Here is a 576716-nt window from a genome sequence, read left to right on the forward strand (position 1 = left end):
ACACTAACCTGTCCCCATGTGTCTGTGTCAAGGAAGGTGACAATTTGAGTACACTAACCTGTCCCCATGTGCCTGTATCGAGGAAGGTGACAATTTGAGTACACTAACCTATCCCCATGTGCCTGTGTCAAGGAAGGTGACAATTTGAGTACACTAACCTATCCCCATGTGCCTGTGTCAAGGAAGGTGACAATTTGAGTACACTAACCTATCCCCATGTGCCTGTGTCAAGGAAGGTGACAATTTGAGTACACTAACCTATCCTCATGTGCTTGTGTCAAGGAAGGTGACAATTTGAATACACTAACCTGTCCCCATGTGCCTGTGTCAAGGAAGGTGACAATTTGAGTACACTAACCTATCCCCATGTGCCTGTGTCAAGGAAGGTGACAATTTGAGTACACTAACCTATCCCCATGTGCCTGTGTCAAGGAAGGTGACAATTTGAGTACACTAACCTATCCCCATGTGCTAACCTGTCCCCATGTGCCTGTGTCAAGGAAGGTGACAATTTGAGTACACTAACCTGTCCCCATGTGCTTGTGTCAAGAAGGTGACTATTTGAGTACACTAACCTGTCCCCATGTGCTTGTGTCAAGGAAGGTGACTATTTGAATACACTAACCTATCCCCATGTGCTTGTGTCAAGGGCAGTTGAATGAGTACACGAACTTATCCCCATGTTCATCTGTCAAAGGATGGTAACTATTTGACTACACTAACTTATCCCCATGTGCCTGTGTCAGGGGCAGTTGAATGAGTACACTAACCTATCCCCACATGCCTATGTCAAGGAAGGTGACTATTTGAGTACACTAACCTATCCCCATGTGCCTGTGTCAAAGGCAGTTGAATGAGTGCACTAACCTATCCCCATGTTCATCTATCAAGGGATGGTGATTATTTGAGTACACTAACCTATCGCATATGATTGTGTCAATGTTACAAGAGAATGAATTTTCATTTATTGTAATGCTTACCATTATCAAACCAGCTTTGTAAAAGAGAGGTTAAAATACTTTTAATATCAAGATTTTCTTAAGGTTGATTAAAATTTTACTGTTAAAATAAACTTTTTTATTATTATATTATAAATTTATGTTTCATGTAAATTTTCTCAAAATATGATAACAAAGAAGCGCCTCAGAAAATCATTATTGACAGTTCCACATAAAATGGTATAAATTTGTACATATTTCAACACAGTGCAACTGATGTATTTTTCAGCAGTAAGTCACATGGTGGGGGCCCCCGAGAGGCCAAGTGGTATAAAGTGCTCACTGTTAGGGATTACTGCCATCTGATATTTGCGTGTGTACAAGTCTTGGGTTTGGCCAATGTGTTATGTGAGAAAGCTTGCTAGTAGTTTCTCTGGGTTGGTGGTTCTTCCCAGGTTCTTCCTCCACCATTTATACTGGCCGCCATGTATAGCCTAACTTGTGCTGACAAATGGCATTAAACCATCGGATGGCTAATGCATGTTGAGTAGCAGAGTGGATGCTTAATATGATAGGAAGTTAATTTACCCGTCAGAATATCTAATGATGATTTTTATGAGGACTTACTGATTGGAAAAAAAAGAATTAGTGAAATGGAGTTTTTTATGCTTTGTTTCATTTCACAATTGATGATAGGATTTTTGAGAGAAAAAATTGTGTGTGACTCAATGTTGATCAATGTAAACAAATGTGGTTGTGATGTCATCGAGAACTGAGTTTAGGTCATTGAATCAGAAAGGGTGACAGACGATATATATAACTGACATCAACATTAATAATGTAGCAACTATGCTCCAGCTTCCATCATTTCTTTCCCTGCTGTAATTTCAGTACACTTGTGAGTTTGCATTCACAAGCTGACATGTGTCTACTACCCAGATAATGGATATCAAGTCCACTTGGGGCTCTTGTTGTTACAAAAATTTTAAAACAAATTTTGGGTGGGTCCCATAAAGTTCAAAACTTTTTATTTTAAAAAAGTGCATAAAGCTTAATCAACTCAACTACATCTATAAAAAATAAAAGCCTATCAACTACATCTATAAAAAAATAAAAGCCTATCAACTACATCTATAAAAAATAAAAGCCTATCAACTACATCTATAAAAAATAAAAGCCTATCAACTACATCTATAAAATATAAAAGCCTATCAAATTTCATTTTCGTACTGCATGTGGTTTTTAGCCCTGCTGGTCATAGACCAGATGAGCTTATGGGATGGCCTGTTGTCCATTGTCCATCCACTGGCACAATTTTTTTGGTTATTGCTACTCCTTTTAAACTACGTATATGATTGCTTTAAAACTATACACACATCCCAAGGTGTAGTTAGTCCTAAACGAAAATAGTACTGTTCAGACATCCAATATGGCTATCTGTGGTCATTTTGAAAACTATGTTATGCACTCCTCCTAACTGGATAGCCATATCAACATGGGGTTCTTAATATGTTTAGTTTGTCTTAAATGAAAATTGTGTAAATCTGACATTAAAAATGGACTTCTTGAAAACCTTATTGTTATGTTACTCCTGGAAATGTTGCTAATCTGACAACCAGTATTACCATGATGGTAGTCATCTTGAAAAGTTTGTTATCGCTGCGCCTCATAAAGTCATATTTGACATAATGTTTTCACCAGAAGGCCAATTATGATATCTAGTTGACCTTAAAAAAAATGGTACCAATATGATCTAATATAAGGCAGCCATCTTAAACATCTTGTCCCTACTCATATTAAATGGAAAAATATGACACGGGGTTAGCACCAGAAGACTTTGTATGGTGTCTGGATGAAAATGAAGCCAAACTGAAATCTCATAATGCATCCCTATGTTTTCACCAGAGACCTCTTATGATATCACATTGATCCTAAATAAAATGGTGCACTGCAGAAATCCAATATGGCTACCAAAATGAACTTGCTGAAAACCTTGTCACAATTTCTTCTGAATGGATGATCATATTGGCATGTTTTCATCAAGTCATCTAAAGGTGTCTAAGTGAAAATTGTGCTGATCTTACATGCAATATGGCTGCCACACCAGCTAATTTGAAAATAATATTATTCAGGAATATCACAAATGGTTTCAAGTCTCAGGATTTAAAAAAAAGATATGGGGCTTTTTCTTGAATTCCTGGATATTCTTTTTAATACCGGAAATGTAGGAAACAGTTTTCAAAAATCTGAGTTGAACTCCACATAAGAATCTAAACCCAAACACAAAAAAGTGGTTCCAAGTTGCAGTGGAAATTTTTCGTTAGTCCTCCTAACTTCATATCAGCTGATCTAATGAAAATTCACTGTCATGAAGATGCTTTACCTTAAATGAGCTTTGAATGATATCTACTTGGAACTTTGATGTTTTGCAATGAGTACTGAATAGTTTGAGACATATATGTTACCTTACTGGAGAAAGACGAGATGTTTACATAAAAGTCGGTTTTAAAATTGATTTTGGGATAAACGTTAAATACATTACTTGTATTTCTGTCTCCAATAAAATGATAATTCAAGAACTTTTGCTAAATGAAGATAAATGTAGCTAAAAAATTGATTTTAGTAACATATATAGCCACAACTGATTCTTCGATTTTTGAGAATTAACATTGAATTGATAAATTCTAATATTTAATTATACATATTTAAAAGAAAATAAAACTGTTTATATCTGAAGTTCTAAAGATATGCACAATCTCTAGATGATAATCAAAGTCATCCAAGACCATGGTGATATAAACAATTTACTAAGCGTTATCAAAATTAGATAGAAATAGTTTGAGATAGAACAAGCCCAGAATATAAGGTACTTCATTAATATACATTGATCTCACTCAACATAAAATCTGCCTACAACAATGATAATATAAGCTTAAGGTGGAACTTACTGGAATTCAGTCTCCAGAGTGGAAACAATCTCAAATGGATACAAGATTAGTGTGCATTGATCATGATCATATTCAAACCCATCCAAAAGTATTATCAAAATCGGATCAGAAATATACCATATACAGTTTGCCTATAACTTGAGTCAAAATCAACATTAAACAACAAAGTACTTGCTTGACACATTGCTCTAAAATTGCTATTCTTAAAGGAAAGCACATTACTAATAAAACTATTTCATCCCATCCACAACACCAGTACATTGTCTTTTATTATCACATAAATGAATGTGAAATCATCCCATCCACTGTCATGCCATTTATTTTAGCTTTGATTGGTTATCATACAATATTAGTGTAGTCAAGCTCTAATTTTTTATGAGAAAACCCCTATGTATGTCCAAGTTTAGCCATCTTTAAATGTTATTTTCAGCCTTATTTGATTGAAAATTACCTTAATTTCACCTCTCTTTTTACATTTTGAATCAAAGAAAGAAAATAAAAACAAAGTTAATTTTTTTAAAATCTAAGCAGTAGAGCCCATTTAATGTAAAATGGAGAAGTATTGCCCTGTGGATACAAGTGTCATGCAAACATGTGCAAAATAGTGGTAGAAAAGACTGCACTGGTGACTAAGATGGTTGTGTATAATTGTGGTTATTATCTTTTCTTCGTATAATGTTGACTACTAAAATTAATTTAAGTTTAATCCTAATCAAAAATCAATTTGCTTTCACAGATGTTTCCAAAAAATTATCAACTCCAAACTATATGTTGACTTTTTCATATAAAAAAAAACATAAACACACAAATCTAGATATATTTCATGATAATAAGATATTTCACTTATAAAACAAGCATCACTTATATATATATATATAGAAAGAGAGACATACATAACATACATACACAATATGATAAACTCGAACACCAATCAACTAAATACACCGCATCAACCAGGTGACTTTCTGTGAAACAAACTAAAACTCAAACGAAAAGAAACCAATAATTTGGACCTGTAGCATGTTATATTTTCAAATGAGTATACAGAGAGAGCATGTCAGTTATGACCTTTTTAGCCTTTCTTCTGTTTTGGCCTTGGTCATGAGGAAAATGTCCAACTGCTTAATAACTCGGATGATATTATTTTCTCTAAACAGATGTCATTTGTTTACAATAAATGCATGGGGCCTTGAGTGGCTGAGTGGTCTAAAGCGCTCTCTGTTATGGATCACTGCCATCTCACCTCTGTCTGCGTGGGTTCGAGTCTCAGATTCGGCCAATGAAGGTATATGAGAAGGTTTGCAAGTAGCTTCTTGTATGTCAGTGGTTCTTCCGGGGTTTTCCCGGATTCTTCCTCCACCATTAATACTGGCCGCCATGTATAGCCTATCTTGTCCTGAAAAATGTCGTTAAACCCCACAACAGCAACAACAACAACAAATGCACAAATTCATTAATAGAATCAAAAATTCATGTTGTCTTCTGATATGTCAATCGTTAAAGTATTTTAAACCAGATGAAGAATTTCACATTTTTCTTGATAACTACAGCATAATTGTTACAAACAGTATCATAACAAAAAGTATTTAATATGATTTGATACAAGTAAAACTTATTTTGAGGACATATTTTGATGTTACAATAGCACAACTTGCCATGTCAGCTGTTGTCTAAAAACAGCAATATTAAATGAAGAGTTATATGAACATAGTCCTAGTCCAATTTTGTTGTCATATTTATAATTTTACTTTTAAAAAGTTTTTAAATTGTTATATTTAGTAAATTAATCATATACTGTAATGTTCTTGCTGATGTCATTTGAAGTGTGAAGCATCATTCAAAGTCAAGAAGTTCTGCTTGGGTATGTGGGAAAGCCTGCCAGTAGCTTCTCGTGGGTCGGTGTTTCTTCCCTGGGTTTTCCAGGGTTCTTCCTCCACCAGTTATACTGGCTGCCATGTATAGCCTATCTTGTGCTGAAAAATGGCGTTAAACCCTAGAACAACAAGAAGAAGAATTTCTGCAATTTTTTTAATTCACCTTGTTTTTAAGCAAGGTCAAAGCATGAAAATTAGAAGCTTCATCAGAATAAACAATTTAAAAGCAGATAATCTCAACAAAAATTCAGCCTAATATATTATAAGAATTTTCTAAAAAACATCTCCAATAATCAGCTAGTTAATATTATTTTACTTGTCTTAAGTACATTATTTTGTGGTAAAAGCCACTAAATGTATTAAATGTAACTAGAATTATGAAACTGATGATGTGAATAAACTCCCTCCTCTTGATGGTTTTTACCAAAGTGTCTCCACAACAGGGGTTGTACTTGTCCTGACATATCTGCATATAAAATTACATGATCCTGCATAAAACAGTTTTTAAAAAGCCGAGTAGAATGCAGATCATAGCATAGGTGAGGAGATTATAGTCCTGGCTGGCTAGATGGACAGATGTAACCAATTCAAGGGATGGGGTAGCTCCTTTGCAATTCAGTCCGATTTTGTAACACACAGTTGCTATAGGTTCTGGTTCTTTCAAAAAGGATTGAAATTACATATTTTTAAACAGATGTTCAATACTGGGTATTTCCTGTTTTTCTATGGTGCACCATAATTGATATCATCCTTCCCATGTAAAGGTCTTTGTAAATTTCAAAGTGATGTCATTCATTTCTAGGATTCAGTGCCTAATTTTTTTGTAGAATATTTCATGATTTCTATTTTTTTTAGTACTGATACAGCAATATTAACTGCCTTCACACAAACTTATGCTTCTTTCAAAACGGGGTAGAAAAATAATGCCAGACATTATTAGGTCATGAGAGAAATTTATTTTCTAAACAGAAGATTCAGTTCAATTTTGTATGAAAACTGGTGCTGACATTTAAATCATGCTGCCTGAATGTCTGTTAAAACCATCTAAATACTAAAATGTAGGCAGGTTTTGAAATTGGTTTCAAGATAAATATTTCATTTGAAAAAATAATGAAGTACATTAAAAAGATTTGCTATTTACATTCTATAAAAATACACAGAAGATAAAATACACCTTGGTGACAAGATGAAACCTGATAGTAAAGAAAATGTTTTTTATCACAGATCCTTTTGAAATAGGCCTGTACAAAAATTATTACATCAAATGAAATATTTAAATACACAAGGAAAGTAAAAATACCACATTTTATCTTATAATTTCCACACTGAAGTTATTCCCCATTATAACATCATTCAAGGAAATCATACAAGTGTACTGTGTTACGTGTGAAGTCATCTTATTTCTGGTTACATAATATGTTTATAGTGATTCCCCTTTATAACACCGTTCAAAGAAGTCATCAAGTGTACAATGTTACAGGCGAGTTCACTTTAAACTAAGCACATTATACATGTATAGTGACTCCCCATTATAACACCTTTCAAAGTCATAACAGTGTTACAGGTGTGTTCACCTTATACTTGGTACATTATACATGTATAGTGACTCCCCATTATAACACCTTTCAAAGTCATAACAGTGTAGTGTTATAGGTGTGTTCACCTTATACTTGGTACATTATACATGTATAGTGATTTCCCATTATAACACCTTTCAAAGTCATAACAGTGTAGTGTTATAGGTGTGTTCACCTTATTCTTGGTATATTATACATATATAGTGATTTCCCATCATAAAACTGTTCAAAGAAGTCATAAAAGTGTACGATGTTATAGGTGATGTCACCTTATATTATACATAGTATCACTATTGCATACTGTAATGGGATTCACAACCATACTGTCCTTACAAACGACAAAAATTGTTACAATGAAATACCTTATTGTGAAGCACCACTGCCAGTAGTCCTCAAGCATTGTAACAATAAAGACTCAAATTGCATCTTCACAACATTTTCTCTCAACAGTTTTACAACTTGGGGAAATAAAATGTTCCACTAAAAGACTGAAAATTCTAAAGGTTATTCAAACTTACATGGTACATATTTTCAAATGCTCTTTATCTCTGCTGACAATGGATTCTGATATGTTACTGAGTAAGATGTCTGATTTCATTTAAACACAGAATTTCAAAAATTTTTAGCTTCACACCTATAAATAAAATGATGGGGATAATGTAAAATTAGAAATTGGAAACAGGTACTTTTTATATCATAACTATAAAAACATTTAAAAGTTGCTAAAACTTAAAATATCATAAGAATATGGTCACATCTATATGTTTATCTGGCCTAAAGAATTCTCCCAAATATCTTCCCCAAAAGAACATACCAATTTATGAAGATGTCTTACTTTCCACCTAACTCAAAAAAGAATTCCAGCTTTTACAGCATACAAGTTAAAATCAGTTATTCTGAATCAACTACATCTGGGGTATGTGAATGTCATGGTGGCTACAAATCACACATTTACTGATTTTTCAAATGAATTTGGAAATTCTCCTTCCCTGATGCAGGTCCTTTGAAATACGAAGTCTAGAAACACAAGGAGCATGAAAAAATGGAGTTTCATGCAAAGTTAAATTAACTAATTGCAGTGGAGTTAGCTCCACTCATGCTGGTCAACTGAAGCTAGTTCACAAATTTTTTTGCATAACAGCATCAAAGACCTTATTTAGACATTTTTTGTACTCCTGAAAATATTTAGACATTTTTTGTACTCCTGAAAATTTAAACGACATCAGTGTGTGTTGTATTTTGATTCTGAGAGAAAGCAAAACTGAATGCACTTTTGTCATTTACTATTTGTCACTAAATTTAATGTTTTAGGTAACATTTGCTGAATATACCCTTTTGTTTTAGTGAAAAAGTCTATCAAAGCTGTTTTAATTCAAATGTTACATACACGACCATTGCAAATTTGTGCTGAACGAATTGGTGCTGTGGGCGAGTGACACTTTCAGCATCCTCCAACCTCAGCAAAAACCACTGCAAACTGTTTATGAATATATTCATCATCATTAGAATAGCAACCAAATGTAGGTATTTTAATGAAAAAGCTATACATCTGTTTAAGTAGAAAGTTGAAAAAAACATGTTCCACAAAATGGCACCATCCCTGCCCTCCATATCATGCAGCTCTGATGATGGCCGTAGTAACATACGTTTCTGTATGAAGTAACCATACCCCTTTACCTACAGTTATGACTTAAATGAAAACCAAACTTAGAGCAACATACAAAGGATTCTATAAACTACTGCAATGATAGTTGTGCAAAAGTGCTCCAGTCTGAATATATGATACTCATATATATATTCCATACCCATTCTAATTTTGATCGTTAAGACTCATTCAAAACAACTAATTTAAACTGTGATAAATTTGCCTACAGAACTATGTCAACTTATCTGTTTAGTGGCACTGCATAACTCTCAATGCACTGGCCATTTCTTTATTTTCTCAACTTTTATAACTAATTTATCAACAGTTATTATGAAAGTGTTGACAAAAAATTAAACCAGATATGACTCTAAAAAAAACACATCAAGTTAGTGATATATAAAAAAATCTATAGCATGAATGTGAAGGTAAATATCAAGCAAAGAAATTACTCACAAGAAAAAAGGAATTAAAGTGAATGGATAAACTGTTTAATAGTGTTAGAAAACGTTTAAAAAATGGCTTAAAATGTAGATAGGCATTTGAACTTTACAAAATGAGCATTAAAGATGCTTTACTGCACACAACTGTATAACAAGGAATTATGTCACCAAGATAATGGCAGGTGTCTCTGGAAGTAAACTTTATACACCCTGCAGGCTGGTGTATATGGAAGTAAACTTTATACACCAGTAAGCAACACTCTTTACATGCACTAAATATATACATATTTCATGTTTGACAAGAAAACCACAATTGCATGGCTCAGCCAATGATTAGGTATTTAAAAAGACTTAACCCAACAATCACAGCATCTCTACTGATTGGCTGAGTAATGAATTTTTGTTCTTTCGTAACTAACCTGTGTTAAAATTGTCAGTTACCTCAAAATCAAAACAGTTCAACAAATCATTGCCAGGAGTTACTTTACTATAATTGTGGGCTTGACTATAATTTAAAATAGTCAATCACTGATTTCAGTAATAGTCAAGTGCACACTTCATGAAGTGTGGAATCAAGCAATCTGATGGAGCTGCATGTCCTTTGGTTTCAATTTCAATATGATCACAGACTGTATACCTAATATTTTGAGAATAAACTTGAAATAATCGAATAATATCGACTTATAAAGTTAAACCAGAATAAGAAAATAAGGTTCCCAAAGTGGGACATAATTTTATGTGCAGTTCTTTTTCAGGCATTGTCAAAACTGAGACTTAACATTTCAAATTTCACACTGCTCCCTCTTTCTTAACATGTATCCCTGGCTCCTATTGATAGACTCGTGGCAAAACTGTATCAGCCATACTGGAGGAATAAAACTGGAAAATTTACACAAAACAATATTCCTTCAAGCTTTGTATTTTTTAAAACCATGTTTTAAGTTTTTATTTTCTACCATCTTTACTCACTTATTAGATAAGTCCAACTACAAACTGCACAGACCCAGATCTGTGATTGCATAATGCACCAGAAGATCTGGGTCTGTGCAGTTTCTTAGAAGTAATCAGTAGAACAAACAACACAGACCCTGATCTGCAGGTGCATTATGCTATGGGAGGTTAGGATCTTTGTTGTTTGAAGTTTGACTGGACTTAATAGCAAGTAAAGATGGTATATTTTAGTTTCTTTTCATACTTTTCAACAAAAAAGGGCCTCAGAACAATAGCCGTTGTACTAATTGAGCTTGCTTTATAAATAAAGTATCATTATAGTTACTGTTATTATCAACATTATTATTACAGAATTTACCTATGCTGATTTTGTCCAAATAAATTAAAAATTGTCAGAACCCATTAATTTGGGGTCAAAGAGTTAGGAGAATTTCAAAACCAGGGGTACAGTATCAGTCTACTGATGAAACATGAAGACAGAATAAAAATGTAAAAAAGGGTAAAAAATACATTCTAATTTGTGTCAAGAAAAAAATCAAATCTGATGACTTTTAAAATTGTTGTATATAGAACTGGTAAGGTGAAGCAACAGGATTTGTAAGTTGAACAAACTTGATCCAATAAAACTCATGTGCTATCAATAAATTTAAAAAGAGATACTATGATAAATCTTAAATGCTACTTGCTTTCTATATACTAGTAATCTAAAATGTAAAATAATGACAAAATACTTCATACTTTTGAAACAATCAGGAAAAATCAAAGTGAAATTATACTAGAAAGTAGTATCCCTCATTGGTTTCCTGTATCTTCATTTCACCAAATTTTACTAATGGGATCCATGCTACAGTGAGGCTGGAGCAGTGTGATGATTTTAACAACATGCAATAAGAACAGTCTCATCTGAAAATGCAGTATGAATTCTGCAATAAAAGTCTCACCTGATCACGAAATACAAATTCATGCAAAAATAATAGTCTCACCTGACCATGAAATGCAAATTCATGCAAAAGACAATAGTCTCACAAGACAATGCATTACTTGTCCTACTTTTAACTTAAGTTTTAAAGGTGGATCTGACTGGAAATAAAACATCCCGAGTATTCACTATACACACCACATAATCTTGTTATTTCTAAAGGTAATGACCTTACACACTACATAATCTTGTATTTCTACAGGTACTGACCTTACACACCACATAATCTTGTATTTCTACAGGTACTGACCTTACACACCACATAATCTTGTATTTCTACAGGTACTGACCTTACACACCACATAATCTTGTATTTCTACAGGTACTGACCTTACACACCACATAATCTTGTATTTCTACAGGTACTGACCTTACACACCACATAATCTTGTATTTCTACAGGTACTGACCTTACACACTACATAATCTTGTATTTCTACAGATACTTACCTTACACACCAAATAATCTTGTATTTCTACAGGTGCTGCTAACCTCTTTATGGATTTAACTAATAATGTACATTACATTTTTTCCTACATTACATTCATGTCACAGTATATTACCAGTAAAATATGATACTCCTGACCCAACATCTTTGTGTAACCTCATCTTTCTGCATCACACAGTCTTCATTCAAGTCATGTCTGGAAAAACGTACTTCATACCAATTATCTTTTGTTTTAGTTTGGAAATATTCATTATTAATTTTTAAAATCTGTGCAATGTTTTGCTACTGAAGGACAAAATTATCTTGACTATTTTCTTTTCTTCTAGAATTACTGATGAAATTAGACAGTATCAGTAAGGAAAATTTGGAATTCACTAATGCTGGTTCAAAATACCATCTGCATTAATTAGTAGTTACTGTTACTATGGTAGATTAGTATTTACATATTCTGCCAAAAATACCTATATATTTGAAAATATTCCTTTATAAAATGCTGCCTAAGGGATTGGTCAATAGTTCTTGTCTGTTCTTCTAAAGCATGTCTGGTATGTTTATAAAGCTGCTGAATATTTATATTGAGCTGCTGATAGTTGTTGACAAAGCTGTATGCTCAATATGCCTGTTGACACAGTTGTGTGCTCAAATGCCCACTGACAAAAGACGTAAGCTCAATGAACCTGTCAACACAGATAAATGCTTAATATGCCTTTTGCCACATGTATACTGAATGCCTGTTGACAAAAATTATATACAATATATGTGTTGTTGACACAGTTGTATGCTCAATATGCCTGTTGACACATGAATACTCAATATGCCTGTTGACACATGTATAATGAATGCCTGTTGACAAAAAATATATACAATATATGTGTTGTTGACACAGTTGTAAGCTCAATATGCCTGTTGACACATGAATACTCAATATATCTGTTGGCATATGTATACTCAATATGGCTCTTAACATATGTATATTCAATATGCCTGCTGACAAATGTATACTCAATATGCCTGTTGACACATGTATACTCAATATGCCTGCTGACACATGTATACTCAATAAGGCTGTTGACACATGAATACTCAATATGCCTGTTGACACATGTATACTCAATATGCCTACTGACACATATATACTCAATACACCTGTTGACACATGTATACTCAATATGTCTGCTGACACATGTATACTCAATATGCCTGTTGAGACATGTATACTCAGTATGCCTGTTGACACATGTATACTCAATATGCCTGTTGACACAGTTGTATGATCCATATGCCTCATGACCTTGTTTTATGCTCAATATGTTTCATGACACAACTGTATGATAAGATAATGAATGTCATCCCATTTGAGCTCAGAAAAGTGGTTGTGTCATTAAACATAGTTACATATAAATGTTCCTTCAAAACAATTACACAGGTAATGAAGTATCTATAAATATTCCTACAACTTTACATACATTTCATTCCTTATATACTAAAACATTATGAAATGATTATGGTCCAAACAAATAACCACAAGGAAAGTGTAGATGAGTTAGACATCTCCTCTCCAAGGTTGCTCATTAAACTGGGTTATAACTTCTGGCTGCATTTGATTTTCTTCTTCTGAAAATAAAAAAATGCAAATTAGTGCAACTTTTGATGACTTGCAATAAAAAATCATAACACATTACTCCCTTCCCTCTCATAACACCCTAAGACAGTATTCAATGGTACCCTAACACCCTAAGACAGTACTCCAAGGTACCTTAATACCTCAGAAGAGTTCTCCAAAGTACCTTAAATAATTAATAATATGTGTCTTTCAGCTATAACTGCATACATTAAGACCTTATAAATGTGAAAATATCTCTGTAATTGTAATTTGTGTTACATAAAGAACTGCAAACTGAAAATATAACTGTAATTGTAATTTGTTACATAAAGAACTATAACCCCCAAAATACATGAAAATATAACTGTAACTGTAATTTGTGTTATATAAAGAACTATAACCCCCCCAAAATACATGAAAATATAACTGTAACTGTAATTTGTGTTATATAAAGAACTATAACCCCCCAAAATACATGAAAATATAACTGTAATTGTAATTTTGTGTTACATAAAGAACTATAACCCTCCAAAATACATCTTCTTAATGATGGAAAGTGTTACCAATGTCTCATCTCCAACATGGCATGTTGTACATCTTCTTGTGATGGAAAGTGTTACCAATGTCACATCTCCAACATGGCATGTTGTACATCTTCTTGTGATGGAAAGTGTCTCATCATTCATTAATATTTATCCAAAGATAAACATAAAAACATCATTTACTATTTTAAAAAGTCTATGGTATTTTCTGAAGGAGGTAGAGCAAAAATCATTGGGCCTGAAAAAGTGGGTTTCTGACTACATTAGTTTCCAACACCTCTGTGGCATTAAGAACAATCAAGCAAGAAACATATTTAAAGAACGAATATCAGTCTTAGTAATAAGCTCCACCTCCCAGTAAAACATTGGAACACAAGAAAGAAACCTTACAGTAAAACACTGGAACACAAGAAAGACACCTTACAGTAAAACACTGGAACACAAGAAAGAAACCTTACAGTAAAACACTGGAACACAAGAAAGACACCTTACAGTAAAACACTGGAACACAAGAAAGAAACCTTACAGTAAAACACTGGAACACAAGAAAGAAACCTTACAGTAAAACACTGGAACACAAGAAAGAAACCTTACAGTAAAACACTGGAACACAAGAAAGACACCTTACAGTAAAACACTGGAACACAAGAAAGAAACCTTAAAGTAAAACACTGGAACACAAGAAAGAAACCTTACAAACATGCAAACCTTATGTCAACATAATGATTGATTAAGTATGCTAGTTCTGACTATTCATGTAGAGACTTGGAAAGTTTGTATTATTTATAGATAATGACACTGACATATTTAACTGTTCTCATTCTTCAGTAGGAAATCTGGGGGTACAGTCATGAAATTTCTTCTTCCCCAGAACTGCAATGCATGCCGTAGTGTTTGACCAAATCAAGCTTGTTTGGAGAGGGTTAGGGTTAGGGTTATGAAAGGGTTTGCATATGTCAGGCCTCTAATACTTTTTTTTCAATTCCAAATTATTTCAGGCCAAAATTTACTGACATTTTCAAGTCATGCTGGTAACTTTCCATTCTAATATTTTCTCAGTATTGTGAGGTCTGCACTGACTCGGACCCATCTTTCCTGTCCAGTTCCAGTGAGTTTGACATGCTGGGCTAATTCACAGGTGTAGCTATCTGAGCATATAAATTCTAGTATACTTGTTATAACCTTCTTTTTGTTTTTTTTCCTCAATATTTCAAACAATTTCAAAGAATTTTAAAAATTAAATTTATAGGTGCTTTATATGCTGTCATTTTATTTTACCCCAACATCATATCACTTATTTTGTTGTGGGTGGATTATGCCAATTACAGTGGTCTCTCTCATGAACAGCCCCCCCCTCTCTGACCATTGACCACCCACTTTTTATGGCCAGAATCCCTTGGCACCAACAAGTTTGTGTTCTACATTGGGCAAGCTTATCAAATCAAGATCTACATATACAAATAAAAAACAAAATCAGCAGATGCTTACTGGTGAAATCTATCTCAAAGGGAATGTCAGCAAGGTTCATAGACACAATCCTCTCCATGATTTCCTCCATCTCGTCCTCCATCTCTCTATATTCTCCAATCAAACTATTGTTCCTCTGGCAGTACTCAATGAATCTATCAAGGGAGAAAACCTGTGCATCAACTTTATTTGCTCCAGAGCATGTATATTAATGTTCATCAAGGCTGTGTTAAAATTCACAAAAGCTGCATATAATTATGTGTTAGGTATGTTACAATCTCAAAATGGCAACTCTAAACCTTCTTGGATAAACTGACATGTAGTGTAGTCAATGCAGTGAATAGAAATCAAATCAAGTTCTGTCAATCTGATCTCAGCAGGAAACTTTTGGATCATGTAAAACCTTGCAAACTTCAGGGTCACTCACACACAATAATTTATATCAAAAGCACTGTAGCTTTGTTATTATTTAGGTTAAATCAGATGAGACTCTGGAGACAAAATATACACAATCTTTTGTGACATTTTTCAAGAAAGCAGCATTTAAAATTCTTACTATCTTAAAAGCATTCTGAAAATTGTTACATTATCAAATTAAACGATACCCACTAATGAAATATATATTTGTCTTTTCAACGTATGCACTAAAATGGTAAGCATAAAGGACATTCTAAAATTAAATAGTAGCTGACAAGGTGATGACTGGTTCAGAATTATAAACTTACTTTTTCCAGTTTGGATCTTGAGACAGAGTGTCAGGGTTCCCTACCACTACCAGTAAGGCCTTAGCTCGGGTTATGGTCACATTAAACCTCTGAAAAATAACAATGTATGCCTAAGATAGCATAAAATGCATTTGGCCACACAACAATAATGCACACTGAACACAACAATCTTTAATTTTATTATGCACTTTGCCTTATTTTGTAGTCAGGCAGTAGATTAATTTATAATTATGTTTAGTGTAAATATTTAAAAGTATGATTTGAGTGGCTTGATATCAATATACCTTAGCAGATATCAATGAAACAAGAAGTATATCACATGTTATGTTTTATTCCAATCTGTGATACAAGTTTTGATTTTATTCAAATCTGTGTTATGACCTTTGACTTTATTCAAATCTGTGGTATGACCTTGGACTTTATTCAAACCTGTGGTATGACCTTTGACTTTATTCAAACCTGTGGTATGACCTTTGACTTTATTCAAATCTGTGATATGACCTTTGACTTTATTCAAATCTGTGGTATGACCTTGGACTTAATCCAAACCTGTGGTATGACCTTTGACTTTATTCAAATCTGTGATATGACCTTTGCGTATCAGTTATATTAGTTGCAATACTATGCTGCCAACCTACCTTAGGATTCTTTAGGAACCCCAGTTTGAACTTCTCATCCATGAGTAGGTATTCTGGGTTACTGCGTACAGTGGACACTAGGATTACTGTCTTCTCTTGTCCCTGGAATTCTTCTACTGACCCTACCTGGATGTCCCTAAACTTCTTCTGGGACAAAATTTTCCTAAGTTTCTCAACCTGATTTAATAAAAAAAAAATTACTTGCATCTAATTCATACATTCAGCTATAAATCTAATACATATAAAAGCATCAAATAAAAACATGGGGGAAAATGGAATGATCACTAAGATGTAAATGAAAATCTGATATATAGTTATGTCTGGTGCTTAAACAGAATATCAAGACAATTTAAAAACAAACAAGTATTCAATTTTCCAAAATATAAATTTCCTTAAATATAAATATAAATTTCCCCAAAATATCAAATCAAGCAAAAGTGAAAGAAACAAAAATAACCACAGTGTAGAAATTTTCCTTTCCTAAATTATACATTCAATTTCACATCAATCTGGAAACTATCGAAAAGTACTCCAAATGAAGGTTCTACTGTCTTTATGTGCTAATATGTCTAAGGAATCACAGTTCTAAATCCAAATGTTTTTACTTCAAGGTAATTCCATGAAGCTGAATATCACTAAAGTCCTTGAAAGTTTCACAGAATCCAACTGAATTATTTAAATGTTCAAGTCCTTGAATAATTTCCCATAATCCTCAAGGGACTCTCTGTTTTAGAATAAATAGTTTCCACTCTGCATATCCAATGAACATATAATAAATAAATCATGGTTTCAAATCATGACTCTTATGAAAGTGGCATATGTACTGAAGAATCCTAATATGGTGCTTTAATTCCTCTTATAAAGTTACATGTGCACACCAAATAAATCAAATCTAAATCATTAAAATGATTCTTAAACATTTAAATCCTTAAATGTGAAATACTTAACAGTCATGTTCTGACCTCCTCAAATTACTGAGCCTATCAACAAATAAAGCTTGCATAATATCTCTACTACAGAACAAATGCACTCCTAGTTTCACGTGATGTTTTCATGACCTTTATTCAAACTAGAGTATGGTATACTTGAATAGTAGTAGACTTTACCATAGCAATCAACCTTAGGGGAAATTACATAAAGTACATGTGCTGTTTTGTTACTGGACAGCCACAGAATCAAAGAATAAATTAATATTATAATACAGATATCAGTAAGAACACACACACACACACACACACACACCTTTAATTTCAAATAATTTTGGCAAACTCAATTCTCTTGCCAATTTAGGAACACATTTTTAACAAATTATCTCCCATTGTATTAATGCTAAAGTAACTTACTTGACTCCTTGATATAATTCAGTCTCAAAAGTGCCAGTGAAGCACTTTTTCAATGTACCTGAGTAAAACAGTCCAGATTTAGATATGTACCTGTTTTCTATATGGTGCAATAATTCCAATATCACTTTCCTTGATGTTCATTCCTCCCTTCTTGCATTTGATCAGCTCCTCCACATAATGCATAACAACGGCTACCTCATCAGGGTTGAAGAAGGATGGACTTCTCTCTTCACGCATATCTTTCCCACTCACACAGTGAAACACAACAGGAAAACCCTTTTGAGGCAGTCCCTCCCAGTTACACAGCTTCTCTCGTTTTATTTTCTCAGCACATGCTTGTAGTTCATTTTCATAAAAAAGTTGATTTGGTAAGTGTAAGATGGCTGGATGGGATCTATAGTTGCGGAGAAGCTTGGTGATAAAACGTTCATCATAATGATGCTGATGATCCTCCACTTCTACTAACTGGTAAGGTTCCTGATTCATGTATCTCTCTAATAATGATACATCTGGAAAAATTAAATGATAATGATTATCAAATTGACCTTTTTTAAGTTTTGACCAATAGACTTTCTTTGCTTACTGTCACATATAACATCACAAATCAATGCCACATGCCTACATAAGTTCCCAAAACCAAAGGTTGTTCCATGTATGTGTGTGGGTGGGCATTACATTACAGCGCTTTGGTGCATGAAGTGCCTATTAAGTGCGAAAAAGGTTATTTTCAATAAAGGAAGATAAAGCTTACAAATAAATGGCCACTTAAGTCAAAAATAAAACATAAAATGTAAATGTGTAAAAAATCTGTATATTAAATAACAGGTAACACATTTAAAATCCTATAACATGATTAAAGTTTATTGTATATACTGCATTCCCCTAAATATACCAAGATTTTCTTGAGAGGTAGATCCTCAGTTTCGTCAAGCACTTCACATCCAAATAATTTTGTTTCACTGGGTGGAAACGGACATGCTCTACAAAAATTTGCCTCTCTGAAAGTGGACATTGGCAGCTATTATGCATATTTAATTTGTATTTTGTGTTGGCTTTTGTCCATGATTATATATTATGTATATTTCATTTGTATTATGTGATTGACCTTTGTCCATACTTGAGGGTAGGAGTTTAAGCCTACCTCACTAATGTCTTTTTTTACATACATAATTATTGTCTATGATTTTAGATCATATATAAAGATCATTATTGACCGCTCTGGTGACCTCGTTGTTAGAGCATCCGCCTTGGATGCAGGAGGTCATGGGTTTGAAACCCTGCATACCAAAAATGATACTAACAGCTGCCTCGATAGGCACTCAGCATTAAAAGGATAGTGTTAGGACTGGTTGGCCTGGTGTCAGAATAATGTGACTAGGTGGGACATCATGCTAAATGTCTGCAGCATGATGCCCCAGTGCTAGACATCACTATAAGCTGTCACACTGCAGACATTGTCGCATTATGACTGAAAAATTGTTAAAGCTATGTCAAAAATAAAACACACACACACACACACACACACACACACAGAACATTTTTTATATAGATACACATGTTTACTTGGATCTAAGTTAAGGACAATGGTATTTCCCTGTAAAATCCTGCTTTAACTTATGTTTTATATTTTCTTTATTAAATCTTTAGTAAGAGAATTTGATCTTGGTGACAACTTATAATGTTCAAGAAATGAACTTTAGAATCCTCATCCTGGTTCTCGCATTGTGACTTAGGTTTTTATATAAGGAAGAAGTAAATAGAAATTATTTATTCCTACCTTAACATCTGAAGTGGAATCAGTTTTTTAGTTGTGTTCAGTTTTAATTTGATAAGATTTCTTTACTTAAATTATTCACTAGAATTACAAAGTACTCAATAATAATTTCATTTCACTATTGTGGTATTATTATGAATTCATTTACAGTCATTTTGGATTACATCACTGTAACACAACAAGACTGTTAGCACAATAACAGTATTCCAGGCTACTGGTACATCAGTACATTCACGATTGGAATTCATTCAGAACACCACTGGAATTCATTAAAAACACAATATTTTTGGACTTGTGATAGAACTATTAGGACTTTGGTTTTTAATTCACAATTCTATAAATTATTTTTAACTTTTCACTTTCTTATCAAGGGAAATAAATTAGTTATTGAATTTGACAAAACTTGTTAGCATTTGCTCTTTTCTGTTACTTATTTTAAAACCATATAGTTGTAACACAGGATACACATTCTCCAGTCAAGGTTCACCCTTTAGGAGGTAGGTGATGAGTCAGGTATGTGTGTCCAATAGGCAAATAGTATAATAACACCAATCTCTTACTTGTTCTAAGACACGTTATGGAGTTTTCATTCCATATATTCTGCTCAGTATAATGAACATGCTGATTTATATAATATTTGAAGTCAATATATATATATATATATATATATATATATATATATATATATATATATATATATATATATATATATGCACTGCAGTACAGTAAAACCTGTCATGAGCGACCTCTGCTATGAGCGACCACCTGTCATTTCCGACCACAATCGTAATGCACGGATAGATTTTACCTTATAAACACTCTGTTATGAACGACCACCTGCTGAACGCGACCAGCGACTGTGATTTCTTGGCAAAATATGTATTTTGACACTGCTATGAATGACCGCATCGCCAAAAAAAAACAACAGATTGACACCACTGACCTTAACTTAATCCTTTGTAAACACTAGAGCTCAGGATAAATGTAGTATGCAAACAAAGTGCACATTAAATAACACTATAGTTGAACAACCATATATCGAGATAAACACCTCTAACCATCATTTAATCCTTTGTAACAAAGACTGCATAAATAGTAAAGATTGCTCTATTAAAGTATTTAAAAAGAATTTGTCTTGCTACAGTACCAGTTTTGTGAAATTTACAACTCCAGCGTACAGTGTCATTTGTAAACTGCAGTAAACCAGACTAAAGTACATGTCACTAACCGCCATTGTAGCGCCAAAGTCATGTGAATAGCCAGTAAGAGTAACATCAAAGGGAGTAATGATGGATATACGCAGTCAATTTAGAGGTATGTATTTTTTCTTTATCTTTATGAAAACTCAGAAAACGCCGGTAGTCCTTATGTCCCAGTGAGAAATCGTTTGAAAGGGCTTCAGTGTAGGTTTGAGTACATCATTTGTCTTTCCAGTTAATTCATAATGCCTGGAGGGTGAATTAGCTCATTGTCTTTAATACTAGTAAGTGAGAATCATTTCCGGATTTTTTTAAAATTATTTTTTATTTCTTTTGTTAGTGTTTCACCAAGCCACCATCTGTTTACCTGGGTGCAGATGGTCGCAACCTTTGTTTATCGAGCTATAACGCTGTTGATTTAAACTTCGTCTCAGAATAAATGTATTGTTTCTTTTTGAGTTAATTATGTCTTTTGGTTTCATTCATTGGTACATAATATACATTTATTCCACATTTCCCCAAAACCTGATCAAAACCGATAGTCTTTATAACGTCAACACTAATAACAATGGCAGAACCTCCACTGAAAAAAAGAAAAAATTTAACACTGGAAGAAAGGATTAATGTCATTGAAAGGAATGAAAAAGGGGAGACAGCTCGCAAAATAGCAGTCAGCTTAAGCATCGGTAAAACGCAAGTTCAAAATGTAATAAAAAACAAGGAGTCCATTAGAAACGAATGGCAGAAAGATGCACAAGCACAGAGGAAATATGCCACAGCACGATGGACAGTTTACGGAGATCTGAACAAGCGAGTATGTGAGTGGTTTTGCAAGGAGTAAAAACATACCAGTAAGTGGAAAGTTAATTCAGAAAAGGCAATAACTGAGATACATGTTCAAACCAAACAGCTGAGTAAAACATGTCAACAAAGAAGTATAATGGATTTCTTAAAAAACAAATGAATAAGTGTATAGAATAAGATATATACATCATATCTAACTGTTCATTTTTTGTACATATTAATGTGATGTTAAAATTTAACCTCTACAAATACCCAAAGTAAAGAATACAAAAGAATAAAACTATGCTGACGCAAATGGCGGTCACTTCAAAGCAATACTACCACCTGTATGAGCACAAATCAAAGGCCTGGCAAGTTCAATACTTACACCCTGTTTTCAACCAAATTAATAACATCAGTCGAAGCCAACGCAGCCAAAAACACTAAAACAATCCTTCCATCTATATGAGCACAAACAAAATACCTGTCAAGATTACTCATTTTCACCATGTTTTCATTTGAGTACTCAACATCAAAGAAAGCCAACGCAGCCAACAACACTAGGCCAATTGGTTATTAAAGAAGAATTAAAGTCACAGTTCCACGAGTGGTATGCTGAACAGGTCATGGACACCATTAAGGAAAAAGATGTTACTGGTGATGATCAGTGCACAGTATTAGTAAACCTTGCAACCTCATTAATCAAGCAAATTCACGCTGAATGGATAACTGCAGCTCACGTGACAATGAGTGAAAGATAGGACCTAATTATCAGTGGTATTGAAAAAGCTGGACTTGTTTAATTCAGCAATTTGGGGATTATTTACCCGAGAAGCATTTGTGAGTACCATGAGACCTGAATGACACGATGTTGATATAGTGGCTTTGTTCAAAAATCTGTGCATGGATAAAATGAAATGTGCTTTCAGAAGGACTTAGATTTTTCAACAACAGTTGTACTCAAATGAAGGATCAATTTGAATAAGTATTGAATTTAATTTTCATATACTGTTATTTTTTATTATTTTTTCTTTCATTTTTGGTATTACTATTGTTTGATTTAAGGCAGTGAGTGTAAAATTACAGCTATCAGATACCTTATCAAACGTGTGCAACAATACAATATAAAATGATTTATAATTCTTGTTTAAAAAGGTTAAATAAAAAATAAAACAAAAAAATATAGAAGCTAATATTTAATTACCAGATTACATTATTGGCCTTGATTTGTCAAATACTAATGTTAATCTCTAGGAATGAAACACTGTAAGAAGGGGGGGGGCATCATCATATGTGACTCATATTTTGTTGGGGATTTAAATTTGTGGTTCAGGGCAACAACAAAAACCATGAAAATTGGCCCCTCACAAAAACTGATGATAATACAGTATATATATCCAGAAACAAATAATTGCAGAGCAGCTTTGGTAGCTATATCTACCCTTCCCTTACATTTATACCAATGTCAGCAGGCAGCCAACAGTACAGAATACTTTTCCTTGACTGTATGAGAATATTGTTTCTCTAATGTCTGAATTATTAGCAGGCTGTCAAATTTTAGGATTCTGCAAGGCTTTGAATGTGGAAAGGGAATCGAAAAAGATGATTAATTTCTTCTTTGGAGAGGTTTCAATCGAGTTCAAAGCTTGGAGTATGGCTGTTGTTGTTCCTATGTGCAAGATAGGCTATACACGATGGCCAGTATAACTGGTGGAAGATGAACCTGGGAAAACCCCAGTAAGAACCATCGACCCACAGGAAGCTACTGGCAGCTTTCTCATGTACCTACTTGGTCAAACCTGAGACTCGAACCCATTCAAACAGAGGTGACATGGCAGTGATCAGTAAAGGTGAGTGCTTTAGACCACTTAACCAATTGGGAGTAAGACTGTAATTTCTGCACTAAAACTTGAGGCATTATCCAGTAATCAACTCAAGATAGTGCCATGTGATGTCACTATGACTCAATATAGTGTCACGTGTGTGTATATGATTTAGATTTTTAACATAGCTTGAACAATTTTTCAGTCATATCGTTACGATGTCTGCAGTGTGACAGTTTACAGTGATGTCTAGCACTGGCTATCATGCCACAGACATGTAGCATGATGTCCCACCCAGTCTCATTATCCTGACACCAGGCCGACCAGTCCTAACACTAACCTCTTAATACTGAGTGCCAAGTGAGGTAGCTGATAGTACCATTTATATAAGATTCTGGTATGACTCGGCCAGGAATTGAACCCACTGACCTCCTGCATCTGATGCGGATGCTCTAACCACTTAGGCCACCAGAGCGGTCGTGCCAAGTGATCTAATTATGGCAGAAGATAGTGTCATGTGCTGTCACTACAGCAATTATAACTTTGTCTCCCTCTTTTAAACTGTCTGTACCATATACAGTGCCATATGGATAAAATAGAATGCTCTTATTTCACTTAATTTACTCCGAAAAAGGAGAGGAACTGTTGCAGACTATTGAATTTACAAAATTTAAAAACAAAATTGGTAATGGTTTGTACCACAGAACTTCAGCTATTTTGTGGAAACTTTTCTCTTTCTGGGTGTCCATTTAAACCGTATAATGTTATTCTTGTCTCAAATGCAAGCCATCTACAAAGTTCAGTCAATGCAAGTGGTAAAGAACTTAACTAGTTTGATTGAAATTATCTTCTTTTAATTCTCATGACGTTGACCTTTGATCCAAAAATGGCTCAGTGAATTGCCGCATAAAAAATCTACAATGGCAAAGGAAGTAATTAAAACCTCATGATATTGTGCAGAATCCAAGTTTTTTTCAAAGTTTCTTTGACCATGACATTTTACCTTGTGATCCCAAAATCAACAGGTGTCTTTCTTGTCTCAAATGCCAGTGTTCTGCAAAATTTGGTCAAAGCGTCTGTAATACAAATCCAGTTATTGTTAAGAAACAGTTTTCTTTTATTCAGTCCCAGTGACCTAGACCTATGATTTTTTAGACATGAAACTGATAGATTTCTGCCTTGCCCCAAATGCAAGCAACTTTCAAAATCTGGTAATAAAAAACAGTGTAACAGTGTTAAGTTATTGTGCCACGAATGAAAAAGAAAACCAAGAACATGGATAACAAAATAACTTGATATGCGCCACGTTATGCACAAACTGAAAACTGGAAGGGATAGGGAGACACTCACTTTTAATTATGTATCAATAGTGGTGGGTAATCCAGATTACATAGTACTCTAAGAATTCTGGGTAGACAAGTCCAATCAAAAACTGATTTGATGCAAAGGTCTTTTTACTAAAGCACCTTCTGACAACCCCATACTTTACTTTTGCAACAGCCCTCAATAAATATGTTCAATGTGTATTAACCGCACAACATATTCCAAACTCTACACATATTAAAACCTTTCACTTACCTAGACCGTATTTGATTGCAAATGGAGATCGAAGAATTGGCCCCAGTTGTTTAGGGTCCCCTGCTAGTATCAGCTGTCCCCAAGCCTTGTCACCAGAAATGTTAGGGTCCAGTATACCAGCTACTGCTATCAATGTTTCTGGTTCAACAGCATGACCTGCCTCATCTATGAAGACATGGGTGAAATGTCCTGGTGGAAAATTGGCAGATGCTAATCTAAAAATACACAACAACCATTCTTCATCTTTGGTACAAATGTATGTCATCAAAAACTTTCATTCTAATTAATAACATTCAATGTTAAGCCTATGGTTGTTTACAAAGTCTGCAATGTGAAATTAAAGCAGTCTAGTTAAATTTTCCCTCTAAAAAGTGGCCACCCCCTAATAGTGACAACCTGACTCTGCACTAAAGCACTGTCCTCCCCATAAGATACCTCTCTTTTCATGGTAGAAGTGATATAAATGGAAGACTACTGTGCTTCCAGCCTCACGGTGACCATGTAGTAATCACCAAGATGATGCAAGCCTTAGCAATTTTGACATCTGCAGAATACTGAAGTGTATAAACCAAAGTTTGAAAAACATAAAAGTCAGGGAAAATAATTCAAATAGCTATTTTATGATCAACATGATAATTTCTGTTTGAAGATTCAATTTACTTGATGGAAAGAAAAAACCCACAGATATATTAGAAAATGCATAACAATTTAAAATACAGGGATTGGATATGAAAAAAATCAAGAAGTGTTTTCTGTCTTTTTCTCTTTATCTATTATAGTGAACAAACTTTTGAATAGGCACCTGATTGGCCAATTTATACACCCAACTGTTTTCGTAGCCAGGCCTAGCCTCGTACGTGTTTACCAATTCATCAATGTCCATTTGTTTCATGATACTTACTTTTATGGATGAATTTATCATCAAAGTCATTCTGATTCATTGCAATGCAATATATTGGAAGTGTGATGATGTATTGATACAATTCATAATATAACATCATAATATACATAAAAAATAGGAAATTATCCAAAGAATAAAAAACTGAAAAGGTAAGAAAATTATCAAAAAATAAACATATTTTTATCTTCTCTTTTCCAAAATAAAGAGAATGATCTTTTATCTGTATAAATGATAATAAATATATCCAAACAGTATTAAACAAGCTATGATAGTACTGTTATCTCACTGTTTGAGTCCAGCCTGATCTCAGAATATTCTGTGTACATTTATGCTTCAATGAAACCTTACACAAGATGTGCACAAAATGTACACCACATACTGCACAATTGCAGAAAAGGTAGTGTACTGTAGTAGTAAACAAAACAGAGTATGATACTGAACAAAGTTGAATAAAATTTTAGTTGTGTGTGAATATTTGTGTGTGTTTGAATATGTTAGTTGTGTATGAATATTTGTGTGTGTTGGGGTGTAAATCTAACTTAAATCACGACAGAAGATCTACTATCAGGTAGAGAAGATTAATGAACCATACTTATTGAGGCCACAGCAGGACTATCAGAACCTAGAAAAATCAAGGCTGACTCAAAATACCAGTGCAGTCTCCAGTTCACCAAAATGAGCGTCTGTAGATGGTGTGAGTTCCATGGGGAACAAAGTCTACTGAGGAGTTCAAGCTTCTCAGGTGGTATAGATAAAGTTAAGCTAATTAGGCTTTGGCTTGAAGAGCTGCCAAATGAGCTAGGATTATGTCAGTCTTGTCCAGTGGAACATGAACTCATTCTAAATTGGTGAGGAAGTTCATATCCATGTTTAAAAAGTCCTGAGAAGGAATTAGCTCTGATTTGAACAAATACAAGCTGGGTCTATGAGGATTTCTGCAAGAGTGACTCTCTGAGACTCTATTGCAATAATCAGCTGTCAAAATACTGGCGGATGGGAAATTCCCAGAACCATCAGGTGAGTGATAACTACTTCCATCACCCTGGTAAAAGTCCTTGTAGTGGAAGCTTGGTCAAACATCAGTACCCATCAAAGGAAAACATCCTGATTCAGGCCAAACGAGATGCCAGTAAGGACAAATGATTGGGATGTGAAGATATGCAACCTGATGGTTGATGGAGATTGTCCAGTCACTGCATCTTATAACTTTCCAGACTGAGGCAGTAGTCTCCATCCTGAATGGTTTATCCTGAAGAAACATGTTTAAGGAAGAAAGATGAATGATAAGCCATAGCATTCAGCCCGTTCTGGAAACCATGAAAATTTGTGAGTAGAGCCAGCGAATGGATAATTTTTACACTCCCCACTGTGCCATTCCACATAACAGTGTGCACCTTTTCTCCTAAAAGAATCAGTTGTGTCTGATGAGACAGGATTGAAGTCCTTGAAAGAGGTGGGTGGTCCTGGAAATGAAGCTGTTAGCCCTCCCTGTGAATAGAGGAAACTCTAGTATCTTCTGATCTTATGTAATGCTCAACCAACCCTCTGAAAATAGGACAAGCCATGGCGGGAATAAGACCTTTGAGTTCCAAGGCAACATCCCTATAGAGGTGGAACAGCTCCACTGAAAGCACTATGGACAGTGTAGCACCACTGGATATAGCGGTTACTCCTTCAGAAGAGTGAAGGAGGCTATCGAAATAAGATTGGCATTTGAAACTACAGTGATGAGCAACCTAGCTTTAAGTTCCAGTGCCTCCTTAACTGAAGGGTGAGCCCAAATCCCCACTGAAATCCCCACCTGTGATGCTCCAGCATCCAAAGCTAGGTTTTAAGTGGCTAAGTAGGGGAATGCACTATGTAGCTGGTCTCCAAATGATTTCAGCAAATGGGGAGACCATCCCTTAGCAATTCCTGACCCATTCAAAGCCTTCAAGAGGGCTTCCTAACCTGAGCTATATGGGGAAGCATAGAGGAATCTGGTTATGAGACAGCCAGAAAGAGTCTCTCCAAATTAAAGAGAATTTTCTTCTTGTCTGATCATGAGAGATTAGTACGTAAATCTGGAAGATCTCTTCCTCCTCTCACCTGAGATGACAGGTGGGAGGAGGGTGGGAAACCAAATGAAGGAGGCACCATCTCAGCATGTTCCTTAAAAACATTCACTAGAGTCCATCAAGACCAACATGACATCTTCATCCTGCTCTCATTCCTGAGAAGCAGGACATTCCAACCCCACATCTGTGTTAAGGGGGAGATCTGGGTGTATGAGAATGCTTCTTGGTTTTCCTAAAGCATCTGGGAGAAGATACCAGCCCCACCCCCACTGACTCCACAAAAGCAGATTATCTTAGTTTGCAACATCACAACTACTATGAGTACAATGCCCAGACATGACATCAAAAATGGGAAGGATAATTCACTTGCATGAAATTATTGGTCAAACATTCAGTAGGGATTTAGGGGGAACATGTCCTCATTCCAAGCAAAACACATATATGATGACTCCCTACTCCAAACTTGATTGATTAGTCAAGTGGAGACTGGGGGCATATTGACCTGATCAACTAATGAGACTCCACTGACCAGTATTCAAATCAAAGACCAGTGACCAGTACTCAAACACCAGTGACTGGTCACTGACCACTGCTGACTGGTGTCCTGTATTTGGTCCCCAGCCAATGACCGGTCAGGTGACTCTGATCTGATGGATGACCCATACTCAGAACTCTCATCACGGCTCTCCCCTTTCAGGAAAGCTCAATCTGTTTGTTGTCTTCACTGACCTAAAGACTTTGAAAAGGTGCTGCTGCTCTTCCTTGAATTGAAGGCATGACTTGCTCTCAAACCTTATATAAACTCTTGACCCATTTTCCCCTTTTTGTGGAAGCTAGATCAAACCCTCTTAGGCAGCGATTGAGTTGGATCACCTGTTAGGGATCCTAGGGTCTTAAAAGATCCCATAACTTCTTGGGATAAAATCTTCTGAGTCCCAAAGGGCCCAGACAAGATCCCATACCCATCTGGGATTTAGAAGTGCTCTTCTCGAATGAAGAGGTCTTCCTTGTCTGAAACCCTAAGGGTCGGACCCCATACTATCCAGAAATCTAGAAATCAGGAAGAAAAGTTTTTCCTTCCATACCCTTATACATGTGCAAACTCTCAGTAAGGTCCCAAACCCTGAAGGTGATGATAAACAACAAACTGGACAATTGTCCAGATGTTCACAATTTGTGCACCAATGGCAGAATGACGGAAGTAGAGGAGTAAATAAAAGTATTGATGCTGATAGTGAATGGTGTGAGCTACTGTGCATGGGCCTATGATGTGGGTGCCAGACTGGGTCTGTGCTCTTTCTGTATAGGGCAGCTACTGTGCATGGGCCTATGATGTGGGTGCCAGACTAGGTCTGTGCTCTTTCTGTATAGGACAGCTACTGTGCATGGGCCTATGATGTGGGTGCCAGACTAGGTCTGTGCTCTTTCTGTATAGGACAGCTACTGTGCATGGGCCTAAGATGTGGGTGCCAGACTAGGTCTGTGCTCTTTCTGTATAGGACAGCTACTGTGCATGGGCCTATGATGTGGGTGCCAGACTAGGTCTGTGCTCTTTCTGTACAGGACAGCTACTGTGCATGGGCCTATGATGTGTGTGCCAGACTGGGTCTGTGCTCTTTCTGCATAGGACAGCTACTGTGCATGGGTCTATGATGTGGGTGCCAGACTGGGTCTGTGCTCTTTCTGTATGAGATTCTCTAGAAAGTTCTATCTCTGGAAAGAATACATTTTATAATGTGGACTAGGGTAATTCCATCCCAGAAAAGGCAATAGTGACAGATTATGTATTTTTGATAGTATTAAAATGAACAATGGTATTGCCGAATTGTCTGTAATTAATGTACACACAGCTTTTCCATTATAGGAGTTATATACTAAAACAGTATTCTGCCTATATGTAGTATACTGTTGTATATTAGAGAGATGATGATGACAGTAAAGATCATGAAGACAGAGTTGGTGGTGATGCTGATGATGGTGGTGGTTGTATGATGATGGTAACGATAATGAAGATCATGATGCAGTTGGTTTTTATACTGGCACATTACCTCCCTGACTTTACATTTCAGCACAGGATAAATGTAGAAAATAGGAGTCAAAGTGCCTCTGTGAAGTAGCTGTTCTCAAAATTTGTCTTAAAATAACAAGAAAGCATTTGGATCTAGATTTTGTGTATAATATTACACAATAGAAAATCATGGTTTCAAGTACCCAATGCTGCAACAATGGTGACCTCTGCTTTCAAATGTCCAAAAGATAATCTTTTCTACCATAAATGAACTTGTGAATATGTTATTTTTCACATCTTGTGGTGGTATTCCACCATTGTTTATAGATGGGTGCTTGACAACTCACAGAATTGGCAACTTTATTACGTGACAACTTGCCAAATAAAAGACTGACTAATGCAACATCTCACTGATCGACAAATTCATCAATGCTACACTAAGTCAAAATGGCACTCAATGAATGCCACGGACTGTGCAAAGTAAGAATTATATTTTACTGAAAAGCAAGTTGACTGAGAGCAAAAGAAACTTTTACATGTCACAGTTATGCTTACCAACACCTTAAAATTATTTTCATTGACAACAGTAAATGTGAAGACAATTTACTAGAAAAGAAGTTACAAATGTTCATAACGATTTCTCCAGTGAAGTACTGGTCACATGACCTAGATCATAGCTAAGACACATTTTGTACAGAGCTACTTCAGATGCATGTGCTGTTTAAAGTCATCTGCACTAGTAGTAAAATGTAATTGAACAATTTCCATCACCCTCATTACCACGCTCAAAATAAACCATGTGACTCTTTTCAGTGTAATGCAGAATTATTAATCATTCACTTGTATTTGAATTATTAAACTTAACTGCAACACAAATATTAACAGTTACGCCCTCCATATTCAGACATCTCCAACCTACCTGCCAGCTGTCACTAGTGTACAAGTGATGATCCTGTATCGACACAATTCTGTTTTTGATGGGAAGAAATACTCTCTAGTCCGTTTATCATAATTGGATACATCCTGAAACAGAATGAAATGCCATGTGTCCTTCTGTACTTATCTGCTTGTAGAAATATTACAAATATTTCTTTCCTGATACTCAAATTATGAACATACTGATACCATACTGCTAACAGTAAAAATTCAGTGGTTCCTCTTTTGAGCAACGCACAACTAGTAGCCACCCACTTCATACCAATGAGGCAGTGTTCAAAAGTATCTCAACTGGTATATATGTGCAAAAAAAATACTATGAAATTTACTCCTCAGGAGTGGCAACATAATGGGGCTTACAGATAAATATCTCATGAATATACTTGTTTATTTCTAAATTCAACACAAATATATTTGCTTAAACATGCCAATAAATTATTTTACTTTAATCTACACAAGGAGGCAAGTAATCCAATTATCATTACTGCTGTATATTCCTTCAATGTTAGACTTTATCACTTTGAAAATTAAACAAAAGCTAAAAAATGAGGAACACAGAATTATTCAGTTCAAGTCAATGTGAGATCTGGTGACCATAAAGTGACAATGGTATATTAGTTATTTTTTTAGCAATAGTTGCTACATTTATTGGCAGCTCAGCATCACCTTGGAGAAGCATGAATGCGCTGGAATGGTTCCTATCAAATTTGGTCAAATTCTGCTCTTTGGTTTATCAGTAGTTTAATGTTTGTCTGCATTTAGTAATGGTGGCTATATCATCATCATCATTTGCAATAATCTGAAAGCAGAATATTCTATGCTAAATACGGCTGAATCTGACTGATAAGTTTTTGAACAGATGAATAAAATTATGCACAAATGGCACTGAACGATGTATACAGGATGGTGAAATATACACTGGTAAATGTCGATCATTTTTCAACATAAAAGTCCTTTATGCCAAGATATCTGCTCTCAAATTTTCTCCAATTCTTTTGAGTGATTTTTGTGACAAAGTCATTTAAAGGGCATGCAACTTGTGGTATTGTTGACAGAATTTGAGTAATGGTCAGTATTGTTTCTAAACAAAATGACCTGATATCACTCACTTAGCTTATATAACAAGTGACCATTTCACATTTATGTAGAACACAGCTTATGTAAGTATCTACCACATTTTATATCATGCTTATAAGACCTATTTTACAATATCATGACTGTTGCCATACTGTTGAGAAAGGGTTTTATGCCATTTTTCAGCATAAGATAGGCTATACATGGCGGCCAGTGTAACTGGTGGAGGAAGAACCCTGGAAAACCCCGGGAAGAACCACTGACCCATGAGAAGCTACTGGCAAGCTTTCTCACATACCAACGTTACCATGCCTGAGACTCAAACCCATGTGGACAGCGGTGAGATGGCAGCGATCCAGAATGGTGAGCGCTTTAGACCACTCAGCCACTTGGGGCCCCCGCTATCATGATAAAAGTTCTTAAAGATAAAGACATAATGAAAAGCCTCCTTCCTAAAATCCAATATTAATTTAAAAAATCACCTCATTAATATGAATTGATCTTGCTCAATATCCACAATCTTGAATATTTACACCCATATCCCAAGTTTAATCAGAACAGGATCAGAATTATTGCTTCCACAGTGGTAACAAGTTAAGCAAATCAGATGAAAGATCACTTTATTATTTATATATGTGCATCTCATTCAGTATCAAACCAAGAGCTTTATGATATGCATATATTTTATAAAAATCAGATCAGAGTGCTACCAACCTCAGAGAATCTGAATCAAGATCACCTCATGGTTCTCACTCATTATCAAAGCATACATGATCTTGATGACATAAGACCGACCATATTTCAAATTTGATCTAATTCTTATCAGAAATGTGGCTTGAAGAAGATCATCCAATCAGACAATGCATGATGGGTACAGAGCCATATCATAAATTCAATGGCTTTACAAATGGGCTGACTAAACATCATGCCGGATGAATTCATCACATTTGGTCAGATTTTGCTTGTCCAAGATTTTAAGCAACATTGGTAATATTTGATGGCAGACAGATCCCTATCATCTGTATGAATTTTTAAAGTACTTAATAACAGGATGCTCTCTGCTAAACATGAGTAAACATGGTCCAATGATATTTTATATAAGCTGAAAATACCTAATTTTGACAAATGGTTCATGAAAAGCCTGGTGAGCTTAAAAAATGTCATGCAATAAATACTGTCAAGGTCATCTATGACAGGTCTTCTATGTGGACAATGATGAACTAAGATTTTTTTCTTCAGAACTGTATCCATACAACTGAAATAATGCAAGAACTGTATTTAAAACTTACAAAAATGACAACTTCAAACTGTACAATCAACAAAATTCTTGTAATATGTTCAAAAACAATACTGGAATATTGAAAATGAGAATATACTGATATTTAGAATTTTACCTAAAGATATACCTATGCTACACAAACAATGATATCATGTCTGCTGGAAAAAGGAAAACAATTAATGATAACAACATGTGTGTATGTGTGTGATTTGGATTTTTAACCTAGCTTTACAAAAATTCAGTCATATAGCTACAACTTCTGCACTGTGGCAGTTTGTAGTGATGTCTAGCACTGGGGCATGATGCCACAGACATGTTACTGTAGCATCATGTCCCACCCAGACACATCATCGTGACACTAATCTCTTAATGCTGAGCAACTAGCAAGGCAACTGTTAGTAACATTCCTATAAGTCTTTGGTATAACTCAGCCAGGATTCAAACCCACGACCTCCCACATCCAAGACGGATGCTCTAACAACTAGACCACTGGAGCTGTCTTGATAACAACATAAACAAAGCAATATATAATCAGGATTCAACTTTTGTATCTCACTCCATTATATTGTGGAATACTTTTCATGTGTATTGTCTTAATTAATATCTAAACTGTTAACAGCACCTTGATTATTGCAGAATTCTAACCTGTGTTAATCTTATATCTTTTATTCTGCTTTAATTCCACTGATGTAAGATGCATTTTATTCAATATGACAGCGTCAGTTGTTATGTATATTTATTTTGTGTGCCTGACCTTATCCATGATTGAGGAGAGAGTTTTAGAGTGTAACTGTTCTTTGTCTTGTTAGTAAACTATAAAAAGGTTGTTTACTTGGGTTTGAGTTCAAGACAAAGCCTTGATAATGACCTTAAAAGATTCTAGAAACAATATTGTTTATAGTTGGGGTAATTTTCCATTAAGATAATTCAATTTTTTTCTTCAGAAAATGTTATTGCAACACTGGTCAGATGGGGATTATATAAAGGTAGAAATCAACAAGATTAATCATTCCTATCTTAACGTAAGTCTTTGAGGAATCAACTTTAGCTCTGTTCAGTTATAATTTGAGAGGAACTATTTATTCAAAATTATTATTAGGAATTACGAAGCGCTCATTAACATTTGGACTACAACATTATTCTTGGACTTTCATGAAATATATTAAAGGACATTCTGGATTATATCATTGTGATACATCAATACTGACCTATTCAAGGCTACTGGTACATCAGCACATTCAGGATTACTGGAATTAATTTGGAACACTCTAAAAAGTTTGGACTAATGATAGAACTTTTAGGATTATTTGGGATTTAATTCATGATACTGTTATTTTCTCTTAAAGTTTCATGTGATAACTTAAATAATTTTATTATTGGTTGATTTTTATAATCTTCCTGATTTTTCTCTTTTAGGCTACTTAGTTAAAGACCAAATAGGCATAACAAACTAGAAATGTGTTCATGGAACAAAGATGACCCACAATAGTACCTGAGAAATGAGCTAAATACAAAACTGAATTGGACAGAGAAATGAGCTAAATACAAAACTGAATTGGACAGAGAAATGAGCTAAATACAAAACTGAATTGGACAGAGAAATGAGCTAAATACAAAACTGAATTGGACAGAGAAATGAGCTAAATACACAACTTAATTGGACAGAGAAATGAGTTAAATGCAAAACTTAATTGGACAGAGATATGAGCTAAATACAAAACTCAACTGGACAGAAAAATGAGCTAAATACAAAACTTAATTGGACAGATGGATGGATGGATAGACTAATGTATCAACACCACTTTAGTTTTGTGGCATCATAGCAGTTCTTTTCACATGTATGCAATATCTTTAAAATGAAGTCCATACTAACCTTGACCTTGTGACTGACATTATGCCATGACCTAGACATTGCATTAAGCCGGAGAATTTCTTTGGCTGGGACATGCTCTAACAGTCTTTCAACAATCAGGTCAGCAGCGCTATTCGATGGAGTGCAAGCTAGGATATGGGACATAGAATGGTCTCGATAAATCTGAAATATCATTACATATTTACTGAGTTACAGGCAGATTTAAAAATATCCTCCTCAGAATGCATTTTCCTCACCATAATTGTAAGATTGCTTCAACAATAAATCAGAAATACGACTAATGGAAGCTTTTACAATTATAAATCAATTTAGAGGAAGTGTTATTGTGCAAAACAATTTCTTTCCCATTAATTAATTATCTGGATAAAATATTCATGAAAACTGACAACTTTCATCAGTACACAAATAATCTTCATGGACAGAAAAGTAATTAATGTTTAAAATACAGATAGGTCACACTTTTAGGATTCTAAATTTTTCACTTTCCTCATTAAATATTGTTGAAAATAACCTGATTTAATAATACAAATTACCATATTCAGATGGCTCTCTTTATATGCTAACACCATTAAATATAAACGTAATTCAATCAAACAAAATATAGACTGGAAGCTAATATGGCTCAAGGAAATAAAAGTTTTTAAACTGATCAAGGAATTTGTCTAAATACCTGATCACATTTTAGCTGGACTAATAAACATGCAGCCAGTCCTGTGTTGGTGCATCATTATACACATACTAACAAACACAGATCGCTTAGATTAGTCACAAAAATAATCAGAAACTTATAAATAATTAAAATAATAACTGCCTAGTTTCAGGCATAATCCAATAATGTTTTTAAGGTATCTACAGTAAAACAAATATATTGACATGGTTTGAAATAGTGGTCTACCTAAACTTTGCACACAACATTCAAGAAGAACTATGCAAGCTTGCAGCTAAGCAACATGATTAAATACTTTTTTCAGTCACTTGCATGATAACTCCTTTTATTCCACACTGACAAATAACCTCAGCTAACTCCAAGATGAACAATTAGGCAACAAAAGTCTGCAGCCAATCTATTATGAATCAATCTTGAAAAATTCCTTCAAACCTTACAAATTTTAAACAATACCTTGCTCTGTGCAAATATTTGAAGTTTGGAAAAACATATTCATCAACATGAAGTGCCATGATAAATCCTTGCTATGTTTAGGAGACAGCAGTCTAATATACATGATAAATCCTTGCTAATTTTAAGAGACAGAGCAGTCTAATGTACATGATAAATTCTTGTTATTTTTAGGAAATAACAGTCTAATGTACATGATAAATCCTTGCTATTTTTAGGAGACACAGCAGTCTAAAGTTCATGATAAATCCTTGCTATTTTTTGGACACCACAGTCTAATGTACAAGAGCCATAGGGTTTTGATGTAGACTCTTACATTGGCAAGAATATGTCTGTATGAATTTTATCCTGTATACACTATAGAAGATACTTACCTCTATAACAGCTGCAGTCAAAATAAAGAGAAATGAAACCACAATGACAAAATTTTCTGAATCATAAAAATGACACGTTCTTAGAGCACACACTTTTTATTCTTTTCTTATCATAAGTCAAACAGTTCACAACAATGCAGTCTGAACTGCTTTACACATGTCAGGTTGAATATTGTGCAAACTCACAATCAATTCCTTTCAAAGTCAAAAAGAGTCAGGATGAGAAAAGTGTAGTGTGTACCAACCTGTTTCATGGCCTCCACAATAGTGACTGTTTTCCCTGTTCCTGGAGGCCCAAATACAATATATGGGGCAGGGCGGCAAGTCCAGGCTTTAATGTTTTGAACAGCACGTTTCTGTTCAACATTCTGTTCAATGTGATTGTTGAAGAGCCTAATGAAAATAATAACAATGAAAAATGCATTTATATATAACGGTATATTTAACAATGAAAAATGCATTTATGTATAACGGATGAAAAATGCATTTATATATAACAGTATATTCAACAATGAAAAATGCATTTATATATAACAGTATATTAATACCATTGATGGCTATCAAAATACAATATGAATATGCAGAGAACCTTGTAGAAGAAGGAATGCGAAAGACTGACCGATCAGGTCTTCCAGTGAAATTCAAGGCCTGGATGTACCAGAATGGACTGCTGCCTAGACTGGTCTTGCAACTAATGTTATACAATGACAGCTGTGGAGAGTTCAGTGAGAACAATCAGCAAGTACCTGCAAAGATGTCTTGGTGTCCCACCATCATTCACAAGAGATGGGCTCTACACCAGGTCTGGAATGCTCCAGCTATCACTGACATTATTGGTGGAAGAGCACATGGTGGCCTGAGCAAGGGTACTTGTGAGGCTGAACCCCTTTAGGACAAGAAAAGCAGGCACTTTCATCAGAACTGGTGGTAAGAGCTCATTTCTGCATGCAGATGAACTCCTGTATAATGACATAGTGGGAACAACCTACTTTGGAAGACAAGACTTGGGTGCAGGTCATTCTGTACACTGGAAGGAAGCAAACTAGCAACAAGAAGGTCAGTGATCCAGGGTGAGCTATGGAAAGTGGAGGAAGAAAGTAAACAAAGATTGTCGAATTGGGAAATCAAGGAGAATGGACCAGGGTGTTTTTATCAGAGGAAGCTAATGTGGTTGAATATCTGGAATTAAAAGTCTCTCCAAATCCAGTTTTGCTCAGACTGGTGTATAATCATTAACTTGCACAGATGTGGCCTCATTGAGAATCCTGAATGTCCTCTCTGTAGTAAAAGAGGTAGCCCAGAGCACATCATGCCTGACTTCACTAGTACAAGGCTGCAACAGATGGAGGCATGACAGGGTCCTCTGAGAACTAACAGAAATCTTGGAGAGAGAGAGAGAGAAAGAAGAAAAGGCCAGCACCAATTGACAGCCCAAGACTTAACAAATTTGTCAAAGAGAAATAAGTAACATCACACCATACAGAAAGGGAATCCTCAGTGAAGCAGAGAACCAGGGCATGCATGTGGATCTTGGAAAGATTTTTTATTTTTAAAAACAGAAACTGTCCGGATATCTCTATATATAGATGTAGTGATTTGGTCTAGGAAGAAGAAGGTGGTCACTGAGTTGACTGTACTTTGGCAGGAAAGGTGTGATGAGGCTCATGAGAAAAAGCTGACCATTGATATAGATAAGCAAGAACATAGGATGGAGTACTTCACTGTTCCAAGTAGAGATGGGAAGTAGAGGGCTTCCTGCTCTGACAATCAGTCAGGCTGGAAGATGCTCAGTGCTATAGAAATTACAGGGGAAAAGCATAAAGTGACATTAAAGCACTGAGCATCCAGCTGGCAATGGATGAAGCATGAGGACAAGAGTTGGATGACTACACCAATAGGTAGGGACTGATCAACACTGCTGCTCGGCCATCAGGGGGGTGTTCCAGAATAAGTGGTGAAACACCCAGTGATAGAATGATGATGTTGTGGTATATATATATATATATATATATATATATATATAACAACAATGAAAATTATACTCATCTTGATGAAAAATAAGCTGAAAGTGTAGATAAGATGCCAAAGTATTAGGAAATGGTAAACTTAAAAAAATCATCAATTCTCTTAAGTGCCTTTTTAGAGATGCTTAATATTTATAACTTTTAACATGCAGCTGAAAATGCTTGAAAATACAATCTACACAACTTCTTCTGACCTCAAACAAATAAAGCTTACATAAAATGAAAAGGGAAACAAATTCTACCATGTAAGCAGCAAATTACCTGATATTTGTGGCTGGCCTCTTGGTAATATCAATCATGCTTCTTTCTGGAAACAGCAACCTCACTAAGCCTTCATCAATAGCCAGCTGACAGGCTCGATGTTGAAGTCGCAATGGCAGCCGATTGAACACAAACCTCACGTTGAACTTCATGTTGTTCACAAACATATTCAACAGGCTGAAGCATTTGCAACAAGACACCACTTAATTATATTTCACTCAGCATAGCATTTAAATAATATTCTGAATATGGAATACTAAAAAATGTATGTACCTGACCAATTAGATATTTCCAGTTCTCTATTAAACCTCATCAACAATAATAAAAGTGTATGTACCTGACCAATTTAATATCTCCAGTTCTCTATTAAACCTCATCAACAATAATAAAAGTGTATGTACCTGACCAATTTAATATCTCCAGTTCTCTATTAAACCTCAACAACAATAATAAAAGTGTATGTACCTGACCAATTTAATATCTCCAGTTCTCTATTAAACCTCATCAACAATAATAAAAGTGTATGTACCTGACCAATTAGATACCTCCAGTTCTCTATTAAACCTCATCAACAATAATAAAAGTGTATGTACCTGACCAATTAGATATTTCCAGTTCTCTGTTAAACCTCAACAACAATAATAAAAGTGTATGTACCTGACCAATTAGATATTTCCAGTTCTCTGTTAAACCTCATCAACAATAATAAAAGTGTATGTACCTGACCAATTAGATATTTCCAGTTCTCTATTAAACCTCAACAACAATAATAAAAGTGTATGTACCTGACCAATTTAATATCTCCAGTTCTCTATTAAACCTCATCAACAATAATAAAAGTGTATGTACCTGACCAATTAGATACCTCCAGTTCTCTATTAAACCTCATCAACAATAATAAAAGTGTATGTACCTGACCAATTAGATATTTCCAGTTCTCTATTAAACCTCAACAACAATAATAAAAGTGTATGTACCTGACCAATTTAATATCTCCAGTTCTCTATTAAACCTCATCAACAATAATAAAAGTGTATGTACCTGACCAATTAGATACCTCCAGTTCTCTATTAAACCTCATCAACAATAATAAAAGTGTATGTACCTGACCAATTAGATATTTCCAGTTCTCTGTTAAACCTCAACAACAATAATAAAAGTGTATGTACCTGACCAATTAGATATTTCCAGTTCTCTGTTAAACCTCATCAACAATAATAAAAGTGTATGTACCTGACCAATTAGATATTTCCAGTTCTCTATTAAACCTCAACAACAATAATAAAAGTGTATGTACCTGACCAATTTAATATCTCCAGTTCTCTATTAAACCTCATCAACAATAATAAAAGTGTATGTACCTGACCAATTAGATACCTCCAGTTCTCTATTAAACCTCATCAACAATAATAAAAGTGTATGTACCTGACCAATTAGATATTTCCAGTTCTCTATTAAACCTCAACAACAATAATAAAAGTGTATGTACCTGACCAATTTAATATCTCCAGTTCTCTATTAAACCTCATCAACAATAATAAAAGTGTATGTACCTGACCAATTAGATACCTCCAGTTCTCTATTAAACCTCATCAACAATAATAAAAGTGTATGTACCTGACCAATTAGATATTTCCAGTTCTCTGTTAAACCTCAACGACAATAATAAAAGTGTATGTACCTGACCAATTAGATATTTCCAGTTCTCTGTTAAACCTCAACAACAATAATAAAAGTGTATGTACCTGACCAATTAGATATTTCCAGTTCTCTGTTAAACCTCAACAACAATAATAAAAGTGTATGTACCTGACCAATTAGATATTTCCAGTTCTCTGTTAAACCTCAACAACAATAATAAAAGTGTATGTACCTGACCAATTAGATATTTCCAGTTCTCTGTTAAACCTCAACAACAATAATAAAAGTGTATGTACCTGACCAATTAGATACCTCCAGTTCTCTATTAAACCTCATCAACAATAATAAAAGTGTATGTACCGGACCAATTTAATATCTCCAGTTCTCTATTAAACCTCAACAACAATAATAAAAGTGTATGTACCAGACCAATTTAATATCTCCAGTTCTCTATTAAACCTCAACAACAATAATAAAAGTGTATGTACCTGACCAATTTAATATCTCCAGTTTTCTATTAAACCTCAACAACAATAATAAAAATGTATGTACCTGACCATTTTAATATCTCCAGTTCTGTATTAAACCTCAACGACAATAATAAAAGTGTATGTACCAGACCAATTTAATATTTCCAGTTCTCTATTAAACCTCAACGATAATAATAAAAGTGTATGTCCCTGACCAATTTAATATCTCCAGTTCTCTATTAAACCTCAATGGCAATAATAAAAGTGTATGTACCTGACCAATTTAATATCTCCAGTTCTCTATTAAACCGCAACGACAATAATAAAAGTGTATGTACCAGACCAATTTAATATCTCCAGCTCTCTATTACACCTCAACAACAATAATAAAAGTGTATGTACCTGACCATTTTAATATCTCCAGTTCTCTATTAAACCTCAACGACAATAATAAAAGTGTATGTACCAGACCAATTTAATATTTCCAGTTCTCTATTAAACCTCAACGACAATAATAAAAGTGTATGTACCAGACCAATTTAATATCTCCAGTTCTCTATTAAAGCTCAACGACAATAATAAAAGTGTATATACCAGACCAATTTAATATCTCCAGTTCTCTATTAAACCTCAACGACAATAATAAAAGTGTATATACCAGACCAATTTAATATCTCCAGTTCTCTATTAAACCTCAACAACAATAATAAAAGTGTATATACCAGACCAATTTAATATCTCCAGTTCTCTATTAAACCTCAACAACAATAATAAAAGTGTATGTACCAGACCAATTTAATATCTCCAGTTCTCTATTAAACCTCAACGACAATAATAAAAGTGTATGTACCAGACCAATTTAATATCTCCAGTTCTCTATTAAACCTCAACAACAATAGTAAAAGTGTATGTACCTGACCAATTTAATATCTCCAGTTCTCTATTAAACCTCAACAACAATAATAAAAGTGTATATACCAGACCAATTTAATATCTCCAGTTCTCTATTAAACCTCAACAACAATAATAAAAATGGATGTACCAGACCAATTTAATATCTCCAGTTCTCTATTAAATCTCAACAACAATAATAAAAGTGTATGTACCTGACCAATTTAATATCTCCAGTTCTCTATTAAACCTCAACAACAATAATAAAAGTGTATGTACCAGACCAATTTAATATCTCCAGCTCTCTATTAAACCTCAACAACAATAATAAAAGTGTATGTACCGGACCAATTTAATATCTCCAGTTCTCTATTAAACCTCAACGACAATAATAAAAGTGCATGTACCTGACCAATTTAATATCTCCAGTTCTCTATTAAACCTCAACAACAATAATAAAAGTGTATGTACCAGACCAATTTAATATCTCCAGCTCTCTATTAAACCTCAACAACAATAATAGGTTAAGTCAAATAGATTTTTTAAAAACCAATCTGTGGCAAGTACATACACAGAAACAGTGAAACTTTTTTTAATAAACTTAATTTAGCAAATGTTATGTTGTAAGTATTAACTGACATCCAAGTCATTAAGAAATGTATTTAATGTTGGCAAGAAATAACAAAGTTAATTTCCAGCCAAAAAGTTTATTTTTCCTTTAGAGTTCTAAATAAATGGGTCTCATTGAAATTTTTATAAGTAAGAGTATAAGTATAATGTATATAAGAGATAATTATAATGTAAGTAAGAGGTAAGTATAATGTAAGAGTATAATGTATATATGTAAGAATATAAGCATAATTTTATACAAGAGTATAAGTATAATGTATATAAGAGATAATTATAAGTAAAAAGTACGTATAATGTAAGTACAGACCTGCCAACCCTAACAAGCCCACATCAGTAAGACACTTGACTTTTTAGGTAAGTTTGACCAGTTTTCAGTAAGGTGACACAAAATATTATATACTGCTATTGTATAGTTTGAAAAAGTCTATTTAAAATTTTTAGTATTCAAAAGTGATGCAGCATTGGTAAAGTACATGTAGACTTTATTTACCTCTACTTCAGTTGCACAAATTTCAGTCCCAAATGCTATGCAGCTCAATTGTTTGTTGCTATCTCTCAACCTGACATAATTCTTGGAATTTTTTTTCCATTTCACGTAACAGCAATCATATATCACACCACAAGACATACTCAAATCGGCAATAGACATAATTGTGTCCCTTCCTACTTTTATTCACAAGAATCTGAATATGCCTTTTTATTTTCTGTACTGCTTATTAACACGTTTTAAAAGGCTTACTTTCCATTTCGTCTTCAACATGAATCGCTAGTTAGACACTATTTTTAAAAATAAATTCAGTAATCAAAAGTTTCATCATGTAGACACTCTGCATGAACAAATATGTGCAGTCTGAAGCATCTGTAGTACCCCTGTAAAGTTAGTCTGGTTCCCTGACTAATTCTACTAAATCAAATAAGAAACCCACACACAAATCAAACACAGATAAGCCAATTATCCGGAATTTACTGCAACTATCATATTTCCATAGTTTTTGCTTTTATTCTGTAAATCCATATTTTAAGGATCATTTTCGTAATACTTAAGGCAAATTATAAGGGTTGAAAGATCCACTTTAAGTTTTATGCATTAAGTAAGAGATAAGTATAATGTATATAAGTAAGAGATAAGTATAATGTATATAAATAAGAGATAAGTATAGTGTATATAAGTAAGAGATAAGTATAGTGTATATAAGTAAGAGATAAATATAATGTATATAAGTAAGAGATAGGTATAATGTATATAAGTAAGAGATGAGTATAATGTATATAAGAGATAAGTATAGTGTATATAAGTAAGAGATAAGTATAATGTATATAAGTAAGAGATAAGTATAATGTATGTAAGTAAGAGATAAGTATAATGTATATAAGTAAGAGATAGGTATAATGTATATAAGTAAGAGATAAGTATAATGTATATAAGTAAGAGATAAGTATAATGTATATAAGTAAGAGATAAGTATAATGTATATAAGTAAGAAATGAGTCTAATGTATAAAAGAGATAAGTATAATGTATATAAGAAAGAGATAAGTATAATGTATATAAGAGATAAGTAGAATGTATATAAGTAAGAGATAAGTCTAATGTATATACGAGATAAGTCTAATGTATATAAGAGATAAGTATAATGTATATAAGTAAGAGATAAGTATAATGTATATAAGTAAGAGTTTAACCCATTACTGCATATAAACATGTAATTACCTTGAATCGAATCCGAGAGCTACTTCATCTTGATGAACTTCATGTACATATCCCTGATACTCCTTAGGGCTTAGTTTTCCATCTGGCTGACAGATTCTCACATATAGCCAGTCCCCCTTTAATACAGAGGGTCTGTTTTCAGCTAGCCCTGGGACCTGGCAAAATACATGAATTTGGTAAAATTTTCAAAGCATAATTCTTATAACACAATATGGGAACAGAACAGACAAATATCAAACAAGAATAATAAATGTGAACCCTACAAAATATAAAAATATTTGTTAAAAAGATACACATAAAATATCATACAAAAGTGATGTGGAACACATAAAAAGCCCATTAGTTTTGCACGTATTGTAGTTAACAGAAACATCTCATAACCCCAGAAGAAGAAGCTGAACAGCCTGATGACTCATACAGATGGTGCAACTATAGGATGGTACCAAAATAGTTATAAACACGGCAAGAACATGGTATGATGTTAAAGCTAAATCACATTCACAACCTCACAAGTATCATACTTCTCCCTGAAACTGAATGGGAATGATGGGAAAGATTCTCTGTCCAAGTACTGGCTGTAAATTGGACTGGTCAATTGTAATATCCAAAATTATGCTGTACACTAAAACATCAAGGAGTTTTCCTAAAAGATGAAGTGAAGAGGGCTGTTTGAATTTTAAATCTTTTCTCTGTATTGCTACTATTCCTGTAATGCCAGGAGAACATAAGAGGGTCCTGTGCATCTCAGGTCAAAACAAATGCAGATCACTAGAACATTTATCTGTGTCATTCTACCATTTACTAGGGTGGACTGTTTTACCTGTATATCAGTGTATTGTGCTGTGTATCCTGCCAGGATGTGTAATGCAGTATACAGTCAATTCCCTTTTTTGTACTTCAGCTTCAATTTGTTTCATTTGAACTTTTGTCTCTTTCCATGTCTGTTATACCAAAACCCCTAAAGTATTTATGAAAGGTGTTTCTGCCAAGAAAATGGTTGAATGGTTATATCCCTCATGTTGCATGTAAACAACCCAAATCCGAAGTCTTGTACTTGGTTGGTGCCAAATATAAAGGAAAAAATCACTCATCTGGCCTCAAATTCTCCAAGAGAGAAGTAAAATTCATCAATAACCCTGACATTTGTCTGGAATATAACACAAAGGTGGAGTCTGTAGGCAGGATGACAAACTTGACTGTCACGGTCTACCTACATCACCTCAATGCAGCCAAAAGGACCAGAGAGGATGCTCCAACTCGTCCACATGCAAGGATTTTTCCAATTAATGTTCACTTAACAAGATTTAAAAGAAATTAAAGTTAAATGAAACTTTGATTTCTTGTTCATTCTATTCGTATTATTTTGCACCGTCATCAGACTGTCCCAATATATATCAACATAAATTGCAATACACTACTCTGTATTGAAATATATTGTAATATGAAGCTTCTGGCAAAACCCAACCGTACCATTTAGCCTACAATTTTTATACATCCACTTCTCCAGGAATCCTCATGTCCATTTAACTGCTGTTCATCTGTCTGAAACAGAATCATGTTAGTGCAAGTAACTCTGTAGTTATTGATGGATTGCCATGAAACTTGGTAAATATCAGGATAGTCATCTGATATCAACCAACCTCAGTGCCTACACAATTTTTATTTGTAACTTCCTTTTTCGACTTTTAGCTGAAAGCAGTTTATGACAGAATCTTCTGAACTCAACTAGTCACACCAATTTCAACGGCTGTTTGTTTTTTATGGTACTTTTGGCAAATTACTGGGTATATCATGCCAAGGAAATATAAGATAACTACATGGATACACAGCTAACCTGTGCAGTCTGGGCAGGTATAAAACCTACAACCCATGGATTACATGTCTGATGTTCTTATCAACAAAGCTATCATGGCTCCCTACAGATTTCAACAAATTTCCAAGAAACTCGAAAACTGTTATGATTATCACATGGGCATGCACATTCTGATAAATTAGTCCTCTGTTTGACAAACTGGTCCCCTTTTTGACTGGAGCAGGATGTAATGTATGGCAAAATCTTGTAAATGCAACCAGTCCCTGAGTTTTCAAGATACCTTTTACATGTTAAGGTCATCATCTGAAGATGCAAATACGTAATGTAAGACAGAATCTTGTGAACACAACTTGTCTTGAAGTTGTTACGGATTGCAATAATACTTTGTAAATATAATAGTTATCATCTAAAGATATCAATAATTTTTTAAACTTTACTCACAGTACTTTTTTAAGAGTTCTTGCCTTACAAAAACACTTCTCCATCCAAAAAGTAGCAAGAAATATATTTTCAACCAAATGTAACTGATACATTGAACATTATATTACTTTCAACATGAGAAGCCTTTTGTTGTCCTTGCTTTCCCTCATGGTGACTTCCTTCATGTCATATTTTCTTATATCCACCTCCATTTGAATTTCTTCAATGTACATCAGGGTCTGGAACCTTTTCTGATAGGTACCAACCTCCAGTTCCGATTCTAACAGGTACCTGGAAGAAATATATTATACAACTTCTCAAGCTGAATTCTGATTGTTACACCTCCAGTTGTCTTTGTTAAAACAATTAACCCTTTACTGCATAACAGGTTTAACTTCCTGATTTGCACAGGATTTGTCCATTAATTCAGTAAGTTAGCATCCCTTTTGAGTTTACTTCTTGTGCAATATTAATTTTCTTTATAGTGGTAAATTTATTGTGGACACTAGATGGGTACTGAGTATACTTTATTTTAGCATGCAGGTGAAGATATGATTGGTTGCCAAGGTAATCCAGCCTAGAATGTGTAAAAATCATGACAAAATTATATATTTTTACTATTCATTTCCATTAAGCTTTCTACTTTCTTGCTAAATCAGTCAGGCTTTGAATTATTTCAATTTAAGATTGTGAAAAGTGAGATTTTCTGATTATTTGGCTTGGATTATCCAAGTTCCAGCAAATATATGCACACCAGGTGTTTAGTTTTCAGTTAAGTGTTAAGACTGAACAATTAAAATCAATCAAGTTTTGGCTGTATATTCTGTGCTTATATTTTTATAGCATATACTAACATTGGTCTTAAACATTTCAAATATAAAAAAGTATTTTGGTCTATCATTTAATTTGTTGAATATATACCAAATATCTTGGTTAATGTGGCAACAATAAAAAAATGCTCTGATAATATTACAATCTTTAAGATGATTTTATACCAAATCTCCTTAACAATAATGCATGTGTTCAAGTGCCTAATAGCAATGCCTGTGTTAAAGTTCAAAAAACCTGAAAGGAAAACTAATGAATGACAAATAATTCATAAAAAGCCTGAAAGTAAAAGTTATATCATCATTTTTATGCCTATTTATTGACATACAATCATACATATTATGCACATGGGAACTGCATTATTTTGATCCAGACACAAGGAATATACCACGATGACCACTGATGATGAACCAAGCTCTTGTATACTAAGACTTCTGAATTTTATCAAGAAAAACTGAAAAGATCATCTTTTAAATGTGTTGCAAGATTTTCCTGTTGATGGAAACTTTAGATAAGTGGGAATTACTGTATTAATCGTGGATTTATGTTGCACTATGGAAGCAAATAGAATTTTTATTGAATGCCTTAAGTTTACATACAGATTTTATTAAACAACAGTCCTCTATATTCAAGTGTGTTCCACTTTTAAATATGTTTACTCATAAAAACTCTAGAGAATAATTTTTTAACCCAACACACTTTAAGCATGCCATTGCATTAAATCTGTTTTGTATGCAATATTTGACAAGCTGCTGTCTTGTAACAAAATTTGATATGTATAAACCATATAAATGTGTATGTAGTCAAGATGTCAGAAAGCAGTTCAAACCAAGTTTTAAAATCATATCAGTACTAGTGATTAACAGAGGTGTATAAACTGGCAGATTTAAAGCAATATGAACTCAAAGATCAAGTGGGTATAAACTAACTTGGCAAAATAATTTTTGGAAATGAGAATTAACTCTGAATTAGGTAATAATAATATTCTACCAGGTGCAAATTAGGAAATATAATTAATCTGTAGTTTGTTTGGAAGCAAATACTTTTTTATATCTGAGTTACAATGAACATAATAAAAATATAAGTGTTTGCTCTTTTGACTCTGGGACAAAAATAAGCTCCAAAAACAGAAAGTTGTCAAAAGAAAGAAAACTGAACTTCACTTGTGTCAATTACTTAAATAAATATTTGCATTTCAACAGCAGATAGGAATATATATATATATATATATATATATATATATATATATATATATATATATATAATGACATGGGCAATGGAAAAAGTCTCCATAAAGCTGACTTATTTAAAAAGAATATACATTTAAGTAATATAAAAATAAAATTGTGTGAACATCAAAATTTCAGAGGGGTATGCAATAAAGGCTTATATTACTAAAATTTGGCACTATTTAGGACAAAGGGGGCATACTGGTACAAGTATTTTTCAGTCAAACAAAATGGGAATGCTGGTATAAGCATTTTTGTCAGCGAAAAAAAAAACGATGTTTGCTCACAAGCTCTCATTCATTTAAGTATTCTACATTAATAAAATAATAATGTATTAAGATTAATGGAACACAGCAAAGTCTTAAGTATGTTTTTTAATGATCTGGACAATGTGTAGGGGATGCTAGAAAGGTAAGGAGGAACATCCCTTTGTTTATATCTTATTTAAGCACTTGGTGCCAAAGTCAAAATTAAGCATTATTAAAACTATAAACTGTTCAGCTGTATACAAAATTAATTTTAGGTAATGTCATTACAAACCATGAAATAGTCCCAAAGATCAATGTCTAAGTCACACTACCCAGAGAAAAATGAAACGATAAAGATGGTACATTCATCATTGATTTCATTTTGTGGATTAAGAAGACAATTAATACATGTAGTTATCATATGATTAATCTGGCATACAAAATGTTTTGCCTTTTGGGGAATTGATGACTATTTTATTATGAGAAAATATTAAACAGGATGATCATCATCACTATGGAAACATGGATAGACATCAGCAAATAAGTTTCAGTCAAGATGAACCAGAGGTCTCGCTAGGATTTTAAAACTAAGAGTCCAGGACTCCCATTTTGGTAAAAATAGGCGTCCCACCATCAAAAGTTGCAGTCCCTTCTTTCCTACAGAATCAACACAGACGTGAGTGTATCTATGTTTAGATGGAGAGGCTTTTGTAATGTAATCACTCACTTTAATATAGCTTCATTACAACAGTCCATTGATAGGATTGCAAATTTATGGTTTATTTATTTGTCTATGTCCTTGTAGTAATTTTAGGCAATGATTAAATAGTATCTGATTTGCTGTTTTTTCCCTGTATTTTCACAAATATGTGTCAGGTCGGAAAATAGCTTAGACCTTAAAGCACATCTAGCAAATTCCACAACATACCTTGTCTTTGCTTTCAATGATTTGTATATTTTTCTGAAAATATTTGCCCAATGATTTACGAAAACGGACAATCTAATAAACTGGTACATCCCAGACTTAATGAAGTCCGACATTATTTCCCGTAAGGCCTACTGGTTCACTTACAGTTTCAAACTACTTTTTATAACAAAACAGTGTACAAGAGGCAGTTAATATATATCCAGATCACCGATTCTCATCTTAAAACACATGTTTGTATGTTTTATCATCAAATGATATCATGCAGGAAATTGATAGTTGCTACCTTACTCGGAAAAGGGTTAATGGTCAATCAGCTATCAAAATATATGCTTGTGAATGGGCAAGAGTTTGTTTATCAACATAATTGATATCAAAAGTAGGCCTAGCTACTGATGTATTGATGAATACATTTCCCTACAACACCAGAACTAACCAGGCTAAGGCGAGGGTCATTTTTAAAAAAAGTATGGTCAGTCAATGTACCTCTTAAATAGCTCTTGTTCGTCCATCAGAGTGATACTGAATTTTGCCAATCCAAGTAAGGACTTATTCCAAACACTAAGCTAGGCATCACTTTCTTAGACGTAGCTAGTGTCCTATCCGAACTATCAATTCTAGCAGCTTTAGCACTCTTCTGAATCTCGTTACAATCTTTGTAAGTTTGCTGTTTACCAGGTAACCCCAACATACTTATCCAAATTTATGAATGGCATTTTGTCTAAGTCTCAACATGTCTTGATTCTTGTGCACTACTTATTCCGATACATTCGGAAATGAAAGCAATAATGAAAGCTAAAGTTGTTTATTTGATATACTTTTATAAATGACCACACATATGTCTCTGGGTCTTTCTGACTCTGAATTCAATCACTGTAAATATCAGTATATTTTCCCACCCGGGCGCCAGTCAAAGCCTTTGAAATTGTCACCCAGCTATTGCATCATGTTCTTTTTTATGTACTCTTATAATGGCAACCTGTATGTACATCAAGGGGTCTTTCAGTCACTGAATTCTGTCATTGTAAATATCAGCACAGCTAAATGATCAACACATTTTCCCACAAAGCAAGTGGTTGAAGCAGGAATGGCAAGTCTTTGAATTTTGCTGCACACCTATTACATGCATACGGAGGACTCCCGCCTCAGTGATTTTCTATGTCCCAGATCAAAAATTGGTGTCCAAATATGCGTAATTAAGCGTTTCCGAGAACATATTTTACAAATGTAATAGCCATATCAAATGCGTTCAGTTTGTAATTGTAACACTTACTTTGTTAACTTGTCCCATCATTGAAAAGAATGACATAAAGATTGTAACTGAATGTCCTTAAACAAGTATTTAATTAAATCTGCAATATTGTCCTAAAAAAATTATTTCACAAAAAACAGGCTTGTATTGCTAAAAAGTAATGTAAATTCTGTGAAGTAAAGCTTGAATAAATAGGAAGTAGTAATGATACCTGTATTTTAAAATAACCATCAACATTATTTTTTAAAATGTAGTCAAATAATGGGCAGATAAATTACTGTATTTGCCTAAAACTATTTAGATTCAAATCAGTTATGTGCCTCTTAGCATCTGTAACAGAAAGAAAATCATTATTTTAATCTCTTACCTCTCACCAAATTATGCTACGCCTGCTGCTGAAATGATATCTCTTGATTGATTGCACAAATAAGTCCAGTGTCTATTTCAATTCTCAAGCTTTTCTAATTGGATTGTTTAACATTACTTGTATGTAATATATTCTGTATTACTTATTTTATTATACTGTATATGTAAATCTAAAACCAGACACATCTTCTGTTAAAATCAAGAAACTGAAACTTATATCATAAAACCCACCATTCTACACTCTTGTTCACAGAAGCAACTTGAAATGTGTTCTTGGGAACAGTAATCATATTACTGCTGATTCAAAAAAGGTTCTTTGTAAACCCCTGGTGGGTTTAGTGATTGGTGGCAATCAAACATACAATTAGGTTCTTTGTAAACCCCTGGTGGGTTTAGTGATTGGTGGCAATCAAACATACAATTAGGTTTTTTGTAAACCCCTGGTGGGTTTAGTGATTGGTGGCAATCAAACATACAATTAGGTTTTTTGTAAACCCCTGGTGGGTTTAGTGATTGGTGGCAATCAAACATACAATTAGGTTTTTAGTAAACCCCTGGTGGGTTTAGTGATTGGTGGCAATCAAACATACAATTAGGTTCTTTGTAAACCCCTGGTGGGTTTAGTGATTGGTGGCAATCAAACATACAATTAGGTTCTTTGTAAACCCCTGGTGGGTTTAGTGATTGGTGGCAATCAAACATACAATTAGGTTTTTTGTAAACCCCTGGTGGGTTTAGTGATTGGTGGCAATCAAACATACAATTAGGTTTTTTGTAAACCCCTGGTGGGTTTAGTGACCGGTGGCAATCAAACATACAATTAGGTTTTTTGTAAACCCCTGGTGGGTTTAGTGATTGGTTGCAATCAAACATACAATTAGGTTTTTTGTAAACCCCTGGTGGGTTTAGTGATTGGTGGCAATCAAACATACAATTAGGTTTTTTTGTAAACCCCTGGTGGGTTTAGTGATTGGTGGCAATCAAACATACAATTAGGTTTTTTGTAAACCCCTGGTGGGTTTAGTGATTGGTGGCAATCAAACATACAATTAGGTTTTTTGTAAACCCCTGGTGGGTTTAGTGATTGGTGGCAATCAAACATACAATTAGGTTTTTTGTAAACCCCTGGTGGGTTTAGTGATTGGTGGCAATAAAACATACAATTAGGTTTTTTGTAAACCCCTGGTGGGTTTAGTGATTGGTGGCAATAAAACATACAATTAGGTTTTTTGTAAACCCCTGGTGGGTTTAGTGATTGGTGGCAATCAAACATACAATTAGGTTCTTTGTAAACCCCTGGTGGGTTTAATGATTGGTTGCAATCAAACATACAATTAGGTTCTTTGTAAACCCCTGGTGGGTTTAGTGATTGGTGGCAATCAAACATACAATTAGGTTTTTTGTAAACCCCTGGTGGGTTTAATGATTGGTGGCAATCAAACATACAATTAGGTTCTTTGTAAACCCCTGGTGGGTTTAGTGATTGGTGGCAATCAAACATACAATTAGGTTCTTTGTAAACCCCTGGTGGGTTTAGTGATTGGTGGCAATCAAACATACAATCAGTACTGATGGGCAATATTTAGCATCACTAACAATTTTAAAAGGTTTCGTAATATGAACTGCACCATTCACTCATGATTAAGGGACACATCTTCTGTTAAAATCAAGTTCTGTGTATCAAGTTCCTTGTGAAATTCAAAAAAATATTAACTATAATGATTTAAAAATGTTATGTGACATTAAATAAAGATTTAAAAGTAGTGAGACATGTTTCTTTAAGAGCAAATCCTAAATTTTAATGCAATAAACATGTACATGTACTGTCAATTAGTGGAGCTGATCAGAATTTGCCATGTTATGTGACCCATTGTGTTTTCCTTGTTTCTAAAAATAGATGAATAATCGAGGACTTCTTTTTTGGTATATTTTTTGGGCCAATTAGTATTGCAGTTAGCAAGTAAATGCTATTTAAATACGGAAAATCCATATTTTGATAAAACTGGTGATTCTTGGTCATATCTTTTTGCTGAAATGAGCTAAAGAAGTGATCAGCATCTAGTAAGTTATTTTTAGCATTTAGTCTTGTTTCAATGTTTGCAGTTTGCTCTAATATTCCTCCTTTTTGGTGTAACCTTGATAACAATAATCTGGACTAGTTAAAAGAATGGCATATTCCCATTTATATTATCAAAAAATCTTTGAAGTGTACTATTCAAAATTTCAAACAACTTTACATTGCAATTGTGGGATGTAGGGCACATGTTTAAAAATGGCAGACATGCTGTTAGGTACAACTGTCAAGTGTAGATTTAACTGAGAGCAGCTGCTTTAATCCTGCAAATAAACTAGTGATTTGGTTCATAATTATTTTGTAGATTTATTCTTGCAACCGTATAAGTGATATTTATGCTTATACAGACTTCGTTTTGATAGTAATGGGTATCTTAATAGAGTCTGTCATAAGAGGCATCAAAAGGCATCATCATGCAGTAAAGGGTTAAATATATGTGCAAGGATGCTATGAGATTCCAAACTCAGTCCAAGTCTCCGACTTCCCTCTGTCTGCCACATCAGTGAAACTAAGACTGTTGAGAATAATACACAATGAAATATTCTGTTTAGAGTATGCATCATACATAACTTATAATAAACAAAATGGTTTGTGTGTGTTGGTTTGTTTGTTCAACTGTCCTGTCCATCAGTCCATATCTTTGTTCTCCATTTCATCTGTTTTTACCTTCCTTTGAAATTAAAGTCTTAATAGTAAAGATTATCAAGAGGGAAAAATTCTTAAGTTTTACTGGTTGTTCTGTTATTTGTATGATTCCAGTCATTTATATAGTGATCCCATGCTCCTAAGACCATCCCTTCTGCAACAGGAAAGTGGTCTTGAAATAGATGTGGCTTTTGAAGAATGGAAGAGAAGTAACAGTTACATCTGCGTTAAGAAAGGCACAACTATTTTTGAATATATAGTATTGTAATTGGCAGGAATTATAGCCTCTAATGGTAACAGTTACACTTGTATTAAGAAAGGCACAACTATTTTTGAATATATAGTATTGTAACTGGCAGGAATTTTAGCCTCTAATGGTGACAGTTACATTTGCATTAAGAAAGGCACAACTATTTTTGAATATATAGTATTGTAATTGGCAGGAACTCTAGCCTCTAATTATTTTTTTAAAGTTTCAAATTAAGTTCATTAATTAAAAAGCTTTCAGTGGTGGGTGGGTGGTAGTACTGATACTAGTACCCTAATTATAGAGATAGGACCACAATATCATGGCTAGATGGGTGGGCGCTGTCAGCACTGATAGTCAATATGAATTAGATGGGTGGGCGCTGTCAGCATTGATAGTCAATGCGAATTAGATGGGTGGGCGCTGTCAGCATTGATAGTCAATATGAATAAGATGGGTGGGCGCTGTCAGCATTGATAGTCAATATGAATTAGATGGGTGGGCGCTGTCAGCATTGATAGTCAATATGAATTTATTCATTTATACCTACACCTATCCAGTGCTATCCTGTAACAGTATTTTCATTTAAAAATCATTTGCATTTTATGGAATCAGAGTAATAAAACTTGTATTATTGTTAATTAAAACAACCACCAATTACAGTGCAAAACCACTAAAAATCTTGTCATTACATCAGGGTACAAACATCTGGATAAAGCTCTCTATCTATTCCATTTTCCTACAATGCATAACTGACCATGTGTTTCTGAATCTTTGACATCCAACTTTCTCAGCAATAATCAGAGTACACTCCCTCTTTTATTCAGTCAAATTTGCTTTCTTTCTAAACTGAGAATATCTAAGGACATTTTGCACTTTCTGCAACAACTTATTTCTTCATTAGCAATTATAACACTATCAAATTAATTCTGCAGCTATTGCACAAAAAATTTGGTGTTTATACAAGGTGAGCCTGTCATGTGATTGACTGGTTTTAGTTTGGTACCCTATCAATACATTTCATAATCTACAAGTGACAAGCCATAATGGCTAACATACCATATTTACTTTATGGTGCCTGGACATCACACTGACTTGAACTATACAATTCTATGCTTTGCAGAGTAAGCCTGTCATGCAATTGACTGGCGGTAGCGTGGTACCCTTTTAAGTACATTTCATAATCTACAAGTGACAAGCCATAATAGCTAACATACCATTTTTACTTTATGGTGCCTGGACATCACACTCACTTGAACTACACAATCCTATGATTTACAGCTGTTACCTTTTGTCATCTTGATAATTACCCATGATAACTGTAGTAAATAATTATCATGGACAAAACTTGACATCTAAGGAATACAAAGCAATCTGAATAATATTCCTTACCTCTTTCTATGTATTAAAGTTAGGTACTTTAGGTCTGCTAGTGAGGGGTAATAATATGCTGGCCAGCAGATGGGTGGCCATTCCAAATGAGTACTTCTGAACATAAACTGGTTGGTGCCAAGAAATTATGGCCACAAAAAGTGGATGGCCACAGTGATGGGGGTGGATGCCATTCAAAAATGGGAAATTACTGTATTCAAATTAGCAGCACATACAATTAATTAAACACCAACCACTTTTAGCTGAACTTCTGTTACACAATGATGTTAATCACAGATTATGACCTAAGTGAATATTACTTTTCTAGGGCTGATAAATCATTGCATACACCTAAACAAAATTTAATAATTGGATATTGTTTTGTGTTTTCCCAAAAATCCTGTATTTGGCAAACTGAAAACTTGGATTTTTCCAGTTCTGTTATTATTGCATGTGCTTTTGTATGTTAAAAAAGAACAAATTTAGTTAAATATTAATGTAACCCCTTCCCAGCATGCCCATACAATAATATCAGCATGGTCTTTTATTCTATTAATAACTTCTACAGAAAAAATGTGTTGCCTGGTAGGTACAGTTCCTCAGTGAAAAATAAGGACACTATCCCCCACACCAGACCACAGTTCCAATGTGAAAGGCAAGGGCACCATCACCCACCAGACCACAGTTCCAATGTGAAAGGCAAGGGCACCATCACCCACCAGACCACAGTTCCAATGGGAAAGGAAAGGGCAGTATCAACCACATGACAACAGTTCCAGTGAGGAAGGCAAAGGCACTATCCCCACAACAAACAACAGTTCCATAGGAAAAGACAGGTCACTATCCCCCATGAGACAACAGTTCCAGAGGGAAAGGCATGGCAATATCCCCCAAGAGACAACAGTTCCAGAGAGAAAGGCAAAGGCACTAACACCCACCAGACAACAGTTCCACTACTCTTTCACATAATGCAATCTACTGTCATTAGGCAGTGGCAAGCAGTAACATTACCCACCAGAAAAATGTAAGGTCTTTGGCCAGATATAATATCCTGGACTCAAGGCAAAATGCATACTGTCCTAAAACAAATCCCTGTAGTTAGACAATCTGAATTTTAAAATGTATCACGTGATGTAAGATGTGCATGTAATGTAACTGAACAGTTAACTAAACACTTAATAACTGAAATTCTCTATATCTTTAAACAATGAGGCTGTGATAATGTTTTACAAATTATAAATGATATAAATAAGTTCACAACATTTGACAAAAATATTTATAAAACCCAAATGATGAATGACTACTGTCATCAAATTTTGTGTAATGCTGTTCTTCAAAGTATTTTTTTCCCCTAATTTTTCCTACTTACTTCATGGCTGCCAGTTCCACTTTTTCTGCCTGGTTTAAGTTTTCTGCATGTTTCAGTCCTCGGTTAATCAGCCTGCGGACTAAATCAGGAATCTTGAATGGATCAAGTTCTCTGTTTTTCTCCAGAATATCCTGAGAGCTCCTAAAAAATAAAATAAATGTAGAATGGATTTACCTTCATTATAATTGCTTATATATAATAGATTCAAGCTTTTACGAAAGTACATTGTTGTGATAATTATTGTTGCTAATTATGCCCTGGAAGGGTTCAAAATTAAACATTTTGCCTAGGTGGATCAGTGGACATGTGGCATATAAATTAGATGCAAAAGTAATATATCACACACACATTTTTTATTTTGATTGGTTATTTGCACAGACAATTTAAAAAAAAATGTACTCAGCTTTGTCTGAAGAAATTATACTCTATTTTTACTTACTGGGATCACTCTCGTACATTATTGACTTTCATACTCACTATACCACCAAACTTGTTTTTGAAGGTGACATGGAATTTACAACTATTTTTCAATGAGATAAAAATAAATTTTTATTACTTCCAACATTTCATTACTTTGCATGATCCACTATATATATATATATATATATATATATATATATATATATATATATGCATGCATGTGAAGACCACTCCAATGGCCTAGTGGTTAGAGCATCCACCTCAGAAGTGGGAGGTCGTGGGTTCGAACCCTGGCCGAGTCATACCAAAGACTTACAAAAATGGTACTAACAGCTAAACAAACTTCACACTGTATCACTTACTTTGGAAGCTTCACTCCTGGTACAATCTCAACAGCTTCACGCTTGTGAGCTACACGGGGTGGGTGCTTGTACTCTTTAGAAGGCTTAAGCTGTTCTGTAACTTCATTCTTACATTTAGCATGGAGAAAGCGCACTATGTGGAATCCTGGTCTGTGCTGTGCATCTTCTATTGGTTGGAATTGTAACGCTAAAGGTGTGTGAAAGTTTCCAACGTGTTTTGCTTCTGCTTTGATTCTGATCTTATATTTTCCTCCTAAAAAAAGAACAGGACAATATTTTTTTAATGTGATTTCTATATAAATTGGATGCATTCCCTGATACTTGAAGTTACAACAGGAACATTCATTATGATCTTCCATGTTGCAAATAATTACATGTAAACCCAAGATAAAAAATATCAACTATGGGCGACTTTCCATAAACTGGATGTTTAGCAGTTTAAGCTTAGTCATGTATCAGTAAGGATGTTTGTATTTGCAGAATGTGTTTGTTAGTAGTGACAGGTAAGTAGTCTTAGATAAACATAATTTACTAAAAAATTTACTTTCTCCACTGAAAACACTTCCCAATCAAATTAACATTAGGTGAATAGAAAATATGAGGAGGAAATACATGAGCATCCTACCTCTATCATGGCACACTTCAAGGGATGAATGGATTCCCTATATGAAGGATAAACCACTCTCCTAACAGGAGGACAGCACAACCACCAGTTATGAAACTCACAATGACAATACTCTGATATAAAGAAAATAATGCCTTTTCCTAACAACACAAAGAATTCCAGCCAAATCAAGTCAAAAAGCTGAATCCATGCTGTTAGAGATTGTGCTGACATCAAATTAATCTATAGGTCTTTCTGGCATGTGGCCAGTGGATCCATCATATAAATTTTTGTCTCTGCATGTAGATAAAAGCTTGAAAACGTTGACTGACCATATCAGTAACATTTTTCTACTATAACCTAATTTCAAATGCACAACTTGTGTAGATCACTCTAATTTCATCAGCCAAGCATGAAGCAAATCTAATCTTCTCAAATCACTGAAAATTTATTTATGCTCACAACAGAATCGTTTATGAACACTTGTTTCATCCAGTTACTTAACAATTATCATGTAGTTGCCCTGAAATCAGTGACATGTTTTAAAGATCTTTCCAAGACTGATTATCATATGTGGCAAAATGATTTGGAACTGACCTGATTTCATGTTAAGTCTGGACTTCTAATCTAGCATCCTGATTGGTCCAAATTTAAGTCTGACTTAATAAAAGACTGATCAAATTTTGTATGCCGGGACTAAATATGGCATTCAAGGTAATAAAGTCTTGAGTTTACAGTACAGTGATGTTCTTTCTGAAGATTACATTATCCCCCTTTGTGTTCCTATCATTCATGTACTTCTGTGTACCGTATTTGCCGGCCTATAAGATGCTACTTTTTTTTACCAGAAAATCTTAGCTTCACCTTATACTCAAGATTGACTTATATATGGATTATTTCATCTGAATAACTTTATGGTAATTCTCCAAAAGTAAAAAAATAATGTGTAAAAATATTTCATTTTGAGGAAGAGATCATGTATGAAAAATTTAGGATCCCACATTGAGTATTGTAAACAATTACATCATTGTCAGTATTAAAAATTAACATACATAATGTGTAATTGCACTAAAGCAGCATGCACCAGTAATGTACGTTGTTTGTAATATACTGTTTAAATTTGATTACATATATGTGCATTAGAATTGACAAGTTAGAAGATGAATAACCATGACAAAGACACATTCCATTACAATTATTTTATTCTTGCACCTAATGATCAAATAAAACTTGAGATGTCTTCACAATTGTAAATCTGTATTGTTCACTTACCTGATGACTGATCTTACTATTATGTACAGTACCTTATTCCATTATCAATCAAAACCACTTGGTAAGCAGTTCCTTCTAGTTATCCATTATCCAAGAATCACATGGCTTTGTAGTGGTATTTACATGCTAATTAAATATGATACAGCTGTATTCAGTCATTCCAAACTAACACCTGTTTGAGGTCAAGATCTAGCAGACCAGATCATATTAGTGAGGCTACCAATAGGGAAATGAGGCTACCCATGGGTATTATGAATACCGTACCATATAATGAAAGGAAATGCCAGGTGGTTACTCATGTAAATTTCTCAGCCAGTTACATCTTTTGAACTTGCTGTTGGAACTGACAGCAATTTAGAGTAACATCTAGCATGAGCAAAGATCAGAAACATTTGCCGCCTAAGTACAGGAAGAGTACATGCACTTTAAAAAAAATCATTTGTAGGGAATGGAGAAGTCGTTATAATTGCAAAAAACAGAATAGACAGCATGTGAAATGGCCATTCTTGGGATTTAAGTTAAATGGAGTCTATTTGGATATAACTATTGTGAATAATTAAACCATGAAGGAGTATGGTATGTATTTTCATAGTTTACATTTATTGTTTCATTTATTAATGTTTTCTCTCTTCGACAAAGCTTCAGCTAAACAGGGGCAATAAGGTAAAAAAAAGACCAAAACAAATGTGAAGAGCTAAAATCTCTCTCATATATCGGATTATATTTTATCTCTCTCTCATATATTGGACTATATAAGAAAAATGTGATGGAATATATATGCATCCCTCTCTATCTCTCTTCCCCCAAAATGTGAACAAAGCATTTTAGCATCAGTGATGCAATTCCCTATTGATGGTAATCTGAAATAGCATAAAGTGTTACTTTTATTATTTATGAAACCGGAAGTTATTATAGTTAAATTACACCCAGCATTGCGAGTTTTATCCTATCTGTAAACTTACCAAATTTTCAGGTCAGCATCATTATATGTAGCTGAAAGTACATAATACATTTAAAATACTTTTTTTTAAAAACAAATTAGTTACTTTTATCTACATTTAATGATCCTGACCAGAAAGGTTACTGAGTTACAGATAGGATCAAATTTGCGATGCTGTGTGGAACAGAGTGAATTAGACAATCCAAGGTATTGATCTGGCCTTGTCTTATACTCAGCATCGCCATATGTATGAAGGATGGAAAATCTGCCAAATTTTCTGAGTTGACTTAAACTCCGCATCGACTTACAGTCCAGCAAATACAGCACATTATTTATCCCACTTGGTCATTAGAGCACATGAGAAATACTCTTAGATCCATGGGTTGATATCAAGATCACAGACGGATGGGATAAATGACTTCCATGTAAAATACTTTTTTTTCTTACTGGAAAGAAACACCCCTTCTGTCAAGTGCAAATTGTTGCTCACTATGGATCAATGTCAAGGTGATGGAAGATCGTGCAAGTAGTTTCCATTCCTTGATGGATACACCCCATCTTTTGAAATTCAACTTTGTTACTCACCAGGGTGTAAGACTGCTGTCCCCATACTATCAGTGACTTTGTTAATGTCTTCCATCTGAAAAACTCTAACCCTCTTTAGCATCTCGCAGTGAATGAGTTCTACAAGATTGTCCTTGCTCTTGTTCTCCACCACTAATGTCATGACCTTTGCCATCTTCTCTTCCATGTCTATGTATATGGTTCCATCTTTGCCTGGGCAATCTGCTGTCACAACAATGTCGTACTTGTCAGCAATTAATTCTGCCCTGAAAGTATCATATAAAGAAAATAATGACCAGCAATCAAGATTAAACCAAGAAATCTGCTACTGTAACCTTTAAAAAAAGATAGATCAACATGAAAAAATAATAAAGTCCTGGTTTCAATCTTTGTCCAAAGATTAGCAGATTTTCTATGCATAATCTTGTTCAAGGATGAGTGGATTTTCCATGGATAATCTGAAGCAAACGCTGAACTGAGAGTTCACTGCCAGAAGCTAAATAATCATTGGCTAAAACAAGACAAGAACAACCCGGATCTAATTCAATTCTTTTCTCCAATATGCTGACCTTGCCAAAGGTTGCAGAAAATGAAACTATCAATACCAAAAATTAAAAACAGCAAAAACAGATTCAAGCTGAAATTCCTACAGATCTTAAGCATGAAGCTCATGTGAACTTTAACTAGTGGGTACAACTGGCATATGCTGGTTAAATAAAATAATGCATACAAAAATGATAATCCTGTCAATGAGCATTAGAGTATAGCATGTCTCCCACAACAATTCTATAGAACCAGCCCTGTATATTTTTCATGAGCATCAGACAAGGCTTATCAATAGAGAAAGCTTTCTTCAATACGGGAGATTAATGAATGCATATTTTGGGGAATCATTATAAACAGAGCATTTACAACGAACAAAAATGTCACCACTGAAGGTCTGGGACAAGGGGAAGGTTTCTCAATTTTAAGCTTATGGTTTTTTAAAGTTTGCTTTTAAAGTTTAACAAAATTACACTAAGTTAAACATCATCAAAGAATAATATCAGATTTAAAATCATCATACACATTTTTTAAAACAATGAGAATTCCAGAAAAGAAAAATATCAGGAAAACAATAAATTACAGAACAAAAAGGCAAAAAAAGCCAACCTTTTATTACGCAGTTCTGCCATTATGACCGAAAACCTGTGTCTCCTTCCCTCCAGGTGTCGTGAAATTTCAGGTTTGGATGTGCACTTGGCCTGACAGACACTACAGGTGAAGATGTGCCCATCCTGCTTTATGTATGCTGCAGACTGGTCCAGTTTATATTGAAGTTGCTGATTTGGTGGACTGGGGTCAGTCTGGTTTGTAACCTCCAGCATCATCTTGTTATATGTGATATGCTGATCAACAGCAATTTTTGTCTTGAAATACATAGCATGCTGGTGCGGAGACTTGTGTTTTGGAGATCCCTGAGATAGATTAGACCCTGAAGCTGTTTGTGCATTTGAAAATCCTTGAGGTCCTCTGAAAGACCAAGCTCCCTGATCTACAGAATTTGACAGGATCCCTTTTGGCATTTGCTGCCCATTCTGCCTCGCTGAATAAGGACGCTCTGTGGGTGGACGATCCACTGAACTCCGATAAAATTTATCATTGATGAAATAGCCGATTTTAGCCATTAAAAGAGCTTGTAAAACGGGCATGAAATGGGGAAGCTTGTCATTTGGAGCTATCTGCTGCCTATGTGCAGCATATTGATTGTTGTACAGCTCCCAAAGACGGCTCTTTGGAAGACCACCGACAATGACTTTTTCTGTGTCAAGATACCGTAGAAAGTCAATTCCTCTGTCTCGACGCTCATTGAATGAATGCTTGCGACTCATTTTTCTGCTTTCAGATCTTTGCAGCAAATCTGAAAAAAGTGTGTATTTCATTTATTTTCAAGAAATAAATTTAACTGATATTTAAAATATGAAGAAAATAAAATTTCACAAAATTTAGTAGGTACTAACAATGAACTAATGAATAAATTACAAGGTCCACTCTGCACCTAAACATTAGAATGAAGTGACTTCTTTTATCTGTCAAAATAGAATGAAGTGATGCAGTAAAGAGAGAAAAGCAAACTGAGGTAAGATCTTTTTAATGATTACAAACTGAACTTTGACCTTACAGAACTTCTTGAATTTCACAACATAGCATTGTCCCACATGTTGGGACCTAGATAATTGCATTTTTATGCTAAATCTTGAATAACATAATATTTAGACCACATTTAGACTTTACTTTCTGAGTTGAATATTTTCCTTAATATATTTGCCCAAATGTTTATGAAAACAGACATTCTAACAAAGTGGTACTTCCCAGACACAATGATGTCTGCCATTATTTCCCCCGACAGGTTCATTTACAGTTTCAATCTGATTTTATTAAGAAAATAATACACATCCAGCAATTAAACTGTTCAGGTCACTGATTCTATTCTTAAAACACACATTGCTATTTATACTATTGTTTATGTTTCAAAACACAAATTTGTTATGTTTTTACCATCAAATTTTAACTTGCGAAAATTGACCAGTGATAATTGCAATAACCAGATAAATATATAACACATTTCTGTTAAAACTTACTCAGGAAGGGGTTAATGATCAGTCAGCTATCAAAACACATGCCTGTGAATGTGTATGAGTTTTTTTGTTGGCACTAAGGAATCAGCACCAGCTATTTGATGGCTTGATGCCTACATTTTGCCTTGAGCTACAATACCAGAAATGACTGGCTAAGGAGAGGGACCATCTCAAAACCTATTATCACTCAATGTACATCTAAAAAATCACAGGGCAAAGTCATTCTCGCTTTCCTAACAAGAAAATGTCAAGTTTTCATTTTTTAGGCAACTTAGTCGCCCAGTTTGCCTGGTAGTGAGAGTAGTTTGTTACTGCAACAGATATGAAAATATCTTCTTGTGAAAGTGTGACAAATACAGTTTAATAGCTTCTTTGTCTATCTGACAGGGAATTAAAGTTGTCTCTGGGGACAAAATTTCATCACTGAGAAGAGATACAAGTTACATCACCTTTTACTAGAGTCAGGGGCCATTCATTATTTAAAAACTTGCCTGTAAAAGTATGTGAAATTTTGGTTCATGGGTCCAAAAGCTAACCATATATTGCTTTACTTGATTTCCTACTCATCAAAGTCTTCTCACACAAATCCTGTATTCTAAGTGATGTGCCCATTGAGCATGTCACAAAAATACAAAAAACCAAAAATAATCTGCCTGAGAAAACTTTAATCGCATTGATGAAATGAGGAAATTTATTTTGAAGATGCTTGAAGACTAGTAAATTATTCATATTTATCCCCATGTATGTCCCTTACCCATATGAAGATCGCTACTTATCATACTTCTATCAAAAGCTCTAAACTTTGTGTAGATAGTGAAGCGTGTGACCTATGAATGGGGAACATGTGCATGTGTTACTATTAATTGGTGCTCACATTTAAGTTAGCATGCATGTACATGTGATTGTAAAATATTCCTTGGATATGTATGTACCAGAAACTAGCATCAACCATTCTAGTGGGTATTGAACTGTCCCAACAATTTTTGCAACTGGTTCAATGCATGGTCACATAATGGAAATTAATGCCAGTGTGTATACATGACAAGCTGTTAATTGGTTACTTTATTCTTATAATCTGGTGAGTTTAAGCCAAATGCAGGATGCTTTGTTTGAGGCACTGTAAGTAATAAGGGATCAAATGTGGTCATGTTGTTTCTTCTGTCTTTGATGTTAAAAATCGGCCAACCTTAGGCGGAGTTTAGATTTGCAAAAATGCTTATGTATTTTTTTTTCTTGTTTGATTGCTATTGTATTATTCCAGATGTTTGAAGTTAAAGTTGAATGAATAATATTTCAGCTGCCCTCTGCTCACACTTACTCAAGTATAATGAAATACTGGTTAACCAAATTATGTGACACATATGAACGTTAAAAATGTAAATAACAACTAAAACTGTATAAATCAAGACATGCTTCCAATGATAATGAACATAAACACTGTTGATCTACTGATTAAGAAGGACATTGCAAGAGCAATTAGACAATGGCTTACCTCGGTACCTGGAGAAAAACACTGTGAAATTTTTCAAGATCCAAATAATCACATAATTCAATATGCTTTTATGTTGGGGTATATGGAAATTGGAGTCAGGGCTTGTGATATTTTTTAAGTCAGCAGTCCTTGGCCTGTGTCTAAAACAAATTTTCTTTGAGCTCTGTGTTACCTCTTACACAGATCTCACAGGTCTCGTAACACTTAATTACGCGTATTTGGATGCCAATTTATTTATCTGGGATGCAGAAAATCACTGAAGCAGGAACCCTCTGTACGCATGTAATAGGCATGCAGCAAAATTCAAAGACTTGCCAGTCCTGTTTCAGACACTGCTTTGTGGGAAAATGTGTTGATCAGTTAGCTGTGCTGATATTTACAATGACAGAATTCAGTGACTGAAAGACCCCTCAATGTACATGTTGCCATTAAAAGAGTTGTTGTTGTTGTAGGGTTTAACGCTATTTTTCAGCACACGATAGGTTATACATAGCGGCCAGTATTAATGGTGGAGGAAGAACCTGGGAAAACCCCGGAAATAACCACCGACCCACGAGAAGCTACTGGCAAGCTTTCTCAAATACCCACATTAGCGGAATCCTAGACTCGAACCCATGCAGACAGAGGTGAGATGGCAGTGATCCGTAACGGAGAGCACTTTAGACCACTCAGCCACTCGGGGCCCCTCCATTAAAAGAGTACATCAAAAGAACATGATGCAATAGTGGGCAGCAAGTTCAAAGGCTCTGACTGGTGGCCGGGTGGGAAAATGTACTGATATTTACAGTGATTGAATTCAGAGGCAGAAAGACCCAGAGATGTACAGGTGGTCATTTGTAAGAGTACATCAAATAAACAACTTTAGCTTTCGTTATTGTGTTCATTTCCAAATGTAGCGGAATAAACAGTGCACGTGACCTTAGAATCAAGACATATTGAGACCTACACAAAATGCCATTCATAAATCTGGATAAGTATTTTGGGATTAAATGAAGATTGTAATGAGATTCAGAAGAGTGCTAAAGCTGCTAGAATTGATAGTTCGGATGGGACAGTAGCTAAGTGTAAGAAAGTGTGTGATACCTAGCTTAATGTTTGGAATAAGTCCTACTTGGATTGACAAAATTCAGTCTCACTCTGATGGACCAACAAGAGCCATGTCTGTTATAAAGAATGTAGAAATTAAACTAAATGGCAAATAATAGTTCTTCTAATTTTCATAGTTTTTTTGGGAAGGGCCAGGGGTCATGCTACCAGGCGAAGTGGGCGACTAAGTTGCCTAAAAATGTAAACTTCACCTTCTTCTGTTAGGAAAGCAAAAATGACTTTGCCTTGTGATTTTTTAAAAGTTACATTAACTGACCATAGTTTTTTCAAATGCCCCTTGTCTTAGCCCGGTCAGTTCTAGTGTTGTAGCGAAATGTATTCATCAAGATATCAGTAGCTAGGCCTAGTTTTGATATCAATTACGTTGACAAACAAACTCTTGCCCATTCACAAGCATATGATTTGAAAGCTGACTGACTATTAACCCTTTTCCGACTAAGGTAGCAACTATCAATTTCCTGCATGCTCTCCTTTGATGATAAAAACCTACAAACTTGTGTTTTGAAACTTTAACAATAGTGTGTAAATAGCAATTTGTGTTTTAAGATCAGAATCAGTGATCTGGATATATATTAACTGCCTCTTGTACACTATTTTGTCATAAAATTAGTTTGAAACTGTAAGTGAACCAGTAGGCCTAACGGGAAATAATGGCGTACTTCGCTAAGTCTGGGATGTACCAGTTTATTAGATTGTCTTTTTTCATAAATCATCCGGCAAATATACTCAGAAAACTATACAATTCATTCAAAGCAAAGCCTAGGTATTATTTTATAAAAGAGTTAACTTTAAAATGCAAATTGTGTATGTCAGAAACATATGGAACAATGCTATGTTGTGGAATTTGTGAGATGTGCTGTAAGGTCTAAGTTGTTTCCTGAATTGCGAATAACGGAAAAAACAGCAAAGCAGATACTATTTTAACCATTGCAAAAAATTACTACAACTAAGTAGACAAATATATAAACCATAAATTTGCAATCCTATCAATGGACTGTTGTAATGAAGCTATATTAAAGTGATTACATTACGGAAACCTCTCCATCTAAAAATAGATGCCTTCACATCTGTGTTGATTCTGTAGGAAAGAAGGGTTTAGTTCATATACCGGCTATAAAGGAGACATGTACGTAATTGTATGCATTTTAGTGTGTTATGTATGAATAGTTATTATCGTAATGTTTTATCAGCAACGAAGAAATGAGGACGAACAGTATGATCTGAAGACACGTGTGCATTTGCCCTCATGTACATGGTACAGGGGTTGTTTCAAACACGTTCAGAAATCTTTGAAAGAGCCTTTTTTGTGAATCTTTAAAAAGTATAAATAAACAAAAGAATTTAAAAACATTGATTAAGGGTAGTTAATTTAGCATTTTTACTAACTTGAAATCACAGCAATATAATCTGGTTACTTAGTTCAAATTTGTAACAATGTAGTTTCTGTTCATCTCTTTTAGAGTCATATGGCCAAAATAACTCAGAATATTGTCATCTTGAAAACAAAGTATTGTTAAATCCAAAGTTAAATGCAAATATGAATATTGGGAAATAGAGGGCTTAATTTAAATAAGAGAACACACACACACACATATATATATATACACACACAGATATATATATGTGTGTGTGTATCTTGTGTTCCTTGCTTCACGGCAACTTCTCCCTGTTGAGCTCTCACTTCTCCGTGTTCTGTCCAAAAGGAGAAGTAACTTTTGACATCTAAATGAGTAGTGAAAGTTTCAGGAATATCTCACACTCTTGGCCACCTATATCAGCACTCTTCCTCTAATTTATGTGTAATTAGCATACTTACTATACTGTCTTTATCCTGGCAGAATGAAAATATGATGCTAACAAATGGAAGCGTTTTCATGTTCCATTGACATAAATCTGAATTTATTGCAATGCAATGGTAGTCGAGGTATGCCGAAGTAGGTTCATGTGGTGGATATGGATACGTTTCTTGAATGAAACAAAATGTTCCATACAACTCCAATAGGCATAATATATTTTTATACATTTCATTAAAGAATAATATTTCAACTTAACTTGATTTCGGCATTATTGGCTTTCATCGCTTTCCAGGCAACTGAAATGTAGGCCAATGAAACTTAAAAACAGGTCCATTTCTTTGGTGGGAATTTTAATTTATTAGAGAAAAGACATCAGGGTAAGTAGTCTGGCAAGAACATTATAACTTTATTTTGTAGAAAAGCATAGTTATTGGTTGCCAGCTGTGTGATATTCCTGAAAATCTGACTTTCGTTACACTGTTAGTCGACATCAAAACACACTACACAGCGCCGTTAGTTGGGCAGTAAGACCCATCACCCCAAGAACAAAAATATCAGGTGATGTGTCTTACATTGTAGGACAACACAAAAGCTCAGAACACAATATCTTTATTAGTCCTACAATGTAAGACATAGTGTATGTTGGTTTTGTTTTAGTGCTATGTCTTACTATCCAAATAACAGCCTTGTATAGCATGTTCCGATGTCATTGGCATCATATATCGACACTCTTCCACTAATTTATGTGTAATTTATATACTTACTGTGCTGTCTTTATCCTGGCGGAATGAAAATATGGCACTAGCAAATGGACGCATTTTCATGTTCTATTGACATACATTTAAATTTGCTGCAATGTGACAGTAGTCGAGGTATGCCGAAGTATGTTTAAGTAGGTTCATGTGGCAGATATGTTTCTTGAATGAAATGAAATGTTGCTTTACAGTTCCAATATGCATAATATATTTTTATTCGTTTCATTTAAGAACAAAATTGCAACTTAACCCAATTTCGGCATTCCCGGCTTTCATCGCTTTCCTGTCAACTGAAATGTAGGCCAACAAAACTTGAAAACAGGTTCATTTCTTCAGTGAGAATATGAATTTATTTAATTAGAGAAAGACATCAGAGCAAGTAAAGTCTGCATAAAACATTATGACTTTACTTTGTAGAAAAGCGCCGCTAAATTAGTGTTTGCGATATTCCTGAAAATTTGACTTTCGTTACCATGTTAGTCGATTAAAACACACTATGCGGCACTCTTAGTTAGGCAGTAAGACCCTGACGCCGAAAACATAAATATCAGCGTCAAGGTCTTACATATAGGACTATATCTTTACCAAAATCATTGTTAAAGTTTTTAAAGAGTTAATTGCTATAATTATCGAACGTCTGGGAAATATGCATTTCATTAGTATCCTTTAACTGACAATTAGATGAAACAAAAATTCATGTACCTTACGTAAATAGTATGCAATATTTCATAGTAACATGCAACCCGAGAAATCGAAAGTTGCCCAATGCAATGGCATTGGCCCAATGGCAACTTGTGTCAGTCTGTTTATTATCAGCTTTCTGAAGGTCTCTTGAGGATATATATAATTAAGACATCATTCTGTGTTATTCATTGTTCGTTTTAAACCATCATAGCCGGGGTTTTAAAAAGAACCATAAATATATCCACTGCAGCTGTCTCCAACTGTCTTTTTAAAACTACGGAAAACATTCGAGAGGTATCAACAATAATTTCCGGTATGACCTATTGGTTGAAAAAAAGAACATGTGCGGAACGGGAAACGCGGACACACCCTACGATAACATTGTCACTCGCTGAATCGGTCTTTGTATGCTCTTTGTACATCACTCGAGTGGATTGTGCATGAAAGATCATTCAGTGAGCTTGCACTTTTTTTTTAAAACCCATTCTGAATCCTCAATTTGAAGCCACCAATTTACTGAATCTTTTGTGCATTTAACTAATTCTAGAGTGTTGCCTTCTCTATTAGTTCATGCATGCGTTCGTTGTTTCATTCATTCTTTCTTTCATCATTTATGCTCCTACGTCTGTCTTTTTACGTTCTACCTTTCCTTTTAAGGTGTAATACCTAAATCCATTTCTCTCTCCATGTTTAGTATATTCCTTTTTATTTATTTATTTATTTATTTATTTATTTATTTATTTATTTTTATGTCAAATATATAAAGAACGACATTGCCGATAAGAGCTGTTATATTTTGATTTAAAGCACATCTAAAAGTATGGATAGCTATCAGCTTTATTAACTTATTGTCCTATTTAATCGCTTCCTTATTTCTCTCTTCCTTTTTCTTGTTCTTTTAATAAAATAAAATAAAAATCTTTTCACACTCTCTTGATAAATACATTGTTTCCTGCTTACTTACTTGCTTAGTAGTACTAACTTAATAACTTGTCTAATTCTTTGTTTGCTCGCTAGCTCGCTTATTCACTCACTATCCACTTTCCCTCCATCTTCCTCATTTAAATACTACGTCGGCTTTCCTTCTTAAACTTGTTCTTTTAACGTTTATCTATTTGACAAAATATTAGGAGAAAGGAAAATGAAATTGGAGGATCGTGCGTTAAAACTGTCTATCCAACCACATTTTTGTTGAGAGAGAGAAGTAGTTAAGTGGGATACCGTAGCCTCAATGGGAATTAACATTACAGACACCCCTGGGAACGTATAGCCTCAATGGAAATTTAAAATGGAGAAAAATCGTGGGAACATATAGCCTCAAGGGAAATTAACATGGAGAAAAATCGTGGGACGATATAGCCTCAAGGGAAATTAACATGGAGAAAAATCCTGGGACGATATAGCCTCAAGAGGAATTGAACATGCGAATAGGGGACTGTATAGCGTCAAAAGGAATTTAAACAGGGTGGGACTGTATAGCGTCAAGGGAAATTGAACATGGGATTTTATTTTTTTTTTAAATTTTTTTTAAAAAAGGGGTAGGCAGTCGAAAGTCATTCTCTTTTCGAGAAATGTGGGTGGCCCTGAAAAGGGCCTTTGGTTTTCTTCTGCTTCTAATTTCTTCTTTTTCTCCACCAACTTCTTATTTTCTCTCCTACACTCTTTCTCTTCTTTTCTTTCTTTTTTTCTCCTCCTCTTCTTTCTTCCTCTTCTCATTTTCTTCTTCTTTTTCAATTTTTTCATTCCATTCTCTTATCCTTATCCTTTCCTCTTCATCCTCCTTCTCCTCCTTTATTTCTTTCATCACACCACTTATCATGTCCTTTGCTTTTCTTAAGTTATTAATCTCCATCTTTACTCGATGGGGACTATAGGAATAGTGGTCTTCATTTAGTCTCACTAGCATTTGTTCCATCATGCCCAAATTGTCTAGGACGTCTTGCAATGTTTGCATTTTATCCAGGTGGTTTGAAGCCATCTTCTCTGTAGAATGGTTTGAACGACTAATACTGTGGGTTCTTAAACGAAAAGCGCGGACGTGATGGAAAACATCCCCCTAAGACATAAAATTGATCTTACCTAGATCATGACCAAACAACGCGCGGACGTGAAGGAAGACATCCCTTACTTTTCTCGTTTCATATGATCTACTATCCACATACGTGAACCATCAATAAAGAAACCCCTAATCTACTATTTACACACGCAAATCATTATAACTAAATCCATAATCTACTATCCACACAATCGTACGTGAGCGTTTACAAAACCCGAACTATACTCTCCACATACGCTAAGAAACAATAAACAAACCCAAGCTGGCTAACAGCTTCGGACAGTACATAGGACCACAACCACATAACCCTAACTGCTACCACTGCAGGGTCCCAGAAGACATAGAGCATATTTTTAACAACTGCCATACACTTGAAAAAGAAAGGGCTAAGTTTAAAGTTAAACAGCATAAAATTGGATCCCCTACAACATACCCAGAATTCTTGATGAACACAAACCCCAATATTAATCTAACATTCAAAAATATCATAAGTTTTATACACGAATCCAATCTACTCAAAAAAATCTAAGAAAGTAAATCAAAGACCAGTTAAAAATATAACAAATCACTGTTTGGGAATTATGACGGCCGGCTCGGTCTCGTGGGTTCACAGACTGACACAGCCGTTCATAGCCCGAATAATAAAAACCAGTTAAGGACGAATATTACAAAATCACTGTTTGGGAATTATGACGGCCTGCTAGGTCTCGTAGGTTCACAAACTGACACAGCCGTTCATACCCCGAATAATAAAAACCAATTAAGGCCACAAAAAATTAAAATAGGAAAATAGGAATTAATTAAAACAGGACTCCATAATAACATACAAACAACCATAAAAACAAGTTTTCATTCCAAACCAATAAGATAGGGAATCAAAATAAATAAGGAATTGATGAATAAAAAAAAAAAAAAAGAAAACAAAAAAAAAAAAAAAAAAAAAAAATACTCCTAACCGTCTCCTTGTCTCTTAAACAACATCTGGCTGAACTTTTAAATCAAGCTTCCACAGCTATTTCTACTAACATACTCAGCCTAATCCAGGCAATGTTGGCAGACGACACTGAAGAATTTGAAACTTCCACGCTGGCAGCGGCCCTGGAAGTATCATCATCCAGCGGCGATGAAGCTGATGAACCTGCACCACCTAAACAGAGTGGAAAAAAGGAAGGCTCTGTCTACCGGAATATCGGACTGGGAAAGGCAATTGATGATATCAAAAAAGCGGGCCACTTCGTCAATGCCACAAGACCGGGTGTCCTAATGTGACCTCATCGCTGCCGACCAATCGTGGCGGGAGTCACATACTGCTTGGTTTGACACCTGGGGCATTTCAATCCAACTAAGAAACACGAGTGTGTGGTGTGACTATTCCCACTCATGTCTATTAGCCTTTCAGTCAGGTTGTTAAGGACTAGTTAGTCCTACACCTGAGTGGCTAAATTAAAAAGTACTCTTTGAGTACATAAAAGCCTGGGGGATGAGGCTCCTTTTCCTTCCCCCAGGAGTAATTAAAAATCACGCAGTGCGTGAATAAAAAAGTGGTACATGTTCAAAAGAACGAAAACCACTATAATCCAACTAACTAACTAACAAACCCATAATCTACTATTCACACAAACGTACGTGAGCGCTTACAAACACAAACACACAAACACATACCCTCACACAAAAAAGAGTCAGTGTTTATATTCACACTACTCTACCTACACACATTGGCAAATTGATGGCTATTTCTTTTCTAGAGTATTGGGTAGCCCTTAAAGGGCTGTTTGTTTTTGAACTCCAGATGCACCTATCTAATGTTGGCACCTTCCTGGCCTGGCACCACACACGCATCTTCTACTCCAATCTTTCTAGTTGACTCGTTTGACTGGGAGCGCAGAGGGAGGATGATTAGTTTCATCACCCCAATCCTCTGTCTCTGGTATCTTGTAAGCCATCCTCTCTCCTATTTTCTTTTCCTCCTCTTCCCTCTGTCCTCTCCTCCTCTTCCTTCTTTATTCTTTCCTCTTCTACTATAGCCTCCGCGGCCAGTTCATTTAACAGGCGCCTGACATATTCCAGATGTATCTGGAGTTCAAGAAGTTTGCTTAGTCTGGTATTCCTTCTGGTGTTGATCAATCAACAAGGGTAGCTAGACTGAGTGAATGAATAAAAATTATAGACGCTTACGCAAACTAGTGCTTTTGCGTCTTGTTAATGCCTAATGACTAGGCTACTTAATTGGTCGGTTGTAGGTATTAGAGCCACTACAATCCCGTGTTTACTGTGCGATGACCGCACTTTTTAATTAGTCTGGACTTGGTAAAGTGAAAAAATTGTCCAAGCAAGGTTAGAGAAACCAAATTTGATTAAGACCGCTATTGGTTAAGTGTATAAATTATAATTAATCAAGTTGTTAAATTTACAATATACAGGTATAGTCTATTGAGTTATATGCCAATCAAAGCCGTTAAATGCAGTTTGTTTTCCCAATTTCAATTCAATTGTTCTCCTGTTAGTTTAATATCCAGCATAGTTAACTACCAATCAGAACCATGTTTACATTCCTGGTTATCCCGCGCAAAGTTGCTAGACCAGTTTTTCAGTTTTCAATCCGTTTTGTTTCAATCCGTTTATCAAGCTTCAATGTATGAGTTTGTCCTAGGATTGAAATCCAACCGCCAATCAGAATCGAGTTAACAAACATAGCTGTCCCGCGTAAAGTTGCGGGTAGCTAGACTGCCCAGCGAGTTTCAATTTATAGTGAAAGCGCGGACGTGAAGGAAATCACCCCCCTAAAACATAAAATTGATCTTACCTAGATCATGACCAAACAACGCGCGGACCTAAAAGAAACACTCACTCACTTTTTTATACTACCCATTCCTATTCTAAAAGATTTTTCATTAATCACTTCAATATACTATTCACATATGCAAAGGAATCCAATCTAACCCAATCTTAATCTACTATCCACACCAACTTACGTGATCACTTACAAACACACAATCCTATACACAAACACATACACTCACACTATTAAAAAGAGTTAGTGTTTATATTCACACTACTCTACCTACACACATTGGCAAATCGATGGTTATTTCTTTTCTAGAGTATTGGGGTAGCCCTGAAAAGGGCTGTTTTTTGTTATTTTGTTTGCTATGGCAATCTTTTAGTTTCTAAGAATGCGTCGTCCTCTGAGGATAGACTTTCTGACGATAGGTCTGCTTCTTCTGAAAGAGAAGAAGAACTCTTTGGTGTCGATACGACAATCGACAAAGCCTCTGTCAGCTTCAGGTTGCTGCTGCTGTTGTTGTTGTTGTTGCTGCTGCTGCTGCTGCTGTCTCTGAAGTCTGTACTTCTCTGTCCATTCTTCTTTCTCCCTGTTCACTTCTTCTCTGAAGAGCTCTTCTATCAGGTCTTCAGTGACTTTTAGCATTCTCACATTCTCTATCTCTTCAGCTTTTGGTATCAGACTGTGTCTGACCCTATGCAAATTCACGTAGGCTTCGTTTAGCTTAGCTAGTTTGGAGCACATCTTCGTAGGAGGATGAGTCGACAATGGATGGTTAGACTGGAAACTACCCCGGTTCTTAAAGTCAAAGCGCGGACGTGAAGGAAATCATCCCTCTACAGTTTTCTAGCCGGAACGTTCAATGAGTGACATGAGAGGGATAGTAAGAAGTCAAAGAGCATGAATCCAACATTCTTATAGCCAAACAAACGACAAAGGCATTTTTTTTAAAACACAACATTTTTTATTCAAAAATCACTTAACACTAACCAACAACTCTAACATTTTTTTAACAATAATCCAACATTATAACATCAAACATTTTTTTCTAATCACTAACATTATTTTCATTTCACACTCTACTTTAAACAGGGCTGACAACGTTGTGAAAGAAATTGTGATTTCCACTGTTGGAAGTCATTAGGCCATTGATGGACACTACGTTTCCTAGCTTGAGACAAAAGATAAGCATAATGGTCACAAAACCATCGATCTACTTTCACATCGTTTCTTGAAGAAGAACGAGGATCAAAATGAGTCATTAAATGTTCTAAGGAATAGCCCAGGCTGCGATGATGCAGAAAATACACACAATATTATCCACACACCAAGGAATCTGTGCCTTGTAATTTCACATTATTGAATCGGGTGGTCTGAGCATTTCTTCTCATAAAGTCGATGATATCGTCTTCCAAAGGAGGGAATCCATACGAATCAAAATATTCCACACATCCTTCTTGAGGAAAGTAAACGGCTACCCAGTGGGTTCCTGGGAGATGACTGTCGTCCGTGGTGATCACGTAAGCTTGATGGTCTTGAGGTTTGCGATGATGGAGTTCATCTTTTGCACAGACGACAGGATTCCAAGAAGCCGTGTACGAACTGTGGTTCAAAAGGTAATAAAGTTCCCAGGTATCCATGTTTTGTGTGTTTTTTCTTCTTCTTCTTCACAGGTAATAATAAGTCATCAATTCGATCCTGACTTTTTGCTTGAAAATGTCTGACAAATAACCGTTTCTTCGTTTTGTCTCCTCACTTTGATTCAGGAGAGCTTCGATACGATCGATCTCTTGAGTGGTTAATGGTGGACAAGAATGTTCACGCAAGTCTTTATACCACTGGTGCAACACGTCTTCGTCCGAGATGAGACTCCAAGCTTCGTCCAGATACTCGTCCAATTTTTCTTCTTGACTTAACGTCAGGCATTTATCGTGTTGATTTTGACTGGGATGATCGTTTTGACATCCATAGCAATTTTTCTTGACCAACTCCGTCATTTTTTCCACCAAGTGTTTGGCAAAACAGGAGACTAAATGGGCTTCTTGTTCTGGCCATCTCGATTTCATTATGACAACTTCTTCGTCTTTGTCTTGAGATTCTCCTTCCACGGTCTCCTCACATTCCATCTCCAAAGTTTCTCCACTAGGTAAAGAGGGATAACAGTCTTCCATAGCTTCTAATAATCTAGAATGACTTCTCTCAAACTGTTGATTTCTATCGTATTATCAAATTCTGCATACAGGATGACGTTCACCGTGTCTGGTAGAGCATTAGCAAACTGAAGTTCCACACGAATCTGGCCGGATTTTATAGGGTGGAAATGTCCCTCGGCGCTGCCTTGGTCTGGAGTGAAATCGAAAGCCCACAAAGCATAACCTCCTGCATAATCCTCGTACGTAATGCCGTGACTGGTGTTGGTTCCTAACTGTCCCGTGGCTTCGTACAGGGACAAGTACGATCTCAAGTAATTCTTCTTCTCAAAGTCAGGTTCGAAAGGTCGGGCACACAAGGTCTTGCCATCGCGACTGACTTCGATCTTGGACACGCCAAAGTGTTGAAAGTGGAAGGGATCTTCAGCGAAGGCTGCGTTGAAGGTTGAATTCTCGACCATACCAAGGATTAAACGTTTGGGTAACTGTCCTTGAAACAGATGATCTTCGATCATGGATCGCTGTCCTTTGGGAATGGTGAAGGTTTTCACTTCCACGCGACGTATCGGATACTTGGCGGTCGTTCTGCTCAACGTCTGACTGATGTCGTTTCCCACTTTGGGTAACACTTCCACGCGTCGTACGTAGAGTTTGGCCTCCTCGATTTTGCTTTTAGGAGTGCCAGCACTAGTATCAGCCAACAAATGGAAAGCGGCACTGCTGCGATTCAGTCTCAAGCGAACATTTACCCCGTTCAGCAAATATTTCTCTTGCAACCACATGTCCAAATGCAAACGATCCATCAGTTCTAAACTGTTCTTATTTAAGATTCTGCTTCGTCTTTCCTCAAAGCCGTCATTGTCTTTATCTATTACGTCAAAACTTGGCCGCTTCGTCAGGTTCCCATAGCAAACAAGCATTGAGATGAGTGTTCTTGGCATCTATTCCGTACGTCAAGAGATTTTCCAGGTAGGCACGATACGGCTAAGTATCCATGCTGCTGCTGACCAGTTTGTTATTCAAGTACAAGTCCACTGAGCTGAACAAGGAATGCATGAAATTGTTGACGGGAGCTATATTCTCAGTGTCATCTACTCCACCATTATCCTTATCTAGAACTTTGATTTTCAAGTACAAGTAACTGCTATTCAGATCGATGTAATCTTCGGGTTGTCCCTTGATTTCAAACTCGATGGGAGCGGAATCGGTCAATGAGGAGACGGGGTGAAATTCCACCCATTGGGATTCTTGCATCGTCATCATCGTGGGGGGGGGGTGCATGGCAAACAGGTCCAGTTCCGTCTTGGAACAAGCGCAAGATTCTCGGTGCATCATTTTTTCTCTGTGTCTCAATAATCGAAAACGTCTAAGTCTCGAACGGTTCTTCTTTTCTTGGCCTTTCTCGCTTTAGACGTGTGAAGTCTGCTGAAAGGGTGTTTTCTTCGTCGTCTCTTTTTGCCTTGTCCTTGCTGAATGCCTGACTCGGTAGAGTGCAGGGCATTTATAGGTGTGTCTCGTCGGGATAAAATGTCTTTACCCGTTTGCAACAAGACATTTTTGCCTGCCCTCATGAAGGCTTCTTTAGGGTTTTGTTTGTCGATGATGACATTTTGGAGAAATTCTTTGCCTTGCGTCAGTGCCGCATCTTTCAAGGCGTGCAATCCGCGTGTCACCATCGGTTTCAACACCGGAGCCACCGAACGAAAGGCCGATTTTAACATATCTCCTAAACCGTGTCCTCGCTGTCGAGCAACCCCTCGGTACACTGGATACATGACTTACGAATCGTGAGAGAACCGTTTTCTAAAATGGAGTTTCACCGTGACTTTTCCTTTGGTGAATGGAATATTTTGTCCCAAATCTCCTTTTATAGTAATGTTGACCGTGTCCAAATACGACTTGCTGACAGGCAAATAGTGAGGATGTACAAATTCGTGGTGGACGTGATAAGTGTTTCTACCTTCCTCGTCAGCGTTCGTGACAGAATCCACTTTGAAAGGAATGACACGCAGTAACAGTACGGAGGTGTGTCCCACCACGTTGTACTCCACCACATCGGAGTACACAAACATCAAATTCAGTCCTTGGTTCAGTTCTACCGGGGCACGAAATAACTTGCTAAAAGACTCGTTGTCGTAAACGATGGGTAATTCGTTTTTCTTGATCATGACCATTCTCATGTCCATGTCTCCACCCAACATGTCAAACAATTCAGGACAAAATGAAATGGACAGGATTTTACTCCCGTCAAATTTCATCAAGAAGCCACGAGCTGCTTTGTGGTATTCCATGGTGACACTTTTTTTGACACTTTCCAAAGCTTTCAGAAACACGACATAAAACCTGGAGGCTATGGTGCTGACCAAATGTTGACCACTAAAATAATAGCCTGGGGGAACGAACAAGTGATAGGTGGTGTACTTTTGATTTTGTGTGCCAGGGGTTTTTATGTTATATTTGCCATGGGTATCCAAGTACTGTTGCACTTGCTCGTCATGAACTTGCACATCAAAAAGGTTTTGATTGGGAAGGACATTGAGGATTTGGTCGGGTGAATGATTTCCACTAAAGCCACTTCCCAATGGGCTTCGTGATCTAAGGGGATGGCCTGAGGTAATTTGGCCGTGTAACAGCACAACGTATTGTGGGGAAACACCTCCATGGAACTGTCACTGGGTAAGGTTAAGTAAAATTGGTTTTGGTAACTCATAATTCCAGAGTTCTGTGGCTCTCCGAGGGGTTACTGGACGTCAGAGGCGTGTCTTCGCCCAAAATAGGGTTGTTGTTGTTGTTGGAGTGGTGACTGGCACTGGCACTGGACACAAGGTTCCCGTGGTTCCCGTTCGAGGAGAATTTCAGGGAGGGATTGGGAAGCAGATAACCGATGCAACTGCTCAATAAAATGGTCCACAATTGTTTGTCTCCTTGTTGCAAACTCAAATTGGCAATGGCTGCCCCAATGACACAATACACCACGAAGATTTGGCAGAAAAAGACGATTTGCGTTTTAGGCACACGTTCTCCACACCACACCCACAAGGGTTGTTTTTGTAAATCTTGCACAGAAGAACTAGGTGAAGGAGTGGTCGACGTAGCTGCGTCTGTGTGAAAAGGCATGATGGTCACTTCTTTTTATAGTCGATGACTTGCGAAGCGTCGATCCAAGAATCAAAACTGGGTGGATATCCTTTCCAACGTACTTTGACTTCTTTGACACGTCGTTTGCCTACTTTACGGGTTCTGCGTTCGAGAATGCTTTCGATGTCGTACACGTCGTCTTCTTTTTTGGTGACACGTTGTAACTCGGGCAAATAAAACGTTCCTTTGAGCACTTCTCCGTTCATGTCTTCCAATTTATAGACGGCAGGATGACGACCATGTACTCGTCCAGTTACGCGAAACAATTCGGTCGTCCAGTTAGGTAAGTAACCTTTGTCGAAAGTGCGTTTGATTTTACCAATGCGCACCCAATCTCCTACGGCCAACTCTCCACTTTTCTTGGGGACAGCCCTCGTCGGGGACGTACCAAACAGGCGCTCAAACACCAACACTTCGTTCTCGGGAGTCACGTCTTGCGGGGCACGTCCGATGCTTCGATGGTATGATTGGTTGTACGCTTGCACCAGGTGCGGTAAGATGTCGATGTACTTCAGAGTGTGGTGATGCGTAAAATATTTCCACATGCGTTCTTTCAATGTGCGTTGAAAACGTTCCACGATACTGGCTTTGGTTTCGGGATTCTCGGTGGTAAAAAAATGAATGTCACGTTTCTTTAATTCTTTTTGGAAAGCTAGGTTCAGAAATTCGGTGCCTTTGTCCGTTTGCCACCGAAGAGGGTGACGACCGCTTTGTTTCAACACCCGTTGCAGGGCTCGCACTAACTCGCTGCTCGATTTGGAAGTCAAGGGCACGACCCAGGCAAATTTGGAAAAGACGTCGATGACACAAAACAAATATTTGTAGCCACGATTGTAGCTGGCCAAATGAGAGACATCGGCTAAATCGGCTTGCCATTGATGATCGATGCCTTCCACTCGGGTGCGACTTCTGGCAAACTTGCGTCGAATGGGTTTGTGTAAAGTGTAGGTAACTTGTTCTTGTAACCATCGTTGCACTTGAGGTAAACGGAGACTTTTCAGTCGACTTTTGGCAGCACGATACAATTTTTGAACTCCTGCGTAACCTGCAGGATGGGAGGGATCGTAGTAAATGCTGGCTAAGACTTTTTCCATTTTTTTGTGTTTGTTTGTGTGTTAATAAGGCACCCACTCTTGGAAGATGCTCCTCTTTTTCTCTTGGGGTATTTTTTTGGATTGTAATGCTTTGCGTGTGCGATCGGCAATAGGTGTTGAAGAGGAGGATGTCTGAGCGGGGGATATCGGTTCTTGTTTGACTTCTGTCTTCACTTTCTTTTTCTCTTGTGATGAAGAAGGGGTGACCATCATCTTTTTAATCCATCCAATTCTGGAGGTAGGTGGTGTTGTTAACTTGTGTACTTTTTCTGGTGGAGTTTGAAACCCTTCTTCTTGTTCTTCTTCTTTTCCTTTTTCTGTCTTGGTCACTGGTAGTGGTGGTGGTGGTGGTGGTACTGGTGATGGTGCTGGACTTTTCATCAAGGTCTTAAAATCTTTCAGATTGGGTAGAGCTGTTTCGTCTAAAGCTTTCTGGTGAAAGAGTTGCAGTCGTTGCAAGAGTTGACGGTACTTCACAAGTCATCGACTATAAAAAGAGGTGACCATCATGCCCTTCCAATAACACTCTCACCCCAAAAACAGCAGGTACAAATGTAATGCTTTAAATTGGAAAAAATGTTTTGGCTCACCGAGAGACCCCTATAAGTGCGCTGCACGCTGCTGATCGATACATTCCTTCCTCTTCCACGTCACAGCAAGGACAAGACAGAAAGAGAAGTTGACACCCTTTCAGAGCTCATAAACATGTTGTAAGAAAGACAAAAGAAGCCATAGAAGAACAGCCAGAGAATTAGACGTCGTTGATGACTAAAGAAAATACTGCACCGAGATTCTTGCGAATGTTCCAAGTCAAGACTGGCTCTGTTTGCCATGCCCCATACCATGATGACAGTGTAAGAATCCGAACTGGGTAAAATTTCATCCAGTCTCGTCTTTGACTAACACATTTCTTCTTGACTTTAACATCGAAGGACAGACAAAACAAATGTAGGCAAGAAAGCAAATGTTTTCGAGGCATATGAGTGGCCCCGAAAATGGCCTTTAGGTTCTTCTATTTTCTCCAGTTCTTCCACCATTTTCTCACGTTCCCAATGATTCCTTCTTCTTTTCCTTCTCTGGCATGGATCTAAATTTATCCTGTACCTTCATCTAGTTTGTATCCAGTCTTTCAAACTCCGCTTTTTCTTTCTGATGTCTTTTTCGTGTCTCTCCTTTTCCCAGTTATCATTAATCTTTTTTTTAAACCTCCTCTTTCATTACCTTTGTCATCATTTCTTCAGCTTTCTTTAGTTGGTCAAGCTCCCACTTTACAAATGATCACTCTGTCAAATTCAATATACCCGACTTTCATGACCATATCAAGGGCCTCTTTTAAGGTTCACACTCTCACATTTTGGTTTAATAAATCCTCTTAACCTTTCTACTTCCTTCTCTGGCATGCCTTTTACCGGATCCAAGGTTACTTTCAGGCGGGGCACTTGACTTGTCACAAAATCTTTGGTAACAGGATACCTCCATTCATGTTCTAGCCTTTCCACCACATAGACGCCATCCACCATCCAGTACCAAGTTGTTAGATAAGTCCATTGCCTCTTCGTTTATTCAATGTTGAATGGCGCGAACGATCTATCAGTCTATGTTGGATTATAGAGGTTTGCGCTCTTCCTAGCATGTACCTCTGATTTGTACCTACATGGTAGGCTATTTAATTGCTCCTAGGGGAAGGAATTGGAGCCACTTCCCCCCAAGGCATTTATGTGCTCAAGCAGCACTTTTTAATTGAAGCAGTCAGGCATTGGACCTAATAGAGGTCATAACTGTCTGAATGGAAGGCGAGTGGGAATAGACCCAACACACACTTAATTTATTCAGTAGATACTAATTAGATGCATTTATGTATGTATGAGTGGGAATGGACCCATCACACACATTTGTTTTGTAATGAGTTTTCAGTGGCATTTAAGGCGCGTACTGCACGCTGATTGTTTTGCAGGGCCTCGGCAAGGGAGGAGAGAGCGGAAAGGCGGATCCAAGGTCACAGGTCGGTTCTCATAGACTTCAGGGTATCGGGTCTAAGTTGTTGTCCTACACAATTTTGAGTTTGCTGTTTTGAGTTAGAATTTTGCTAAGGAGAGGTATCTTAGGTGACAGCTTTTAGTAAAGTTTGCCGGTCCTGATGGTCTTGGACTTTTGAGACCACCTTATATGTTGGATTAGGTTTTTAGAATCCTGCGTGTTTAAATTATCGTGGTTTTATTTGCTGCCTTTTGCTGCTGGGCCTGATGGTCGTTGGTGTTTAAGACCACCTTATAGAAGCTAATTTTGAGGTCTTTCTTTCCTAAAGTTATTTATTGGTTTGCCATTTTGTGCGGCGGGCCCTGTTGTTCTCGGGTGTTGGACCATTTTATATGCTCTAATTTTAGGGAGCTAGAATTTCTCGTGCTATAGATATTACTGTCACATTCGGTTAGAGTGTTAGATTCGCAGATATATTAATGGTGTTACGTACATGCTGGGTTGTTGGGTATTTTAGAGAAAGGGGTATAAGAGGGGTTAGTTTGATGATATAAGAGAGAAGTAACTATATGAATTTATTTTCGTGGGTTTTTTTGTAAAAATATTAAACGAATATTTTCTTTCTCTCCCCTTCTTTGAAGAAAAAGGAGAAAATAACATATTCTTCTTTTTATTATTTTTTATAGATAGATATCTTTGCCGAATACTCGGGTTGCTAAGACATGTCAAAAACTTCTGATCTTATGTATTCCCTAAATTTCAAGTTTGTTAGCCTGTCTGCTAGTTATGGTAAGTTTGGACATACTTTGTTTTGACTATTTTCGCTGTTTGTGGATAGATTTTTTTTATGTGATGTTATTTTCAGGCTAAAGCCATTTAGATAAGACATATATCTTTGTTTCAAGCATTCATAACGCAATGACGAACGTTTTGACTTTATATATGTCAAGCATGGACGTGAAAGAAAACATCCCTTACAATAACTTCACATATTATCTACTATCCACACAAACGTACGCGAACGCTTATAAACACAATATATACTATCCGCAATTTCCAATATCTACTATCCACACACGGGAAGGAGAGAAAAAAAACCCCAAAACCATATCTACTATCCACACACGGGAAGGAGACCCCCCTATATCTACTATAAAAATCCTCAATCAAAATCCTCAATATCTACTATCCACACACGTAAGAAGAAAAAACTATTATATACTATCCACAAATCGAAAATCGACTATCCACACACTGGAAGAATATAAAAACCACAATATCTACTAACCACACAAACGTACGCAAACGGATAAAAACAAACACTCTACTATCCACACAGAAGGGAAGGGAAAAAACCAAAATATCTACTATCCACACAAACGTACGCGAGAGTATACAAACAGACAGACAGACACACACACACAAAAACACACACATATACATACAAACACACACGCATATTAGGAAAGGAGCGAGAGTTTATAATCAAACTACTCCACACTCATACAAATTTGCAACTTGAATAGTCTCTGTTCTAGAGATTTGGGTAGCCCTGAGAAGGGCTGTCCGTTTCTTTTAAATAAAAAACAACAACTCCAAATACACCTTTCTTAATGCTGACACCTCCCGGGCACAACAAACACAACGCCGACTCCAATCGTTGTCCCAATTGATTGTTGGGGTTGGGAGCGCAGACGCGGCTTAAGTGGCTTCACTATCCCATTTCTCTGTTTGAGGAAGAGTGAAGAATTGTTCCCTTCTCATTTACCACACTCCTGGATGCTGTGGCCTTCTTATTTAATTTTATATGTTTTCAGTCTGGGTGATAACGGCTATCGATACTGGTGGTAGTGGCTGTTGTGGCTGTGGCTGTAGCTGACGTGGTAGTGCTAATATTTTCTGTGGAGGTGTACTGAACATTGGCATCACCTCACACACAAGTCTTAACATCAGTTGAGGCAGGATAATGTCTTTCTTTTCCTTCTCCTCTTCTTTCTTCTTTCTTACCTTCGCCTCTTCTATCCTAGCCCTTTCCTGGATTGTCTAAATAGCCAGCTCATCCAGGACAAGTCCGATCTCAAGTAATTTTTTCTGGGTAAAGTTAGGTTCGAAAGGCCTGGTACACATGGTCTTGCCATCGCGACTGACTTCGATCCTGGACGCGCTGAAGTGCTGAAAGTTGAAAGGATTTTTATTGGAGGATCCGTTGAAGGCTTCATTCTCGACGATGCCAAGGATTAAACATTTGGGTAACTGTCCTTGGAACAGATGATCTTGGATCATGGATCGCTGATTCCTGGGAGTGGTGAAGGTTTTCACTTCCACGTGTCGTATCGGATACTTGGCAATCGTTCTGCTCAAAGTGTGACTGATGTCGTTGGAAAGCGGTACTGCTGAGATTCAGCCTCAGGAGGACATCCACACCGTTCAGCAAATACTTCTCTTGCAACCACATGCAAACAATCCATCAGTTCCAATCTGCTGTTCTCTGGTGTAATTTTGCTTCGACGTTCGACGAATCCCTTATTTACACCATTTATATCGTCTAAATTCTTCGTGTCAGGTTTCCTTAGTATGCAGGCATCCAGATGGGTGTTCTTGGCTTCTATTCCGTACGTCAAGAGATTTTCCAAGTACGTTTGGTAAGGGTAAGTATCCATGCTGCTGCTGACCAGTTTGTTATTCAAGTACAAATCCACTTTGATGAACAAGGAATGCAAAAAATTGTTGACGGGGGATACTTTGTCGTCGTCCTCTGGATTAGTATTGTCTGTCGTTTCGATCACCCTGACTTTCAAATACAAGCAGTAACTGCTATTCAGATCAATGTAATCTTCGGGCTTTCCTTTGATTTCAAACTCGATGGGAGCCGAATCCATCAAACAGTAGACGCGATGACATTCGACCCATTGAGATTTTAGCATCGTCGTCATAGTGGGTGGCATGGCAGCAAACAGATCCAGTTCCGACCTGAAACAGACGCAAGACTATCGGTGCATCATTTTCTTTCTCTCTGTGATTTTGTTTGATAATCAAAAACGTGTAAATCTTCTTTTCTTAGTCTTTCTAGCTTTCTAGCTTTATGCGTGTGAAGTCCTTGAAGAGGTGTTTTCGTCGTCTCTTTCTGCCTTGTCCTTGATGTGGTATCAGAGAAGCAGGAATGACTGACTAGGCAGCGTCCATGGCAATTATATGAGTTTCTCGTCGGCCCAAAATGTCTTTGCCCGTTTCAGCAAGACATTTTTCCCTGCTCTCAAGAAAGCGTCTTTAGGGTTTTGTTTGTCGATGATGACTTGTTGGAGAAATCTGTTGTCGTGCGTCAAAGCGGCATCTTTCAAGGCGTGCAATCCTCGTGTCACTATCGGTTACATCACCGGGGCCACCGAACGAAAGGCTGATTTTAACATATCTCCTAAACCATGTCATCTCTGTCGAGCAACGACGCTTCGGTACGCTGGATACATGACTTAAAACTCGTCAGGGAATCTTTTTTCGAGAATGGAGTTTCACCGTGACTTTCCCTTTGGTGAATGACATATTTTGTCCCAGATCTCCTTTTATAGTAATGTTGACAGTGTCAAAACAAGACTTACTCACGGGCAAATAATGAGGATTTACATATTCGCGGTGAACGTGATAACTGTTTCCACCTTCCTCGTAAGCGTTCGTGTCAAAATCCACTTTGAAAGGAATGACACGTAGTAACGGCACGGAGGTGTGTCCCACCACGTTGTACTCCACCACATTGGAGTACAGAAAGATTAAATTAGGTCCTTGGTTCAGTTCTACCGGGAAACGAAAATATTTGGTAAAATCCAGTTTGTTGGCAATGGTTGGTATGGTGATCTTTTTGCTAGTCTTATCGGTGACAATATTGAGGCCTCCACCCACAATGTCATACAGTTCAGGGCATAATCTAATACCTATGTTTTTTCCTCACTTTCAAATTTCATCAGTAGTCGACGAGCCACTTTATGGTACTCGATGGTGACAAAAGTTTTTACTTTGGGCAGGACTCAAAAGTGTTTTCAGTTTCAAGGACATTTAGGACTTGTGTCGGGCGAATTATTTCCACTGCGGTGGTAGCGGAAGCTGAGGATGCGTGGAAGGGCATGATGGTCACTTCATTTTATAGTCGATGACTTGTGAAGCGTCGATACAAGATTCAAAACTGGGAGGATATCCTTTTCAACGTACTTTGACTTCTTTGACACGTCGTTTTCCAAGTGTTACGGGTTCTTCGTTCAAGAATGCTCCATATTTACTTACACTACGTCTTCTTTTTTGGTTACGCGTTGTAACTCGGGCAAGTAAAACGTTTCTTTTAACACTTAACGTAACAATTTATTGACGGCAGGATGACAATTCGGTGGTCCAGTTGTGTAAGTACCCTTTGTCGAAAGTGCGTTTGGTTTTGCCAATGCGCACCAAATGTCCTTTTATTGGGGGACAGACTATGTCGGGGACGAACCAAACAGGCGCTCAGAAACGGTCACTTCGTTGTCGGAAGTTATTTCTTGAGGGGCACGTCCGATGCTAAGATGGTAAGATTAGTTGTACGCTTGGACCAGGTGCGATAAGATATCGATACTTGAGAGTGTGTTGATGTGTAAAGTATTTTCACATGCGTTCTTTAAAGGTACTATGAAAACGTTCCACGATGATGGCTTTGGTTTTGGGATTCTCGGTGGGGAAAAAATGAATGTCATGTTTCTTTAATTCTGTTTTGAAAGCTTGGTTCAGAAATTCGGTGCTTTTGTCGGTTTGCCATCGAAGAGGGTGACGATCGCTTTGATTCAACATCAGTTTGAGGGCTCGCACTAACTCACTGCTCGATTTGGAATTCAATGGCACGACCCAGTCAAATTTGGAAAAGACGTTGGTGACACAAAACAAATATTTGTAGCCGCGATTGTAGGTGGCCAAATGTGAGACATCGGCTAAATCGGCTTGGGGATAGAAGAGGGATGAATTCTGGGGGGATGCCATCTTTGGGTGTTTAGGAACACAAAAACACTGATTCCCATTCTTTGCCTCTTTATACTGGAACGCGCCGCCACTGATTGTCGTTACGTCGTATCAACATGATGACACGCATCACACGTCGTGAAGGGGTTCGCAACGGATTCAATCTGGACAGCTATTGATTGGACAATCCAGATAACTCTGTAACGTGTCTAATCTCTCTTGGACTTTGATTTTGGGGGTAGGTACTTTGTGAGCAGCTTACACTGCAGCTAAAGAGAAGGAGGGTGTCACCGCTGGAGGAGAAGTTCTTAGAGACGTGGGTTTCCATTGATTCATCAACTGAGGAAGAACTTCTCCGATTCTTCTTTCTGTCTCTGTTTAAAATCCTCGAGGTGTAGTAAAGTATGAGAAGGTGGCGACGGTCCTAGTGCCGGAACAAATTCTTGCGAAGAAGAAAGGAAATCGAATAAAGCCCAATTAAAATCGACCTCTTCTGGAAGTAGGACTGTGTTGACTTTGGTAGCCGCTGCTATGCCATCGCTTCTCGTCGCCACGGCTGGTGTACCCCAATTCATCATCTTCTTAGTTTCCGTCATGTTTGAAAACTGTGTCGCATGAATTGACTGCTCACATACGCTAGCGCACCTATATAGTGAATGTGACGCCACAATCAGCTCTCTTCGGATTGGAAGACAGACTCCACACTGTGGCTGAATTTTGTAACGCGTGTTAGGATTGGTAAATAAACTCAATCCGTTTTGCTCCGCTCTTCCCCTAGAAATAACCGCAGTTCCACAGTTCGCTGTATTCCCCTCGCCATTCTCGTCACACATGTGGACAAACATAGAATCATCTGCTCTCGTATCGTCAATGCTGTTCCGTACGGACTTACCCATGTATGCCAGATCATCATGGACAAGTATGCGGATCACCGATACGAGCGTTTGGAAAAGAAGAATTGATGTGGAGAGCCAAGGCTGTTTGAAGAGAGTTCTCATCTATGGTCCAGAAGTAAGAAGAAGAGAAGACGACCTATTTGATTCCCTCTATGTTAACGGAACGATGTTAACAGAAACACAATTTTTTTAGTCGGTTGTATAGTTATTTGTTTGTATGTTGTATGTGTTATAAATGTCTCAGTTCGGCCAGTCCCGTTCCCGCCAAGCGTTCTGGTTTTTTTCATGCTCTTTGGTCCGGATTGACTTCCGGATAGACGTCACCTCACCTCTTCCTACATTGTTGCAACATTGTTACCAATCTTCAGTACCGTAACGTCACCTCACCTGTTCCATTCCTATTGTCCTTATACAACAACCCCACTTTCATTCCCTATGATAAATTCCCCTTGAGACTAGAGTGTCCCAGGCTATGCTGAAAAACCTTGAGGCTAGAGTGTCTGGGGTGGGGATGGGACTGTAATGTATTTTCCCATTGAGGCTAGGGTATCCCACTAAACTACTCCAAAATTACTTTTAGCGACTACCTAATGTCGACAAGGATTTTAATGTTTTTCTAATTCCATGGTGTTTGTTTTTGTAATAATAGTATTATATGTTTTTTTATCTTATAGGTGTTGTCTAATGATGTAAAGCGCTTAGAGTTTCTAAAGATTAGGCGCTATACAAAGCCCTCATTATTAATAGGTAAATGTACCTAATCGGTATCCTTATTTCCTTCACTCCTCAAGGTATACGTGGGAATATTTCGTGACGTATAAAGGAAACATACAAAGGAGATATATGCAATCAACTCACAAAGATAATGAAAGAATGCATTCTAGAAAATACAAAATTACATTATTTTATAACTACAGTTGAAAAGTGCTGTAGATGAGACCCCTGCCAAAGTAGGCATTCGTTCTATTTTCTAACGAATAAAATTTTAAAAAATACATTTGAAATACTATGCTTAACAAGCTAGAACAACTTGATTTTTCTGAAGATTTAGAAGAAGGAGAAGAATTCAAACAAAGTTGTTCCCCTTTCAGGGTCATAAATTGTTGTATTCTTAATATGTAATGACAACAATAAAAAAATAACACATCTGTTTAGTTACTGTTACGTTTAACATTTCTCTTGCTTATCAGCACTGGCTACATCATTCGACAAAGTCAAAACACAGAAAATGACGTTGTTAAAAATTTGTAAAATGCAAAGGACTGGGTGTGTATAGTATAACGGAAAATTATTCACGGCAGAACTACCAAGTCTAGATAATGTGAGTCAAATGCACACGGATTACAGAGCAGAGCGGCCAAGCCTGTACAACAACAATAATATGCACACGGAGCATACAGCAGAACTGTCAAGCCTGTACAATGTCACTCAAGTGCACACGGAGGATACATTAGAATGGCCCAACGTGTACTATATGAGTCAACTGCATACTGAGTATAAAGAAGACTTGTCAAGCCTATACAACTAGAGTCCAATGCACATAGTGTATGAAACAGAACGGGCCTGTGCAATGTGAGACAAATGCACACGACTGTAGAGAAGAACGTCTAAACCTAAACAATGTGTGTCAAATGCACACTGAGTATACAATCCGTGTCGAATGCATACGGAATATACAATCCGTGTCGAATGCATACGGAGTATAAATCCTTGTGGAATGCATACGGGATATACAATCCTTGTCGAATGCATTGTTGGCATCCGTTAGTCTCGAGAGACGATGGAACTGCGCCCATGAGAGATGTTCCGGTTGGTGGTTGTGCAGCGTCTGCTGTGGCTAAGTAGTCCAATGCGGGAGTGGCAGTACCTGCTGCACTTGCTGAACTTGAAGGTTGTGTCAGGTGTTGGTTGAAGCTGCTTCTTCTTCCTCTGCGATCGTCTTTCATCAGCTAGCAAGCGTTGCTTGTCCTCTCCGGCTTTCAGACCAGTGATCAGAGCATGTCGCCAGCCTGATCTGTCTAGAGCGAGCTCTTCCCAGGTGTTGGCATCAATATGAAGGGGTTTCATGTCATGCTTACAGACATCCTTGACGCGGAGATGTGGCCGTCCGATCGACCTTTTGCCAGAGACGAGTTCCGAATAAAGAATGTCTTTGGGGATCCGTCCGTCAACCATCCGACGTACATGGCCCAGCCATCTGATGCGGCGTTGGCGGAGGAGTGTGATCATGCTGGGAATTTTGGCACGCTCGAGCACCTCGTTGTTTGTTACTCGATCGCTCCAGGTGATCCCGAGTATGCGTCGGAGGCATCGCATGTGAAAGGCGCTCAGTCTTTTCTCTTGTGAGGCGTACAGAGTCCAGGTTTCACTGGCATATATGAGAGTGCTTAGCACGCATGCACGGTACACGGTGATCTTAGTGTTCATGGTCAGCATGCTGTTGTTCCACACTCTCTGCGACAACCTGGAGAGAGTTGTTGATGCCTTTCCGATCCGCTTGTTGAGCTCAGCATCGAACGAGAGGTTGTTGGTGATGGTAGAGCCGAGATACATGAACTGACTCACCACCTCAAGTTCGTAGTTGTTGATGATGATGCTTGGGAGGTCCGCGTCCTGAACCATCACGTTTGTTTTCTTTAGGCTTATGGTTAACCCAAACTTATCACATGCTTTAGCAAAGCGGGCCATCAGGCGCTGAATCTCAGCTTGTGTGTGGGTGGCTAGAGCAGCATCGTCTGCAAAGAGCATGTCCCTGATGGTTACTTCACGCACTTTGCTCTTTGCCTTCCGTCGTGCCAGGTTGAACAGTCTGCCGTCAGATCGTGTATGCAGGTAAATCCCTTCTGTGGACGTCCCAAAGGCATGCTTGAGCAGGACTGCGAAGAAGATGCCGAAGAGCGTGGGGGCAAGGACACAGCCCTGTTTAACTCCACTGCGGATGTCAAAGGGGTCGGATGTTGAGCCATCGTACTGCACTGTGCCTTTCATGTCATCGTGGAAGGACTGGATCATGCTTAGCAGCTTTGGAGGGCAACCAATTTTCGCCAGGATTGTGAAGAGTCCGTCTCTGCTGACCAGATCAAATGCCTTGGTGAGGTCTATAAAGGCCAGGAAGAGGGGTCTGTGTTGTTCTCTGCATTTTTACTGCAGTTGCCTGACAGAGAAGATCATATCGATTGTGGACCTCTCTGCGCGGAACCCGCACTGCGACTCATGTCCTGAGGCACTGCCCCCTCGTCCCAGCACTGGCAGAGGAGGTCGTGCAGGTGTGTGAGAAGCACGCTACTTCCACACTTGATGAGTTCTGCTGTGATGCCATCCTTCCCTGGGGCTTTACCTAGGGACAGTTTCTCTAAGGCCTTCTTTAGTTCGTCTACAGTAGGTTTCTTGTCCAGTTCGGCCATGAGAGGGAGGTTTTCAATGGCCTTGAGGGCATCATTGTTCACGTGGTTCTCTTTGGAGTACAGTTTGGAGTAGTATTCCACCCAACGCTCCATCTGCTTGCCCTTGTTGTGGATGGTATCGCCTGTGGCAGACTTCAGTGGTGCTGTCAGTTTCTTCGTGGGACCCATTTCTTTCTTCATGCCATCGTACATGCCTCTGATGTTTCCAATATCTGCTGCTGACTGGATACTCTGACAGAGCTGAAGCCAGTATTCATTGGCACACTGCCGTGCAAATCTCTGCACTTTGCTTCTGGTAGACCTGTATGCCTGTAGTGTCTTCTGACAGGGGGATCGCTTGTATTGCAGGTGAGCACTGCGACGCTCTTCTATGGCTGGCATGAGTGTGGCAGAGTTAGCCTCAAACCAGTCATTGTTCTTTGATTGCTTCTTACCAAAGATCCGTGTGGCTGTGCTGTATACAGTCTCTCTGATGTAATCCCATCTTTCTTTGGCACTGCCGTTGTGGGGTTCTGAGTCAAACGTCTTGGAAAGAGCATATGTGAATTCCTCAGCCTTGTCTGGATATGATGTCTTGCTCACATCAATGCGTGGCTGACCCTCTTGCCTAGAGCGGTGGATCTTCTTTGGCTGAAGCTTCATTTTGCAGCACAACAGCAAGTGGTCGGTGTCGCATCAGCACTGTGGAAGGTATGGGTATGAAGCACACCCTTCATGGCTGACCGTCTTGTAATGATCAAGTCCGGCTGGTGCCAGTGTTTAGACCGGGGATGCCTCCAAGACACTTTGTGCTGTGGCTTTGTCTGAAAGAATGAATTGGTGATGCTGAGTTCATGGTACGAGCACATCTATAGAAGGCGCTCCCCATTCTCATTCATCTTCCCAAAGCCAAACTTGACAAGACTGGAGGGCCAAGAGTCATGATCGGCACCCACCCTAGCATTGAAGTCGCCCAGCAAAATCAAGTTCTCTTCCTTGGGAATTTTGTCGATGAGCGAGTTTAACTCATCATAAAACTCATCCTTGGTATCTGTGGCGGATCTTAGTGTGGGAGCATAAACACTTATTAGGTTGACAGGCCCGTTTGTGGTGTGGAGGCGGAGGGATAGCAGTCTTTCATTTCCTTGTTGGCAGGGTTCTATCATTCCCAGCAGAGTATTCCTGACAGCGAATCCAACACCAAATTCTCTGGCTTCATCTGCACTCTTTCCTTGCCAGAAGAATATGTAGTTCTTTTCTCTGAGGGACCCAGAATCTGGTAGTCGTTTCTCCTGTAGTGAGGAGATGTCGACCTGAAGCCTTGCAAGTTCGTCGTTGATGACTGAAGTCTTACGGACATCACTGATTGTCTGGAGATCATCTGAAAGCCCAGTCAGCATGGTCCGGACATTCCAGGTACCTAGCTTGAGGAATGAAGTCTTCTTTTTTATTTTTATTTTGTTATTTCTTGGTGCAGTAGTTGCAGTCCGCTTGTCAGGTACTCGCGTACCTTAAGCCTTACGCACCCAGCAAGGCAGGCGAACTGTGGCGGGACGGCACCTTATTGGCTGGGGGCTGCCCAGTTTGAGGCGGGCGGTAGCTGTCCAGTGAAACATGTTGGTCTCTCCCACCGTCAGAAGCAACCCCTGGCGTCTGGCTCTACGTCAATCGAGGGGTGACTTATAACCGGTAAACTGTTGCTTCCCGTGTTGTGTCGACGCTATGGAGCGAAGCTTGAGTGTCCTCTCCAGGGCGCAAGCCTAGGCAGGGTGATATGGAGAATCAACTGTTGCCCATGCCCTCTCCACGCAGCTGATGGATCCAAGGGAAAGGACAAGCCGATACGTCAAGGCACCAGTTGCGTCGCAGGAGTTGCCGAGATGACACTGAAATCAATGCCAAGTCGCCTTAGGGACTCCGACTCCGGATTTTCTGTTTGGGGTTTACTCCCTTAGGTGGCGCTATACAGTTTCGCATTTTGCATAGGGTTAGGAATTTAAAGAAAAAGAATGTCCCCGGCTTTCCTCACTGGTTATACTGGCTATTTAAAAAAGACCTTGTATATCTTAGGTATAATGCAAAGAACCTTTAATTCCCTTTATTTTGGTGTATGATTGATGGGTGTACTATGGGTTATAGAGTATACAGCTTGGCCTTACTTCAAATGTGCACCTTTCAAAAAAGTGCTAGCTCTACTTGGTCATTTTCACTTCCTGAACTTCAGAGGTCAATTGTATAAAAAAGAGCCGATAACTTTTTTTACATTTTATATATTTGGTAATTCATTCATTGCACTTTCAGAAGCTGGTATTGTCTAGTCTGGCAAAATTCATTTTCCCTATTTTAATAGCTGCTATGTATAGTGTACTTTAGACTAATTCAGACTGATTTTTTAACACAAGGGAGCAGTCATTTTAGTTAGCAGTGTGCTTAAATCATGTAAAATTTCCAAAAGTACAATATCCAAAAGAAATATCATCCACATTACATTAATGTAGCATAGAGGTATGCAAACATTCTCTCCACTGTGCATGTTTTAAATGCAAACTACTTCACCTTACATACGTCACTCTCTCAAAAGTACATATTATCTGGTGAGCGCCACCTTAGCCTTTCCCCTGAGAGGGTATAGTCGCAAGGCAGCGAAGGTTTGAAATCGGAGTTTACCTTCTCCTAGATGGGTGACCACCCAAGGTTAACGAGCCCCATCTGCACGAAGCATCTGGTTTTGAGGCGCCAGAAGCTCGCCTGTCATCCCTTCTCCAGTCAGTTTAAACAGGTTCCGCCACTCGTGAAGGCCTGGAGCTGGATTTGGTTGTCAGAGGCTCTATCAGACGCAAGCCATTGGGAGATTTCCAATGGAAGTGGGTGCTTATCTCCCACAACCACCCCCGGCGATGACAACCCTTGGAACCCTGTTGAATGCATACGGAATATACAATCCGTGTCAAATGTATACAGAGTATACAATCCGTGTCGAATTCATACGGAGTATACAATCCGTGTCTAATACATACGGAGTATACAATCCTTGTGGAATGCATACGGCGTATGCAGTCCTTGTCAAATGCATAAGAAGTATACAATCCTTGTCGAATTCATACGGAGTATACAATCCTTGTGGAATGCATACGGGGTATATTAACCTTGTCGAATGCACACTAAATATACAATCCGCGTCGAATGTATACGGAGTATGCAGTCCGTGTCGAGTGCATACAGAGTATACAGTCCGTGTCAAATGCATACGGAATATACAATCCGTGTCGAAGGCATACGGAGTATACAATCCTTGTGGAATGCATACGGAATATACAATCCTTGTCGAATACATACGGAGTATACAATCCTTGTCAAATGTATAAGAAGTATACAATCCGTGTCGAATGCATACGGAGCATAAATCATAATTTTAGAGTCTACATCATACATTTATCACATTACTGATATGTTCTCAGTGTAACTAAACTAAACTAGTTACATTTGAACCAACCGGATACTCTCAGGATATTTAAAAGTCATAAATAGACAGCCCAAAAATGTCAAAGATAGAAGTATCATTAGAAACGAGTTTAACTGTTGCATGCATAATGACGCTTGAAAAAGTACTCAATTACAAGATAATGCCCACCATCTAAAATGTTTATCGATGATTTATTAAAATTAGTTATACCTGTCACTTTATCCGACACAGCTATTAACTATTTGATCGTACACGCGTATGTGTTATGGAATAATTCGCGTACTTTATGTACCTATCGTATTTTGTGTTTTTTGTTTTCTTTCTTTCTTTTGCGTTCTTCTTCGGGTGACATTTCCATATGTCACCTTGAAAACAGCTCAACGTCATCGGCGTACACGATATCTTTTACGGATGAAGGGAGGGTCCACATAATTCCTCATTTGCTGTCCACATTTGTTTCGTTCCTTAGCCAGTTGAAGGCAATGGTAGTGAGGAAGGGTGCAAGGATGCATCCATGTTTCACGTGCGTGTTGACGTTGAAGCGGTATGTGAGATGGTTGCTGCAGAGGACCATACACTAAAGCACGTGGCGCAGACTTTTGATGATGTTTACAGTCTAAAGTGGAGCATGGGCAGTGCCACCCCTCCCCCCCCCCCCGGTATTTCACCTCTAGACATGTTTCGGTCTACATCCGTAAAACTTAATAGTGACCACTACATGCCCCCCACCCCCCTCCGAAAATAATGATGCGGGCGTGCATGAAGTTAAGTATCATAAACCCGGAATATTGTCCAGAGGGAATCATGGTGAAAGCTGCCTAAAGCCCCCTCCCAAAAAAATAAAATAATAAATAAACTATATGTAGCTGACGCAGATGGTTCTATTCCATTCAGTTGTCTGCTCTAGTATTTGTCGGAGTATGAAAATTTGGTAAAGGCAGGATTTCCCTTTCCTGAAACCAGTTTGTTTCATTTTTTTGAAGAGTCTTCAGCTGTGATGGTGATCCTCTTGAGAACGATTCTGCCGAAGACCATGCTGGTGAGGGATAGAATGGTCATGTTCCTACAGTTGTTACAGTCACTAATATTACACGTTTTGGTGACTTGACGATGATTCCACTTTCGGTCAATACAGAGCTTTCTGTTTGTGTTAAAATATTAAAGTATTATAAGTACTAAAACAACATTGTAAACAACTCGTACAGTATTTTTTCTCAAGTTGCTATCATATAGTTATGTGTATTTAATATATTCTTATATGACATTGAGAACACACACACACACACACACACACACACACACACACACACACACAGAGGTTTGCCATATAAAAATGTTACAATGTGTCAAGGTGACCAACATAAATATAAAACACAGAAATCTCTGACCTTGTTAAAACGAACGCAGTAATCTATAAATTGTTTGCGGTGTTTCGGAATGACGCCAAGAATGATCCTACCGTAGATTTATATAATTATGAGAACTGGAGCTCAACAGTTAGCGGGAAATCTGAAACCGAAAGAACCATACAATATAACGTTGATATAAAGAGTCAGTAATTAGAGTTTGCAAATTACCATCTTTATTGTTTTAATCTTTAAATAAACGGCAATTTCTGCAGGGCTCGAGAAAATCACTTGTTCTCGTCCTGTCCCGGTTGGGTCGAGTTGAAACTTTATTATCATGGACTCCCGGTATTGACGCGCTTAAGCATTTACTTTCGCCTTTTCAAATGTATTCTCCTTTACTAGCGATACCTCTTAATTTGTGGGAAAATGCTGTTAAAGCATGCATATCAAATGGGGTTAATAATGTTAGGTATATTTGATTTAATTTATATTTGATTTCGCAAACAACTAAATCAGATATAAATTAAATCAAATATACGTAACAATATATTCACTCGACACTCGCACTCTTCTTCTTGGCATGCTTTAAAACCAGACAACCTTTGTAAAGTTCGTGTTTTACTTGATTTGTTTCGACGCACCTCGCATGATCCACTGTTGTACAGTCATAAGATCGGGTGAAACAAACCCATTGAAATCTGAAGTTAGCAACAAGATATGATTGTTTTTCCAGAATTTTAGAATAAATACAATTGGAATGTTTTCTGCATAATGCAAGTTTTCAATAATAAAAACTAAATCCCATCTTTGTATATTTTAAAATAAATGCACAGGAAGCATTCAGAAACATGCACCATCCACCATGTTTAATACTGGTCTTTGGTCACTTTTTGCAAAATGATGACCTTCTGTTATTTCAAACACATATGGTTTGTAATATAGGAGTTTTTTGTGAACATTCAGCTATAAGAATAACTAATTTTTTTCTTTGTTCCAGGTACTTCTGAAGCTTTTCTTTGCCATTATATCAAATGCCCCCCACCACATTTTTGCAAGAAATATTATATTTTGAATCATTCCACATGTTGAAATTATTTGTTGCTCATCAACTGAATGTTTTATGCATAATGTTTGTGTGTAAATTAACTAATTTTTTATTATTGCATTTGAAATAAATTCATCAGTAGCATTAAAAATGTGCACTGTCAACCATTTTTACTATTACCTTTAATCACTTTATGCGAATTTCTTTATTGACTTGACTATATTTCATGCTGTGACCGCTCTGGTGGCCTAGTGATTAGAGTGTCTGCCTCTGATGCAGGAGGTCATGGGTTCGAACCCTGGCCAAGTCATACCAAAGACTTACAAAAATGGTACTAACAGCTGCATCGCTAGGTGCTCAACATTATGAGGCTAGCGTTGGGACTGGTTGGCCTAGTGTCAGGATAATGTAACTTGGTTGGACATCATGCTACATGTCTGCAGCATGATGCCCCAGTGCTAGACTTCACTTTAAACAGCCACATTGCAGACATTGTAGCTATATGACTGAAAAATTGTTAAAGCTATGTTAAAAATCCTAATCACACACACACACACACACATAGGATATAATCATTGAGGAGAGCCAACAAACAATACAAATTGAATATACGTAACACAGTGTTCTTTTAAATATGCACATTGATCTGAAATAACAATTTAGGAAACCACAATTGCCATTTTAGGATTTGCTTATGATAAAATTCCTGAATCATATTGTACCAAACTCAACAGTCATCTTGAAATTCCTTTGTTTCTGCTTCTCCCAAATGAAAAGTCTTATCATGTGGTTTTCACCAATAAAATATCATATCACCATTGGGTTTATGCAGAAAAACAGCTTATGATGTCTTGGTTGGTTCATGTACGAAATGAAAATAGGGCCAGTCTTATGCCCAGTATTGCCACTATGGCAGTTATCTTGAAAATCATTTGCTACGACTCCTAAATGGTAAGTAATATCAACATAAATTTTAATGGAAAGTTATGTCAACATGAGTTTTCACCAGGAAGACTATTTATAATATTTAGTTGGTCCTCCATGAAAATGGTGCCAATCTTACACCAATTGAAAATATTGATACTGCAAGGGACTCGTGCTAAATAAAAAGGCATGGGTGGGGGTCCTTATGGTAAACTCCTACCTTTCCCCCTTAATAGCTAAGTAGAAATTTCATACATAGATAGCCTATACAGACAGTGGTAACCATTTACAAGAGGGATAGAATTTTAAGACGTCACAGGCTGAGGTTGGGTTGTCAGACATGTATTAAATGTTCCATGGAGGGGGTCTTACCTCTTTAAAATTCAACTGCATTGACAGTTTTCAACATTTTTCTAACTTAATTTCATATATGCAGTCATAGGAAGAAGATGCATCATATATAATTTTGATTATTTCTGACCCTTTTGGTAGCTGGGATTATGTGGTTGTCAGCGGGGAGAGAAGAGGGGTAGTAATATGAATTGAAAATTGGGATGATTTGTTATGGTGAACCTTGGACAGGTTTTCCAATTTTGTTCCACATTTGTAAAACTTTTTACTGTGGAAGTCTTAAGTGATTCTATTAATTTTTGATTGAACACGAAAGAGTAATGATCTGATTGTAGATGGTTTGCTAGGTTGATTTGTTATATCTAGCAGAGAGAAAGTAGTAAAGACTTTGTGCTCTACATCATGCAGTATTTTTATATCTAGTAATTTACTCCTGAAAACTCAGGGCCACTAGGCTTCACATTTGGCAACAAATGTGAAAGAATTTTGAAAGTGGCGCTAGTTTTTTTTTGACTGGTGAAAGTTGCTGGCGACAAATTTTATAAAGTAAATTTTAATTTTAATTGATATAAGTGACTTGGGCCACTTAACACCTGTTTTCACTATCTGAGGCAGTCAGTGGATCATGACAGTAGATGATGAATAAGACCTCATTCAAACATGATTGCTGCTAACCGTAAGCTGTCAGTTGTTTTTGAGAAGCAATGAAATGTGATTAGAAGGAAATAAGGAATGACGGGGATATACTCTGTTGTTGAACACATTGGCCAAAGATTTGTTGTTATTTGCACATATTATTTTATGTTTGAGTGAGAGTGAGTGTGGGACACACTTGGGACTGTTTAGTGGTTTAGGGAGTATGTACTTAGATAATACATTTTTGTGGTCTGAACTTAACTGAGTAACACAAGATGCTGCTACAAGGATGCCAGTTGTCAACTTTAAGGACCCAAGTCACTTATATAAATAAAAAATTAAAAATTTACTTATAAAACACGTCTGTATCAAGCACAAAGAATATTGCTAATCTAGCTCTGAAAAACAAAGATTTATATCCGGCTACATCAGAGGCAGCTACCAGGTTACTTGTTGTCCCTATTTTTACTGCAGACTGTGAGATGGGGTTCAGTCACTAGAATCTGTTATCAAAACAAACTTAGCAAACTTAGCAAAATTCTAGAGGTTTATCTACTCTGAAAAATTTAATGATAATTTCTGATGATGGGTCCATTGTTGAGAATTTTGATTTTAGGAAGATATTTAAGAAATGGTCCGGGGAAAAAAATGAGGTGGATTTTGATGAAGTGTCAATGACATTGTTCATAAAGACGAAGCAGTACATGTATTTTGTATTATGAGTTATAAAGAAACATTCTTATTCATTCTTGCTTTTTATATGGCTATACATTGAACTTCATGTATATATAATGGTATTGTTATATTTATTATTAATTCTTGTGCTTTGAAATGTGATAAAACATGTAAAAACTGTTTTATTGTCATGTTTATATAGATTAAAAAATAGGGCAGAAATAATATTACGCATCATGGCATAAAATGGCTTCTATGGCTGAAAAGTGGCTTCATATTTTTAATTTGACAAATTTCATGGTGCAAAGAAAAATATTTCCAAGTGAGACTCTGAATTTGTGTTCCAATTATACAAAATCTGATAATGTAAAATAATATGGCCAAACAAGTATGACCAAAATACATTTAATTCATTTTTTTGTATGCAGATCAACATGGTATTAGATAAGTCAACAAAGATGAAAAGAAAGGTCATAGATCAACCGAATGGGAGGTCAGCTAATGGTAAGTTCTCATATCCATAAGAAAATGACTAAACAGAGGAAAAGATGAAAGCACAACTATTGTGTGTACTCCCACTTTTTACTGAAGGTTTGATTCATTCAGACGAGGGATCATCTTGAGGGCACAACAAATGATGCAATTTTATAAATCTAAGGGTAATCTTTGAAGTCTAGATATTTGCAGTACACAAAATTACACATTAGTTAAAATATTTTTACATTTTCATGCACTATTCCCATTCAGAAATATGTATTTGATATACTCTGTTTAGCCATTTCATGATGATATAAATTACACAATACTTATATCTATTTAATTTGATCGTAATAATTTGAAAATATTAACTCATTTGGCCTCAGAGGCTTTTGTCGTTTTTGCCTGAAATGTGCGTAGGAAAGACATTTGGGGGGCTATTTCTGAATACATCATAATACATCGGCTTTCAACCGATTTTCCATGAGACTAATGTCTAGTTGTTTCCATGAGACTAATGTCTAGTTGTATTAGAAACCTCATTTTCCATTGGTTATTTTGCTTGCGCATGAGCAGAAGGGTAAAAGTTGGAGTTCTTTTTTTTTTTTTGCTTAATGGACCCATAATTTTCGTATGGAGACCGCAATTTATTCCAAATGCCCACCATATCCTAGTTTTTGCAAAGAATCACCTGTGTGCAGTTAAGACTGGTATGCCTTAGATCTGAGGCCAAAAGGTCTAAAATCCAGACACAAAATCGCATTCCGACCTTGAGCGAATTTTACGTGAAAAAATATTGGGTCCAAAAAATGAGTTTTTTTCCCTCTGTATTTTGTAGTGCAACTAGAACTTTTAGATTATTTGGTATCATTTTAGAGCTATATCTGTCTGCTGTTTTTTAATACCACCCACGTTGGTGTATCTTAAATGACCTTGATGCTGCAGAGCTAGGAAGTAGGGTACAACCTCATCACGTCTACAGACGGGATCGGGGCCGAATTGGTTAAGAGTAAATTAAATACTACTTACTGCAAAGAGAGGTGGCTGTAAATAGTGTTTACTGTGAGTGTTGACTTGCAAGTATATTGCTTCCATTTTCCAGTCCTAACAAGCTGTATTTGTATTTATATTTTGCTGTAAAAACACTGTTTGATGCAATAAAAGTTTTTATTTAATTTGTATTTTCCTTAAGTTAGATTTTATTCCCAAGTTTTCTGGCAGTGCACATGGCCTGATTAGCCCTTGGCTTGTAAAGTCAGTATTCACTTTGTTTTCAAGATTATAATCCTTTGGATTGAGCCATGATTTTAATATATGTACTTATTCAGTGCTAAGTAGGGTTCTCCATCTTCTAGTGCATTTTTGATCTTAATCCTTATTTTGTAAAGGAACAACCATTTTGTCTTCCCAAGCCACAAGTTTGATACTAGCTCAGTGCCAAGTAACAGAGTGTGGTTATTTGAACTCCCTGTGATCTTGCCACACAACTGACATGTGTTCAGTTGTAGCCTTTAATTGATTTTGCAGACTGTATGATCCGAGTGTTACTTACAGAGTCCAAGCTCAGTCTCTGCATTAGCACTTGCACATAACAGTGAAGCCAAGGAAATGGATGATATTTAAGATGACTAGATGACAATAGAGGATTTCAAAACTTGATCAGACAATGAGGATGAATTCTTGGACTTTGTACCAGCTGACATTAGACGGTGACATTTGTAGGATACTGTCAATCACAAAATAGTAGACTTGGCTTTCATTGTTTATTTGTAAGATGTGTGGAATTAACATATGGGATATTGTGAGCTGGTTCATTCTGAACTATTTTTTTTAACCTATAATTGAATACATAGATTTATCATATAAATGCATTTAAAATGTAGGGCTTTATGGATTGTAATGGATATAATTAGGACAAATTGTCAGTTGTCAATTTGTCTGTGACATATTTTGATCAATAATATAATTGTATTTTACACTGGATTTGTCTTTATGTTTCCTATTTATCTATCCATCCATCCTGTTTGGCTTGTTTATTTTTCCAAAGAGCACTGATGACAAGTCTTGACAGATATGACTGTAAAATTCACCCTGATTAATATGAGGGTCAAAGAGAAATAGACTTTTGGAAGCCCAAAATATGGGCTGGGGGGTTACTAGCAGCAGGGGGGGCGAATCGGACATGTAATCAGGTTGTCTTAAAAGCGAATACAATTGGTATCGGCAAGAATAAAAATTGAGCCCCCCCCCCCCTTTACACCACAGGTTTTTGTACCAATAGGCCATGAGGTACTACAAACCAGATTGGCAGATAGCAAAAAGCCTCACATACCCTTTTAGAGGTGAAGTGACTCCACTTCCTTGCCAGAATATGGGAAAGTTGAGGTGTGGAGAAAATTTGGAATGTTCAAATCATTTATATTTTTACTTTGAGCTAATGAAAATAAAAACAAAAGAATACTTATTGCCTTGAACTCTATCTTAGTTTGCATGAACCAAATTGTTTTTATGATTTTGTTTTTGAAAAACACAGGCTCCTCAAAAATAGGTTACCGTAATTGAATGGGTGACATTTTGACCCTCGCTTTCTACTTGTACAAGATGAAGTTTGAAATAAACCCATTGCATTTACTAACAATCTGTCTCAAAATCTCCACAGTAATAATAAATCTCCACATAGTAATGTTTTTGCTTTTAAAAAAATATGATTGCCCGATGCCTGGGGCACCTCTAATTTCAGATTGTGCTCTGAAAGGGGTGCCATAGTAATTAAAAGGCACAGAGGTCAGGTTATAAGCTACCATTATGTAACTGGCTGACAATAGCTAGTGAGATGTGTTTGAAGACTGCAATGAGTGAGCCCATTGTGCTAATTTGGTTAGGTACAATCAGACAGCAAACAATCCAATATAGGTAAATCAAAGAGATGCTAGCTGTGTGTTGGAGAACAAAATGTATTATGTATCATTTCCCTGAATGAAAATGTTTCAGCCATATGTATTATAGGTTTTTAACAAGTTTGTGAACAGCAGCAACGTTTCTTTGAAGTCTGTTTTTACTGCATACATGTACATGTATATATAATACAGCATGATCATTTCAGCTGTCAGCTGTCAAGTGTGATTCATTTTTGAAGATGATTTAGGAAGCAATTAGCTGTCAACAGTATAAGCAAAGTCCAACAAAAATACATTTCAGAACTGATTGATGGAGTTTTACTTTGTGAAACATGCCAGCAGAAAAAAAATAAGGTGGGGGAGGCAATGAATTCTTTGCACATACTCCAAACAACATATTGTCACATGTCTGTTTGGTTCTGACCATGATTGGCTCAGAGAATCCAGCAGAGAAGTTTGAACACCGAGACAATCCAGTCTCTAGTGAGTGTAGTGATGAACACGAATAATGCCTGCATTACCTTCAAACCCCCTATAAAATATTTTAATTGTAGCAATTGCAGGATTGTGTGACAAATAGTATTAAAAAAGGGGATATTTTGAGCATATGGAAAAGTCTGGGCTTGTGGAATTTCAGTCAGGGCTTGTGATGTTTTTTAAATCAGCAGCCCTGGGTCTGTGTCAAAAAAACATTTTTGAGCACGGCAATTGGGTCCCAGATGCATGGAATCTTCAAGCTTAATGTGTTACCTATTGATTGAAATATAATTACAGACATACAAATTTAAATTGACACAAAAATTTAATGACAAAAGACTGTTTTACATGGTCATTTAACAGAGTAAAGACACAAGTTGATGTTGAACTCAAAGCATTAAATGTGCAAAAATGGGAGGGGTAAAGACTTATTTGAGCAAAATGACTGGTAACTTACTGATACAGATCACTGCCATCTCACCTCTGCTTGGGTTTGAGTCTCAGGTTCAGCCAATGTGGGTATGTGAGAAAGCTTGCCAGTAGCTTCTCGTGGGTCAGTGGTTCTTTCCGGGGTTTTCCCCGGTTCTTCCTCCACCATTTATACTGGCCGCCATGTATAGCTTATCTTGTGCTGAAAAATGGCTTAAACCTTACAACAACAACAGGTAATGGGGTGACTCTTTCACCTAATTGTCCCCTAGCATGGGCCCTTTCCTTCTGTCTGTGTTGTAGATCAGCTTAATTTGTATTGGCACAGATAACCTCTTGAAAGATTTTAATGTTGGTTCTGCTAGTCATAGGGAGAACTTATTCCATGGTTTTTCATCTGTAATATGTCTGTTAGTTAGCTCAAGTTTGTTATCGCTACTCCTTAAAAACTGTTTGGAAGATGAACATGAAATGTTACAAACACATTCATCCCATGGTCTAGTTGGTCCTAAATGAAAATGGTTCCACTTAGACATACATTATGGCAACCACAGCATCTGTCTTTAAATTCTTGTTGAATGGATGGTCATAGCAACATGAGGTTTTGACTAAAAGACTTCTTATGGTGTCCATTTGGCCCTAAATGAAAATGGTCTGACATCAGTATGGCCACCATAGCAGTCATATCTCAGTAATGCCATTCGTCCTAAACAAAACGTCATATTGATATGGGAATTTCACCAGTACATGTAGATATCTTATGATGTCTAATTGGTTCAAAATGAAAATGGTACTGATCAGATATCCAATAGGGCCACCACAATGATCATCTTGAAAATCTGTATTGCTACTCATGAATGGTTATGTCAGTATGGGATACTCATTGAAAGACTTATTACGTCTGTGCTGATCGGATATCCATTATGGCCACCACAACAGTCACCTTGAAAATATTGTTATTGCTGCTTATCCAGCCTCATCTAGGCCTTAATTAATAATGTTTCTTAATTAAGAATAAAATACTTCATTCAGACATTTTGTGAACTTTACATATCATCTGCATTCTTCCTAAGTTTATATGCAGTAATATATAATGCATGAAATATATTTTTTTCCTACAACATTGTTTGAATCTCCTAATTAAATATCTATGAACTGTTTTATGAAACATTGATGCCCTTTAGTCCAACAGCAGGCATATGAATTGTGTTATGAGACACTGATGCCCTTTAGTCCAACAGCAGGCATATGAATTGTGTTGAGACATTGATGCCCTTTAGTCCAACAGCAGGCACAGGTTTACTTTTTAAGAACATTATGTACACATAATTTTACCAACAAATTGTTTTTTACTCATTTTCCGACATTGATGTTGAATATCTGGCAGAAATAACTGTTCTGTTCCATACAAATTGTGTTTTTTTTATTTACACGTTCCCCCCACCCCATGTTATCTTTTCTGAATAATGATAACTTCTTGCATCTTATATAGTAAGTTCAGGAATTGGAAAGAAAAGGAAAGGATCCAAGGAGAGTGAGGATGACTATAAAGATGACTCTCTCTTCTGCAAGTTACTAAATGAAACAGGAATTCAGCTGAAGAATGGCAATAAGTATAATGAGATTGGTGAGTTAAACTATTTTTCCATGTTATCTTTAGTTTTGGGAGAAGAAAGATATCAGCAGTTTCTACAGATTGTAGGGTATAGCTGTTTGCAATCTTTCTTAGATGAAAGACTAAATTTGTTATCACATGTATAGATATTTTAAAATTTGCAATAAGTTGCTGATTGCCTTTTTGGGAGCAGGTGCTAGATATGCTGGAATCGTCCAGACTGATATTGTATATTCCCCCTAGTAAGTTGAACTTTTTGGTTTGAAAATTTGATTCCTAATTGCAACATACAAACAATTTGATAAATCTAGTGATATTTGAAACTTGAGATATTTGCAGTACATACAAAATAATGTAAATATAAATAATGTCATGCCACTTTTTCCATTCAGAAGTTCATACATGGTATGTACTGTGTTTATCATTTTTATTATGGTGTTCATCACAGTATTTGTATCTACATTTATTTAGATTTTAATAATTTGAAATGATATATTATTCACTGCATAGTGAAAGTGTCTAAGATCACACAATGTTTATATCTCTGTTTAATAATTTGAAATCAGTATTACTTACTGTAAATGAATGAGCCTGCAAGTGTGTTTAGGTGGGTATTTACTAGTAAGTATATTACCTTCCATTTTTTTTTGCATATCTGAACAACCCATATTTGTATATTGTGTATTTTGCGATAAAAACAGTGTGTGTGGGTTAATAAGCATGTAGCTTTTTAAGGCAGCACACAAGTTTGTTTTGAGGAATTGCTAGTTTATAATAGTAACATGGGTTTTTCACTAAAGTCCTCTTTTAATATGAAGTTGGTTGTGAAAACAAGCTAACTTCTAATATGGCCTCCATGGCAACCATGTTGAAAATCTTATTCTTGCTACTTTTCCTGAAATGGGTGGTTGTAGTAACATGGTGTTTTCACTAAAACACTTATGATAGATAGTTGTTCCTAAATTAAGAATTTTGATTTAACTTCCAAGGTAGTTACCATGGTGGCCATCTTGAAAATCTCTTTTATTATTACTCCTCCTGAACTGGTAGTCATATTAACTTGGGATTTCCACCAAATGACATATCATGAAATTTATTTAGTCCTAAATGAAATGGCAAGGATCTGACGTGGAGTTGTGGTGGCTTGCATTAGTTGGTCCAAAGTGAATTGGCTTGGATCTGACCAGGATTTTTTTGTGGCTTGCTGCAGTTGGTTTTAAATGAAAATATAGTAGAACCTGTCACGAAAGACCACCTCTTCTGCCAAAAAATGGTCTCTCAAGACAGGTGGTCTCTCATGACAGGTCATAACACATATATAATCAATAAATCTCTACATGGAGAACCTGGTCTCTCAAGACAGTTGGTCTTTCATAGCAGTGGTCTAACACAACAGGTTTTACTGTAGTTCTTTTCTGATCTCATAAAATAGCCTCCACTTGAAACTCTTTTTAGGGCTATTCTTCCTTATTTGATGGTTGTATTAACATGGTATTCCATTGAAATAAATCTTGTATGTGATTTATCCAGATGAAAATATTATTGATGATCTGACCTCATTAAATGGGTTGCCATTATGAATATCTTATTATCTCCTTTTCTCCTTAACAGTCATATTTTGCAGAGATGCTCCTAAGGCATGCAATCATGAAATACATGCAAAATTTGTACTAATTTGCACACTTTGAAAGTGGTTATGCACAAGAACTCCCACAAATTAATTTCAAGTCATGCATATGAGAATGTACTCAGCAGTATGCAGCTTTATTCAGCCGTTCACCCTTAAAGTACTTGTAAATGGTAAAAATATTGACACACTTGTTGTGACATTATTCTTCCGCAACGTTTTACACATCTGGTTTCTTCAGCATGACATGAATGGTTATTAATCTAAATTTGATTGGCACATTGGGCCCCATAAAAAGCATCGTGGTGAAGTCTGAACCTTGCATAAAGAAAGTTTTACAAATGCGTGTTTGTAATGTGGGCTATCAATAAGACCCAAAATGGCAGATTCCCAGCATTGTTCATCAATAGATGATGATTTAGTTTGGCAAATACTGACTGATCATAGTAATGAAGGTGATTTATTTTTAAAGTTAGGAAGTATATTATAGGAGAAAAAGAGGGTTGAAGAAGATGCCAGTGAGTGACTTTGAACCAAAAATTAGTGTTAAATTTGAATCCGATGTACATGCTGGATGGCCCGAAACAGACAGCATGATGGTTAACACTTCATTTCAGCGGTATTTTGAGAATAAATGTAGAAAAGGCAGACAAGTAAGCCAAATTAAAATACAAACAATTTAAAATAAAGTGCACTTTTCATTTCTTTTCTACTCGTAATTTAGCCCTGCACGTTCATGTGCTGCCAAACCATATAGTTCTTGCTTAAAAGGTTATGATAAAATCTAATAAATAAGAATCTAAAAATGAAATTATAAAGATATTTATTTGATCAAAATGCTTGCTTGAACTAGATAGGTATGATAAAAAGTGAATTGGTTAGAATTTAAAGTTGACTGTGGCATTAATGGACTTAAAACACTAAAACAGCATTACAAAATAAAATCTATGATTCATAGTAGTCAGTAGGATGCTAATTCAAGACAGTTAGACTTTGACAGAGCTTATATTAGTGAAAATTTTTATTTTGGAGTAGAATTATCCAAAAGACAATAAATGTAAGCTGTGAAAGGGTGTTCTCAGTTCAGAACTGTATTCACACACAGATAAGAAAGAGATTATGCTGTGAAACAATGAGCAGATTAATGCTTATACAACAAGAGGCAACATCTTTTAAAGATTCTGATTTCATTAGGGGCATACAGAGTGGGTAAGGAAGAAAGAGAGATGGATATTGAAGTGTTATGTAAATAATGAAGTATGGCTGTTCCTCCTCCCCCTCAATTTTGTTCTACTCCCCTCCCCCCTTATTTTTGTGACAAGAGGGGAAATCCCCCCTTAAGATAAAATCCTGTGAGCATCTCTATTTTGACATGGGCTTTTAGACCCCTGCCTTTTCTTGGCCTTTTTGCTTTAACACTATCTAGCTGGTTCTTAATTAAAATGGTGCTGATGTGACCTTTAACAATCTTTAGAATTTTGAAAAGTAATTGTTATCATTAATTCTCTTGAATGAATAATGGCACTGACTTTCAATTTCACCAAAACTACTATTGCAATATGAAATTGGGTTTAAATGATAGGTATAATTTTGTTACATTTTAATGTCAGTGTTAAAGTTAAAGTCTGATATGTAGGAGAAATACATCAGTGCTCATGCATTCAGGCCATACACACACTTTTTTGTATCGTTATAATTGAGATCAGGTCATTAGTGTTAGGACTGGTTGGCTATACTGCATCTATAAAATGTCTAATGGGCAATAGGATTGTGCTTTTGTAACTCACATGCTTTGTGTTTTGAATCTGATCCCTACTTTGACACATGCAAAGATACGTAGTCAGTTATCCCCATCAAGAGGACAATTCCTATTCCAGTGTTTTCAGTCAATAACATCTAAAATAAGTTAGGAAACTTGTTGCATTAAATGTATGCATCTAAATAATGGAAGACTTTCAAAATGTAATATTGTGACTTTCTCTTTCAGTCACCGAGCAGGCAGTCTTTCAGCGGAATTTGTGCACAGCTTTGAAGAAACAAATAAATTACCAAGAGGTAATTATGACACCAGCATGATGTAATACACATATGTTCCTTTCTGTCTTCTGTTGTAAATGTAGAGACACAGCAGTCACATCCTCTGTCCATCCAGTAACTTTTGGGTCATAGTATTTTATTTTACTAACCAGTGTATTTTATCGATCATAACAAAAATATTACTTGGTGGTTGTTAAGGGACATTCATATTAAATGGAAATGTTATAAGTTAATATAATTTGTTTGAAAAGTCAATAAATTTATTTAATTTTCCTCTATATTATTTGTACCTAATTCAGATTTGTATATAATTTGATCGGATGATGATGAGAATTGAGCATTTGCTGTAACGGTGACTAGAGTCAATTATTGTTTGTTTAGAGCATTTGCTAGTTGCTGTAACAGTGACTTGAGTCAATTATTGTTTGTTTAGAGCATTTGCTAGTTGCTGTAACAGTGACTTGAGTTAATTATTGTTTGTTTATGCATTATTGCATTGTAATTTTTTTTATCAATGCACCAGTAATTATGTTTTTATTTTGCCAATTATTTGACCTCTTTCAAGATTGTTTTTCCTCATTCAGAATTAAGAACACATTTTTAAGCCACATGGAATGCATGCAATGCTAGAGTATGATTTTAATAATTACAGTACTCAACTTTTCCTATGTCAAGAAAATTATTACCCTTTAATTTTCATTTTGCTGGATGTTTGTATGTGGTATTTCCATCTTTTACCTTGTTTTGTGGTAGTTATGTCTTTATTTACTTTAAAACAACGAGTATATAAAATATACACTGAAAATGTGTCAATACATTCAGGCTTCTCACAATTGTAATCTCACTGCTGAATATACTCTTAAACTTTAAATTTTGACCAATTCACTATTTATCATACCTGTCTAGTCGATTAAAATCAGGTATGACCGGGTGACTTCTCATGAATTGTGCTAGAAAAGTTAAAAAGTAAATAATTTATATCAAAATTGCTTCAGTTTTTATGCTTATTATTATTCTTAAAACAATCACAAATGATATTCAGGTGTACACCTATATATATACATACATATATATATATATATATATATATATATATATATATACCAAAAACGTGTAAATACTTGTGTTTCAGTTTTTGAGCGAATTTTGGTTTTTCTAATAACTAAATATGTACATCATATTGCCACCACTTGTACGATGAAGGTTTGAACTTGCGTTGAATGAAGTACATCCCTTTGATTTGAATCATATACACCACTGCATTAGCTAAATAATAACTTCAAAATACAGTAAAGAAGTTGCAGAAATAATGTTTCAAAAATAATGCCGTAATAAACTCACTTGTAGTTTGCTTTGATGTAAGTGACCTTAAATCCTGTTTACACTGCTGTGTTAATTGTGTTAATATTATGGAGTAAAAGACAATTAAACATCAAACATCAAAGTACTGGCATAGTTGCAGGACAAAAATCCAACTTAACCTAGTTTAGTTTCAGGGGTTTAATGATTAACAGGCATGGATTGCTACTGCAAAATAAAAGACAAATCTGCCAATTACAAAGGAGATGCCAAAACAACCAGCTTTCAAATTCCAATGTGTGGAAAATTACAGTTTAGTTTAGCCCAAACACAAAACTAAAATGATCATCTTAGTCGATCAATATTCAGAATTTTATGATGATGATGATGCTTTCACTTTTTTGTACACAGTTTATTACTTTTCGTTGTAGCACCTGGTTTTGTTTTAACAGGATGTGGTCAACATGTACTGTCATGCTTATGTTAGTGTGCCCATTGTCACCGACAGCCCGGACCCCCCCCCCCCAGTAGTTAGTATTTACATATGCATTGTTTTAATTCTCTGAGATAAGTTTCTTTTGTTGGTGGATGCAGGTGACTTATTGATGGCCATTGAAATTGCATGCAGTTTTCAAATTTTCAATTTGCGCAGCACCAGTATCCAAACACTAGGACAAGTGTATGTTATCATAAAATTATTATTTCGTTATTTTCATGATATCTGAGTAACGCCCCTTGTATAACCTGGAATCTACATGGCATATGTTTGTCAATCATTTCGCACAATCATCTGAGTAAAACTGGAAATTAAATGTATTTTAATATAGAGCAAAGAAAACCAAATAGACATATGTAATATCTTGAAGGTCAGTTTATTTAATTATTTGCCAAACATTAAGACCCACAATTTCATAGCATTCTAATATACCTTTGAATAAAGATTACCTTAATTTGTAAGATCACTAATATTATTGAAAAATTATCGTGAGTGCATGGATCGAAGTAAATGAAACAGCTATGTTGGTCTAGATGAAATGTAATCTGGAAGAATGTGATTTGGTAAAAAAAACAAACTGCATCTAATATTTCTGGGAATAAACAAAGATATTAGTGATGCTAAGCAGGATTTGCAATTTGTAAGTACTGTACATTTGAATACAGCATGGTCTCCCAGGTAAACTTAAACCAACACTTGAATTATGAGTCTTTTTAAGTTTTATTTAATTTCATGTTGCACAAGCAAAATAATAACAAAAACAATCATTGTAGTTTATAACAGTTTATTTAGGTGGGTATTGAAATAGCTAAGCACTGTTGGTCACAGAAAAAATATTTTTTTTGTGTCCCAAGATTTACAGCCATTGAGGGATATGTTTTATAGGTTTGTTTCCATTAATGAGCATGTTATGTATTCTGGACAGGCATAGCTCACATGATCAGGCAGAGTGGAGCAAAACTTTGCTCTGAGTTGCCAGAGTTTGCCCTATTTCATGGCTTTAGTGAAGATGCTCTCTTTTTGCAGAATAAAGGGAATATATACTCAGTGTATGATACTACATAACTAATTAGTCTTTTTCAAGGAAATGTGCAGTTGACACTTCATGTTGCTTGTGTAAACAATGTAAAACTGAATCTTGAAATTTGAAAAGGAAATTTGTCATGGTTTATTGAAGCATTTTGGCATCATTACTGGTTTCCTGTTTCATTTGTTAAAGAATGAAAAAAAATGTTAGAACCCGGAAAGTCATGTGATGAAATATCAAATTGGACAAGTACAACTTCTTGCATGTATATGTTTGATGGGGATTTAGGAAATTGTTCTTAAATAATAATAATGATGTTAGCTACATAGATGTTGGTAACACTCATTTTTGAGTAATGAGTAATAAATACAAAATAATTAATAACTAGATCACTTCTGTGTATTCCGCACAGGTACTTACTCCTTTTGACATTGTGTGCAATTCGTATTCTTAAAGGAACATTGAAATCATGATTCTAATTACAATGAATTTTAAAAAGAAAGATTTAGTTTTGACTTGACCCCCTTAACATGTGGTAAAATTATGGTTATTTACCTGCAACATCAGTGACCTCTGAACTCCTTGCTGTGAAGACATCTGTCCATTTTTTTCCATGTATCTTTAAAGACTCTGTTTCAAGCTAACTTTATAATGGTTTGGCATTGTTTTAGTGAAGCTTTATAAACTAAAGAAAATTAAATTGTTTCAGTGGCAGTTGATTAAGTATCTTTACCTATTTGTAACAACACAAATGTAAGTTATAAATATACAAGTGTATTTCAAAATGCTTTTATTGCACACATCCTTCCCTGCATAATTTTCTTCAGCAAATTGACTTGATTGGTTATAATGCAGTTCGGTCTAGAATGACCCCAACCACTGTGTTATAGCGGTGTTGCACTGAAATACCACCAAAAGCTTTCTTCAGTTACAGGTAATTGCCATGGCCCTTAGTCACATACTGAGCACAAAAATTCACTCCAATATTAGAAGCAATGCCTGAAGTCTTTTAGCAACTTTCTAACTTACCTCATTTTACATTTGAACAGGTGCTTGATGATTTTGTGGAGGGCTTTCAAAAGTATATTGAAGGACCAAAGAGGTTTGTATTGATAAATGTGGTGATATAGATGTGTGGAGAGGTATTGTTAAACTTGCCTGAAGGAATGAAATTTACTATATATATTTTTGTATAAGTTGAATCCATCAGAAGAAAGAAACATACCTCATCTGTTATTGCATGATTCGTTTGCAGATCAAGGTCTATATTCATTGTTCACTAAATAAGACTGATAAACAACAGAGACTGGGATCTTCTGGTGGATAATGTGTCAGCAGATCTGGGTCTGTGCTGTTTGCACTTGGATCTGACTTATGTCTGAGTATAATTGGCAGTAAAACATTGGACTTAGGTTTGTTAAGATGTTTAGACTAGTTTGACAATCAAAACAGATGTGAAATTATACTGACAAATATTTGTCAAAACAAAGTCCTTTATTGTAGATTAATTTGTTTACAAAAGTTATTAAGAAGTGACAAATGCTTTTGAATAATGTTAAGACATTGCTGCTTTCATATATTTTCCTTTAACAGGTAGTTCCCAGAGACTTACAAAAATGGTACTAACAGCTGCCTCGCTTGGCGCTCAGCATTAAGAGGTTAGTGTTAGGACTTGTCGGCCCGGTGTCAGGATAATGTGACTGGGTGGGACATCATGCTACATGTTTGCGGCATGATGCCCCAGTGCTAGACATCACTATAAACTGCCACATTGCAGACATCGTAGCGATATGACTGAAAAATTGTTAAAGCTACGTTAAAATCTAAATCACATCACATTAACAGGTAGTTCATATACTGCAATATCTGTTATGCATTGATAGTCATTGGTTTTAATTGAGTGATATAATTTCATTTTAAGTTTCTAATAGTTTTTTATTGTTATTAAAAAAAAATTATTATAGAAATAATTGGTAGAATTGTTCATGCCAGTCTTTTTTTAATCCATATTCAGATTTCATCATAGTCTTCTGCCGTGTATTACTCCACCTGACTGTGAAAGGTAAGACACGTCTCAATTTTGTTATTTTATTTGTACTAGAGTGGTTGGGCATCTAGTGTTATCCTTGTTTGTCAGGTTAAGTTTCTTATTTATGTAAGTTTCCAAGCACTTTGGTGAGGTATTCTGTTCCAAGAAAATCTTTTTAGTTGAAAAAGTACCTGGGATATTGTTGGGTTGAAATGGGGCTGTAAAGTTGCATTATGGGGATTGGGCTGGAGGATGGGGTTTGGGGCTTATCAGAAGTCATTTTTTGTAGGCTATTAATAGAAAGTGGATATTGACTTTGCTTTTCATCTTTGGTTGGAAATTGAAGTGCAAAGAAGAGCTATTAGTGAGGTTTATACTTTATTATAAGGCTGTCCTTAGGAATGAAATTAAAGCAGGGTTCTCACAGATTTTAAAGAAAGAATTGTAGGATAGCCTTAAAAGGCCTTTAGTTTGGATTCATGGTTAGAAAAGCTTGTGAAAATGAACAAAGGCCCTGAAAAGCAATTTATTAAATAGCACATTTGATGTCAGTGTTTTTATGGTAACATGTAGATTTACCAGTCTTCAGCCGGTATTTTTGTTTGTGTTTTTGTCTTTTTCTAATTGTGATCATTGATAAGAGTGTTTGTGTTTGTCTTTTTCTAATTGTGATCATTGATAGGAGTGTTTGTGTTTGTCTTTTTCTAATTGTGATCATTGATAAGAGCGTTTGTGTTTGTCTTTTTCTAATTGTGATAATTGATAAGAGTGTTTGTGTTTGTCTTTTTCTAATTGTGATCATTGATAGGAGTGTTTGTGTTTGTCTTTTTCTAATTGTGATCATTGATAGGAGTGTTTGTGTTTGTCTTTTTCTAATTGTGATCATTGATAAGAGTGTTTGTGTTTGTCTTTTTCTAATTGTAATCATTGATAAGAGTGTTTGTGTTTGTCTTTTTCTAATTGTGATCATTGATAGGAGTGTTTGTGTGGGGAACATGTCAATAATATTAAACATAAAAGAGCAGAAGTGCTTCAAATAAATTTGAAGTTTGGCATTGTTCTCAAAACTGTTTGAGAAAACTAATAATAAATTCAAAGAATGCATATAATACTTTCTTTCAATACGCTTTATGACTTAATATGTGGGTTAAAATTCTATTGGCAAAAACATTTAAGTTGGGTCTTATTATGCATTTGTTCATAAATCCTCCAATGTTGTGATAGTAGAATTCTCAAAATTAATGTTTATACTGGAAATGAAAATAAACATTCTGTTGGCAAAATATCCTTAGTCATAAAAAGGAATGAGAGTCTAAATGAACTCAATCGATGAGCAAGTTGGAGAATATTAGTGAATTAAAACCACGTAAATCACCACATAGAATGAGCATGCAAGTACAAATAGCTGGATTGGTGAATGTTGGTTTTGATATAATACTTAAATTATGGATAGGAGCTGAATTTTAATTTATCTTTGAATGAAGAACTCACTGGTCAGATGTAAAAAATGTTAGCATTTTTGAAGTTTGCCATACACATAAGGTATCTTTAATAGATGTGAAGTGATGAAACTGCAATTTGTATGCCCCCACCTGTAGTGTTACTCTTGTCCATCCATCAATCACACCCTGGTCAAGTTTTGCATTGAGGTCATTTTAGGTACTGTGTTGGGGCATTCATTTCCCATGACCACATTTTAGTATTCCTTGAAAAGCCTTGGCAAATTCTCTGAATTTTGCCCAAGGCTTTGAGTGAAGCTAGCAAAGTGATTTCATCATGTTTGCATGCCTCTGAATTTAATTACGTAACTTAAAAATGTAAGAACTACAGCTTGATTCTTGCCATTTATTCCAGCGTCAAAAGTGGCTGTCGGGCAAGTGTGGTGAAGATATTACTTGGTGTTGACATTATACAGGTACAAATACACAAAATCAATAGAAGAGCAATAACTTTGCTTCCTTTTCTGAGTTTTATTTTTCTTAAATTACTGATAATACGTGATAAAATGTTATTCTGTAGAATAATGGATTTGGCTAAATTTTAGAAGTTTTTTTCAGATCCACATGGCTGTATGGCTAAATGAGTTTATGGCAAGGCCCTGTGTCCATAGTCCCTGTAATGTCCCATCCATCAGCTTTTGCTTGTTTCCATTCTGGAGGCCATCCAGTTTTTATCACATGGAATATGGGTTTTGTATCATCAGTATTTCAGCATAGTTTAAACATGAACCAGATATATACTTATTAATGAAGTGATATTGTATCTGATTAGTACAGCTCTGGATGCCTTGTTTCTGACCTGAGTTTGATCAAAATTTTTGCATATATTATTGATCTCTGACAAATTTATTAATAAGCAAGTTACATCTATGTTAATGAAGCGATCTTGGTTCTTGATTGAGTTTGTTACTCTTCTGGAAGCCATATTTCCAATTCAGTTTTGATCAGACTTGGAATATGGGCTACTATCTTCAAATTCATGTATGAATTTGATAATCAGTGATATTCTTGCATACTAATGATGTGGTCTTGCATCTGATTGGCTGAGTTGATTTTGATTCAAGATGTGTGAGTTTTATTATGAGTGAGGCCTGTACATATTAATGAGGTGGTTTTGCATCTGATTAGCTCCTTATTTATAGTTTTTTGAGACTATTTTTTTAATAGGATTTTCATCAAACCTTGTAATGACTGTTCCATTTAAACATAGATGGTAACCAGAGAAGGCAGTTTTAAAAATAATTTATGCCAGGTACTTTGACATCACCAAATTCATATTAAAATGATAATAAAATTCTAACTGCATCTATGGGTGAGTACCCCACATTTAAAGTGCATTCCCTGGGTCCCAGGTATGTTTGCTGGAACAGCCTTAAATAGGGTCATATCATCAAGATATTGAATAATTTTATTTATTAGTAAGATGTATGCAAATTTATGAGGTAATGTTGTATCTGATTGGCTAAGCCTGTTGCCACTCTTGATCCTGAATTCTGATTTGATTTTATTTCAGTTAAGTAAGCTTATGTCAGCCAATTTTATAATATGAGGGATCTGAAAATGTAGGGCATTTGATTTACACCTGATTAGCTCAGTTTGTTTTCTCATTAGAGGCTGTAGTTTTGATTTTAAATGAATTCGTAAATAGGTTGAATAAGTTCAGTTATGAGTTAAGTATTATGCCTTTGCATATTTTTTTTATCAGACTTAATAACGCAGGTAAACTACATGATATTTAAAAGATTTGGAGATAGTTTATATGCACTTGTGTTCGTTCAGTATTATACAGTCAGCTTAGTCGAGTGGTAAATTGTTAAGTTATATAAGCAATGTCTGGCCCACGTGTTCCTCTTCTTTTTATAAAAAAATTTCTCCAATGATCTTTGCTTTGCTTTTTAAGTTCTGTATAAAATCTAACAAAACCATTAAACTGCAAAAAACATCAGAATAAATAAATATTCTCATATACAGGCAAAGCAAATGTCAATAATAGTCAAAACTGCTACAATGACCATGGTGGAGTTTCCCTACAGTAGGTTGCATTTCAGTAAATCAGTTTATTATATATGGGTAAAATATAGATATTTAGTTTTCTTATGTTACTGCCAGATATATTTGATTATGCAGTACAAAAAACATGATTTTTTAATGAGTGGCAAAGCCACAAGTTAAAATATCATTTTTTTATCATATGATGGTCTCTAATGTTTTTGGAGGAAAGAAATTGTCTTTTTATTATATATCAAACTTGCTCTTGTATTAAATTATGCAAGGTTATACTTGCTCATGAACACACCACCAAAACCATTCTTTTTGTAAATTCGCCTTACTTTTACCCTAATGACTGCTTCAGTGGCCTAATAGTTATAGCGTCTGCCTTGGATGTGGTAGGTCACGGGTTTGAACCTCGGCCGAGTCATACCAAAGACTTTAAAAAAGGTACTAACAGCTGCCTTGCTAGGTGCTCAGCATTAAGAGCTTAATGTTAGGACTGGTTGGCATGGTGTCAGGATAATGTGACTTGGTGGGACATGATGCTACATGTTTGCGGTATGATGATCCCATGCTAGACATCACTATAAACTGCCACATTGTAGTGATATGACTGAAATTGTTGAAGGTATGTTAAAAATCCAAATCACACAAACACACCTTACTTCCAACTGTTTTCATAGGCTAATCAAATATCTTGAGCAAAATATAATTTCCATCCCTGTAATGTAGTGCTCTTTCTCCTTCAGATAAGTTCCCCGATCACATTAACGTTAGGGATATAAGCCTGCTACCTCTTGAATCCAGCCCTACTAAAAGACGAAAATTTGTCTTTTCGGTCTATCTCATATAGACTAAAGGGCAATAACTCTTGTCCCTTACCTTCCCTTGCCACCGCCAGGTGTCACTAGTTTTTAAGCTTCGCTTGTACTGATAACACATACATTATACCTCCAAGCAATTCAAGCCATCTTAGCGTTAAATTGGACCATCCGAAGTTAAATTTGGATTTATTGTGTTGGACAATCATTCTTCTACAGGTTGTATACATTATTTTAACAATTTTTTTCAAAATTGAGTGACTTTGTCACCCTTATGGATTTCATTTACTGAAGACCATGTTACACACGCTATCGCGGAACTTGTTTTGTCAATTAAGAGTTAACGCGACACTGACTAATTTCGCTTACTCCGTTAGTAACGGTTGTGGTATTAGCGAATTAATAACATGCTGAATTGATAATTTGTGCTTTGTTTTCTTTTCTTGTGTCGTTTCAGTAGAAATGTCAACCAAATGCATGAAATGCAAAAAGTTCAAAGCAAAAGAAGACAACCATGACTCTTGTATTGTATGTACCAAGTGTACATCATCTATACCATGCAGTGTGTGTAATACTTGGACAGAGCAAACGTGGGCTGATGTAGTCCAAAAGGCAGCAAAAGGAAGGGATAGACGGAATAAGTCGAAGAAAGATAGCATTGATGTCCTCGGTATACATCCGAAGACAGCCTTCATTGCGAGCCTTGTGGGGGACGTTGGGGTCCCCCCCTCCACCTAAAGTTCGTCGTTTGCAACCGTCAGCCACAGTAACATCAGCGGCAATGGAGGAAAATAATGTTGACAGGGTACAACAGTCCAGCTTTGAACAGATGCGTCGTTTGGTCCAGGAAACGACGATGCAGCTATTGACATCAGGCCAGATATTACCCTTATTTCCTTCGTTCGCTTCCGCAGCTTTTTCTGACTCTTTGGGGGAATGTTCCCCCAATTTTAGGCTGCCCAGTGGGCGTAAGTCTCCCCGCATGTCCGAGCATGGCCTTCGGGACTGTAAGTCAGGACGCATGGGGTTTTTACCGGATCCATTGGATCCATTTCTTTATACAACCTCTACGTCACCGGCCGTCCAGCTGTCCCAGCATGGGGACCCTCTTGCTAAAATGGTCCAACCAAACATGACTTAACGGGGATTTTAGTGATAAATCCATCCGTCAAGCTGTACCGCTGGCAACATACTGATACTATGGCGGAGATTTTAATGAGAAATCTGTCCATCCAGCCAGGCCATTGGAGCAGCCAGTACCAGTGATAGCAGGACCGTCGCCAACATTCAGACCGACCACAAGCCGGACAAACCAGCCGGCAGGGCCGGCCGTCCATACGTTCACGGCTTATCCACAAGGGAGAGTTAGTGACAGTGTTAAGGATGACGGAATCGCGTCATCTATGCCACCTGGTATGCTCTATCCAGAAATGCAAGCTATTACAGAACACGACTCGGCACACAGTGAGGGTGAAGAAACTCCTGCAAATCAGCTGTACACAGATCCAACCATGGAACGGACTGAGTTTGGCTTCAAGACAGCAGTGGAAGAAATTTATAGGGTGTTGGCAACTTCAGAATGCCCTCCACCTCCTACCGCCACTCAAGACGTCTGTAGATCTTGACGGGGAGGAAGAGACGCCGTCCTTCCGGCTCCTTCCCCAGTCGGCAAAAATTAAGGAGATCAATGATCGTCTATCAGGACGAATAGGTCATCGGGGGAATGCTAAGGCATTCTTTTCAGAAAGCCAAGTACCAGCGACGTTCTCGTGTCGCTGGTACAAAACTCATTCAGGCGCCTTCAGTACGGATCTTCAGGCCCTGGACAAAAATATGGCAGCAGTTCACATGTCCGCTCCACTGTTTTACAAAGTGGACAAAAATGTGTTCCATGCCACATCAAAGCTAGCCCGGAATGTAGTTACTACGTCTTCAATGTTAGACTTGGCTTCATTGGCCATTTTTTCTGACTCACAGAAAAATCCGACAATGACCACGCTTGGAAAGCGACGGCCCGGATTGCTAGAGTTATTAACAGGACAGCTCACCATTCCATGGCTAATGCGTTGACTGCTTCTGCCAACTTAGACCTGATATGATGTGACGCATGTCTGCGGTCCACGTCGCTCAAGCCCCATCATAGACTGGCTTTACGGATGACTCCGTTTGGGTCGCCTTTACTCTTTGGAGGAAAAATTGAAGAAGTTCGGAAGCAGGCAGCTCAGGAACTGCCCCTCCAACTCGCCGCCCAACCCTCGCAGGCGTTTAGAAAAAATCAGCCCCTGAACAGCGGAGGGATGATTGGCGGACCAGGGACAAGGGATCCTTACAATCAAATGTGCAGTATAGATCCCAACCCAATGCCAGGAGACAACAGTCTAATCAAGCTAGGAGCCAACCATACAGAGGCGGTAAGAAACAAAGTTTCTCCGTCTTCAGGCCTCCTAACTCTAAAAAATTGACATACCCTCTCCACCACCCGTGGACAGCCTACCTGTGGGCGGCCGCCTCCTGCAATTTCAGGATCACTGGACTACCTTTTTTCCTCAGAATGATTGGGTGATCCAGGTCATTTCGGAGGGACTCCGGATTTCATTTATCCAACCCCCTCCCCTGTCCTCCTCTCACCTCTTCACGGATGTACCATCCGATCGGGAGAAGGATACCTTTCTACAACAGGAGATACTGTCACTCATAGAAAAACGGGCAGTGGAGATTATGAAAAAACCCGCAATCGCCGGGGTTTTATTCCAGGCTGTTTCTTATCCAGAAGACAAAAGGCAAGATGGAAACGGCGAGATCAATCCGTCTTTCCATCTGGTGGGACGAGTATGCCATCAGTCTAGATATGACCGACGCATATTTTCATGATGCGGTTTATCAGTTCCAGGTCCTACCCTTTGGCCTCAACATCAGCCCTTGGGCTTTTACCAAGGTTATGGATTGCGTCGTCACCCTGTTCCGCTCGACTTCATCTACAGGGATGGCAGTGTACTTGGACGACATCCTTTAGAAACATATGGTAAGTTCTATTCTGCTCAAAGGCAGAAACGATCTTTTAGAACTTTTAGATCATCTAGGCTTTCTCGTGAACTGGGAAAAGTCTGATCTCCGTCCATCCCAGCGTTTTGTCCATCTGGGTATGGAGTTTCTCACCGATCTGAATGTGGTACGGCTTCCTCGTGCTCACGTAATTTGGATCATTGAACACGTTGAGTCCATTTCAAACAGGACGTGGATTTTAGCAAGAGAATTCTTGCAACTCCTCGGATTATTCAATGCGGCGGCGGACTTGATCCTGCTTGGCCGTTATTTTATGCGTCCCTTACAAATGACGTTACTGGCACAATGGTGCCCCTTTTCAAGTCTCCTCAATCAAACAGTAATGATCATGCCCGAGATACGATCGTTCCTGCATCAGTGGCACAAGCCCGGTTGGCTGTCCATGGGGATTCCTCTGGAGTTGCCCCAAGTGGATATAACGGTATGTACCGACGCCAGTACCTACAGTTGGGGTGCCCACCTGTTGCCGGACTTCGCTACAGTCAGTGGCACGTGGGAGCCAGGGGAGAGGCCTCTCCACATCAACCTTTTAGAAATGGGGGCTGTCATCAATGCCTTTCATTTCTGGAAGGATCACCTCTCAGGAAAAACTGTCCTCATTATGTCAGACAACTCTGTGGTGGTGACTTACCTCCTCAAACAAGGGGGCACCAAATCACCAGACCTGTGCATTCTGATCTGGCAGTTTCTACGTTGGTGCGACAACCTCCACATCAATGTACAAATCAGACACATTCCCGGCAGACTCAATGTCTTGGCCGACACTCTATCAAGGAAAGGTCAAGTCATTCACACGGAATGGTCACTCCATCAATCAGTCTTTCTTCGGATTTGCACACTTTTGGGGCGTCCGATGATCGATCTTTTTGCGACAAGGTGGAATCGCAAGTTGCCCACCTTCGTCTCTCCGGTTCCAGACCCAGAGGCTTGGGCCGTGGACACTCTGTCGATCAGCTGGGAGGGGTTGTGGGTATTCGCCTACTCCCCCACGGTCTTGGTACCGAAAATAATCCAGAGGTTAAGGGGTCAGAACTGTCGGATGATTCTGATTGCCCCTCTCAGCTGGAACAAGTCCTGGGTCACCGATCTACTCGATCTAGCGATAGATCTACCCAAGAAGATTCCAACTAGCCCAAATCTTCTCAAACAACCACGGTCACAGGTGTTCCACCCCTGCCCGGACCGTCTTCTTCTTCACGCTTAAGGCTCTTGTCTGGGCAGCCTTGTGAGACAAACAATTTAAACCTTTGATTGTGGAGAGAATCTCAAGAGCAAGAAGGCCCTCCACTCTGAAGGCTTACGAGGGAAAGTGGCGTGTTTTCAGGGACTGGTGCCATATCAATAACATGGTCCTTTTGAGTGTCTCAGTCCCTCAACTGGCCAACTTTTTTCTCTGGCTTTTCGAGGAGAAACAGTTGGCCCCAATTACTATCAAAGGCTACCGCTCCATGATATCAGACACATTCCGTCATCATGATAGATGTGATATTGGGCATGACAAAGAACTATCAGATCTTTTGTCCAATTTTGATATCAATCGACCAAAATCCCTCACCCTGTTTCCAAAATGGAATCTGTCCTGGGTTTTAACATGGCTCAATTCAGACAAATTTGAACCTTTAGCCCACACTTCGTTAAAGCTACTATCATACAATACATGTTTCTTGATAGCCTTAGCTTCAGCATGTAGGGTGAGCGAGTTACATGCCCTTTCCAGTGACCCAAACTTTCTTCAGTTCAGATCAGATGGTTCTGTGGACCTCCTGACGCAACCAGGCTTTGTAGCCAAAAATAGGTTATCATCCATTGGCAATCAAGGAATCATTCGCTCACTCTCTTCCATAGATAAGTCAAGAGCAGCAGCCATGCAAGATCCTGTTCGTGCACTCAAGCACTATTTAAAACGCACATAGGCGTGTTGGGACACACGTAAATGCCTCTTTCTTCCGGTCAAAGCTGGTAAACGGGATATCACCCATCAAGCCCTTGCTTCATGGCTGAAGTGGGTTATACGTTCAGCATACTCTGAGGTCTCACAAGATCAGAGTCGCCTCATGAAGATTATGGCTCATGAGATTAAAGCAATCTCGGCAAACCTTGCATTCGAACACAATGTTTCGATCCGAGATATAATAGAAGCTGTTGGCTGGCATGCAGAGTCAACTTTCTCCAGTTTTTATATCAGAGATTTGGCTTCTCAGAGGCAAACCTTGAATCTGGTAGGTCTGGTGTTGGCAGCCCAGATGACCACCAGACCCATTTAAAACAATCAGCACAGCCTATCAGCTTCTCTGGATTCGCCAGTGAAATTTCGTAGGTAAGAAGATTTCAATAACTATCTTCTTAACCACATATCACGTGACCCTAGGCTGTGTTGCTGATGAAATTAGGAGAACGGGTTATCATTCAAATGGGGAACCCAGCCATCATTCCCTAGAAGGTACCAGGGGTGGAGGTAGGATGCTCAGCATTCCCTCCTGCTATTACTTAGTCTCCTAATGTTAATGTGATCAGGGAACGTATTTGAAGGAGAAAGAAAATTTTTAGTAAATTGTGTTTCTCTGAAAATACTTACCCGATCACATTACTTAAAAACCCTCCCAACCACCCTGCTATGCGAGCACTTGTATAATATATATCGCTCAGCTTAAAAAGCTAGTGACACCTGGCAGTGGCAAGGGGAGGTAAGGGGCAAGAGTTATTGACCTTTGGTCTATATGAGATAGACTGAAAAGGTGAATTTTCGTCTTTTAGTAGGGCTGGATTCGAGAGGTAGCAGGCTTATATCCCTAACGTTAATGTGATTGGGTAAGTATTCTTGGAGAAACACAATTTACTAAAAATTTGCTTTCCATTTAGTTGTTCTAACTCACTAAATGCTCATTTTTCTTGCTGCTGGTTTAGTTTCTGTTGGAATGCACAATCAAGTGTTGCAAGGCATGATGGTATACATTATATAGTAACATTTGAAAAAATATAAAGATGTATTTTCACATGTGAAAATATAGGAATGATACAAATTTGAAAATTATGTCACCAATAAGTATGTAATAAAGAAAATTATTGGTGGAACATCTGCTATAATTTTCACATTTTGTTCCTTGGCTTTAAGTGTAAAGTGGGCAATATAGTATATGTGTTTCTGTCCACCCATCTCACTTGAGTTCCTGCCTTGTAACTTTAAGAGATTTTGTGATGAAGAAATGAAGCTCGGTATGTTTATGTATCATTACTAGATGTTATGATGTATCTTTAAGGTCAAGGTTATCCCTCAATATTTTAAAGTTTCCATAACAATTTTCCTTCTTTATAACTTTTGAGCTGTTTGAGATTAATTGCCAGGAAGTGTGTTGTTTCACAATAGGTTCCTGTCTTTAAGGTCGCAGCTCAATATTTTATTTTCCATCATACTTTTCTTATGGCTCTGTGACTTAAGAGCTATTCAAAATTATGGTATGTGACTTTGTATATTTTTGCATCATTAGAAGATATGTCAGGTACCACATTGCGGGTTATTTCATGAAGGTAAAAGTTACACCCAATGTTTGAAATTTTCCATCATTCTTGAGGGTTCTATCTTGAAGGTCAAAGTTATATCCAGTATTTGAAATTTTTCTTCTTACTTTTTTCCACTCTAAAATCTTGTAAACCTTTGGAATTAAGGGATGTAACTTGGTAATATATATATATATATATATATATATATATATATATATATATATATATATATATATATATATATATATATATATATATATATATATGTGTGTGTGTGTGTGTGTTGGCTTGATTTCGCTTGTGAAGATTATGAAGGGGGATGTTCATGTCTATTGCATGCATGTTGGTGGTTGACGAGCCCAATATCTGACAGACACATCCGACCAAAGAGGCTGTAGGGGAATGTCTGGGTTGTGGTAGGTGCTGCCGATGGTTCCCGGTTTATTCTTCGCCCTTGTTTTTCCTCCAAGATGGCCTGTCTGTTTTGTTCAAAAGTGGCAGTGGCCTGGTGAACTGTGCATCGCCAGCTTTCACAGTCAGCAGCTTATGATACCCATTGGTGGTGATATTTGCCATAGGTGGTGAGGGTCTTTTTCAAGGTGTCTTTATATCTCTTTTGAATTGCTCCTATACAACAGTGGCCATTTGACAGCTCACCATACAGTGCGATCTTTGGCAGGCGATGATCCTCCATCCTGGACACTTGCCCTGCCCAGTGAAACTATGTTCATGAGTGTGGCCTCAATGCTGGTGATCCCTGCTTGTTTGAGGACTTCAGTGTTGGTGATGAAGTCATTGCAATGGATTTTAAGGCTGGTGTGGAGGCATCGCTGATAGAAGCAATCAAGGAGGCAGAGGTGGTGGCTGTAGGTGACCCAGGATTAAGTGCCATATAGGAGGGTGGTCTGTATAACAGCTCTGTAGGTGCTGATCTTTGTATTTCTCTTGAGACTGGTGTTGTGCCAGACTCATAGAGTCTGCTGAAGGCGCTGTTTGCCTTGGCCAGTCAGTTGTCTATTTCTTTGTCGATCATGGCATCAGAGGATATCACACAGCCCAGGTAGGTGAACTGGTGGACTATTTTCAGCTCTGTCTGGTCAATGAAGATGCTTGGTGGTCGGTACTCTTCCTTGGGAGCAGGCTGGTGAAGTACCTCAGTTTTCTTTAGGCTGACCTCAAGACCAAAGAGCTGGCAAACTTATGCAAAGCAGGATCTTACACTCTGTAAGGCAGCTTCCGTGTGGGCAACAAGGGTGGTGGTGTCTGCCAAGAGAAGTTCTCTAATCAGTTTTTCCGAGTTCTTGGTGTAAGCATGAAGTCGCCTTAAGTTGAAGAGGTTGCCATCAGTATGAAATTGGATATAGATGCCATCTTCGTCATCAAGGTTTTCTGTTGCTTTTTGGAGCATCATGCTGAAGAAGATTGAGAACAGTGTGGGGGCTAAAACGCAGTCCTGTTTCATGCCATTTGCAATGGGGAAGGTCTGTGACAGGTCATTATTGTTTCTGACCTGACCAAGCTGGTCTTCATGTAGTTGGATGACCATGGTAATGAATTTTGGAGGATAGCCAAGCTTCTCAAGGATTTTCCACAGTCCAGTTCTGCTCACCATATCAAATGCCTTCATCAGGTCCACAAATGTGATTTACAGTCCTTTGTTTTGTTCTCTGCATTTTTCCTGGATCTATCTCAGGACGAACACCATGTTAATTGTACCCCTATTGGCTCTGAAGCCATATTGACTCTCTGGGGCATGATCTTCTGCAATGGTGGGCACCAGTCTGTTTAGCAGTACTCAAGCAAGGAATTTGCCTGCAATGGAGAGCAGAGTTATCCCACAATAGTTTGAGCAGTCAGACTATTCCCCCTTGTTTTTGTACAAGGTGATGATGACTGCATCTCAGATTTTATGGAAGTTTCCCTCGCTCCCAGCAGCAAACGAAGAACTCATAGAGTTTGGTGTGCAATGCTAGGCCTCCTCTCTTCCATATCTCTGGTTGGATACCATCTTTTCCTGCAGCCTTTCCTGTCTTCAGCTGTTCTATGGCTTTTGCAGTCTCTTGCAGTGAGGGTGCCTCATCAAGTTCCATTTTAGGTGGCTGTTGTGTGATGTGATCAATAGCTGCCTCTTAGACTGTATGGCTAGTGCTGAAGAGGGTGTGGAAGTTCTCTGACCAGTAGTTCAGGATAGATTCCCTGTCAGTGAGTAGCTCTTGACCATCTGCACTCTGTAGGGGGCTCTATATTTGGAAGGAAGGACCATACACTGCTTTCAGCGCTTCATAGAACCCCTTGTAGTCACTAGTGTCAGCATACGGCTGGGTTCTTTCTGCTTATAACCTTTTGGAATTAAGGGATGTAACTTCATAACCAGATATTTTATTGTATGGTACCTAAAAATGGTTATTTAACAAGTGGTGAAACGTTAGATGAAATATGTCTGGTACTAACATATGCCAGGAAATTTTGAATACCAGGCATGATTTAGAATTGAAGCTACAAAGATTAAACTCACCTTTGAGATAGGGCAACAACACTGGATTACTTCCAATGTCTGCCCAGTTACTTTACAGCTCAGTCTTAAAGGTTGCAGATTTTATTATGAACTTAGTGATCTCGCCAAATCATATGGTGAATAAGTCCTTTCAAGTGCACTGGATCCAGCAAGGGATCATGTTTGTCAGGGATTGATTAAGATAAATGTAATAAACTGACAGTGTTCGTAATAGTTTATCACACACACACACACACACTCAGAGGTATACATATATATATATATATATATATATATATATATATATATATATATATATATATATATATATATATATATATATATATATCTTGCAGTGGTTGTACTTGCAGCAAGAAAACTGAAAATTTGTTTACCTAGAGCAATAAATAGAATTTGCATTGAATTTCAAAAATTGAAACAATTTTTTTTGGTGCTAAATATATTTGACTTTCTACTGTTTGTTTCTCTAAAAAGTTATATTCCCTGTATTACCTTGTCATTAATACAAGCTTTGTATGTTTTGTTCTGCATTTGGAAATGTTATGTGGAATGGTAAAATATTTTATTTAATGTCAGAAATGTCATAGATTGCAGGTCAACCCGACCATAATCTTCACTGTTATTTTTATGATCATCCTAATTCAAGTTGAGATAAACCATCGTTTGAAGTGCAAGGTGAGTGAAGGGCAGTTTTATCTTCTAAGCCCTTATCAAGGAGCATGATTGATAAACAGAAATGTTCCATTCTTGTGTGTTTACTATATATATATTTCACTGTGTGGTAACAAGCAATGCTGTTTTCTAATGAGTGCTATAACATAAAAAGAAATATCCATTGTATATGTTAAGCTCCATATATAGCCATTCGTTCATTATGATTGCTTTGTCCCCAGAGTGTCATTATACACAGGTTTTACTCATAGGAGCTTGACATTAGATGGTGTTCACATTATGTTTTGGTTTGTACCCTGTATATAATAAAGACAAGGATGGACAGTCACTATCTTTTCTCCTCTTTGGTCGATTCCTATTGGTAGATAATTCATTGGCTTGTACTGCTAAATGCCACTGTGCAAATGATGCAATGTTCAGACAAGAGAATTGGGACCAGATTATTTACATCAGCATGGGAATCCTCGCGTCTGATTTGTCTATTTCAGTTTTTGATAAATCAGAGGTGGGGAATTTGATTTGGATGTGAACTTTTGTTCCCTTTTTTCTCTTCTGAGATGCAGCATTGTCATGGTGGTATTTAATGAAAGTCAATAAATTTCCTCAATGCATAGCTATGAAAGTGTAGTATTTTCATCGGATTTGATCCAGAAAAATGTGAAAGCATCACTCAATAATGGAGAATTAATAATTGAAGGGATGTGAAGATGACGATTGTCCATCCTTGTCATTATATTACACTGGGTACAATCCAGAGGGAAACTAAATATTATTTAACATCAAGCCTCTATGGCCTGACTATTTCCCAATCCATCAGATTGAAGGAATCAAACACTTCACTGATTTTTATTTTCTTCAATGTGCAGTAAGATATGTACAATAAACATGTAATGACCCATACTTTGATCTTATCCTACTTATGGCACAATAACAGTATCTTATTTGCAAGAATTGCATTTAAAATTTCCAGTTGGGGCTCAGATTTAGTGAGGGTTGTTCCATTTAAACATACATAGTACCCAGGGAAGACAGTATTTTAAAATTATATGCCAGGGTACTTTGATGTCAAAGAGTTCATATTAAAATGATAAGAAAATTCTAAATTGCATCGATGGGAGAGTACCCCACTTTATAAGTGCCTTCCCAGGGTGTTTTAATGGAACAGCCCTAAGCAATATATATTTGTGCCTCATATTGCAGCACTGTGGTGATGTGATTAACTTTTACTTAACATCATACTGCTGAAATGGAATTTATGGTTCTGAAATAAGTTTAATTAAAAAATTCTGCTTCAAATGAACAATTATAAACATTTGTCTCCGTGAAAATTAAGTTTTATGAACCATTATTGCTATCATATTAGCCTCAGCTTCACATCAGTCATTATTAGCTATACTGGTATATAAAACTTCAGATTTACTTCCAGAAAGGTCTATATTTGAATCATAATATTCTTTCAATATCATTGCCATTCACTAACTAGTGCATTATGTTTTGTATTTAGCCACAGATAATGAATGTTTTGCTGGAGAAATTGCCAGAATTCACCGGAGATGAAGAGTAAGTTCTCCAGTAATTTATTTAGTATGCATGTACTGACTTAATTTATGATAAATGCAAAGTACAATCCATCATTTCAATTACTACCTCACTAATGTAACATTTTTAAAGATTAATTTCTCCAGCACTGTTTATTATTACATTACAAAAACTACCTCACTATTCTGGTTGATGACTAGAATTGTCTTGCCACCAAAGCATAAGTGTGGCATAGGTATTACTTTTCTGACAGCAATTTCATTGTTGACTTAGGCATCAACATGTATTTTTGCATTTAGCTGTTTCCCTGACACTGTTGCATGTAAAGTTTTAAAAGCTTTATGAGTGTATTTATCATTTACAGCTCATCATAGGAAAAAGGCAATCACAGTAATCTACTTTTCACAAAAGGGAAGGGTACTTAGAATATGGCAGAGATAGGTTGGCAGGACAGCAATCTGCAGAATTCATGCAATGAAGTTGACAGTTCACATTATGTAATAACATTCTATTGCTTTATTGTGCCTTGAATTTTGTCCCTGTACATTTTGCATGATGAAACCTAAAGTACAATGCTTTGTTAATTCCATAACTTATTGCATTGAATCACAAATTGGTAAATACAAGCGTATGGGTAATAGTACAATGTACAGGTAATTTAGACATATTGTATCACAGTTAGCAATGAATCTTGGTAAATAAGGTACAAAATGATTAAAATGTCAATGGCTGATTTGAAGATGGCATCTATACAGATTGGAAAGAATAGATTGGTCTGCATTAATGTATGTATGCATCTATGTACTTTGTGCTCATCATTGCAGATCACCAAATAAAGACCACCTATTATATGATATGTGCCCTTGGTGTGTGATTGCATGATTCACACAAAATGTCTATGAATTTATGCACTTGGAAAGTGGTGAGAACTCCTGGAAATTAATTTCAAGTCGTGAAACTGAGCATTATACGGCTTTATTCAGCCGTTAATTCTTAAAGTCCTTGTAACATGTATTTTGAAATATTGTAGTGCTGTTGTGACATGTATTTTATTATTGTAACTGTTTACACATATGGTTTCTTGACACAAATGGTTATTAAACTAAATTTGATCGGCACATTGGGCCCTGTTAGAAACATTGTGTCAAAATTTGAACCTTGCATCAAGGCAGTTTTACAAATGCACATTTATAATACAGTCTATCCAGAGGACCCAAAATTCTCAGCATCTTTAAATGACAATTTAGTTTGGTAAATACAATGCTGATCATAGTAACGAAGGTAATTTAATTTTAAAGTTAGGAAGTATATGAGCTGATAAGTGTTAATGGAGCTACCATTGAAGGATTTTATGCTACAAAATGGCATTAAATATGAATCTGGTGTACATGCTGGATGGATAAAAACAGTAGGCAATGCCGTCAGCCCCTTATTTCAGTGGTTTTTCGAAATTAAGTTATGAAAAGGCAGAAAAACAAGCGAAACAAGGAACAGATTTACTTATACAACTAGAGGCAGCATTTTTTAAAGATTTTGATTTCAATAGGGGTCTTACGGAGTGGATCAAAAGGGAAAGAAAGATGGATATTGAAGTGTTATGTAAATATTGAACTATGGCTGTTTCTTCTTCCCTCTCATTTTTGTTCTACCCACCACCCCCACCCCCGAACCTTAATTTTGTGACAAGGGTGAGGAAATCTCACCTTATGATAAAATCCTGGGATGATCCCAAGAAACCGATGCCAGATTCATACTAGTGTACAAATTTCTTAGTAACAAACATTTGCACTAGCTTCATATATAAAAATCATATTCATAATCAAAACTGTCATGTATTTTTGACGGTTTAACAACATGATTTGATGGTCATTGTTGTTTTAATAACTAAAATAAAAATTACAATCAAACTTCAAAAACAGTAGTCATCATCTTATGTGTATTGCTTGGAAGTCATAAGATGATGTTTTATTGTTCATTCGATCTTCAAATTAATGGTTTGTTTTTATTACAAAAAGCACAATACATGGTACCTCATGAAAGAGTGCGAATATTATATCATATACGTTTTAGATTTGGCATAAAAGATAGTTGTCTTCCAGACTTAGTACTGTAAATCATATCAGCTAAATTTTACATTTGTTGTCAAAGATGATTCTTTCCTAGAATTAATTATTTAAAGTAATTATTTCAAATGTAATCATGTTATATGTCATCTGCTGTAAAACTTGTTATTTTAGCATGTTACATTTTCACTTGTTAAATTCAGCATGTGTATGACACAAAATTGCACTGATTTGATCATTAGCAATATCAACATGGAATACCTGTTTTTCTTAATGTCAATAAAATATTAGGTAATTGAGTTTCTTGTTAAATTTGTTACAGTATGATTCATGTACATGTTTTATGATTTACAATCTGTTTTTCCAGTAGCAACATTATTGAAAATGGAGAGAAAGTCAACCTGCCCCATCTTCTGATGAGTCAGTTTCAGTGGCTGGACAGAATTGTAAATAGCAAGGTAGTTTGAAAAAGTAAAAAAACAAGCTTGCTCATAAATGATCATTATGATGTTAATTAAGTTTATGGACAGGTGTTCTTGTTACAGTGGAATGTTAAATTAGCTAATTAATTTCCTGTGTGATTTAATGATGGCTTGTGTATATAGTTTTTTTGTTTTTACCTTGTGCTAATCATGTGACTTAAATAAAGATGCACAAGTATGGAGAATGCATTTTTCCTTGTTAAAGCTTAAAGATTATGTGCCTTATAAATGTATAATTCAAACAAAGTAAATATCTGTGGTATCAAATGCATCATTTAGACAGGCATTAGTGGCATTGGCAGTGATGGAAGTTTCTTGGTATGTCTCAAGGTCTTGGAGTGATTAATGTCAATTTTAGAATGTAGCATCCTAGGTATTGTGTTTTCACCAAAATAAAATGAAACTGCTCATTCTCTAGCATGGACATTGATCTGTATAAAGAATATACCATAATGATGGTAAGTCTTAGGACACAGTTATTTTTTTTGTGTCCCAAGATCTATATGCATTACATTTTTAATAGCAATTTTGGTGTCCCAGTGCTTATAGACATGCAAAATATATCAAGACAAAATTGGCAAGATTGCCATAGTCCACACAGCAATGACCAGTTCTTGTTTATTTACCATGACCAGTAGTGTGGCAGCATAGCTATGGTAATGTCATGGCTTCTGTATGTTGCAGACTAAATAGCTGTACGGAAAATTAGCTGGCAGTGACGCCATGGAATTTGTAATATTGGAATTTTATTGAACTGTATGGATTCCAGAGTGTGAAAAAGAAGTGAACAGTGATTTATAATTATATGGACATATATTTTATGAACCATGTTCATTTCTTTAAATCATATGTTGTATGAACCATACTCATTTTTTTAAAGCATGTGGTCAAATGAGTTGTATTCGTTGTATGTCATATAGTTACATGAACCATATTTATCATTTTTATGTCTTACATGAATCATACTGATTTATTTTGATTACATATTCAGTGCAGTAGTTCATATCATTTGGCAAGTGGTTTGTTTTTTCACATGATCATGAATCTTGTGTCTATTGAATTGTCACTGTGCCAAGTAAAAATCACTATTAGGGTCTACGTGTTTATTTGTTGTTGTATAATTTTATTTTCATTTCATGAACTCTTTTTTTATTTGCATACATTGTGTTCTTTGATTCCACTCAATCCAAAATCCATTTGGATCCAATCCTGTTACACTACCACAACAGCAAATTTGAAAATCTTGTTAATTCTGAAGTATTGGCAGGAGGAAATAGTCTTTTTACCAGGTAGAGCATCAATGCCATCAAGAGATTCTTGTAATGTATTATTACACCATTATCAGGAGGTGGCATTTCCCATGCCCATCTGACATGGAAGACTAAAAATCATTGATGGTACTTGAACTTTCATATAACTTGGTCACTTCTTGTACAGAACAAAAATTTGAATCATGAAAAGATTTTCCAAGCATCCTCCATACTGGTTTTGTATATAAATTTTTGAATTGCATCCTCATGGGTATTATATTTTATTTACTGTTATTTTTTTAAGGAAGTGACCCAGAAAATGCTTGAAATAATCAGTGTTACACACATTGATGTGCAAAGGGAGATAATATCCTGTCTGCCTGAAGTGGTGGAAGACTCTGAACATGCAGATGTGGCAGTAGCGCTTAGGTAGGATTCAGGATTTTCGTTGTTCTAACCTTGCAGTATTGTTTTACATACTGTACAATCAGATATTTTTGTGCCGAAAACATGTTCATTTGATAATATTACATTTCTTTTATGAATCACTCTTGTCACAGGAAGGTTTTATTTGCCAAAATTATTTATTGTAGAAGGGAGTGTGAAACCTGTCTTTAGCAGATACTAATATAAGGACATCTATTCGGAATTAGAAGTGGGCCTCAAAAACCTTAAAAAACCAAAAATTTCATTTTGGTCTTATAAACCTAAATAAAGCCTAAATGAAGGAAACCTAAATAAATAAAAAATATATCACTTTGAAAAAAATGGTTGACAGCTCTACCACATCTCCCCAAAAAATCCTTGTTTTACAGTTTTTCATTGACTAGTCTAGCAGTTAAGAAAGCATGCACATTAAAGACATCAGGTAATTTTAATTATTTATTAACTTTCACTTTTTCTTTAGTTTCATTTTATTTAGAAACAAACTTAATAAAAATTTTAATAAATCTTATGCTTACCATGGAGATAATATTTTAACTGTTTTGATTATTGAACCTCAAAAATTCAAAACACTGAAGAAGAAAAAAATCAAATTTTAAAATTTAATTTCACTTCTAACCAAGCTTATTTTTAAAGGACAAAGTCACTTTTCCTAATTTCTTTATAATTTTCAGAATTTGTGAAAAGACATGTCAGTAAAGGATAATTGATTTGTTGCTTTCTTTAGTGTCCTTAAAAGACAGATTTCACTTTACTTATAAATGATTTCGGGATTGGGAATGAAGTTCAGAACAATTACATAGATTTCTCAAGCAAGCTAACAGATTTCTTGTGAAATGTATTTGGCTCTATCAGAAGTAAAGGTTGGGGTCCTGGAGGGAGGAGGAAAAGTCACTTTTTTATTTCATCAATCACTCATAAAATTTTAATTGACAGTATGACATACCTGTAGGGAAAAAGCAATTTCATTCACATGTATACCTTCTGCTCTCTATTCCTTTCCCATTTTTATGTCCTCAATTTTTTTGGTAGACATTTTTGAATTTTTGAACATAGACCTTTTTTAGCTGAAAATCGTTCAGCAAAATGAAATAAAATCCATTGAATTTAGACAAATTTTATGGTCATTTTTGTTTTTATATGTAATTGACCTGGTTAGAATTTTAGTCATTACTTGCATTTTTTAAAATTTTATACATATTTTGTTTATTTTGAATTTTTTATTATGACAATAACCTTGCTATCATAATTAAACCACAACCAGAGAAATTAAATTTAATAGACTTAGCTGTATCTTTTTTATTATTATTTTATTATTTCTAATCAGATTAGAAATTTAAGGAGATTACAGCATATTTTATAATTAATTTTTTAGACATTTTTTGAACTATTAACAAATCTTGTCAGCACAATTGAGCAAAAGCCACTTGAAATAGACAAGATACCATACATACTTGTATGCTTATGTAGATGACTCCAGTAGAATTTCAGGCCATTTTACAGTTTGTCAAATTTTTCAACATTTTTAAAACTTTTTTTACTTAGTGGAAGCATAGTTGTTTTACAAAGAGAAATCATTGTCTTTATTAACCCTTGTGTCCATCTCTATTATTCCATCTGGCACTTGTGAACACATCTAGTTGTACAGTTTTCCTTGGATTGGCATGAAACTTGATAACTATTATGGCCATCATCTGAAGATGCACATGTCAACAAATCACTTTGTTCCTGTGTTTGGAAAAGTTAGAAGAAAGATTAGGTTTATTCCTGACTGGGAAAAGCCCTTCAATTTTGAAAATACTGATTAAAGTCTAGGGATGGGGAAGACCTGGAGCTTTCAGCCACCACTTGATGACAGAAACAAATATATAACTGAGTAGTAATTAAAGTGATCATGAGTTCAATTTGTTTAGTTCTTACTGGAATTTTCCAGGGTTATGGAACTCTTCAGTCAGTTGAGATACAATTGCTGTTTAGATCATGTGGGTGCTGTTCTTAGACATGTATGTATAGCCAATTTGAATACTGTGGTATAGGATTAGTCAACTGGTCTGGTTAGCTCTTGTTCTTCTACATGTTGGTATCTTTTCTTTTGCAAAAAATAAGACAAGTTTAGCATCACACTGTGCCAACACATCTGTGACATGTGATTTTGGTAATTGTTAGAGGAAAATAAAACTTATTATTTCCAGTCCTTGTTTTGATGTATAATGTTCACAAACATGTATTGTGCTAAATCTTTGCTTATTATTGGGTAGTTTGCACTGGGAATATGGTGTTAAGCATTATCATCAGTAGTAATTTTGACACCCATAACTTTCCTTTTGCAGCAAATCTGACCTAGTAATATGTAGAATCTGCCCACTATTGGAGCAGTTTTCAATGCAGAATTCCATGTTGATGATGACTAAATTAATATACAGTCCATCTTCAGTTGCGTTAAAAGTTGATTTGGACACCAGCCAGACACCCTGACTATATAAAAATGTGTCAAAGAAAACTTGACTATTTCCCTGGCCAAGTAGATGCAGATTCACACCATAAGAATATCTGGGAGCATTTCTACAAACCTCAACATTGCTTAACATCTGCTGTACATCAATTATCTATTACTTTTGCCTATTTTTGCCTAATTGTCAGACTAGAACATGTTGCAGATGAAGCTGATTTTGGTTTTTACACAGGCATCTGGTGCTAACTAGATACTAAAATGGGTTCAGATTATAAAAACGTTATGTTCTGAGGGTTTAAAACCCTTTTAGTATCAAGGTGCATCAGGTTTATTTAGTAATTGTACAAGTAATGTAAATATAAGTGTAATGTGTTGAGTGAAATGATGACAGACATTTTCCATGAGACCTACCTTAGTGGATTTTGTTGTTTACAAATGCAGTCCTTCTTATCATACAAAAGGTATGCAAGTTTTGAAGGGCTTCTTGTCAAAATTTGAAACAACCCGTTTCTAAAATACTTTTTTCTTACAAATTTAAGCACTTAATCAGAGCACATTTAAAATTTTTGTTCTGTAAATGAAAATGAGTTACAAGCAAAGTTTTATGAATTTCATTAGTTGCTGTAACTTCTTTCCTGTGATGCATCCTGTGGATTTTAATGCATGGTCCTGTCTAATTCAAATGTTATGGGAGAGTCTCAAAGTAGATTGAAGCTTTTGATTTTCAAAATTTGTGTTTTCTAAGATCCGTTTTTTTTTCCAGTTCCATTCAGTAAAGGTCATAAGAAAACCTTGAAAAAGTCAGTTTCATGTAGGAAGCCTGTTTATATGCGAGTTATTGCCATTTTTTTGGATATAGTAGTGTATGACACAATCGCATTTGGTCCTGTAGTTTTTGATGGATTTCAATAAAACTTCATACATATAATGGTTATCATCTAATGATGCAAATATTAATAAATCTTTTTGCTCCTTTGTTTTTTGTAAGAGTTCATGCCCTTTTTGAGCTGCATGCAGTGTATGACAGAATTTTGTGGTTGCAGTTTTTAGTGGATTGCTGTGCAACAAAGTACGTTACGGTAATCAGGTATGGCATACATATTGAAGTATCTGCTATTTGCAGCAAAGTGTGGATTTTTTGGAGACTAGATTCATCTCCATCATGGGTAGGTGTGGGATATCGGAGAATCAGGGGTATTTTTTATTATTGAAAAGTCCTAAAATGATTTCCATAAATGAGTGTCATGTCCTTTCGCATTTACCTATTTTGCTTTTGAAACAAATAATGCAGTAAAACCTTCAGTAAATATAAATCATCTGTACTATTTTTTCCTTGATCTTCCATAGCTTCACATAACCATTATAATTGTTATTTTCAGAGATATTCTGGTTGAAAATAACAGGCTGACTGTACCTATATTGGATGCTTTGTCAAATCTGACCCTCAAATTAGATACATTAGCACAGGTAAGGCTTGCAGTAAATATCTTTTGGGGTATTTCCTGAACAAATACCCCAATTTAATTACAGTATTCCTAATAAATTATATGGCAGGCATGGACAACTTCCTCCAGGGTGTGGGCCTGATAAGTGATTTTTAAAGCCACAGTGATATAAATTAACGGATAAAACCAGGTCATGGACCTGATCCAGCCCACAGGCCATATTTTGCCCATCCATGCATTAAGTATCTTCTTGATGCTACAGTTGATAGTAATATTTTTTTCAACAAGAAAGAAAATTCTGACGCACTGTTTTTGGTGGAAGTTGTTGCAAGATAATATTCCAATGAACCTGATACATTTTCAGTTTTGTGTCGCTTTCCTCTCTGCTCTTTAAATTTCAAGTCATTTGAGATTATATACTGAAACATGACATTCTTTTACATCGCTGTTAGAAGATGTGTCATTTGCCACCTGGGGTTGTGTCCCATCTTCAAGGTCCTGGTCACATGTCTGTAGGATTCAAACTGCAGTAATAATTAGCAAGCTTGGAGTGCACATACAAACTGAATTTTTGATCGCAATTAGATTTAGCATCTGTTCTGAGATGACCAGTGAAATTACTGAATGTAAAGTGCAGAAACTGGTTACAAACTTGCTGAAATTCTTAGAAGCTGAACAGGTTGCATGTTTACTATGTAGATGTAACTGTGAGGAGGCTGGGAGGGTGTATGTGTATTATAATAGTGTAGGTATTATTGAAGAAACATTTTACTAGAAAAAAATTAGTTTCTTCAAATATATTACCTGATCATAATACCTTAGGAGAATAACTAAAGGGGGAAGGATGTTACATACCCTTGTCATGAAGAGACCACCTCTGGTTCCCATAGGCATGTGAGGCAGCTTCAATGTAGATAATCCGGCTGGAATCTTGACTCCATATGCTGGGGGGTGGCTGTTGAAAGGGAAAAAATTTCACTCCTACATATCCAGCAGAAGTTGTGAAACTGTATCTTTAGGAAGCTGCCACATGACCAGGGAAGGTAACTTGTTGCAACATGGCAGTAGGCCTCACTAAGTCTATCTGAGCCTTTTGGGATGAAAGATATCTTTAGGAAGCTGCCACATGATCAGGGAAAGTAACTTGTTGCATCATGGCAGTAGGCCCCACTAAGTCTATTTGAGCCTTTCGGGATGAAATATATCTTAGGTAAAAGCTGGAGAAAGCTGACTCAGCCCTCCATCCCACAGCTTGTATAATGTCAGATAGGGAACAGTTTTATTCAGAAGCAATGTTTTATTGTGACTGCCCTAAATTCAAGAGCCGAGATGTGTAGCAAGTTCATTTAATCTTGGATAATTCTTGATTTGCAGACTGGATAACCCCTTTTGTCCAAAACAAAAGTGCCTGTGCTGATATGTTGTCCTTTCTCCCTTAGAGGTAAGGGATCACTGTGAGCACACCAGCTTGATCCTTTTCAGATCCAACTTCAGAGCTCTCACTGGATCCTGAAGATGACCTTGAGATGAAGTGTCCAGAGTATACAGCAATTTCCAATGAGCCAGAGTCTGTTATTGGCAATAAAACCAGGGGCCATCAAAAGTGATACTGACCAATCCTGTCGAAACTGCAAGTAGGCCTGGTCGACTGATAATTCATGTATTTCACTGATTCTTTTGAAATGGAACTGCATATATATGGAGTCAGTTATCGATTGGATCAAGGAGCAAAGTCTTGGCCTCCATTGTGACAACAGAATGATTTGTAGTTGTCTCATAAAGATACATAGAAAAATGAGGTCTCCTGCATTTAGCAGTGCCCAGAACTGGTAATTGGTATCCTTGTAAGCAAACCACAGGAAATTCCCTCTGAACTTTTGAATGGGGACGTGTAGGTATGCATCTTGCAGGTACATGCTGATTACAAAGAGTTCCTTCTGACTTGTACTTAAGGTGCACCTGTTCAAGAGTGCCAGTCGCCTTGGAGACTGGGAACAGTCTCGAATAAGAACTGGTAGTTTACATTGTAAACAATGTCTGCTTGTCTTTTTTGCAAAATTTGCCAATTTCTTGCTGCAGAGTTACTGCCTTGAATGGATTATTGGGGATGTTTGTAGCTGATGGGACGATGGAGGATGTGCATTGAACATGATGTTGAGTCTCCCTGAAACCACATATCATGTCCATTGTTCGTCATGGCATATATAGGGGGCAGCTCACCATGCTTACTTTCCTATTTGGCATAAAAGAATAGGAGTCTTCTTGCCACTGGGTTATCTAATAAGGGCAGCAAGAGATTGATGTCATTCCTTGTTAGAAGGAGATTGGCGTAAAGAGAACACAGGCAGAAATTATCTCTATCTCTCTACCTCTTGTGCACTTTTGTTCTTGATAACTGGTCTTATATGATTGGTATGGCTGCTTTTCTGTCTGATATATCCTAGGGAAATAATTTTGTTGATTGCCGTAAAAATCTTAGTGGATGTGTTTGAGGGAAGTTGCTCTCTTTGATGGCTTGTTTCCATATTCCTCAGCATGGCCAAAGAAGAGGGGAGTTGAGAATAATGGCTGCAATCATAACTTGGCTTTATGGTGGTTTTTAAGAAAGGTGGTCATGGAGAACACAGCATTTCTTTCTGCCAGTTGTAAGTTCATGGCATTGGACAGGGTATGCAGCTCTGTTTAAGATGTGGGTTATTCTAGAAACAGACTCTCATGCATGTGTGGGATTCGGGGTAGGAGATGACAAACAGTGTTCTGCTTGATGATTATTGTCATTTATGTCAAGTCCCAAATTGAACTCACAGGCATTCAAAGACCTCCATATGACACAGTAAGGTTTTGCCATCCCCAGGGCTGAAATGTCTTGGTCAACTGCTGGGGTGTGGGTCTTATAGAACCTCCTAATAAAGTTTGATTGCAGCTGTCTCTGTGAGAAAAAGAGTAAGTGGACATTATTTTTCTATGTAAACAACCCAAACATTCAGTTACTTAACTAGACTATGGAAGTAATTTCAATGTCAGCTCTTCTTGATTAGCAGGGGGCCCCAAGTGGTCTAAAGCGCTCACTGTTCCTTATCACTGCCATCTCACCTCTGTCTGAGTGGGTTCGAGTCCAAGGATCGGCTAGCGTGGGTATGTGGGAAAGCTTGTCACTAGCTTCTCATGAGTTGGTGGTTCTTCCCTGGGTTTTCCAGGGTTCTTCCTCCACCAGTTATACTGACTGCCATGTATAGCCTATCTTGTGCTGAAAAATGGCGTTAAACCCTAGAACAACAACAACAACAATCCTGATTAGCAGGACAACAGATGTCAGTACTTCAGACCATGCTGCTGATGGTGAAGGAGGAGGAGGACAGAACTCCAGTGGTAACAAGTAGAAGACTTCCTTGATGGAAGCCCAGAAGGCAGTCTTCTCTCGTCATAATGAAATCTAATAAGGATGATGAAGCTTGAGAGCATACTTCATCATCTATGATTGACAGTGGTGATGTTGAAGCCTCCTGTGCCATCTGTGATGTAGCTGAAGAATAGTGTGTAAGGGGGAAGCTCACCATGCTTGTAGAACATCCTGACTGGCATACTCTCACTTCCAAATGATTATTAAGTAAATGTTCCCTTTGACAATGAAGTGAATCTACATCCTGTGTGTACTAAGGCACAAAACTGGGTGCTGGGTACACTGAGCGACTTGTGGCACAATGTGGTTGGTGCTGATCCATGAGAGTGCTTGTATGATGTCGGGTAGGCAAGTGTGACAGAGACCTTCCATCTTTTGGTTTACACTGTACAATCAACTGTGGTACTGATCTTTTGCAACCTATCTTAGTCTTATGGCAATCCAATCATGTCAGTGTAGGGCCATTTGAGGCAGTCCAGCTCGATATGTTGGGGTGGGTTAAGGGATATTAGATCCATGTAACCAGTCCATACTTCTGACGTGTGAGACAGTATCAGGTGGTTTTATTTGATCTTGATCTCTGTCAGTTGTAGGCGGAAAAGGTGATGGGACCATTGAACCCATGTGGTAGCAGTCCTACTGGTTCTCTTGAGAAAGGTTTGTCCTGAAGAGGTGTAGGTGTTATAGGAGCAGTTGCTGACCGTGATTGCTTGGATTGCTTCATGATTAAAGAGCTTTGTGGGTTGGGATACTCAAGATAAAATGAATCATTCACCATAGTGATGTCAGCATTATACTGATGGCACCATATTCCCTCAAGGTCCTTTTCTGTGCCTTTACCTTGTGTGCCCTCAGTACTGCAGCCACCTGATGTTTGGTCCGCAAGGTACCTATCTGATGTGTTTGTGGATTTGCAACCAGTGCAGTTGAAACATGTAAATGGTTGTCATTCCTTTGTTTCAGATGCTTACATAGTTTACATGGTTTTGCCCAGGTGTACATCTGACAAAAATAGAGCAGACAGGATAAAGACTACAATATATACATATATTCGAGATTACTAACAAGCTAATGTCAAGGAACAAATCTACACTACTTCCAACTACCTTCTCTCCAGTCGACCTTCACGACATGTTTGCAAATTTATTCCGTGACAAAGTACAAACCATTAGAGATAAGCTTGACACCACAATTTCAATTCACTCGTTGTCACCATACAGTTGGGATACAGAATTTGAGCGGCAACCATTAGCAGCGTTTAAACCTGTCTCTATGGATTTCATACATACAATCGTGATGAAGAGTGCACCAAAGTCATGTGAACTTGATCCAATTCCAACATCACTGCTGCTTGAGTGCTTAGATCCAGTATTGCCTTCACTAACTGATGTTATTAATACCTCTCTCTCATCCGGGAATTCCCATCATTTTTCAAAACTGTCATTTTAAAGTCTCTGCTAAAGAAACCAACACTAGACCATAACGATTTAAAGAACTACCGCCCAGTTTCTAATCTCCCATTCACATAAAAAATCTTAGAAAAAGTTGTTCTATCCCAGCTTGTAACTCATCTAAATTCAAACAGTCTTTTTAGCAATGTACAATCTGCATATCGCCCCTGCCACAGTACTGAAACTACTCTTCTAAAAGTAGTTAATGACATTCTCTCTGCATTGGATAGCGGAAAGATTACAGTCCTCACCCTCCTTGATTTGTCTGCAGCATTTGACACAATATACCATGATATATTACTTCACCGTCTCCAGCATGTATTTGGCATTCATTATACAGCCTTACTGTGGTTCAAGTCCTACTTGGTCAACAGGACACAAATTGTATCTGCAAATGGAATACACTCAAGCCCATATGATCTATGTTGTGGTGTTCCACAAGGGTCTGTTCTTGGACCTGTTCTTTTCATTCTGTACACTCATTCGCTCTCAAGTGTCATAGATCATCATCCAGTGTCTCACCAATTGTACATTGATGACACCCAAATATACAAATCTAGCCACCCAACTGAAGTTGATGCTACCATCCAAGGTGTAGAGAGGTGCATTTCTGATGTGAAATCATGGATGACATGTACCAAGCTGCAGATAAATGATGATAAAACTGAGGCCATTCTGATCACAACACAAAGACTTTCTCATTCACATCCTTTACCTCAAACAATAAATATCAGCAACACCAACATTAAATTCACACAAACAGTATGAAACCTAGGTGTTACTCTGGTCAGTACTCTCACATTGCACCAAAATGTCATGAATATGTGCAAGGCTGCACATCTTGAGCTGAGACACATCAGCTCAATTCGCAAATGTCTTTCAGTTGATGCCACTAAAACACTTGTGTGTTCATTAGTTCTTTCAAGACTGGACTACTGTAACTCAATTCTGTCTGGTTCATCTCAATATCTGCTCCAGAAACTTCAAAAAGTTCAAAACACAGCTGCTCGGATCATACTTAGAGTACCACGATCAGAGCACACCTGCCCACTGCTCTGGTCACTACACTGGCTATCCATTCGATCCAGAATCAAACACAAAATTTGTTCTCTGTACTACGTTTCACTGTCGGACTCTAGTCCAACATACCTTTCTGACCAAACCCATGTGTACACACCAGCAAGATACTTACGCTCCTCTTCTGACAATTGTATACTCATTATTCCCACTATGAAAACAAAGTCATATGGACAGCGTTCTTTTGCATGCCAGGGCCCAGCAACGTGGAATGAATTGCCCACTGAACTTAGACACAAAGACGCAGTGATCACATTCAAGAGGGCTCTCAAAACTCACTTATATCGACTGCAAGAACAAACTTAAAGACCTAACAATGTTTCCTACCTTAAATATTCTCAGCATGTTTTTTAATGTTTTCTAATTTCATGGTGTTTGTTTTTGTAATCCTATCATTATATGTTTTTTTATCTTATAGGTGTTGTCTAATGTTGTAAAGTGCTTAGAGCTTCTCAAGATTAGGTGCTATACAAAGTCCTCATTATTTTTATTATTATTATTACATATTATGTGACCTAGTTTATGAACTCAGGACTGTGGATGTACAGAGTTGCATCTTTTACCTGTGAAATAGCCCATGTGGCCCAGAACATTTGGTGCACAAAAAATTGCTTTAAAATAAATTTCTGATGTCCCAACAAATACTGTGTCCCAGCATATATGGTAAATATGGTAATTTTACATAGCACACCTTGTACCATTTTTAAAACAATGTAGTGTACATTATGTGATTATATTTCACCATTGGGATGGAAGTTAATTGTTCTTGGAAACAGATATTTATGGTTTTACTGATAATGAAATTACTAGGCCTAGTGTAATGTAGCATAGGATGCCTTAGCTTGCAAGGAAATTATACACCACATGAATAAGTGCTTAATATTACTTATAATCAAACCTATAAATTGAAATTTTCTTGATTCAGGTTCGTGAGTCAGTGATCCAGTCCCTTGCCTCTGTAGAGATGGAAGACCTGCCTGTTGTTGTCAAGTTTTTGCTCCAGTCAGTTAATGCTCAAGATGCTTTTGAGGTAACATTTCTTTCATCTACTACCACATCTTCATTATTGCAGACCTGTCAACCCTTACGATTTTGCCATAAGCCTTATGAAAATGACCCTTAAAATACGGACTTACAAAATAAAAGCAAAAACTATGAAAAAATGATTGTCGCCAAAAAACCCAGATATTTAGTTCACCTGGTTTTTTTAAATTAATTTAGTGGAATTATACAGGGAACCAGACTAACTTTACAGCACTACCACAGACACTTGAAACTGCACATATTTTTTCATGCAAAGTGTTTGAATGATCAAACTATTGATTATAGTATTTTTTTTTAAATGGCTTCCATCAAGCAATGCATAGTGAAGACAAAAGGAAAATAAGCTTCTTAAAAAGTGGTAATAATCAGCAGAGAGGAATAAAAAGGAATATTCATATTCTTGTGAATAAAATAGGAAGGGACACAATTATGCCTATTGAACATCACATGACAGTTTGAGTATGTCTTGTGGCAGGAGATATGATTGCTGTCATCATGTGTAAAATATACTTTTTTCCCAAGAATTATGTCAAGTTGAGAGATAACAACAAGCCATTGAGCTGCATATGGTTTGGTACTGATGTTTGTGCAACTACTAGTGGTAAATAAGGTCTATGTGTACTTTACAAACTTTTCTGTCGATCATAATGTTTACCGTCGCTGCAGGTTTCACTTACTGAACTTTTAAATACATTTTGCAGCTTCACAGTAGCAGTATATGATATTTTGTTACACCTTACCGAAATTGGTCAAACTTACAAAAAAAAATAAACTGAGACATTTTTGTCAGGGTTGGCAGGTCTTTTATTGTATCCTCAGATTCTTTGTTATGCAAAATATATGCAGATAATTATATCAGGTCTCACAACCTTGAAAAGGCCTTTAATACAAAGTGTTGCCTTGAAAAGTTTGAATTTTAAAGAAGTGGATTTTACTTTTGAAAAGTGCAAGAATATCTGGAGAAACAAAATACTTGAATTTTTTCAGACCTCCTATAATATGATGAGACTGTTAAACTGTTTTGTAAAATGAGCATGATATGATAAATTAAGTTGGTACATTAGAATATTACACTGGTATGTGTTGGAATGAGTTGTGCCCCTTTGTAAAGATGGCTCTGTAATCGGGCCGACAGAGCAAATGGCTGACTTAGCTCACACTTGATGTACCATGAGCTGTGTATTCAGTAGCAAATGGGAATGGGGATTGCTTTATAGCAGTTGGGTGAAAGCATTGAAGGGAGACAGAAAGAAGGTGATTTCTGAGGCATGTGACGATATTGAATACTTCCAGCATATCTCAATTCTCATATGAAAAGTGAGAAACACACAAGCTCATCTGCTGTCATGTTGCATTCATATTATGGGACTATAGTGAACAGTGAGGCTTCTGGAACTTTAACCTCAATCTTGTGTGAAAGGTTGTCAGTGCCCATGCCACTGCACTGTATTATTGATAATTGTGCAGCAAATTATGTTTCAAAAGCAGAAATATTATGGATTGTGAGAACCGTGACTGAATACCATTCTTCAGAAAAACAGACAAGCTTTTCCAAGCAATAATATATCTAGATAGCAACACAGTTTGGCATTTGGCAACTTTGATCAGGAAATTTATATCTTTAAAAGGAAAAATCTTGAAATGTATTTGAAAATAATGTCTTCTGAGCAGTATGAAACTTGTATATAGATACATTGGTCCCACTGTTATGAGGCCCCTCCTTTGTGATACAAAGGTATCGTAGTACGATGGGTGTGGTGGTGGTGGTAGAGGTAAAAATAGGTTTGGTGTATGATAAAAAAATGGACCAAATGAGAGTGTTTGGTTTTGTGTTTTGCTACACAGCAACACAAGAAGGTTATTTAGTGTTGAGGCAGTTGGATTAAAGTACTTTGTCCATGGACACACACAGATGTCTGTACTGGCTGATCTGAAGGTGGGATTCAAGCTCACGTCCTTTCGGGTTTGATTCTGGCACACCACTGAGTTGCTGTAGTGTCTGCCTCCACTAATCACCTTTTACATTTTGCAGAAGGGCATATTGGTCTTATTTTACACCCCGATTCCAACGGGATACATTTTATATACAACATATAAACTATTCTACATCACAGAGCCCGCAGATGCTCTCTTTAGATGAGTATTGTAAATGGGTGACCACTGTATTATCAATTTTTTTGCAGATGAATTCCTGTCATTTTTTGAAAAAAGTTCAGGTGATTTTCATATCATACATGTATGCTTATTTCCAACAAATGTATGGTAAATACCATGTGCATTAGCTATATTTAACAGTTTGTTTATGTCTGAACAGGTGATCAGAGAACTTAGAGCCAATCTTGACTTCAGTGTTTCAGCATCTCAATCAATGAAGAAACCCGGCAACAGGTATTGCATTGATTTCAATTTTGTTCAACAACCATTGAAGGTGTTTGCACATGATTCAAGAGATATATATCCTTTTTCTTAAAAACATGCATACCTGCCTGTAAGTCAAGTCTGACTGCAAACACATAGACATTGATCTGCCATTTGCATAATTCTCAGACAGATCAGAATCAGTATTTATTCTACTAATTACTTTTAACACACTGCAGAAACCCAGATCTGCTGGCACATTTATGCAAGGGCAGATCTGTGTCTGTGCAGTTGGACTTAAAAGCAAGCATATGATACATTTCTATTTTATAAGTGCACATTGTTGTTTTGCATGAAATTGGGACATTTTTTGGAAGATATTTGTTTTATGTATTATCTAACTATGAATTCTGGCAATTCAGGAGTCACTGAGAGAAAAGATACAATATCATTGAAGAACTGTTACTTTTTTTGTTATAATACATGTATATTTATTGTTCAGAAATGTAAATAGTTATGCAGACATTAAATGCTCATTTAGATGTGCTTTTTCATCCTTTTAGGCAGAAATATTTTCTTTCATTCATTTTATATTATCACAGCACAGAATTTGTATGCTTTCATTTCATTATTAACATGATTTTAGTGAACAAGGATAAACATAACATAAAAGTTGTTTCTTTACTGTGAATCACTTTAAATCAAAACATAATCTGCACATCATATATAACAATTTTGTAACTATTTCATTACCAGTTACGTAATTTTAATAGGTCTGATCACCAGCTGAAGGGGTACAGACTTCTGGCCTGCACCTTTGGTGATTATTAGCAACAACCTATAGACTTATAAACATGGACAAATCTCTTCATATTCTAGATGAATCTTATTGATTATTATCTTGACTTTTAATTTACTACTCAGTTTTCAGGTGCAAGAATGCATGCAATTGAAGCAGTGGACAGTAATATATATTTACATTGTCTTATTCACCTGGATTATGTTTTTATTTTGGAGTAAATAGAAAAGTGAGGTGAATTCAGGTTTACAGTTGGGGACAATTTACCTTCAAATTATCCAAGAATTTTGGAAAAGCATGGGGGATACGTATTGTCACTACCTTAAAGAAGTATGGAATATCGCAACATCTGTGCAGTTTATGGTACATTAAAAAGTGTTTTATCTTTTGACATGATTGCGAATTCCCCGTTGATTTGAAAACTGTTGTCAAGATGTCACAAATTTTGACTACTGAGTACATGCTATTTTTAGATGTGAATGTTTCATCAGCTTCTTGCATAATATTTTAGGATTTATGTGGGGGAAAACATAAGTATGTAATAATGAGACCTTGGTAAATCCAGAAAAGGTAATATACTCCATAAAAATGTATTATTCAAAATACTGTAAACGTATAAGCATAGCTGGTAGCAATAGTAAAACTTGTTTCCAACTAAGTTGGCTTTAAAAACTGGTATATGCTCAATGGTAGGAAAATGAGTGATGTTTTTTATGCACAATGCAAAAAGAAAGTGTGCAAGGGATAAAGAAGAGGATATCAAGGCTATTGAAGCTGGATGAGAAGCTTCATGAGCTTAAGAATCCATATAACATGAATGTATTGGTCCTTGGACAGGATATTGTATACAGTGTATTGTGTATTAACTGTATACAACTGCAGGCCTAAATATGACATTAAGTAAATGTTTAAATCTGCTGGGAAATATGTAGGAGGACATTTTAGTGGGAATTTCTTAGCAATTGCAGTTATTTGCTTTTTAATGATTTATTAATTTTCACTTATTTTCGTTTTATTTAGAAACAAAATCAAAAACATACTTTATCGAAATTTTAATAAATGTTATGTTCACCATAGAGATAATCTTGTAAATGTTTCGTGTCTCGAACCTCAAACCTTGGGGGAAAAACCTTCAATAAACCTCAAAAATCTTAAAATTTAATTTCAATCCTGTGCATTTGTCCAAATTATGATGAACAAGATGAGGAAGCAAATGATCACACCTTTTAAACAGTATTTTTGTTCTTTTGTATATTTCTTGTTTTCGATGGAGCCTCATCTGTGAAACTCTTTCAAAAGTTTTTTTATTGCAGAATTTGCATTTTAGTTCAGATATTGTTTCCACCAGTAACATCATTTTTAACTAATTGAATTATTGTGTGATTCTGGCTGTCTGTCAGTTCTTTGCTGTGAAGCTTCTTGCTTCATTTACATTACTAATCAGATGGAGAAAGAGCACTTACTACAAATTTACAGTTTCAGTCTACAGTCAGGATGTTCATTAGTGCATACTGATAAAATCAAGCTTATAGATTAATTCTTATCCATGCATTAACCATTTGAAATAATGTTCTTGGACTAAATGATGTAGACTTTCCTATCCACTTTTGACCAGCAGTGTATTTTGCTGTTTAACTTCAGGCAGAATTCTACAGACAGAGAAGCCAATCATGGGACTGAGGCTTTGATATTAGATGCCATCCGCTCGGCCATTCGATTCCAAAAAAATGTGGCAGATACGTGGATTAAGGTATGATTGAACTCGTCCATGAAGTGCAGCATACTCCTTACTTGTAGGACATGAGGTTCATAAACATTGTAGCTTAAGTGAGGGTGTGCTGTATCCTGGTTGATTCAAAATTTGTCTGGGGTGGGGTGGGGGCATTGCTAACAGCTTTCATTGATACATAACAATAACTAATATAAGCACACAATATTCAGCCAAAACATTATTGACTTTAAGCGTTCAATCTTAATACCTCATTGCAAACAAAACTCCTGCTATACATATATATGGTGGAACTTGGATAATCTAAGCTAAATAATTGGAAAATCTTGCTGTTCTCAATCATAATGGCTGATTTATTAAGAAAGTAGTTAACTTTATGTAAATGAATTCTGAAAAATATGTAATTTTGTCATGATTTGTACATATTCTAGACTGAATTTAATTGCCATGGCAACCAACTATTTCATCCCCTGCATGCTGAAATAAAGTATACCCAGTATCTAACAACCAGTTTTCCACTATGAAGAAAATTATTATTGCACAAAAAGTAAACTCAAAAGGGATGCCAAATTATTGAATAATTAGATAAATCCAGTGAAAATTAGGCAGTTCAGCCTCCTAACCAATATGCAGTAAACAATTAAAGAAAATATTCTATAATAATATAATTCTTTTGGCCAGAAGGACATGATGTCTATTTCTAAGTGTATGATTAGATTCCATCTTTCCAAATTCTCTCCCTTTAGCTAGCCATGTAGTTACATGTTTAAGTGTGTGCATGTAGATATAGTTTTATTTGGGTGGTGAAATTTCCCAGTATCTGTATTGTAATTGAGATTTGCTAATATTTAATCTTTTGTGATGCTGACAACCTTATATCATGTCTGTGAAGCATACCGCTGATTTCATTTGTATTGAGAAATTGATTCAGTTGGCACATATTGTTATGTATATATGTATGAGAGAGAATTAATTTTTCTCCCAATAGTGCATTCTCTCTCATCTACCGCAACCCCATCTCTTTAAAAAAGAATGAAATTAAATGTAGGTTTTGACAAATTTAATGTCTTCAATATACTTAGAACTTAAAGGTAGGTTTTGACACATTTAATGTCTTCAACATACTTAGAACTTAAATGTAGGCTTTGACACATTTAATGTCTTCAATATACTTAGAACTTAAATGTAGGCTTTGACACATTTAATGTCTTCAACATACTTAGAACTTAAATGTAGGCTTTGACACATTTAATGTCTTCAACATACTTAGAACTTAAATGTAGGCTTTGACACATTTAATGTCTTCAACATACTTAGAACTTAAATGTAGGCTTTGACACATTTAATGTCTTCAGCATACTTAGAACTTAAATCTCTTTAAAGATAGTGAACATAATGCCCCCCCCCCCAACAGAACACAACGGTTCCAGTGGCCTAGTGGTTAGAACATCCGCCTTGGATGTGGGAGGTTGCGGGTTTAAACGCTGAGTCATACCAAAGAAGTATAAAAATGGTTTGCTATGATTTGCTATGGATTTCCCTACTAGTTTAGGGGTGGGGGCATGTGTTATTTGCTGTTGTTGATAAAATAGTTTATTAGCATTAATACATTATCTGTTACAATTGCATTGCTTTCCTTTTCTGGGACTCGCAGTCCCCAATTCAAGGTAATTATTCCATCCTCCAGTTGGTATTGGAGGGCCAGAATTGTAAAGAACATGATCCCAGTCTGACTCCTTAGTCACAGTCAACATACAGAATACCATCCTCATTTCACTTGGATGACATTGCATGTGTGCCATATTGCTCATCAAGATTTGCCTTTGTTGGTTTTAAGCATACTATTGACATTTCACCTACCTTTTGTATTGATTTAGAGTTTGCCGTTATTTGTCTACCAATTTGATTTTTCAGGTCCTGGAATCGGTGAAGCAGCCAGGAGATCATAGGATAATTGATATTTTTGTCCTTCTGATTCTCCATGCCACACCCAGAAAGAAGGCAGTAGAAAGTTTGTTCAGGAACAAAATTCGATCAGGCTGCTTTACTGAAGCTCTACTGAAGGCAATCTACAGACACCATTCTCACGTAAGTCCATTGTGCTTAGAATGGGTCAGTATTAATTAAGTTGGGTCAGTATTAATTAAGTTGGGTCAGTATTAATTAAGATGGGTCAGTATTAATTAAGTTTAGGCCAATGTATATATAGTTCATGTCCAGGTAGATGTTCTTTCCCAACTTAATCTTAGCTAGTTTAACAGAAAATGCCCATGTATGTAACAATCATGCAAAATAGGGTCTTTGACTATTCATAGATAGATCCTTTAACTTTTTTCTGGTTCTGACCATGCAAATTTGTTTTATCAAACCATCATTGGTTCTATGTTCAAATAAATTAACATTTAAAAACAAGCTGATTTTCGTATCAGTAGTAAACAAGGTTGGATTTCTGTCAAGATCTTAGATGTATATTGTTTCCTTACAGATATAGAAACATTCTTTGTTCATGACTCTTATTCAGTGGTAAACCAGGTCTGAAATATGTAGCCATAGCCTTTATAAGTTACTTCCTTAACAAGATTAAATTTTAAAATATAATTCTCTTGTATGGTATCAAAAATCCTTTTCCTAATTTAGGTTACTTTTGGTTCACAATTAAGGAAGTGTATAATGCAAGCAAAAGCGTTACTGTTTTCTAGCATCACAATTATACTGGTATGTTTTTCAGGTGTTGCAGGACTATTTCACCTCTCTGTTGTCTATAGCAGAAGTACTGCTGAGGTCACCAGAGCCGGCCATCCTACATTTTGCATGTGTTCTGTACAAGCTTACCTTCAAAACATTAGATGCATACCATCAACAGGTGAGTTGTACCACATTATTAGGGTAGGATTTCAAATTCAGTGTTGTTAAAATACTGTGAGGAAAGAAAATTATCACATTGAAAATTCCTGCTCCCTGTTTTCATTTCATTTTTGTTAGATATTAAAAGTAACCAGTCCAGATAGATCCACTTACAAAAGTTGTAGCAAAGTGCAGCATCCAGTTCATCTCAAAATACAATATGGCAGACAGGCATATATGTTTACTGTTTGCATTGTAATTCTAAGTTTGCTTTGAAATTCATTGGTACTTATTATCAGTAAGCTGTCATTTTAAAAAAAGTCAAGAATTTGTACTGCAGGTGATAAATACATCTTGGAAAAAGTAAATGTGTGATATTAACATTGCAGGAGATAGTAGGAAACTTGGTGGCACATATTGGCTGTGGATTTGAGGGTGAGGTAGATGCATCTCTTGAGATTCTTGTAGACCTTGTCGGGACTGACCTGCCCAAAATGGCACCTTTTGCAATATTGGTAAAGGTAAGATATTAATGACTTTAAGATTTGAAAACAATTGAATTGGTAGATATGTAATGAAGAAGAGATTTAATAGGGTATAATGTAAAATTGTTTGGTTCTTCATCTTGGCTGACATTATCATTAGTCAGATTTGCTGTCATATGTAGTATATTTCCTGAAAGCTAGAGAAAACAGTTGCAACAATTGTTTTGGTCTATAATTATTGTTTTTCTTTTTGAAAGCCTGTAGATTGATTATGTTAGGAAATTTTCAGATATTTGCATGTAGCTAATAAGAGAATAAGATATAGCATACCTTTTCCTGGACTTTATTCAAGAGACATCAGATTTTTCAGTTGACTTTTTTCTGTGCATTTACCATTCGAAAATCATATGTAGTACTGCTGAAAGCTTGTATGTTAAAAACCCAAAGAATAAAATGATAGTACTCTTTGCTGTGTTGATGTATTTAACAGGGCGTATTGGACTACATTGACAACTTGTCAGTGTCACAGATCAGAAAACTGTATCAGATGCTGAGTGCCTTGGCATTCAAGAACCCACAGGAAGGTGGTCTCATACAGGTAATATGTCAATTTTTTTACATTTGCTTCTCTTCACCAGCACACACATACATCAGTTTTGTTATCATTTGTGCAAAGAGAGAGAGACAGAGACTACTTGCTTGAGTGGATCATTGTGATTTCTATTTACTTAATATGCATGGCAGGTATTACATAGCAATGATACAAAGCTCAGACCAGTTTTGCTTCGGCACTAGAGTGGGCTAAAACGTCTGTGGCAGTGTTAATTCTAAAAATGACAACAATCAGGTCTTCATAGCAGAGTAAACACAGGTTATTTGGGTAAAACCGGGTCACAGATATGTTATTTATTCAGGAATATGTTTCCTAGTCAGATTTCCTTGCCAATGACCCTTCCTTACAGAGCATTTAACTTCTGCTTGATTCATCAGCCATCTGTACAATTTTATTTTGGACATATGATTCTGCAGTTTCATTTCCTGTAAGCTGAAATTAAATGTGGCAGCTTTTTAAAAATAAGTTCTCATGTTTTTTTAATTCTATTTTCTGTTATCAATAGCCATGTGTTCTGAGTTATGCCAAACCTAATAAAAATCAATATAATGTGTCACCCATGCAACGAAATTGGCAAAAAGTACACTTGATTCAATAAGTTAGTCTAAAATCATCCATGTGTTGGTGTTGGTGGGGCTTTTTGTTTGCACTCTATGGGTTCCACAGAGGCACCTTTCTGGCACCAAAGATAATAAATTATAGGGGGCAGAGGCACTGGTGAAACTTGAAATGAACACTGATGTAGAATAACTCTTATGCCACCTGAAAGAATGAATAGAAGAAAGAGTATGAGAAGTGAAAGCTTGCAACAAAAGTATATTTATGCCACATCATGACAGTTTAGGCATATATTGTTACCCTTGTCTATTTGTCCATCTGCCTGTGTTAAGTTTTGAGTCTAGGTCATTTCAGTCATTGTGGTGTGGCATCTATGTTTCATCAACACGGTTCTGGTTTGTTAGCTGTTTTTATGTATTTGTACCTGTTACCATAATAAAAGTATTTGAATTTGCCATTATTAGTTCCATGTCCTTTAGTATCTACTTTGTGTGCATCAATGAGTTATATTTTATTCAGCTTTTGCAACTACAAATTGTAAATAAAGTTCATAGCCTGCTGAATATGATCTTTTCACAGAAGGTAATCAACAAGATCAAGAAAGTGAATAGTCATTTTTTGAGAACACTGACAATTATGGAGTTAATTTTAATCTATTTGTCCTTCTGTTAAAGGATGATCTCTACATCGTGATAAGAAAGCAACTGTCAAATAATAATACCAAGTAAGTATATATTTTCATTATGCTGGGTTTATTTTGTTAATGTAAAATGTTGTGATTTTATTCCCCCCCCCCCCCCGTGTTTAAAATTTGGCCAGTTATATGTTCGTGATTGCAGTTACAACAAGGTTTTAATGTATATCATTATAAATTATGATGTAATTATTTTATGTGATCCTATTTGAATGCTGCATGGATAACTAGCCCAAATATGGTGTTCTCCCTCAGTTGTAACATTATTCTGGATATAATGCAGTACCCCCGAATGAATTGAATACATGACAATATGGGTTGAAAGAATACTTTATGAAACTTAGTGTTATATCTGTATTCCTTTCATATAATGTTGTCTCATGTTGGTGCAGTTCAACACACAGACACACACACATCCCAGGAGCATGAACTATACTTGGTTCAGTCTTTGAGTTCTTGTTCAGCATGGGTATATGCCTGGTGTTATGGAGGTTAAGGGTTGGTTGTTTTACCCAACCATTCAAGTTCTTAGAAAGCATCAGAGTGCTAAGCCCAGGAGTAGGGGAGAAACGATAAACTTCTGCCATGTATCGATACAATTCATGATACCCAGCCAGTGATATGATACATATCGATACACATATGAACTTGATGGTCTTTCCATCTTTGGAACGTAGGTGGTGCCCTTTCATGCAGACATTCTTGGTTGTATTTCCTGTATGCAGACTACTGATATACATATAGTTAACATATTTATATGCAATTCTCACTGATGAGAAGATATCAACAGTACATTCAAACAGACTACTTGTTGGTTGCAGTGAGTTTTATCCAATGTTTTAGGCTATTTAATGGTGGATCCATTTAACTCCCTTTGTTATGTACAACACAAATGATTTGAAAACATATTATTACCAATTTTGTTTCTCAGTTAGAGTTACACTTGGAAGACATTACGATGTTATCTTCAAAACAGAAGAAATAATGCAATTTCCTCGTGTAAAGAAAATCTCATATAGAACAAATCTGGTCATGGGAATATGGTTGAATACCAACAAAATCTATCACATTTTATTTCCTGCAGATGCAAAAGACTGCTGCAACCACAGGTACTTGTATTTATTAGTGAAGAAGGAAAACTATTGACTACACCCAGTCCTATTCTACAATTTTCTTTTAACAAGGTGATAAACTAGAGCAGTTTGAAATATGCCCCATCACTCGTTCCATGCTAATTTCATTTATTCCATCAGTACCTTCATTCACTGGTTTAATATCTTTGCATAAAAAAGAGAAAGTCCAAATTTGTTTCCCATGTACAACCTAAGGAGATATGATAACAGGATTTATCTTAAGGGAGACCTCCCTCTTTATCAAAGAAAAAAGGAGGGAGGAAGAAATGGTCATAGGTCAGTATTTATCTAAACTTTATTATTTGTCTCTCTTTCTTCCTGCTCGACTTTCTTATACCTCTACTGAAATCAACATCTTTGACAGATGTCACCTCTAGTTGTATAAGCATTAACCTGTTAACTAATTCTCAGCATACTCTGCTCCTTTTCCTTGCATCAGTATTGTTCTTTGCTTCTTTCTGAAGGGGTATATACATAGCTAGCTTTGTCAGCTTGGATATGTTGGGAAAATGATGTTTGTGGCTGTTATTTACAATTTTCCAGAGCTCACAGATAATATCTTTTGGATACATCTGCTCCAAAATAGGATTTTTCACTGACATAAACTTTCTTTGTTAAATCAGTAGTTTACTGACTACTGTAGCAAATTTTTTTTTATCTGTTCCATGATGCTGTATAAGGGTATTTAGTCCATCAATACCTGTGCAGACAGAGGTATTAAAATAAATATCTTTACTTTTTAATTGCATTTTTAACCCTTATTTTATTTTATTTATCTTAACCCAGATATGGATACATGTATATGGTATTGGCACATATAATCTGCAGGGCAAATTTCATTAATTAAAAAAATACTTTTAAATTATCTGTATTTTGATTAGGCTCAGTATTAAACTTTGTACATTTCATTTCAAACTATTACGGAAAGAGTCATGCCGTTCTGTTTTTTTATTCATCCAGCATGTACATCTGACTCGTATTTAACACCATTTTCGGTTCAAAATCACTCACTGGTATCTCCATTAACACTTTCCCAGCTCCAATAATCGGATATACTTCATGACTAAAAATTATTGTCATCATCACTATCATCATCAAGCATTTGCCAAATGAAATTGTAATGATCCATGCCAGGAATCAGACATTTTGGGTTTTCTAGGTAGCCCATATTTTAAAAACAGATTGGTGAGACTTTCTTCATGAATGGTTCAAAATGTGCCATAAATTTTATTCCAGTGCACATTGTTCTAATAAAATTTAGTTTAACAACCATTCATGTCACAGTGCTTGAAGAACCCAGGTGTGGAACAGTTGCAATCTGAAAAACATGGCTCAACAAGAATGGTTAAATAAAAATTGTATAATTTGTTGAGCACATTTTCATATGTGGGACTCTCAATGAATTTGCGGGAGGCTTTGTGTTTCACTGTTCCCCAAGTGCACAAATTCATACAAATTTGCAATGGCACGCCCTGACAGCATCTCTGGTTAAGTATTGGGAAAATGACTTTCCTGCAAAGTCTCTCAGTTGCTCTGCCAATACTTCCTGTTTGTCATGCAGAAAATAAGCTACAATGATTTCTGATTGGTAGTTATTGTTTATCCTGGAGCTGAACAAGCAATAACAAGAAATTAGAATTCAATGTAACATAATTCAAAGTTCAACACACAAGTAGCATATCTTTCAAATTGACCAAAGGAGTCTAGATACAATTCAAAGTAGAAACTTCACATGAAAGTGGTTATTAAATGATGAGTAAAGTACTTCATTAAACATGTGGAAAGCGTTTGGAATGTATAGTGTATGCTGAACATACTAATGGGTTAAGATAATTAGCATGAAATAGGGGGAGGGCAGATTATGAACAATGTCACTTTGTGTTAACTTGTAGATGGCAAGTGGGTATTCTTAAAAAAATCTTTTTCTTTTTTTTTACTAATAAACATGAGTGCTTGCAACTGGAAATGCTGTTTCAGATGGATTATAATTTTACAGAATAACAAGGCAGTTAATAATTAATATTCATGACTGCTGAAGACTAAAATAACATGCATATGGTAAGTATTATTTTGTCTCGATTCTCTGTCTCTTGTATCGATATGTGTATCATTTCAGCAAAAGCATTGCTATATCAATGAATCTTTTCACCCCTACCTCATGTATCTAACAAGTAGTGTTTTTGTGGTGTGTTGTTAATAGGGATGAAACCTGGGCTGAGTCAGAGAGGGTGTGGAAGTGGCAACATGGGAATGGTGATAATAGGGTGCAACCTGATGCTAATCTTCCCAGGACATTATGCAACAGAAATTCAGGCAACCAGGAGTTAAATGCACAATCATCAATTCAGTCATGGTTATAGTACAAGTCACATGGGTCATGTAGGCATTCAACACCGACTATTTCAGTAATGGATATCATTTGTTTAGAATTTGATTCTACATACCTTTAAGTGTCAAGTATTCACTTAATTTGAATCGATATACATCCATATTCATTCGGAAGGTCATTATTTAGATGCCCTGAGAGGTGCATATGGCAAATTCAATGTTAAAGTGTGTAGACATTTTTGGATGAAATGAACCTAAAGGTGTGATCCAGTACGTCTGGATTTAATGTCGTGTGCTGTGATGTCACCATGAAAGCTACACATACTGATAACAAATTTCCTACTACCCTATCTTGTCATAATTCCACTCAACACACTCTTATCTTGACCCAAGTTTAGTACATGGCCACAATTGTAAAAGTCCATGGCGATAGATAATGTTTGCCTGGAAGTTTCTTGGTGACAGTAAAGTTGCAGAGAATTCAATAATCAGGATTGAAAAGACTTTGGTTAAAAGAAAATTAGTGTTAAATTTTAAAAGAACAATTTATATTTCATTAAAATGAGTAAATGCGCATACATGACCCATGTGATCTGCACTATAGACACAAGCAATGGTCACCATGCTGTTGACATGGAGCACAAAGTTACAGTGACTGATGTTTTTACTCCTCAGCCTTATCAGAAGTTTTAGAATTGTTTGATTTTGAGATTACATGGGAAAATACCTCAAACAGTATTGTATTTATAAAATTATTGCTTCTCATAGGAAAATCGACTAGAAAAAATAAATAAAAAATTTAGCTTGTAGATGCACTTCAGACAAATGACACAGTGAAGATAAACACTAGATAATAAAATGAAGAAGATGAAGCAAGAGTAACTATTCATTGCTTGAGGTCTGGGAAGTGGCAGGTATTAATGGTTTAGTTTCTGAATTTGTAAAAGCAGCCAAATGTTTCTTGCACTTGTCCTTTTAATGTAATGTTACAAGCCTCTTACTTTCCTAAGGATTGGTGTACAGCAAATATGATACCTTTGCATAAAAAAAATGACAAAGATAGCCCAGATAGTTATCGAGGGATTAGTCTGCTATCCATACTAAGTAAGGTCTTCACATTGATAAAAAGATTACGGAATGATCAGGACAAAAACAATTTAATTCTTACTGAAGAAGTGGGTTTCAGAAAAGAACATATTGTACTATATTTGTTTTGCAAACACGTGTATTGAAATATCTTGGAAAATGCAATGGCAGTTAATTGTGTAGTCATAGAGTTTGAGAAGGTATTTGATAGAATAAACAGAGAACCATACAGCATAAACTTCATAAACTGAAAATGTTTGTAAAATGTTAAATATACTTAGAGTAATATTATGAATATAAAGACTTATGTTAGAACCACAAATGAACAGACAGATGTCGTCAGTTGTCCTCGTGGTGTACATCAGGGTTGCATTCTGCCACCATTAGTTTTTAACTTATTTTTTAATATGACGTTGAAAGTGCACTGTCAGTTATGATACAGATATAAATTGTATATTAAAACTGTCTCTTTTGCCATGTGCTGATGATGTAGTTACATTTGCTGAAACATCACTTGAGATGCAGTGCTTACTGAATTGACTTGAATCTTATTCTGTTGAAATAGATTAAAAATTCAATTGGAGAAGGCAAATGTTGTGCTTCTCCACAAAGGAGCTACATATGGAAGGATGAAAAATGTCATTTTAGGAATTATAAATCAAAATTGGCTTCATATTACCAATATATAGGGCAGGTATTCTCTTTTGACTTGATGTTTGGAAGAAATGCCAAAAATTATAAATTAAAAGTGGCTTCATATTACAAATATATTGGGCAGGTATTCTCTTTTTATGTGGTGTTTGGTATAAATGCCAAACTTTTTATCAGAGCAAGTATTTAAGGTATTATTCTCAATCAAAGAAAATTGCACAGATTTGTTAGACATACTGCTTACAAAATTACACAGCTTTTTAGACATACTGCTTACAAAATTGCACAGATTTGTTAGACATACTGCTTACAAAATTGCACAGATTTGTTAGACATACTGCTTACAAAAAATTGCACAGATTTGTTAAACATACTGCTTACAAAATTGCACAGATTTGTTAGACATACTGCTTACAAAATTGTATACAAGATACTGCCTTACTATCCAATGAAATTTTGGGCTTTTGTATTGGCATCTGATATTGAAAGAGTACATGCAGTTTGTTAAAGTTTATCATTTCTGCTTAGTGAAATCAAAGACGTATTGATGTTGGCTAACAAACCTAAAAATAATGAATTCGTTAGATAAAAAGTCTGCAATGCAGATTAATTAATTTAGACTTTACCCAAGAAGTGTATCAATTTTACTCATATACTTGTCACTATTTTTTTATGTTATACTTACTATGTAATTTGGTTAACTTGCCCACGTTACATTATGTCAGAAAGTACAAAAAAAGTTAAGTATTAACGCTGTTATCACTTTATTGTGTATATGTAGTGGACCCTAACTACTGATTGATGATGAGGGACCTTTGCATTTATTGATTTAACATTTGTGTAAAGATTTTTGGTGGACTCTGCTAGGTTTAACATTTTGAAAATGCAGATGGAGTTATAAGCAAGGATGGATGGTAACTTCTTAATGTATTACCTGGTATTTTCAGATACAAGAGAATGGGAATCATTGGTGGAATACTGGTTATGAAAAACATAGCACAATGTGGGTAAGTAACTTTGAGTAAGATCGGCGTTTTATCTGAATAAGAAAATACCGTATACACTCATCTGTAACAGGGTTCCAATGTTACCAGGAAATCATGGAAAAAGTCAGAAGAAATAATAGGTTTTATCCAGTCAGAAAAAGCCCTTATATGGTTCAAATATTGATAAAAGTGTGTTTGATTCAGACTTGGGTTTTCATATTAGAATCAACAGTTGGTCAGGGAACCAGACTAACTCTACAGGAGTACCTTTAGATGATTGAAACTGTACATATTTTTTCATGCCGATCATCTGCATGATCAAGCTGTTGCTTATAGAATTTTCTAAAAATGGCTTCCAACAAATGATACATGTTCAAAACGAGAGGGACAGTAAGCCTCTTAAAAAAGTCTAAATAGTCAGCATAGAAGAATAAAATGGAATATTCAGAATTCTTAGGGAAAAAGTCAGAAGGGCTACGGTTACATTTAGCAGCCATCTTGTGTTGATTTGAATATGTCTCATAATGGGAGAGATGATTGCTTTCGCTGTGTTAAGTCAAGGATTATGTCAGGTTGAGAGATAGTAAGAAGCCCTTGAGCTCTTTATAATTTGGAACTATGTGTACAGGATGTAATTAAGATCTAAATGTACTTTAGTTGAACATAATGTTTGCTGTCGCTGCATCAGCCTCAGATCACACTTTTGAACGTTTTGGACGTATGTATTTCAACTTGACATTGCCATATTAAGGACCACATTTTGTTTTTGTCAGATAAGTTACTGACAGCCAACATCATTGTGCACATTAAATCTTAGGTATATGATAAACTGTTCACAATGTCCTGTTGGAGTTGGTAAACAGAAAACCAACTTTAATGCATGAGAACCAGTACAAGAATTTACAAAAGGTGTTTTTGATGTAGACAGAATGTGTAGACTTGTAACACTGATTTTTCACCTCAGATGTTGGAGGTCATGGGTTCAAACACCCGGCCGAGTCATACCAAAGACTTATAAAAATGTTCCTCAGCATTAAGAGGTTATCCTGGTGTCAGGATGATGTGACTGGGTGGGACATGATGCTACATGTATGAGGCATGATGCCCCAATGCTAGACGTCACTATAAACTATGACACTGCAGACATCATAGCGATATGACTGAATTTTTTTAAAGCTACGTAAAAAAATCCAAATCACACAGACACACTGATTTTCATGTCTGTTTCCTAGATAAATATAAATGTTCCGTCCAGCAATAATTTAGGATTAGTAAAGTTAAATTGCTGTTGTACTTACTTAAAGAGATAAGGGAGACTCCCGAAACTCCCAGTGTGAGGGCAGATCTTTGTATAATTTTGATGCTGTATTCAATAGACATGGGAGCTTCCTTAATGAAGACCAGTATTGTACACATTTTAATTTTTGATGCTCTTATTTGCAGAGCTGAGGGAAGCTCTATGCGTGAGGACCAATACAGGCAGGTTGTCAGCCTCCTTCAGTTGGTAAAGACCAGCAGCAGCAAGACACCTGAAGCTGCATCTCTCTTCTTGGATGAACTTTCATCAGTGATCATGAAGGGTCACCTGCATAAACAAATTGAGGTGGGTGAAAATGCTCAACAAAACATATGCCTAGCCAGCAACAGTTGAAATTTTGAAGTTTTGAGTTCGAACAAAGCTATTTTTGGACTTGGAATTATGGAGTCTGTATAGTACTACAGAACATGTTTGGTCTCTGATTCTGATATTTGCTTAGTTATGTGATAGCTCATCCAAGGTAGAAATTGGGTGGAATCGCTGAATGTATAGGTCAGTTTATTGAATATATATGACTTGCCAGTCAAGGTATTTTTCAGTAATTATTTGTTAAATTCACTAATTTTTATCCCCCTTTTCACTAAATGTGAGCCTGAATGGTTGGCAGCTCTGGAACTGCTACCTGACATCATTCAAGCTGTCAGTTATCGATAGATTACATTTTTAGACTTTACCACAAAGAGCTTTCATCCCAAAGGGCTAAGCTTTACCTGGTGGGATCTAGACTAGCAGAACATCAGGATACCTTATTAGGTTGTTCAGCAGTTGTGTAACCATGCAGGTTACTCGACTTCTTCTAGATTCACAAAAGTTACAGTTTTCTTTCTCCGAACTGCATCCATGCATAAACCAATATGCTAACCTTAGCCAGTATTACAAGTGACTAAACACTACTGCACTTACAAACTGGAGACAGGGCCAAAATCTCTGGTAAAGGGATGTAACTCTTCCATCTCCTAATGTATAACTGTACTTTACATTTCTACATAACCATCCTTTGAACAACCTTTAAAAATATTACTTGAAGAGGTTTAAGCACACATCATTTGTACCTTGTAAAACATTTTGCATTATGTCCCTCCTTTTTTGCATGTGAGTATGTTCTAGTTTTATTGTTGATTCTCAACAAAACACTTTCCTTTTTTTATATAAAAACTTTCGTGAAACAAAAACTATAAGTGTTGAAAATCGGTTTTTTAATTATTGTTCTAATAGTAAAGTATCGTTGCCATGATTTTATTACAAGTAATAGTTAAATTTCTGTTTATCCTTGAACAAGTGCCAATTTGGGAATTTTAAGTTCACTACAGACTTTGGAACTCACTTCCCTATAATGAATTGTATCTGAAGCAAAGCCATTCATTGACTGAGTACTCGTTTTGCTAGCTTCTCTTGCTATCATTGGTCACAATTTTTTGAATTAAATAAACTACTGATTAATGTTAGATATTTAAATTATGTTGCTTATAGCAATGTACCACTCATCAAATGAAATCTGTTGACCTTACATTATCATGATCTCTAGCTGGGCAGGATTTGCATGCCTTTTACCTTTTTTCTATAATTATTCAACCCCATTTATTTGGTTGATGCAAAAGACATAATTAACACGATAATACTTTTACTTGATTGTAATAATACAACAAACACTTCTACAAATCAAAGGTGAAATGCATGCAAACATAGCTTTGACAGTAGATTTCAATACAAGAGGGTATATAGCATCTATGATTATGACACTGAACTGAATTAAACGATAGAACTAAAACATGAATTACACTTTATAAAATTTATTTAACTGGTATTCTTTCTTAATGTGACACCACCACTAGGTAAAAATATTGTCTAATGTTGTTATTTATAGTGTACTGAGAATTTTTTGGGATAGAAAACTTAACAAAATATATATTTTCTTATTAAAAGTTGCAAATGTTATGATGTTGAATCATTTCTGGGCCTAAACTGTTGTTTTTGACAATAAAATGAGCAGTATATGAAAGTTTTATTTGCTTGTTTTTTGGCGATTTTCTTCGTGTTTAACAAATATTGCCCAATTCTTTTACTATTTTCTAGAAGAAAAAGAGAAATTGGATCCACATCTGACTCTGTGTTAGAGTCAGGTTAGTGTGTAATCCAAACATGAGCTATCAGGTTTTTAGGTGTATTATGACTGGATAATGTACAGCAAGTAAAAATCAGTTTTTAAAGTAAAGTACATTTTTTTATAATACTTAACTGATCTTAATAGAGGCACATCCTCCCATGTTCTCCCAGCAGTTATATCTTTTACAAAACATGCACATCCAATTCACTAATAACTAATAAGTGACTGGATTTAGCACCATTACTTCTATCCAAGTGGAGATCACTCTTGTCTGATTTCCATCTTGGCAAGGAGACAACATTTTAACAGTTATGTGACTTAAACAAGCCAAAAGATGCATTATAAATCAATGTAGTGAACATCTTTTTTAGCTTGAGATGGTTGGATTTGTAAGGTAGTAAATGTATTCCTACCATATCTTGATTGAGTAAGTATTATTGAAGAAACATCTTACTCTGAAACTTTGTGCAGTTTAATTCAGGTCAAATTCATTATGTCCAAGATCACAGAGGAAAAATAGAATCACTGGATTTAGAAAGTAAGATTAGATTGTTAAATCCAATGGATATGTGTTTACACATTTTTGTAACATCTATGCTGAGGGCTTTGTGAAGGACAATATAACTGATAAAAAGAGCAAAAACTTTGTTTTTTTTACTTTACTTTGATAATATTAAAAAATACTGATGGAAACAACCTGTTTCAGGATTGGATATCTGAAAACATGACTGCTGATTTTCAAGATGAGTATGTTGTGGATCTTGAGGAAACATCACAAGGGTAATGTGATCAGTTACTTTCTATATTGCTTATGTGTATGAAGTGGAACCTCTTTTTATATGTCCTCCATAATGTGGAGCATATTGTTTCATAAAATCCATCTGTCTGTCTGTTATCAGTTAGATTCCACTCAATCTCTTAAATGGTCCACCATGTACAGTTACCAAACTTTGTGGATGGCGTGCACTTGGGGTAAAAAAGAACATCAATTATTGGGCTCAAAATCTCAAAGATCAAGGTCATTGTGAGTGAAATAGTTTCATTACAATAACTGATTCTCAACCATCTTTAGCTTGTGCTTGGGGTAAGGAAGAACCCAATTAATTTCAAGACAAAAGGTCAAATATCAAGGACACTGACAAAAAATAAAAAGGGTTTAGTTGTCCGTCATCTTTACCACACCTTGTACTTGGTGTAAGGAAGAACCCTGCTGATTTGGAATCAAAAGGTACAAGGTCAAGGTTACTGACAGCAAAAACAACAAAACAAAAAATGGTTTCTATGCAATAATGTTAGATCTGCATGACCTACCTTTACTGGTGCCCTGAGTGGCCAAGTGGTCTAAAGCGCTCTCCATTACGGATCACTGCAATTTCACCTCTCTCTGTTCCTGTTCGAGTCTCGGAATCAGCCAATGTGGGTATGTGAGAAAGCTTGCCAGTAGCTTCTCATGGGTCGGTGGTTCTTTCGGGGGTTTTCCCATGTTCTTCCTCTGCCATTAATACTGGCCACCATGTGTAGCCTATCTTGTGCTGAAAAATGACATTAAACCCTACAGCAAGAACATCCTACCTTTGCCAAATGTTGTGGATAGCTTTTGCTTGTGGTAAGGAAGAAGGCTATTGATTTTGGGGTCAAAGGTCATAGTCACTGACTGAGAGAAGGAAACATATTTCCACACAATGCATCATAGACCAGACCAGGTAAGACTTTGTGAATGACTTGTAGTTAGGTAAGGAAGAATCCTGTCAATATCAGGGGTCAAAAGAGCAAAGGTTAAGGTCATTCTGAGTGAAAAAAGAAAATTGGTTTCTATACAAAAAGATTCAGTTATCTATATGTAGGGCTATTAAACAAAGGGCAGACATGCAATTGTGCCATTCATGGTATTAATTTTACCTTAAATCAAGTTGTTTGGGTAATATATTAATGTATTGATGTACATAAATCAGAATTATGTTCAAATCTATGCATTTTTAAACTTTTAAATGACATGATTAAAAATACAAAATGTTATCGACCCCATGGATTTAGTGTAAAAGAATTCCACTTTGTACCATGTACATGCGAGAATTTCTCTTTGCATCAAATATATCTATTTTAGAATGAAATTATAGCATTGTCAAACCTTCTGTTCGGTAAATATTGAGCAATGCTTCCAATCTTGTAATTATTTTTCTGCCTGATTTAAACTTGGTAATACAGTGCATGAATAAAAAGGCAATATTACCATTGAAATTTTTTATTTGAACAAAGCATGATTGGACTGTCTAGGTTTCTCTCGGAAATGCAGCATGACTGCAGCTAATAATAATGATAAAAATGCTGCTGAAGTCCCGTACCATCTACACCAGTTGCTGTATTTAACTGAAACCTTGATATATTACCATGTGCTAAATTTGTGTCCCCAAATATGCATGATTTAAGCAGATTGATATGTCATTGGAAGGCAATATACAGACATTCAATGATACCCATGTGTGTCATTTGTTTCAGCTGATTCCTATTCATCTTTATCTCTGTAGGTGTGGTGGCTTTTCCATTGAGCCAATGTTTGGTCTTGATGAGGAAAATGACGGGGCTATAGCCATCAACTTGTTGTCATGTGTGATTCAGTCTCAAGATAAAGCAGCCAAGATGAAAAAGGACAGGTATTTTTATTGTCAAGCCCATGTTAATGGGAAAGTGTAGAAAGTGTTTTCTTTTTCATTTGTGGCATCAGTGTCAACAGTTTATGTTTGGGTTAAAAAATTTCATTTGCAAATCTTTGTAATTTGTGTTCTCTTTTTTCATATTATGCCCCCATTATAATGGCTCATAGCATTTTGGCTGACCATGTGATGTTGGTGTTTCCGTGACAGTATTAGTGCAAATTTTATTTCCCAGCATTTCTATCTCATTGCGCCCTTACCTGATTCACTTCATACTTGGAATGTAATAATTGTCACAATCCCATTCTCTCATCACCACTCCTGCTCCTGGTTTCTACACCTAGGGTGGGCCAAAAATTATATTAGGGACACAGTTTGACTATCTTGCTTGGTTACAGTTTTCTGTCACTTATATTTCTCTAGCCCATTACCTGATTCACTTAATATACGTAATGTATAGAGGCTATCTGATTAGTTGAGTTCATTCAAGGAAATGTTTACGAGTGTAGTGGAAACAATGTGGTTTCATCACTTGTGACAGTACAAAATATTTCCACTCTACTCATGAAATATTTCATTATATCTGCACAAACAGATATAGATATTATGTTTTATTATATTGTTTTAAGGTTAAAAAATGTTTTGGATATTTTTACCCACCAACAGACACTGCATGCCAAGGTAGATTGTAACTTTGTTTCGATTTGCTATCAACAGACATCAATGCCCCATTTCTCCATTGCTTTGAAACATATTTTAAACACATGGAGTGTTAAATACAATGAGGTTAATAAAAAAAAAAGAGGAAAGTATATTAAACGCATGATGTGTTAAATACAGTGAGAGGTATATGAAAAATGAGGAATTTATATTAATCACACAGAGTGTTAAATAAAATGAGATGGATTCCAAAGAGGAACACACATTAAACATGCAGTGTTAAATACAATGAGATACAAAAAAAGAATGCATATTAAACACATGGAGTGTTAAATACAATGAAATGAAAATTAAGAATATTTGAGCACATTCTTTTATGCAGGTTACTACTGTCTGCTTTTTACTTTGCGTAGTGCAGTCGCATAAACAATTTCTTTGTTAAATTTCTGTTTCAGTATTTATATTCAAATAAATTACAAAAACAATCTTTTTACATCAGTGACACATTTCACTACAAGAACAAATAATGATTAATATGATACCATAACACATTCACAAGAACAAATAATGATTAATATGATACCATAACACATTCATAATGATTAATATGATACCATAACACATTCATAATGATTAATATGATACCATAACAAATTCATAATGTTTAATATGATACCATAACACATTCATAATTATTAATATGATACCATAACAAATTCATAATGATTAATATGATACCATAACAAATTCATAATATTAAACATACCATAACACATTCATAATGATTAATATGATACCATAACACATTCATAATGATAAATGATACCATAACACATTCATCTGTTTCAGTCCTTCAGCTGACCCAGTTTGTTTGTCCCCATATTTTCGTCTGCTGCAAGCTTGTGAGATGAGGCAGAGTGGGGATTTGGTAAACATTGATGCCTTGTTAGGTATGCGCTATTCTTTATCTTACATTGTTGATTATGACCTTAATTGATGTCAAAAATGTGGTGTAAGTAAAGTGAATTCATGTATGTGTTAAACCTCATTTAAATTTGTATTATTAAGCAGAATTACCATATAAAAATGTATCATCTTACAGTTTCTTGTTCAGATACATTACTTGATAATAATTAATTAGGCAAACTGTATGTAGTTGAATACAGATTGACTGGATCCCCCTCTTTTTTCTTAGGGCTGCAAAAAGCCCATTTCTTTTTGACCTTCCTACACCTCGAGGTATAGTTGCAAATCAGATTTGTCTGTAAGGGGTGAATTGTCATCAGGGAGTTGGAATTTTCAGTCTGGAAATATAAACAAGCCAAACTGAATAAATAGATATGACAAATAAAGACAAAACCAGTATGAAAATAAATGCAGTTATATTAATTAGTGTAATATGTCACAAATAAATTGACAACATTCTTTCCATCATCATGTAATGGAATCTATAATGCCTAACATTTTAAATCCATTTGTATGATAAATCCATGAATTTAATTATAGGTCACAAATAGGTAATCCAGAATGATCTGATTTGCAATATCTCATAATATACAACTGTCTTACAAATAAACAGAAAAAGTAATGTTCACACTTTTGTGATTCAGAATATTCTACAAATGCAGCTGTCAAATTTTATCCTCATTATCTTAACCGCCAAAAAAAGTTTTGAAGTCCTTGACTATCATGTGATTGTTGTAAACAGTGTCAGAGTTTGATTCATCGGCAGATTTATTATCCAACGTTATCCTTATTGTCATCTGCTAAAGGTTGTTTCCATTTCCTAAATTCCTTACTGTCAGAGCACCTGCTGTGGTCAACCACTCGTGCTCTGTTTGTGACAAGGTGGAAGGCAAAGTTATGCACCTTTGTTTCTCTAGTCCCAAAATAAAAAGACTTGAGAGTTAATGCTCCTTCCATGAATTGAATCATGTGCCTTCCATCCAACCTCACTGATCCCCAAACTCTTGCAGAAAGTAAGTTAATTGGAGTGCCATCTAGAGCTGATTGCTCTCAAGGGGGATGGATCATGGATAGATGATTTATGAAACTTAGCATTGGAATTTCCTAGGAAAATCTTGGTCTGTTTCAACTGCTCAGGTACTTTATACAAACATAAAATTGTTGAACCTTCACTCCAGGCTCATATCAAAGCAAGCCAATGGTTGAAAATAATTCTTAGTTGGTGGATAGAATCAGGAAAGAAAGCCCACTACTTTGAAAGGATACTAAGGAAAATGGAGGGTTTTGTTCTAATGGTAAAAGCAGAAACACATCACACTGTTAAAAGCTTTGATACTTCAGACAGCTAACTTTCTCCTTGGCCTTTTTGAAGAGAAGTTAGTTCCCCATTACTATAAAAGGTACTATTCCACAATCTCAGACACATTTCGTCATCTGGGAAGGTAGGATATAAGTCGAAACAAAGACCTCAATTAATTTTTTAAAGGATATCAATACAGAGGTTATTTTATTGCAAAGCAAGCTGACTTCGAAAGCTGACTATGGATTCTTTTAAGTGTGCCGATTTTTTAATTTATTTTATTTTTGAATATACAAAGATGGCCAAGATATGGAAGCTAACTTTGGTTCCTTTTCACCAGTATTCACGAAAATGTTGACAATAAAGTGAAACAATGGAACAGGTTTTAAAGTTACACAATATAGTGTTTCGTGCACGAACATCGATGACCCAGCATCATCCAGAAGAATTGGAGAAAATAAAATCATGTGATGAATTCGTGAAGGCCAGAAGAGAAGCAGATGATTTTGCCGACAATATGATCATTAACATGGATGAAACTCTAGTGTACTTTGATCGCATTCCTGGATGGACTGATGATAAGATGGGTGTCAAAAGTGTGAGAATTAGCAAGACTAGTGCAGATTTAAAAAAATCTTTTGTTCTTGCAGTTTCTGCTTCAGGTGGTGTGTTGCCTCTAACAATTTTTCGCTATATGAGAAAGCTAAAAAAGTATTCATGTGCCAAAATAATAGACCATAAAATAAAATTTCAGTTGGAGTGCAGTTTCCAACATGTAATTTTCAAATGATTTGAAAGGTGTCTCACACCTTACAACTAGAAAAATATGTGTCCCAGAACATACAGTGCACAAAAACATTACTTTTAAAATTCATTTATGGTGTCCCAACAAATAGTGTCCCAACATATACGGTAAATATGGTAATACTTAACATAATATTTGCACAACATTCCTAGTCTTCCTGCAGTTGCATTTTAAAAATGTGAGAGTCTGCATATCTGTTCATTTAGTAACTGAAGTATGGACTGGATTTGGCACCAGTGCCTCGATCTAAGGGGAGACAGCAGTTTTATTGCTTTAAAAAAACAAGTTGTGAAGGCTGGATATGCGACTTATGTGATGAACTTCAAATTTTATTGGGAAACATTTCACTCCAAAAATTGGTTTCGACCATATGTGCCATTTTTTTAAAAGTTGAAATAACAATACAAGTATATATTTATTTAAACACCTACAACAGTAAAATACACTTTTAAAAATTCACTAAATTAGTTTTGTGGGGTGCATTTGAAAGATAAAGTGTACAATTACTTGAATAGATAAAGACAGAGATGTTGTCAGGCTGCAGCATCACAGTGTTTCTAAAACAACAATCACTAGTCACATAAGTTCTCAAAACCAATGGGAATTATTTACGGATCCTGCAATTTGTTGTACCCAGTGTGCATAGTTTTTTAAATAAAAAATCATAATGTGAAAGTGAAGGTTCGTCAACGTAAATCTTGTTTGTTCATATTTGTATTGTTCTCAATCAAGCTATATTAATGTATATTCAGTGTTTGAATACATGCAACTGTATGATTGAGATCTGTTGCAGTTTTTACAGAAATTATCTCAAGGTTCTGATTTAATTGTCTTCTAGAGGGGTATAGCAAATTGATCCATTGATCAGCCTAACAGAACTTTAAAGAGCATTACAAGCAGCAAATTTTATGAATGACAAAACGGAAGATAACTGATTTTGTTTTATGGTAAGATCATTTGCTACAGTCAATACTATAGTGCAGGAGGAAAGCTCTCATGTTCTGATCAGAACTGAAGATGTCGCAAACACTGATAAAACAGAAATAGTTGACACCTTGTTGACAGCACATAGAAGGGAAAGTGGAGGCTGAGAAAAGGAAGAACAGGAACAGAAATTCCAAGATAAATGGTTGAGTAGTTACAGTTTACCTGCAGACATTGTAGCGATATGACAGAAATTGTTAAAGCTATGTTATAAATCCAAATCACACACACACACACACACACACACACACAGAGTTGGCTAAGGAAAGTAAAAAAAAGGAGGATGTCGTGTGTTCTCTGTCGAGAATATAAAAAGATAATCCATTTACTAATGAAAATGGTTGCATAGGTTAACCCATGTTTTTCAATGGCTGCAGACTTAGCTGAATACAACCTTGTAACAAATGTGATCCTAAAACAAATATTCCAGGTACAACATGATCGAGTTGTGGACTATTATGTTTGATTAACATAAAGGCCAGTTTCCAGATTTGTTTAAATTGGCCAATATTGCAGTGGTTCTCCATTCCAAACAGCAGATAGTTAGAGGGATTCGGTTCACAAAACAGAATTCACACTGCCCATAACATCAGAAACAGTGAATAAACTGAAGACTATTCAGGTACAAGTCGGTCATATAGACCATTTTCCATGTTCAGAGGCAAGTTAGGTATGCATATATATGCAAATACCCCGCTCCCCACATTTCCCTCTCTGGAGGTAGGTGGTGGTATGTCCTCCCCTTCTTAAGAAAATTCCTGGCAGCATCTCTGCAAAGAAAAACACTTTTTAATATGATCTGAATATTTCTTTTATTACAGGTTGTCCCCTTTATTTGATGAAGGATGACATCTATGAAAAGTTTGAGTCTCTATCAGCAAAAGAAAAAGATACTATTTGCGCAGTTCTTTTCTTTGCCATCAATTGGTTCATAGAGGTAGTACCATTTTTATCATTGCCTGTGAATAGGAATTTGTAGGTATCACATTTTAAATGTAAAGGCAATTGCAGTGGTCCTTTGTCACAGTTTTTGAAGTCCATTCAGCTGCATCATTTGCTGTATTCAGGCAAAACTTTGAAATCACATTACTTTGACTCAAGTTTGTCTCATTCCAGGCATCTTGCCTGCTCCATTATAATGCCAATCTCAGGCAAGATGCAAAGATGATAATGGCAATAGATAAATAAATTTCTGGTGATAAAGTTTTGAACAGTTTTCTGTGTGGACACGTTTAGGAGAGGAAATTATTCAATACCAGTATGACATACTAGTAATTAGAACATAGTTCCTGACTTAAATAAGAGAATGTAGGTAGTATCTAGTTGATTGTATTGGAAATAGGTAAAACATGAAATCATAGGGGAAGAGAAAATAAAGTGTGGATAATTGATGAGGAAATGCTAATGATTATGGCCATAGTTTTGGTCAAAATGTTGAATGAATCCAAAATTTAGGAAATAGAGGATTGAATGCAGTATTTATTCTATCACACTTTGTAATGTTTACAGGTGTATATAGACTTATAGGAAAAGGTCTTGCATGTAGCAGCTGTGTTTTCCATCCAATTAATGCTATGATTCTCGATCACTAAGCATCTGAAGACAGTATTCATAGAATACTTGGTAAAAATTTCAAGATACTTAATATTTTAATGATGTTACAAGCTATTCTTTTACTTAAAATATTAATGACTTATAGCATGGAACACTAATTGAATTACCTGAGGATCGATTTTACTTGGAGAACAGGTTCTGTATTGTTAAATTAGTTGAGACAAATAATTTACTTGCAAAACAGATTAACACAGCATTGAATCATTTCAACTAAAGAAATATAAGTTGTGAAAACGGTATGTAGACTTTCTTTAAAATAGAGAAATATGTGACATGTAGAATTTCTTTAAAATAGAGAAATATGTGACATGTAGAGTTTCTTTAAAATAGAGAAATATGTGACATGTAGAATTTCTTTAAAATAGAGAAATATGTGACATGTAGAATTTCTTTAAAATAGAGAAATATGTGACGTGTAGAGTTTCTTTAAAATAGAGAAATATGTGACATGTAGAATTTCTTTAAAATAGAGAAATATGTGACATGTAGAATTTCTTTAAAATAGAGAAATATGTGACATGTAGAATTTCCTTAAAATAGAGAAATATGTGACATGTAGAATTTCTTTCATATATGAGGACCATGAAATACTAAAATTTCCTCATCATTATAAATTATGAAAAGCATTTATACTTTGCAGTTTATATTACAAAACAGAATTTACATTTCTGATATGTAAATGACAAAATTCGTTAGGCTTTTCACAGACAAATAACATAAAATCTGCCAATGAAGATGGCTGACTGGACCTGTAAAATCTGAATCAGTCAGTATCATGACTTAAAGGATAAATTTTGACAATAATTTGGATGACCATGGTAAGTAGGGAACATTATGATTTTGCATTTAGTTCAGTAGATCATTCACCATCCTTATGGTATTCAGACTTACTCAGTCAAACTGTGCACAGACTTCTGTGTCAGGGCAATCCCATTCAAAAGGACATGACTGTGATCAAAAAGCAAGTTCCATATTGATCCACAAACAACCAACAGTATATTCCCTTAGACAATTATGTACAGGAAAATTTGCTCTAAGAACAATACATGTGATAATACAGGTATTTTTAGAAAAAGGTGCACTTTTGGGGGTGGGGTGGGTGGTAATGCTGGTGGGATGATATTAAAGCTGACATATAATCATTAGTGTTTTATATTTCCAATGCAATGCATATTATATTGCCATTTTAGTAAGAGTAACACATTTTCCATAAGTAGCCATGTACATCAGCATCATGACATTTCAAGTGATACATATCAGAAGAGTTTGCAGACAGTGGTTGGTGGGGGGGTGGGTAAATGAAATTTTCCTTGAGATGTAAGTTTGATCATGGCTCTTTGCCAGGCACTTGGTTTTAGTGTACATGGTAGAGAATGATTCATTGCTAATATTAAAATTGTGATATTGCAGCACTATTATAAAAAATTAGCGATATCACGATACAACTTTAGGCTTTTGTTAGTTTCGTTACTAGTATATATACTTTGTATAAATTTTATCCAACTGCAAACAAGATAATCTTGGTAGGCCATCACATAATGTGCTGGTAGATATGGGCCTGTGTTTGCAGTTTGATCCAAATTATACACAGTTATATATGCTAATCATGATGTCTGCTGTTAAGATGCTATATTTTGATTCATGTGAAATGAATGTTGTTAGAAAATCTGAATGGGCAACATTATTGATGTTAATTATCTTCATATCAGATCAACTACAGAGTATGCTCGTTTATAAAACGGATCCAACAGCATAGAACCAGATCTGCTGTTGTATAATGTGCCTGTAGGTATCGGCAGTTTGTTAGAATTAATTAGTAATATAAGCAATAAAGACCCTGATTTGCCAATGCAGTATGCAGTAGCAAATTAGAGTCTATGTTGTTTTCAGTCTAACCACTAGTTATGGATGAATATAGATGGTAATCATACTTCCTCAATATTCCAGTTTCCTCCACCTTAGTGACCATCTTTTCCCAAAACCTAGCCTGCTGAGAGAAAATTAAATGCAATTTAATAGATTTAGTTGTATTGCCAAGTTTTTTGTATGCATTGAACTATCGTGTTGCAATTACTTTTTAAAAAATTGTTCTCTAATTAATTTGACAGATTATAAATGGGTTTGCAAACCAGACAGACCCAGAGATGAAATGGAAAGTTATTACAAGACTACATAACATCACCACACTACGGGACAAGTTACAGTTGTGCCTCAAAGGTACATGTATGATATAATGTTTGCTGATATAAGGATTTTTTTCACTTTGCCTGGTAGTTTATGTGTATTTTATCATATCTATGGACTGGTACTTAATAATATAAGTTAAAATTGTATTGTTCTTAAATATTTCCTGGAACTTTTACTCTGTAGTAAAGAAGGCTAGTTCATTAGCTATCACTCTCTCCTTTACTCACATGAACACAGGGATTGAACAAAATATCTGAAGATCCACTTGTTCACTAAATTCATATAAAAGTAATTTTTATATAGGGAATACTTTTCCTGAGAATTTTATGTCTTTGCTTTGCCCATTAGAATTTAAAGAAATTTTATCAGACTTTTTAATTTTTATGTGTAACATATATAAAAAACGTTTTTCCATATCTTTTTGTTCCTTGCACTTATATTTTTCACCACTTTTCCTTAGAGAGTTTTGGTTCAGTTTTTTTATTGTCCTGAATGGGTGGATTGGTCAGAAAGAGCACTTAGCTAAATTTTCGCTTGCTATTTCTTTTGAGGTGTACACATTTTCAAGTCCTGCTTGTGCACATCTAGTTTTTTGTTCCTTGGATTGCATGAATGATTTTTAGCCGAGCCCTCATTAGTGGGAAGTGAGACATTTTAATCAATATTCTTATGTTACATGTTTAGGCTCGAATAAACAGTAACAAAAGAAAGCGTGAAAACAACAAGCTTTGAAAAAAATAACAAATAATTTATTTCCCTGGAAAAATACTGTAAAAATGAAAAAATATGAGAACTTACGGTTTCCAGAATCAAATCCAAAAATAATGCAAGAATAATCTACAAACAACATTTTTGAAGTCCTTATATTGAAATGTTCTAATGATTCCAAGGTTGAGTCCTGACGAAGAAACCAAGATGGAAGGCGATGGCGTATGCTGTAGCCTGTACTGTGTTGACATCTACAGTTCCTTGTACAAACATAATTAATCCTCCGGTCTTGGAAATCCAAATAAAATTTTCAACAAAAGTCTTTGTTCAAGAGTTCTGTATGAATATAATAATATTTACAGAGAAATTAATTAATCTTTTAGAGTCCAAATTATCTGAAGAAACTTATAACTCAAAAACTCACAATTTCAATACTGGTCACAACAGAAGAAAACAACTTGACATGAAGTGTTTAAAAGCCCGGACTCTGAGATCTCTCTCTCAAAACATCACTATTAATACTAAATATTTCGCAATTTTGGAAATGCCTATTTATGAAATAGAGGATGACGCGATCATGTTTACATGTAAAAGTCACACAGCTCCTGTATGTCTTTGATAAGGAGCAATCATTTAACTCCTAGAAAAAAGTTGTTTACTTGATCCTCAATCTAGGCCAGGAACTAAGTCAAAAATAGAAACAAGTGTTTCTTTTATTAGGTATCTAAGGTACACTCAGGTCAAACTGTAGTAAACAAAATTATATAATATTGACATGTAAAGAAAATAAAAAGACTCCAAAACCCACAAACAATCAAATCAAACGCAACTTAAATCAAATATAAATTAAATCAAATATATGTAACAACTTGCTTAGTGGCAGCATCTCTTGTGCCTTGTAAATTGTTTGCTAAGATTTTGGTTAAGATTTTCATTTGTATATAGTTTCTAAACCAAGCGAGAGATTCTAATCATACTTGGCATAAATCATTACTATGCTGTGACAATTCATTCCATAACATGCTTCCTTGCTCTTTTACCTTGGGGTCAAGGGCATAGAGAATTTTTTAATAGTTTATTGACTGTTCATTCCATAACATGTATACTTATTCTTTTACCTTGGGGTCAAGGGCATAGATAATTTTTTAATAGTTTATTGTTACAGTGTCTTCATTTGTTTTTATTTTCTTAACACATTGATGGACTTGCTTCCTATATGGGATGAATCATGACGCTTACATAATTCATTCTGTGACACATTTGCTAACCCCTTTGTTCTTGTGGTCGTGGTCACGGCATGAAAAAGTTGCTTAATAGTTTTAGTTCAAGTTGTTTTATTGCCCTATAGTTTCTATGCCTCTTGATGGATTGTTTCAAGTTGTTTTATTGCCCTATATTACCTATGCCTCTTGATGGATTGTTTCAAGTTGTTTTATTGCCCAATATTACCTATGCCTCTTGATGGGATATTTTCGTAGTAGGAATGAATTATTACACATGTAAGACAAATCATTCTGTGGCAATCAACACTTTGAAGGTCATACATTTTAAATCATTATTTACCTTGCCTGTCTCATATGAAGGACCTTTAATTTAAATATCATTACTTGAGTTCATTAGCATATGCTTAATTTTATTTAATGCTTTTGATTTATTTTTTCTGCTTTGCAATTTTGTGAGAAAAGTTGATGTTAAAAATTATACTTAATGTGTGCTCATTGTAGACGGTTAAAGTATATGTTGAAGGTTTATTTTATGTAAAGCAGCAGTTTGTAGTTCATGTTCAGGGTTTTATTCTAGGTGAAAAATATGCATTTAAATTTCTGGTCTTAAGTAGGAAGTACATGGTCTTTCTTCACATTGACCAACAGTTCACATTTTTGTAACTTTGTTACCTGGGGCATTTGTCATACAGCTTATAGTGTACAGCCATATAGGTTTGTCTATGGGTCCATTATACTGAGTACCAGATCATCTATTGAAAAATAGGTCACAGGTATGTATGACATCAGTATTCCAAAAGTAGGTCAATGTGAGCTTCATTGACTTTTCTCAAATTAATTTTTTTATATCAGTTTTTTGTGCATTATTAACTGTAGAGATACATGTATATGTATGTTTATTGATTATGGTGAATAGTAATCAGATTAGTGTGCTTTGTTTATATTACCCAATTTGCACACTTCAAGTATTTGCTGAAATTCCAGTATAAAATGTCTAATTAATTGTTCCCCCAAAAGTTGAGCTAAGCTGTTGGAATGGTTTTATGATCCTAAACCTTTATTATGAAAAAAAGTTAAAAAGCAATCAGATAACAAGCTAGGATTTACCATAGAAATTGGAATAATCCAGGCTTCGTCAGTTATTGGTCTGCAGGCAAGCGATTCTGTCCTCTGACAGTTCCTGTTAAAAATAAATGTTATACACAGAATTCATGTACACTTTCCAGCATGTCCAAACTTCAAGCCCCCAGCAGCAACTTTTGACTTGGAAGAAAGTGTTGTCCCTGCATTTCCTGCCCCTTCTGTTAGCAAGGTACTAGATGGAGGAAAGAAGAGAGGAAGGAAACCAGCAAAACGGTAGTCTCTTTATGTTCAAGGTTGCCATCTGTAAAACTTGAAAATTTAAGTTTTGTAGAATAACATGAAAGAAAATGGTATATAATGGGAAAAAAGTTTGATTAGATGATAAATTCTACTATATTTTCAATACAGTGTATGAAGACTCGATGGAAAAAAGAATTTGATTGGATAAGTAAAACTATATTCACATTACAGTATATAAAGACTTGATGGAGAGAAAGAATTTGAGTACTTGAATAGCTGTATTGTATTTTCAAAACTTCTGAGCATGATACTCAGGCTCAAACTCAGAATCATCCATCATAAAACTTGACTAGACTCCAACTATAGCGCTCCAGTGGCCTAGTGATTAGAGCATCCACCTCGGATGCAGGTGGTTACAGGTTCAAACCCTGGCTGAGTCATACCAAACACTTTAAAAAAATGGTACTAACAGTTGCCTCAGTAGGTTCTCAGCATTAAGAGGTTAGTGTTAGGACTGGTGTCAGGATAATGTGACTGGGTAGGACCTGATGCTACATGTCTGCAGCATGATGCCCCAGTGCTAGACATCAATATAAGCTGTCTCACTGCAGACATCGTAGCAATATGACTGAAAAATTGTTAAAGCTACTTTAAAAATCTGAATCACACACACACACACACACACACACACACACACACACACACACACAGAGACTCCAACCTTTGCTAAGAAACATCCTGACCAATCAGCATTTGTAAATTTCAAGTAATATTATAAAGTCTGGATTAGCATTTTTTTTTACTTGAAATGGTGAATAAAGGTTTCATGATGGCAATACCTCCTCATTTGTCATCAGAGTATAAATATTTGATATTTGTTTGGTATGTCAGTAGAGGAACCAAAAATAAACAGGTTGCTAAAGCTGTATGGCTCTAACTTATAATTGTTCTCAGGATTGTATCAATGGTAATTCACAATGTACAAATAAGTTTTCAAATATAGCTTTGCATTTTATAAGCTTTGACCTTGATGAAAAGCAAGACTTAACTGAATCTATCTTCACTAAAAGTTCAAATTTTTGTCTCAAGAGTTATTCTCAAATGTAGTTTCGGATAATGCTGATAGTTCAAACAGTCTGAGGATTTATTTGAATCTGGGACCAGGGCATTAATAGATTTGATCATTCATTGCATGATTTGCTGCAGAAAAGCTGCATCGAAGACAGGCTCTGATGATGAAGACAAAGAGAGTAGAGAAAGCACAGTTCTGGAGAATGTAAGTATCTCAAATGTGGTTACACTAGGTGCAGTGATGAGACAGTCCAATCATTATCCATGGTTCCCACACTACAAGGAAATCTGGAAAAAGTCAGGAGAAATGATAGTTTTTTCCCCCCAACAGTCATAAGTCCTTGAATTTTGCAAATATTGATGAAAGTCTGTAAAACCAAGGAATTTTCTGTTACCACTTGATGACAGAAATAATCTATGTAACTGAGGCATATCCGAACTGATAGCGTGTTAAATTTATTGAGTTCTGACCATAATGTTACACTTTGGATCATTTGGGTGCTTGCCATAAACATATTTGTATAGTCAATCCAAATGCTCAATGAATAAGATTTATCTGGTAGATTGGTTATTTCATAGACAGCTCAAGATTTATATCATTTCTTAAATGGAAGTTATGAAAACCAGTCTAGCATCACAAGAAGCCAACATGGTGGCAGCAAAGCATAGCTGCTTACTTTAACACTGTTACTTCAAGCCATGTCTGCATGAAATTGTTTATTTTCTCAGAAATTGAGAGTATCACATTCATTGTGACTTTAATCTGCTTATAGACAAGATGAAACTCAAATGTTCATGATATCATAGGTCCATTAGTCACGTGATTGCCTGTTTTATTGTTGTAGAAAAAAAAAGAAATATTAAAAGAAAGTTGTACCTGCTTGTAATAAATAAACCCAAAAGATCTCAAAATTCTCAATATGTTTCTTCTGAGAACAACTACCTGGGTTTTGCTGTATCACATGACTACTATGTTGATATGTGCCCTTTGCTTGATGAATTTGACTGGCCAGATGCTGTGATTGCAACAGGTTTCTGGTTGTTTTTCTTGAAATAAAATATGTTGAGAATTATATGTTCCCCTTGGTTTTTACAGTATCTGACTTTCATTTAATATATTTGAATTTGTGTACAACAACACTAGAAATGAGTTTGTTATTGTTATAAAGTGACTATTGGACTTCTGATGTCATAGTTTGAGATTTGTGTAATCATGTGACTAGTAATGCAAATGGCAAGTACTGGGTCAGATTTCATCTATGCTGTAGTTTTGTTTAGTAGGTCAGTGGATTAAAGACATGATTATAATTCTTGCCATTTTTAGAAAATTATTTTCCTATCGATTTCATGCAGGTATGACTTGATGTAACATTAAGTTTGCTAGACCTGCTGGTAAATGACTACGATATGCTGCTACCACACGGTGGCAGCAAATTCAATTTTTCAATAGGCAATTGCTCTGACCCCACACTCCAACATAAATATCCCATTGTAAAAAAAATGTGATGAGAGTATTTGAAGAAAACCTGTATCAGAAAACGAACTGCCATTCGTTTTAAGTATAAAAAATTTGCATAAAATGTTGAATCTTTGAGTTGAACTTAGGTGCTAACCTGTAATCCGTTGTATTATATATTAGGAAATGATATAAGTTCCTGTGAGTAACAATACAGATTTGGCGATTTGTTTATTGGATTACAAGGAGACATATGTTGATGTTGCAGAAAATTCTGTCCTTGTTTATACAGTAATATATAATTTTGAAAGTCTTTACGTCAAAATTTGAATCAACCCTTTTGTAAATGTTGTTTTTTAAATGATGGACTTGTAACCAAATGTCTTAAAGAGTTTAGGTTGTTTGAAAAATCTTGTTCATGAGTAAAAAAAGATCTTTATAAAATAAGATTCTAATACTTTGCATTTATTGATTTTTCATATTGTGATAGGAAATATTTACTATGTGTAACATGCATGTAGTTTTCTGTCTTGATCTACAACTGATTATCCTGATTGTTTTAGAATTAAGAGCTTGAAAGGAAAATAAAACTTTTTGTTCATTATGCTGTTTCCTCATACCAGCATAATACAGGTCAGCAAAGTTAGAATTTGTATTCTGTAAATTGAAATGACTTTATGTGCCACTTTTTAGGAATATACAGTAGTCAAATTTGTTTGATGTGATACATTGTGTCAAATTTGTTTGATGTGATACATTGTGTCGTTTATTGCATGATCAGATATTTTTGGAGAGTCTTAAAGTAGAAACACCTTTTGATTTAAAAAATGCATGTTGCATAAGCTAAAATGTTCTTTATTTAAAACAGTATTGCAGACCTGCCAAATCTTACAGTTTTGCCATAAGTCTTATGAAAATCACCCATAAAATATGGACTTGTGGAATAAAAGCAAAAACTACTGAAAAATGATTGTTGCTGAAAATTCGGATAATTAGTTCATCCATGTTTGATTTGGATCCTGGTTTCATGGTAAAATTAGTGGAATCAGTCAGGGAACCAGACTAGTTTGCATCAGTACCTTAGACGCTTTAAGCTGCACATATTTTGTTCATGTGAAGCGTTTGGATGATCAAACTGTTGATTATAGAATTTTTTTTAAATGGCATCCAGCAAACAATGCGTGTAGAAGATGAAATGGAAACTTAGCCTCTTAAATAGTTTTAATAATCTGTACAGAAGAAAGTAATAGTCAGATTCTTGAATATAACCGTTGCAGCATGTTTCGAATATTGAACTTTTTAAACAAAATATGTTTTCCAGTGTTATAAAGCAGTTTATGATATTTTGTTACATATTGTTGAAAACTCATAAAAAAAATCAACTGCCTTACTGAGACAGTCACATCAGGGTTGGCAGGTCTGAGTAATGATCATATATGATCCTTGAAAAAAATTCATCATGGAAATGAACTGGAAATTTATCTTTAAAAAAGCATTGGAACCATGATTGTAACAAAGGTAGTGAATTCCAGTAGATGCATGACTTGATACTGTAGTGTCAATTTTTTTTGTGGTGTCAATATTTGCAGATTTCATAGTTGATCCAAACCACATACTTAAAAACCCAGATAAATAATTAAGCAAATGAAGAAAACCCACTCCATACATTTCCAGCAATCAAGAAAGTTCAGTTAGCTGACAATTCAAGTCATTACTTAGATAAAATATTGTCTGTTGCATGTGTTTCTTTTATTTAAACCTTTTTTAAAATTTTTTTTTTTAAAGCAAATTATTTTGTTTCAGTGCAAGTGTATGCATGGAATATCCAGTATTTGCTGGTTCCACTCACTGCCTTAAATAGGATAAAAAGAAAAAATTAAGAAGATAACAAATTTAAGTTCTATTATTATTAAATATTAAAAAAAAATGATAATGAAATTCAAACATTACATAATGCTTACTTTTATCCATTTAACTTTTACAGTCCGGAACATATTTAAAAGAAAGCTGACTTTTTACACTGGGTGCACAATACAAACTTTACACTAAAATGGGTTGAGATCATGAACATATTATGTTTAGAGTGAAGACAATGGGGGTGGTGGTTAAAACCCTTGTACTATTGAGCTTGTGTCGAGATCCCTTTTTGTTTTTATGGATATGTAAAAAGTGTTGTGATAAAAATGTAATGTGGAAGGTGGATTTCCTTTTTTAAAGTCAGTCAGTCCCATTTACATGAAGGTATGTAATTTGTTTAGGGCATGTCAGAATTTAAAACAACCCTTATCTGGAAACTTTTCTACATACAAACATATGCACTAAAGTATAATAAAGTTTAAAAAAATATTCTGTAAATTAGAATAAGGTACATAAAAATTTATATGTATTTCAGTACTAATACTTGCTTCTAGAGATATATCCGGTGGTTTTAGGGTATTGTCATATGTCTAATTCAGATTCTGTGGGAGAGTATCCAGATAGAAACAGCTTTTGATTTAAAATGCATGTTTTATAAGCTTTTAAATCTATTCAGTAATGGTCTTAAGTGAAACTTTAAAAAATGAATTTTATCCAGGATCAAACCTGGAAATTTTTGTTGTAAAAAGGTATGGTAACCCTGAAAAAATGCCATATTTTACATCACTCGCTGCATTGAACTGAAACATTAGTACAATATTGCTATGGATCTAAAGTTTATATGTTGGTATTACAGGAGTTATACCTTGCTTGTCTCACCTGTTTAAATATTATCGTCAACAATTTGTAAGTTTTGTGTGATGTATATGACAGATGCAGGAATTATACTGACAAGTATATGAATGCAGGTGAGAAACTGGGTTCTGAAAAATACTATTTTTCTCAGTCTTTACTTAGATTAAAATCTATTTTAAGAGTTATAGGTAGTGGTTATTTGGTGGTTAAAATAGTGGGTAACTGAATCGAGGTTTGTGATTAGGAAAGTATGTGTGTTTATACACATGCACATGCACACACACTGAGACCCTGCTATGGCAGGGCCCTGTTTTCAAAGTGCGAGAAATAAAATATGATAAGTTGACCATTTTGGGGAAGAGATCATGTATGACTTTGAATATAAGATGATCTTGGCATTGCTGTTGAAATTTCATATGCATGTATATTTTTATTATATGAAAAAATCTTTTTCTCTTGCTAAAAGTATAAAAAATAAGGTGCAAAAAGTTTATTATCATTTTGGGGAAGAGATCGCAAATGAATTTGAATATATGATGATGATGTAGCATCTGAAATTTTAAAATGTCACCAGTTTCTTGATGTTTTGTGCCAAAATAAGCATCAGAGATAGAAGTATCTGAACCAATGGCTGGGCCTTTTGATAACTTTATCTTAGTTTATTGTTAAAAGATGTCAGCTCATAAGTGTTAATACTTATCTATGAACAATAAAGTCATTACATTTTGTGTGTGTTTTGCTTTCTATAAACAATCGTTGCTCAAAAATTATCCGACATGTTTGTTCTTTAAACTGCATACACAACCAATCAACAAACAGTGTGGTGGTTATCCAACATGTTTGTTCTTTAAACTTCATACACAACCAGTCACCAAACAGTGTGGTGGTTATCCAACATGTATGTTCTTTAAACTGCATACACAACCAATCACCAAACAGTGTGGTGGTTATCCAACCTGTTTTTTCTTTAAACTTCATACACAACCAATCGCCAAACAGTGTGGTGGTTATCCAACATGTTTGTTCTTTAAACTGCATACACAACCAGTCACCAAACAGTGTGGTGCTTGATAAAAGATTCCCATCTTAATTTATTAATGTAACATTGCTAATCATCAGAGTCAATTGCAGATCAAAAACTTACAAATTATGGGGCAATAATTTGTCAAACATAAAAAAAACCCAGCAACACATGTGGATAGTTTGGTGGTGTTGTTAGGTACAATCAGTTGACCTAGTGAATAATGTTGTACATTCTGTTTAAAAATGACCCCTTTGTTAACTGACACTTATTCTTTCTATAACTGTTCAAAAATATAGGTGTGAAAGTGGCCATTAGTGGATATTTACAATGAATAATGGTACATGGAAATATGAAGCTTTTACAAGGAGGTACAAGATATTGACTATGTTTGAATTTTTCAGTTGAGGAATATGATGGACTTTGCCAAGAGCAAGCATGACTATAACAGAAAGCATCTGAAAATCAGTTTTTCAAAAAACAATAAATTCGCAGATGAGAAAATTTTAGCAGTATGAAATTTATACAGACACTGTTTATTGACTTTTGGACATGCTGAACCATAAATGTGCTTCATCTTTCATTGTAATTTTGTGATTTTTTTTCCAGTGAATTCAGACAGCTAATGATCTATGATAAAATTATTGAATATTTAAAATCTATCTGCTTATTTTCAATAGTTTTATGTGTATCGTGGATTCACTGCATGTGATGAGATTGGCAGATGAATAAATGGCATTTGATACTCTGTTTGTGCTATATATTACATGTATATATAAACAGTATATATCTATATGTACCAATATGTGGTTCTCGGAATAAAGCAAATTATTATGAAGTCTTTTTTCACTGCATGTGTATATCTTGCTTAATATGCACTGATTTAAGATGGTAACTGTGCTAATGAAGCACATATTTTTGCACCAGTTTTTATTACATTTGCAGCAATTTTTCTTTCTACATGCATAATTTTCTTCAGGTAACTGGCTTAGTTGGTTATAACACAGATTGGTACATAACACTGTTAGGTTTTATGGACCCCAACCATTGTGTTATAGCAGTGTCACACTGTGTGTGTTAGTGTGTGTATATATATATATATATTTTAAGATCTGATAAAAATATTTCACTACAACATTTTTGGGTGAGAAGTGTTCCACTTTACATTCACTGACATGTTAGATACATTGGTCACAGCTCAAGATGCTTGATTGGGAAAAAAAATTGAAAGTTTTTGCAATTAACATAAATTCTGTCTGCATTTGTTTTTTTCCCTGAACAGGAGTCTCAGACAGGTACACAAGAGTCAGAGAAACCAGAAAGTAAAGAGAAAGCAACTGTCAACTTAGCTGCTTATAGAGCTTATTTCAGGTACTGTTTTAGATTTTTCTTACCCTTTGAAACATCCTCCCCCTTATGTTATTAGTCCTACATGCTGTATATAATTGTTATAAGGCCCTCCCCATCTGTTTTGGGCCTATACAATATCTCTTGGTCCCTCCTATTAGTCAAGGTGTATTTTGAATCAGATCCATCTGAAGGAGTAACTTTACATCACTTTGGAAAAATGAACAAGCCCACCTGCATGGATGGAAGATGAAGATAAGGACAATGGATGGATTGAAAAATAACAACAAAACCAGTGTAAAATACGATTATATTATTGAGTGGAATAAGTCACAGATAAATTGTCAACTTAAAATTTGATAAAATTGAATCCATTAAAATCCATACTGGTTGACATTTTAAATACATTTATGATAAATCCATGACTTTGATTATATGTCACATACTGGTATAAAAATAGTTAAGAATGATCAAATTCACAATATCCTGCAATAGGTTAATTCCACACATCTTACAAATATGAAATGAAAGTCCACATTTTTATAAGTTACAATACCCATTAAAATTCACTATCTTATGTCATCTGGTACAAAGTCGAAGAATTCATCCTCATTGTCTGATACAGTTCTGAAATCCTCCTTCTTTTTCTAGTCATTGTAAATCATTGTTTAGTTATTGTAAATATCATCTGACTGCTTCCTTGGCTTTGCTGTCATAATGTAGGTTCTTATGTAGAGACTGAGCTTGTGCTCTTTAAGTAATACTTTGATCATACATTGTGTGAAATCTATTAAAGGCCGCAATTGAGCACATCATAAATAACTACCCTCTGTTACTTTCCACTGAGCAAGTATCAAACTCATAGCTCGATCAAAGGGATGTCATGTTGGAAAACAAAGAGTGTGCTTCCTTTGCAAGCTAAGAGATGAATGTCAAATATTAATTGGATGTTTATGAGCTAAGTACATGTACTAAATTTGCAACTCAATCAAGAGGATTGTCAATTTAAAAATACATCTTAAATAAAAAAATGTTATTGCATGATATAGTGTGTGTGTGTGATTTTGATTTTTACTGTAGCTTTAACAATTTTTCAGTCATATCGCTATGATGTTTTGCATTGTGGCAGTTTATAGTGATGCCTAGCACTGGTGCATCGTGTCGCAGACATATAGCATATGTCCCACCCAGTCACATTATCCTGACAACAGGCTGACCAGTCCTAACACTAACCTGTTAATGCTGAGAGCCAAGCGAGGCATCTGTTAGTACCATTTTTATAAGTCTTTGGTATGACTTGGCCGGGGATCAAACCCACAACCTCTCACATCCGAGATGGATGCTCTAACCGCTAGGCCACCAGAGTGGTCAGCATGAAACACAGTGTTTATATACCAAAACACAAATATTAATATAAATACCGGTTGTTGGGACTTGCACAAAAATGGAAGCAATATATTTGCTAGTAAATATGGTAAACAACATTGATGGACACTTCACTTTGCAATTTTTTAATTTAGAATTTACCTGTATATTTTTAAATTATTAAAATCCATTTAAATTTATATACAAGCATTGTGTAATGAATACTGTCATAAACTGGATGAACACATTGCATACAGTATACAGATTTCTGAACAGGTATAGTGGCATGAAAATGTATACATTTTTTATTTTTGTTTACTCCAAATGTATAGTTAACAATATTAATCCTAGATTTATAAAACAAATTGTATGTCAGGCTTATAACATGTCCCCATCTCAGCACGAATCACAATTTCTGTATAAAAAAAGGTTGACTTATAAGATGCATGTGAGAGTTTTGTATAGATGTTACCAGTAGCAATTCGGATGTGTGAATTTTCAGTTCTTTATGCAGTTAAAAATTCTGATTTGAAGTTGAGAATCATGTTCTTGGCATCCGTCCATCTACGGGAGACAATGGCGTAGCTCCAAAGTAAGCTTTTGTTTATCCTTCTTTCTAGCTTTCTTTTCAGCCTGTTTTATTCTTCACTCTTCCTCGGCGTTTTTAGCCTGACAGCTAGACGCAAGCTGGAACGGTTGTTTGCACAGCTCTCCCAGTCGTTGACATTGATGTTTGCTGTCTTCATATCATTCTTGCAAACATCTTTGTAGCGCAGATGTGGTCATCCAGTTGGTCGTGCACCTTCTGCTAACTCCCCATATAACAGGTCCTTGGGAATGCGACCTGGGTCCATTCTCTTGACATGGCCAAGCCAGCGAAGGCGCCTCTCGCTGAGAATGGAGAACATGCTGTTCATGTTGGCACGTTCTAGAACCTCTGTGTTGGGTACCTTGTCCTGCCACTGGATGTGCAGAATGCGCCGCAGACATCTCAGGTGGAAGCTGTTGAGTTTCCTCTCATGTCTTGCATAGGTGGTCCATGTTTCGCTGCTGTAGAGAAGTGAGCTGAGTATGCAGGCTTGGTAGACACGCAGTTTGGTCTTCTCTGTGAGGTTGGGGTTGTTCCAGACCCTCTGGTTAAGTCTGGCCATCACAGCTGCTGCCTTGGCAATCCTGCCGTTCACCTCAGAATCAATGGAGAGTGAGCTGGAGATGTTAGACCCGAGGTATGTGAAGTTCTCGACAACTTCTAAGTTTTACCCATCGATGGTGACAGAGGGAGGGGAGTCTGCGTCATGCACCATGACGTTTGTTTTCTTCAAATTGATGGTCAGTCCAAATTCCTTACAAGCATGGGAGAGGCGACATACCAGCTGCTGCAGTCCATCTTCCATGTGTGATGTCAAGGCTGCATCATCGGCGAAGAGCAATTCACGGCTGAGTACCTTTGTGACTTTAGTCTTAGCACGGTGACAGGCGATGTTGAACAGCTTGCCGTCAGCCCTGGTATGGATGTACACTCCCTCGCTGCAGTCCTTGAATGTGTACTGGAGAAGCATGGAGAAGAAGATGGCAAAGAGCGTTGGCACAAGGACGCAGCCTTGTTTGACTCCGCTGATGACTGGGAATGCTTCAGATGTTGCACCGTTGAAGCACACTGTGCTGTGCATGTTCTCGTGGAATGACATGATGACAGCAAGCAGACGTGGGGGGCAGCCGATCTTCTGCAGGAGTCTGAAGAGTCCACTCCAACTAACCAGGTCAAACGCCTTCGTCAGGTCTATGAAGGCAATGTAGAGGGGCATCTGCTGCTTGCGACACTTCTCCTGCAGCTGATGTAGTGAGAAGATCATGTCTACACTTGACCTGCTGGCTCGAAATCCACACTGGGACTCTGGGTAGACGCGGGAGGCCAGGATCTGCAAACACGCCAAGGCAACACGGGCGAAAGCCTTTCCGACGATGCTGAGGAGGGAGATGCCCCGATAGTTGTTGCAGTCGCTACGGTCTCCTTTGTTTTTGTACAAAGTGACGATGTTGGCGTCACGCATGTCCTGTGGGATGTATCCCTGTTCCCAGCAAAGGCAGAGGAGTGTGTGTAGGGGCTGGAGCAGTGCTGGTTTTCCGCTCTTGAGGGCTTCAGGCGGAATGCCGTCACTTCCAGGAGCCTTCCCACAGGCAAGGCAATCGATGGTTTTTCCGAGCTCTTCCAGGGTGGGCTGTGTGTCTAGCTCCTCCATGTCAGGCAGGTCCGGAATGGCATCCAGGGCAGTTCCAGTGACATTGTTTTGGGTTGCATATAGCTCGAGATAGTGCTCAACCCATCGCTGCAGTTGTTTCCCCTGGTCTGTGATGACTTCGCCCGTCTTGGACATGAGGGGGCGGTCTTGTAGCTGGGGGGGGCCTGTCGCCTTTTTGGTACCCTCATACATTCCTCTTGTATCCCTGGTGTCAGTAGCTGTCTGTATACCGTTTCTAAGGTTCAGCCAGTAGGTGTTGGCACAGCGGCGGGTGGTCTTCTGGGCGTTATTCCTTGCAATCCTGAGGACTTGTAGTGTTCTGGGGCTAGGTGCAGCCTTGTATGCCAGGAGGGCTTTCCACTTTGCCTCAGACACGGGCTCCATCTCCTCCCAGTTTGCCTCATACCAGTCGACATTCTTTCGCTCCCTCTTCCCGTAAGCTGTGATGGCTGAATTGTACACAGAGTCACGGATATGGGACCACTTGGAGTCAATGGTGTCATCAGGTGTTACTTTGTTGAGGGCTTCCTTCAGTTTGCTGATGAACTGCTGTGTTTTCTCTGGGTTGCTTGCACAGCAGGTGTTGATGCATGGGCGACCCTTCTTCTTGGCGTGGTGCAGCTTCTTGGGTAATATTCGCACCTTGCTGGCCATGAGGGAATGGTCCGTGTGGTAGCTGCGGGTGAGGAGGACACTGGCCAGTTCTGCACGCCTGTATATAACGAGGTCTAGCTGGTGCCAGTGGCGTGAACGTGGGTGACTCCATGACACCTGGTGGATCTCCTTGCATTTGAAGAAAGTGTTGGTCACACATAGGCTGTGGGAGCAGCACATCTCCAGCAGTCGCTGACCATTCTCGTTGATCTTGCCCCTTCCGTAAAAGCCGAGACAGGTGGACCAGGCCTCATGGTCAGCTCCCACTCTAGCATTGAAGTCTCCTAGTAAGTAAAGGCTTTCATTGTTGGGGATACTGGATATTGCCTGATCCAGAGCCTCATAAAACTTGTCTTTCTCCTCGTAGGTGGAGCAGAGGGTTGGGGCATACATGCTAAAGATGTTGACCGGGCCTAAGGATGTTGACAGTCGGAGGGCAAGGATTCTCTCAGTACCTGATGATGGAGGTTCAGTGAAGGCAATTAGCATGTTCTTTATGGCAAAGCCTACACCATGCTGCCTAGGTTCATCCGAGGGCTTCCCCTGCCAAAAGAACGTGTAATTGGCTTCCCTGATGGTGCCGCTGTCAGCCAGTCGGGTCTCCTGGAGGCAGGCAATGTCGATGTTCAGTCAGGTTGAGTTCTCTGTCAATGATGGCAGTCTTCCATGCATCGTTGATCTGCTGTAGGTCAGCAGTCAATCCAGGACACATGGTCCTGATGTTCCAGGTTGCAAAACGAAGAGTTGGAGTCTTCTTATTTCTTCTTTTAGTCTTTCCTGGTGCGGAGTTTTGTGGCCCACTTGTCAAGATGGTTCTCTAAGCTCCACGCACCCATTGAAGCAGGCAGGCCATGGCGAGCAGCACCTTACTGACTGGGGGCTGCCCAGCTTGAGGCGGGCGATAGCTGTCCAGTGAGACCTGGTGATCTCTCCCACCGTCAGAAGTAACCCCTGGCGCCAAGCTCTACGCCAATCGAGCTTTGACTTAGAACTGGTAAACTGCTACTTCTCGTGTTGTGCCGACGCCGTATGACGATGCTGGAGTGTCCTCTCCATTGGAGCTATGAAGCCTGGGCATGGTGGTATAGAGAATCAGCTGTTGTCCATGCAGCAGATCCCCCTTCTCCATGCAGCTGGTGTGCCCAAGGGAACGACGAATGCCGATACAGCGTGGCACCAACGGCGACGCAGGAGTTGCCGGAATGACGTTGAAGTCAATGTCAGACCACCTTAGGGACTACATCTCCGGATTTTCTGTCGGGGTTTACTCCCTTAGCCTTTCCCATGAGTGGGTATAGCCACAAGGCAGCAGAGGTTTGGAATCAGAGTTTTCCTTCTCCTAGATGAGCTACCATCCAAGGTTTACGAGTCCCATCTACCCGAAGCAACTGGTTTTAAGGCGCCAGTGGGCCGCCTTCACCCCTTCTCCGGTTAGTAGAAAACATGATCTGCCGGGCTTCAAATCTAAGCCACTCGCGAAGGCCAGGAGCTGGATTTTAGTTGACAGAGGCAGTCAGAGACGCAAGCCGTATTGGGCATGTTTGGAGGATTGGGGTGCTTGTCTCCCACTCCCACCCCGGGCAGTGTCAACCTTAGACCATATAATCATGTTACCACCTTGGAATCATTCAGGCATTGTGTTTTTATCTCTTAGAAAACCCAGAGATTATGAGACTTGCTCAAAGAGACCACTTTTGGCAATCTCAAATATAGTCTCTGAAATTATTTATTTAAAAATGTTCATTGACTATTTGACTAACACACTGACTTTTGGAGTATTGTGAATTCATTCAGAGACATTCTGGATTGCATACATTTTGTACATCAGAACATTCAGGACAAATGAAATTCATTCAGAACATTCCACAATAAAATTTGGACTTGTGATGGGACATTTTATTTTAGGATTAATATAAAACCAAAATTCAGAGATGATTTTTAATGTTGTATCAGTTGCAGAAGTTGGATATAAATGAAATTAATTGTGAATTCTAATTGTCAAATGTACATGTTTGATTTGCTGAGACTATCTCATGTTTCCAGAGTGTTACATGTGTATAAATCATTGAAAGAAGTTTATTAAGATGGTCTCATACAAAAGACAGTGTTGCATGTATATATATAAAATTGAATATTTAAGTTTCTAACAGTGGTCTCACACAAAAAAATCAAACACACATGTCTGACTGTACTGTCAGAATTTGAAAAACTTACAAGTATCTGTGAGAAATTTTATTCAGTTAATCATTCTTTTCTTTGTTGAGAATGTCACATTCAGTAGAGGATCCCATTTATGGCACACATATGCACATCTCTATTATATTTTTTTTTCAAACCTCGTTTTCAGTAAGTGGGGGTACTGTATTTCATGTAATTTCTTTGTCAAAAAAAAATAATTATTCATTTCAGAGTATAAAACACTGTGTGTAAAACAAATAATTTTTTTTTTTATATACTGACCGTGTACAAAAAATCAAGGGGTTATACCTGAACATCTGCATGACACACAATACTCGATGACCTAAAGTTACTAACTTACAAAAATAGTACGAATTTTGTCTCATTCTGCTCTAAAGAATCCAATTACAATAAAAATAAAAGTACTCAAAAGGACATTTCTTGTTATTAATGAGAGAGAGAGAGAGAGAGAGAGAGATGGTTCAGGTGATATCTTAGTATGCAGGATTATCTGCATTTAGAACTTAATTCTTTGTAGCTGCTATGGTGTGTTGTGCTGGCAGAATGATATGTTCAGTGCATGCATTACTTATGGGTATTATTTATTAGTAAATTTTATGCAATGATATGAGCCCACATTGTCAAGAATTATTAAGCCATTATTTACCTTTATTTTATTTCATGTTGGAGAAATAAAAAAATATGCACAAACAAAATAATCTAAATACAGTTATGGTAGCTTTTAATAGTTTATTGATGTATTTTAAACAAGGGCTGGTCTCTGCAGTGTGACATATGGCAATCATGTCACTTTTGCCTTGACAGGGGCCCAGAGTGGCCGAGTGGTCTAAAGCGCTCTCCGTTACGGATCACTGCCATCTCACCTCTGTGTGGGTTCGAGTCTAGGTTTCGGCCAATGTGGGTATGTGAGAAAGCTTGCTAGTAGCTTCTCGTGGGTCGGTGGTTCTTCCTGGGGTTTTCCTGGCTTCTTCCTCCACATTTAATACTGGCCGCCATGCATAGCCTATCTTGTACTGAAAAATGGCGTTAAACCCCACAACAACAACAATTGTCTTGACATTTTTGTGTGTCTTTAAATGTTCTGAAAATGCTATATTTGTTTTACATGAATATAACTTGGGATATGAAAAAATATATTTGTGTCCTAAGACTTACAGTGATTGTGGTAATTTCATTATTGTTGAAAATTAAATATCTGAAGAGAAGAAGTAACATTTTCTTGCTGCTAACTTTAGTAGACTTTGAATACTTATTAGTCTGAGGAACTCAGCTATCACAAATGCCATAAAATCACTTACTGACAGCTATCACAAATGCCATGAAATCACTTACTGACAGCTATCACAAATGCCATAAAATCACTTACTAACAGCTATCACAAATGCCATAAAATCACTTACTGACAGCTATCACAAATGCCATAAAATCACTTACTGACAGCTATCACAAATGCCATCAAATCACTTACTGACACTATTACAAATGCCATGAAATGATTTACTGACACTATTACAAATGCCATGAAATCACTTACAGACACTATTACAAATGCCATGAAATCACTTACTGACACTATTACAAATGCCATGAAATCACTTACTGACACTATTACAAATGCCATGAAATCACTTACTGACAGCTATCACAAATGCCATGAAATCACTTACTGACAGCTATTACAAATGCCATAAAATCACTTAGTGACAACTGACCAAATACTGACAGCTTCACACAAGAAAAACAAACTTTTCTAATTTAAAAACTTGAGGTAATAATAATAACAGTAATATTCAGTCATGTACAGAGGTTTTCCAATTCACTATTCACAGTCATGACAGTTGATTGGAAAATTGTATGAAACATTGAAGACAATTAGAACATCATATTAATAGGGCAAAAGGAAGATAATGAGTTTCTGTTGCTTATTATTGTAATAAAAGTATAATTAATATTGAAAATTAAAATAAAACTTGTGTCACTGTAGTTAATTTTGTAGTTATTAGTTATGTAATTAAGTTAAAATTTGTATTAGCATGTTTTTGTTTTTCTTATGTTATGCAAAGCTGTTCAATAGATTTGACCATATAGATAAATGGATAGATGGTACATCTTTAGAGAGGGAGAGGTGTTGTAATGCAAACTTTCAGTTGATAACATTTTGAGATGAACCACTCCCATTACACAAGACATTTCATGCTTTATCCACTGCTCAAAAACTGCATATAAAATCTGCTTTACTTCAAGGAGAATACATTGCAATGCATAGGCTTAGAAGTGGGGTTCAAAAGCCATGAAAATCCTAAAATTACATTTTGACCTAAGAAACTTAAGAAAAACCTAAACAAAACACAATCACATATATTAATGTGCAAGAACCAACATCCACTCTGTTTGTGCTTTAGATATTACTATTTTGATATTTACTGATCATATTATGTGAGTCAAGTTCTATTTTTAGACCAGAAAGTTCAAAATACTTTGATGTTTCGCCATCTTTAACTGCGATTATCAGTATTTTAAGATTTACTGCAAGTTTAAGTTTGAGAATTTTTTGACATTTTGAATGAAATTAAAAGTGAATGCGAAGTACAGTATTTGAAAATGTTTACAATAGTGCTTCTTTAACTCCTACTTGAGTAGACTCATTAGGAAAATCTATTGAGATGAATGTGTTACAAATCTGAATTGGGTTGTTGTGATCCACTTCCCAGGAATTTTTTCAACACACTGGATAGACATTATGTCAATGTGTTACACATCTGAATTGGGTTGTTGTGATCCACTTCCCAGGATCTTTTAACACTGGAAAGACATTATGTCAATGTGTTGCACATCTGAATTGGGTTGTTGTGATCCACTTCCCAGGATTTTTTTAACACTGGATATAAATTATGTCAGTGTGTTGCACATCTCAATTGGGTGGTTGTGATCCACTTCCCAGGATTTTGTCAACATTGGATAGAAATGATGTTGTGAGTTTAATTCGTTTACTTTTCACCTGTGCCCACCAAATTTGCGGTGTAATAAATGTGTGTTACACACAAAACTGTTTTTTACTGTGACCTACTATTTAAGGTTTATTTTTTATACAGTGAAACCTGTCCTAACAGATGTATTTCCATAGCAAACAACTGGTCATAATGGCCATTCTAAATTCCCCCTGGCAAATTTCATATATGAATGTTACGTGTAAGCAGTCACCAGATTTCCGCAGTCAAAAGGTCAGGTGTTCCCAAACTCAACAATTGTACTCAACAACATACCTATCTGACCTCATCCATGTGTACACACCAGCAAGATACTTATGCTCCTCTTCTGACAATCGTATACTCATTATTCCCACTATGAAAACAAAGTCATATGGACAGCGTCCTTTTGCATACCAAGGCACAGCAACGTGGAATGAATTGCCCACTGAACTTAGACACAAAGACACAGTGATCACATTCAAGAGGGCTCTCAAAACTCACTTATTTCGACTGCAAGAACCAACTTAAAGACCTAATAATGTTTCCTACCTTAAATATTCTCAGCATGTTTTTTTAATGTTTTCTAATTTCGTGTTGTTTGTTTTTGTAATCATATCATTATATGTTTTTTATCTTGTAGGTGTTGTCTAATGTTGTAAAGCGCTTAGAGCTTCCAAAGATTAGGCGCTATACAAAGTCCTCATTATTATTATTATTATTATTTATTCTGCATTAAGCAGTCACTGTTACCACTCACATTAGCTGACTGTCTTTTGATCTCAGTGAGTTGAGCAACTGGCTTGCAGATATTGTTTTTGATGTGTGGTTTGCTGTTTCCAAGTGTAATTTATACATGTTGGCCAAGCAACGATTCTGTCTACTGTTTTATAGCCATATAGTAAGCAGGATACATTAATCTTGTGTGAGACATAAATTTGGGAGTGGACATGTATGTGTATTTTATGATTGTATTGAAGAATGCACATAAAACAATCATGATTATTTAATAATGATAATAATAATAATAATAATAATAATAATAATAATAATAATGATAATGATAATAATAATAATAAGTAATAATAAAAACAACAACAACAAATTTGTTGTGGGTATTTTATATAAAAAAAAACTGATTTTTGTATTGAGGTCATCCATGGGTGGCCCCTATTAAGAAGTCTGATTTAGCTTGTTATGAGTGTCGTCTTGAATCACAGTGTTTATATACCAAAACACAAATATTAATATAAATACAGAATGTAGTCCCTGACAATAATGTGATATTTACATGTTGAAAGTTTTCTGTTTTTGCTTCATTGCTTTGGTTTAATTAAGTCTAGAAAATTGAAAAGATATATAAAGTTTAATTCCAATAAAGTTTTGTATTATTAGCTGACTTTTCATTGGTAATCATTTATTTATATGTGAAATGATTTTGTTTTAGAGAACTAGACCTGAGTGTATTTACAATCCTGAACTGTGGACAGATTTCCAAAGCTGCCCTGGATACAGAATTGAATACAAAGGTATACTGATGAATTCAAAGACCATAACTTAATTTCTTAGCATTTTTTAATCAGTTTTTTCATCACTTTTGACAAATTTTAAAATGTACAGGATGGCATTCAGTATGCAGTGGAGGTGGTGAGAGAAGTCTGCTTAATAAGGGTTTTGGAAATTTACAAATTGTCAAGGAATGGCTAGTTTTGTAATTTATGTGCAATATTGATTCGCAAATGATCAAGTATGCAAGGAACATTCAAATTCAGTGATGCCATCAACATTCAGCCATTAACTCATTAAGCCATGGAGATTTTTGGCATTTTTGCCTGAAATGGGAGTAGAAAGTGTATTTTAGGGGCTACTTCTGAATGCATCCAAATACATCTGCTTTCAAGAGATTTTCCTTTAGCCTGATGCCTAGTTGTGTAAGAAACATCATTTTTCATTGGCTATTTCACTTGTGCTTGTGCAAAAGGGAAAAAGTTGGAGTTCTTTTTGTGTCCTGGCCACTTTTTACTCCAAATTTTTGTAAAGGTTCACCTGTCTGTGTGCAGTTCAGACTTGTCTGCCTTAGATCTCAGGCCAAAAATTCAGACACAAAATCCAATTCCAACAACATGCAAAATTTTGTGTGTAATAAGATTGGGTCTAAAAAAATGTTTTTCCCTCTGTATTTTGTAAAGCGATCAGAAAGTCCTGATTATTTGGTAGAGTTACATCTGTCTACTTCTCTGTAATACTATCCACTTTGGTGTATCTTAAATTACCTTGACTCTACAGAGCTCTGAAGTAGGGTACTTCCTCCTGATGCATAAATGTGGCACCAGGGATAAATGAGTTAATGTGTAGACATGATATCTTTAAAACTGGAACAAAATTCTGACCTAATAGGCTTTGTAGATGCTTTTAAAGGATCCTAAGACCCTATTAGATTCGGGTGACTGTGATCTAATTTTCAAGATTCCATGAATGGGATTGATTTGTATATAAAAAAAATTGTACTTCAGGGCACAGCAGCACAAGTAGGTTTTTTTTAGTGCCAAGGTAATTGGAGTAAAATGCATTGCCTAGCCCCCCCCCTCCCCAAATCAAACCCTGTCATGTGATCTTGAAAATTAGATCACAGTCACCAGAATCTGATGGGGTCTATTATTTGTTTGAAGGTTAGAGGATAAAGTCTGTGTTCGTAGCTTGGCCTTATAGGGGGTCTTTCAGGAAAGTAGAGGTAGAGAGTAGTGAGTCACGTTCCACCAATTGTAAATTGCAGCTGCGGTTACAGCATTGGCCAAAGTATGTTGAATGGTTCTGTTCAGTACTCGTGCTATTCTTGAGACAGACTCCCATGCAGGCCCTGATGTATACAAAGTGAGAAAAGATGAGCTATGTTTTGCCCGTTGGAAGATAGCCATAGAGACCAAGTCCAACATAGAAACTATGGTTACACTATTGCACACTTACTGCCGAGTGTCATCAAAGGCCATCAGTTCCATACATATGGAGTGTGGCTTTGTCATCCCCAAAGCAGTGATATCACTGTCAACTGCTGGGGTTACCAGATGAAATACTGGTGCATGGCAAGGGTAGAACTGCTAACGAACTGATGATGAAGGCAAGTCAGACTGTCTGTAACTCTACTAGACTGTGGAAGTAATTGAAGTTGAACTTTAACATTTTGTCATAAGATCAACAGATGCTGGAGCTCCAGGTTGTTGATGGAGTGGAGGAGGAGGGCAGAACTCCAGATCAAAGGCAGAAAACTTCTTCAATGGATGGCTCGGAAGACTGTATCATCCTGTGATATCACTTGAGAACAAGCAACATCTTCTTGGTTGCATGAGGTGGGGCTAAGGTCTTCTGTAATGCTTGAGACTCGGCTGGTAAAGAGTGACGAGGTCTAAAACTCACTAAACTCACTGAGCGCCCTGAATACTGCCTGGGGTTGCTGTTTCAGGAATCACTAAACTCATTGAGCGCCCTGAATACTGCCTGGGGTTGCTGTTTCAGGAATCACTAAACTCACTGAGCGCCCTGAATACTGCCTGGGGTTGCTGTTTCAGGAATCACTAAACTCACTGAGCGCCCTGAATACTGCCTGGGGTTGCTGTTTCAGGAATCACTAAACTCACTGAGCGCCCTGAATACTGCCTGGGGTTGCTGTTTCAGGAATCACTAAACTCACTGAGCGCCCTGAATACTGCCTGGGGTTGCTGTTTCAGGAATCACTAAACTCACTGAGCGCCCTGAATACTGCCTGGGGTTGCTGTTTCAGGAATCACTGTATTGGGTGCTAGACCTATTGGCTAAATCAGTGACTTTAAAAAGGTTGAACACATTTTTCCTTGGATCCCAATCATATCCAACCCATGGCCAATTTGTTTTCCAGTGTCCTTTAAATGTGAGACCATGGCATTCATCATACTTTACATCCTTGTTTGACTTCTGTTTTGCTGGGGATACATTTTCTTTTGGGTTTCTTTAGCTTTTCAGATTTCCCAGTAGATGAGGAACCAAAGTTAAAATAAATAAACTCATGATTCATATTGATAATATGTTATATTCATTGGCACAGAACTAAGTGTTGCAGCGCGGTTCACATTTTAGTGTTGTAGTCAGTAGTTAATTTGAACTTACTGTATAGGACCAGTCCTGCAGTATGTGTGAACACATTTTTTAGCCAGTCATTACATCAGAAATATCAAGTGTCGTTGAATGAGTCTTGAAATGGATGACTTTAGAATTGTCTCTTTCCAAGTAATCAGATGAATCTCCTTTGAATTAGATTAGACATTAGGTCTTGGGACTTTCATATTTATGTGGAAGTGTAGTCAAATTAGTGTTAAATAGCACCAGCTCACACACTTTTCTGTACACATTGTTCCAGTCTGAGTATCTTGTACACAGCAAAAAAGTGTTACTAGGCTTTGAGTAACATTGCTTGTACATAATTTTGCATATATATTTGTTGGCATCTTACACTTTGCTTAAGACTGCAGAGGAATACATTAAATTTCCATTTCTTTTTTTAAATGGGAGGTCCAATGGAGACTTCTGACAAGTTTATCTCTTTGATTCAGCTGAGAAAGTTGCATGTCCCAGATCTCAGACCACCACTATTTTCAGGCCCTGATCCTTATGACAGTCACTTGAGGTGGCAGTATTCCCAACTTCCTTTTGACCGAGTCAGTACAATCTGAAACATCGTCAGCTCCTGAACAGTTTCAGCTCTGCCATCACCCAGAGTGACTGTACAATCTGTAACATCGTCAGCCTCCTGAACAGTTTCAGCTCTGCCATCACCCAAAGTGACAGTACAATCTTTAACATCGTCAGCTCCAGAACAGTTTCAGCTCTGCCATCACCCAAAGTGATATTGCAATTTGTATCATCAGAGGCTTCCTTAACAAGTACAGATCTGCCTTCAACAACAGTGTCACAACTTGAGCATATCAATCATTGACCAGACTGCAAGGCTATTAATAACATGCTTTTTGTTGTTGTTGTTGTTGTGGGGTTTAACGCCATTTTGCAGCACATGATAGGCTATACATGGCGGCCAGTATTAATGGTGGAGGAAGAACCAGAGAAAACCCTGGAAATAACATGCAAGGCTATTAATAACATTCAAGGCTATTAATGACATGGTATTATGGTCCCTGTTTCATAGTTCTGGACAAACCATCACCACAAGCTGGTCATTCTTTTAATAGCTGGTACAACTTAAGCACCAACATAAGCCATCCTAAGATCATGTCCATTCCAGCTGCTGTAGAATTAGACCTATAACTTTTTTTTATATATACTAGAGTTGGGTATGGTGATATTTCATGGTATAGCTAGTCCCAGACCCACAATGTAGACAGCATCTGGCATTTGGTCATGCCACTTCCAGCTTCAGTTGTAAGTGACCTGTGATATCAGAACCAAAATCTGTAAATATGTTCCCCGCTGTATGGTCTTCATACAGGATCCCATGATAGCATTGAGGACAGGCACCAGACACGACCATCACTTGTCCTGGCTACATTTTAGCCCAGTGTCAGTTGCAGTGACATTTTCTGTACACACATTACCTGTCTCAGACCTTTGATTACTCTCAAAGTGACTGCCTGGATATCATTATGCCCCAGCATGGATGGACTCGGCCGTATTCATTGTCTCTGTCCATCTACTTCTCCAGCTTAGCTGTTGCTACATTCATCTTTTTCACACCACTCTTCCATGCTCACAAATACCATTGTCCTCCCTAAGTTCAGTGATGTCAAGGGAAGATTCTGATTTCTTGCACCTAATGAAGAAATTTTCCATTGTCTGCTTCAAGAGTTTAGTCTTCCTCTTCCTGTTCCATCTTTGGCTTTTTACTGATTTCCTGCATCCATTCATCTTCTAAATAAAAAAGAACATAATATTTTCAAACAGATACTACAGTTTGGTTGAGTTACTAAAATACTACTGAAAGACCCAAGCGCCAATAGGCCTTTCTTTTTCCAACAAGAACTCCCATAAAAATTCAACTTGGCTTTCTACAGGAAAAACTATGCTGGTCTTCTACACTGATGTTGACATTGAGATCATGGTCCTGGAAATATTCCTCTGTGTGCATGGACTAGAAGTCCTTTTTTGACATGCAACAGCTGGTTTGCAATGTTGTAACCCATGCTTAACTTGGCCTTCATGGTTCTTTTTCAGCAATCGGAACATAGTCTTGAACTATTCATTTGAATACCCTGCTGATTGTCATGCCTTGAAGCAAGTCTCAACACTCACTCTCTAGTTCCACAGTTGCTTCTGTTACTTTTCAGCCTGTTGAAAATGTTACATTCCTGGCCACATCTTTGCTGTTAAAAGACCACCACAAGGACACCCACAAAACAATATCAGACATGCATGTAGATTAACAATACATGTGCTCTCTGCCTGATGTTGACAGATTCAGTAAGCAGAGTGCACATGTCAGCATGTGACTATCACGTTAATATGTGATGAATTGGCCTTGTTGCTGCAACAACAGCAGGGTTTTTGGTGGTTCTTGGAATAAATATATAAAAATTATGTCCTTTCATTTTGCTTTGGAAAAAATTTGGTGTGAATTTCAGTTAATATTTCGAAGCTTTCATACAACATTGGATAGGGTTTGTTGTCAGCATCACATGATTATTGGACCTCAGATGTCATGGATATGAATGATGGGAGATTTGGGTGGTCATGTAACTAGCAACACAGATGGGGAAAGCAATGGTCAGATTTCCCTAATGTAGTAGTTTCATTTTGTCTTTCAACAAATGAAAGTTATAACACATGTTATACTTGCAATTTCTGAGAAGATAAATTATCTTCCTATGGATTTCATGTGGATTGGACTTGATTGTAATGACAGGCCAAGTTGGAATGACTTCCTATGGATTTCATGTGGATTGTACTTGATTGTAATGTCATTTAAGTTTGACTGGCCATGTTGGAAATGACTTCCTATGGATTTCATGTGGATTGGACTTGCTTGTAATGTCATTTAAATTTGACTAGCCATGTTGGAAATGACTTCCTGTGGATTTCATGTGAATTAGACTTGATTGTAGTGTCATTTAAGTTTGACAGGCCTAGTTGGAAATGACTACCCTATGCTAAGTCTGCACGTTTTTATTTGTGAATTCCAACTATTCTTTGGCAATGACCTTTGACCTCATACCCCAACATAATTGTCAAAATATCTCAAATGTGGTAGGAAAAGTCAGATGAAACTGAGACATTATCTTTTAAATATAACAAAACCAGTAAAAATTTAGAAAGCCACATTTTGAATTATGAATCGTAATATCCTAATTTTTTCTAATCCTGTAAAGGGGCAGTTGAATCTCTGGGATTTATACATTGGATTCAGAGTTTTATTTAAAAACATGTATGATAACATAAATAAATGCTGACTGTTGATAACTGAAACTTTAGTAGCCATCAGACTATTTAAATTTTAGTAGCCATCAGACTATTTAAATTTTAGTAACCATCAGACTATTAAAATTTTAGTAGCCATCAGACTATTAAAACTTTAGTAGCCATTAGACTTAAAACTTAAGTAGCCATCAGACTATTTAAATTTTAGTAGCCATCAGACTATTAAAACTTTAGTAGCCATCATAAAACTTTAGTAGCCATCAGACTATTAAAACTTTAGTAGCCATCAGACTATACAAATTTTAGTAGCCATCAGACTATTTAAATTTTAGTAGCCATCAGACTATTAAAACTTTAGTAGCCATCAGACTATTAAAACTTTAGTAGCCATCAGACTATTAAAAGTTTGGTAACTACAAGTCGACCAAGAAGTTCTGCTCAGATGCACAAGTTGTCATTATTTTGTGCAAATTGCTCTGATTGCATCTTATTTCTTTCTTTAACACATAGTGACAGATATATTATAAAGAATTATGATTTGCAGGCAACATCAGATATTGTGATTCAGCCACCCCAGTTAAAGTTTCTCCTTGACGATTTCTGTCGGAAGCTCGAGCATTCTCTGATAGCCTGTCAGTCAAAAAGGAGGACTTTCCTTAAGGTATTTTGAGGAAACTTTTTAGTGCTTGAATTGTTTAAGGTGACATTGTGGCATTGACTGTTATATATAGATGCATGTTAGTCATCAGAGTACCACAACACAGTGACCTACATTTCATGCTTTTGTGCCTGTTACTTGGTCTCATTTATTCAGTTTCCTAGGTTCTGTGTGTATGGCAGCAGAGTTTACTATGTCGATATTTTTAGAGTGCCACAACATTATGCCAAAGTATATCACTATGTTCTAATTGGCACACTCAGGCAGTATTGAAATAAAAGAAATAAAGTTTTATGACTGTTTCTTCATAAATACAGTTTTTACATGCTTCACAGAATTTATTAAAAAATAGAAGAAATGAAATTGCAACCTTGTGCCATCATCAAATTACTTTGACCCTTTTGTTCAGTATTCTCAGTAAACTCTCAGAGAATGCTGACATAAAAGAAATACAATTGTACATATGACTATGTTTTCAAGAATGCATCATCTATGAAATGGTTCTTGAATTTTATGAAGAAGAAATTAAATTACAACCCCATGTCAACATTAAGTCTCGGCAATCATTATGTTTCATACATCCTTGAAAAATTCTTAAATGTGAAGAGTTGCTTTGAAAATTTAATTAAAAAAAAAAGTTCCAGTATCCTTGAAAAGTTCTTGAAATTTACCTGAAAAAGTGCAAAATATCAGAACTGAATAAAATATATCACTCTTTAAATGATGACTTTATGTTATTTGCATATCATCCAAAAATAATAAAATCAAGAAAGTGGGAAAACAATTTGGTGGATCAATACCACTCAGCATGAATAGTAACACAGTAGCATATGGAGAAAGTCCTAATTCTGTAAGTCTAATGGAGAAAGTCCTAATTCTGTAAGTCAATTGGAGAAAGTCCTAATTCTGTAAGTCTAATGGAGAAAGTTCTAATTCTGTAAGTCAAAACAGTACTCCTTGAAACTGTAAAATCCTTGAAAAATAAATCTCCAGAGCTGTATGAACCAATTGATGATGATGCATTAGGAAGGGGATGCTGTTTGTCTATCCATCAATATGTCCATTATCATATCTCCTAGTTCAGTAAATGTTTAAAATTCAGGAAACATTTTCATGGTTTTTGCATTTTGAACCAGTGTTACTTCAATACGACCATATTATATGAGGCATCCATATCCTTTTAAGATGTGATAAAAATATATTTTAAAAAACTTATCTTTCAAGATATTTTTTAATAATTGACAGAGTACTGGATGAAAAGTTGACAGGTGGCAGTGAACTCTACCAAACTAAATTTTTTAGTGTTAACCCTCCAATGGGGCAACCACATCTTAAAATAGAAGAGCCCTTATGTAAAGTGCACAAAATGGTACAGATGTACAACTTTGGTACAGAATGATGGGCATCTAATCAGGGGTGGCCTCCCTTGAAAGGCCCGTGTACATTGAATTCATGAAGTGGCAGCTAATGGGGAGGTCACCTCCCTTGAAAGGAGCTGCTACCAGGGATTTTTGAAGTGGCAGCTAATCAGGGCTGGCCTTACTTGAAATGAGCTGACACAGTGAATTCACTTTCTTGATAGCATACCATTTGTTGGGGCTCTCATTGTGGCTTCATACCGTATATTTTAAGACCAAATGAATGGTTTTCCACCTCTAGAGTAAATATGCACCCCTGCTTATGTATGTATACATATACCCACAAAAAGATATTTTTTCTATATAACTGTTTTAATGAAAACAAATGTTTTTGAAGTATTTCTATTTCTTAGAGTAAGGGAGATAAGAAGGTGGGCTTTTCCAATCTCGACCAGCACTCTCCACTGGATATTGCCACCATTGCAGTAAAACTCCTCCCAGCTCTATGCAACCACTTAGAAGGAGTTGTTTGCTTCTTCCAGGTATTGTATGCTCGATGATCTAGTTTCTTGAAAGCCCTGAGGAATGTCAGATTGTTTCCCTTTATTTCTTACACTTTTGACTGATTTTAGGGTGTAGGATTTTATTATAAACATCGATGCAGAATTCTACTTTGTATTTTTGTTGCTGTCACATGGCATTTTCTCCAATGATACTGCTATTCACCGTAATCTTTGTTGATCAAAGTTTGCTGTGGAATACATCTTATCACTACTCCTTCTGTATAGGTGATTATTATGACATGAAATTTTCACCAGAGACATTTCAGATCTACTTTGTCCTAAATGAAAATGGTGGCAATGGTATTATCTTGAATTCTGATAAATTGCTTTTGCTCAATAGAGCATTAGTTCCTTCAGGGGACTCTTGTTCGTACTTAAATTTGTGGATTGAAAAGGGGTTTAAACAGAGTAATAAATATTCTTGGGGCCTTTAAAGTCATGTTTTCTATCAAATACAAGATACACAAAATAGGGATCTCATGTAAAATAGGGAATTCACAGAACAGTAGAACTTGTCTCCAAAGGCCATTCATTCATGGTCTCTCAAGACAGGTCATAACACTTTATAATAAATCTGTAAGTTGGCAACCTGGCCTTTCAAGACATATTTTACTATATATATAGCCAAGCCTTGAATGGTAAGAACAATATACTGTTATACACTGACTGTTACAGGGACTATGTTGTTTGCAGTTGGACTTGACTTATATGTTAGTATATATAATACATTACAGTCTACTCTTTTATACTTGTCGAGTCAAATTGCAAACAGCAAAGATCCTGATATGCCATAACAAAATGAGCCTGCAGATCAGGATCTATGTTGTTTGTGCTTGTGATTAATCCTAACAAACTACATAGACCCATATGTGCCAGTGAGTTATTTGGTGGCAGATCTGTGTCTATGTAGTTGGGCTTGTCTTAATAAGTGAGTTTATTTGGTATGCTCTTTTCCTGTCAAACATATATGTTTATAATATTAATTCACTATATTTTTTATGGGGTCCAGCTGTAATGGATTTTGTGCTTGCTATAAACCATTAATTTAAATACCAAAAGAAAACAATCTTCTGTGTTTGGAAATATTGGGGGTGGGGGCCTGTTTTCAGTATTTGAATTAAAATACCAATGATAATGTCATTTTTTCCTACCAGACAATGATAGCACAAAATGACGGCCTGATAGATGGCCCAGGCAGCCACAGTGACGAATCCATCATGATGGCCTCCTGTTGTCAATATCTGATACAGGCCATTCTTGACATTTTTTCTTGGTCAGTAATGCTTTATACAGTCTAGTATCTTTAACATGACCTCTCTTTATAAGGCTATAGCTTTAATATGACCTCTCTTTATAAGGCTATAGCTTTAATATGACGAATGGAAATAATTTTACAATAAAAAATATGTAGCAGTTTGCCTCTTGTGTTAAAAAATCTGGTTTATTATATGTCTTTGATAACAATAAATATTGTTGGATCTGTTTTTTCTAATAAAAATGATTCTAGGACTTACATGAATTTGTTCAATCAGATGTTTCAGTTTAAAGAGAATTCAACAAAGAATTGTCAAGCTGAGTTATATTAATAGCCATTGTCTAGAAAAATTAGTTTTGTACTTGCAAACTATTGGATATTTTATAATATGAATCACTGATATCACGTCACATATCAATTCATTATCACATCAGCACTGCTTGAATTATATGTGTTTCCTTTATTATTATTTTATTATATTTTTTTAAAATTTCTATGTTCTATTTTAAATGCCAGAACAAATTGACTTCTGTGGCAGCTTGGGCAGATGGGATATTAAGGGGAATTGATAATGCTTTTAAAAAGACATTGTATAATTTTTCATTTCTAAATAGGAATGGTTTCCAGATGCCAGAGAACCGGGATCTTCTAAAAGAGGGTCTAAGTGTACTTGTGCACAGAATCAAATCCAGTGGATCAACCCAGATGAGTTTCTCTGACCTTTTAATGTAAAGCTCATTGCATAAATCTTACAGAAATTTGTATAACAGTTTGTACTATTTTTAGCCAAGTTCCAGCCTGGCTGTTGTTTGTATGAAGGGCAAGCATTCTAGTATCAATATCAATTTCTTAAGACTCCAGATTCCACATTTATTTTTTTATTACAGCCAGATTTGGTATGATGGTATTTTGCAGTAAATCTTGGAAAATTTTGAAAACCAGATAATTTCATCTGTGGGTTAGATTTATGGCCCTTTTTATGACCTCGCCAGATGTATGGAAGGGACATATAGTTTTACTCGTATCACTCTATTCCGTTTCCACTCATTACTTTTTCCATAAGTATGGAAGTCACATAGTTTTTCCTCTGTCAATCTGTTTGCTTTCTGCTCATTACATTTTGTCATATATATGGAAGGGACATAGTTCCACCCATGTCAGTCTGTTCTGTTTCCACTCATTATATTTTATGGATTAAAATGAAATTTTGTGAAGAGGACATTTATGAGAGTTATGGCCCCAGTTGTTGTCAATTTTGCTTCTGTTCAAAATATTTTAAAGGAATTCATAGATTCAAATCAAATTTGGTATGAAGCTTTAGATAAAGAAGACCTATGGTATGTTCAGTTTCACCATTTTATGGCAAAATGTAAAGGGCTTGGGCAAAATGTAAAGGGCTTGGGCAAAATATAAAGGGCTTGGGCAAAATGTAAAGATCTTGGGCAAATGTAAAGGGCTTGGGCAAAATATAAAGGGCTTGGGCAAAATGTAAAGGGCTTGGGCAAAATTTAAAGGGATTGGGCAAAATGTAAAGGGATTGGGCAAAATGTAAAGGGCTTGGGCAAAATATAAAGGGCTTGGGCAAAATGTAAAGGGCTTGGGCAAAATGTAAAGGGATTGGGCAAAATGTAAAGGGCTTGGGCAAAATTTAAAGGGATTGGGCAAAATGTAAAGGGCTTGGGCAAAATGTAAAGGGCTTGGGCAAAATATAAAGGGATTGGGCAAAATGTAAAGGGCTTGGGCAAAATGTAAAGGGATTGGGCAAAATGTAAAGGGCTTGGGCAAAATATAAAGGGCTTGGGCAAAATGTAAAGATCTTGGGCAAATGTAAAGGGCTTGGGCAAAATGTAAAGGGATTGGGCAAAATGTAAAGGGCTTGGGCAAAATTTAAAGGGATTGGGCAAAATGTAAAGGGCTTGGGCAAAATGTAAAGGGATTGGGCAAAATGTAAAGGGCTTGGACAAAATGTAAAGGGCTTGGGCCCCTGTTTGGCTTGGAACTTAGCCTTCTAATCCTATTTCTGCTCAAGACTTTTGATGATGTCATGGTTTGAAATGAAACTTAGTAGGATAGTTTATGTGAAAGAGACATAGTTCAGATTAGGTTTTTTTTACCTTCTTGTGACCAAAGTTTGCAGAGTTATGCCTGTGCCCCCTTAAATTACATATTGTGGAGCATCTGTGGTGTATAGATACATTTCTTGCTTCTGTATAAAATACATCAAAATATCTGTGGTGATGCTTTCAAGTTCACATTCTGATTGGGTTCACCCTGTAATTTAGAATGAGTATTTCATGAAAATCACGTTATGATTGATAACCAGGAATTTCCATCACCATTTTTAAGAGTGTTGGCCCTTTTTGAATGTAAATCAATAAAATTAAGGATTTTAATGATTTGGCCAGTCTAGATTTGCATCATTTATTTTGATTTGCTGCCGGTTCCTTGCACAGTGAATGCTTACTGCTTTTTTCAGCAGGTCTTGCAGTCTCCAATTGAAAGTCAGCATTTTGAAACTAGCGTATCCTTGTACCAGTTTCAGATTAGTTTCATCAGCTTGCCTGTGGCGAGATTTGGGAGTTACTTTTACCATGACAACCAGTGTCACTGACTGACCTTGGGAACTATCTAAGCATGTTGTTGACAACAACTAATATGTTATAAATTGCTTCAAAATGTTATATTAATTGATACAAGGTATTTGAAAAATAATTAAGCCAATAGTGATTTTTCATGATTCACTAAGGGCTGTTCCATTTAAACACATGGTGCTCAGGGAAGGCACTTTAAAAAAAAGGATATTACATGGCACTCTGACTAATAAATGAGTTCATAAGAAACACAATGCTAAATTACACCTATGTAGAAAGTATCCTCTATGGTCCAGTGTATATTTTACTGGAAAGCTCTAATTTAAAATATTTGACTTCATTTTAAGAAATCTGAATCCCCAGGCTTCACCCTCATGTTTAAAATACTGTGATTTATTTATTTATTTTTTTGGGTAGCAAAACTTTATGTGGTTTTGCCAAAAGTAACATATTCATTTATACTTAAATTTTGTGAATCAGGATCCTTTGGCTTCCACAGATTGATAATTGTCTTAAAATTCTGTGTTTTTAGCAACCATGGAATTGATATCACATTTATACAATAATGCAGTATTCATGTATTTTCTGTCACTTGTTTGAACTGAGTAACTTGAATATTATTGTAAACACATCCATTATTAAATTTTTGGAAAATGCATTTTTTTGAATTGATCTTTACTAAATAAGAGAATGTCTTTCATAAAATGTATTCTCTATATTATAATTAGCGGTCTTAACAAAATCTGTTCTGGATGAATTTGGATGACACGTTTTTGCTGTATAATATTTTCTTTATTAGGTTGTCAATTTACTATGTTTTTCATTACAGTGGAGCTATCAAGTACATTGAGAATCTGATTGGCATTGTTCCTGATCTTACTACAGCTGTTCTAGTGATAAAACTGCTGATTTGCCTTACAGAGAAGGGAGAATCACATGACTGTGGTAATAAGTTGGGTAAGCCATCACATATCCATGTTTCTTAATGCAACATGTCATATGTATAAAGGAGAAATCAGGGATAACTCTTGTATTTGAAATTTTGAGGACAATCCAGTCTGGAATCCAATTTTTGATCAATGTGACTTTAATTTCTGTCCAGAATAGGACAGAGTTGTGGAAAATTAGAGAAGTGAGTGTGAGTGGTAAAGATTTTGAATGTTTGAAAGCAGACATTTTACTAAACCTTCAAGCCATATTATAAAAACAAAACAAATGTCCTTAAACTTGTTGAAAATACTCAACTTTTCTTTGTTTGATTCAATTAGTGTTGTCATATGACTTGGTTTTTTGCCATAGATAGTAACCTCTAAAATAGGTCACTCAGTGGGTGATTTTTGAGACTCAGTAAATGTGCTTTGAGGTCCCATATATGAGTCTGTGTGGGACCCCAGAACATCAATATCATCCAATTGAAAATAGGTTTCATATAAGCTTACTGAAAATGAATGGAAATTCAAATATGAATAAAAGAAAATGACTTATGTTTTCTTTATAGTAATTAATACACTTACAAACAAAAATGGTTGGTAGACTTAGCATTATCATCATCATATATGTACACACTTACACTCAAGCACAGTAACATTAAAAAATAATTTAAAAAATGTTGTCTTTAAATTTCATTGGATGGTGGAATATAGTCATAATCACATGCAGTTTCTACTGCCGTCAGTAGTTCAGGGTTTGAAGGTAATGCAAGTGTTGTGTAATAAACTAAAACTATAAATGTTGAGAGACAGCTATAACATAGTTTTCATCCTGTCTCAGAGACCGCTCCAGTGGCCTAGTGGTTAGAGCATCCGCCTCGGAAGCAGGTCATGGGTTTGAACCCTGGCCGAGTCATACCAAAGACTTACAAAAGTGGTACTAACAGCTGCCATGCTGGGTGCTCAGCATTAAGAGGTTAGTGTTAGGACTGGTTGGCCTGGTGTCAGGATAATGTTACTGGGTGGGACATCATGCTACATGTCTGTGGCATAATGCCCTAGTGTTAAACATCACTATACTGCCACACTGCAGACATCGTAGCTATATGACTGAAAAACTGTTAAAGCTATGTTAAAAATACAAAGCATGCACACACTCTGTCTGTATGTCTGTCTGTCTCTCATTTTTGAATATAATAAACACATTGTTTTTTTTTTTACAAAGAAAGATGCAGACAGAAGGCTTGTTGTGTACTAGAGCATTCATAAACATGTCATAGTTACATGCTGCTGTGATAGACTTATATAAAGAAGCAAACTAATTAGTCATTAGCTTAAACATATTGTCTAACCAACCATATGTATTAAAGCCTGGCACCAAATCATGCTAATTACACAGGTTTTAATCCAGGTAATTATTGTAAAATTATTAAAGTGGCTGTTGAAACAGTGTAAATAAAAATTGTTAAATTACATTTTGTTTTTTTCTTTTGATTAAACTATTGTGGCATAATTTTTGTTAGACAAGCACTGACTGCTTTGGTTTGCCACTAGAGACCATTGTAGTATAATATTTACATTGATCAGTATTACCTATATTCTTAATTTTTTGCCAGTTTTCATGTAAACAAATAGCATCAGTTCTTGTTCACCAAGTTTTTCTGGATATGAAATTATTTTGAAATTATACAGTCTGCAAAATGAATATCTTTTATCTAACGATGTTAAGTTTTACTAAATTTCAGGAGAAAATTTTATTTATCTGCAGTGGTGAGAGTATATGGATCACCACATATCCTCTGGGAAATTCAACCCATCCAGGACAAAAGGTTAGAGTGCTTCTTTTGCCCCCTGTATAGTTTGCAAGCAAGTGTTATCTTTCTACTCCTTATTCCACTCTCCACCCCATGCCCAGACAGTGACCCAGGGGTATAATGACAACTTCATCATATCTATGATATTTATTGCTATGAATGCATTTATAAGTTTTGTCAGGAAATGTTTCTGTAATTCAAGTTTTTTCTGACATCTGACATTTGATTCCTGCAAAGGTACCCAAGAAGTGGCATCATTTGTGATTGGTTGGTTAGTACCTTAATGGCAATTTGAAAACATTAATGGTTATATCATTCCACAGAAGTGGGTGCAAAGTGTCTTCGAAGGAAAAACAGAGGAAGCTGACTTGGGTAGGTATCAAACCCGTCAACCTTGGATTACGAGTTGAACACTACCAGATAAGCTTTCACAGCTCCCACTCAAGAGGTTGGAGTAAGAGATACGCTATTCTTGCCGATGGTAGCTCCAAGGGTAACATAAGTACAAAGTTTCATTTATTTTCATCCAGTGGTTATTAGGAGCTATGGCAACAGATGGTTTGATGGATAGACAGATGGAAGGTATTGTGTGGGAAAAACAATATCAACACTCAGATTATGTCATTTTCTCCCTCAGATGAAACTTGAAGAAAAAACATAGAATCATTCATAGCCAGTACCAAGTTGGTCCATACTTTTCATTTCAGCCCAATACTCAGAGGAGATTTTGAAGAGGGAGTGGCTAGGACCAGATAGAGAGAAAGACAGGGGGGCTAAGTACAGTGAGAATCTGCAGATGATTATCAAGTGAGTCTAGCATTGTAAAATATCAGTTAATTTTAAATGTTTCCTTTGTTTCTGAAAATTTGTTAAAAATTGTGGAAAAATGTGAACTATACTTATTAGATTCATACTTTGGATTACAACTGCAATGTCCAATTGACTCATTTGCCACATATTGTTATGAATTGTGACTGTTAATATCCTTCCTTTCTAGCTGGTAAATAGTAGTCATAGAGCATGTGCCAGTAGCCAATGCAATCTTCCCACAACGTTTTATAACATTACTGTAAATTAGCAAAATATAACACGCATCCAAGTATGATATGCACACATGTATTACCCACAGATTTTCCTATTGTGTGTTAAACAAATATTTTAGATTACCTGCTGATGTATAAAACTACCAAGATCTGTTGTTTTTTTTTCTCATTAAAAACATAGTTTAAAAAACCAGGGAATGGTGGATCATCCTATTACCATTGAACTGTAGCAGAGCCGTTTCAGCAAAACTGGGTCTCGTTTCTTCACATTGAGCCATCTCAAACATTGCATGATGATGCCACATGTACTCTTTCTTAAATTCAGGACCAAAGCCATACCTTTCCAGTACATATAATTCAAAATCAATAAAATAGTCACATACTTGTAAACAATTTCCAGATTGTATCGACTACACACCTTCCGATTTTGCAATAAATAATAATAACACTGGCTACTATTCGCAATGGATTCCAGAAATGTGAAATTCTTTCTAAGTCGACTTGTTTACAGGAGCTCTGAAAACGACTATGTCAGTGAATCAGACTCGTCTATGGCAGTTGAGAGATTTTAAGAAACACAACATTACTGCTTCATAAATTAGTATGTTATTAAAGTTAAGATGCTGATTTTATTATGTTGATCTTGTTTTTGTCATCTTTAAACATTGATAAATTTCACTGAACTGTAAAACATAACTATATAATCAACATTAGACTTGTTTACTATTTCAAGCTTGGTATGTTGTTTGAAATGTGAAACAAGTCTTTTAAAATATTACTACAATATGGTAATAAAATATTACTACGTGGTAAAATGAGTAAAATAAAATAAAATATATATAACAGGAGGACATATATACCCAGTAGGGGGTGAGTGTGGTAGGGAAAAACCTGGGTGACCCGTGTGTTATATTTGCTTATTTATGGTTCTGCTCATGTGTTTATAGCAAGTAGCCTTCTGAGCATGCTTGCTAAGCTGCTTTATTTGTTTAGATCTAAAGGACATGTCATCGAGGTCTTGTAGACATTAGTGCTGACGATTTCATGATAGGTCATACAGGTCTTGTAAACATTCATTACTGACTATTTCATGACAAGTCATACAGGTCTTGTAAACATTAGTACTGACGATTTCATGACAAGTCATATGGGTCTTGTAGACATTCAGTACTATTTCATGACAAGTCATACAGGTCTTGTAGACATTCAGTACTATTTCATGACAAGTCATACAGGTCTTGTAGACATTCAATACTATTTCATGACAAGTCATACGGGTCTTGTAGACATTCAGTACTGACTATTTCATGACAAGTCATACAGGTCTTGTAGACATTCAATACTATTTCATGACATGTCATACAGGTCTTGTAGACATTCAATACTATTTCATGACAAGTCATACAGGTCTTGTAGACATTAATACTGACGATTTCATGACAAGTCATACGGGTCTTGTAGACATTCAGTACTGACTATTTCACGACAAGTCATACAGGTCTTGTAGACATTCAGTACTGACTATTTCATGACAAGTCATACAGGTCTTGTAGACATTCAGTACTGAGAAATTGAATACACATACCTTTAAATGGTCATCATACACTTTTTATTTTATTCCTTGTTTAGCAATATACTTTGGAAGATAATTAAGTAAATGTCCCCCAGAAAACATATGACAAAATCCATGTTAAAATTTGTTGATATATTTACACAAGGCCAAATGAGGTGTGATCTAGTCACAATGAATATACATGTACTTCCCACTGGAAAAACATTAGAACTACCCCCTGCACCAGTAATTATTAGAACCTACAGCTGGTTTTCGTGACTCAGTTTTATGCCAGTCTGCCGTTATAAAAGTCTGTTGCAATCAGTTTCATCTGTTTTTTTTGTGATGATGACTAAAGTACAATACTCAACAGTCAGGAATCTTTAATTTTAAAGTGTAGAACAACTATTCTTATTTTATTTAAGGTCAGAAATGGGGCTGACCTTTTAATTTTTGGAGAGCATGAGGTGAAAAGGGATTTTTTAAGTCCAGATTTTTTTATTCTTTTACCTCAAAGATAATTTACATTTTACAATTAATATAATGGACATAATTAGTTTTCTTCTATTCTAACTCAGAGCACGGATTATTATTTCAAAGTGTTTAAGAGCCACAAATTATTTTTTATAAAAATCCTAAAATCTCCCCCTTCCAAAAATGAGATGGTCGGTCCCTAAAAGTGCCTACATGACTGTTAACATACTTGACGAGTGTTTAGTGTTGTTAACTCTATTAAGCTTACAAGAGAGAGAGAGAATTATGTTTGCTATCTTGAAAAACATGTAAGTCTTAAATATGCTACAGACATTAATGTGTCATAATCTGCATTTAATTTGGTTCTCTTTGTTTCAGAGAGAGAAAGGAAGAGATAGAAAATGCAAAATAGAGAGAAAAATTCTGTTTCACACAACATGCACATATTCACACACACACAAAATGATGTTTTCAACAATAGAAGACTAGCATGGTTACATGGGAAAGCCTGCCAGTAGCTTCTCGTGGGTTGGTGGTTCTTCCCTGGGTTTTCCAGTGTTCTTCCTCCACCAGTTATACTGGCCGCCATGTATAGCCTATCTTGTGCTGAAAAATGGCGTTAAACCCTAGAACAACAACAACAACAATAGCAGACAAAAACATAATAAAGTTAGTATGCATGCTCACAATATCACATGTTATAAGCACACTCTGCAGTGATGTTGTTACTGGGTTATGGGAAGATTGCTTTTGGCTACTGCCACATACTGCATGACAGCAAGTTACCAGATACAACATTGTCACAGTTCATAATAAGTGGTATCTGGGTCAGTCTAAAAAGGCAGTTGAAATCCACATTTGATATAGCTCTTTTATCTTCAACTGGTACCCATAGAAGAAAAAGGCATGCTAAAATAGGATAAAATTGCATAATGTCATGCTTTCTTGTTAAAAACAAAATGTACTGCAGGATATAAATGTACTATATGAGCATGGATCTGTTAGCTATAAACTTTTTATTTGGCTGATTGAAAATATTATCTTTTTATTTCACCTATATGTAGCTGTGTTGTTTAATGTCAAGTGACTAACGTGCACATTTGATGCCTTAATAATTTCATTCATATTTGTAATGTGCATAAAACTACACACATTTTGCAGGTTCACTGAATTTGTTTCAACTATTGTATTTTGAAGAACATATATAGTCTACTCAGAGAACCCCCTGGTTGCCATGGAAACTATTGCTACTAAAGGCATCCCTGAGCTGTTAGAGGCAGACAAAGACAAAAATGCTGGTTCAACCACCTATCCAACTATGACAAAGTAAGTTTCTATAACTGATCTTTTGCACTGCCTTTTTTGGCAAGTTTCATGCTGTAAATTCATTATTTTCCAGTTTTCTTGGATTTCACAATGGTCATGAACATTGAATTTAGATAACAAAAAAACAGTGATCCTTTTATGGAATCTAGAGAACCATTTCTCACAATTTTAGCACTAGTGAACTTTTTGTCAAAACCTTGAAAATTGATTACTCACAATAGTACATGAATTCAAAATATCTGTACTTTGACTGTTACATGAACTCTTGGACAGATTTGTATTTGAAAATATATATTCTACTCTCATTATAATGTCAGCATTGTTTGTGGTCACGCCTTGCATTACAGAAAGACAGGTGGATTATGGAGATTGGACCTTTTGACATAGACTCTTGAATTTTGGGCTGTAAATGTTATGGATTCAAGATTATAATGACTTGTGGAAAATAACTACATCATAGGTGGAATGAACCCATAATGGAAGAATTTTCTTTTTATAATGATGTTTCTTATGGTGAAAAAAGGCAGTGAATAGTGATTGTTTTGGCAATCAAAGAGTCCAGACATGTTTGGGGCATTATTTAGCGTTGAATGATTGGAAGCATAAAGGGTAACAAAAAGATTAAGGGTAGATTTTTCCTATTGTTTAAGTTGATGCTTGGATTTCAGATTATAAAAAACTTTTAAACATAGCCACAATAATTACATTTATTACAATTCTGAATAGAAATTATAATGTGATCTTGACATGTCCAAAAATGTTTTGCTCATTCTCTATACAATAATCTTTCTAAATTTTGATTATTATAGTCCATAAAATGACCTACAAGTTTAATAGAGGATTGGGATATAAAATGATGTTCACATACAGAGATGTTGATCTGGCCTATTTAATAGAGGATTGGGATATAAAATGATGTTCATATATAGAGATGTTGATCTGGCCTATTTAATAGATGTGTTAATGCTATTCTGAATGTATTGTATATACTCGCTTATAAGACAAGTCCAACTGCAAACTGCACAGACCCAGATCTACTGTCATGTAATGTGCCAACACAGTTGGGTCTGTGTTAAGAGTAATCAGAAGAATAAACAATATAGACCCTGATCCACAGACACATTATGCTATGGCAAATCAGGATCTTTGTTGTTTGATCTGACTTATAAGTGAGTATATCCAGTAATTTGAGAAATAGCAGCAAATACTGAAGATACCATATGTACTCGCTTATAGATCAAGACCAAATACAAACTGCAAAGACCAGGATTTGCCATTGCATAATGCATTAGGAGATCTGGGTCCATGCAGTATGTTGGGAGTAATCAGTTGAACAAACAAGATAGACTCTTTTGTGTCAGCACATTATGCAATAAAAGATCAGGGTCTATGTTGTTTCAGTTGCACTCGACAAACCATAAATCACCTATATTTTTGTGTACCTTTGCAAGGAGTCTCTACCATCAAATTAAATGCTATATTAGGGGGCTACCTTCAGTGAAATAGCTATTACTAATGACTAGTTCAGTCTGGATGTCAGTTGATCTGTCCATTCACACCTTTTATAACAACAAAACTCTGCCGCAGAAGTGGGTGCCGTTTGGTAGGTAAAGTGCCTATGAAACTGGGATGTACCTTTTCAGGGCTTTTTTTTCTTCAGGTCCAATTTTGTCCTCATTCCATCAATTTTTAATCTCCTTTTCAACAAATCCTTGAACTAACATTATTTATGAACCATTATACATATTCTTGTATAGTTTGATTTGTACATTATCTCCTAGATCGGGGCCCCAAGTGGCAGAGTGGTCTAAAGCACTTTCCGTTACAGATCACTGCCATCTCACCTCTGTCTGCGTGGGTTCGAGTCTTGGATTCAGCCAATGTGGGTATGTGAGAAAGCTTGCCAGTAGCTTCTTGTGGGTCGGTGGTTCTTTCCGGGGTTTTCCCGGGTTCTTCCTTCACCATTAATACTGGCCGCCATATATAGCCTATCGTGTGCAGAAAAATGGCGTTAAACCCTACAACAACAACAACAAAAATCTCCTAGATCTACCGCAGATGTATTTTATAAATTTGCCTTGTCTACACCATTTTGGACAGAGTTGTGGGCCTTACCAATCAACTTCATGTTTACATGGGATATTGTTTTGTGATCAGTATAGTTAAAGAACCATTCAGCATATTCTGATAGAATTTGATGTGAATATTGATCGCTGGACCTAGATATGTTATGGATTTTGTCTGTTTTGAACAGTCATGGCCCATGTATCTAGACCTAGTTATGTTATGGGTTTTGTCTGTTTTGGACAGTCATGGCCCATGTATCCTTATGTTTGATTTCAAATATCATGTAGAGGAGTCAAGATCTTTGGTTTCTTAAAAAAGTCACTTTTATTAAAGACCCTAAGGAGCTAATTTTAGTGAGTTGGACCCTATCTAAGGCACCCATCACTAATAAAGTGATTTATGGATTTTCTTCTAACCTTTCCCACCCCATGTTAGATATATATACAATGGTTAATGTTGGAGTGGTTGGTCATAGTGCATTGACTATCATTAGCATGGAGTTTGCTGGAAAAAATGGTACCAGCATAGGTTAGTCAGTTTACACAGGGGCTTATAAGATTAAACAATGCTGTATTGGATCCTACTTGCCTAAACGTAATAAGTAGAATATTTATCTTCTCAAACATAACCACTGAAACATAATTTATAACTTTAATGAGCCATTTACTGAGTATTTTTTAAACAGATTTAATCTTGACATGCAGGTTTGCTTAGACGATTGCATCTTGCAGCATCAGTTTTTGATCACAATTGGCCTTTTCATTCATAGATCCTTTGACTACTGACACAATTGGCCTTTTCATTCATAGATCCTTTGACTACTGACACAATTGGCCTTTTCATTCATATATCCTTTGACTACTGACACAATTGGCCTTTTCATTCATAGATCCTTTGACTACTGACACTAAAAAGATGTAGGCATTGAGAAATTTTATCACATGATTGGTACACTATGGTGTTTGTTTGTAAACTAAACATGGCTTTTGTTGGTTTATTAAACAGATGAAGTATGTTGTAATTGTTATAAATGAGAAGATAAATATTTATTTTATTGATATCAGGCAGATAGGGTTTGATACATGGTCACATTGTTCTAGCCTGTTTAAACTGAACATCTAAATGGTTTCAGCAAATTCCATGTTTACTATAAGGGGATGTGCTCAATTCTTCCACCCCAATGTAACATTTCAGGGTGGGATTGGTCAGAGGAATCTTGAACTATATTATTCAAAGATTTTTTTTTTAAAATCACCACACATGTAGTCCATTGCTGATAAGTAACAAATTCTTGTGTCATGGATGAGTCCAAAAATGTATATTAATAAAATGAAGTTGCTGCAAAATATAAATAACATATAGTAGTCAGATTAAATAGACGGATGAAGTTTATTTTGATAAGCAACAATTTTCATCATTCAGGCATGTAGCTAGGATAGATGGGCATACAGATATCTCAGTGACAAAGCTTACATAATACCTGCATTGGCAAGACCGACATAATACCCACTGTTATAGTATGGTTTTAACACATACTTTGATAAACAGATGTTTCAGTGACAAGACTGACATAATACCCGCTGTTATAGTATGGTTTCAACACATACTTTGACATACAGCTGTCTCAATGACAAAACTTACATAATACCTGCATTGACAAGACTGACATAATACCCGCTGTTATAGTATGGTTTCTTCATGTACTTTGACATACAGCTGTCTCATATCAATGTGTAGTTGGACATACAGATGTCTCACTGACAAGACCGACATAATACCCGCTGTTATAGTATGGTTTCAACACATACTTTGACATACAGCTGTCTCAGATCAAAGTGTAGTTGGACATACAGATATCTCACTAACAAGACCAACATAATATTTGCTGTTTTAGTTTGGTTTCAACATGTAACAGACTGCAACGCTTGCTGTCATCATAGTATTTGCCAAAAGATAAGCCATGGGGGCATGCCTTCTGTATTTGTTAAAATGTGAAATGAAGGGGAGGGAGGATTTTTAAAAACCCATTATCAATAAAGAAATTTACCAAAGTTTGGTAACTGTTTGGCTTGAGTTATTATCAGAGATGGAAATATAATGCAAGAGGTACTGTTTTTGATCATTAGGTATTAAGGCTGCTCGATTTCAACAGTCTAAAGGTGGATATGTTTTCTGATTTTAGATTATTATAATGAAGATATGAAATATGGTTAATGTCTTGTTTGAGAAGGACATAACCAGTATGCTAATTAAAAGTTTAAATTAATAAAGCAAATTCATTACAGGTACTTATTTAATGTTACAAGTTTCTAGAGGTTTTGTAGAAGCTCTAGTTGCTGTAAACATCCTCCACATGTATATGAGATAAAATCCAAAAACACGAATGTGAAAAGGAAGTGACTTAAGTACTCTACCTTACAAGTAGTCTTATGTTAGGAGCTTGATGTATTGTGTTGAAATTCTGATAGAAAGTTATTCCACATCTGTTTTTACATTTTGATGGCAACAATTTGGTATGAGTTAGATGTTGTATATCCCAATAACTAGCATGTCACAATAGGTAACAATCAATAATTACATGAATTTGCTGTATTTGTTTTCACAGATTGTGCAGTTGTTACAAACCAAAGATTTAAATACCCAACATAAAATATTTTGCAATAAAAAGCATTGCTGTCAGAGGCATATTAATAAATTTACCATCGGTACTGACTTTATATGCTGGTAGATCAGGGTCGATGTTTTTGTTATACTGGTTACTCCAAAGAAAGAGAGACCCAGATCTGACAGTGCATTGTGGAACAACAGATCTGGCTCTGTGCAATTTGCACTTAGACCGGTCTCATAACTGAGTATATTGGTATGTACCAGCTAAAATGTAAGAGTCTGCAAACCAGGGACTTTTGTATACAGGATATTCCCAATTGATATTGCAATACTCCAACAAGAATAATGTGTATTTGTAAAATCTTGCAAGATTTAGCAGGACTAAAACTGAAAGTGTAGAGGGCTTATGCAGCCCGTTTTAAGATAAAATTAATGTCATTTGAATAAGCACATGTGTTTGAACATTCTAAAGGTATTGTCTGTGTAGTTTCCTTGTAACTGACATTTAAGTTTAGGTTAAAATTGATCAAAAGTTAAAGAGCTTGAGAACTTCAAGGCCCATCTTTGGTAAGATACAGTACCTTTCTCCACATAGGGCATTTATACCTTTCTCCACATAAGGCATTTATACCTTTCTCCACATAAGGCATTTATACCTTTCTCCACATAAGGCAGTTTCCTGCAAGTTAAAGGATAGAACTAATATCATGTAACTCGATGTAAATATTCTTTATTATTTGAAGGTTTCAGAAGTATTGGAATTGTAAAATTCATGTATTGAGTTTTAAAGTTAAACTGTTGGTGTAAACAGTTCATTGCATGTACGTGGGCCCTTTCTTCATTTGAAGCATTTTGTTATGGCATGTTATAGGACATACTGATATCCTGTAAACTAACCTCAGATCTTATTCATCATTTTAAAGTTTGAAAAGGATTGGAAGTGTACAATTTATGTAATTCAGTATTAAAATTAATGGTTGACATTGTAAACTATTTAGTGAATGGAAGAAGCACAATAGTAACTTGATATGAGAGCTATAGTTAATATGACAAAAATATAAGTGGTGAGATAGATTTTTGTTCACTAGTCAGCCTGACATACCAGTGCTTTCTTTTTTTTTTTCTTTTTTCTTTAGAGCATCCTTTCCTGTGTATTACCGGGTGATGTTCAGTGAGTTATTGGAAAGTATCAAGTCTATACAACCAACCAAACAGAGTGATTCTAGAGAGGTAAAGGCCTGAACAATGAAGTTTTTGTAATGGCTAAAAACATGTCAGTGGTTCAGTTTTGCTTAGCATTGATAGGCTTTAAGTCCATTAGAAAAGTCCTTGAATTGATTGATAGGAGGTCACTTATATTATAGAAATTAGGAAATGTTATCACAGGCAGCCATGGATGAAAAGGGAGTGTATTCTGCCTGTGACATGTAATCATGTGCTTCTTATGCTGAAGGAGATAAAATGCAACAGGGTTAGAAGCTGAACTTCAAAAAAAAAATTTATAAACTAAAATTTCGTTTTGACCTTAGAAACTGTAATAAAAAAAAAACTAAAAAATTACTGAAGGAAACCGAAATAAATTTTAAAAAAATTAACTCAAAATTTGAAGACAAAATCGATGAAAGCTTCTACCACTATACGACCAAAAAGTGATTTTTTGCAGTTTTTCGTTAGGCTAGCTTTACGATCAAGAAAGTGTGAATAATGCAAATTAAAGACTTTTTATCTATCATTCATTTGATATTTCATTTGATCTTTAATAAATGTTATGCTCACCATGGAGACTATATTGTAACTGTTTAGTGTCTTGAACTTTAAAAAAAAATGTAAAACCTTGAAAGAATTTTAAAAAACCTCAGATTTTTAAATGTAATGTCACTACAAACCCTGTTGCAAATTCTTTGATTAACTAAGTATCAAAATTTGTTTTGCAGGTGGGTGTGGACAGACTTTTGCAGTGGAATTCAGCTGTCAGAATTCTCCACATTTTAATCAACTTAATCAAGGTGAGAGACACTGTTTTACCTAAACATTGTATTCAGTAGATGTTAAATCTGTACAAAAATCTACTAAACATTGACAGATTAGTTCTTCCTGTACGGAAAGTCATTTCAGCTGGGTTTTCATTGGAAGACTTCTTTAAATGGTATTAAACAAAAACTGATCGGACATCCAATATGGTTGCTACAGTGGCTCTCTTAAAAATCTTATTGCTACTACCATATTTGCCGGCCTATATGTCATTGCAGAATATAAGTCAAATCAGCAGATTTGGCAAATTTTCCATCCTTCATCTATATATAAGTTGATACCTCATAATTTGTTTTTCACTTCGTTCAACACAGCATCACAAATTTTATCATATCTGTAACTCAGTAACCTTTCCAGTCAGGATAATTAAATCTAGTTTAAAGTACCTAATTTGTTTCAGATGAAGCATTTTAAATGTATTATGTACTTGTAGCTACATATAATGATGCTGGCCCAAAAGTCTATTGAGTTACAGATAGGATAAAACTGGGCCCCCGAGTGGTCTAAAGTGCTCACTGTTACGGATCACTGCCATCTCACCTCTGTCTGCGTCGGTTCGAGTCTCGGATTCGGCTGATGTGGTTATGTGAGAAAGCTTGCCAGTAGTTTCTCGTGGGTCGGTGGTTCTTTCCGGGGTTTTTCCGGGTTCTTCCTCCACCATTAATACTGGCCGCCATGTATGGCCTATCTTGTACTGAAAAGTGGCGTTAAACCCTACAACAACAATAGGATAAAACTTGCTATGCTGTGTGGAATTAAATTATAATAACTTCCAGTTTCATAAATATTAAAAGTACCATTGTATGTTATTTCATATTACCAGCAATAAGAAAATCGCATCATTAGTACTAAAATGCTTTTTCTGTTGTTTTTGTGGGGGTGGGGGATGAGAGATACAGAGAGAAGGATGCCTTTTGTATTCCATCAAATTTTTATTCTTGCACCTTGTGATCAAAATAAAATATGGTCTGGTATATGAGAGAGAGAGAGAGACTTCACCTCTTCGTGTTTTTGTAAAAAAAAAAAAATTTTTTTACCCTATTGCCCCCATGTTGCTGAAGCTTTTGTCAAAAAGAGAAAACATTAATAAATGAAACAGTAAATGTAAATGTACAGTATGAAAATACATACCATACTCCTTCAGGGTTTAAATATTCACAATAGTTATATCCATATAGTTGCCATTAGATTGAATCCCAGGAATGACTGTTTTGCATTCTGTCTAATTTTCTTTGCAAGCATAACAATCTCTCCATTCCCAACAAATATTTTGTTTAAAGTGCGTGTACTCTTCCTGTACTTAGGCAGCAATTGTTTTTGATCTTTGCTCATGCTAGATGTACTTTAAATTGCAGTCGGTTCAGTCGGCAAGTTCAGACATGCCACTGGCTGAGAAATTTCCACTAGTAACCACCTGGCATTTCCTTTGATTATATGGTACGGTATTCATAATAGCCATGGGTAGCGTCATTTCCTTTTGGTAGCCTCGCTAATCTGATCTGGTCTGCCAAATCTTGACCTCAAACAGGTGTTAGCTTGGAATGACTGAATACATTCATAGCATATTTAATTAGCATGTAAATAAACTACAAAACCATGTGATTCTTTTAATAATGAAAGTGGCAACAAAAACTAGAAGGAATTGTTGACCTAGTGGTATTAATTGATAATGGAATATGGTACTGCACTTGTACATGAGTAAGATCAGTCATCAGGTAAGTGAACAATACAGATTTACACTCTTGAAGACATCTCTGTCTGTCTGTCTCAATGGGGCATACATTTTATTTGATCATTACCCGCAAGGAGAAAAATGTGAGGGAATATGTCCTTGTCATGGTTATTCATCTTCTAACTTGTAAATTCTAACACACATACAGTGTGACCCCGCTATAACATGGTAGTTGGGAGCCATAGAATCCGACCGTGTTATGAACCGAACCGTGTTATATGCAACCAAGTCAGTTAGCTGAAGAAAATGCCCCCCCCCCAAAGCACCAAAGAAAATTGGGGGTGGGGGTGGGTAATAAATGCGGGCAGTAAAATACATGCTTCGTCGGCACAGTTGCCATCTTGAATTGATGCATATTAAATGAGTAATACACCTGTAGTGAAAACAGAAGACATAATAGTTTACTTTATGTAGAGAACCATGAATTGGTACATATATGTGAATCCTGTTTATATATAAATGTCTAATGTATAGCATGAATAGATTATCAACACTGTGTACTCACCTGCGAACCTCATCATATACATTGAATACACAACACAAGTGATTCCATTGAAAATAAGCACACTCAGCTTTAAAATATTCATTAATTTTGTAACAGGTCATATTGGTCTGAATTCAGTGGAAAAAACACAGCACAATCACGTAATGAATGATGAAACACATTTACTTTAAAGTACGTTCCGAGTCGGTAAAAGTTAGTTTGCGTTTTAAGCCGCCGTTGGTAGTGTTCGTAAGCATACACTTTCTCCTACAAAAAGGAAACTTTCACAGCACAGTTAACGTGTTCCAGTCACGTTGGAAAATGCAAAAATCCATCAGATTACGTCACTTTTATTTAAATTTAGTACTGACTTCCTTTGAAGAAAAGTTCTTTGCTGTTATTGAAAGATTGTAGTCGGCTTTCTTTAATGAAGGGTGCATGCGCTATTGAAGTCGCCGCTAAAGGACAGCTTTGGAGAACCAAACGAATGCCCATTTCTTATTGTGGCGGTAACATCAAATAATTGTATTGCATGATTGAGACTGGTATTTTTTTCATTTGCTGAGCACATTTCATAATAGTCGGTGCTTCAAAGTTAATCCATTTCCTTTGAAATTTCAGCAATCTATTTTATCTGGGTACATTTTAAAAAAGGAATTTGCCGTCGTTTAGACTATTCTAGTCACTGTCCCTCCATGCCTACTGAATAAACCAATAAGTAAGATGTATTTTTTTTTCTCCATTTGTGGTTGCAGCGTCATGCTGCCTTCCACGCATGCATCTGAAAATTAACAAAGGGTCAACAGGCAATAGAGATTGTTACTGAAAACGTGAGCATTCTGAAGAACTTAATTCTGAGCAAAAGGAAGAGGAATTTTACTTACCATCCACATACAAATGTCAGTCTTTGTAAATATATTAATTACTAGCGATTGGCCAAAAATCCGATGAAAGATAGATTACGAGACAATGCCTCGCCCGGTTGATCTCCGTTACCAGAAATGTCAACAACAAAACATCGGATATTTCACAACATACAGAACTCACGCTAGAGTTCAGGATAAGCGATTATGATATCACAATGCACTGTTTAGATGGTTTGTCAGTATGGACAAAGAATTTGTTTATGTAACAATAGATAAATTTCAGTGCATTTTATAGCCAGTTTGCAGCTTCCTTTCATGGGGCATCTGAATTTCTGCACTCCAAACCAATGGTTGTATATAAAAGTTTAAACAGCCAACAATGTCGCCAACAAATAAAAAAGCCACATGGTATGTTTTGCAGCCAATAAGGAAAAACAATCCAAGTTTGCGACATTAGCGAAGACCTACGCAATCCCAGAATAAACTTTTTATGTGTTCTTTTCTTCTTTTTACTTTTAAGAAGAAAAAAAAATACTTTTTCGTGTATGAGAAAAATACTTTTTCGTGTACGACAAAAATATATATAAAATTTCAGGAGTCAAGCCACGATCGTCTTTTATTATTAATACGTGATCTCTTCCCCAAAATGATAAGCAACGTTTTACTTTTTTTTTCTCGTAATACTTAAGATTTTTTTTTTGTGCACAAGAAAAATACATGTATATGAAATTTCGGGAGCCACGCCATGCCCGCATTATATCCGAATTCGCATTATAACGGAGCGCGCACTATAGCGGGGTCACACTGTATATGTAATCAAATTTAAACATATATTACAAACAATGTACATTACTGGTGCATGCTGCTTTAGTGCAATTACATCTGATCTATGTTAATTTTTAATCCTAACAGTCATGTAATTTGGGATCCTATTTTTTTTTCATACATGATCTATTCCCAAAAATGAAATATTTTTTCCACATTATTTTTTTGTACCTTTGGAGAATTATTTTCCATATGAAAATACGATAAAGCGATTCAGATAACATAATCTATATATAAATCGATTCTGAGTATGAGACGAAGTTAAGATTTTCTGGTATAAAAGTATTGTCTTTTAGCCCAGCAAATCTGTTACTCCGATAGTCATATCAAAATTGTGTTTTCATCAGAAGACTTCTTATGATATCTAGTCACTCCAAAATGAAAAAGGTGCCATCTAACATCCAGTATAGCCACCATGGCAGTTGTTTTGAAAATCTTGTAATTGCCACTCCTCCTAAATGGAAAGTCATATCATCATTGAGTTTTCACCAGAAGATCTTGTAGTGTCTAGTTGGTCCTGAATGAAAATGATGTCAATCTGACTTCCAATATGGCCACCAAATCTTGTTACTGCTACTCCGATCCTCTGATCAAGATAGTATATTCACGTCAAAACTTCATTTGTTCTAAATGAAAATGGTGCCTGCAGACATCCAGTATGGATTTCATAAAGAATATATCGAAAATCTTGTCACTAATTCTCCTTAAAGGTCATAGTGGCATTGGATTTTCACCAAAACTCTTCTAATTTTGTCCTAAATGAAAATATTGATCTTATATCCAGTATTGATGCCACAGCAGCTACTTAAAAAATTGTAACATTAAAAAATATCAGAGATGGTGTCACCACTTGGTGATAGAAAAAAAGACGTACTCTTATCTTAAATTCCTGGATATTCTTTTTGAACAATAAACGATAAATCCCTTTAAAGAAATATTTGTTTTAATGAGTGCAGTTATCAATATAATTAACTTTTCAGTTAATTATGTTTGCATTATTTTAATGTTTTATTTGTACTAATATTACCAATTGTCATAAATACAAGAATTTTAAGGTCACCAAAGGCATTGTTGAGACATGCTTCACCTGTTCCAAGTTCTTGTCAATATCACCATGCAGTGTTACCTAGACGTGATAAGAGGGAACTTGGACCATGGTGTTGCAGAAATGTTTGAAGTGCAAAGAGAGAGATGGACGTAATTTAAGTCTCCACCCTCATACAGCTATCATAGTATAGTGAGAGATGCCATGATGACCCTTCCCTTCATGATTCTTAGAGCCATAGTGTTCAGTCAGTTTGCAGTGGAAGATAGTCTGCATTGGTGGCATCCATACTACACTCACCACAGGTGCTGTTCAAGTCGCAGATGAATAGACTTATAGAGGAGATGACAGTTGATGGCTTTAGGGAAGTTTTTATCCCTCTGTATATCGCATCTCTCCAATGCAGACTTGGGGTTGAGAGATTATTCTCCCACTTTTGGGCATCCCAGTGGGGATAAGCCCCCCTGCATGTCTGATCATATCCTCTTTGCCTGTACATCCAAGTACTTGGGGTATAATACTAACCTTGCATTTCTGTGTTGGCAATCAGACATTCCTGGCAGGCTCAGAGTCGTAACCAATTCATTTTCAAGTAAGTGCCAGGCATTTCATACCAACTGATCCCTTCTGTTGATTGTTATATGGATTTAAACACTTTGAGGGCATCTAATGAAAGATCTCATTATGATACAGTGCAACCACAAAGTTTCCAGCTTCATCTATCTTGGCCTGCATCCAGAGGCCTAGCAGACAGCTTGAGCAGTTTCGGAGCTATGCCTCACCTCAAACTGTTCTGATGTCGAGAGTAATCCAGAAAATAAGGTGCCATACCCTCTTTGCCCCAGGAAAACACCAGTTATGCCAAACTTGCTCAAGCAACCCCAGTCTCAGATTTTCATCTCAGTCTGGATGGGCTTCACCTGCACACATGACTCTTGTCAGGAGAGCCTTGTGCTAAGGAATATGTCCCTCCAGCTGTGGATAAGATCCCATGAGGCAGAAAGTCTCCTACTTTTAAGGTGTATGAAAGAAAATTGCATATTTTCAGGGACTGATGTGCAAGGGCAACAATATCATACCCTTGCTGGCCATTGATTTCTCAACTTTCTAACTTTCTTCTCTGGCTCTTCAAGAAGATTTTAGCTTCTGTCTCTATCAAGGGCTACCACTCCATGATTTCTAACACATTCAGACATCATGGGAGAAGAGATATTTGCTATAACAGGAATCTGTAAGACTTGTTGGCCAATTTGGATCTGAATGAACCACTTTTCCCAAGTGGAACCTTTCATGGGTTCTCACATGGCTTAACAAGTTTGAGCCCCTGGCAAGAACCTCACTGAAGCTGCTATCTTACAAAACATTTTCTTTTTTTAAGCCCAATCAATGTCATGCAGGGTGAGTGAGTTATATACAATTTTGAGGGACCCACACTATCTCCAGTTCAGATTGGATGATTCCAAGGTACTAATGATACACCCAGGCACCACAGCCAAGACCATGTTACCATTTGCATGCAATCAGAAAGTGGTCATTTACTCTCTCTCTCTCTCTCTCTCACTCACTCACAATAAATATGTAGTGATGCAAGGCCTGCACCCAGTTTCATGAAAACTCCTTAAATTCAGATTTTACATTATCTTATCATACTTCAGACAATCTCAGCAATTTTGTTAATAGAGATAAAGGATGCAAAAGCACATTTTACTTTTAAAATTTAACACATCTTGAAAAGAGTGGAGGACATCATCCTAATTAGATTAGAAACTACACAAGACTCCTTTGAGGAAAATTCAAGATTTAATGACTATTTCAATTCATAATGTGTGCTGAATGTCCTTTGGATAAAAAAAAATGTTTACTAACCATGCAATAACAAAGATATTCAAAAATCTCAATTTGATGAAAAAATGTTTGAGCTTTAGTGAAACTGGGACCAGGTCTGTTTTTTCTGGCACTACTTGAAATGCATGGGGGAAAAAAAACTTGTGTGGCTTGACAATGGAAACACAACACACACCAACAAATCATAACATCTTGGCTTAATTGGGTGATATGCTCAGTATAATCTTAAGTCTCACAAAACCAGATTTGTGTCATGAAAATTTCAGCTCATGAGATTGTGGCAATTCTGCGAGCCAAGTCTTTGCATACAATGTTTCATTTTGCTTTTGATTGGCATGCGTAGTTGACCTTCTTGAGTTTCTGTATCCAATATCTTGTTCGCTGGCACAGCCTGGTAGTGGATGCAAGACACTGAGGAAATAAGGACTCTGAAGAGCGTTTCTGTCTGAAGGAGCAGCCCTAAGAAGGCTGTGACTGGTCCAGGACTAGCGTGACATATTAAATGTACAGAGACAACTCTTTTTCACATGTATAGATTGAGTGGTGTTGCTATGTATATTGATACAAATGAAATCATTTGTTTGCAAAACAAATTTGGTAATTTTGGCTACATTTCGAAACAGGTCAAAATTCACTGTGCTGCATATGCAAATGTCATTCATGATGTTGTGCTTAATGAACTATGGACTTTAAATGCACTGAATATACCTTTCACTTTTGTTTTATTGCAGTCCTTGATCACATTTGCAATTGAGTAGGGTAAACCAATGATTAATGTTACATACTTTAATTATGTTATTTGCATAATAATATTTATATCACTGTTTTTGTTCAACTGAAATTAGTTGACTCGTGACTGACCACTAGCTCTTATGCAGATAGAACTTATAGGTATTGTTTTTATTCTACCCCCTTTACTTGATTTGCTACTGAAAACATAATAAACATGATAATATAAAACAGGTAAACTTTTTTTGGATTGTAACAATGTAACAAAACACTTCCACAAGTTGGAGATAAAACAACAGTTGGCACTTAGGGCGGGTCATTTTTATTTTCTGTTAGATATTTAATGGGATGGGTTTTTTATTTTTATTCCATTGGGTGAAAATTGCTAGGGTCAGCATTGAGAACCAGGGATGGTTGGCCAACACATTTTTCGGTCAAATTAATTTCTCCCCAGAATGCTTGCATACATAGCTGTGGAAGCTGACTGACCCTTTCCATGCTTGATTGCAAGAGAGTATCACATATGATTATTATGTTGAAAACAACTTATAAGATAGAAGTAAAAGACAAATTTCACTTGACAAAACTTATTTAACTGGTATCATTTCTTAAAATGTTGCCACCAGTAGGCATTGCTACATTTTAATTGATCAAAATTTTGTTGTTTATTGTTATTTACAGTGTACTGGGATTTTAAAAAAATATGATTTGTTTAAAAGTTGTGAATTTCGTTATGTTGATTCAAGTTTGGGCACTACTGCTGTTTTTGACTGTAAAACAAGTTATATATCAAGGTATCATCTACCAGTTTATTCATGTTCAACAAACAGATACCTGTTTTGGGGGGCCATTTTTTTGTATGGAAAATGGGATCCATGCTTACCCATTGCATTATAAGCTGTTGAATTGCTTTTTTCCCCACATTTTATCTATAACCTTAGGTCTGAAACACTGTAAAAAAAACCAAAAGTTTTTATTTCACCCTCCTAATTGCCTTCATAATATGAAAATTTATGATCCTATAAGTTTGTCATTAAGATATATCTGTATTTTTGGTTTTCTTTCTTTCAGGCTTTTGATGCAAGAGGAAATTTGGGAAGCGCATTGAAGGTAAGTGGAGACTACAATAAACTCCATAAGAATGTATGCTTGTTGGCATCTCCAAATTCTTCACACTGGCAAATGACAGATACTTGATAATTTTTCATTACCTTTGATTTTGATGGATGTTGTACAATAAATTGTTTATCTATGCCAAGCTAACATGACAAGTTCCTCAGTATGGTGTGTCTTTGTGAAGATTTGTATCCAGTTCCTCAGTATGGTGTGTCTTTGTGAAGATTTGTATCCAGTTCCTCAGTATGGTGTGTCTTTGTGAAGATTTGTATCCAGTTCCTCAGTATGATGTGTCTTTGTGAAGATTTGTATCCAGTTCCTCAATATGGTGGGTCTTTGTGAAGATTTGTATCCAGTTCCTCAGTATGGTGGGTCTTTGTGAAGATTTGTATCCATTTTGTTGATGTGGTGGGTCTTTGTGAAGATTTGTATCCAGTTTGTTTTGTGTGCAACAGATGATGGAGAAGAGTCAGAAGAAAGTTCCAGAGATCATGCAGATGTTTTGGAAGGTCAGACAGTAGTTGTAAGAAACCATGCATGATTTGAAAATGTTATGCATACTGTGCTTTAGTATGGGTTGGGAATGAATTATCTGATCCATACTTGAAGCACAATTTGTTTTGAATTTCTGCCAGTGCCATGTACTGTGAGTACTCTAAGCTTGTTTTAGCAGCATGTGCAATCTTCACTAGAAAGCCTCCATTTAACCTGCCAGTGTCCTTATACCAGGTTTAAAGCACAATTTGGCTGGCAAGTTGCCAGCTATCATGTTGTTGTTGTTGTTACTGTGGGAAGTGTCATTTGCAACCCTTGGCAACTACCAGGTAGTGAGGCACTGTTATAAATTAACACAATATTTTGCATGAATTGATTGAAGGTATTCAGATAGTTAGGAAACATATGTTAGTCTAAATAAATGAACATTTTCTCAGGACAGGATTCAATAGGATTTTAGAAAATATTTGTGTGAAATAAAAGACAAGCTCAGTTCAATAAAAGCACAAAAGACTTTGATAAATATCATAGTTGACAATATTTTTCAATAGTCCATCCCTCGACTTGTCTATTTTCAAATGTAAAATTTGTAAAAAAAAATAATTAAGCAGAAATTCTAAACAAGTCAGAAGTTAACAATATGTCATTATCATGCAAACCCCCCCCCCAAACTTTTGGATTATTTGTACACATATCTACATAAAAATTGATCTAATGAGAAAATCTGTACATATGGTTAGTCTAGTGTGTATGTGTGAGAGCAAGGGACTATGCACATGTATAGAGTTAAAACTTATAAACAGCATTTACTCATATAAATCAATTCAGAAACAAGATCATCTGTGCAACAGAATATTTGGTCACAATCCATACAGAAATTTAGAAATAAAGACGGGACACAGCAACAATAACTTGAAAGTAAATTTTAATCTAATCTGGGTAGTGTAGTGAAATTTTAATCTATTCACTGTAGTGTAGTGGATTTTTAATCTAGTCTGGGTAGTGTAGTGGATTTTAATCTAGTCTGGGTAGTATAGTGAATTTTTAATCTATTCACTGTATTGTAGTGGATTTTTAATCTAGTCTGGGTAGTGTAGTGGAATTTTAATCTGGTCTGGGTAGTGACATTTTAATCTAGTCTGGGTTGTGTAGTGAATTTTTAATCTAGTCTAGGTAGTGTAGTGGGTTTTATTCTAGTCTGGGTATTGTAGTGGATTTTAATCTAATCTGGGTAGTGTAGTGGAATTTTAATCTAGTCTGGGTAGTATAGTGGATTTTAATCTAGTCTGGGTATTGTAGTGCATTTTTAATCTAATCTGGGTAGTATAGTTGATTTTAATCTAGTCTGGGTAGTGTAGTGAATTTCACTGGTCAACAGTGAAATCATTACTGACTTGAAAAGGCCCTAATCTGTAGTATTTTGGTGTGCCGAACACGAATATAACCTTGAAAAATTTGTATTGGCTCTCGTTTTGAAGATATTCATATACCTCATTTTCTATGTTTCACTGTGTAAATTTCTCCAGTAGGACTGCAGCAACATCCGGAATAATGATGTAACATTGCATAATACCATCATGCTCACATCATCCACAGTTGATTGCATCATTTTCTGATGCAATGCAATACTAATGCCATGCGGCTGCTGAAGTAAGTTGACGTCAGCAGTGTACTATACATGTGTAGGCCTATTATACTAATGCCAGGCGGCTGCTGAAGCTGACGTAAGCAGTGTACTATATAAAGCCCAATCAGATAGGTTCAGCATTTAAAATATTTTAGACGTTGTGCGAGACAGTTCAAGCTACTGTTACATAAAACTTATTATTTTATCCATTTACGTACAATAAAGAACAGTAATGCCTCGAAAGTGTGTTAATACCGCGGACAATTTTTGCTATATTTGTGGGGAAGTGACATTTGCCAACCAGAAGAAAAGTATCAATTCTCAAGTGAAGAAGGCATATCATCTTTACTTCGGATGCAAGGTTGGTGACCAAGACAAGCCTTGGGCTCCGCATATATGCTGTGCTACATGTACAACACAGTTTTCACAGTGGTTGAATTGCAAAAGGTCATCAATGCCGTTTGCAGTCCCAATGGTGTGGAGAGAGCCAAGCAACCACCTAAATGACTGTTACTTCTGCTTGGTTCCTCCTCTTTCCGGCGGAATAACGAAGCGAAAGAAGTCGAGAATAGTCTACCCAAACATTCCGTCTGCATTGAGACCAGTTCCACATGATGAGGGACTTCCTATTCCAGAACCTCCAGCAGAATATTCTCTTGATTCATCTGACGAAGACAAAGGTGAGTCGACCTGTTCTTCTCCTGGTCCATCAGCATGCAGTGATCCAGATTTTCACTGTGGTGCATCATCAACCCCACACAGAATAACACAGGAAGAACTAAATGACCTGATTCGTGATTTGGACTTATCAAAGAACAAGGCAGAATTGCTAGGATCAAGACTCCAACAATGGAATCTTCTAGAAGAAGATGTCACAATTACTGCATATCGAAAGCGCCACCAGCAATTGGAGCCTTTCTTCAGAAAGGAAAGTAATCTGATATTCTGTTCCGATATTGAGGGCCTCATGAATGCTTTAAAAATCACTCATGACCCACAAGAATGGAGACTATTTGTGGACTCTTCGAAACTGAGTCTCAAGGCTGTGCTTTTGCACAATGGAAACATTCTTCCATCTATTCCAGTAGCGTATGCTGTCCACATGAAAGAGACATACGATAACTTAAGGCAGCTACTGAATTCCATTGAGTATAACAAGTACAGCTGGCACCTCTGTGGTGATTTGAAGGTAGTTGCCCTTTTAATGGGACTGCAGCAAGGATATACAAAATACATGTGTTTCTTATGCGAGTGGGATAGCCGAGCAAGGGAAATGCACTACATGAGGAAGGAATGGACTCACAGGCAGAATGTAGCCATTGGAGAGAAGAATATCCAACACCCAGCTCTGGTTGAGGCTCAGAAAATCTTGCTACCACCCCTTCACATCAAACTAGGTTTGATGAAGAACTTCGTGAAAGCCATTGACCGGACTTTGCCAGCATTCCGATACCTGCATGAAAAATTCCCTCGACTCAGCGAAGCAAAGATTAAAGAGGGAGTTTTTGTGGGTCCTCAGATTCGAGAGCTTTTCAAAGATGACCAGTTCAACAACTTGCTGGAAGGTGACGCGAAACAAGCATGGAATGCTTTTCGCCTAGTTTCTACAAACTTCCTCGGAAATGTTAGGGCAGAAAACTATAAGGAACTAGTAGAAGACATGTTGATGAAGTATAAGAAACTTGGCTGCAATATGTCTCTAAAGATTCACTTCCTTCATTCCCATTTGGATTTCTTTCCTAGCAACTGTGGTATTGTTAGTGATGAACACGGCGAACGTTTTCATCAAGATATCGCAACAATGGAACAAAGATACCAGGGAAAATGGTCCACTACAATGCTGGCTGACTACTGCTGGACACTCCTCAGAGATGCTCCCGAACAGCTGTACAAGAGACAGGCGAAGAAATCTAAGATGTAGTCAATGACTTGATTTTTTATAGGTAGGCTATTACAGTTGACCTTTTACTATTGGAATGCATTTCGTTATGTAAACATTAATTTCTTGCAGATTACAAAAAAACTAGAGCCAATTTTGCAATTTGACTGTCATATTCGTGTTCAGCACATAAAAATTGATAAGAATTGACTAATTTTATTTCAGTAACATGACTTTTGTAAAAATTTGTTGTCCAGTGTTTTTAATCTAGTCTGGGTAGTGTAGTGGATTTTAATCTAGTCTAGGTAGTGTAGTGAATTTTTAATCTAGTCTGGGTATTGGAATGGGTTTTAATCTAGTCTGGGTATTGTAATGGGTTTTAATCTAGTCTGGGTAGTGTAGTGGATTTTAATCTAGTCAAGGTAGTGTAGTGGATTTTAATTTAGTCTGGGTAGTGTAGTGGATTTTAATCTAATCTGGGTAGTGTAGTGAATTTTTAATCTAGTCTGGGTATTGGAATGGGTTTTAATCTAGTCTGGGTATTGTAGTGGATTTTAATCTAATCTGGGTAGTGTAGCGAATTTTTAATCTAGTCTGGGTATTGTAATGGGTTTTAATTTAGTCTGGGTATTGTAATGGGTTTTAATCTAGTCTGGGTATTGTAATGGGTTTTAATCTAGTCTGGGTAGTATAGTGGATTTTAATCTAGTCTGGGTAGTGTAGCGAATTTTTAATCTAGTCTGGGTATTGTAATGGGTTTTAATCTAGTCTGGGTATTGTAATGGGTTTTAATCTAGTCTGGGTAGTGTAGTGGATTTTAATCTAGTCAAGGTAGTGTAGTGGATTTTAATCTAGTCTGGGTAGTATAGTGGATTTTAATCTAGTCTGGGTAGTGTAGTGGATTTTAATCTAATCTGGGTAGTGTAGTGAATTTTTAATCTAGTCTGGGTAGTGTAGTGGGTTTTAATCTAGTCTGGGTATTGTAGTGGATTTTAATCTAATCTGGGTAGTGTAGCAAATTTTTAATCTAGTCTGGGTATTGTAATGGGTTTTAATCTAGTCTGGGTATTATAATGGGTTTTAATCTAGTGTGGGTAGTGTAGTGGATTTTAATCTAGTCAAGGTAGTGTAGTGGATTTTAATCTAGTCTGAGTAGTGTAGTGGATTTTAATCTAATCTGGGTAGTGTAGTGAATTTTTAATCAAGTCTGGGTAGTATAGTGGGTTTTAATCTAGTCTGAGTAGTGTAGTGCATTTTTGATCTAATCTGGGTAGTATAGTTGATTTTAATCTAGTCTGGGTAGTGTAGTGAATTTTTAATCTAGTCTGGGTAGTGTAGTGGATTTTAATCTAGTCTAGGTAGTGTAGTGAATTTTTAATCTAGTCTGGGTATTGTAATGGGTTTTAATCTAGTCTGGGTATTGTAATGGGTTTTAATCTAGTCTGGGTAGTGTAGTGGATTTTAATCTAGTCTGGGTAGTGTAGCGAATTTTTAATCTAGTCTGGGTATTGTAATGGGTTTTAATCTAGTCTGGGTATTGTAATGGGTTTTAATCTAGTCTGGGTAGTGTAGTGGATTTTAATCTAGTCAAGGTAGTGTAGTGGGTTTTAATCTAGTCTGTGTATTGTAGTGGATTTGAATCTAGTCTGAGTAGTGTAGTGAATTTTTAATCTAGTCTGGGTTGTAGAGTGAAATTTTAATCTAATCTGGGTAGTGTAGTGCATTTTTGATCTAATCTGGGTAGTATAGTTGATTTTAATCTAGTCTGGGTAGTGTAGTGAATTTTTAATCTAGTCTGGGTAGTGTAGTGGATTTTAATCTAGTCTAGGTAGTGTAGTGAATTTTTAATCTAGTCTGGGTATTGTAATGGGTTTTAACCTAGTCTGGGTATTGTAATGGGTTTTAATCTAGTCTGGGTAGTGTAGTGGATTTTAATCTAGTCAAGGTAGTGTAGTGGATTTTAATCTAGTCTGGGTAGTGTAGTGGATTTTAATCTAATCTGGTCTGGGTAGTGTAGTGGGTTTTAATCTAGTCTGGGTATTGTAGTGGATTTTAATCTAATTTGGGTAGTGTAGCGAATTTTTAATCTAGTCTGGGTATTGTAATGGGTTTTAATCTAGTCTGGGTATTATAATGGGTTTTAATCTAGTGTGGGTAGTGTAGTGGATTTTAATCTAGTCAAGGTAGTGTAGTGGATTTTAATCTAGTCTGGGTAGTGTAGTGGATTTTAATCTAATCTGGGTAGTGTAGTGAATTTTTAATCTAGTCTGGGTTGCAGAGTGAAATTTTAATCTAGTCTGGGTAGTGTAGTGCATTTTTGATCTAATCTGGGTAGTATAGTTGATTTTAATCTAGTCTGGGTAGTGTAGTGAATTTTTAATCTAGTCTGGTTAGTGTAGTGGATTTTAATCTAGTCTGGGTAGTGTAGTGAACTTTTAATCTAGTCTGGGTGGTGTAGTGAATTTTTAATCTAGTCAAGGTAGTGTAGTGAATTTTTAATCTAGTCTGGATAGTGTAGTGAATTTTTAATCTAGTCTTGGTAATGTAGTGGAATAACCAGACTACTTACTGAGTTGGAGATATTGTTGGGGGGGGGTAGCTGTGAAAGCAAGACCTTTAACAGCCAAGAATTAATATTATTTATAATCATCTCACTCCTCCATGCCTGTTATTAAAACAATCGTTTGGTAAATACTAGTTTTGTTACATAAAGAGTTCAGAAATGCTGCCAGGGATCATGAGTGCGCAGATGGTGCAAACTTTGTACCAGTTCACACATTTGAAAGCAGTGATGCCTAAGAACCCCTGCAAATTAGTTCAAAGTCGTGTTTATAAAAATGAACTCTGCACAGTGTACAATTTTTATGTAGTTATTAACCCTCCATGTGCATGTTGCAACATAAGTTACACTGCTGATAGGGGTCTCATTTTTCAGGTAGACAACTGTTTACACATCTGTGTACTAAAGCTTGACATGAATGGTTGTCAAACTAAATTTGATTGGTACAGATGGGCCAGGAACAAGCATTCTGTCATGGTTTTAACCTTTCATTCATCAAGGAAGTTTTACAAATGCTTGTTTAAAATATGAGTTACTTAGAAGAATCCAAATGCTGACTTTAGACACTGTTCATCTTCAGATGATTATTTCACTAAGAAAAAACTGACTGATAATAGCCATGATGACAAAGAATTTGAAAGTTTTGAAGTATATCAGATTATTTGATCTTGGAAAGTGTTACTGGAAGTTCAACTGAGTGATTTTTAACCTGAAAATGATGTACATGCAGGATGGACAAAAACAGATGGAATGTCAGTTCAGCAGTATTTCAAAAATTAAATTTAGGAATAAGGAATACCAGGCCTATTCAAAATAAAGACAATTTAAAATTAGATTTTAAATTTCTATCTTTTCTCTCAAACAATTCAACGCTGAGGGATCTTGTGCTGCAAAATTAGATACTGTGTTTATTGTATATATTGGGACACGATAAAATAATTTTTTTCCTGTCCCAGAAGTTATGGTGCAACTTTTTTTTCACCTAGGTCATATGTTCCAAGACTTAAGAAACGAAATAAATTTGTATTGCATTTGTGCTACTCCCCCACTGCACTTTGCAATAAAAAAGATAAATAAAATGCTTATTTGATAATAAAAAGAAGGTAACTAACTTTGTATTGTTATCATTTATTCCTTTTTCTCAACATGAGCATTAAAGAATAAAATATATCCACAAAATCTGTTAATGTTGCATAGGCTTCCATACTGTACTGTGTATCGCTTATGTCCGATAACATGCCATGTTGTTCATTGACTTGAACATTGAGAAACAAATTGTGTGTGGTTGTGCTCAAAGGTTTGAATATCTTACCCAACTGAAAACTGGATCCAACAAAATCATAAACAAGAGGGAAATAATCAACACATATACTTAAGAAACCTGTCATTCATGCATGACACAGTGTTTGGTCCAAAATAATCAAGATTGAATTATATCCAGGTCTACTGTGAAACAGTATCTCACAAATAAAATCATTATTTGAAAACACATTCACTTTTCGCCAGCACGGGTTACAAAAGTATCATTATTATTTACCCACAGATACAATGCTCCTTTGTATTCATTGCACACAGAAGCCCAGGTAGTGAATAAACACAACTGGCAGCGAGCAGTAAACTCCTTCTTTGAACCTACTGACAGGACATCAAAGACAGAGGTTATTTTTATTACAAAGCAAGCCAACCGCAGAAGCCGACTTTGGTTACATTGGTTTTTTTTTTGTAAAGGATATCAATACAAAGCTTTTTTTATTGCAAAGCAAGTTGACATTAGAAGCTGACTATGGATTCTTTTAATATACAAAGACGGCCGAGATATGAGAGCAAACTTTGGTTCCGTTTCACTGTTATTTATGGGAATTTTGAAAATAAGTTGAAGCAATGGAACAAATTTGAAAGTGACACAATATAGTGCTTTGTGCACGGACATCGATGACCCAGCATCGCTAAGAATATTTGGAGAAAATAAAATCATGTGATGAATTCATGAAGGCCAGAAGAGAAGCAGATGATTTTGCAAATGAGAGGGAAATAATCAACTGATATATTGAAGACAACTGCCATTCACATTTGACACAGTGTTGGTACAAAATAACCAAGATTGAATTATATCCAGGTCTACTGTATGACAGTATCTCGCATATAAAAATCATTATTTGAAAACACATGCACTTAAGTGCAAGTGACACTCTTTTCACCAGCACAGGTTACAAAATTATCATTACTATTTACCCACAGACAGCAATGCTTCTTTGTATTAATGATAACTACAGATTCCAAGCACACAGAAGCCCAGGTGGTGAATAAACACAACTAGCAGCGAGCAGTAAACTCCTTCTTTGAACATACTAACAGGACATCAAAGACAAAGGTTATTTTTTATTACAAAGCAAGCCGACCATGGAAACTGACTTTGGACACTCTGAAGCTCTTTTTTTTTTAAAAGGATATCAATACAAAGATTATTTTGTTGTAAAGCAAGCTGACTATGGATTCTTTTAAGTGTGCTATTTTTAAAAAAAATAATTTTGGAATATACAAAGATGGCAGAGATATGGAAGCTAACTTTGGTTCCTTTTCACTGGTACTCACGGAAATTTTGCAAATAAGTAGTGCTTTGTGCATGGACATCGATGACCCAGCGTCACTCAGAATATTTGGAGAAAATAAATTCATATGATGAATTCATGAAAGCCAGAAGAGAAGCAGATGATTTCGCAGACAATATGATCATTAACATGGATGAAATTCTAGTGTACTTTGATCTCATTCCTGGATGGACTGATGATATGATGGGGGTCAAAAGTGTGAGAATTAGCACGATTGGTGCAGATTTGACAAAATCTGACTTTAGTACTTGCAGTTTCCACTCCAGGTGATTTGTTGCCTCTAACAATTTTTCACTAAAAAAAATGATTCATGTACCAAAAGAATGGATCATATGTGTGCAGGACAAGGGTTGTGTTGATGAAATGCTGTTGCAGTGGATTAAAGAGTTTTATCTCAAGTACACAGTATTATATTTTTAAAAATAAAATTTCAGTTGGAGTGCATTTTCTGATATGTAATTTTCGAATGATTTAAAAGGTGTCCCACAACTTAATGACTCGAAAAAAACTGTGTCCCAGAATATACGGTGCACAAAAAAATTACTTTTAAAATTAATTTATGGTGGTGTCCCAACATATATGGTAAATACGGTATTGCTGGCTTTGCATATACCCCCTCAGACAGCAGACTAAAAAGTGGGTTCTCAGATTATTGTTTATACAATGGGTGTGTGCATCTCTTGAGCATTTGTATTTCAATAGAACCAAAACCAAGCAGATAAAAGAGAGACTGATATTCAAGTGTGTCATAAAAATTGAATTATGGCCATTTCCTCATCCATTTTTGTGCCTATTTTCCACATTATTTTGGCGACAAGGGTGGAGATCCTCTCTTTTGATAAAATCTTGGCAGCATCTCTGAAGAGTATGCCACTTAATTTAAGAACGATATGATAAATGTAACAGTGCAGTGACAGATAGTAAGTGGTAATAGCTTCACACTCAAATGACATGTTTCAGAAAGTGACTTTTAAATGGACATGAATCTGACAAATGAAGCATAAACTGTGGTGTACCACAAGGATATTTACTCAGACCACATTAATGTTGTTTATTTTAATTAACAATCTTCCCAACAGACTGGAAACATTATCTGATGATGCTACTTTCTCAGATGAATACAGTTGCAATTAGAAACTAATCTTCAGATGACATTAAATAGGCTTCAGATAAGGTGTATAGAGAATGACATGGTTGTAAATGCAGATAAAATAAAGGTTTAATTTATAACAACACAGCAAAAAGTGAGAAAAATTGAAGACATGACTGGAACCTTTTCTGTAATAATGAAAAACTGTAAGTGGTTTCTAAGGACAGAATTTTTTGTATTCTTGTTGAAAATAATTTACTTTGGTCTTTCCATACAAATTTCTTTGCAAAGTAGTAAACTCATGTCACTTTTTACAAGAGCTACATATAGCCTTGTTGTAACTGTTATAATATATTATGGGTAAATAGGTGTTGTTAACATTAAGAAAATTGTTTGGTTGCAAAAATGAGCCTCTAAAGTAATATTAAGATATACTGGATTCATTATAGAGGCAATGAATACTTTAATAATGCCTTCTCAGTAATGACTTCATTCAAAAAACCCAAAAGATGTTTAAAATTTCTTAAAGTCTGCTGCATTTTTGCCTGAAAATACTTTTCAAAGCAAGGAAACCAGCAACACTAATAACCTTGGATCAGTATTAGCCAAACACTTTCTGATTCAAAAGCCAAAGAAAGAATTAATTGCAAACAGTTCTCAATACAATTATATTGATTGATAACCTAAAAGAGTCTTCCTACATATCAGCATTACACCATAAGTGTCGTAAATGGATGATAATATAACAAGGCTTATCTACCTCCTGCAGTTACTTTTTTGTATATAGATATATGTCAGTATGCATTATGCAGGAGTCTGACAAGCCAACACTTGTCCTAGTTTTGTCTTGTAATATGTATACAATTTAAATTTTGTATATAAATATATACTGGTATTTGTTACAGCAGAGTTCAACTTTGACTTGTGAACATTGATAGTAACTTCAACATTTAGTGCGCATACAATTTACATGTCTAATTATGTAGTGTGGGATTATAATTTATGTGTACATGTATGTAAATGTGTGTGTGTGTGTGTGTGTGTGTGAGATGGGTAGTGACTGATTGCTCTTTATAAATTAAAATATATCTTATGGGGTCTCAAAGTAGACTAGTTCTATTATATAACAAAATGGAGTTAAAGTCTTCATCTTTTTCTTCTACAAGCTTTCACTGTTTTTAGCTAATGGTTTTGCTCACAAAGGTCTTACAACAAGAGCAATGTTTTTCAACTGGTGTCAGTAGTTGCATACCAGATATTGTATATACCTACCTATGAGTCAGTACTCACTGTTATATGAGTATGTTTAACATCTAACGTTTGCAGCTGTTTGTCCTTTTCAAATACTTCAGAAAATGAGCAGTGTGAAAAATGGTTCTCTTTTTATCTTTGATGGAAATAATGCCTGTAGGCTTATATATGGGTATGATGCTAGGGTACAAGCATGCAGCAGTGAAAATTACTGTATTCAGAGAGAACTTGAATAGGCAAAATGACTGATGCAATCAATGGTTGTAGTGGTCAAATAGTTTCACATTGTTTGGATTAGCCAGATTTGGGTTTAAAGAATGAAGAAAGGGAAGGGGGTGGGATACTAGTTTAATGATCTGAGATTCCAAAGACTATCCACATTAAATACTCTCTCTTTACCACACTATTGAAAATATTACATAAATTGACCACATGACATTTTCTGGTTGTACATTATCTTTCCTGTCCCAAGTTAAAGAGGATTTTTATGCCCCATCCTTGAATATGGAAGGAAAATCTGTGTGTCAGTATGTCCTTCCATCTGGCTAAGTTTCGTATTTAGTTCACTGTCATTCACTTTCCATGTACACATTTCTTGTTTAAATAAATATGTTGTCCATCTAAGTTACTTTTTAATTTTTCCTTGGAAATTGAAAGTTCCTATTAGTGATGTGAACCTGAAGGTTAAGGTTAAAGGTTTGCATTATTTAAATACTTCTTGTAGGGGATATTACAAATTTTGAATTCTCTTATTTTGGTGACATAAATGTAAACCTTCAAACAACCATCTGTCACCTGTGTTCTAATAACATACTATAGCAACTGCCTTCATATATGCACCACTACTGAGGCCAGATTCTGTAGATCGCATATGTACAAGTACTGTCTCTTCAGGATGCAGTTAAAAGCTGTATTTTTGTAATGGTATTATTTGATTTTGTACACATATGCTTTTATGATTTATTTCCATTAGTATGGACGTCAGTTTGTGGACATCTTCTTGAGACAAGGGATGCCACTACTAGACAAAATGTTCCGTACACACCGAGCTGACATCCAGGGGCTGTTGAAAAATCTTCAGCTTAGCACCAGAGCCATGCATCATGTGTGTGGACACTCCAAGGTATTGACAACAAAATGCTTGCATACAGACAGCCAGAGAGACATGCACACACACCATCATTCCAAACTGTTTTAATAGTGACATTCTTGATTACCTTAGAATTTACAATTTGAATGAAAACTATGGTAATAGAAAGCACTTCCTACTTTGGGGGAACTGTTGAAAATTTTAGAGATTCCTTAATTTGTATTCATGGTCAGACGTATTTGTTTAATTTCAGGCTTGATACTGTTATATTTGTTCTTTTCCATACATCTGTGTATGATATGTAAGGAGGAAGAAAGACTCTTAGTCTTCTGATACAATCTAAGTATAGACAGTTTACACAGTATAGACAGTTTACACAGTATAGACAGTTTACACAGTATAGACAGTATAGACAGTATAGACAGTTTACACAGTATAGAAGTATAGACAGTTTACACAGTATAGACAGTTTACACAGTTTACACAGTATAGACAGTTTTCACAGTTTGCACAGTATAGACAGTTTACACAGTATAGAAGTATAGACAGTTTACACAGTATAGACAGTTTACACAGTTTAGACAGTTTAGCTGGACTAATCAGTAAAATGGCACTAGGAGCTGGGTATATATATATTTGAGCAAAATATTTCATAGATGGATCAACATGATTAATATCTTCTCTAATGTGTAAACAGATCATCAAAGATGTGGCACTGACAAACCAGGTACCCATGTTGAAGAGATCCCTGGAAGGGTTTGTCTTCCGAGTCAAGGCCATGCTGACTGTCAATAAGTGTTTGGAGGCCTTCTGGCTGGGTAACCTCAAGAACAGAGACCTACAGGTGATTTGATTCCCATTAAATTTAAGAACAGAAAAGAATATGGATCTTGATTGTCTCTGTGGATTAAAATTCACACCAAGGATAGTATATATTTTATGGGAAAGAAATCGAGCTCCAAGCAATGCACGCAGAAGATTAATGCTAGTGTTCAAGACCAGATTTGGAATCATGTTTATTTCTGTATAGAAAAGTCCATGAAGGAAAGTTGCAATCTTTGCTTCAATATCAAAGTCTGATTTAGAACCTTTTTGTCGTAAAGTGCAGGATGAAAATCTGCAGTCTTTGCTTACAAGTGGTGGAGTCACTTGCAACAGATAATTTGTCCCCGTTACTTGCACATTTTTCTGGGTTAAATATATGGCATATATTCCACTTTAATACGCTTCTGCCATGTATTCAACAACTTTAATGACTTCTGCTACTTCATACCACTGTGAAGACAGTGCATTGCCTCTGATCAGAGTATGGGGAAAGAAAGTTGAGATCTGTGTGGGATTTCAATTAGCAGCAGAGGGGGCGAACAGACCACTTGTCTGAAACCTAATTTGCTTAAAATATAAGCTTCTTCCGAAATAAAAAAAAAATAAGGTCACTATTAACCTGACCGAGAGTTGTGTTTACATACCAGAGGTCCCCGCCCCCTCTGCTGCTATCAATTAAAAATTATCGTATTAATAATGCCACCAGCTAAGGAATCTCACACTGCTAGATTAGCTCGAGAGAGACTGAAAGCAATCAAAACATTTCTTCTTGTTCGTGATTCTGTTAGACAAAAATTGCAAGAATGTCAAGAAGCCCAAGTTGAATTTACAGAAGGCACAGAACAGTTATTTAAACCCATTACAACAATTACTAAAAAAGCTGTATGGGGAGATTTTAAGGATGATGAGGATGACGAGGATGAGGAGAAGAAAAAAAAGAAGAAGGGTATTCTTCTAATATTAAAACAGACCGCTGAGCAAGCTGAAAAAATTGTAGGGAGAGCTAAACAAACAAAAAAGATTTTACGAGATCTTCCAACTGATATAGCTGAAGCTGAACCTCCCCCTTCGACGAAGAAATACTTGAAGGTATTGAACAAATTCGTACTGAAATTGCCGACGTGAAAAAAAGACTTGAGCCTAAACTAATAAAGGAAAATACTTGAATAATTGCAAAATTTAGGGAGGATTTTCTTAAAGATATTAAAGGTATTAAAAAATAGAAGAATTACCTGAAAAAATATTACCTGGCATATTTAATAAACCTGGTATCTTGAAACCTGATTTTGAAACAACAACTGATGATAATATGATTAAATGGATATATTGTATACATGAAAACAAACCAAGAGTCAGCGGTGTTGAATACAGAAAGTTTGAAAACAACGTAAAAAAAACTTCAAAAAAGGGTTGTGAAGCAAATAGAACAACAATCTTCTCCACTGCAATCCCCCCAGCAAGAGCCTTCCTATCAGCTTCCTCAACTTCTGCAACAGACAGAACAACCAGGAAAAAAAATTCAACCTGTAGATATATTTACCGATGAAGCTCTTAATATTTTTACTGACCGAGATAAATTAGTTGATATTGCTGTGTTTCATTATAAATCCAGAAAAAAATATGTGAAACCTGAATATGTTGAAATGATGGTTCCTAAAAGTTGGGTTCCTGCATTTTATTTTGCGTCTAAAACTTCAAGTGTTGATCTTAATGGTCCAGAGTATATAAAATTTAAACAAGATATAAAAAGAGCGAGACAATCACCAAAACCTCCAGAAGAATCGGGTGCCACTGGAAGTGGTTTTCCTTTGGTTGCTCAGGGAAGTGGTCTTATTACTTGTCCTAACAATGTTCTTTCTAACGTAGAACAACTAGAAATACTGACTGGAGGAAAACGTGCAGGAAACAATTCTTAAGAAATTGTTAATGAAATATCTGATATTTGTCAAAGATTATTTCAAGGTGGTATTATGGATCGCAGCATTTATCGTTCTCTTATTGATGAAATTGCTGATGATTATCACAGCAACTAAACAATTAATTAATCAGTATATAAAAATGATTATACACACTGCTCAACGTGGACCAGTCATGGTCAGGATAGTAAACTCAGGACTACCAAATTACAAAACAATTTACGGAGATGGACTTGGTGATGTTGTTCAGGGTCTATTTAGAAGGATGGCTCCAAAAACAATACCGATTGCAAAACAATTGGGGATGAAGGCTATTGAGGCTGTTCGTGATAAAATTCCTGGCGCTATTGGTAATCTTGCCAGTAAAGCGTTCTCGACTGTCAAGGACAGACTAGCTTGATTAGTACGAAGAAAACCGCAGCAGCCGGTGAAACTGGCCAGCACTTAAGTTATGCCCGCAAATGTCAGTAAAATAATAAATCAGGCCGCAAATCAAAAACTAGTGGAATTATCTGAAGAAGCAGAAATAAATATAACTGCAGATTTAATGGCGGGAAGTGGTCTTCGGCGATAATTTAGATCACCATTTGGAAAAATGGTAATTATAATAAAATGTTCAAACGTATGTCCGACCCAGCATTTGACATGGATGCACCGGTCCTCAAAGATGAATCAGTACGTGATTATCAATTTTATTCCTATGATGCAAGACAACCAAATCAGCATGGGAGAATCGAATTACAGGTTCAGGATACAAGTAGATATTTCTTGCCCGCTGAGGCTTTTATTGAAGTAGAAGGTGAACTTGTAAAGGCGGATAATACGTCATATGATGCCAATTTGCGAGTTGGTTTTGTCAACAATGGGATTATGGCACTGTTTAGCAGCGCCACATACATGATTGATGGAAAAAATATTGAATCAATTCAGAATGATGTTGATGTTGCTACAACAATTGATGATTACACAAGATCAGCCGGTCCAACAATGATGTTTGCCAAGGATATTACCAATCACGCTGATCATGTTCAGTATATTAAGTTACAAACACCACGAGGTACTGCAGCTGATCCACAACCAGTTGCTGATGGTCCTGAATATGCAGATAGACCAGGTGCTGCATTTGATATTATAAAAAGTGTTAATGCAACTTACAACTTAGGATTTCTAACATGCCGAGCAGCGCTGTCAGGAAATAATAGAAATTTTTCATGTGTGATTCCATTGTCTCACATCTTTGGATTTTGCAGAAATGTTAGAAAGGTCATCTTTGGAGCTAAACACACAGTTGTGCTCGCAAGAAAAGGTGATGATAATGATGCAATCTGGCAAGGTGTTGGTGTTACTGATGCTGGTAAAGTAAATATAATGAAGCTTTCATTGTGGATGCCAGTAATGATTCCGTCTACTGCTGAAGAACAAAAATTACTCTCTTTTATGGATCAAGGCGGTAAATCATTTCTATCATGGTTAACAGTAACCACAGATGCTACTCAAAATTCTGTTAATGGTTTATTTACATGGAATATAGCATCACAGCAAGCTGTTTCTGCGCCACGACATATTTTTATTGCGCTGCAAAATAATGATCGGACGAATAATCAAGAACGTTCACATGATATTTGACAAACTTGGAGTTGATGAAGTTTCCTTGCGGATAAATGGACATCAAGAACCAGCTGAAGATATATTGTTAAATTTTGGTCAAAATCACGTAGTGCGTGCATATCATCGTTTGATGTCATTTATGGGACGTGATCAAAATATAGATACTGGTCTGCAAATATCACAACTAGATTTTACAACATTATATCCAATTTATTACTTTTCGCTGGAGCATCTTGATTTATCCAAGCAATCTGTTGTTGATATACACTTTTGAGCTCGTGTTACTGACCCTCCTCCTGATATAACTGGTCCACCCCTTATTCGCGGCACCTACAGAGTAATCGCGGTCATACTCAGTGACAGAGTGATGTTACTTGAAGGTGGTAGTGGACGAATAAGGGTTATTGATGCACCAGTGGAAAATCTTTAATCATGTTGTTGAAAAACACAAGTATTATCATAAAATGCCATATCATCACGTTAGTGTCAGTCTGACTCCTGGTCAGATTAAAAACCTTCATCAAATTCAGCAAAAAACTGCGGAATGAAATTATCATTAAAGCGAGATCAGATCACGGGCGGTCAGAATAAATTATCATTATCAGAACGTCAACTTAAACATTTCAACAGCGCTAAACAATCAAAAACAGGCGTCAAACTTAATCTCTCTGCGGGTGCGGTTAAAGACTCAATTAAAACAGGCGGTATTTTTCCACTTCTCGCAGCTATTCCAGCATTAATTGCCGCAGCGGCACCTGCCATAGCAAAAGCAGCCACATTAGGTGCTGTTGGAACCACTGCTGGAATGGCTCTAAAGAAAGCAACAGGGCGAGGATTAAAAAAAGAGGGACTGGATTCAGATTACCGGGATCTCGTTGGGGAAGAGGTCTGAGGCTTCCAGGATCACTTCGTTAATTATTCCAGCATCAAATTTTAATTTACTTGATGCTGTTAAACAGCTAAAAATAAAAAACTTCAGAGGTGTTTTTATGCGAGATCAATTGCCGGACCGACCAAACAGTGCTGAAACAGGTATTATTAATCTCGATGATAATTCAGGACCTGGTACTCATTGGACTGCATACGCAATTGATCCAGGTGGAATCGTTTATTTTGATTCGTACGGGTTAGCGCCAGCTCGTGAGTTTATCAAGTATGTCGCGCCACTTCACGCAGCAGTTTGGTATTCAACGCTACCAACACAAACAATGACGGATCCGCCAATATGCGGCAGTGAAGTAATTAATGTACTTGATGCTATATCAAAGTCCTCCACGGCACCTCATAAAGTCGTGCATGATTATACAAGTAACCGCCTCGTTTTGAACAGATCTTAAATTATAATGGTTGATATTTACGGAAGATCTTCTTCTACCAGTAAGAAAAAAAAATCTGACATTGATTTGTCGAAGTACGTGACTAAAGATGAACTCACTGATATTATGAACTTGGCTGGAGTTGACCCAGATGAGGTTGTTATTTTTCAGGACCAATACGGAAAGCTAAAAACGAGCAACATCAAATGGAATGATATTGTTTGACGAGTACTCGGTGCGGTCACGGATAACATTCCTGTGTTTACTGACGGCGGTAGAATCAGGGATTCAAGTATGTCGCTTAAAACCATCAGAGATGAAATTGCAAAAAGTGTTGCTAATTGCGTGAAAAATACCAGTGACACAATGACAGGTGAACTCAGCATGAACGGAAACAAAATAGTTGTGTTAAGAGATCCAACATCCGACGAAGATGCCGCGATGAAAAAATACATCGACGTCAACTACAGTACCGTTGACGGTAAAATATCCACGTTGAGGGCCGAGCACAGCACCGTAGATGGTAAATTATCCACGTTGCGGGCCAAGTATGATGTGCATGTAGGCACTTTTGGAAGATATCAAAGAAATTTTCAAAAAACAGATGAAGCCATCGATAAATTCTTCGGCACTCCTCACGCCGTTGACATAAAACTTTCTGATATCAAAACTAACCTAGATGTAACTAAAAAAACATTAGAAGATGTCGTAAGTGGAATTTCTGATATCGTTAACAAAATTAGTCTGTTTAAAATTCCAGCCGGAATAACTCCCGGGTATATTACCAATATCGTATGCACAGTGTCATCTGGATTTGCAACATGGTCGCAGCAAAATAAAGCTATCAAATATACCGCGGCAGTCACTGGCGTGTACAGGCTGTCTGTGTTCAGTGCTGCATCATTCCACCGACAAGTTTTCTGGAGTTGTGTCTATCATATTAAATAATGGAAACGAAGAAATATTTATTCTCGAAGCAGCTAATAAGAGATTAACCACAGCATCTTTCTGGTGGTGTCTAGAATTTGTAGCTGAAACACCTCAGTTGGTTACTGTATAAAATATAATGAATACCTCAGCATCGTACAGGTACAATCAAGCACGTGAATGGCAAACGAGCTTAAAAAATCAAGTCGAACAATATACGGTAAAAATAAAGAAATATCGACGATGACTAGTTATCGTTGATGTAATCGTTTATTCAGTATCTGCTGCTGTTGTGTCCACCGGCGTATTATTATTAATGATAACAATGATGGCGCCAGTAGCCGTAACAATCTGTATTTCAACTACTACATCAATTGCAGGTGTGCTCAATATCATTGCAAAAAAGATAAGTACTTGCACGAATAAAAAATTATCCGATTACATGATAAAGTTGCACACGGCGATGGTAGCATACTCGAAGTTATCTTCGTTGTTATCAACAGGTCTTAATGATGGAATTATATCTGATTTTGAGTTTACAGAAATGATTAAAATATACAACTGTGCTGGTATTAAAGGCACAAATATATTAAATAATGACATCACTAGAGCTACTCTAGCAGATCGTGACAAACACAACTCCGCACAAGACCACGATGATCTCAGTAAGTTCGATTAATCCTGAATTTAACGTTAGTTTTCCAACTGCGATTCCAGTAAAAGAAATTGCACTAGCACAATTATGAGTATATCACAGTTGGCCAAATATCAGATCGAAATTATTTAATGATACACCAGCAAATAATTCACTTGTATTTGCTAATAAAAATAAAGATGATGGAACACCAAACTGGGTCGTTGTTGGAATACCAACTGGCAGTTATGAGATTGAAGAGATCAATGAAGAATTTGCGTGTAGAATAAAATCAATAACGGGAAAAGAAGCAAAAATATCAATTAACGTTCATGAGCCGACGCTATCAGCAACGATTGAAATACATTCACCTGATTACGCCGTTGATATTTATCAATCATTGATAAGATCAGTACTAGGTTGGTCTGAAATCCCACCAGAATATCATGGACCACCAGAACCACGTCGGGATGATTTTACAATAAATGAAAAGAAATTTATAACAGCTCCAAAATATCGAGGCAAATACCCGTGGAGACAGACTGGAATACCTTTCTTACTGTTGCTTCTGATGGTGAACATTTTTCTAAAATAATAGATCATTTGCATACCCATGATGATAAAATGAATCCAATCATCAATGAAGGATTTATTCAGTCATATTTCGATCCTGTTAATTTTGAATTTAAACAATTAATCAACAAACTACAAAATTTGTTTTCTGACATCACAGAATACTACAGTGATGATGTGAAACAACAAATCGTTGAGACGATAAAACATCTAAATCAGGCTATATCAGATCTTAGACACGTCAATAAAACTATCATTTATAATATGATTCGCCATGGTGATGAGATCTTTGATCGTTATACAATATCACCTAAACGGTTGTTTCTCAATCATTACAAAATAACTGAACAACAATTACCAACATTTGTAATATCAGGGATTAATACTGACAAACTAGTAAAATCACTGAACGATATTATCAATGAGAACTTTCCTAAAATCACTGAATCATGGAAAAAAATATCCCCACCTCCGGTTGTTCTCAAACATGATAACGATCCATATGGCGGCGGCAGACATGTTTCACCAGGAATCGTTATAGTAACATCGACAATCGCAGTTAATCTCGTTTGTGATGTGATCGATGGCAGTTATCAAATAGATCTTGGAAAATCAAATCAGGCTCAGCAAGGATACATTTTATACACGTTCACACCACAAGTACCCCCTGGGGATTTGATCGTGCAAGTACCAACCAATCCTGTTTATCTGCGGTGTCATAATATGTCAACACGAATAAATTTTAAACTAACTGACCACCTTGGACACTTAATTGACCTACGGGGAGAGGAATTGATTGTGAATCTGTATGTGAAATATTAATGATTTTTCAGAAATATTTTATTTATTCAGAAATTGATGGGGTAAATGATACTTAAAATTGTGCAAATCAATCAGTTTGTTTGTTTTGATGGGGTGGTTGGTACTCAAAATCGTGTAAATCAATCAGTTTGTTGATTTTGATGGGGTAAATGATACTTAAAATTGTGCAAATCAATCAGTTTGTTAATTCTGATAGGGTGGTTGGTACTCAAAATCATGTAAGTCAATCAGTGCTGCAATAATTATTATAATATGAAATATTTTATTATGAAATAATTATTATAATCTGAAATATTTTATTTATTCAGAAATTGATGGGGTGGTTGGTACTTAAAATCATGTAAATCAATCAGTTTGTTAATTCTGATGGGGTAAATGGTACTTAAAATCATGTAAATCAATCAGTTTGTTAATTCTGATGGGGTAAATGGTACTTAAAATCATGTAAATCAATCAGTTTGTTAATTCTGATGGGGTTGTTGGTACTCAAATTGATTAAATAAAAAAATATTTCAGAATAAAAAAATATATATATTTCAGAATAAATAAATTTTTAAAAAAATAAACAGTAGCATGATGAACGGTTATCATTCATGGGTTCCTGCACTGGCCTGTGTGTCTCCATGGGATCCTTTGTTTGAGACTTTTGTCCCGAGACTGTCTTCATTTGAGACCTTTCTTATGGTCTCGGCATCCCATGATCGTTTCTTGTAGCCAAACATTTTTTCTAAATGTTTTTTTTTTGTGGCTTTAGAATTTTACATCCACGCGTCATAGACATATCTCCGGAGAATTTTTCTAACCAAAACGAAATGCTAGAATATTCAGAAGATCTTCTATGCGCCATGTACACCCCCCAGGAGAAAATCCCGGGGTTGCTAAAACGCACTCACACTAAGGTTTCGTAGTGTGAGATGTACATGGGCTGCTGCCGCCCCCACTTTTATATAGGAAAAACCCTACCATAGGTACCATCGACAGTATGTCCGTTACAAGATTCGAACTGGAGACCCCCAGAATGAGAGTCAGCTGCGCTACCATTTGCACCACAGTTCCTAATCTGATTAAATACGCTTTAAAAGTTATTATATAGCTAACCATCACTGAAGAAATCTCTATCTCTGCAAACTTAATATTAAATCATTCGATAAAACAAATGAGCTCAGTATAACTAATTTTTCAGTTCTGCACACAGATAAAACATATTTCTGCTTAATAAATCAGATTTCGAAAGTTATTTTTCGGGATAACATATGTACCGGGAAAACGATTCGGCTAATCTGCCACATTGTAGACATCGTAGAGAACCAGGAAAACCGAATGATTCGGCTACTTGTTATTATCGCAGAAGACATACATCACTATAACATGAGTATCGATAAATAGACCAAACTGCCACACTGTAGACATTGTAGCAAACCAGGAAAACCGATAAAAAATATATTGTTTGTGCAAAATACAGTCACTGATATAAGGGAGACAATTGATACTATTCCTGTAAGACAATGGAATATAGCTGATATTCTTCCCGTTAGCCAGCTCTTGACAGGTCAAAATTAAATACGGTTTTGTCGAACTCAGCTGACTTTAGAAACACACACAAAAAATATTATTTACAAATTTATATTTATGTGCAACAATTTTCCGCTTACGATCGTAAACACATATGTGGATCCATGACACGGTCAAAGGGAAGTAACTCAATTACATGGGTATGCTCAACGGAGTTATTCCCCTTCTTCAGGTAAGTAGTCTGCTCGTATACTATAGACCCAAATATTAAATAAATAGTTAATGAATATAATTCGAGGTAATTTGACGATTTATCTCCATCATTGACTTTTACACAATTGCGGCAGAGTTATCTGTATCTAACACCAATGGAATATAAGAGAACGAAATCCAGTTTCCAAACCGGTATGAAATAGATGATTTGATCATCTTATCTGCAACATGCTGGACTGAGCGCTGGTTAATGCCGAAATATTTTCCAGCCGCGTTCATTGACTGAAATATCTCGTCGCCGGTCTCTACATTGACAGATTTGATCGCTCTTTTTCTAATACTTTTGAACCGACCAGTCCCTCCTCGTGCAGAATTCTGGCTTTGCGTGATAACTTGAAGGTTGTGCAGGAAATTGTTCTGAGGATCTCCGTCGATATGATCAATCACAAGACCGTCTTTAATCACCCCAAAGAAACATTCGAATACGAAATGATGACAAAGATAATTTTTCATCCCAGCATTGAACCTTAGATAATCAGAATTACTAATAACACCAACTGGTCTTTTCAACCGACAGTGTCTGATAAGACCATCATGATTGATAAATGAAAAACCCAACGTTGATAAACTGACGCCGATGAAATTTTCAAAAATAAACTGTGTGGCTGAACGAGTAATAGAACATTTTATAGTTTTGACTCGTGGAAACGGCTTAACGGACAAAAGACGTAAAATAATAAACACGTGGGGAGAAATGGTTAAAGATACCGGGGCGTCAATCAAAGTTGTGGCTGAGTTAGGGAAAAAACTAAAGTTCCCAATAACCATAGCGACAATAACAGGAGAAATATTGTTTGAATCAAAATATAAATCAAAAGGTGCTTCGATCGAAATTATTGATCATAACGCACATGCATGGACTAGCGCAGTAACAGTGTTTCCACGAAATCGAACTGTTAAAATTTACTGCGGAGAGATGTTTGATTTTATTAACGAAATAAGTAAAGACGATCCTGTGTCAGTATGGTTATTTCAGAGTTCTTGCATGGAAGAAAAAAATAAATTTGATCAGTTTGTACGACCTAATGGCGTTATTTATCGAAAAGATCTTCTCCATGAGAAAATGAAAAATCTTGCACTGCAATATACTGATGATACTGATGAAATATTGAGCAACTGTTTTACTGTTCCGTCAGTTGCGGCTCATTTTGCTAGAAAGAAAAATTCGTGGAAGCCAACTAGATTTGATTTTCTCAATGACATAATATCCAATTGTGTCGAATACGGATACGGTGGATTATGGAATACTAAATATGATCACAGAGACGTTATTTCGGTTGATATGGTCGCGTGTTATCCTGGAAGTTTTCTCGCGTACAGATATTGTTCTGTGTACTTTGAGCGATTCGGTCATCCGACGCATGAAATGACACGAGTATCAATAAATGGACCATTACCGGATTTTGATCTGACTGGATTCACTTGTGTCGAGTCATTCGAGTTTGCTATGGGACTTCATCCAATTTGTTATGTTTGGTTTGGAAAACATTTTTCAGAAAAAATGTGGGTACCAATAGTACTGTTACGGTATATGCTTGATTGTGCGATGTTAATATCGTTGATGATCAGCGAAGCAATTATATCGCATCGGAAACAAACCGAAGTTTGGTTACCACAACAAAAACAGTATTCTGATGATGAAAACCCGGATAAAACAGATTACGAGAATAAAATTACGAAAGATCTTGGCAGAAAAATAATTGGCAAGTTCACTCAAGGAGGATCATACGATCATAAACAACATTGTGCAAGATTGATCATGGACGATGCTGAGTTAGATTTTATAATCGCTGATACAACGAAGAAAAACACGTTTATAAGTCGAGAAATAACTTTCTTGTCAAATGGAACTAAATTAGGCACAATCGTGAGCTACATGGACAGTGAGTCACCTCAGTATACTCATTTAAGATCATCGATGCTCGCGTACGTTTCAATAAATCTGTTATCAATGATAAATAAGGTTTCTAAGTTTGCTGTCAGAGTTGCCACGGACTCGTTTTATATCAATAAAAAGTATTCAGGATTGTTAGAACAACTACATATCGATGCTTGTGCACAGTGGGGTTCGTGGAGAATAAAAAAAGAAAACATACTCGATTATTCCGAATCCGCTGATGTTACGATTAAAGATATTTATTGTAAAAAATATCAAACATTAAAGCTATCTTCTGCACCATTGGTGTACGATCCAATAACCAGAAATAAAACGGTTTATCTGAATGGACCAGGAGGGTCTGGTAAGATGACCCGAGCAATCGAATTATTTCAGAACTCAGATATGATTGTTTTAACTCCCACACATAGACTCATGCGAGAGATGAAACAACGAGGAGTACAATTGTGTACCTATCACAGCTTCTTCCAATGGAAGGGTGACGCATGGACTTCTTCAAGGACAGGAGAGAAATATATTCCGAGGATTATCGTTTGGGATGAAATATGTTCAGTACCGTTAGAAACATTAAAAAACGTTTCTTGATTGGTATTAACAAAAAATACTGCTGTGATAATGAGTGGCGATCACGGTCAACCACCACCTTTTGTCGGACCATCTCCACATGATTGGCTGAAAGATTTTGTTGACCACTTCGAAGAAGTGACTGATGATCATAGAGCACTTGATCCAGAATTAAGGGAGTTTAAAAAACTAATCAGACTACAAACGAATAAAATTCAGTGTGAAGTAATGCGTGAGGTGATTTCAGAAACACCCATGAAAGACTTTCTGCAAGCGTGGAGACCAAACAATTTGATAGTTGCAAGTAGAAAGATAGTCAGAGACACACTTCATTAGTGGTTTCAGTTACAATGAGAAAAGTTTCCAACGTTGCCAGTTCCGTTATGTTATCAACCAGCAGACACACGACAACAAAATATTGACGTTGATATACCAGGACAGATCGAGAAACAGAATTTAGTGTTGAATGATATTGTTGCAGTCGATGTCAATGTTGCTGAGGATGCACTAAAAACAAATAAATTGCCGTGGACGCTAGGATACGCGATGATGATTCATTCATCTCAAGGATTGACTATTACTCATACAGTTGTTTGGATCGTCGATGATCGTATCGAGTGGTCAAATTTGGTTTATCTCACAGTATCTAGAGTCAGAAGAATATCTCAGCTACGAAGGATTATCCTGGATGAGTCAGTGATCAATGATGATGATGTTGACAGTGACATAATAAGAAAAAAATGATCTGGTTATAAACAGTGTGATAAAAAAAATAAACGCGACTTTGATCTTGACATTGAATTTATTAACACGCTGAAACAGCAGCAGAATAATCACTGTGCAAGTTGTAATTGTTTAATGTTATGGCGGTATCTGAAAAAATGATCCAAGACAATTTACCGTAGATAGGAAAGATAACCATCTTGGTCATACACGAGAAAACACGATGTTGACCTGTCTTGAGTGTAATTGACATAGGGGTGCTAGTTAAGTGATTGCGGTGGTAATTGAGTGTCCTCGGGAATTATTTGTAGTTGTTCACGTACAAATCCACGTTGAGGAGCAGTTGAATCTAGTCTGTAGATTGCTGGTCTACCAGTGGATCTTGTTACGCCAGATATCTTGTGTGTCGTAATACTCCAGATAGTATCAGTCGCTCTTTTTTTACCACCTTCAAGTTCACCTCGTTCATATAAATATCTTACGGTCATATTACCTAATACTGGCTGTGTTGAAAAATTACGTCGTTGTACAGGTATATTTTTTTTGGTAATTGCGTTAATAGGTTTTATGTAGGTTGTTCGAGTAATCTCATTATTTAATGCAGTTATCACATTTGGTAATCTTGCCACCCATTCACAAGATCTTTTATCCTGAATAAATTCCTTCGCATATTGATATCCAAATAACCACTCAGCAAGTGTTCGATTAAATCGTTCAACAATTGCCTGATCACGATGAATTGCAGTGTGTCCTCGTCTGATTTTGACATTATGTTGCTTCATCAACGATGATACTGGACCAAGAAATTCTTTGCCAGGATCAACCTGTAATAGTTGTGGCCATCGTAATGGTCCTCATTGATAAATTCGTTCAAACGCATCGGCTACTTCAGATGATGTTTTCGTTGATAATGGTTCTGCCTCTTTATATCTACTTGCAACGTCAATGACAGTTAACGCGTATTTGTATGTTATTTGACGTCTGTGTACTTTAATCGTATTATAAGGTAAAAACAGAATATCTGCTTGATGAACTTCATTAGGAACACTAACATCGAAATACGTGTACTGAATTCGTTTCGGTGATGGTAGGTAAATTTGCCATATTGCTTGTTTGGATAACCACGCTTTAACAGTAGAATGTTTAACCACTGCTGCATCAGCGAGTTTACTAATTGCTGCTTTACCCCTCCAATATCCCCTTGGACTATAATAAATTGATTCCATTTATAATTAATTACCAGCCCCTAATACGAGTTTACCTTTCATTGCAGATTTTACTAACCAATTAGCTAATGATTCTCTGATATTTGTATTTTTTATGGAATCTAGCGAATGAATCAACTTCACATCTGCAATATGCCTATGTTGTAGATCTTTATTTTTATAAGCCACATCATGAACGTGACATGCTTTATCAATATCATTTATAGGATACTCACCTGGTTTTGGTTGATCCTGATTGTCAAGTCTGATATCAAGTCGAGTACCAGGACCACAATAATTATATCCTGGTAGATGTTTTTCTCCAGGATATTTAGCCCATGGGGTACCTGGGAAATTTGACATTAATTTAGCAATATCACCACCATCTTTTGTGGGTAAAACGAAAACTTTTGTCTGTTACATACTGCACATCTTCCACCGTATGCTATTCTTGCATTTTTTGTTGTAACCGTAGATAGATCATTAGTTGGAGTTTTAACTCTACAATGTAAACAATATAGATTCATATTATTTATATATAGATATAATTGATTTCTCAGCGACACGAAAACAAGAGCCAATTAAACACCATCCTGCGTTGCCAAATTCAATCAGAATGATAATAATAGGTCCATCTGGATCTGGTAAGACGCAGTTATTACTTAATCTGATAATGAGATGGCTAAAATGGGATAAGTTGTATTTAGTAGCACCATCAGTTGATGATCAACGATGTTATGATGTACTTAAAGATTTCAATGAAAACGCAAGATTACAGGACGAAGATAAGGATGTTATAGAGTTTATAACTGATATTGATGAAGCGCCGAGCATTGATGTTTTAGATGGATTTATTAATAATTTAGTTGTATACGATGATGTGATGCTGGACAAGTAATCAAATCCTGCCAGAATTTTTTCACATGGCAGACATAAAAACACTGATGTGATTTATGTTACTCAGCGATACACACAAATACCAAAAGTAATCAGAGATAACTAATATTTTAGTTATGTTTAATGGAGTTGATATGCATACGTTGCGAAATATTCATCAAACTTGGTGTAGCGGTGACATGGATATAATTAAATTCATAAATTTCTTTTCACATGCACAATGAACCCAGCACGGGTTTATAACAATAAATTTACATGATCCTAGAACAAGATATCGTATTGGACTTGATAAAATTTTTGGATAAATTGGTTCCAGCAGAGGGGGCGGGGACTTCTGGTATGTAAACACAACTCTCGGTCAGGTTAATAATGGCCTTATTTTTTTTTTATTTCGGAAGAAGCTTATATTTTAAGCAAATTAGGTTTCAGACAAGTGGTCTGTTCGCCCCCTCTGCTGCTCAGTTTGATTGGTCTAGTCAGTTAGTAAATTGAACAGATTGGGAGAATAGATTGATTTTCAGTGAGCTTACAATGCAAAGACAGTAACATTCATATTAACTTTAATATGGGTCCATTTTAGGTGTGCTTAACAACTTGTTTAATATGGGTCCGTTTTACATGTACTTAACATCATTTGCTCATAAATTTCATTTAGTGTAAACAAATAAGCTAATGCTCCAAGGCACATTATTTGTTTTTGTATTAAACAAAATTGTGCTGCTACCATTTATTTGATCAGAAATTAATTTTGATTTTTCTTGTTAGGGTGAGGAAATTCTGTCTCAGACATCAACTGTAGAAGAATCTAGCACAGGTGGGAATGAGAGTGAGGGGGAGGAAACCATTCCAGATGATGATGGCAGTGAAAGTGAAGTGGTAAATTTAATATACTTTACCTTAGTATTATTGCCTATTTTTCTAACTTTCTTATGGCACTAAGTAAGGGACATGATTTGTTTCATGGTATTCCTTGGTACATACAAATAGAGAGCATTAATTCTTAAAACAGCTATGTAAAGCAGTAGTCGGTAACTTAGATTCAGGATGCCGAGGTTACAGATAAGTTCCAGTTGTAACTTGCCAATTTGGTTATCAACTCAAACAGTTGCTGCAAAGTGATTTTTAAAGCTGAGATTTTTTAATTCGAGTTGGATTGGGGTGAAATTTTCAATGCTGTACATATTTTTTTTTTACCTGTGTTTCTGTTCTTTGGTGTCTCCTGAAACACTTCTCATTTGAATATAGTCTTAATGGTAAATGCATACAATTCCATGCAGTCTAGATTCAACTGAACTGGCTGTGAAATTATATCTGATCAGGTGCTCCAAAATGTGAAGAGCAGATTTTGTTTATATTTGTAAGAGTTATTGCCCATGGTTGACAGACTGCTTCACAAGGACATGTGGACATTTCAGCATTCAAACTAAATTCATTTTCGAAGCTGCATCTTTAGAGCTTTGATGACATTAGCCAGATTTTGACCATATTTTGCAGTTGTGGCAATGATCACCTTACAAATAACATTCTTGTGGTTTCTTTGATTCCAGTCAAATTTGCATTGTCAACTAAACAAATTCTTGAACGAGTTTAAGGTGACCAGATTTATACAGTAATTTACGGAATTGTGGCATTGAATCCATTTAGAATAGACATTCCATTTTGATGTGAATACTCAATCATTCACATTTTTTATTTTATATGAACTGAACTGGCAGTGTAGCTTTATTCTCTCCTTGTTACGTGTAATACTGCATGACTAAACAGATAGATAAACAAAGTTAAGCCAATTATTTTGAGCTTCAGAACAGACAATTTGTATTCAGTATCATGTTTCAAAGAATTATGTTTGCTGATTCACTGAAAATAATTACCAGAAATAATTAAATAGTTTTTCAGAAGAAGCCCATACATGGGTAACTTGTAGGCATTTGTAGGCTTGAACCTCAAACCATTTTAAATCTCTCCTGATGCCACGAGTGCTACTCTGCCAGATCTTTATAGTGGCATTGTTCTCAAAAATGAGGCATACAACATATCATTTTATTCATTTTAAAAGTTTTCTCTTGGATACATTGTTCACAGGATGTAAGTGTGTTTTGCAAACCTACAAAGAAAATGTAGTAATTTGGCCACACAGTAACATTACGTTCTAGGGGAATTGAATTAATTGTATGCGCTCAAAGCATGCAGAAATTGAAGCAACTGAAACCTCTAAATTAACTGTAATTTCTTGACATTTCAGTTGGACACATCAGATAAAAAGCCCATTACTGTGACCTATATTTGTCATAAAATCAGACCTACAGCAGAATATACCACCATTTTCTCTGAGATAATTTCTGTGCCATTTCAATTTAAATCTTTGAGTTCATAATAATATTATTAAAAAAACACAACCAGAAAACAGAATTCATTTTCTAACCATTGTGAGATAATACAATTGAATTTGTTATCACACCATCATGTAGCAGATGGCAATACAACTATATAGGTAAACTTTTTCCAGTGCTGCTTGTATCATTATAAAAATAAGATTCTGTATTTAAATTTGTGTTAAAAGCTTAGGTCAGTTGTATTAAGTGGGATATTCTGGTGCTTGACAGAACCCTTGTATTTTGTAATTGTAAATTTATTATGAATTTTATAATAAGTAGGTATGCAAATTTGCCCATAAATAAATCGACCTGAACATGCCTTTCAAAAATTGTATGCAGTGAATTTTCCGTAACACTGGTCTTGTATACCACTCTATGTAGATACAGAAATTTCATTAGAAGTTGATAATTTTTCATGACAGTGATCTTGTTTATGTAAATTAAGAAACTTTTTTGAACTTGGTTTTCTTTTTTATCAGGAGATAGACAATCAGAGCAATGGCAGTAATGAGACAGAGAATGAGAGTGGAGATACAGAAGGGTCATACAGTCAGCTGTATTGATAGCAATTGATGATTGTTCTCTCTTTGGAATAGCAGTGATGTGTACATATTATGTTGTTATGGTTTTGTTAATATGACTTTGTGAATGGTGTGATCTGTTTTGCTTTATTTATTGAACCCTAATTAAATTGTAGATTTTTTTTATAAAATCTCTGCTGGAGATTTTTCTGCATGTATTCAGAAGTCAAAATTAACAACTGAATATGTAAGTAAACTGTACTATAAAGTACCCAAGCATAACGCAGTCCATGATATAAAGTTATAATAAAGTCCCAGGTATAAAGTGGTCATAGTCAAGGATTCTAGATTCTGTTTTTCTATATAATGTACTCCAGTATGCTGTAACCTTGGCCTTATTATGGTAGACTTGTATGGCTCTTTGGAACAGGATTATAGGGAGGGATCAGGGTATCTATGCACATTTACAATGATGCTTTAACATAACAAATGATACAATTACATAAAACAATGGAATTTATAAGGTGTTGCATGTGCAGTTTGGAAAGAGTTACATATATTAAATGCTGGTAAGTGTCACAGTATTCACGGCATTTACTTTGTATAGGGTGTGTATTGCATCTTAACAAGTTAACAGATCATGGAGTTAAATTTAGAGGTTGTATAATAAACTGTATTTATCAGGGGTCATCCTCTTGTCCTGACCAGGTAACAGTTGGCTGTGTTGAAGAAAACTGTACTACTTACTTCTCCAAGGAAATGTAGATTCACATTTTGAGAATAAATCTGTGAGCATTTTATACCCGTAACACAAATGTGCTAGTGGTCAACATTAACATTTCATTACACCAATTATCAATTACTTTTGCCTATTTGGCCTACCTGTTTTCAGCCCATATTGCAAAAAATATGCAAGTACCTGATGCAAACTTGATACTAATATGTTCTAATATATGGTCCATTATAGAAATGTACGAGACAAGGCTTGTGTACTGAAGTGAGAAATTGCATTTTAGCAACTAACCTTTGATTTATTACTGGTATTCCTTTTTACAGTGACTTTTTGGTAATCATGGCATTTTAACATGGATAAATTTCCTCTTTCAAAGATCTATCACATATCATAAGGAGTTATACCTGTGACAAGTTGAGAGCCAGAGAATGTCAAAATGTGATTTTCTTTTTGGTCTGATAAGTATTATGCTCAACTCAGGTCATATTTCAAGACGATGCAGCCTTATTGATGCATTGACACATCAAAGCAAAGACAACAGAATATTTCTATAAGTAATTACATTTCACAGGAAAAATGTTGCATCTTACACTGGAAATACTGTTATATACTCACTTATAAGACAAGTCCAACTGCAAAACAGATCTGCCGTTGCATAATGTGCCAGCATATCTGGGTCAGTGCAGTTTGTTAGGAGTAATCAGTTGAAGAAACAACATAGACCCTGGTTTGCAGTCGCATTAATATAAGACAGATCAGGATCTTTTTTAGTTTTGAAGTTTGACTGACTTATGAGTATATACGGCAAGTATTTTAAGTGTCTTCCCACCAGATTTCATGTAGTGCATCCATTCTAATCTATTTATACAGCACATAATGTTAAAACAACTGCTGACTTGTAATTTAATTGGGGTCATAATATTATATGGTGCCCTCACGTGGTTATCTAGATATGGAGGTTTGACTGAAATGGATTACTTAGTATGAAAATTAGTGAAAATTGCATCGACATTTTGAATTATTCTTTCAAATTTATGTTGGTGAGTTTTTTTGGGATGATAAGTAATTACTTACTTAAGGACATAACTCTTGGCATCTTCACCTTGGTGTGGCAATATATACAAAAAGCTGCAGTTATAAAAGTATATGTGACCTGGGACAAAAGCAACATTGTTTGATGAGAAGAAAAATCACAAACTTTTGACTGTTTTTAACTTCCTACTTGTCTAACTATACACAAGTGATAGCTTGTTATTAAAATGATGCATAGATTACTGTAAAGTGTCACCATAAACACAAACACCAGTAAGAAATTGAGGGTTGGTGTGAAACTGGAATTCCTCAAGTTGTGTACCTCGTCTCATATTTATTTGAGGAACCATGTATTAGAATTACTTTAAATTTGCAGTCTTCACTCCAAAGCTATCTTCTTTGTTTTTGGCCCATTTTAGTATAGAACTCATGCAGGTGCAGAGGTTTTTGTTTAGTAAATAGCTTGGTGGATAAGTGTCCAGTTCCGAGTAGTGTGATGGCAGGGACAAGTATCTGTTGAAACTCGTTCATCCCCAAGACAAGTGCTAAGGAGATATTTTCCTGAGCCTGATTTATATACCACTGATTACATAAGCTAATATTACAGACAGCTGTATGTATAAATATTATTTGTTTCACAACTGCCTGTGTTTACTTTGTTTCCAAACTTCTAAATATTGATAATCCATCAAAGAAAAATATATCATGAAAGGTTATATTAAATAGTTTTCCTCTGCTTTTATTTGTTATAGTTGGCATGAGCCCAAACAGCATCACAGCAATTTTTTAAATTAACTACTGTTAATTTGGACAGTGCTTTAAATCAATTTCTCACTTAATTGGTGAACATGTATAATATCAAACTTCTTTCATGTTTAAAGGGCTTAGAATATGAAATGTAAAAAAAATACATCACATATTACAGCAGTTTTTGTTGAGCAGAAAGCTCCCTATAATGATTACTTTAGCCTCTGTCCAATCATACCCAACATGAACTTCAAATGTTTTTACTTTCCTTTTATTCTCAGCATGCACTTGTAAATGCCCTCATTATTTAAGCTCAGGTGTTAGCTCGACTTGCAGACCATGGCCAATGCCTTGTACTAAATTACATAACACTGTCAGTATGTCATTTATTGTTTAGATGTTTAGTATCTCTTTACAGTTTAATAGATTATGACTGTATGGCAAAGTTAATTTAAGATATCCGTAAAGCATAGACTTCAGGGATGGCCCTGGCTTTTAAAACGCTGTCGCCAAAAAAATCGCCAACCTCAATATTTTGTCGCCAGTTTTCAAAAAGTGTCGCCAAAACAAGTAGTGTACATTTTTCCAAGTGTTAATTTAGTCTATTAATGTAACAGGCAATGAAAATTACAAAAGATGGGTTAGTTAATACTTTAATTACAACAAGCATTAACAAAATGTTACAAAGTGTTACATGAAGATCTGTCGCGATTTTAGGACTGCCCACTTGTTGAATGCAGTTTCAAAGTCTAATTTTTCACATCTGTACATGCTGATTCTCATTAAATTCTCGAGAGATGAGATGCAGAGCTTATTTCTGATGTCAGTTTTTATGAGGTTCATCTTACTGAATCCACGTTCACAGTCTACAGTGCTGACAGGTGACACCAGTAGTCTCTCAGCAGCCCCACCCCACACCCCACCCCTTTAAGGCTAGCTTCACAAAGCTTGTAGTGAATTGCTTCCTAAATCCCAAGAATGATCACTGAATGCTGTATAAATTTTCTCAACAAGCAAAATAGGATCTCCATTCCCACGAATGAAACTTACACGAGTCAACACCTGGCAATATTGGACCGTATATATAAGCATAAATTCAGACCCAATTTAGGGATTCTTTCACTCCTGTATTTTGAGAAATAAATAAATATTAATTATGCAAAACTGTTGTTTTTTTTGTGCTATTTCTTGTTGCAGAGTTTAAGTCTCTGCAGCCGTAACACAGAATTGATGGCAAAAGGAAAAGATCAAAGAGTAAAATGCTGCACTGGCGACAGATATAATTGTGATTGAGATTTTTTCCATTTGCTTTGTATTTATACACAGTGGGTACTTCAAACGTTATCAGTTTTCTATAAAGGTTCAGCGAAACTATTGTATTGGTATATGTAAAAAAAAACAAAAAAACACAGAAGGATTAGCCATACAATTAATTTTATCTGTTCTATTTGCGTCTTCAGAAGTCGGTCAGTTGTAGGTATTGTGCGGTAGCATGACTGACTATCGCAGCATACAGTACTCAGCCCAGATGTCAGCATAAGCAGATTATGATGTAACAATGCACTGTAAAGATGGGGTCGTCAATACGAACAAAGGATCGTTTGTGTAACAGATTGATTCCAATGCATTGCTTAGTCAAGTTTGTGGCTTCCTTTCGTTCTCCCTTTTAATTTATCCAGTCCAAATCCATGATTGTATGTACAAATTAAATAACCAAAAAGTATGTCGGCAAAAAATCGCCAGATGAGATATTTTTGTCGCCAATAAGGGAAAAAAATAGCAATTTGCGACATTGGTGAAGCCCAGGACGATCCCTGATAGTTATGCAGATCATGTTTTGTACTTGTATTTCTTCTGAGATTTTGTATTTCTCAGTTGAATCATGAACTGCCAGTAATAATACTGAGTGTTTGATTAGTCAAATGATGTAAGTTGATTTAACACATTGCCATGACCACTGGCTCTTATGCAGGTAGGATTTGCATGCCTTGGAAAAAAATTATTTTGCCTATTTGGTTTGATATAATTATTACTTACTTGGTGATACAAAGCAGATCTATTTATAATTGATTGTAACAATGCAACCATCCCTTCCGCAAGTCAGAGATCAAACACAGTGGGTACTTAAATTAGGTTCTCAATTAAAAATGCTTGTGGGCATTGCTGTGACAGGTGAGACACTTTTCACATTTGAATACAAGAGGGCACATCACAATTTATTACGATATAACTGAATTGCAAGACTTACCTGACATTTATTTTTTAAAGTATCGCCAACAGTAGGCATTACTGATATTTTAATTGATTGATAATTTGTCATATATTGTTACTTGACAGTGTACTGAGATTTTTTTAAATAAAGAAAATTTAGCAAAATGTATTATTCATAAAACTTTTAATAAGAAAAGTCTTTTATTAAAAATTGCAAATTTAAAAATTTTCAGTAAAATTTCCAGGCAAAAGCCATTGTTTCAGATGATAAAATGAGTGATATATCAAGATTTTTCTTCTCCAATTTGAGCAAAAAAAATTCATATTCAACTAAATAGTTGGCATTTTCTAAAATTAAAAAGAATATTGATCCAGGTGTGAAGTATTTGTTTACCATGATTACGTTAGATTAAACTCTCTGTACGTGGAGTAGATAAGACACAACATTCCAAGAATTTCTTGGTTGAACGATTCTAAATTTTTAAAAAACATTTACAATTACGAATAATGTGCCACAATATTTATTTTTCAAGCTACTGTTAACATACTTAGCTGAGACTTACAAATTAGATGATTATGTTTTGTCAACAGCAAATGTTGTCCACGAAACCATAAAACTTAAAACATTTTGGTTGCAAAACCTTAACTTGTAACTTTTGGTCTAATAAATGTTGCTGGAAATTATTGCTATGCAGTATTTCTTCCTTTCAGTGTATTACACATTAGGTTAAATGGTTTGAGCAGCATACAGTAAAACTCTGCTACAACATTCTTCATTATGACACAAATTTAGATATAGCACAATCATGGCATGCATTCTGAAATTTTTTAAAAGATATTAGTCCCTTAACAAGTCAATTGTTGTTAATTTAATTACTACTGAACCATCAGCAATAAAGTCGTCAAGTCTTCCTTGTATTTATTTTTACTGCATACAGTGAACAACTGTTGCTCACTCCAGGGTAAACAATAACCAACAGATGTTTGATCAGTCATATGGCATGTTCAACCAAACACCAAAACAATACAGAGGTTTTAAAAGTGTCTATCTTAATATATAAGTTAACAAATTAAGTCACCTATTTATGCAAAACATGCCTGCTCAATAAACCATCAAATGCACATCTTGAAAGAAGTTTATTGCCTGAATTATCAGGAGCTGTTTTAGTCACATCTCCTCATCTTAATCCTGTTATTTTAAAGCCAGTTGTGCTAACAGCAGCTTCAATCAGTTATATACACAACTCACTGTAATGATAAAGTTACATGCATACTGGGGGGCCCAGATAACCGAGTGGTCTAGAGTGCTAACCTTTACCAATGACTGCATTTCACCTCTGTCCATGTGGATTTGAGTTTTGGGCTCGACTGAGGTGGGTATCTTCCCATGGGTCAGTAGTTCTTACCATGTTTTCTTAGGTTCTTCCTCCACTGATTATACTGGCTACCATGTGTAGCATATCTTGTGCTGAAAAATGGTGTTAAACCACAAAACGACATGCTTAAAGCATATACTGCTGTGGACCACTGATTGGAACAGAACCATTTAAGTTGGGTGGTGGGTGGTTTTGCAGTTATAATTGAAGCATCATTCTTTTAAATAAAATTTAAATTGATATTGGGTTTATGTCTTATATTTCTTTCCTCAGTCTTTTAGAGAATCATTCAACTGGTTTTACAGAGATCACTTTATATCCATAAAATCCAGTAGTTTACTCCTTGCTGAGTCCAGGCATCTGTACACAACTGTTCAAGTGTTAATTTAAAGTACATTATGAGGTCAATACCCATGACCTCCTGTATGAATTTTTGGTTACATTATTTTAGAAACTGCCAATGTCTATTGTTCACTCCACATAGCATTGCAAATTATTCCTATCTAATTAAGTAACTTTTCATGTCAGCATCATTAAATGTAGGTAAAAGTACCTAATTCATTTTAAATACATGTGAAACAAATTAGGTACTCTTAGCTACATTTAATGACCTGAAAATTAATGAGTTACAAATAGGAAAAATTCATAATATGTGGAACAAATTAAAGTAAATGTATTTTCTTGTTAGTAAAATAAATCGGACCCTCTTGACATGTCTGGCAAATACGAAGGTTTCTGAAATGCATTGTATTCTAATTTAGTGGAGTCTATTTACAAGAACTTTTTTGGATTTGAATGGATTCTAGCAGAAAAATTTGAGAAAGTTCACATCTTTGCACATATATTTGGTGTAATTTCTCTAATGCATACCATGAAATCAGCTCGTGAGTAGACTTAAGCATTGCCAGTTTTCTTACACAAATTCATATATGTATGAATGAATGGTTCTTTCCCCAGAAACCAAATATTCAATATATAATATAAAAACTGCTTAAGTATGTCTTATTTAATATGCATTAAGTAGGTAACTGCACCAATGACGTCTGTAATTTTGCGCCTGAGCCCCCCCCCCCCCCCATGTATAAGTAATAAGGATACATGTGCAATATTTTCTTCAACTAACTGACTTGGTTGGATATAGCAGAGTACAATATACAGCCCAATTTCACTGTAATATCAAGTACTAGGATTCTGGACCAATAGAAGACTGCCTGCCTTGTTAATGTGGCAAGGCAACTATTGTTAGTACCATTATTTTAAATCAACAACAACTGCAAAATGGTCAATCACAATTTATTTTGTTACAAATATACTAAAGTATATATGATTGTAAATGCATAGAATAAATCAAAATATTTTGTCCAACTCCTGTTTTCACAGTTGTAACAAAAAAATGATTTTTTAAATAAAGGTTGGAAAAGGGAACAAAAAAGTCTATATAATATCACTAGCCAATAAACCTTGGTTTCACTACATGTGGAATATTTCCTAGACATTGGGTCTCAGTTTCACAAAATCTTATCCTACTTAAATACATGTATTTCTGACAATCTAGTCAATTAAATCTGGAATTTTGTAAAGAATCTTGGTATAAATGCAAACTTCGAATTTTATCAAAAGGCATCTGTGGAGATTCTAGGACTAACGGTTTAGGGTGGGGTATGGCATTTCAGGGCCTAACAGTTTGGGATGGGATGTGTCCATTCTGGACGTAAGAGTTTGGTCTGGGATATGGCAGTTCTGGGCCTAACAGTTTGGACTGGGATATGGCAATTCTGGGCCTAACAGTTTAGATGGGATATGGGTGACTACTGAGACTGAATTTTGAATTTAACTCTTATGTTTTGAGCACAAGGCTTGTCAAAAAAATGTTCTAGTTTACAACACAGCTTAGGATAAAGGGTGATGTATCTAAACATTAAAAGAACTTTTAACGGTCTCATATGCAAGGCAAGATTTTTATGATAAAAACAAAAATTTTAAGAAGCTTTTCTTGAATCAAAATAGATGACATATGTTCCTGAGATAAAATGCAAACGAGTTATCTTTAATTCTATGCACTTATTAACTTGAAACCTGGACAGGTTGTATGTTTTCTAAAATGGAAGGATAGACCCTGTTTTTCTAAAATAGTCAAACTATGATCATGAACTGTTTGACACAAAAAACGAAGTCACCATGCCAATGACATTTTACCACTGTATACTGTTTGAACAAATGAAAATTTGCCATGACAATGTCCATTTTACCACTGTAAACTGTTTGAACATAAAAAATGAAAAGTTGCCATGCCAATGCCCATATTACTATGAACTGGTGAAGTCAAATACAATAAAGTCCCCTAACTCTATAAGAACTAGTCTGAAGAGACAAACCAAACGATCACTACATGGAGTAATGCAAGCAAAGGAAATCATTTTAAACCAAAATAAATTTACAAAAATTGTCTTCCCAAAATGCATAAAAATAGTGAAATTGGTCATAAGCCATACTAGTGACAAAGAGAGTGGATATGATGTGTGGACAGATGGGAACTAGGACAGCAGTGCCTTTACAAACTTGTTGAAATGCATTAAATCCAAAAAATAGTGATATTCAATCTGGATAATACGACATTTTGTCCACTGATTAAAAGATCTGCAAAAACTATACTACTTGATTTGATAAAATGAATTTTTTTTTTATTTAAAATAAAAGCCTTTTCAGAAAGATTCTAATACAAATACTTAGCACACTTAACACAGTAACTTGTAATGCTAACAGTCATTCAGATTTGTAATGCTAATAATCATTCAGAGTTGATTCATGAAATGTTTTCAAATGTAATTCTTGTACATAAAATTAGTAGATGTACATTAAAAACTGCTGACAGAAATGTAACAAAAGGGCAGAAAAACGTTCAAATTGCACATAAAGACATCTGCCTAATGCATATAACATAAAGGTGAAAAATACATTGAAGTACTGTATATGCTCACTTAAAAGTTGAACTGCTAACAACATAGACTCTGATCTGCCATCATAAACTGTGCTGCCTGGTCAGGGTCAATGCTGCTTGTTCCACAGATTTCTCAGCAAATTGCTTTGACCCACATCTGCTGGTCCATTTCTGCAATGGCAGATCTGGGTATATGCAGTTTGCCATTGGATTGAATTTGTTGTTGTTCTAGGGTTTAATGCCATTTTTCAGCACAAGATAGGCTATACATGGCGGCCAGTATAACTGGTGGAGGAAGAACCCTGGAAAACCCAGGGAAGAACCACCGACCCACAAGAAGCTAATGTCAGGCTTTCCCACATACCCACGCTAGCCGAGCCTTGGACTGGAACCCATGCAGACAGAGGTGAGATGGCAGTGATCTGGAATGGTGAGCGCTTTAGACCACTCGGCCACTCGGGGGCCCCAAACTGAATTTGTAAATGAGCATATACAATATTGTAAATTTGGAAATTATGATAAATGGGTTACATCTATAATCTGTTCTCAAAATTCAAAATGAAACATGACAATTGTTTAATAAATCAACTTGTTCTTTTTTTTATAAAAAAAAATTGGCAGCATCTTCACATATAGGAAAATTTAATATTTTGGTGATGAGTTCATATTTTCATAAAATCATTGAAGAAATAAAATACAGAGATATGTCTCAAAGGCACAATCTCATGTAGTGCTCAAGAAGAATGCATAAAAATAATGTAGTCAAATTGTCTTAAAGATAACCTGTATAAAGCAAACACTCATCTTAACAATCCACTCTTTCAAGGTCTTGTAAACTACATTACTGTGACTTGATCAAGTTTCCCATCATCAATGGCCACTGTCCTCACATTCCAGAGTTAAAGTTGCTTAAGACTGGTTTAATGTATATATTGCATATAGACATCAAGCAGGAGCAAAGACTGTCATGTGATACTGGTTTTTAAATGATTCAGCTGTAGAAAAACACTTAAAATGGCAATGAAGAAAAAATGTTTTATTAATCAGCAGAAAATGAAGCCCTTAAAGACACCTTGCTGAAGCCCTCAAAGACACCTTGCTTCACTTTACCCCTGGTAAATCTGCATTCATCCAAAACTTAGATAAAAAAGATCTACAAACATGTCACTCTTAGTTATCACAACTAATAAATATCGTGCAAAATTAAGTATGAAAGACTTATTCATGATTAAGGGGCCACCTGCTTTATATGGTCAGAATTCTGATGAGTTAGTGTTCAAAACCCTCCATGACAGGAACTCGTATAAAGATACCAACAAATATGATAATGATGAAATTAATTTTGGACAAACAAAATACAAAACGGTGAAAGCTATTAGTGGTTACTTCTATAATAAGTTTCCTTTCCCAATGAGTTTTCAAGATTATGAGATCACATAAATGTACCTTCCCCATATGTCATTTGATCAAGTAACTATTATACGATCAATGTTAGGTAAAATAAAACGAGTTATTAATTTAGAAAGTGATACATGTATAAAGTGGATAAATATGTTAAAATTGTGTGAATTGTATATAAAACTTAATACATGTAAAATCATTAAAACAATCTGGTATATTTTATATTAGAGTTTTAGTACTCTGCATTCCCTCAGATTCAAGGGTGTTTTTCTTCTTGACACAAATCAAAGTTTTCAACAAATTTAAGGACTTTTTCCAAAATTAAAATTTCCATGGTAACCCATCAGATTCAAGGATTTTTCAAGGTTGTACAGCCATGTATAAAGCAGGCAGCTCTGTATAAAGGGTTCTGTCTATTTGATCCATCATACTTATCTAGCAAGGTTTATCAGTCATGTGTGAAAAAGGGGCCAGTTAATGTTTCTCATTTGAAAAAAGTGGTTCTCTTTTCTGTTATCATAATGAGTCAAGTTTATAAATGAGATATCACTGGTATAGCCTATTGTACAAGTTATTTACATGATGACAAATATGATGTCTTTAACCATAATGTAACAACAGAGAAGGAAAAGGCTACAATTTTATATTCCTCCAACATTAATCATTAGTAGTTGTGAAGTTTCAGCTTTCATGTCATTTGTTGATGGTGTGATGTTTTCATTTTTTTGTGTGTGGCCATTTTGAAATCTAGTCTTCAGTGGAAGTTACACTTTCTGTTTGACTTTTGTCCTGGCTTTTGTCGGTTGTAGCTTGTTCATTAGAATCATCCTACAGTCTCTACGGCCATTTTTAATGCCTTTCAGAGAAACTCGACTGCCTCTACAAATAATAAATGCCACTACATCAAAATCATATCATGTGACTGGAAAAAACAGAGGCTTAGTAAAACTGCAGGGACGAAAATATTTTCTTTTTGTCAAAAATGTTAATCAAATGGAAGCAGAAGTTTTCTCAATCGACACTTACAATTCCGTAGCATGCCAAGCTTATTCTTAATCTTTCAAGCAAGAAATATTATAGAGAGTACACATTTATTCTGGACAATCTTGGGTTTTGTTATATGTGGTAAGTCAAATGGGTGAGAATAGATTTCCCAGTATAGTGACCAGTGCAAAGGGAAAAGAGCTTGTTGGAGTTTGTTAATGGTCATAAAATATAACCATTTAGCAACTTCAACATTTAATAGTTGGTTGGCATATCTGTATCAGATAAAGCAAATGTGCCTTATTCAGTTTTTTTCGCACAATTTTTGGTACATTTATTTCATTTTTAATCTCTCTTTTTAAAAATGGGCTTTGGTGTCTATTTTACAGAAGTTAATTCTTCATATATAACCACAAATTAAGTTTGAACAATAATCCATTCACACTGCTTGCAAGTCAGTACAACCAAAATCCTAAGTCAAGACCTTGGCTTTTAAAATCTATGCTAGAGTGCTATTATGAACTTATTTATATGAATGCAGCTAAATACAAAGTCCGGTTAAAAAAATAAATGAACTGGTATATATACAAGTCACTGTGTTCTCACTGAATTGCAAAACTCCAAGTAATGGCCTCTGACCTGAGCCCTAGGTCAGTTTGGTCAGATCTGCAATACTGTCATTCAGAACCAATTCAACATTGCAAGATGTGTTTACTGAAACCTCACGCCAATGCCACCATCCCAAATTTCAACATTTTTTGTATTTTTACATTTAAACTTTCTATTAAAGTTGTTCAACTCAATTTAAAGGGGGGGGGGGTACTTTTTTAAAATTCTCATCCTAGGATGAGCAATTAACCTAGTTGGTATAATACATATTTAAGACCAACTGCATACAGTGAGAACTACTTCTCTGTATCACCATCATGTTATAGGTCTGATCAGAACCATTTGCATTAAGGACCAATGAGATCTTGTAAGAAGCGGAATACCCATTCGTATTTGACCATCTGTTCATATGCAGCAGCTACTACACATTTTTAAAGATGGCTACCATGGCAGCCATACTGGATGAATGATTGGTGCTGTTTTAATTTAGGACCAACAGTATATCACAAATCTACAACTATTCAAAGAAAAATGTCTATAACAAAACTTTCAAGGATCAGCAAGAAACCATTTTCATTTTGGGCCAGTCAGTTATCCTAAGAAGTTTGGGCCAGCCAGATATTCTAAGAAGTCTTCTGGTCCTTGTCAATAGGACCACTTGTTTTTGAAAAGTATCTATAACAAGATTTTGAAGATGGCTATCATGGTAGCAATATTGGAGCTCTGACTGGCACCATTTTCATTTAGAACCAACTAGATATAATAACAAATCTTTTACTGAAAACTCCATGTCACAATGACTATCCATTACAATATAAACATTCCATTTATGAACAGCAACAATTGTGGCAGCTATATTGGATGACCAAATGGCACCATTTTCATTTGGCAGCAAATGGACCTTGGAATGAATGTATGTGTGAAGTTTCTTGAGAATCCTTACAATAGTTTAAATTCTGCAAATAGACACTTGGTGTTAGAAGATGAAGAAAAAGGCCATCACACAAGTTATTCTGTTCTATGACAGTAGAACACAGGTTCCAATCCAAAGTTTTATATTTTGCACAGGGTTGAATTTGTAAAAGCAAGTCTTAACAGTTCACCTATGAGATCATATGTTAATTAATGAATTATAAGGAAATGCTTATTTAATATGTGCAAGAAGCTGCATGTATCTAGCTTGGTATGATTACTGCTGTATTCAAATGTGAAACAATGAGTCAAGTTTTAGAAAGCAAACATGTTTACCAAATGTTTGAGATAAAATTAGAAATGCTCAGCCAGTCATGTTTTCTTCAAAGTTTGGCTAAAGAAATGCTAATTAATGTACTTAAATCTAGGTACCAGTGCAGGTCTATGAAAACTCCTTCAAAAACAGAGATGGGGAAAATATATTGAAATTTTACTCTTTTTCAAGCATTTCAGTACGCTGACAAGCAGATTTTAAAAGACTTAACAATAGGTCCGACTTAAGGCCATTACGTTTGCTTTTCTTGCTGTAGGCCATTTGAGTTTTATTTTCTTAAGTATGCAATTGATGCCATTTAAGATTTTTCTTAGATGATGCCTTGTCAGATTGAGAAGAGGTCAGGTATGAATGCTAGTATCATTTTCAGATTCAAGGCTATTCAATAACATTTACTGAACTATTTGTTACAAATTATTTTGGCACCAATGTGCCAAAATGTTGTGTATAAATCAAGCTTACAAATGGTGTATGTGTCTACCTGGTCTTTCAGCAGGCAGGAAAGATAAACAATTCTAACAGATGGCAAAAAGTGCTGTAATCATCAATGCACCAAAGATAAGTTTTCATGCAAATCGGGAGGGGTGGGGTGAAAAGGGAAGGTACCAAGCCTGGGGAATTTTTCCACTTTTCTTTTCTCTGATGATTTTTCAAGAAAGTTTAAAACCAAACCCCTTTATCACACACAGCTTGTGAAAACAGGATCTAACATCTTTATTCGATACTTATATTTAGACATTAACCCAATGTACCCCAGAGCAGTCCCTACTGCGATTAAGACATTAACAACCTGTTGTACCACATGAGCAGTCCCTACTGCCATTAAGACATTAACAACCTGTTGTACCACATGAGCAGTCCCTACTGCCATTAAGACATTAACAACCTGTTGTACCCATGAGCAGTCCCTATTGCCATTAAGATATGAACAACCTGGATATCAACAACCTGTTGTACCATGAGCAGTCCCTACTGCCATTAAGACATTAACAACCTGTTGTACCACATGAGCAGTCTGTACTGCCATTAAGACATTAACAACCTGTTGTATACATGAGCAGTCCATACTGCCATTAAGACATTAACAACCTGTTGTATACATGAGCAGTCCGTACTGCCATTAAGATATTAATAACCTGTTGTATACATGAGCAGTCCCTACTGCCATTAAGACATTAACAACCTGTTGTACCATGAGCAGTCCGTACTGCCATTAAGACATTAACAACCTGTTGTACCATGAGCAGTCCCTACTGCCATTAAGATATCAACAACTTGTTGTACCCATGAGCAGTCCCTACTGCCATTAAGACATTAACAACCTGTTGTACCACATGAGCAGTCCCTACTGCCATTCAGATATCAACAACCTGTTGTACCCATGAGCAGTCCCTACTGCCATTAAGACATTAACAACCTGTTGTACCATAATCAGTCCCTACTGCCATTAACACATTAACAACCTGTTGTACCCATGAGCAGTCCCAATACGTAAAGCATTATGCTAATGCAATATATTTTTATAACAGGTTTTTGCAAATATAAAATGAATCACAATAAATTATGGCCAACAAATATTTACATGATCTTCAACTTGCCATACAATTACAAAAAGACACTGGTTTTTACACCACACTGGAACACATATGGTCCTGATAAAAATCAAATATATAAGCTTCCGCTACATTTAATTCAAATAACAAATTACTTAATTCAAATAACAAATTACTGGCCAAAATGTATGTAAAATAATTTTCATGTACTTGACATGAAGGAGTAAAAGCTTTATAAAATAAACACAAAAAAAACACGTCCCTTAATGGGGCTGATGATCTGCTAGCTGAAAAGGATTTCCAGGAACCCTAGATAAGACTATTTCTTCTTTTAAACAGCTGATTACTGACACCTTCTCTGATATTCTCAATGCACTCCAAGATCTCCAATTTGGTAACAAAAATATTTTCTTACATGTCTGAGTTAACATGTTTCACATGATAACTGCAGGATGAAAGTAAATGCCATGGCATTTGACCTTAAATCGGATATCATGGACAGAAGATTACAGAACCTGTCTCAGACACAGTGAAGATATAATATGTCAGGTTTGGTTAAATCACAGCAATATTCTGGAGAAGGAAAAATCATATTACTGAAGTGTACAATTCAAGGCATTCTTCTGCCATGTATTTGTTTGATAAAGATCCACACTTGTCTGTGTTATTATACTCACAAACCAGTGCAAATAAAATCACATGTCAAGACCTTTGACCTTACAATCTATGTCAGAGTGTTGATTATCACCATGACAGCCATTTTGATAACTTTGTTATCACTTTTCCTCCTGATCTTACACTATTTTTCCTTAATACTTCTCATTCACAAACTAGACCTTCAGATTCTGCAATTCCATATCTATATGGAAAATAATCATGGCTACATATCTGATGCACAATGGCACCATTTTCATTTAGTCCCAGTCAGATGTTTTATTAAAAGAAAGTCTTTTGGTGAAACCATGTGTCTGATATGACCTTGCATTCATTCTGAAGTTGAAGCCATAACAATATTTTCAAGGAGTCATATCAGCATCTTTTTTAATTTAGGACCTACTTAGCATGATAATGATGGCATACTCCATGCAGCACAATTTTCTTTAGGACTAACTAAACGTAAAGTTTGATGGTAATTCTCCAAGAAGTAAACGATAGAGAAATGGCAATAACAAACTTGTCCTAAAGGATGGATGGATAAACTGATGAAGACAACAGGTCATCCCATAAAAAAACATTTTAAAAAACTTGGTAGCACTAATCTTTAAATTTAATTTATAAATACTCCTAATATGTGCAATACTGAGATGTAAATGATACCTTTGTATACACAGCAAGAAAAAATAGTCTAAACTATTAAAAAAAACAGGTGACCTATAAACAAGTAGGAAAACAAAAGATCATTTTAAAAATGAATGTCATTCATTTTACATGTATCTCTATATATATAATGCTTTTACAGAAATACAACTTACCTACTCAATGTTGAACTGATTCAAAAATTTTAACAAATGGTATATGTTCATTTCTTGTAAAGCAATATTACACCAAAACACCTGAAAAATACATAGGTTAATATGGGTGCAAGTTCAATTAGAACCCTGCTTATTCAAGGCACATTGGCAAAAATCAAACTGATTATTGTTGGCAAAGTCAAACATGATCTCTATTCATTCTACATTTTCATGACAAATCATGTTTACCCCCCCCCCCAATCCTATGCAATTCTCCTGCACTATTCAGCAGCAAACACGAGGAATTTACTTTAGGAATGCCCCAAAAGAATCCAGATTTTTTAACTTTAACTGTTTCTGTGTAAATGTGTAGAAAGTCAAACATACTAAACATTTACACAGAGTTTGCATAAAAGTTTGTGCTGATTAAATGTAAAATTAACTGAAAATCTACAACTCTGAACATTTAAAACATCTGAGATCATAAAACAAAATAGACATAATCCACTTCAAAAAATGAAACTTGATCAGTTTAGTAGTATTTTATTATAACATTGTTCTTGTGATAATTGCTAAACAACTAAAAAGAAAAACATAGATTATTTATCTGTATATACTTTACAAATGGTGTAGAACCATGTCTACCATCACAAAATGCACTATCAAACCTGACCTATGATACTGGTCTGAAATCAGGGCCCATGCTGTTGGTATGAAATCATAGCAAATCACGTATAATGTAAACCCTACAGCAAATTTCGTAGACTCAAATCTACCATCACTAGTACCATATATTGCCACTTATAAGTCTAGCCAAAATGCAAATAAAAAGATTCTGATTTCCTGTAGCATTATGTACCTGCAGATCAGGGTCTATCTGTCTGTTTCACTGATTACTCTAAACAAACTGCATACAACCAGATATGCCAGTGCATTATGCAATGGCAGATCTGGGTCTGTGCAGATTGCAGCTGGACTCCTATTAAAAGTAAGTGCATACCGTATAACAGGTTCTATGATATTAGCTAAGGTGACAGCAGATCTGCATGCTGTTCACAATTACATGTAAAGGTAAATTCATGCAAGAGTTTAATGAAAATCAGTTACTTACTGTATAAAATAAATACACTCACATACTACAGGAATATTTATACGGTGATATGATGACTAGTCATTACTGTACATGGTGTGAAAATGATGATGGCACCTTCTAACTTAATTTACAAGGACATATATTATGAGAAAATAGTTTAAAGGCTATTCCAGAAATTCCTCAAACAATAAAAGGAGGATGGTATTAAGGTATAAAGGAGGAGAAAGATGTTTTAACAAGAAATGAAATAAACCTCAACTCTGAATACAGAGAAAACCATCAATTATGCACATGAACAACATATACAAATTTCATACAAAATATATCCATGTAGCATTTGTATGAGTTGCACCAATTTAAAAACTGAATTCTTCATAATTAACCACAAGACTTATTGTTTTAATTTCACAGGCAAGGCCTAAATTATCTCCAATCAACAATCTATTTCACAATGCATTATTGCCCTGGAAGTGGAGTTTTAAATTGTTTTCTGGCAATTTTCCTTCTTTTCTGTGTATACCTTTGTTGTAGTATGTTCCAAAAGACTGATGGAAGAAAATTCCAGAAGCTTTCTGACTGAGATAAAAGAATATTGAATTCACAAGAAAAAGCACCCTATACTATCCTCTCATCACAAAATTTCATTCTGAAGTAGCACTGATACAAATTCATTTCAATGGCACCATAACTTCAAATAATAAGGCACAACTGTATGAATAGATAGCAACAATCAGTCAACAACCAGTCTTCATAACTTATCACAGGCTGTTGGTGTATATTATGGGATTACTTGACTATTACAAATATTTTAAAAAACTTTATGAACAAATAAATATATAATGTAATCTGATGTCCTTGGATGATCCAACCAATGGCTGTAAAATAGCACACCTGTGCAGTAAGACACGTGAGAAAGTGGTAGGTGGCAGATAGCTTAAAATGCAATAACAAAAGAAGAGGCATGAAAAAAATTACATCTCTAGTGGCATGTAAAAAGCAATAGCCACATGCATAAAATCATTACTATGGTTTAATGTTTTAAAGAAAACACCAACACAGAATTGATATTAGAGCTCTGTAAGAAAAGGTGACAGAGAAAACACCCCTACAGGAATGCCTGCCACATTTAAACAGTTGATGTACCAAATAGCAACAAAGTACACTGAAGAATAATGGCAACCAAAGAAATGATTTTTGAAAAATTGACGATTAAACACACGATGGCATGCAGATATAGCTGTTTAAAAGATCTGCACTTCAGCTAGTTATCTCGTACCCAGGGGTCGGTAAGAATGCCATTTGTGTATAGAATTGGGGCTCAATTTTTTTACAAATGGGCTGATCAGGAAATGTAGGATTTGATCATTTTTGGAAGTAGTAACTGATAAAAGCAAATTCATGTACATAAAGTACATTAAAAATACAAATCAAATTTAATGGAAATAACATAACATAATGTTCAGAATGTGTTTCAGTAATCAGGTGAGAGGCAGAGGAGAGGGCATTCAGAAAAGATGGACAGTGATTTAGGACCATAGGGAGTCCTCTATCTGGAAATGGAGTTACACATATGATGATGTTGGTACTGAAAAATACCATAAAGTTTTAGTGGCTGTCAAGATACCTGTATGATGCTCATTTGAAGATACAAAGTTGATATAAATGATCAATACTGTAAATAATGGAGATAAAAGTCTCAAAATAAGAGTTTCAAGTGATGTGAAGTTTTGACACCAAATGACTTTAAAATGGTAAAGCAATTGTTTATGGGGAGATGTCAGTTACAATGTATGGACAGATGGGCAGACAGAGATGGATTGTAAAGGCGACTACTGCTGGTTTCCTGCATCTCATTCGGTGTGGAGGACTTGGCAATACTTGTGCATAAGGCTCATCATATCACGATCCTGTTGTCCTCTTACACATGCAACACTTGTGAGAATCATATTTGCTTGCACCAAATTTTACCCCTGACTGAAATGCAGGAGATCATATTTAAGATTAACATTAACAGGGTCAATTCTTCAGACTGAAATTTAACCCAATAAACACTTTATTAGGTCAAATTTTAGGTCTGATGGAGACCTGTTTCACTAACAGGATCATATTTTTGGACTGATGTAGACCTGTTTCACTAACTGGATCATATTTTTGGACTGAAATAAACCTGTTTAATGCTGTTTAAAACTGTTTAACCTTTACTAGTAGTTGTGAATTACATTCCATTATATATATTTCACCTCAAAACCACTGCATATGTTGTAAAATGAAGAAAATAATCGACTACTCTTTTATAAAGTAGGCGTATATAATGTGTTCTTAAGAAAAAGAAACTTCCACCAACTTTTTTATGTACAGTAACTTTTTCTTCCATTCTTCATGCAATTGTTCATCTTAGGTAAGGCATTTTTGCTTTAAAACATCATTTCTTAAACCTACAAGAATCATTACATCGTTTGTGAATTTACTTTCTCCATTCTGAAGGCACTGAAGAGTACAACATGTACTTGAAGTATCTACTGTGCTTCCCCACATAAACCTACACTAAATATTTTTCATATGGTGGGGGTTCAGGGGAACGTGGTCTGTCCATCTCATTCAGTCTGGGATGAGAGCCATCATAAGGGACTAAGATAGCTGGTGGTAATCTAGTTTCATGCCCCAAAACTTCTTCATTTTCTTCTATACCTTCCTCCTTATTGGAGGCTGGTCCAATATTATGTCTACCCAGTCCTATACTCTCTTCTCCTTTATTGTTCCTATTTGGGCCTTGGTAATGGCCAATACTGGGGTCATAACAATGTCCTTCAGGAAGTCTGGGCACTCGCTGATTGTACATAAAGGGAGGAAATGGTTTAACATGATGGGATGGAGACTGTGTCTGGTCATCAGTGGTCTCATCCTCAGTAGTTTCAACGTCTGATGAGGATTCACCATTTGTAAATTCCTCTGACTCATGAACTTTGACCCTGTCTCTAGGCAACACGCTTCTGTTGTCAATCAGATGCTGCTGGGAAGGGTCCTTTGAAGGGGATATCCTATAATTGCCAGGCACATTCTTGCTGGCAGAGTTACTTCTTTCTAATGGACCACTATAATCAAAGTTGTAAAACTTAAACCTGAAAATAGCAATGTAATCTATTAAACAAAGACTATTTACACTGGTTTTTTAAGCAATGATATTTTGGTTCAAAACCTGATTGAACAATGACTATAGATAGATTTGCTCAGGATGACAGCCACCAACTAAAAACTAGGTCTATCTTGACAGAATGTAAGCTAATAATGCTAATTAGAGAAGAGCTTTTTGTAAATTTATTTTATCTGTATTTGTTTGGCTAGATATTATACTCCATTTAACTTTATGATAATTCAGGTAACGTTACTGATAATTGATTTAATTGCTGTTGTTGGTGAACAGCTCAGATAAGCTGTTTCGTGCTTTTGTAATATGGAAACACTGGCTTTAAATAACAACAGTCACTCAAAGAGATTGATTCTTTACTTTTCAGAATGACTTTCTAGAAATCCACAATAAATCCATTTCTTCTTTCCTTTTATTCTTTTCATCTGATGAGTATTAAAACCAAGTCTGATATTCCAGAGAAAACTAAATTTGGTAACAAATGTTCTCCCCCATATTAGAATTAATATACTCATAAGACACCTCATAAGTGCCATACAAAATTCTGTCATGATCTTTGACCTTGAATTTCAAAGAATGGATAGAAGATTATTGAATTTGATAGTATGGATAGAAGATTATTGAATTTCAAAGTATGGATAGAAGATTATTGAATTTCATAGTATGGATAGAAGATTATTGAATTTCATAGTATGGATAGAAGATTATTGAATTTAATAGTATGGATAGAAGATTATTGAATTTCATAGTATGGATAGAAGATTATTGAATTTAATAGTCTAACTGTCAAGATAAACCCATATGGGTTCAATCTAAAATTATTTTGGGGAGGAAAAAAACAAGTTTCTGAAGTGGCATCATTCAAGGCATTTAAGGTACCTCCACAAGCTTTGTCTGAATAAAAACTCCATTCAAAATGTGCTTAAAGGTACCTCCACAAGCTTTGTCTGAATAAAAAATCCATTTAAAATTGCTTTTGTTGTTATGTTCAAGAACCTCGTATTATGGTTAGAAGATTGCTAAATTTAACTCTGTAAAAATTTCTAAAATTTCTTGTTTGTGTTGTCATGCTCAAGATTTTGAAGATGGTGGCCATATTGGATGTTAGATCAGCATAATTTTCACCGAGGACCAACTGGACATTTAAAGTTAAAACCCATGCTGATATGACTATCCATTCAAGAGGAGTTGTAAAGACAAGATTTTCAAGCTGGCTGCTATGGTGGCCATACTGGATATTCAAGCAGCACTATTTTTATTTAGGGCCAACGTGACCTTGCGATGAACGTGTGTGTGTGAAGTTTCAAGTAGTTTTGGACAAGTAGACAAGAAATTTGTGTGAATGGATGAGCAGATGATCGATGATAGACAATAGGCCATCTCATAACCTCTTTTGGTTTATGATCACCAGAGCTAAAAAAAGAGAGAATGGGGGAGTGGAAGGAGGAGGATGATGATTGGTTAAAACTGGCTTGGTCCTGAAAGTTTTGTTCTTTGCAGTCTTGCCACAGTGCATACATCAGCACCTTTATTTAGTATTTATATTTACCACACGCTTCTATTACATAAATGTCCAGTTTCATTCATGTATCAACCGCTCCGGTGGCCTAGTGGTTGGAGCGTCTGCCTTGGAAGCGCAAGGTCATGGGTTTGATCCCTGGCCAAGTCATACCAAAGACTTACAAAAAAGGTACTAACAGCTGCCACGCCTGGCGCTCAGCATTAAGAGGTTAGTGTTATGACTGGTCAACCTGGTGTCAGGATAATGAGACTGGGTGGGACATCATGCTACATGTCTGCAGCATGATGCCCCAGTGCTAGACATCACTATAAACTGTCACACTGCAGACATCATAACAATATGACTTAAAAATTGTTACGTTAAAAATCCAAATCACATACACACACTCATTCATGTATCAGTCCTTTATTTCACATGATACACTGTCAAAGTCCATCACTTCCATCCTGTAATTAATTTCAAGATGTCATAAGAAGTTATTTTTTAGTGAAACCACATGTTTATATGACCATCTGTTCAGGAGATTTATACATCACAAGGTTTTAATGATTTCTATTGTAGTCTCATCAATACCATATATTATAAAAAAGTATTTTGATGTTTTTTTATTAACAGTAATGCATTACTTAAAACTGTTACAGTGCTGAATTTGTCACCTTGGATGGAGGCTTATATAGCCCCCAAAACAGCTGTGATAAAATATGTACAATCTCTTACACAACTTTACCTACGGGATACATACCCTTGCTCTGGTATCCAAAGAGGGATGATAAGGAGAGGCCCAATATGTAGCAATTGGCCAAAAAAAATCTCCCTTTCTCTCACACAAACATATTAATGGGGTGTCTACCAACCATTCTAGATTGCTTAGACACAACCACTGATGCCACATGAGCAGATTCTGACTTGTGGTGAAGGATTATTTTGAAATGCACTCTTATCTGGCACTAGTGTAGGAGGGGCAAACTGGAGAGGGTAAGTTTTAAAGATTCTGGCAGCTTTTTGCTGGAACCCCTACTTAAAGTGTTTCTGTGGAAGTGCATTATCCTCTCATATTCAGGATGCTTCTTCACGAACTCAGACAAACCTGGAAATGTGAATTAGACCCTGTGATGCCACCATAGAATTAACTGCATCAAGCAAGATTGCACTCAATAGGTCCGTGCTGGAGCCCAGAGGAACCTAAGAAATATTCTGAGCAGCATCCTTAAAAAGATGTAGCAGCTTTGCCAACAGTGCCATCAACAGCAAGAGCCAGTGTCTTGATGTTTTGATTATGGCCTCCAGGAGTCTCTGTAAGGTAGCTGTAGACCAAGTCCTATTACAGGAGCCTATAGAGAAATGGTGAGTGTGTTGGGATATGGTGTGTTGGCAGTGCCCATTATCCGAAGCTTTGCTCAATCACTGGTGACTGATAACTGGTGATTGCCAACTGATATATGTAGTTTTGATTAATGAGATTGCCAACAATCATTGGTGACTGATAACTGGTGATTGCCAACTGATATCTGTAGTTTTGATATATGAGATTGCAAACAATCATTGGTGGCTGATAACTGGTGATTGCCAACTGATGTCTGTAGTTTTGATTCAAGAGATTGCCAAATGATATCTGTCATTTTGCTTCATGACAGGTGACTGGTACCCAGAGTCCTGACCCAGCCAGTAATGAAGTTCTTGAGACGAGTTTTTATCCCAGCAGCCAGTGAATAAACCAGAGACAATAAAATATATAGACCCCTTAGATAAGTGGTTGAAGATCATCTTTTCCATATAATGGAACTGTGGAACTGGGTGACAATGACTTTCTAAAATGTCTCTGATCCATTTTGGGGTGGGATTAGAGGGGTGGGAATGTGAAGGAAATGAAGCAGACAATACTTCAATCTTTTAACGTTTGTAAGAGTGATGACTCTTCCATACATCATTAGCAGGTGGCATCTGTTAAAAGTGCTCATACTTGGTACACAATACCCAGGTGGAGTGGGTATCCAATAAGGCCTTCTTGTGACCACACTTGCTAACTTAATAAGGCATTCCCGAAATGGTGAAAAAGATGCTAGCTTGCTACTGATACAAATTTGGCTAAAGTCTATTAAGTGGCTTTCAAAAAGAAGTTGTGATGGCCATTTTGGGTGACTGATCAGTCTCACTGGAACAGTTTGAAAGGCCATGATGCCAGAATGCTCCCAGAACATTTATGTGCTGACTTTATCTAACCAAGTTTGTGAGCATAATAACACAGACAAGTGTCTCAATGGAACAGTTTGAAAGGGGGGCCGCGATTGGCCGAGTGGTCTAAAGCGCTCATCGTTCCAGATCACTGCCATCTCACCCCTGTCTGTATGGGTTCGAGTCCAAGGCTCGGCTAGCGTGGGTACATGGGAAAGCCTGCCAGTAGCTTCTCGTGGGTCAGTGGTTCTTTCCTGGGTTTTCCAGGGTTCTTCCTCCACCAGTTATACTGGCCATCATTTATAGCCTATCTTGTGCTGAAAAAAGGCGTTAAACCCTAGAACAACAGTTTCAAAGGCCATGATGCCAGGATGCTTGCAGAACATTCATGTGTTGACTAGAAAGGTGTGTTTTGAAAAGTTGTAAGTGAAAACTGTGATCAGAAATGCACAATGGATGATGTACAACAGATAAAAGTCCATATCATAGGCCCAGTTGGTTTTATGGCCAGGTGAGTTAACAATCAATGAGATTGCCTAAATAACTTTCAAAGAGACAAAAATATATCAAAATATGTTTAGTATTAAAACAAGTTATATGTAAGTTGCATAATTTTACTGATAATTATTGAGCAAGGAGAGACTTAAAATTTGTTTGAAATTATCAAATTATCCCAAGCCTTTCCCTGTTGAGTGATGTTAGCATATGTTCTAATAATATGGGGTCTTTTGGGTGGAAACCTTGGAGGTATTATCCTGAACAAACTTTATTTCAAACAAAGAAAAAGTTCATGCCAAAAGACATGTGGTGATATCAGGACAGAGTTCTCCTTTTAATCAGCAGAAGAAAAAAAAATAGATCCTTGATATGAATCTTAGATTTCTGTCTTAAATAATGTATGGGTTGTTAGGTACTAGTTGTTTGTAAACAAAAATATAATTCTGTTAATAAAAATTGAACATTTAAAATAGTTTATTTGGCAAACAATTTAGAATTCAAACATTGTTTTCAATAACATTAAGATACCCTGATCATCCTGTGATTAGTGGGTTGGCCCAAGCCAGGACACAAGATACTGAGTGAGAACACATGTTCTATGAAGTCTTTGGAGAGGATGTGAGCAACTCTTGTAGATAATTAGATTATTATAGTCTCCATTGTCCTACACAAATATTCCTCTAATAGATTTTAATATCATGGATATCAGATCTTAAGAAATCAATTAAAGTCAATCATCTGACATGAACTTTCAACGTAAACCAAGCAGACATGCAGTGATCACAATTCGTGCATCAGTAAGCAAACAAACCAAAGCTTCAAAGCCAGAGTTAGACTCATAAAGCTCTGCAGTTGAACCCATCCGTAAGTTTGTACACGTTAATTTTGCATTATAGCAAATTTAAATGTCAGCATACACTTCTTCATCACATGGTAATGACACAGTACAATTCCACCTCAATGTTCTTCATACTAACAAAAGCAGCTAGCACATGGCAGTCACTAGATCCAGTATATTATCAATATAACATTTAAAATGTACCACATTTTTACTCCCTAAAATTGAAAACTCAACCAGTGAAAGAGAAAACGAACAAGTGTATTTTAATGAACAAGTTATTTTCAAATACATCACTGCAAATTTTCAATAACAGTCGCAGTAATCAAAAGCAAATGTTAGGGAATTGTCAATGGTGTGTGATTTTTTAGCAAGAAATTGGGCAGACAATACAAGGACTTTACTATGATGTTAGTTACTTTCATGTACTTGAAACAGCTTGTGGCAATTAATCCATTATTAGCTGATGTCATTGTGCCATATCAGGGGTACATTTAGCTGATGTCATTGTGCCATATCAGGGGTACATTTAGCTGATGTCATTGTGCCATATCAGGGGTAAATTTAGCTGATGTCATTGTGCCATATCAGGGGTAAATTTAGCTGATGTCATTGTGCCATATCAAGGGTACATTTAGCTGATGTCATTGTGCCATATCAGGGGTACATTTAGCTGATGTCATTGTGCCATATCAGGGGTAAATTTAACTGATGTCATTGTGCCATATCAGGGATACATTTAGCTGATGTCATTGTGCCATATCAGGGGTAAATTTAGCTGATGTCATTGTGCCATATCAGGGGTAAATTTAGCTGATGTCATTGTGCCATATCAAGGGTACATTTAGCTGATGTCATTGTGCCATATCAGGGGTAAATTTAGCTGCTGGGCTGGTAGCTTTTGGCCTCTAGGTTTTGAGGGCCAGTTAATGCTGATACCCACATGCATGTAATGCCAGTTAAATTTTCCAAAATTGCTATTAAACAAATTCTCTTAAATCATGAAATTTAATCTACAATATTTTCTGATGTTCCACTGTTTTGTCGAACACCTGAATGTAATAGTCTAGATCAATGGTCTCATACATTAAAAAACTCTAAGAGCAAATTAACCAGACAATCTATAGTATAGTCTAGATCAATGGTCTCATACATTAAAAAACTCTAAGAGCCAATGAACCAGACAATCTCTGCCACCAAGTTCTTTTTACAAATTAAAGAATGTGATATATTTATGTGCTGAATCATGTACCTGCCATAAACCAAGAATTACAAATTGTGGAAAAACTGCTTTTGAATTACAAGCCATTGCCAGAATAAAAAGAATGGAAGTATAGGTGACAGTAAAGATCATGTGACTATCTACCAAAATGGGAGAGGGTGTTTATTGGTTGATGCACAGTGAAATTAGCATGACATGCAAAGCATGTTGTATTTAAGAAAAACTTTTGTTACTGGATGTAAAAGCTATAGCTTTTGCCATGAAAAGTCATAGCTATCAGATGAACACAAACAAGTAAAATACTTGTATGGATCGAAGCAAAACTGAGGCAATCTTCAGCACATAAATAAACTTATTTGTTTAAATGGATTGGTTGTTTTTCTGCATGGCCAGTTGAATTTTATATCAGCTGACTCTGCCAGCGAGTGGAAAAATCACTGTTAAGTCGATCCCTGCATAGGACTACTTAGTCCTCAAAAGTTATCAAAAATAAAGGTAGTAGAAAGTTGATATTACAAATCTGGTTAGTACAGCTGCTTTTTTAAACCTCTTGATTTCAGAATGTTCTTGACGCCACCAGTCATTAGACTAAGTAGTCTTATGTTAGTAGAATGTTTGTATACTAACATGTACATATATGGCTCTTTTACTTTCTATTAATAACAAAAGATCATTTACCATTTAAAGGGTATATACTTGAAGCAGGACTGGACTTTCCAAAAACGAATCTTTTTACATCACTATCTTTTTTAATATATTTTTTTGCTTTTTAAAATCGTGCAATCCAAAGAGCTTTTCGAGAGTTAGACTAGGACTAACAAGTTATGTGCAACGTTCTCACCTAGGTTCTACATCTCTAGTAAAAGGTTCATTTTCCTGGGGCCCATAGGGATACCTCAATTGGCTACCCTGGACATACTGTGGTGGTGGTGGCACAGATGGAACACCTTGTGACCTTTGGTAACCATAGGGGTCAGGTGGCATCACAACCCCTGCAGGTGACACAGGGGGCCATCTATCCGCAATAAATGGTGGTCTCCTATCTGTTTCTGAATAGTATGGTGCTAGAGCTCTCTCCTGCCCTACTGGGTAGCTCCCTGGACCCCTTTCCTGTCTGGAATATACTGGTGGTGGGACTTTATCCACAGGTTGATAGGGTGAGTAGAAATTTCTCTCCAATCCAACAGGGGGCTTGTTGTCCACACGGTCAGGTTCCCGGTAAGGAGGGGCTCTATCTGACCCTGACTGGGAGGAGGAGGGATTGTGCTCCACAGATTGGTAGCGTTGACCTGGGGGAGAGAACATTATTTTTAGATTTGTGATGTCAGAGGAAGGACTAAAATGACTACGAGCAGTGACAGAAACCCTTCATATGTTTCTCTTTGCACAGGGTTCCAATAGGTTACTTGAAACAAAATTACTTAACTTGTGGAAAATATTTGCTAACCACACATTTCATGTCCAACATAGAGACACACTTTTCACTGGAAACAATAAATATAAAACAAAGGAGTTGACCATATTTCTCCAGTGATAAGCCAGTGACTGATGAAAAGACAACCCCTACTTTTAACACTGCAGAAAATGTTAGTAAAGAAATGGTCTCATAAATCATCCATAATATTTTCATGAATTTAATGAATTTATGTGGCTGGCCCCCTGGGCTTATCCTGGGGGAAATACTGTCATTAAAGTTGTCCTCAACTACAGCAAAATACCCTTATATTTAACATTTGTATTTTTAAAATACAATGTATAAAGGGAACTGATTAAACAAGGTTTTCAACATGTAAATGTGAATTCAAAACATATGCATTGATCCTAATGATTCTGTAATTTTAAAGTGTTCATGAAATCAGTTTGAAACACTTGTCAGCTGTTTAAATTCATACCTATGTTCATAATAAATCAATACTTAATCTATTAGTGATGGGTGCCATCTTACTAACTACAATTTGCTTGGCAAGGCCTTAGAGGAATGGAGGGTATGAACCCATAATGCTTCTAAATGTGGCATGCTAGAAATTAATCTCATTCCAAATCTCATCAGTATAAAGATGCATGTTTGAAATCCAACAATCCTTGGCAAAGTAATGCTGCAAAAATTAAAATCAGGGAAATGGCCAATCATGGGCTACAGCTCCTGTAAATGAGGTCATGGAATGCTACAAAGCAAAATTGATTATAACATATACTGGTAAAGTTATGTAACAGCAGAAACCACTTATGATGAAAGGCAATCAGGGGCATAACTCCTGTAAATAAAGCAGCGGAATGCTAGAAATTAAACTTATTCAAGGTCTCATCAGCATAAAGCCAGGCACCAAATTTAGTTGAAATCCGAAAACGCTTTGTAAAGCTATGCTGTGGAAACCAAAGTCAGCATGAGCATAAACCTGCATGAGCAAAAATCCAAAACTTTGCAGTAAAGTTTCTCGTGATCAAATAAATTGTTAATGGGCTAACTGTTATTAAATTGTTGATGGGCTAACTGTTATTAAATGGTTCTGAGTATTTCATTAAGCACAACCCTAATAACAATATCTGTCAGCTGTCAAAAATGTAGACAGTTTTGAGGAAGGTCATCTTAGTCCTAAAAGGAGAAAGCCAAAAGAAGCAAAATAATGGAAATACTTAAAGTTCAAAAAGTTTTACAAAAATATTCTTCTCAAGGTTAAGCTGCCATTTCGTCAAGTATAAAGTGAGCAAGTGAACTATGCATGAATCTATATTTAATAAGATTTTTAAAAGTTACAAGATGCAAGCAAAACATACCCAGAAAACTGAGAGCAAACTTGATAAAATAGAGTGAAAAACAACCGAATGGTAATTATTTGACCACATAAGTCATCAGTTCATGCATTATGTATCAGCCTTCATCATGAAGTATAGTGTAATATGCTTCTCTCAGTTTTTTAAGAAAAGCTGACTATGAATTTAGTGTAGTAACCAGAAGTTTTATAGGTACTGTTCAAAATATTTTGCACTGAAACAAACTCCCATGACACAGCACATTCCTTGTGTGCTTGTCAAAATTCCCTTAATTTTCCCCAACTTCCACAAAATTTCTAAGTTCTTGATTTGTCACTGACCTAATGGGAACTCTGTTGCTGGAAAATACTACTAATAAGTCAGACAGTTGAAATCATGGTTATAGTTTATTCAGTCTCAGAAAGTCAGACAGTTGGAATCATGGTTATAGTTTATTCAGTCTCAGAAAGTCAGACAGTTGGAATCATGGTTATAGTTTATTCAGTCTCAGAAAGTCAGACAGTTGGAATCATGGTTATAGTTTATTCAGTCTCGGAAAGTCAGACAGTTGGAATCATGGTTATAGTTTATTCAGTCTTGGAAAGTCAGACAGTTGGAATCATGGTTATAGTTTATTCAGTCTCAGAAAGTCAGACAGTTGGAATCATGGTTATAGTTTATTTAGTCTCAGAAAGTCAGACAGTTGGAATCATGGTTATAGTTTATTTAGTCTCAGAAAGTCAGACAGTTGGAATCATGGTTATAGTTTATTCAGTCTCAGAAAGTCAGACAGTTGGAATCATGGTTATAGTTTATTCAGTCTCGGAAAGTCAGACAGTTGGAATCATGGTTATAGTTTATTCAATCTCGGAAAGTCAGACAGTTGGAATCATGGTTATAGTTTATTCAATCTCGGAAAGTCAGACAGTTGGAATCATGGTTATAGTTTATTCAGTCTCAGAAAGTCAGACAGTTGGAATCATGGCTATAGTTTATTCAGTCTCAGAAAGTCAGATAGTTGGAATCATGGTTATAGTTTATTCAGTCTCAGAAAGTCAGACAGTTGGAATCATGGTTATAGTTTATTCAGTCTCAGAAAGTCAGACAGTTGGAATCATGGTTATAGTTTATTCGGTCTTGGACAACAATGTCGGATCAACCAGGTGGAATTTGTACATTTAATACCTAACGTATACTGTCCCAAAAAGTAATGCATCATTTTTTACCACCAAAATTAAGTTTAGATTTTTTTGAGTTTCCAAAACTGAAATAAAGAAGAAAGCCAAGTGTATTTATCTCTAATTTCTGCATAACAAGGAATCTAAAGACATATTGATAAAAATGAATCGACCATAAAAGGTGATGTAAAAGACAAGAGTTTAATGAATACTTATGCATCTTTCAGGCACATAACCAATATATATTCACATAATTGTCACATATTCATTATAGAATGACCATAATATACGTTAAAATTCTGAAATGACACTGACTATATCATCATTGATCCATTTTAATTCTGTGTTTTCATTCCACTTTTGATTTTGGCATGCTGGTGGTTTCAAAGGATCTTTTTGATTATAATTGGTGGACTTGTCTCTTGTTTTCTGGCACAAATCCAGACCAGTTAATTAGTTAAAACATTAAACTTTCATGTGTAAAGAGGTGTTTTGTTTGAATGCAATGCAATTACACCATTACTGTACAACATTAATCCTTTATGGCCTTTTGCTACATAACATTAGCAGGAATACCATTGCTGAGTACACATGTACTTATTTAAAGGTCCCTTAAATCAAAGCAAACTACCACTGCAATATTATTGCCATCATTTTTAAAGCAATATTTCTGAGATTTCTTTATCATAATTTTGGGACATTACTGAAGTTTCATGCAGTGGTTCCTATGACTTGAAACCAAGAGATGTAATTCAATCCGTGTAAATTAAAATCTTCAATGTACATGTAATGACCACATGTAAACAGGTCAATATCAACACAAGCAATTAACCAAACACTATTTTTATTGTTTTAAATACTGGTACCACACTTGAATGAATTTAAAGTCTGAAATTTTAATTACTGGTGACTTTAGAAACATTTAATGCAATCAGGCATGAACTGACGACATTAGTAAACTACAGCATAAATGGGAAAAGTTACTGTTAATACAGTTATAACAATGTGCTACACAAAGCTTATCATCATCTGATGAAATTATACTTATTTGAAATAGGTAGAAATGATAAGAAAACAAAGGAAAATTAAAATCTTTTTATCTTTCAAACAAATTACATTAATTTATAACATTTCCTTTTCATAAGTCAAATGAATTTTCCTTAAAAGTTTCAATTTTTTAAATATAAAAAAACATTACGATCATTAAAATAAGCCTGGTGATTTCTGATCTACGACTAGTAGAGCTAAAACCAGCCATTTTGTTTCTTCATACTTACTTGTATTAGCAGGACGGTTTTGACTGGTTCTCTGATTCATTTGATTCTGCCTCTGATTTCTACGTCGCAGGTAGAAGAACAGGAACACCACCAAGACAAAGAGAATTGAGACTGACCCAACCACTGACCCTGCGATTAATGCACTCTGACTCATCGGGTCTCTAGGTGTCCTATGGTAGGATATACTCATCTCTGTGTGTATAGAAGAGTAAACACATTATTCTGTGTATTAATAATATGTAAGCTATGTTGCAATATCTGTCTACATACTAATACAAGGCTTCCTAAAACCACAATTTCCCTCATTCCTACACATGTTATTGTCTATGTGAGAATGGCATGTGGAATATGTAGGTGACGTCATTATGCTTATGATGTCATAAATATCTTCAATGTTCCTAGTGACAAGAAAAAAATGCTGGTTTGTGAACAATAATTCTTGTTTGAATCAAATTCTTTGCTGTAAAAACTTATTATGATCTTTCCAATTAGGTAACAACTTTAGGATCACAATGCATTGCTACATCCAAACCAACGGTATATCATCATAGTTATCATAACATTATTTCCAAGAGCGAAAATACAGAAATTTTTGGGTATCTTTTTTCTGAGCACCATTTATCATTGCTTACTTTATACTAGGGCGGTACTGAATGGTTAGGGTTAGGGTTAGGGTTAGGGTTAGGGTTAGGGATTTAACTATTTGGTCAAATATGAATACGAATAGTGACTAAATGCTCCAAAATAATAAAAACATTTCAGCAGGTCTAATGACATTTTAATTAATTATAAAGTAACTAACTATGAACTAACAAGGAACATGTAAAGGTTCAAAGTAACGTAAGCATTACGAAATCATCAAAGAGTTACAGTTCAGTGTCTTGATAATGCTTTATACATTACCAATGAATAGCAAGATTCAAATTTTCAAATGCAGTGCAGAAAGTTCCTCGACAATGTCTGCCATCTGTTGTCTGACAAGGTGTTGCTAGCAGCAGTCGCTTATTGGAGGTGCTGCTGGATAATGTTGGGAACAGAGTAATGTTGGGAACAGAGTAATGGAAACCTGTCATCACTGGTCTGCCACCATGACATTGGATCAATATCCCTCACGATACAAGGCTCATTCAGAAATTTGTTCACCTGGTTGTCAATATGAACTGAGGTATTCTTTTCTGATTACAATGAGTCTGCTGTTCATGAAGTTGACCTAACTGTACTATTCCTATTTGGCTGCATCATCCTATTCGGCTGAATATGAATACTTCATTTAATAAACTATTCGGGGCTGAAGTGAATATGAAGCAAATATTTGGTACAGGCCAATTTTATAGATGACCTTAACTTAACAGTGCTGCTATTTGATTCTGAGAAAATATCAAGACTGATAGTGAGTATACCACTTTAAAAATGGATCCATGAATATCACTGCTTTCTAATCATGGTTGTACTCCTTGTTCTCAAGTATTTCTCTCTTCAATAAATTAATATTACTATAAAACATCATCAACCGGTTTGTCTAATAATGTCCAATGATGTTATGCAAGAGTCTGATCACATGATTATCATATTTGTCAAGAAGCAAGATTAATGAATCTGTGGAAGCATAGAAGAGTCAAAATGTGAAGTTGTTTTCTGTAAGTTCTGTGTCTTTTGAAACTGACAGTACTGACCTTAAAAAATATGGGTTATACTTTATCTGTTAAGGCAATCAATATCCATTGTAAAAATATTTATCAGGTTCATAATTTTATTTGAAAAGATAACCATTTCATATGCATTATTAATTTATTAAAATTGATATTCAAATACAGTGTATGTGTGGTGTGTGTGGAGCCAATCCTCAAGCTACAGGTGAAATGTAAAAATAAAAATTGGATGGTCTAATTCCGTTATATTTCATAATTGCCAAGCAAAGCATTTTGTCAAGTATGACAGTGTTAAAAGGACAAGTCACCTACTCTCATATTGTATGATGGACACAAGTCTCATATTTCATTTACTTTGTTGACTTGGCTAAAGAGAACAGTATCACACCATTTCTCTTACCACCACACACCAGCCATTTAACACAGCCATCATATGTTGGCATATCTGGAACCTTAAAACTGTGTTCAACAGAGAATGCCAAATAGATATAAAAAAATAATCCTGTTCTGACCGTAACAATATACATTAAATATGCACAGGGGACTGGTATTTTAGTACATTATAAATTAAAATCATCATATTCAAATACATCAATTTTTTTATTATTTCAAAATGTTTATGTACTTAACCAAGTCAATGACATTGGACACATATTTAGTAAACAATTAATACTTGTACTGCTCAACACACATGTACATGTACCAGCCAGTGAATAATAGCAATAATTTTATGTGAAAACATCTTTGTTCAATAACTTAACAACTGGTTACTTAGTCCTTTATTTATCTGGATGGGAAAAAAATTGTCAATAGTCATATTTGTAAACAACTTAATACAAGATTTTTTGTTGATATGTTTTTCAATGACACACAAATGCTCATAAAGAATATTATGTGTGTCAGGTACAACAGCTGGTACTGAACTGTTGTCATTTTCATCATTTCCAGTAGCATGAAACACTGGTTGCTTCCTGGCAATCCCTGATTTTAGAAACATCCTCTTCAATTGTTGGTATCACAGATGACACTATCACTATCAGAATTAATGTAATCCAAGAATTAAATATCCTTGTTACCAGACCCTAGTAGGCATAATGCATCATACACCATAGCTTGCGGAATATCATCAGCAGCAGCATTGCTATCGCTGGTATTACTGGTTTTCTCACTGCCTTAATAAAAGTTTGCAGCACAGTCTGTGTAAACATGACATGTGAGTTACATTGATTGTGGCCAATACATTTAGATCTCATTCAATTTTCATGAACACCCTGCCTCATATCATCTGTAGCTTTTGTTTTCTTTACTGACTGGACAAGTTTCAGACATTTTCAAAAGAGTCAGAATTCCAGATGATCATGACACACAGAATTACTTCAAGCTGTACTAAATTAGTCAATATACATATAGCCAGATAGATAGAATGATAGCCAAAGTATAATTCTAAATTATTTCATCAAAAACTACAAAACAAAACCATGTTATCTTGCTTTAATTGCACTGAATCAGCAACATGTTATCTTAAAGTATCAAATGTGACTGGTGTGATCTCATGCCTTTGTTACCTAGTGCTTCTGTTTGGCCTTTGTTAATTGCAGATTATAAATGACATGATTATCATACTTTAGTTAGCTGGCACCCTTGTTGTAATGCCTTTTTTTAAAACAACTGCCACTTTTTAACTAGCTTCAACATGTCAGGTGATGAGTATGTTTTAATTTAAATTTTCCCAGTGGACCACATAAATCAACTGCTATAACCAAAGAAACATTATAAGAAAACCTTTGGAATACAAAGCAAGTAAGAATTTGGTAGGAGAAAAGAAATTCCAATGCTTTAACAGAGAATGCTTTATACAACAATGTAATAAACAATTCTTATAGTATTAAGATGCTGAACTTACTACCAAACCATGTCGAGAAGATTTATTTTTGTTTTCAAATCATTTTCTTTAGGCATAAAAGATCATATATAACAATCAGAGAGACTTTGCGGTGTGCATGTTTGCTGGGATGATGGAAAAGTGGACATGTATTGGGTTGAGTGACATATCAAAATAACTCTGGTTATGTAGTAGGTAACCCTGAATGATCACTCATATCAAAATAACCCTGGTTATGTAGTAGGTAACCCTGAATGATCACTCATATCAAAATAACCCTGGTTATGTAGTAGGTAACCCTGAATGATCACTCATATCAAAATAACACTGGTTATGTAGTAGGTAACCCTGAATGATCACTATAACCTATGGAATCTTTAAGTTGAGTCAGTGACAATTCCTTGGAGACACAGTGATAATGTCAACCACAGAACAACCTAGAGGTGGACACTGAGGCTTCAGGAAAAATAGGGAATCCTGTCCCACTAAGGTAAATGCTTCTGTGTCCTTAAAGAGACTTAACATTAGTTATTTCAGTTATAACACAGCACTAGCTATAATACTATGTGCCTTTCCCATGATGCAATGAGGCAGACATCACTGACTGGCCTTGGTAGGTAGTGAACCTGTGATTAATGGATTATGAGTCTGACATTTTAAAAAGTGAGCTATCATAGCATTCTTCAGATCCTGGAGGGTTAATCTGCGATAGACTGGCATCACATCCTAGGCACACCATGTTTTTCTAAATGGTTCTCACTGAAAACTCAAAAAAGCTCAAGCCTTCTGATCTCATTCTAAGCTTGCAAAATCTTAAAACTGAGATAATATCAATGATAATTTGCCATAATCTTTCATATTAATGGTGAAAATCTCACTAATGAATGGCAAGAATATCTCTGAGGTTGTGATAATTTCTTACCAGTCGTTGTTGGATCCAGGTTCTCACAAAATGGTGTCACTTTCAATTCAATCTCATAACCCTCATTCGGACTGTAGTTCTTTAACTCAGATATAGCAATCTTTATGTCATTCTTACTTGAGCACCACAGTACAGGAGGAAACGTGTGGCAATCAAAGGACTGAAAAGGATAAAGGGCATGGCTTTAATTCAATCAATCTTCCTAACTTTTTACATTACTTGAGTAAGAATACTTTTAAAAAACCAATATATCTCAGAAGGACTGGAACTGATGACGGAAAAGAAATTTATGAGAAGTCTGTTTCTTCCTTGCTTTTTATTCTCTTTAACTACTAAGTAAGAAAGTATTTAAGATATTTTTTGGAAACTCCAAATACCAAATTAAGCCAAACAAAGCATTTCTGGAATGCGGAAGCTAAAATGTACATGGGATAAAAGAATTAAACAAATCTGTCATGTCCTTTGACCTGATGTTCTGGTACTAAACTCATCCCAAACACTATCATTTCCAGTACAAATACTGGTATTATGTATTTTAATTTTAATGGATATTAAATCTTAAGTTAAATAAACTGATGATGAGTTTTAATAAAAATCAAGCTGTCAATTAATAAACTAATGATACACTTTAATAAAAATCAAGCTGTCAATTAATAAACTAATGATACACTTTAATAAAAATTAAGCTGTCAATTAATAAACTGATGATACGCTTTAATAAAAATCAAGCTGACATGCAGTATTCAAAAAAAAAAGTATCATTATAGTTGGAGATGACTTCCTCTCAGTGTCAAATTACATATATCAAATTATAAGCAACATACAATTCTCTGTTGGCAGTACATGTCAGTGACTAAGTGTAACTCCATCTCAATGTACTAATAAACGAAGTTGACATACATCAGTTGCACTTTCCTGAAATATTACAGCTGGAAAAAATCGACCAAAAAGAAAGAGACAAGATAACAAAATTTGAAATTACAAGTTATCTGAATCGTATTTCTACAAATTCTCAAAAATTATCCATACCATAACAAAAGGCAAACACACATGAATTGGCTACAGAGTGTGAATTTAGTGAGAAAATGAGCTAATCTAAGCCAGCATGTGACTGTGATGTGAGTAAATCAGCTGGCAACCTGTTAGGGCTGTTCCATTTAAACATACCCAGAGAAGGCAGTTTTTTAATATTATATGTGAGGGTACTTTGAATTCACAGAGTTAAACTGATAAGAAAATTTTAAATTGCATCTATGGATCAGTACCCCACTTTAAAAGTGCCTTCCCTTGGTCCCCTGTCATTTTTTAATGGAACAGCCCTTAATTAACTTATATCATCATATTAAAAGATGATTCATTTCTCAGCAGTTGTCAAAATAAAGCCAGTTTAGCTGCTGAGTCAACATGTAATTAGGTTGTCAAGGATGAGTTTGCGGGAATTATGTGGCACTCAAAAGATTCCCTTGTATGTTTGATAGACGAATGCATATACTATATTTCTGATGATTGCATTGAACCCAAATTAAAAGATAAAATGAAAACATGATCTTCACTTTACAAGACTTTATTATTTGGTATTTATTTCCTATAGTGTTGCCACCAGTAGGCATTTGCCAATATTCTGATTAATGGATATTGCATTGTATATTGTTTTATTTGTTGAGAAAATATTTTGTTCAAGAAAGCTTTACAAAATATATGATTTATTATTTTAAAAAAATTCAATTTCATGATCATGAATTAAAATTGCTGCACACTAACCACTGTTTTGGCAAAAAAATGAGTGATATATCAACCTTTCATTTACCTATTTTTACTGCAAATTTTTCATGTGAAACCAACAATTCAGAAACCCTTTCTTGACAAAACTGTTGTGCAGTGGAACCACCTGGACGAGAGTATTGTGAGTGCCATGTCAGTGGAAGCTTAATCAAGTATGTGCTTGTTTTCCCTAATCAATATCAAACATATTTAACTTAAAGCGTGAACCATTGTTTTAGTCAATGTAAATAATCAACAAGACACAAGATCAACACCATTTTAATCTAGGACAAAACAGATACCATTTGAAGCTTTGTGGTGAGACCTCCATGTTGATAGGACCATCCATTCAGGGTAATTAGCATAACGATTTCATAATGGCAACAATATTTGAGGTCAGATTGTTTTCATTCAACTAGATATTATATTTAGTCTTCTGGTGAAAACTCCACCTCAATATGATTTAAGAGGAGTAGCAATAACAAGATGGATGCCATTGTGGTCATGCTGGATATCAGATTAGCACCATTTTTCTTTTAGTACCAAGTAGACAAGAAGTCTTCTGGTGAAAACCCAATGTTAATATGATTTTCCATCATGAAAAAGTAGTGATTAGATTTTTAATTTGGTCACTGTGGGGACCATATTGGATATCAGATTGGCACAATTTTTATTTAAATCCAATGAGACGCAATAAGAAGTCTTCCAGTGAAAACACAATGCTGATATGGATTTCTGATTTTTGAGATAGCTGCTTGCTATGGTGGCCATAATGGATGACAAATCAACACTCTTTTCATGTAGGACCAACAAGAAATCATAAGAATTCTTGTTGTTAAAACCTCCTGTTCAGACGGAGTAGCTAGATTTTCATGATGGATGTTAGCTCCTACTATTTTTAATAAGAATCTACTAGACATAATTAGAAATCTTTCTTTGACCCCTCCCTCCATTTTGATACAACTGTCCATTCAGAAGAAGGGGCCCCAAGTGGCCGAGTGGTCTAAAGCGCTCACCGTTACGGATCACTGCCATCTCACCTCTGTCTGCATGAGTTCAAGTCTAGGATTCGGCTAATGTGGTTATGTGAGAAAGCTTGCCACTAGCTTTGCGTGGGTTGGTGGTTCTTTCCAGGGGTTTCCCAGGTTCTTCCTCCACCATTTATACTGGCCGCCATGTACAGCCTATTTTGTGCTGAAAAATGGTGTTAAACCCTACAAGAACAACCATTCAGAAGAATTAGTGATGAAAAGATTACAAGATGGCTACTGTGGTGGCCATATTGGTGATCCAAGCAAAGCATTTTCATTTAGGACCAACTAGACAGCATAAGAAGTCTTCTGTGTGAAACCCCATGACTTTCCATTCAGGAGCAGTACAAATAAAATGATTTTCAGGATGGCTGAACTGGTGGCCATAATGAACATCAGATCACCACCTTTTTCATTTGGGACCAACTAGACATCTAAGTCAGTTAGTGAAAACCCTATGTTGATTTCACCCTATATACAGGAGGAATAGCAAACAAGGTCTTCAAGATGGCTGCTGAGGCATGTCTTTGATGTCTGGGATGTCTAAGATGTTTAGGCAGCAATATTTTCATTTAAGATCAACTAGATCTTGGAATGAAAGTGTATTTAAAGTTTTATATCAACCCTCTAAGTGGCTTAGAAAGAACAGTGATAACACACTTTTGCTAGCCATTGGATAGATGTTAATACACGATACATGATGCAGTTGAAACAAAACAACAAAATTCCATCCATGATGTGAGCATGGAAACAACACTGTGTTGATCATGTGACAATGGAAACAGAACAACATTCCAACCATGATGTGGCCAGCACAAAGCCAAAACATTACATAATTTAAAATGTGTGGAAAAAAACATTTGTTACAGTGAGTATATGAAAGCAAGACCTCATCAATGTTAACAGTGATATATCGGCATATTTCACACAGGCTTACATAAAGTCCTTGTATGCATCTCTACCTACATGAAGTAGGCATGTACTTAGCACTAATGATCCTATCACCAAGTTCTCTCAGAGAACTGGGGAAAGGAATGAATCTTTTATTGCCAAAAATTTAGTTTTAAGTAAGGTGCTTTAACATGAGACACTTTTGTAGAAATACTTCTGACCTGAGAATGAAATATTGTTTCAGAAGGTAATGACTGTTGTGACAACAGAATGTATCTCACACACACACACACACACACACACACACACACACACACACATATATATATATATATATATATATATATATATATATATATATATATATATATATATATATATATATATTAGACTGGTTCAGGCATTTCATTCATGAATATCATTATTTGTAATGCTATTATAGATCTGAAAACTGAAACTGACTATGTCTAAAATGAGGTTATAAAGTGGAAATCTGCAACTTAATAAAACTGAGAGGATAAACTGCATGTTGGTGATGTTGACCATTTTGTCACAAATAAATACAAACAGTTTAGTTTACTGTAAAAGAGGAAACAAAGATAATAAACTGCAAATATGTCTGAACACTTTATATCACATAAGTTAATTCACTTTAATAAGAACAGTAATTGTCAGCATTAATTCCCTGGCACTCAAAATCTTTCTGATTAGCGTGCATGACTGCTTTATTTCCCTAACGGCTGAAGTTTGATGAAGTCACCAAATCTGAATATTCCTTGCGTATTTAATCATTTGTGCATCAACATGGCAAATAAATTACAAAATTAGCCATTCCAAGACAATATGTAAGAAATTTCCAAAACCCTTGTTAAAATGTTCTCCAGCCGAAAATAACAAAGAAGCCTGCAATCAGATGTCAGCTTGAAGAACACTAATGATTACTAATTTAACAGTTGTCAAAGTAATCACATAAAACTGTTCTGCCTGTCTCAGTACCTTTAAAAAGCACACAATGAGCTTTGTTTAGGGAACTACTGGATCATGAATTATAGAGTGTGTTACTTGTTTCTACTGCTTCTAACAGTTAAAGAAATCAAAGCAATTTCATGGCCTGAAACTTGTTTATTCAATCCAAAGTTTTGGAATATAAAGTGTCAAAAAATGTGTTTGCAATATTGAAAATTATTAGAAATTTTGAAATTATGGTGTCCAGGAAAAAAAGTTTCAGGATGGTTATGTCATTTACAGTTTACTGGAATTGGTTGCCTAGTTTTTTACGTAACACAAGGGAAGTTGTCTATTAATGAATATAATGCAGAAATATACATGAATCTTCTGAATGTACATGTCACACATTCTTCTATGTACTTGGCTTGATTCACAGTAATTTACATACTAGAATTTGTTCTGTACAATATCATGAATGATATCTGAGTTATTTCTCATTGAATTTTCAAGTCAGCATCTCCAAATGTAGGTAAAATTACTGAATTCGTTTTGTGCATGAATGATTTCAACATAATTCATACTGATATACTGCAAAACACAATTCATTTGATACATGCTAAAATAGAATGGTATGTACACATATCAGCCATATTTTTCCTTTGTTCTGGAAGAGTTCATTTAGATAGCTGCAGAGAAATCAAAGGGAGGTAATGACACTATGGCTGAATAGGAAAGTTGATCACTCCGTAATAAACAAATCAACTCAACCACAGGTCATAGCAGCATAGAAAAATCTGATGTAAACAGACCACCCTGTATTTAATGAGTTGAGTAATGCTCTATGTTTTTAAACAGAATGGCAATGAAATACTTCATGCACAAAATGAATTAGTTAATTTAATGACACTGACCTGTCAATTCACTGAGCTATAGATGTGGATATCATTTGTAGTGATGTGTTGAACAAACAATAGTTAACCCTTTACCTCATAAAGCATAGTTACAAAGTGCAGCACGCTATAAATAAAACACCTGTTACCTATTAGACTCCATACACATAGGCCTGCCTGTTAACTGTTAAGCAATGTAGTGTATGTTACATTTAACAGCAATTTTAACCATTTTACATTTCTGGTACACATCTATTATGTGTGGAAAAATTTAAGAGTAAAGTCCAATTGTTATAGCTGTATAATTATTTTTCATGGAAGAATTTTGTATGTGCTTTAAAATCTTGAGAGAACTCGTTCACCATCATGTCAGTCAGGCCGCGTGACCAACCATAGCTGCCATTTCTCATACTCGAAATTTGCAAAGTTTTTGTCTGCGTCTACATCATTAAGTCATCTGAATTTGATAATTTATAAAAACTAATACTAATTGCTGCCTACATCAATATCAGAACCTTTACCTAAGTTACTGAATCTTTCACAGTTGTGATTCTAATCGTGAAATCTTCATACGTACTGAATGAAATCGGCAACTGACATTTTGGAGAGTGGAGATTATGACCCAGTTACTTTAAACAGCAGGTATCAACCAGTGCATAAACAGTGACCACATGATCTGACATAATTGTCATTCGCAGAAATGAATGTAGTATCTAATAGGGGTTTTTCCCCCAAAGGTGGCGTTACGAAAAAACCGGCTCAAAATGGCTGATGTTTACAGCAGGCGTCAAAAGGCACTTCCATGCCAATGGAGCAGAGGACCAAAGACACTTGCATGAGGTAAAGGGTTAATCAAAATGTACAAGATACCATTAACACATACATGGTTTTTGAGATGATTAGACAAAACTGGATTTATCCTGACACTACCATGATTATATAAGCATTCAAGATATAGTGATCAAGGTCTTACAGCTGGTTTCAAGTCATTAAGTCCATCATGGTAGGCCATCTTGACCTGACAGCTCTTCATGGAGTAGTTAATGATTTTGATACAAAGACTGTAGCAAGGCTGTGACTCTCCATCTTCCTTCCAAGCTGCTGATTCCACAAATGTCAAAGGACACTGATTCAGTGAGACCTTACCATTGGCATTTATTTTGAATATATCCCCATATTCATAATAATGTGTCTTGGTGCAAGCATCCACATCATCTGTGTTTACTGAAAAATCATAAGAACAGTTTATGTACAATCAAAACGACAAGAAACTGAACACAAAATGCTTACAGAATCAATTAAGATAGTCTAACTTCATAAAATCTATGCTTACTGCTCAGAAATAATTGACATATCATTAATTACACTATGATGTCATCGATATGACATCATTTTTGACATAAGCATATCATAACGCTTTGAACTCCAGAAGAAGCTGAGTGTAAAGTGGTGTAGTTGCTACTTCTGTTTCTTTGAAATAATGTAAAGTTTTTACACAATTTTAATAATTGTAATAACAGTTGTCCAGTGAAAGAAAACAATAAAGTCAATGAAAAGCATACAAGACATTTGACAATGTAGCATTTTAAGAATTGCTGTAAACAGCTCATGCAGACTTTCAATTGGTCACAAGTGCCTGGAAGAAGTTTGGGAGTACATTCGATTTCAAGGGAAAAGAGTATTCTTCATAAAAACTAAACTCATAAGACAATGTAGGTTTACAACTTGCAGGCATGACCTCACTATTATGTGGCCAAGGTAAAGAAATCCATGACTGCATGTAGGGAAAGCATCAATCTCTGCCCTGTGAAAGAAGGCCCCACATCTGATACAAGATAATATGGAAGGGGGATGCCAGTGATGATGATGTGTCACAGGCTATTGCAACTATGTATCATTGACATTATGAACACTGTAGATAGATCCCAAGGAAAGAATAAACATACCCTTATGATGAACCAGATTACTGTAGGTTACTTGGTACAAGTTCAGTTTTAACGTTTTTATTCAACGCAATGTTTTTCTCTCTCACTCCAGATTTATGCTTATTTTGTCATTTACGCACAAGAAGGGAATGGAAAAAATGATTCCGATGAAAATGTGTACCATTTTAATATCATTTAGAAAACTGGGACTATTAATACTTTTTATCATTGTTTTCATATGTCATTTATGAATAATGAAAGAGTAGAAATTCATCATTGATCTATAGGCCTGCGGTTGAAAGAATGTTTATGTATTCGTATTACTGCGCCATGGGTGGATTACAATTTGATATAAATACTTGATATACCAATAGTATTGGTATATCAATTTGTTTTATACCAACACTTTAAAATGCCATGTTATTTTCAATGTATATATATATATATATATATATATATATATATATATATATATATATATATATATACACACACACCTTGGGTGTATTATACAAGATTTATGCTGTGAGTACCTTTACTATAGTCATAATATATGTATGTAGGGTGTATTATACAAGATTTAGGCTGGGAGTACCTTTACTATAGTCATGATATATGTATGTAGGGTGTATTATTCAAGATTAAGCTGGAGAGTACCTTTATTATAGTCAAAATATATGTATGTTGGGTGTATTATTCAAGATTTATGCTGTGAGTACCTTTACTATAGTCATAATATATGTATGTAGGGTGTATTATACAAGATTTAGGCTGGGAGTACCTTTACTATAGTCATAATATATGTATGTAGGGTGTATTATTCAAGATTTAGGCTGGAAGTACTTTTATTTTAGTCATAATTATATTATGTAGGGTGTATTATATAAGATTTAGGCTGGGAGTACTTTTACTATAGTCATAATATATGTATCTTAGGATATTTTATTGAAGATTTGTATTTTATGTATTTTCAAATAAAATCATTTTTTTTAATGTGGTTGTCTCTAATTATCAACTGTAACAGAGACCCTGGGTATAAATCCTACAGCCACTGTAAACATATCCCACCACCAATTTTTATCAAAATGAACACTGTCACCATGAACCAACAAACATTAAAATATAACAGAGCCTTAAATTTTGTAAATTTAACATTTCTACACTGAAAGTAAAATTGATTACTAACATTCTATAAATCTTACAATAAATTTCCCAAAAGAAAATATAAGAAAAGAAAATAAATAATCAAGTTAACTATCCCAGGGTACAAATTCCACAGGGTAGGTACTTTTACTATTATTAGCATCTCTACCCCCAGATCCTTTTACTATGGAGGTACTATTTCACACCAACTACACTGACTTATAAATCAAGTCAAACCACAAACAACAAAAATCCTGATCTGATGCAACAGAATGCACCTGCAGATCAGAGTTTATACTGTTTGTTCTACTGATCACTCCTATCAAACTGCACAGACCCAGATCTGCAGGTACATTATGCAATGGCAGATCTGGGTCAGTGCAATTTGCAGACGGCTGAACTTATAAGCAAGTATATATGGTATATGTATGTAGCGAATGCATGGCTAAAGAAGAATCAAGTTCAAATCCAACAAGGTTCAAATTATTTCTTTTTTGTTAATGTGCTATTTTGAACTGGAAAAGAGAATTGTTACTGTTTTCACAAAATGCAACAGAACATAAACAATAAACCAATAACATCATGTGGGATCCAGCAAGAAATCAGCTACTTCAATCTGTTTAACATCTTGCTGACAAATATGCTTGAGCATAAAATAAAAAGAAAATTTCTTGTTCTGATTGAATTATGGATATTTCATCTCGTGTGTGAAAAATTTAAGCAGTTTCAAATATGGTAAGCCATGAGGGAAAATACAGAGTTTGCAACCACTTGATGAAATATATCCATTATTCACTTGTTTCAAGCAAATATATTATTATTATTATTATTATTATTATTTAAAATTGCAATAATTTGCTTTAGTGTCATGATAAAAATTCACCAAGTCTCTTCTTAAGGTCTCTAACCTCTCACTGAGCTGTCTTAATGGAGAAGTGACTTCTCCTTATTTTGTGAACCTAGGATGGTTTCTGAAACAAGTAACATGTTATTATAATTTAACCAATGCTCTTGAGATGTAAGGGACAGAAAGACAGGAAGAGACAAATAAATAGAAAAATACATCATAGTAACATGAACAATTTCAATCTATATTTAAAGAACTGGATTTCCTCGACTGTCGATTGCTTTTACAGTTTCCTAAAAAAGAGAGTAAGATATTCTGACTATTTAAAAAGGAAAGGTACAAAAATCCAAACATAAATACTTAAGTGTATAAAAGTGATTTGAGGATTACCATAGAGATTTGAGGGTTACCATAGTCTCAATTACTTACAAGTATACTCCTTGCCATGTGCTGGACCAATTGCAAGCCAAAGCATAAAGCCAATTGAGAGAAATACCAACTTCATTTTCCTGTCTGAAAAATAAAAGTTGTAGATTAGTCCAGTAGGGACTCCAAAATAATTATAATTCAACAAGGAATTTGGCCTGTATTGTGGCTTTCTAACCATTCCTAAATTTTAATGGAGTTAAAAATTAAAAAAATTAAAAGAATTCAAAAGACCGTTTGTGAACTTTAATTGTAGTGTTGAAACCATCTTTTCAGCGATAAAATTATTACGTTCGCTACTGTGGCAGCCATATTAGATTTATCATTTAGAACAAACCAGACATTATTTAAAGAATTCTGATAAAAACCCAATCCCTGGCAATATAACCATCCATTTGAGAGGAATAGCTATAGCAAAATTGTCAACATGGCTACCATGGCAACCATATTTGACACATGACTGGCATCATTTTCATTCAGGACCAACTGGACACCATAATGTTTTCTGTTGAAAATGTGAATTAGATAAAACCTTTCGCTTTACAAGGAAAAATAATTTTAAGATGGCTGCCTTGACAGTCATATTTGATGTCATTTAGGACCAATTAGATATCAGTCTTCTGGTGAATACCCAATGGTGAAACAACCTTCTGTATCAGCATGTACTGAACTACCATACCAAGCCTAAGTATCCTATACACAGGTCTGGTATGTGTGCCCAATACACAGGTCTGGTATGTGTGCCCAATACACAGGTCTGGCATGTGTACCCTATACACTGGTCTGGTATGTGTGCCCTATGCACAGGTCTGGTATGTGTGTCTTATACACAGGTCTGGTATGTGTGCCCAATACACGGGTCTGGTATGTGTGCCTTATTCACAGGTCTGGTATGTGTGCCCTATTCACAGGTCTAGTATGTGTGCCCTATACACAGGTCTGGTATGTGTGCCCTATACACAGGTCTGGTATGTGTGCCCTATACTCAGGTCTGCTATATGTGCCCTATGCACAGGTCTGGTACGTGTGTCTTATACACAGGTCTGGTATGTGTGCCCTATACACAGGTCTGGTATGTGTGCCTTATTCACAGGTCTGGTATGTGTGCCCTATACACAGGTCTGGTATGTGTGCCCTATTCACAGGTCTAGTATGTGTGCCCTATACACAGGTCTGGTATGTGTGCCTTATTCACAGGTCTGGTATGTGTGCCCTATACACAGGTCTGGTATGTGTGCCCTATTCACAGGTCTGGTATGTGTGCCCTATACACAGGTCTGGTATGTGTGCCCTATTCACAGGTCTAGTATGTGTGCCCTATACACAGGTCTGGTATGTGTGCCCTATACACAGGTCTGCTATATGTGCCCTATAGACCATTCTCAATGAGATCCTCATGAATATTAATGTATTGTGAAAACGAGGCTACGATAGGCAGATTGAGAAAAAATATGGCGTCTTATTGTACATCGAATAACGATCTGAGCTGTTTGCCAGATATTTCTTTTACATTCGTTGAGAATTTCATCACGGGTGTCTCCAGCAGTTCAGGGAATGAACAGATGACAAAAGGATTCAAGTATTACAGTGAGGGATATGTCCATTCTCTTAAACGTAAGTTGATTTATGTCCTATCTTGAGTGTACTTTTTCTCTACTACACACAAAACACATGTTAACGATATAGAAATGAAACTATTTAAAGCATGAATTTTGTTTCTGAGTAGGTCTGGTTTAAATGTACAGCTATAATCAATCAATACTGAGGTCAAAACACGCAGTCAAAATAAAACATTTACAAAACGTGCATAGTGACACAAACTGCCCTTTTAACCAACCACGTCCCCTTTCTCACCAGTAGAGACTTTGTGGTGCGCTTTAAATAGTTTTGGGTACATGTCAGTATGCTTGCATTTTAATTTGTATCAAAAGTACACAACCTGACATTTTTATATTTACCCACAAAACAGCAGGGTTATTTGTTCAAAGCTGTTTTATATCCATTCACATATATAATCAAAGAGCACCCTGCCCCCAAACACACAAATTGGTCCCTTATTTATGTGAACTTCTTCATTCTTCATTGATTATAATTAATATTAGTTTTGTGATGTTGGTAGATGGATGAATTTTAACACCCAATATGTAACTGCACACATTAGATCAGTAAACATAATAGGGAATAATCGTGTCTAAACAATATAACATTTTGTCATTTTATGTATGGATATTATGTTAATCTATTTATTAAACTGAGTTTCTCTTTTATTTTCAGTTTATAGAGATGGAAATGAATGCCTTGTCAAGGGACGGTGTTTTAGATCACAAAAGAAGAACGAGTCACCACATGTTGTTGAGGTAGACCTGTCATTTGCATTTAGATTTCATTCCTGAATCTAGTCATCTTTATTTCTGTAACAGGCATCAATCATCAGATATTAGTTTTGGCTTGTGTTGCATGTTACAGCTTGTGATCATGACTACTTAAAAAGCCTGTAACAGAGAAATACAATTTATTTATAATAAAGTTACATTTGTATGCATATTTCAATAAGCAATTAGATTTATTTCATGAAAATTTCAACTGTTATGATTTTTAATGTTTCCATTCTCCTATTCAGATGTGAAAAATCAGCAGTATGGGCATCCATATTTTACAATTACAAATTGAGTGTTTATATTTTATATTTTTTATATATTATAGGTTGTCATTTCTGCAGAAAAGGTGTCCTCGTCAACATGCTCGTGCATAATTGGGCAGAGTGGTGCTTGCGGACATGTAACAGCTCTTCTGTATCAGCTGGCTTACTATAAAAGCAGGAAAATGGGGTTAATTCCAGCTGACATAGCTAAAACATCATTACCTCAGACCTGGCATTAACCTAGGGGAGAGAAATTGAAAGGATCAAAAGCAGATGATCTAGTTGTCCAGGGCTATGACTGTAGCAATCCCCACCGAGCTACAAAGGGTATTAAATCTACTATGTACAACCCTATTCCAGATGATGCCCAGTTTAATGCAAGTGAGCTCGCAGAAAAACTTAAGGATTTTAACATGCTATTTTCCACTGTGTTCAGTGGTTCTGATTCTCAACAGGTTTTAACACCTTATGGGAAATTTGTGAAGGGAAGCATTTTGAGTTACCAGCAAAGAATGTGCAGTGACTATATAATGAATATAATGGACATTGACACATTTATAGAATTGCCCAGTAATAATGTGATGACATGTAATGTTGTGACAGTGTTGACTGAGACTCAAACAGTACAGTTTGACACTCTGTCAGTAAGTGAGACTGAGAGCTGGGAAATTGAGAAAAACACCAGGTTGCAGTCCAGAGACCCTAGATGGCACAGTATCAGAAAGGACAGGATAACAGCATCAAATGCTGGAGAGATTGCAAAACGCAGAAAAGGTGAAGCTTAGTTTTTTTAATTGTTTTATTGATATAATTATGATCATATTTCAAGTGTCCTTGTACATGCAGTTACAAAACTGGTGACCAATGAAATTAATGTTCATTAAAAAAATGAAGTATACCAAAACATTCAACACATATTTTGTTAACATCACCAGTTTGAAATCTACAGATTATTATACATTACACTGGGCTTACTTTTCAACAAATAAATAATAACTTCAATGTCTTGCACATGCGGTCATGATGTGGAGCTTCGTACAACTTCAAACATAAGCTGATGCCCGATGTAGGTACATGACTGTACATAAAGCTGCCTATGTTCAAAAAATTTCTCTCATACAAATGTTTCATGTGCAGATGGTGAGAAGTTAGCCGAACGTTTAAGAAGCACCAGACATGTGACCACTGCTGCTATGAAGCATGGCTTGGAATCGGAGGGGTTAGCAGCAAAAGAATATAGCAAGGTAAACTGCCACTTTAATCAAAATTAAAATTCAAGTACTGCATAACAGACGTTAAACTAGAGCTCGAAAGGAATATGAATAAATTTAAGGTGCAGTTTTAAAATATTAAAATTATATTCAACACTTAAAATATTATTGAAATTCAGATCTTGCATAATTGCTGTCTATGATACAATTTGGCCATATCATTTTTCTTCAAATAAACTTAACAGGGCTGTGTATTTTCCTAAATTAGGATTGTTTTTGGAATACAAAATGAGTATGCTGTAAAGAAAAGAAGAAAAAAAATTATCAGATTTTTATCCTTTTTAAAAGAAATTTAAACAACAAAAATTTGTAAAACCTGCTAAGAAATCAAGGAAAATAATTTGTATTGCATAAATGACACCCCAGTGTGTAGGAACATTTTATTTGAATAAGAAACAAAACCACCTTTTAAATTATTGCGACCTATGATTTTGGTTTGTTTTTAAAAAAAAAAAAACTTTTTTCTTCTAGAGAATGAATGACAATGTCAATCTGTACCCAAGTGGCATAATTGTGAGCCCATTTTGTCATTGGCTTGCTGCAACTCCTGATCGTAAAGTCTACAACCCCAACAGGACCCCCCCTTATGGTTTGTTGGAGATCAAATGTCCAGTTGCAGACACTTTACTATCTCTGAAGTACCTTGCGGTCTCTAATGATGCCTTGAAATTGAAGACAGACCACAACTACTACTACCAGGTTCAAATGCAGTTGGCAGTTACAGGACTGGAATGGTGTGATTTTTGTGTGTGGTTGGAAAATGACTTTCATGTTGAGACTATTCTGTTTGACAGGGAATTTTGGCAAGTTGTCAAGGACAAGCTTGATCTCTTCTATTATAGATTCTACCTCAATTAGTAAGTTCTCCAGTTTGTATATATGCATATAAATGTTTTGTAAGATATATTAAAATGAATTTTCTATGCCTTTTCATTATTAAATCATTCTGACAACTCCAAGCTATGTATTTAGTTGTAAGCAAAATGGCTGCAAGTCATTTGCCAATGTGGACTTTGTCGCACTGCTTTTAAAATCTACTTACATAAATTGTCAATTTTAAATTCAGCTTAGCTGGTTTTACTTACTGTATATGTATATAGGCCAGAAGAGTCACCCATAGATGCATGATAGAATTGTATATCATGTTCACATGAACCCTTTGAGTAATCGTATATATATATATATATATATATATATATATATATATATATATATATATCGACACACACACATCTTACCAAAGGTATTTGCATGAAATTCAAGACTGCAATGAAATATGGCGCGATTTTACTAAAGGTGTTTTAAAAAAAACTTGTATATTACTGAAATGTTAATAAAATGAATTAGATTCACACATCCTAAAGGTATTTGCATGACAAGATGCCAATGAAATGTGGCATGATTTTAAGGTCTAAAATTAAACTACTGAAATGTCATTAAAATGAACCATATGTGGTACTTTCATAATGTCTCAGTATCTTTGTTTTCATCCATAAGTTATACATGATACTTCCATGTCACAAAATGTTATTTCTTTTGTTTAATTAGTGGTCGTTTGAACAAAGTCAGTACATTTTCTACTGTCCACAACTGATTTATTGACCCAGATATTGTCAAAGGCACCACAGACTGTAATAACTTGTATTCTTTCACCCTCTTAATGTGTCTTTCCACATGTATCCTCAGGCTTGCAATTTTTTGATTGTCCTTCACCTGGGAAGCTGTGAACTGCCCATCACTACACCAAAAGTGTGGTGTTGCAATGGAAACACCAGTACCTTCTAAAACTTTATGTAAAACAAAACCTTTATCTGCCATGATTTGGTCCCCTGGTTCTAACAAATCTATAAGCCCTGACAGCTTTGTGATCTCCACATCAGTCATGCATCCCGAGTACAAGGAAGACACAAATGTGATTGCACCATGTGGGGCTATCCCTACCAAACCTTTCCAGGTGTTGTGAGTTTTGTAGTTTGAATAAGTCTTTGATGCAAGCACTAGAGATGAGGGTCTTTCTGTGTTTCTGTGCAGTCAATAATAATTCTAGTTCCTGGGTAGGACAGTTGAAAACCAAGAGGCATATTTGCTTGAACCTGCTCACGACTTGGCCAAATATTTATACTTCCCAGTAAGAAATACAAATAATTTGTCCACATGATTATTTTCCGACTTACAGAAGACCTGTGAATATTAAATCGAACAGACATATCTTCAATGGGAAATCCACATCTCATTCTACACAAAAACATGAAAAGTTCATCCACTGGGTCCATTGCCTTTTGCCGTCCCCTGATGTTGATGTCATTCCCTGTGCTGTAATATAAGCTCTTCATTCTAATTGCAGTAGGTTTGATGCTATTGAAGAAGGTTATAAAAACCTCATATGTGGGAAAACCAGTGTAAAATTCTATCATTTCATCATCGTCTGTAAATTTGTTCAATCCAAATTTCTCCACGTTTATTTTTTTATTCAAATCTTGCAGTTGCCTTTCCTTCTCTTCCAATTCTGTTTCTGCTTTCCTCAGTCTCTCCTCCAGCTCTGTAATTTTACTTTTGCATGCTATATGTAACTCACAGGATCTGAAGAAGATAAAATAATAATGTAGCTTTTCATCAACATTTGTAACTATAATGGAGACCAAAAAATATAACTAGCAAAGTTACCAGCTTCACTATAATTTAAAATTATACAAGTTTTAACAGGGGCTGCTTTCCACTGATTGTCTGCTCTTTCTTTCTCTCTCTCTCTCTCTCATACACACACATAAACACACTCTGTCATGTACACACACACCATGCATACACTATGAAATAAATGTGTAAAACAAAAGTTACAAAGCTATGGTTTGATACATATCAGTGCCATCTAGAGGAGAACAGCAAGCAAAATAAGCCCAACATAAATCACGTCTTTTAAACCTTAACCTTCCCTGTTGATGATGACACTGCCATCTGAATAAGCAATATATATGTCTTACATTTGCTAAAATAGAGATAGTAGAGTTGTCCATCACAAAAAGAACTACAAATGTACTCTGAAAACAGCTGATACTTACTCATCTGATGTCATTGGTGATTGGTTTTCAGGCACTGGCTTATGAGACTCATTGTAAATGTCAACACATGGAATCTCAAATTCTTCCAAAATGTTGTTATCCACCTTCTTTGCGATTGGCTGTCTCACTGCAGGTGGTTTTCTTGCTTTCCCTTCAGTTGTCCAAGCAAATATTGATGGAATAGCATCTTGTTTTAAGCAGCGTCTGTTGGGTGTCCATCTATAGTCCTGTTGCTTAAAGTGTCTAGAACAGACAACTGTCTTTGTGACAATCTAAGAAAAGGAAAAACAAACCATGAGTTAATTGCAATAATTAGTTGTAAAAAAAGCCCAGTCATTTCAGCACAGGCCGTTGAAATTATGTCACTAGTAAATAAAAATGCCAGAATATGAAGACAAAAGAGAGGGAAAAAATCACATACACACACACACAGATATATATATATATATATATATATATATATATATATATATATATATATATATATATATATCTGCTTCCCTTTGGAGGGGTATTATCTGACATTAACTTACTACAATGATAGAATTTCAATGGCCTGTGATTTAAGTGTGCGTTTTCCCTTACGTTTACACACATCAATATGTTTTATCAACAGCTTCATTAATTCTTATCCCCTCTTTCTCTCTCTCTCGTAATTTCATTCAACTTCTACTCTCATCATTTACATTGTACTGGTGCTATCTCTCTTCTCTATCGTGGTCATTTACATTCTACTTTTTTTTTTTTTAACGAGGTAATAACGTTTACTTTTTCTGTACTTACTACTCCTACGTCAATTCATAATTTCTTATATAAATGTGCTGCGTGGAGGTACGCCCAACTTTCGATGACCCCATTAAGTGGAATGTTCTAGGGGTAACATTTTTAGAAACCTGTCATTATAAAACACACATACATACAATCATTTGCTTCATCGACAGAATCTATGTTGCGTTTGGATTTCTCTTTCTTACATCATTCAGTTGCAAGAAAATATAAACACAACAACAATCATCCAGTTTCTTACCTTAAAATTCGGCCCCTCATCACGACGTATTGCAACAATCCATTTTCTACGAAGCTCCATCTTCTTCACTGATGGGATATGGTGGAAGCTTAAATCTATGTGAATTCTAGCATTCCCATTGCACAACGGAACACAACAATAATTGTCACGATTTTTTCTGTTGCCGGTATCAACTGTAGCAGCCATGGTTGTGAGGTAAAATGAAGCTGGTGCCTACATTAGCCTCGTTTTGGATTCGTTGACCCAGGGTCACACGAATACATGAATACATTCTAAGAATGGTCTATACACAGGTCTGGTATGTGTGTCTTATACACAGGTCTGGTATGTGTGCCCTATACACAGGTCTGGTATGTGTGCCTTATTCACAGGTCTGGTATGTGTGCCCTATTCACAGGTCTAGTATGTGTGCCCTATACACAGGTCTGGTATGTGTGCCCTATACACAGGTCTGGTATGTATGCCCTATACACAGGTCTGCTATCTGTGCCCTATACACAGGTCTGGTATGTGTGTCCTATACACAGGTCTGGTATGTGTGCCTTATTCACAGGTCTGGTATGTGTGCCCTATACACTGGTCTGGTGTGTGTGCCCTATTCACAGGTCTAGTATGTGTGCCCTATTCACAGGTCTAGTATGTTTGCCCTATACACAGCTCTGGTATGTGTGCCCTAAACACAGGTCTGCTATATGTGCCCTATACACAGGTCTGGTATGTGTGTCCTATACACAGGTCTGGTATATGTGCCCTATACACAGGTCTGGTATGTGTATCCAATACCCAAGTGGCACAGTACCACCTTGTCTGATGAGAGAAACTCAACCAAACTCCATACCTTGCAGAGTCACTTAGAGTAGATTACATTCTTGTTGACTGTATCAATTTCCACCCTAAAAGATTGTGATGTCTGTGTGTTTTTAATTTTGATTTTTAACGAAGCTTTAAAAATGTTTCAGTCATATCGCTATGATGTTTGCAATGTAACAGTTTATAGTGATGTCTAGCACTGGGGCATCATGTCACAAACATGTAGCATGATATCCTACCCAGTCACATTATCCTGACACCAGGTTGACCAGTCTTAACACTAACCTCTTAATGATGAGTGCTAAACAAGGCAGCTGTTAGTACCATTTTCATAAGTCATTGGTATGACTCTGCCAGGGTTCGAACCCGCAACCTCCAGCATCTGAGGAAGATGCTCTAACCACTAGACCACCAGAGCAGTTCCCTATAAGACACACGCCTTTTATGTGAACTCAATTAAGAAGCTATTTTGACAATCAATGAAAAACTCCATTTTTAAAAAAAATGTTGTTGTTGTTGTTGTTGGGTTTAATGCCATTTTTCAGCACACGATAGGCTATACATGGTGGCCAGTATTATTGGTGGAGGAAGAACCAGGGAAAACCCCGGAAAGAACGACCAACCCACGAGAAGCTACTGGCAAGCTTTCTCACATACCCACATTGGCCAAATCCAAGACTCTAACCTTTAAAAAATGTAGTTTATTGAACAAATTTTCACCCTATATAGTTTAAGGAACTTTTTGTCTTTATCTTTTACTTTATATACCACTTAAAGGCATTTTAATATATTAACCAAACAGCTTTTATCTTGTAGAACCACAGTAGCAGTTTACATTTATTTGGGTTTATCGTCCTAAATTTATTTCAGATGTGTAACTTCACAATTTTGAAGGCTAATTTTTAATTGGCACTATAGAGCCAGGATTGTGCTTATGTGCCATTCAAAACTATGCATACATATAGACATATTCATATTATGAGTGAGGTCAAAGAATTCAAGGCATGTCCTGTTGGATTAATCTGAGAAATAGTTTTTTGCACTAACTGATTAATCTGGAGAATGTCATTAGATAGGGAGGCATGAAGCATCACAAGTAGAGTACTTGAGCTCACTAAGCCTTTATTTCCTTTCACCATGTCATGCAGTGTAAATTCTGGCATCAACTCTTATTTCCATTATATTGTCATTTTTATGACCATTGTGTTTATCTTTTCTTTCATTTTCTTCCCTTTATTTTATTCTTCAGCCCTTTTCTCAATAACTGCAATCATACCATATAAAACATTTTACAGTCGCCTTCATCAACTGGAGGGATGTAAAACCTTTTGCTGTAGATTCCTACTGTACATACTCTCATACATACCTATTTCATTTCCCTACACAATCCTGGAGATTCACATCTCAAACTGGAGATTCACATCTCAAAACTGGATTCTATCTGCTAACCCAACATTCTTAATATAAATGCCAAAACAGATTTATGGGAAGTAAACAATTTTGACATATTGATACAAATTACATCTTTTGACCCTTTCCCTGCTTGAATCACTTGCATGCCCTCAAAAGAAAATAAAGAAACCACACTTGTACTGCTTTCCACAAAACCATCTCTAAAGCCCCTGGTTGAAGAATAATTAGTTGGATCCAACAGTAAACAACAAAGACCCAGATCTGCCATCACATAATGTGCTGGCAGATCATGGACTATGTTGTTTGTTCTATTATTGCTCCAAACTTCACAGAACCAGATCTGCTAGAGTATTATGTATTAAACTTCACAGAACCAGATCTGCCAGAGCATTATGTATTAAACTTCACAGAACCAGTTCTGCCAGTGCATTATGTATTAAACTTCACAGAACCAGTTCTGCCAGTGCATTATGTATTAAACTTCACAGAACCAGATCTGCCAGTGCATTATGTATTAAACTTCACAGAACCAGATCTGCCAGAGCATTATGCAATGGCAGATCTGGGTCTGTGAAGTTTGCAGTTGGTGTTGACTTCCAGGTGAGTATAGATATTAGATTTCAAACTGGGACCTAGTGTAGTTGTTGGGTGGAACTTGGTCATTCATGGCTGTCTGCATTCATTAGAGAATGCTAGAACATCCTCTTTATAAGATCTGGATTTTGGTATCTGGGTACATGTATTTGGGGTCTGTTTTCATTCCTGAACTTGAAGAGTACATCCTTTGTTGGACTGTCTTTCTCATACATACATAAAAATAACTACTGTACATCTCAAGTACCCCATAAACTGATTAAAGCCCACAAAAATAGAATAGATCATCTCCCATAGTATATAACAAATGGATTTTGTTAGTTTTCTTTGCTGAATGCAAACTGTTGGGCAATGATCAGGATTGTATTTACTGAGCTGAGATGATTCATTCATATCAAAAGTAAAACTATATCCACCGTAGCTAGATATAAAGTTCTTATTTACTGGTACAACACAGTCTATAAAGAAATAAAGTCAGTCTCACTTCCCTTTAAATATGTATAACTGATTAAATATCATGACTTTATTATATATTTCATAGTGTGATATTGACATTTGTTATATATTTCTTAATGAGATACTGAAATGTATCAGTGGAAAAAAAAATTATATCACCACACTGATAATACCAATTTTATTGCTTTTTTCTTTCTTCTTTCCACCCTTTATGAAATATATCTGCCCTTCTGTATGTTTTTAAAACCCATATTTCCATATTTAGAACCGATTTTATTTTTCTTCTTCTGTTCCTCTCTCTCTCTCTTTTTTTCCACATCTTGATGGACAGATTTTAACAGTGCCAACTGTAGACCTGGTACATTTATGAAACTCCAAACAACAAAATGTAGACTTCAAGTATTAACTTTGCTATAATTAGTTTTCGACATGAATCATGGAAACTGTCAGTGACTGAATTTACACAACATGTTGCTATGGGTAACCCATACAGTACTGTATACCTGTAATACTCTGTGGCAAGCAGTACACAATTTTTTAGAAGAAAAAACCTGATGAGTAAATATAGTAATACAATTTTTGTAAGTAACAATTTTAACTTGCATCACAATCGTTTTTGAAAAAAATAGATAAATCGGGTGCTAATTAGAGTTAATAACAAACCAAAATTAAGTGACAATCAGAAATTGGAGACAGTGTCTGCTACCGAGTTAGACTCAAGTGTGTCAAGGCTTCTCAAAAAAATATGTTTGAATGTAGAAATAAACAAAATGAAGAATGAAAATCCCAACTTACAACCACTGAAATATTTTGTTTAAAGATGTCACACTTTAAAATCTGCCAGATACAACTGCAGTTATGTTTCTAGTTACACCAACCCAACAGTATCAATCTGCACATGAAATGTGTTTAAGAAAACAAGATGTCTTCATTATTTTGATAAAATAAACAAAATAAAACATGATACATACAAGCTAAATTTATAAAACATTGCGGTCCCAAAATTACTGGAAAATTTGAGAACTTCTTTTTATTGATGTAGTAATGCAGCTGTTTATCACAGTGGTACTGAATGAAGTAAACCCACAATTTTTTTAACAGATGTACATAATTATTAGTAGTGAATGGGGTCACCCTACGTACAATGGGAATTAGCATTACAGGGACCCCTGGGTCACTCTACGTACAATGGAAATTTAACATGGCGAAAAATCGTGGGTCACTCTACGTACAAGGGGAATTTAACATGGCAATAAATCGTGGGTCACTCTACGTACAAGGGGAATTTAACATGGCAATAAATCGTGGGTCACTCTACGTACAAGGGGAATTTAACATGGCAATAAATCGTGGGTCACTCTACGTACAAGGGGAATTTAACATGGGAATAGAGTTTAGGGACAAAGGGAATGGAACATGGGATTTTTTTTAAAAAAAATTTTTTTAAAAAAGGGGTAGGCAATTCAAAGGCTATCTCTTTTCGAGATATATGGCTGGCCCTGAAAAGGGCCTTTGGGTTTTCTTCTTCTTCTTCTAATTTCTTCTTTTCCTCCACCAAGTTCTTATTTTATCTCCTACACTCTTCTTCTCTTTCTTTTTTTTCTTCTCCTCCTCTTCTTTCTTCTCTTCCTCCTCTTCTTTCTTCCTCTTTTCATTTTCTTCTTCTTTTTCAATTTTTTCATTCCATTCTCTCATCCTTATCCTTTCCTCTTCATCCTCCTTCTCCTCCTTTATTTCTTTCAACAGATCACTGATGATTACCTTCATTTTTCGTAAATTGTTTATCTCCATCTTCACTCTATGGGGACTATATGAATAGTGATCCTCGTTTAGGTTAACCAACATTTGCTCAAACATTCCTAAACTGTCCATCACGTTTTGCAATTTTTCCATTTTGTTAAGGTGGTTTGAAGCCATCTTCTTTTTTATTCTTTGCAGAATGGTTTGAACCACGAATACTGTGGGTTCTTATACAAAAAGCACGGACGTGATGGAAAACATCCCCCTAAAAACATAAAATTGATCTTACCTAGATCATAACCCAACAACGTGCGGACGTGAAGGAAAACATCCCCACTTTTCTCATTTCTTATAATCAAACCCAAACTATACTCTCCACATACTCTAAGAAACAATAAAGAAACCCATAATCTACTATTCACACAAACATACCTGAGCTCTTACAAACACAAACACAAACACACAAACACATACCCTCACATTTTTTAAAAAGAGTTAGTGTTTATAATCACACTACTCTACCTACACACATTGGCAAATGGATCGTTATTTCTTTTCTAGAGTATTGGGTAGCCCTGAAAAGGGCTGTTTTGTTTGGAACTTCATGGACACCTGGTTAATGGTGGCACCTTCCAGGCCTGGTGCCACATACACATCTTATCCCCCAGTTACTTTTTACCTTTTGGGGGGAGAGAGCAGAGGCAGGATATGTCGCTTCAGAATCCCAATTTTCGCTCTCTGGGATTTTGAAATTTCTTCTCTCCTTTTCCTCCTCCTCTTCTTTGTTTCTTCTTTCCTCTTTATATCTTCTTTCTTCTTCTTCTTTGTTTCTTCTTTCCTCCTCTCTTATCCTTCCCTCCTCGACAATGGCTTCCGCGGCCAGTTCATTTAATATGCGCCTGGCATATTCCAGATGCACATGAAGCTCCAACAGTTTCTCAAGTCTCGTGTTCATTTTTTTGGTGTTGATCAATCAACAAGGGTAGCTGGACTGCCGAACGAGTTTCAATTTATACTGAAAGCGCGGACGTGAAGGAAAACATCCCCCTAATAACATAAAATTCATCTTACCTAGATCATGACCAAAATCAACAACAACGCGCGGACCTAAAAGAAACACTCACTCACTTTTTATGCTACCCATCACTATTGTAAAATTTTTTTATAAATCACTTCAATAGACTATCCACATACTCAAATCAATCCAATCTAACCCCTAATATACACCTCAAACACTAAGAAAAGATATCATTTTAATCTACTATCTCCACCAACTTACTTGAGCTCTTACTAACACACCAACACATACCCTCACATTTTTTAAAAAGAGTTAGTGTTTATTTTCACACTACTCTACCTACACACACACACACACACACACACACACACACACACATTGGCAAATTAATAGTTATTTCTTTTCTAGAGTATTGGGTAGCCCTGAAAAGGGCTGTTTTTTTGTTTGCTATGGCATTCTTTTTTTAGTTTCTAAGAATGCGATGTCCTCTGATTATAGACTTTCTGGCAATAGGTCTGCTTCTTCGGAAAGAGAAGAAGAACTCTTTGGTGTCGATACGGCAATCGACGAAGCCTCTGTCAGCTTCAGGTTGCTGCTGCTGTTGTTGTTCTTGTTGCTGTTGTTGCTGCTGTCTCTGAAGTCTGTACTTCTCTGTCCATTCTTCTTTTTCCCTGTTCACTTCTTCTCTGAAGAGCTCTTCTATTAGGTCTTCAGTGATTTTTAACATTCTCACATTCTCTATTTCTTCTGGCTTCGGTATCAGACTGTGTCTGACCCTATGCAAATTCACGTAGGCTTCGTTGAGCTTAGCTAGTTTGGAGCACATATTCTTAGGAGGATGAGTCGACAATGGATGGCTAGACTGGAAACAACCCCGGTTCTTAAAGTTAAAGCGCGGACGTGAAGGAAAACATCCCCCACACGATTTTCGAGCCGCAACATTCATGAGAGGGATAGTAAGAAATGAAAGAGCATCAACCCAACATTCTTATAGCTAAACAAACCACAAAGGCATTTTTTTCTAAACACAACATTTTTTATTCAAAAATCACTTAACACTAAACAACAACATTTTTAACAATAATCCAACACTATAACATCAAACAATTTTTTTCTAATCACAAACATTTTTTTCTTCAATTACTAACTACTTTGAACAGGGCTGACAACGTTGTGAATGAAATTGTGATTTCCACTGTTGGAAATCATTAGGCCATTGTTGGACACTACGTTTCCTAGCTTGAGACAAAAGATAAGCATAATGGTCACAAAACCATCGATCTACTTTCACATCATTTCTAGCAGAAAAACGAGGATCGAAATGAGTCACTAAATGTTCTAAGGAATAGCCCAGGCTGCGATGATGCAGAAAATACACACAGTACTGTCCACACACCAAGGAATCTGTGCCTTGTAATTTCACGTTATTGAATCGGGTGGTTTGAGCATTTCTTCTCATAAAGTCAATGATATTGTCTTCCAAAGGGGGCAATCCGTACGAATCGAAATATTCCACACATCCTTCTTGAGGAAAGTAGACGGCTACCCAGTGGGTTCCTGGGAGATGACTGTCGTCCGTGTTGATCACGTAAGCTTGATGGTCTTTAGGTTTGCGATGAGGGAGTTCATCTTTAGCACAGACGACAGGATTCCAAGAAGACGTATACGAACTGTGGTTCAAAAGGTAATAAAGTTCCCAGGTATCCATTGTTTTGTGTTTTTTCTTCACAGGTAATAATAAGTCGTCAATTCGATCCTGACTTTTTGCTTGAAAATGTCTGACGAATAAACGGTTATTCGTTCTGTTTCCTCACTCTGATTCAGGAGAGCTTCGATACGATGGATCTCTTGAGTGGTTAATGCTGGACAAGAATGTTCACGCAAGTCTTTATACCACTGGTGCAACACGTCTTTGTTCGAGATGAGACTCCAAGCTTCGTCCAGATACTCGTCCAATTTTTCTTCTTGACTTAACATTAGGCATTTATCGTGTTGAATTTGACTGGGATGATCGTTTTGACATCCATAGCAATTTTTCTTGATCAATTCCGTTATTTTGTCGACCAAGTGTTTGGCAAAACAGGAGACTAAATGGGCTTCTTGTTCTGGCCATCTTGATTTCATCATGATCACTTCTTCTTCCACAGTCTCCTCACATTTCATGTCCAAAGTTTCTCCACTAGGTAAAGAGGGATAACAGTCTTCCATAGCTTCTAATAGTCTAGAATGACTTCTCTCAAACTGTTGATTTCTATCGTATTATCGAATTCTGCATACAGGATGACGTTGACTGTCGCTGGCAGTTTATCTTTAAACTGAAGTTCCACACGAATCTGGCCAGATTTTATAGGGTGGAAATGTCCCTCATCGCTGCCTTGGTCTGGAGTGAAATCGAAAGCCCACAAAGCATAGCCTCCTGCATAATCTTCGTACTCAATGCCGTGACTGGTGTTGGTTCCTAACTGGCCGGTGGCTTCGTACAGGGACAAGTACGATCTCAAGTAATTCCCGTCATCAAATTTAGGTTCGAAAGGTCGGGTACACAAGGTCTTGCCATCGCGACTGACTTCGACTTTCTTCACTAAAAAGTGTTGAAAGTTGAAAGGATTTTGATTGAAGGCTCCGTTGAAGGCTGAATTCGAGACCATACCAAGGATTAAACGTTTGGGTAGCTGTCCTTGGAACAGATGATCTTCGGTTATGGATTGCAGTCCGCTGGGAATGGTGAACGTTTTCACTTCCACACGTCGTATGGGATACTTGGCGGTCGTTCTGCTCAACGTTTGACTGATGTCGTTACCCACTTTGGGTAACACTTCCACGCGTCGTACGTAGAGTTTGGCCTCTAAAATTGTGCTTTTAGGAGGCTTAGTAGGATCAGCAGCTATCAAATGGAAAGCGGCACTGCTGCGATTCAGTCTCAAGCGGACATTCACCCCGTTCAGCAAATATTTCTCTTGCAACCACATGTCCAAATGCAAACGATCCATCAGTTCTAAACTTTTCTTGTTTAAGATTTTGTCTTGTCTTGCCTCAAAGCTGGAATTGGATGTATCTGTTTTTTCTAACTTGCCCGCTTCGTCAGCTACCCACAGCACACAGGCATTGAGATGACTATCCTTGGCATCTATTCCGTACGTCAAGAGATTTTCCAAGTAGGCACGGTAAGGGTATGTATCCATGCTGCTGCTGACCAGTTTGTTATTCAAGTACAAATCCACTGAGCTGAACAAGGAATGCATGAAATTGTTGACGGGACCTATTTCGTCATCGTCTTTTACTCCATTACCATCCTTATCTAGAACTTGGACTTTCAAGTACAAGTAACTGCTATTCAGATCGATGTAATCTTCGGGCTGTCCTTTGATTTCAAACTCGATGGGAGCGGAATCGGTCAATGAGGAGACGGGATTAAATTCCACCCATTGGGATTCTTGCATCGTCATCATGGTAGGGGGCATGGCAAACAGATCCAGTTCCGTCTTGGAACAAGCGCAAGACTCTCGGTGCATCATTTTGTTCTGTGTTTCAATAATCGAAAACGTCTAAGTCTCGAACGGTTCTTCTTTTCTTGGCCTTTCTCGCTTGAAGTCTGGTGAAAGGGTGTTTTCTTATTCGTCGTCTCTTTCTGCCTTGTCCTTGCCGAATGCCAGACTCGGTAGCGTGCAGGGCATTTATAGGTGTCTCTCGTCGGCCCAAAATGTCTTTGCCCGTTTGCAGCAAGACATTTTTGCCTGCCCTCATGAAGGCTTCTTTAGGGTTTTGTTTGTCGATGATGACATTTTGGAGAAATTCTTTGCCTTGCGTCAGTGCCGCATCTTTCAAGGCGTGCAATCCTCATGTCACCATCGGTTTCAACACTGGGGCCACCGAACGAAAGGCCGATTTTAACATGTCTCCTAAACCGTGTCCTCGTTGTCGAGCCACCCCTTGGTACACTGGATACATGACTTACTTACGAGTCGTGAGAGAACCGTTTTCAAAAATGGAGTTTCACCGTGACTTTTCCTTTGGTGAATGGAATATTTTGTCCCAAATCTCCTTTTATAGTAATGTTGACCGTGTCCAAATACGACTTGCTGACCGGTAAATAGTGAGGATGGACAAATTCGCGGTGGACGTGATAAGTGTTTCCACCTTCCTCGTCAGCGTTTGTGGCAGAATCCACTTTGAAAGGAATGACACGCAGTAACGGCACAGAGGTGTGTCCCACCACGTTGTATTCCACCACATCGGAGTACACGAACATCAAATTCAGTCCTTGGTTCAGTTCTACCAGGAAACGAAAATACTTGGCAAAAGAGTCGTTGTCATAAATGACTGATAATTCGGGGGGTTTTTTTTGTTCTCCTATCTTCCTCATCTCCGTGTCACCGCCCAATATGTCAAACAATTCAGGACAAAATAAGAAAGACATGAATTTTCTGGACCCCTCAGAAAATTTCATCAGAAAGCGACGAGCTATTTTGTGGTATTCCAGGGTGACACTTTTTTGGACATTCCCCAAAGCTTTATGGAACACGCCATTAAACTTGGAGGCTATGGTGCTGACCAAATGATGACCACTGAAATAATAGCCTGGGAGAATGGACAAGTTGTAGGTCCACGTTTTAGTTTTGTCATCATAGGTTTTATTGCTATATGTGCCAATCTTATCCAACTCCTCTTGCAATGGTTTGTCATGAACTTCTACCTTAAAATAATTTTGATTGGGAAGGACATTGAGGACTTGGGTCGGGTGAATCATTTCCACTAAAGCCACTTCCCAATGGGCTTCGTGATCTAAGGGGATGGCTTGAGGTAATTTAGCCGTGTAACAGCACAACGTGTTGTGGGGAAACACCTCCATGGAACTGTCACTGGGTAAGGTTAAGTAAAATTGGTTTTCGTGACTCATAATTCCAGAGTTCTGTGGCTGTCCGAGGGAATATTAGTGGATGTCAGAGGTGTGTCTCCGCCCAAAATGGGGTTCTGGTTGTGGTTGTTGTTGGAGTGGTGACTGGCACTGGCACTGGACACAACGTTCCCGTTCGAGGAGAATTTCAGGGAGGGATTGGGAAGCAGGTAACCGATGCAACTGCTCAATAAAATGGTCCACAATTGTTTGTCTCCTTGTTGCAAACTCAAATTGGCAATGGCTGCCCCGATGACACAATACACCACGAAGATTTGGCAGAAAAAGACGATTTGCATTTTAGGCACACGTTCTCCACACCACACCCACAAGGGTTGTTTTTGTAAATCTTGCACAGAAGAACTAGGGGAAGAAGGAGTGGTCGACGTAGCTGCGTCTGCTGTGTGAAAGGGCATGATGGTCACTTCTTCTTTTTATAGTCGATGACTTGCGAAGCGTCGATCCAAGAATCGAAACTGGGTGGATATCCTTTCCAACGTACTTTGACTTCTTTGACACGTCGTTTGCCCACTTTACGGGTTCTGCGCTCGAGAATGCTTTCGATGTCGTACACATCGTCTTCTTTTTTGGTGACACGTTGTAACTCGGGCAAATAAAACGTTCCTTTGAGCACTTCTCCGTTCATGTCTTCCAATTTATAGACGGTTGGATGACGGCCATGCACTCTTCCAGTGACGCGAAACAGTTCGGTCGTCCAGTTAGGTAAGTAACCTTTGTCGAAAGTGCGTTTGGTTTTGCCAATGCGTACCCAATCTCCTACGACCAACTCTCCACTTTTCTTGGGGACAGCCCTCGTCGGGGACGTACCGAACAGGCGCTCAAACACCAGCACTTCGTTGTCGGGAGTCACGTCTTGCGGGGCACGTCCGATGCTTCGATGGTAAGATTGGTTGTACGCTTGCACCAGGTGCGGTAAGATGTCGATGTACTTCAGAGTGTGGTGATGCGTAAAATATTTCCACATGCGTTCTTTCAAAGTGTGTTGAAAACGTTCCACGATGCTTGCTTTGGTTTCGGGATTCTCGGTGGTAAAAAAATGAATGTCACATTTCTTTAATTCTTTTTGGAAAGCTTGGTTCAGAAATTCGGTGCCTTTGTCCGTTTGCCATCGAAGAGGGTGACGACCGCTTTGTTTCAACACTCGTTGCAGGGCTCGCACTAACTCGCTGCTCGATTTGGAAGTCAAGGGCACGACCCAGGCAAATTTGGAAAAGACGTCGATGACACAAAACAAATATTTGTAGCCACGATTGTAGCTGGCCAAATGAGAGACATCGGCTAAATCGGCTTGCCATTGATGATCAATGCCTTCCACTCGGGTGCGACTTCTGGCAAACTTGCGTCGAATGGGTTTGTGTAAAGTGTAGGTAGCTTGTTCTTGTAACCATCGTTGCACTTGAGGTAAACGGAGACTTTTCAGTCGCGTTTTGGCAGCACGATACAATTTTTGAACTCCTGCGTAACCTGCAGGATGCGAGGGATCGTAGTAAATGCTGGCTAAGACTTTTTCCATTTTTTTTGTGTTGATTGGTGTCTTAATAAGGCACCCACTCTTGGAAGAGGCTACTCTTTTTCTCTTGGGGTATTTTCTTGGATTGCAAGGCTTTGCGTGTGCGACCGGCAATAGGTGTCGAAGAGGAGGAGGATGTCTGAGCGGGGGATATCGATTCTTGTTTCACTTCTGTCTTCACTTTCTTTTTCTCTTGTGATGAAGAAGGGGTGGCCATCATCTTTTTAATCCATCCAATTCTGGAGGTAGGTGGTGTTGTTAACTTGCGTACTTTTTCTGGTGGAGTTTGAAACCCTTCTTCTTCTTCTTCTTTTCCTTTTTCTGTCTTGACCACTGGTACCGGTACTGGTACTGGTACTGGTGATGGTGCTGGACTTTTCATCAAGGTCTTAAAATCTTTCAAAGTGGGTAGAGCTGTTTCGTCTAAAGCTTTCTGGTGAAAGAGTTGCAGTCGTTGCAAGAGTTGACCGTACTTTTGCAATTTTTCTGTTTCGGACAAATCTTGGCGATCCATCAAGGACTGCAATTCGTGTTGTAACTGGGACATTTCGCTCAAATTGGGATGGAGAGGTAAATGCGGAGTGCGTTGTTCTTGCCACCGATGGTATTCCATCCATCGTTTGTAAGGCACTAAAGCTAGTTTTCGTCCTTCCATGGGTTGTCAGGGGTCGATTCTGAGATCTTGGGACTTTCGAAGGCCTTTTTATCTTGCTCCCACCAGTCCTCCCAACATGGTTCCCAAGACTCCTTTCAGTATGGGGCCTAACAAGAGAGGCAAAATGCCTCCACGTTGGACCAACATCTTCTTTTTTTGACGAATGGGAATTTTCTTTTGAACCATTTGGCGAAGAACGTGACGATGTTTGCCTAAGCATTGTTTCTGGTGTTTGGACAAAGGGATCGTGCCTTTCAAAACGTTCAAACAACATTCGCACACGGTATCGATGACCTCTTTGGAGGCCGTTTGAATGAGTTTTTTTCGTAGGGGTGAAGAAGCTTTGGACAGGACAGATAACAGGTCCCCATGTTTGGCTAAACGTGGTGGCAGTCCTTTCCTTTTCTTTCCTTGGGGTTTTCTGGAGGGTGACATCTTTGAGTCTTTAGGAGCACCAAAAGAACACTGATACCCTACTTGGTCACAGGCCTTTTTTATACTGGAACGCGTCGCCACTGATTGTCTTTACGTCGTATCAACTTCAGGACAGGCATGACACGTCGTGCAGGGGTACGTAACAGACTAAATCGAGTCAGTTCTTGCTTGGACAAATCCAGTAAACTTTGTAACATGCCCGATCTTTCATGGACTTTGATTTTGGGAGAAGGTAATTTGTGAGCAGCAGCCACTGCCGCTAAATGGGAAGGTCCTGCCACTGGGGAAGTTCTTTTGGGGGTCATCAACGGAGAAGTTCTTGGTGTGATTAACGTCTCCAAGTACTCTTCAGTTCCTGGTGACATCAACGGAGAAGTGGATAAACGTGAGGCTGTCGGAGACACAGTCACCGCTGTGGCAGGTCGTGGTTTGCGAGTGTAAGGCTGCGTCCTGGCCGCAGTGCCTCTCTTGCGACTAGTTTTCTTCTGTGGACTTTTCTTTTTCTGAGGACTTTTTCTCTGTTTCTTTTTCTGGGGGCTTCTTTTCTTTTTTCGGGGTGGTGTCTGGTAAGAGGAGGGTCCCGCCACTGGAGAAGTTCTTCTCTTTGGGGACCTGGTCTTTTTCTTCTTGGGGCTTCGTTGAACTTTTGTCTTAGGGATAACTTTGGGGGCATTAGGATCCCATCTTAAGAGTGAGCGAATGATGACCCCTCCTAGAGTACCGCTCCCTCCAGGTTTCAAAATGATTTGTTTTTTGGTTTGAGTGTCGATGCGGGGATCGGCCAGTTGGACCAAAGCGACTTTGTTTCGATCGAAAAAGCGTTGGGTTTGATGAGGAATCTGAATGATTCCTTGGAGTAATTGACGTGCCGTCACCGTAAACCATCGTAAGACTTCTTTGAGACTAGCTTCTAAGACACGGGCTCGTGTTTGTGGATCTTTTTCTCGACTGATGCCATACAAGGCATGAATCAATTTGACAGGAAGATGCGACTGAAGGGACGTCATGTTCGCACTGAGTGTGAGACAGACGAAAAAGGGTCTGAGGTTTTTATAGATTTTTTGATGGAGAGTGAAATGAAGTCGAGGACGGAGACGTGTACAGGACAGGCCCTCCGTCTTGGCACCAGTGGTGAAACAAGTGGGTACGAAATCACAAATCCTCGGGAGTGGTAGGTTTCAAATCGACGAGTAAATAGGCGTGTGGCGTTTGAGTGGCATCGTCGTACACCTGAGTCAGCCAAGGCGTTCCTAACTGTTTGGATAAGACTTGCACTTGCGATTTATCTCGAGGGCTTTTAAACAAGACCACGTAATGCGCATTGAGACTGATGGTGCGATGGGCTTTACTTTGTTGAAACAAATTTTGGGTGATGTAAACGACACTGGCATTACGGTGATGCCCTTTGCGCGTGAACCACAATTTAATTTCTTCTTCGTCTTCTCCTAACATGTCGTCGAAAATGACCAAATGGGTTTGACGGGAGTCAGAGACGATGCCGTCGTCTTCTTTAGGAATGCCTTCCACAAACACGATGGAATCGCCTTGACTTTCTCGCAAGAGGCTGTACGCCGATTGCCACTCTTTGTAACACCACACGATCCGTTGAGGGGGCCGATCGATCAAATGATGTTTATGTTCGATCAAACGTTTGACAAATTCGGTTTTGCCAGAACCGCTAGGTCCAGCAATGAGCATGTTAAAGGGATGGCGAAGATACAAAGCCTCCCAACTGGCACGATCTAAGTGTTCGTCGATGACTTTGACAGTAGAGGAAGAGGGAGCAGAGACAGCAGAGGTAGCCATGGTGTGAGAAATGTCACTTGTGACACGAAAAACAAACAAGACAAGAGTTTATATACTTTTTTCAGAACACGTTTATTGAATGTTTCAAATATGAACACGAAAGACAACCCAAATAGTGATGTACAGGAATATAAAACACAGCAAAGCGATCAAAGTGGAATATAAACAAGTGTCTGTACAACATGTTTTGGGTAACCAAGATGTCCTAGGGACAGTGTGTAATGTTCTTACAGTCTCTACATGAGGTATTGTCACACAAGTGTCCTCCCGGAATGACCTTTCAGGAATGTCCATGACAGTCCTGTCCTGAAGCGAGTGGTTGTTCTCGGTGACGGGTTCTTCTGGCACCGTCACTAACACAGGTTGAAAAGTAACTTTTTTCCTTGAACAACTCTTGTGCATACTGGGCCACTTCTTGGGTCCAAGCCTCAAAACCCCCCTTTTTCCAGTCACGAACATCTGTCCAATGAGGGTGTAAGTCACAAGCTACACACACATCGTCATACACGTCTTGGGTAGCTAAAAGTTGACGAATCTTTTTTTCCTGTTGAGGTCGAGAAGTATCCAGATGAAACCGCAAGGCTTTGAGCAAAAGGAGTTTTTCGTGACCATTTAAGGCCATTGAGGTGGTAAGTACTGATCGTAAAGAGTCCACAAAGAATCGGCTGGTAAACGAAATCCCAAAAAACAAGTCACTAAGACACACACCACTTGTCGTCCCAAATTGAATGGATACAGTTCTTGTAATAATCGATGGTAATGATCCACGGTTTGAATATGGTCATTGAGTTCCTTCCACGGAATCTGTTGGATGACATGTGACATAAGTCGTGGCATGGCAGCCTGTTTTTATAGTCTCTTTGTTTCGGAAACAATACACGTACTTTCTAGCCAGAGATCTTCGTTCTCCAGTAGGGAATCTAAATCTTGCATACTGTAACCGAAACTTCAGAGTTCGTTTAGAAGTTTCCTCTTCCTCTAAGTAGATTCCACGTAAAATATGTTGATAATCCTGTAACTTGTCTTCCTCAATGTATTGCTGTAGGTGAATCTCGAAGTAACCAAAATCATGAACATTTCGATCATTCACTAACTCAAAGTGTTGAACAAGGTCTGACCACTGAAACAATTTCTGACGAATCAGTTCTCTTATACCATTCAGGTACCAGTGGTTAAAGATCTGGTGACGTAACGGATGCAATTGTTCTTTACGTTTGACTTGTATTTTCACCAGCTCTCGGTAAATGCGTTCTCTCAACTCCACAGGCAAAGCACGAATGTTCTCTAGCAAAGTATCCATGAATAGGTCATACTAAATCCTCTTTGGTCTGACACAAGAAATGTACTGTTTGCACAAACATGGTTTCACTTCAGTGTCGAATTTAAATCGTTGAGTCACTAATCTACACATTACAATTCGTTCAGAAGTTTCCTCTTTCACTAAGTTGACATTGTGTTCAAGATGTTGGTAATTCGTTAACTCTTCCTCTGGAATTCGATGCAGTACGTTTACAATGATGTAGGTAGAATCGTCCATACCAAACCAATCCTTTTTAAAACTAGAGGATCGTTGATCAATGTCTGTCCGATGGAACACTTTCAATTGAATCAATCCTTGTATAGCCTTCAGGTACCAGTGGTTCAAACACCGGTGACGTAACGGATGCAATTGTTCTTTATGTTTCACTTGTATTTTGACCAGCTCTCGGTAAATGCGTTCTCTCAACTCCACAGGCAAAGCACGAATGTTCTCTTGTAAAGTATCCATGAACAGATTATTATGGTAAGAAGTTACTTCAATGTCTCGGTCCCACTAAGGGTAAGTAATGACAATTCGGTGACCATCGAGCATGTTCTACGTAGGCCGAATCTTGCGGTTCCCAGTGGTGAAGTGACACACCGCAACTGAAGCACTTGACTTTATCTCCTTCGCCCAAGTAGAAAAATCCGGCTCTGGCTAATTCTTCGGGGGTCGGTCCTCCCAGATACTTTGGCCATTTTCCTTTGAACAATTGAAGACGATTTTCAAAGTCGCAGTATTCCGACAAACGCACAGGGAACGAATATTCGTCTTTCACAGGTTCATTTCGATGAGGGTTGGGTGACAGGAACAGGAGTTTGCTCAGGGCTGGATGACATCCGTAGGGAGGTAAACGTGAAGGTCGACATTCCCCTTTAAACCCGGTAAAATGTCTAAGAGGACGAGCGGCATCGCTTTCACATCCCTCAGGTTTGACACGCACAGCATCACTTTCCATGACAGGGGCAGTGAGAACAAAGTTCCCATGATGCTTTACGGCATCGCTCAGGTCACAACGTACAGCATCGTACACATCGCAAGGCTCACAATCGCACTCGTCTGCAAACTCCGTTACGCAATTACAATGGTAACCACATGGACAATCGCAGTTTCCTTCCGGACATTTTCCGTCGCAATGCCTGGGTCTTATCCATCCAGTATTAGTCACACTAGAGGAAGATACAACTTTTTTACAATCCCCAAACTGGAACGATGTCTCTTTCAAAGTATTCATCTTGTTCGCTCGGTCTTGGTAGTCCCAATGAACTATCGATCTTGCCTAGGGTTCCTTTTTATATACAGACCAATACCGACGTGACCGTACGGTAAGGTGAAATGATTGGGAAGTCGCACTCGCTTCTGGTACACGATTTGATAGACTTTTTCCAAGGGTCGACTGACGATGTGGTGAGTGGGTAAACGTACAATCTTGTTCGGTTGATAGGTGGTCACTTTAAAGTTTCCATCCTCTCCCGATTGCAAGGCTTCTTTCAATACCCCAAAGTTGACCACTCGACTGGTACGATACTTCAGAGTCAGTCCTTTCACTTTGCACGTCGTGTGCACTTCTCCTTGTTTGTCCCGGTATTCGTAGCCGTAATTTTTGGGACCGCCACTGACGAAACTTAGAATCTTGTCGTCGGGATGCTCGTCTGTCCAGGCTCCTAAACGGTCTCCTTCGATGTTAGGGTGATGTTGAATCGGGTGATGGATGTAAATGCAACTGTCCGTGTCAAAGTACAGGACGCGTTCTTCTAACAGTTCTAAAGCTTCGTACAATTTTAAGCGAGCATGGGCTGTCACGTAAGCCGCAATGATGACATTTCCAAAAGGGTCGTCTTGTACAAAGTCCAGATCTTCTTCGTAATTGACCAATATCAAATTCTCTTGAACGACGTCCACGTGTTTCATGTATTTGGTTTTGTCGTGAATCATCTGGAAGTAGTGGGAAGGTTCTGTCAAATATTCCGTCTTGGGTAAACACGGTCGTTGTGCCATTTTACCCCACAAGCAATTTAACATCACTTTGGCAAACGATCGCCTGCCTTCGTTTTTTTTGATGTGGTCTAAAGTGATGCCTTCTTGTTCGTAGTATTTCTCTTTGAATTGTACTTGGTCTTCGGGAGTGTGACACCAGGACGGATAGCCGCTGGCTTCTTGCTTCAGTTTCAAAAAGGCATCCACGTAGTCGGCGAAAATGCCTTTCTGAGTAGGGTCACCCTTGTGGTATTGTTGTGTCTTGGGAAAGTGGCAAATTTCGTACACTTCTAACAGTTGGTATCCCATGTCCAGAGCTTTGAACAATTCTACGCTGACCCAGGTTCCCGTCAAGGCCCGTTCTTCCTGGCTGTGCTGACAAGGTTGGTCTTGGTTGCACGTTTCGGCACAAGTACGGCACAAGGGAAACATCAGTTTGCCTTGACAATGGTGAGGTAAGACGGGATGGTATAGGTTCGTGGGAGGCAAAACTTTACACTTGATCAAGCCTTCGTATTGTCGAATGTTTTTCAGGTCGATGTGTTCCGTCAGCAATTGCGGGTGCCCTACAGGAAAGCGACAATATTTGCACACGTAGGGATACAGAAACACGTCCAAGTATTTGATTTCTTCTCCTTTCTCTTCGTCGGCTTGGTACAGCAAACAGGTGGCATTGGTCCTTCCTCCGTACAAACTATCCCTCGGGTTCAGCGGGTCCATGAACTGGTAACTTTCCACGAGGCATTTAAACTCGGGATCGGTTTTCATATGGTGATCGTACTCGTGTTCCCACATTTCCACCACTTGGTATCCTTCCTGTTCTAACTTTAGGCGCCGTTGACAAGTGTCCTGGTACAAGTCTTCCATGGTTCGTTGCAAAAACTGATTTTTAGTGCCACGGTCAGGGTAACAGACGGGACATCCGTGAAATAAGCAACCGTTAAACTCGTACACGATCTTGGGGTTTTCTAAGTCCCATCCATCGACCGAATACGTTCCGATGGTCTTTTCGCCCCCTCCGTTGCGGGCATGTTGAATCCACTTGTCTTCCTTGTCGCACAAGTAATGTAACCAACGTAGGGCTTTGACCGAGTATTGACGTTTGACAAAGTGGGTCGTTTGAGGGCTGATGACAGCCACGGTGTTTTCAGGCATGAATCGTTGTCGATATACTAAGGAACACGCTTTGGCAATGGTGCAAGCTTCTTTCAAAGGATCGACCCCTCCGTGTTCCATGAACAGTTCTCGAAATTTTCCACAGCAACGCCGTAAAATGTCCACGTCGGAACGACAATACTTTAGCATTTCTTCCTGAAAGTCGAAAGGGTCCGAGGCGTGAGCCTGGTACCAAGCGTAGAAAGCTTCTCGTTGTTCGGTACGCATGTTGTCGGGGTCGTAATAGTGAGCCTCGGGCAAATGGGGTAGAACGGCGTGTTGATTGGCTTCCGTATTGAAAAAGTGTGGAAAGTACCCTTTAGCCATTTCTGTCATTCCAAACGTTTTAGGCATTCGACTCAAAGGCATGGCCAAATAACTCATCGAATCTTTAAACTGCACTTGTCCCACTTGCATGAAAATGATTTTGGCTCCGTTCAAAGTCACTTTAGGACTCTCGGTGCCTTGTTCCGTATAGTATCTGAGAAGAAACTGTCCATCGTATCCGGAAAAATTGTGAGCCATCACCGTGGCATGACGATGACAATCTCCGTAACGTTCGATATCCTCTTGGCTCCACGTCTTGTCGACGGGGTCTAAGACCCATTGGGCAAAATCGGCTAACGTGTTTGGTCCCCGAAAGATTTTTTCACGCCCTCCGGGAATCTTGCTGCAGTGAGGGCAATGACTGAAGATAGGTTCTTGAATGCACTTCTCGCACGCTCGATGAGCCACGCAGAAATTAGGAGTGTGAATGCCGGTCTCTTGCATGCATTCGAAATCGAAAAAGATGAAATTGCCTTTCTTCTTGTGACCGTCCTCTTTCTCTGGTGGGGGTTGGTATTTTTGCACGTAACATTCGTGTTCTAAGTCCACGATGTGGTGACAAATGTGACATTTTTTCTTTCCTGAACATACGTGTGCCTTGACACTATTGGTACGTATGCCTTGTCCACACGCGGGGCACAATCTCAGCAGTTGACAAGCGCATTTCTTCTGTGAACCTTGCGTCTTCAAATGTTGTTGGTAACAGGTAGGGCTGACAAACGTGCGCAGACAAGTGGAACAAGGCACTGGTTTTTCGCTCAGACAGGGTGGAGAGGCCAAACATCCTGAGCATTTCCATCCACAATGTTTGTGTTGCTCTCGATTATTATAACCATAGTCACATTTCTCACAATAATAAACATATCCCAGGAATCCAGTGATACTGGTAATGGTATCGAAATGTTCATCGTGATGATAAAGGTGAATGTATTTTCCGTCCTTAAAATCTTGGCCTCGAAACAATAGAGGCCCGCGCATTTCTTGAGGGTGCACTTTCAAGGTGTAGCGTGGAGCTAGGACATCTTGCAATTTTTGCATCTCGGGAATGCCACAGGGTGTGTCTTTGGGCAATCCGGCTTGTTGTAACAGGAGTTCTGCTTCGTTTCGTTGTTTGGCTCGGTCGGAACGTTGAATAGTGTTCCAGGTTCTTTTCCATTCTACCGTGTCGTTCTTGTTGGCATAGGTTTGTCCCACCACGATGGCACGGGCTAAACACATCTGGTCATGAGGGTTGTTAATTCGGACGAGACTCGTTTTGGTGTTGCGAAGATCGTCCACCAATAACATCTTTTTGCGTCCTGTCCCTTGAGGAGGAGAGACGTGGGTCATGTCCAGTGTGGCTTTACCATCGGTGATGTCAAACTGGTCATTAGATTGTTGTACGTGTTGAATCTTGTCCATGACTTTGGAAGCAGTCAATTCTGCAGGGGTGCTAAACTCGATCCAAACAGGGGATTTCAAACCGTCGTGTTGTATGGAAAGTCTCAAGCGATCGTCTTCTTTGGGTTGACATTGTCGCTTGAGTGCAGTGAGTAAAGAATCCCACACCTCAGTGATGAACACTTCTGCTTTCTCTAACGGCACTTCAGCCTTGAAATCTTTAAACTTCACCGTGTATTTGTAAGCCGTGGTTCTAAATTTTCTAGAGGAGCGCTTTTCCGTCTCTCGAATGGAATAGTACTTTTCAGGGTTAACTAAGGGTGGTGAACTTGGTTTAGAGGTTTCGGATTCTGGTTCACTCATGTCCTCTTCAAAATCACTGGCATGAATTTGTGCCAAGATTTCAGCCCTGGTACGAGGCGATAGATCATGTTTCTGCCTCTTACTTTCTTCTTCTTTCTTCTCGAATGAATGGGATCGTTTCATCTTGAAAGCAAAAAGTCAAATGACTCAAGTTCAAACACCATAAACTACTTTATAGTCATAGCAGACCAGTGTATATAAAAGGGTGTGTGTCTTGTCCTTTCACTATTCATTTCACTCTCAAGCCGAGCACAACGATGGAAGAGACTAACCAGATGGAACGTTTCGTCAGAGCTTTGCGAGGGGTCATTAGAAAATTCTCTTCAGACCAGCCTACGGACTACTCTCCTTCCTTTAGAGATAAAAGTCAAGATACTTGCTATATCTGTCAGAAGAAAGGGCATTGGTCTTCAGAGTGTCCAGACCGTCAAAAAAGAACAAAAACAGGGACTAAAAAAGACAAAAGTCAAGATACCTGTTATTATTGTAAAGAAAAAGGACATTGGTCTCCAGATTGCCCCAAAAAGAAACAAGAGGAGTCAGAAGAAAAGAGGAATTCTTCAGAAGAAGAGAGGGATTCTTCGGAGGAAGAGAGGGATTCTTCTGAGGAAGAAAGAAGACAGGTGAAGAAAAAGAAACAGGAGAAAAAAAGAAGGGAAGAAAGCGAGGAGGAAGAAGAAGAGGAAAAGAGTGTGACGGTGAAGAAATTCAAAAAACAGAGAGACTAAACAAGGAGAAAAGAAGAAATCAATGAACTTTTAATTAAAGTGTTGAGTTGTGAATTGTGAATTGGATTGTAAAAAATGGAGAAAAGAATAAATGAATGATATAAGGTAAGAGTCTTTGAGTTTTGATTTTAAAATAAGAAGCTACACTCACGCACTCATACACAGACACGTACAATAAGGGTAAAATGGGTGAGTTATTTTTTTTTGAGTTATTGGCAAATTGAAATTGTATTTCTTTTCGAGAAATGTGGGTGGCCCTGAAAAGGGCCTTTTTTTCTTTATGGTGCAGGGGTGAGTTTAAGCAATCAATTTTAACTGCTTTATGCCTTTGCCACGGCCAAGGCCTACTTCTGGACTGCGTAATGTTGATGATGATTGGGTTGAAATCACTAAGGGTGGTACGGTAGGCTTAGTCACAGGGTTGACGTGTTTAGCTCGGGAAGGTCGTATTCTCTTCGGTCGTGATAAAGAAGTCTGATACATTTGTTTCAGACTTCTTAACTCCGCTAAAATGTCCAACAGTACCGTGACCGTTTGATTTTCACCCTCTTGTTTCTTTGCTGCTACTTGTTCTTGCTGTTGCTGCTGTTGTTTTTTTCTTACCTCTTCTTCTTGTTGCTGTTGCTGTAGGAGAAAAGCCTGTTCCGCTTCCTTTTGTCGTTGTATAAATTTCTCCAATTCTTCTTTCTGTCTCTGTCTAAAATTTTCCACTTGCGGTAATGAAGAAGGTAACGAAGGTTCCGGAACAAATTCTTGCGAGGAGAGAAAATCCACAAAATCCCAATTCACCTCTTCTGAAAGTAAGTCCGAGTTCCCTTGGGCAGTCTCCCCTGCTGGTGCACCCCAATGGATCGTTTTCTGAGTTTCCGTCATGTTGAATCACTGTCGCATAGATTGACTGCACACAAGCGCTAGCGAATCTATATAGACTACGTGACGTCACAGACTACTCTCTTCGGATTGGATGCGGGCTGACTGAATTCTGTAACGCGTGTTCGGATTGGTGAATGAACTCAATCCGTTTCAATCCTTTCTGTCCCTATAAATAAGCGCCGTTCACTGCATTGATTCACCTATTCTCAGAACCTCAACATGTGGACCGACGTTGAATCTTCAACCCTTGTGTCAACAATGATGTTCAGGACGGACATGCTCATGTATGTCCGATCCAAGTGGACCGTTGTCCACAGGACCAACAGCAGCCTGTGGATAAGAAGAGTCTATACAGAGAGACAAGGTTGCCTCAAGAGGACTCTGATGTATGGCCCTGCTGTAAGACGAAGTTTGAGAACAAGAAGATGTCGCAAATGCCCTTTATGCTAAGGGCATATTAACATAAACCAAAGGCCCTTTTCAGGGCCAGCTATATGTCTCGAAAAGAGATAGCCTTTGAATTGCCTACCCCTTTTTTAAAAAATTTTTTTAAAAAAAAAATCCCATGTTCCATTCCCTTTGTCCCTAAACTCTATTCCCATGTTAAATTCCCCTTGTACGTAGAGTGACCCACGATTTATTGCCATGTTAAATTCCCCTTGTACGTAGAGTGACCCACGATTTATTGCCATGTTAAATTCCCCTTGTACGTAGAGTGACCCACGATTTTTCGCCATGTTAAATTTCCATTGTATGTAGAGTGACCCAGGGGTCCCTGTAATGCTAATTCCCATTGTACGTAGGGTGACCCCATTCACTACTATTATTTCACTCATGAAATGGAAGCATTTTGTATTTGTCATTTGTGGCTTTGTTTCCACGTAACTAGTGAAATATTTCCATATCTACTTGCCACAAGTGACAATACAAAATGTTTCCACTTCAATCATGAAATATTTCTGCATATTTACTAAAAAATCAGAGATATCTTCTACATGTTAATGGAGGCGGTAAATAATCATATAAATAAAATTTTTTAGATGTGTCTGGTGGTATCCAAGTGGTGAATCTAATGTTTCTTTTAAAATACACTCCATTTCAGAATTAATGTTGAATTATTCCCCTTTTTATATTTAGTATACAGTTTTTAAGACTGTTTTTATTGTATCAAGAAATTGTTTCTTTGATTATTCTGATAAAAAAAATAGTACAAAGACATTAAATATTGTACATGTTTAAATTGCACAATACTACTGTATTAATATTTTTGTCAGTGTTCTTCAAGCAATAAATTGTCAGTTCCAATGACACACAGTGTGAACACACACACACACAGTTGGGGGTCCATCAACTGCACGCTATGTACACACCATTCAAACAGCAGAATAGTGAATGTTACTGTGTGCATATTACTGTATTGTGGATACATTTTTCTCTCTTTCACCATGTAAATATGACAATAAAATGTTATGAAGAAGAAGAAAAAAAAAACAGTTTTGTTGTATATGTTAAAGTTGAGAAGCAGAAATAATCAAAAACGTTGCAAGTAGAGTAACAGGACATGCAGTATTCAAAAATGTTGCAAGTAGAGTAACAGGACATGCAGTACTTAAAAATGTTGCAAGTAGAGTAACAGGATATGCAGTATTCAAAAATGTTGCAAGTAGAGTAATAGGATATGCAATACTCAAAAACGTTGCAAGTAGAGTAACAGGATATGCAGTACTCAAAAATGTTGCAAGTAGAGTAACAGGATATGCAGTACTCAAAAATAGTGCAAGTAGAGCAATAGGATATGCAGTACTCAAAAACGTCGTAGGTAGACTAACAGGATATGCAGTATTCGCTCATAAGTAAAGCTACAAACAACAAAGATCCCGATCTGCATTTGCATAATGTGCCTGCAGATTAAGGTAAATGTTGTTTGTTCTGCTGATTAATCCTAACAAACTGCACAGACCCAGATCTGCCAGCACACTGTGCAGTTTACAGTTGGACTCGTCTTGTAATCGTGCTGAAATGATAGGTTAAAACAGGTTCAGCTCAACCATGCCAGTTACTGAGTTTATCACACCAATAAAAATAGAAGGAACCAAATACAGTACATTTACCAGTCAAGTTCTTACACAATTTTAGAAATGAAGCCTTTAGGATAGACAGAATCCAGATTGTGAATCCAATATCTCTTTTAACTTATGTTCCTTTTGTGAATTAACAATGGCAATTGCCTAAAATGAAAAATCTTGTAAATTATGGAAGCCCTCATTAAAGTGTGTGGAGATCTGAGAATAAACAGATGAACTGATAGAGTTATTTATGTCAATTTTATGTATCTTCATGCATTCTGATACTTGCTAATGGGTCTGTCCAACATATTTCATTTTACAAGCTATCCAGTAAGATTAGATGGTTGTACAGTTAGCATCAGGATGAAGCTTAAATGTAAGACTGCTACTGAAATAAGTATTTTCATTAACAAAAGAACAGTGTTAACATCTGGGTCTATTATATTAATTTTATGAACCATGACTTTCAAACATTTAGCAACTATTTTATCGATAAATATGCTAAAATTATGAAATTTGATGTCCAAACAAACATTATTCACTTGTATTTTTCACAAATAATAGACATACATGTACTTATGTTTCATCTTCACCTTGAATTATTATGTATGCTTATGTATCCATGTTAAGTTCTTCCATTCAACTTCATTTCATCACTGTGGGGGCCCCAGGGGGCTGAGTGATGTAATGTGCCAGCCTTTACTAATCACTATCATCTCAACTCTGTCCACAGGGTTTGAGTCTCAGGCTCATCCATTGTGGGTATTTGAGAAAGCTGCCAGCAGCTTCCCCATGGGTCGGTGGTTCTTACATTAGTTCCCACTGGATTCTTCTTTCACCATTTATACTGGCTGCCATGAAGAGCCTATCTTATGCTCAGAAATCGTGTCAACCCCAAAAAACATCATCTCTGTGTTCCTTATGGAATATGGCAACAGAGGTAACAGTTACATATCCCGTCTGTAATTAAGTATTTCCTTTTACTGTTGCTTCTATCATATTCTTCTTTATGGGATTATAAAACTTTCTCATACATGCTACTATATATAAGACCTTTCTGTCCTATACCAAACAGCACTATCACTTCATATTCAAAATAATGTGCTCAAAAATACCCTTCAGGGGCCTCAAGTGGCTGAGTGGTCTAAAGCGCTCACCATTACAGATCACTGCCATCTCACATCTGTCTGTATGAGTTCAAGTCTCAGGCTTGGCTAAGGTTGGTACGTGAAAAAGCCTGCCAGTAGCTTCTCATGGGTCAGTGGTTCTTCCCGGGGTTTTCCAGGGTTCTTCCTCCACCAATTATACTGGCCGCCATGTATAGCCTATATTGTGCTGAAAAATGGCGTTAAACCCTACAACAACAACAAAAACAGTAACAAAAATACCCTTCAAAACATTCAATGTAACAAAGTAAATTCCATCCTTTTCATACATTTCAACTTTGTTACAAGACAACACTCTTGTGTCTCCTGTTGGTACTCTTCTCAAGTACCAGTCTGATGTTCTTCTCTGATGAGAAATTGAGTAGTGATGTGTTTTGTGTCATCCCTTGGTACTTTTCTAAAGTGCCAGTCTTCTGTTCTTCTCTGATGAGAAATTGAGTAGTGATGTGATTTGTGACTCAGTGTCAAAAGCATGCAAATACGCACAAGTGAATAAAACAATTTTTGTTCATCACATAAGATACTTCTTACATTAACATCAAAATGCCAAAAACTAAATTTTGCACTATTAATCACAATGATTTTGGTTACAATTCTAATCAGATATTGTCAAAATTCAAACCAGAAACTTGAGTGCTGGGCCAAGAGACTGTTATATTTAAATTAAATTATATTTTGAAAAGCTTGCAAATAGTTTCAACATTTGACATTTATAAGACTTACACTGAACGATAACACGAAATGCATTAACATTTTTTTTTTTACCTTTGAAAATTCATTGGTTAACTTCAAACGGAGAGTGCACATGCTGTAATGCAAAACTGGGATATCATTTTAAGCATCATAATAAATAGTAAATTCTTACAATTCTCCACTGGTCGAGGTGTAATACATTGGTTATGTCAGCACCAGTGTAGAGATAATGCATTCTCTGCACTTCTTGCTCATCTTGTATTGCATTTTCAATGTTGACTTTGGCTCATTTCTGCCTTGCTATGTTGGTTTGTAATTGCCATGAAATTGCATATTCAAACTTAAGAACACAAGTTAGGTACAATTCAGTTAGCATCTGCTAAAGCTCACTCCATTCACCAAGAAGTATTTCTTTCAGAAAAATGCAAAGAATGGGTAAACATATATCATTAAAGGCATTTATCCAAATTAGATTTTAACTTTCAAAAATCTGAAATTCTGAAACAGACCTGCTATAATGGATTATTCTGGAGGAAAACCCCCACACCGTATTCAAATTTTAAAAGACAAAAGAAACTGTAAGTTAATTGTTCACCAATTTATATGTGCTAATAATTTACACAAGTTACTCACATGTAAACATGAATCTATTTGACAACATGAGCACATTTAAAGTATCCAACAATTTACAGGCTGATACAGAAGAAAATACCATAGTTACTGAAGCTGAAAATTTAGGTCACAGTGAAATACTTGTGGCATGGTTGAGTTACCCTCATATAAATGCCTCCACATCCCCTGTTTCATGACTGCTGGAGAAATAGGATCCAAGATGTTAAGGATGTACAAAAAATTGACAGCTGACAACACAAATGTGACTTAAATTTGAAAAATAGGTCACAATCACCCAGCTTTATGCTCAATGATTACTCACCTAGGTATGCACTAACAGTGCAATTGTGAGGTATAACAAGAGTTAGAATAACAAGTACATCTATAAATAGCTTTAAAAAAATTACCACAAAAGATATACATATATTAAGCCAGTCTCATGATCTGTCTGCAGAATTTTACCTTGATCAATGAACTTGGATCTTATTGATAAAGTTTCCTCAAAATATCTGCAGGGGTTAAAAAGTGACAGCCCATACAAATTAGATACTAAGTTCATTAAAAGTAACAAACCTATACAAAAAATAAATTGCATCCTCCTATAGGCCTGGAGTACCTTTTCAGTCTGAGACAAAGGTATAATAATAATAAACAGTTAATCAAATCCTTTAATTTCAGAACCTTAAATTCATTATACATTATTTAAAAAAATTTCAAAAACAATAACCATAAAAATTAGTACTCAAGAGTTATCATTCTCATAATTCCTGCAACTATTTTAAAACTAATTACACTTTAATAACTTTGTTTTTTTTTGTTATGTGCATTACGTTTCTTAGCATTGAGAAACTATTTTTTATGTACCAGTCTATCACATTTTTTTCATTGTGTCTACACAGAAAACTCCTTTTCATGATTTCATCCCAAGTATTTATATTCAACAATTTTATAAGCATGATTTTGGAATTGAGTATTTTCACAAAAACTTGCTGATAATTCTGCAAAATCCAGAATAGTTAGAATTTCTGTGAATAGCTGAAAACATGTCACTCAAGAGTGCAAAATTTGGTCACACTCACCTATTTGTATAGTTGAGTTACCGTCATTCAGTTGTTTAAGTTTCATATGTAGGTGAAACAATGCAAGATATTAAGGGTGTAACAAAGAAACAAAAGAAAATGGATAAGTTCATTGAGCATGCACACTAATCTAAACTTGGTATGACCAAATTACTCTTCCAGAAATGAAATACATACATACCAGTTTTCATTGAAAAAGCAACAGGCAACAAAATATGAATATAACAAACCTAATGAATGAACACAAACTGATATATGCCCTCCCACCTTCATTAATAAGGAGATAAAATTACCATTTATACTTTTTCAATTATACTGTCATGGTCTGGCTTTTATCAACTCTCTTTTTAACCTTTTTGTCTCTTTTTAGAACTTTACCAGCAGATTCTACTGTTACCATCAATTTTAGTAAGAAAACAGGTATCTACGCAGAACGTTTGGAGTAATCAGTAGAAGAAACAATAAAAACCCTAATCTTGCAGTGCATTATGCAATGGCAAATCAGGGTCTATGTTGTTTGCAATTTGACTCTAGTTATAAAGTAGTAAATGTGGTACATACAGAGCTAACTAATCTGGTCCAGAAATGGTAATGCTGAGAATTTAGTAGATGAATGCAAACCAGCTATTAAATAAGCATAAAGTAAGACCCCAAGGCGCATGCAAGTCAGTATCTTGAGCAATTAATTCTGGAAAGTAGATCCAAGTAGCCCAGTCTTGGTGCATGACTCAATTTCATTCCAAGATGCACCCATGATGTACATATAACTTTGGTGACAATAGGAGAAAGGTACTGAATCTAGGTATTATGTTTGAACAATGTTGAATACAACCAACACATTAGGTAGCAGTGACCAAATTTAGGTGCAACATACCTTCAGTCCTAGATGCACTAAACCTGCAAGTTTTGGAACAAAATACTGTACTTTGAAACAGGAGCTAAATCCAACATAGGCATGACATGGGGGGGGGGGGGATGAGGAATATGGCACTCACTCTCAGGCATATATGATAGGGTCTGGTGTTGAGGTATATTGCATGATGGATATGAAGTACCTCAGATGCTGATAGCTTCATCATCTGGACTGTCTCAGTGGGATGATGTCCATCATCACATCCTTCTGCAAACTACCTTCCCCTACACCCCAGGCAGCCAATCAACAGCTGTAATTAATGGAAATCATTGCTTCTTTAAGTATTCAAGGCTCTCATTACCCTATAATTTTCACAAATATACAATAAAATGGTAAAGATTCAAATTGAGGCTCTGCTAGACAAATTTATGGTCTTCACCAAATTAAAGCATTTATTAGAAGAGTTTGAGGTAATTCTGTAAATTTTAGTGCGAAACTTGATGAGGATTGCTGCAATATGGGAGGAAGTTGACAAAGCAATGAGAATAACAGTGAAGGATTTTTCATCACTAGCTCAGAATGTTTGTATTAGAAGTAAGAAGTTGTTAGAGTTCTGTATCAAATACATCAAACACAAAATCATTATGTACTTAACAGAAGCTCAACATTCCTACCAGACATATCTCACAGACACATCTAGAATAACACAATCAGTCATGTCTTCCACTCAAATAACCATGCAAGAAACCATCTTCCAAAAACCCAATTTCAGTGAAATTGAATATATATTAGTAATAAATCTGGTCAATAACATTAGTCAGATCTTGAAACTCCAGCCATGTAAATAATTTTTAAGAAACTAGTATGTACTAGATAGACGTTATAATCATTGACACTGTTACAATTCTAAAATACATAAATTGGGAATATCTGTATTTTTATGGCAATAAAATAACTAGAGTCACTCTAAAGAACTGATGTTCTGTTGACAGAAAAGAATTTTCAGGAATTCACAATATATCCATTCCTTCTGTCCTTTTACTGTCTATGCTGCTGAGTACTGAAACCATCTCTGATATTCTTGTAAAACTCCAGCAAACCAAATTTGACAAACAAAATGTTTTCTTATATCTGAGTTAACATATTTACAAGATAACTGAACATGCAGTATAAATTATTTTTGTCATAGCTTTTGACCCAGAACCCTGATATTATGGACAGAAGGTCACCAAATTTGTCTCTGGCACTGTCATGATCTACGTACAAAGTTTGATTAATTAATAATTAAAGTGAAGTTCAGTATATACAACCTATATTATATAAACTCCTTGAACAATATTGTTTCAAAAATATTTAAAACTTTTTGGAGATGGCATGATTCAATGAATGATAAAACAGACAGCCTGTCTTTTTATACAGTACTTTATAAGATGAGCCCAACTGCAAACGGCACTTACCCAGATCTGCCATTGCATAAAGCACTGGCAGATCTAGGTCTGTGCAGTTTGTTTGGAGTAATCAGCAGAACAAACAATATAGACCCCAATCTACAGTCACATTATATCCTGGCAGATCATGATCTTTGATGTTTGCAGTTTAACTTGACTTATAACCATGTATATACAGTATATATATTTTTAGTTTCAATTTACTGTAAGCAAATTTTCACCTCATGTTAATTATATATACCACATTACAAAAAAAACTACAGAATCATTTGATGCAACTACTAAAAATTGCAGACCCTCGTGTTCTCATTATATCCTAGGAAAATCCGAAGAAACACTTCATCAATAAAGCTGCATTAAATTGCACCAGAATTAAGATTATGTTAATCTTCAAAAAGAACAAACAGTTGAGGTTATACCAATCCCTTCTCACAAAATAAAAAGAATTAATCAACCCATTTTATGGCCTTCTAAAAGTTCTGACTGCCTCCTCAAAAAATACATCATTCTTAGAGTGAAATCATCATTTTGCATGTGGACATATCAACTTGTACAGTAAAACCAAGAAATTAATACAAGCTATAGGTGTAAATTACATAACTTTGACATGAGGCACTGTATTTATTACACTCAGTGATAAAGCAAATATCTTTTTATTGGGTCACACTCAGGCTCACAAAATAAACTTTCAATATAGCTGACAGTGATGTGTCTCATAAACCTGCAACCATGAGTGTTGAATTTAAACTCCCATATTCTGTCTTTATTTTATCCTGTTTCTTTTTTGTACAATCTGCAATGTAAAATAGTCAAAAGTCATTCTGAGTGTGGATATGGTCTCAAAAGAATTAGTTTATTGATAGTAGACAAGAATTAGCTACCTGGGTGAAATTCAGACTAGCTGTTACAAGCTACTACTATAATCTCACACACACAGAGGAAATTCACCATAAAACTGCTTTGACAAAAATTACCCTCAATTTCCTGCACTTCTGTGGTTCATGTTTAATGAATAATTATATAGATATTATCCAAACAGTGTGCTACAAAGTTTTAAACAAATACATGGGAGCAAAGGGTAAAGACAAAATTAGTGCCAACATTTTAAAAGTATGTCAAACCGAAATCTATTTACAATTTATGTCCAGAAAGGAAGCCGCCATTACGAGGTACATGTATTAATACCATTTAAGAGAAACAGTGATAAATGAATCAGGAGTGCCACCAGTGACGGCACACTAAGAAAGGTAACTCAGCTTCACTTTACTGTAACTCATTTATGTTTTCCTCTTTTCCTCATTCCTCAACAGAGCTAAAACTGCAAGTCAAGACCTTTGATCTTAAAATCAATGGCAGAGTGCAGACTATCAACTTGAATGCAACTAAATACAAAGTCTGGACAGAATTAATTTATATATGTAGAAGTCATGGTGGTTACAAGCACAGTGAAGCACAAAAATGCAGGCAATGAACTCCAAGTTCAATTAAGTCTGGTTTTCAAAACTTCTTCACAACACTACAAATATGTTGGTGGTCAGATCTGCACCATCAATTTTCATTGAGAATGATTTACAAATTACAAAAAGTTACATTTTTTTTTTCTCTGAATCAAAAACATCTAAATACTGTTACAGTGTTGCACTGAAAACCCACTGTCAATATAACTATCCAAGAAGAAGCCATAAAAAAATTATCAGGATGGCCATCCAGGCATCCACCTGGGAGACTGGATCAGCATCATTTTGAATACAAGAACAACTAAAAACTGCCAGAAAGAAATGGTTTCAAAAAATGATTAAAAATGTTAGCGCCATCTGTTAGGTAAATTAGCTGCAACAGGATTTTTCAAGTTGGGGGAGGGGGCACATTAGCGTCAAATATGACCATCGACTACGGCCAGCACCACAACCTTTCAGTGAGAGATGAAGATGGAACTCATTTCACAGTGGAGGAGGAGAAGCTGAAGAGATGGAAGCAACACTCTGAGTCCATACTGAATCGCCCAGACCCACCAGTACTCGCTGACATTCCTGAAGCAGAGGAGGACCTTGACATCAACTGCGACAACGTCACTTTTGAGGAGGTCAAGCAGGCCATCCACAAGCTGAAGAATGGGAAGGCATGGAGTATGTCCTGAGATGCTGAAGGCAGAATACACAAAGACACCGCAGTTTCTTTGCCAGAGTCTCCAATAGATCTGGGATAGTGAAGAAGCAACTAATGACCGGAAAACAGAAATCATCGTCAGACTTCCCAAGAAAGGAGATCTGGGGAACTGCAACAACTGGTGAGGAATCACCTTACTATCCATCTCCAGTAAGATTTTCAGTCACATCATTCTCCAATGCATCACAACAGCTGTGGACTGCATCCTATGCCAGGAACAGGCAGGCTTTAGGAAGGGCAAATCCTGCATCGACCACATCTTTGTTCTGAGACAGATCCTTGAGCAGTCCCATGAGTAGAATGGATCCCTTTATGTGGTCTTTGTGGACTTTGAGAAGGCCTTTGACAGCCTGCTCCGAGCCTCTCTGTGGAAGATCCTATGACACTAAGGCATCCCCCAGAAACTTGTCAACGTCATCAGACCCCTGTATGAGAGTGCAGAGTCATCCACAACAACTTACTCACTGAACCATTCAAGGTGGAAACCGGAGTGAAGCAAGGATGCATTCTCTCGCCGATCCTCTTCTCACTGGCCATTGACTGGATCATGCGCCGCACCACAGAGGGCAGGAGGCAAGGAATACAGTGGATGCTGACCTCAATGCTGGATGACCTTTATTATGCTGATGACATCGGGTTGCTGGCAAGCAGACACCAGGATATCCAACATAAGACACAACAATTGGTACAGACAGCAAGCACCATAGGTCTTCGAGTCAACATAGGAAAGACACAAGTCTTGAGGAAGAACACTAGAGTGAGCGACCCAATCACCATCAACGACCAGCCTCTGCAAGAAGTAGACGAATTCACGTACCTGGGCAGCAAGGTCGCCATGGCTGGAGATTGCACAAGGGAAGTCACCACAAGAATCAGCAAGGCCAACCAGGCCTTCGCAATGCTGAAGCCCCTCTGGAGGATAACAAACCTCAGCGCCCACACAAAGATCCGTATCTTCAAGAGCAACGTGCTTTGCGTCCTTTTGTACGGGTCTGAGTGTTGGAAGACCACTGCTAAATTAGAACGCAAGCTCAAAGTCTTCCAGTCCAAGTGCCTGTGACGGATCATAAGGATTTTCTGGCCAAACATGATCTCGAGCGAGGAACTCCGGCACAGAGCGGTTGCAAGCACCATTGCTGAGACCATTGCAACTCGTCGATGGAGATGGCTCAGCCACATCTGCAGAATGCCCCCTGACTCACTACCAAGGGTGGCACTGAGATGAACCCCACAGGGGAAAAGGAACCGTGGCAGACCTAAAGAGACCTGGCACCGAATCGTGGAGCGAGAACTCAAGACCAGAGGCCTCACCCTGCAGATCGCCCCCATAACAACAGCCGACAGACCAAAATGGTGCTCCCTTGCTATCGCCTCAAGCACCAGATGGCGCAGAGATGATTGATTGATTGATTGATACGGAGGGTAGGCATAGCGGATTCTCTAAGATCAAAATGAAGTTACTGAGACCCCTTGTCAATTTTGAAACCTTCCATATCAAAAGCATGAAATTTAATAAGAATGTAATTAACAAATAACCTGTTGCCTCAAGACCAATGCTGTTAAATTCAAATTTACACAGAATACAGAAAATTACAGTGTTAATGCATCTAAAGTTCTTGGGTTTCTTGTGTTCTTAATGTGAATGTATGAATTTTCAGAAATGGGAACTAAGTGTCTTTCCCAAGGGGGGACCTGAGTGGCCAAGTGGTCGAAAGCGCTCTCCGTTACGGATCACTGCTATCTCACCTCTGTCTGCATGGGTTCGAGTCTCAGATTCGGCTGATGAGGGTATGTGGGTATGTGAGAAAGCTTGCCAGGAGCTTCTTGTGGGCTGGTGGTTCTTTCCGGGGTTTTCCCGGGTTCTTCCTCCACCATTAATACTGGCCGCCATGTATAGCCTATTGTGTGCTGCAAAATAGTGTTAAACCCTACAACAGCAACAGATTTCCCAAGGACCTGCCAAGACAGCCAATTTGGGCTGGCCTGAACATGCATCAAACCTGCAATTAAAAGCTGTAATAATAATGACCTTATTTAAAGAGGTAAACACAATTAGCTAAATACTAATCTACCTTGAGGCCCTCATACAAAGGAATTTATTTTAGCTACATCTCTGAAGGCACTGGATATATTGGGTTTGGATGTGATGTGATTTTGATTTTTAACGTAGCTTTAAAATTTTTTCGGTCATATCGCTACGATGTCTGCAATGTGGCACTAGCACTGGGGCATCATGCCGCAGACATGTAGCATGATGTCCCACCCAGTCACATTATCCTGACACCGGGCCGACCAGTCCTAACACTAACCTCTTAATGCTGAACGCCAAGCGAGGCAGCTGTTAGTACCATTTTTTAAGTCTCTGGTATGACTCGGCCAGGGATCGAACCCACGACCTCCCGCATCCGTGGCGGACACTCTAACCACTAGGCCACCGGAGCGGTCTGTTGGGTTTGGAAGAAGAAAATAGAGTGGACATTTCTAATCTCAACTGGAATACTATTCCTGAGCAGAGTTCTGGAGTATTGGAAACTTTTTGAAAATAACTCCTTATTTGGTTTGGGAAGTTTATACTGTTTGGTAGACATGGATTGCTGGTGGGGAGTATTACCAGGTAGCCTATACAAGAATAGTAACTGTAAATATTCAGGAGCACTATTATGAGATATCCTGTACATTAATTTGGCTTTTCTCAAACAGATTAATCAGCCATACTCATAATCAGGCCAGTTGGTATCGGCAGAAATAATGGGTGCCAATGTAAACAAATGTCTAAAATATAAATTCAATCATAACATTCATCTTGGCATGGCTTGAATTTTAAATCAGAATTAAATAGTGAAAATTAAGGAATAAACATTTGATTTGGGGGTTAATTGAAAGACAATATATATTCTTAAAAGTAAATACTTTATAACACACTTGCTATAAACTACTGCTGATTGTCTGCACAACAAATTATCTATACCATTCATGCACTCATCCCAATCACAGCAGCCAATCAGCCAATGAGGCCTCATGTGGCTGTTGAACTTCCAGCACACTCATTGGCAGATAGCTAGGCAGATTAGATAGCTAGCGAAATTTATACAAAACTATGACTCACTATAGTTAATCTGTTCTTTAGCCAGTCCTGCAATGCTGCTAATCAATGAATATCAGTCGCACGCTGAAGCAGCTGAATGCTGACATACAAATATTATGCAGCACTGATACTGGTATGCTAACGCCAGCAACGTTACCTCAGCTGCTGAGCTGCTTCAGCGTGCGACTTGCAGCATGGTTTGTGCATCCATCCAGCCATGTGGATAACTTAGTAGTAACTTGCATGATTTAAAACATTATTTAAAGAGCACGAATCCATTGGATTATTAATATTGACTAGTGATTATACACTATTAAATATACTACCAAGCCTATGCATAATGTCGAACTTGAAACACTCAAGTTTACTCTGGAATTACTTCAAAGTAAATGCAGTCGACAAGTCCAAAGCAAATTGCATACTTTGCAAAGCATGCATTTCCAGAGATGGAAAGGATTCTAAAAACTATACAACATCAAATTTTGTCCAACACCTGTGCTGCAAGCACATCGAACATGGCCTGTTTCAGGCAGATAAAAAAGAAAAGGATGCTAAGCAGTTAACCTCAGTAGCTGCAGCAACTCCTCATACTATGACTATTGATGCCATGCTGGTGATGACCAAAGAGCAATTAGTTGGCACCAAACTACTGCAGAGTTCATAGCAGTAGATATGCAACCATTTTCTATTGTTGAAGACATTGGATTTCAATGTCTGATGGCCAAGGCAGGACTACACTATAAAATTCCAAGTCGGAAGTACCTTTCCACATGTTTGATACCTGACATGCATAAGGCAATACAAAGCAAGGTGAGTGATTTAGTTTCTACCCAATCTGACCTTAGTTTGACCTCTGATGCATGGTCAGACCTGCCTATCATCATAGCCTTGTGGAGTCTTCCAACACACTGGCTGACAGAAGACTTTCAGAGGAAACAGGTGATTTTAGCAGCAATGTCTCTCGTTGAATCACACACAGGAGTACAACTGGCGAGCAATCTGGACAAAGCATGTGAGGAATACAACATTCCCGTAACTCATATCCATAATCTTCTGTGTGATGGAGGTGCAAACATGGTTAAAGCAATGTGTCTGGCTGAACCTGACAGCTTCAGCAGTTTTGCATGCGTTGCAGCTCATTGTCATTGATAGCATTCTGTCACGACAAGCTGTCAAAGAAGTTCTGGCGATCTTGTGATCCATAGTCAGCAAGTTCTGGCATTCCATCCTGGCACAACAGCAGCTCGAACAGCAGCAGGAAAAATTTGGCGTTGCCCATAAGAAACTCATCCAGGTTGTCCAGACCCGCTGAAATTCTACATACAATATGTTGGTTTCATTATATGAACAAAAAAAGTCTTGGGGGCTTATCTTACTCTATATGACCTGTCTAGCCTAACAGCCCAACAGTGGGTCTTGATTAACAATATTGTGGACCTGTTAGGCCCATTTGCGGACACTGCCAAGGAAGTAATTGATAGCGAAACATCAGTATCTGTAATTCTTCCTATGCTGAAAATGCTCTGAATGTTGCCAGCTCGAGGGCATGAAACCAGTCAAGGTATTCTGACAAAGTGCCATGATATGTTGACGTCACTAAACACATGCTTTGCTGACATTGCCAGCAACAAAAGGCTTATCTTAGCCACCATCTTAGATCCATAATTCAAACATCGCCTATTCAGTGAAGAATTACTCGTGACCAGATCCAAAGAATCTCTTAGAGAAGAATGCATCATAGTTGCGTCAGCTGACAAGCAGGTGGAACCCCTGGCCAAAAACAGAAAAACTGAAACTAAAATAAACACCACTAGACCATCAATGTCGCTTCTCTGGGATTTGTTTTCTGTGGCCTGTGACGAAAATGTCCGTACCATCAATAAAACAACCCATGTGAATGACGCCATTGATGCGATACTTGAAATGTATCCGGCCAGCCCTCTGTTGCCACAAGAGGAAAAAATATACGGCTGGTGGAATACTCACAGGTTTCATTTCCCGATCTTGGCCAAATTAGCTTGATGCTATTTGTCTGCACCAGCTTCAAGTATTCTGAGCGAGCAGCTGTTTAGCGGCTCACGCCAGATTTTTTGGGATCGTCGCGGATCATTACTTGGTGAGAAGGGAGAAATGTTACTGTTGCTTAAATACAACCTACCTCAACTAGGCTTTCAGTATTAGCTGCAGCCAGCATACAGTGACACCTAACTTTAGTCTTAAAGCATGCATATTATTAATTTTAATTTTAATTATTTTTGGGCTATTGTTATTAACATTTTTTAGTCATTTATTGAAATCTAGTAAAGGTGACCTGCTGTTGTACAGAAGTTCAAATTCACTGGCTGCCTAAACAACCTTGTTATAACTGACATGGCAAAATACCTGCTTGCATTACACTAATAGGTTTATGCTTCTTAACCAGTCATTGTTATAAAACAAATAATAATGAAATAATCGTTCTCATAATTGGCATCGGCAATTTTAACAATCGGTTATACGCGGTATCAGCATAATCGGCAAAAAGTGACATCGGTACAGCTTTACCTGCAACCCACCTGATTATGAGTTAGTCCCACAAACAAACAACCTGCAACCCCCTGATTATGAGTCAGTCCCACAATCAACTAACAGATTGCAGGATAAGGTATAAACAGTCCCTGGCCCCATTTAAAATTTTACTTTTGTAATTTCTTGGATGAACAACTGTATATGTTTACTTCTTTGCTTATTTGAAAACCAACACTTTACAATGCAGATGATACAAATCTCTTCTGAAGGAACATGTTTTCAAGACAAGAATGACTGGAAATACAACCCCTAAAATAACTACCCACTGATAAGCTAAAATTACTCTCCAAGTGGTTTTAGCTAATAGCATAGTTATATTATAAAAATCAAAATGACAAATAAATCAGAAAGTTATGACTGATATTTTGTTCATAATGGCAACATTTCTGAACCTGCATTATGACAAAAAACGTTGTGCAATCTGTTTAATAAAATCAAGACCATACATGAATAATTACCAGTACATAAAAACTACCAGTACATGTACTGTCTTGTATCTAGTATTAAAACCCACAACGTGTCTTAAAATAATATAGAATCCCCCCCCAAATAATAATCTTTGTTGAAATACTGTGACCAATTTTACAGCCAAACCAACATGAATTCATTGTTATGTAAAGCAAATGGCAAAAGCTGAACATGTTAAACAATCCATGTGGCTATTCATCAACTGGAGCATTATCATCTTGACAACAAAAACTGTAAAACAAATCTTATTCTTTTAACATTGTTATTGTTACCAGTGCATACAAATATCACTGTAGGTGTGCTGACATCATTACTGGCACATAATGATTAAGAAGTGTGTGTTTTGATACATTAGGCCTGATTGCCAAAACATCCAAGGTTGTGGGCACACCACTGCCACCCAGAATTTGCAGAGTGAACAAATCTTAATGCAGTGTATTTAAAGATTCTTTTTTAATTAGATAATACAAGCAAAATAACAAAAAAGACTGCAAAGAACCCATCAACATGCCAAATTTATGCTCCACAATTATTTCAATCAAAGTTATGTTAAGCATAAGTTTTTTATTTTCTTAATAGAGCAGTGTTTCTAATTAAATGTAGATAATGTTTAAGAAAGACACATATGAATCCATGGAGCAGTGAATAAAATATGCAAGTATGTGCAATTACCATTATTTTGAACCTAACATATCTTTGAGAATGATTGAGAGGTCTCTGCAACATCAATTTGATTTCAAAGGATCCATTACAACTACCCACAGTGAGCTAAATATAGCTAGATGTGTTGCAGTTAAAATCTGAAGTAAATACATGTATGAACATCCCTTCAGGAGGATAAGTGACAACTGCCACCATGGCCATCATCTTGTAGGTCTAATTACCACCACTTTCACTTAGGACCAGACACATATCAGAACCAGTCTTGTTATAAAACTCCCATGTCTATATGACTATCTGTTGCAGAGTAGTAATAAAGATAGCAAGATTTTCAAGGCTGTAGCTCAGATCAGCACCATTTTATCTGTAACCAACCAGACATTATAATGGATATCCCACATCAATATGACCTTCGGTTCAGAAGGAGTAATGATAACATATATTTTAGGAGTGCTGCCATGGTGGCTATATGGGATACCTGAACAGTACCATTTTCATTAAAGCTCAACTAGACCATGGGGCTGAACTGTGTGTGCGAGTGAAATTTTACGCCAATCACCCTATTAGTTTGGGAGGAGTAGTGAAAATAACCTTATACAAATGGAAAGATTTATGCCAGACAGACACCGCCACCATATGCTGAATAGTCCATTGCAATAACTTTAGACTCTTAACCAGTAGAGCTAAACTTTGATACAGCATGCTCCAACCATTATACATACTAACTTTACCACCTAAAAAGTTGAAAGCAATTAGATACTTTGATAAAATTATAAGCAACAGTTAAAAGTGGATGAAAGCGAATCTTAAGTTTAATTTTTTATATTGTGTCAATTTAAGTTTAGTCATATTAGGGGCAGATACTGACAATGACATACATGTATCATCATCGCAAATTGTTAACATACAAAAGCTAAAGGTTGTATCATGATACACATCAAACGTGGATGTCTGTATCATGTTACACAACACACTAAGATGTCTGTTTCATGGTATGTGTCACACTCAGATGTACATATTATGCTACACATCACACTTAGATGTCTGTATGAGACACATAACACTTAGATGTCTATATTATAATACACATCACACTTTGATGTCTGTATCATGATACACATCACACTTAGATGTCAGTATCCTGCTATGCATAACACTTAGATGTCTGTATCATGATACACATCACACTTAGATGTCAGTATCCTGCTATGCATAACACTTAGATGTCTGTATCATGATACACATCACACTTTGATGTCTGTATCATGATACACATCACACTTAGATGTATGTATCCTGCTATGCATAACACTTAGATGTCTGTATCATGATACACATCACACTTAGATCGTCAGTATCCTGATATGCATAACACTTAGATGTCTGTATCATGATACGCATAACACTTAGATGTCTGTATCATGATACACATCACACTTAGATGTATGTATCCTGCTATGCATAACACTTAGATGTCTGTATTATGATACACATCACACTTAGATGTCTGTATCATGGTACACATCACACTTAGATGTCTGTATCCTGCTATGCATAACACTTAGATGTCTGTATCATGATACACATCACACTTAGATGTCTGTATCATGATACACATCACACTTAGATGTCTGTATCATGATACACATCACACTTAGATCATCAGTATCCTGATATGCATAACACTTAGATGTCTGTATCATGATACGCATAACACTTAGATGTCTGTATCATGATACACATCACACTTAGATGTATGTATCCTGCTATGCATAACACTTAGATGTCTGTATCATGATACACATCACACTTAGATGTCTGTATCATGATACAAATCACACTCAGATGTCTGTATCATGATACACATCACACTTAGATGTCTGTATCATGATACACATCACACTTAGATGTATGTATCCTGCTATGCATAACACTTAGATGTCTGTATTATGATACACATCACACTTAGATGTCTGTATCATGGTACACATCACACTTAGATGTCTGTATCCTGCTATGCATAACACTTAGATGTCTGTATCATGATACACATCACACTTAGATGTCTGTATCATGATACATATCACACTTAGATGTCTGCATCTTGCTATGCATAACACTTAGATGTCTGTACCATGATACACATCACACTTAGATGTCTGTATCCTGCTATGCATAACACTTAGATGTCTGTATCATGATACACATCACACTTAGATGTCTGTATCATGATACAAATCACACTCAGATGTCTGTATCATGATACACATCACACTTAGATGTCTGTATCATGATACACATCACACTTAGATGTCTGTATCATGATACAAATCACACTTAGATGTCTGTATCATGCCACACATCACACTTAGATGTCTATATCATGCTACACATCACACTTAGATGTCTGTATCATGTTTCACATCACACTTAGATGTCTGAATCATGATACACATCACACTTAGATGTCTGTAACATGATACACATCACACTTATATGTATGTATCATGATACACATCACACTCAGATGTCTGCATCATACTTTGCATAACACACGTCTCTATCATAATAAAATTTGCTATTTTTAACAAGAATTCTCCATATGAAAAAGTATACAAAATATAATTATGATTTGTAAAGAGAGATAATATATGAAATATTGGAGGGTAAAACAATTTAAGGACAATAAAATAAAATAAAATTGAAGGACCAATACATTTATACAAATAGATATTTACTGAAGACCATTCATTTAAACTGCTTCTTTGGACCACTGGGTTTTTCAATGCAACAATTTGTGATGGAAGATACTACTTACTGTATAATAACCATGATAAATTACTTTTTAAACTGAAAGTACATTCAGATTTTAATTCAAGAGCTGATGAGATACATTTTTACAGTTACTTTAACTATCCCATATAGAGTAAATCTTACTGTAAATTGCACAGACCCAGATCTGCCATCACACAATAATATGCCACTGGGTCAGTGTCTACCTTGTCCGCATGAAAAATTTTGTAAGTTACTGGTACTTATGTCCATCTCTCTCTCCCTCCCTCCCTCCATACATCCTTTCACCAGTCTATTATTGAGCAAGACACGTGTATTAAAGTGATGTTCACACCTGGTATTTTCTGTAAAGCACCAACAAATACCATATGAATTTAAAAGGCTGCAAATCTGGGTTTTTGGGGAGATCTTTGGTGTCTCTATTCCAAACAAATTTGCACCAATGAGCAAAGTTCTGCCTTGTCATGACAATACATGTCCTTTGATAACAGGATAATGCAACACCCCAGTTTCTATTTTACTGTCAACAAATATACCTTTTCCATGTTACAAAGTCCCCACCTTCCCCTCCCAGATGAAATAAGATTGATTTTCTAACTGACTGACTTTCTAACTGACGAATTTCTGACGACTTGCAGCTGTGCAATATCTTAACCTGGATTCAGCACCACATTAATGAGAAATTTAAAAACAACAGAGCATATCTGGTTCACTTCACTTGCTGGTATCGTTTTCATTCACATTTCTCCAGAACATAAAGAATAAATGGCGAGATTATTGCTTCTGAAGACAAAATATGATCAGGTCCTCTCTGTTTTGTCTTAGTATTTGTTTTATTGAATACAATTATAACTGAAGCATGTTTGCAGTATATAAGATTCCTTCATTTCAGAACAGGAGAGCCATCTCATCAATGCATTATTTACATGTTTACAGCTACCATGGATACAATTTACATAAAATCTGTTGGTGAGAAAAATAATGATCATGAGAATAATTATTTACCTATCAGTGCAAAAAAACTATTATAAAATCCTTTAACTGAGCAAGGTTAATATCAAAATTACAACCTTACATGACACAGATGTGTCATTAAATTTAAGGATGAGAACTCCTAATATAGATGTCAGGCAACAATGTTCACCAAAAAATCTAAACCTGTACATGGCTTACAATAATGAAAATGATACTGTTTAATATAACAACTAGAAACTCAACTTTTCACCCCATTTCAGCCATTAAGCTTACTTAACAGCTACCCCTATTCAGCCATTACGCTTACTGAACAGCTACCCCCATTATAATGTGCATGCCATACCTCCCTCAGCTTGCAATTGTTTCATCTGATTATCTCACTCATTATAATGACCCTCAGCCCATGTTGCCCCTCTTACAGTGTGCACAATGTATCTGCAGATCAGGGACTACATTGTTTCTTATTCTGATTACTCCTAACAAACTGCACAGATCCAGATCTGCCAGCACATAATGCGCTGGCAGATCTGGGTCTGTGCAGTTTGCATTTGGACTCATAATTGAGTACATAGGATACAATTTGTCTTATCATTCCTACCTAATTAAATTAAACTTTAGTTCTTGGTTACCGAGTACTAAAACCTGAAAGGCACTTCACATTAAAAAATATCCTATCGTTGTGTCTTTATGCACTGTTACAGTACAGTCTTGCTGGAACATCCCTCAAAAACATGGCTCCCCCCCCACTTTGTATGCAGGTTCTTTTGCAGCATCCATATACAATATTATATACAGGGAGAATTGAATGTAAAATTCTTGAAAAATATATTAACAAAACCAAAAGTAAACATTGATTTAAACTTATTACACACAACCCAAATGTCAATGGATAACAGAATTTAGATCCTTAAAAAAAGAAAGGAATATTGTTAAAAAACAGAATAATGTACACGAGTTAATTTTTTGCTTTGCATGTCTTCCAGAAAATTTTGTTGGTATGAGACGTTTCCAATTAATCAGAAGCAAGAAAAGTAGTTAGATTACCAGATGTGGTTCAATTGCACAAACACTTTTGAATATAAAAACCCAACCCATCTGAGATCCCAGAAGCAATTTCTTTCAATATGGTTTGCTTAAAGTGCAACATTAGGGTATTTTGGCCCATCAAAAGTTGTATGGCATCTTGAGATTATGAATAGTTTATTTTATTTTTTAATTTGTTTTACTTAAGGCATAACAAAGGCAGGTGGGCTGTTTCCCCATCCCAAAGGTCCACTGGTCTTATAATCAGTTTGGTTTATGTGCAATGCAACACTACACTGCCAAGCAACTGCACTTATGCTTGCAAGCATGTGAAGCAGTACACACAAGTATTTTGAGATAGTATAGTTTATAGTTTAGTTAAAACATGGCATCTCATTAATACAACGGTGAATAAGAATAATTCACTCTGCACAAATTACTATCAGAAATACTACAAGAAACAAAAGTGCAAAAAGAAAACATAACTGTCTCATGCAAAGCCAAGCAAATTCAAATTCTACTGTATCTTCTATAATGGAATGTTTTTGTTCTTTTTTTTAATGGCTCAAAATAATTCAATGGACATCAGAAAGGCTGAATATAAGAAAATGCAAACCAGAAACAGCTGTATCAAGATTCATGCACTTTAATGATGACTGGGTACATTTACCATTAAATCATCTGAATTAAAAGCTAATTTATAGAAATGTTTATATATGCAGCTTCACCGACACCAAAAAGATGAAGAGACAATTCGTTGGTGAGGGGTGTTTTGGTCTTTTATGTCAAAATCAAGACCAACATCGGTATTTGAAGATACAGGTGAGTTTATAATGCATGATTCAAATGGATGAAGTCCCAATCGCAATCATGAAAAATGCATGATTCAAATGGACTAAATCCAAATCTCAGTCTTGCATAATAATGCATGATTCAAATGGAATAAATCCAAACCTCAGTCATTCATAATGCAAGATTCAAATGGACTAAATCCAAATCTGAGTCATTCATAATAATGCATGATTCAAATGGACTAAATCCAAATCTCAGTCATTCATAATGCAAGATTCAAATGGACAAAGTCCCAATCTTATCATTTATAATTTGTGATTCAATTGGACCAAGTCCAAATCTCACCATTTTATGTCAATGGAATTTGGATCACTTGGGCTTTTCAGCATTCGTTTCAAACTTGAGCCCCTATCTAACAGTAAAACTAGTTATCATCATGATAGTAACATAAAATAAACTAAAAAATATTCATGTTAGCCCGTTTTCACAAACAAAAAATTCTTGTATTACTGCACACATCTGCTGTTAAAATAATCTAAATTCCATAAACACAGAGAAAATACGCATTCTTCTTTTCATTTGTGACTTTCTTTTAAATTTTTTACTAAAAACTACTTATATGCACTCAGATTATTTGAAAACACATTTATTATCGTATTCTATGAAAAGATGCACTCAGCAACAAAATAGTAAATGAAGAGTGTCTCTCTTTAAGCCACATAATGTATTTTGTTCTCTCGCAGGGCACACATTAGGTTCATGAACAGCTACCAGTTCTTGATATAGACCACTCAAGACATTTAAAAATATCACTTGGTGTCTGGAAACTAAACACAACATGTGCTGATGTCATTTTCCTTACAAACTATGCACACGAATTTAGCTGAATAGCAATAGTCAAGTTGGTATGACATTTGTAAGATGATGTTTTTGTTTCTTTAAAAAAATCTCTTTATCCTATGAGATCTCACAAGTTTTTGACATGTTAAAGGAGGCAAACTGTGTTTTCTTAATAGAATTCTTTTATTGGATATATTCATGCCATAAGGTACACACATGCTTTCATTTAAATTCTGGGGTGAGAGTTATTTTAAGCATATTATGATATGCATTTTAATGGATGAAGATTACTAATCAATGCTTGTAGGATGAATTCATTAAATAATATTTTTACCAGAACTAAGCAAAATGTACACACATATTACTTTGTACTTCCAAGTGTTAATAATTGCTGTTTCATAAGAGATTAAATTTCTTTGAATTTTAACCGAGTCCGTGTTGGTAGATACATCATGTAGTAAATAGATGGAAACATTATATTTCTTTTGCTAATCCCTGAAGGATTTTGACTAGTGGTTAATTTTATTGGATTTTTGTTATTCATCCTCATCAAAACCCCTCTGCATGTTCTAAGTGATCAATCAGGATAGTTAACTCTATCTAGGAGACATAACTTTATCTAGCTTCCCGAGTTCTTTTACAGCTCAGAATCCAATTTAGCACTGGTCTGCATTAATGATATAATGTCAAATAACTTTGATATATTGAAATATAAAGTCATTACAAACTGACACACACTGCTCTGATGGCCTAGTGGTTAGAGCGTCCGCCTCGGAAACAGGAGGTCGTGGGTTCGATCCCTGGCCAAGTCATACCAAAGACTTACAAAAATGGTACTAGCAGCAGCCTCGCTTGGCGCTCAGCATTAAGAGGTTAGTGTTAGGACTGGTCAGCCTGGTGTCAGGATAATGTGACTGGTTGGGACATCATGCTACATGTCTGCAGCATGATGCCCCAGTGCTAGACATCACTATAAACTGCCACATTGCAGACATAGTAGCGATACGACTGAAAAATTGTTAAAGTTACGTTAAAAATCCAAATCACATCACATCAAACTGACACAAGAAAGATCCCAGCACTTGTTCATGACATTAAGTAGCTTTATATCCATGTACTTCTTAGCAAATCTCAACATTTAAATTTTTTTATATACATGTATTATTTATATTACATGTATTAAGATATAGTCATAATCATAAGAATAGTAATTCTTAAGTTGCCAGCATACAAGAATTTATCCATATATATTTTATATTTCCAAGTAATCTCTACTTTGCATACAAAGTCTCAATTTGGTAGGTCTAATTGATCATTTTGAGCAGGGTGCATTGGAAACGTTCTACCGCAAACATTTTGTACATTCAGCCACTGGAGCTGCTCTGTGAAACTGGACTTACTAGGATGTTTCAAAAAAGTTGTTTTCAAAGCAGTCTTTCATTCTGATATACAATGTGATATTAATGTTCCTTCTATGGAAATCAATGTATTCATGTTCTTATACTGAAATGGAGTTGTGACAAAAAATTATACCCTTATGAATTTAGCCAGATACGGAAAATAATATGTATATGATAATGACCTAAATGGCAATGTAGTTTGTTTCACATATTATTAATTCTTCCTTTTTATGTATATTTGGTTTAATTATATCTGATTTAATATATATTTCAATTTAATTGTTTGTCAGTTTTAAATTTCTATTTTTTTATTTTTCATTACATGATACTGTAATGTAAATTTATTCATTAGAGATGATATTTTTTTTCAGAAAATAGTTTGACCTTGACTGTTAGTTTATAAACACCAGGTGTTGATCTAAATCCTGACCTGGTTTCAAAATTTGTGGCAATCATGTAAACAAGTTCTATCATTATTTTAATTTGATTGGCTGTTGTCGATATCATGCAGGAACTTCATGCTTAAGAGCAAACAATTTTTTTTTATTTTGTATTTCTTTGAGTAAAATGATTGGTTTTCACCAGGATCACACTGGGTATACGTGAACTTTAGCAGGTACATGGTTTCCATAAGCTTCAAGAAGATGATCACATGACCCCTTGTTTACATTTAGAAGATGTTATAACCTATGTTTTAGAGAATTATTCTCAAAAGAAGCTGGGCTGATAAACTGGAAGTTGTATGTTGTGCTATTTTGAGTTATTTCAAATTAATGTCATGCTGTTTGGGGTAATTTCAAATTACTTGGATTCAAAAGGATTAATTCTGTTATTTTTCTGGAAAATACATGTGCTCATGTCAGATTCTTAATCAAAGACAATTCTTATAAGAAATTTATTTTGATTTCCAAAACTAGAAAACACTACAGATTGCACCATATGTCATCGTCTTCCATCTTGGATTCTTCGTCAGGATTCAAACTTGAAATCACTAGAACATTTTGTTATCAGGACTACTAAAATTTTATTCTTGGATTATTCTTGGATTATTTTGGATCTGATTTTATAAAACCGTAAGTTCATATTTGTAAAATTATTTTTACTGAATTTTTCCAGGGAAATAAATTATTGTATTTTTTCAAAGCTTGTTTTTACTTTTTCTTTTGTTACTGTTTATTTGAGCCTAAACACGTGATATAAGATCCTGGACAGATGCATTTGCATTTGCAAAGTCAACAATCATAAACCCAAACTTTCATGTAGTAAACGTCTGAGTAAATTTCAACATTGGCATGAAAATCTACATCAGAAAAATGACAGTTATTGCTAGATGATATATTTTATCTCATACATTGTTTTAATTTCATCTCTGTTCCTACTTTTTTAGCATCTAAATCCTAAACTGAAACAGTACTGTTAATGAAAATAGACATGTACTACCAATGTTTCATACAGTGGTTAAAACCGGTCAAGTGATCATGTAACACAGGGTAACATAGCTTTAATAATTATTCCTCTTGTACAAACTGCAACAAAATGACATTTGCTGCTTCCAAAAGAATGGCATTAATGTCGAAAAATACAGCTTAATTCACCTACCAAAATGTTAAAACCAGTCTCTGTATGATGATGCAAATCAGTAGAAAGTTAATAACATACTACACCTAGTTGTATGAGACCATGTGATCAGTCTTTGATTATGCTTAAAATGTCTACAGTACAGGTATATATTTTTTACAAAACTGCTTTTTTCAGCTTGGGATTTAAAAGCTTCTAATGTAAGAAGAATGCTAAAATTGAAAGAACTTTTGAGAAAAATGCACCATCTAACAAAATAACTTTCAGTTTTCCAATGTAGACTTTCATACCAATGTTGATGATGTACATCAGTGTTTCCCCTAGGGGTACAAGACTGAAAGACAAATATCCCCTTGATGTCAGAAATCAGGGTCCAACTGAGTAAAAAACATACCTTAGTGTCAGAACTGGTGATCAAATAAAGAATTAGTGGGTCTCTGAAGCAAAATTATGAGGGAAATGGGAAACACCGCACATTAACCACATCAAACACTCACAATTCTCCCAAGCAACTTCTTTAAAATTGGTAATCAGAGTGAACAATAAATAACCAGCAAGAAATATACGGATAATCCAAATACACTGGAAACCAAAGCTTTTAGTGAGGCCTCCACCACCACTAAGTGCTGGAAGCCTACCTCTGTGGCCATGTTGGAGGACATCCATTGGGCATATATTGAGGTTTGGACTTTGGAAAAGCTCATCAGCACCAGATGCACCATCCACCTGTTCTAGAAATGTTTTAAGAACAACAAGTATGATTTTATGTTGCAGGCTCATGTGTAACAGTGCTTCTTCATTGTTTTCTACGACTGTGACTACATTACCTATACTTCCTTCACCCTTTGAAGATGCCAAATAGAACCTGTGTGCCCTAACTGGGCAAAGCAAAATATCCTGACAGAGACTTCAGCTCGCTATCAATGATGATACTAATGAGGGAAGTTGCGTTTTTTTGCAAGAAAAAGAGTCATAATTCCCAGTAAGCCTTTGACATCCCTCTTTTACTGAGAGGGCTTGTAGTTCACTTCTTCTACAATTGAAGCAAAGCAAAGAGAAAAACAGTTCTAAGTGTAAGATTTTCAAATGACAAAGGTTCATAAAGGTGTTTTTTCAAGGCCCATAAAACACATCAGAAATTCCATGTCTACATTAAGAAGCATGATATGTCTCTTTGGCTCAAAATACTTAAATAAGATCTGCTAAGTGAGGATGTGATCCAATGGCCAGGTCCTTGGAGAATTTAAGTATTATTGAAAGAGCTACCTTATAACCTTTGATTGTGGAAGCCGAACATGACTTTTCCTCAAAGAGAAAGAGTAGAAAATCTGCTGATATAGACAGAAAGGGGCAGCTATAACCATATTTCCATTTGCAATAATCACAGACTGTTCTCCATTTGACATCACATACCTTGAAGACAGATCATTTCCAAGTCTGAATGAAACAGTCAGGGATCTTCATTCAAGAACAGCAATGACAAGATTTTCAAGATGGCTACGAGGCAGCCGCATTATGGACATCAGGTTGCCCCATTTTCATTTAGAACCAACTAGTCATCATAAATCTTCCAGTGAAAAACGAATGTTGATATGACCATCCATTCAGGAGAAGCAGCGACTATAAGATTTTCAAGATGGCAACTGTGGCTGCCATATCTGATGTCAGAGCAGCACTATTTTCATTTAGGACCAACTAGACCATGGGATGAATTCATGTGTTAAGTTTCACATGACAATGCTCGATGTGGTTCAGGAGGTGAAATGAGAATGTTCAATTTTTAACTTTCTGTACCCCTAAATTGCACAAAATTATTGAGAATGATTGTTATGTGTACAATTTCATCTTTTCATGCTCTGCACCTTAATACATTCACATCATTACACAGCAGAGATCTCAGAAGATACGACCACATGGGATTCCATCATCAGTATATCAATGAAAAGTATTAAAAAAAGTTGGTAAATCTACACCCTTGGTACAATTAAACACACACAATAATTCCCTAATTCCTGTGAAAATCCTGATGATTTACCATTAACCCTGGTGTATAATTTTTTTTGTTTTGGTTTGGCTTTTTTTAAATAGAAATTTCTAATCGGAATTGTAACACCAAATAGTGAATCAGTTAAACCAATGAATCAACAAGAACTTTTCCCTCTGATGAGTTACAAAGATAACAAAACCTGTCAGGGATTGGGGATGACTAGACCATCCCAGCAGTTGGTAGGGAAGGCATCCATATTCCTTCATGCTGTATCTTCTTCAGGAATTAGAAAGCTACAATCTGCTTTTAATGAACTGCTCTCAAGTCTAAAAACAAATCCAAAAGTTATTAATTACCTTTTACAATCAATAGCCCATCCTAGCAAACCTCCTTCAAGCTACTCCTTTGATTTGTCAAGGTGCATTTTTTGATAGATTATCCAATTATGACAATGGACATATGTATTGTAGAAATGATGGAAGTTGCCTTGCTGTTTCACTAAAGCAAGATTCTGACCATTTTTCAGTAGGTCAGACACAATAATTTCTAAGATATTGATTTCTTGTCATTTTTGCACTATTACTGATGGTATGAGATCACAGTTCAGTCAATGCATAGATGCATTCCATTTCTGTGACAGTGGTATATACTTCATGCTGAATTAATTCCTCTCAAAACATTAGAATATCATTCAAAACTTGGTTCATTTCATTTCTGTCTGACAAACAATAAAATAATCCATCAGACAACTACATTACCGGTAAATTAGCTTCTGCTTCACAAATCTAAAATAATATTACATACAAAATTGTAAAACAACTAAATAATGGAAATTTGAATATATGCCTAATATACAAAACTTATCCACTTTAAAAACAGTCCACAGCCTGTAAAAACTGAGGAAAAGTTTATACTTCAACTATGCACATAAAAATACATACATAACAAAATCCCAGTCAGTGATCTGGCTGCTGTGTTGTCTTTGGACCAACAACCTTTCCCTAGTGAAGATGATGGAATATATATGAATGAGCCCTGCCACACAGTCTTAAGTGCAGTAAAACCTGTCTTGAAAGACCACTGCTAAGTGGGACCACCTGTCTTGAGAGACCATATTCTCAAAAACACAAATTTATTGATTATATAACATTGTGACCTGTTATGAGAGACCACCTGTCTTCAGAAACCTTAATTTTTGGGCACAAGAGGTGGTCTTTCAAGACAGGTTCTACTATATAAGTTATAGTGCATAATAAATTCAAACTAATTCCATTTGTTTTTTTAAAAAATGTTTCTTACAAAAAGGCATTTTACATTAACAGATTATCAGGACTGACAGATCAATAAAGACTCCAGATTTTCCATGAAAACTAGAATTTTGGTTACGAAGTTATACATAAGCAATAATTAGCTAATGTTATGTCCATAACTTTAAGAATGTAGAAGGCATTCAGAGATACTACATGTGAATGTTAGGAACATACAGAGTGTAAACATTAGCATCCCTGTGCTTCTTCAAAGGTGGGAGATAAAAATCTACCTGAACCAATAAACATGATAATTCAAATGACACAATAATGATGTCATTGCTCTGCAGTTCAATTAGGACAGGAAATACCAACTGTAACAGGTAAAATAGGTGAAAAACCAACCAAGAATCTTGTGAATGAATTTTCAATACATGTTCATATGACATATCTGCTTATTCTGTAGCCTATATATTCGCTTATATATGTGTGATTTTGTTGTTATTGTTTTTTTGTTGTTGTTGGGTTTAACGCCATTTTTAGCACACGATAGGCTATGCATGGCGGCCAGTATCAATGGTGGAGGAATAACTCAGGAAAACCCCGGGAAGAACCACTGACCCACGAGAAGCTACTAGCAAGCTTTCTCACATACCCACATTGGCCGAATCCTAGACTCAAACCCATGCAGAAAGAGGTGAGATAGCAGTGATCCATAGCGGACAGCCCTTTAGACCACTCGGTCACTCGGGGCCCCTATGTAAGTTTGAGTCAAACTTCAAACATCAATGATCCCGATCTGCCTAGCACAGATCCACCATAATGTAATGTGCCTGCTGATCAGGACCTATGCTGTTTATTCTACTGATTACTCCTAACATGCTACACAGACCCAGATCTGCTGGCACATTTCACAAAGTCAGATCTGGGTCTGTGCAGTTTGCAGTTGGACTCATTTTATAAGCAAGTATATATGGTATATACTGGTAACTCTATGGGCAGACATAATATATGTATATACACATAAAGGTATGGCATCGAATTGCATAAACCCAAATGAATATGTCCAATTTGTGAAAAACAGCCAATCTTTATGGACATAATTATCAGATGCATATTATATTAGCAGGTAATCTATCTCCAGAAAGAAAGAAATTGATACTACAACAAACCTGTGATGTTAGAATACAAAACATAACATGACACAACTTAAGACTGTGATAACTGAGAGTGCATTCATGCTCAAAATCAAAATTAGGAAAATAATTTTTTTTAAAATCTGTACCTCAAACAGAGCAAGCATATTAAGTTCAACAACCAAACATTGGCTTAAAACGTGGTAATTATTCAGTGGAAGTAAACATTTCAGCCTGAAATTATAAAGTCAGACTTTCCTCCAATTATTATCACAAGCCATGCTCAGTAATTCACAACATTCCCATTTCACCTGTGACTACCTATGATAAGATTCCCTTGTTTTTGATGAATATGCACAAATCTGCTTCATCAATCACTGCAAGCAGAGTAAAATTTTCGCACAATATTGACCCAACCTGAAATTTCATGCTGTCTGAATAAGGTAATCAAAGTTTCCCATTTGAACACAAACACTTGTCGATCGATAAAATGGGCACTTTCATTCATGTGTAGTTACACTGTATTGCTGATGATGTATTTATACATATTCATGAAAATCGAAGAAATCTTGTCACAGGCAGCCATGGGGGATAAGAGAGCATAGGGGGATTTATGCCTATGTCTTCCACTGAGACTCCAAAATCTGTTAACTTCTAAACTATCTCTGAATCCAGTTGAATTGAACCACCTCATATTTATCCATACTCAAATGCATACAATACCCATGCAGTTAATGGTGGTTTCAACTTAAACCACAAGCCGGATCACCTCTCAAATGGTTACTCCAGTGTAATTCTCAAACCAAACTGATACCACTTTCAAAAGCAGGCCAGCAAAAAAAGTGCTAACCTAAAATTATCATATCAAAGAACACACCATGAATAGAAGGTTCAGACCTCTTCACATCTGCTAGATTTTTACTTAATACTGACACTAAACAGAGGTACACTTGACTTTTATTATCGACTGCCCTAGATTGCCTTTTTAACTAACAAGCACTGTAAAATATGAAATACAGTTAAGACCTTAGAATGACCAGCTATCTAAGCTCCCCATCTTATTAGTATGTGAACTCCTTTACTATCAAATGCTGTTTTTCTTGAAAAGAAAAATATTCTTACTGCAACTATATTATTCACTGGTTACTAAAATTGTGAGAAAATTGGGTGAAAATGGGAAAGACAAAGTTATAACAATATCAATGAGTATAGTTTTCAAGGTGATAACTCTGGACTATAATATACCTGTGTGCTGATGCTCCCCCCCCCCCCTTCACAGTGTAATATTCCTGGTTGCTGACATTGCAGAGGTAATCACATGTAACTTGCACTATATCTGATCTGAAGTCCACTGTACTGATAATGATGCAGTGACTGATAGTTGTCTATTGGTCAATTATTACTAAGAAAGCAGCAGCTTGACTGACCTGGGTTTAATCTGCTCACAGTTGGACTGATCTGGGTCTATGCAATTTACATTTGGACTGATTTGGGTCTATGCTGTTCGCTGCTGGGCTATTCTGGGTCTATACTGTTTGTCGTTGAACTGATATTGTTCTATGTTGTTTAAAGTTGGAATAATCTGGTTATATGCTGTTTACAGTTGGACTGACCAGGATCTATACTGTTCACATCTGGCTGAGCTGGGTCTATACTGTTCACATCTGGCTGAGCTAGGTCTATACTGTTTACATCTGGCTGACCTGGGTCTATACTGTTAGCAGTTTGGCTGATATGGGTCATTGCTATTCACATTATACTCGCGTACAGCCAGTATGCTCTATTCCTCATGGAAAACATCAGAATGACACGTTTTTATCTGCCACAAGTAGGACTTGACACCTTTTGTCCATACCAATAACACAAGAATTACATGTTTTTATCTGCCACAGTAAGATGTAACACCTTTGATCATGCCATGAATACCAGCTGAATTTAATGTTGCAAAGGTAATCTTTCATTTTCTACAAATTACTGATAGCTGAAAACTGAACTTAGCAACAAAAGCATATGATGGCATCACACATGTTCTTATTCTATATAAAAAGTGACGAAGAACCAGCCAACACATTGGACCAAACTTATTTTAAAATATTAATATTAATAATAATAATAATAATAATATGACACCAGAGTGGTCTTGACATTGCTCACATGATTAACATAAAGAGTTACACAGTACTGTTAGAAAGCAAATGACATACACCATATTCTAAAATTGATATCCTGTTGCTTTTATATATCTGACTATATTCTGATACAAATTCTTTATGATGGCATAATTAAATAACTAAACCCTAACCCTGCAGTCCCTTACTCTTAATCAAAGTCATCTATGACATAAATGGTATAAACCCATTTACCAAAGCTCTGCCAATCAGATACAACATATAATGAGATACCTTTCACTTATTACAAAACCTATCAAGAATTACATAAGCTCAAAGTAGAGTTAAATCCAATTTGAATTAGATCCAAAGAAAGGTAACCAGTCTGATACAAGATTACCTCATTAATATGCATACATATTGTTAGTAATTTGAATTAGATCCAAAGAAAGGTAACCAGTCTGATACAAGATTACCTCATTAATATGCATACATATTGTTAGTAATTTGAATTAGATCCAAAGAAAGGTAACCAGTCTGGTACAAGATTACCTCATTAATATGCATACATATTGTTAGTAATCTGAATTAGATCCAAAGAAAGGTAACCAGTCTGATACAAGATTACCTCATTAATATGCATACACATTGTTAGTAATTTAACTTCCTGTAACTTGATAATATAAGACTATTTAACAGTTTGATCAAAATTTGATCACATATACATTTCTAGACCAAAATACGTTTGTATCTATATTGATGTTTAATACCATGTGAGTACATTCTAGAAAAATATAAGCACAGAATATACAGCTAAAACTTTATTGATTTTAAGTGTTGAAGTGTGCCTGTATTTGGTGGAACTTGGGCAATCCAAGCCAAATAATTAGAAAATCTCACTTTTCTTAATCATAAATTGAAAACAATTCAAAACAAGACTGATTTTGACAAGATAGTGTGTGTGTGTGTGTGTGTGGTTAGGAATTTTAACATAGCTTTAACCATTTTTCAGTCACATTGCTATGATGCCTGCAGCGTGGCAGTTTTTAGTGATGTCTAGCACAGGGGCATCATACCACAGACATGTATCATGAAGTCTCACCCAGTCACATTATCCTGACACCAGGCTGACCAGTCCTAACACTAGCTTGAGCACCTAGCGAGGCAGCTGTTAGTACCATTTTTGTAAGTCTTTGGTATGACTCAGCCGGGGTTTGAACCTACGACCTCCCACTTCCAAGACAGATGCTCTAACCACTAGGCCACCGGAGCGGTCAACAAGATAGTAATTATTTCAATATAATGAATACCAAAACATTTTTAATTCTGTCATGAGTTTCACACAATCCAGTCAGGGTTTAGTTGTCATGGCAGTCAACAATTTCATCCCCCGTATGCTGAATTTTTTTGAAATTTATACCAAAATTGCTTAGTTACAATGGCAACAATTAAAAAATGGGACAACAATATTAAGATAGTAAGGATGATTTATAATATCTACAAAATATGAGTGCCCATGTTCAAGTTCAAAGAAGTTAAAAGAAAACAGATTGACGAAAGATTTATAAAACCTGAATATAAAAGCAGCATAAACAACCTTATGCATATTTATTGACATATATACATATCCATATACATGGGTACTGCATTATTTTGATCCAGACAACAAGGAATATATATATATATATATATATCACGTTCACCACTGATGATGAATCTGGATCTTATAACCCATGGTCAGAATTTTATCAAGAAAACTGAGACAATTTGCCTTAAAAAGTATAAACTTCAATAAATGGGAATTATTATAGATAATCACCAATTTATTTTCTTGCATCATGGAAGAATATAAATTTTATTGTGAATGCCTTAGGTTTAAATAGAAAAACAAATTTAAAATTATCGATCAAATCTCAATAATAATATCCAAGTGTGCTCTTCTTTTATATCATTTGTTCATTCTTCAAAAACTATGACATGCTTTGCATCAGGCCATCAACTCCACAAAAAGAAATGTGCAATTTAACCAACACACATTAAGTATATGATTCAACTGGGTCTTTCTGTATACAGCATCTGACAAGCTTGCTGCCTTGTAAGAATGTTTTTAATGCATAAGCCATGTAAAAGCATGCATACTGAAGATGCCAAAAGGCAGTACAACATAAATTCAAAAATCCTGTCATTAGTCCTAGTGATAAAAGCATGCATACTGAAGATGCCAAAAGACAGGACAACATAAATTCAAAAATCCTGTCATTAGTCCTAGTGATAAAAGCATGCATACTGAAGATGCCAAAAGGCAGTACAACATAAATTCAAAAATCCTGTCATTAGTCCTAGTGATAAAAGCATGCATTGTAACTGAAGATGCCAAAAGGCAGTACAACATAAATTCAAAAATCCTGTCATTAGTCCTAGTGATAAAAGCATGCATACTGAAGATGCCAAAAGGCAGTACAACATAAACTCAAAAATCGTGTCATTAGTCCCAGTGATAAAAGCATGCATACTGAAGATGCCAAAAGGCAGTACAACATAAATTCAAAAATCCTGTCATTAGTCCTAGTGATTAACAGATCCTATAAGATTATCAACTGGAAAATTTAAAGTAATGTGAACTAAAAGCTAAAAATCAAATAGATATGTTTTAGGTACAAACTAACTTTTTAAAATTACAGTACTTTCTTGCTAGGAGACTGAACTCTGACTTATTAATAATATTCAAGCATGTGCAAAGAATAACACAGGAAGTCTGTTTCTGTAGATTGTTTGGAAGCACATGGTCTTAATACTCATGTCCAAGGACATAATCAGAAAATATTTAATTGATTTTTGGATTCTAAAAGAAATAATACTAAACAATTGTCAAGAGTAAAAAAGGAATTGTATATGTTGCTGAAATAAATATTTGCATTTCATCATCTGTTATGAACACTCAGGGATATGAAAATTTAAATTATATGAAAACCAAATTTTGGAGGGGTATGCATGATGTGCACCTTTTACAAAGCAGTAACAGTACATTTTTAGGCAAAGGAGCAAAATTTTGAACAAAACAAAAGGCATTCTGGTATGAACATTTCTGAACCAAAGTACACAATCATTTTAAATTACTGACCAAAACGTTATGTCTGCTGCCAAAATGGTATCTCTTAATTACAACCATAAGACTAGTGTCATTTTCAATTCTCAAGCTTTCCTACCCGGTAATTGGATTCTTTAAATTACTTGTATTCACTATACATGTATTCTGTATTATATATTTATTACAGTGACCGTCTTGTAGTGTGATATATTTTCTGTTAAGTGAAATCATGAAACTGAAACTTCTGTGACAAAGTGTCGGATACACCTCACTATATCTTTATATCCATGTACTATATGATCATTGTTGATGTTAAGTAAGTTATTCCAAGACCTATATGGTTGTGTGTGGACCTCACTCATTAATGACATTTTCCAAGATCTTGATGACATAAGCATATATTCCAAGTTTATCAAAGTGGATCACAAATGAGACTTCTGGAGTGGTAACAAAATCAAGATCATTAGCATGCATAGACACAGATCATTACCAAGATGGAAGATGCAGGTCAAACAGCACAATGATGTATCCTTGGCCATACCATAAGCACACTTGGCCTAATGGCTAGGTAAAAATAAACCCACAATTTCCAGATTTCCAGTAAATGTTTTGTGAAAAAAAAGAGACCTTTCAAGGTAACATGGTATATGCCTGTAACCTGTGGACTATATATATATATATATATATATATATATATATATATATATATATATATATATATATATATATATATATATATATATGTATGTAAAGAGTGTGTGTGACCCTGCTATAACACACTCCGTTATAACATGAATTTGGATATAACGCGGTTGTGGTGTGGCTCCTGAAATTTCATATACATGTATTTGTCTTGTACACACAAAAAAATCATTCTTAAAAGTATGAGAAAAAAAAACGTAAAAATTATTTTATTATCATTTTGGGGGAGAGATCGGTATGAATAATACAAGGCGATTGTGGCGTGGCTCCTGAAATTTTATATGTATTTTTCTCGTACACGAAAAAGTAGTTTCTTCTTCTTAAAAGTATGAAAAATAATGCAAAAAAGTTTATGCTGGGATCGCGTATGTCTTCGCCAATGTCGCAAATGTGGATTGTTTTTCCTTATTGGTGGCAAAACATACCATGTGGCGATTTTTTTTATATATTCAACTATTGGTTTGGAGTGCAGAAATTCAGAGGTCCCATGAAAGGAAGCCGCAAACTGAATATAAAAGGCACTGAAATTTATCTGTTGTTACATAAACAAATTCTTTGTCCATATTGACAAACAATTTAAACAGTGCACTGTTATATTATAATCCGCTTATCATGACATATAGCGTGAGTACTGTTAGTACTAATATTAGTACCCTTACTCCTACCTCGTGGACAGGGTACTAACATGATTTTGTGTTTGATATTTCTTTCAACACTGCTGAGTGACAACCCACCAGGCTAAGTTATAAGTGATTTTGTGTCTGATATTCCTTTCAAAACTGCTGTAGGACAGCCCACCAGGTTAAGTTACAGGTGATTTTGTGTTTGATATTCCTTTCAACAATGCTGTAGGACAGCCCACCAGGTTAAGTTATAGGTGATTTTGTGTTTGATATTCCTTTCAACAATGCTGTAGGACAGCCCACCAGGCTAAGTTATAGGTGATTTTGTGTTTGATATTCCTTTCAACAATGCCGTGGGACAGCCCACCAGGCTAAGTTATAGGTACTTTTGTGTTTGATATTCCTTTCAAAACTGCTGTAGGACAGCCCACCAGGTTAAGTTATAGGTGATTTTGTGTTTGATATTCCTTTCAACAATGCTGTAGGACAGCCCACCAGGTTAAGTTAGGTGATTTTGTGTTTGATATTCCTTTCAACAATGCTGTAGGACAGCCCACCAGGCTAAGTTATAGGTGAATTATATGACATGGAACAACCCAATATGTTTGAAGTTTGGTAAATTGGAGATCTGTGCGGAAGAAAAGTCTTCAACATAAGTTATTACTGTATTCAGTGAAAATGTTTAAACCATCTTTAATAATGATTACTGACTAGTTCAATCAGCAGCAACGGGTTTGTTTTCAACTGGAATTTACTCCCGATGTAAAAGACAATATGTGATTACTTCTCTTCAAGGGGGAGAAGATGGAGGTGAGGGCAGAGTGGTTTTACATAAAATTAAAAGAACTTTTGTTACTAGTACATGTTTGAGATCTGATATGTAAGATACCTGCCCAAAACATGTCAACAAACACTAGATGAGGCTGGATGAGACCTATGCCCACAGCATATGTATTGCTCCTGGCAATGGGTGATAATAATAACTTGGAAACCATTTAGACTTTATTGGGCATGAAAGAAAAACCCAGATATGTCACTTAAACCATCCTTATTTCTCAGGCTCAAGAGACAGAGATTTATAGGTGAGACAACAACAAAAATCAGGTGAGCAAATGGACATTTTTTTAACAAGCAGTCTGTGTCACATATCACCAGTACAATCTAATCATGTAGTACTGGTACTATATGTTTACATTTATTTGGAAGACTTGATCTTCCTTAAGTTATTTCTGCAATTCTTTATCTTTACAATTTTAGAACTAAACTTTTAATTTACAATGTAAAGTCGGTACATACATGTATACATATTATATTAACCTGTTTTTACTGAAAACTTAACAATATTTGGACTTGTATAATTCTTTCATTAAAATTACTTGTTCTGCAACCTACGTTCAATTCCTCTATTTCACATACTGTAGGAGGAATGATAACAAAATCTCTGTGTTTAATTCAATGTACTATATGCGTTATTAATAATACAGTAAGACTTAAAACCATATGGAAGCTTCTTGCATATGGTCTGTGGTCAAAATTATCTCTAGGAATTTATTTACAATCGCCAAAAAATCCAAACAGATTTGTGTTTGTAAAACATGTATATATGTCTTCAATTCCCCCTTACAGCAAAACATCAAAACACAAAAAATGTTTTAAAAAATTGATGTGATCTTGCATAATGCATTAGCAAATCTGGGTCTGTGCCTTTTTATAAGGATTAATCAGTAGAACAAACAGCATATACCATGGTCTGCTGGCACATTATGCTATGAGAGGGCAAGATCTTTCTTGCTTGCAGTTTTACTCAACCTATAAGCAAGTACACTTAATTTTATGATTCTTGTTTTCTGCTCAAAAAAGGAAAGCTAATTTATGACAGGCTCTAGTTTTAGTAATAGTTTTTGATTAAGGGCTAATTAATTTAGTAGAGTAACTAATGAATGTATGTGACAAAGCTGGGTGAATTTATAGTTATGTCCTCATCAGGATCTTTGGTCTATCCTTTGCAGATTCTCTACTCATGCCAGATGTCAAAAGAGCTTCTGCAAATTCTGAATAACCCAGTTAATTAATTCCCCCATAAATACTTTCTACATATATTCTACTTATTCCCACATTACCTAACATCAAAAATATTGCAAACCTTCACAGGTAAACAACTTAAAGATGTTCTTTTCTCAAGATTCAAGTTCTGCAGCATTATCATCATGAAAAATGTGAAACGCAAATTTAATGTAAACAGACAAGCATAGTTCAAACAACAGCAAGCACATGGTGAAAATGAACCAAATTGAAGCAATTCCCCATGAGATACCACAACAGATATTAATGTGAAAAGGATTGCACAGAATGATATATTGCAAGCAGACATTAACTTCCCAAACATCTCATTTAAAGCATATTGTCTCTCATGCCAAGAAGACCTTTAACACTACAATAATTCTGCACTGCTGTGTCTCACCTGCCGCAATCTGAAAACCTTTTAAAGTCACAAAAGCATGAAAAATTGGTTGATGTGACATTATGTTATATTAGTGTGGGTCTCTTAGTCCTTCAGATGAATGCCCTTTTGATACAAGAAAAATTAACAAAATCACTGAACAATAAAAAAAATATGTCAATGTGATCTCCTTTTTGTAAGTGGGGTGATTTGTGTGTGTGTGTGGTTTGGACTTTTAACGTAGCTTTAAAACATTTTCAGTCACATAGCTATGATGTCTGCAGTGGGGCAGTTTATAGTGATGTCTAGCACTGGGGCATCATGCCGCAGACATGTAGCATGATGTCCCACCCAGTCACATTATCCTGACACTGCCGGGGATTGAACCCATGACCTCCTGCATCCGAGGCGGACGCTCTAACAACTAGGCCACCGGCGCAGTCATTTGTAAGTGGGGAGGAGTACCACCAAAAATATATGCATTTACCAAGTTCTGCATGTAGATAGAAAAATTTCTGAGAAATGAAGTTTATAAAACACTTATCAAAATCACAGGTATATAAAAATGTAGGTCACTGTGATCTATTTTTAACTAAAAGTAACAATATCACCCAAGAAACCAAGTTACATGACTGCAGATGCAACAATTTAAGAGAAATGAACCAAGCTAATTACAAAACAAAATAATCACTAGAATGTGAAAGCTAGGCAACCAAGACCTATTTTTAGAGGTGGTTAGGAGTATCCCATAAGTCAAATTCAACAATCATGTCTGTTAATGCACATGAAAAAGTATCTCAGAAATGCAATCAAAAAAGTAAACATCTATATCTTACATATACAGGGCCTACTCAAGAGCTGAAAAATCAGTGGTGAAAATCTCGCCCCCGCCCCCCCGAACAGGGGATCATGAATTTTCTGAATAAAGGAGACATTAAATGAGAAATAACGGTTTGGCTTGAAAATATGATCACAAAGTTTTGTTCACAAAGGCTAATTTTATGGCATCCTTCTTGAAAATCAGCATGAATTTCACAAGTCTAATAAATGAACCCTGAAACCTGTACTTATAGTGATGGATGATTTTTTGGTGTGATCTTGCATATTCAATAACTGGTGCAGACAAGTGTCTGCAATACATCAGTGTACATTTTAGACATTGGTATTTCTCGTCACTCTTGATTGACACTTACCTGAAGGGTCCATTCAACAATACGTGCAAAACATTTCCATATTAAATCCTACATTCGACACTGCTCCAGTGGCCTAGTGGTCAGAGTGTCTGCCTCGGATGCGGGAGGTCATGGGTTCGATCCCTAGCCAAGTCATATCATACCAAAGACTTACAAAAATGGTACTAACAGTTGCCTCGCTTGGCACTCAACATTAACAGGTTAGTGTTAGGACTGGTCGGCCTGGTGTCAGGATAATGTGACTGGGTGGGACATCATGCTACATGTCTGCAGCATGATGCCCCAGTGCTAGACATCACTATAAACTGCCACAATGCAGACATCATAGCGATATGACTGAAAAATTGTTAAAGCTACGTTAAAAATCCAAATGACACTGACACACACCCTTGACAACTTTTAAATCAACGTGAAATAATACAACTCAACCTCCTATGGCCTTTTTTAATTTTCTGGCTACATATCACTGTCCCATATTAATGCACCATCAAAATCAAACGCCTGTGTAATACACAAAACTGCTAACATCCAGCAGATAATGCCGTCTACATGATTTTTAAAGTGCAAGTCTAGGGCCATACCTCCGTCTCAATATGTACACATAATTTATAAAGAGAGTACAGGACTTGACACTACAAGTCCTGAAAACTGGACCATCAATAATTTTTTTTGCATCTATTAAGTAAACACTCTAATCTGCTGGTCCATTAATCAATGGCACATCTGGTTGCAGCTAGAATACAGACTTTAGTAAATGTTGCATATGTCCCTTACCATAATGTAGCATAAAAGTGAGAGAGAGACACACGGTTCTCGACAACTGCAACCTTTACAGCCACCCTCAACAATCTCAACCTACCCCACATTCCCAGTCTTTTTGTCTGACAAATGGAATGAGCTGACCGGCAAAATATTTTTTCCCTAACCAACCATTATCAACTTCCAATACATTGTTATCATATGGATGATTATCACTGTGTATTGAAACACAAGGCCCTGCACTGCATTATATGATACCTACCTGTCAAAGAACTGTACATACACCTCTAAGCTCCTTCCTGTAGCACGGGGATATCAGTAGCTATACCGAATGGTAACTTGGAACGCAGCAGTAGGTCAAAGATAACTGCAAAAACAAGTTTAATAGGCTATACATGTACTTCTATATCTTGTCGAAGTATAAATTAAACATCCACATCCATTGAAGTCGTCGTCTTTCAAGAAATTCAAGCAAGCTGGTACAAAATCGTGAGATAAAGGCACACTCCGTATCTTCTGCGTACTATAATGCTAATGGTAAATTGTCATTTTACACTAGCATTTGGAATTTCAGTGAAATTAGCCAGCTGTTAGAATCAGTGATGCATCTCGGAACACTTCGGCTAGCATCGTTACGAGTTAGTATTGTAAACTAATTAGTATTCAATAAGCGTCTGCTCATATCCTTTGCAAAGTTCATGACAACCAGAAATGAACAAGCTCTGTCTACTACGCCAGACATTTTTATAATGAGACATGAAGAACAAATACATGTACCGGTAGATCGCGCCCTCTTTGGGGCATACGAGAGTTATCTCCCTTTAGTTGCAGCTGCTGGGCGTTAACAGCAGCATTGGCCCAAAAGTTCGTAAACGAATGTAATTTGCGCAGTCATATTTTCTTCCAAAACGTATAGTTCGCTCAAGTTCATTTGTAGCGTCATCTGCTGACAATATGAAGAAGAAAAAGCGGGAAGAAAACGACGAGAACGAATTATATCTATAGTAGATGCAAGGGAGTCAGCTGGCGGGGATGGGGGTAAAGCCAAAGGTGTATAATTACATGCTGCACAGTGGATTTTGTTATATAAAAATATTCCGGGACAAATGTCCCATACCCACTCCTGCCGACTCCCATGACATGAGTAAAGGGAAGGGAAGCACGACGACGAAATATATCTATAGCACATACTAGTACGAAGTGCTAAATATAAGTAGTCCCAATTCCACCTTTCTTTGGTCGTCGGATAATCTAGACGTATCCACTGTCAATCCAAGCTGCCGTATTGAAGCTAAAACCAGGGTCGGATCAGGTCCAGTGCTTGGGGGGGGGGGGGGGGGGGGAGGGGAGGGCGTGGGCGGGCAAAAATTAACTTTCTTCAAAAGGGTACCATAGCAAAAGGTTGGGTGTCTGTTTAGTCAAAGTGTACGTGATACTCGGTAAACGTGCGCCAGAATAAAACGATGGTCAAATTTCAAATGACACTGGGGGGGGGGGGGAGATTGGGAAAATCCCACTGATCCAGCACAGTTAATAACAGTGTATTCCTCATGATCATATGGGCCACAAAGAACTTTAACAATTAGACACGAGCTGTTATTATTACCTTTGCTTGAATAGATTACTTATTTTTAATACATTTAAATAATTATTTTTGGTAATATTTGCAACTATTAAAAGAATTGTGGACAAGAACACATTCTCCAACTTAGATAAAGCTCGTCCTCTAAAGGAAATAAATACACGTGTTTAAGAGAGAAGGGTGGCGCTGGAAGTAATTAAAAACAAGATTTCTGGTAAGTCGACACTAAATTTTCTTTGTATTTTTCTTACCTCCACCATTCGTGTGCGGATATGACAATTAAAACTGAAAAATCATATTGACAATTCTAGCTACTAATATTTTTTCTTTAGACTAACCGACTTGTGTATGAATGCAACAGTAACAGACAGATCCTAATTTCCAACCAAAAGAAAATATTTTTTTATTACACAACAGAGGTACAATGCTACATTGTAAGTAGTGAAGGGGGATAGATTCGCCTCAATGGGAATTAGCATTACAGACCCCCTTGGGTCAGATTAGTCTCAATGGAAATTTAACATGGAGAAAAATCGTGGGTCAGATTAACCTCAATGGAAATTTAACATGGAGAAAAATCGTGGGACAGATTAGCCTTAATGGAAATTTAAACAGGGTGGGACTTTATAGCGTCAAGGGAAATTGAACATGGGATTTTTTTTTTTTTTTTTTAAATTTTTAAAAAAGGGGTAAGCAATTGAAAGGCTATCTCTTTTCGAGAAATATGGCTGGCCCTGAAAAGGGGCTTTGGGTTTATGTTAATGTATTCATTAACATAAAGGGCACCGCATTGGTCTTCTTCTTGTCCTTAGGCTGCGTCTCACTGTTGGTCCGTAAATCAGCACTCTTTTCAGGCATCCTTGTCTTTCAACGTAGATCCTACGTATCCACAGGCTGGTGTTTGTCCTGTGGACAACGGTCCACTTGGATCGGACATACATGAGCAAGTCTCTCCGAAACATCATGGAAGACACAAGGGTGGATGACTCAACTGTGGTCCACATCTTGAAGCGACGAGAACAGGTGAATCAATGCACTGAACTGCGCTTATTTATAGGTAGAGGTAGGATTGAAACGGATTGAGTTCATTCACCAATCCAAACACGCGTTACAAAATTCAGACAGCCCGCATCCAATCCGAGGAGAGCAGTCTGTGACGTCAGTTGGTCTATATAGATTCGCTAGCGCTTGTGTGCAGTCAATCTATGTGACAGTGATTCAACATGACGGAAATTCAGAAAACGATCCATTGGGGTGCACCAACAGGGGAGACCGCCCAAGGGAACCCGGACTTACTTTCAGAAGAGGTGAATTGGGATTTTGTGGATTTCCTCTCCTCGCAAGAATTAGTTCCGGAACCTTCGTTACCTTCTTCATTACCGCAAGTGGAGAATTTTAGACAGAGACAGAAAGAAGAATTAGAGAAATTTATACAACGACAAAAGGAAGCGGAACAAGCTTTTCTCCTACAGCAACAGCAGCAAGAAGAAGAGGTAAGAAAAAAACAACAGCAGCAACAGCAAGAAGAAGTTGCAGCAAGGAAACAAGAGGGTGAAAATCAAACGGTCACGGTACTGTTGGACATTTTAGCGGAGTTAAGAAGTCTGAAACAAATGTATCAGACTTCTTTATTACGACCGAAGAGAATACGACCTTCCCGAGCTAAACACGTCAACCCTGTGACTAAGCCTACCGTACCACCCTTAGTGATTTCAACCCAATCATCATCATTACGCAGTCCAGAAGTAGGCCTTGGCCGTGGCAAAGGCTTAAGGCAGTTAAAATTGATTGCTTAAACTCACCCCTACACCATAAAGAAAAAAAAACCCTTTTCAGGGCCACCCACATTTCTCGAAAAGAAATACAATTTCAATTTGCCAATAAAGCAAAAAGAAAACCCACCCATTTTACCCTTATAATACGTTTCTGTGTATGAGTGCGTGAGTGTACGTTCTTATTTTAAAATCAAAACTCAAAGACACTTACCTTATATCATTAATTTATTCTTTTATCCATTTTTTACAATCCAATTCACAATTCACAACACAACACTTTAATAAAAAGTTCATTGACTTCTTCTTTCTCCTTGTTTAGTCCCTCTGTTTTTTGAATTTCTTCACCGTTTTTTCCTCATTTTCTTCCCTTTATCTTTTCTTCTCCTGTTTCTTTGCCTCTTTTAAATATAATTGTCTTCTTTCTTCCTCTTCTTCCTCTGAAGAATCCCTCTCTTCTTCCGAAGAATCCCTCTCTTCTTCTGAAGAATTCCTCTTTTCTTCTGACTCCTCTTGTTTCTTTTTTGGGCAATCTGGAGACCAATGTCCTTTTTCTTTACAATAATAACAGGTATCTTGACTTTTGTCTTTTTTAGCCCCTGTTTTTTTTTTCTTTTTTGACGGTCTGGACATTCTGAAGACCAATGCCCTTTCTTCTGACAGATATAGCAAGTATCTTGACTTTTATCTCGAAAGGAAGGAGAGTAGTCCGTCGGCTGGTCTGAAGAGAATTTTCTAATGACCCCTAGCAAAGCTCCGACGAAACGTTCTATTTGGTTAGTCTCTTCCATCGTTGTGCTCGGCTTGAGAGTGAAATGAATAGTGAAAGAACAAGACACACACCCTTTTATATACGCTGGTCTGCCATGACTATAAATTAGTCTATGGTGTTTGAACTTGAGTCATTTGACGTTTTTCACTCAAGATGAAACGATCCTATTCATTCGAGAAGAAAGAAGAAGAAAGTAAGAGGCAGAAACGTGATCTATCGCCTCGAACCAGGGCTGAAATCTTGGCACAAATTCATGCCAGTGATTTTGAAGAGGACATGAGTGAACCAGAATTTGAAACCTCTAAACCAAGTTCACCACCCTTATTCAACCCTGAAAAGTACTATTCCATTCGAGAGACGGAAAAGCGCTCCTCTAGAAAATTTAGAACCACGGCTTACAAATACACGGTGAAGTTTAAAGATTTCAAGGCTGAAGTGCCGTTAGAGAAAGCAGAAGTGTTCATCACTGGGGTGTGGGATTCTTTGCTCACCGCACTCAAGCGACAATGTCAACCCAAAGAAGACGATCGCTTGAGACTTTCCATACAACACGACGGTTTGAAATCCCCTGTTTGGATCGAGTTTAGCACCCCTGCAGAATTGACCGCTTCCAAAGTCATGGACAAGATTCAACACGTACAACAATCTAATGATCAGTTTGACATCACCGATGGTAAAGCCACCCTGGACATGACCCACGTCTCTCCTCCTCAAGGGACTGGATGCAAAAAGATGTTATTGGTGAACGACCTTCGCAGCACCAAAAAGAGTCTCGTCCAAATTAACAACCCTCAAGACCAGATGTGCTTAGCCCGAGCCATCGTGGTGGGACGAACCTATGCCAACAAGAACGACACGGTAGAATGGAAAAGAGCCTGGAAAACTATTCGACAATCGGACCGAGCCAAACAACGAAACGAAGCAGAACTCCTGTTGCAACAAGCTGGCCTGTCCAAAGACACACCCTGTGGCATTCCTGAAATGCAAAAATTGCAAGATGTCCTAGCTCCACGATACACCTTGAAAGTGCACCCTCAAGAAATGCGTGGGCCTTTTGTTGTTTCGAGGGCAAGATTTTAAGGACGGAAAATACATTCATGTTTATTATCACGATGACCATTTCGATACCATTACCAGTATCACCGGATTCCTGGGATACGGTTATTACTGTGAGAAATGTGACCATGGTTATAACAATCGAGAGCAACACAAGCATTGTGGATTGAAATGTTCAGGATGTTTGGCCTCTTCACCCTGTCTGAGCGAAGAACCAGTGCCTTGTTCAACTTGTCTGCGCACGTTTGTCAGCCCTACCTGTTACCAACAACATCTGAAAACGCAAGGTTCACAGAAGAAATGCGCTTGTCAACTGCTGAGATTGTGCCCTACGTGTGAACAAGTCATACGTACCAATAATACCAAGGCACACGTATGTTCAGGAAAGAAAAAATGTCACAGTTGTCACCACATCGTGGACTTGGAACACCAATGTTACGTGCAAAAATACCAACCCCCACCAGAGAAAGAGGACGGTCACAAGAAGAAAGGCAATTTCATCTTTTTCGATTTCGAATGCATGCAAGAGACCGGCATTCACATTCCTAATTTCTGCGTGGCTCATCGAGCGTGCGAGAAGTGCATTCAAGAACCTATCTTCAGTCATTGCCCTCACTGCAGCAAGATTCCCGGAGGGCGTGAAAAAATCTTTCGGGGGCCGAACACGTTAGCCGATTTTGCCCAATGGGTCTTAGACCCCGTCGACAAGACGTGGAGCCAAGAGGACATCGAACGTTACGGAGATTGTCATCGTCATGCCACGGTGATGGCTCACAATTTCTCCGGATACGATGGACAGTTTCTTTTGAGGTACTATACGGAACAAGGCACCGAGCGTCCTAAAGTGACTTTGAACGGAGCCAAAATCATTTTCATGCAAGTGGGACAAGTACAGTTTAAAGATTCGATGAGCTATTTGGCCATGCCTTTGAGTCGAATGCCTAAAACGTTTGGAATGACAGAAATGGCTAAAGGGTACTTTCCACACTTTTTCAATACGGAAGCCAATCAACACGCCGTTCTACCCCATTTGCCCGAGGCTCACTATTACGACCCCGACAACATGCGTACCGAACAACGAGAAGCTTTCTACGCTTGGTACCAGGCTCACGCCTCGGACCCTTTCGACTTTCAGGAAAAAATGCTAAAGTATTGTCGTTCCGACGTGGACATTTTACGGCGTTGCTGTGGAAAATTTCGAGAACTGTTCATGGAACACGGAGGGGTCGATCCTTTGAAAGAAGCTTGCACCGTTGCCAAAGCGTGTTCCTTAGTGTATCGACAACGATTCATGCCTGAAAACACCGTGGCTGTCATCAGTCCTCAAACGACCCACTATGTCAAGCGTCAATACTCGGTCAAAGCCCTACGTTGGTTACATTACTTGTGCGACAAGGAAGACAAGTGGATTCAGCATGCCCGCAACGGAGGGGGCGAAAAGACCATCGGAACGTATTCGGTCGAGGGCTGGGACTTAGAAAACCCCAAGATCGTGTACGAGTTTAGCGGTTGCTTATCTCACGGATGTCCCGTCTGTTACCCTGACCGTGGCACTAGAAATCAGTTTTTGCAACGAACCATGGAAGACTTGTACCAGGACACTTGTCAGCGGCGCCTAAAGTTAGAACAGCAAGGATACCAAGTGGTGGAAATGTGGGAACACGAGTACGATCACCGTATGAAAACCGATCCCGAGTTTAAACGCCTCGTGGAAAGTTACCAGTTCATGGACCCGCTGAACCCGAGGGATAGTTTGTACGGAGGAAGGACCAATGCCACCTGTTTGCTGTACCATGCCGACGAAGAGAAAGGAGAAGAAATCAAATACTTGGACGTGTGTTCGCTGTATCCCTACGTGTGCAAATATTGTCGCTTTCCTGTAGGGCACCCGCAATTGCTGACGGAACACATCGACCTGAAAAACATTCGACAATACGAAGGCTTGATCAAGTGTAAAGTTTTGCCTCCCACGAACCTATACCATCCCGTCTTACCTCACCATTGTCAAGGCAAACTGATGTTTCCATTGTGCCGAAACGTGCAACCAAGACCAACCTTGTCAGCACAGCCAGGAAGAACGGGCCTTGACGGGAACCTGGGTCAGCGTAGAATTGTTCAAAGCTCTGGACATGGGATACCAACTGTTAGAAGTGTACAAAATTTGCCATTTTCCCAAGACACAACAGTACCGCAAAGGTGATCCCAGTCAGAAAGGCATTTTCGTAGACTACGTGGATGCCTTTTTGAAACTGAAGCAAGAAGCCAGCGGCTATCCTTCCTGGTGTCACACTCCCGAAGACCAAATACAATTCAAAGAGAAATACTACGAACAAGAAGGCATCTCTTTAGACCACATCGAAAAAAACGAAGGCAGGCGATCGTTTGCCAAAGTGATGTTAAATTGCTTGTGGGGTAAAATGGCACAACGACCGTGTTTACCCAAGACGGAATATTTGACAGAACCTTCCCGCTACTTCCAGATGATTCACGATAGAACCAAATACATGAAACACGTGGACGTCGTTCGAGAGGATTTGATCTTGGTCAATTACGAAGAAGATCTGGACTTTGTACAAGACGACCCTTTTGGAAATGTCATCATTGCGGCTTACGTGACAGCCCATGCTCGCTTAAAATTGTACGAAGCTTTAGAACTGTTAGAAGAACGCGTCCTGTACTTTGACACGGACAGTTGCATTTACATCCATCACCCGAGTCAACAGCACCCTAACATCGAAGGAGACCGTTTAGGAGCCTGGACAGACGAGCATCCCGACGACAAGATTCTAAGTTTCGTCAGTGGCGGTCCCAAAAATTACGGCTACGAATACCGGGACAAACAAGGAGAAGTGCACACGACGTGCAAAGTGAAAGGACTGACTCTGAATTATCGTACCAGTCGAGTGGTCAATTCTGGGGTATTGAAAGAAGCTTTGCAATCGGGAGAGGATGCAAACTTTAAAGTGACCACCTATCAACCGAACAAAATTGTACGTTTACCCACTCACCACATCGTCAGTCGACCCCTAGAAAAAGTCTATCAAATCGTGTACCAGAAGCGAGTGAGACTTCCCAATCATTTCACCTTACCGTATGGACACGTTGGTATAAAACATTGGTTGTAAGAGGATAGTTACCCTACCAGAAAGATGACTTCGCCACAGCAAGAATCGAGTGAGAAACCCGATGAGAACTCCAAGTTCAAACCCTACCATTTTCCAGTCTTCTTACCTGACTATTGTGATTGTGCCCGTCGATTGGACACGTTTCAGAAATGGCCTACGGATAGGGAAGGATTACCTTCTTCGCATGTTTTAGCTAAAACAGGATTTGTCTACTTGGGACCTGAGTCAGGATTGGGATACGAGGTACAGTGTTTCGCTTGCGGACTGAAGTTACGAATGGATCTATCTATCTATAAAGATTCAGCTATTCTGGAACATACTCGATGGTCTCCGCACTGCCCTTACCTTTCTATGGCCTTTCCACCCATCACACTACGGTGCAATGTTGACGGTACCTTAGAGACGGTACCTTCCAGAACAGGACATAAAAAACGTAAAAAAGGAAAGATGTACAAGCTGGAGACTGCATTGCGACTAGTATAAAAAGGGGGCTATGGTCAAGATCGATAGTTCATTGTGACTATCAAGACCGATCGAACAAGATGAATACTTTCAGAGAAACACAGAACAAGTTGTTTAGAAAGGCACAATTCAAGTGTGAGGCTTCGGAAGTGGAATGCGATTGTGAGCCTTGCGATGGGTACGATGCTGTACGTTGTGACCTGAGCCATGCCGTAAAGCATCATGGGAACTTTAGTGTCCCTACCCCTATCATGGAAAGGGATGCTGTGCGTGTCAAACCTGTGGGATGCGAAAGTGATGCCGCTCGTCCTCTTGGACATTTTACTGAGTTTCGTTTTAAAGGGGAATGTTCACCTTCACGTCTACCCCCCTACGGATGTCATTCAGCCTTGAGCAAACTCCTGCCCATGTCACTCAACCCTTATCGAAACGAACCTGTGAAAGACGAATATTCGTTTCCTGTGCGTTTGTCGGAATACTGCGACTTTGAAAATCGTCTTCAATCGTTCAAAGGAAAATGGCCTAAGTATCTGGGAGGACCGACCCCCGAAGAATTAGCCAGAGCCGGATTTTTCTACTTGGGCGAAGGAGATAAAGTCAAGTGCTTCAGTTGCGGTGTGTCACTTCACCACTGGGAACCGCAAGATTCGGCCTACGTAGAACATGCTCGATGGTCACCGAATTGTCATTACCTACCCTTAGTGGGACCAAGACATTGAAGTAACTTACCATGTCGTTGACGAAGAAGAAACCAGATTGGCTAGGAGTCAAATGTTGGACATCACCGAGACCAGTATTTAAACTTCATTTCAAAAACGATATTGAATCATTACCTAAAGAACTGCAAGAGAAGATTTACAAGGAAGTTTGGCAGGGGTTTGCCAGAGTGAAATCTCAATGGGTCACTGTAGAACTTTTGTGTCGAGAAATTCACAAGAGGAAAGTGAAAAAAGTCAACCAGTGTGTTAGATTTCTTTGGGTCAAGGGTGCATTCATCCTATTATATCGCTTTAGACCGTTTACATCAAAAGAGTTCAGTGACATTCTTGGACGTTACCCTGAATGGCAGTGGTCAGAAATTACTCACTATGTGGATTACTTTTGTGAATTGTACGGACTGACCTATTCATGAATACTTTACAAGAGAACATTCGTGCTTTGCCTGTGGAGTTGAGAGAAAGGATTTACCGAGAGCTGGTCAAAATACAAGTGAAACGTAAAGAACAATTGCATCCGTTACGTCACCGGTGTTTGAACCACTGGTACCTGAGTGCTATACAAGGACTGATTGAGTTGAAACTGTTCCATTGGACAGACATCGATCAACGACCTCCTGGTTATAAAAGGGAATGGCTTGGCATGGACGATTCTATCTACTACATTGTAAACGTACTGCATCGAATTCCAGAGGAAGAGTAACGAATTACCAACATCTTTCACGCAATGTCAACATGGTGAAAGAGGAAACTTCTGAACGAATTGTAATGTGTAGATTAGTGGTGAAACGATTTAGATTCGACAATGAATTAAAACCATGTTTGTGCAAACAGTACATTTCTTGTGTCAGACCAAAGAGGATTTAGTATGACCTATTCATGGATACTTTGCTAGAGAACATTCGTGCTTTGCCTGTGGAATTGAGAGAATGCATTTACCGAGAGCTGGTCAAAATACAAGTCAAACGTAAAGAACAATTGCATCCGTTACGTCACCAGATCTTTAACCACTGGTACCTGAATGGTATAAGAGGACTGATTCGTCAGAAATTTTTTCAGTGGTCAGACCTTGTTGAACACTTTCAGTGTATGAATGATGATGATGGACCAGACGTTCGGAATTTTGGTTACTTCGAGATTCACTTACTGCAACGTATTGAGGAAGATGAGTTAAAGGATTACCAACATTTGTTACATGGAATCTGCTTAGAAAAAGACGAAACATCTAGACAAACTCTGACGTTTCAGTTACAGTATGTAACATTTAAATTCCCTACTGGAGAACGAACGTGTTTGGTTAGAAATTACCTTTATTGCTTCCGAAACAAAGACACTATAAAATCAAGTTGCCATGCCACGGATTATGTCACATATCATTCAACAGATTCCGTGGAAGGTACTCAATGACCATATTCAAACCGTGGATCATTACCATCAATTATTACAAGAATTTTATCCATTCAGTTTGGGACGACAAGTGGTGTGTGTCTTAGTGACTTGTTTTCTGGGATTTCGTTTACCAGCCGATTCTTTGTGGACTCTTTACGATCAGTATTTACCACCTCAATGGCCTTAAATGGTCACGAAAAACTCCTTTTGCTCAAAGCCTTGCGTTTTCATCTGGATACTTCTCGACCTCAACAGGAAAAAAAGATTCATCAACTTTTAGCTACCCAAGACGTGTATGACGATGTGTGTGTAGCTTGTGACTTACATCCCCATTGGACAGATGTCCGTGCCTGGAAAGAATGGGGTTTTGAGGCTTGGACCCAAGAAGTGGCCCAGTATGCACGAGAGTTGTTCAAGGAAAAAAGTTACTTTTCAACCCGTGTTAGTGACGGTGCCAGAAGAACCCGTCACCCAGGACAGGACTGCCGTGGACAGACCTGAAAGACCCTTTCGGGAGGACACTTGTGTGACCTTACCCCCTACTATAGAACTAGTTAGAACATTACCCAAAACATGTTGTTGTTGTACAGACACTTGTTTTTTATTCCACGTTCATAGTTATCATGTGCCTTGTATCCTTGTACTTAAGCCTTTGGCTTCTATGTATTTTTGTCTTTCGTATTCATGTTTGAAAAAAAAACATTCAATAAACGTGTTTTGAAAAAAGTATATAAACTCTTGTCTTGTTTGTTTTTCGTGTCACAAGTGACATTTCTCACACCATGGCTACCTCTGCTGTCTCTGCTTTCTCTTCCTCTACTGTCAAAGTCATCGACGAACACTTAGATCGTGCCAGTTGGGAGGCTTTGTATCTTCGCCATCCCTTTAACATGCTCATTGCTGGACCTAGCGGTTCAGGCAAAACCGAATTCGTCAAACGTTTGATCGAACATAAACATCATTTGATCGATCGGCCACCTCAACGGATCGTGTGGTGTTACAAAGAGTGGCAATCGGCGTACAGCCTCTTGCGAGAAAGTCAAGGCGATTCCATCGTGTTTGTGGAAGGCATTCCTAAAGAAGACGACGGCATCGTCTCTGACTCCCGTCAAACCCATTTGGTCATTTTCGACAACATGTTAGGAGAAGACGATGAAGAAATTAAATTGTGGTTCACGCGCAAAGGGCATCACCGTAATGCCAGTGTCGTTTACATCACCCAAAATTTGTTTCAACAAAGTAAAGCCCATCGCACCATCAGTCTCAATGCGCATTACGTGGTCTTGTTTAAAAGCCCTCGAGATAAATCGCAAGTGCAAGTCTTAGCCAAACAGTTAGGAACGCCTTGGCTGACTCAGGCGTACGACGATGCCACTCAAACGCCACACGCCTATTTACTCGTCGATTTGAAACCTACGACCCCCGAGGATTTGCGATTTCGTACCCACTTGTTTCACCACTGGTGCCAAGACGGAGGGCCTGTCCTGTATACGTCTCCGTCCTCGACTTCATTTCACTCCCCATAAAAAAAAAAAAATCTATAAAAACCTCAAACCCTTTTTCGTCTATCTCACACAGTGTGAACATGACGTCCCTTCAGTCGCATCTTCCCGTTAAATTGATTCGTGCCTTGTATGGCATCAGTCGAGAAAAAAATCCACAAATACGAGCCCGTGTCTTAGAAGCTAGTCTCAAAGAAGTCTTACGATGGTTCACGGTGACGGCACGTCAAATACTCCAAGGAATCATTCAGATTCCTCATCAAACCAAACGCTTTTTCGATCGAAACAAAGTCGCTTTGGTCCAACTGGCCGATCCCCGCATCGACACTCAAACCAAAAAACAAATCATTTTGAAACCTGGAGGGAGCGGTACTCTAGGAGGGGTCATCATTCGCTCTCTCTTAAGATGGGATCCTAATGCCCCCAAAGTTATCCCCAAGACAAAAGTCCAACGAAGCCCCAAGAAGAAAAAGAAAAAGACCAGGTCCCCACGAAGAATTTCTCCAGTGGCAGGACCCTCCTCTGACCAGACACCACCACCCCGGAAAAAGAAAAGAAGCCCCCAGAAAAAGAAACAGAAAAAAGTCCCCAGAAAAAGAAAAGTCTACAGAAGAAAACTAGTCGCAAGAGAGGCACTTCGGCCAGGACGCAACCTTACACTCGCAAACCACGACCTGCCACAGCGGTGACTGCGTCTCAGGCATCCTCACGTTTATCCACTTCTCCGTTGATGACACCAGGAACTGAAGAGTACTTGGAAACGTTGATCACACCAAGAACTTCTCCGTTGATGACCCCCAAAAGAACTTCCCCAGTGGCAGGACCCTCCAATTTAGCGGCAGTGGCTGCTGCTCACAAAGTACCTTCTCCCAAAATCAAAGTCCATGAAAGATCGGGCATGTTACAAAGTTTACTGGATTTGTCCAAGCAAGAACTGGCTCGATTTAGTCCGTTACGTACCCCTGCACGACGTGTCATGCCTGTCCTCAAACTGATACGACGTAAAGACAATCAGTGGCGACGCGTTCCAGTATAAAAAAGGCCTGTGACCAAGTAGGGTATCAGTGTTTTTTGGTGCTCCTGAAGATTCAAAGATGTCACCCTCCAAAAAACCCCAAGGAAAGAAAAGGAAAGGACTGCCACCACGTTTAGCCAAACATGGGGACATGTTATCTGTCCTGTCCAAAGCTTCTCCACCCCTACGAAAAAAACTCATTCAAACGGCCTCCAAAGAGGTCATCGATACCGTGTGCGAATGTTGTTTGAACGTTTTGAAAGGCACGATCCCTTTGTCCAAACACCAGAAACAATGCTTAGACAAACATCGTCACGTTCTTCGGAAAATGGTTCAAAAGAAAATTCCCATTCGTCAAAAAAAGAAGATGTTAGTGCAACGTGGAGGCATTTTGCCTCTCTTGTTAGGCCCCATACTGAAAGGAGTCTTGGGAACCATGTTGGGAGGACTGGTGGGAGCAAGATAAAAAGACCCTCGGAAGTCCCAAGATCTCAGAATCCACCCCTGACAACCCCATGGAAGGACGAAAACTAGCTTTAGTGCCTTACAAACGATGGATGGAATACCATCGGTGGCAAGAACAACGCACCCCGCATTTACCTCCCAATCCCAATTTGAGCGAGATGTCCCAGTTACAACACGAATTACAGTCTTTGATGGATCGCCAAGATTTGTCCGAAACAGAAAAATCGCAAAAGTACGGTCAACTTTTGCAACGACTGCAACTCTTTCACCAGAAAGCTTTAGACGGAACAGCTCTACCCACTCTGAAAGATTTTAAGACCTTGATGAAAAGTCCAGTACCATCATCATCATTACCACCACCACCACCACTACCATCCCCAAGGGTCACCAGAGATGCTACCCCACAAAGACCTGAGGAAAAAGAGATGCGCGAAGTGGTTCAAACACCGTCAGCAGCTCCCATTTCGAGTAAGATTGCAGCATCCTTGTTGACCCCGTCCCCCACACCCCAACGAGAAGAAATGAAAGCTTGGGTTAAAAAGATTATGTCCACGCCTCCTTCGACAGAAGTGAAAAAGAAAGAAGGGAAACCAGAAGTGAAAAAAGAAAAGAAAACCAAAGCCATTCCATTGCCACCTCCACCTCCACCACTACCTTCGACTTCTACTCCCGTAGCCCATCGGACACGTAAATCCGTTTCTAAACCACCCTTTCGACCCACCCAAAGTAGCATCACCGAAGAGTAGGTGACTTATTAACACACAAACACAAAAAATGGAAAAGGTCTTAGCCAGCATTTACTACGATCCCTCCCATCCTGCAGGTTACGCAGGAGTTCAAAAATTGTATCGTGCTGCCAAAACGCGACTGAAAAGTCTCCGTTTACCTCAAGTGCAACGATGGTTACAAGAACAAGCTACCTACACTTTGCACAAACCCATTCGACGCAAGTTTGCCAGAAGTCGCACCCGAGTGGAAGGCATCGATCATCAATGGCAAGCCAATTTAGCCGATGTCTCTCATTTGGCCAGCTACAATCGTGGCTACAAATATTTGTTTTGTGTCATCGACGTCTTTTCCAAATTTGCCTGGGTCGTGCCCTTGACTTCCAAATCGAGCAGCGAGTTAGTGCAAGCCCTGCAACGGGTGTTGAAACAAAGCGGTCGTCACCCTCTTCGATGGCAAACGGACAAAGGCACCGAATTTCTGAACCAAGCTTTCCAAAAAGAATTAAAGAAACGTGACATTCATTTTTTTATCACCGAGAATCCCGAAACCAAAGCCAGCATCGTGGAACGTTTTCAACGCACTTTGAAAGAACGCATGTGGAAATATTTTACGCATCACCACACTCTGAAGTACATCGACATCTTACCGCACCTGGTGCAAGCGTACAACCAATCTTACCATCGAAGCAACGGACGTGCCCCGCAAGACGTGACTCCCGACAACGAAGTGCTGGTGTTTGAGCGCCTGTTCGGTACGTCCCCGACGAGGGCTGTCCCCAAGAAAAATGGAGAGTTGACCGTAGGAGATTGGGTGCGCATTGGCAAAACCAAACGCACTTTCGACAAAGGTTACTTACCTAACTGGACGACCGAACTGTTTCGCGTCACTGGACGAGTGCATGGCCGTCATCCTGCCGTCTATAAATTGGAAGACATGAACGGAGAAGTGCTCAAAGGAACGTTTTATTTGCCCGAGTTACAACGTGTCACCAAAAAAGAAGACGACGTGTACGACATCGAAAGCATTCTCGAACGCAGAACCCGTAAAGTGGGCAAACGACGTGTCAAAGAAGTCAAAGTACGTTGGAAAGGATATCCACCCAGTTTTGATTCTTGGATCGACGCTTCGCAAGTCATCGACTATAAAAAGAAGTGACCATCATGCCCTTTCACACAGCAGACGCAGCTACGTCGACCACTCCTTCTTCCCCTAGTTCTTCTGTGCAAGATTTACAAAAACAACCCTTGTGGGTGTGGTGTAGAGAACGTGTGCCTAAAACGCAAATCGTCTTTTTTTGCCAAATCTTCGTGGTGTATTGTGTCATCGGGGCAGCCATCGCCAATTTGAGTTTGCAATAAGGAGACAAACAATTGTGGACCATTTTATTGAGCAGCTGCATCGGTTACCTGCTTCCCAATCCCTCCCTGAAATTCTCCTCGAACGGGAACGTTGTGTCCAGTGCCAGTGTCAGTCACCACTCCAATAACAACCACAACCAGAACCCCATTTTGGGCGGAGACACGCCTCTGACGTCCAGTAATATCCCCTCGGACAGCCACAGAACTCTAGAATTATGAGTCACCAAAACCAATTTTACTTAACCTTACCCAGTGACAGTTCCATGGAGGTGTTTCCCAACAACACGTTGTGCTGTTACACGGCTAAATTACCTCAAGCCATCCCCTTAGATCACGAAGCCCACTGGGAAGTGGCTTTAGTAGAAATGATTCACCCGACCCAAGTCCTCAATGTCCTTCCCAATCAAAATAAATTTGATGTGGAAGTTCATGACGAACAATTGCAACAGTGGATGGATACCCATAGCAAATATGACAAGAAAACCCCTCCCACAAAAACTCAAAAGTGGACCACCTATCACTTGTTCATTCCCCCAGGTTATTATTTTAGTGGTCAACATTTGGTCAGCACCATAGCCACCAGGTTTAATGGTGTGTGTCTGAAAGCTTTGGAAAGTACCAAAAAAAGTGTGACCCTAGAGTACCACAAAACAGCTCGTCGCTTCCTGATAAAATTTCCTGAGGGGCCTAAAATAATAGCTTTCTTATTTTATCCTGAATTGTTTGACATGTTGGGCGGAGACATAAACATGAGAACGACCATACTCAGGAACAACGAATTACCCATTGTTTACGACAACGAGTCTTTTAGCAAGTTATTTCGTACCCCCGTAGAACTGAACCAAGGACTGAATTTGATGTTCGAGTATTCCGATGTGGTGGAATACAACGTGGTGGGACACACCTCCGTGCAGTTACTGCGTGTCATTCCTTTCAAAGTGGATTCTGCTGCGAACGCTGACGAGGAAGGTGGAAACACTTACCACGTCCACCGCGAATTTGTCCATCCTCACTATTTGCCGGTCATCAAGTCGTATTTGGACACGGTCAACATTACTATAAAAGGAGATTTGGGACAAAATATTCCATTCACCAAAGGAAAAGTCACGGTGAAACTCCATTTTCGAAAACGGTTTTCTCACGATTCGTAAGTCATGTATCCAGTGTACCGAGGGGTTGCACGACAGCGAGGACACGGTTTAGGAGATATGTTAAAATCGGCCTTTCGTTCGGTGGCCCCGGTGTTAAAACCGATGGTGACACGCGGATTGCACGCCTTGAAAGATGCGGCACTGACCCAAGGCAAAGAATTTCTCCAAAATGTCATCATCGACAAACAAAACCCTGAAGAAGCTTTCATGAGGGCAGGCAAAAATGTCTTGCTGCAAACGGGCAAAGACATTTTAGGCCAACGAGACACACCTATAAATGCCCTGCACGCTACCGAGTCAGGCATTCAGCAAGGACAAGGCAGAAAGAGACGACGAAGAAAACACCATTTCACCAGACTTCAAGCTAGAAAGGCCAAGAAAAGAAGAACCGTTCGAGACTTAGACGTTTTCGATTATTGAGAAAGAACAGAACAAAATGATGCACCGAGAGTCTTGTGCTTGTTCCAAGACGGAACTGGATATGTTTGCCATGCCCCCCACCATGATGACGATGCAAGAATCCCAGTGGGTGGAATTTCATCCCGTCTCCTCATTGACCGATTCCGCTCCCATCGAGTTTGAAATCAAAGGACAGCCCGAAGATTACATCGATCTGAATAGCAGTTACTTGTACTTGAAAGTGAAAGTGATCGAACCACCCAACGCTAACCTAGACAATAATGATGCAGTAGCTCCCGTCAACAATTTCATGCATTCCTTGTTTAGCGAAGTGGACTTGTACTTGAATAACAAACTAGTCAGCAGCAGCATGGATACTTACCCTTACCGAGCCTACCTTGAAAATCTCTTGACGTACGGAAAAGAAGCCAAGAACACTCATTTGGATGCTTGCGTGGTATGGAAACCTGACCAAGCGACTAGGTTCAACACCGTTGCAATTGCTGGGGATGATCAAAATACAACGGGATTTGTAGAACGACGAAAGAAAATTGCTGGAAGTCGTAGTTTAGAACTGATGGATCGCTTGCATTTGGACATGTGGTTACAAGAAAAGTATTTGCTGAACGGGGTGGATGTCCGCCTGAGACTGAATCGCAGCAGTGCCGCTTTCCATTTGATGTCTGGTGTTGGTGATGATATCCCTTCTTACAAAACCGTCATTCAAGAAGCCAGACTTTACGTGCGTCGTGTGGAAGTGTTGCCTAAAGTGGGAAACGACATCAGTCAGACGTTAAGCAGAACGACCGCCAAGTACCCGATCCGACGCGTAGAAGTGAAAACCTTCACCATTCCTGCTGGACAGCGATCCATGATCGAAGATCATCTGTTCCAAGGACAGTTACCCAAGCGTTTGATTGTTGGTATCGTCAAGAATACAGCCTTCAACGGAGCCTACAACGAAAATCCTTTCAACTTTCAACATTACAATGTGTCCAAGATTGAAGTCAGTCGCGACGGCAAGACCTTGTGTACCCGACCCTTTGAGCCTAACTTTGGTGCCGCAAAGAATTATTTGAGATCGTACTTGTCCCTGTACGAAGCTACCGGACAGTTAGGAACCAACACCAGTCACGGCATTACGTACGACGATTATGCAGGAGGCTACGCTTTGTGGGCTTTCGATTTCACTCCTGACCAAGGCAGCGACGAGGGACATTTCCACCCTATAAAATCTGGCCAGATTCGTGTGGAAATTCAGTTTGCGAGTCCACTACCCCCAGAGAACACAGTGAACGTCATCCTGTATGCAGAATTCGACAATACGATAGAAATCAACAGTTTGAGAGAAGTCATTCTAGATTACTAGAAATCATGGAAGACTGTTATCCCTCTTTACCTAGTGGAGAAACTTTGGACATGAAATGTGAGGAGACCGTGGAAAAAGAAGAAGAAGTGATCATGATGAAGTCGAGATGGCCAGAACAAGAAGCCCATTTAGTCTCCTGTTTTGCCAAACACTTGGTCGAAAAAATGACGGAATTGATCAAGAAAGATTGCTATGGATGTCAAAACGATCATCCCAGTCAAATTCAACACGATAAATGCCTGATGTTGAGTCAAGAAGAAAAATTGGACGAATATCTGGACGAAGCTTGGAGTCTCATCTCGGACGAAGACGTGTTGCACCAGTGGTATAAAGACTTGCGTGAACATTCTTGTCCAGCATTATCCACTCAAGAGATCCATCGTATCGAAGCTCTTCTGAATCAAAGTGAGGAGACGAAACAAAGAAACGGTTACTTTTCAGACATTTTCAAGCAAAAAGTCAGGATCGAATTGACGACTTATTATTACCTGTGAAGAAGAAGAAGAAGAAGAAGAAAAACCACACACAAATCAATGGATACTTGGGAACTTTATTACCTTTTGAACCACAGTTCGTATACGTCTTCTTGGAATCCTGTCGTCTGTGCTAAAGATGAACTCCCTCATCGCAAACCTAAAGACCATCTAGCTTACGTGATCAACACGGACGACAGTCATCTCCCAGGAACCCACTGCGTAGCCGTTTACTTTCCTCAAGAAGGATGTGTGGAATATTTCGATTCGTACGGATTGCCCCCTTTGGAAGACGATATCATCGACTTTATGAGAAGAAATGCTCAAACCACCCGATTCAATAATGTGAAATTACAAGGCACAGATTCCTTGGTGTGTGGACAGTACTGTGTGTATTTTCTGCATCATCGCAGCCTGGGCTATTCCTTAGAACATTTAGTGACTCATTTTGATCCTCGTTCTTCTTCGAGAAACGATGTGAAAGTAGATCGATGGTTTTGTGACCATTATGCTTATCTTTTGTCTCAAGCTAGGAAACGTAGTGTCCATCAATGGCCTAATGATTTCCAACAGTGGAAATCACAATTTCATTCACAACGTTGTCAGCCCTGTTTAAAGTAGATTGTCAATTGAGAAAAAACATGTTTGTGATTTGAAACAATTGTTTGATGTTATATTGTTGGATTATTGTTAAAAAATATTAGAGTTGTTGTTGTTTAGTGTTAAGTGATTTTTGAATAAAAAATGTTGTGTTTTGAAAAAAATGCCTTTGTCTTTTGTTTAGCTATAAGAATGTTGGATTGATGCTCTTTGACTTCTCTCTATCCCTCCCATGACACTATTTGAACGTTGCGGCTCGAAAACCGTGTGGGATGTTTTCCTTCACGTCCGCGCTTTTCGTATAAGAACCGGGGATTGTTTCCAGTCTAACCATCCATTGTCGACTCATCCTCCTAAGAAGATGTGCTCCAAACTAGCTAAGCTCAACGAAGCCTACGTGAATTTGCATAGGGTCAGAAACAGTCTGATACCGAAGCCAGAAGAAATAGAGAATGTGAGAATGTTAAAAATCACTGAAGACCTGATAGAAGAGCTCTTCAGAGAAGAAATGAACAGGGAAAAAGAAGAATGGACAGAGAAGTACAGACTTCAGAGACAGCAGCAACAGCAGCAACAACAACAACAGCAGCAGCAACAACCTGAAGCTGACAGAGGCTTTGTCGATTGTCGTATCGACACCAAAGAGTTCTTCTTCTCTTTCCGAAGAAGCAGACCTATCGCCAGAAAGTCTATCCTCAGAGGACATCGCATTCTTAGAAACTAAAAAAGAATGCCATAGCAAACAAAAAAAACAGCCCTTTTCAGGGCTACCCAATACTCTAGAAAAGAAATAACGATCCATTTGCCAATGTGTAGGTAGAGTAGTGTGAATATAAACACTAACTCTTTTTTAAAAAATGTGAGGGTATGTGTTTGTGTGTTTGTAAGTGCTTAAGTAAGTTGGTATGGATAGTAGATTAAAATGATGTCTTTTTGGTGTTTGAGGTGAAATTTGGAGTTAGATTGGATTGCTTTGCGTATGTGGATAGTCTATTGAAGTGATTTATGAAAAAAATTTAAAATAGTGATGGGTAGCATAACAAGTGAGTGAGTGTTTCTTTTAGGTCCGCGCGTTGTTGTTTTCGGTTATGATCTAGGTAAGATCAATTTTATGTTTTTAGGGGGATGTTTTCCATCACGTCCGCGCTTTTTCACTATAAATTGAAACTCGCTGGGCAGTCTAGCTACCCTTGTTGATTGATCAACACAGCCAGAAGAATGAACACCAGAATAGTGAAACTGTTAGAACTCCAGGTGCACCTGGAATATGCCAGGCGCATAGTAAATGAACTATCAGCGGAGGCTATCGTAGAAGAAGCAAGAATAAAGAACGAAGAGGAGAGAAGACAGAGGGAAGAGGAGGAAAAAAAACTAGAAGAGAGGATGTCGTACAATATTCCCGAGACAGAGGATTGGGGTGCTGAAGCGAATCATCCCGCCTCTGCAGTCTCAAGACAAAAAGTAAAAAGAGACTGGATTCAAAGATGCGTGTGTGGCGCCAGGCCTGGAAGGTGCAACCATTAGATAGGTGCATCTGGAGTTAAAAAAAACAGCCCTTTTCAGGGCTACCCAATACTCTAGAAAAGAAATAACGATCAATTTGCCAATGTGTGTAGGTAGAGTAGTGTGAATATAAACACTAACTCTTTATTCATAGTGGGAGTGTATGTGTTTGTGTTAGTAACTGTTCACGTAAGTTGGTGTGAATGGTAGATTATGGGTTTCTTAATTGTTTCTTAGTATATGTGAAGAGTATAGTTAGGGTTTTATTATATGAAATGAGAAAGTAGGGGGATGTTTTCCTTCACGTCCGCGCGTTGTTCGGTCATGATGTAGGTAAGATCAATTTTATGTTTTTAGGGGGATGTTTACCATCACGTCCACGCTTTCAGTATAAAACTAACAGTGTTGGTCATTGGACCCCATTCTACGGAATAAGCAAACAAGAAGATGCCAGCAGCTTCAGCTTTATACAACGATCTTATGGGAAGTTGGTATTGGATGGTAGATGGATTGAGTGTAGCAGAAAGGGTTGAACAGGAATGGAGGTAAGCAGTAACAAAAGACTTCGTCTCAAGACAAGTAACCAGCCTCCACTTATCCGTAAATATTGTAAAAGAAATGATAGAGGATGAGGAGAAGAGAATCAGAGGTTTAATTAACCCACCGTATGTCAAAGTGGGTAAGTTGAAAGAAGCAATAGATCATGGGACGAGTACAAGGTGCTTTCTAGAAGACATTGTAGAATGGACAGATTGGTGTTTCGCGAAGTGGGGGTTAGAAAAACTTAAGAAAGCTGAAGAACTAATGAGGAATGTGCTGACCGAAGAGGTCAAGAAGATCAAAGAAAAGTGGTCAAAGGAAAGAAAAGAAGAAGAAAATAGAAAAAAAAGGATGAATTCGAAAAACTGAACACAAACTGGATGAAAATCCAAGAGAAGTTCCGGGCCATGGGCCACCCGGACTGGCTGCCGGAAACAGAAAAGAAGAAGAAGAAGAAAGGAATGATGGACAAAATAAGAGGATGGTGGAAAAAGTTAAGAAGTTAAAAGAAGAAGAAGAAGAAAAAAACCCAAAGGCCCTTTTCAGGGCCAGCCATATTTCTCGAAAAGAGATAGCCTTTCAATTGCCTACCCCTTTTTTAAAAAAAATTTAAAAAAAAAAAAAAAATCCCATGTTCAATTTCCCTTGACGCTATAAAGTCCCACCCTGTTTAAATTTCCATTGAGGCTAATCTGTCCCACGATTTTTCTCCATGTTAAATTTCCATTGAGGCTAATCTGACCCACGATTTTTCTCCATGTTAAATTTCCATTGAGGCTAATCTGACCCAAGGGGGTCTGTAATGCTAATTCCCATTGAGGCTAATCTATCCCCCTTCACTACTATTGTATCCATTCAAAAGTTTTCGGAGAGATGACACAAATAATGAGTTTAACATCAAAATGCAGAATCGTAATTATCATAAGATAATGCCAGTTTGCTTAGATGTATTGACTGGTTATGTTGAAGAGTAACATACAAGAGAATTCAAATATTGATTATTTTACTTTCGAACACTAAGAAATGTTTTTAAAAGTATGCTAATTTTGATATTAAATTAAATAATAATACCATGGAGGTAACACATCATCAGCCCTGATAGCAATATGGTTAAAACTGCCGTATAAGGAAGGAATCGACTGCGTACGTAAAGCGCGTAAATATAAATAATTTGTATTTGACTAAATTGACAGGACAACTTATCCATCTGTTTCTTTTCGCGATCTGTTTAACACTTTAACACCATCCCAAAGAAATCGGAGCTAAGAGCGTTCCTCAATGACGTATTGAGGCATCCGACCAGGGCTGGCCTTGCCATGTATCGAACCCGCGACTTATTGATTACTAGTCTGACAGTAGTGAAGGGGGATATTATAGCGTCAATGGGAATTAGCATTACAGACCCCCTTGGGAACATATAGCGTCAAGGGAAATTTAACATGGAGAAAAATCGTGGGAACATATAGCGTCAAGGGAAATTAACATGGAGAAAAATCGTGGGACTGTTGAGCGTCAAGGGATTTGAACATGGGAATAGGGGACTTGTATAGCGTCAAAGGAATTTAAACAGGGTGGGACTGTATAGCGTCAAGGGAAATTGAACATGAGATTTTTTTTAAAAAAAAAAATAAAAAATAAAAAAAGGGTAGGCAATGGAAAGGTTATCTCTTTTCGAGAAATATGGCTGGCCCTGAAAAGGGCCTTTGGGTTTTCTTCTTCTTCTTCTTCTGCTTCTAATTTCTTCTTTTTCTCCACCAAGTTCTTATTTTATCTCCAACACTCTTTCTCTTCTTTTCTTTCTTTTTTTTCTCCTGCTCTTCTTTCTTCTTCTCTTCCTCCTCCTCTTCTTTCTTCCTCTTTTCATTTTCTTCTTCTTTTTCAATTTTTTCATTCCATGCTCTCATCCTTATCCTTTCCTCTTCATCCTCCTTCTCCTCCTTTATTTCTTTCAACAGATCACTGATGATTACCTTCATTTTTCGTAAATTGTTTATCTCCATCTTCACTCGATGGGGACTATAAGAATAGTGATCCTCGTTTAGGTTAACCAACATTTGCTCTATCATTCCTAAATTGTCGAGGACGTTTTGCAATTTTTCCATTTTGTCAAGGTGGTTCGAAGCCATCTTCTTTTTTTATTCTTTGCAGAATGGTTTGAACGACGAATACTGTGGGTTCTTATACGAAAAGCGCGGACGTGAAGGAAAACATCCCCTAAAAACATAAAATTGATCTTACCTAGATCACGACCGAACAACGCGCGGACGTGATTGAAAACATCCCCCACTTTTCTCATTTCATATAATAAAACCCGAACTATACTCTTCACATATGCTAAGAAACAATAAAGAAACCCATAATCTACTATTCACACAAACTTACGTGAGTAGTTACAAACACAAACACAAACACACAAACACATACACTCTCACTATCAATAAAGAGTTAGTGTTTATATTCACACTACTCTACCTACACACATTGGCAAATTGATGGTTATTTATTTTCTAGAGTATTGGGTAGCCCTGAAAAGGGCTGTTGGTTTTTTTTTTGAACTCCAGATGCACCTATCTAATGGTTGCACCTTCCTGGCCTGGCGCCACACACGCATCTTCTTCCCCAGTCTCCTTTCACCTTTTTTCTGGGGAGCGCAGAGGGAGGATGATTCGCTTCAACACCCCAATCCTCTGTCTCGGGAATATTGTACGACATCCTCTCTCCTAGTTTCTTTTCCTCCTCTTCCCTCTGTCTTCTCTCCTCCTCTTCTTTTCTTCTTTCCTCCTCCTCTTTCATTCTTGCTTCTTCGACAATGGCCTCCGCGGCCAGTTCATTTAGTATGCGCCTGGCATATTCCAGGTGCATCTGGAGTTCTAACAGTTTCACAATTCTGGTGTTCATTCTTCTGGTGGTGTTGATCAATCAACAAGGGTAGCTAGACTGCCGAGCGAGTTTCAATTTATACTGAAAGCGCGGACGTGATGGAAAACATCCCCCTAAAAACATGAAATTGATCTTACCTAGATCATAACCCATCAACGCGCGGACCTAAAAGAAACACTCACTCACTTTTTTATGCTACCCATCACTATTTTAAAATTTTTTATAAATCACTTCAATGGACTATCCACATAAGCAAAGCAATCCAATCTAATCCCAAATATACACCTCAAACACCAAATAGACATCATTTTAATCTACTATCCACACCAACTTACAAACACTAAAACACACAATCACATGCCCTCACATTTTTTAAAAAAAGAGTTAGTGTTTATTTTCACACTACTCTACCTACACACATTGGCAAATCGATAGCTATTTCTTTTCTAGAGTATTGGGTAGCCCTGAAAAGGGCTGTTTTTTTTTTGTTTGCTATGGCATTCTTTTTTTAGTTTCTAAGAATGCGATGTCCTCTGAGGATAGACTTTCTGGCGATAGGTCTGCTTCTTCGGAAAGAGAAGAAGAACTCTTTGGTGTCGATACGACAATCGACAAAGCCTCTGTCAGCTTCAGGTTGCTGCTGCTGCTGCTGTTGTTGTTGCTGCTGTTGCTGCTGTCTCTGAAGTCTGTACTTCTCTGTCCATTCTTCTTTCTCTCTGTTCATTTCTTCTCTGAAGAGCTCTTCTATCAGGTCTTCAGTGACTTTTAACATTCTCACATTCTCTATTTCTTCCGGCTTCGGTATCAGACTGTGTCTGACTCTATGCAAATTCACGTAGGCTTCGTTGAGCTTAGCTAGTTTGGAGCACATCTTCTTAGGAGGATGAGTCGACAATGGATGGTTAGACTGGAAACAACCCCGGTTCTTAAAGTCAAAGCGCGGACGTGAAGGAAAACATCCCCACACGGTTTTCGAGTCGCAACGTTCAGTGAGTGTCATGAGAGGGATAGTAAGAAATCAAAGAGCATCAATCCAACATTCTTATAGCTAAACAAAAGACAAAGGCATTTTTTTTCAAAACACAACATTTTTTATTCAAAAATCACTTAACACTAACCAACAACAACTCTAACATTTTTTAACAATAATCCAACAATATAACATCAAACAATTTTTTTCAAATCATAAACATTTTTTCTCAATTGACAATCTACTTTAAACAGGGCTGACAACGTTGTGATTTCCACTGTTGGAAATCATTAGGCCATTGATGGACACTACGTTTCCTAGCTTGAGACAAAAGATAAGCATAATGGTCACAGAACCATCGATCTACTTTCAGATCGTTTCTAGAAGAAGAACGAGGATCAAAATGAGTCACTAAATGTTCTAAGGAATAGCCCAGGCTGCGATGATGCAGAAAATACACACAGTACTGTCCACACACCAAAGAATCTGTGCCTTGTAATTTCACATTATTGAATCGGGTGGTCTGAGCATTTCTTCTCATAAAGTCGATGATATCGTCTTCCAAAGGGGGCAATCCGTACGAATCGAAATATTCCACACATCCTTCTTGAGGAAAGTAAACGGCTATCCAGTGGGTTCCTGGGAGATGACTGTCGTCCGTGTTGATCACGTAAGCTTGATGGTCTTTAGGTTTGCGATGAGGGAGTTCATCTTTAGCACAGACGATAGGATTCCAGGAAGCCGTATACGAACTGTGGTTCAAAAGGTAATAAAGTTCCCAGGTATCCATGTTTTTTTTCTTCTTCACAGGTAATAATAAGTCATCAATTCGATCCTGACTTTTTGCTTGAAAATGTCTGACGAATAAACGGTTATTCGTTCTGTTTCCTCACTCTGATTCAGGAGAGCTTCGATACGATAGATCTCTTGAGCGGTTAATGGTGGACAAGAATGTTCACGCAAGTCTTTATACCACTGGTGCAATACGTCTTTGTTCGAGATGAGACTCCAAGCTTCGTCCAGATACTCGTCCAATTTTTCTTCTTGACTTAACATTAGGCATTTATTGTGTTGAATTTGACTGGGATGATCGTTTTGACATCCATAACAATTTTTCTTGATCAATTCCGTCATTTTTTCCACCAAGTGTTTGGCAAAACAGGAGACTAAATGCGCTTCTTGTTCTGGCCATCGGGACTTCATCATGATCACTTCTTCTTCCACAGTCTCCTCACATTCTATCTCCAAACTTTCTCCACTAGGTAAAGAGGGATAACAGTCTTCCATGGCTTCTAATAATCTAGAATGACTTCTCTCAAACTGTTGATTTCTATAGTATTATCGAATTCGGCGTACAGGATGAGGTTCACTGTTGCTGGTAGTTCTTTTGCAAACTGAAGTTCCACACGAATCTGGCCAGATTTTATAGGGTGGAAATGTCCCTCGTCGCTGCCTTGGTCTGGAGTGAAATCGAAAGCCCACAAAGCATAGCCTCCTGCATAATCTTCGTTCGTAATGCCGTGACTGGTGTTGGTTCCTAACTGGCCGGTGGTTTCGTACAGGGACAAGTACGATCTCAAGTAATTCATCTTCTCGTCAGTAAAGTCAGGTTCGAAAGGTCGGGTACACAAGGTCTTGCCATCGCGACTGACTTCGATTTTCTTCACGTTGAAGTGTTGAAAGTTGAAAGGATTTTCAGCGAAGGCTCCGTTGAAGGCTGAATTCAGGACCATACCAAGGATTAAACGTTTGGGTAACTGTCCTTGAAACAGATGATCTTCGATCATGGAATGCTGTCCCTTGGGAATGGTGAACGTTTTCACTTCCACACGTCGGATCGGATATTTGGCGGTCGTTCTGCTGAACGTTTGACTGATGTCGTTATCCACTTTGGGTAACACTTCCACGCGTCGTACGTAGAGTTTGGCCTCTTCGATTTTGCTTTTAGGAGCTTTAGCAGATTCAGCCTGCAAATGGAAAGCGGCACTGCTGCGATTCAGTCTCAAGCGGACATTGACCCCGTTCAGCAAATACTTTTCTTGCAACCACATGTCCAAATGCAAACGATCCATCAGTTCTAAACTCCTCTTCTTTAAGATTCTGATTTCTCTTTGCTCAAAGCCGGAATTGCTTCCATCCACTGTGTCGAACTTGGTCGCTTCGTCAGGTTCCCACAGCACACAGGCATTGAGATGAGTATCCTTGGCATCTATTCCGTACGTCAAGAGATTTTCCAGGTAGGCACGGTAAGGGTATGTATCCATGCTGCTGCTGACTAGTTTGTTATTCAAGTATAAATCCACTGAACTGAACAAGGAATGCATGAAATTGTTGACGGGAGCTATATTCTCACTGTCTTCTACTTCACCACCATCCTTATCTAGAACTTGGACTTTCAAGTACAAGTAACTGCTATTCAGATCGATGTAATCTTCGGGCTGTCCCTTGATTTCAAACTCGATGGGAGCGGAATCGGTCAGTGAGGAGACGGGATGAAATTTCCACCCACTGAGATTCTTGCATGGTCATCATGGTAGGGGGCATGGCAAACAGATCCAGTTCCGTCTTGGAACAGGCGCAAGACTCTCGGTGCATCATTTTTTGTCTCTTTCTCAATAATCGAAAACGTCTAAGTCTCGAACGGTTCTTCTTTTCTTGGCCTTTCTAGCTTGAAGTCTGGTGAAAGGGTGTTTTCTTCGTCGTCTCTTTCTGCCTTGTCCTTGCTGAATGCCTGATTCGGTAGCGTGCAGGGCATTTATAGGTGTGTCTCGTCGGCCCAAAAGGTCTTTGCCCGTTTGCAGCAAGACATTTTTGCCAGCCCTCATGAAGGCTTCTTTAGGATTTTGTTTGTCGATGATGACATTTTGGAGAAATTCTTTGCCTTGGGTCAGTGCCGCATCTTTCAAGGCGTGCAATCCGCGTGTCACCATCGGTTTCAACACCGGGGCCACCGAACGAAAGGCCGATTTTAACATATCTCCTAAACCGTGTCCTCACTGTCGAGCAACCCCTCGGTACACTGGATACATGACTTACGAGTCGTGAGAGAACCGTTTTCGAAAATGGAGTTTCACCGTGACTTTTCCTTTGGTGAATGGAATATTTTGTCCCAAATCTACTTTTATAGCAATGTTGACCGTGTCCAAATAAGACTTGCTGACAGGCAAATAATGAGGATGGACAAATTCGCGGTGGACGTGGTAAGTGTTTCCACCTTCCTCGTCAGTGGCCGTGGCAGAATTTACTTTGAAAGGAATGACACGCAGTAATGGTACGGAGGTGTGCCCCACCACGTTGTACTCCACCACATCGGAGTACACGAAGATCAAATTCAGTCCCTGGTTCAGTTCTACCGGGTAACGAAAATACCTTGCAAAATGCATTTCGTTGTCAATCTCTGCCATTCAATCTTTTTGGTCTGCTTATCCGTGAGCAAATTGAGGTCTCCACCCAAAATGTCATACAATTCAGGGCAAAATTTAATACGTATACTTTTTTCCTCACTTTGAAATTTGATGAGTAGACGGTGAGACTGTTTGTGGTACTCGATGGTGACACGTTTACCTACTTTGGTCAGAACTTTGTCAAAGGTTGCATAGAATTTGTCAGCGATGGCCTCCACCAGATGTTGACCACTAAAATAATGGCCTGAATTAATTTTAAAGCGATAAACGAAAAGAGGAGGAGAAGAGTCACAGCTGCGGGGTAATAGGTCCTTTGCAAGATGTGAGTTATGTTGAGGACTGCCCGTCATGGTTTGCTGCAGTGCTGGGTCCAAAATTTCGACGTCAAAAGTGTTCTGAGTTTCAGTGATGTTTTTGATTTGTGTTGGGTGAATCATTTCTACCAAAGCCACTTCCCAATGGGCTTCGTGATCTAAGGGGATGGCCTGAGGTAATTTGGCCGTGTAACAGCACAACGTGTTGTGGGGAAACACCTCCATGGAACTGTCGCTGGGTAAGGTTAAGTAAAATTGGTTTTGGTGACTCATAATTCCAGAGTTCTGTGGCTGTCCGAGGGGTTACTGGACGTCAGAGGCGTGTCTCCGCCCAAAATGGGGTTCTGGTTGTGGTTGGACTGGTGACTGGCACTGGCACTGGACACAAAGTTCCCGTGGTTCCCGTTCGAGGAGAATTTCAGGGAGGGATTGGGAAGCAGGTAACCGATGCAACTGATCAATAAAATGGTCCACAATTGTTTGTCTCCTTGTTGCAAACTCAAATTGGCGATGGCTGCCCCGATGACACAATACACCAGGAAGATTTGGCAAAAAAAGACGATTTGCGTTTTAGGCACACGTTCTCCACACCACACCCACAAGGGTTGTTTTTGTAAATCTTGCACAGAAGAACTAGGTGAAGAAGGAGTGGTCGACGTAGCTGCGTCTGCTGTGTGAAAGGGCATGATGGTCACTTCTTTTTATAGTCGATGACTTGCGAAGCGTCGATCCAAGAATCAAAACTGGGTGGATATCCTTTCCAACGTACTTTGACTTCTTTGACACGTCGTTTGCCCACTTTACGGGTTCTGCGTTCGAGAATGCTTTCGATGTCGTACACGTCGTCTTCTTTTTTGGTCACACGTTGTAACTCGGGCAAATAAAACGTTCCTTTGAGCACTTCTCCGTTCATGTCTTCCAATTTATAGACGGCAGGATGACGGCCATGCACTCGTCCAGTGACGCGAAACAATTCGGTCGTCCAGTTAGGTAAGTAACCTTTGTCAAAGGTGCGTTTGGTTTTGCCAATGCGTACCCAATCTCCTACGGCCAACATTCCACTTTTCTTGGGGACAGCCCTCATCGGGGACGTACCAAACAGGCGCTCAAACACCATCACTTCGTTGTCGGGAGTCACGTCTTGCGGGACACGTCCAATGCTTCGATGGTAAGATTGGTTGTACGCTTGCACCAGGTGCGGTAAGATGTCGATGTACTTCAGAGTGTGGTGATGCGTAAAATATTTCCACATACGTTCTTTCAAAGTGCGTTGAAAACGTTCCACGATGCTGGCTTTGGTTTCGGGATTCTCGGTGATAAAAAAATGAATGTCACGTTTCTTTAATTCTTTTTGGAAAGCTTGGTTCAGAAATTCGGTGCCTTTGTCCGTTTGCCATCGAAGAGGGTGACGACCGCTTTGTTTCAACACCCGTTGCAGGGCTCGCACTAACTCGCTGCTGGATTTGGAAGTCAAGGGCACGACCCAGGCAAATTTGGAAAAGACGTCGATGACACAAAACAAATATTTGTAGCCACGATTGTAGCTGGGCAAATGAGAGACATCGGCTAAATCGGCTTGCCATTGATGATCGATGCCTTCCACTCGGGTGCGACTTCTGGCAAACTTGCGTCGAATGGGTTTGTGTAAAGTGTAGGTAGCTTGTTCTTGTAACCATCGTTGCACTTGAGGTAAACGGAGACTTTTCAGTCGCGTTTTGGCAGCACGATACAATTTTTGAATTCCTGCGTAACCTGCAGGATGGGAGGGATCGTAGTAAATGCTGGCTAAGACTTTTTCCATTTTTTATTTTTTGTGTTGGTTGGTTGGTGTGTTAATAAGGCACGCACTCTTGGAAGAGGCTACTTTTTTTCTCTTGGGGTATTTTCTTGGATTGCAAGGCTTTGCGTGTGCGACCGGCAATAGGTGTTGAAGAGGAGGAGGAGGATGTCTGAGCGGGGGATATCGGTTCTTGTTTCACTTCTGTCTTCACTTCTGTCTTCACTTTCTTTTTCTCTTGTGATGAAGAAGGGGTGGCCATCATCTTTTTAATCCATCCAATTCTGGAGATAGGTGGTGTTGTTAATTTGCGTACTTTTTCTGGTGGAGTTTGAAACCCTTCTTCTTCTTCCTCTTCTCCTTTTTCTGTCTTGGTCACTGGTACTGGTGGTACTGGTACTGGTACTGGTGATGGTGCTGGACTTTTCATCAAGGTCTTAAAATCTTTCAGAGTGGGTAGAGCTGTTTCGTCTAAAGCTTTCTGGTGAAAGAGTTGCAGTCGTTGCAAGAGTTGACCGTACTTTTGCGATTTTTCTGTTTCGGACAAATCTTGGCGATCCATCAAGGACTGCAATTCGTGTTGTAACTGGGACATCTCGCTCAAATTGGGATTGGGAGGTAAATGCGGGGTACGTTGTTCTTGCCACCGATGGTATTCCATCCATCGTTTGTAAGGCACTAAAGCTAGTTTTCGTCCTTCCATGGGGTTGTCAGGGGTTAATTCTGAGATCTTGGGACTTCCGAAGGCCTTTTTATCTTGCTCCCACCAGTCCTCCCAACATGGTTCCCAAGACTCCTTTCAGTATGGGGCCTAACAAGAGAGGCAAAATGCCTCCACGTTGGACCAACATCTTCTTTTTTTGACGAATGGGAATTTTCTTTTGAACCATTTGGCGAAGAACGTGACGATGTTTGCCTAAGCATTGTTTCTGGTGTTTGGACAAAGGGATCGTGCCTTTCAAAACGTTTGAACAACATTCGCACACGGTATCGATGACCTCTTTGGAGGCCGTTTGAATGAGTTTTTTTCGTAGGGGTGGAGAAGCTTTGGACAGGACAGATAACATGTCCCCATGTTTAGCTTAAACGTGGTGGCAGTCCTTTCCTTTTCTTTCCTTGGGGTTTTCTGGAGGGTGACATCTTTGAGTCTTCAGGAGCACCAAAAAAACACTGATACCCCGACTTGGTCACAGGCCTTTTTTATACTGGAACGCGTCGCCACTGATTGTCTTTACGTCGTATCAACTTGAGGACAGGCATGACACGTCGTGCAGGGGTACGTAACGGACTAAATCGAGCCAGTTCTTGCTTGGACAAATCCAGTAAACTTTGTAACATGCCCGATCTTTCATGGACTTTGATTTTGGGAGAAGGTACTTTGTGAGCAGCAGCCACTGCCGCTAAATTGGAGGGTCCTGCCACTGGGGAAGTTCTTTTGGGGGTCATCAACGGAGAAGTTCTTGGTGTGATCAACGTCTCCAAGTACTCTTCAGTTCTGGGTGTCATTAACGGAGAAGTGGATAAACGTGAGGCTGTCGGAGACGCAGTCACCGCTGTGGCAGGTCGTGGTTTGCGAGTGTAAGGTTGCGTCCTGGCCGAAGTGCCTCTCTTGCGACTAGTTTTCTTCTGTGGGCTTTTCTTTTTCTGGGGACTTTTTCTCTGTTTCTTTTTCTGGGGGCTTCTTTTCTTTTTCCGGGGTGGTGGTGTCTGGTCAGAGGAGGGTCCTGCCACTGGAGAAGTTCTCCTTGGGGACCTGGTCTTTTTCTTTTTCTTCTTGGGGCTTCGTTGGACTTTTGTCTTGGGGATAACTTTGGGGGCATTAGGATCCCATCTTAAGAGTGAGCGAATGATGACCCCTCCTAGAGTACCGCTCCCTCCAGGTTTCAAAATGATTTGTTTTTTGGTTTGAGTGTCGATGCGGGGATCGGCCAGTTGGACCAAAGCGACTTTGTTTCGATCGAAAAAGCGTTTGGTTTGATGAGGAATCTGAATGATTCCTTGGAGTATTTGACGTGCCGTCACCGTGAACCATCGTAAGACTTCTTTGAGACTAGCTTCTAAGACACGGGCTCGTGTTTGTGGATTTTTTTCTCGACTGATGCCATACAAGGCACGAATCAATTTGACAGGAAGATGCGACTGAAGGGACGTCATGTTCACACTGTGTGAGACAGACGAAAAAGGGTCTGAGGTTTTTATAGATTTTTTTATGGGGAGTGAAATGAAGTCGAGGACGGAGACGTGTACAGGACAGGACCTCCGTCTTGGCACCAGTGGTGAAACAAGTGGGTACGAAATCGCAAATCCTCGGGGGTGGTAGGTTTCAAATCGACGAGTAAATAGGCGTGTGGCGTTTGAGTGGCATCGTCGTACGCCTGAGTCAGCCAAGGCGTTCCTAACTGTTTGGCTAAGACTTGCACTTCCGATTTATCTCGAGGGCTTTTAAACAAGACCACGTAATGCGCATTGAGACTGATGGTACGATGGGCTTTACTTTGTTGAAACAAATTTTGGGTGATGTAAACGACACTGGCATTACGGTGATGCCCTTTGCGCGTGAACCACAGTTTAATTTCTTCTTCGTCTTCTCCTAACATGTCGTCGAAAATGACCAAATGGGTTTGACGGGAGTCAGAGACGATGCTGTCGTCTTCTTGAGGAATGCCTTCCACAAACACGATGGAATCGCCTTGACTTTCTCGCAAGAGGTTGTACGCCGATTGCCACTCTTTGTAACACCACACGATCCGTTGAGGTGGCCGATCGATCAAATGATGTTTATGTTCGATCAAACGTTTGACGAATTCGGTTTTGCCTGAACCGCTAGGTCCAGCAATGAGCATGTTAAAGGGATGGCGAAGATACAAAGCCTCCCAACTGGCACGATCTAAGTGTTCGTCGATGACTTTGACAGTAGAGGAAGAGGGAGCAGAGACAGCAGAGGTAGCCATTGTGTGAGAAATGTCACTTGTGACACGAAAAAACAAACAAGACAAGAGTTTATATACTTTTTCAGAACACGTTTATTGAATTGTTTTTTTTCAAACATGAATACGAAAGACAAAAATACATAAAAGCCAAAGGCTTAAGTACAAGAATAAAAGGCACATGATAACTATGAACGTGGAATAAAAACAAGTGTCTGTACAACATGTTTTGGGTAATGTTCTAACTAGTTCTATAGTAGGGGGTAAGGTCACACAAGTGTCCTCCCGAAAGGGTCTTTCAGGTCTGTCCACGACAGTCCTGTCCTGGGTGACGGGTTCTTCTGGCACCGTCACTAACACGGGTTGAAAAGTAACTTTTTTCCTTGAACAACTCTCGTGCATACTGGGCCACTTCTTGGGTCCAAGCCTCAAAACCCCATTCTTTCCAGGCACGGACGTCTGTCCAATGGGGATGTAAGTCACAAGCTACACACACATCGTCATACACGTCTTGGGTAGCTAAAAGTTGACGAATCTTTTTTTCCTGTTGAGGTCGATAAGTATCCAGATGAAAACGCAAGGCTTTGAGCAAAAGGAGTTTTTCGTGACCATTTAAGGCCATTGAGGTGGTAAGTACTGATCGTAAAGAGTCCACAAACAATCGGCTGGTAAACGAAATCCCAGAAAACAAGTCACTAAGACACACACCACTTGTCGACCCAAATTGAATGGATAAAATTCTTGTAATAATTGATGGTAATGATCCACGGTTTGAATATGGTCATTGAGTACCTTCCACGGAATCTGTTGAATGATATGTGACATAATCCGTGGCATGGAAACTTGATTTTATAGTGTCTTTGTTTCGGAAGCAATAAAGGTAATTTCTAACCAAACACGTTCGTTCTCCAGTAGGGAATTTAAATGTTACATACTGTAACTGAAATGTCAGAGTTTGTCTAGATGTTTCGTCTTTCTCTAAGCAGATTCCATGTAACAAATGTTGGTAATCCTTTAACTCGTCTTCCTCAATACGTTGCAGTAAGTGAATCTCGAAGTGACCAAAATTACGAACGTCTAGTCCATCATCATCATCATTCATACACTGAAAGTGTTCAACAAGGTCTGACCACTGAAAAAATTTCTGACGAATCAGTCCTCTTATACCATTCAGGTACCAGTGGTTAAAGATCTGGTGACGTAACGGATGCAATTGTTCTTTACGTTTCACTTGTATTTTCACCAGCTCTCGGTAAATCCTTTCTCTCAACTCCTCAGGCAAGCCCAAAATGTTCTCTTGTAAAGTATCCATAAGTATATACACTGTTTTTGGAATCGTTGGGTGGTGGCCAATAGCCTCGTTTAACTTTGTGCCTAATGTAATATCCACTCATAATCAGTCTTCTTGTACTTTGGAACATAGCATAATTTAAAAACGGATGAATAACTTTGAGTTTGCGTTTCACTTGTATTTTGATCAGTTCTCGGTAGATGCGTTCTCTCAACTCCACAGGCAAAGCACGAATGTTCTCTAGCAAAGTATCCATGAATAGGTCATACTAAATCCTCTTTGGTCTGACACAAGAAATGTACTGTTTGCACAAACATGGTTTTCCTTCAGTGTCGAATTTAAATCGTTCAGTCACTAATTTGCACATTACAATTCGTTCAGAAGTTTCCTCTTTCACCAAGCTGACATTGTGTTCAAGATGTTGGTAATTCGTTAACTCTTCCTCTGGAATTCGATGCAGTACGTTTACAATGATGTAGGTAGAATCGCCCATACCAAACCAATCCTTTTTAAAACTAGAGGATCGTTGATCAATGTCTGTCCGATGGAACACTTTCAATTGAATCAGTCCTTGTATAGCCTTCAGGTACCAGTTGTTCAAACACCGGTGACGTAACGGATGCAATTGTTCTTTACGTTTCACTTGTATTTTAACCAGCTCTCGGTAAATGCGTTCTCTCAACTCCACAGGCAAAGCACGAATGTTCTCTTGTAAAGTATCCATGAACAGATTATTATGGTAAGAAGTTACTTCAATGTCTCGGTCCCACTAAGGGTAAGTAATGACAATTCGGTGACCATCGAGCATGTTCTACGTAGGCCGAATCTTGCGGTTCCCAGTGGTGAAGTGACACACCGCAACTGAAGCACTTGACTTTATCTCCTTCGCCCAAGTAGAACAATCCGGCTCTGGCTAATTCTTCGGGGGTCGGTCCTCCCAGATACTTAGGCCATTTTCCTTTGAACGATTGAAGACGATTTTCAAAGTCGCAGTATTCCGACAAACGCACAGGAAACGAATATTCGTCTTTCACAGGTTCGTTTCGATGAGGGTTGGGTGACAGGAACAGGAGATTGCTCAGGGCTGGATGACATCCGTAGGGGGGTAGACGTGAAGGTGAACATTCCCCTTTAAAACCGGTAAAATGTCTAAGAGGACGAGCGGCATCGCTTTCGCATCCCTCAGGTTTGACACGCACAGCATCCCTTTCCATGATACGGGTAGGGACACTAAAGTTCCCATGATGCTTTACGCCATCGCTCAGGTCACAAGGTACAGCATCGTATCCATCGCAAGGCTCACAATCGCATTCCACTTCCGAAGCCTCACACTTGAATTGTGCCTTTCTAAACAACTTGTTCTGTGTTTCTCTGAAAGTATTCATCTTGTTCGCTTGGTCTTGGTAGTCACAATGAACTATCGATCTTGACCATAGCCCCCTTTTTATACTAGTCGCAATGCAGTCTCCAGCTTGTACATCTTTCCTTTTTTACGTTTTTTATGTCCTGTTCTGGAAGGTACCGTCTCTAAGGTACCGTCAACATTGTACCGTAGTGTGATGGGTGGAAAGGCCATAGAAAGGTAAGGGCAGTGCGGAGACCATCGAGTATGTTCCAGAATAGCTGAATCTTTATAGATAGATAGATCCATTCGTAACTTCAGTCCGCAAGCGAAACACTGTACCTCGTATCCCAATCCTGACTCAGGTCCCAAGTAGACAAATCCTGTTTTAGCTAAAACATGCGAAGAAGGTAATCCTTCCCTATCCGTAGGCCATTTCTGAAACGTGTCCAATCGACGGGCACAATCACAATAGTCAGATAAGAAGACTGGAAAATGGTAGGGTTTGAACTTGGAGTTCTCATCGGGTTTCTCACTCGATTCTTGCTGTGGCGAAGTCATCTTTCTGGTAGGGTAACTATCCTCTTACAACCAATGTTTTATACCAACGTGTCCATACGGTAAGGTGAAATGATTGGGAAGTCTCACTCGCTTCTGGTACACGATTTGATAGACTTTTTCCAAGGGCCGACTGACGATGTGGTGAGTGGGTAAACGTACAATTTTGTTCGGTTGATAGGTGGTCACTTTAAAGTTTCCATCCTCTCCCGATTGCAAGGCTTCTTTCAATACCCCAAAGTTGACCACTCGACTGGTACGATAATTCAGAGGCAGTCCTTTCACTTTGCACGTCGTGTGCACTTCTCCTTGTTCGTCCCGGTATTCGTAGCCGTAATTTTTGGGACCACCACTCGCGAAACTTAGAATCTTGTCGTCGGGATGCTCGTCTGTCCAGGCTCCTAAACGGTCTCCTTCGATGTCAGGGCGATGTTGACTCGGGTGATGGATGTAAATGCAACTGTCCGTGTCAAAGTACAGGACGCGTTCCCCTAACAGTTCTAAAGCTTCGTACAATTTTAAGCGAGCATGGGCTGTCACGTAAGCCGCAATGATGACATTTCCAAAAGGGTCGTCTTGTACAAAGTCCAGATCTTCTTCGTAATTGACCAAGATCAAATCCTCTCGAACGACGTCCACGTGTTTCATGTATTTGGTTTTGTCGTGAATCATCTGGAAGTAGCGTGAAGGTTCTGTCAAATATTCCGTCTTGGGTAAACACGGTCGTTGTGCCATTTTACCCCACAAGCAATTTAACATCACTTTGGCAAACGATCGCCTGCCTTCGTTTTTTTCGATGTGGTCTAAAGTGATGCCTTCTTGTTCGTAGTATTTCTCTTTGAATTGTATTTGGTCTTCGGGAGTGTGACACCAGGAAGGATAGCCGCTGGCTTCTTGCTTCAGTTTCAAAAAGGCATCCACGTAGTCAGCGAAAATACCTTTCTGACTGGGATCACCCTTGTGGTACTGTTGTGTCTTGGGAAAGTGGCAAATTTCGTACACTTCTAACAGTTGGTATCCCATGTCCAGAGCTTTGAACAATTCTACGCTGACCCAGGTTCCCGTCAAGGCCCGTTCTTCCTGGCTGTGCTGACAAGGTTGGTCTTGGTTGCACGTTTCGGCACAAGTACGGCACAAGGGAAACATCAGTTTGCCTTGACAATGGTGAGGTAAGACGGGATGGTATAGGTTCGTGGGAAGCAAAACTTTGCACTTGATCAAGCCTTCGTATTGTCGAATGTTTTTCAGGTCGATGTGTTCCGTCAGCAATTGTGGGTGCCCTACAGGAAAGCGACAATATTTGCACACGTAGGGATACAGCGAACACACGTCCAAGTATTTGATTTCTTCTCCTTTCTCTTCGTCGGCTTGGTACAGCAAACAGGTGGCATTGGTCCTTCCTCCGTACAAACTATCCCTCGGGTTCAGCGGGTCCATGAACTGGTAACTTTCCACGAGGCGTTCAAACTCGGGATCGGTTTTCAAACGGTGATCGTACTCGTGTTCCCACATTTCCACCACTTGGTATCCTTGCTGTTCTAACTTTAGGCGCCGCTGACAAGTGTCCTGGTACAAGTCTTCCATGGTTCGTTGCAAAAACTGATTTTTAGTGCCACGGTCAGGGTAACAGACGGGACATCCATGAAATAAGCAACCGTTAAACTCGTACACGATCTTGGGGTTTTCTAAGTCCCAGCCCTCGACCGAATACGTTCCGATGGTCTTTTCGCCCCCTCCGTTGCGGGCATGCTGAATCCACTTGTCTTCCTTGTCCCACAAGTAATGTAACCAACGTAGGGCTTTGACCGAGTATTGACGTTTGACAAAGTGGGTCGTTTGAGGACTGATGACAGCCACGGTGTTCTCAGGCATGAATCGTTGTCGATACACTAAGGAACACGCTTTGGCAATGGTGCAAGCTTCTTTCAAAGGATCGACCCCTCCGTGTTCCATGAACAGTTCTCGAAATTTTCCACAGCAACGCCGTAAAATGTCCACGTCGGAACGACAATACTTTAGCATTTTTTCCTGAAAGTCGAATGGGTCCGAGGCGTGAGCCTGGTACCAAGCGTAGAAAGCTTCTCGTTGTTCGGTACGCATGTTGTCGGGGTCGTAATAGTGAGCCTCAGGTAAATGGGGTAGACCGGCGTGTTGATTGGCTTCCGTATTGAAAAAGTGTGGAAAGTACCCTTTAGCCATTTCTGTCATTCCAAACGTTTTAGGCATTCGACTCAAAGGCATGGCCAAATAGCTCATCGAATCTTTAAACTGTACTTGTCCCACTTGCATGAAAATGATTTTGGCTCCGTTCAAAGTCACTTTAGGACGTTCGGTGCCTTGTTCCGTATAGTACCTCAAAAGAAACTGTCCATCGTATCCGAAGAAATTGTGAGCCATCACCGTGGCATGACGATGACAATCTCCGTAACGTTCGATGTCCTCTTGGCTCCACGTCTTGTCGACGGGGTCTAAGACCCATTGGGCAAAATCGGCTAACGTGTTCGGCCCCCGAAAGATTTTTTCACGCCCTCCAGGAATCTTGCTACAGAGAGGGCAATGACTGAAGATAGGTTCTTGAATGCACTTCTCGCACGCTCGATGAGCCACGCAGAAATTAGGAATGTGAATGCCGGTCTCTTGCATGCATTCAAAATCGAAAAAGATGAAATTGCCTTTCTTCTTGTGACCATCATCTTCCTCTGGTGGGGGTTGGTATTTTTGCACGTAGCATTGGTGTTCCAAGTCCACGATGTGGTGACAAATGTGACATTTTTTCTTTCCTGAACATACGTGTGCCTTGGTATTATTGGTACGTATGACTTGTTCACACGTAGGGCACAATCTCAGGAGTTGACAAGCACATTTCTTCTGTGAACCTTGCGTTTTCAGATGTTGTTGGTAACAAGCAGGGCTGACAAATGTGCGCAGACAAGTTGAACAAGGCACTGGTTCTTCGCTCAGACAGGGTGAAGAGGCCAAACATCCTGAGCATTTCAATCCACAATGCTTGTGTTGCTCTCGATTATTATAACCATGGTCACATTTCTCACAGTAATAACCGTATCCCAGGAATCCGGTGATACTGGTAATGGTATCGAAATGGTCATCGTGATAATAAACATGAATGTATTTTCCGTCCTTAAAATCTTGGCCTCGAAACAACAGAGGCCCGCGCATTTCTCGAGGGTGCACTTTCAAGGTGTATCGTGGAGCTAGGGCATCTTGCAATTTTTGCGTCTCAGGAATGCCACAGGGTGTGTCTTTGGACAGGCCAGCTTGTTGTAACAGGAGTTCTGCTTCATTTCGTTGTTTGGCTCGGTCGGATTGTTGAATAGTTTTCCAGGTTCTTTTCCATTCTACCGTGTCGTTCTTGTTGGCATAGGTTCGTCCCACCACGATGGCACGGGCTAAACACATCTGGTCATGAGGGTTGTGAATTTGGACGAGGCTACGCTTAATGCTGCGAAGCTCGTTCACCAATAACATCTTTTTGCGTCCAGTCCCTTGAGGAGGAGAGACGTGGGTCATGTCCAGTGTGGCTTTTCCATCGGTGATGTCAAACTGATCATTAGATTGTTGCACGTGTTGAATTTTGTCCATGACTTTGGAAGCAGTCAATTCTGCAGGGGTGCTAAACTCGATCCAAACAGGGGATTTCAAACCGTCATGTTGTATGGAAAGTCTCAAGCGATCGTCTTCTTTGGGTTGACATTGTCGCTTGAGTGAGGTGAGCAAAGAATCCCACACCCCAGTGATGAACACTTCTGCTTTCTCTAACGGCACTTCAGCCTTGAAATCTTTAAACTTCAGCGTGTATTTGTAAGCCGTGGTTCTAAATTTTCTAGAGGAGCGCTTTTCCGTCTCTCGAATGGAATAGTATTTTTCAGGGTTGACTAAGGGTGGTGAACTTGGTTTAGAGGTTTCAAATTCTGGTTCACTCATGTCCTCTTCAAAATCACTGGCATGAATTTGTGCCAAGATTTCAGCCCTGGTACGAGGCGATAGATCACGTTTCTGCCTCTTACTTTCTTCTTCTTTCTTCTGAAATGAATAGGATCGTTTCATCTTGAGTGAAAAACGTCAAATGACTCAAGTTCAAACACCATAGACTAATTTATAGTCATGGCAGACTAGCGTATATAAAAGGGTGTGTGTCTTGTTCTTTCACTATTCATTTCACTCTCAAGCCGAGCACAACGATGGAAGAGACTAACCAAATCGAACGTTTCGTCAGAGCTTTGCGAGGGGTCATTAGAAAATTCTCTTCAGACCAGCCGACGGACTACTCTCCTTCCTTTCGAGATAAAAGTCAAGATACTTGCTATATCTGTCAGAAGAAAGGGCATTGGTCTTCAGAGTGTCCAGACCGTCAAAAAAGAACAAAAACAGGGGCTAAAAAAGACAAAAGTCAAGATACCTGTTATTATTGTAAAGAAAAAGGACATTGGTCTCCAGATTGCCCAAAAAAGAAACAGGAGGAGTCAGAAGAAAAGAGGGATTCTTCAGAAGAAGAAAGGGATTCTTCGGAAGAAGAGAGGGATTCTTCTGAGGAAGAAAGAAGACAGGTGAAGAAAAAGAAACAGGAGAAGAAAAGAAGAAGGGAACAAAGCGAGGAGGAAGAAGAAGAAGAGGAAAAGAGTGTGACGGTGAAGAAATTTAAAAAACAGAGAGACTAAACAAGGAGACAGAAGAAGTCAATGAACTTTTAATTAAAGTGTTCTGTTATGAATTGTGAATTGGATTGTAAAAAATGGAGAAAAGAATAAATTAATGATATAAGGTAAGTGTCTTTGAGTTATGATTTTAAAATAAGAACGTACACTCACGCACTCATACACAGAAACGTACTATAAGGGTAAAATGGGCTGTTTACTATTTTTTTGAGTTATTGGCAAATTGAAAGGCTATCTCTTTTCGAGAAATGTGGGTGGCCCTGAAAAGGGCCTTTTTCTTCATGGTGAAGGGGTGAGTTTAAGCAATCAACTTTAACTGCCTTAAGCCTTTGCCACGGCCAAGGCCTACTTCTGGACTGCGTAATGATGATGATTGGGTTGAAATCACTAAGGGTGGTACGGTAGGCTTAGTCACAGGGTTGACGTGTTTAGCTCGGGAAGGTCGTGTTCTCTTCGGTCGTGATACAAAAGTCTGATACATTTGTTTCAGACTTCTTAACTCCGCTAAAATGTCCAACAGTACCGTGACCGTTTGATTTTCACCCTCTTGTTTCTTTGCTGCTACTTCTTCTTGCTGTTGTTTTTTTCTTACCTCTTCTTCTTGCTGCTGTTGCTGTAGGAGAAAAGCTTGTTCCGCTTCCTTTTGTCGTTGTATAAATTTCTCCAATTCTTCTTTCTGTCTCTGTCTAAAATTCTCCACTTGCGGTAATGAAGAAGGTAACGAAGGTTCCGGAACAAATTCTTGCGAGGAGAGGAAATCCACAAAATCCCAATTCACCTCTTCTGAAAGTAAGTCCGGGTTCCCTTGGGCAGTCTCCCCTGCTGGTGCACCCCAATGGATCGTTTTCTGAGTTTCCGTCATGTTGAATCACTGTCGCATAGATTGACTGCACACAAGCGCTAACGAATCTATATAGACCACGTGACGTCACAGACTGTTCTCTTCGGATTGGATGCGAGCTGACTGAATTTCGTAACGCGTGTTCGGATTGGTGAATGAACTCAATCCGTTTCAATCCTTCCTCTACCTATAAATAAGCGCAGTTCACTGCATTGATTCACCTGTTCTCGTCGCTTCAAGATGTGGACCACAGTTGAGTCATCCACCCTTGTGTCTTCCATGATGTTTAGGACGGACATGCTCATGTATGTCCGATCCAAGTGGACCGTTGTCCACAGGACAAACACCAGCCTGTGGATACGTAGGATCTACGTTGAAAGACAAGGATGCCTGAAAAGAGTGCTAATTTACGGACCAACAGTGAGACGCAGCCTAAGAACAAGAAGAAGACCAATGCGGTGCCCTTTATGTTAATGAATACATTAACATAAACCCAAAGGCCCTTTTCAGGGCCAGCCATATTTCTCGAAAAGAGATAGCCTTTCAATTACCTACCCCTTTTTTATTTTTTTATTTTTAAAAAAAAAAAAAAAATCCCATGTTCAATTTCCCTTGACGCTATACAGTCCCACCCTGTTTAAATTCCTTTGACGCTAGACAGTCCCCTATTCCCATGTTCAAATCCCTTGACGCTCAACAGTCCCACGATTTTTCTCCATGTTAATTTCCCTTGACGCTATATGTTCCCACGATTTTTCTCCATGTTAAATTTCCCTTGACGCTATATGTTCCCAAGGGGGTCTGTAATGCTAATTCCCATTGACGCTATAATATCCCCCTTCACTACTTCTGACACTCTACCCATAGAACTACCACTGCTCCCTAATAGGTCAAACTAAACCCACGGGTATCACTTATACAGAAATAAGTTATATTTAAATCAAGACATGTGGATTCAAAACATCAGAGATAAAGTGACTGTTTTACAATCAGACATAGGGATGTCCAATTTTAACAAAAAGTACGAAGTCACGGATGTGTTTGAAAGGATATAAGAAACGTACCAAACTGCTGAATAAAAAAATACGTTTCAGATGATGTAGAAGTATTTACTGGTGTGTTCAGATATAATTTGAGGAGAAACTTTAACAATTATTCTTTGTAACTACAAAGTGCTAATTGATGTTTGGGACAAAAATGCTACGTTGAGATTATTGAGGAGGTATTCATAGATACTCTGGATTATATAATTATGATGCATCAAGACTATTGGTACATCAACACATTTAAGACAATTGGCTTATCATCACATTCAAGACTGAAACTCATTTGGAACACGACTAGAATTCATTCGGAGCACACTTTACTTTGGTACATGTGTTAGAACTTTTAAGATTATTTGGGAAGTTCTTTTTAAAAATTTATCTCTTTATGATAGGAAAATAAAGTATTTCTTTAAGTTTATTAAACTTCTTGGTTTTGCTTTTTCTGTTACTTTGTTCAAGACCATAGAATCGAAACAATATAAATCTGTTTTTGCAGCAAATATATATTTTCTCAAAATATGCTTTGGCCGAAAAAGTAAATAGAAAAAGGGAGATGACATAACGATGCTTTTAGAGAAATATTCAAAGAGCGAAAGCGAAAGACGCGTTCATGAGATTATTGAACTTGTTTATATATTTCATAATTATTTCCAAATAAGAAACTGCTTGGGAGTGTCGGTAAAAGCCTTAGAACTATTTTACTTTTGTATGCAAACAATTTAATTGTCATTGCTGACACTGCCCACCAGTTGCAAAACTTTCTCAACAGGCTGTAATCGATTGCCCTAATTATAAATTAAAAGTGAACATGAAAAAAGAGTGCTTATATATGGCAGAGGTGGATATCTCAGAAGTTTAAAAAAAAGTAGTAATATGACCCTACAGAGGAAGAGACTGTGTCATATTATAAGTATCTAGGTTTAGAGTCTATGAAACAAGAATTGCGGATCAATAAAAAAATTACTGAAGAAACCAAAAGAAAATAGAAAAAGACCCTTATAGTATGATAAGTAAATGAATAGCAGTGAGAGTCATCATATAGAACTTAAATCGGACCTCGATAGTGACGTAATATATTCTTCCTGGTGTAAGTACTCTTTTTGTTCTATAAGAACATGAATGAAAGTGTTACTTAGTGAATTTGGAAGAATTTGGAAAGAGAAATGCAATGCCAGTGCTAAATTCAGTCATAAGATATCTTTGAAATTAATTTCTCAAGAAATAATAATGATAAAGGCAAAATTGAAATCCGTAAAACGTTTTCATGGGGAATTTCTTTTGTAAATTTTACCAAACCAAACAACCAACATGGAAAAATGTCTTCATTGGAAGTAATACATTAATTATAATCATATCTCACATATAAATACACAAAACTGTTAAAATAATGATATTATTTTACTGTGCTTATGAAAATTATGGATACAATTTTATGTGTTATTTGGATATTTTAACGTAGCTTTAATAATTTTTCAGTCATATCGCTACCTTATCCTAACAATAGCCTCTTGAATTTTTAAATGTCTTTGGTAGTACTCTTCAGGGGTTCGAACCCGCGACCTCCTGCAACCGAGGAGGACGCTCTAACCACTTAGGCCACCGGAACGGTCTCAATTTTATGTTAATTGTATTTTCATATTCGAATTGTTTATCATATACCAGTTTTTATTGTTCTGTTTTTATTACATATTTTCAATACCTTGGATTGTTTGTTTTGCAATTTAAAACCAATAAATTAATTTGGAATATTGGAATCCTGCATCATACCTCTTTAGTGTTGATTTTATTAACATTTTAAAAAGTGAGCCTTTACTTGTAACTGGTGTCAAGTTGGCCAAAAGTTGGTTTTCTTTTCTGATGGTCTCTCAACAACTATAGAGCAAGTCATGTAGGCGTTCTGCACTGACTATGGGTGTCGTCTTTTAGAATGTAATTTTACATACGTTTAGGTGGCAATTATTTACTTTACATGGATCCTCATATATCCTAGTCCGACAAACCATTCTCCAAACCCGTACTGAAACTGATCTGTACCATTCAGTCAACCGTAATTCAAGAACGCCATAAATAAAGCCAAGTGTCTCAAATGTACACCCATGTGTGAGGATAAGAGTGTCTGCATGTGATTGCACATTTTATGCAATAGGGGAGATCAGACACTAAACCGTCAGTCGGTATCAGTACAGGCTTGGGTGCATATTATCAGATCACATATAAACATATTCCTTTCAAAGGTCATTATTTACACGCACTGAGAAATACATACGGAAAACTTAAATGTTAAAGTACGTTAACATTTTTGTACGAGGTCAACCTGAAGGTGTTGTCCGGGAATGGATGTCGCGCGCTGTGATGTCACGATGAAAGCTGCGCGTGTTGACAACTTTAATTTTTAGTTAATATATGTTTTCAAAATTGGATATTTTCATCACTTCTTTCAAAAGTTCAAACATAATTGTTTTGAATAATATTTTTATTTTGAACACTTAAATACTTTAACTTTACAAAGATGTGTAACTTGAATAATTTATTTATCTTTATTAGGCCTGACACCATAAATACCTGCATTATATGTCGTACCAATTATTCAATTTTTGTCACGATGACTTCAAATAAAGCTTATCTCTTACAAATCACTGATTTTATAACACCTGTAAAATCTTATGACATCAATAAAGTAAGATAAAACGAGTCACACTAATTAGGGAACAAAGTTAAAAATGTGTTTTTGCTTATCACTCCCTTCAATTACTTAGGCTACATTAAATAAGTTTTTTTTTTTTTAATAAAAATAATAGCTTTCATGTTTTCTTAAGCATAATTAGGTTCTTGATTGATAACAAATGCATCAGAAAAATACTTGGTTTTATATTCTCATATGACTATTTTACATGTCTGATATAGCTTTAACGGGTGCGAATACATATCGAAAGGTACATGAAGTCTGTGAGGATGATCGTTCTTTCTTATAGATCCCCAACAACGTGCTGCAACTTCTAACCGTATTTAGCGAAATCCATAATTTCATGAATATGTCATTGTGTGTATTTCAATAATTGTTAAATAGATGATCTGAAAGGTTATTTGCAATCAGATTGGAAAGTTTCAGACATTGTCGGGAGTGTTTTCCAGTGAACATCTGGTGTTGATGCTACTGGATCTGGCATTTTGACGATAGCTTGTGAGTCGGAGCAACAGTAGTCCGAGTTTCCTCTGACCCTTGTCACCCCATTTTTGATATTTGGACATTTATGTTGGGGTGTAGGGTCAGAGTCCATTCCCTTTCGAAAAGTTGGAATTCGCCGACACCTTTTTGTGTCAGCATAGTGTAGCCGCTTACCAGCCGGCCTAGCAAACTTTAACGACCTTTCATCGAGATATACCTGCATGAAATCGATAGGAATATGACTTATTTTCTCAGAAATTGCGAGTATAGCATTCTTTATGTCTTTAATCCGCTGACAGACGAGACGAAAGTACATCGTTACTGAATTTGACCTGGATTTCGTCTTTTGCATTCCGGGTATGCAGGTATATTTTGATGAAAGGTCGTTCAAGTTTGCTGGGCCGGCTAGCAAGCGAATACTCCATGCCGACACCAGATGGTGTTGGCGAATTCCAACTTTTCGATAGGGAATTGACTCGGACCCTACACCCCAACATAGATGTCCAAATGTCAAAAATGGGGTGTCACGGGTCAGAAGAAACTCGGACTAGAGCAACAGTAAAAAACTGAGCGGAGCTTATCGTTCGTGAAGTGGAATCAGATCATTATTAGTTCCGGTTCAGTACCCACGAATGCATTCATTTCCTGTCTCCTTTTGGTGGTAATACAAGAGTTAGATTTAGGCATTCTTGACATGGATGTAAAGATATTATTTACTCTTTAGACTATGAGCTTATGGTGTGGTTATCTGTGTGTTTCGGCGATAGTGCACAGTGAGTAATAAGGCTTTGGTGATGAACTGGAAGTGAAATCTGTGTTCCATTACACATTGTTTTGTTTACAGTCCAGCCTCTCAAAGAAATGCCGGTGAACCGATGACAAGAACTTCACCGTGAAGTCATCTTTCAAGTTATTTTAAATTGATTTGTATCAATTGGCACACAGCGGAAAAGTTCAGTACTGATAAACAAATGTATAGACTATATAGGAAAATTACTTGTGAACTGAGTCCATATGGCACAGTTCTGCAGAGGAAGGAATTAGAGTCACAATCTGAACATTTTCAGTCTTTTCTCTCGTAACATATGTGGTGCACTCGATTTAGATGCGAATCACCGAACCCCTCAAACTGATGTGTATTCCTACAAATACTTCCTATGTTATTTCGCGACTTCACGGAAATGGACGAGCGATGTTACGATGACGAATTAAAGTACGGAATAACTGTTCATTTTCCCATGATACACCGCGCCCATTAGTCTGGTTCCCTGATTAATTTTCTTCCCGCTACCCACTCCTCTAGAATCGGGAGACCGTATTTTACTGGTTACCGGTTTATGAAATTCACATGCCAATTTAGGCCGGGTGCTAGCGAAGATTTTAGGCAGCGGTTAAACGACATTTTATGGGCCACATACGGGTTAAATGCCATTTTGATAGCGGTGAACCACTTTTCATGAACATCGAGGTAAATCGTACCGATATATCTCGAATGTATTAACAGAGAAGTTTCGAGTTGCGAAATTCTTGGTTAATCCAAACGTCAAAATACACAAGGTGGTCAATCCAAACGTAAAAATACACAAGGTGGTCCAAGTAGATTATTGGGGGAATTTAGATGCGATGTAACACATTTCCGACGACTATAATGTAAGGTGTTTCTGCAAATGAGTGCGTCGACATACATTATAGGCATATTTATCAATTAGGCAAAATTCAGCAATTGCCAGAGCTTTTAAACAGTTCGATCATGTTGAAATGAAGATGCACATTTTATCTAGAACGATATATGCAGCTTTGTTTGGGAATGTCGCGGGATTGCCTAGACCACTTGGTCTCATTGAAAGTTGCAGACCCAGCCTAAGCCCCATTTAATGGTGCAACTTTATCAGATCAGAAACACTTGTGTCACTTAAGAACAACAACAACAACAACAACAACAACAAAGCTTCAGTGCATAACACTGCGACAACATCATTCATACAATGATTGTTGTTGTTGATCTAGATTACTAATTGTCAGAATCCAAGAGACACGTTATCCTCTATTTGAAATCTATACTTGCGCTGTGACGCTCACGTATCGATTTTTCATTTTGAACATTTGACAATGAACCTTACCAAATGGATATCTAATATGTAGCCCACAAAATTAACCTATTTAAATGACACAAAGGGTGTAAAACCTACACACTTAAGTATTTCAATTGATCACCTCCATCGCTGCCCCACTGGCATTATGCTTTAATTTCACAATCTTCATTTTCCCATTGTTTGTTCTCCATATCACAACGACGCTACATGGGAAATAATAGCTCTAGAATATATACACCATTTGTTGAATACCGTCGAAAATCTTGTAATGTTTGGTTTTAAAGTATCTTTAACATGAATGATTAGTTCATTTTGAATAAGTTGAGCAAAGACTAGACAGATTTTGTTTTTAGTTAGTTGATACATCTTTATTGAAAGAGCGCGAAATTCCTATCTGGTTGAAATGAATACGACACTGTTAGGACGATGGCGCACAGCGTACTTTCAATGCATGGCACAAATGAAATCAGCATCGATCAGAATCATTTGTACAAACCTGCAAAGGCTAAACTAAAGCATCACTTTGATGAATTTGTGTCAAAATTAGGATGTTCGTACGTGTTTGTTTTTCTTTCCTGCCCTCTATTTAATAGTTAATCATTTCAGCACAGTTTATTTATAAACAGGCAAAAATAAAACCCCCAAAACCCCTGAGGACAATGGCATCTAAGAACACACGATAGTCAAAGTATCGCGCAGGATTGGCGCATTGCAATAACATTATCACATAAACAGGCAAACTTATATAATAGTAAATCATTAGAGGAAACTCGGGCGATTTTATGTCTTTATGTCACAAAAGATAAAGTTGTAACAATATCCACGAAAGAAACAAATATTATACAAACAAACAAATGAAAACGTGAATTCAGTTGGTGTTACAATGTTGTCTATTCCTTAATTCTCATATAAAACAAAATAACATTGATTCCACGTATGTATGTATGTATGTATGTATGTATGTATGTATGTATGTATGTATGTATGTATTCTTATTTCATTACTTTGCAAAAGACATTGCGTGATGTTGCTTTTCCTAGGTGATTGTCTTTGACTTCCATAGTATTGTAAATATTCACAGTATGGCCGAGATCACTTTTGGCCTTCTTCCCCATGGCCAAGAAGTTGCCATGTCGGCGCTTCCATTCTGTTACCTTCTGCAGTTCTTTATTTGTCTGCTCCAGCCGTTGATTTAAGTTAGCCACCCTCTTCTCAAGCTTTGCATTATCATCCACAAGATCCCTTTCTCTAGATTCACCTTCCTTTAATTTGCTTTCAAGTTTCCGTAGTCTCAATTGCAGTTTCCCAATGTTTAGTTTGTCATATTCCATGGTAGCATCGTGTTCCTTTCTCAGCTTGTCGTATTTTGACTCCAACTCTTGAAATGAATCTTTCCATTTGTTAGGATCTTCATCCACGTCTGAAAATTCCTGGCATTCATTTGTCTCAGACTTCTCCAACTTCAATGCTAATATTTCATATCTCTCGTTTAATTCTTTTATAATTGTTTCTCGTCTTGTCAAGTCTTCCTCCAACTGGCCAACAAGTCTATGCAGTTCACTCTTTGTTTGCTCAGACTGTTCAATAAGCCTACCCATCGCTTCATTGTGATCTTTCTGATTTTGTTGTAACTGCTCATTACACCTGCACAGTTCTTGCTTGTGCTGGACAACGTCTTTATTCATTTGCCTCAACATAGCCCCTTGTCTCTGTTGTTCTGCTAAAATGTCCTCCAACACTTTTAATTGTATTCCCTTCAATTCTGTGCCTCCTTTGCTAACCTGAAAATCATATAAATAAAAATATGTTTACATTTGTTAACTTACGTAGACGTACTTGGGTGTTAAGTTGCTTTTTTATATCGTATGAAAGTATTAGTGTGCTTGAATGAGTAATATTTCGAGGGAGCAGTTTAAAAGCGTCATTATCATGTTGTGTTTTAGAGTGTAATTACACTACATGATTATTAATACCTTTATTAAGATTTTATCATGAATGTTATTTATAGTGTATACGGGAAACGAGTCGTAGAGTAGATATTCCATTAATGACGGGTCCATTTTTCATGTAAATCTGTGAAATATATAATTACCTAAGTACGAGCAGAAACAGTATTGTAATTTGGCTTGCTAAAATATGACTAAAGGTGAGATAGAGCTGCAACCTGAGATGAAAAAAAGGAAAGAACGAATAATATTCACAAATGGATGCGCTAGAGACGGGACGTGAATTATAAACGCTTCCAAACTAGTCTTTCTACTGAATACGTTTGCTAAACTTATTCTCCAGTGTAAAAAAATGCATCTAGAAATATAGACTCGTCTTACAATTTTAGCAAATGTATCTATACAAGTTCTGGTGTAAGGGAGTACAACTTAAATGAAGATGTTTTCCTGGTTTGAGTTCGTCAAGACTTCTGATGATAAATGGCAATAATGCTCCAAATACCTTGCAGTTCTCAGAGGCTCCCTTCAGATGTTCTGATGCAAATGATGGAATTTGTAAACCCACTGAAAGAAAAAGAAACGATTAAAAATAATATGCCTTTCTACTAATAATGACAATTCAATGAGAATGTGTTCATTGTACTACTCCCATCCGACAATTATTCGAAAATACAGATATTATTGCGAAAAGAAGAATAAATATGAAACAGATGATACAACAAAGGGTTTTATTGGGATTCATCTGGTTTCTAACTAAATTTGTTTATGAAGCATTTAAAACAAGAGATAGATTATTATTTTTGAAATACTTAATTACAAAGATTGTGTATATTTGTCCATCCTCTCCTTTTCAGCCTTTGACCATTACCGTCTTGAGTTTCTGTTTAAATTAGCACTTATAACATTTGACAACCACGCATAATTTGTAATATTTGTAAAATATTTGTAATATGTAATGCTTATGATAAGAAATTTGTGAAATTATTGTATTGAATTGAATTGAATTGGTAAATTGCCAAATGCTGTCAGGCAGAGTTCATCAATTTAAAGCTTCACATTACATTCAGTAGGATCAAGAATATGCATGTGGCATAATTCCAACTATGAAAAAGCTATAATCTTGCTAATTAATGATATTGTAACCTTACTAATTAATAATATTGTAACTTTACAAATAACCACATTAGAAGTATCTGCAACTAAACCTTCTCAAAGATTTTCAAATCGAAGAGCTGCACATTAACTTCGGTTGAAATCGGACAACAATAGGTAAATTATGCCGAGTCTAAGAGCACAAGCAATCAAACTCGTGCTGTAGAAAGGCTAATTAGAAGGAGAGTCACTCAGAGACTACTTTTCCTTTAAACGTTAAGAACTGCTGGAAATCCAGTAATCCAGTGTAACGCTATGGCGCTGAAACAAGAGTAGGAAAACGAGTATCTATTACATCCTATTGCAGTACCTAAGAATGTAATTAATATTTTTCTCTGATTTTTCTGCGATATTTGATAACAAGTGAAGTGCGTCACTCATCAAACAACATTAAAATTTAAATAGTAAATAGTTATTTAGTTCAGCCTTTTGACTTTTGCCTAGGGTTATAGAGCAAACAAGCGTTTTTCTTTCTACCTGTTCAGAAAGGGCCACTTGCATTAACATAGTCAGTCATAACATCGTCAGTCATATTTGCAACTATTTTCAGAAACCGTAACAAAGTGTTATTGATTTTTTTGGTTTCAATATGTACTTGCTTATAAGTCGAGTCAAACTACAAAAAACATTATTGTTCTGCCGTAGTATAATGCACCTGCAGATCAGGGTCTATGCTGTTGGTCTACTAATTACTCCAAACTACACAGAGTCAGATCGGATGGCGCGATATGCGACGACAGATCTGGGTCTGTGCAGTTTGCAGTTGGATGTGTCTTATAAAAGAGTACATACCGTATGTTCTGTCTAAAAATAAATGAATCATTGTAGTAAAAATGTAAATTATGTCTTTTACTGTTGGAACTGAAATTTGTTCATGTTGTCAGCAAGGCAAATTTGGTTGAAATTCAAGAATCCTTGGTGAATATATGTTGCCAGAAAAGAATCGGAAGCTGATTACAGTTCCTCTAAATTATAATTAAAAAGCTAAAAAAAATTGAATTTATTTATTTTAAAGTATAGTGAACATCAAGCTGCGAACAATTTTCAGTCGAAATTCAACTAAAGTTTCGGAAAACTAGTTCTTGACGGACGGACATCAGGACGGACAGAGTGAAAGACGAACAGAAAACGTGATCGATATATTTATCATACATACATACACATTTGAAAATTAATTAGGATTTGTAAGCCAACCCCGACAGTCAAAAGTAGGCTTCATATACAGAACAGTAACAGACGCCAAAGCTGATGAGGAACAGTAGAACAATCGATCAAGAAATATATTACTAATAACAATCGATCAAGAAATATATTACTAATAACAATCGATCAAGAAATATATTACTAATAACAATCGATCAAGAAATATATTGCTAATAATTGACACATATTGTAACACAGCAATAGCTCAACATGGATTGTTTATATACTTAGCGAAACTCGGATGATTTGTTCAGTAAGGCCTTCTCATTGCATGTGACCCCGTAAACTAGAACCTAGTTACCTTTCTTCCTATTTTACAGAAAATATTAAAGTGATGGACTTCTGGAAATTTGAAAAGGCAACGGCTTTTAAATGTAGGTTTATTTTCTAAAATTTATTTAAACACGTCCTCAAAACATATTTTGAGACCAGGTAAGCGCGAAGTTAACATAGATATGTTACATGGAATGTTTTACATATATTTTGACATAAATGAGGCATAAATGAATCCAAGATCAGCCTTATCCAATAAAAATGTTGAATAATAATAATAATAATAATAATAATAATAATAATAATAAATAATAATAATAAAATGTTGATACATTTTTTAAAATTCTTTAGGGTATACCTTTACATTAAGTTACACAACGTGATTGCTCGCAGTCGGTAACTAAACCAGGAACAGACCGAATAACCTTGACACAGTCAGGCTCAGTGCTTTGTGTGCACGGCCAATTTATTAATCAATACATGGAATACCTTTATGCACAGATTTACAAAACAACAACAACAATAAAAAAAATACCCCAACCTTTTCTCTCTGATGGATCAAACTCTAGTAGCAGCACAAGATCTTGAAGTTCATCGATGTTCGATAGGATTTTCCGTACCTCATCCTTCCCAGTCTTAAAGAGGATTCCAACTAATTCTTCATTGGTAACTGTAACATTGGTGTGTGGCTTATCTGAGAAAAGTCCCCTTTCTCTCAAGCTGTCAATGAGAATAGCTCTGTTCTTGTCATTTAGACGATTACCCAACGTTTGCATTACACTTTCAGCCATTGCTGGTAGATACAACCATGGACGGCGAGGACAAGCAGGTAATTACATCACGGTTATTTGGAACTAAAATAATACTCAAGGCAAATTACACAGGTAAAATTAAAATAAAATTTTAAAAAACGTGGTGATTCCCCATTGGCATCTATTTTGTAGGTCATTGTTCTTTGTTATTGTATGCGAACAACACGGATAATCTTTACACGTTTGTCGATTTAATAGCGGCCTGGATACTAGTTATTAATCTTAGGTAAGTTCAAGTTGGTTGTAAAGACAAATATCAAAAGGTTACAATACTTAACGTCACATTTACCGTTCCCGTTGTTATACAAATGATCTAAATAAACATTTGACATAGAAACTTTGTATATTTGATATCATACACTATTTTGAACAGATTCGTGCATGTAAAAAATAAACAATTGTGAGGTGCGTGCCGTTTGTAAAACGATTCTCTACCAGGATCATACAATCCTACTCATTTATCATAAATGATGATTAGCTTCTCTATCCTGGCATGAAAAATTGCAGTCACATATGAAAATAAGACATGAAAAAACAATGGTAAGGCGGCATTTGTATGGAACCTTGCATAATAAAACTGACGAAAGGGAAGCTTAAGAATAGTAATCGATTTTTACAAATCAGTGCTTAAGAACTGGAATTTAATTGTTACTATAACAAATTACAAATTTGTGAGAAATTGTAGAGTCAACAAAGGTTATACAAAATCCATGCGTTTGGAAGTGTAGTTCCTGACAGGAGAACAACGAACATTCGAGGTGCTGTCGGGAATGTTTTGTTGTTTGATTTTTTAACTTATCAGGCAAGAAAGTGCTTTACACCGTTACAGAACAAGCTTTTAGATTGATGTTGAGTTTTCAAATGATATATGACTTACTTTTTTGTGTTTGCTTTTATTCGGAATACTGTTCAAATACAACAATAGGTCTATAACTCAGTTCTTTATCACTCGAATGCCTAGCATCCCTCTAATAACCTGCTTGGTTCCGGTGTCTAGTTTCCCTTGCTGGAGACCACCAGAATCTCGTACAATTGAAACTCGAGTAAACGAAAAGGTATGCATAGTGCATCTATGTATGTATTATGTGTGCATTTATTTAGTTTTTATCGTTGACTTGCATGCCTACACGCACGCAGGCACGCACGCGCGCGCGTGCGCGCGCACACACACACGCACACACACATACATGCATGCATACATGCATAGAGATATGCATATTTTAAAAGTTAGTACTGCACGCAAAAATCCTAACGCAAGATAGAGAAGCCTTCGTGCCACTGAATTTACTTAAATGTGTTGCACGTAATTGGAACGAAGCCTATATTACTACTATATTGTCTTAAACTATGAAATAGAAAATATAGAAAAGCAACAAATCAAATTTGGTAAAATTCAACAAATAATTCATTTTCTTAGAATACAAATCGAAATTTTTTTACAAAAACCTACAGTATCGCGAATTAAATCCTAAATAGTAATACCAAAACGGTCCATCACCAGTCCTAATGAACAAAGCTCTAATTAAATTCCATTGTAATTAGGAATAAGATCCAACGCTAAAGATCTTGATATAGCTGTAGTTTTGAATGTACTAGTGCATCAGCGGCCTGAAATGTGATGATGCGCTAACAGTCTTTTGAGGAATAACAGTAATATAATCTAATATATCTTTGTTTTAATTAACTATAATTCTCAGTTAATGTCTCTGTCCAATAATAATATTTATGAGCACTTTGTATTTCCAGTGAATAAATAATTTGGATAAATAATTTCTCCCAAATCAAATGCTGAACACAACACTAAAAATGATTCTGCATCAAGATCTTACAGCCACAATGAATAGTTTCTAGGTAAACAAAATTATAAATCCCTCTGCTTGACCTAGGTCACAATTATCATTAAAAATACTATGACTGAATGAAATTTTCCATTATAGAACATTCCAAGTTGTTTACAAGATAAAAGCTGTTACTAAAATTGTATTAAACATTGGTAAACATCAGGTAGACTAGGTATTTTTTTTTTATAGGGAATAACAAAGTTCTAGATCCAGACCCAAATAAATATGTTTACTTTTATTAATAATGATCATAATGTTTATCCCGAACTCATATAACAATATATATTAGCACCTGGTTGGCACAGGTGCCTTTTGTGTGCCATTAACGGATTGAAGAGATAAAGGCAAAATCTGCCCTGCAAACTTGTTGTAACTATTAATCCGCATTACATTTTAAGCTATTATATAAATTTTAAAAGTTGTTGCTATTCTATAACCATGATATAGCCCTAAATTTAATTATCACAGGACGGCATTCGACATCATCAAACAGCAACTGGTGAAACGCCTCCAAGAGGTACATTGCACATTCCTAGTGTGTGTCGTAGCTAACAAGACTGTGGCGCTAAATGGATCTTTGTGACAAGGGTTGACGCAGATAGGCTGCTCCAATAACATTAATCTTTACACAATCGTTTTCATCGAAGCATTAAAACACAATATGTGTGTGTGTGTGTGTGTGTGTGTGTGTAATTTGGATTTTTAACGTAGCTTCAACACTGTTTCCGTCATATCGCTACGATGTCTGCATTATATATATATATATATATATATATATATATATATATATATATATATATATATATATGGTATTACTAGTGACCCCTTACCAAAAGACTCTCTTGCATTAAAGTGTTTGCTGTGGTTGAACACATATATTAGAACGCTTGCCGCGGTAATGGAAAATTCCTTTCAGTGTAACAAGCGTATTTGTAGCCTTAATCAGTATGGACAAGGAAAACGTATGCGCGATAGTGTTAATAGTAAAATATTATACAATTGATCTACTATTCGCACGACAGATGGGTAGTCGATTTATAATAATTAGCATTTACACCAACCTCTTAATCTTTAATGCAGCCACTGGCAGAGATGTACCTTGTAAAATCATCATGTCACCGCGCAAACGCCCTAAACAATATTTGTTGATGCCTTAAGAAAACCATTAGCAGTCTGTTGTAGAACTGCGTTTTCTCGAAATAAATTTATCGTTAACATTTGTTAGTTCAGCCTGGGTAGCCAAATCGCTAAAATGACGTGCAAGTTGCTTCTATCTGTGAAAAGCTAAAGGCCTGCATGCGCTCTGAAGCCGTCACTGGAAAGCTGCATGTTATTTCTTTCTGTATTGGGCGGCAATGCCTTCCCACTGATTGGTAAACTATTGGGAGGTAGCGGTTAACACCGCCAGTAATGCAGACGTACCATCCTATTCTTTCGACTTCCAGAAATGGTGGTAACGTACATAGCTTTTCCTTTATGTCTCCATGGATGCAGCTGGAAAAAAACATACCGCTTGGACACAAGCTTGCTGAAGCTATTGCAGTGGCTGTTGTTGCCATTAGTTTATTAGGACGCCGAAACAAAGGGCGGCAAATTTTGCTTTCTTCTATTTAAGGACGCAACTAGTATTCTAACTTTGCATCGGTTACAGAATCCACAATAAACAGACCAATACGACGGGCGAAGATTTTGCAAAAGCAACGTTGTCATTTGCAGGACTCTAAAACATATTTTTGGTAATACTTGTTTTTCATAAATTATCAAAATGTTTAAAAATATTTGTACGAAGGACTCTTGTCATGAGTCAATTAGAAAGCGTAACACGTTGTTCCAGCACATTCATGACTTGCACGAGGTCTACATCTACGACCTGTTACATAAGAAAGTAGTTAAGCGTCCTGCAGCATTTTTCCTTAATAATATCGACAATGGCTAGTGCGGCGGCTATCACTGGACTGTAGGATGGGACCCAGCCTGCAGAATAATAATGCACCGAGTCCCGCTGCTGGTGTAGCTGACAAACTAATAACTTGGACAGGTCAACTCTTGCTTTAGCAATGAGCATGTTCAAGCTTTAGGGTCTAACGACTGACGATGGTCACTATTTCACATAATGTAGCGCTCGAGTAGAGTTGGGGCAATGACTTACCCCAACTTGTCCCAAAACGACTTCACGGAGCGCTTCAATTTCCGTACTTAGACCCATACAATGTTGATCAAATAATTAACAGACTAGAAGATGGACTTATTTGATTTTCATGCTCTGATTGGAAAGCTCCCTGATGACATGTACTTGTTGTAACTGGAGTACAACACGCGTTATGTCTTGGTGTTAAACTAAAAATTTTAAAATAAAAGTTTTATATATTTTGATAAAAACATAATAAGAAATGCAAAACATATTTAAAATACACTACGAACCGTGTGGTAAATCGCCCGAAGAAAGTAGCAAAATATGCTGGTACATCACCGGCAGAGGCTCGTGGTTAGAGAGGATCAGTACCATGACGGAGGGCGCCCTGGCTGGTAGAGCTAATTGCATTATGCCGAACGTCTAGTATAGCATCACGTTTCTCGAACTTCTTTTGTTGCTCTTGAAATAGAAAAATAAGGAAACGGACGTTTTTGTTAATAACGTTAAGTGTATTGTTTTCTATCATTGGTCATATTGGAAATAAGTTATGATAACCACTCGTGTGAACGATCTAAAGTCCTCACTCATAAAAATATTTTCTGTGCGTACTGATTTTGTTGTTGCAGATATAGAGATGACATTCCCGATTTGCCGTATATTTGCCACCTTTCCAACATCAACGGTGCTGTTTCTCATGCTGTCATCCCGGTCGCATTTCTATCTTTGTTATTGAACACATTTTTCAAATCTGTTTCGTATCTTTGTATCTTTTTCTTAGTCTTGTATGTTTTTCTCGACAGTCTTCCTATTCACGTCCCAAGCCTTGACTCGCTGAAATGGACATATTTAACCCTTTTATACAACATGTCATTTTCCATACCAATGCTTCCATTTGGGCATATCAGTCGATTTTCGAACGACATCTCTTTCAGCTTAAACGTCTTCAGATTCTCCTGACAGTGCGTGTACTAGGCTGTTGTTTTACGAAATTCTTAAGTCTTCGATACATGTTCGACTATTGCCGATAAAACCATACCAGCTTACCTTATGTGATGTTAATGGTTTCTCCTCATTTATATTTTTACGAAGATCTAACTCCTCAGTAAAATCTTGTTGCTCTCTTCCTCCATCTACTTCGCATCCAGCTCAAAATCATTTTATTTCTGGTCATCAGTTAATCAACCAAAGTGTCCCTGTCCCATACTTCTTAGCAACATCAGTGATTACTGGCTCTCCACATATAAATTATCTCAGTTTTCTGTTAATTCATCATCTCCTCAGGGCGTATCTGCAGGACATCATTTATAGACTCAGTTTCTTTCTCCAAATATTCTATCTTATCATTTATTTTGGTGTTCTTCAGCTTTCAAAATTTGTTGCTTAATGAAGTTTTAGGTTTTTAAAATTCTTATTCTAATTCTCTTACGCGTCTTTCGCTCTCCTAGCTCGACATTCTACTACAACAGAATGCCTGTCTGGTGTCTTAGCACACACCAGAGAATAATAATGTGCTTGCCTGTCATTAAGCGCTCACACTCTTTTTGACTGGCAAAGTACTCAGTATGTGTCTGATGGCGCATTTGACTACGTGTCTCGCGATTCTTTGCTATGAAATTGCTTGTCATATCAACATGCATATCCGGTCTTAGGGAATTACCTAGCGTGAACACGTATCATTGTAAGTTTCCAGATTTGCTTCTTGTTAACTGTATTGTAAAGTTGGTGCTTTTTCAGATAGCCAGTCGTTCTTGTTATAAAGATGAGCATCCTCGAGCATGTCTTTGTAGACATCTTTGGTTTCGATTTTCAATACAATATACAACAGTTCTGCCTTTCTTCCGTAGCACACCTGGTTGTATTAAAATCTTAAACGTATAGTTTGCTAAAATCTATTACGGCCCATTGAGCGTAGTGTTATTCTTTAGGATGTGCATATATTTTGTCTAATCATAATGCTTGATCAGCTACGAGGCGACGTAGTAAGCCATCCTCAGTTGTAGGACGCATACTGTTCACGTGAATACACTTTTTGATGTTTTCCATAGTTGTTCCAAATTATTTTGCATTATCAACGTTTGAAAAGCCAACTTTTTAAATTTTAATATTGTTTCAGTACGAAAAGGTAATGAGAAAATCCTCTTTATTAGTTTCTCTACCTCTTGATCTGTAGAAAGATTTCACGAAAATCCAGTGATTAAAAATTCTTTATATGTGATTCACGCACTAGTGTTCGTTTTGATTCTGTGTATCCAACATGCTTGAATAAGTAAGTCTATCGCGAAGGAAGTCTTTACAATTCCGGTACTGTTTCTCCTTTTTATCAGTCGACTGGGTCACTAATTTTATGAAAACGGGCTACTTTTTGCCACTAAGTTTATATACAAAAGGGAGGACATTGACACAGTATGCGTGGATATTCGGGTATTTTGAAGAGCAGTGTCGGAGTAGGCGTTTTGCCTTTTGTACTTTATGTGCCACTCGTCCTCGCCTCTACCCCTATGACAATTTAGCTCACACGCGAGCGTTGTTTGTTGATCAGTTTTAATTTTGTCCGAGGGGGTGTTTGCACAGTCATCGGATGTTGGGGTGTGGTGTACAGTCTCGTCCGGATGTCCTTGCCACAAAGAGTTTCAATAAGAGGCAAATTCTCAGTGTTTGACACTACTCTGTAGTGATTGTAGAATCAAAACTCGCAGATTATACTTATTCAGGAAAGCCTATGGTAGTGGTCAATACAAACATTCCAAGCTAATATGTTTCCGATCGATAACCATTTCTCTGAGTGAATATATTTTTATTTGACTTTTTCTGTCTGTAGATCCAAGCTGTTTCTTATATGTGCTCGTTATTGTCTGTGATTTTCCATTTCTGTCACAACCGTTTCAACCTCAGCCGCACTGATTATTTTATCCTCGATTGCTACCGAGTACAATGTGCTGACTGTATTGATACTGATTTGTGTGGTCGTAAGAAATTCGGAATAGGTTCGTATTCGTGAATGCAGTCGGGTGGAACTTTTTTGGCTAGCACCACCAGTGACCCCGGTTACTATCGATATAGCTCAGAAAATCATACCGACTGGTGCACCTACAATAGTTGATGTCGTCGTAATTCAAGTCACACTAAGATCAACAGTCGTTGCCACAGCAAGCCCGTAAATAGCATCTACAACCAAATACGCACGTTTGATTTTTTATGATCAGCAAGCTTTTTTTAAATTTTTTTTTTATTGCGCAGCTATTGTTCAGCTTCGATTACTTTTTACATCGGTAAGTCTGAGGATCCATCATAATTCTATTACTAATAATACAATCGCGTATTTTATTGCAGGCCTTGTCTGGTCTCATCATGACTAGCAGACACAAAACACACTCACTTCTAACCAGTTATTCAATTTTTTTTACTGGCACAATTATCACACAGTTATACAAAACAAAACAACATCTGCATGGGGAAAACTTAAATCTCCGGCGATTGTGCGTTCTGAAAGTCTGGCACCCCTCATTAAAAAAACAAGCCGATTACGCCAGAACCTTTTACGTATAACGATCGTCATTTGCCTAGTAGCTGTTACCCCAAAAAAGTGTATTATTGTTGAATAACAATCAAGACCGCTTAGTTTCAGCTTAGTCAATGGTGGTGTAAAATATTCGATGCTGAATGTAGCCAGGGTGGACACATAGGTGAATGATTATTTCATCATTGTAGAAACAATCCCAAAGAGGTTTAACAACTGTAGTCAACGTTTTGTCGTTTGCCTGGGCGATGATTCCAAGCTGGCCTCGAGTTGGTTGTGGTACATCAGGGTGATTCCAAATTGTAGTTTTCTATTCGAGCCGTATCAATTATATGACAGTTCATACGAATGTTTGAGAACACCACGTTGAAGCAGGTACTTATTAAGTGGAACAAAATTGTTATGGATGTTAAACACACAGTCTGTAAATTCCGCAATCTCATCACCGCATTCAGATTCTATTACGTATATACTAATGATAAAATCTAATCTTAAACACAAACGACAGTTAAATACCAGTCAGGATAAACATCGAGAGCTTCAGACTGAATTTCATCTCCGGCGACTAATGATTTTGATATTGCAAACGTGAAAAAAAAAATCTACAGATTTGTTGATACGTGATAATGGTGAAAACAATCCAAGATGCCGCTGACTATTTATCAACATTACTACTAAAACAGATCCACATTTACATTCCGTTATGATAAAGAAGAACGATCGAGACTCACGCACCTTTATGATTTGATATTTAGGTCTATGAAAACCATTTTCATCAAGAGAAATTGAAATCTAAATCCATTCCTCATTTCCGGATTTGCAGTCGCTGAATGATTTTACTAAATGTAGGCGTCATTGATTCTATCGATGGTAACATAACTGGAACTTTTGATGATGGTGCTCGTGTTAACGATGTCCGTAGTCGATCTCGTAGCAAATGATCTGCCTGCGAGCCCAGTTCTTTTAATTGATCCACAGCGGCAATTTTACCATGATATACAAGTAGTAAATGGGGATACCCTAGCGACAATGGGAATTAGCATTACAGACCCCCCTGGGACAATCTGGCGACAATGGAAAATTAACATGGAGAAAAATCGTGGGACAATCTGGCGACAATGGGAAATTAACATGGAGAAAAATCGTAGGACTGTTGAGCGACAAGGGAAATTAACATGGAGAAAAATCGTGGGACTGTTTAGCGACAAGGGAAATTAACATGGAGAAAAATCGTGGGACTGTTGAGCGTCAAGGGAAATTAACATGGGAAATAAAATTTTGGACTGTTGAGCGTCAAGGGGAATTGAACATGGTGGGATTGTCTAGGGACAATGATGGTAGAGGGTCAAACACAACAGAGACAGAGACATACATGCACTAGTACAAGCGAGAGATTTATATATAAAGCATTACCAAGACCTGAAATCTTGCTGGGGTGTTCAAAAATTTGCATAATTGTAATGATGCTATAAATAGCTATAATCAAGGAAATGCTCAACGACAAAATGGATGTGACTAAAAGTAACGTTAAAATGACGAAATTGTCCCAGAATTTAAAGGAAAATAAACATATCCCCGAAAATTAAGTTACAATGGTTTAGACTAAAATGGATAAAATTAGTAACTACTTACAATATCAACTTCTGTGACGATCGTGGATAAATACCTATGTATCTATAATCAGCTGAAATTCCTATGAAATCCCACTATCTATTTATAGCTCCAACTTGTGGGTTTTTCCTTTGGAAAATCCCACTATCTTTTTATAGCCTCAGCTTGAGTGACGTTCCTGTTTATGAATTCTAGTATATATGTATAGCTACAAAATGTGGAAATCCCCAAGTCGATATTTATAGTCTCAAAATTTCCAGCCTCAGTGACGTCACTGTACTGAACACTAGGGGGTAAATGGCAACAGTGTTGCAAGTGGCTGACCTGAATACGCGCTACTGTAGGTAGGTAGGTAGAGTGTATCTGATAGGGAAAAAGTGAGTTTAATAGGGACAAACAGAGACCAATACACACACACACACACACACACACAACATACGCGAGCAGACACACACACACACACACACACACACACACACACACACACACACACACACACAGAGAAGAGGAAAAAACAAACCCCAAATATACTATCCACACTCGGGAGGAAGAAAAAAAAACAACCAAAAATACGATCTACACAACGTACGCGAACACACACACACACACACACACACACACACACACACACACACACACACACACACACACACAGAGGGAAGAGGAAAAAACAAACCCCAAAATATACCATCCACACTCGGGAGGAAGAAAAAAAACAACCAAATATACGATCTACACAGCGTACGCGAACAAACACACACACACACACACACACACACACACACACACACACACACACACAACATACGCGCGCAGACTCACACACACACACACACACACACACACACAGAGGGAAGAGGAAAAAACAAACCCCAAATATACTATCCACACTCGGGAGGAAGACAAAAAACAACCATATATACGATCTACACAACGTACGCGAACAAACACACACACACACACACACACACAACATACGCGCGCAGACTCTCTCACACACACACACACACACAGAGGGAAGAGGAAAAAACAAACCCCAAATATACTATCCACACTCGGGAGGAAGAAAAGAAAATAACCAAATATACGATCTACACAACGTACGCGAACAAGCACACACACACACACACACAACATACGCGCGCAGACTCACACACACACACACACACACACACACACAGAGGAAAGAGGAAAAAACAAACCCCAAATATACTATCCACACTCGGGAGGAAGAAAAAAAAACAACCAAATATACGATCTACACAACTTACGCGAACACACACACACACACACACACACACACAGAGGGAAGAGGAAAAAACAAACCCCAAATATACTATCAACACAGAAGGGAGATAATACAAACCCCAAATAAACTATCCACAAAAACGTACATGAACGCATACAAACCCCAAATATACTATCAACACAGAAGGGAGATAGTACAAACCCCAAATAAACTATCCACACAAACGTACGCGAACGCATACAAACCCCAAATACACTATCAACACAGAAGGGAGATAATACAAACCCCAAATAAATTATCCACACAAACGTACGCGAACGCATACAAACCCCAAATATACTATTCACACAACGTCGCTAACGCATACAAACCGCAAATATACTATCCACACTCGGGAGGAAGAAGAAGTAAAACAACCAAATATGCGATCTACACAACGTACGCGAACACACACACACATACACACACACACACACACACACACACACACACGCACACCACAGAGGGAAGAAGAAGAAAACCATTATACACTATCCACACGCAGTGAAGAAATAACCCTTTATATCTATACTATCAACAGAGAGTGAAGAAAATAACCCATTATATTCCATCAACACAGAGTGAAGAAGAAAAAGTTTTTTGAAAGTACCTAAGCCCTCACCTGCAATGACCAACTCTGCCAAACACCTACACCCCACCCACCCCCACTCCCAACACTACAAAACCCATTTAACCCGTTATTTTATGGCATCAGTGTGTGATTTAGGAAACATCAAGACACAAAATGATGGACGAATAGACTGACTATTGTTTACCGACTTGCATGCCTAAAGAGCGTGCGTGAAGGAAAACATCCTTCCATTTCAATTCTAACTAAAACATGATCCAGAGGGATAGAGAGAGGTGAAAGAGCACAATTTCATAAAGTGTGAGTAAAAACAAAACACGCCATCCTTATTATACAATGTCAAGACCAAGAGATGAAACCGAATTTAACAAAGGCAGTGACATGTGAAGAAATGCCTCTCACTTTGGAAAGGTAGGCGAATGTACTCTGTCATGCACCGTCAACTTGAAAAAAATTATAAACATAGAGAAACCTGAATTCAAAATTCAGTTGTTTCTTTTTCTTCAAAATTATTTCGTTTCTTTTTTTTTTTTTTTTTTTGGAACAAATCTAAGCACTAATACAGAGTGGAAAAGGGAAAATGCACATACAAGCTTTGATATTTCTGAAAAAAGGAGGGGATATTCCTAACGTTCATAACCACCTATATATGCTTGGACTTGTCTGTGACTTATCCACAAAACAAGATATACATATTTCTGGTCAAGCTGCAAGTGTGTGCGTGTTTTTGAAAATGGTAAAAATTGGATATACAATTTTCTCGTGACACTTATAAAGTGAAGAGTCTGTGCAAGTGTCAAAAGCCAAAGTCATATAAGTTTTGTGTTTTGTACGGCTTGTAAAGATTTCTACTTTAGAAAATGTGAAGTATCACAAGTTATTATCACAAACAGAAGTGGAACATAGGGGCTTGCAAGAAAGAAAATAACCCAGATAGTTGGTGTCATCAAGAGTGCTAGAGACGGTACCCGAACTTGCTTGCCTGCTTACTTGAATTAAAGTGATTTTCGCTCTAATGGAGCATGTATCACTGGTTTAATAACGCACCGCGTGATTTTTAATTACTCCTGGGGAAGGAAAGAGAGCCTCATCCCCCAGGCTTTTATGTACTCACAGACTATTTTTAAATTTAGCCACTCAGGTGTAGGACTAACTAGTCCTTAACAACCTGACTGAAAGACTTTAAACATGAGTGGGAATTGTCTCACCACACACTCATTTTTCTGTCCGAGCGTGGTAAAGGAGGAAAAAGGTGCTCAGCAAGACAGCCATGGATGTTAAGTACTCACCAAAACGCTAGCCCGTACTTATTTCAAATCAAGTCCCGTTTTTGCTAATGGACAATAAAAGGTACCAATAATGTGTTAACCACCTGTGCAATTAGTTCAAATCTAACGAGTCTGTTAAATTTCCTACTTCCTAACATATCTGTCTAATATTAGTACTTAGTGTACATAAAAATAGCCATACTGATCTTATTTTAAATTATTATGTCTAAGCGACATATACCAGTTTGGTCACTGTTAGGTTTAAAAAGTTAAGTTTGTTGTGGTGTTCCAATGGGTCAAGTTTGTTTCGAGAATAGTTTAGTCAAGGAGGGATACCAAGCCAAATATGGTTCCCTATTTAATAAAAAGCAATCTTTTGGAGCCCTAAAAAAAAGTCTGTTTTTTCTGTTAGAAGGTAACACGTCTCTCTTTTGCTTTCACGTTCTTTCCCGCACTCCTAGTCTCATGATTCTTGATATCAGGAAATGCGTAGCCATGATGGGCGGTAATGTAAGCAGCGGTTTCTACCAGTTGACTGAGGGGGTATCCAGTGTAGGCTTGTCTGTAGAATTGGGGAAGAACTCTGACCCTTAATCCCCATTGAGAAGGTCTTGGTTTAAAGGTGTCTAGAGATTTGTAGGCAACGTATTGTATGGCTGTAATAAACTGCCCTGCTATGTTGACGTCATACAATGCTTGATCTAGCCCCATTTCGGTGTACTTCTCAACGAGGGTCAGCGTCCCCCTCCTCCTCAACCGCCTCAATTTCCTCTTCTGGTTCTGATACTAATTCTTCAGTTGAGGTAGATAGTTTCAAATCCGCTGCTATGGTGTCTGTCGCTGTTATTGTTGTTGTGGTTGTTCTTTCAGCTGAGATTGCCTGTAGTATCGGAGTGAGAAAAGAACGTAGTGCCTCCGATAATTACATTTGAGTTTGCCATACCGTTTGTGTAACATAATTGGACCTTTGTTTTGCCACCACTCTTTCCGGGACGGGTTGTTTGTTAGGTATAGTCGGCTGTTGACTAGCTGTTATTTGTGTTCTCGAGGTGGGTGGAGTGCTAACTGGCTAGGTCTGCATTTCTTGCTCCCGCTGCTGTTGCGTATATTTCTTCCCTCCACACCGAGTTCTGGACCTAATTCTTTAAATTTCGTTGTACCCGAACTTACATTATCCATATTATCACCAACAAAAGAAAACAAAACGCACAGACCTAAAAGAAACACTCATTCACTTTTTACATTCAGGTCTTCAGTGACTTTCAACATTATGATATTGTCTATCTCTTCAGGTCTCGGTATCAGACTTGTCATGACAGTAGTTAAGGGGGGCACTTTACGGACAATGGGAATTAGCATTACAGACCCCCCTGGGTTAGATTACGGACAATGGAAATTTAACATGGCGAAAAATCGTGGGTCAGATTACGGACAAGGGGAATTAACATGGCGATAAATCGTGGGTCACTTTACGGACAAGGGGAATTTAACATGGCGATAAATCGTGGGTCACTCTACGGACAAGGGGAATTTAACATGGGGAATAGTTTGGGCTTGTTTAGGGACAAGGGGAATGGAACATGGGATTTTTTTAAAAAAAAAATTTTTTAAAAAAGGGGTAGGCAATTCAAAGACTATCTCTTTTCGAGAAATATGGCTGGCCCTGAAAAGGGCCTTTGGGTTTTCTTCTTCTTCTAATTTCTTCTTTTCCTCCACCAAGTTCTTATTTTATCTCCTACACTCTTCTTCTCTTTCTTTTTTTTCTTCTCCTCCTCTTCTTTCTTCTTCTCTTCCTCCTCTTCTTTCTTCCTCTTTTCATTTTCTTCTTCTTTTTCAATTTTTTCGTTCCAATTGCGTATTCTTATTCTTTCCTCTTCATCCTCCTTCTCCTCCTTAATCTCTTTCATGACACCACTAATCTTGTCCTTTGCTTTCCTTAAGTTATTAATTTCCATCTTCACACGATGGGGACTATAGGAATAATGGTCTTCAACCAGTCTTAATAGCATCTGTTCCATTATTCCTAAGTTGTCTAAAACGTCTTGCAAGGTTTGTATTTTGTCGATTTGGTTTGACGCCATCTTCTTTTTATTCTTTGCAGAATGGTTTGAACGACGAACACTGTGGGTTATTATAGTGAAAGCGCGGACGTGATGGAAAACATCCCCCTAAAAAACATAAAATGGATCTTACCTAGATCATGACCCAACAACGCGCGAACGTGAAGGAAAACATCCCCACTTTTCTCATTTCATATAATATAACCCTAACTATACTCTCCACATACGCTAAGAAACAATAAAGAAACCCATAATCTACTATCCACACCAACTTACTTTATCACTTACAAACACAATCACACAAACACACAAACACATACCCTCACATTTTTTAAGAAAGAGTTAGTGTTTATTTTCACACTACTCTACCTACACACATTGGCAAATCGATCGTTATTTCTTTTCTAGAGTATTGGGTAGCCCTGAAAAGGGCTGTTTTGTTTGTTTGGACACCTGGTTAATGGTGGCACCTTCCAGGCCTGGCGCCACATACACATCTTATCCCCCAGTTACTTTTTACCTTTTGGGGGGAGAGAGCAGAGGCAGGATATGTCGCTTCAGAATCCCAATTTTCGCTCTCTGGGATTTTGAAATTTCTTCTCTCCTTTTCCTCCTCCTCTTCTTTGTTTCTTCTTTCCTCTTTATATCTTCTTTCTTCTTCTTTATATCTTCTCTCCTCCTCTTCTTTGTTTCTTCTTTCCTCCTCTCTTATCCTTCCCTCCTCGACAATGGCTTCCGCGGCCAGTTCATTTAATATGCGCCTGGCATATTCCAGATGCACATGAAGCTCCAACAGTTTCTCAAGTCTCGTGTTCATTTTTTGGTGTTGATCAATCAACAAGGGTAGCTGGACTGCCGAACGAGTTTCAATTTATACTGAAAGCGCGGACGTGAAGGAAAACATCCCCCTAATAACATAAAATTCATCTTACCTAGATCATGACCAAAAAAAAAAACAACAACGCGCGGACCTAAAAGAAACACTCACTCACTTTTTTATACTACCCATCACTATTGTAAAAATTTTTATAAATCACTTCAATAGACTATCCACATACGCAAGGCAATCCAATCTAACCCCAAATATACACCTCAAACAGTCCAAAAAAAACCAAACATCATTTTAATCTACTATCCACACCAACTTACTTTATCACTTACAAACACAATCACACAAACACACAAACACATACCCTCACATTTTTTAAGAAAGAGTTAGTGTTTATTTTCACACTACTCTACCTACACACATTGGCAAATCAATCGTTATTTCTTTTCTAGAGTATTGGGTAGCCCTGAAAAGGGCTGTTTTTTTGTTTTGCTATGGCAATCTTTTTTAGTTTCTAAGAATGCGATGTCCTCTGAGGATAGACTTTCTGGCGATAGGTCTGCTTCTTCGGAAAGAGAAGAAGAACTCTTTGGTGTCGATACGGCAATCGACAAAGCCTCTGTCAGGTTCAGGTTGCCGCTGCTGTTGTTGCTGTTGTTGCTGCTGTTGCTGCTGTCTCTGAAGTCTGTACTTCTCTGTCCATTCTTCTTTTTCCCTGTTCATTTCTTCTCTGAAGAGCTCTTCTATCAGGTCTTCAGTGATTTTTAACATTCTCACATTCTCTATTTCTTCTGGCTTCGGTATCAGACTGTGTCTGACCCTATGCAAATTCACGTAGGCTTCGTTGAGCTTGGCTAGTTTGGAACACATCTTCTTAGGAGGATGAGTCGACAATGGATGGTTAGACTGGAAACAACCCCGGTTCTTATAGTGAAAGCGCGGACGTGAAGGAAAACATCCCCCACACGGTTTTCGAGTCGCAACGTTCAGTGAGTGTCATGAGAGGGATAGTAAGAAATGAAAGAGCATCAATCCAACATTCTTATAGCTAAACAAAAGACAAAAGCATTTTTTCAAAACACAACATTTTTTATTCAAAAATCACTTAACACTAAACAACAACTCTAACATCTTTAACAATAATCCAACACTATAACATCTAACCATTTTTTTCTAATCACAAACATTTTTTCTCAATTCACAATCTACTTTAAACAGGGCTGACAACGTTGTGAATGAAATTGTGATTTCCACTGTTGGAAATCATTAGGCCATTGATGGACACTACGTTTCCTAGCTTGAGACAAAAGATAAGCATAATGGTCACAAAACCATCGATCTACTTTCACATCGTTTCTAGCAGAAGAACGAGGATCGAAATGAGTCACTAAATGTTCTAAGGAATAGCCCAGGCTGCGATGATGCAGAAAATACACACAGTACTGTCCACACACCAAGGAATCTGTGCCTTGTAATTTCACGTTATTGAATCGGGTGGTTTGAGCATTTCTTCTCATAAAGTCGATGATATCGTCTTCCAAAGGGGGCAATCCGTACGAATCGAAATATTCCACACATCCTTCTTGAGGAAAGTAGACGGCTACCCAGTGGGTTCCTGGGAGATGACTGTCGTCCGTGTTGATCACGTAAGCTTGATGGTCTTTAGGTTTGCGATGAGGGAGTTCATCTTTAGCACAGACGACAGGATTCCAAGAAGCCGTATACGAACTGTGGTTCAAAAGGTAATAAAGTTCCCAGGTATCCATTGATTTGTGTTTTTTTTCTTCTTCACAGGTAATAATAAGTCGTCAATTCGATCCTGACTTTTTGCTTGAAAATGTCTGACGAATAAACGGTTATTCGTTCTGTTTCCTCACTCTGATTCAGGAGAGCTTCTATACGATAGATCTCTTGAGCGGTTAATGGTGGACAAGAATGTTCACGCAAGTCTTTATACCACTGGTGCAATACGTCTTTGTTCGAGATGAGACTCCAAGCTTCGTCCAGATACTCGTCCAATTTTTCTTCTTGACTTAACATTAGGCATTTATTGTGTTCAATTTGACTGGGATGATCGTTTTGACATCCATAACAATTTTTCTTGATCAATTCCGTCATTTTTTCCACCAAGTGTTTGGCAAAACAGGAGACTAAATGCGCTTCTTGTTCTGGCCATCGGGACTTCATCATGATCACTTCTTCTTCCACAGTCTCCTCACATTCTATCTCCAAACTTTCTCCACTAGGTAAAGAGGGATAACAGTCTTCCATGGCTTCTAATAATCTAGAATGACTTCTCTCAAACTGTTGATTTCTATAGTATTATCGAATTCGGCATACAGGATGAGGTTCACTGTTGCTGGTAGTTCTTTTGCAAACTGAAGTTCCACACGAATCTGGCCAGATTTTATAGGGTGGAAATGTCCCTCGTCGCTGCCTTGGTCTGGAGTGAAATCGAAAGCCCACAAAGCATAGCCTCCTGCATAATCTTCGTTCGTAATGCCGTGACTGGTGTTGGTTCCTAACTGGCCGGTGGTTTCGTACAGGGACAAGTACGATCTCAAGTAATTCATCTTCTCGTCAGTAAAGTCAGGTTCGAAAGGTCGGGTACACAAGGTCTTGCCATCGCGACTGACTTCGATTTTCTTCACGTTGAAGTGTTGAAAGTTGAAAGGATTTTCAGCGAAGGCTCCGTTGAAGGCTGAATTCAGGACCATACCAAGGATTAAACGTTTGGGTAACTGTCCTTGAAACAGATGATCTTCGATCATGGAATGCTGTCCCTTGGGAATGGTGAACGTTTTCACTTCCACACGTCGGATCGGATATTTGGCGGTCGTTCTGCTGAACGTTTGACTGATGTCGTTATCCACTTTGGGTAACACTTCCACGCGTCGTACGTAGAGTTTGGCCTCTTCGATTTTGCTTTTAGGAGCTTTAGCAGATTCAGCCTGCAAATGGAAAGCGGCACTGCTGCGATTCAGTCTCAAGCGGACATTGACCCCGTTCAGCAAATACTTTTCTTGCAACCACATGTCCAAATGCAAACGATCCATCAGTTCTAAACTCCTCTTCTTTAAGATTCTGATTTCTCTTTGCTCAAAGCCGGAATTGCTTCCATCCACTGTGTCGAACTTGGTCGCTTCGTCAGGTTCCCACAGCACACAGGCATTGAGATGAGTATCCTTGGCATCTATTCCGTACGTCAAGAGATTTTCCAGGTAGGCACGGTAAGGGTATGTATCCATGCTGCTGCTGACTAGTTTGTTATTCAAGTATAAATCCACTGAGCTGAACAAGGAATGCATGAAATTGTTGACGGGAGCTATATTCTCACTGTCTTCTACTTCACCACCATCCTTATCTAGAACTTGGACTTTCAAGTACAAGTAACTGCTATTCAGATCGATGTAATCTTCGGGCTGTCCCTTGATTTCAAACTCGATGGGAGCGGAATCGGTCAGTGAGGAGACGGGATGAAATTCCACCCACTGAGATTCTTGCATGGTCATCATGGTGGGGGGCATGGCAAACAGATCCAGTTCCGTCTTGGAACAGGCGCAAGACTCTCGGTGCATCATTTTTTGTCTCTTTCTCAATAATCGAAAACGTCTAAGTCTCGAACGGTTCTTCTTTTCTTGGCCTTTCTAGCTTGAAGTCTGGTGAAAGGGTGTTTTCTTCGTCGTCTCTTTCTGCCTTGTCCTTGCTGAATGCCTGATTCGGTAGCGTGCAGGGCATTTATAGGTGTGTCTCGTCGGCCCAAAAGGTCTTTGCCCGTTTGCAGCAAGACATTTTTGCCAGCCCTCATGAAGGCTTCTTTAGGATTTTGTTTGTCGATGATGACATTTTGGAGAAATTCTTTGCCTTGGGTCAGTGCCGCATCTTTCAAGGCGTGCAATCCGCGTGTCACCATCGGTTTCAACACCGGGGCCACCGAACGAAAGGCCGATTTTAACATATCTCCTAAACCGTGTCCTCACTGTCGAGCAACCCCTCGGTACACTGGATACATGACTTACGAGTCGTGAGAGAACCGTTTTCGAAAATGGAGTTTCACCGTGACTTTTCCTTTGGTGAATGGAATATTTTGTCCCAAATCTACTTTTATAGCAATGTTGACCGTGTCCAAATAAGACTTGCTGACAGGCAAATAATGAGGATGGACAAATTCGCGGTGGACGTGGTAAGTGTTTCCACCTTCCTCGTCAGTGGCCGTGGCAGAATTTACTTTGAAAGGAATGACACGCAGTAATGGTACGGAGGTGTGCCCCACCACGTTGTACTCCACCACATCGGAGTACACGAAGATCAAATTCAGTCCCTGGTTCAGTTCTACCGGGTAACGAAAATACCTTGCAAAATGCATTTCGTTGTCAATCTCTGCCATTTTAATCTTTTTGGTCTGCTTATCCGTGAGCAAATTGAGGTCTCCACCCAAAATGTCATACAATTCAGGGCAAAATTTAATACGTATACTTTTTTCCTCACTTTGAAATTTGATGAGTAGACGGTGAGACTGTTTGTGGTACTCGATGGTGACACGTTTACCTACTTTGGTCAGAACTTTGTCAAAGGTTGCATAGAATTTGTCAGCGATGGCCTCCACCAGATGTTGACCACTAAAATAATGGCCTGAATTAATTTTAAAGCGATAAACGAAAAGAGGAGGAGAAGAGTCACAGCTGCGGGGTAATAGGTCCTTTGCAAGATGTGAGTTATGTTGAGGACTGCCCGTCATGGTTTGCTGCAGTGCTGGGTCCAAAATTTCGACGTCAAAAGTGTTCTGAGTTTCAGTGATGTTTTTGATTTGTGTTGGGTGAATCATTTCTACCAAAGCCACTTCCCAATGGGCTTCGTGATCTAAGGGGATGGCCTGAGGTAATTTGGCCGTGTAACAGCACAACGTGTTGTGGGGAAACACCTCCATGGAACTGTCGCTGGGTAAGGTTAAGTAAAATTGGTTTTGGTGACTCATAATTCCAGAGTTCTGTGGCTGTCCGAGGGGTTACTGGACGTCAGAGGCGTGTCTCCGCCCAAAATGGGGTTCTGGTTGTGGTTGGACTGGTGACTGGCACTGGCACTGGACACAAAGTTCCCGTGGTTCCCGTTCGAGGAGAATTTCAGGGAGGGATTGGGAAGCAGGTAACCGATGCAACTGATCAATAAAATGGTCCACAATTGTTTGTCTCCTTGTTGCAAACTCAAATTGGCGATGGCTGCCCCGATGACACAATACACCAGGAAGATTTGGCAAAAAAAGACGATTTGCGTTTTAGGCACACGTTCTCCACACCACACCCACAAGGGTTGTTTTTGTAAATCTTGCACAGAAGAACTAGGTGAAGAAGGAGTGGTCGACGTAGCTGCGTCTGCTGTGTGAAAGGGCATGATGGTCACTTCTTTTTATAGTCGATGACTTGCGAAGCGTCGATCCAAGAATCAAAACTGGGTGGATATCCTTTCCAACGTACTTTGACTTCTTTGACACGTCCTTTGCCCACTTTACGGGTTCTGCGTTCGAGAATGCTTTCGATGTCGTACACGTCGTCTTCTTTTTTGGTGACACGTTGTAACTCGGGCAAATAAAACGTTCCTTTGAGCACTTCTCCGTTCATGTCTTCCAATTTATAGACGGCAGGATGACGGCCATGCACTCGTCCAGTGACGCGAAACAATTCGGTCGTCCAGTTAGGTAAGTAACCTTTGTCAAAGGTGCGTTTGGTTTTGCCAATGCGTACCCAATCTCCTACGGCCAACATTCCACTTTTCTTGGGGACAGCCCTCGTCGGGGACGTACCAAACAGGCGCTCAAACACCATCACTTCGTTGTCGGGAGTCACGTCTTGCGGGACACGTCCAATGCTTCGATGGTAAGATTGGTTGTACGCTTGCACCAGGTGCGGTAAGATGTCGATGTACTTCAGAGTGTGGTGATGCGTAAAATATTTCCACATACGTTCTTTCAAAGTGCGTTGAAAACGTTCCACGATGCTGGCTTTGGTTTCGGGATTCTCGGTGATAAAAAAATGAATGTCACGTTTCTTTAATTCTTTTTGGAAAGCTTGGTTCAGAAATTCGGTGCCTTTGTCCGTTTGCCATCGAAGAGGGTGACGACCGCTTTGTTTCAACACCCGTTGCAGGGCTCGCACTAACTCGCTGCTGGATTTGGAAGTCAAGGGCACGACCCAGGCAAATTTGGAAAAGACGTCGATGACACAAAACAAATATTTGTAGCCACGATTGTAGCTGGGCAAATGAGAGACATCGGCTAAATCGGCTTGCCATTGATGATCGATGCCTTCCACTCGGGTGCGACTTCTGGCAAACTTGCGTCGAATGGGTTTGTGTAAAGTGTAGGTAGCTTGTTCTTGTAACCATCGTTGCACTTGAGGTAAACGGAGACTTTTCAGTCGCGTTTTGGCAGCACGATACAATTTTTGAATTCCTGCGTAACCTGCAGGATGGGAGGGATCGTAGTAAATGCTGGCTAAGACTTTTTCCATTTTTTATTTTTTGTGTTGGTTGGTTGGTGTGTTAATAAGGCACGCACTCTTGGAAGAGGCTACTTTTTTTCTCTTGGGGTATTTTCTTGGATTGCAAGGCTTTGCGTGTGCGACCGGCAATAGGTGTTGAAGAGGAGGAGGAGGATGTCTGAGCGGGGGATATCGGTTCTTGTTTCACTTCTGTCTTCACTTCTGTCTTCACTTTCTTTTTCTCTTGTGATGAAGAAGGGGTGGCCATCATCTTTTTAATCCATCCAATTCTGGAGATAGGTGGTGTTGTTAATTTGCGTACTTTTTCTGGTGGAGTTTGAAACCCTTCTTCTTCTTCCTCTTCTCCTTTTTCTGTCTTGGTCACTGGTACTGGTGGTACTGGTACTGGTACTGGTGATGGTGCTGGACTTTTCATCAAGGTCTTAAAATCTTTCAGAGTGGGTAGAGCTGTTTCGTCTAAAGCTTTCTGGTGAAAGAGTTGCAGTCGTTGCAAGAGTTGACCGTACTTTTGCGATTTTTCTGTTTCGGACAAATCTTGGCGATCCATCAAGGACTGCAATTCGTGTTGTAACTGGGACATCTCGCTCAAATTGGGATTGGGAGGTAAATGCGGGGTACGTTGTTCTTGCCACCGATGGTATTCCATCCATCGTTTGTAAGGCACTAAAGCTAGTTTTCGTCCTTCCATGGGGTTGTCAGGGGTTAATTCTGAGATCTTGGGACTTCCGAAGGCCTTTTTATCTTGCTCCCACCAGTCCTCCCAACATGGTTCCCAAGACTCCTTTCAGTATGGGGCCTAACAAGAGAGGCAAAATGCCTCCACGTTGGACCAACATCTTCTTTTTTTGACGAATGGGAATTTTCTTTTGAACCATTTGGCGAAGAACGTGACGATGTTTGCCTAAGCATTGTTTCTGGTGTTTGGACAAAGGGATCGTGCCTTTCAAAACGTTTGAACAACATTCGCACACGGTATCGATGACCTCTTTGGAGGCCGTTTGAATGAGTTTTTTTCGTAGGGGTGGAGAAGCTTTGGACAGGACAGATAACATGTCCCCATGTTTAGCTTAAACGTGGTGGCAGTCCTTTCCTTTTCTTTCCTTGGGGTTTTCTGGAGGGTGACATCTTTGAGTCTTCAGGAGCACCAAAAAAACACTGATACCCCGACTTGGTCACAGGCCTTTTTTATACTGGAACGCGTCGCCACTGATTGTCTTTACGTCGTATCAACTTGAGGACAGGCATGACACGTCGTGCAGGGGTACGTAACGGACTAAATCGAGCCAGTTCTTGCTTGGACAAATCCAGTAAACTTTGTAACATGCCCGATCTTTCATGGACTTTGATTTTGGGAGAAGGTACTTTGTGAGCAGCAGCCACTGCCGCTAAATTGGAGGGTCCTGCCACTGGGGAAGTTCTTTTGGGGGTCATCAACGGAGAAGTTCTTGGTGTGATCAACGTCTCCAAGTACTCTTCAGTTCTGGGTGTCATTAACGGAGAAGTGGATAAACGTGAGGCTGTCGGAGACGCAGTCACCGCTGTGGCAGGTCGTGGTTTGCGAGTGTAAGGTTGCGTCCTGGCCGAAGTGCCTCTCTTGCGACTAGTTTTCTTCTGTGGGCTTTTCTTTTTCTGGGGACTTTTTCTCTGTTTCTTTTTCTGGGGGCTTCTTTTCTTTTTCCGGGGTGGTGGTGTCTGGTCAGAGGAGGGTCCTGCCACTGGAGAAGTTCTCCTTGGGGACCTGGTCTTTTTCTTTTTCTTCTTGGGGCTTCGTTGGACTTTTGTCTTGGGGATAACTTTGGGGGCATTAGGATCCCATCTTAAGAGTGAGCGAATGATGACCCCTCCTAGAGTACCGCTCCCTCCAGGTTTCAAAATGATTTGTTTTTTGGTTTGAGTGTCGATGCGGGGATCGGCCAGTTGGACCAAAGCGACTTTGTTTCGATCGAAAAAGCGTTTGGTTTGATGAGGAATCTGAATGATTCCTTGGAGTATTTGACGTGCCGTCACCGTGAACCATCGTAAGACTTCTTTGAGACTAGCTTCTAAGACACGGGCTCGTGTTTGTGGATTTTTTTCTCGACTGATGCCATACAAGGCACGAATCAATTTGACAGGAAGATGCGACTGAAGGGACGTCATGTTCACACTGTGTGAGACAGACGAAAAAGGGTCTGAGGTTTTTATAGATTTTTTTATGGGGAGTGAAATGAAGTCGAGGACGGAGACGTGTACAGGACAGGACCTCCGTCTTGGCACCAGTGGTGAAACAAGTGGGTACGAAATCGCAAATCCTCGGGGGTGGTAGGTTTCAAATCGACGAGTAAATAGGCGTGTGGCGTTTGAGTGGCATCGTCGTACGCCTGAGTCAGCCAAGGCGTTCCTAACTGTTTGGCTAAGACTTGCACTTGCGATTTATGTCGAGGGCTTTTAAACAAGACCACGTAATGCGCATTGAGACTGATGGTACGATGGGCTTTACTTTGTTGAAACAAATTTTGGGTGATGTAAACGACACTGGCATTACGGTGATGCCCTTTGCGCGTGAACCACAGTTTAATTTCTTCTTAGTCTTCTCCTAACATGTCGTCGAAAATGACCAAATGGGTTTGACGGGAGTCAGAGACGATGCTGTCGTCTTCTTGAGGAATGCCTTCCACAAACACGATGGAATCGCCTTGACTTTCTCGCAAGAGGTTGTACGCCGATTGCCACTCTTTGTAACACCACACGATCCGTTGAGGTGGCCGATCGATCAAATGATGTTTATGTTCGATCAAACGTTTGACGAATTCGGTTTTGCCTGAACCGCTAGGTCCAGCAATGAGCATGTTAAAGGGATGGCGAAGATACAAAGCCTCCCAACTGGCACGATCTAAGTGTTCGTCGATGACTTTGACAGTAGAGGAAGAGGGAGCAGAGACAGCAGAGGTAGCCATTGTGTGAGAAATGTCACTTGTGACACGAAAAAACAAACAAGACAAGAGTTTATATACTTTTTCAGAACACGTTTATTGAATTGTTTTTTTTCAAACATGAATACGAAAGACAAAAATACATAAAAGCCAAAGGCTTAAGTACAAGAATAAAAGGCACATGATAACTATGAACGTGGAATAAAAACAAGTGTCTGTACAACATGTTTTGGGTAATGTTCTAACTAGTTCTATAGTAGGGGGTAAGGTCACACAAGTGTCCTCCCGAAAGGGTCTTTCAGGTCTGTCCACGACAGTCCTGTCCTGGGTGACGGGTTCTTCTGGCACCGTCACTAACACGGGTTGAAAAGTAACTTTTTTCCTTGAACAACTCTCGTGCATACTGGGCCACTTCTTGGGTCCAAGCCTCAAAACCCCCCTTTTTCCAGGCACGGACGTCTGTCCAATGGGGATGTAAGTCACAAGCTACACACACATCGTCATACACGTCTTGGGTAGCTAAAAGTTGACGAATCTTTTTTTCCTGTTGAGGTCGATAAGTATCCAGATGAAAACGCAAGGCTTTGAGCAAAAGGAGTTTTTCGTGACCATTTAAGGCCATTGAGGTGGTAAGTACTGATCGTAAAGAGTCCACAAACAATCGGCTGGTAAACGAAATCCCAGAAAACAAGTCACTAAGACACACACCACTTGTCGACCCAAATTGAATGGATAAAATTCTTGTAATAATTGATGGTAATGATCCACGGTTTGAATATGGTCATTGAGTACCTTCCACGGAATCTGTTGAATGATATGTGACATAATCCGTGGCATGGAAACTTGATTTTATAGTGTCTTTGTTTCGGAAGCAATAAAGGTAATTTCTAACCAAACACGTTCGTTCTCCAGTAGGGAATTTAAATGTTACATACTGTAACTGAAATGTCAGAGTTTGTCTAGATGTTTCGTCTTTCTCTAAGCAGATTCCATGTAACAAATGTTGGTAATCCTTTAACTCGTCTTCCTCAATACGTTGCAGTAAGTGAATCTCGAAGTGACCAAAATTACGAACGTCTAGTCCATCATCATCATCATTCATACACTGAAAGTGTTCAACAAGGTCTGACCACTGAAAAAATTTCTGACGAATCAGTCCTCTTATACCATTCAGGTACCAGTGGTTAAAGATCTGGTGACGTAACGGATGCAATTGTTCTTTACGTTTCACTTGTATTTTCACCAGCTCTCGGTAAATCCTTTCTCTCAACTCCTCAGGCAAGCCCAAAATGTTCTCTTGTAAAGTATCCATAAGTATATACACTGTTTTTGGAATCGTTGGGTGGTGGCCAATAGCCTCGTTTAACTTTGTGCCTAATGTAATATCCACTCATAATCAGTCTTCTTGTACTTTGGAACATAGCATAATTTAAAAACGGATGAATAACTTTGAGTTTGCGTTTCACTTGTATTTTGATCAGTTCTCGGTAGATGCGTTCTCTCAACTCCACAGGCAAAGCACGAATGTTCTCTAGCAAAGTATCCATGAATAGGTCATACTAAATCCTCTTTGGTCTGACACAAGAAATGTACTGTTTGCACAGACATGGTTTTCCTTCAGTGTCGAATTTAAATCGTTCAGTCACTAATTTGCACATTACAATTCGTTCAGAAGTTTCCTCTTTCACCAAGCTGACATTGTGTTCAAGATGTTGGTAATTCGTTAACTCTTCCTCTGGAATTCGATGCAGTACGTTTACAATGATGTAGGTAGAATCGCCCATACCAAACCAATCCTTTTTAAAACTAGAGGATCGTTGATCAATGTCTGTCCGATGGAACACTTTCAATTGAATCAGTCCTTGTATAGCCTTCAGGTACCAGTTGTTCAAACACCGGTGACGTAACGGATGCAATTGTTCTTTACGTTTCACTTGTATTTTAACCAGCTCTCGGTAAATGCGTTCTCTCAACTCCACAGGCAAAGCACGAATGTTCTCTTGTAAAGTATCCATGAACAGATTATTATGGTAAGAAGTTACTTCAATGTCTCGGTCCCACTAAGGGTAAGTAATGACAATTCGGTGACCATCGAGCATGTTCTACGTAGGCCGAATCTTGCGGTTCCCAGTGGTGAAGTGACACACCGCAACTGAAGCACTTGACTTTATCTCCTTCGCCCAAGTAGAACAATCCGGCTCTGGCTAATTCTTCGGGGGTCGGTCCTCCCAGATACTTAGGCCATTTTCCTTTGAACGATTGAAGACGATTTTCAAAGTCGCAGTATTCCGACAAACGCACAGGAAACGAATATTCGTCTTTCACAGGTTCGTTTCGATGAGGGTTGGGTGACAGGAACAGGAGATTGCTCAGGGCTGGATGACATCCGTAGGGGGGTAGACGTGAAGGTGAACATTCCCCTTTAAAACCGGTAAAATGTCTAAGAGGACGAGCGGCATCGCTTTCGCATCCCTCAGGTTTGACACGCACAGCATCCCTTTCCATGATACGGGTAGGGACACTAAAGTTCCCATGATGCTTTACGCCATCGCTCAGGTCACAAGGTACAGCATCGTATCCATCGCAAGGCTCACAATCGCATTCCACTTCCGAAGCCTCACACTTGAATTGTGCCTTTCTAAACAACTTGTTCTGTGTTTCTCTGAAAGTATTCATCTTGTTCGCTTGGTCTTGGTAGTCACAATGAACTATCGATCTTGACCATAGCCCCCTTTTTATACTAGTCGCAATGCAGTCTCCAGCTTGTACATCTTTCCTTTTTTACGTTTTTTATGTCCTGTTCTGGAAGGTACCGTCTCTAAGGTACCGTCAACATTGTACCGTAGTGTGATGGGTGGAAAGGCCATAGAAAGGTAAGGGCAGTGCGGAGACCATCGAGTATGTTCCAGAATAGCTGAATCTTTATAGATAGATAGATCCATTCGTAACTTCAGTCCGCAAGCGAAACACTGTACCTCGTATCCCAATCCTGACTCAGGTCCCAAGTAGACAAATCCTGTTTTAGCTAAAACATGCGAAGAAGGTAATCCTTCCCTATCCGTAGGCCATTTCTGAAACGTGTCCAATCGACGGGCACAATCACAATAGTCAGATAAGAAGACTGGAAAATGGTAGGGTTTGAACTTGGAGTTCTCATCGGGTTTCTCACTCGATTCTTGCTGTGGCGAAGTCATCTTTCTGGTAGGGTAACTATCCTCTTACAACCAATGTTTTATACCAACGTGTCCATACGGTAAGGTGAAATGATTGGGAAGTCTCACTCGCTTCTGGTACACGATTTGATAGACTTTTTCCAAGGGCCGACTGACGATGTGGTGAGTGGGTAAACGTACAATCTTGTTCGGTTGATAGGTGGTCACTTTAAAGTTTCCATCCTCTCCCGATTGCAAGGCTTCTTTCAATACCCCAAAGTTGACCACTCGACTGGTACGATAATTCAGAGGCAGTCCTTTCACTTTGCACGTCGTGTGCACTTCTCCTTGTTCGTCCCGGTATTCGTAGCCGTAATTTTTGGGACCACCACTCGCGAAACTTAGAATCTTGTCGTCGGGATGCTCGTCTGTCCAGGCTCCTAAACGGTCTCCTTCGATGTCAGGGCGATGTTGACTCGGGTGATGGATGTAAATGCAACTGTCCGTGTCAAAGTACAGGACGCGTTCCCCTAACAGTTCTAAAGCTTCGTACAATTTTAAGCGAGCATGGGCTGTCACGTAAGCCGCAATGATGACATTTCCAAAAGGGTCGTCTTGTACAAAGTCCAGATCTTCTTCGTAATTGACCAAGATCAAATCCTCTCGAACGACGTCCACGTGTTTCATGTATTTGGTTTTGTCGTGAATCATCTGGAAGTAGCGTGAAGGTTCTGTCAAATATTCCGTCTTGGGTAAACACGGTCGTTGTGCCATTTTACCCCACAAGCAATTTAACATCACTTTGGCAAACGATCGCCTGCCTTCGTTTTTTTCGATGTGGTCTAAAGTGATGCCTTCTTGTTCGTAGTATTTCTCTTTGAATTGTATTTGGTCTTCGGGAGTGTGACACCAGGAAGGATAGCCGCTGGCTTCTTGCTTCAGTTTCAAAAAGGCATCCACGTAGTCAGCGAAAATACCTTTCTGACTGGGATCACCCTTGTGGTACTGTTGTGTCTTGGGAAAGTGGCAAATTTCGTACACTTCTAACAGTTGGTATCCCATGTCCAGAGCTTTGAACAATTCTACGCTGACCCAGGTTCCCGTCAAGGCCCGTTCTTCCTGGCTGTGCTGACAAGGTTGGTCTTGGTTGCACGTTTCGGCACAAGGGAAACATCAGTTTGCCTTGACAATGGTGAGGTAAGACGGGATGGTATAGGTTCGTGGGAAGCAAAACTTTGCACTTGATCAAGCCTTCGTATTGTCGAATGTTTTTCAGGTCGATGTGTTCCGTCAGCAATTGTGGGTGCCCTACAGGAAAGCGACAATATTTGCACACGTAGGGATACAGCGAACACACGTCCAAGTATTTGATTTCTTCTCCTTTCTCTTCGTCGGCTTGGTACAGCAAACAGGTGGCATTGGTCCTTCCTCCGTACAAACTATCCCTCGGGTTCAGCGGGTCCATGAACTGGTAACTTTCCACGAGGCGTTCAAACTCGGGATCGGTTTTCAAACGGTGATCGTACTCGTGTTCCCACATTTCCACCACTTGGTATCCTTGCTGTTCTAACTTTAGGCGCCGCTGACAAGTGTCCTGGTACAAGTCTTCCATGGTTCGTTGCAAAAACTGATTTTTAGTGCCACGGTCAGGGTAACAGACGGGACATCCATGAAATAAGCAACCGTTAAACTCGTACACGATCTTGGGGTTTTCTAAGTCCCAGCCCTCGACCGAATACGTTCCGATGGTCTTTTCGCCCCCTCCGTTGCGGGCATGCTGAATCCACTTGTCTTCCTTGTCCCACAAGTAATGTAACCAACGTAGGGCTTTGACCGAGTATTGACGTTTGACAAAGTGGGTCGTTTGAGGACTGATGACAGCCACGGTGTTCTCAGGCATGAATCGTTGTCGATACACTAAGGAACACGCTTTGGCAATGGTGCAAGCTTCTTTCAAAGGATCGACCCCTCCGTGTTCCATGAACAGTTCTCGAAATTTTCCACAGCAACGCCGTAAAATGTCCACGTCGGAACGACAATACTTTAGCATTTTTTCCTGAAAGTCGAATGGGTCCGAGGCGTGAGCCTGGTACCAAGCGTAGAAAGCTTCTCGTTGTTCGGTACGCATGTTGTCGGGGTCGTAATAGTGAGCCTCAGGTAAATGGGGTAGACCGGCGTGTTGATTGGCTTCCGTATTGAAAAAGTGTGGAAAGTACCCTTTAGCCATTTCTGTCATTCCAAACGTTTTAGGCATTCGACTCAAAGGCATGGCCAAATAGCTCATCGAATCTTTAAACTGTACTTGTCCCACTTGCATGAAAATGATTTTGGCTCCGTTCAAAGTCACTTTAGGACGTTCGGTGCCTTGTTCCGTATAGTACCTCAAAAGAAACTGTCCATCGTATCCGAAGAAATTGTGAGCCATCACCGTGGCATGACGATGACAATCTCCGTAACGTTCGATGTCCTCTTGGCTCCACGTCTTGTCGACGGGGTCTAAGACCCATTGGGCAAAATCGGCTAACGTGTTCGGCCCCCGAAAGATTTTTTCACGCCCTCCAGGAATCTTGCTACAGAGAGGGCAATGACTGAAGATAGGTTCTTGAATGCACTTCTCGCACGCTCGATGAGCCACGCAGAAATTAGGAATGTGAATGCCGGTCTCTTGCATGCATTCAAAATCGAAAAAGATGAAATTGCCTTTCTTCTTGTGACCATCCTCTTCCTCTGGTGGGGGTTGGTATTTTTGCACGTAGCATTGGTGTTCCAAGTCCACGATGTGGTGACAAATGTGACATTTTTTCTTTCCTGAACATACGTGTGCCTTGGTATTATTGGTACGTATGACTTGTTCACACGTAGGGCACAATCTCAGGAGTTGACAAGCACATTTCTTCTGTGAACCTTGCGTTTTCAGATGTTGTTGGTAACAAGCAGGGCTGACAAATGTGCGCAGACAAGTTGAACAAGGCACTGGTTCTTCGCTCAGACAGGGTGAAGAGGCCAAACATCCTGAGCATTTCAATCCACAATGCTTGTGTTGCTCTCGATTATTATAACCATGGTCACATTTCTCACAGTAATAACCGTATCCCAGGAATCCGGTGATACTGGTAATGGTATCGAAATGGTCATCGTGATAATAAACATGAATGTATTTTCCGTCCTTAAAATCTTGGCCTCGAAACAACAGAGGCCCGCGCATTTCTCGAGGGTGCACTTTCAAGGTGTATCGTGGAGCTAGGGCATCTTGCAATTTTTGCGTCTCAGGAATGCCACAGGGTGTGTCTTTGGACAGGCCAGCTTGTTGTAACAGGAGTTCTGCTTCATTTCGTTGTTTGGCTCGGTCGGATTGTTGAATAGTTTTCCAGGCTCTTTTCCATTCTACCGTGTCGTTCTTGTTGGCATAGGTTCGTCCCACCACGATGGCACGGGCTAAACACATCTGGTCATGAGGGTTGTGAATTTGGACGAGGCTACGCTTAATGCTGCGAAGCTCGTTCACCAATAACATCTTTTTGCGTCCAGTCCCTTGAGGAGGAGAGACGTGGGTCATGTCCAGTGTGGCTTTTCCATCGGTGATGTCAAACTGATCATTAGATTGTTGCACGTGTTGAATTTTGTCCATGACTTTGGAAGCAGTCAATTCTGCAGGGGTGCTAAACTCGATCCAAACAGGGGATTTCAAACCGTCATGTTGTATGGAAAGTCTAAAGCGATCGTCTTCTTTGGGTTGACATTGTCGCTTGAGTGAGGTGAGCAAAGAATCCCACACCCCAGTGATGAACACTTCTGCTTTCTCTAACGGTACTTCAGCCTTGAAATCTTTAAACTTCAGCGTGTATTTGTAAGCCGTGGTTCTAAATTTTCTAGAGGAGCGCTTTTCCGTCTCTCGAATGGAATAGTATTTTTCAGGGTTGACTAAGGGTGGTGAACTTGGTTTAGAGGTTTCAAATTCTGGTTCACTCATGTCCTCTTCAAAATCACTGGCATGAATTTGTGCCAAGATTTCAGCCCTGGTACGAGGCGATAGATCACGTTTCTGCCTCTTACTTTCTTCTTCTTTCTTCTGAAATGAATAGGATCGTTTCATCTTGAGTGAAAAACGTCAAATGACTCAAGTTCAAACACCATAGACTAATTTATAGTCATGGCAGACTAGCGTATATAAAAGGGTGTGTGTCTTGTTCTTTCACTATTCATTTCACTCTCAAGCCGAGCACAACGATGGAAGAGACTAACCAAATCGAACGTTTCGTCAGAGCTTTGCGAGGGGTCATTAGAAAATTCTCTTCAGACCAGCCGACGGACTACTCTCCTTCCTTTCGAGATAAAAGTCAAGATACTTGCTATATCTGTCAGAAGAAAGGGCATTGGTCTTCAGAGTGTCCAGACCGTCAAAAAAGAACAAAAACAGGGGCTAAAAAAGACAAAAGTCAAGATACCTGTTATTATTGTAAAGAAAAAGGACATTGGTCTCCAGATTGCCCAAAAAAGAAACAGGAGGAGTCAGAAGAAAAGAGGGATTCTTCAGAAGAAGAAAGGGATTCTTCGGAAGAAGAGAGGGATTCTTCTGAGGAAGAAAGAAGACAGGTGAAGAAAAAGAAACAGGAGAAGAAAAGAAGAAGGGAACAAAGCGAGGAGGAAGAAGAAGAAGAGGAAAAGAGTGTGACGGTGAAGAAATTTAAAAAACAGAGAGACTAAACAAGGAGACAGAAGAAGTCAATGAACTTTTAATTAAAGTGTTCTGTTATGAATTGTGAATTGGATTGTAAAAAATGGAGAAAAGAATAAATTAATGATATAAGGTAAGTGTCTTTGAGTTATGATTTTAAAATAAGAACGTACACTCACGCACTCATACACAGAAACGTACTATAAGGGTAAAATGGGCTGTTTACTATTTTTTTGAGTTATTGGCAAATTGAAAGGCTATCTCTTTTCGAGAAATGTGGGTGGCCCTGAAAAGGGCCTTTTTCTTCATGGTGAAGGGGTGAGTTTAAGCAATCAACTTTAACTGCCTTAAGCCTTTGCCACGGCCAAGGCCTACTTCTGGACTGCGTAATGATGATGATTGGGTTGAAATCACTAAGGGTGGTACGGTAGGCTTAGTCACAGGGTTGACGTGTTTAGCTCGGGAAGGTCGTGTTCTCTTCGGTCGTGATACAAAAGTCTGATACATTTGTTTCAGACTTCTTAACTCCGCTAAAATGTCCAACAGTACCGTGACCGTTTGATTTTCACCCTCTTGTTTCTTTGCTGCTACTTCTTCTTGCTGTTGTTTTTTTCTTACCTCTTCTTCTTGCTGCTGTTGCTGTAGGAGAAAAGCTTGTTCCGCTTCCTTTTGTCGTTGTATAAATTTCTCCAATTCTTCTTTCTGTCTCTGTCTAAAATTCTCCACTTGCGGTAATGAAGAAGGTAACGAAGGTTCCGGAACAAATTCTTGCGAGGAGAGGAAATCCACAAAATCCCAATTCACCTCTTCTGAAAGTAAGTCCGGGTTTCCTTGGGCAGTCTCCCCTGCTGGTGCACCCCAATGGATCGTTTTCTGAGTTTCCGTCATGTTGAATCACTGTCGCATAGATTGACTGCACACAAGCGCTAACGAATCTATATAGACCACGTGACGTCACAGACTGTTCTCTTCGGATTGGATGCGAGCTGACTGAATTTCGTAACGCGTGTTCGGATTGGTGAATGAACTCAATCCGTTTCAATCCTTCCTCTACCTATAAATAAGCGCAGTTCACTGCATTGATTCACCTGTTCTCGTCGCTTCAAGATGTGGACCACAGTTGAGTCATCCACCCTTGTGTCTTCCATGATGTTTAGGACGGACATGCTCATGTATGTCCGATCCAAGTGGACCGTTGTCCACAGGACAAACACCAGCCTGTGGATACGTAGGATCTACGTTGAAAGACAAGGATGCCTGAAAAGAGTGCTAATTTACGGACCAACAGTGAGACGCAGCCTAAGAACAAGAAGAAGACCAATGCGGTGCCCTTTATGTTAATGAATACATTAACATAAACCCAAAGGCCCTTTTCAGGGCCAGCCATATTTCTCGAAAAGAGATAGCCTTTCAATTACCTACCCCTTTTTTATTTTTTTATTTTTAAAAAAAAAAAAGATCCCATGTTCAATTTCCCTTGACGCTATACAGTCCCACCCTGTTTAAATTCCTTTGACGCTAGACAGTCCCCTATTCCCATGTTCAAATCCCTTGACGCTCAACAGTCCCACGATTTTTCTCCATGTTAATTTCCCTTGACGCTATATGTTCCCACGATTTTTCTCCATGTTAAATTTCCCTTGACGCTATATGTTCCCAAGGGGGTCTGTAATGCTAATTCCCATTGACGCTATAATATCCCCCTTCACTACTTCTGACACTCTACCCATAGAACTACCACTGCTCCCTAATAGGTCAAACTAAACCCACGGGTATCACTTATACAGAAATAAGTTATATTTAAATCAAGACATGTGGATTCAAAACATCAGAGATAAAGTGACTGTTTTACAATCAGACATAGGGATGTCCAATTTTAACAAAAAGTACGAAGTCACGGATGTGTTTGAAAGGATATAAGAAACGTACCAAACTGCTGAATAAAAAAATACGTTTCAGATGATGTAGAAGTATTTACTGGTGTGTTCAGATATAATTTGAGGAGAAACTTTAACAATTATTCTTTGTAAGTACAAAGTGCTAATTGATGTTTGGGACAAAAATGCTACGTTGAGATTATTGAGGAGGTATTCATAGATACTCTGGATTATATAATTATGATGCATCAAGACTATTGGTACATCAACACATTTAAGACAATTGGCTTATCATCACATTCAAGACTGAAACTCATTTGGAACACGACTAGAATTCATTCGGAGCACACTTTACTTTGGTACATGTGTTAGAACTTTTAAGATTATTTGGGAAGTTCTTTTTAAAAATTTATCTCTTTATGATAGGAAAATAAAGTATTTCTTTAAGTTTATTAAACTTCTTGGTTTTGCTTTTTCTGTTACTTTGTTCAAGACCATAGAATCGAAACAATATAAATCTGTTTTTGCAGCAAATATATATTTTCTCAAAATATGCTTTGGCCGAAAAAGTAAATAGAAAAAGGGAGATGACATAACGATGCTTTTAGAGAAATATTCAAAGAGCGAAAGCGAAAGACGCGTTCATGAGATTATTGAACTTGTTTATATATTTCATAATTATTTCCAAATAAGAAACTGCTTGGGAGTGTCGGTAAAAGCCTTAGAACTATTTTACTTTTGTATGCAAACAATTTAATTGTCATTGCTGACACTGCCCACCAGTTGCAAAACTTTCTCAACAGGCTGTAATCGATTGCCCTAATTATAAATTAAAAGTGAACATGAAAAAAGAGTGCTTATATATGGCAGTGGTGGATATCTCAGAAGTTTAAAAAAAAGTAGTAATATGACCCTACAGAGGAAGAGACTGTGTCATATTATAAGTATCTAGGTTTAGAGTCTATGAAACAAGAATTGCGGATCAATAAAAAAATTACTGAAGAAACCAAAAGAAAATAGAAAAAGACCCTTATAGTATGATAAGTAAATGAATAGCAGTGAGAGTCATCATATAGAACTTAAATCGGACCTCGATAGTGACGTAATATATTCTTCCTGGTGTAAGTACTCTTTTTGTTCTATAAGAACATGAATGAAAGTGTTACTTAGTGAATTTGGAAGAATTTGGAAAGAGAAATGCAATGCCAGTGCTAAATTCAGTCATAAGATATCTTTGAAATTAATTTCTCAAGAAATAATAATGATAAAGGCAAAATTGAAATCCGTAAAACGTTTTCATGGGGAATTTCTTTTGTAAATTTTACCAAACCAAACAACCAACATGGAAAAATGTCTTCATTGGAAGTAATACATTAATTATAATCATATCTCACATATAAATACACAAAACTGTTAAAATAATGATATTATTTTACTGTGCTTATGAAAATTATGGATACAATTTTATGTGTTATTTGGATATTTTAACGTAGCTTTAATAATTTTTCAGTCATATCGCTACCTTATCCTAACAATAGCCTCTTGAATTTTTAAATGTCTTTGGTAGTACTCTTCAGGGGTTCGAACCCGCGACCTCCTGCAACCGAGGAGGACGCTCTAACCACTTAGGCCACCGGAACGGTCTCAATTTTATGTTAATTGTATTTTCATATTCGAATTGTTTATCATATACCAGTTTTTATTGTTCTGTTTTTATTACATATTTTCAATACCTTGGATTGTTTGTTTTGCAATTTAAAACCAATAAATTAATTTGGAATATTGGAATCCTGCATCATACCTCTTTAGTGTTGATTTTATTAACATTTTAAAAAGTGAGCCTTTACTTGTAACTGGTGTCAAGTTGGCCAAAAGTTGGTTTTCTTTTCTGATGGTCTCTCAACAACTATAGAGCAAGTCATGTAGGCGTTCTGCACTGACTATGGGTGTCGTCTTTTAGAATGTAATTTTACATACGTTTAGGTGGCAATTATTTACTTTACATGGATCCTCATATATCCTAGTCCGACAAACCATTCTCCAAACCCGTACTGAAACTGATCTGTACCATTCAGTCAACCGTAATTCAAGAACGCCATAAATAAAGCCAAGTGTCTCAAATGTACACCCATGTGTGAGGATAAGAGTGTCTGCATGTGATTGCACATTTTATGCAATAGGGGAGATCAGACACTAAACCGTCAGTCGGTATCAGTACAGGCTTGGGTGCATATTATCAGATCACATATAAACATATTCCTTTCAAAGGTCATTATTTACACGCACTGAGAAATACATACGGAAAACTTAAATGTTAAAGTACGTTAACATTTTTGTACGAGGTCAACCTGAAGGTGTTGTCCGGGAATGGATGTCGCGCGCTGTGATGTCACGATGAAAGCTGCGCGTGTTGACAACTTTAATTTTTAGTTAATATATGTTTTCAAAATTGGATATTTTCATCACTTCTTTCAAAAGTTCAAACATAATTGTTTTGAATAATATTTTTATTTTGAACACTTAAATACTTTAACTTTACAAAGATGTGTAACTTGAATAATTTATTTATCTTTATTAGGCCTGACACCATAAATACCTGCATTATATGTCGTACCAATTATTCAATTTTTGTCACGATGACTTCAAATAAAGCTTATCTCTTACAAATCACTGATTTTATAACACCTGTAAAATCTTATGACATCAATAAAGTAAGATAAAACGAGTCACACTAATTAGGGAACAAAGTTAAAAATGTGTTTTTGCTTATCACTCCCTTCAATTACTTAGGCTACATTAAATAAGTTTTTTTTTTTTATAAAAATAATAGCTTTCATGTTTTCTTAAGCATAATTAGGTTCTTGATTGATAACAAATGCATCAGAAAAATACTTGGTTTTATATTCTCATATGACTATTTTACATGTCTGATATAGCTTTAACGGGTGCGAATACATATCGAAAGGTACATGAAGTCTGTGAGGATGATCGTTCTTTCTTATAGATCCCCAACAACGTGCTGCAACTTCTAACCGTATTTAGCGAAATCCATAATTTCATGAATATGTCATTGTGTGTATTTCAATAATTGTTAAATAGATGATCTGAAAGGTTATTTGCAATCAGATTGGAAAGTTTCAGACATTGTCGGGAGTGTTTTCCAGTGAACATCTGGTGTTGATGCTACTGGATCTGGCATTTTGACGATAGCTTGTGAGTCGGAGCAACAGTAGTCCGAGTTTCCTCTGACCCTTGTCACCCCATTTTTGATATTTGGACATTTATGTTGGGGTGTAGGGTCAGAGTCCATTCCCTTTCGAAAAGTTGGAATTCGCCGACACCTTTTTGTGTCAGCATAGTGTAGCCGCTTACCAGCCGGCCTAGCAAACTTTAACGACCTTTCATCGAGATATACCTGCATGAAATCGATAGGAATATGACTTATTTTCTCAGAAATTGCGAGTATAGCATTCTTTATGTCTTTAATCCGCTGACAGACGAGACGAAAGTACATCGTTACTGAATTTGACCTGGATTTCGTCTTTTGCATTCCGGGTATGCAGGTATATTTTGATGAAAGGTCGTTCAAGTTTGCTGGGCCGGCTAGCAAGCGAATGCTCCATGCCGACACCAGATGGTGTTGGCGAATTCCAACTTTTCGATAGGGAATTGACTCGGACCCTACACCCCAACATAGATGTCCAAATGTCAAAAATGGGGTGTCACGGGTCAGAAGAAACTCGGACTAGAGCAACAGTAAAAAACTGAGCGGAGCTTATCGTTCGTGAAGTGGAATCAGATCATTATTAGTTCCGGTTCAGTACCCACGAATGCATTCATTTCCTGTCTCCTTTTGGTGGTAATACAAGAGTTAGATTTAGGCATTCTTGACATGGATGTAAAGATATTATTTACTCTTTAGACTATGAGCTTATGGTGTGGTTATCTGTGTGTTTCGGCGATAGTGCACAGTGAGTAATAAGGCTTTGGTGATGAACTGGAAGTGAAATCTGTGTTCCATTACACATTGTTTTGTTTACAGTCCAGCCTCTCAAAGAAATGCCGGTGAACCGATGACAAGAACTTCACCGTGAAGTCATCTTTCAAGTTATTTTAAATTGATTTGTATCAATTAGCACACAGCGGAAAAGTTCAGTACTGATAAACAAATGTATAGACTATATAGGAAAATTACTTGTGAACTGAGTCCATATGGCACAGTTCTGCAGAGGAAGGAATTAGAGTCACAATCTGAACATTTTCAGTCTTTTCTCTCGTAACATATGTGGTGCACTCGATTTAGATGCGAATCACCGAACCCCTCAAACTGATGTGTATTCCTACAAATACTTCCTATGTTATTTCGCGACTTCACGGAAATGGACGAGCGATGTTACGATGACGAATTAAAGTACGGAATAACTGTTCATTTTCCCATGATACACCGCGCCCATTAGTCTGGTTCCCTGATTAATTTTCTTCCCGCTACCCACTCCTCTAGAATCGGGAGACCGTATTTTACTGGTTACCGGTTTATGAAATTCACATGCCAATTTAGGCCGGGTGCTAGCGAAGATTTTAGGCAGCGGTTAAACGACATTTTATGGGCCACATACGGGTTAAATGCCATTTTGATAGCGGTGAACCACTTTTCATGAACATCGAGGTAAATCGTACCGATATATCTCGAATGTATTAACAGAGAAGTTTCGAGTTGCGAAATTCTTGGTTAATCCAAACGTCAAAATACACAAGGTGGTCAATCCAAACGTAAAAATACACAAGGTGGTCCAAGTAGATTATTGGGGGAATTTAGATGCGATGTAACACATTTCCGACGACTATAATGTAAGGTGTTTCTGCAAATGAGTGCGTCGACATACATTATAGGCATATTTATCAATTAGGCAAAATTCAGCAATTGCCAGAGCTTTTAAACAGTTCGATCATGTTGAAATGAAGATGCACATTTTATCTAGAACGATATATGCAGCTTTGTTTGGGAATGTCGCGGGATTGCCTAGACCACTTGGTCTCATTGAAAGTTGCAGACCCAGCCTAAGCCCCATTTAATGGTGCAACTTTATCAGATCAGAAACACTTGTGTCACTTAAGAACAACAACAACAACAACAACAACAAAGCTTCAGTGCATAACACTGCGACAACATCATTCATACAATGATTGTTGTTGTTGATCTAGATTACTAATTGTCAGAATCCAAGAGACACGTTATCCTCTATTTGAAATCTATACTTGCGCTGTGACACTCACGTATCGATTTTTCATTTTGAACATTTGACAATGAACCTTACCAAATGGATATCTAATATGTAGCCCACAAAATTAACCTATTTAAATGACACAAAGGGTGTAAAACCTACACACTTAAGTATTTCAATTGATCACCTCCATCGCTGCCCCACTGGCATTATGCTTTAATTTCACAATCTTCATTTTCCCATTGTTTGTTCTCCATATCACAACGACGCTACATGGGAAATAATAGCTCTAGAATATATACACCATTTGTTGAATACCGTCGAAAATCTTGTAATGTTTGGTTTTAAAGTATCTTTAACATGAATGATTAGTTCATTTTGAATAAGTTGAGCAAAGACTAGACAGATTTTGTTTTTAGTTAGTTGATACATCTTTATTGAAAGAGCGCGAAATTCCTATCTGGTTGAAATGAATACGACACTGTTAGGACGATGGCGCACAGCGTACTTTCAATGCATGGCACAAATGAAATCAGCATCGATCAGAATCATTTGTACAAACCTGCAAAGGCTAAACTAAAGCATCACTTTGATGAATTTGTGTCAAAATTAGGATGTTCGTACGTGTTTGTTTTTCTTTCCTGCCCTCTATTTAATAGTTAATCATTTCAGCACAGTTTATCTATAAACAGGCAAAAATAAAACCCCCAAAACCCCTGAGGACAATGGCATCTAAGAACACACGATAGTCAAAGTATCGCGCAGGATTGGCGCATTGCAATAACATTATCACATAAACAGGCAAACTTATATAATAGTAAATCATTAAAGGAAACTCGGGCGATTTTATGTCTTTATGTCACAAAAGATAAAGTTGTAACAATATCCACGAAAGAAACAAATATTATACAAACAAACAAATGAAAACGTGAATTCAGTTGGTGTTACAATGTTGTCTATTCCTTAATTCTCATATAAAACAAAATAACATTGATTCCACGTATGTATGTATGTATGTATGTATGTATGTATGTATGTATGTATGTATGTATGTATTCTTATTTCATTACTTTGCAAAAGACATTGCGTGATGTTGCTTTTCCTAGGTGATTGTCTTTGACTTCCATAGTATTGTAAATATTCACAGTATGGCCGAGATCACTTTTGGCCTTCTTCCCCATGGCCAAGAAGTTGCCATGTCGGCGCTTCCATTCTGTTACCTTCTGCAGTTCTTTATTTGTCTGCTCCAGCCGTTGATTTAAGTTAGCCACCCTCTTCTCAAGCTTTGCATTATCATCCACAAGATCCCTTTCTCTAGATTCACCTTCCTTTAATTTGCTTTCAAGTTTCCGTAGTCTCAATTGCAGTTTCCCAATGTTTAGTTTGTCATATTCCATGGTAGCATCGTGTTCCTTTCTCAGCTTGTCGTATTTTGACTCCAACTCTTGAAATGAATCTTTCCATTTGTTAGGATCTTCATCCACGTCTGAAAATTCCTGGCATTCATTTGTCTCAGACTTCTCCAACTTCAATGCTAATATTTCATATCTCTCGTTTAATTCTTTTATAATTGTTTCTCGTCTTGTCAAGTCTTCCTCCAACTGGCCAACAAGTCTATGCAGTTCACTCTTTGTTTGCTCAGACTGTTCAATAAGCCTACCCATCGCTTCATTGTGATCTTTCTGATTTTGTTGTAACTGCTCATTACACCTGCACAGTTCTTGCTTGTGCTGGACAACGTCTTTATTCATTTGCCTCAACATAGCCCCTTGTCTCTGTTGTTCTGCTAAAATGTCCTCCAACACTTTTAATTGTATTCCCTTCAATTCTGTGCCTCCTTTGCTAACCTGAAAATCATATAAATAAAAATATGTTTACATTTGTTAACTTACGTAGACGTACTTGGGTGTTAAGTTGCTTTTTTATATCGTATGAAAGTATTAGTGTGCTTGAATGAGTAATATTTCGAGGGAGCAGTTTAAAAGCGTCATTATCATGTTGTGTTTTAGAGTGTAATTACACTACATGATTATTAATACCTTTATTAAGATTTTATCATGAATGTTATTTATAGTGTATACGGGAAACGAGTCGTAGAGTAGATATTCCATTAATGACGGGTCCATTTTTCATGTAAATCTGTGAAATATATAATTACCTAAGTACGAGCAGAAACAGTATTGTAATTTGGCTTGCTAAAATATGACTAAAGGTGAGATAGAGCTGCAACCTGAGATGAAAAAAAGGAAAGAACGAATAATATTCACAAATGGATGCGCTAGAGACGGGACGCGAATTATAAACGCTTCCAAACTAGTCTTTCTACTGAATACGTTTGCTAAACTTATTCTCCAGTGTAAAAAAATGCATCTAGAAATATAGACTCGTCTTACAATTTTAGCAAATGTATCTATACAAGTTCTGGTGTAAGGGAGTACAACTTAAATGAAGATGTTTTCCTGGTTTGAGTTCGTCAAGACTTCTGATGATAAATGGCAATAATGCTCCAAATACCTTGCAGTTCTCAGAGGCTCCCTTCAGATGTTCTGATGCAAATGATGGAATTTGTAAACCCACTGAAAGAAAAAGAAACGATTAAAAATAATATGCCTTTCTACTAATAATGACAATTCAATGAGAATGTGTTCATTGTACTACTCCCATCCGACAATTATTCGAAAATACAGATATTATTGCGAAAAGAAGAATAAATATGAAACAGATGATACAACAAAGGGTTTTATTGGGATTCATCTGGTTTCTAACTAAATTTGTTTATGAAGCATTTAAAACAAGAGATAGATTATTATTTTTGAAATACTTAATTACAAAGATTGTGTATATTTGTCCATCCTCTCCTTTTCAGCCTTTGACCATTACCGTCTTGAGTTTCTGTTTAAATTAGCACTTATAACATTTGACAACCACGCATAATTTGTAATATTTGTAAAATATTTGTAATATGTAATGCTTATGATAAGAAATTTGTGAAATTATTGTATTGAATTGAATTGAATTGGTAAATTGCCAAATGCTGTCAGGCAGAGTTCATCAATTTAAAGCTTCACATTACATTCAGTAGGATCAAGAATATGCATGTGGCATAATTCCAACTATGAAAAAGCTATAATCTTGCTAATTAATGATATTGTAACCTTACTAATTAATAATATTGTAACTTTACAAATAACCACATTAGAAGTATCTGCAACTAAACCTTCTCAAAGATTTTCAAATCGAAGAGCTGCACATTAACTTCGGTTGAAATCGGACAACAATAGGTAAATTATGCCGAGTCTAAGAGCACAAGCAATCCAACTCGTGCTGTAGAAAGGCTAATTAGAAGGAGAGTCACTCAGAGACTACTTTTCCTTTAAACGTTAAGAACTGCTGGAAATCCAGTAATCCAGTGTAACGCTATGGCGCTGAAACAAGAGTAGGAAAACGAGTATCTATTACATCCTATTGCAGTACCTAAGAATGTAATTAATATTTTTCTCTGATTTTTCTGCGATATTTGATAACAAGTGAAGTGCGTCACTCATCAAACAACATTAAAATTTAAATAGTAAATAGTTATTTAGTTCAGCCTTTTGACTTTTGCCTAGGGTTATAGAGCAAACAAGCGTTTTTCTTTCTACCTGTTCAGAAAGGGCCACTTGCATTAACATAGTCAGTCATAACATCGTCAGTCATATTTGCAACTATTTTCAGAAACCGTAACAAAGTGTTATTGATTTTTTTGGTTTCAATATGTACTTGCTTATAAGTCGAGTCAAACTACAAAAAACATTATTGTTCTGCCGTAGTATAATGCACCTGCAGATCAGGGTCTATGCTGTTGGTCTACTAATTACTCCAAACTACACAGAGTCAGATCGGATGGCGCGATATGCGACGACAGATCTGGGTCTGTGCAGTTTGCAGTTGGATGTGTCTTATAAAAGAGTACATACCGTATGTTCTGTCTAAAAATAAATGAATCATTGTAGTAAAAATGTAAATTATGTCTTTTACTGTTGGAACTGAAATTTGTTCATGTTGTCAGCAAGGCAAATTTGGTTGAAATTCAAGAATCCTTGGTGAATATATGTTGCCAGAAAAGAATCGGAAGCTGATTACAGTTCCTCTAAATTATAATTAAAAAGCTAAAAAAAATTGAATTTATTTATTTTAAAGTATAGTGAACATCAAGCTGCGAACAATTTTCAGTCGAAATTCAACTAAAGTTTCGGAAAACTAGTTCTTGACGGACGGACATCAGGACGGACAGAGTGAAAGACGAACAGAAAACGTGATCGATATATTTATCATACATACATACACATTTGAAAATTAATTAGGATTTGTAAGCCAACCCCGACAGTCAAAAGTAGGCTTCATATACAGAACAGTAACAGACGCCAAAGCTGATGAGGAACAGTAGAACAATCGATCAAGAAATATATTACTAATAACAATCGATCAAGAAATATATTACTAATAACAATCGATCAAGAAATATATTACTAATAACAATCGATCAAGAAATATATTGCTAATAATTGACACATATTGTAACACAGCAATAGCTCAACATGGATTGTTTATATACTTAGCGAAACTCGGATGATTTGTTCAGTAAGGCCTTCTCGTTGCATGTGACCCCGTAAACTAGAACCTAGTTACCTTTCTTCCTATTTTACAGAAAATATTAAAGTGATGGACTTCTGGAAATTTGAAAAGGCAACGGCTTTTAAATGTAGGTTTATTTTCTAAAATTTATTTAAACACGTCCTCAAAACATATTTTGAGACCAGGTAAGCGCGAAGTTAACATAGATATGTTACATGGAATGTTTTACATATATTTTGACATAAATGAGGCATAAATGAATCCAAGATCAGCCTTATCCAATAAAAATGTTGAATAATAATAATAATAATAATAATAATAATAATAATAATAAAATGTTGATACATTTTTTAAAATTCTTTAGGGTATACCTTTACATTAAGTTACACAACGTGATTGCTCGCAGTCGGTAACTAAACCAGGAACAGACCGAATAACCTTGACACAGTCAGGCTCAGTGCTTTGTGTGCACGGCCAATTTATTAATCAATACATGGAATACCTTTATGCACAGATTTACAAAACAACAACAACAATAAAAAAAATACCCCAACCTTTTCTCTCTGATGGATCAAACTCTAGTAGCAGCACAAGATCTTGAAGTTCATCGATGTTCGATAGGATTTTCCGTACCTCATCCTTCCCAGTCTTAAAGAGGATTCCAACTAATTCTTCATTGGTAACTGTAACATTGGTGTGTGGCTTATCTGAGAAAAGTCCCCTTTCTCTCAAGCTGTCAATGAGAATAGCTCTGTTCTTGTCATTTAGACGATTACCCAACGTTTGCATTACACTTTCAGCCATTGCTGGTAGATACAACCATGGACGGCGAGGACAAGCAGGTAATTACATCACGGTTATTTGGAACTAAAAGGCAAATTACACAGGTAAAATTAAAATAAAATTTTAAAAAACGTGGTGATTCCCCATTGGCATCTATTTTGTAGGTCATTGTTCTTTGTTATTGTATGCGAACAACACGGATAATCTTTACACGTTTGTCGATTTAATAGCGGCCTGGATACTAGTTATTAATCTTAGGTAAGTTCAAGTTGGTTGTAAAGACAAATATCAAAAGGTTACAATACTTAACGTCACATTTACCGTTCCCGTTGTTATACAAATGATCTAAATAAACATTTGACATAGAAACTTTGTATATTTGATATCATACACTATTTTGAACAGATTCGTGCATGTAAAAAATAAACAATTGTGAGGTGCGTGCCGTTTGTAAAACGATTCTCTACCAGGATCATACAATCCTACTCATTTATCATAAATGATGATTAGCTTCTCTATCCTGGCATGAAAAATTGCAGTCACATATGAAAATAAGACATGAAAAAACAATGGTAAGGCGGCATTTGTATGGAACCTTGCATAATAAAACTGACGAAAGGGAAGCTTAAGAATAGTAATCGATTTTTACAAATCAGTGCTTAAGAACTGGAATTTAATTGTTACTATAACAAATTACAAATTTGTGAGAAATTGTAGAGTCAACAAAGGTTATACAAAATCCATGCGTTTGGAAGTGTAGTTCCTGACAGGAGAACAACGAACATTCGAGGTGCTGTCGGGAATGTTTTGTTGTTTGATTTTTTAACTTATCAGGCAAGAAAGTGCTTTACACCGTTACAGAACAAGCTTTTAGATTGATGTTGAGTTTTCAAATGATATATGACTTACTTTTTTGTGTTTGCTTTTATTCGGAATACTGTTCAAATACAACAATAGGTCTATAACTCAGTTCTTTATCACTCGAATGCCTAGCATCCCTCTAATAACCTGCTTGGTTCCGGTGTCTAGTTTCCCTTGCTGGAGACCACCAGAATCTCGTACAATTGAAACTCGAGTAAACGAAAAGGTATGCATAGTGCATCTATGTATGTATTATGTGTGCATTTATTTAGTTTTTATCGTTGACTTGCATGCCTACACGCACGCAGGCACGCACGCGCGCGCGTGCGCGCGCACACACACACGCACACACACATACATGCATGCATACATGCATAGAGATATGCATATTTTAAAAGTTAGTACTGCACGCAAAAATCCTAACAAGATAGAGAAGCCTTCGTGCCACTGAATTTACTTAAATGTGTTGCACGTAATTGGAACGAAGCCTATATTACTACTATATTGTCTTAAACTATGAAATAGAAAATATAGAAAAGCAACAAATCAAATTTGGTAAAATTCAACAAATAATTCATTTTCTTAGAATACAAATCGAAATTTTTTTACAAAAACCTACAGTATCGCGAATTAAATCCTAAATAGTAATACCAAAACGGTCCATCACCAGTCCTAATGAACAAAGCTCTAATTAAATTCCATTGTAATTAGGAATAAGATCCAACGCTAAAGATCTTGATATAGCTGTAGTTTTGAATGTACTAGTGCATCAGCGGCCTGAAATGTGATGATGCGCTAACAGTCTTTTGAGGAATAACAGTAATATAATCTAATATATCTTTGTTTTAATTAACTATAATTCTCAGTTAATGTCTCTGTCCAATAATAATATTTATGAGCACTTTGTATTTCCAGTGAATAAATAATTTGGATAAATAATTTCTCCCAAATCAAATGCTGAACACAACACTAAAAATGATTCTGCATCAAGATCTTACAGCCACAATGAATAGTTTCTAGGTAAACAAAATTATAAATCCCTCTGCTTGACCTAGGTCACAATTATCATTAAAAATACTATGACTGAATGAAATTTTCCATTATAGAACATTCCAAGTTGTTTACAAGATAAAAGCTGTTACTAAAATTGTATTAAACATTGGTAAACATCAGGTAGACTAGGTATTTTTTTTTATAGGGAATAACAAAGTTCTAGATCCAGACCCAAATAAATATGTTTACTTTTATTAATAATGATCATAATGTTTATCCCGAACTCATATAACAATATATATTAGCACCTGGTTGGCACAGGTGCCTTTTGTGTGCCATTAACGGATTGAAGAGATAAAGGCAAAATCTGCCCTGCAAACTTGTTGTAACTATTAATCCGCATTACATTTTAAGCTATTATATAAATTTTAAAAGTTGTTGCTATTCTATAACCATGATATAGCCCTAAATTTAATTATCACAGGACGGCATTCGACATCATCAAACAGCAACTGGTGAAACGCCTCCAAGAGGTACATTGCACATTCCTAGTGTGTGTCGTAGCTAACAAGACTGTGGCGCTAAATGGATCTTTGTGACAAGGGTTGACGCAGATAGGCTGCTCCAATAACATTAATCTTTACACAATCGTTTTCATCGAAGCATTAAAACACAATATGTGTGTGTGTGTGTGTGTGTGTGTGTGTGTGTGTGTGTGTGTGTAATTTGGATTTTTAACGTAGCTTCAACACTGTTTCCGTCATATCGCTACGATGTCTGCATTATATATATATATATATATATATATATATATATATATATATATATATATATATATATATATATATATATATATATATATATATATATATATATATATATATATGGTATTACTAGTGACCCCTTACCAAAAGACTCTCTTGCATTAAAGTGTTTGCTGTGGTTGAACACATATATTAGAACGCTTGCCGCGGTAATGGAAAATTCCTTTCAGTGTAACAAGCGTATTTGTAGCCTTAATCAGTATGGACAAGGAAAACGTATGCGCGATAGTGTTAATAGTAAAATATTATACAATTGATCTACTATTCGCACGACAGATGGGTAGTCGATTTATAATAATTAGCATTTACACCAACCTCTTAATCTTTAATGCAGCCACTGGCAGAGATGTACCTTGTAAAATCATCATGTCACCGCGCAAACGCCCTAAACAATATTTGTTGATGCCTTAAGAAAACCATTAGCAGTCTGTTGTAGAACTGCGTTTTCTCGAAATAAATTTATCGTTAACATTTGTTAGTTCAGCCTGGGTAGCCAAATCGCTAAAATGACGTGCAAGTTGCTTCTATCTGTGAAAAGCTAAAGGCCTGCATGCGCTCTGAAGCCGTCACTGGAAAGCTGCATGTTATTTCTTTCTGTATTGGGCGGCAATGCCTTCCCACTGATTGGTAAACTATTGGGAGGTAGCGGTTAACACCGCCAGTAATGCAGACGTACCATCCTATTCTTTCGACTTCCAGAAATGGTGGTAACGTACATAGCTTTTCCTTTATGTCTCCATGGATGCAGCTGGAAAAAAACATACCGCTTGGACACAAGCTTGCTGAAGCTATTGCAGTGGCTGTGTTGCCATTAGTTTATTAGGACGCCGAAACAAAGGGCGGCAAATTTTGCTTTCTTCTATTTAAGGACGCAACTAGTATTCTAACTTTGCATCGGTTACAGAATCCACAATAAACAGACCAATACGACGGGCGAAGATTTTGCAAAAGCAACGTTGTCATTTGCAGGACTCTAAAACATATTTTTGGTAATACTTGTTTTTCATAAATTATCAAAATGTTTAAAAATATTTGTACGAAGGACTCTTGTCATGAGTCAATTAGAAAGCGTAACACGTTGTTCCAGCACATTCATGACTTGCACGAGGTCTACATCTACGACCTGTTACATAAGAAAGTAGTTAAGCGTCCTGCAGCATTTTTCCTTAATAATATCGACAATGGCTAGTGCGGCGGCTATCACTGGACTGTAGGATGGGACCCAGCCTGCAGAATAATAATGCACCGAGTCCCGCTGCTGGTGTAGCTGACAAACTAATAACTTGGACAGGTCAACTCTTGCTTTAGCAATGAGCATGTTCAAGCTTTAGGGTCTAACGACTGACGATGGTCACTATTTCACATAATGTAGCGCTCGAGTAGAGTTGGGGCAATGACTTACCCCAACTTGTCCCAAAACGACTTCACGGAGCGCTTCAATTTCCGTACTTAGACCCATACAATGTTGATCAAATAATTAACAGACTAGAAGATGGACTTATTTGATTTTCATGCTCTGATTGGAAAGCTCCCTGATGACATGTACTTGTTGTAACTGGAGTACAACACGCGTTATGTCTTGGTGTTAAACTAAAAATTTTAAAATAAAAGTTTTATATATTTTGATAAAAACATAATAAGAAATGCAAAACATATTTAAAATACACTACGAACCGTGTGGTAAATCGCCCGAAGAAATGTAGCAAAATATGCTGGTACATCACCGGCAGAGGCTCGTGGTTAGAGAGGATCAGTACCATGACGGAGGGCGCCCTGGCTGGTAGAGCTAATTGCATTATGCCGAACGTCTAGTATAGCATCACGTTTCTCGAACTTCTTTTGTTGCTCTTGAAATAGAAAAATAAGGAAACGGACGTTTTTGTTAATAACGTTAAGTGTATTGTTTTCTATCATTGGTCATATTGGAAATAAGTTATGATAACCACTCGTGTGAACGATCTAAAGTCCTCACTCATAAAAATATTTTCTGTGCGTACTGATTTTGTTGTTGCAGATATAGAGATGACATTCCCGATTTGCCGTATATTTGCCACCTTTCCAACATCAACGGTGCTGTTTCTCATGCTGTCATCCCGGTCGCATTTCTATCTTTGTTATTGAACACATTTTTCAAATCTGTTTCGTATCTTTGTATCTTTTTCTTAGTCTTGTATGTTTTTCTCGACAGTCTTCCTATTCACGTCCCAAGCCTTGACTCGCTGAAATGGACATATTTAACCCTTTTATACAACATGTCATTTTCCATACCAATGCTTCCATTTGGGCATATCAGTCGATTTTCGAACGACATCTCTTTCAGCTTAAACGTCTTCAGATTCTCCTGACAGTGCGTGTACTAGGCTGTTGTTTTACGAAATTCTTAAGTCTTCGATACATGTTCGACTATTGCCGATAAAACCATACCAGCTTACCTTATGTGATGTTAATGGTTTCTCCTCATTTATATTTTTACGAAGATCTAACTCCTCAGTAAAATCTTGTTGCTCTCTTCCTCCATCTACTTCGCATCCAGCTCAAAATCATTTTATTTCTGGTCATCAGTTAATCAACCAAAGTGTCCCTGTCCCATACTTCTTAGCAACATCAGTGATTACTGGCTCTCCACATATAAATTATCTCAGTTTTCTGTTAATTCATCATCTCCTCAGGGCGTATCTGCAGGACATCATTTATAGACTCAGTTTCTTTCTCCAAATATTCTATCTTATCATTTATTTTGGTGTTCTTCAGCTTTCAAAATTTGTTGCTTAATGAAGTTTTAGGTTTTTAAAATTCTTATTCTAATTCTCTTACGCGTCTTTCGCTCTCCTAGCTCGACATTCTACTACAACAGAATGCCTGTCTGGTGTCTTAGCACACACCAGAGAATAATAATGTGCTTGCCTGTCATTAAGCGCTCACACTCTTTTTGACTGGCAAAGTACTCAGTATGTGTCTGATGGCGCATTTGACTACGTGTCTCGCGATTCTTTGCTATGAAATTGCTTGTCATATCAACATGCATATCCGGTCTTAGGGAATTACCTAGCGTGAACACGTATCATTGAAGTTTCCAGATTTGCTTCTTGTTAACTGTATTGTAAAGTTGGTGCTTTTTCAGATAGCCAGTCGTTCTTGTTATAAAGATGAGCATCCTCGAGCATGTCTTTGTAGACATCTTTGGTTTCGATTTTCAATACAATATACAACAGTTCTGCCTTTCTTCCGTAGCACACCTGGTTGTATTAAAATCTTAAACGTATAGTTTGCTAAAATCTATTACGGCCCATTGAGCCTAGTGTTATTCTTTAGGATGTGCATATATTTTGTCTAATCATAATGCTTGATCAGCTACGAGGCGACGTAGTAAGCCATCCTCAGTTGTAGGACGCATACTGTTCACGTGAATACACTTTTTGATGTTTTCCATAGTTGTTCCAAATTATTTTGCATTATCAACGTTTGAAAAGCCAACTTTTTAAATTTTAATATTGTTTCAGTACGAAAAGGTAATGAGAAAATCCTCTTTATTAGTTTCTCTACCTCTTGATCTGTAGAAAGATTTCACGAAAATCCAGTGATTAAAAATTCTTTATATGTGATTCACGCACTAGTGTTCGTTTTGATTCTGTGTATCCAACATGCTTGAATAAGTAAGTCTATCGCGAAGGAAGTCTTTACAATTCCGGTACTGTTTCTCCTTTTTATCAGTCGACTGGGTCACTAATTTTATGAAAACGGGCTACTTTTTGCCACTAAGTTTATATACAAAAGGGAGGACATTGACACAGTATGCGTGGATATTCGGGTATTTTGAAGAGCAGTGTCGGAGTAGGCGTTTTGCCTTTTGTACTTTATGTGCCACTCGTCCTCGCCTCTACCCCTATGACAATTTAGCTCACACGCGAGCGTTGTTTGTTGATCAGTTTTAATTTTGTCCGAGGGGGTGTTTGCACAGTCATCGGATGTTGGGGTGTGGTGTACAGTCTCGTCCGGATGTCCTTGCCACAAAGAGTTTCAATAAGAGGCAAATTCTCAGTGTTTGACACTACTCTGTAGTGATTGTAGAATCAAAACTCGCAGATTATACTTATTCAGGAAAGCCTATGGTAGTGGTCAATACAAACATTCCAAGCTAATATGTTTCCGATCGATAACCATTTCTCTGAGTGAATATATTTTTATTTGACTTTTTCTGTCTGTAGATCCAAGCTGTTTCTTATATGTGCTCGTTATTGTCTGTGATTTTCCATTTCTGTCACAACCGTTTCAACCTCAGCCGCACTGATTATTTTATCCTCGATTGCTACCGAGTACAATGTGCTGACTGTATTGATACTGATTTGTGTGGTCGTAAGAAATTCGGAATAGGTTCGTATTCGTGAATGCAGTCGGGTGGAACTTTTTTGGCTAGCACCACCAGTGACCCCGGTTACTATCGATATAGCTCAGAAAATCATACCGACTGGTGCACCTACAATAGTTGATGTCGTCGTAATTCAAGTCACACTAAGATCAACAGTCGTTGCCACAGCAAGCCCGTAAATAGCATCTACAACCAAATACGCACGTTTGATTTTTTATGATCAGCAAGCTTTTTTTAAATTTTTTTTTTATTGCGCAGCTATTGTTCAGCTTCGATTACTTTTTACATCGGTAAGTCTGAGGATCCATCATAATTCTATTACTAATAATACAATCGCGTATTTTATTGCAGGCCTTGTCTGGTCTCATCATGACTAGCAGACACAAAACACACTCACTTCTAACCAGTTATTCAATTTTTTTTACTGGCACAATTATCACACAGTTATACAAAACAAAACAACATCTGCATGGGGAAAACTTAAATCTCCGGCGATTGTGCGTTCTGAAAGTCTGGCACCCCTCATTAAAAAAACAAGCCGATTACGCCAGAACCTTTTACGTATAACGATCGTCATTTGCCTAGTAGCTGTTACCCCAAAAAAGTGTATTATTGTTGAATAACAATCAAGACCGCTTAGTTTCAGCTTAGTCAATGGTGGTGTAAAATATTCGATGCTGAATGTAGCCAGGGTGGACACATAGGTGAATGATTATTTCATCATTGTAGAAACAATCCCAAAGAGGTTTAACAACTGTAGTCAACGTTTTGTCGTTTGCCTGGGCGATGATTCCAAGCTGGCCTCGAGTTGGTTGTGGTACATCAGGGTGATTCCAAATTGTAGTTTTCTATTCGACCCGTATCAATTATATGACAGTTCATACGAATGTTTGAGAACACCACGTTGAAGCAGGTACTTATTAAGTGGAACAAAATTGTTATGGATGTTAAACACACAGTCTGTAAATTCCGCAATCTCATCACCGCATTCAGATTCTATTACGTATATACTAATGATAAAATCTAATCTTAAACACAAACGACAGTTAAATACCAGTCAGGATAAACATCGAGAGCTTCAGACTGAATTTCATCTCCGGCGACTAATGATTTTGATATTGCAAACGTGAAAAAAAAAATCTACAGATTTGTTGATACGTGATAATGGTGAAAACAATCCAAGATGCCGCTGACTATTTATCAACATTACTACTAAAACAGATCCACATTTACATTCCGTTATGATAAAGAAGAACGATCGAGACTCACGCACCTTTATGATTTGATATTTAGGTCTATGAAAACCATTTTCATCAAGAGAAATTGAAATCTAAATCCATTCCTCATTTCCAGATTTGCAGTCGCTGAATGATTTTACTAAATGTAGGCGTCATTGATTCTATCGATGGTAACATAACTGGAACTTTTGATGATGGTGCTCGTGTTAACGATGTCCGTAGTCGATCTCGTAGCAAATGATCTGCCTGCGAGCCCAGTTCTTTTAATTGATCCACAGCGGCAATTTTACCATGATATACAAGTAGTAAATGGGGATACCCTAGCGACAATGGGAATTAGCATTACAGACCCCCCTGGGACAATCTGGCGACAATGGAAAATTAACATGGAGAAAAATCGTGGGACAATCTGGCGACAATGGGAAATTAACATGGAGAAAAATCGTAGGACTGTTGAGCGACAAGGGAAATTAACATGGAGAAAAATCGTGGGACTGTTTAGCGACAAGGGAAATTAACATGGAGAAAAATCGTGGGACTGTTGAGCGTCAAGGGAAATTAACATGGGAAATAAATTTTTGGACTGTTGAGCGTCAAGGGGAATTGAACATGGTGGGATTGTCTAGGGACAATGATGGTAGAGGGTCAAACACAACAGAGACAGAGACATACATGCACTAGTACAAGCGAGAGATTTATATATAAAGCATTACCAAGACCTGAAATCTTGCTGGGGTGTTCAAAAATTTGCATAATTGTAATGATGCTATAAATAGCTATAATCAAGGAAATGCTCAACGACAAAATGGATGTGACTAAAAGTAACGTTAAAATGACGAAATTGTCCCAGAATTTAAAGGAAAATAAACATATCCCCGAAAATTAAGTTACAATGGTTTAGACTAAAATGGATAAAATTAGTAACTACTTACAATATCAACTTCTGTGACGATCGTGGATAAATACCTATGTATCTATAATCAGCTGAAATTCCTATGAAATCCCACTATCTATTTATAGCTCCAACTTGTGGGTTTTTCCTTTGGAAAATCCCACTATCTTTTTATAGCCTCAGCTTGAGTGACGTTCCTGTTTATGAATTCTAGTATATATGTATAGCTACAAAATGTGGAAATCCCCAAGTCGATATTTATAGTCTCAAAATTTCCAGCCTCAGTGACGTCACTGTACTGAACACTAGGGGGTAAATGGCAACAGTGTTGCAAGTGGCTGACCTGAATACGCGCTACTGTAGGTAGGTAGGTAGAGTGTATCTGATAGGGAAAAAGTGAGTTTAATAGGGACAAACAGAGACCAATACACACACACACACACACACACAACATACGCGAGCAGACACACACACACACACACACACACACACACACACACACAGAAGAGGAAAAAACAAACCCCAAATATACTATCCACACTCGGGAGGAAGAAAAAAAACAACCAAAAATACGATCTACACAACGTACGCGAACACACACACACACACACACACACACACACACACACACACACACACACACACAGAGGGAAGAGGAAAAAACAAACCCCAAAATATACCATCCACACTCGGGAGGAAGAAAAAAAACAACCAAATATACGATCTACACAGCGTACGCGAACAACACACACACACACACACACACACACACACACACACACACACACACACACACACACACATACGCGCGCAGACTCACACACACACACACACACACACACACAGAGGGAAGAGGAAAAAACAAACCCCAAATATACTATCCACACTCGGGAGGAAGACAAAAAACAACCAAATATACGATCTACACAACGTACGCGAACAAACACACACACACACACACACACACACACACACACACACAACATACGCGCGCAGACTCTCTCACACACACACACACACACAGAGGGAAGAGGAAAAAAAAACCCAAATATACTATCCACACTCGGGAGGAAGAAAAGAAAATAACCAAATATACGATCTACACAACGTACGCGAACAAGCACACACACACACACACACAACATACGCGCGCAGACTCACACACACACACACACACACACACACACACACACACAGAGGAAAGAGGAAAAAACAAACCCCAAATATACTATCCACACTCGGGAGGAAGAAAAAAAAACAACCAAATATACGATCTACACAACTTACGCGAACACACACACACACACACACACACACACAGAGGGAAGAGGAAAAAACAAACCCCAAATATACTATCAACACAGAAGGGAGATAATACAAACCCCAAATAAACTATCCACAAAAACGTACGTGAACGCATACAAACCCCAAATATACTATCAACACAGAAGGGAGATAGTACAAACCCCAAATAAACTATCCACACAAACGTACGCGAACGCATACAAACCCCAAATACACTATCAACACAGAAGGGAGATAATACAAACCCCAAATAAATTATCCACACAAACGTACGCGAACGCATACAAACCCCAAATATACTATCCACACAACGTCGCTAACGCATACAAACCGCAAATATACTATCCACACTCGGGAGGAAGAAGAAGTAAAACAACCAAATATGCGATCTACACAACGTACGCGAACACACACACACATACACACACACACACACACACACACACACACACACGCACACCACAGAGGGAAGAAGAAGAAAACCATTATACACTATTCACACGCAGTGAAGAAATAACCCTTTATATCTATACTATCAACAGAGAGTGAAGAAAATAACCCATTATATTCCATCAACACAGAGTGAAGAAGAAAAAGTTTTTTGAAAGTACCTAAGCCCTCACCTGCAATGACCAACTCTGCCAAACACCTACACCCCACCCACCCCCACTCCCAACACTACAAAACCCATTTAACCCGTTATTTTATGGCATCAGTGTGTGATTTAGGAAACATCAAGACACAAAATGATGGACGAATAGACTGACTATTGTTTACCGACTTGCATGCCTAAAGAGCGTGCGTGAAGGAAAACATCCTTCCATTTCAATTCTAACTAAAACATGATCCAGAGGGATAGAGAGAGGTGAAAGAGCACAATTTCATAAAGTGTGAGTAAAAACAAAACACGCCATCCTTATTATACAATGTCAAGACCAAGAGATGAAACCGAATTTAACAAAGGCAGTGACATGTGAAGAAATGCCTCTCACTTTGGAAAGGTAGGCGAATGTACTCTGTCATGCACCGTCAACTTGAAAAAAATTATAAACATAGAGAAACCTGAATTCAAAATTCAGTTGTTTCTTTTTCTTCAAAATTATTTCGTTTCTTTTTTTTTTTTTTTTTTTGGAACAAATCTAAGCACTAATACAGAGTGGAAAAGGGAAAATGCACATACAAGCTTTGATATTTCTGAAAAAAGGAGGGGATATTCCTAACGTTCATAACCACCTATATATGCTTGGACTTGTCTGTGACTTATCCACAAAACAAGATATACATATTTCTGGTCAAGCTGCAAGTGTGTGCGTGTTTTTGAAAATGGTAAAAATTGGATATACAATTTTCTCGTGACACTTATAAAGTGAAGAGTCTGTGCAAGTGTCAAAAGCCAAAGTCATATAAGTTTTGTGTTTTGTACGGCTTGTAAAGATTTCTACTTTAGAAAATGTGAAGTATCACAAGTTATTATCACAAACAGAAGTGGAACATAGGGGCTTGCAAGAAAGAAAATAACCCAGATAGTTGGTGTCATCAAGAGTGCTAGAGACGGTACCCGAACTTGCTTGCCTGCTTACTTGAATTAAAGTGATTTTCGCTCTAATGGAGCATGTATCACTGGTTTAATAACGCACCGCGTGATTTTTAATTACTCCTGGGGAAGGAAAGAGAGCCTCATCCCCCAGGCTTTTATGTACTCACAGACTATTTTTAAATTTAGCCACTGAGGTGTAGGACTAACTAGTCCTTAACAACCTGACTGAAAGACTTTAAACATGAGTGGGAATTGTCTCACCACACACTCATTTTTCTGTCCGAGCGTGGTAAAGGAGGAAAAAGGTGCTCAGCAAGACAGCCATGGATGTTAAGTACTCACCAAAACGCTAGCCCGTACTTATTTCAAATCAAGTCCCGTTTTTGCTAATGGACAATAAAAGGTACCAATAATGTGTTAACCACCTGTGCAATTAGTTCAAATCTAACGAGTCTGTTAAATTTCCTACTTCCTAACATATCTGTCTAATATTAGTACTTAGTGTACATAAAAATAGCCATACTGATCTTATTTTAAATTATTATGTCTAAGCGACATATACCAGTTTGGTCACTGTTAGGTTTAAAAAGTTAAGTTTGTTGTGGTGTTCCAATGGGTCAAGTTTGTTTCGAGAATAGTTTAGTCAAGGAGGGATACCAAGCCAAATATGGTTCCCTATTTAATAAAAAGCAATCTTTTGGAGCCCTAAAAAAAAGTCTGTTTTTTCTGTTAGAAGGTAACACGTCTCTCTTTTGCTTTCACGTTCTTTCCCGCACTCCTAGTCTCATGATTCTTGATATCAGGAAATGCGTAGCCATGATGGGCGGTAATGTAAGCAGCGGTTTCTACCAGTTGACTGAGGGGGTATCCAGTGTAGGCTTGTCTGTAGAATTGGGGAAGAACTCTGACCCTTAATCCCCATTGAGAAGGTCTTGGTTTAAAGGTGTCTAGAGATTTGTAGGCAACGTATTGTATGGCTGTAATAAACTGCCCTGCTATGTTGACGTCATACAATGCTTGATCTAGCCCCATTTCGGTGTACTTCTCAACGAGGGTCAGCGTCCCCCTCCTCCTCAACCGCCTCAATTTCCTCTTCTGGTTCTGATACTAATTCTTCAGTTGAGGTAGATAGTTTCAAATCCGCTGCTATGGTGTCTGTCGCTGTTATTGTTGTTGTGGTTGTTCTTTCAGCTGAGATTGCCTGTAGTATCGGAGTGAGAAAAGAACGTAGTGCCTCCGATAATTACATTTGAGTTTGCCATACCGTTTGTGTAACATAATTGGACCTTTGTTTTGCCACCACTCTTTCCGGGACGGGTTGTTTGTTAGGTATAGTCGGCTGTTGACTAGCTGTTATTTGTGTTCTCGAGGTGGGTGGAGTGCTAACTGGCTAGGTCTGCATTTCTTGCTCCCGCTGCTGTTGCGTATATTTCTTCCCTCCACACCGAGTTCTGGACCTAATTCTTTAAATTTCGTTGTACCCGAACTTACATTATCCGTATTATCACCAACAAAAGAAAACAAAACGCACAGACCTAAAAGAAACACTCATTCACTTTTTACATTCAGGTCTTCAGTGACTTTCAACATTATGATATTGTCTATCTCTTCAGGTCTCGGTATCAGACTTGTCATGACAGTAGTTAAGGGGGGCACTTTACGGACAATGGGAATTAGCATTACAGACCCCCCTGGGTTAGATTACGGACAATGGAAATTTAACATGGCGAAAAATCGTGGGTCAGATTACGGACAAGGGGAATTAACATGGCGATAAATCGTGGGTCACTTTACGGACAAGGGGAATTTAACATGGCGATAAATCGTGGGTCACTCTACGGACAAGGGGAATTTAACATGGGGAATAGTTTGGGCTTGTTTAGGGACAAGGGGAATGGAACATGGGATTTTTTTAAAAAAAAAAATTTTTAAAAAAGGGGTAGGCAATTCAAAGACTATCTCTTTTCGAGAAATATGGCTGGCCCTGAAAAGGGCCTTTGGGTTTTCTTCTTCTTCTAATTTCTTCTTTTCCTCCACCAAGTTCTTATTTTATCTCCTACACTCTTCTTCTCTTTCTTTTTTTTCTTCTCCTCCTCTTCTTTCTTCTTCTCTTCCTCCTCTTCTTTCTTCCTCTTTTCATTTTCTTCTTCTTTTTCAATTTTTTCGTTCCAATTGCGTATTCTTATTCTTTCCTCTTCATCCTCCTTCTCCTCCTTAATCTCTTTCATGACACCACTAATCTTGTCCTTTGCTTTCCTTAAGTTATTAATTTCCATCTTCACACGATGGGGACTATAGGAATAATGGTCTTCAACCAGTCTTAATAGCATCTGTTCCATTATTCCTAAGTTGTCTAAAACGTCTTGCAAGGTTTGTATTTTGTCGATTTGGTTTGACGCCATCTTCTTTTTATTCTTTGCAGAATGGTTTGAACGACGAACACTGTGGGTTATTATAGTGAAAGCGCGGACGTGATGGAAAACATCCCCCTAAAAAACATAAAATGGATCTTACCTAGATCATGACCCAACAACGCGCGAACGTGAAGGAAAACATCCCCACTTTTCTCATTTCATATAATATAACCCTAACTATACTCTCCACATACGCTAAGAAACAATAAAGAAACCCATAATCTACTATCCACACCAACTTACTTTATCACTTACAAACACAATCACACAAACACACAAACACATACCCTCACATTTTTTAAGAAAGAGTTAGTGTTTATTTTCACACTACTCTACCTACACACATTGGCAAATCGATCGTTATTTCTTTTCTAGAGTATTGGGTAGCCCTGAAAAGGGCTGTTTTGTTTGTTTGGACACCTGGTTAATGGTGGCACCTTCCAGGCCTGGCGCCACATACACATCTTATCCCCCAGTTACTTTTTACCTTTTGGGGGGAGAGAGCAGAGGCAGGATATGTCGCTTCAGAATCCCAATTTTCGCTCTCTGGGATTTTGAAATTTCTTCTCTCCTTTTCCTCCTCCTCTTCTTTGTTTCTTCTTTCCTCTTTATATCTTCTTTCTTCTTCTTTATATCTTCTCTCCTCCTCTTCTTTGTTTCTTCTTTCCTCCTCTCTTATCCTTCCCTCCTCGACAATGGCTTCCGCGGCCAGTTCATTTAATATGCGCCTGGCATATTCCAGATGCACATGAAGCTCCAACAGTTTCTCAAGTCTCGTGTTCATTTTTTGGTGTTGATCAATCAACAAGGGTAGCTGGACTGCCGAACGAGTTTCAATTTATACTGAAAGCGCGGACGTGAAGGAAAACATCCCCCTAATAACATAAAATTCATCTTACCTAGATCATGACCAAAAAAAAAAACAACGCGCGGACCTAAAAGAAACACTCACTCACTTTTTTATACTACCCATCACTATTGTAAAAATTTTTATAAATCACTTCAATAGACTATCCACATATGCAAGGCAATCCAATCTAACCCCAAATATACACCTCAAACAGTCCAAAAAAAACCAAACATCATTTTAATCTACTATCCACACCAACTTACTTTATCACTTACAAACACAATCACACAAACACACAAACACATACCCTCACATTTTTTAAGAAAGAGTTAGTGTTTATTTTCACACTACTCTACCCACACACATTGGCAAATCAATCGTTATTTCTTTTCTAGAGTATTGGGTAGCCCTGAAAAGGGCTGTTTTTTTGTTTTGCTATGGCAATCTTTTTTAGTTTCTAAGAATGCGATGTCCTCTGAGGATAGACTTTCTGGCGATAGGTCTGCTTCTTCGGAAAGAGAAGAAGAACTCTTTGGTGTCGATACGGCAATCGACAAAGCCTCTGTCAGGTTCAGGTTGCCGCTGCTGTTGTTGCTGTTGTTGCTGCTGTTGCTGCTGTCTCTGAAGTCTGTACTTCTCTGTCCATTCTTCTTTTTCCCTGTTCATTTCTTCTCTGAAGAGCTCTTCTATCAGGTCTTCAGTGATTTTTAACATTCTCACATTCTCTATTTCTTCTGGCTTCGGTATCAGACTGTGTCTGACCCTATGCAAATTCACGTAGGCTTCGTTGAGCTTGGCTAGTTTGGAACACATCTTCTTAGAAGGATGAGTCGACAATGGATGGTTAGACTGGAAACAACCCCGGTTCTTATAGTGAAAGCGCGGACGTGAAGGAAAACATCCCCCACACGGTTTTCGAGTCGCAACGTTCAGTGAGTGTCATGAGAGGGATAGTAAGAAATGAAAGAGCATCAATCCAACATTCTTATAGCTAAACAAAAGACAAAAGCATTTTTTCAAAACACAACATTTTTATTCAAAAATCACTTAACACTAAACAACAACTCTAACATCTTTAACAATAATCCAACACTATAACATCTAACCATTTTTTTCTAATCACAAACATTTTTTCTCAATTCACAATCTACTTTAAACAGGGCTGACAACGTTGTGAATGAAATTGTGATTTCCACTGTTGGAAATCATTAGGCCATTGATGGACACTACGTTTCCTAGCTTGAGACAAAAGATAAGCATAATGGTCACAAAACCATCGATCTACTTTCACATCGTTTCTAGCAGAAGAACGAGGATCGAAATGAGTCACTAAATGTTCTAAGGAATAGCCCAGGCTGCGATGATGCAGAAAATACACACAGTACTGTCCACACACCAAGGAATCTTTGCCTTGTAATTTCACGTTATTGAATCGGGTGGTTTGAGCATTTCTTCTCATAAAGTCGATGATATCGTCTTCCAAAGGGGGCAATCCGTACGAATCGAAATATTCCACACATCCTTCTTGAGGAAAGTAGACGGCTACCCAGTGGGTTCCTGGGAGATGACTTTCGTCCGTGTTGATCACGTAAGCTTGATGGTCTTTAGGTTTGCGATGAGGGAGTTCATCTTTAGCACAGACGACAGGATTCCAAGAAGCCGTATACGAACTGTGGTTCAAAAGGTAATAAAGTTCCCAGGTATCCATTGATTTGTGTTTTTTTTCTTCTTCACAGGTAATAATAAGTCGTCAATTCGATCCTGACTTTTTGCTTGAAAATGTCTGACGAATAAACGGTTATTCGTTCTGTTTCCTCACTCTGATTCAGGAGAGCTTCGATACGATAGATCTCTTGAGCGGTTAATGGTGGACAAGAATGTTCACGCAAGTCTTTATACCACTGGTGCAATACGTCTTTGTTCGAGATGAGACTCCAAGCTTCGTCCAGATACTCGTCCAATTTTTCTTCTTGACTTAACATTAGGCATTTATTGTGTTCAATTTGACTGGGATGATCGTTTTGACATCCATAACAATTTTTCTTGATCAATTCCGTCATTTTTTCCACCAAGTGTTTGGCAAAACAGGAGACTAAATGCGCTTCTTGTTCTGGCCATCGGGACTTCATCATGATCACTTCTTCTTCCACAGTCTCCTCACATTCTATCTCCAAACTTTCTCCACTAGGTAAAGAGGGATAACAGTCTTCCATGGCTTCTAATAATCTAGAATGACTTCTCTCAAACTGTTGATTTCTATAGTATTATCGAATTCGGCATACAGGATGAGGTTCACTGTTGCTGGTAGTTCTTTTGCAAACTGAAGTTCCACACGAATCTGGCCAGATTTTATAGGGTGGAAATGTCCCTCGTCGCTGCCTTGGTCTGGAGTGAAATCGAAAGCCCACAAAGCATAGCCTCCTGCATAATCTTCGTTCGTAATGCCGTGACTGGTGTTGGTTCCTAACTGGCCGGTGGTTTCGTACAGGGACAAGTACGATCTCAAGTAATTCATCTTCTCGTCAGTAAAGTCAGGTTCGAAAGGTCGGGTACACAAGGTCTTGCCATCGCGACTGACTTCGATTTTCTTCACGTTGAAGTGTTGAAAGTTGAAAGGATTTTCAGCGAAGGCTCCGTTGAAGGCTGAATTCAGGACCATACCAAGGATTAAACGTTTGGGTAACTGTCCTTGAAACAGATGATCTTCGATCATGGAATGCTGTCCCTTGGGAATGGTGAACGTTTTCACTTCCACACGTCGGATCGGATATTTGGCGGTCGTTCTGCTGAACGTTTGACTGATGTCGTTATCCACTTTGGGTAACACTTCCACGCGTCGTACGTAGAGTTTGGCCTCTTCGATTTTGCTTTTAGGAGCTTTAGCAGATTCAGCCTGCAAATGGAAAGCGGCACTGCTGCGATTCAGTCTCAAGCGGACATTGACCCCGTTCAGCAAATACTTTTCTTGCAACCACATGTCCAAATGCAAACGATCCATCAGTTCTAAACTCCTCTTCTTTAAGATTCTGATTTCTCTTTGCTCAAAGCCGGAATTGCTTCCATCCACTGTGTCGAACTTGGTCGCTTCGTCAGGTTCCCACAGCACACAGGCATTGAGATGAGTATCCTTGGCATCTATTCCGTACGTCAAGAGATTTTCCAGGTAGGCACGGTAAGGGTATGTATCCATGCTGCTGCTGACTAGTTTGTTATTCAAGTATAAATCCACTGAGCTGAACAAGGAATGCATGAAATTGTTGACGGGAGCTATATTCTCACTGTCTTCTACTTCACCACCATCCTTATCTAGAACTTGGACTTTCAAGTACAAGTAACTGCTATTCAGATCGATGTAATCTTCGGGCTGTCCCTTGATTTCAAACTCGATGGGAGCGGAATCGGTCAGTGAGGAGACGGGATGAAATTCCACCCACTGAGATTCTTGCATGGTCATCATGGTGGGGGGCATGGCAAACAGATCCAGTTCCGTCTTGGAACAGGCGCAAGACTCTCGGTGCATCATTTTTTGTCTCTTTCTCAATAATCGAAAACGTCTAAGTCTCGAACGGTTCTTCTTTTCTTGGCCTTTCTAGCTTGAAGTCTGGTGAAAGGGTGTTTTCTTCGTCGTCTCTTTCTGCCTTGTCCTTGCTGAATGCCTGATTCGGTAGCGTGCAGGGCATTTATAGGTGTGTCTCGTCGGCCCAAAAGGTCTTTGCCCGTTTGCAGCAAGACATTTTTGCCAGCCCTCATGAAGGCTTCTTTAGGATTTTGTTTGTCGATGATGACATTTTGGAGAAATTCTTTGCCTTGGGTCAGTGCCGCATCTTTCAAGGCGTGCAATCCGCGTGTCACCATCGGTTTCAACACCGGGGCCACCGAACGAAAGGCCGATTTTAACATATCTCCTAAACCGTGTCCTCACTGTCGAGCAACCCCTCGGTACACTGGATACATGACTTACGAGTCGTGAGAGAACCGTTTTCGAAAATGGAGTTTCACCGTGACTTTTCCTTTGGTGAATGGAATATTTTGTCCCAAATCTACTTTTATAGCAATGTTGACCGTGTCCAAATAAGACTTGCTGACAGGCAAATAATGAGGATGGACAAATTCGCGGTGGACGTGGTAAGTGTTTCCACCTTCCTCGTCAGTGGCCGTGGCAGAATTTACTTTGAAAGGAATGACACGCAGTAATGGTACGGAGGTGTGCCCCACCACGTTGTACTCCACCACATCGGAGTACACGAAGATCAAATTCAGTCCCTGGTTCAGTTCTACCGGGTAACGAAAATACCTTGCAAAATGCATTTCGTTGTCAATCTCTGCCATTTTAATCTTTTTGGTCTGCTTATCCGTGAGCAAATTGAGGTCTCCACCCAAAATGTCATACAATTCAGGGCAAAATTTAATACATATACTTTTTTCCTCACTTTGAAATTTGATGAGTAGACGGTGAGACTGTTTGTGGTACTCGATGGTGACACGTTTACCTACTTTGGTCAGAACTTTGTCAAAGGTTGCATAGAATTTGTCAGCGATGGCCTCCACCAGATGTTGACCACTAAAATAATGGCCTGAATTAATTTTAAAGCGATAAACGAAAAGAGGAGGAGAAGAGTCACAGCTGCGGGGTAATAGGTCCTTTGCAAGATGTGAGTTATGTTGAGGACTGCCCGTCATGGTTTGCTGCAGTGCTGGGTCCAAAATTTCGACGTCAAAAGTGTTCTGAGTTTCAGTGATGTTTTTGATTTGTGTTGGGTGAATCATTTCTACCAAAGCCACTTCCCAATGGGCTTCGTGATCTAAGGGGATGGCCTGAGGTAATTTGGCCGTGTAACAGCACAACGTGTTGTGGGGAAACACCTCCATGGAACTGTCGCTGGGTAAGGTTAAGTAAAATTGGTTTTGGTGACTCATAATTCCAGAGTTCTGTGGCTGTCCGAGGGGTTACTGGACGTCAGAGGCGTGTCTCCGCCCAAAATGGGGTTCTGGTTGTGGTTGGACTGGTGACTGGCACTGGCACTGGACACAAAGTTCCCGTGGTTCCCGTTCGAGGAGAATTTCAGGGAGGGATTGGGAAGCAGGTAACCGATGCAACTGATCAATAAAATGGTCCACAATTGTTTGTCTCCTTGTTGCAAACTCAAATTGGCGATGGCTGCCCCGATGACACAATACACCAGGAAGATTTGGCAAAAAAAGACGATTTGCGTTTTAGGCACACGTTCTCCACACCACACCCACAAGGGTTGTTTTTGTAAATCTTGCACAGAAGAACTAGGTGAAGAAGGAGTGGTCGACGTAGCTGCGTCTGCTGTGTGAAAGGGCATGATGGTCACTTCTTTTTATAGTCGATGACTTGCGAAGCGTCGATCCAAGAATCAAAACTGGGTGGATATCCTTTCCAACGTACTTTGACTTCTTTGACACGTCCTTTGCCCACTTTACGGGTTCTGCGTTCGAGAATGCTTTCGATGTCGTACACGTCGTCTTCTTTTTTGGTGACACGTTGTAACTCGGGCAAATAAAACGTTCCTTTGAGCACTTCTCCGTTCATGTCTTCCAATTTATAGACGGCAGGATGACGGCCATGCACTCGTCCAGTGACGCGAAACAATTCGGTCGTCCAGTTAGGTAAGTAACCTTTGTCAAAGGTGCGTTTGGTTTTGCCAATGCGTACCCAATCTCCTACGGCCAACATTCCACTTTTCTTGGGGACAGCCCTCGTCGGGGACGTACCAAACAGGCGCTCAAACACCATCACTTCGTTGTCGGGAGTCACGTCTTGCGGGACACGTCCAATGCTTCGATGGTAAGATTGGTTGTACGCTTGCACCAGGTGCGGTAAGATGTCGATGTACTTCAGAGTGTGGTGATGCGTAAAATATTTCCACATACGTTCTTTCAAAGTGCGTTGAAAACGTTCCACGATGCTGGCTTTGGTTTCGGGATTCTCGGTGATAAAAAAATGAATGTCACGTTTCTTTAATTCTTTTTGGAAAGCTTGGTTCAGAAATTCGGTGCCTTTGTCCGTTTGCCATCGAAGAGGGTGACGACCGCTTTGTTTCAACACCCGTTGCAGGGCTCGCACTAACTCGCTGCTGGATTTGGAAGTCAAGGGCACGACCCAGGCAAATTTGGAAAAGACGTCGATGACACAAAACAAATATTTGTAGCCACGATTGTAGCTGGGCAAATGAGAGACATCGGCTAAATCGGCTTGCCATTGATGATCGATGCCTTCCACTCGGGTGCGACTTCTGGCAAACTTGCGTCGAATGGGTTTGTGTAAAGTGTAGGTAGCTTGTTCTTGTAACCATCGTTGCACTTGAGGTAAACGGAGACTTTTCAGTCGCGTTTTGGCAGCACGATACAATTTTTGAATTCCTGCGTAACCTGCAGGATGGGAGGGATCGTAGTAAATGCTGGCTAAGACTTTTTCCATTTTTTATTTTTTGTGTTGGTTGGTTGGTGTGTTAATAAGGCACGCACTCTTGGAAGAGGCTACTTTTTTTCTCTTGGGGTATTTTCTTGGATTGCAAGGCTTTGCGTGTGCGACCGGCAATAGGTGTTGAAGAGGAGGAGGAGGATGTCTGAGCGGGGGATATCGGTTCTTGTTTCACTTCTGTCTTCACTTCTGTCTTCACTTTCTTTTTCTCTTGTGATGAAGAAGGGGTGGCCATCATCTTTTTAATCCATCCAATTCTGGAGATAGGTGGTGTTGTTAATTTGCGTACTTTTTCTGGTGGAGTTTGAAACCCTTCTTCTTCTTCCTCTTCTCCTTTTTCTGTCTTGGTCACTGGTACTGGTGGTACTGGTACTGGTACTGGTGATGGTGCTGGACTTTTCATCAAGGTCTTAAAATCTTTCAGAGTGGGTAGAGCTGTTTCGTCTAAAGCTTTCTGGTGAAAGAGTTGCAGTCGTTGCAAGAGTTGACCGTACTTTTGCGATTTTTCTGTTTCGGACAAATCTTGGCGATCCATCAAGGACTGCAATTCGTGTTGTAACTGGGACATCTCGCTCAAATTGGGATTGGGAGGTAAATGCGGGGTACGTTGTTCTTGCCACCGATGGTATTCCATCCATCGTTTGTAAGGCACTAAAGCTAGTTTTCGTCCTTCCATGGGGTTGTCAGGGGTTAATTCTGAGATCTTGGGACTTCCGAAGGCCTTTTTATCTTGCTCCCACCAGTCCTCCCAACATGGTTCCCAAGACTCCTTTCAGTATGGGGCCTAACAAGAGAGGCAAAATGCCTCCACGTTGGACCAACATCTTCTTTTTTTGACGAATGGGAATTTTCTTTTGAACCATTTGGCGAAGAACGTGACGATGTTTGCCTAAGCATTGTTTCTGGTGTTTGGACAAAGGGATCGTGCCTTTCAAAACGTTTGAACAACATTCGCACACGGTATCGATGACCTCTTTGGAGGCCGTTTGAATGAGTTTTTTTCGTAGGGGTGGAGAAGCTTTGGACAGGACAGATAACATGTCCCCATGTTTAGCTTAAACGTGGTGGCAGTCCTTTCCTTTTCTTTCCTTGGGGTTTTCTGGAGGGTGACATCTTTGAGTCTTCAGGAGCACCAAAAAAACACTGATACCCCGACTTGGTCACAGGCCTTTTTTATACTGGAACGCGTCGCCACTGATTGTCTTTACGTCGTATCAACTTGAGGACAGGCATGACACGTCGTGCAGGGGTACGTAACGGACTAAATCGAGCCAGTTCTTGCTTGGACAAATCCAGTAAACTTTGTAACATGCCCGATCTTTCATGGACTTTGATTTTGGGAGAAGGTACTTTGTGAGCAGCAGCCACTGCCGCTAAATTGGAGGGTCCTGCCACTGGGGAAGTTCTTTTGGGGGTCATCAACGGAGAAGTTCTTGGTGTGATCAACGTCTCCAAGTACTCTTCAGTTCTGGGTGTCATTAACGGAGAAGTGGATAAACGTGAGGCTGTCGGAGACGCAGTCACCGCTGTGGCAGGTCGTGGTTTGCGAGTGTAAGGTTGCGTCCTGGCCGAAGTGCCTCTCTTGCGACTAGTTTTCTTCTGTGGGCTTTTCTTTTTCTGGGGACTTTTTCTCTGTTTCTTTTTCTGGGGGCTTCTTTTCTTTTTCCGGGGTGGTGGTGTCTGGTCAGAGGAGGGTCCTGCCACTGGAGAAGTTCTCCTTGGGGACCTGGTCTTTTTCTTTTTCTTCTTGGGGCTTCGTTGGACTTTTGTCTTGGGGATAACTTTGGGGGCATTAGGATCCCATCTTAAGAGTGAGCGAATGATGACCCCTCCTAGAGTACCGCTCCCTCCAGGTTTCAAAATGATTTGTTTTTTGGTTTGAGTGTCGATGCGGGGATCGGCCAGTTGGACCAAAGCGACTTTGTTTCGATCGAAAAAGCGTTTGGTTTGATGAGGAATCTGAATGATTCCTTGGAGTATTTGACGTGCCGTCACCGTGAACCATCGTAAGACTTCTTTGAGACTAGCTTCTAAGACACGGGCTCGTGTTTGTGGATTTTTTTCTCGACTGATGCCATACAAGGCACGAATCAATTTGACAGGAAGATGCGACTGAAGGGACGTCATGTTCACACTGTGTGAGACAGACGAAAAAGGGTCTGAGGTTTTTATAGATTTTTTTATGGGGAGTGAAATGAAGTCGAGGACGGAGACGTGTACAGGACAGGACCTCCGTCTTGGCACCAGTGGTGAAACAAGTGGGTACGAAATCGCAAATCCTCGGGGGTGGTAGGTTTCAAATCGACGAGTAAATAGGCGTGTGGCGTTTGAGTGGCATCGTCGTACGCCTGAGTCAGCCAAGGCGTTCCTAACTGTTTGGCTAAGACTTGCACTTGCGATTTATGTCGAGGGCTTTTAAACAAGACCACGTAATGCGCATTGAGACTGATGGTACGATGGGCTTTACTTTGTTGAAACAAATTTTGGGTGATGTAAACGACACTGGCATTACGGTGATGCCCTTTGCGCGTGAACCACAGTTTAATTTCTTCTTAGTCTTCTCCTAACATGTCGTCGAAAATGACCAAATGGGTTTGACGGGAGTCAGAGACGATGCTGTCGTCTTCTTGAGGAATGCCTTCCACAAACACGATGGAATCGCCTTGACTTTCTCGCAAGAGGTTGTACGCCGATTGCCACTCTTTGTAACACCACACGATCCGTTGAGGTGGCCGATCGATCAAATGATGTTTATGTTCGATCAAACGTTTGACGAATTCGGTTTTGCCTGAACCGCTAGGTCCAGCAATGAGCATGTTAAAGGGATGGCGAAGATACAAAGCCTCCCAACTGGCACGATCTAAGTGTTCGTCGATGACTTTGACAGTAGAGGAAGAGGGAGCAGAGACAGCAGAGGTAGCCATTGTGTGAGAAATGTCACTTGTGACACGAAAAAACAAACAAGACAAGAGTTTATATACTTTTTCAGAACACGTTTATTGAATTGTTTTTTTTCAAACATGAATACGAAAGACAAAAATACATAAAAGCCAAAGGCTTAAGTACAAGAATAAAAGGCACATGATAACTATGAACGTGGAATAAAAACAAGTGTCTGTACAACATGTTTTGGGTAATGTTCTAACTAGTTCTATAGTAGGGGGTAAGGTCACACAAGTGTCCTCCCGAAAGGGTCTTTCAGGTCTGTCCACGACAGTCCTGTCCTGGGTGACGGGTTCTTCTGGCACCGTCACTAACACGGGTTGAAAAGTAACTTTTTTCCTTGAACAACTCTCGTGCATACTGGGCCACTTCTTGGGTCCAAGCCTCAAAACCCCCCTTTTTCCAGGCACGGACGTCTGTCCAATGGGGATGTAAGTCACAAGCTACACACACATCGTCATACACGTCTTGGGTAGCTAAAAGTTGACGAATCTTTTTTTCCTGTTGAGGTCGATAAGTATCCAGATGAAAACGCAAGGCTTTGAGCAAAAGGAGTTTTTCGTGACCATTTAAGGCCATTGAGGTGGTAAGTACTGATCGTAAAGAGTCCACAAACAATCGGCTGGTAAACGAAATCCCAGAAAACAAGTCACTAAGACACACACCACTTGTCGACCCAAATTGAATGGATAAAATTCTTGTAATAATTGATGGTAATGATCCACGGTTTGAATATGGTCATTGAGTACCTTCCACGGAATCTGTTGAATGATATGTGACATAATCCGTGGCATGGAAACTTGATTTTATAGTGTCTTTGTTTCGGAAGCAATAAAGGTAATTTCTAACCAAACACGTTCGTTCTCCAGTAGGGAATTTAAATGTTACATACTGTAACTGAAATGTCAGAGTTTGTCTAGATGTTTCGTCTTTCTCTAAGCAGATTCCATGTAACAAATGTTGGTAATCCTTTAACTCGTCTTCCTCAATACGTTGCAGTAAGTGAATCTCGAAGTGACCAAAATTACGAACGTCTAGTCCATCATCATCATCATTCATACACTGAAAGTGTTCAACAAGGTCTGACCACTGAAAAAATTTCTGACGAATCAGTCCTCTTATACCATTCAGGTACCAGTGGTTAAAGATCTGGTGACGTAACGGATGCAATTGTTCTTTACGTTTCACTTGTATTTTCACCAGCTCTCGGTAAATCCTTTCTCTCAACTCCTCAGGCAAGCCCAAAATGTTCTCTTGTAAAGTATCCATAAGTATATACACTGTTTTTGGAATCGTTGGGTGGTGGCCAATAGCCTCGTTTAACTTTGTGCCTAATGTAATATCCACTCATAATCAGTCTTCTTGTACTTTGGAACATAGCATAATTTAAAAACGGATGAATAACTTTGAGTTTGCGTTTCACTTGTATTTTGATCAGTTCTCGGTAGATGCGTTCTCTCAACTCCACAGGCAAAGCACGAATGTTCTCTAGCAAAGTATCCATGAATAGGTCATACTAAATCCTCTTTGGTCTGACACAAGAAATGTACTGTTTGCACAGACATGGTTTTCCTTCAGTGTCGAATTTAAATCGTTCAGTCACTAATTTGCACATTACAATTCGTTCAGAAGTTTCCTCTTTCACCAAGCTGACATTGTGTTCAAGATGTTGGTAATTCGTTAACTCTTCCTCTGGAATTCGATGCAGTACGTTTACAATGATGTAGGTAGAATCGCCCATACCAAACCAATCCTTTTTAAAACTAGAGGATCGTTGATCAATGTCTGTCCGATGGAACACTTTCAATTGAATCAGTCCTTGTATAGCCTTCAGGTACCAGTTGTTCAAACACCGGTGACGTAACGGATGCAATTGTTCTTTACGTTTCACTTGTATTTTAACCAGCTCTCGGTAAATGCGTTCTCTCAACTCCACAGGCAAAGCACGAATGTTCTCTTGTAAAGTATCCATGAACAGATTATTATGGTAAGAAGTTACTTCAATGTCTCGGTCCCACTAAGGGTAAGTAATGACAATTCGGTGACCATCGAGCATGTTCTACGTAGGCCGAATCTTGCGGTTCCCAGTGGTGAAGTGACACACCGCAACTGAAGCACTTGACTTTATCTCCTTCGCCCAAGTAGAACAATCCGGCTCTGGCTAATTCTTCGGGGGTCGGTCCTCCCAGATACTTAGGCCATTTTCCTTTGAACGATTGAAGACGATTTTCAAAGTCGCAGTATTCCGACAAACGCACAGGAAACGAATATTCGTCTTTCACAGGTTCGTTTCGATGAGGGTTGGGTGACAGGAACAGGAGATTGCTCAGGGCTGGATGACATCCGTAGGGGGGTAGACGTGAAGGTGAACATTCCCCTTTAAAACCGGTAAAATGTCTAAGAGGACGAGCGGCATCGCTTTCGCATCCCTCAGGTTTGACACGCACAGCATCCCTTTCCATGATACGGGTAGGGACACTAAAGTTCCCATGATGCTTTACGCCATCGCTCAGGTCACAAGGTACAGCATCGTATCCATCGCAAGGCTCACAATCGCATTCCACTTCCGAAGCCTCACACTTGAATTGTGCCTTTCTAAACAACTTGTTCTGTGTTTCTCTGAAAGTATTCATCTTGTTCGCTTGGTCTTGGTAGTCACAATGAACTATCGATCTTGACCATAGCCCCCTTTTTATACTAGTCGCAATGCAGTCTCCAGCTTGTACATCTTTCCTTTTTTACGTTTTTTATGTCCTGTTCTGGAAGGTACCGTCTCTAAGGTACCGTCAACATTGTACCGTAGTGTGATGGGTGGAAAGGCCATAGAAAGGTAAGGGCAGTGCGGAGACCATCGAGTATGTTCCAGAATAGCTGAATCTTTATAGATAGATAGATCCATTCGTAACTTCAGTCCGCAAGCGAAACACTGTACCTCGTATCCCAATCCTGACTCAGGTCCCAAGTAGACAAATCCTGTTTTAGCTAAAACATGCGAAGAAGGTAATCCTTCCCTATCCGTAGGCCATTTCTGAAACGTGTCCAATCGACGGGCACAATCACAATAGTCAGATAAGAAGACTGGAAAATGGTAGGGTTTGAACTTGGAGTTCTCATCGGGTTTCTCACTCGATTCTTGCTGTGGCGAAGTCATCTTTCTGGTAGGGTAACTATCCTCTTACAACCAATGTTTTATACCAACGTGTCCATACGGTAAGGTGAAATGATTGGGAAGTCTCACTCGCTTCTGGTACACGATTTGATAGACTTTTTCCAAGGGCCGACTGACGATGTGGTGAGTGGGTAAACGTACAATCTTGTTCGGTTGATAGGTGGTCACTTTAAAGTTTCCATCCTCTCCCGATTGCAAGGCTTCTTTCAATACCCCAAAGTTGACCACTCGACTGGTACGATAATTCAGAGGCAGTCCTTTCACTTTGCACGTCGTGTGCACTTCTCCTTGTTCGTCCCGGTATTCGTAGCCGTAATTTTTGGGACCACCACTCGCGAAACTTAGAATCTTGTCGTCGGGATGCTCGTCTGTCCAGGCTCCTAAACGGTCTCCTTCGATGTCAGGGCGATGTTGACTCGGGTGATGGATGTAAATGCAACTGTCCGTGTCAAAGTACAGGACGCGTTCCCCTAACAGTTCTAAAGCTTCGTACAATTTTAAGCGAGCATGGGCTGTCACGTAAGCCGCAATGATGACATTTCCAAAAGGGTCGTCTTGTACAAAGTCCAGATCTTCTTCGTAATTGACCAAGATCAAATCCTCTCGAACGACGTCCACGTGTTTCATGTATTTGGTTTTGTCGTGAATCATCTGGAAGTAGCGTGAAGGTTCTGTCAAATATTCCGTCTTGGGTAAACACGGTCGTTGTGCCATTTTACCCCACAAGCAATTTAACATCACTTTGGCAAACGATCGCCTGCCTTCGTTTTTTTCGATGTGGTCTAAAGTGATGCCTTCTTGTTCGTAGTATTTCTCTTTGAATTGTATTTGGTCTTCGGGAGTGTGACACCAGGAAGGATAGCCGCTGGCTTCTTGCTTCAGTTTCAAAAAGGCATCCACGTAGTCAGCGAAAATACCTTTCTGACTGGGATCACCCTTGTGGTACTGTTGTGTCTTGGGAAAGTGGCAAATTTCGTACACTTCTAACAGTTGGTATCCCATGTCCAGAGCTTTGAACAATTCTACGCTGACCCAGGTTCCCGTCAAGGCCCGTTCTTCCTGGCTGTGCTGACAAGGTTGGTCTTGGTTGCACGTTTCGGCACAAGGGAAACATCAGTTTGCCTTGACAATGGTGAGGTAAGACGGGATGGTATAGGTTCGTGGGAAGCAAAACTTTGCACTTGATCAAGCCTTCGTATTGTCGAATGTTTTTCAGGTCGATGTGTTCCGTCAGCAATTGTGGGTGCCCTACAGGAAAGCGACAATATTTGCACACGTAGGGATACAGCGAACACACGTCCAAGTATTTGATTTCTTCTCCTTTCTCTTCGTCGGCTTGGTACAGCAAACAGGTGGCATTGGTCCTTCCTCCGTACAAACTATCCCTCGGGTTCAGCGGGTCCATGAACTGGTAACTTTCCACGAGGCGTTCAAACTCGGGATCGGTTTTCAAACGGTGATCGTACTCGTGTTCCCACATTTCCACCACTTGGTATCCTTGCTGTTCTAACTTTAGGCGCCGCTGACAAGTGTCCTGGTACAAGTCTTCCATGGTTCGTTGCAAAAACTGATTTTTAGTGCCACGGTCAGGGTAACAGACGGGACATCCATGAAATAAGCAACCGTTAAACTCGTACACGATCTTGGGGTTTTCTAAGTCCCAGCCCTCGACCGAATACGTTCCGATGGTCTTTTCGCCCCCTCCGTTGCGGGCATGCTGAATCCACTTGTCTTCCTTGTCCCACAAGTAATGTAACCAACGTAGGGCTTTGACCGAGTATTGACGTTTGACAAAGTGGGTCGTTTGAGGACTGATGACAGCCACGGTGTTCTCAGGCATGAATCGTTGTCGATACACTAAGGAACACGCTTTGGCAATGGTGCAAGCTTCTTTCAAAGGATCGACCCCTCCGTGTTCCATGAACAGTTCTCGAAATTTTCCACAGCAACGCCGTAAAATGTCCACGTCGGAACGACAATACTTTAGCATTTTTTCCTGAAAGTCGAATGGGTCCGAGGCGTGAGCCTGGTACCAAGCGTAGAAAGCTTCTCGTTGTTCGGTACGCATGTTGTCGGGGTCGTAATAGTGAGCCTCAGGTAAATGGGGTAGACCGGCGTGTTGATTGGCTTCCGTATTGAAAAAGTGTGGAAAGTACCCTTTAGCCATTTCTGTCATTCCAAACGTTTTAGGCATTCGACTCAAAGGCATGGCCAAATAGCTCATCGAATCTTTAAACTGTACTTGTCCCACTTGCATGAAAATGATTTTGGCTCCGTTCAAAGTCACTTTAGGACGTTCGGTGCCTTGTTCCGTATAGTACCTCAAAAGAAACTGTCCATCGTATCCGAAGAAATTGTGAGCCATCACCGTGGCATGACGATGACAATCTCCGTAACGTTCGATGTCCTCTTGGCTCCACGTCTTGTCGACGGGGTCTAAGACCCATTGGGCAAAATCGGCTAACGTGTTCGGCCCCCGAAAGATTTTTTCACGCCCTCCAGGAATCTTGCTACAGAGAGGGCAATGACTGAAGATAGGTTCTTGAATGCACTTCTCGCACGCTCGATGAGCCACGCAGAAATTAGGAATGTGAATGCCGGTCTCTTGCATGCATTCAAAATCGAAAAAGATGAAATTGCCTTTCTTCTTGTGACCATCCTCTTCCTCTGGTGGGGGTTGGTATTTTTGCACGTAGCATTGGTGTTCCAAGTCCACGATGTGGTGACAAATGTGACATTTTTTCTTTCCTGAACATACGTGTGCCTTGGTATTATTGGTACGTATGACTTGTTCACACGTAGGGCACAATCTCAGGAGTTGACAAGCACATTTCTTCTGTGAACCTTGCGTTTTCAGATGTTGTTGGTAACAAGCAGGGCTGACAAATGTGCGCAGACAAGTTGAACAAGGCACTGGTTCTTCGCTCAGACAGGGTGAAGAGGCCAAACATCCTGAGCATTTCAATCCACAATGCTTGTGTTGCTCTCGATTATTATAACCATGGTCACATTTCTCACAGTAATAACCGTATCCCAGGAATCCGGTGATACTGGTAATGGTATCGAAATGGTCATCGTGATAATAAACATGAATGTATTTTCCGTCCTTAAAATCTTGGCCTCGAAACAACAGAGGCCCGCGCATTTCTCGAGGGTGCACTTTCAAGGTGTATCGTGGAGCTAGGGCATCTTGCAATTTTTGCGTCTCAGGAATGCCACAGGGTGTGTCTTTGGACAGGCCAGCTTGTTGTAACAGGAGTTCTGCTTCATTTCGTTGTTTGGCTCGGTCGGATTGTTGAATAGTTTTCCAGGTTCTTTTCCATTCTACCGTGTCGTTCTTGTTGGCATAGGTTCGTCCCACCACGATGGCACGGGCTAAACACATCTGGTCATGAGGGTTGTGAATTTGGACGAGGCTACGCTTAATGCTGCGAAGCTCGTTCACCAATAACATCTTTTTGCGTCCAGTCCCTTGAGGAGGAGAGACGTGGGTCATGTCCAGTGTGGCTTTTCCATCGGTGATGTCAAACTGATCATTAGATTGTTGCACGTGTTGAATTTTGTCCATGACTTTGGAAGCAGTCAATTCTGCAGGGGTGCTAAACTCGATCCAAACAGGGGATTTCAAACCGTCATGTTGTATGGAAAGTCTCAAGCGATCGTCTTCTTTGGGTTGACATTGTCGCTTGAGTGAGGTGAGCAAAGAATCCCACACCCCAGTGATGAACACTTCTGCTTTCTCTAACGGTACTTCAGCCTTGAAATCTTTAAACTTCAGCGTGTATTTGTAAGCCGTGGTTCTAAATTTTCTAGAGGAGCGCTTTTCCGTCTCTCGAATGGAATAGTATTTTTCAGGGTTGACTAAGGGTGGTGAACTTGGTTTAGAGGTTTCAAATTCTGGTTCACTCATGTCCTCTTCAAAATCACTGGCATGAATTTGTGCCAAGATTTCAGCCCTGGTACGAGGCGATAGATCACGTTTCTGCCTCTTACTTTCTTCTTCTTTCTTCTGAAATGAATAGGATCGTTTCATCTTGAGTGAAAAACGTCAAATGACTCAAGTTCAAACACCATAGACTAATTTATAGTCATGGCAGACTAGCGTATATAAAAGGGTGTGTGTCTTGTTCTTTCACTATTCATTTCACTCTCAAGCCGAGCACAACGATGGAAGAGACTAACCAAATCGAACGTTTCGTCAGAGCTTTGCGAGGGGTCATTAGAAAATTCTCTTCAGACCAGCCGACGGACTACTCTCCTTCCTTTCGAGATAAAAGTCAAGATACTTGCTATATCTGTCAGAAGAAAGGGCATTGGTCTTCAGAGTGTCCAGACCGTCAAAAAAGAACAAAAACAGGGGCTAAAAAAGACAAAAGTCAAGATACCTGTTATTATTGTAAAGAAAAAGGACATTGGTCTCCAGATTGCCCAAAAAAGAAACAGGAGGAGTCAGAAGAAAAGAGGGATTCTTCAGAAGAAGAAAGGGATTCTTCGGAAGAAGAGAGGGATTCTTCTGAGGAAGAAAGAAGACAGGTGAAGAAAAAGAAACAGGAGAAGAAAAGAAGAAGGGAACAAAGCGAGGAGGAAGAAGAAGAAGAGGAAAAGAGTGTGACGGTGAAGAAATTTAAAAAACAGAGAGACTAAACAAGGAGACAGAAGAAGTCAATGAACTTTTAATTAAAGTGTTCTGTTATGAATTGTGAATTGGATTGTAAAAAATGGAGAAAAGAATAAATTAATGATATAAGGTAAGTGTCTTTGAGTTATGATTTTAAAATAAGAACGTACACTCACGCACTCATACACAGAAACGTACTATAAGGGTAAAATGGGCTGTTTACTATTTTTTTGAGTTATTGGCAAATTGAAAGGCTATCTCTTTTCGAGAAATGTGGGTGGCCCTGAAAAGGGCCTTTTTCTTCATGGTGAAGGGGTGAGTTTAAGCAATCAACTTTAACTGCCTTAAGCCTTTGCCACGGCCAAGGCCTACTTCTGGACTGCGTAATGATGATGATTGGGTTGAAATCACTAAGGGTGGTACGGTAGGCTTAGTCACAGGGTTGACGTGTTTAGCTCGGGAAGGTCGTGTTCTCTTCGGTCGTGATACAAAAGTCTGATACATTTGTTTCAGACTTCTTAACTCCGCTAAAATGTCCAACAGTACCGTGACCGTTTGATTTTCACCCTCTTGTTTCTTTGCTGCTACTTCTTCTTGCTGTTGTTTTTTTCTTACCTCTTCTTCTTGCTGCTGTTGCTGTAGGAGAAAAGCTTGTTCCGCTTCCTTTTGTCGTTGTATAAATTTCTCCAATTCTTCTTTCTGTCTCTGTCTAAAATTCTCCACTTGCGGTAATGAAGAAGGTAACGAAGGTTCCGGAACAAATTCTTGCGAGGAGAGGAAATCCACAAAATCCCAATTCACCTCTTCTGAAAGTAAGTCCGGGTTTCCTTGGGCAGTCTCCCCTGCTGGTGCACCCCAATGGATCGTTTTCTGAGTTTCCGTCATGTTGAATCACTGTCGCATAGATTGACTGCACACAAGCGCTAACGAATCTATATAGACCACGTGACGTCACAGACTGTTCTCTTCGGATTGGATGCGAGCTGACTGAATTTCGTAACGCGTGTTCGGATTGGTGAATGAACTCAATCCGTTTCAATCCTTCCTCTACCTATAAATAAGCGCAGTTCACTGCATTGATTCACCTGTTCTCGTCGCTTCAAGATGTGGACCACAGTTGAGTCATCCACCCTTGTGTCTTCCATGATGTTTAGGACGGACATGCTCATGTATGTCCGATCCAAGTGGACCGTTGTCCACAGGACAAACACCAGCCTGTGGATACGTAGGATCTACGTTGAAAGACAAGGATGCCTGAAAAGAGTGCTAATTTACGGACCAACAGTGAGACGCAGCCTAAGAACAAGAAGAAGACCAATGCGGTGCCCTTTATGTTAATGAATACATTAACATAAACCCAAAGGCCCTTTTCAGGGCCAGCCATATTTCTCGAAAAGAGATAGCCTTTCAATTACCTACCCCTTTTTTATTTTTTTATTTTTAAAAAAAAAAAAGATCCCATGTTCAATTTCCCTTGACGCTATACAGTCCCACCCTGTTTAAATTCCTTTGACGCTAGACAGTCCCCTATTCCCATGTTCAAATCCCTTGACGCTCAACAGTCCCACGATTTTTCTCCATGTTAATTTCCCTTGACGCTATATGTTCCCACGATTTTTCTCCATGTTAAATTTCCCTTGACGCTATATGTTCCCAAGGGGGTCTGTAATGCTAATTCCCATTGACGCTATAATATCCCCCTTCACTACTTCTGACACTCTACCCATAGAACTACCACTGCTCCCTAATAGGTCAAACTAAACCCACGGGTATCACTTATACAGAAATAAGTTATATTTAAATCAAGACATGTGGATTCAAAACATCAGAGATAAAGTGACTGTTTTACAATCAGACATAGGGATGTCCAATTTTAACAAAAAGTACGAAGTCACGGATGTGTTTGAAAGGATATAAGAAACGTACCAAACTGCTGAATAAAAAAATACGTTTCAGATGATGTAGAAGTATTTACTGGTGTGTTCAGATATAATTTGAGGAGAAACTTTAACAATTATTCTTTGTAAGTACAAAGTGCTAATTGATGTTTGGGACAAAAATGCTACGTTGAGATTATTGAGGAGGTATTCATAGATACTCTGGATTATATAATTATGATGCATCAAGACTATTGGTACATCAACACATTTAAGACAATTGGCTTATCATCACATTCAAGACTGAAACTCATTTGGAACACGACTAGAATTCATTCGGAGCACACTTTACTTTGGTACATGTGTTAGAACTTTTAAGATTATTTGGGAAGTTCTTTTTAAAAATTTATCTCTTTATGATAGGAAAATAAAGTATTTCTTTAAGTTTATTAAACTTCTTGGTTTTGCTTTTTCTGTTACTTTGTTCAAGACCATAGAATCGAAACAATATAAATCTGTTTTTGCAGCAAATATATATTTTCTCAAAATATGCTTTGGCCGAAAAAGTAAATAGAAAAAGGGAGATGACATAACGATGCTTTTAGAGAAATATTCAAAGAGCGAAAGCGAAAGACGCGTTCATGAGATTATTGAACTTGTTTATATATTTCATAATTATTTCCAAATAAGAAACTGCTTGGGAGTGTCGGTAAAAGCCTTAGAACTATTTTACTTTTGTATGCAAACAATTTAATTGTCATTGCTGACACTGCCCACCAGTTGCAAAACTTTCTCAACAGGCTGTAATCGATTGCCCTAATTATAAATTAAAAGTGAACATGAAAAAAGAGTGCTTATATATGGCAGTGGTGGATATCTCAGAAGTTTAAAAAAAAGTAGTAATATGACCCTACAGAGGAAGAGACTGTGTCATATTATAAGTATCTAGGTTTAGAGTCTATGAAACAAGAATTGCGGATCAATAAAAAAATTACTGAAGAAACCAAAAGAAAATAGAAAAAGACCCTTATAGTATGATAAGTAAATGAATAGCAGTGAGAGTCATCATATAGAACTTAAATCGGACCTCGATAGTGACGTAATATATTCTTCCTGGTGTAAGTACTCTTTTTGTTCTATAAGAACATGAATGAAAGTGTTACTTAGTGAATTTGGAAGAATTTGGAAAGAGAAATGCAATGCCAGTGCTAAATTCAGTCATAAGATATCTTTGAAATTAATTTCTCAAGAAATAATAATGATAAAGGCAAAATTGAAATCCGTAAAACGTTTTCATGGGGAATTTCTTTTGTAAATTTTACCAAACCAAACAACCAACATGGAAAAATGTCTTCATTGGAAGTAATACATTAATTATAATCATATCTCACATATAAATACACAAAACTGTTAAAATAATGATATTATTTTACTGTGCTTATGAAAATTATGGATACAATTTTATGTGTTATTTGGATATTTTAACGTAGCTTTAATAATTTTTCAGTCATATCGCTACCTTATCCTAACAATAGCCTCTTGAATTTTTAAATGTCTTTGGTAGTACTCTTCAGGGGTTCGAACCCGCGACCTCCTGCAACCGAGGAGGACGCTCTAACCACTTAGGCCACCGGAACGGTCTCAATTTTATGTTAATTGTATTTTCATATTCGAATTGTTTATCATATACCAGTTTTTATTGTTCTGTTTTTATTACATATTTTCAATACCTTGGATTGTTTGTTTTGCAATTTAAAACCAATAAATTAATTTGGAATATTGGAATCCTGCATCATACCTCTTTAGTGTTGATTTTATTAACATTTTAAAAAGTGAGCCTTTACTTGTAACTGGTGTCAAGTTGGCCAAAAGTTGGTTTTCTTTTCTGATGGTCTCTCAACAACTATAGAGCAAGTCATGTAGGCGTTCTGCACTGACTATGGGTGTCGTCTTTTAGAATGTAATTTTACATACGTTTAGGTGGCAATTATTTACTTTACATGGATCCTCATATATCCTAGTCCGACAAACCATTCTCCAAACCCGTACTGAAACTGATCTGTACCATTCAGTCAACCGTAATTCAAGAACGCCATAAATAAAGCCAAGTGTCTCAAATGTACACCCATGTGTGAGGATAAGAGTGTCTGCATGTGATTGCACATTTTATGCAATAGGGGAGATCAGACACTAAACCGTCAGTCGGTATCAGTACAGGCTTGGGTGCATATTATCAGATCACATATAAACATATTCCTTTCAAAGGTCATTATTTACACGCACTGAGAAATACATACGGAAAACTTAAATGTTAAAGTACGTTAACATTTTTGTACGAGGTCAACCTGAAGGTGTTGTCCGGGAATGGATGTCGCGCGCTGTGATGTCACGATGAAAGCTGCGCGTGTTGACAACTTTAATTTTTAGTTAATATATGTTTTCAAAATTGGATATTTTCATCACTTCTTTCAAAAGTTCAAACATAATTGTTTTGAATAATATTTTTATTTTGAACACTTAAATACTTTAACTTTACAAAGATGTGTAACTTGAATAATTTATTTATCTTTATTAGGCCTGACACCATAAATACCTGCATTATATGTCCTACCAATTATTCAATTTTTGTCACGATGACTTCAAATAAAGCTTATCTCTTACAAATCACTGATTTTATAACACCTGTAAAATCTTATGACATCAATAAAGTAAGATAAAACGAGTCACACTAATTAGGGAACAAAGTTAAAAATGTGTTTTTGCTTATCACTCCCTTCAATTACTTAGGCTACATTAAATAAGTTTTTTTTTTTTATAAAAATAATAGCTTTCATGTTTTCTTAAGCATAATTAGGTTCTTGATTGATAACAAATGCATCAGAAAAATACTTGGTTTTATATTCTCATATGACTATTTTACATGTCTGATATAGCTTTAACGGGTGCGAATACATATCGAAAGGTACATGAAGTCTGTGAGGATGATCGTTCTTTCTTATAGATCCCCAACAACGTGCTGCAACTTCTAACCGTATTTAGCGAAATCCATAATTTCATGAATATGTCATTGTGTGTATTTCAATAATTGTTAAATAGATGATCTGAAAGGTTATTTGCAATCAGATTGGAAAGTTTCAGACATTGTCGGGAGTGTTTTCCAGTGAACATCTGGTGTTGATGCTACTGGATCTGGCATTTTGACGATAGCTTGTGAGTCGGAGCAACAGTAGTCCGAGTTTCCTCTGACCCTTGTCACCCCATTTTTGATATTTGGACATTTATGTTGGGGTGTAGGGTCAGAGTCCATTCCCTTTCGAAAAGTTGGAATTCGCCGACACCTTTTTGTGTCAGCATAGTGTAGCCGCTTACCAGCCGGCCTAGCAAACTTTAACGACCTTTCATCGAGATATACCTGCATGAAATCGATAGGAATATGACTTATTTTCTCAGAAATTGCGAGTATAGCATTCTTTATGTCTTTAATCCGCTGACAGACGAGACGAAAGTACATCGTTACTGAATTTGACCTGGATTTCGTCTTTTGCATTCCGGGTATGCAGGTATATTTTGATGAAAGGTCGTTCAAGTTTGCTGGGCCGGCTAGCAAGCGAATGCTCCATGCCGACACCAGATGGTGTTGGCGAATTCCAACTTTTCGATAGGGAATTGACTCGGACCCTACACCCCAACATAGATGTCCAAATGTCAAAAATGGGGTGTCACGGGTCAGAAGAAACTCGGACTAGAGCAACAGTAAAAAACTGAGCGGAGCTTATCGTTCGTGAAGTGGAATCAGATCATTATTAGTTACGGTTCAGTACCCACGAATGCATTCATTTCCTGTCTCCTTTTGGTGGTAATACAAGAGTTAGATTTAGGCATTCTTGACATGGATGTAAAGATATTATTTACTCTTTAGACTATGAGCTTATGGTGTGGTTATCTGTGTGTTTCGGCGATAGTGCACAGTGAGTAATAAGGCTTTGGTGATGAACTGGAAGTGAAATCTGTGTTCCATTACACATTGTTTTGTTTACAGTCCAGCCTCTCAAAGAAATGCCGGTGAACCGATGACAAGAACTTCACCGTGAAGTCATCTTTCAAGTTATTTTAAATTGATTTGTATCAATTAGCACACAGCGGAAAAGTTCAGTACTGATAAACAAATGTATAGACTATATAGGAAAATTACTTGTGAACTGAGTCCATATGGCACAGTTCTGCAGAGGAAGGAATTAGAGTCACAATCTGAACATTTTCAGTCTTTTCTCTCGTAACATATGTGGTGCACTCGATTTAGATGCGAATCACCGAACCCCTCAAACTGATGTGTATTCCTACAAATACTTCCTATGTTATTTCGCGACTTCACGGAAATGGACGAGCGATGTTACGATGACGAATTAAAGTACGGAATAACTGTTCATTTTCCCATGATACACCGCGCCCATTAGTCTGGTTCCCTGATTAATTTTCTTCCCGCTACCCACTCCTCTAGAATCGGGAGACCGTATTTTACTGGTTACCGGTTTATGAAATTCACATGCCAATTTAGGCCGGGTGCTAGCGAAGATTTTAGGCAGCGGTTAAACGACATTTTATGGGCCACATACGGGTTAAATGCCATTTTGATAGCGGTGAACCACTTTTCATGAACATCGAGGTAAATCGTACCGATATATCTCGAATGTATTAACAGAGAAGTTTCGAGTTGCGAAATTCTTGGTTAATCCAAACGTCAAAATACACAAGGTGGTCAATCCAAACGTAAAAATACACAAGGTGGTCCAAGTAGATTATTGGGGGAATTTAGATGCGATGTAACACATTTCCGACGACTATAATGTAAGGTGTTTCTGCAAATGAGTGCGTCGACATACATTATAGGCATATTTATCAATTAGGCAAAATTCAGCAATTGCCAGAGCTTTTAAACAGTTCGATCATGTTGAAATGAAGATGCACATTTTATCTAGAACGATATATGCAGCTTTGTTTGGGAATGTCGCGGGATTGCCTAGACCACTTGGTCTCATTGAAAGTTGCAGACCCAGCCTAAGCCCCATTTAATGGTGCAACTTTATCAGATCAGAAACACTTGTGTCACTTAAGAACAACAACAACAACAACAACAACAAAGCTTCAGTGCATAACACTGCGACAACATCATTCATACAATGATTGTTGTTGTTGATCTAGATTACTAATTGTCAGAATCCAAGAGACACGTTATCCTCTATTTGAAATCTATACTTGCGCTGTGACACTCACGTATCGATTTTTCATTTTGAACATTTGACAATGAACCTTACCAAATGGATATCTAATATGTAGCCCACAAAATTAACCTATTTAAATGACACAAAGGGTGTAAAACCTACACACTTAAGTATTTCAATTGATCACCTCCATCGCTGCCCCACTGGCATTATGCTTTAATTTCACAATCTTCATTTTCCCATTGTTTGTTCTCCATATCACAACGACGCTACATGGGAAATAATAGCTCTAGAATATATACACCATTTGTTGAATACCGTCGAAAATCTTGTAATGTTTGGTTTTAAAGTATCTTTAACATGAATGATTAGTTCATTTTGAATAAGTTGAGCAAAGACTAGACAGATTTTGTTTTTAGTTAGTTGATACATCTTTATTGAAAGAGCGCGAAATTCCTATCTGGTTGAAATGAATACGACACTGTTAGGACGATGGCGCACAGCGTACTTTCAATGCATGGCACAAATGAAATCAGCATCGATCAGAATCATTTGTACAAACCTGCAAAGGCTAAACTAAAGCATCACTTTGATGAATTTGTGTCAAAATTAGGATGTTCGTACGTGTTTGTTTTTCTTTCCTGCCCTCTATTTAATAGTTAATCATTTCAGCACAGTTTATCTATAAACAGGCAAAAATAAAACCCCCAAAACCCCTGAGGACAATGGCATCTAAGAACACACGATAGTCAAAGTATCGCGCAGGATTGGCGCATTGCAATAACATTATCACATAAACAGGCAAACTTATATAATAGTAAATCATTAAAGGAAACTCGGGCGATTTTATGTCTTTATGTCACAAAAGATAAAGTTGTAACAATATCCACGAAAGAAACAAATATTATACAAACAAACAAATGAAAACGTGAATTCAGTTGGTGTTACAATGTTGTCTATTCCTTAATTCTCATATAAAACAAAATAACATTGATTCCACGTATGTATGTATGTATGTATGTATGTATGTATGTATGTATGTATGTATTCTTATTTCATTACTTTGCAAAAGACATTGCGTGATGTTGCTTTTCCTAGGTGATTGTCTTTGACTTCCATAGTATTGTAAATATTCACAGTATGGCCGAGATCACTTTTGGCCTTCTTCCCCATGGCCAAGAAGTTGCCATGTCGGCGCTTCCATTCTGTTACCTTCTGCAGTTCTTTATTTGTCTGCTCCAGCCGTTGATTTAAGTTAGCCACCCTCTTCTCAAGCTTTGCATTATCATCCACAAGATCCCTTTCTCTAGATTCACCTTCCTTTAATTTGCTTTCAAGTTTCCGTAGTCTCAATTGCAGTTTCCCAATGTTTAGTTTGTCATATTCCATGGTAGCATCGTGTTCCTTTCTCAGCTTGTCGTATTTTGACTCCAACTCTTGAAATGAATCTTTCCATTTGTTAGGATCTTCATCCACGTCTGAAAATTCCTGGCATTCATTTGTCTCAGACTTCTCCAACTTCAATGCTAATATTTCATATCTCTCGTTTAATTCTTTTATAATTGTTTCTCGTCTTGTCAAGTCTTCCTCCAACTGGCCAACAAGTCTATGCAGTTCACTCTTTGTTTGCTCAGACTGTTCAATAAGCCTACCCATCGCTTCATTGTGATCTTTCTGATTTTGTTGTAACTGCTCATTACACCTGCACAGTTCTTGCTTGTGCTGGACAACGTCTTTATTCATTTGCCTCAACATAGCCCCTTGTCTCTGTTGTTCTGCTAAAATGTCCTCCAACACTTTTAATTGTATTCCCTTCAATTCTGTGCCTCCTTTGCTAACCTGAAAATCATATAAATAAAAATATGTTTACATTTGTTAACTTACGTAGACGTACTTGGGTGTTAAGTTGCTTTTTTATATCGTATGAAAGTATTAGTGTGCTTGAATGAGTAATATTTCGAGGGAGCAGTTTAAAAGCGTCATTATCATGTTGTGTTTTAGAGTGTAATTACACTACATGATTATTAATACCTTTATTAAGATTTTATCATGAATGTTATTTATAGTGTATACGGGAAACGAGTCGTAGAGTAGATATTCCATTAATGACGGGTCCATTTTTCATGTAAATCTGTGAAATATATAATTACCTAAGTACGAGCAGAAACAGTATTGTAATTTGGCTTGCTAAAATATGACTAAAGGTGAGATAGAGCTGCAACCTGAGATGAAAAAAAGGAAAGAACGAATAATATTCACAAATGGATGCGCTAGAGACGGGACGCGAATTATAAACGCTTCCAAACTAGTCTTTCTACTGAATACGTTTGCTAAACTTATTCTCCAGTGTAAAAAAATGCATCTAGAAATATAGACTCGTCTTACAATTTTAGCAAATGTATCTATACAAGTTCTGGTGTAAGGGAGTACAACTTAAATGAAGATGTTTTCCTGGTTTGAGTTCGTCAAGACTTCTGATGATAAATGGCAATAATGCTCCAAATACCTTGCAGTTCTCAGAGGCTCCCTTCAGATGTTCTGATGCAAATGATGGAATTTGTAAACCCACTGAAAGAAAAAGAAACGATTAAAAATAATATGCCTTTCTACTAATAATGACAATTCAATGAGAATGTGTTCATTGTACTACTCCCATCCGACAATTATTCGAAAATACAGATATTATTGCGAAAAGAAGAATAAATATGAAACAGATGATACAACAAAGGGTTTTATTGGGATTCATCTGGTTTCTAACTAAATTTGTTTATGAAGCATTTAAAACAAGAGATAGATTATTATTTTTGAAATACTTAATTACAAAGATTGTGTATATTTGTCCATCCTCTCCTTTTCAGCCTTTGACCATTACCGTCTTGAGTTTCTGTTTAAATTAGCACTTATAACATTTGACAACCACGCATAATTTGTAATATTTGTAAAATATTTGTAATATGTAATGCTTATGATAAGAAATTTGTGAAATTATTGTATTGAATTGAATTGAATTGGTAAATTGCCAAATGCTGTCAGGCAGAGTTCATCAATTTAAAGCTTCACATTACATTCAGTAGGATCAAGAATATGCATGTGGCATAATTCCAACTATGAAAAAGCTATAATCTTGCTAATTAATGATATTGTAACCTTACTAATTAATAATATTGTAACTTTACAAATAACCACATTAGAAGTATCTGCAACTAAACCTTCTCAAAGATTTTCAAATCGAAGAGCTGCACATTAACTTCGGTTGAAATCGGACAACAATAGGTAAATTATGCCGAGTCTAAGAGCACAAGCAATCCAACTCGTGCTGTAGAAAGGCTAATTAGAAGGAGAGTCACTCAGAGACTACTTTTCCTTTAAACGTTAAGAACTGCTGGAAATCCAGTAATCCAGTGTAACGCTATGGCGCTGAAACAAGAGTAGGAAAACGAGTATCTATTACATCCTATTGCAGTACCTAAGAATGTAATTAATATTTTTCTCTGATTTTTCTGCGATATTTGATAACAAGTGAAGTGCGTCACTCATCAAACAACATTAAAATTTAAATAGTAAATAGTTATTTAGTTCAGCCTTTTGACTTTTGCCTAGGGTTATAGAGCAAACAAGCGTTTTTCTTTCTACCTGTTCAGAAAGGGCCACTTGCATTAACATAGTCAGTCATAACATCGTCAGTCATATTTGCAACTATTTTCAGAAACCGTAACAAAGTGTTATTGATTTTTTTGGTTTCAATATGTACTTGCTTATAAGTCGAGTCAAACTACAAAAAACATTATTGTTCTGCCGTAGTATAATGCACCTGCAGATCAGGGTCTATGCTGTTGGTCTACTAATTACTCCAAACTACACAGAGTCAGATCGGATGGCGCGATATGCGACGACAGATCTGGGTCTGTGCAGTTTGCAGTTGGATGTGTCTTATAAAAGAGTACATACCGTATGTTCTGTCTAAAAATAAATGAATCATTGTAGTAAAAATGTAAATTATGTCTTTTACTGTTGGAACTGAAATTTGTTCATGTTGTCAGCAAGGCAAATTTGGTTGAAATTCAAGAATCCTTGGTGAATATATGTTGCCAGAAAAGAATCGGAAGCTGATTACAGTTCCTCTAAATTATAATTAAAAAGCTAAAAAAAATTGAATTTATTTATTTTAAAGTATAGTGAACATCAAGCTGCGAACAATTTTCAGTCGAAATTCAACTAAAGTTTCGGAAAACTAGTTCTTGACGGACGGACATCAGGACGGACAGAGTGAAAGACGAACAGAAAACGTGATCGATATATTTATCATACATACATACACATTTGAAAATTAATTAGGATTTGTAAGCCAACCCCGACAGTCAAAAGTAGGCTTCATATACAGAACAGTAACAGACGCCAAAGCTGATGAGGAACAGTAGAACAATCGATCAAGAAATATATTACTAATAACAATCGATCAAGAAATATATTACTAATAACAATCGATCAAGAAATATATTACTAATAACAATCGATCAAGAAATATATTGCTAATAATTGACACATATTGTAACACAGCAATAGCTCAACATGGATTGTTTATATACTTAGCGAAACTCGGATGATTTGTTCAGTAAGGCCTTCTCGTTGCATGTGACCCCGTAAACTAGAACCTAGTTACCTTTCTTCCTATTTTACAGAAAATATTAAAGTGATGGACTTCTGGAAATTTGAAAAGGCAACGGCTTTTAAATGTAGGTTTATTTTCTAAAATTTATTTAAACACGTCCTCAAAACATATTTTGAGACCAGGTAAGCGCGAAGTTAACATAGATATGTTACATGGAATGTTTTACATATATTTTGACATAAATGAGGCATAAATGAATCCAAGATCAGCCTTATCCAATAAAAATGTTGAATAATAATAATAATAATAATAATAATAATAATAATAATAAAATGTTGATACATTTTTTAAAATTCTTTAGGGTATACCTTTACATTAAGTTACACAACGTGATTGCTCGCAGTCGGTAACTAAACCAGGAACAGACCGAATAACCTTGACACAGTCAGGCTCAGTGCTTTGTGTGCACGGCCAATTTATTAATCAATACATGGAATACCTTTATGCACAGATTTACAAAACAACAACAACAATAAAAAAAATACCCCAACCTTTTCTCTCTGATGGATCAAACTCTAGTAGCAGCACAAGATCTTGAAGTTCATCGATGTTCGATAGGATTTTCCGTACCTCATCCTTCCCAGTCTTAAAGAGGATTCCAACTAATTCTTCATTGGTAACTGTAACATTGGTGTGTGGCTTATCTGAGAAAAGTCCCCTTTCTCTCAAGCTGTCAATGAGAATAGCTCTGTTCTTGTCATTTAGACGATTACCCAACGTTTGCATTACACTTTCAGCCATTGCTGGTAGATACAACCATGGACGGCGAGGACAAGCAGGTAATTACATCACGGTTATTTGGAACTAAAATAATACTCAAGGCAAATTACACAGGTAAAATTAAAATAAAATTTTAAAAAACGTGGTGATTCCCCATTGGCATCTATTTTGTAGGTCATTGTTCTTTGTTATTGTATGCGAACAACACGGATAATCTTTACACGTTTGTCGATTTAATAGCGGCCTGGATACTAGTTATTAATCTTAGGTAAGTTCAAGTTGGTTGTAAAGACAAATATCAAAAGGTTACAATACTTAACGTCACATTTACCGTTCCCGTTGTTATACAAATGATCTAAATAAACATTTGACATAGAAACTTTGTATATTTGATATCATACACTATTTTGAACAGATTCGTGCATGTAAAAAATAAACAATTGTGAGGTGCGTGCCGTTTGTAAAACGATTCTCTACCAGGATCATACAATCCTACTCATTTATCATAAATGATGATTAGCTTCTCTATCCTGGCATGAAAAATTGCAGTCACATATGAAAATAAGACATGAAAAAACAATGGTAAGGCGGCATTTGTATGGAACCTTGCATAATAAAACTGACGAAAGGGAAGCTTAAGAATAGTAATCGATTTTTACAAATCAGTGCTTAAGAACTGGAATTTAATTGTTACTATAACAAATTACAAATTTGTGAGAAATTGTAGAGTCAACAAAGGTTATACAAAATCCATGCGTTTGGAAGTGTAGTTCCTGACAGGAGAACAACGAACATTCGAGGTGCTGTCGGGAATGTTTTGTTGTTTGATTTTTTAACTTATCAGGCAAGAAAGTGCTTTACACCGTTACAGAACAAGCTTTTAGATTGATGTTGAGTTTTCAAATGATATATGACTTACTTTTTTGTGTTTGCTTTTATTCGGAATACTGTTCAAATACAACAATAGGTCTATAACTCAGTTCTTTATCACTCGAATGCCTAGCATCCCTCTAATAACCTGCTTGGTTCCGGTGTCTAGTTTCCCTTGCTGGAGACCACCAGAATCTCGTACAATTGAAACTCGAGTAAACGAAAAGGTATGCATAGTGCATCTATGTATGTATTATGTGTGCATTTATTTAGTTTTTATCGTTGACTTGCATGCCTACACGCACGCAGGCACGCACGCGCGCGCGTGCGCGCGCACACACACACGCACACACACATACATGCATGCATACATGCATAGAGATATGCATATTTTAAAAGTTAGTACTGCACGCAAAAATCCTAACGCAAGATAGAGAAGCCTTCGTGCCACTGAATTTACTTAAATGTGTTGCACGTAATTGGAACGAAGCCTATATTACTACTATATTGTCTTAAACTATGAAATAGAAAATATAGAAAAGCAACAAATCAAATTTGGTAAAATTCAACAAATAATTCATTTTCTTAGAATACAAATCGAAATTTTTTTACAAAAACCTACAGTATCGCGAATTAAATCCTAAATAGTAATACCAAAACGGTCCATCACCAGTCCTAATGAACAAAGCTCTAATTAAATTCCATTGTAATTAGGAATAAGATCCAACGCTAAAGATCTTGATATAGCTGTAGTTTTGAATGTACTAGTGCATCAGCGGCCTGAAATGTGATGATGCGCTAACAGTCTTTTGAGGAATAACAGTAATATAATCTAATATATCTTTGTTTTAATTAACTATAATTCTCAGTTAATGTCTCTGTCCAATAATAATATTTATGAGCACTTTGTATTTCCAGTGAATAAATAATTTGGATAAATAATTTCTCCCAAATCAAATGCTGAACACAACACTAAAAATGATTCTGCATCAAGATCTTACAGCCACAATGAATAGTTTCTAGGTAAACAAAATTATAAATCCCTCTGCTTGACCTAGGTCACAATTATCATTAAAAATACTATGACTGAATGAAATTTTCCATTATAGAACATTCCAAGTTGTTTACAAGATAAAAGCTGTTACTAAAATTGTATTAAACATTGGTAAACATCAGGTAGACTAGGTATTTTTTTTTATAGGGAATAACAAAGTTCTAGATCCAGACCCAAATAAATATGTTTACTTTTATTAATAATGATCATAATGTTTATCCCGAACTCATATAACAATATATATTAGCACCTGGTTGGCACAGGTGCCTTTTGTGTGCCATTAACGGATTGAAGAGATAAAGGCAAAATCTGCCCTGCAAACTTGTTGTAACTATTAATCCGCATTACATTTTAAGCTATTATATAAATTTTAAAAGTTGTTGCTATTCTATAACCATGATATAGCCCTAAATTTAATTATCACAGGACGGCATTCGACATCATCAAACAGCAACTGGTGAAACGCCTCCAAGAGGTACATTGCACATTCCTAGTGTGTGTCGTAGCTAACAAGACTGTGGCGCTAAATGGATCTTTGTGACAAGGGTTGACGCAGATAGGCTGCTCCAATAACATTAATCTTTACACAATCGTTTTCATCGAAGCATTAAAACACAATATGTGTGTGTGTGTGTGTGTGTGTGTGTGTGTGTGTGTGTGTGTGTAATTTGGATTTTTAACGTAGCTTCAACACTGTTTCCGTCATATCGCTACGATGTCTGCATTATATATATATATATATATATATATATATATATATATATATATATATATATATATATATATATATATATATATATATATATATATATATATATATATATATATATATATGGTATTACTAGTGACCCCTTACCAAAAGACTCTCTTGCATTAAAGTGTTTGCTGTGGTTGAACACATATATTAGAACGCTTGCCGCGGTAATGGAAAATTCCTTTCAGTGTAACAAGCGTATTTGTAGCCTTAATCAGTATGGACAAGGAAAACGTATGCGCGATAGTGTTAATAGTAAAATATTATACAATTGATCTACTATTCGCACGACAGATGGGTAGTCGATTTATAATAATTAGCATTTACACCAACCTCTTAATCTTTAATGCAGCCACTGGCAGAGATGTACCTTGTAAAATCATCATGTCACCGCGCAAACGCCCTAAACAATATTTGTTGATGCCTTAAGAAAACCATTAGCAGTCTGTTGTAGAACTGCGTTTTCTCGAAATAAATTTATCGTTAACATTTGTTAGTTCAGCCTGGGTAGCCAAATCGCTAAAATGACGTGCAAGTTGCTTCTATCTGTGAAAAGCTAAAGGCCTGCATGCGCTCTGAAGCCGTCACTGGAAAGCTGCATGTTATTTCTTTCTGTATTGGGCGGCAATGCCTTCCCACTGATTGGTAAACTATTGGGAGGTAGCGGTTAACACCGCCAGTAATGCAGACGTACCATCCTATTCTTTCGACTTCCAGAAATGGTGGTAACGTACATAGCTTTTCCTTTATGTCTCCATGGATGCAGCTGGAAAAAAACATACCGCTTGGACACAAGCTTGCTGAAGCTATTGCAGTGGCTGTGTTGCCATTAGTTTATTAGGACGCCGAAACAAAGGGCGGCAAATTTTGCTTTCTTCTATTTAAGGACGCAACTAGTATTCTAACTTTGCATCGGTTACAGAATCCACAATAAACAGACCAATACGACGGGCGAAGATTTTGCAAAAGCAACGTTGTCATTTGCAGGACTCTAAAACATATTTTTGGTAATACTTGTTTTTCATAAATTATCAAAATGTTTAAAAATATTTGTACGAAGGACTCTTGTCATGAGTCAATTAGAAAGCGTAACACGTTGTTCCAGCACATTCATGACTTGCACGAGGTCTACATCTACGACCTGTTACATAAGAAAGTAGTTAAGCGTCCTGCAGCATTTTTCCTTAATAATATCGACAATGGCTAGTGCGGCGGCTATCACTGGACTGTAGGATGGGACCCAGCCTGCAGAATAATAATGCACCGAGTCCCGCTGCTGGTGTAGCTGACAAACTAATAACTTGGACAGGTCAACTCTTGCTTTAGCAATGAGCATGTTCAAGCTTTAGGGTCTAACGACTGACGATGGTCACTATTTCACATAATGTAGCGCTCGAGTAGAGTTGGGGCAATGACTTACCCCAACTTGTCCCAAAACGACTTCACGGAGCGCTTCAATTTCCGTACTTAGACCCATACAATGTTGATCAAATAATTAACAGACTAGAAGATGGACTTATTTGATTTTCATGCTCTGATTGGAAAGCTCCCTGATGACATGTACTTGTTGTAACTGGAGTACAACACGCGTTATGTCTTGGTGTTAAACTAAAAATTTTAAAATAAAAGTTTTATATATTTTGATAAAAACATAATAAGAAATGCAAAACATATTTAAAATACACTACGAACCGTGTGGTAAATCGCCCGAAGAAATGTAGCAAAATATGCTGGTACATCACCGGCAGAGGCTCGTGGTTAGAGAGGATCAGTACCATGACGGAGGGCGCCCTGGCTGGTAGAGCTAATTGCATTATGCCGAACGTCTAGTATAGCATCACGTTTCTCGAACTTCTTTTGTTGCTCTTGAAATAGAAAAATAAGGAAACGGACGTTTTTGTTAATAACGTTAAGTGTATTGTTTTCTATCATTGGTCATATTGGAAATAAGTTATGATAACCACTCGTGTGAACGATCTAAAGTCCTCACTCATAAAAATATTTTCTGTGCGTACTGATTTTGTTGTTGCAGATATAGAGATGACATTCCCGATTTGCCGTATATTTGCCACCTTTCCAACATCAACGGTGCTGTTTCTCATGCTGTCATCCCGGTCGCATTTCTATCTTTGTTATTGAACACATTTTTCAAATCTGTTTCGTATCTTTGTATCTTTTTCTTAGTCTTGTATGTTTTTCTCGACAGTCTTCCTATTCACGTCCCAAGCCTTGACTCGCTGAAATGGACATATTTAACCCTTTTATACAACATGTCATTTTCCATACCAATGCTTCCATTTGGGCATATCAGTCGATTTTCGAACGACATCTCTTTCAGCTTAAACGTCTTCAGATTCTCCTGACAGTGCGTGTACTAGGCTGTTGTTTTACGAAATTCTTAAGTCTTCGATACATGTTCGACTATTGCCGATAAAACCATACCAGCTTACCTTATGTGATGTTAATGGTTTCTCCTCATTTATATTTTTACGAAGATCTAACTCCTCAGTAAAATCTTGTTGCTCTCTTCCTCCATCTACTTCGCATCCAGCTCAAAATCATTTTATTTCTGGTCATCAGTTAATCAACCAAAGTGTCCCTGTCCCATACTTCTTAGCAACATCAGTGATTACTGGCTCTCCACATATAAATTATCTCAGTTTTCTGTTAATTCATCATCTCCTCAGGGCGTATCTGCAGGACATCATTTATAGACTCAGTTTCTTTCTCCAAATATTCTATCTTATCATTTATTTTGGTGTTCTTCAGCTTTCAAAATTTGTTGCTTAATGAAGTTTTAGGTTTTTAAAATTCTTATTCTAATTCTCTTACGCGTCTTTCGCTCTCCTAGCTCGACATTCTACTACAACAGAATGCCTGTCTGGTGTCTTAGCACACACCAGAGAATAATAATGTGCTTGCCTGTCATTAAGCGCTCACACTCTTTTTGACTGGCAAAGTACTCAGTATGTGTCTGATGGCGCATTTGACTACGTGTCTCGCGATTCTTTGCTATGAAATTGCTTGTCATATCAACATGCATATCCGGTCTTAGGGAATTACCTAGCGTGAACACGTATCATTGAAGTTTCCAGATTTGCTTCTTGTTAACTGTATTGTAAAGTTGGTGCTTTTTCAGATAGCCAGTCGTTCTTGTTATAAAGATGAGCATCCTCGAGCATGTCTTTGTAGACATCTTTGGTTTCGATTTTCAATACAATATACAACAGTTCTGCCTTTCTTCCGTAGCACACCTGGTTGTATTAAAATCTTAAACGTATAGTTTGCTAAAATCTATTACGGCCCATTGAGCCTAGTGTTATTCTTTAGGATGTGCATATATTTTGTCTAATCATAATGCTTGATCAGCTACGAGGCGACGTAGTAAGCCATCCTCAGTTGTAGGACGCATACTGTTCACGTGAATACACTTTTTGATGTTTTCCATAGTTGTTCCAAATTATTTTGCATTATCAACGTTTGAAAAGCCAACTTTTTAAATTTTAATATTGTTTCAGTACGAAAAGGTAATGAGAAAATCCTCTTTATTAGTTTCTCTACCTCTTGATCTGTAGAAAGATTTCACGAAAATCCAGTGATTAAAAATTCTTTATATGTGATTCACGCACTAGTGTTCGTTTTGATTCTGTGTATCCAACATGCTTGAATAAGTAAGTCTATCGCGAAGGAAGTCTTTACAATTCCGGTACTGTTTCTCCTTTTTATCAGTCGACTGGGTCACTAATTTTATGAAAACGGGCTACTTTTTGCCACTAAGTTTATATACAAAAGGGAGGACATTGACACAGTATGCGTGGATATTCGGGTATTTTGAAGAGCAGTGTCGGAGTAGGCGTTTTGCCTTTTGTACTTTATGTGCCACTCGTCCTCGCCTCTACCCCTATGACAATTTAGCTCACACGCGAGCGTTGTTTGTTGATCAGTTTTAATTTTGTCCGAGGGGGTGTTTGCACAGTCATCGGATGTTGGGGTGTGGTGTACAGTCTCGTCCGGATGTCCTTGCCACAAAGAGTTTCAATAAGAGGCAAATTCTCAGTGTTTGACACTACTCTGTAGTGATTGTAGAATCAAAACTCGCAGATTATACTTATTCAGGAAAGCCTATGGTAGTGGTCAATACAAACATTCCAAGCTAATATGTTTCCGATCGATAACCATTTCTCTGAGTGAATATATTTTTATTTGACTTTTTCTGTCTGTAGATCCAAGCTGTTTCTTATATGTGCTCGTTATTGTCTGTGATTTTCCATTTCTGTCACAACCGTTTCAACCTCAGCCGCACTGATTATTTTATCCTCGATTGCTACCGAGTACAATGTGCTGACTGTATTGATACTGATTTGTGTGGTCGTAAGAAATTCGGAATAGGTTCGTATTCGTGAATGCAGTCGGGTGGAACTTTTTTGGCTAGCACCACCAGTGACCCCGGTTACTATCGATATAGCTCAGAAAATCATACCGACTGGTGCACCTACAATAGTTGATGTCGTCGTAATTCAAGTCACACTAAGATCAACAGTCGTTGCCACAGCAAGCCCGTAAATAGCATCTACAACCAAATACGCACGTTTGATTTTTTATGATCAGCAAGCTTTTTTTAAATTTTTTTTTTATTGCGCAGCTATTGTTCAGCTTCGATTACTTTTTACATCGGTAAGTCTGAGGATCCATCATAATTCTATTACTAATAATACAATCGCGTATTTTATTGCAGGCCTTGTCTGGTCTCATCATGACTAGCAGACACAAAACACACTCACTTCTAACCAGTTATTCAATTTTTTTTACTGGCACAATTATCACACAGTTATACAAAACAAAACAACATCTGCATGGGGAAAACTTAAATCTCCGGCGATTGTGCGTTCTGAAAGTCTGGCACCCCTCATTAAAAAAACAAGCCGATTACGCCAGAACCTTTTACGTATAACGATCGTCATTTGCCTAGTAGCTGTTACCCCAAAAAAGTGTATTATTGTTGAATAACAATCAAGACCGCTTAGTTTCAGCTTAGTCAATGGTGGTGTAAAATATTCGATGCTGAATGTAGCCAGGGTGGACACATAGGTGAATGATTATTTCATCATTGTAGAAACAATCCCAAAGAGGTTTAACAACTGTAGTCAACGTTTTGTCGTTTGCCTGGGCGATGATTCCAAGCTGGCCTCGAGTTGGTTGTGGTACATCAGGGTGATTCCAAATTGTAGTTTTCTATTCGACCCGTATCAATTATATGACAGTTCATACGAATGTTTGAGAACACCACGTTGAAGCAGGTACTTATTAAGTGGAACAAAATTGTTATGGATGTTAAACACACAGTCTGTAAATTCCGCAATCTCATCACCGCATTCAGATTCTATTACGTATATACTAATGATAAAATCTAATCTTAAACACAAACGACAGTTAAATACCAGTCAGGATAAACATCGAGAGCTTCAGACTGAATTTCATCTCCGGCGACTAATGATTTTGATATTGCAAACGTGAAAAAAAAAATCTACAGATTTGTTGATACGTGATAATGGTGAAAACAATCCAAGATGCCGCTGACTATTTATCAACATTACTACTAAAACAGATCCACATTTACATTCCGTTATGATAAAGAAGAACGATCGAGACTCACGCACCTTTATGATTTGATATTTAGGTCTATGAAAACCATTTTCATCAAGAGAAATTGAAATCTAAATCCATTCCTCATTTCCAGATTTGCAGTCGCTGAATGATTTTACTAAATGTAGGCGTCATTGATTCTATCGATGGTAACATAACTGGAACTTTTGATGATGGTGCTCGTGTTAACGATGTCCGTAGTCGATCTCGTAGCAAATGATCTGCCTGCGAGCCCAGTTCTTTTAATTGATCCACAGCGGCAATTTTACCATGATATACAAGTAGTAAATGGGGATACCCTAGCGACAATGGGAATTAGCATTACAGACCCCCCTGGGACAATCTGGCGACAATGGAAAATTAACATGGAGAAAAATCGTGGGACAATCTGGCGACAATGGGAAATTAACATGGAGAAAAATCGTAGGACTGTTGAGCGACAAGGGAAATTAACATGGAGAAAAATCGTGGGACTGTTTAGCGACAAGGGAAATTAACATGGAGAAAAATCGTGGGACTGTTGAGCGTCAAGGGAAATTAACATGGGAAATAAATTTTTGGACTGTTGAGCGTCAAGGGGAATTGAACATGGTGGGATTGTCTAGGGACAATGATGGTAGAGGGTCAAACACAACAGAGACAGAGACATACATGCACTAGTACAAGCGAGAGATTTATATATAAAGCATTACCAAGACCTGAAATCTTGCTGGGGTGTTCAAAAATTTGCATAATTGTAATGATGCTATAAATAGCTATAATCAAGGAAATGCTCAACGACAAAATGGATGTGACTAAAAGTAACGTTAAAATGACGAAATTGTCCCAGAATTTAAAGGAAAATAAACATATCCCCGAAAATTAAGTTACAATGGTTTAGACTAAAATGGATAAAATTAGTAACTACTTACAATATCAACTTCTGTGACGATCGTGGATAAATACCTATGTATCTATAATCAGCTGAAATTCCTATGAAATCCCACTATCTATTTATAGCTCCAACTTGTGGGTTTTTCCTTTGGAAAATCCCACTATCTTTTTATAGCCTCAGCTTGAGTGACGTTCCTGTTTATGAATTCTAGTATATATGTATAGCTACAAAATGTGGAAATCCCCAAGTCGATATTTATAGTCTCAAAATTTCCAGCCTCAGTGACGTCACTGTACTGAACACTAGGGGGTAAATGGCAACAGTGTTGCAAGTGGCTGACCTGAATACGCGCTACTGTAGGTAGGTAGGTAGAGTGTATCTGATAGGGAAAAAGTGAGTTTAATAGGGACAAACAGAGACCAATACACACACACACACACACACACAACATACGCGAGCAGACACACACACACACACACACACACACACACACACACACAGAAGAGGAAAAAACAAACCCCAAATATACTATCCACACTCGGGAGGAAGAAAAAAAACAACCAAAAATACGATCTACACAACGTACGCGAACACACACACACACACACACACACACACACACACACACACACACACACACACAGAGGGAAGAGGAAAAAACAAACCCCAAAATATACCATCCACACTCGGGAGGAAGAAAAAAAACAACCAAATATACGATCTACACAGCGTACGCGAACAACACACACACACACACACACACACACACACACACACACACACACACACACACAACATACGCGCGCAGACTCACACACACACACACACACACACACACAGAGGGAAGAGGAAAAAACAAACCCCAAATATACTATCCACACTCGGGAGGAAGACAAAAAACAACCAAATATACGATCTACACAACGTACGCGAACAAACACACACACACACACACACACACACACACACACACACAACATACGCGCGCAGACTCTCTCACACACACACACACACACAGAGGGAAGAGGAAAAAAAAACCCAAATATACTATCCACACTCGGGAGGAAGAAAAGAAAATAACCAAATATACGATCTACACAACGTACGCGAACAAGCACACACACACACACACACAACATACGCGCGCAGACTCACACACACACACACACACACACACACACACACACACAGAGGAAAGAGGAAAAAACAAACCCCAAATATACTATCCACACTCGGGAGGAAGAAAAAAAAACAACCAAATATACGATCTACACAACTTACGCGAACACACACACACACACACACACACACACAGAGGGAAGAGGAAAAAACAAACCCCAAATATACTATCAACACAGAAGGGAGATAATACAAACCCCAAATAAACTATCCACAAAAACGTACGTGAACGCATACAAACCCCAAATATACTATCAACACAGAAGGGAGATAGTACAAACCCCAAATAAACTATCCACACAAACGTACGCGAACGCATACAAACCCCAAATACACTATCAACACAGAAGGGAGATAATACAAACCCCAAATAAATTATCCACACAAACGTACGCGAACGCATACAAACCCCAAATATACTATCCACACAACGTCGCTAACGCATACAAACCGCAAATATACTATCCACACTCGGGAGGAAGAAGAAGTAAAACAACCAAATATGCGATCTACACAACGTACGCGAACACACACACACATACACACACACACACACACACACACACACACACACGCACACCACAGAGGGAAGAAGAAGAAAACCATTATACACTATTCACACGCAGTGAAGAAATAACCCTTTATATCTATACTATCAACAGAGAGTGAAGAAAATAACCCATTATATTCCATCAACACAGAGTGAAGAAGAAAAAGTTTTTTGAAAGTACCTAAGCCCTCACCTGCAATGACCAACTCTGCCAAACACCTACACCCCACCCACCCCCACTCCCAACACTACAAAACCCATTTAACCCGTTATTTTATGGCATCAGTGTGTGATTTAGGAAACATCAAGACACAAAATGATGGACGAATAGACTGACTATTGTTTACCGACTTGCATGCCTAAAGAGCGTGCGTGAAGGAAAACATCCTTCCATTTCAATTCTAACTAAAACATGATCCAGAGGGATAGAGAGAGGTGAAAGAGCACAATTTCATAAAGTGTGAGTAAAAACAAAACACGCCATCCTTATTATACAATGTCAAGACCAAGAGATGAAACCGAATTTAACAAAGGCAGTGACATGTGAAGAAATGCCTCTCACTTTGGAAAGGTAGGCGAATGTACTCTGTCATGCACCGTCAACTTGAAAAAAATTATAAACATAGAGAAACCTGAATTCAAAATTCAGTTGTTTCTTTTTCTTCAAAATTATTTCGTTTCTTTTTTTTTTTTTTTTTTTGGAACAAATCTAAGCACTAATACAGAGTGGAAAAGGGAAAATGCACATACAAGCTTTGATATTTCTGAAAAAAGGAGGGGATATTCCTAACGTTCATAACCACCTATATATGCTTGGACTTGTCTGTGACTTATCCACAAAACAAGATATACATATTTCTGGTCAAGCTGCAAGTGTGTGCGTGTTTTTGAAAATGGTAAAAATTGGATATACAATTTTCTCGTGACACTTATAAAGTGAAGAGTCTGTGCAAGTGTCAAAAGCCAAAGTCATATAAGTTTTGTGTTTTGTACGGCTTGTAAAGATTTCTACTTTAGAAAATGTGAAGTATCACAAGTTATTATCACAAACAGAAGTGGAACATAGGGGCTTGCAAGAAAGAAAATAACCCAGATAGTTGGTGTCATCAAGAGTGCTAGAGACGGTACCCGAACTTGCTTGCCTGCTTACTTGAATTAAAGTGATTTTCGCTCTAATGGAGCATGTATCACTGGTTTAATAACGCACCGCGTGATTTTTAATTACTCCTGGGGAAGGAAAGAGAGCCTCATCCCCCAGGCTTTTATGTACTCACAGACTATTTTTAAATTTAGCCACTGAGGTGTAGGACTAACTAGTCCTTAACAACCTGACTGAAAGACTTTAAACATGAGTGGGAATTGTCTCACCACACACTCATTTTTCTGTCCGAGCGTGGTAAAGGAGGAAAAAGGTGCTCAGCAAGACAGCCATGGATGTTAAGTACTCACCAAAACGCTAGCCCGTACTTATTTCAAATCAAGTCCCGTTTTTGCTAATGGACAATAAAAGGTACCAATAATGTGTTAACCACCTGTGCAATTAGTTCAAATCTAACGAGTCTGTTAAATTTCCTACTTCCTAACATATCTGTCTAATATTAGTACTTAGTGTACATAAAAATAGCCATACTGATCTTATTTTAAATTATTATGTCTAAGCGACATATACCAGTTTGGTCACTGTTAGGTTTAAAAAGTTAAGTTTGTTGTGGTGTTCCAATGGGTCAAGTTTGTTTCGAGAATAGTTTAGTCAAGGAGGGATACCAAGCCAAATATGGTTCCCTATTTAATAAAAAGCAATCTTTTGGAGCCCTAAAAAAAAGTCTGTTTTTTCTGTTAGAAGGTAACACGTCTCTCTTTTGCTTTCACGTTCTTTCCCGCACTCCTAGTCTCATGATTCTTGATATCAGGAAATGCGTAGCCATGATGGGCGGTAATGTAAGCAGCGGTTTCTACCAGTTGACTGAGGGGGTATCCAGTGTAGGCTTGTCTGTAGAATTGGGGAAGAACTCTGACCCTTAATCCCCATTGAGAAGGTCTTGGTTTAAAGGTGTCTAGAGATTTGTAGGCAACGTATTGTATGGCTGTAATAAACTGCCCTGCTATGTTGACGTCATACAATGCTTGATCTAGCCCCATTTCGGTGTACTTCTCAACGAGGGTCAGCGTCCCCCTCCTCCTCAACCGCCTCAATTTCCTCTTCTGGTTCTGATACTAATTCTTCAGTTGAGGTAGATAGTTTCAAATCCGCTGCTATGGTGTCTGTCGCTGTTATTGTTGTTGTGGTTGTTCTTTCAGCTGAGATTGCCTGTAGTATCGGAGTGAGAAAAGAACGTAGTGCCTCCGATAATTACATTTGAGTTTGCCATACCGTTTGTGTAACATAATTGGACCTTTGTTTTGCCACCACTCTTTCCGGGACGGGTTGTTTGTTAGGTATAGTCGGCTGTTGACTAGCTGTTATTTGTGTTCTCGAGGTGGGTGGAGTGCTAACTGGCTAGGTCTGCATTTCTTGCTCCCGCTGCTGTTGCGTATATTTCTTCCCTCCACACCGAGTTCTGGACCTAATTCTTTAAATTTCGTTGTACCCGAACTTACATTATCCGTATTATCACCAACAAAAGAAAACAAAACGCACAGACCTAAAAGAAACACTCATTCACTTTTTACATTCAGGTCTTCAGTGACTTTCAACATTATGATATTGTCTATCTCTTCAGGTCTCGGTATCAGACTTGTCATGACAGTAGTTAAGGGGGGCACTTTACGGACAATGGGAATTAGCATTACAGACCCCCCTGGGTTAGATTACGGACAATGGAAATTTAACATGGCGAAAAATCGTGGGTCAGATTACGGACAAGGGGAATTAACATGGCGATAAATCGTGGGTCACTTTACGGACAAGGGGAATTTAACATGGCGATAAATCGTGGGTCACTCTACGGACAAGGGGAATTTAACATGGGGAATAGTTTGGGCTTGTTTAGGGACAAGGGGAATGGAACATGGGATTTTTTTAAAAAAAAAAATTTTTAAAAAAGGGGTAGGCAATTCAAAGACTATCTCTTTTCGAGAAATATGGCTGGCCCTGAAAAGGGCCTTTGGGTTTTCTTCTTCTTCTAATTTCTTCTTTTCCTCCACCAAGTTCTTATTTTATCTCCTACACTCTTCTTCTCTTTCTTTTTTTTCTTCTCCTCCTCTTCTTTCTTCTTCTCTTCCTCCTCTTCTTTCTTCCTCTTTTCATTTTCTTCTTCTTTTTCAATTTTTTCGTTCCAATTGCGTATTCTTATTCTTTCCTCTTCATCCTCCTTCTCCTCCTTAATCTCTTTCATGACACCACTAATCTTGTCCTTTGCTTTCCTTAAGTTATTAATTTCCATCTTCACACGATGGGGACTATAGGAATAATGGTCTTCAACCAGTCTTAATAGCATCTGTTCCATTATTCCTAAGTTGTCTAAAACGTCTTGCAAGGTTTGTATTTTGTCGATTTGGTTTGACGCCATCTTCTTTTTATTCTTTGCAGAATGGTTTGAACGACGAACACTGTGGGTTATTATAGTGAAAGCGCGGACGTGATGGAAAACATCCCCCTAAAAAACATAAAATGGATCTTACCTAGATCATGACCCAACAACGCGCGAACGTGAAGGAAAACATCCCCACTTTTCTCATTTCATATAATATAACCCTAACTATACTCTCCACATACGCTAAGAAACAATAAAGAAACCCATAATCTACTATCCACACCAACTTACTTTATCACTTACAAACACAATCACACAAACACACAAACACATACCCTCACATTTTTTAAGAAAGAGTTAGTGTTTATTTTCACACTACTCTACCTACACACATTGGCAAATCGATCGTTATTTCTTTTCTAGAGTATTGGGTAGCCCTGAAAAGGGCTGTTTTGTTTGTTTGGACACCTGGTTAATGGTGGCACCTTCCAGGCCTGGCGCCACATACACATCTTATCCCCCAGTTACTTTTTACCTTTTGGGGGGAGAGAGCAGAGGCAGGATATGTCGCTTCAGAATCCCAATTTTCGCTCTCTGGGATTTTGAAATTTCTTCTCTCCTTTTCCTCCTCCTCTTCTTTGTTTCTTCTTTCCTCTTTATATCTTCTTTCTTCTTCTTTATATCTTCTCTCCTCCTCTTCTTTGTTTCTTCTTTCCTCCTCTCTTATCCTTCCCTCCTCGACAATGGCTTCCGCGGCCAGTTCATTTAATATGCGCCTGGCATATTCCAGATGCACATGAAGCTCCAACAGTTTCTCAAGTCTCGTGTTCATTTTTTGGTGTTGATCAATCAACAAGGGTAGCTGGACTGCCGAACGAGTTTCAATTTATACTGAAAGCGCGGACGTGAAGGAAAACATCCCCCTAATAACATAAAATTCATCTTACCTAGATCATGACCAAAAAAAAAAACAACGCGCGGACCTAAAAGAAACACTCACTCACTTTTTTATACTACCCATCACTATTGTAAAAATTTTTATAAATCACTTCAATAGACTATCCACATATGCAAGGCAATCCAATCTAACCCCAAATATACACCTCAAACAGTCCAAAAAAAACCAAACATCATTTTAATCTACTATCCACACCAACTTACTTTATCACTTACAAACACAATCACACAAACACACAAACACATACCCTCACATTTTTTAAGAAAGAGTTAGTGTTTATTTTCACACTACTCTACCCACACACATTGGCAAATCAATCGTTATTTCTTTTCTAGAGTATTGGGTAGCCCTGAAAAGGGCTGTTTTTTTGTTTTGCTATGGCAATCTTTTTTAGTTTCTAAGAATGCGATGTCCTCTGAGGATAGACTTTCTGGCGATAGGTCTGCTTCTTCGGAAAGAGAAGAAGAACTCTTTGGTGTCGATACGGCAATCGACAAAGCCTCTGTCAGGTTCAGGTTGCCGCTGCTGTTGTTGCTGTTGTTGCTGCTGTTGCTGCTGTCTCTGAAGTCTGTACTTCTCTGTCCATTCTTCTTTTTCCCTGTTCATTTCTTCTCTGAAGAGCTCTTCTATCAGGTCTTCAGTGATTTTTAACATTCTCACATTCTCTATTTCTTCTGGCTTCGGTATCAGACTGTGTCTGACCCTATGCAAATTCACGTAGGCTTCGTTGAGCTTGGCTAGTTTGGAACACATCTTCTTAGAAGGATGAGTCGACAATGGATGGTTAGACTGGAAACAACCCCGGTTCTTATAGTGAAAGCGCGGACGTGAAGGAAAACATCCCCCACACGGTTTTCGAGTCGCAACGTTCAGTGAGTGTCATGAGAGGGATAGTAAGAAATGAAAGAGCATCAATCCAACATTCTTATAGCTAAACAAAAGACAAAAGCATTTTTTCAAAACACAACATTTTTATTCAAAAATCACTTAACACTAAACAACAACTCTAACATCTTTAACAATAATCCAACACTATAACATCTAACCATTTTTTTCTAATCACAAACATTTTTTCTCAATTCACAATCTACTTTAAACAGGGCTGACAACGTTGTGAATGAAATTGTGATTTCCACTGTTGGAAATCATTAGGCCATTGATGGACACTACGTTTCCTAGCTTGAGACAAAAGATAAGCATAATGGTCACAAAACCATCGATCTACTTTCACATCGTTTCTAGCAGAAGAACGAGGATCGAAATGAGTCACTAAATGTTCTAAGGAATAGCCCAGGCTGCGATGATGCAGAAAATACACACAGTACTGTCCACACACCAAGGAATCTTTGCCTTGTAATTTCACGTTATTGAATCGGGTGGTTTGAGCATTTCTTCTCATAAAGTCGATGATATCGTCTTCCAAAGGGGGCAATCCGTACGAATCGAAATATTCCACACATCCTTCTTGAGGAAAGTAGACGGCTACCCAGTGGGTTCCTGGGAGATGACTTTCGTCCGTGTTGATCACGTAAGCTTGATGGTCTTTAGGTTTGCGATGAGGGAGTTCATCTTTAGCACAGACGACAGGATTCCAAGAAGCCGTATACGAACTGTGGTTCAAAAGGTAATAAAGTTCCCAGGTATCCATTGATTTGTGTTTTTTTTCTTCTTCACAGGTAATAATAAGTCGTCAATTCGATCCTGACTTTTTGCTTGAAAATGTCTGACGAATAAACGGTTATTCGTTCTGTTTCCTCACTCTGATTCAGGAGAGCTTCGATACGATAGATCTCTTGAGCGGTTAATGGTGGACAAGAATGTTCACGCAAGTCTTTATACCACTGGTGCAATACGTCTTTGTTCGAGATGAGACTCCAAGCTTCGTCCAGATACTCGTCCAATTTTTCTTCTTGACTTAACATTAGGCATTTATTGTGTTCAATTTGACTGGGATGATCGTTTTGACATCCATAACAATTTTTCTTGATCAATTCCGTCATTTTTTCCACCAAGTGTTTGGCAAAACAGGAGACTAAATGCGCTTCTTGTTCTGGCCATCGGGACTTCATCATGATCACTTCTTCTTCCACAGTCTCCTCACATTCTATCTCCAAACTTTCTCCACTAGGTAAAGAGGGATAACAGTCTTCCATGGCTTCTAATAATCTAGAATGACTTCTCTCAAACTGTTGATTTCTATAGTATTATCGAATTCGGCATACAGGATGAGGTTCACTGTTGCTGGTAGTTCTTTTGCAAACTGAAGTTCCACACGAATCTGGCCAGATTTTATAGGGTGGAAATGTCCCTCGTCGCTGCCTTGGTCTGGAGTGAAATCGAAAGCCCACAAAGCATAGCCTCCTGCATAATCTTCGTTCGTAATGCCGTGACTGGTGTTGGTTCCTAACTGGCCGGTGGTTTCGTACAGGGACAAGTACGATCTCAAGTAATTCATCTTCTCGTCAGTAAAGTCAGGTTCGAAAGGTCGGGTACACAAGGTCTTGCCATCGCGACTGACTTCGATTTTCTTCACGTTGAAGTGTTGAAAGTTGAAAGGATTTTCAGCGAAGGCTCCGTTGAAGGCTGAATTCAGGACCATACCAAGGATTAAACGTTTGGGTAACTGTCCTTGAAACAGATGATCTTCGATCATGGAATGCTGTCCCTTGGGAATGGTGAACGTTTTCACTTCCACACGTCGGATCGGATATTTGGCGGTCGTTCTGCTGAACGTTTGACTGATGTCGTTATCCACTTTGGGTAACACTTCCACGCGTCGTACGTAGAGTTTGGCCTCTTCGATTTTGCTTTTAGGAGCTTTAGCAGATTCAGCCTGCAAATGGAAAGCGGCACTGCTGCGATTCAGTCTCAAGCGGACATTGACCCCGTTCAGCAAATACTTTTCTTGCAACCACATGTCCAAATGCAAACGATCCATCAGTTCTAAACTCCTCTTCTTTAAGATTCTGATTTCTCTTTGCTCAAAGCCGGAATTGCTTCCATCCACTGTGTCGAACTTGGTCGCTTCGTCAGGTTCCCACAGCACACAGGCATTGAGATGAGTATCCTTGGCATCTATTCCGTACGTCAAGAGATTTTCCAGGTAGGCACGGTAAGGGTATGTATCCATGCTGCTGCTGACTAGTTTGTTATTCAAGTATAAATCCACTGAGCTGAACAAGGAATGCATGAAATTGTTGACGGGAGCTATATTCTCACTGTCTTCTACTTCACCACCATCCTTATCTAGAACTTGGACTTTCAAGTACAAGTAACTGCTATTCAGATCGATGTAATCTTCGGGCTGTCCCTTGATTTCAAACTCGATGGGAGCGGAATCGGTCAGTGAGGAGACGGGATGAAATTCCACCCACTGAGATTCTTGCATGGTCATCATGGTGGGGGGCATGGCAAACAGATCCAGTTCCGTCTTGGAACAGGCGCAAGACTCTCGGTGCATCATTTTTTGTCTCTTTCTCAATAATCGAAAACGTCTAAGTCTCGAACGGTTCTTCTTTTCTTGGCCTTTCTAGCTTGAAGTCTGGTGAAAGGGTGTTTTCTTCGTCGTCTCTTTCTGCCTTGTCCTTGCTGAATGCCTGATTCGGTAGCGTGCAGGGCATTTATAGGTGTGTCTCGTCGGCCCAAAAGGTCTTTGCCCGTTTGCAGCAAGACATTTTTGCCAGCCCTCATGAAGGCTTCTTTAGGATTTTGTTTGTCGATGATGACATTTTGGAGAAATTCTTTGCCTTGGGTCAGTGCCGCATCTTTCAAGGCGTGCAATCCGCGTGTCACCATCGGTTTCAACACCGGGGCCACCGAACGAAAGGCCGATTTTAACATATCTCCTAAACCGTGTCCTCACTGTCGAGCAACCCCTCGGTACACTGGATACATGACTTACGAGTCGTGAGAGAACCGTTTTCGAAAATGGAGTTTCACCGTGACTTTTCCTTTGGTGAATGGAATATTTTGTCCCAAATCTACTTTTATAGCAATGTTGACCGTGTCCAAATAAGACTTGCTGACAGGCAAATAATGAGGATGGACAAATTCGCGGTGGACGTGGTAAGTGTTTCCACCTTCCTCGTCAGTGGCCGTGGCAGAATTTACTTTGAAAGGAATGACACGCAGTAATGGTACGGAGGTGTGCCCCACCACGTTGTACTCCACCACATCGGAGTACACGAAGATCAAATTCAGTCCCTGGTTCAGTTCTACCGGGTAACGAAAATACCTTGCAAAATGCATTTCGTTGTCAATCTCTGCCATTTTAATCTTTTTGGTCTGCTTATCCGTGAGCAAATTGAGGTCTCCACCCAAAATGTCATACAATTCAGGGCAAAATTTAATACATATACTTTTTTCCTCACTTTGAAATTTGATGAGTAGACGGTGAGACTGTTTGTGGTACTCGATGGTGACACGTTTACCTACTTTGGTCAGAACTTTGTCAAAGGTTGCATAGAATTTGTCAGCGATGGCCTCCACCAGATGTTGACCACTAAAATAATGGCCTGAATTAATTTTAAAGCGATAAACGAAAAGAGGAGGAGAAGAGTCACAGCTGCGGGGTAATAGGTCCTTTGCAAGATGTGAGTTATGTTGAGGACTGCCCGTCATGGTTTGCTGCAGTGCTGGGTCCAAAATTTCGACGTCAAAAGTGTTCTGAGTTTCAGTGATGTTTTTGATTTGTGTTGGGTGAATCATTTCTACCAAAGCCACTTCCCAATGGGCTTCGTGATCTAAGGGGATGGCCTGAGGTAATTTGGCCGTGTAACAGCACAACGTGTTGTGGGGAAACACCTCCATGGAACTGTCGCTGGGTAAGGTTAAGTAAAATTGGTTTTGGTGACTCATAATTCCAGAGTTCTGTGGCTGTCCGAGGGGTTACTGGACGTCAGAGGCGTGTCTCCGCCCAAAATGGGGTTCTGGTTGTGGTTGGACTGGTGACTGGCACTGGCACTGGACACAAAGTTCCCGTGGTTCCCGTTCGAGGAGAATTTCAGGGAGGGATTGGGAAGCAGGTAACCGATGCAACTGATCAATAAAATGGTCCACAATTGTTTGTCTCCTTGTTGCAAACTCAAATTGGCGATGGCTGCCCCGATGACACAATACACCAGGAAGATTTGGCAAAAAAAGACGATTTGCGTTTTAGGCACACGTTCTCCACACCACACCCACAAGGGTTGTTTTTGTAAATCTTGCACAGAAGAACTAGGTGAAGAAGGAGTGGTCGACGTAGCTGCGTCTGCTGTGTGAAAGGGCATGATGGTCACTTCTTTTTATAGTCGATGACTTGCGAAGCGTCGATCCAAGAATCAAAACTGGGTGGATATCCTTTCCAACGTACTTTGACTTCTTTGACACGTCCTTTGCCCACTTTACGGGTTCTGCGTTCGAGAATGCTTTCGATGTCGTACACGTCGTCTTCTTTTTTGGTGACACGTTGTAACTCGGGCAAATAAAACGTTCCTTTGAGCACTTCTCCGTTCATGTCTTCCAATTTATAGACGGCAGGATGACGGCCATGCACTCGTCCAGTGACGCGAAACAATTCGGTCGTCCAGTTAGGTAAGTAACCTTTGTCAAAGGTGCGTTTGGTTTTGCCAATGCGTACCCAATCTCCTACGGCCAACATTCCACTTTTCTTGGGGACAGCCCTCGTCGGGGACGTACCAAACAGGCGCTCAAACACCATCACTTCGTTGTCGGGAGTCACGTCTTGCGGGACACGTCCAATGCTTCGATGGTAAGATTGGTTGTACGCTTGCACCAGGTGCGGTAAGATGTCGATGTACTTCAGAGTGTGGTGATGCGTAAAATATTTCCACATACGTTCTTTCAAAGTGCGTTGAAAACGTTCCACGATGCTGGCTTTGGTTTCGGGATTCTCGGTGATAAAAAAATGAATGTCACGTTTCTTTAATTCTTTTTGGAAAGCTTGGTTCAGAAATTCGGTGCCTTTGTCCGTTTGCCATCGAAGAGGGTGACGACCGCTTTGTTTCAACACCCGTTGCAGGGCTCGCACTAACTCGCTGCTGGATTTGGAAGTCAAGGGCACGACCCAGGCAAATTTGGAAAAGACGTCGATGACACAAAACAAATATTTGTAGCCACGATTGTAGCTGGGCAAATGAGAGACATCGGCTAAATCGGCTTGCCATTGATGATCGATGCCTTCCACTCGGGTGCGACTTCTGGCAAACTTGCGTCGAATGGGTTTGTGTAAAGTGTAGGTAGCTTGTTCTTGTAACCATCGTTGCACTTGAGGTAAACGGAGACTTTTCAGTCGCGTTTTGGCAGCACGATACAATTTTTGAATTCCTGCGTAACCTGCAGGATGGGAGGGATCGTAGTAAATGCTGGCTAAGACTTTTTCCATTTTTTATTTTTTGTGTTGGTTGGTTGGTGTGTTAATAAGGCACGCACTCTTGGAAGAGGCTACTTTTTTTCTCTTGGGGTATTTTCTTGGATTGCAAGGCTTTGCGTGTGCGACCGGCAATAGGTGTTGAAGAGGAGGAGGAGGATGTCTGAGCGGGGGATATCGGTTCTTGTTTCACTTCTGTCTTCACTTCTGTCTTCACTTTCTTTTTCTCTTGTGATGAAGAAGGGGTGGCCATCATCTTTTTAATCCATCCAATTCTGGAGATAGGTGGTGTTGTTAATTTGCGTACTTTTTCTGGTGGAGTTTGAAACCCTTCTTCTTCTTCCTCTTCTCCTTTTTCTGTCTTGGTCACTGGTACTGGTGGTACTGGTACTGGTACTGGTGATGGTGCTGGACTTTTCATCAAGGTCTTAAAATCTTTCAGAGTGGGTAGAGCTGTTTCGTCTAAAGCTTTCTGGTGAAAGAGTTGCAGTCGTTGCAAGAGTTGACCGTACTTTTGCGATTTTTCTGTTTCGGACAAATCTTGGCGATCCATCAAGGACTGCAATTCGTGTTGTAACTGGGACATCTCGCTCAAATTGGGATTGGGAGGTAAATGCGGGGTACGTTGTTCTTGCCACCGATGGTATTCCATCCATCGTTTGTAAGGCACTAAAGCTAGTTTTCGTCCTTCCATGGGGTTGTCAGGGGTTAATTCTGAGATCTTGGGACTTCCGAAGGCCTTTTTATCTTGCTCCCACCAGTCCTCCCAACATGGTTCCCAAGACTCCTTTCAGTATGGGGCCTAACAAGAGAGGCAAAATGCCTCCACGTTGGACCAACATCTTCTTTTTTTGACGAATGGGAATTTTCTTTTGAACCATTTGGCGAAGAACGTGACGATGTTTGCCTAAGCATTGTTTCTGGTGTTTGGACAAAGGGATCGTGCCTTTCAAAACGTTTGAACAACATTCGCACACGGTATCGATGACCTCTTTGGAGGCCGTTTGAATGAGTTTTTTTCGTAGGGGTGGAGAAGCTTTGGACAGGACAGATAACATGTCCCCATGTTTAGCTTAAACGTGGTGGCAGTCCTTTCCTTTTCTTTCCTTGGGGTTTTCTGGAGGGTGACATCTTTGAGTCTTCAGGAGCACCAAAAAAACACTGATACCCCGACTTGGTCACAGGCCTTTTTTATACTGGAACGCGTCGCCACTGATTGTCTTTACGTCGTATCAACTTGAGGACAGGCATGACACGTCGTGCAGGGGTACGTAACGGACTAAATCGAGCCAGTTCTTGCTTGGACAAATCCAGTAAACTTTGTAACATGCCCGATCTTTCATGGACTTTGATTTTGGGAGAAGGTACTTTGTGAGCAGCAGCCACTGCCGCTAAATTGGAGGGTCCTGCCACTGGGGAAGTTCTTTTGGGGGTCATCAACGGAGAAGTTCTTGGTGTGATCAACGTCTCCAAGTACTCTTCAGTTCTGGGTGTCATTAACGGAGAAGTGGATAAACGTGAGGCTGTCGGAGACGCAGTCACCGCTGTGGCAGGTCGTGGTTTGCGAGTGTAAGGTTGCGTCCTGGCCGAAGTGCCTCTCTTGCGACTAGTTTTCTTCTGTGGGCTTTTCTTTTTCTGGGGACTTTTTCTCTGTTTCTTTTTCTGGGGGCTTCTTTTCTTTTTCCGGGGTGGTGGTGTCTGGTCAGAGGAGGGTCCTGCCACTGGAGAAGTTCTCCTTGGGGACCTGGTCTTTTTCTTTTTCTTCTTGGGGCTTCGTTGGACTTTTGTCTTGGGGATAACTTTGGGGGCATTAGGATCCCATCTTAAGAGTGAGCGAATGATGACCCCTCCTAGAGTACCGCTCCCTCCAGGTTTCAAAATGATTTGTTTTTTGGTTTGAGTGTCGATGCGGGGATCGGCCAGTTGGACCAAAGCGACTTTGTTTCGATCGAAAAAGCGTTTGGTTTGATGAGGAATCTGAATGATTCCTTGGAGTATTTGACGTGCCGTCACCGTGAACCATCGTAAGACTTCTTTGAGACTAGCTTCTAAGACACGGGCTCGTGTTTGTGGATTTTTTTCTCGACTGATGCCATACAAGGCACGAATCAATTTGACAGGAAGATGCGACTGAAGGGACGTCATGTTCACACTGTGTGAGACAGACGAAAAAGGGTCTGAGGTTTTTATAGATTTTTTTATGGGGAGTGAAATGAAGTCGAGGACGGAGACGTGTACAGGACAGGACCTCCGTCTTGGCACCAGTGGTGAAACAAGTGGGTACGAAATCGCAAATCCTCGGGGGTGGTAGGTTTCAAATCGACGAGTAAATAGGCGTGTGGCGTTTGAGTGGCATCGTCGTACGCCTGAGTCAGCCAAGGCGTTCCTAACTGTTTGGCTAAGACTTGCACTTGCGATTTATGTCGAGGGCTTTTAAACAAGACCACGTAATGCGCATTGAGACTGATGGTACGATGGGCTTTACTTTGTTGAAACAAATTTTGGGTGATGTAAACGACACTGGCATTACGGTGATGCCCTTTGCGCGTGAACCACAGTTTAATTTCTTCTTAGTCTTCTCCTAACATGTCGTCGAAAATGACCAAATGGGTTTGACGGGAGTCAGAGACGATGCTGTCGTCTTCTTGAGGAATGCCTTCCACAAACACGATGGAATCGCCTTGACTTTCTCGCAAGAGGTTGTACGCCGATTGCCACTCTTTGTAACACCACACGATCCGTTGAGGTGGCCGATCGATCAAATGATGTTTATGTTCGATCAAACGTTTGACGAATTCGGTTTTGCCTGAACCGCTAGGTCCAGCAATGAGCATGTTAAAGGGATGGCGAAGATACAAAGCCTCCCAACTGGCACGATCTAAGTGTTCGTCGATGACTTTGACAGTAGAGGAAGAGGGAGCAGAGACAGCAGAGGTAGCCATTGTGTGAGAAATGTCACTTGTGACACGAAAAAACAAACAAGACAAGAGTTTATATACTTTTTCAGAACACGTTTATTGAATTGTTTTTTTTCAAACATGAATACGAAAGACAAAAATACATAAAAGCCAAAGGCTTAAGTACAAGAATAAAAGGCACATGATAACTATGAACGTGGAATAAAAACAAGTGTCTGTACAACATGTTTTGGGTAATGTTCTAACTAGTTCTATAGTAGGGGGTAAGGTCACACAAGTGTCCTCCCGAAAGGGTCTTTCAGGTCTGTCCACGACAGTCCTGTCCTGGGTGACGGGTTCTTCTGGCACCGTCACTAACACGGGTTGAAAAGTAACTTTTTTCCTTGAACAACTCTCGTGCATACTGGGCCACTTCTTGGGTCCAAGCCTCAAAACCCCCCTTTTTCCAGGCACGGACGTCTGTCCAATGGGGATGTAAGTCACAAGCTACACACACATCGTCATACACGTCTTGGGTAGCTAAAAGTTGACGAATCTTTTTTTCCTGTTGAGGTCGATAAGTATCCAGATGAAAACGCAAGGCTTTGAGCAAAAGGAGTTTTTCGTGACCATTTAAGGCCATTGAGGTGGTAAGTACTGATCGTAAAGAGTCCACAAACAATCGGCTGGTAAACGAAATCCCAGAAAACAAGTCACTAAGACACACACCACTTGTCGACCCAAATTGAATGGATAAAATTCTTGTAATAATTGATGGTAATGATCCACGGTTTGAATATGGTCATTGAGTACCTTCCACGGAATCTGTTGAATGATATGTGACATAATCCGTGGCATGGAAACTTGATTTTATAGTGTCTTTGTTTCGGAAGCAATAAAGGTAATTTCTAACCAAACACGTTCGTTCTCCAGTAGGGAATTTAAATGTTACATACTGTAACTGAAATGTCAGAGTTTGTCTAGATGTTTCGTCTTTCTCTAAGCAGATTCCATGTAACAAATGTTGGTAATCCTTTAACTCGTCTTCCTCAATACGTTGCAGTAAGTGAATCTCGAAGTGACCAAAATTACGAACGTCTAGTCCATCATCATCATCATTCATACACTGAAAGTGTTCAACAAGGTCTGACCACTGAAAAAATTTCTGACGAATCAGTCCTCTTATACCATTCAGGTACCAGTGGTTAAAGATCTGGTGACGTAACGGATGCAATTGTTCTTTACGTTTCACTTGTATTTTCACCAGCTCTCGGTAAATCCTTTCTCTCAACTCCTCAGGCAAGCCCAAAATGTTCTCTTGTAAAGTATCCATAAGTATATACACTGTTTTTGGAATCGTTGGGTGGTGGCCAATAGCCTCGTTTAACTTTGTGCCTAATGTAATATCCACTCATAATCAGTCTTCTTGTACTTTGGAACATAGCATAATTTAAAAACGGATGAATAACTTTGAGTTTGCGTTTCACTTGTATTTTGATCAGTTCTCGGTAGATGCGTTCTCTCAACTCCACAGGCAAAGCACGAATGTTCTCTAGCAAAGTATCCATGAATAGGTCATACTAAATCCTCTTTGGTCTGACACAAGAAATGTACTGTTTGCACAGACATGGTTTTCCTTCAGTGTCGAATTTAAATCGTTCAGTCACTAATTTGCACATTACAATTCGTTCAGAAGTTTCCTCTTTCACCAAGCTGACATTGTGTTCAAGATGTTGGTAATTCGTTAACTCTTCCTCTGGAATTCGATGCAGTACGTTTACAATGATGTAGGTAGAATCGCCCATACCAAACCAATCCTTTTTAAAACTAGAGGATCGTTGATCAATGTCTGTCCGATGGAACACTTTCAATTGAATCAGTCCTTGTATAGCCTTCAGGTACCAGTTGTTCAAACACCGGTGACGTAACGGATGCAATTGTTCTTTACGTTTCACTTGTATTTTAACCAGCTCTCGGTAAATGCGTTCTCTCAACTCCACAGGCAAAGCACGAATGTTCTCTTGTAAAGTATCCATGAACAGATTATTATGGTAAGAAGTTACTTCAATGTCTCGGTCCCACTAAGGGTAAGTAATGACAATTCGGTGACCATCGAGCATGTTCTACGTAGGCCGAATCTTGCGGTTCCCAGTGGTGAAGTGACACACCGCAACTGAAGCACTTGACTTTATCTCCTTCGCCCAAGTAGAACAATCCGGCTCTGGCTAATTCTTCGGGGGTCGGTCCTCCCAGATACTTAGGCCATTTTCCTTTGAACGATTGAAGACGATTTTCAAAGTCGCAGTATTCCGACAAACGCACAGGAAACGAATATTCGTCTTTCACAGGTTCGTTTCGATGAGGGTTGGGTGACAGGAACAGGAGATTGCTCAGGGCTGGATGACATCCGTAGGGGGGTAGACGTGAAGGTGAACATTCCCCTTTAAAACCGGTAAAATGTCTAAGAGGACGAGCGGCATCGCTTTCGCATCCCTCAGGTTTGACACGCACAGCATCCCTTTCCATGATACGGGTAGGGACACTAAAGTTCCCATGATGCTTTACGCCATCGCTCAGGTCACAAGGTACAGCATCGTATCCATCGCAAGGCTCACAATCGCATTCCACTTCCGAAGCCTCACACTTGAATTGTGCCTTTCTAAACAACTTGTTCTGTGTTTCTCTGAAAGTATTCATCTTGTTCGCTTGGTCTTGGTAGTCACAATGAACTATCGATCTTGACCATAGCCCCCTTTTTATACTAGTCGCAATGCAGTCTCCAGCTTGTACATCTTTCCTTTTTTACGTTTTTTATGTCCTGTTCTGGAAGGTACCGTCTCTAAGGTACCGTCAACATTGTACCGTAGTGTGATGGGTGGAAAGGCCATAGAAAGGTAAGGGCAGTGCGGAGACCATCGAGTATGTTCCAGAATAGCTGAATCTTTATAGATAGATAGATCCATTCGTAACTTCAGTCCGCAAGCGAAACACTGTACCTCGTATCCCAATCCTGACTCAGGTCCCAAGTAGACAAATCCTGTTTTAGCTAAAACATGCGAAGAAGGTAATCCTTCCCTATCCGTAGGCCATTTCTGAAACGTGTCCAATCGACGGGCACAATCACAATAGTCAGATAAGAAGACTGGAAAATGGTAGGGTTTGAACTTGGAGTTCTCATCGGGTTTCTCACTCGATTCTTGCTGTGGCGAAGTCATCTTTCTGGTAGGGTAACTATCCTCTTACAACCAATGTTTTATACCAACGTGTCCATACGGTAAGGTGAAATGATTGGGAAGTCTCACTCGCTTCTGGTACACGATTTGATAGACTTTTTCCAAGGGCCGACTGACGATGTGGTGAGTGGGTAAACGTACAATCTTGTTCGGTTGATAGGTGGTCACTTTAAAGTTTCCATCCTCTCCCGATTGCAAGGCTTCTTTCAATACCCCAAAGTTGACCACTCGACTGGTACGATAATTCAGAGGCAGTCCTTTCACTTTGCACGTCGTGTGCACTTCTCCTTGTTCGTCCCGGTATTCGTAGCCGTAATTTTTGGGACCACCACTCGCGAAACTTAGAATCTTGTCGTCGGGATGCTCGTCTGTCCAGGCTCCTAAACGGTCTCCTTCGATGTCAGGGCGATGTTGACTCGGGTGATGGATGTAAATGCAACTGTCCGTGTCAAAGTACAGGACGCGTTCCCCTAACAGTTCTAAAGCTTCGTACAATTTTAAGCGAGCATGGGCTGTCACGTAAGCCGCAATGATGACATTTCCAAAAGGGTCGTCTTGTACAAAGTCCAGATCTTCTTCGTAATTGACCAAGATCAAATCCTCTCGAACGACGTCCACGTGTTTCATGTATTTGGTTTTGTCGTGAATCATCTGGAAGTAGCGTGAAGGTTCTGTCAAATATTCCGTCTTGGGTAAACACGGTCGTTGTGCCATTTTACCCCACAAGCAATTTAACATCACTTTGGCAAACGATCGCCTGCCTTCGTTTTTTTCGATGTGGTCTAAAGTGATGCCTTCTTGTTCGTAGTATTTCTCTTTGAATTGTATTTGGTCTTCGGGAGTGTGACACCAGGAAGGATAGCCGCTGGCTTCTTGCTTCAGTTTCAAAAAGGCATCCACGTAGTCAGCGAAAATACCTTTCTGACTGGGATCACCCTTGTGGTACTGTTGTGTCTTGGGAAAGTGGCAAATTTCGTACACTTCTAACAGTTGGTATCCCATGTCCAGAGCTTTGAACAATTCTACGCTGACCCAGGTTCCCGTCAAGGCCCGTTCTTCCTGGCTGTGCTGACAAGGTTGGTCTTGGTTGCACGTTTCGGCACAAGGGAAACATCAGTTTGCCTTGACAATGGTGAGGTAAGACGGGATGGTATAGGTTCGTGGGAAGCAAAACTTTGCACTTGATCAAGCCTTCGTATTGTCGAATGTTTTTCAGGTCGATGTGTTCCGTCAGCAATTGTGGGTGCCCTACAGGAAAGCGACAATATTTGCACACGTAGGGATACAGCGAACACACGTCCAAGTATTTGATTTCTTCTCCTTTCTCTTCGTCGGCTTGGTACAGCAAACAGGTGGCATTGGTCCTTCCTCCGTACAAACTATCCCTCGGGTTCAGCGGGTCCATGAACTGGTAACTTTCCACGAGGCGTTCAAACTCGGGATCGGTTTTCAAACGGTGATCGTACTCGTGTTCCCACATTTCCACCACTTGGTATCCTTGCTGTTCTAACTTTAGGCGCCGCTGACAAGTGTCCTGGTACAAGTCTTCCATGGTTCGTTGCAAAAACTGATTTTTAGTGCCACGGTCAGGGTAACAGACGGGACATCCATGAAATAAGCAACCGTTAAACTCGTACACGATCTTGGGGTTTTCTAAGTCCCAGCCCTCGACCGAATACGTTCCGATGGTCTTTTCGCCCCCTCCGTTGCGGGCATGCTGAATCCACTTGTCTTCCTTGTCCCACAAGTAATGTAACCAACGTAGGGCTTTGACCGAGTATTGACGTTTGACAAAGTGGGTCGTTTGAGGACTGATGACAGCCACGGTGTTCTCAGGCATGAATCGTTGTCGATACACTAAGGAACACGCTTTGGCAATGGTGCAAGCTTCTTTCAAAGGATCGACCCCTCCGTGTTCCATGAACAGTTCTCGAAATTTTCCACAGCAACGCCGTAAAATGTCCACGTCGGAACGACAATACTTTAGCATTTTTTCCTGAAAGTCGAATGGGTCCGAGGCGTGAGCCTGGTACCAAGCGTAGAAAGCTTCTCGTTGTTCGGTACGCATGTTGTCGGGGTCGTAATAGTGAGCCTCAGGTAAATGGGGTAGACCGGCGTGTTGATTGGCTTCCGTATTGAAAAAGTGTGGAAAGTACCCTTTAGCCATTTCTGTCATTCCAAACGTTTTAGGCATTCGACTCAAAGGCATGGCCAAATAGCTCATCGAATCTTTAAACTGTACTTGTCCCACTTGCATGAAAATGATTTTGGCTCCGTTCAAAGTCACTTTAGGACGTTCGGTGCCTTGTTCCGTATAGTACCTCAAAAGAAACTGTCCATCGTATCCGAAGAAATTGTGAGCCATCACCGTGGCATGACGATGACAATCTCCGTAACGTTCGATGTCCTCTTGGCTCCACGTCTTGTCGACGGGGTCTAAGACCCATTGGGCAAAATCGGCTAACGTGTTCGGCCCCCGAAAGATTTTTTCACGCCCTCCAGGAATCTTGCTACAGAGAGGGCAATGACTGAAGATAGGTTCTTGAATGCACTTCTCGCACGCTCGATGAGCCACGCAGAAATTAGGAATGTGAATGCCGGTCTCTTGCATGCATTCAAAATCGAAAAAGATGAAATTGCCTTTCTTCTTGTGACCATCCTCTTCCTCTGGTGGGGGTTGGTATTTTTGCACGTAGCATTGGTGTTCCAAGTCCACGATGTGGTGACAAATGTGACATTTTTTCTTTCCTGAACATACGTGTGCCTTGGTATTATTGGTACGTATGACTTGTTCACACGTAGGGCACAATCTCAGGAGTTGACAAGCACATTTCTTCTGTGAACCTTGCGTTTTCAGATGTTGTTGGTAACAAGCAGGGCTGACAAATGTGCGCAGACAAGTTGAACAAGGCACTGGTTCTTCGCTCAGACAGGGTGAAGAGGCCAAACATCCTGAGCATTTCAATCCACAATGCTTGTGTTGCTCTCGATTATTATAACCATGGTCACATTTCTCACAGTAATAACCGTATCCCAGGAATCCGGTGATACTGGTAATGGTATCGAAATGGTCATCGTGATAATAAACATGAATGTATTTTCCGTCCTTAAAATCTTGGCCTCGAAACAACAGAGGCCCGCGCATTTCTCGAGGGTGCACTTTCAAGGTGTATCGTGGAGCTAGGGCATCTTGCAATTTTTGCGTCTCAGGAATGCCACAGGGTGTGTCTTTGGACAGGCCAGCTTGTTGTAACAGGAGTTCTGCTTCATTTCGTTGTTTGGCTCGGTCGGATTGTTGAATAGTTTTCCAGGTTCTTTTCCATTCTACCGTGTCGTTCTTGTTGGCATAGGTTCGTCCCACCACGATGGCACGGGCTAAACACATCTGGTCATGAGGGTTGTGAATTTGGACGAGGCTACGCTTAATGCTGCGAAGCTCGTTCACCAATAACATCTTTTTGCGTCCAGTCCCTTGAGGAGGAGAGACGTGGGTCATGTCCAGTGTGGCTTTTCCATCGGTGATGTCAAACTGATCATTAGATTGTTGCACGTGTTGAATTTTGTCCATGACTTTGGAAGCAGTCAATTCTGCAGGGGTGCTAAACTCGATCCAAACAGGGGATTTCAAACCGTCATGTTGTATGGAAAGTCTCAAGCGATCGTCTTCTTTGGGTTGACATTGTCGCTTGAGTGAGGTGAGCAAAGAATCCCACACCCCAGTGATGAACACTTCTGCTTTCTCTAACGGTACTTCAGCCTTGAAATCTTTAAACTTCAGCGTGTATTTGTAAGCCGTGGTTCTAAATTTTCTAGAGGAGCGCTTTTCCGTCTCTCGAATGGAATAGTATTTTTCAGGGTTGACTAAGGGTGGTGAACTTGGTTTAGAGGTTTCAAATTCTGGTTCACTCATGTCCTCTTCAAAATCACTGGCATGAATTTGTGCCAAGATTTCAGCCCTGGTACGAGGCGATAGATCACGTTTCTGCCTCTTACTTTCTTCTTCTTTCTTCTGAAATGAATAGGATCGTTTCATCTTGAGTGAAAAACGTCAAATGACTCAAGTTCAAACACCATAGACTAATTTATAGTCATGGCAGACTAGCGTATATAAAAGGGTGTGTGTCTTGTTCTTTCACTATTCATTTCACTCTCAAGCCGAGCACAACGATGGAAGAGACTAACCAAATCGAACGTTTCGTCAGAGCTTTGCGAGGGGTCATTAGAAAATTCTCTTCAGACCAGCCGACGGACTACTCTCCTTCCTTTCGAGATAAAAGTCAAGATACTTGCTATATCTGTCAGAAGAAAGGGCATTGGTCTTCAGAGTGTCCAGACCGTCAAAAAAGAACAAAAACAGGGGCTAAAAAAGACAAAAGTCAAGATACCTGTTATTATTGTAAAGAAAAAGGACATTGGTCTCCAGATTGCCCAAAAAAGAAACAGGAGGAGTCAGAAGAAAAGAGGGATTCTTCAGAAGAAGAAAGGGATTCTTCGGAAGAAGAGAGGGATTCTTCTGAGGAAGAAAGAAGACAGGTGAAGAAAAAGAAACAGGAGAAGAAAAGAAGAAGGGAACAAAGCGAGGAGGAAGAAGAAGAAGAGGAAAAGAGTGTGACGGTGAAGAAATTTAAAAAACAGAGAGACTAAACAAGGAGACAGAAGAAGTCAATGAACTTTTAATTAAAGTGTTCTGTTATGAATTGTGAATTGGATTGTAAAAAATGGAGAAAAGAATAAATTAATGATATAAGGTAAGTGTCTTTGAGTTATGATTTTAAAATAAGAACGTACACTCACGCACTCATACACAGAAACGTACTATAAGGGTAAAATGGGCTGTTTACTATTTTTTTGAGTTATTGGCAAATTGAAAGGCTATCTCTTTTCGAGAAATGTGGGTGGCCCTGAAAAGGGCCTTTTTCTTCATGGTGAAGGGGTGAGTTTAAGCAATCAACTTTAACTGCCTTAAGCCTTTGCCACGGCCAAGGCCTACTTCTGGACTGCGTAATGATGATGATTGGGTTGAAATCACTAAGGGTGGTACGGTAGGCTTAGTCACAGGGTTGACGTGTTTAGCTCGGGAAGGTCGTGTTCTCTTCGGTCGTGATACAAAAGTCTGATACATTTGTTTCAGACTTCTTAACTCCGCTAAAATGTCCAACAGTACCGTGACCGTTTGATTTTCACCCTCTTGTTTCTTTGCTGCTACTTCTTCTTGCTGTTGTTTTTTTCTTACCTCTTCTTCTTGCTGCTGTTGCTGTAGGAGAAAAGCTTGTTCCGCTTCCTTTTGTCGTTGTATAAATTTCTCCAATTCTTCTTTCTGTCTCTGTCTAAAATTCTCCACTTGCGGTAATGAAGAAGGTAACGAAGGTTCCGGAACAAATTCTTGCGAGGAGAGGAAATCCACAAAATCCCAATTCACCTCTTCTGAAAGTAAGTCCGGGTTTCCTTGGGCAGTCTCCCCTGCTGGTGCACCCCAATGGATCGTTTTCTGAGTTTCCGTCATGTTGAATCACTGTCGCATAGATTGACTGCACACAAGCGCTAACGAATCTATATAGACCACGTGACGTCACAGACTGTTCTCTTCGGATTGGATGCGAGCTGACTGAATTTCGTAACGCGTGTTCGGATTGGTGAATGAACTCAATCCGTTTCAATCCTTCCTCTACCTATAAATAAGCGCAGTTCACTGCATTGATTCACCTGTTCTCGTCGCTTCAAGATGTGGACCACAGTTGAGTCATCCACCCTTGTGTCTTCCATGATGTTTAGGACGGACATGCTCATGTATGTCCGATCCAAGTGGACCGTTGTCCACAGGACAAACACCAGCCTGTGGATACGTAGGATCTACGTTGAAAGACAAGGATGCCTGAAAAGAGTGCTAATTTACGGACCAACAGTGAGACGCAGCCTAAGAACAAGAAGAAGACCAATGCGGTGCCCTTTATGTTAATGAATACATTAACATAAACCCAAAGGCCCTTTTCAGGGCCAGCCATATTTCTCGAAAAGAGATAGCCTTTCAATTACCTACCCCTTTTTTATTTTTTTATTTTTAAAAAAAAAAAAGATCCCATGTTCAATTTCCCTTGACGCTATACAGTCCCACCCTGTTTAAATTCCTTTGACGCTAGACAGTCCCCTATTCCCATGTTCAAATCCCTTGACGCTCAACAGTCCCACGATTTTTCTCCATGTTAATTTCCCTTGACGCTATATGTTCCCACGATTTTTCTCCATGTTAAATTTCCCTTGACGCTATATGTTCCCAAGGGGGTCTGTAATGCTAATTCCCATTGACGCTATAATATCCCCCTTCACTACTTCTGACACTCTACCCATAGAACTACCACTGCTCCCTAATAGGTCAAACTAAACCCACGGGTATCACTTATACAGAAATAAGTTATATTTAAATCAAGACATGTGGATTCAAAACATCAGAGATAAAGTGACTGTTTTACAATCAGACATAGGGATGTCCAATTTTAACAAAAAGTACGAAGTCACGGATGTGTTTGAAAGGATATAAGAAACGTACCAAACTGCTGAATAAAAAAATACGTTTCAGATGATGTAGAAGTATTTACTGGTGTGTTCAGATATAATTTGAGGAGAAACTTTAACAATTATTCTTTGTAAGTACAAAGTGCTAATTGATGTTTGGGACAAAAATGCTACGTTGAGATTATTGAGGAGGTATTCATAGATACTCTGGATTATATAATTATGATGCATCAAGACTATTGGTACATCAACACATTTAAGACAATTGGCTTATCATCACATTCAAGACTGAAACTCATTTGGAACACGACTAGAATTCATTCGGAGCACACTTTACTTTGGTACATGTGTTAGAACTTTTAAGATTATTTGGGAAGTTCTTTTTAAAAATTTATCTCTTTATGATAGGAAAATAAAGTATTTCTTTAAGTTTATTAAACTTCTTGGTTTTGCTTTTTCTGTTACTTTGTTCAAGACCATAGAATCGAAACAATATAAATCTGTTTTTGCAGCAAATATATATTTTCTCAAAATATGCTTTGGCCGAAAAAGTAAATAGAAAAAGGGAGATGACATAACGATGCTTTTAGAGAAATATTCAAAGAGCGAAAGCGAAAGACGCGTTCATGAGATTATTGAACTTGTTTATATATTTCATAATTATTTCCAAATAAGAAACTGCTTGGGAGTGTCGGTAAAAGCCTTAGAACTATTTTACTTTTGTATGCAAACAATTTAATTGTCATTGCTGACACTGCCCACCAGTTGCAAAACTTTCTCAACAGGCTGTAATCGATTGCCCTAATTATAAATTAAAAGTGAACATGAAAAAAGAGTGCTTATATATGGCAGTGGTGGATATCTCAGAAGTTTAAAAAAAAGTAGTAATATGACCCTACAGAGGAAGAGACTGTGTCATATTATAAGTATCTAGGTTTAGAGTCTATGAAACAAGAATTGCGGATCAATAAAAAAATTACTGAAGAAACCAAAAGAAAATAGAAAAAGACCCTTATAGTATGATAAGTAAATGAATAGCAGTGAGAGTCATCATATAGAACTTAAATCGGACCTCGATAGTGACGTAATATATTCTTCCTGGTGTAAGTACTCTTTTTGTTCTATAAGAACATGAATGAAAGTGTTACTTAGTGAATTTGGAAGAATTTGGAAAGAGAAATGCAATGCCAGTGCTAAATTCAGTCATAAGATATCTTTGAAATTAATTTCTCAAGAAATAATAATGATAAAGGCAAAATTGAAATCCGTAAAACGTTTTCATGGGGAATTTCTTTTGTAAATTTTACCAAACCAAACAACCAACATGGAAAAATGTCTTCATTGGAAGTAATACATTAATTATAATCATATCTCACATATAAATACACAAAACTGTTAAAATAATGATATTATTTTACTGTGCTTATGAAAATTATGGATACAATTTTATGTGTTATTTGGATATTTTAACGTAGCTTTAATAATTTTTCAGTCATATCGCTACCTTATCCTAACAATAGCCTCTTGAATTTTTAAATGTCTTTGGTAGTACTCTTCAGGGGTTCGAACCCGCGACCTCCTGCAACCGAGGAGGACGCTCTAACCACTTAGGCCACCGGAACGGTCTCAATTTTATGTTAATTGTATTTTCATATTCGAATTGTTTATCATATACCAGTTTTTATTGTTCTGTTTTTATTACATATTTTCAATACCTTGGATTGTTTGTTTTGCAATTTAAAACCAATAAATTAATTTGGAATATTGGAATCCTGCATCATACCTCTTTAGTGTTGATTTTATTAACATTTTAAAAAGTGAGCCTTTACTTGTAACTGGTGTCAAGTTGGCCAAAAGTTGGTTTTCTTTTCTGATGGTCTCTCAACAACTATAGAGCAAGTCATGTAGGCGTTCTGCACTGACTATGGGTGTCGTCTTTTAGAATGTAATTTTACATACGTTTAGGTGGCAATTATTTACTTTACATGGATCCTCATATATCCTAGTCCGACAAACCATTCTCCAAACCCGTACTGAAACTGATCTGTACCATTCAGTCAACCGTAATTCAAGAACGCCATAAATAAAGCCAAGTGTCTCAAATGTACACCCATGTGTGAGGATAAGAGTGTCTGCATGTGATTGCACATTTTATGCAATAGGGGAGATCAGACACTAAACCGTCAGTCGGTATCAGTACAGGCTTGGGTGCATATTATCAGATCACATATAAACATATTCCTTTCAAAGGTCATTATTTACACGCACTGAGAAATACATACGGAAAACTTAAATGTTAAAGTACGTTAACATTTTTGTACGAGGTCAACCTGAAGGTGTTGTCCGGGAATGGATGTCGCGCGCTGTGATGTCACGATGAAAGCTGCGCGTGTTGACAACTTTAATTTTTAGTTAATATATGTTTTCAAAATTGGATATTTTCATCACTTCTTTCAAAAGTTCAAACATAATTGTTTTGAATAATATTTTTATTTTGAACACTTAAATACTTTAACTTTACAAAGATGTGTAACTTGAATAATTTATTTATCTTTATTAGGCCTGACACCATAAATACCTGCATTATATGTCCTACCAATTATTCAATTTTTGTCACGATGACTTCAAATAAAGCTTATCTCTTACAAATCACTGATTTTATAACACCTGTAAAATCTTATGACATCAATAAAGTAAGATAAAACGAGTCACACTAATTAGGGAACAAAGTTAAAAATGTGTTTTTGCTTATCACTCCCTTCAATTACTTAGGCTACATTAAATAAGTTTTTTTTTTTTATAAAAATAATAGCTTTCATGTTTTCTTAAGCATAATTAGGTTCTTGATTGATAACAAATGCATCAGAAAAATACTTGGTTTTATATTCTCATATGACTATTTTACATGTCTGATATAGCTTTAACGGGTGCGAATACATATCGAAAGGTACATGAAGTCTGTGAGGATGATCGTTCTTTCTTATAGATCCCCAACAACGTGCTGCAACTTCTAACCGTATTTAGCGAAATCCATAATTTCATGAATATGTCATTGTGTGTATTTCAATAATTGTTAAATAGATGATCTGAAAGGTTATTTGCAATCAGATTGGAAAGTTTCAGACATTGTCGGGAGTGTTTTCCAGTGAACATCTGGTGTTGATGCTACTGGATCTGGCATTTTGACGATAGCTTGTGAGTCGGAGCAACAGTAGTCCGAGTTTCCTCTGACCCTTGTCACCCCATTTTTGATATTTGGACATTTATGTTGGGGTGTAGGGTCAGAGTCCATTCCCTTTCGAAAAGTTGGAATTCGCCGACACCTTTTTGTGTCAGCATAGTGTAGCCGCTTACCAGCCGGCCTAGCAAACTTTAACGACCTTTCATCGAGATATACCTGCATGAAATCGATAGGAATATGACTTATTTTCTCAGAAATTGCGAGTATAGCATTCTTTATGTCTTTAATCCGCTGACAGACGAGACGAAAGTACATCGTTACTGAATTTGACCTGGATTTCGTCTTTTGCATTCCGGGTATGCAGGTATATTTTGATGAAAGGTCGTTCAAGTTTGCTGGGCCGGCTAGCAAGCGAATGCTCCATGCCGACACCAGATGGTGTTGGCGAATTCCAACTTTTCGATAGGGAATTGACTCGGACCCTACACCCCAACATAGATGTCCAAATGTCAAAAATGGGGTGTCACGGGTCAGAAGAAACTCGGACTAGAGCAACAGTAAAAAACTGAGCGGAGCTTATCGTTCGTGAAGTGGAATCAGATCATTATTAGTTACGGTTCAGTACCCACGAATGCATTCATTTCCTGTCTCCTTTTGGTGGTAATACAAGAGTTAGATTTAGGCATTCTTGACATGGATGTAAAGATATTATTTACTCTTTAGACTATGAGCTTATGGTGTGGTTATCTGTGTGTTTCGGCGATAGTGCACAGTGAGTAATAAGGCTTTGGTGATGAACTGGAAGTGAAATCTGTGTTCCATTACACATTGTTTTGTTTACAGTCCAGCCTCTCAAAGAAATGCCGGTGAACCGATGACAAGAACTTCACCGTGAAGTCATCTTTCAAGTTATTTTAAATTGATTTGTATCAATTAGCACACAGCGGAAAAGTTCAGTACTGATAAACAAATGTATAGACTATATAGGAAAATTACTTGTGAACTGAGTCCATATGGCACAGTTCTGCAGAGGAAGGAATTAGAGTCACAATCTGAACATTTTCAGTCTTTTCTCTCGTAACATATGTGGTGCACTCGATTTAGATGCGAATCACCGAACCCCTCAAACTGATGTGTATTCCTACAAATACTTCCTATGTTATTTCGCGACTTCACGGAAATGGACGAGCGATGTTACGATGACGAATTAAAGTACGGAATAACTGTTCATTTTCCCATGATACACCGCGCCCATTAGTCTGGTTCCCTGATTAATTTTCTTCCCGCTACCCACTCCTCTAGAATCGGGAGACCGTATTTTACTGGTTACCGGTTTATGAAATTCACATGCCAATTTAGGCCGGGTGCTAGCGAAGATTTTAGGCAGCGGTTAAACGACATTTTATGGGCCACATACGGGTTAAATGCCATTTTGATAGCGGTGAACCACTTTTCATGAACATCGAGGTAAATCGTACCGATATATCTCGAATGTATTAACAGAGAAGTTTCGAGTTGCGAAATTCTTGGTTAATCCAAACGTCAAAATACACAAGGTGGTCAATCCAAACGTAAAAATACACAAGGTGGTCCAAGTAGATTATTGGGGGAATTTAGATGCGATGTAACACATTTCCGACGACTATAATGTAAGGTGTTTCTGCAAATGAGTGCGTCGACATACATTATAGGCATATTTATCAATTAGGCAAAATTCAGCAATTGCCAGAGCTTTTAAACAGTTCGATCATGTTGAAATGAAGATGCACATTTTATCTAGAACGATATATGCAGCTTTGTTTGGGAATGTCGCGGGATTGCCTAGACCACTTGGTCTCATTGAAAGTTGCAGACCCAGCCTAAGCCCCATTTAATGGTGCAACTTTATCAGATCAGAAACACTTGTGTCACTTAAGAACAACAACAACAACAACAACAACAAAGCTTCAGTGCATAACACTGCGACAACATCATTCATACAATGATTGTTGTTGTTGATCTAGATTACTAATTGTCAGAATCCAAGAGACACGTTATCCTCTATTTGAAATCTATACTTGCGCTGTGACACTCACGTATCGATTTTTCATTTTGAACATTTGACAATGAACCTTACCAAATGGATATCTAATATGTAGCCCACAAAATTAACCTATTTAAATGACACAAAGGGTGTAAAACCTACACACTTAAGTATTTCAATTGATCACCTCCATCGCTGCCCCACTGGCATTATGCTTTAATTTCACAATCTTCATTTTCCCATTGTTTGTTCTCCATATCACAACGACGCTACATGGGAAATAATAGCTCTAGAATATATACACCATTTGTTGAATACCGTCGAAAATCTTGTAATGTTTGGTTTTAAAGTATCTTTAACATGAATGATTAGTTCATTTTGAATAAGTTGAGCAAAGACTAGACAGATTTTGTTTTTAGTTAGTTGATACATCTTTATTGAAAGAGCGCGAAATTCCTATCTGGTTGAAATGAATACGACACTGTTAGGACGATGGCGCACAGCGTACTTTCAATGCATGGCACAAATGAAATCAGCATCGATCAGAATCATTTGTACAAACCTGCAAAGGCTAAACTAAAGCATCACTTTGATGAATTTGTGTCAAAATTAGGATGTTCGTACGTGTTTGTTTTTCTTTCCTGCCCTCTATTTAATAGTTAATCATTTCAGCACAGTTTATCTATAAACAGGCAAAAATAAAACCCCCAAAACCCCTGAGGACAATGGCATCTAAGAACACACGATAGTCAAAGTATCGCGCAGGATTGGCGCATTGCAATAACATTATCACATAAACAGGCAAACTTATATAATAGTAAATCATTAAAGGAAACTCGGGCGATTTTATGTCTTTATGTCACAAAAGATAAAGTTGTAACAATATCCACGAAAGAAACAAATATTATACAAACAAACAAATGAAAACGTGAATTCAGTTGGTGTTACAATGTTGTCTATTCCTTAATTCTCATATAAAACAAAATAACATTGATTCCACGTATGTATGTATGTATGTATGTATGTATGTATGTATGTATGTATGTATTCTTATTTCATTACTTTGCAAAAGACATTGCGTGATGTTGCTTTTCCTAGGTGATTGTCTTTGACTTCCATAGTATTGTAAATATTCACAGTATGGCCGAGATCACTTTTGGCCTTCTTCCCCATGGCCAAGAAGTTGCCATGTCGGCGCTTCCATTCTGTTACCTTCTGCAGTTCTTTATTTGTCTGCTCCAGCCGTTGATTTAAGTTAGCCACCCTCTTCTCAAGCTTTGCATTATCATCCACAAGATCCCTTTCTCTAGATTCACCTTCCTTTAATTTGCTTTCAAGTTTCCGTAGTCTCAATTGCAGTTTCCCAATGTTTAGTTTGTCATATTCCATGGTAGCATCGTGTTCCTTTCTCAGCTTGTCGTATTTTGACTCCAACTCTTGAAATGAATCTTTCCATTTGTTAGGATCTTCATCCACGTCTGAAAATTCCTGGCATTCATTTGTCTCAGACTTCTCCAACTTCAATGCTAATATTTCATATCTCTCGTTTAATTCTTTTATAATTGTTTCTCGTCTTGTCAAGTCTTCCTCCAACTGGCCAACAAGTCTATGCAGTTCACTCTTTGTTTGCTCAGACTGTTCAATAAGCCTACCCATCGCTTCATTGTGATCTTTCTGATTTTGTTGTAACTGCTCATTACACCTGCACAGTTCTTGCTTGTGCTGGACAACGTCTTTATTCATTTGCCTCAACATAGCCCCTTGTCTCTGTTGTTCTGCTAAAATGTCCTCCAACACTTTTAATTGTATTCCCTTCAATTCTGTGCCTCCTTTGCTAACCTGAAAATCATATAAATAAAAATATGTTTACATTTGTTAACTTACGTAGACGTACTTGGGTGTTAAGTTGCTTTTTTATATCGTATGAAAGTATTAGTGTGCTTGAATGAGTAATATTTCGAGGGAGCAGTTTAAAAGCGTCATTATCATGTTGTGTTTTAGAGTGTAATTACACTACATGATTATTAATACCTTTATTAAGATTTTATCATGAATGTTATTTATAGTGTATACGGGAAACGAGTCGTAGAGTAGATATTCCATTAATGACGGGTCCATTTTTCATGTAAATCTGTGAAATATATAATTACCTAAGTACGAGCAGAAACAGTATTGTAATTTGGCTTGCTAAAATATGACTAAAGGTGAGATAGAGCTGCAACCTGAGATGAAAAAAAGGAAAGAACGAATAATATTCACAAATGGATGCGCTAGAGACGGGACGCGAATTATAAACGCTTCCAAACTAGTCTTTCTACTGAATACGTTTGCTAAACTTATTCTCCAGTGTAAAAAAATGCATCTAGAAATATAGACTCGTCTTACAATTTTAGCAAATGTATCTATACAAGTTCTGGTGTAAGGGAGTACAACTTAAATGAAGATGTTTTCCTGGTTTGAGTTCGTCAAGACTTCTGATGATAAATGGCAATAATGCTCCAAATACCTTGCAGTTCTCAGAGGCTCCCTTCAGATGTTCTGATGCAAATGATGGAATTTGTAAACCCACTGAAAGAAAAAGAAACGATTAAAAATAATATGCCTTTCTACTAATAATGACAATTCAATGAGAATGTGTTCATTGTACTACTCCCATCCGACAATTATTCGAAAATACAGATATTATTGCGAAAAGAAGAATAAATATGAAACAGATGATACAACAAAGGGTTTTATTGGGATTCATCTGGTTTCTAACTAAATTTGTTTATGAAGCATTTAAAACAAGAGATAGATTATTATTTTTGAAATACTTAATTACAAAGATTGTGTATATTTGTCCATCCTCTCCTTTTCAGCCTTTGACCATTACCGTCTTGAGTTTCTGTTTAAATTAGCACTTATAACATTTGACAACCACGCATAATTTGTAATATTTGTAAAATATTTGTAATATGTAATGCTTATGATAAGAAATTTGTGAAATTATTGTATTGAATTGAATTGAATTGGTAAATTGCCAAATGCTGTCAGGCAGAGTTCATCAATTTAAAGCTTCACATTACATTCAGTAGGATCAAGAATATGCATGTGGCATAATTCCAACTATGAAAAAGCTATAATCTTGCTAATTAATGATATTGTAACCTTACTAATTAATAATATTGTAACTTTACAAATAACCACATTAGAAGTATCTGCAACTAAACCTTCTCAAAGATTTTCAAATCGAAGAGCTGCACATTAACTTCGGTTGAAATCGGACAACAATAGGTAAATTATGCCGAGTCTAAGAGCACAAGCAATCCAACTCGTGCTGTAGAAAGGCTAATTAGAAGGAGAGTCACTCAGAGACTACTTTTCCTTTAAACGTTAAGAACTGCTGGAAATCCAGTAATCCAGTGTAACGCTATGGCGCTGAAACAAGAGTAGGAAAACGAGTATCTATTACATCCTATTGCAGTACCTAAGAATGTAATTAATATTTTTCTCTGATTTTTCTGCGATATTTGATAACAAGTGAAGTGCGTCACTCATCAAACAACATTAAAATTTAAATAGTAAATAGTTATTTAGTTCAGCCTTTTGACTTTTGCCTAGGGTTATAGAGCAAACAAGCGTTTTTCTTTCTACCTGTTCAGAAAGGGCCACTTGCATTAACATAGTCAGTCATAACATCGTCAGTCATATTTGCAACTATTTTCAGAAACCGTAACAAAGTGTTATTGATTTTTTTGGTTTCAATATGTACTTGCTTATAAGTCGAGTCAAACTACAAAAAACATTATTGTTCTGCCGTAGTATAATGCACCTGCAGATCAGGGTCTATGCTGTTGGTCTACTAATTACTCCAAACTACACAGAGTCAGATCGGATGGCGCGATATGCGACGACAGATCTGGGTCTGTGCAGTTTGCAGTTGGATGTGTCTTATAAAAGAGTACATACCGTATGTTCTGTCTAAAAATAAATGAATCATTGTAGTAAAAATGTAAATTATGTCTTTTACTGTTGGAACTGAAATTTGTTCATGTTGTCAGCAAGGCAAATTTGGTTGAAATTCAAGAATCCTTGGTGAATATATGTTGCCAGAAAAGAATCGGAAGCTGATTACAGTTCCTCTAAATTATAATTAAAAAGCTAAAAAAAATTGAATTTATTTATTTTAAAGTATAGTGAACATCAAGCTGCGAACAATTTTCAGTCGAAATTCAACTAAAGTTTCGGAAAACTAGTTCTTGACGGACGGACATCAGGACGGACAGAGTGAAAGACGAACAGAAAACGTGATCGATATATTTATCATACATACATACACATTTGAAAATTAATTAGGATTTGTAAGCCAACCCCGACAGTCAAAAGTAGGCTTCATATACAGAACAGTAACAGACGCCAAAGCTGATGAGGAACAGTAGAACAATCGATCAAGAAATATATTACTAATAACAATCGATCAAGAAATATATTACTAATAACAATCGATCAAGAAATATATTACTAATAACAATCGATCAAGAAATATATTGCTAATAATTGACACATATTGTAACACAGCAATAGCTCAACATGGATTGTTTATATACTTAGCGAAACTCGGATGATTTGTTCAGTAAGGCCTTCTCGTTGCATGTGACCCCGTAAACTAGAACCTAGTTACCTTTCTTCCTATTTTACAGAAAATATTAAAGTGATGGACTTCTGGAAATTTGAAAAGGCAACGGCTTTTAAATGTAGGTTTATTTTCTAAAATTTATTTAAACACGTCCTCAAAACATATTTTGAGACCAGGTAAGCGCGAAGTTAACATAGATATGTTACATGGAATGTTTTACATATATTTTGACATAAATGAGGCATAAATGAATCCAAGATCAGCCTTATCCAATAAAAATGTTGAATAATAATAATAATAATAATAATAATAATAATAATAATAAAATGTTGATACATTTTTTAAAATTCTTTAGGGTATACCTTTACATTAAGTTACACAACGTGATTGCTCGCAGTCGGTAACTAAACCAGGAACAGACCGAATAACCTTGACACAGTCAGGCTCAGTGCTTTGTGTGCACGGCCAATTTATTAATCAATACATGGAATACCTTTATGCACAGATTTACAAAACAACAACAACAATAAAAAAAATACCCCAACCTTTTCTCTCTGATGGATCAAACTCTAGTAGCAGCACAAGATCTTGAAGTTCATCGATGTTCGATAGGATTTTCCGTACCTCATCCTTCCCAGTCTTAAAGAGGATTCCAACTAATTCTTCATTGGTAACTGTAACATTGGTGTGTGGCTTATCTGAGAAAAGTCCCCTTTCTCTCAAGCTGTCAATGAGAATAGCTCTGTTCTTGTCATTTAGACGATTACCCAACGTTTGCATTACACTTTCAGCCATTGCTGGTAGATACAACCATGGACGGCGAGGACAAGCAGGTAATTACATCACGGTTATTTGGAACTAAAATAATACTCAAGGCAAATTACACAGGTAAAATTAAAATAAAATTTTAAAAAACGTGGTGATTCCCCATTGGCATCTATTTTGTAGGTCATTGTTCTTTGTTATTGTATGCGAACAACACGGATAATCTTTACACGTTTGTCGATTTAATAGCGGCCTGGATACTAGTTATTAATCTTAGGTAAGTTCAAGTTGGTTGTAAAGACAAATATCAAAAGGTTACAATACTTAACGTCACATTTACCGTTCCCGTTGTTATACAAATGATCTAAATAAACATTTGACATAGAAACTTTGTATATTTGATATCATACACTATTTTGAACAGATTCGTGCATGTAAAAAATAAACAATTGTGAGGTGCGTGCCGTTTGTAAAACGATTCTCTACCAGGATCATACAATCCTACTCATTTATCATAAATGATGATTAGCTTCTCTATCCTGGCATGAAAAATTGCAGTCACATATGAAAATAAGACATGAAAAAACAATGGTAAGGCGGCATTTGTATGGAACCTTGCATAATAAAACTGACGAAAGGGAAGCTTAAGAATAGTAATCGATTTTTACAAATCAGTGCTTAAGAACTGGAATTTAATTGTTACTATAACAAATTACAAATTTGTGAGAAATTGTAGAGTCAACAAAGGTTATACAAAATCCATGCGTTTGGAAGTGTAGTTCCTGACAGGAGAACAACGAACATTCGAGGTGCTGTCGGGAATGTTTTGTTGTTTGATTTTTTAACTTATCAGGCAAGAAAGTGCTTTACACCGTTACAGAACAAGCTTTTAGATTGATGTTGAGTTTTCAAATGATATATGACTTACTTTTTTGTGTTTGCTTTTATTCGGAATACTGTTCAAATACAACAATAGGTCTATAACTCAGTTCTTTATCACTCGAATGCCTAGCATCCCTCTAATAACCTGCTTGGTTCCGGTGTCTAGTTTCCCTTGCTGGAGACCACCAGAATCTCGTACAATTGAAACTCGAGTAAACGAAAAGGTATGCATAGTGCATCTATGTATGTATTATGTGTGCATTTATTTAGTTTTTATCGTTGACTTGCATGCCTACACGCACGCAGGCACGCACGCGCGCGCGTGCGCGCGCACACACACACGCACACACACATACATGCATGCATACATGCATAGAGATATGCATATTTTAAAAGTTAGTACTGCACGCAAAAATCCTAACGCAAGATAGAGAAGCCTTCGTGCCACTGAATTTACTTAAATGTGTTGCACGTAATTGGAACGAAGCCTATATTACTACTATATTGTCTTAAACTATGAAATAGAAAATATAGAAAAGCAACAAATCAAATTTGGTAAAATTCAACAAATAATTCATTTTCTTAGAATACAAATCGAAATTTTTTTACAAAAACCTACAGTATCGCGAATTAAATCCTAAATAGTAATACCAAAACGGTCCATCACCAGTCCTAATGAACAAAGCTCTAATTAAATTCCATTGTAATTAGGAATAAGATCCAACGCTAAAGATCTTGATATAGCTGTAGTTTTGAATGTACTAGTGCATCAGCGGCCTGAAATGTGATGATGCGCTAACAGTCTTTTGAGGAATAACAGTAATATAATCTAATATATCTTTGTTTTAATTAACTATAATTCTCAGTTAATGTCTCTGTCCAATAATAATATTTATGAGCACTTTGTATTTCCAGTGAATAAATAATTTGGATAAATAATTTCTCCCAAATCAAATGCTGAACACAACACTAAAAATGATTCTGCATCAAGATCTTACAGCCACAATGAATAGTTTCTAGGTAAACAAAATTATAAATCCCTCTGCTTGACCTAGGTCACAATTATCATTAAAAATACTATGACTGAATGAAATTTTCCATTATAGAACATTCCAAGTTGTTTACAAGATAAAAGCTGTTACTAAAATTGTATTAAACATTGGTAAACATCAGGTAGACTAGGTATTTTTTTTTATAGGGAATAACAAAGTTCTAGATCCAGACCCAAATAAATATGTTTACTTTTATTAATAATGATCATAATGTTTATCCCGAACTCATATAACAATATATATTAGCACCTGGTTGGCACAGGTGCCTTTTGTGTGCCATTAACGGATTGAAGAGATAAAGGCAAAATCTGCCCTGCAAACTTGTTGTAACTATTAATCCGCATTACATTTTAAGCTATTATATAAATTTTAAAAGTTGTTGCTATTCTATAACCATGATATAGCCCTAAATTTAATTATCACAGGACGGCATTCGACATCATCAAACAGCAACTGGTGAAACGCCTCCAAGAGGTACATTGCACATTCCTAGTGTGTGTCGTAGCTAACAAGACTGTGGCGCTAAATGGATCTTTGTGACAAGGGTTGACGCAGATAGGCTGCTCCAATAACATTAATCTTTACACAATCGTTTTCATCGAAGCATTAAAACACAATATGTGTGTGTGTGTGTGTGTGGTGTGTGTGTGTGTGTGTGTGTGTAATTTGGATTTTTAACGTAGCTTCAACACTGTTTCCGTCATATCGCTACGATGTCTGCATTATATATATATATATATATATATATATATATATATATATATATATATATATATATATATATATATATATATATATATATATATATATATATATATATATATATATATATGGTATTACTAGTGACCCCTTACCAAAAGACTCTCTTGCATTAAAGTGTTTGCTGTGGTTGAACACATATATTAGAACGCTTGCCGCGGTAATGGAAAATTCCTTTCAGTGTAACAAGCGTATTTGTAGCCTTAATCAGTATGGACAAGGAAAACGTATGCGCGATAGTGTTAATAGTAAAATATTATACAATTGATCTACTATTCGCACGACAGATGGGTAGTCGATTTATAATAATTAGCATTTACACCAACCTCTTAATCTTTAATGCAGCCACTGGCAGAGATGTACCTTGTAAAATCATCATGTCACCGCGCAAACGCCCTAAACAATATTTGTTGATGCCTTAAGAAAACCATTAGCAGTCTGTTGTAGAACTGCGTTTTCTCGAAATAAATTTATCGTTAACATTTGTTAGTTCAGCCTGGGTAGCCAAATCGCTAAAATGACGTGCAAGTTGCTTCTATCTGTGAAAAGCTAAAGGCCTGCATGCGCTCTGAAGCCGTCACTGGAAAGCTGCATGTTATTTCTTTCTGTATTGGGCGGCAATGCCTTCCCACTGATTGGTAAACTATTGGGAGGTAGCGGTTAACACCGCCAGTAATGCAGACGTACCATCCTATTCTTTCGACTTCCAGAAATGGTGGTAACGTACATAGCTTTTCCTTTATGTCTCCATGGATGCAGCTGGAAAAAAACAT

At 37.6% G+C, this 576716-nt stretch overlaps 8 protein-coding genes and 1 pseudogene across 11 annotated transcripts; 2 read left to right on the top strand and 7 right to left on the bottom strand.

Annotated features, from left to right (window-relative positions):
- Positions 1-6693: 6693 nt before the first annotated feature.
- LOC149787585 (putative RNA helicase mov-10-B.1) lies at positions 6694-70209 on the bottom strand. The gene is made up of 17 exons (XM_089973761.1): positions 69942-70209; positions 62624-63371; positions 61493-61737; positions 58092-58344; positions 57310-57450; positions 46884-47046; positions 44523-44677; positions 39181-39357; positions 37141-37288; positions 35405-35566; positions 31162-31265; positions 25277-25491; positions 18210-18628; positions 16777-16953; positions 16139-16227; positions 15435-15568; positions 6694-13415 (listed from the first exon to the last, which is right to left on the bottom strand). Exons 2-17 carry the CDS (start codon positions 63340-63342, stop codon positions 13345-13347), a joined length of 3372 nt encoding a protein of 1123 aa, XP_089829887.1. The 5' UTR covers positions 63343-63371; positions 69942-70209; the 3' UTR covers positions 6694-13344.
- Positions 70210-97313: 27104 nt separating this feature from the next.
- On the top strand, positions 97314-270190 carry LOC149787586 (Fanconi anemia group D2 protein-like). Its single transcript, XM_089973764.1, has 44 exons — positions 97314-97381; positions 101239-101314; positions 106583-106717; positions 110320-110387; positions 114241-114293; positions 115206-115253; positions 117075-117135; positions 130785-130840; positions 133250-133340; positions 134919-135043; positions 138890-138977; positions 145809-145913; positions 148242-148315; positions 150726-150834; positions 152728-152901; positions 153542-153676; positions 154047-154178; positions 154633-154740; positions 155988-156037; positions 162153-162212; positions 163635-163794; positions 166320-166393; positions 168139-168264; positions 169774-169874; positions 173801-173916; positions 176702-176810; positions 179938-180067; positions 181241-181310; positions 187577-187665; positions 198513-198594; positions 205002-205118; positions 206887-207015; positions 208191-208309; positions 208906-209019; positions 211712-211839; positions 214333-214432; positions 217892-218020; positions 223831-223924; positions 224629-224700; positions 233323-233361; positions 245852-246001; positions 246666-246812; positions 262426-262536; positions 264515-270190. The coding sequence occupies exons 2-44, from the start codon at positions 101245-101247 to the stop codon at positions 264596-264598; spliced, it is 4332 nt and encodes a 1443-aa protein (XP_089829890.1). The 5' UTR covers positions 97314-97381; positions 101239-101244; the 3' UTR covers positions 264599-270190.
- Positions 270191-271934: 1744 nt separating this feature from the next.
- LOC149787587 (uncharacterized) lies at positions 271935-384586 on the bottom strand. 3 transcript variants are annotated; one of them, XR_016424073.1, is made up of 8 exons: positions 384109-384586; positions 310852-310935; positions 307481-307731; positions 300987-301146; positions 296534-296725; positions 292169-292616; positions 284057-285049; positions 271935-284015 (listed from the first exon to the last, which is right to left on the bottom strand). XR_016424073.1 is itself a non-coding variant. In XM_089973766.1 (8 exons), the coding sequence occupies exons 3-8, from the start codon at positions 310925-310927 to the stop codon at positions 284470-284472; spliced, it is 1707 nt and encodes a 568-aa protein (XP_089829892.1). In that variant the 5' UTR covers positions 310928-310935; positions 348970-349077; positions 384109-384586; the 3' UTR covers positions 271935-284469. The 3 variants fall into 3 exon arrangements, 2 of the variants coding, with proteins under 2 accessions (XP_089829892.1, XP_089829891.1); XM_089973766.1 differs by adding an exon at positions 348970-349077 and having other exon boundaries at positions 271935-285049; XM_089973765.1 differs by having other exon boundaries at positions 271935-285049.
- Positions 312300-315635, top strand: LOC149787588 (uncharacterized; annotated as a pseudogene). Its single transcript, XR_016424072.1, has 5 exons — positions 312300-312462; positions 313123-313205; positions 313552-314263; positions 314627-314733; positions 315232-315635. The product of XR_016424072.1 is annotated as an uncharacterized LOC149787588 (transcript).
- On the bottom strand, positions 316758-325487 carry LOC149787589 (uncharacterized). Its single transcript, XM_089973763.1, has 2 exons — positions 317817-325487; positions 316758-317340 (listed from the first exon to the last, which is right to left on the bottom strand). The coding sequence occupies exons 1-2, from the start codon at positions 317828-317830 to the stop codon at positions 316758-316760; spliced, it is 597 nt and encodes a 198-aa protein (XP_089829889.1). The 5' UTR covers positions 317831-325487.
- A 49295-nt stretch (positions 384587-433881) lies between the features above and the next one.
- Positions 433882-438511, bottom strand: LOC149787590 (uncharacterized). The gene is made up of 3 exons (XM_089975607.1): positions 438222-438511; positions 435555-435616; positions 433882-434887 (listed from the first exon to the last, which is right to left on the bottom strand). Exons 1-3 carry the CDS (start codon positions 438469-438471, stop codon positions 434099-434101), a joined length of 1101 nt encoding a protein of 366 aa, XP_089831733.1. The 5' UTR covers positions 438472-438511; the 3' UTR covers positions 433882-434098.
- Positions 438512-478802: 40291 nt separating this feature from the next.
- On the bottom strand, positions 478803-483419 carry LOC149787591 (uncharacterized). Its single transcript, XM_089975608.1, has 3 exons — positions 483130-483419; positions 480476-480537; positions 478803-479808 (listed from the first exon to the last, which is right to left on the bottom strand). The coding sequence occupies exons 1-3, from the start codon at positions 483377-483379 to the stop codon at positions 479020-479022; spliced, it is 1101 nt and encodes a 366-aa protein (XP_089831734.1). The 5' UTR covers positions 483380-483419; the 3' UTR covers positions 478803-479019.
- Positions 483420-523753: 40334 nt separating this feature from the next.
- On the bottom strand, positions 523754-528362 carry LOC149787592 (uncharacterized). Its single transcript, XM_089975609.1, has 3 exons — positions 528073-528362; positions 525419-525480; positions 523754-524751 (listed from the first exon to the last, which is right to left on the bottom strand). The coding sequence occupies exons 1-3, from the start codon at positions 528320-528322 to the stop codon at positions 523963-523965; spliced, it is 1101 nt and encodes a 366-aa protein (XP_089831735.1). The 5' UTR covers positions 528323-528362; the 3' UTR covers positions 523754-523962.
- Positions 528363-568711: 40349 nt separating this feature from the next.
- LOC149787593 (uncharacterized) lies at positions 568712-573320 on the bottom strand. Its single transcript, XM_089975610.1, has 3 exons — positions 573031-573320; positions 570377-570438; positions 568712-569709 (listed from the first exon to the last, which is right to left on the bottom strand). The coding sequence occupies exons 1-3, from the start codon at positions 573278-573280 to the stop codon at positions 568921-568923; spliced, it is 1101 nt and encodes a 366-aa protein (XP_089831736.1). The 5' UTR covers positions 573281-573320; the 3' UTR covers positions 568712-568920.
- Between the last annotated feature and the right edge of the window lie 3396 nt (positions 573321-576716).

The sequence above is a fragment of the Sinohyriopsis cumingii genome, chromosome 11 (genome assembly GCF_028554795.1).
Source record: "Sinohyriopsis cumingii isolate HCF-2022 chromosome 11, ASM2855479v2, whole genome shotgun sequence".
NCBI classification, from domain to species: domain Eukaryota; kingdom Metazoa; phylum Mollusca; class Bivalvia; order Unionida; family Unionidae; genus Sinohyriopsis; species Sinohyriopsis cumingii.

Bases quoted from the DNA above. Each gene is read 5' to 3' on its own strand.
- LOC149787587 (XM_089973765.1), bottom strand. The intron at 296,726-300,986 runs GTAAGAAATTAT...CTATACACACAG, and splicing joins CCTGGATCCAACAACGACTG to AGATGAGTATATCCTACCAT. The intron at 285,050-292,168 runs GTGAGAACGTTG...TGCTATTTTCAG, and splicing joins ACTAGAGATGTAGAACCTAG to GTTTAAGTTTTACAACTTTG.
- LOC149787593 (XM_089975610.1), bottom strand. From the start codon at position 573,280: ATGGCTGAAAGTGTAATGCAAACGTTGGGTAATCGTCTAAATGACAAG. The intron at 570,439-573,030 runs GTTGGGGTATTT...TTTTTCTTTCAG, and splicing joins TGATCCATCAGAGAGAAAAG to TGGGTTTACAAATTCCATCA. The intron at 569,710-570,376 runs GTATTTGGAGCA...TATGATTTTCAG, and splicing joins GAGCCTCTGAGAACTGCAAG to GTTAGCAAAGGAGGCACAGA.
- LOC149787592 (XM_089975609.1), bottom strand. From the start codon at position 528,322: ATGGCTGAAAGTGTAATGCAAACGTTGGGTAATCGTCTAAATGACAAG. The intron at 525,481-528,072 runs GTTGGGGTATTT...TTTTTCTTTCAG, and splicing joins TGATCCATCAGAGAGAAAAG to TGGGTTTACAAATTCCATCA. The intron at 524,752-525,418 runs GTATTTGGAGCA...TATGATTTTCAG, and splicing joins GAGCCTCTGAGAACTGCAAG to GTTAGCAAAGGAGGCACAGA.
- LOC149787586 (XM_089973764.1), top strand. From the start codon at position 101,245: ATGGTATTAGATAAGTCAACAAAGATGAAAAGAAAGGTCATAGATCAA. The intron at 154,741-155,987 runs GTAATATGTCAA...CTTCTGTTAAAG, and splicing joins AGGAAGGTGGTCTCATACAG to GATGATCTCTACATCGTGAT. The intron at 181,311-187,576 runs GTAAGTATCTCA...TTCCCTGAACAG, and splicing joins AAAGCACAGTTCTGGAGAAT to GAGTCTCAGACAGGTACACA.
- LOC149787585 (XM_089973761.1), bottom strand. From the start codon at position 63,342: ATGAGTCGCAAGCATTCATTCAATGAGCGTCGAGACAGAGGAATTGAC. The intron at 31,266-35,404 runs GTTAGTATGGAC...ATTCTGTTTCAG, and splicing joins ATGTCAGTCACAAGGTCAAG to GATGTATCCAATTATGATAA. The intron at 25,492-31,161 runs GTAGGTTGGAGA...GTGTATTTTTAG, and splicing joins ACACTAGTGACAGCTGGCAG to ATTAGCATCTGCCAATTTTC.
- LOC149787591 (XM_089975608.1), bottom strand. From the start codon at position 483,379: ATGGCTGAAAGTGTAATGCAAACGTTGGGTAATCGTCTAAATGACAAG. The intron at 480,538-483,129 runs GTTGGGGTATTT...TTTTTCTTTCAG, and splicing joins TGATCCATCAGAGAGAAAAG to TGGGTTTACAAATTCCATCA. The intron at 479,809-480,475 runs GTATTTGGAGCA...TATGATTTTCAG, and splicing joins GAGCCTCTGAGAACTGCAAG to GTTAGCAAAGGAGGCACAGA.
- LOC149787590 (XM_089975607.1), bottom strand. From the start codon at position 438,471: ATGGCTGAAAGTGTAATGCAAACGTTGGGTAATCGTCTAAATGACAAG. The intron at 435,617-438,221 runs GTTGGGGTATTT...TTTTTCTTTCAG, and splicing joins TGATCCATCAGAGAGAAAAG to TGGGTTTACAAATTCCATCA. The intron at 434,888-435,554 runs GTATTTGGAGCA...TATGATTTTCAG, and splicing joins GAGCCTCTGAGAACTGCAAG to GTTAGCAAAGGAGGCACAGA.